This window comes from Canis lupus, chromosome 9 (genome assembly GCF_048164855.1).
Source record: "Canis lupus baileyi chromosome 9, mCanLup2.hap1, whole genome shotgun sequence".
Taxonomy (NCBI): Eukaryota; Metazoa; Chordata; class Mammalia; order Carnivora; family Canidae; genus Canis; species Canis lupus.
In genome coordinates, this window is record NC_132846.1 from 62,328,194 (window position 1) to 62,879,453 (window position 551,260).

General features: G+C 43.4%; 6 protein-coding genes, 8 long non-coding RNA genes and 2 pseudogenes across 48 annotated transcripts; 10 read left to right on the plus strand and 6 right to left on the minus strand.

The window, feature by feature from the left end:
• Positions 1 to 10,293: 10,293 nt before the first annotated feature.
• On the minus strand, positions 10,294 to 155,129 carry EFCAB11 (EF-hand calcium binding domain 11). Of its 19 annotated transcripts, none has more exons than XR_012037071.1 (10): positions 154,951 to 155,101; positions 154,318 to 154,413; positions 149,049 to 149,094; positions 134,033 to 134,134; positions 133,143 to 133,233; positions 84,253 to 85,472; positions 79,411 to 79,830; positions 73,151 to 73,254; positions 72,181 to 72,242; positions 67,207 to 67,770 (listed from the first exon to the last, which is right to left on the minus strand). XR_012037071.1 is itself a non-coding variant. In XM_072839650.1 (7 exons), exons 1-7 carry the CDS (start codon positions 155,023 to 155,025, stop codon positions 10,427 to 10,429), a joined length of 558 nt encoding a protein of 185 aa, XP_072695751.1. In that variant the 5' UTR covers positions 155,026 to 155,101; the 3' UTR covers positions 10,294 to 10,426. The 19 variants fall into 19 exon arrangements, 8 of the variants coding, with proteins under 8 accessions (XP_072695751.1, XP_072695754.1, XP_072695752.1 ...); XR_012037070.1 differs by having other exon boundaries at positions 79,226 to 79,830; XR_012037076.1 differs by lacking the exon at positions 84,253 to 85,472 and adding an exon at positions 115,950 to 116,227 and having other exon boundaries at positions 79,226 to 79,830.
• Positions 26,535 to 54,085, plus strand: LOC140640373 (uncharacterized). 4 transcript variants are annotated; one of them, XR_012037086.1, is made up of 5 exons: positions 26,535 to 26,672; positions 28,056 to 28,204; positions 40,968 to 41,157; positions 50,795 to 50,853; positions 53,785 to 54,085. It is a non-coding gene; the product is annotated as an uncharacterized lncRNA (long non-coding RNA). The 4 variants fall into 4 exon arrangements; XR_012037085.1 differs by lacking the exon at positions 53,785 to 54,085 and having other exon boundaries at positions 27,832 to 28,204; positions 50,795 to 53,777; XR_012037084.1 differs by lacking the exon at positions 53,785 to 54,085 and having other exon boundaries at positions 50,795 to 53,777.
• On the plus strand, positions 84,497 to 87,313 carry LOC140640374 (uncharacterized). 4 transcript variants are annotated; one of them, XR_012037089.1, is made up of 3 exons: positions 84,497 to 84,662; positions 85,794 to 86,231; positions 86,979 to 87,313. It is a non-coding gene; the product is annotated as an uncharacterized lncRNA (long non-coding RNA). The 4 variants fall into 4 exon arrangements; XR_012037090.1 differs by lacking the exon at positions 84,497 to 84,662 and adding an exon at positions 85,058 to 85,127; XR_012037091.1 differs by lacking the exon at positions 84,497 to 84,662 and adding an exon at positions 85,134 to 85,285.
• Positions 155,130 to 156,818: 1,689 nt separating the features above from the next.
• On the plus strand, positions 156,819 to 241,113 carry TDP1 (tyrosyl-DNA phosphodiesterase 1). 8 transcript variants are annotated; one of them, XM_072839659.1, is made up of 17 exons: positions 157,143 to 157,248; positions 161,947 to 162,011; positions 162,129 to 162,694; positions 165,087 to 165,130; positions 165,890 to 165,945; positions 167,586 to 167,682; positions 171,376 to 171,410; positions 176,265 to 176,357; positions 179,647 to 179,814; positions 180,262 to 180,340; positions 182,194 to 182,379; positions 183,133 to 183,181; positions 185,197 to 185,263; positions 186,615 to 186,722; positions 217,639 to 217,741; positions 230,402 to 230,510; positions 240,763 to 241,113. In XM_072839659.1, the coding sequence occupies exons 3-17, from the start codon at positions 162,133 to 162,135 to the stop codon at positions 240,834 to 240,836; spliced, it is 1,830 nt and encodes a 609-aa protein (XP_072695760.1). In that variant the 5' UTR covers positions 157,143 to 157,248; positions 161,947 to 162,011; positions 162,129 to 162,132; the 3' UTR covers positions 240,837 to 241,113. The 8 variants fall into 8 exon arrangements, with proteins under 8 accessions (XP_072695764.1, XP_072695759.1, XP_072695766.1 ...); XM_072839661.1 differs by having other exon boundaries at positions 157,162 to 157,248; positions 161,944 to 162,011; XM_072839660.1 differs by lacking the exon at positions 157,143 to 157,248 and adding an exon at positions 159,835 to 160,256 and having other exon boundaries at positions 161,944 to 162,011.
• On the minus strand, positions 175,278 to 262,199 carry LOC140640380 (uncharacterized). The gene is made up of 4 exons (XR_012037095.1): positions 261,447 to 262,199; positions 258,432 to 258,538; positions 176,316 to 176,454; positions 175,278 to 175,562 (listed from the first exon to the last, which is right to left on the minus strand). It is a non-coding gene; the product is annotated as an uncharacterized lncRNA (long non-coding RNA).
• On the plus strand, positions 234,176 to 234,285 carry LOC140640793 (small nucleolar RNA U13; annotated as a pseudogene).
• LOC140640379 (calcyclin-binding protein-like) lies at positions 241,254 to 253,320 on the plus strand (annotated as a pseudogene).
• Positions 259,709 to 356,764, plus strand: KCNK13 (potassium two pore domain channel subfamily K member 13). Its single transcript, XM_072839666.1, has 2 exons — positions 259,709 to 260,740; positions 355,027 to 356,764. The coding sequence occupies exons 1-2, from the start codon at positions 260,401 to 260,403 to the stop codon at positions 355,920 to 355,922; spliced, it is 1,236 nt and encodes a 411-aa protein (XP_072695767.1). The 5' UTR covers positions 259,709 to 260,400; the 3' UTR covers positions 355,923 to 356,764.
• Positions 341,242 to 343,687, minus strand: LOC140640376 (uncharacterized). Its single transcript, XR_012037092.1, has 2 exons — positions 343,493 to 343,687; positions 341,242 to 341,520 (listed from the first exon to the last, which is right to left on the minus strand). It is a non-coding gene; the product is annotated as an uncharacterized lncRNA (long non-coding RNA).
• A 49,471-nt stretch (positions 356,765 to 406,235) lies between the features above and the next one.
• On the plus strand, positions 406,236 to 419,794 carry PSMC1 (proteasome 26S subunit, ATPase 1). The gene is made up of 11 exons (XM_072839672.1): positions 406,236 to 406,337; positions 410,001 to 410,054; positions 410,634 to 410,730; positions 412,262 to 412,386; positions 412,609 to 412,794; positions 412,945 to 413,073; positions 414,276 to 414,372; positions 416,513 to 416,702; positions 417,213 to 417,364; positions 418,315 to 418,469; positions 419,440 to 419,794. The coding sequence occupies exons 1-11, from the start codon at positions 406,335 to 406,337 to the stop codon at positions 419,572 to 419,574; spliced, it is 1,323 nt and encodes a 440-aa protein (XP_072695773.1). The 5' UTR covers positions 406,236 to 406,334; the 3' UTR covers positions 419,575 to 419,794.
• NRDE2 (NRDE-2, necessary for RNA interference, domain containing) lies at positions 418,883 to 468,644 on the minus strand. Of its 4 annotated transcripts, none has more exons than XM_072839669.1 (15): positions 468,485 to 468,628; positions 455,314 to 455,523; positions 450,918 to 451,026; positions 449,595 to 449,825; positions 445,777 to 445,935; positions 439,068 to 439,518; positions 437,904 to 438,309; positions 436,411 to 436,544; positions 433,423 to 433,543; positions 430,569 to 430,744; positions 428,477 to 428,863; positions 426,781 to 427,718; positions 425,617 to 425,755; positions 421,654 to 421,725; positions 418,883 to 421,350 (listed from the first exon to the last, which is right to left on the minus strand). In XM_072839669.1, the coding sequence occupies exons 6-15, from the start codon at positions 439,380 to 439,382 to the stop codon at positions 421,225 to 421,227; spliced, it is 2,814 nt and encodes a 937-aa protein (XP_072695770.1). In that variant the 5' UTR covers positions 439,383 to 439,518; positions 445,777 to 445,935; positions 449,595 to 449,825; positions 450,918 to 451,026; positions 455,314 to 455,523; positions 468,485 to 468,628; the 3' UTR covers positions 418,883 to 421,224. The 4 variants fall into 4 exon arrangements, with proteins under 4 accessions (XP_072695770.1, XP_072695771.1, XP_072695769.1 ...); XM_072839670.1 differs by lacking the exon at positions 468,485 to 468,628 and adding an exon at positions 468,087 to 468,216; XM_072839668.1 differs by lacking the exon at positions 455,314 to 455,523 and having other exon boundaries at positions 468,485 to 468,644.
• On the minus strand, positions 457,033 to 468,339 carry LOC140640385 (uncharacterized). The gene is made up of 2 exons (XR_012037097.1): positions 468,249 to 468,339; positions 457,033 to 458,215 (listed from the first exon to the last, which is right to left on the minus strand). It is a non-coding gene; the product is annotated as an uncharacterized lncRNA (long non-coding RNA).
• Positions 467,992 to 468,980, plus strand: LOC140640384 (uncharacterized). Its single transcript, XR_012037096.1, has 2 exons — positions 467,992 to 468,441; positions 468,802 to 468,980. It is a non-coding gene; the product is annotated as an uncharacterized lncRNA (long non-coding RNA).
• Positions 468,981 to 491,249: 22,269 nt separating this feature from the next.
• On the minus strand, positions 491,250 to 493,814 carry LOC140639513 (uncharacterized). Its single transcript, XR_012036204.1, has 3 exons — positions 493,736 to 493,814; positions 493,459 to 493,561; positions 491,250 to 491,484 (listed from the first exon to the last, which is right to left on the minus strand). It is a non-coding gene; the product is annotated as an uncharacterized lncRNA (long non-coding RNA).
• Positions 493,815 to 519,316: 25,502 nt separating this feature from the next.
• Positions 519,317 to 524,382, plus strand: LOC140640386 (uncharacterized). Its single transcript, XR_012037098.1, has 2 exons — positions 519,317 to 519,866; positions 524,182 to 524,382. It is a non-coding gene; the product is annotated as an uncharacterized lncRNA (long non-coding RNA).
• Positions 524,383 to 534,297: 9,915 nt separating this feature from the next.
• Positions 534,298 to 544,991, plus strand: CALM1 (calmodulin 1). The gene is made up of 6 exons (XM_072839674.1): positions 534,298 to 534,556; positions 537,326 to 537,356; positions 538,283 to 538,426; positions 540,519 to 540,625; positions 541,045 to 541,180; positions 541,363 to 544,991. Exons 1-6 carry the CDS (start codon positions 534,554 to 534,556, stop codon positions 541,389 to 541,391), a joined length of 450 nt encoding a protein of 149 aa, XP_072695775.1. The 5' UTR covers positions 534,298 to 534,553; the 3' UTR covers positions 541,392 to 544,991.
• The last annotated feature ends 6,269 nt before the right edge of the window (positions 544,992 to 551,260 follow it).

Here is a 551,260-nt window from a genome sequence, read left to right on the forward strand (position 1 = left end):
ATGGTTTTAGCCTCTTAAGTAGTAGGGGTAAAAAGCAGAAAAAGTAGAAGAAAAAAAATAAGAAGGGCAGAAATAATGAAACGAAATAAAGAAGAGCAACAAGTCCGGAAGTTGATGTTTTGACAAGATTAATCAACGTGTTAATACCTACACAAAGACCAGTCTAGAAAAGACAACAACATATTATTTTATATGTGCAGTTACAACTTCAGGAAATGTAAGAGAATTACAAAAGCCACACTGAGAGTGATAAGTAAGTATTTGGATGCTTGTAAATGGAGCGGCATGATCTGTATATGAGATGAAGGTTTAACGAGGAACTAGGCTTTTTACCATTTGCTCTGCAGAGCTAATGTACAGCATGGTGACTACAGTCTGGATGCTTGCTACCCACCCCCCAAGACTCGTATGTTAAAGTCCTAACCCCTAGGTATTGGGGTTAGGAGGTGGGGCCTTTGGGAGGTGATTAGGTCATGAGAGCAGGTCCTTCATGCATGGGGTTAATGCTCTTATAAAAGGGACCCAAGAGAGCTCTGGTAAGGTTACAGTGAGAAAATGAGCATCTGTAAGGAAGTAGGTTCTTGCAGATTCAGAATCTGCCAGAGCCGTGATCTCGGACTTCCAGCTTCCAGAACTGAGAAGTAAAAGATTTTTTTGTTTGTTTGTTAACCACCTGGTTTATGGTATTCTTGTTATATAGCACCTCGAGCAGACTAAGACATCATTATAATTTTAATGAGTAAAATATTAACTTTACAAAACCAAACTTGTCTCAGAGTCATCTCACAACAACCATGCCGGCTTCCATGGCTATGATGCAGGACCAGGCTGAGGCCAAGCTGCCTGGAGTGCAGGAAACACAAGGAAGACTTAGTCACCACATGCCGGTGTGCTCAACACCATGAACAGGCCCCCTCAGCTTTACTGAGATACCACTGACATATAACACCATGTAAGGTTAGGGTGCACGATGTGACGACTTGATACGCTTGTATCTTGTGAAATGATTACCACCACAACAAGGTTGGTCAATATCTCTATCCTCTGACATAATTACCTTTTTTGTTGTTGTTGTTAATTTGTGGTATGAACATTTGAAATCTACTTCTTAGCAACTTTCAAGTGTATAATACACTATTGTTATCTATAGTCACTATGCTCTACATTAGATCCCCAAAGCTAAATCATCTTATAACAGGGAATTTGTACCCTTGGGCCAACACCTCCCCAGTTCTCTCAGCCCCCAGATCCCTGGCAACCACTATTCTTCTATTTTCTGTTTCTATGAACTTGTTTTTTTTTTAGATCCCGTGTATAAGTGAAATCACACAGTATTTGTCTTCTCTAACTTACTTTACTTGGCATAATGCTCTCAAGGTCCATCCTTCTTGTTGCAAATGGCAAGATTTCTTTTTTATTGCTGAATAATATTCCATTATTCCATTATATATAAATGTATAGATACATATGCATATGTACATAATATTCCATTATTCCATTATATATGCATATATATTATATATATTACATATATATGCACACGTATACACACACAACCACTATGCCTTCTTTATTCATTAATTCATCAATGGGCGCTGAAGTTTCCATGTGTTGGTTATATTAACCGGTCTTTTGAGACCGGACACAGTGAGAATCTAGGAGCCATACCTTTTGGGTGAATGGCACCTTACAGCTTTCTCAGTGTTGTGAGGAATTATGAAGTTCAAAGGAAGAATAAAGGGCTTTCTTTTCAATAGGTCCAAAGCTAAGGGATTTCTTCCTTGAAATGTATATTGAAAGTAATATAATAGGAAAGCTGGGGACTTTTTTTTCTTAGTTTTTTGAAGGTTCTCCAAATGCAATTCAAAAGCAAGTACTTTAAACTATATGAGGTCTCTTCTTTGTCAGAAACCAACCCAAATCATATAAGAGGCTGTGAATATACTTCCCCATGGTAAAGGCTTGACCCTTGAGGGTTCAAAGAGTCCTATAAAGGTGCCATAAAGTGGTGGTCTTCAAAGTTTTTTGCTAATATATCCTATAACATTATATTGAAAAGCTATGTATCCCTTTGCTTATTTTTAATTGATATCTATGATTTAATTAGAAATTTAAATAGCAGCATGGGATTTAATTTCCATCATACAGTAAGATATGAACAATTTTAAGTAAACGTTTAATTTTAGAACCGTTTTAGATCTACAGAAACATTGTGAAATGGTACAGAGTTCCCATAGATCTCAAATCTAGTGTACCCTATTATTAACATCTTATATTAGTACGGTAACTTTGTTACAGTGAAAGAAACAATATTGGTACAATATTATTAACTAAAGTTCTGACTTTATTCAGATTTCCTGAATTTTTACCTAGTGTCTTTTTCCTATGCCAGGATCCAAACCTGGCCACCACATTACATTTACTTGCCATGTCTCCTTAAGCCCCTCTCGACAGTGAGAGTTTCTCAGGCATTCCTTGTTTTTGATGACCTTGACATGTTTGAAGAGTATCAAGCATTTTGCAGAATGTCTCCAAACTGAGATTTGTTTGATGTTTTCCTCATGATTAGGTTGGGATTGTGGGTTTTGGGGAGTAAATCCAGAGAGGTAAAGTGTCATTTTCATCACCTACATGAGGGGTCATATCCTCAACATGATTTATTATTGTTAATATGGACCTTGATTACCTGGCTGAGGTAGTGATCTTCAGGTTTCTCCACTGTTACTCTATGGTCCCTGCCCCAAAGTTGCTCCTGTACTTTACTCTTTGGAAGAGAGTCCCTATAATCAGTCTATACTTAAGGAATGGAAAGTTATGCTCCATCTCTTTGAGGGCAGAGTACTTAAATTATTTGGAATTCTTCTGCAAAGATTTGTCTCTACTCTTCCATTTATTTCTTTATTCAATCATTCATTTGAATCAGTATGAACTCATGGGTATTTATTTTATACTTTGGGTTACAACTCAATACTACTTTCTCAATTTTCTTGCTCAAATTGTTCCTGCTTTGGCCACTGGGCAGTCTTTCTGTACCCTGTCAACAAAGAGGTTCTTATTTGGTATTGTTTTCAAAGCAAACGTTTGTTTGCTTTTTTTTTTTTTTTTAAAGATTTTATTTATTTATTCATGAGACACACACACAGAGGCACAGACACAGGCAGAGGGAGAAGCAGGCTCCATTCCATGCAGGGAGCCTGACGTAGGACCTGATCCCGGGTCTCCAGGACCACACCCTGGGCAGAAGGCAGCGCTAAATCACTGAGCCACCTGGGCTGCCCTGTTTGTTTGCTTTTTGAGCACTACCTTACTTTCCAGCACTATAAGATGCTCCAGGATTATCTAATATTTTTTCCAGCTAAAAAAATTCCTCATACTCTACCTATTTAACCCACACCTTGCAAATAACCTGATAACCACTGATCTCTTAGTCATTACTATAGTTTTTGTCTTTTCCAGAATGTTGTATTGGTATCATAATTCTTCACAATTTTTCAACACTGGCTTCTTTAATTAATACACATTTTAAGGCTCATTCATGCTTTTTTTGTGGCTTGATAGCTCATTTCTTTTTATCACTGGATAATAATTCCATTGCATGGCTGTACCACATTTTGTTTATCCATTCACTTCCTGAAGGACATCTTGGGAGCTTCTAGTTTTTGGTGATTATGAAGGAAGCTGCTATAAACATTCATGTGCAAGTCTTTATGTGGAGAGAAGTTTTCAAGTCAGTTGAGTAAATATGTAGGAGTATGATTGCTGGATCATATGGTAAGACTATACTTAGCTTTGTAAGAAACTGTCAAACTGTCTTCCCAAAGTGGATGTACCATTTTGCATTCCTACTAGCAATAAATGAGAGTAAACATTACTAAACTGAAACTAAGGGAGGTGGGAAGAGGAGGAGGAGGAGGGGGAGGAGGAAAAGGAGGAGGAAGAGGAGGAGAGGAAGGTGGGGGAGAGAACAGAGAATGAGAGACATTTCTGATAATATCCTTGGTATAACATACATATAATTGGAGTCCAAGAGGACATTCTCTTCAAGAATGTGGCAAGAGATGTATTTGAAGAGATAACAGGCAAGAAGTTTTGTCTTTTTTCAGGCAAAACCAGAATTTTGGTTTCTATGTGTAGTAGGGGGAAACCTGTTTTATAAGTTTGTATATCAGCCAAAAAAGCAGGTCTGATCGAATCTTGGATGGCCGAAGTATTTTGATTCTATTTGTGAATGTGAGAGAGATCAAAAGAAAGAAGAAGGAAGAGAAGGAAAAATGTGGGCGGGGGTGGGGGTGTGGAGACAGAATAAACAAGCTTCATCCCACAGGGAATCCAACACCCACAGCAGTTGGGAAAGCTTAATAAAGAAATGGACTCAAGGGGCACCTGGGTGGCTCAGTCAGTTAAGTGTCTGCCTTCAGCTCAGATCATAATCCAGGAGCCCTGGGATAGAGCCTGCATTGGGCTCCCTACTCAGTGAGGAGTCTGCTCCTCCCTCTCTCTCTGCCTCTCCCTTATTCATGCTCTCTCTCTCTCAAATAAATAAAATCTTTAAAAAAAAATGGACTCAAGCACTGTTACTGCCATGTTTGGCTTTAGACACATCGTTTAAAAGCAAGGTCAGCTTCTTTCTTTAAAATGAAGATGACCAAACCTGGCTTCTACTTTATAGTGTTTGTTATCATAATAACGTAGTATGTAATACCTGTGTAATACTCTTGTGTACTTGTGATGTATTTCTAGATCCTTAGTCAATTTTTTCTATAAATTCAAAATTTATTGAAATTGTTCTTCCTAAATCACATACTATAGCAAATCACTGTTTTGATCTTCTTTGAAATTTTTTTTCAAGGATCATAAAATAGAGAGTATATTTGGATTTCAATTTGTTTTCATGTAAATTAATCTGCATTTTCTGTGAAGTTACAATAATGTCCTTTTTGATTCGCAAATTTGCAAATTGCTGAGTATTTTAGCAATATAGTAATCTAAGAAGTTTAGATTGAGCACTTCCTATTTTATTATGCTCAACTGTTTTAGGTTAAATTGCCTTAAGCCACTTTTCAATCCATGGTGCCAAGCCAATTTAAATTTGTTGTGTATGAAAGGTCACTTTCTGAGCAGCTACCCCAATGCCATTAAATTTCAATTTGTGTGTTATTTTAACTAATTCTGCAGGTCTAAACAGATTCCTCAAAAGTTACAAGAAAAGGAAAGTAATCAATGGCTTGTTTTTGTTAATCCTAAATTATACTTCTGTGAGGTGTGAACACCAAGTAGTATGATTGATGAAACATAGTGTTCAGAATTTGCACAACACACATCTATTTTAAAAATGCTGGGGATCCCTGGGTGGCGCAGTGGTTTGGCGCCTGCCTTTGGCCCAGGGCGCGATCCTGGAGACCTGGGATCGAATCCCACATTGGGCTCCTGGTGCATGGAGCCTGCTTCTCCCTCTGCCTGTGTCTCTGCCTCTCTCTGTGTGTGTGTGTGACTATCATAAATAAATAAAGAAAAAAATATTTAAAAAAATAAAAAAATAAAAATGCTTCCATTGTTTAGAACATTTCTAGAACTCTTCTTTGACAATTGTCTTTAGAGCCTGCAGTACACTTGAAAAGAGATGGTCTCTGGTGGCAGATCTTTGATTTAATTAATAACCCAATGGAATGTGGGTTTGATTAATTACCCAATGGAGTTTGGGTTGGGGCTAGTGATGTATAAGATGAAAATTAATATTTAGTATCTGTGTTAGATGCTTGACTTGGGGTGGCCAATGAATCTGGATAAACTCATTTTGGGTCAAAGACAAAGTGTATTATAGAATATGGACCAATGCCATGGATGACTTTCCCACTGGAGGCAATGCAGCACGGTAGGAAGGTACCTGTATTTAGTAAGGTTGACAGACTTGAATCCTCATCCTGACACTTTCCACCCACTCTCATCACTTGGCCTGAGTCAAGTCACTTAGACTGTCTGAGACTTGTTTTGTAAAAGAAGCAAAAACGTCAATAAAATTTCAAGAATGAAATCTTTAAAAATATAAAATACTTAGCCCCATTCCTTCTTCTAAAGGTGACAACTGTGAGGGGAAAATACTCGTTAGGAGGAAGGTGGTCTAGAATTTTTTTCACTGAATTTTATTATTTTATGGTTGCCTTTTCCTATTTTCTCCTCAGATATTAATTCCAAGGTTATTTGTTACTTTTCTACTTGGGGCAAAAATCTGCCTGGCATTTTGATGTCTTGAGGCTAAGGGGCTATGTGCATGTGTGAGTCACCTAGTTGTGGGATGGGATGATAGAGGTGATTGTGAAAGATGAAGCTGAACATATAAGGTGAGACCAAATTATAGAGGGCTTTGAATGACATATTAAAGGTTGAGACATTATCCAATAGAAAAAGTGGCTACTAAAAGCTTTGGAGCAGAGAAAAAAATAATTTTTGTCTGTGCTCTGGGAAGATAATTGACATGCTAGACAAAATTTCCTGACAGCAGGGTCTGTTTCTTACTTATCAGCACATCCTTTACTCTTCTTTATACCAGTGAAAAGAAAAACGAATGGCTGGATGGGAGGATGGGAGTGGGAATCAGAACACAGCGGGGAGACCATGATGGGATGGAAGAAAATGTCACAGAGTTACTGCAGACACAGCGACTGGCTGAGTGTCAGAGCGGAGGAAGATGGGGGAGACTTGAAAAGAACCCCGAGGCAGCTGGCTTAGATGACAGCTCAGGGTGGGTGGCCGGGTGGTTGCCATTAACAGAAATAGAAAACACAGAGTGAGAAACCAATTTTGAAAATTAGAGGAAACAACGAGTCTGATTTTAGTTCAGTGAGTTTGTAATTGAGGTAGAAATGTCCAATGGGCAAATGAAAACACAGGTCTGGGTTGAGTAGAGGTCAAGACTAAAGGTAAAAGATTTGTTTATGGAGTCATATCCATAAAGGTGTTAGCTGATGTCTTGGGAACAGATGAAATGATCCTTGGAGAATTTGATCAAGACTGGCCAATCACAGGAGCACCGAGGATAGTAACATTATGGCTGTAGGAGGGGGATCAGGAAAAGGTCACAGGAAAAATGGGCGCTGAAATACCACGAGAAGGCAATGTCATGGAGCCTAAAGAGAGAAGGGCCCAGGAGAAGGGACAAGTGCAATAAGGTCTGAGAGGCACCAGTGGGTTTGCCTGTAGGAGACCATGGTGAGCTCTTTGACAGCTGCCGCCACCGGGGAGGATCGGAGCCGATTATGGTGATAGGTCACATAGAGGCTGGGATGTTGGAGACAGAAGTGCTTCCTTTTCCATCTTCAACCATTTCTTGTTTGTCTCTTTAGAAGACTCTTTTCTCTGCTGCCCCAGTAAATGTTGATGTTACCTAGCACTCTGTCCTTGGCTCTATGCTTATAACAGTTAGGGTTCTCTTGGTTTCAAATAACAGAAAGCAACTCCAGCTGGCTTGAGCAGAAAGATTTATTGGAAGGATACAGGGTTACCTCATAGGACCCAAAGGGTTATGAACTGGGCTTTGCCTACATGCTTTAACCAGAAAGCAACTACCATAGGGTTTCTCAGCTTCTTTCTTGTTCTTCCCTGGCTATTTCATTTTCTGCGCTCACTGCAAACCAGCTGCCTCAGTTTTCCAGGCTATGTGGTGGAAAACAGCCTGCCATTTGCTCCTGAGTCGTAACTACCCACTTAGCCACACAAAGGAGCACTGCTATGTTTCACCCACTCTCATTCTTGATGTCTTCCAAAGGAAGGGATGGAGTTGACCAACTTGCATAGATGCCCACCCTGGGACCATTCAACTGAGGGTAGACCAACAAGGTTGCACTATACAGACAGTGTCATGGGAATTGGGGATGAGAGTAGGGACTGGAACCTGGAAGTGAGAAGCTGAAAGCAAAGCTTACAGGATGAGGATTAGAATTGGGCCTAGGGGGGATCCCTGGGTGGCACAGCGGTTTGGTGCCTGCCTTTGGCCCAGGGCGTGATCCTGGAGACCCAGGATCGAATCCCACGTCGGGTTCCCGGTGCACGGAGCCTGCTTCTCCCTCTGCCTGTGTCTCTGCCTCTTTCTCTCTCTGTGTGACTATTATAAATAAAAAAAAAAAAAAAAAAAAGAATTGGGCCTAGGGGAAGTGATAAGGAGGGAAAAGTGACATGATCAGCTTCTCACCTCCCCTTTCCTTTTGGTCTTTACTCTAACAACCTGGACCCTCCTAAGCAGTAAATCCTAGGCGTGCTTTCCATCCTAGACTAGGTACAAGTTCTTCTAAGAAAATGGAATGGCTGCCTTGCTTTTATCAACTTCCACTCCCTGTGACCAACCCTTAGTACACTTGTGAGTGTCCAGTGGCCATGTCTATACCCTAGGTGAACCAGAGTTGACTGATCCAGAGTCCAACCACAGCCTCTTTCTGGGGTCTTTGGACTTGGAATTGAACAGATTATGCACCAATTCCTTTTTGGAACCACGTGAAGCTGATAGTGACTATGGCACATAGGTGGGGTCTGGAGGTACTTGCACTGCTAATTATCTTGAAACTCAGCTGTTTCACTATCTTCCTTATGTTAGACTCCATAAGCTAGCCCAGTATTTTCTAGTAAGTTCCCTTTTCATCTAAGCTCATTGGGGTAGATTTCTGTCATTGAGACTGAAAAAAGTCTGGACTAATCCAGGGTCAAGGGAGTTGCCCGATAGCTATTCCCAGCCTGGCCTCTTGCCTTCCACGTCAACTGGAGAAAGTGAATCCTCTCTTTCTCTTGTCATGTTTCCCAGGAGAAATGAGGTCCAAATAGTGACCACACTTCAAGGTTTTGGCATTCTGGCAATTTCTGAAATACTGCCACTTTGTTGAAGGCTTACTCTAATTTTGATATTTTAAAAAAATCTAAATCAGTATCACTTATATATTGAGATGAAGACCAACGACTCAACGTTTAAGTTATGATGAAAACACTGCCTGAACTCTACCCCAAGTCAAAAAGGGCTTTCCATCAGCTGAAAAAATCTGTACTAAAATACACAGGATACCTTGGATCTACTTTGTTTTTCAAATATTTCATTTGTACTTCTCAATGATTTTTAGTTTTCTTCACTTTTGATAATGTTTAGTTTGCTAATTTTTGAACATGATTTTTTAAACAATCTTTTTTATTTTGGAATACTTTTAGATTTACAGAAAAATTGTGAAGATAGTACTTATTATTAACTAAAGTTCATTCTTCATTAGTGTTTACCTAATGTCCTTTTTACTATTCCAAGAATATCAAGTTATATTGTTGTATCTCCTTAGGCTCCTTTGATTCCTAAGTTTAAGGCCTTATTTTTAAGTCTGTCAATTTAGTTTGTGTTAGAATGATGCCTGTTCCATGCTTCTATTTTACAGATGTGTATTTTTGCTTGATCTTTTGATGTTTACTTTTAAAATTTGAATTATATTAGACGTTTTCCTAATGTTAATGTTAATGATTTCTGAACACTTGGAGACAAGCTATTGGCATTGATACCAGCATTTATTTAAACTAAGCGCTGAAGGTCCAGTGTCACAGTGTTTGTTTTGGTACAGCAATTACCAGGTCCCACCTGTGGACGGAGGTGCAAAGGGTAGAGAATGTGAACCAGATGGCTAAGGCTTTTGGTGTAGGCGAAGCCACCCAGAACCAGGAAGTGTGCAGCAGGGCACAGTTGGTTAGCCATAGGAACCCCAGGCCCAAGCCATCTGAAAGGGCTCTGCCAATAAATCTTTTGCTCCCAATATCCTTCCTTACTGCACTCTGTTCTTCCTCTGTCTACAGCTGGAGAAGACTTACTTGTGTCAGCCAAATCTGTGTGGGTTTTTCTTTTTCCTTTTTTTTTTTTTAAATCTTATACAGCAAGCGCCCTAGGGCCATTTTTCCATGATGATTTTGACAGTGGGTACATTATCTTAGAGAAATCATAGGTCTTGTTTTCCCAATGTCTTTTTGCTCATTGCTTGGAACATTATAAGTCCTCAGGACACACAGGTGTTATCACTTGTTCAAACAAAGTTGAACACAAGAAGGAAACTGGTACTGGTACCGTTGGTAGGAAAAAGTGACCTCTTTCCGGACAGTAGGAACCAATGAGAATCAGAGGACCAGCAGGTGAGGTGGTGAGGACCAGTGAGCGGAGCGTCCCAGCCTGCAGTGTGGGTGGGTGTGATGGGGGCCAGCCCCAGGGGCAGTGTGGCTGTCAGCCACATGGAAGACTACTTGTAATGACCACCTCTAGGATTCTGAGATGCAAGTAATAGCAGCATCTGAAAACCACAATGGAGAGTTTAATCACAAGTATGCAGCATTATTACATCACTAGCAGAACAGAGTTTGACATTTAAATATACATTACAATCTACTTGTCTCCCCAGAAGTTGCCAAAACCGGTTTACAATAGTTAGGCTTCATTTTGTCCATGGTTCATGGCATATTCAAAGTCTTTAAAGCTGACAAGACCATCTGAGTCTTGATCTACTTCCCTGGAAAATGAAAGAAAAAGTTATTTAGTTATTTACAGATTATTTTTGTCACACTTATGCATCAAGAGCACTCCACAATCTTTGTTTCTTTGCATGTCTACAAGTAAGAGGCACCTACTGGAAGGCAAATTTGATGCCTATTTTTTTCTTACATTGATAAATGCCTAACGTGGAAGGAAGGAAAAGGTATATTTAAACCTACAAAAATAGTATATTTGATATTCTGAAAGGAATGAAGTCAAATGCACAGGCTTTTAAAGAAAAGCAGAAATGATTGTTTTTCTAGTCATTTTATGCATTCTTTCTATATCAACAAATATATATGCATTACACAACAGAAATGTGGACTAAACCAATGAGGGGTAAAAAAAAAAACATTTTGGGAATAAAGAGCAATGATAGGAACAATTATCGACATCTGTGTTGCACTGTCCTTACATCCCTCATCTCATCGAATCTCTGCATGATGCTGTGATGGGTCCACCTTACGGAGACACTAAATTGAAAGTGGGACACTAATTTCACAAGATTCACACTGCTGATAAGTAGCAGACTTGGAACGCAAATCAAGATCATTACATTCCCAAACCAAGGTTCTCCATGGACTCTACTGCACATTACCTCCCTACTTAAATAGAAGGGTCCAAAGAGAAGGGGGTTGTATTGCAATTTTACGTGGTTAACTCTTGCTCCAGAAGTCTTTACTGGCCTCGGAAGTTCTGTGAAATCCTCACAAACATCCAATAAGCTTTTCTGACTCCTATGAAGAGTAATGAAGATGGGAACCTCTGGCTGGTTGGCTGAGGGTGTGGGTAGCCCCAGTGTGTCCCTAGAACCCCGGAGACAGGAGCATTGCTCCCTTGACAGGAACAGAGAAATAGCACCCACTCCATATGGGTAAGATAACATAGGACAAAAATCACAGCATTAGAAACACATTTCAACCATTACCAGGAAGAGTAACGTTTATTTAAGAAGTGTATTTGAAAGGATAACTGATGAGTAGTGGCCACCACTCCTCTTTGGGGGGCATTCTAAAACAATGCATTACATTCCTTATGTGGAGCTCTTGTGGTTGATGCAAATTACATTTTGCTGAAACAACAAATGGCATCAACCATGACATAGGGCTTTTTAAAGCAAAGACTGGCCCAAGTAACAGAGTCACTAATCACTGTAATAGTTTTAAAGCAGGCTTTTAAAATATTGAATTCTAAAATAAACTTTCTGAATATTTCATGACAAAGTCTCTGAAGTCTATAATGGTTCTGGATAGTGATGATAATTTTTCATTCTTTTGAAGTAGAGAAAATCCCTACTTCTCTGCCCTAGGGCAAAACCATGTTGCAGTGTGTTAGTAGAAAATGACTGCAGACTGCAGAGGCCATTATTCTTGCTACTTCTTTGGGTAAAATATACATGATGATTTCATGCTATACAAGACCAAAAGCAGAATGTCAGATGTCTTCTAAGGGATTAGAAGTAATCAGTATCACATGTTACTGATTATGGCCTAGAAACTGTCCCTTTTATTAAATTAGATAATTGAAGATTCTTAATATTGCCTAAGTATTTTTTTTTTCCCAAGGAATTGGATTAGATAAGCGGCCTTTTTTCTTTCCACTGTGAACTGGTATGGTTGAACTATAAATCCTAGGGGGTGGGTTAAGAGGATAACCTAGAAAAGTAATGTTTAGAATAAAATGCTTCCGGTAATATTTTCTCGGTGTGTTTGTTTGCTTACTGAGAGGCTGAATGCTTGTGGAAAAAGGGAATCCCTTTTTGTCAGTAAATAACCTTCATTGTAATTACATTCATTTATTTTTCTGGCTGTCTTTGCCAGAGCTTCCCCATCGTAAAATGGGCACAGTATAACCAAGAAGTGTCAAGATGGAAACATTTATGCATAAGGTTTGTAGTGGCATTTCATTCACATAATGAATGGAGGAGCATCATGTTTATATTTAGAATGAGCGGTGGTAAAATACTTTCTATCTTCTGACTTTCTCTCCTCATTATGTGTGAGTGTGAGTGTGTGAGAGCAGGTCTGGTTGTCTCAAGGAGGGTGAAGCGGAAATTCACATTTCAGAGCTATACTTTTAAAAGCTGAAATACAGTTTTTTTTTTTTTTTTCATCGCGGGCAGGATTATTCTGAAGAAGGAAGGTTTCACAGCACCCACACTTAGAGCACAGCGTGACCAGAGAGCAGATGTGGCTGGTGGCTAGAAGTGGTGAAGAAACGTCATTAGGTGCCAAGGTCACTGTTCCTGCTCACCGCATTCCACCTCAACGGGAGTCTGCTCTGGTTCTGAGAGGGCAGTGTGCTGTTTTGATGTCACCAACACACACTTAGGCATGGAAAACACTCCACCACCTCTCACCCCAGATGGAAATGAATTCAAGGAGGGTGAGAACTTTTCCTTATTTTTGGCTGTGTCTCCAACTCAGCCCAGAGCAGACGACAAATGTTTGCAGAGAGCATGAATTTGTGGAATCAATGAATCTGGAGAAGCAGCTGACAACATTGTAGAATATCTATCTACCACCTCCCAGGAGGTGCAGGGGGGTCAAAGGAAGACGGCATAGGGTATGTCATCACTGCCTTTCCGGAGTCTGGAAACTAGCCAGGGAAATATTTCGCACTGGAGAAGGCCCTTAGGAACCATGACTCAGGGACCCGCAAGGAATAGTCAATTATGGTCTCCAGGCCCCAAGTGCATTTTGTCAACACAGATTGGGTACAAGAGACACCATGTGAGATGAGCTCTAGCAAATGAGGTTGCAGAGCAGAACACGGGTGGCAGGAGCCCCTTAATGTCAGGCTGAACAACACAGAGATAAATACAGAGCAGGAAATTGGAAACTGAGGCAGATGCTACACATATTTGACTCTAATCTGCCCTGTAGCTGAAGCCTGAGCACTTTATATTTTTTTTAAGATTTTATTTATTTATTCATGAGAAACACATAGAGAGAGGCAGACACACAGGCAGAGGGGGGAAGCAGGCTCTCTGCGGGGAGCCCGATGTGGGACTCGATCCCAGGACCCCTGAGCTGAAGGCAGATGCTCAACTGCTGAGCCACCAGGTGTCCCAGCCTGAGGACTTTAATCCAGCTAAGTAGCAGCGCTTCCACCGGACATGTGGCTATAGATAAAGGTAAATATATTGCTTTCTATTTCAGAACTGGCTTTTCTAAGGAGTTGACAAAGCTCATATAGATGTACGAGAGGAAAATAAATGCTGTTAACAACAGTAACTGCTCTCTAGAAATGTAGGTTCAGTTAAATTTAAAGCTTTCTGGTTTGCTGGGTTGTGAGATGCGAAAGGAAGACATGAGAATGATTTGTGGAGCAGAGACTCAGGAGAGCTGAGCTGCTCTGTGTAACTCAGACCCTCGGGTGGAAGAGTATGACAAGCCAGGTGAGAGCACTGGGAGCGGAGCACAGGGTGCTCCATGAAGGGCAACGGCCCAAGTGTGATCACTCAGTGACCACTGATCACTAAGACTCAGGGGTGCGGGGAGCAGAAAGCCTTTACTTAACTGCTACATTTACCATGTGCTTCAGAGGTGGCTGTTACTTGTTATAACCTCCCGTGTCTCCACCAAAGGGTGCGACAGGCATGTGCTCCATTGAGGATGGTGTTTGTGTGTGCGGGGGTGGGGGTTGTGTGTTCTGTGTTGATTGCAGAGCTGAAGACTGAGTTAGGAGAGGAGACCCACCTGAGCAGGTCCAGGAGTGAGCAAGGAAAGTACGGGGAATGGTCAGAGGATCCATCCGCTGAATTACTGCAGAGAAATGAGAACTCAGAGCCATGGGCCTTCTGGAAATTGCAGAAAAGCTTCGGAAGCGCTTTAAAATCTTCTGGGGTGTGGAATGGGCCTTCTAGGTGACGCTATTTGAACTGTGAAGTTCAGGGACACCCAGGCTGACGCTGGGACACGTTGAGCATTTCAAGCAAAACTAGACTGTGTCCACTTAGCTAAGTTCTGACAGTTTTCTGTTAAAATAAAAACATTTTTCTGACTCATCTTATCAGTGGTTATAATTACTTTCATCAGCATGAGCATCAGCATTTGTCTGTGGCCCCCTGACTTGTTAAGCGAGATTCTGTTCTCTCCTTTTTGTGATGCTGTGTGGACTCCAACAGCTGGACTAGATGTGCCCCTGTGGCCCAGAGGCTGGCTGGTCCCCACCTGAAGGACCCAGGGCTTCGCACAGCGCATCTGTTACTGAGGTAGGCCGGAGAGCTGCTTTGATACTTTCTTTTTTTTTTTTTTTTTAAAGATTTTATTTACTTATTCATAGAGACACAGAGAGGCAGAGACACAGGCAGAGGGAGAAGCAGGCTCCATGCAGGGAGCCTGATGTGAGACTCGATCCCAAGTCTCCAGGATCAGACCCCGGGCTGCAGGCGGCACTAAACCGCTGCGCCACCGGGGCTGCCCTGCTTTGATACTTTCTGAAGAGAAATACAGTGGGTTTTCGAATTTTAAAAATATATAAATAGTGACTGTTTTTCACAAGTAGTGTTTCTTGCGGGAAAATATTTACATTATAACTGTTTCTTGTAATATTTAGAAAGTACCTATTTCTTGGAAAATAGTTTTTGTAAAATAACTCAAGGGAGCCAGCCGCATGGCCAGCTCTCGCAAGCCAGATTTCAGACTGGAGTACGTGCTTTTGCCCAGGTTACTTAAAAAAAAAATTAAATAATTTTTTAAAACTGAAAAAGAAGGACAGAAACAAAGAGGGAATGGTTTAATTTCATTACATTGAGACAATGGGACTATTCTCTATCAAAATGATACAGAGACTATAAACGTGACATTAAGTGGAAACAAGAATACAAACTGGTATGTATTATAATTGCAATCTTACAAACACCTAATTCATTTGGGCAGAAACTTCTCTTTTGGGTTCTTTTGCCTTAGTGTTTTAATAATATTAGTGCTATTTCTTAGCTATTTCTCAACTGAAGGAATATTTTCTTTTAGTCCAAATTTTCTTTTTAGATGGCCTTACTTTACAATATGTAAATCATCAACAGCTAGAGCAGGGTTTGGGCTGGAGGATCCTTTGCCATGTGGGGCTGTCCCTGTGTACTGCAGCAACCCTGGGCTCTACCGTTATGACGTCAGGGGCTCCCTCTCTCCTCATTCCTCAGCTGTGACAGCCCCAAATGTCTCCAGATATTGCCAAGTTCCCTTGAGGTGCAAAATCGTCCCTGGTTCGAAAACACTAAGCTAGAGGAACCTCAGTTAGAGGCAATTCTTTGGAACATTCCAGCTATATCTACACTTACTAAAATAATTAAAGGCTTTTTTTTTTTTTTTTAAACAAGTGATTTCAGGGGCAGCTGAGGCACACATATACTTGGATGGATTATGCAGATAATTGCCCCAATGCTCTGCCTCGCTGACACTAAAGTTCTGAATTGAGCCCAGAGAAGACCGCACTCGAGAGGCAGGCTCTTGGTGTGATAACAGAGCCAGTGACAGGCATATCTGTGTTCCCAGCAATACACTGACAGACAGCAATTATTTTGAGTCACTGTGATAGTCACACGGGGTTTTGAAAGTTGACGCTGTATTTGATTCACCTGCAACATGAATGAGAAATTTAATGTGGAGGCAAAGACTTAAATTAGAAAAGTTTTCTTTGTGGAATTTGGGGGGTGGGGGACCAAGGAGAGAGAATCTCTTTCTCTTTGATTCTTTACGGAATAATTTAAACTAAAGTCAAAACTGCCATCACATTAGGGACAAAGCTGTCATCCTGACTGAACAGTGAGAATAGAAATTACCCTCCAAGCAAGGAGCCCCTGCTGGGGATGAGAGGACCCGCCAATTGAAGATGTGATGATGACAGCTTCTCCCGCGAGCAGCCTTCTCTTCTGAGGAGCCCGCTGGTTCTTTCCACCCGTGTGCTTGCCTCTTTGTTGATGAGAGTCCTGCAGGGCTCTCCGGCAATCCAGTTGGTAATGTGTTTATTAATTTTACCTTTTTCAAGACACGTGTTAAGAAAAGCCATTCAGGCACGCAGGAAAGAGAAGAGAGATGTGGAGAGGGTTTCTGGTCTTTTCTAGGTAGATTCCTGGGTGACTTGGGTGGTTCAGTGTGCAAGGGACCCCACGTGCCCACCTCGTGTTCTCACCCTGGTCTTGGAGCCCAGCCACGGCTGCAGGCCCACCCGTCGGGGTGCCCCCCAGCAGTGTCTCTCACTGTCTTCTTGGGACTGCTAACACCTGGGTGTGGCCCTCATACGGATGCAATCTGGAAGTGACCACCTGTGCCTGGTGCGGTACCAAGTGTCAGTGGACTTTGGCTCTCTCCTGTCCCTCAGGCAAGCTGGCAACTCTGAGCTCCTGCTCTCGGCTCACTGGAGGTTCTGGTAGCATCGAGCTCTAGCTGCTTCCAGAAGTAACGTACTTGGTCAACAGACCCCTGTACTGGCTTCCCCTCATTCTCTCTTCAGCTCTTGCTCATGGAGGTTATTTCCCAAAAAAACAAAGTGTATGCGATTCCTCACCAAAGCTCTGCTTTTGGGAAGAACCCAGGCTGAGACATAGTGGCAAGTTTATTTTGAGAGATGAAGTTCTCCCAGGGCATTTAATTGCCATCAGCAATTACATGTCACATCAGATTCCATTCAGTTAAGGGGTATCCCACAACTTGAAACAGATGAGAGTGTTCCTCTGGAAAAAATTTTAGAGCAAATGAAGTACTGCCTTTAAGAAGAGCTCTGGTTTGAAGCTCCAGACAATTGAAATGCCAGGGTTCACCAGAGAATAAAAGGAGCGGTTCTCTCTAATCTATGTGTCTTTTTTTTTTTTTTTAATTTATTTGAGAGAGAGTGAGACCACTAGCATAAATAGGAGGAGGGGAAGAAGGAGAAGCAGACTTCCCGTTGAGCAGAGAGCCTGACTCGGGGCTCGATCCCAGGACCCTGAGATCATGACCTGAGCCGAAGTGAGACACCTAACAGACTGAGCCACCCAGGAACCCCTAATATATGTGTCTTATTTAATAATACATAGTCTGTCAGAAATTACTTGTTCCTTCAGCATGAGGACAATATACTCCTAACTATAAGACAATACTTTGGCCTTATGGATACAGAGGTACAGCCATGGACTGGCCATGAGCAGGTGGTGGAATTGGCCATGTAGGATCAACGGTGAAGGATAAAACGATGGCCAGACCAGGTCAGGAACAAAAAGTGACACAAGCCAGGCAAGGCTTTGGCCTCATTAAGACCAGGCTCAGCTTCTAAATGGAGGACACAGTGGATGTTGCTGGGTCCTTCTCTGGCATCCATCCTACACCTCTGTGCTACTCAGCAGCACATGTGAGATTCAAGTGTGATTCAGGTAGATTATTTGCCACCCCAAGCTCCAGCAATGGGAGCTAACTGGCCAAAGCCAAGAACTATAATTCTGGCCTCCTAACCACAGTGATTGGGCTCAAGGACTGATTGGCCAAGTGGTACGTGGCATTTCTCCCCTGACTGCTACTGACTGGTAAAGAGTTGGATGGACCATAATGAAGCCTCGGCATTTTGTTTGTGAGTTAAGGAGAAGCCCTTTCCTTAGAGAGCTGGGATGCAGAAGTGAGGCTTGGTGTTACAACAGTCCGTTTCCTACCACAAGGATGCAATCTCCACAGGTCTGTGAGCCGATAGTACATTGATCCAAAAATTTCTGCACATGCTTGTAAATGTCAATTATCAGCCTGAGAATGGGGCTACCCACAGTGAGAGTCAGAAGAACAGCAGAGTGGGCTGGCGCCTAATCAGACCAGGACTGAAGCATGCCTGAGGTCAAAATCTTTAGTCTCCTGACCCAATAAAGTCCCTGGGCTGTTCAAGGTGATCTGAAATGGATTCCTGATACTTTCAAATCAAAGTCTTCTGACATATGGTAACGTATCCTTTCTGAAATCTTGTCTAAATCTTGCAGTACCTGGAACTTAGGACATGGAATAGATACTCATAAATACAATATTTTTGAAATGATTATCCCATTTTGAAACGAATCCTAAAATAATTCAGATTTTCTTGTTAGGTGCTATCTCAAGATTCGGGATCATTCTCCACAGTTCTGAATTCTAAAGAAGTTACTTTTCTTGCTGCATCCAACAAAAATCTCGATTTGCAGTGCCTTAACTGTGATTATGCGTTGAAAGAGGCTATTGATGGAACCAATATGTTTTTTTCCTTAAAGAGCCACAGGATAGATTCTCCAGTCCAAGACAAAAAAGAAAAATGGATGTGAAATGCAGTCACAGCTGGCAAAAGTGATTAACTATAAATAATGACTCACTTTTTCCTATTTACTAGGTCTTAAAAATGAGGAGTCTTATTTAAAGCTAGAAATATTTTAAAAGGAGGAAAGAATATAATTTCAGTATGCTTGATTATTGACTACTTGCGGGCATGTGGATAAATGCAATCAACATACAGCCCGATGTCTCACTTCCGGAAAACAGTGTCATATTCCTTCTCTAGCAAGTGTTTTAGCAGAGCTGCTAATAAATAGTGACATGATCTTTTTTCTCAGTTTGAATCTCTGGAAGAGAAATTGTGATGTAAGAAAATAGCACAGATCACGCAGCTTTAAGGATGAAGAACAAAGCCAAAGTGAACATTTTTGAACCAATTACATAAAAAAAAAAATCTGGTTCCTACGCTTTTGGGTCACTAGACCTTCCATTCCTTCCCCACAGTAGATCTGTGTGACAGGCTCGCTCTGAATATGGCAGGGGGTAGGCAGCATGCTTCAGCAGAGCTTTCGTCTCAGCTAGGCTGTGTGACCTTAGGCAAGTGTCTTAGCCACTCTGAAGGCCAAGCTTTTCACTTGTCAAGAATGGCTGGGCTATGATTTGCCAAGATTTGATACAGCTCAAAATTTTGATGAATCTAAGCTGGATCTTAATATACAACTTAGTGTCTTTGTGCACAGAACATTTAAAAATACAACCGAACTCCTGTTAGCTATTTTTGTCTTCAAAAAGTACTTTGAATCTTTAACCCCACGGACAGTGGTAAAGAACCATACACAAATCTAAATGTAAATGGGAGGGGGTGATCCTGCCTTCAACAGTGTGAAATATGAATGGAGATAAAGCCATTTCTATTTCAAATATATAATCACTTCAGCTGAGATATCTAGTATCATCTTGAACTTGATTATGAGATAAAAGAAATGGGACAGAGATGGCAATCATTTAATCTCTTAAGAACAGCTATTCTGAAGAGCTTTTCACTCTCTGCTCAATAGATTTCTCGCAGGTTATGATCCGGCTAGAAAGAAAGCATAATGATGAGGAAAATTATGTTTTCAATAACACACGCTTTTACAGTACGAGTTCTTCCACAAAGGAGGCAATAAAATGAACTCTGACCAGTTTAACAGATGGCGTAATGGCTCAGTGCACAGATGTGGCCTCTCTGAAAGCAACAAGTTCATATCCTTGACGAGAGGTTTAGGAATGAGCTGAACTTTCAAGTGCCGTGTGGGAAAGATTACATACTTCCAGACAAGAAAGCAGAGTACGAATGGGCTCGGAAGCTTGGAGAGGTGGTCCAAAAGAATAAGGCTTAATGAGCTTCATTTTGCTAATGCAACAAACAGACTTGAAGTTGAAATATGAACCATAAACATTCAAGCCGTTTATAAATCCCTGCTAATAACATTGTTAGCCACTGTGTGAGAGGAAGCTTGCTTTTTAAAAGCGTATTTCCTCGGAGTCAGAAGATACCAATTGTCAAATGATGCTTATCTTCTCGAACAGTATCATGTTTTCAAGTAGAACGTGTTTTTAATAGTACCTGATAGGGAGACTGTAGAGTTTTTTTTGTTGGCTATTTTTCCTGCCCCCCCCCCCCTTTTTTAGGAAATTTGGTAAGTTAAATCTAAATTTTCTCTGGAAAAGCAAAAGTGCCAGAAGACTCAGAATATTTTTTAGAAAATAAATGTGGCATCAAAACATAATATAAAGCTTCAGTGAGTAAAATAGTGTGTGTGATTGAGATCCAGCAATGAATGAGGGAGAATAACATTCAGAATATGTATATAGGAATTCGCCAAAGGTCAAAAGGAGCATTTCAAATCAGTGGATTATGAAACAGGTTGGTAGGAGGAAAAGGAGCCAGGATAATGGGTTATCCATTCTGACATGGGTGAAGTTTGACTCCAGGGCAGAGCTTGCTTATATGTTCCATAAAACTTATTTCCCTTTCTTCCTGAAAACATAGCTAAACCACATTTTCCAGCCTCCCTTACAATTAGATGAGACTGGAGTTCTGGCACTGGAATGATAATAATGTAATAATAGAAAAACAAAAACTAGCCATTGCTCATCTAATTAAAAGCATTCACGTTTCAAAGGAGAGTACAGGACCTGACAGTCACCCTGGGGACTGTGACGTGGCCAAATCACACTGTGCTAGTGAAGCCTCACCAGAAATCCAAGGAACTTGCTCTATATAGCTTAGTTATAGAAACATTACTTAAAAATTTTATGTCAGGTTTTTTTTCCCATTAGATGAGGATGCAGGAATTTATAAAAATTAATATTTTTAATTGCTTACACTTTAGTTTTAAATAATCCACTTAAGAAAATAAGATTTTACATCTCAACTCATTTCCAATCGATGTGCATCACTGAGCCAGTAGAAAATCTGGCCTTAGTTCAGAATAATTATAATAAATTACTTATGCTTTCGTTTACAACATGCTCCCGCCATTTGAAACCTCTGGGTCTGTGAACAATGATAAACAACATAAAAAATGCATAACATTTCATAATGAAATAATTCCCTCATATTATCAGAAGCTGTTTATTAATAAAGCCCACCTATAATTGCAAAGTCACACCAAATCGGATGACCATCAGGGCTTTTAATATGAGAATTTCAGTCGCAAGAGATAAAGAAGGTTCAGAGGGCACATGACAGGTGTTTGGAAAATTATGAAATGCAGAGAATATGAACATGGCTGAATTAATCAATTCCCAGGCTAAGACCAAGGGACTCCAAGTACAAGATCGGAGGGGATATTTTAGGACTGAAACCTAGGAGTGCTTCTTCATATAACAGCTAGAAAACAGGACTTGTTTTCTATCCCTGAAATGAAAATAAAATTCTCAAGGCTGATATGGGGATGGAGAAAGAAAGAGGATAGACATACCCTTCTTAATGAGGTTGCACAAACTGCAACAAACCCACCCCCGCCCCACTCCCTCACCCCAGTGGCCCCAATCCTCTCCCCTCCTGCACAGCACTAAGAATTACTTTTCTGGTGGGTGACCACTGGCATGGCATTGGCCTTAATGGGTAGGTGGGTGGGGGAGAAGAGCCTCCAGATGTTTTGGGCTGAGAACAGCAACTGGCTCATCATGAGGGGTTTCAACATTGCGGACATCACTAAGCCGGCGAGGGGGTGTTGGCGAGGGGTTGCTGTCGGGGCTCTTCCTAGCCTTGGGAAGAAACTGGCCTCTCCCATAAATGGCCACACTAATACCGATCTCAGAGATTCAAATTACTAGCCCCATCCAGTGTGACATTTTATGCCCATTATCTAGTCTCTCCAGCCTCCAGGCAGGGCCACATCATTGATTACGGAGATTTTCAGCCACTAAAAGAGATCCTGATCATCATTAAAGACATTAAGTGTTGATCTGCGCTGACTAAGTGAGTTAAAAGGTTCGTGCCCTTCTAGTTAACAACTCAAAAGAGGCTATTTCAGGATATTTATTAAACAAATTAAGTATTTACATTATGCTCAAGCACAGAGGCAGTGACTGAGTGCATAAGGGTGAGAAGATGAAACCAAGAGAATTTATGATGGCAAAATTCTGCTTTTTCAGTTTCCTAGAAATGAGTGCTGAGGACCCACCAAATGCTTGGGAGTTTGAGGTGGGCAGGCATCAAGGGCATCCTGATGACCACCTACACAAAGCTTTTTTTAAATTTTTTTTTTATTCATGAGAGACACAGAGAGGGAGAGAGGAAGAGAGGCAGAGACACAGGCAGAGGCAGAAGTAGGCTCCATGCAGGGAGCCCGATGGGACTCGATCCGGGACTCCAGGATCAGGCCCCGGGCCGAAGGCAGGCGCTAAACTGCTGAGCCACCCAGGGATCCCCACAAAGCTTTTTAATGTAGCTAAACTAAGGTAACCAGAAGTTCACCCTGATTCCAGATGTTTTCCTTCTAGAATGTAAAAAAGCAGTGCTTAGGGACTGGAGAGACAATTTAGGAAATCTCCTTCAAAACCTAAAGGCTAAAGAAAATGGGTGAGTATATTCCTCCTACAACCCCCCCCCTTCATACACACACACAATTAAAAATTTTAATCCCATAATAATAATGGACCTAACCTAAAAAATTTATTTTCTTTAGCCTATGGTATACGCTGTGGCAAAGTTTTCTCGAATACAGCAATAGTCTATGAATACCAGATCATCTGTTGTGATTATTCCTAGTTTTCCTCCTACTTGGCTGTAACCTTGCAGTGGGCAGAGATGGATACATCTTGTTCACTGTGCTGTTCTTACACCTGACACAGTCCCTGGCACATACTAGCTGCAAGAAATGTGTGCTGAATACATGAACATGTTAACAGGAGAGTCTGGAGATGGGAGAAAAGAACTATTGCTCACCATTCCATGATCCTGAACCAGTTGCTATGATCATTTTGGCACTTTTCCTTCTGATTAGCATTAGAGCACCTTGTATCCTATTTTAAACATAATATGAACATTTCCCCCATGGCTCTAGTCTGTATTTTCATTTTTAATGGCTATATGTGATTTTATCAAATGGATTTATAATGGATATACTTATTTGTTGGGGCTTTCAAAAAGCCTTTTTGCTTTTATAACTTGTCAATGAACACATTCAATAAAAATGCTTTTTCTTAGAAATAGGTTACTGAGTTCATTTACCCATTCGTGGGATGCCCTAAGAACCCACTATGGACCAGGTGCATCAGGTTCTGAAGATGTGGGGAAAAAAGAAAGAGTTCTTCACACCTTTTAGTCCAGCCAGAGAGAATTAAGTAATTCCGAGCAAAGTAAAATCACCAGTGTGCTGAGTGCTCTGAAGGAAAGAGAGAAGGTGCTATGAGATGGTGGGACAGAAGACTGGGCAGGGAGGTGAGGGCATTGATCCAGAGGATGCAGAACGGGGTTGAAACCTGAGGGATGAGACATAGTTGGGAGATGCAGAAGGGCTTTTCAGGCAGAGGGAACAGCATGTGTGAGGGCCTCGTGGCAAGAGAGAACAAGACATGTTCAAGAAAGGAAAGAGCCCATGTGGCCAGGACACAGGGTGAAGATGAGTGTAGAACCCTGTAAAGCTGGAGGGTGAGTAGGATAAGACTAGTTGGAGCTGGCAGGCCACGTAAGGGCTTGGCTCATAATCCAAGGGGCGTGAGAAGCCCTGATGTGCTTTAAGGAGAGGGCTAACATGCTTAGAAATTTTGAAAGCTCATCCTTGCTGAGCAGACAGACTAATGTCCCCCCGTCAAAGATGTCCCAGAATGTCTGATGATGTCACATGAGAAAGGAACAGTAGGGCTGCTGATGGAATTAAGATTGCCGACCTTAAAATGGGGGAGATTACCCCAGATTATCCAGGTGGGCCTTTTGTAATCTTGAGGGTCCTTAAAAGTGGAAGGAGGGGAGTAGAAGACTCAGTAAAAGTCAGAGAGACCATGGAAATTGCTAAACTACTGGCTATGAAGACAGAGGAAGGTACCATGAGCCAAGGAATGCAGGCAGCCTCCAGAAACTCCAGAAGGGTGAGGAAGCAGATGTGCCCCTGGAGCCTCCAGAAGTAATGCAGCCCTACTGACACCTTAATTTTAGGCCAGTGAGGGTCACTTTAGATTTCTGACTTCCAGAACTAAAAGGCAATGCATGTGTGTTGCTTTAAGCCACAAAGTCAAGGGTATATTGTGACAGAGGCTACAGGAAATTAACATGAGGGGGGAAGGTGATGAATCTGGTTTTGGATATTTAGGCTTTACATGGCCTTGACATGAAGAAAATGAACATTTGGAAGTACTCGCCTGTTTAGTCACTCCCCTAACAAGGTGTATGATTTTTAAATAAATTAATTTACTGCTCACGAACTCACTTTTATCATCTATGAAAAGAAAATATATTTAAGGTTTATTCCAGTTCTAAATCTTGGAGTTTATAAGCTTAAAGAATGAAACAAATATGCTTTTCACTTAGATTCCTGTTAAGTACTTGGCAATCACTGGGGAAAAATATTAAAAGATATTAAAAAGAGTGGATCTAAACTGAAGGGGGAAAGATTCCAATTTTTTAAGAAGTACCCAAAGTATGAAATAAACTGGAAATACCTTAATAACAAATGTGTTGAATTTGTATTAAAAAAAGTACAAAATTCCACTGAGACTTGCAAAAGGCTATTTGAAAGTGTGGAGGGGCGTGCCATATGTGTATTCCTGGATGGGAAGACTAAATGTTGTAAAGATGCCAAATTCTTCCCAATTAATTTATAGGTTGAATGCAGTTTTCATCAAAACCCCAAAGGGAGGTTTTTAGAACTCCACAAAAATGATTCTACCATTCATCTGGAAAATAAATAGGCAGGAAGACCTGAGAACAATTTGAAAATAAGGAATACTTGGTCTGAGAACACACTATTAGAATTGGGGCGGGGGGAGAGAGTGTGTGTTTTTTGTGTAAGGAGACCAGGGAATAAAACAAATCACAGCCTGGAGAGGTCTGGGTATGTATTAAAAAATCTCAGCAGAGAATATGATGATGAAAGCATGGTATATAAATAGGAACTATCTAATAAATGATAATGGAAAAACTGGCTATTTGTACACAAAAATGTTTAAATCGTCACTCCATGATATATACTCAAGTGGATTCTAGATACATAAAAGTGCCAAATAGTCTTAAAATTCAAACCACAGGTTCAAACCACCACAAAAAATGGATGTGAATATTAACTTGGTCTTAAGATGAGGAAAACTTTCTTAGTATAAAAGTAAATGGAAGAGATTCTGAAGGAAAAGATCACAGATTTAGATAGATGAAAACTTAAAATTTCTGCACTTGAAAAAAACCATAAAAAGAAAAGAAAAACTGGAAAAATGGTTAAAAGAATGGAAATGGGTCAATGTTCTCATTATGGAAGAACAATAGACAGGTATAGATGAAGGAGCAGAAAGAACTGACCAGTGTGTGAAAATGTTCAATATTATAAGCAATCAATGAAAAAAAAAAAAAAAAAACCTCCAAAAAATGAGATAGTACTGTCACCTGTTAGACCACCAGCAAAGATGTGAAAAGTGAATGACATGGGGTCGTTGCGGGGCGCATGGTGAGAGGGGCAGATGCTGCGGGAGGGGCTGCCACCTGCTACTGGGAATGAGATAAGAAGAATCAAGAGTCGTAAAAACGACACAACAAGTTCATACTCCCTAATATTGTATTCCCAGGTCCAGGAACCTCTCCTAAGGAAGTGACAAAAGTGCAAACACATTCGTCATGGAGGCCTTTTAAAAAGTGAAAATAGGGGGATCCCTGGGTGGTGCAGCGGTTTGGCGCCGCCTTCGGCCCGGGGCCTGACCCTGGAGTCCCGGGATCGAGTCCCACGTCGGGCTCCCTGCGTGGAGCCTGCTTCTCCCTCTCTCTCTCTCTGCCTCCCATGAATAAATGAATAAAATCGTCAAAAAAAAAAAAAAAAGGTGAAAACAGCAAAATGGTAGAAGAGCAACAAAGTAAAAAACAACTTACTTATCTGAACAACAAAACCCCAGAGAGGAACAGGAAATAATGCCAAAATACTAACGACGGTTGTCTCCCATTCGGCAGGAACGTGGCGGGTGTTTTTCAACTAGTGTATAAGTCGCGGTTGTCACCTTCGGGGCCGAGCCCCACCCCCGCGCCCCCCCCCCCGCGCGACCCCCCCCCAACTCCGCGCATGCGCACACCGCCGTGCGCTCGCCCACCTGCCAGGCCTCCGCGCACGCGCACCTGCCCCTGCCCGCGCCCGCCGGCGCCCCGTTGCAGGCAGTGAAGAGCTAAGGGGCCGTTCACGTTGGATGAAATCATCTGGAGCCGGATGGCCAACAAAGGAAAAACATTTAGCACTTCGAGGGCTTTGCGGAATGTGAGTTTATAAGAAAGGAATGAGAGGAAAGACGCGGCGGGCGGCGCTTTTGGAGGGAGCAGCGAGCTGGAGGGCGGCGGGAAGGCGGCTCGGCTCGTTCCCGGCCCGCGGCCTCCCGGTGACTGCGTGGTCGGGCTCTGCGGCTCACTTGACACTCTCTAATGACAAATATATCCACGTATGGAAGTTTCACTGAACACAGCTCCCACGGGGGAGAGAAGGCAAAACAAAACCCTCTTCGTAGTTAGACTCAGCCCACGGGGGCAAAACCGCTCAACTTCGGGCTTGGGCCTGCGCGAGCGCCCAGAGGCGGGAGCTTGCCTGCGCCCCCCCCCCCCACCCCGACCCCCACCCCGACCCCCACCCCGACCCCCGCGCCCCCTGCTGCAGCCTCGCGCCTCCACAGCGGGGAAGAAAGGCCGCTCTAGCCTGCCACCAAAGTCCCACCCTCTGCCTGAGCAGTGTGGCCATTTCTTCCCCGTTAATGGACTTTAGAAATCACCCAACCTACTTGGTTTTTTTTTTTTTTTTTTTTTTTTTCCCCATTTTACAAAGGAGAAGATGAAGGCTCAGAAGCATAAAACAACTTAACCGAAAGTTACGTATCCAACTGGCATCAAAACCAGGATAGTAAACCAGGTCTCTTGATGGACAGCTCGGTTCCACACCCAGCTCATAAGAATTCTGGGCTTTCGGAGATCATGAGGACCTTTGTCAAAAATCCATATAGGTCCTACTTTACATTGAAAGAAGAAGCCAAGTTGTAGAATACCACCACCAGCTCAAAGCTCTGTACACACTGCGCGTAGCACTAGGAACAAGAAAGGCCTCAGGGCTGCTCCTTTCCAACTGGTTCTAGGTTTACGTGGGGAAATGGGATGAATTCTCGGAGCAGGATCACTGTGCTGTGCGGTCAGTCCAGAGCTTTTCACAGCCACGCAGAACGCGGGATCCGAAATGCCCCGATCACGACCTCCCAGCCAGTGTGCTCCCCAGATCTCTGTGGAACAGCACAGAGATCATTCCAATAATTGGGGGGGGGGGGGCGTGGGGGAGAGTACAGAAAAATGCTTCAAAATATTAGTTCTTAAAAATTAGGCAGTAAATGTACATTTGAAAATTTCCCATTAAAGTTCTTAATTATATTTTTCTCCCACAGATGCTGGGCTGTGCTTAAGAAAAGAGCCCTCAGCAAAACTTGAGTTTAGTAGAAGCATGGGTATCAAAATTAGAGAAATTTCATTATGAAATCCTTTTTAATTAATATGACATGGATAGCTGTAAACTTGAGTTTTGAGCAACAGTGAGGAAAGAAACTATTAGAGGAGGGTGAATACCCCTAGGGATATCCTGAAGATTGTGGAATTTTGACTCATTTGATAGAGCACCTACCTGAAAAAACTAAAATCAATGAGAATCAAGAGGAAAATGGAATGACCAGATTGGAGACACTGCTGAGACAAGGGGAGAACATGAAGTCTACAGGAGCCTTTACAACAAGACAAATGAGTGCTCAAGTCTCTGCAAAAGGAGTAAGTGATGAAAAATTTGTGAAGCAAAAAGAAATGTGTTCTTTTTATAATATAGTTAATTCACCCCTAGCATATTTTGCTGGCATTCATAATTACAGCTGATCCTTGAAACAACATGGGTTTGAACTACGGGGACCTATTTATATGCAGTGTTTTTGTTGTTTTTTGGTTGTTGTTGTAGGGTTGACAGCAAAAGCCACAAGACATATATTTATGATTGCCCACAGAACCCAACTGAAGGTGATTGGTACAGAGTTCTCCTTTGCTGCCCTCTGAGTATCTGGGGACAGGGGGGCCCATGGAGGCCATCAGCAGCCCACTGGGGGCCCCACGACTGAGCAGGGTTGTAGGTTGCCCCATGTGCCCACAGGGTGGTTGGATCCAGCACTCAGGGCTGGCAGGAAGCTGGGCTGAATCAAAAGGTCCCAGAGAGCGGGCACAGTGCTGTGCAGGGAGCCCCAGGCCCCAGGTGTCCCCACCCCTGGGATCCTCCACATGCTGGCCTTCCCAGTTGTGCTTGGGTGGCTGAGCACCTTGGGCCCCCACGTACCTCCCTGGAGGGGCCCCTCTGCCCAAGCGCCTCCTGGAGGCTGGGCACTCAAGTGTGGACACAGCTGCTGATGGCCACAAGCTGGTGGCACAACCTCCAGGCAGATGAGGCAGTTGTACTGTTGCCTCTGCTGAGTCAAGGTCACCAAGCTGCAGAACATTGCCATCCCCCTAGGCCAGGCCCACTGCTGTTGCTGCCCCTGGCCCAGCCTGGCCTGGAGACTCTATGCAGATTTTCTTCAATAAACAGAGATACAGTACTGTAAATGTATTTTTTCTTCCTTCTGATTTTCTTAATGATATTTTCTTTTCTCTAGCTTACTTTATTCTAAGGATACAGTATATAATACATATACAAATTATGTGTTAATCATCTGTTTATGTTAGGGGTTAAGGCTTCTGGTCGACAGTATGCTATTGTGGTTAAGTTTTAGGGAGTCAAAAGTTATACCCAGATTTTCAGCTCCAAGGGAGTTGGTGCCCCGAGGCCCTATGTTGTTATGGAGTCAACTGTATTTGTATATTAGAAGGCTTAAAAGGGGATTTTATAAAATATAATGTATGTTTCAGACTTTTAATTTCCGAAACTAAGCAAAGCAAAGACTTTAAAATAAAAAGCCAATATTGTTCTTAATGGGGAAACAGGTATTAGTGACAGGTTTCCTAAAAGCAAAGTCAAAAACAAAGATACTCTTTCTCAGACAAGTTGTTTAATAAACTACTAGAGGGTCTTGTCATGCTGATAAGGCAGGAAGAACAGTAAGAAAAATTAGAAAGGAATATCACTGGGGTGCCTAGGTGGCTCAGTGGATTAAGCATCTGACTTGATTTCCGCTCAGGTCATGATCTCTGGGTCTTGGCATCAAGCCCCACGTCAGGCTCCACACTGCACCTGGAGCCTGCTTGGGATTCTCTCCCTTTCCCTCTGACCCTCCCCACCTCTAAAAAAAATATAAAAAAGAAAGGAACATCACTAATTGCTAAAGTTATGATTATAAAAACCCAGGAAACTGAAAGAAATCTACTAGGAATTTTAGAAACAAAATAATTCAAAAATATCATATAAAACTTATTCTCCAAAATAACAGTAGCATTCCTTTTTAGCAATAACAGCTATTAAATTTTTGTTTCAAAAATCTATTTCCTGTGGCACCTGGACAGCTCAGTCGGTTAAGCTGGCCAGCTCTGGATTGCAGCTGAGGTCATGATCTCAGGGTGCTGGGATCCAGACCCACATTGGGCTCCACATTCAGTGGGGAGTCTGTTTGAGGATTCTTTCTCCCTCTCCTCTCCCTCTGCCACTTCCCCTGCTCGTATGAGTCCACACACTCTCTCTCAAATAAATAAATAAACCTTAAAAAAAAAAAAAAAAACCATTTCCCTTATACCAAGGACAAAACCTATCCGTACCTAACACACATTTATTGAGAACTTACTTGGTAACTAACCTAAGGTGGGATATATCAGTTCAATATAAATATATTATAGAAGAAAAAATAAAAATATATTTTTTAAAGATTTATTTATTTATTTATGATAGAGAGAGAGGCAAAGACACAGGAGGAGGGAGAAGCAGGCTCCATGCCAGGAGCCCAACGTGGGACTCGATCCCAGGACTCCAGGATCACGCCCTGGGCCAAAGGCAGGCACTAAACTGCTGAGCCACCCAGGGATCCCCAAAAATATTAAAATCCTATCAGAGATTAGTTTTGTTTGCCATAGGAAATATCAGATTGTGTCATAAAGCAACCCACATTAAAAGTACATTGCTGACTTTAGAAATTGAGGGAACCAAGCACAGAATTTCAAAATAGGACATAAGTTATATGAGAATTTAATATAGGACAATTTGAGTGCAGTAGAAAGGAGAGCTGCTCAGATTATTCTTTAATAATATTAAGAAATAGAGACTTAGACCCTTACTTTACACCAAATAGAATTATAAAACCATAATAAAATTATAGTGAAGAAAAATTTAAAATACAACTTCCCAAATTTAGAAGAAAACAGAATAATATATTTACCCCCAAGTGGCTACTTAGATTTACTACTTAAAAAACAAACAAAAAAAAAAACAAAAAAAAAAAAACAAGAGAAATTACAAAAAGGTGGTGGTCAGGGTGGAGGATAAAACTAAGATAAAAGGTAAATATTGATACAAAAATATTTTGTGATAAATATTGTATATAAATTTTTACTTCTAAATTATATAAAAAAGCTGTCTCAAATCTATAAGAATGAGTCAAAATTTCCAATGATAAAAGTATCAAAGAATAAAAAATTTATATATACCAAATTTAAGTAATTGTTCAACTTGTCATATGAGTGGAATGAAATAAAACTGTAATGTAACACTTTACACTCACCAAAATAGCAAACACAAAGACAAGTGATAAAGTCCAGAGTTGGCAAGCCCCCAGGGAACATATTACTATTACCTAAGGACAGTGTTTCAAACTCCAAAGGCAGTCCAACAAGAGGTAACTAGAACCATGCACACACAAAAGATGATACTCTTTGACCCTTTAATCCTATTTCTGAAAATGTGTCCAAAGAAAGTACACTTTAAAAACTTCTGCTTTTCAAAAGATATTGTTAAGAGAGTGAAAAGACAAGCCAGAGACTAGAAGAAATCTTGGCAAAGCATGTACCTGATAAAGTAATACATAAAGAATTCTCAAAATGCAGTAACAAGAAAGCAAACAACACAATAATAAATGGGCAAATGACTTGAAAAGACACTTCGCTAAAGAAGATATATGGATGGAAAACAAGCACATGAAAAAATTTTCAAAATCATTAGTCATTAGGAAAATATGATTGGAAACCACAAGAAGATAAAACACTGCAAACCTACAAAAACAGCTAAATTTGCAAAGATCATTTGTGGATGAAGATGTAGAGCAACTGGAAGTCTCATTTACTGCTGGTGGAAATTAAAAACTTTGGAAAAGTTTGGCAGTTTCTCAAAAACATACAAATGGATTAAAGACCTGAAGGTGAAACCTGAAACCATAAAACTCCTAGATGAAACAGGCAATAATTTCTTTGACATCAGCTGTAGAAATATTTTTCTAGATATGTCTTCTCAAAACAAAAGCAAAAATAAACTAGTGGGATTACACCAAAATAAAAAGCTTTTGCACAGTGAAGGAAGCCATCAACAAATGAAAAGGCAACCTACTGAACTGGAAAAAAATATTTGCTAATGATCTATCCTATAAGAGGTTAATATCCAAAATACATGAAGAACTTATATAACTCAACACCCAAAAGACAAATAATACAATTGAAAAAATGGGCAGAGGACCTGAATAGACATTTTGCCAACAAAGACATACAGATGGCCAACGGACGTGTGAAAAGACACTCAGCATCACTGATCAGAAAAACACAAAACAAAATCACAATGAGGTATCATCTCACACCTGTCAGAATGGCTCAAATAAGAAACAAGAAATAACAAGTGTTTATGAAGTTGTGGAGAAAAAAAAACCACCCTCATGCATTGTTGGTGGGAATGAAAATTGGTGCAACCAAACAGTACGGAGTTTCCTCAGAATGTTAAGAATAGGGCAGCCCGGGTGGCTCAGCAGTTTAGTGTCGCCTTCAGCCCAGGGTGTGATCCTGGAGACCCAGGATCAAGTCCCATGTCAGGCTCCATGTCAGCATGGAGCCTGCTTCTCCCTCTGCTTGTGTATCTCTCTCTGTATCTCTCATAAATAAATAAATAAAATCTTAAAAAAAAATAAAACAAAAGTCATCTCTTTAAAAAGAATGTTAAGAATAGAAATACCATATGACCCCAGTAATTCCACTTCTGGATATTTACCCAAAGAAAATGAAAACACTAACTTAAAAAGATATGTACACCTCTATCAATAGCCAAGATATGGAACAGCCCAATTGTCCATCAAGAGATGAATGGATAAAGAAGATACAGTATGTATATGTGTACATACACACACGCACACACACACATACACACACACACACTGGAATATTACTCCACCATAATGAGATCTTGCCATTTGTGACAACATGGTTGGAGCTAGAGAGTATTATGCTAAGTGAAATAAGTCAATCAAAGAAAGATAAATACCATATGATTTCACTCATATGTGGAATTTAAGAAACAAAACAAAGAAAAAAGGAGACAAACGAGTAGACTCTCAAATGCAGAGAACAAACTGGTGGTTGCCATAGGGGAAGTGAGTGGGGGGATGGGTGAAATAGATAAAGGGGATTACAAGGTACAAACATCCAGTTCTAAAATAAATAAGTTATTGGAAATGAAAAGTACAGCATAGGGAATATAGTCCATAAGATTTTAACAATGTTATTTGGTGATAGATGGTGGCTACATTTATTGTACTGAGGAATGTATGGAATTGTTGAATCATTATGTTGTATGCCTGAAACTAATATAACGCTGTATGTTAACCCTACTTTGATTTTTAAAAGTTCAGTATACACCTACCATATAATCCAGCCATTGTATTCCTAGGTATTTACCCAAGAGAAAAGAAAGCTCCTACCCAAAAACATGTACCTGGATGTTCATAGGAGCCTTGTTTGCAACAGTCAAAAACCAAAATAATCCAAATGTCCATTATTTATGGCTAAATAACCTGTGGTGTATTGACATAGTGGAATACTACTCAGTAACTAAAAGGGAATGGACCACGGATACACACTGTAACATGGATAAATCTCCTATCATTATACTGGGTCAAAGAAGCTAGATGAAAGTAGAGTACATATTGTGTGGTTCCATTTATACAATATTCTAGAAAATGGGAACTAATTTGCATGGATGAAAGTAGTTTGGTGGTTTCCTGTGAAGGGGGAGCAGGGAGGTGGGAAGGAGCAGGAAGATGGGAATAATTGCAAAGGGATTCAAGGAAACTTTTGGCAGTGATGGACATCTTCATTATCTTGACTGTAGTGATATTTTATTATGCACACGTGTCAAAAATTATTAAACTACACACTTTATGTATAGTTTATTGCATGTCAATTCTATTGCAATAAAGATGTTGAAAGTACTTGAGGTAGAAAACCATTTATATCAGCATCTTTTATAATGGCAAAAACCCAGTAGGAAATCCCTATGTCTACCAAAAGGAGTGGAGCTCAGTAAATTATGTCTCATCAATTTACCACGAAGCTTTTCTGTTGTTAAACATAATATATGTGAAGGTCATGTGGATATAAACTTCCTCAGGAGAGAACATGAAATGATATACACAGTATTATTATAACTACACAAAATTCAATGATTACATGTGGCCAAAGACTGGAATAGGTCACAGAGAAACCTTAACAGTTTAAAGTAAGGGATTATAGGTATAAATGTGGAGTTGTTGCGATAAATTTCACGTTGGCTTATTTTTTAGGGTCTTATCAACATCTTTCTAAAGCTTTCTCCAACGCATTTGGAAAGTCCTGGCACTAAGGAGACAAAGAAAGGAGGTGTAAATGCAGAATTCTCCAACAAGATACTATTTTTGTGCCTCTTTGCTTTCTCTTTACACTCCCTCCACGGGCTCTCTGCTCGTTCCCACTGGTGCCACTACTGCCATGCTGATCTTTCCATCCCCAGGACACTGCATTATTTGGCTCCTTGCCATTTCCCCTCTAGCTACCATAATGATTCTGCACACTCAATCTCGCTCTTCACGTGGTCATCAAGACAGATGACATCATGTATTTCCCTCAGAAAAGCTGTGAGAAGACTCCCACTCTGCCCACATAATACAGTTAACTTCCTCACGTAAGTCTGTCAAAGCCACTGCAACCTTTATTTCCAGCCTTATTTCCAGTGTTATTTCCTTGTTCCCAGCCACAACTTCTTGTTTGTTGGGTTTTAATTCCTATGCACCGCCCTAGGTCCTGAAGGTGTAAAAATAAATAACATTTGTGTGATGTTCTATTTTATGTGTCTACTAGGCTAAGCTATGATGCCCTGTTGTTTGGTCCAACACTAGTCTAGATGTTGCTGAGGAGAAAATTTGTAGATGTGATTAATCCTTAAATCAGGAGACTGAGTAAGGCAGATTGCCCTCCATAATGCAGAGCGGCCTCATCCAATCAGTTAAAGGCCTTACTTGAGAGCAAAGAGTGAAGTTTTCCTGGAGAAGAATCAGTTCTGCTTCTTCTGCACATAGAGAAAACTTGGCTGAGTCTCCAACCTGCAGCCTATTCTATGGACTTTGTACTTGCCAGCCGCATCATTGTGTGAGCTAGTTCTTAAAATAAATCTCTCTCCCCCTATGTGTACATACCCTGTTGTGTCTGTTTTTCTGGAGAACTCTAATACCAGATGGCTCTCACACTTATGGAACTCATAGGCTAACCCAGGGAACAGGAATATAACCAAATAATTAAATCCAACCTGGAGGGTACCAGACTAGCCCTTCTACCATAAATGATGAAAAAAAAAGTTTTTTAATGGCATGGGTGCCTGGGAGGCTCAGTCAGGTAAGCGTCACAATCTCAGGGTCCTGGGATCAATCCCTCATTGGGCTCCCTGCTCAGTGGGGAATCTGCTTCTCCTTCTGCCCCTCCCTCAAGCTTGTGTACTCTGTCTCTCAAATAAATAAAATATTAAAAAAATAAATGGCTTTCAGAGATGACCTATGAGACCTAAGATCTCTGAGAGGAGGAACAAGTGAAGAGCACCCCAGGGCTACTCTGGCTTTCTGTCTAGAGGTACTACCTGGACTGAGGTGCAGGGAAGGGAAATTCAAGCAGGGGATGGTGGTCTAGCTCAGCTGGGATGAGGAGCATATCACTTCTTGACACTCCTTCCTCTATATAACAATATTACTTCCAGCAATAGTCATGTAATAATCAGTAATAATTATTTTCTTGATTTATTCTCTTGTTTTAAAACAGTTAACAATGCAAAAAAAAGAATAAATACCACTTTATAAAATATTATTCATATTTAGTAAAATAGTTCAGGTATAAACTAAAATTTATGCTTAACAAACACAAATGTGATGCCTCACATTTCCCACTGTTTCACTATTTCACATTTTATACACAAACTTCAACTCTTAAGTGGCTACATAAAATGACAGATTTAAATAACTCAAATTGTTTCTTTATCTTTATAGCCATGTGCTATCATTGTGTACACCAAATCCATTTTTAAACATGGCAGTTTCTTGTACCACAGGGTGATGGAAACACAAACTATAGTTGAAGCCAGTTCAAATGATTCTGAACTGTGCCACTTTCAAAATGAACACATGTAGCTGTTTAATAGAGTGAAGAAATAACAATGTGCAATTTGAACTTTATATATGTATCTTTAAAACTCAAAGAAACCTCAGCAGTAGTTGAGAACATAAGCCAACAAAGGTCCTACCTCCCACCCCCAACCCCTACCTCAAGAGTATTTTATCATTGATTAATCAGAATTGCAGAGACATGGTGATAATTAAAAGACAGACTTTTAGTCATTTTTATAATTGTTTTAAAATTATCTCAGATAGCATTCCTTCAAATTTCCAGCACCTAGGCTGAATTGCTCCCTCCAATCCACCTTTGGTGCACCACTGGTTGGGGGTGACCAAAGGTCTGACATTTGTGGGGTAGAGTACTGTGGGGAAGGACCTATGCAGACAAAGAGCTCTGGAAATTTGCATGGGTTTCCCATGTCTAGCTGGATATCCTGTGGACATGAAGAGGGTGAGAAGCTAATGGCTTGGGAAAGGAATTTGCAGGGATGAGACAGCTGAGCCACCTCCAGACCTCATACAGGGCTTGTACATGTTGAGGTTCCCACTAGTGAGAGTGGAGAGATCTCACTGGACACCTTGATAATTGAGCAGACACCAGAAAGGCCATATACCTCAAGATCAGGGCTAAGTTAGTAACAAAGCTTATAAAGAGGCCTTGAAAATCAAGCTGATTTGCAAGTAAATTTAAAACTGCAGGAAATCTCAATACTTTTTAAAAGAAGACATCAAAATCTTGACTCTTAACATCATTACATTCATACTGTGGTAGATAGAATTTCTAGGAATGGCACCCCAAGATTCCATATTCCTTAAGTCCTCAGAACCTATGGATATGAGGCAATGGGATATGATACCACTCTTGTGATTGTTATATTATCGAGATGAGATAATCCAGCTTGACTTAATCTAATCATGTGAGCCCTTAGAAGCAAAGAACCTTCTCCAGGTGGAAAGAGAAGAAGAGGTCAGAGAGACTTAAAGCACAAAAAGGATCTAACACATCACTGCTGGTTGGAAGGTGGAGAGGATCACATGAAAAGGATTGAAGGTGTCCTCTAGGAGCAGAGAGTAGGCCCTGACTGCCAGCAGCAAGAAACTGAGGACCTCCATCCTATAGCAACAAGGAAGTAGATTCTGCCAACAACCGGAATGATCTTGGAAGCATATTTTTCCCATGAACTTCCAGGTAAGAACCCAGCCCAGCCAACACCTTGATTTTGTCCTTCTGAGACCCTACACAGAGAACCCAATGGAGTACAAGAGACTTAAAACCTATGGAACTGTGAGATAAAAATAGGCACTTTTTAAAGCTGTTTAAGTTTGTGGTAAGTTGCCACACAGTAATAGAAAACTAATAAAGTAATGCTAGAATCAAATCAAAACAACACTATAACATGCTAAGAAACAGGAAAATGTGACCCACAAGCAGAAGAAAAGTCAGTCAATAGACACAGAACCAGAAACAACAAAGACCATAGAATCAATAGACACAACCTTTTAATTATAAGTCTGCTTCATGATTTTTTAAAAATTTGTAAATTCTTATTTTTTTTAAGATTTTATTTATTCATGAGACACACACAGAGAGAGGCAGAGACATAAGGAGAGGCATCCCTGCAGGGAGCCTGATGCAGGAACCGATCCCCAGACTGGGGATCACACCCAGAGCCAAAGGCAGATGCTCAACTGCTGAGCCACCAGGCGTTCCCACGACTTTTTTTTTTTTTTTTTTTTTTTAAACATGACCATAATGAAAAGAAAAATGGAAGATACAAAAATGTCCAAATGGAACTACTGGAGATGAAAAGTGTAATATCTGAAGTAAATGATTCATGAAATGGGAGCGATCATATCAGATCTTCCAAAAGAAAACTTTTGCAATCTTAAAAAAATACAAATAGAAACTTTCCAAATTGAGTCTAGAAAAAAAGGCTGAAAGAGAAATGGAAAGGACATCAGTGGCTTGTGGGGCAATATTGAGTGGACCTGTGTAATTGGAGTATCACAAAATACGAGATTAAAAAAAAATTTTTTAAAGGATGATGGCCAAATTTGTTGAAGTTTGATGAAAACTAAAATCCCACAGATCCAAGAAGCTAAACAAACCCTAAGCAGGATAAATAAAGAATACTATAAAAGGAATACCATAATCAAAATGTTTAAAACAAACACAACAAAATCTTAAGAGCAGAGAAAAAGACACATATGTTCAGAGAAAAATATATATATACAAATTACCACTGACTTTTCATCAGAAACAATAGAAACCAGTTAGGATGACAACTTTAAAATACTGAAAGAAAATAATCTTCAGAAATGAAAGTACCATTTTAAAAATTTCAAACAGAAGCTGAAAAAATTTGTCACCAGTAGACATGAACTACTAGAAATTTTACGGAAGCTCTTTAGGTTTATGAAAAATAATACAAAATGGAAAATTGGATCTACATATAAAAAGAAAGGAGACTGGAAATAAAGATAAAGGAGGGAAAAGAAAACTCAGGACAGGTAGAAGAAACAGAAAACAAATATGAATATGGTAGGCTTAAATCTAAACATATGGATAATTACATTAAATATAAATACTGTAAACATTCTAATTAAAAAGCAGAGATTGCCAGGATGAATACAAAAGCAGACTCACCCTTATTCTATCCTTGGGAAATGCACTTCGAAAGACATAAACTAATTAACAGTAAAATATTTAAAAACTAATCATAACAAAAAAGGAGTGAGTATATCAATATCACTTCAGAACAAGGAATATGCCCAAGGTAAAGAGATATTTCATAATGATAAGAAGGCCAATCAATTAAACAAGATGATATAACAATCCTAAAGGTGTATGTACCTAATAAGAGCTTACAAAATACATAAAGCAAAAACTGAGAGAACTAAAAGGAGGAATAAACAAATCTATTATTAGAGCTGATTATTTTAATACCCTTTCTCAGTATAGAACAGAGAGACAGAAAACTGGTAATAATAGTAAGACTAAATAACACCATGAACCAACTTGACCTGACATCTAAAGAGCCCCAGTCTAAATATCTAAGAGATTTTCACTCCATTCCAATGCTCATGGATCATTCACCAAAACAGATGTTGAGACATGAAAAAGAAAGTTACAATAAATTTAAAAGGTTTGATATTAAACAACAGCATTAAATTAAAAATCAGTAACAAAAAAAGTCTGGAAAATCTCTAAATATTCAGATATCAAACAACACACTTCTAAATAACCTGTGGGTCAAAGAAGAAAACAGAAGGAGAATTAGAAACTGTTCTGAACTGAATGATAATGAAAACAAAAAATTTGTGGCACGCAGGTAACGCAGTGCTTAAATAGAAATACAAGGTTTTAAATCTTACATCAGAAAACTAAAATCAATGATTGAAATATCTATCTTAAGAAGCTATAAAAAGAGCAAGTAAACCAAAATAAGTAGAAGGAAATAAGTAGAAGTAAATGAAGATAAATAAAAAGAAAAGCAAAAATCAATGACCTACAAAGTGGAAAAATAATACAGAAAATGAATGAAACCAGAGAAGGTTTTTAAAAAGAGTAATAAAATTGCTAAACCTCTAGCTAGATTTTTAAAAAAGATTTTATTTATTCATGAGAGACACAGAGAGAGGCAGAGACACAGGCAGAGGGAGAAGCAGCCCAATGTGGGACTCAATCCCAGGACCCTGGGATCATGCCCTGAGCCAAAGGCAGATGCTCAACCACTGGGCCACCCAGGTGTCCCAACCTCTATCTAGCTAGACTGTTCAGAAGGAGAAAAAAACAAAAACAAACAAACAAAAAACAACTCTACAAGTTACCTCTATTAGGGCTGACAGTGGGCAGATCCTATAATCATCAAAGATATTATGAGGGGCACCTGGGAGGCTCAGTCGGTTAAGCATCTGCCTTGGGCTCAGGTCATGATCTCAGGGTCCTGGGGTGGAGCTCATGTTGGGCTCCCTGCTGTTCCTTTTCCCTTTGCCCCAACTGTCCACTCACATTCTCTCTTGCTCTCCCAAATAAACAGTCTTTTTATAAAAGATATTATGAGACCATCATGTATAGCTTGTGCTAATAATTTTGAATGCAGATAAAATGGACAAGTTTAATTTACATTTAATGGTTTTTGAAAAAAAAGAAAGAAGTGCAATCCAAAGTAAATATGGCCAAATGTCAAAATCTGTTAAATTTGGTTGGCAGGTACCTGGGTATTGTCTGCATGATTGAAATGCTCCAGAACTAAAATTTTAAATTAATTGATGGAAAATGATTTCCCAGGATCATTCAGTCAACGAGTATTTATTGATCATCTCTTATGTGATAGATATTGGAGCAAGGACCTAATAATACACTAGCCAACAGGCCAGAGAAGTCTCTGCCTAGAATGCAGTCTGGTGGGTCACACAAAATACATACAAGAGATGCGTAGGGGCTGTGGTGGGTGCTATGAAAGAAATGACTCCATGAAGACACACTCACTAGGGGAGAGGGTAGGAGGTTTGCTCCATACGGGGAAGCTTGGGAAATTAGGGAACCTGAGCCATGCATGAGGAGAAGCAGTGACATGCGCAGAAAGCCAGGGAAAGTGAATCCCAACAAGAGGGAAGTACCTAAATATGGGAGCTCTGGGGTCAGAAAGAGCTAGAAAGACTAGAATATCCTGAGGGAAAAAGCAGTTTGAGATGAGGTTGAAGAAGTTGGATTTTATTTTAGATGCAAAATAGGATGTCATGGGGGTTTTAAGCAGAGGAGCTGGTTTTGAGGTACTTTGGTCACTATAAAGATTGATTCCCCGAATGGAGGACTGAAGGGGGAGCTGCTGCAAACCTCAGGGGAGGAAGCAGGTGGCTCACACAGGGAGGTGGCAGTGGAGACAAGTAGAGTCCTTTGAGGTTTGCCATTTATGCCCCAAGCTGGAGATTTAAAGACTCAAGTTTGTCATTTTTTCTAGGAATACAGCGTGCAGGCAGAGGGAGCCATGCCATTCTGTACTCTTGGCATCATTACTACTACAACGGTGGGTGCAGTGGCCTCAAGTCACTTGCTTCAGAAGGCACTAGGTCACCATCCATCTCAACAGAGGGGATGATGAATCCTGATGCCACCACCTGACCAGATTACTCACATTCCACTTTGTGCTGGTAAGTCCCTCAGCTCAGGGTTTCAGGGCCAAAGATGCAAGCATACCATCCCCAGACCACCCGGGCCCACTCCTGGTACCAAGTCGGGATCAGCCAGGATCCAGTCAGAAGATCAGAAACATAGCAGTTATTTTAAAAGAGAGAATTTAATAAAAGAAATAGGTTACACAGGTATTGGAGGGCTAAAAAGGCAAAACAGAAACAATGCGGTTAAAAAAAATGTAAAAATATAGTAGTAACTATGAGTCCATGAAGCCTCCACCATCGTCAGGGCTGAAGAAACAGACAGAAGGGATGGCCCTAGAAGGCTGCAGGGTGGCACTGGTGGGATGCAGAACCACCTGCAGGTCCTGAGTCAAGAGTGGTTGCTTGGGCGGCCCCCACAGAACAGAGAGTAGACAGGAAGGAGCCACTGCTGCCTCTCCAGACATCTGGTACTCTCTGCAGCCCCAGGAGGCCCAGTGGGCCAAGACACAGCTGCTAATGGAGAAAGGTGGTTTCCAGGGTCTTGGTTCCCACCTCACCCCACGGAGCATGGAAGGGCAGGTTTGGGGCTGAGAGACTACAGCTTACCAACTAATGTGCAGAGCTTTTTCCACAATCATAGCTCATGAAACTCTGTTCAGTCTTCATGTGTGCATCGCAGAAACGTTTCCATTATCCACAGAGCCACTTTTGAGATATGAACTCTGTCTCCCAGGGAATGCGTTGTCACCTTCACATCTGCTAAAGCTGTCTGGGGTAAAGGACTTTGTAATTCCATGCCTGGTACTGACACTATGCATTTTTACTTAAAGCCACTTTAAGCTATTTGCATCACATTATAAAAAGTGTGTTTTAGGGCTTTTTAAATAATATATTTATATATAACCTGAGATGTATATCTGTGATCTCCAATATGTAACACTTACTATATTGCAATGCAGCTGATGAATTATTGAAAACTACATCTGAAACTAGTGATGTATTCTGTTAGCTAATTGAATTTAAATTTTAAAAAAGTAAAATTATTTTTAAGATGTCCATCAACAAATGAATGGATAAAGAAGATGCAGTACTTATATACAATGGAATATTACTCAGCCATTACAAAAGGATGAAATCTTATCATTTGTAATGACGAGGATGGAACTAGAAGGTATGATGCTAAGTGAAATGTCAATCAGATAAAGACAATTATCATATGGTTTCACTCATATATGGAATTTGAGAAACAAAACAGAGGATCATAGGGGAAAGGAGGGAAAAATAAGATGAAATCAGAGAGGGAGGCAAACCATAAAAGACTCTTAACTCTAGGAAACAAGCTAAGAGTTAGTGGAGGGGAGGGGGGTAGGAAGATGGGGTCACTGGGCAACGGGTATGAAGGAGGGCATGTGATGTGAGGAGCACTGGGTGTCATATACAACTGATGAATAACTGAACCCTACCTCTGAAACTAATAATATACTATATGTTAACCAATTGAATTTAAATAAATTACAAAAAAAGAAATGGAAAAACAATGATTTTTAAAGGCTTGTTATAATAGTCAATATTTGCAATTATGAATTTATAACACTGGCATAAAAACTAGATTTGTGTTAATTTTCTTTCCTCCTCTATTTCCCAATTGCATCGGGTGACCCCTGCAAGCATCAGAACTTCACACTGCCTGAGGCTGCTTCAGGCTCAACTACTATTTTCTTTTCAAAATAAAGTCATTGAGAGTATGTCTGGTAGTCTGAGAGACTTTGTAAGAGAAGTGATTCTTACAAAGAGAATTAATTCTCATTTTCTATTCAGTCCCATAAGGCAGTGCTGCTTAAATTCTCTGTGGTGAAGGACCCTTTTAAAATTTTTCCAGTCTGTTGCAAACTGATACTTTGTAAAAATTAATAAAAATGAATTACTAGAAAAACAAAATTAAAAAAAGACATACAAGATAAAAGCTGTAATTTTGTGTTATTAGTTTAACCAACAGGAAATTACATTGCAATAAATACTACCAGGGTAAACATAATATAGGGGAAAAGAAATAAGTACAAAAATTGTACATGTTGCTTATTTGCTGGAAGTATGCATATGGGCAACTGATACATAGGCTATTACATGTATAGCTTTTTTTTTTTTTTTCATTTTGAGGGAAAAATGAATCCTCGTATTAAATGGTTATAGGCAGGGCAGCCCAGGTAGCTCGGCAGTTTAGCCCCTGCCTTTGACCCAGGGCCTGATCCTGGAGACCCGGGGTCGAGTCCCACGTCAGGCTCCCTACATGGAGCCTGCTTCTCCCTCTGCTTGTGTCTCTGCCTCTCTCTCTGTGTGTCTCTCATGAATAAATAAATAAAATATTAAAAAAAAAAGGTTATAGGCAGAGTATGAATGAACAGTGTATGGAAATATTTAAAGGTTTTAGTGTAGCAAATAGACTTGCTTCTTGATTACTAGTTTATCTAAGATTGCCAAGACTTGTAGGGGATAATGTATATTTAAACTGTTTCTATATTTTATTTTGATAATAATTAAGAAGAAGAGGAAGAGGAAAAGGAATGAGGAGGAGGAGCAGAAAGAGGAGGAGAAACTTGTCTCACTGAATGGAATAAGAGATTTTAGAGCAATTTCAGTAAACTCAGTTTATTCACTTTTAAATTTTATCTAAAATGAAGAAAGTGCTACTCTGTTTTCAAAGTCCTTTAAATACTTAAATATAAGTCAGTTCCAGCAATGTATCCTGTAAGTTACAGTTAAATTTAAATCATCTTTTGATGAAAGAAATGGATTCTGGACCCATGAATTTTTTAGGCCTAGATCTTCTTTTGATGGAAAATAAAATTCAAAATGCTTTATCAAACTTTAAGGCGTTTTGTGATAGCTTTTCACAGATGTGCAATATCAAGATCATCGCCTACATCATTGATAATTGTTAAATTATGGAATATGTGCCGTAATAATCTGTAGAAACTGTTCCTCCAAGCTTCTAACTTTCGTTTTTACCCTTTGATCTTATCTTGAAAAACATGTTGCATTTCTTCTTTGCATGGAAGTACTGAGATCATTAAAAGTACTGAAGAGCTTTAGCAACCCTGCTTGTCCAATTCATATCTTCAACAAGCCGGGACCAAACTGTCTTCTGTTTTGCAGAAATGTTGAGTTGTTCTGTAGATCAAATGCTATCAAACATTTGTTCTCTCGATGATCATCGTTCCTCAGCATGCCATAATAGCTGTTTATGATCTGCTTCCAAACTACCATATAACATAAGAGAATAACCCAGAACTTTACACACCAGCTTTTACCTAATTCATGATTTTTAGTATGACACTAGGCCCATTGTTTAGCTCTACCATTCTTCCTAGCCCAGGTCTTTCTCACAAGAGAAACCACATTGATATACATTCCAGTGTGAGCCCCTTAGTCAGGGTAAATTCTGATTCGACTCCATCAGAATGTGTGCTCCCATACAAAATGTAAACTCCAAACCATATTGATTGACAATGTAATCAATCCTTCATAGTATTATTTAGTTCAGACTTAGTTATGTTTATCAGCAACAAAGTAAAAAAAAAGAAAGATCTTCCTATCACCATGATGAACAGGAATACGAGATTATCACACTGCAATGAAAAAATATGTTGCTACTTTTAATTGCTCTATGAGTTAGCCTTCTATAGTATTAGCCAGTTCCTAAATACGCAGGGCTATGGGGGCCCTGGAAGTAGTAATTGAGCTACCTTCTTTGTTGTTGAGTCACCCAACATTTCCAAACAAATACCTTTGATACAATCTTCATCAGTGTCTTGGCAACTGTATGTGGATGATAGGCTTGGCAAGCTGAAATACTACTTATTAAGAAGCATGTAAAGTCCTAATGTTTATATGGGAAATACTGAACATCTGCTTTAATCAGTTTTTTACTCCAGGACTCTTTCTTTCAAAAATATTTTGTGGTTTTGAATTTAATTTTTGTAAATAAACGACCCACACGTTTTGATGGTTCCATTCCTTCATAGCCAGTCCATTTCTACAAATAATTAAACACTATGCTTTCAGGATGTCAATACCAATGACAGCTATAAACGGAACTCTGTATATGAGGGATCCTACTTTCAAGGAAAACTGATACAAACTCTTGGGTCTTTGCTTCTTCAAAATCACTTCCATTTTCACCATTTGGTTTATACTCTTGCCACGTTCAAAAAAGCTAAGTATTTTCTTACTCCCCCAAAACCTCTCAAAACAAAAAACAAAACAAAAATAACCTCCAGGGATCCCTGGGTGGCGCAGCGGTTTGGCGCCTGCCTTTGGCCCAGGGCGTGATCCTGGAGACTCGGGATCGAATCCCACATCGGGCTCCCGGTGCTTGGAGCCTGCTTCTCCCTCTGCCTGTGTCTCTGCCTCTCTCTCTCTCTCCGTGTGACTATCATGAATAAATAAATTAAAAAAAAAAAAAAAAACCTCCAGTAGGGCTTGTTTTGGGCTTCAATAAATTGAGTGTGAAAAATAACTAATATAAACTTTATCCCCTATTTAACAATGTTAAAATATAAATGAAAACTGTCAATTAAAAACCAAAACTTGTAAATATGTTATAAAAAGAAATGCTTACCTTTTCACAGATTTTTATACACTTTTAGGTTACAAGTTGACAAACTTAATAAAATATGTTACAATATGGTCCTACTGCACGTGATTATTTATTATACAACTTGTACTTTATGACTCCCCAGTTGAGCTTGCCAATACTGAAGTGGTCTCTACCCTGTTCAGTGAGATGAGTTCACCAAGTCATCACAGCAACTTTAAGCTGTTATAAAAGCTTCTAATGCTTATTCTCAATTTCTATACCTAACTTATCACAGATCAGTAACAGTTCATGGACTGGCACCAACCTGCAGACCACACTTTCAGTAGCACTGCTATGGTATTGTGGACAGAGAACCAATGGTATTTGCTGATGAAATACCTGATCAGTGGGACTCCTGGGTGGCTCAGCGGTTGTGCATCTGCCTTCGGCTCAGGTCATGATCTGGGGGCCTGGGATCGAGTCCCCACATTGCGGTCCCCACAGAGAGCTTGCTTCTCCCTCTGCCTATGTTTCTGCCTCTCTCTGTGTCTCTCTCATGGATAAATAAATAAAATCTTAAAGAAAGAGGGAAGGAAGGAAAGAAGGAAGGAAGAAAGGGAGGGAGGGAGGGAGGGAGGGAGGGAGGGAGGGAGGGAGGAAGATAGATCTGATCAGAGATGTAGGATAAGGGAGGAGAATCCAAAAAGTTTGGGGCAATTTTAAGCTAGAGTCAACGGGTGGATGGTGAAGCCATTTGCTGAAATAGGGAGAAATATGTTTGGATACATTAAGTTTGGGATGCTAGGAATCATCACCCAAGTGGGGATGGTAAATATCAGTGAATCTGGAACTTAGGTAGAGATCCAGTCTGAAGGTCTGACTTTAGAAATCACCAGCATTTAGATGTTCCAATCTAGCATGAGACCACCTAAAGGAGAGAACATGGATAGTGAAGAAAGTCAGAAGCAAGGCCTAAGCCCTCCAACATGCAGAGGTGAGCAGAGGAGGGGCACAAGTGAAGGAAGGAAAGGCTCTGGGTAGACAGTTCTGATGTGCACCCCTAATGCAAAACCTTGGATTAGAGCCACTCTGAATGTTCCACAGTAAGCTAAAGCATCTTCACCTTGGGTACCTGGAACCCTTTACCAAGTGCATTGTATATAGAAGCACTTAATAAATATGCACTGGGTGAATGAATGTAAGATGTCACAGATATGAATATTGCCATACTTGTTATTCTAATACTGAAATTTTGTGGCACTTTAATTTTACAAAATACCTTATGATTATCTCTATGAGTAACTCCTTCCAAATGATTCATGGTACCTGGGATAAAAAGAGTTCCTAAGTGTTTTTGCACCATGGACCCTTGTGGCACTTAAAGGCTGATTTTAAATGCATAAAATTAAACCAGTTGCACTGAAATAAACATCACAATATTAAAAAAAAAACAAATTAGCAGTAATATGTTATAGGTGCTTCTTTATTATCATATGAAATGCCAAGATCTGGTGGCATAACAATGAGTGGCAGGGAAAAGGAAAGGAGGATTTTGGAGGAAGGAAGGGAGGATTCACTAACTGCTAAGCTGTAAAGAGGAGGAACAAATTCAAGGTAGCCACAACATCTGCATTATGTTGCAGAAATAGCTGTGATTTCTGTTGGTGACAAAGTCACAGATACTGCTAAAATGTGCTTTGTTACCAACTTTTCTGAAAAAAAGTTAAGTATCCATTGAAGTCCACATTCATGGATGCCAGATGAAGAATCCCTAAATTAAAAGGTCCCCTTCACTTGTACCCTCACCCCACATCCAGGTTATGCTCTCTTCTAAATAAATAAATAAACATGTATATAATTATATTTAAATGTAAAAAGATATGTTTTATATATTAAATTAAATATATATTATAAACATTTTTTTTTACCTATCATATATACCAAAATAATCATATATACCAAATAGTACAGCCTCGTGGTAAAGCAATTTGGCAGGGTGCACCCCCCCACACACCTTGAGAGAGTAAGAGAGCATGTGCATGTACATGATGTGAGGGGGCAGAGGGAGAAAGACTCTTAAGCAGGCTCTCCGCTCATTGTGGAGCTAGGGCTCCATCTCACAACCCTGAGATCATGACCTGACCTGAGCCAAAATCAAGTAAGATGCTTAACCAACTGAGCCACCCAGGTGCCACTATGCACACCCTTTAGACTCAGAAATTCTGCTCTCATAATTTCCCTTGAAGATAATGCCCCACATGTGAGCAAAGAAGTGAGTAATGTGGATGTCTACCAGTGACACACATAACATCTGTTCAACAAGTAGCTATTGTGAGCCTTCTGTGGCAGACACTCTTCCAGGCATTGAAAACTCAGCAAGAGAACCAAACAAATTTCCTGCCTTCACCGCATTACTTCCAGGGTGGAGGGTAAAAATAAACAAAATAACCTTTATTGTAAAGGACATTAGAGGGTGGTAAGTACCACTGAGAAGGACAGAGAAGGCTGGTAAGTGTGTTCTTTATAAATACCCCAGCCAGTGAAGACCTCACTGAGAAGGGGCAGCTGAGCAAAGACTTGAAAGTGCTAGGAAGTAAGCCTTGTGCATATCTAAAATAAGAGCACTGTTGACAGAAAGCAGAACATGTGCAAAGGTCCTGAGACAGGAGTGCTTCCGGGTGTCCGAGGAAATGTGAGAAGGCAAGTGTGACTGGAGCAGCATGTGGCAACAGGAGAGCTACAGATGAGGATGGAGATCATGGGGGAGGGGGAGCAGATCATTTCAGGCCTTCTCCACCACTGAAAGGACGCTGGCTTTTTTGAAGTGGGATGAGAAGTCACTGGAGGGTTGGGAGCAGAGGGGGGGCCTGACCTGAGGCACATTTAAAAAAGATCCCTTGTGGGGGGATCTGCCCCCACAGACTGGGTGGAGGAAAGGCAGAAGCATGGAGCCAGGCTGGGATGCCCGCGCTGGTGGTGGTGGCTTTGACAGGGTTTGGCAGTGGAGGTGCTGACATGATGGATATGGAATGGAAGAAAAATAAGGGAACTTGAGGTGATGCAGAGGTTTTTGGCATAAGAAACACAAAGAATGGAGATACCACTCATTTAAATGGGAAAAGTCTAAGAGAGTAGTTTCAGGGCAAAAGATGAGTTAGGTTCTGACCATGGAGAGGTCTATGACATATGCATGTAGAGAGCTGAATAAGGACAGAAAAATAGCAGAAAACCTAGAAGTAACTTAAATGTCACTAATAGGGACCGGTGAAGTGAATTACTGTGTACTGATAAACTGCTGAAGGAAGAGCAGAATGTGATATAAAGAATGTGATATAATTATATGATTATGAAAATCTATCTATATTATATGAAAAAGTGAGTTGCATAATGGTACGGCAGCATTTTAATAAGATTACATTATTTAATTTATTATTATTTAAATAAAGAACATGTATCATATATGTAATATAAAAACCAAAAAAGACTGAAACATTTAAAAAAATGTTTTAAATGCTGCTTGGTTCCTACATGAGCAACCACTCTCAAACCACAGGCACATTTTGTTCAAGTTGTTCCTTAAAACAGGTAGAAGTGTTTTGATTACAGCTTCCGTCTGAGAGGCAGCAAGCAGTTGGAGATCCGGGGGGGTGGGCACTGGGAAAAAGGGAGAGTGAGACGAGACAACTGCAAGGGGAGAGAGGAAATGAGCCAGAGGACAGGTGTGATATGGAGATTTAAAACTCAAACTGGGGGTGCCCAGGTGGCTCAGTGGGTTGAGCATCTGCCTTCGGCTCAGGTCATGATCCCGGGGTCCTGGGATAGGGCCCCACATAGGGCTCCCTGCTCAGTGGGGAGCCTGCTTCTTCCTCTCTCTGCTGCTCTCCCTGCTTCTCTCTCTGTCAAATAGATAAAATCTTAAAAAAAAATACCCAAAAAACTCAAGCTGGGGCATTAGACACGTGTTTGTTTGGCTAGCACAGGGTCTTTCAATTTTTTAAACATGGGCACCTTTAGGCAACTTGGGAGCTCGCCAGTTTGCCACAAGCCCCACTGCTCCCCACGACCTCACACGCAGCCCAAGTCATACATGTGTGTCACGGTAGGCAATGACTTTTACACTCCTACACTGACATGCTTTGAGTTCTTGCCCTGGGCTATGCACTGAATTCAGTTCTGCCTTGTGTTGTCTTGGGCATGTGGGTAATGCCAGAAGATTAATGGCTTGAATAACTTCCGCCAGGGAATCTGCATGTTTCATCTATCTCCCCGTTAGCCATAAAAATGCCCATAAAAATGAAAGTGGTCACAAGATTTCTTTCTTAGTTCATACTTAGGCTGCAAAAGTGTGAACTGTGCTAATGAGCAGGCAATGGAGTCCTGACTTCTGGTTTAATTTTGACAATTCCTTCTTTTCCTGGGCTGATAAGGCTGTTCCTCCTGCTTAAGTACAGAGTGGCACAAAGATACCACGACTCAGGTGGTTGTTCTGACGACTACATCAGGGACAGATGGAATCATAACAATGTGACACATGTGACTATGCGTAATAGATCCTGCTAACAGGCTGAAGGTGGAGGAAAGAAGCCTTGGCAGGTAAAGACCAAATAAATTTAAAAATAAACTCAGCATCTCTCTGCCAAGTAGCTTTCCACACATTAAATAATATCCATTCTAAGATGACGGTAAGTGGCTATTAACATAATTATTTGTTGAATGAATGAATAAACAAATGAATGTTCTACATGTGGTATCTCTTTATCTCAATGAAAAGACAGACCTAAATAGACCTCTGTGGAAATCTTTTCTTTCAAAGTGGGTTTCAAGATCTAACAATGGCCCCCCAGCCTGGCATTTGGCCCTTGAGTTGTCTGTGTGGAATATAAAGCTAAGAGAAACTTTACAACAAGACCTGGAAGGGAAGAGGCCATCATGTTTAACCGCATATCTAGGGAAAAAAAAAAAACCTCCGAAAATGTTCCATTTCCAATAATCACGGAATACACATTGCCTTTTAAGATTTGTTTCTCAGAACAGCAGAGATCATTTAGTTTGAGAGAACACAGAGTGGCTTAATTATTTTTTTTTCTTTTCTAGATTCTCTGCCAAGAACCACAGAGCAAAATGAAATGACAGTGTGGGGAGACAGCTGCTAAGTAATCTCTTTGTTGTATTTCTAATAAGATAGCTACATCATTTCTGTTGCTAACGTATAGCCGTATTAGTTCTGAAATAAGCTATTATGGTTTTTTCCCCTCAGTGGACTGCAGTTGCAATAAGTAATACATCATTTATAATTGGAAATGTGTATCCCTACGACAAAAAGTTTGCTACTTCTTGCTTAAACTTTTAAAGACTTTTGAGTATATTGCTTGAATTTGAAACCAGCAGCTTGATTTGCACACATAATTTGATATTGATGGAGCACCTGGTGCATGGTCGGGCTCCGGGAGTAGAATGAAGAAGAGAAAGCAGGTGAGGGTGGAACTCTGAGGAAGAAAACATTTTAGGGAAGGAGACTGGGGAAGTCGGCCAGGAAAGCAGGAAGAGCCCGGATGTCAAGGGCAAAGAGCACGTGTAGGAGGTGGGCTTGTTGGTGTCAAATGCTACAAAGAACAACCAAAGCACCTGCTGGTTTTAGCAGCAAAGAGGTCATGTTGAACCTGGTCAGAGAGGATGCAGCAGAATTCCTGGGGCAGAAATGAGGTCACACGGATTGGAAGGGATTTGGATGTGAGCACAGAGTGGGGAGTGCAGCTTAAATGCAGAGCTTCAGACACAGAGGCTAACTGATGCACTCAGGCCCCCAGGAAGTAGACAGGATCAGAATCCCAAGGGATCTGCCTGAGGCCATGGGGCGGGGGAACAGCACCTTGGCCACTGTGACAGGAGGCAGGAGTCACGGTGGCAGGTCAGCGGTGAGTGGTGAGACCGCCATCCTCCTCATCCCCATGGCCATCAACAGTGGCCAGTAAAACTGTAGAGGGGAGCACGGAGTGAAAGACACTGTGGCTTTGAGGACTTCACTTTTCTTAAGAAATGAGGAGCAAGGCCGTTTGCTGACGGTGACAGGGGAAACGGCTGGACGGGAGCCTGATAAAGGAGCCGAGGTTCAAAAATGCTCCTGTGGGAACCAGGAAAGACCTGTCTGGAAAAATGAAGGGCTATGGGGGCACAGAGGTCCAGCCAGGATGGACACATTTAGACTGTTTACACTGATCATACTGCAGGTGCTTGGGAACCTCAGTGTAAGGCAGAAGGTGAAGAGTCAGGCGGTCCTGGGGCAAGAGTAACAGAACGAGAGGCTGGGAAGTCGAGGGCACTGCCTAGGGGGTGATGGACCCAGTTCTAGACTAGAAGGGGAAGCAAGGAAGCCTCAAAAGAGCCTCACCATCTGAGAAAAACCCAGAGGGGTAAGGAAATTGAGTAGAAGTTCAAGTGTGATGGGACCAGCCCTAGACCTGGGCCAGAGGGGATCTGCCTGGGTCCCATATTCTGGAAGGTTCTGCTCTGGCCCTCATCTGGCTGCACCTTTCTCCAGAGAACAAAGAGTGTGCAGGACCAAGGGGATGTGTCCACCCAAGCTACACACTCCACCTTTTAAAGGATATTCCAGGTACTTGGGACCCTAGGGTTGATTCCCTACCCAAATAGCACTAAGCCTACTTTCAGTGCCTGTGCAGGCCACTTCCTAAGGGCTTGCTCAAAGAGTAGCTGTTTGTAGGAGATGTGGATTAAGCTCAGAGTGAGGGGTGGTGTCCATGCAAGTGTGTGAGCCCCTCACCACAGGGAGCACAGCCGCAGACCAGGGGCCAGTGCCCCCCTTGCCATAGATGTCCCATGTGGGCCTCCAAGGAACTGATGGTTTCTAATCAAGCCTTTGCTTTTCTAGCTTGTTATTAAAGTATATTTGTCAAGGTAGGAAGAGAAAATATATTTAATATTTACCTTGCTTTATTATATATATATATGTATATATATGTATATAGATAGGTAGGTAGATAGATAGGCTGTACATAGACACACATGCACACAGAGCACGTGGCATCCCATGTGTACTCTTGCTCCAGGCGTGCAAACGTCAGGGATGTGACTGAATGAAGGAGGCAGCTGGATAAGAGGTTGAAGTAGGAATTCTTAGACTTCTGAGTCAACGTGGCACAGTAAACACTTGCTGAAAATTTTCAGTCTGCTGCCACATACAGAAGTAACAGATAAAATATTTTTTAAAACCACATAAGCCTGTTCTATTTTCTATTTGCATTCTCTGCTTTGCTATGTACCCGTCCGGACCACATTACTTGGGCTCCCTGGTTGGCTGCCTCTCAGCTGGGTTTGGCCAGCAGAAGGTACTAGCAAGAGATAAGAGGGTAGGAAGAGAGAGGATAGGATATTTCTTTTTTGCTCCCTCACTACTTCAGGCCTGCCTTCTAATGGTAGCTACTTCCCTCTAAACTCAGCTTCTACTAGGGGGCCCCTCAGTGGTAGCACCAGCTGTCCCTACACTCCGATAGAGACATCTCTTCCTTTGCCTCTTTAGGACTCAGTGTGGCGACAGCCTACCACTGTTCTTAGTCTCTGGGTACCTTAAATGACCTTGCTGGATTCTTTATTCCTGTCCTTACTTCCATAAATAGTTTCTTCATTAAAATCTCTTGAATTTAAGTATTTAAATGATATTCTATTTTTTGCTGGGGACTTGGCTGATTAAAAGCATTTTCAAAAACAAGAAAAGTACATCTCTCTAAATAGGAGAGGATAATGACCCCCAGTAATAAGTAGTGATGAAGACTCTGTGGCCATTGTGAAATTGGGGTGAGGGCAGGTGCTAGAAAGAACTGGGGGTCTTACGTTTCTGTATCTGCAAAGGGAAAGGGACTAATACCACAGATATCAGGGTGGGGTAGGATGGGATGAGATTAGTTCTATTATTGCAGTTAGGGTCAAGGCCTCCAAATTGCCTGTGACTAGAAATGAAGATGCCTATACTTGACTAACGTCTGAGTCCACACTGCCCGTGAGCTCAGACATTGTTACTTCTCTGCAGTGGGATTCCCAAGCCATGCTTAATTTATGACTTGTTTCAGAGCTAAGGATCTCAAAACCATCCCTCAGAGGAACCCTTGTAAAGCAAATCCACAGGGAAGTTATGCTCTCCAGAAAAGAAAAGAAAATGACAAAATATACAAGCATGTGCAGCATGATTAAAGACAGTCCAATGAATGAGACAATTCACGTCTGAGAAAATAGAACAGAGCAGAACACTCTGAAGAAGACTTCTAAAATCCTCAAAGTCATAATGGAAGAATAATGGATATCAAATGAGACTGTAATATGTAGAAGATTTTATATAAAATAAAAATAAAAAACCACAGGGATGTAATACATAGCATGGTGACTAGTTAATAATGCCATATTGCATATTTGAAAGTTATTAAGAAAAGGGATCTTAGAGGATCCCTGGATGGTTCAGAGGTTTAGCGCCTGCCTTTGGCCCAGGGCACAATCCTGGAGTCCCGGGATCGAGTCCCGGGTCAGGCTCCCAGCATGGAGCCTGCTTCTCCCTCTGCCTGTGTCTCTGCCTCTCTCTCTCTCTATCTCTCTCTCTATCTTGAACAAATAAATAAATAAATAAATCTTTAAAAAAAAGAAAAGGGATCTTACAAGTCCTTATCATAAGAAGAAAACAATTTCTTATAACTATGGAAGGTAATGGATGTTCACTAAACTTTGTGGTGAAAAAAAAAAAAACTTTGTGGTGATTATTTTGCAATGTATACAAATATCTAAGTTATGTTGCAAACCCCAAGCTAATTTATTGTTATCAGTTACATCTTTATTAAAAATATTTTTAAAGGTTATGAAATAAGAAGATATAGAAATAAAAAGGAACCAACTGAAAATCTTGAAATGAGCAAATACAATTGCCAACTTTGACACAGCTTAAAGGAGATTTAATGAACTAGAAGACAAAACTGAGGAAATCTCTCAGAATGCAGTGTGGGGATCCAAAAAAGGAAGGTGGAAAACTGAAAAGAAAATTAAGGACACATAGATGATGGAAGAGAAAGCACAGACATTACACTAAAAGAAGTTTCAGAAAGAGAGAAAAAGTGGAGGAGAAACTATTTAGTGCTGCAAATATCAGATTAAGGGAGAAAACCAACATAAGCATCTCAAATGCATAGGAAAAAAACATTCAAAGTAGCCCAATGCCTATTTACAATGGAAAAATTGAGCAGATTCTGAATATAAGAGATTTTCCCTTCTAGCCAAGGCCTATAGAAGCATCACACTAAATGGTGAGACTGTAGAAATGTTTCTATGAAAAGTCAGAAACACAATAGAGATACCACTAACCATCCCTACTACCCAATATTTTATCAGAGGTCCTGACTCATGGAAAACAGCTAGCTAACTAGATGTAAGATTTTAGAGATGCTGCACTTCCTGGTAGTGATCCAGGGTACAGCTAAGGGAGCAGAGAGCTGACGTGATGGAGATGAAGCTTATTGGAACTGGGAGAGTGGAGGAACTGAAAAGCTAAAGTGCTGGGAAGCCCCCAGGTAATGTTGGGACTTTGGGTCTGGGGGAGGCTCTATGTGATGCATGTGACCTGGATGTTGGTAGGTGACAGTGCTATGCACATGGAAGGAAAATCAGCCAGAGGGCAGAATGGTCAAAAGAGCAGGGTTTATCACAGGGTGAGAAATGACGGTCTCCAAACAGCATTGTGTTCAAAAGACCAACTGGGCAAAGCTCTCATGGAAGAGTCAAATGTCAGCTTAGGCAAGAAGGCAGATGCAAGGTTTCACTTGCCAGTTAAGGATGTGGGAAAGTTCATTTATGATGGCAAAAAAGGATTCCAGGGATGTCCTTTGAAAGTCTGAAGGATGGGGGAAGTGAAGGTTGATCAGAACAAATGAAGATCCAAGTAGAATGGGATGAGACAACCAGAGAGAATAGAGGGGCTTGTGTTTCTCACAGAGATCATAGTGCTGTGGGCCTTGTAGGATTAGGTGGTATCATGTGGTATCAAAGACGAAGTTATCTCCATTAGCCTGCTACAGCTTTGCCAACAGGAGAATCCATTATATGGCTTTAGAGTTGGAACACAAGGCCCCTTTGGGGTTACAATAACAATAAGTTGAAAAGTAAACTGACCTCCAGATTAGATCCACCAAGCATTAATGGCAGATTGCTCATTTAACGGTGCCCTGGTACTACACTATCGTCCACACTTACACATAGTCAACACAGATATATTAAGAGGCATTAGGATAGGTCATTAAAGAAAGTATCTGAAACAAACACCAAAGTTCTATATACAATGCATACTGAGTAGAGGGCTGTAGACTTAGAATCTGGAAGTATTTAATGGGTTAATCTTATATGGAAGCTGCTTGAGATATTTTATTTTACAATTTCAGTGAAGAAATTGTTTTATACTTTGTATAATTAGCCCCAGAGAAATAGATTTTGGAGACCAACCTCTCTGATGACCACTTAGCTGACCCCTACAAGCAACTGTCTCTATTACATCTGCCTTATCATTCTCTCTGATGCAGAACATGGCACACCCAAGTCTTAGGAAGCATCCCTTTCAATAAGGAACAAATATCAAAACAAGCAAGAACTGGCATCTGTTAGCCTATGAATCTGGACTGTTAATTATGTAAGACAAACATGATGTATTCAAGAAAATAGTACCCATTCATCCGCTTTTTTTTAAAATGGAAAAGCACTACATTTAATTTGTGGTTCTCTGCATTTTAAATAGGCAACTCAATGAAGCAATAAATGTGTTCATAATGAATAGATTTTTCTACATAGGAAACTCTTAATGGCAGTAGCATAACTGAAGATTTAACCTGGTGAACATAAAAGTAAACAACAGAAACACATAAGGATAATTTGTTTTTTTTTTTTTTTAATATTTTTTATTTATTTATGATAGTCACACAGAGAGAGAGAGAGAGAAGCAGAGACATAGGCAGAGGGTGAAGCAGGCTCCATGCACCGGGAGCCCGACGTGGGATTCGATCCCGGGTCTCCAGGATCACGCCCCGGGCCAAAGGCAGGCGCCAAACCGCTGCGCCACCCAGGGATCCCCACATAAGGATAATTTGAATTGGCCAGAAAATAATGTTTCAGTAAAAAAAAAAAAAAAAAAATCACTATTGTTGAGAGTAATTTTTAGGTTGTGATATAAAAATGCATCATTGTATAAAAAGATAAGATTGCTGTAATTAAATTACCAATATTGAAAACGAGACACAGCTCTCGGTACATCTTGCCTGCTTCCTCATAATTGTAAGCTTGGTCACTCTGGTGAGCCCCTGTGGCCTTGCAATCTTTCATTTTCCTTACACCGCTCTGTGTTTTTTCTCCTTTGACCCAAACTCCCACTGTTCTTCTCCATCTAAACCTTTCCACTGAGCATCATGGAATTTCCAGTTCTTTCTTTTCTTTTTCTTTTCTTTTTTTTTTTTTTTTTAGAGAGGGAGAGTAGGGGAGAGGCGAAAGAAGAGAGGGAATCTTAAGCAGGATCCACACTGAGCATGCAACCTGACATGAGGCTTGATCTCATGACCCTGAGATCATGATCTGAGTGGAAACCAAGAATCAAGACACTTAACCAACTGAGTCACCTAAGTGCCCTGGAATTTCCATTTCTAAACTATTCCATGCTCTCAGTTTTTTCAGCTAATGCTCTCCCCACATCATGCCTTGATTGAAGCATGGTTCCCTGTTGGAGACCTGGCTTCCCTCCACCTGCTCTCCAAATCTCCTTCCCTTCTGGCTCTTTTGATTTCCCCTTCTCTTGTATCTTCAACCTTCTGTCTCTAATGGGCTCCTCCCCACAGAATTATAATATTCTCAAATCAATCTCTCTCCATTTTCCCCGTCTCCCACACCCTCTGCAATCTTCTCCCCTTTCCCCTCCACCAACCCTCTCTCCTCTCTTGTTCCTCACTTTTCAAGCTATTGAGAGCCTCCCACTGCACTGACATTGTTCTAGATATAGTCAATTACTCAACAACTACTTCCTTGTTGCTAAATCAAAAAGATACTCTTAGTGCTCATCTTACTGACCTCTTGACAACACTGGTCATGACTGATCCTTCCTCCATTCTTGAAACTCGACTCCCTCCATCTCAATAACCACATCTGTCTTTGGATTCCTTTAATTCTTTGGGCACCTATGTACATCCTCTCATTGTTGGTATTCTCTATGGTTCTTTCTTAGGCAGTCTTCCTTTGTTTAAATTCTCTCCCTGAGAGATCTTACTCAGCCCCTGGCTTCAGTTACAATTCATATGCTGATGACTCAAAATCTATGTGTCTAGTCCAGCTCTGCCACCCCCGTGACTTTAGAACTCCATATCTAAATGCTGAGTGGTCTTCTCTTGGACAGCCCGAAGTGGTCCAAATGGAATCCATCCATCTCCTTTTTTTTTTTTTTTTAAGATTTTATTTATTTACTCATGAGAGACACGGAGAGAAAGAGAGAGAGAGAGAAAGAGGCAGAGACACAGGGAGAGGGAGAAGCAGGCTCTATGCAGGGAGCCCGAAGTGGGACTAGATCCAGGATCGAGGATCACGCCCTGGGCCAAAGGCAGGCGCTAAACCACTGAGCCACCTAGGGATCCCCCATCCATCTTTTTAATCCTGTACTTCTTACATTCCCTCTGTCAATGAACATTATCATTACTCCCAGGTGTGAAATCTGAAACCCAGATTCAATCTTGATGCCTCTCCCACTCCTCTCTAACTGCAGCCAATCTATTTACCTAGATCTGTAAACTTCACCATGAAAATACCTCTTAAATCCACCCACATTTCTCCAACACCTCAGCCATACCATAGTCCATCAACTCTCTGATTGCCACAATGACCCCTAACCAGTCCCCCCCACCTCTAGAGGTCCATTCTCTATGGTCAAGAGAGAGCTGTCTAAAATGCAATCTGATGTCACTCTCCTTTCTTTTTTATTTTTTTAAACATTTTATTTATTTATTCATGAGAGACACAAGGAGAGAGAGGCAGAGACACAGGCAGAGGGAGAAGCAGGCTCAATGCAAGGAGCCCGATGCGGGACTCAAACCCAGGAATCCGGGATCACGCCCTGGGCCAAAGGCAGGCACTCAACCGGCCAAAGGCAGACACTCAACCGCTGAGCCACTCAGGCATCCCCATGTCACTCTCCTTTCTTAAAACCCTCCAGGATGCTCCATTTCTCCTAGGAGGAGGTCCTCACACCTGATCTCACAAAAGCCCCTCATACTCTGGCTGCTGTCCTCTAGCTCAGCTTCATATCTTGTCACCCCTCTGCTGTGTGCTCCAATTACACTCGACTTCTTTCATTTCTGCAATGAAGCCATGATCTCTTGTGGGGAGACCTTTGTACATGCTTTTCCATGTATCCAAAGCAATCAACTGCTCTTCTTCCCCTAGCTAACTCTTATTCATCCTTCAAGAATCAAGAAACATTACTTCCTGCTGAAAGTCTTCCTGACAGGGCCAGGTGCTCCAGCAGTATGCTCCCATATCACCTGCTGCTTCTCCTATCACTGCACTTACCACACTCCATGGGAATTATCTGTTTGATTTTAGGTGACTATTCTCTGGGGGCAAGGTCCACATATATGTGCAGTATACCACACGACCCAGGCACGAGCCTAGGACCAGGTCATGGTAGGGGCTAGATCAGTGGTTCTCACAACTGTGTAGCTTTAGGATTCCCTTACACTCTTAAGTATTGGGAATCCTAAAGAGCTTCTGCTTATATGGGCTTCATCTATCAGTATTTGTCACACCAGAAATTATAGCTCAGAAAATTTCAAAATCTTACTTCATAAAAAATTGACAATAATTTCATTGCATTTTAACATAAATTGTGCTTTTATGGAGACTAAGTAAACTTTCCAAAATCAAACAAAACAAAAAACCGTGAGAAGAAATTTTACATTTGTGCAGTCTTTTCAATGTATTATTTAACATATTACAGCTAGATTCTCTATCTGCTTCTGGATTCCCTTTGTGGTGATATGGGTATAGTGTGCAAAGAAAAATATAGCTTCACACAGACATGTAGCTGAAAGGGTAAGTAGTCCTTTCAGATAATTGCAGATATTCTTTTCTGATACTACACTGTAACTCAATTAAGTGAAGCTTCTTAAAGGCCGGCTGCAATGTAGAATTTGAAACCTTATCAATTAACTTTTCATACTTTGTTACATTAAATTCCAGTGGCATATCTTGTATTTTCAATAGATCTTTTACCCAAGCATGATTTTGTAACATCAGGCATTGGTTGTCTGAAAAAATATTAATTCACTGAGTTACACAGATCTTCTAAATGTTAACACATTTCATTATACAATATAAAAAATCACATTTGTTAATATCACCATTGCATTCACCAGAACAGTCTTTAAGTATTGAGAAACTGTCAAGCTCACAGTGGTGGATACAAGTTTCCCAAATTCCAATTTTCACTTGAAAGCTCGAATTTTATCATTGGCAACAAACGCTGTCAGTTGTTTTTCTTGAAATGACAAGCTCACTTGGTTCATTTTTAAGAAAATGCTGACCAAATACTCAAGCCTGAAAAATGAGAGTTTGTCAGTCATTCTTTCAAATAAAAATACTGTTTCATTAAAACACTAGCCAGTTCAGATCTCAATTTAAACAATTGTGCAAGAGCTTTTCCTGGAGATAACCACAGTGCTTCAGCATGTTAACAGGAATGCTGTACGTATACTTCTGAGGATATTAAAAAGACGTGCATTTGAGGGTTGAGATTTAATAAAATAATTCTTATTGCTTCACTAGGATATTCTTAAGTGAAACTGATTTAAAAAAAAAACTCTGAGGGTAAGGTGATAAAGAATACAATGATTACTAGGTACAGTTTGGTGCTACTATCATGTTAAAAATAGGGAAAAAAACTCATGCAGTTTTATGTTTTAAACATAAGAAAATGCACCATATCAATGTAAATGTAGTATCAATGTAAATGTCAACTGAGTGAAACAAGATAAACAGTGCCTTAGCATCAGGAAAATAGTCTTGACCTCACAGACCACCCATCGGGAACCTCTGGGCTAGATGAATGACACAAGGAAGGAAGCAGAAGCCAGCTTGGGTGCCTGTGACAACACTGGTGGAGGCCCTGGCCTTAACTCCATCCTGAGAACCTTCTGTATAGCTAATTCTTCTGCTATCTACTCTGGGACTTCTTGGTGGCTTCCTCCCACCCAATGTTTGGTTTTGCCTTAACCCATGGGTGCTGGGACCTGGGCTGTAATTAAATCCTGGTTGCAACTCAATTCCCTGGCTTCATTTTTGTTATTATTTCTGGGACCCAGTTTTGGATATCAGCCTTCTGGCCTTCGATCCCATAGTAAGGAGTAGGGTAAACCCTCCTTGGTATTTTTTCTGGACCATTCTGGAGTAGACTATCCAAGTTTACTTCTTTTTTTAAATTACAGATTTTATTTATTTATTCATGAGAGAAACACACACACAGAGGCAGAGACACAGGCAGAGGGAAAAGCAGGCTCCATGCAGGAAACCCAATGTGGGACCCGATCCTGGGACTCCGGGATCACGCCCCGAGCCGAAGGCAGATACACTTAACCACTGAGCCACCCAGGTGTCCCTCCAAGTTAACTTCTTACTAGCTCTGTGTCTTGAATAATGGAGGAGGCAGTGGGGCAGGGGGATTAGAGAGATTGGGTACAGAGTGATTTTAGGAAGATACCTAACTTTGAAAGTAAAAACTGTTTTGCTGTTTTTCTTCTTGAAAGATAAGGTGAAATATCCTTTTACTTTTAAAGATACGGATCAAAATAAAAAAGTCTACTGGTCGATGAATAGATGCTAAAAGAAATGCCCAACATAGAACAGTTTTAAAAATGTATGCTCATCCATTTCTCTTCCATCAGTACTTTCTGATTATGCATCAGAAGTTCATTCAAGTATGAGACTTTGGTAAATGCATCTTTTAAATTCAAAAGTTGGAGCTGGGCATGTACAGGACAAGATATCATTTGCTGAAACCAGCTTTCAAAAAATAGTAAATTAATTTAGAAGCAAATTAATATGATTTTCAAGGAGGTCCTTCCCATTTGAACAAATCATTTTTGTCATTACAAAAGAAATGCTTTCTTCTCCTTGTACACCTCTATTACTTTTCTGAACATTCTTACACTAAGGCTTCCTTGTACTTTGAATAGCCAAGCTCTATCACAGTAATGTATCTATCTGTGTGAAACAACCTTCCGATATTTCTAAGAGTCAGTGATAGAATGAAATGCCCTTTGTGTCATTCCTCAGCTCCCTTGCAAGAAGAGCCCAGAGGTTTAACTTCAAGGTGGCTTTGGGAAGACACTGCACGCTGGCCCTGGCAGTGAGGGGTACTGTCGGGGGCAGGGGGGAGGGCGGGGGACAGAACCACAGGGGTGATAGCTACTCAAAGGCACAAGAGTTATGCTCCAGAGGGAAGCAGGCTGACAATGGAGAGATAGAGGCCAGTCAGGAGCCTTAGTTCCAAGAGTGTGTCTATGGGACAAGGACAAGGGCTCTCCTGGGTGGCTACTTTCCTCTTCCTTCACAAACAGGGATACACTGATGTCCAACATGAGGCTGACCTGGGTCTCCCAGGCACTGAGAGGCAGTTTTTCATAGTGAGGATCTTGAAGTTCTGGAGGCAGACTGCTTGAGTTTGAATAATAGCTCCGTCACTTATGGGCTGAGTGACCCTGGGCAAGGGAGTGTTCTAATCTCTACCCATCTTGTTGAGCTGTTATAAGGCTATAAAGATATAATCTACATAAAGTACTGAGTACAGTAGTTGGCATGTAGCAGGTGCTTAACAAATGACAACTACTCTTATTCATATTATTGCTCTGAAAGTGTAAGCTGTGCATCTCCTAAAGGGAGAAGAAATGAACCTAGGACTTTTATATTCATTCCCTGCCCATCCCAGGGAGAGGATCCTGAGACATAGTAGAAGATTCAATCAGATCTCTCGGACACCAATTAAAGAATATGTCATTCTTCACCAGGAGTGTTTACGCCCTAACTGGGAGGGACACTGTTAAGCATAAACATCTGGATGAATAACAAAGAATTATGAGAAGATGCAGTCTTGTCGGGTGAAGACTCAAGAGGATACCGATGTCAGGTCTCAATCACAACTCTAGGCCTAGAGTCCCTTGATTTCCTCAATGCTGATGAATGTGAAGTTCTCTAACCTGCTGCAAGACCAACCTTCTATGGTAGACTAGGGGCTTTGTCAACTACATAGAACTTCTCTGCATGTGAATTATCCAGTATCAAGATCCCATTCACCATACACAGCTCCCCTACTCTTATAGTTCTATTGCTCTGTGATTCCCAACTGCCTTTCAGTATCTTCTGGAACTCCTAGGACCCTGGCCACTCAACATTCTCTCAGTCTACAGATGCCTATCTGGTTTTACTTATTCTCTATCTGGCCTAGAGCCCATGATGCCATGACTTTAGCTATGTGGACCATCTTCCTCAATGCTCTGCTTTCTTCTTCTTCTATCCCATGCAGCCTACAAAACCCAAATCCAGTATGGACCCAGTCATAGTTCTTCAATCAGGCTTTCTATCCCATTCCTCTTGCCTCCTAAAGGACTTGGCTTCTTCAATCATGTTCCTATGCCTTCACTTCTACTCACTATTTCTTCCCAACACATATATATGTTGTGAAATATCTCCCTGGATTCCAAATTACTTCTGTAGCATCTTATTCTCCAAAAGTAGTTTACACCCGTTTCCTCTACATCCTCATCATCAATTCACTCCTTAACCCAAAGCAAGCTGGCCTCTGTTTCCATGATCTTTTACCCACACTGCTTTTGTTGAGATTTATCAATGCTTTTCATATAGCCAAATCCAAGGAATCATTTTTAATTCTTACATTTTCTGATTTCCCTGTGGCATGTCAAACTGACATTGCTTTTCTTTTTTTTTTAAGATTTATTTTTGAGAGTGAGCAAGAGCATGTGTGTGTGGGAGGACAGAGGGAGAAAGAATCTCAAGTAGACTCCAAGCTGAGCATGGAGCCCAACGTGGGGCTTAATCCCATGACCCTGAGATCACAAGTTGGACGCTTACCTGCATGAGCCACTCAAGAGCCCCGCATTTGCTTCCTCTTCTAAATTCTCATCTTGCCTTTTAAATACCAGAGCTCCCTCATACTCCTCTTACTGTATAGACCCTTCTAGCATGACTGCATTTAAACAAACCTAGGACTTCAACAACTCATAGGATTCATAAACTAATACCATGGAGCCCAGATGCCCCTGCTGAGTGGAGACCCCATAGGCACATTGGTTAAGAACACAGACTCTGAACTCAGATAAGCCTGCATTCCAACTCCTGTCTGCACTGACCAGTTAAGTTACCTCACTTAAGCCTCAGGCTTCTTAACTATAGAATGGGGGTAATGATATCACTCGTATCTACCTCTTAGAGTTCTCTTGAGGATTAAATTAAATAATGCATGGAGAAGCATGTAATTAACACTCGATAATGTTAGTGATTGTTATTATAGGATTCTCTACTTAAAACTCCCAAAGCAACTCAAACTTCAACTCAAATTACAAAATCAACTTAATGCCCTCATGTTCCTCCTTCATTACAGTAATCATCATAATAGCTTCTATCTCTCAAGGATCCATTTTTATAACTAATCTGTAAGTTAAATATTAGTGACCCTGTTTTACACATTAAAAACAAAACAAAACAAAACAAAAAAAACCCTGAGGCTTGGAGAAGTTAATTACCCTGCTGGAAGTGGCAGGAAAATGACAGGATTCAAATCCTGGCCCTTCTGACTCCAAAGTGACTGCTGCTAGCATTGGTTTACCACTTCAGTGTTTGGGTCCCAAGCTGAAACCCAGGACATTTATTTTGCTTTTCTTCTGTCTCACTCAGCTACATCCAGTGGTGTACTGGGGAAATGGTTTTCATGGGGCAGGGGAGGAAAATCTCCTGATTTGTACATTTTGCTGATTTCAAGTTGCCAGGGGGACATCACTGAATGTGAGGGGGGCAAAGATGGGCAGAACTGGCTTGGGAGCCTGCATAAGCCAGCTCCAGCACACTGCTGGATCCAGTAAGCCCCCCAATCCTGCTAATTGTGATCTGGATAGTTGGATGGAAAGCAATTTGCCAAAAACAACTTCGTCAAAATCAAGTTGGTAAAAACAACAGTGTGTTAAAACAATCTGGTTGGAAAAGAATACTGTTTAGTGGTAGGCTACAGGTTTCGTCTCTCTTTACCCTTTTCTGGAGTAACTTAAGTCTGGCCGATCATTGCCCGGGACATCCAAGTACAGGCTGTTGGCGGCAAGGCTTCAATTTCTGCAGCCTGCAGTCCTCTGGGCTGCACGGAAGACTTTCCATTCCTCAGGTGCCAAGGTCTTCCCACCTTAGGTCTCTGCTTGGGCCTGGAATGTTCTTCCCTTCACCCCACCATTGTTGCTTGGCTGATTCCCCTTCCTCAACTTTCTGCGGAGACACACCCATCGAAGGGGATACTTGGCAAACCCAATGTCAAACAATGAGAATCAAGTTGGAATTGCGCATGTGTCCAACAACCAGCAGAATGCTTCAACACGTCCTGCAAGTTTTTAGAACATATGGTATGACCCTATTTCAATTTGGAAAAGTGCACATGGATATAGAAAAGGACCCGGGAGGTTAGTCTCCAGAGGTTTTAGCAGTGATTTTCTAAATAATAGATGTAATTATGGGAGTTGTTGGGTTTTTGTTGTTGTTGTTGTTATTTGTCTATAGTTTTTTGTAGTAAGCATGCATTGCTTCTGTAATAAAAAGGCCTATTTTTGTAAGATATTTTTATTGTTAATATCTTTGTAGTCCAGTTGTTCACTATAAACAATTTTGGACAAGGACAACTGGCTGAGTAGTCATTAGATGGAAAAAGAATCTCAAAAACAATGGAAAACAGGTAATTTTGAAGAACATGTAAATCACCATCTGGTGTACAAAACAATTACCAGAACTGAAGAAACCAGACTCCAGAGAGGTTCACTTTCTTTCTTTCTTTTTTTTTTTTAAGCTTTTATTTATTTATTCATGAGAGACAGAGAGAGAGAGAGAGAGAGAGAGAGAGAGGCAGAGACACAGGCAGAGGGAGAAGCAGGCTCCATGCAGGGAGCCCGACGTGGGACTCGATCCCGGGTCTCCAGAATCAGGCCTTGGACTGAAGATGGCGCTAAACCACTGAGCCACCGGGGCTGCCCTGAGGTTCACTTTCAGCTGCAGTGTTATTTCAGCAAGATTATTGGATTAACTAAATTATATTTGGCCCAATTCTATACTTTTGTTCACTCTACCTCCTTGTGAATCTCCATGTTTCCCTTGTGATTCCTTGTGAATCCTTGTGAGAATTGTGATTCTTGTGAATCTCCATGTTTCTTTTTCATTCCCTTCATCACCAGGTCAAGGAAACAACCAAATTCCTTAGGCTGCACAGACCCATTATGATCAGAGTTCTACCTAGTTCTTGGCATCTTCCTCACTGCATGTTTCCCTTCACCTCCATGCCCTTCTACCCCACACCACCCAGGGGCCAGCTCTGAGCTCTTGGCTCTGGAAATGCAAATTCTATGTCCCTGAACATGTCATGTGGTTTCAGTTCTCTGTAATTTTGTAGGTGCTGCATTCTCTGCAATGCCTTTAAAGCACACATGTGCATGCACACACAGTGATACAATGTGGTTCATCACACCGTAGAAAATTCATATGAATCCTATCTGCCTTATAGACATGATTGTATCTTCTTCACTTTGGCATTTTTAGTGTCTCCACACCTGTCATACTCACAGTTATGGTTTGCATACCAGCAATATCAGTATTACTCGGGGGCTCCTGTTACATGTGCACATTTTTCAGGCCCACTACACTATCTCCTGATTCAGAAACTCTGAAGATGGGCCCCAGAAAGGATTCTTTTTAATATTTATTTATTGATTTGAGAGGGGTAGGGACAGAGGAGTGGAGGGAGAGGACCCCCGAGCACACTCCCTACTGAGTGGGGAGCTGGTCATAGGGCTCAATCTCACAGTTCTAAGACCACAACCTAAGCCAAAACCAAGAGTTTTGCACCTGACTGAGTCACCCAGGCACCCAGAAAGGATGTCTAAAGAGCCCTCATGTGTCTCTTGTGCTACTCTAGCTAATTGGTAACGTTGGCTGAATGAACTAATAAATGGTTAAGAACTTGGAATACTCCCTTACATTTTTAAAAAATCTGCCTTCATCCAAACTTCTGCTTTTGTATGTGTCAATCCGGATATATGTATGTATGTATATATGCGTGCATGTGTGTGTATAAAATGAATAACCAATCTTTTCAAAATGTCCAGTGAAATTTTACTTAATTATTAGACCACTTTGAACAATAATATTTCTCCTGTAAGAAGAGGCAGTTAACACAGGACTTCATTTGTTATTATTGGCTATTGTTTAGTAGCTAAATTTGCATTACAGATCTGAAGTTTGGTTGGAGGAATGGAACCCTAGGGAGTTACAGACACAGTGTCTTGCCTAGGACCTCATGGTAACTTAGTGGGAGGCTGGGTTTAGACTAAGCAGACTCAGAATTTCCATTTATGTTGAGGCCACCAAGTCACTCACAATACTGTTCTTCCTTCAGGTAGATCATAGAATTAACTTTTTGGTGGAGAGACCTTGGGAGGTTACAGTAAACACTTTACTTTGTGGGCAGGCAGTTAAATGTGTAAAGGTCCCTACCCTCTATCTGATCATTACCTAAAGGACATTCCTATCGGGCCTGAAGTGATTTGTTGGTGCTGTAATGTAGGCAGCCTTTTCACATCTCCCTCTGTAGCTGCTGGAATCTTGGCTTACACCCAAATGCCCCACTTGGGTTTTGTTCAGGAAAGATTTCCTCCAGCTGCTTTATCTGTTCCACGATTACATGTATGAGCTTCCAGAATGTACAAGATCACAAGTCAAATGAAAGGCTTCAGTTCCCAATTCACCTAAGGAGATAAAATTTGAAACCAAGGAAACAACAAAGCATGGCTAAATGAAGGGCTAAGTATAAATGAGACTGAATAGTATTCCTACTAAAATGTCAGCACGCGCCAAAACGCGAAAGGAAAATAGACACTGTGGGGTAATTGGAGTCTTTGTGCTCCATTTATGGTCACACTTGCAAAGGGATTCAGAATTGCTCTTTAGCATTTACAATTTGAGGCAAAGCAAGCTGACAGAAAAAAAAAAAGTGTGTATTTAAAGATTAACAAAGACTTGTATAGCCATGTTCATAGCAGTGTAGTTCACAATAGTCAAAAGATAGAAGCAACCCAACTGTCCTCCGATAGATGGACAAACACATGTGGTGTACTCGTACAGTGGAGTATTATTCAGTGTTTAAAAGGAAGGACATTCCAACACAATGTGGATGAACCTCCAGGACGTGACGTCAAGTTAAATAAGCCAGTCAAAAAAGAATAATGCTGTAGGAATTTACTCATACGAAGAACCTCAAATAGTCTAACTTGTAGGAACAGAAGGTAGAATGGCAGTTGCCAAGAACTGGGAGAAGGGGAAAATGAGAGTTGTTTAATGTGTACAGAGTTGTGGCTTTGCAAGATTAAAAAAGTTCTAGAGATTGGTCATATAACAACGTGAATACAGTTAACACCGCTACGCTGTATACTTAAAAATAGTTAAGATGGTTAATAAACAAAAACGACTACAAAAACTGTTCTAAGAATTGGCAGAGTATATCTAGAAGTGACACTTGGGCATCCTGGGGATCATTGGAACATCCTGGGCCATCATTCACACTGAAAGTCTGGGGGTCAAGATTGAGAGATGAAGGTCTAAAGGAAAAATGCTCAAGTAAAAGGAAAAAGGGTGGGTAGGGTAGTTACTTGTGGCAGATGGAAGAGTAACTGACATATATGCAGATAAAGACCTGAAGGTCACAGGGCTTGAGAGAAAGATAACCTTTAGCATAAAAAGGGAGAATCTGACCCCCCCAAATCATCAAATGTCCTAAACATCTAGAAACTTAAGAGGCAAAAATATGAGGTTTCATAAATCTCAAATATACATACTGGAAAGTACTTAAAAGTCCAGAGTCCAAACCTCAGTTCAGCTTCAAACACATGACACACGTTTGCCAGTTGTCTCGAAGCCACACAGTCTTGCTATATCACAAATGGGACAACTGGTATATGTAAAGAAGATCAAATACAATGAGACCTTCAGAATATTGCTCAGAATCATGAAGATGCTCTTATCTGGACCAAGAGTCAACTGGCGAATTTTGAAAAGTCTGTTGAGACAGAGGAAACAGGGAACATGGATATTCAAGGCTATGGATGCTATAGTGTGCCTTCAGACCCCTCAGCTGCTGAAGTGTCACCTGCTCAGGTTTCCAGCTGACAACCTCAAGGGCCTCACCTCCAGCCAGGGGAAGCTGCCTTGCTACAGGTGATGGCCCCCTCCCCAGGTGCAGGCCACAGCCAGGCCTGGTCAGTGCAGTAGAACAAGTGCCAATCCCTCTGTCTGTCATATTTCTGCTGGGTGGAGGGAGGGCCCAGCATGTTCTACAGAACTGGCCAAGTCAGAGTTGCAATTTGTCATTGATAAACCTTGCCCCCATGGCTCCCATACAGGCCTGGTCCCAGGAGCATCCTCAACAAACTTCTGGCATGCATATCTCCATCTCAGAGTCTGTTTCCCAGGGCCCAAACTAAGACACATCCATAACTTACGTGTTTAATTTTAAATTTAAAATATAAGCATGCATTTCTTCCCTGATATTGTGATTTATGTCAAAGCTTACATCTTTGAGACCAGGTCCACGGATCAGCATGCTTTCTCCCCTTTCCTGAATAAACTACACCTAGAATGCACTACCTATGATTTCTCATTTTAGTTTTCCTGAAAGTATGAAAACTGAAAGGCCACTAGACAACAATCTACATATCTAGATGTAGAATCGCTCTAAATATCCCCCACCTTTCCACCATCGCACCCCACCCCCAATAATCTAATAGATATCTCACCCACAGCTAATATGACAGCTTTTTCTAAACATTTTAAAACTGCAATACACATAATATTCACTATCTTAACTATTTCTTTATAAATATTTATATTTATATTTATTAGAGAGAGAAAGCAAAGAGTACAAGAGTGTGTGGTGGGAGAGGGAGAGGGAGAGAATCTCAGACTCTATGCTAAGCGCAGAGATGACATGGGGCTCAATCTCATGCCCCTGAGATCATGACCTGAGCTGAAAGCTGAAATCAAGAGTGAGATGCTTAACCACCTGAGCCATCCAGGTGACCCTGATCTTTAACCATTTCTACATGTACAGATGGTTGTATTAACCATAACATTGTTGTGCAGCCTTCACCACCATCCAACCCAGAACTCTCTTCATCTTGTAAAGCTGAAACCCTGTCCCCATTTGACACAAACTCCCCATTCCTTCCTTCCCCTCAGCCCCTGGTAACTACCATCCTACTTTTGGTCTAGGAACCTCAGATCTTTTTTTTTTTTTTTAATTTAGTGACTTTTATTTGGTCTTTCCAAACTTAATTTTTATAGAAATAGTGGCTGTCTTTTGTACTTATAGTCTGTTTGCCTAATATTTAGTTAAATCACATAATTACAATAACACATTTAACTGGCAGAGATAGGTTCGAGAACAAACAATACAAATAGGCTTGGGAACAAAAACACATCAGTTGGTTGTAGCAGAAATGCATGAATATAGAGGGACAAGCCTCCCAATTACAAGCATTTGACATGCTGTGGGCATCTGCAGGACTGCTCTGCACAGGGACTGGAAGCTTCTTGTAAGTTGGTGAATTGGCTAAGAGAGCTTCTTCTATTGTATAAAAACGGATCTTGCTAGCATTTATTGAGCACCTATGTGACAGGTACTGTGTGGCTTGTATTATGTCCCTTAATCTCCATCATTCACAAGACAAATATTATCCTCTTCATTTTATGTATAGGAGACCAAGGCACAGTTTATCCCAAGTCCCATCACTAAGAAGTAGCAGGGCCAATGTCAAATTGGTATGAACTAGAGCTTGTCCTCACCCTTCACTGGTCCTACTGGCTCTCCAAGTGAATAATAAATAAAAGGGGTAACCAGATTAAAAATATACCAAGTGATCCTTTATTTTCTACTGGCATTGTACCAAATGACAAAATATGTCACACCTAGTTTTGTTTTGTTTTGTTTTTTAAAGACTATAATTTAACAAACGAAAGACGCACTTAAAGCCTCATAAGAAAGGGTTGAAGGTAGAACAATCTGCAATTGTTATTTGTTTACAGAGGAATGATTTTGGTTAATGAAAGATGGAAGTGTTCGGCATTTGTAAGGAAAAGACTGGAGTCAGACACGTTAATTATGCTATCAAATTAACACGCAAAAAAGAAGCCAGAAAATTTATAGAATAAAAGTTAAGTGTATTACATATCAAGATAACACTTTGAATTAAAACACACACACACACACACAAAACAAACAAAAACCAAACAGCCAGCACCTCTAAAGTAATTCAAGAGTCAGCTAGTAAGCAACTAATTGAAAAGATCTCATGACAACGCATCAACACCCACATAGAAAAACCAAGCTATGGTCTTTTATTTATAAGTATTTTCCCAAGAAAATAAAGCATGAATTTGTGGCTGTCTTTTAAAAAGAAAAATGAATGATATTTCAAAACAGATACAGACAACACTACAAGCAAACCGGGGGTTGGGGGTAAAGGAGGTATTTAAGATTGTCAAATCATAATGAGTAGAAGCAAGTTCTGTGTAAGAGCCTATGGGAGAGCTGGCAGGGAGAAGGGACCTTGTCCTCCAGTATCACGTGGCAGCTCCCTTCTACATCCACAAGTAGGAGGTCACTCATTGCTCCCCATGTGTCCAGAACATTGAGATAATGGCTCTTTTCTGGACCAACAACCCATGAACGGGACATCAACAGACAGACATCTAAGACCCAGGTGCTCTCCCAGATATCCTGGGACAGCTTCTCTTTCATGGTACCATCTGACCTCGATGCGCATTTCTAAATGGAAAACCTTCCTGGGCTGTTCTACAGACACATTTCAAATCAATGGCATCATCAATCCCAAACTTGCTCACTCACCCTTATGTCTGTCTCCTAGCACATGGAATGGAGCCACTATTCACTCAGACTACCAAGACAGAAGCCTAGGAGCCCCTACTTCCCTCCACTGCATATCTTGTCACTAGGGTCCTATGAATTGAGGTGGAAAACCTCATTTGAATGCATCTGTTCTTCCACCATTCCCCTAGTTTAGGGCCTGGACTCTTGCAAGGAGGACCCTTCTTAGTAGTGATTGGTATGGCCAAGGGGTGTAATATACAATCTCCTTACTTACTGAGTTCCAACTTTTTATCTAAATATCATGTTCCAATTCCTTCATTAGCCAGAGTAGACTGTCTGGAAAAAATGGGAAGAGACAGGGGAGTTTCCCTTAGCATTAAAGAGAAATTTTTAGCATTCCACTTAGATACAGAAAAACATCAGGTTAACACTAAAAATTCACTTGTAGCCCAAACACAATAGGCCAGCTTATTCTTAGGATCCTTTTAGTCAATCAGCAAACTCTTCCTGCAGACTCTCTTAAATCACAGTGATTCATTTTGGGTGAACACAGAAATACCTCCTAAATAATTTCTCCCAGGTAAGATGAGCAAGGATGCTCCTTGGGCCTCCCAACACAGTTGCTTCCTGGAAGCTTCCCCTAAGAGCATCTGTGATAAAGCACAAACTGCAGACCTGTCTTTGAATCCCAGGCCCTGCCACTTACTCTGCCTTCAGTCAAGTTATACCATCATATAGAGAAAAGGAAGATAATGGTATTTACTTGTAAATATGGCTTAAGTTTAACATCAATAAACATCCACAAAGGGCCAGGTACTACCTCCAGCACCTGGGATCCAAAGATGAAGTTTCCAGCTCTGCCCTAGAGTTTCAGTTTGGTGGGGCAGAGAAAGTACATGAAGAAAAGAAGATTGGGGATGATGGAGAAGAACTGAAAGAGAAGTTATTCAAAATGAGGTAATTAGGTAAACACCCAATGCCTGATACCTGGCTCACTTAATAAATCCTTTTGGTTGATTTTGAACCCCTCCTCCTCCACTAGGACTTATAGCTATTATTGACCTAGCTTTTCTCTTATCTTTCTGAAAGTTCAGATAAAAAACTACCAACAAGATACCTGATGGTCACTGGCTCTGTTTTTGGAGAAGCTCTCATTTCACTGTAACATGCTCCTCTCTGGAGGCTTGCTATTTTGGGCATCTGCTCTTAGGATCATCCACGAGCGCTATGTAATTGGTACTCACTGGCTCACGTGGAAACAGGTTTCTTAAACTTCTTCCCACCTCCATTAAGGTTTCTCAGGTAAGATATGTTCTGAATTGATTTCTACACAGGAAAAGCTTGTAGTCTGGAACGCAGAGAGAAAATGGTGTCTTTTGATTCTAACACTTGATTTTTACCATCAAACCTCATTATCTTACATTATCTGTTATCTCATACAAGAGAATAAAAAGGAAGTAGAGACCAGAAAAAATAAAGAGGAAACTAGAAATTCATGGATAAGAAATGAAATAACTCAGATCACAGTTGCTTTCACAACCTGGACAGTATCAAAGGCAGCAAAGAGTGGTATGTTATGTTACAAGCTGTGGTGGTTTTAAGATATGTCCACAAATATCTTGAGGCCTAACAACCCTCTCTGTAAGTGTGGGCACTGGGGCTTCCTTTGTGCTCTCTCTCCTGGATCACTTCCTGTGGACAAAGTCAGATGCCATGTTGTGAAGACACTCAAGCAGCCCTGACGAAAGAGCTCCCTGTAAACAACAGGCCCTAAATCATCAGGTGTCTGAGTGAGCCACCCTGTAAGTGAACCCTCAGCCCCAGTCAAGCCTTCAAATGACTGTGACTCTGGCCAACATCTTGAATGTAACCTCATGAGAAGATATGAGCCAGAACTACCAGCTAAGCCACTCCCAGTTTCCTGACCCACAGGTATTAGGTGAGATATTAAATGTGTATTGCTTGAACCTGCTGAGTATCAGGGTAATTCATAGTGCAAAAATAGATAACTAAGACTCAGGTCAATAGGGTATTTGTGTAACAGTTTCTATAACCAGGATAGTATAATTTCCTTAGTTAAAAAACAATTTCCCCAATTTCTTTTCTCTGGAGCACAGAAATATGATATATACAATTGTGAGTGATAAGACAACACACAGTTAATGCTGGTTCTGCTCCTTCGCTGCTTCCTGGCCCCCACCCCCAAAAAGAAACTACAGTTTTAAAAAACTGGAGCTATAGAACTAAAAGACAGTGTGGGTTGTGACTTTTTTAAAAAAAATTTTTAAACAAGGTATATGATAAAGCAAGTCGTAATGAAAGCAAATGACATTACTAAGTTGTAAGAAATGGGCAAATAGAGCTAGCTAATCCTAGATAACAAAGAATGAATTTTGAATGTTATCAGAATTAGGATTTAGGCATTCATATAATTCATTTATTTAAAAATATAATTTCTTTTTTAGAAAAAGGTTTTATTTATTTATTCATGATAGACACAGAGAGAGAGAGAGGCAGAGACATAGGCAGAGGGAGAAGCAGACTCCCTACAAGAAGCCCGATGTGGGACTCCATCCCAGGACCCCGGGATCACACCCTGAGCCAAAGGCAGACACTCAACCACTGAGTCACCCAGGTGTCCCTAAAAATATAATTTCTTATGGGAGGTGTGAATTAGTACTTAAGGTTTCAAGGTGTCATATCTGCAACCAAAAGAAAGAACATTTTATTATTTATCTCAAAACTGGGGCTCATTTATTCACAATCATTTATTATACACCTGATTTCTCCCAGAAATTATCCTCAAGCTTGGGGATGAACTGATATAAACTATATGTGACATTCAGGAATCACAGAAGGTAGATAAGTGCTTCTCACATGAAAAAGACCTATGGGTCCATTCCCTAAAAATCAAATACCAAAGGCAGTGGAGTGGGACCTAGAAATCTCCATGTTTTCAAACACATAATTGATTCCAATGCTTAAGCTGGTGGTTCTCCACTACACAAAGGTGAACAATAATACAGTACAACCTAAGTCACAGGGATGAAAGGTACAGCATAGGGAACAGAGTCAATGGTATTATTTTTTAATATTTTATTTATTTATTCATGACAAACACAGAATGAGAGACAGAGAGAGGCAGAGACACAGGAGGAAGGGAGAAGCAGGCTCCATGCAGGGAGCCCAATGTGGGACTCAATCCTGGGACTCCAAAGGCAGTGGGCCAAAGGCAGGCGCCAAACCACTGAGCCATTGGGGGATCCCAGCCATCCAGGGATCCTAAGGAGCCAATGATATTGTGATAGCATTGTATGGTGACAGATGGTGGCTACATTTGTGGTGAGCATAGCCTAATATATAGGGTTGCTGAATCACTATGTTGTACACCTGAAACTAATGTAACATTGTGTGTCAGCTATATTTCAATGAAAAGAAAATAGAATACAACCCATTTCCTGAGCACCTGATCTTGTACTGGAGGTGTTCGGTGCTGGGGGTGCCACTGTATCCGAGAAAATAGGCACCATGAGATTAGAAGCATAAGACTTGACCCCAGGAAGGGGGAGATGATGGTCACCATAGGCAGAGGATACAGTATCTTTAGGGATAGGGAAGGGAGAGCACACGAGGAACCCAACCACACCTTCAGATGTGGAATCACACCACTCGGTAGGCTTGAAGACTAAGTTAAAGAATAAAGTAGTATATTCATGCATTCTGAGATTTTTCCATTGGAAAGAGACCTAACTGACCCTCTACTACAACTCTCTCACTTCATAGAAGAAAAACTCTAGATGTTGACCCAAGGTCATACAACAAGGACAGGCACAGAACCTAGTTCCTGTGACTCTAGTTTGAATGTACTTTCTTCTTGACTGGCTCCTCTTAGGAGTAAAAGGCGTCTTCAAGAACCAGAATGAGGCCAAAGTATATTTCTCAATTCTAAAAAGTGTGTGTTGTTACTATAGCATACTATCTCAGGAGCTATCAATCTGGGGCATTTTTGAAAAGATACAATCAACAAAGAAAAAGCAAGGTGGATGTAAAAAATGGTCTTTGAAGCTATTTCGGTTGCTACTGTCAGAAAAATGTTTGAATTTAAACTCTAGTAGGCATAAAATAAGCTTATAGAAAATACTAGTTTTGGAATCTGAATCAATGACCTAGAAATAAATCTCAGAGAGGGATAAGCAAAATTTTGAAAGAGAAGAATCAAAGAAAATAAAAACGTTATTTCCAAATGGTTTGTAAAAATAATGTTTTTGAGTTACAATGAAAATAGGTACATTTTAAATCTACAGGTATTAATAACAGGCTGGCATTTTGTTACTAGTCAGGGAAGGAGTGGATTTCCTTCAAGGGGGTTTTTACTGGAAATAGCTGAAGGATCTTGTATTACAGTCTCACCAATAACACAAACCTTTTCAGGGTCTTTGCTATCTGACATCCACTTTCACCACTTTTCTGAAAGGTCAAACTTTTGTCCTTCTCCTGTACCAAATCAAACTCAGACTCTCATTTTCATTTCTTGACTTCTCTGTTTACTGTCTTCCTGAAATACTCTCCTCCCCACCCTCTTTTTTTTCCCCATGAAACTGCAGTTTCCTGGATCTCCTCTGACCATTCCTTGTCTGGTTTCCCCCCTAACCATGGTGCCCTCTCAAAGCTCTTCCTGGTCCACTTCTCTTTCTAACCCTCCATTTATGCTAACATAACACCATGATTCTCCTACTTGTCTAGGCTCCCAGCCCTTGGAGCTAACCTGGATCATTCTCCTAGTATTGCTTCCCAATATCCAATCAGCTTTTGAGGCTATCCTCTTCCTCTGGATAACATTCTAAGACTTGACCTTTCCTTTCACATATCCATCTCCTTTATCCTTGAAGCAGAACCTCATCAATTAGGCCCCAGTCAGTGGCAATGGCTTCCAGTGGACCAGCCACTTCTTTATTCTATGGTACAACCTGCAGCAAGTAAAGGCCTTTCTCATCATATCCATTCCTTGTCCAAGAATCAGTACCTGCCCAGCTGAATCCAACCTCAGCACCCCTAACCTGGAAAGACTTTCCCCTTTGTGGGTCAAAACGAATACACTGAGATCCATCATCTTGGATGATGCCTCCACCACCTAACCCCCTTTCATAGTGAATTTTATTTTTCCCTGCAGTCACATCTGGAATGCTCACATCTCACAATTATTGCAATGAGAAGGCAGTTCTTGTAGATGCCACAGTAATGGAGGAGGTGGCAGCAAAAGGGTTTCCATATATATTTCCTAAATTGAATTGTATCACAGCTATGCCAAAGCTTAATTTTAATCATGTAAAGATTGAGAGAGAATAGAAAGCACATCTTGCTTCAATTTTAACGGTTATTACTTTAATTTCTTAAAGTATAATAACAGAAACACTAAAAGCATTTTTTTTAATTAGAAAAATCACGGGGACAAAATCTCTAAATATTTTTCTTAGTTTTCCCTCCTCTGATATTTTAGAGAGATTTTAACATTTGCCTCAAATGTTTTAAGATGCTATAAAACAGTGACTGTGTAGATGGGACAGTTTTTAGTGCCTATAGAGGAGTATTTTTTCCTACATTTATTTCATAAGAGATGAACAGTTGACACTTTTGTTTTCTAGTTTGCTTTTGGCAATACTTTCTTCATCACTGTAAAAGAAATTTAGAATTATATTATTACAGCATTACAAAACGATTCTGAATCATACAAAATCATTACAGAAATGTTAGAAAATACACAAACGACTGGAAGGGATCCATATGACCAAATCTAACAATTCTGCAGAAAATATCAATACAGCAAGAAAATCTTGGAGCTCTAATAATAAGTTTAGGGAAAACAGAATAAAAGGAAACTACAAATGTAAACTTAGTAGGCCTTAGATGTTCTTCCCTTCCCTGCCTATACCCATACCTCTCTCACCCTCTACAGGCCTGCTCTCACCCCAGCAATTGTTCCTCATTTTATCTCACTCATGGGATGGGGCTGTGAATAAACTGCCCATTTTCTTCCCAAACATGATCTATTTTCTTCCCAAATAGATCATCTGAAGTTCCCTGAGCATAGGAAGTATGCCTTTTATTTCTCTGTATCCCCAGCAACTAGGAGGCATCCCGCACACCAACGTTGCTGATGAGGGTGTGTATGCTCCTTTTTATTTTTTTTTTTATTTTTTAAAGACTTTATTTATATATTTGAGAGAGAGAGAGAGCACAAGAGCAGGGGGGTTGCAGAGGGAGAGGTAGAAGCAGGCTCCCTACTGAGTAGGGAGCCCAAGGATGGGGCTCCAATCCCAGGATCTGGAGATCATGACCTAAGCGGAAGGCAGATGCTTAATGGACTGAGCCACCCAGGTACCCCTCACCTTTTCATTTTAATATCTATGTGATACTAACAAAATATAGTTGTTTGGGAAGAAAAGAACTGGGATTAGAAATTTTAAAGCTATATCTACATATATTTTTTTGCCTTATTTATAAATATTTCTGAAGAATTCAATATAGCCTTGTATCACTTAGACAAGTAAATATTCTAAGAAATGAAGCGATTCCCATAAAAAAAAATAACCTGAAAATTCATGTATTCTGAATTTTAAAATGTCTTTAGGGACACCTGGGTGGCTCAGTGGTTGAGTGTCTGCCTTTGGCTCAGGTCATGATCCTGGGGTCCTGGTATCAAGTCCCACATCAGGCTCCCCAAAGGGAGCCTTCTCCCTCTGCCTATGTCTCTGCCTCTCTCTGTGTCTCTCATGAATAATTAAATAAAATCTTAAAAAAACAATAAAAATGTCTTTAAACTTAGATAAGGTAGATAGAGAACAAAGATCGTCAAACTTTTCATTAACCAATAAGCCTTATTTGCTACCTTCCTCCCCTCCTGCCAAACTCCAATTTATAAAGTTATTCTAATACATCCAATGAGGAACACTGTAACTTTTAAAAAATAATAGTTTTAAATAATGCATAATTATTTTATCTTATCCTGGAATTATCCTAAACAAACAGATCTACATCTTTTTTTGAATTCCACCCACCACAGCCACACACATAGCCTCTTTGAAGGTCACAGACACCCAAGTTCAAATGCCTACAACATAGGGATGTCAGAGACAACAATTACTGGATAACCTGAACCATTCTAGCAGATTGGTGACTGAATATCAGGAGGAAGGCTGGTGTGGGGACCCTCAGGATGGTCCCATTATCCACTCTAAAAATAATTCCCTTCCCATCTGCTTGCTGATGCCCACATTTCTCTAACATTCTACAAGTAGACAAAAAGTTTAAAATATAAATACCTCTGGGCCATCAGCATTGTCTGGCTCTTCCTTAGGACCCACCGGACTCTGCCCTCACTGCTGGAGCATCCCTGTGATCTGGGAGGGAAGGATCCCACCCAAGCTCCAGGGATGTGCTGCCAATGAGCAGGATGCCACCTCCTTGCCCATGGTGACTGGTTCTCAGATTAGCAGACACCACTCACCTTAGGGAGGAGCTCAGGACTTCTGACTCTCCTTCTGAGGAGAGCAGCTTTCAGCTCAGGCTGTGGGGGCTGGAGATACCACAGTCAGTGCTGTAACCACAAGGGGCGTCAGGCCAGTCACAGAGGAGAGGACACAGCCAAGGGTAAATCTAAAGAGTACCAGAGAGGCAGAGCGGAGCCCCAGCCCCAGTCAAATTATACCCAAGTGTATCTCCCTACTCCTGGGTTCAGGTGTGTGAACAAACAGATTTCGCTTATTACTTAAGGCAATTTGAGTTACAGCTGGTCACACATTTACATCTTAGGAGAAGGCAACAGACTGATTCAAAACTGCATCATAAAGCCCATGTAAATCCTTCAGACAGGTCCTCTCTTGAAATCAGGTGTTGATTTAGAGACAGGCAGGTGAGCCCTGGGCATCTGAAGGAGGAAGAGATGTCACAGAAAGAAGAAAAGTCATTTTTAGAAAAGGATGACTTGGAGGTCTGAACAATCTTTTTAAAATGTCACTTTTTGCCTTAGCCTTGCTTGTTAGGGAACCTGAATTTTAAAAGAGCTAGGTTTTTCAATTATAGGAGTTTAGACACTGTCAGGGGTGACAGGAAAGATACTTTGGAGCAGGGGCCTTGATGGGCAGCCCTCAAATCACAAATCACACAGAGGAGGCAACAACAGCGTATCCCGTGCTCCCCTCAGATTTTAATTTTTATCTTTTTTAGATTTTAGTTTATGAATAGATTTCCCTTCTCTAAACCTGTTACACGTATAGTCAGGGCCACACAGTCACTCCTTTGCTTAAAAGCTTAAAGTCAAGGGGCACCCGGGTGGCTCAGAGGTTGAGTGTCTGCCTTCGGCTCAGGGTGTGATCCCGGGGTCATGGGATCAAGTCCTGCATCGGGCTCCCCACAGGGAGCCTGCTTCTCCCTCTGCCTGTGTCTATAAATAAATAAAATCTTTTTAAAAAAATTTTTTTAAATTTTTATTTATTTATGATAGTCACACAGAGAGAGAGAGAGGCAGAGACACAGGCAGAGGGAGAAGCAGGCTCCATGCACCGGGAGCCCGACGTGGGATTCGATCCCAGATCCCCAGGATCGTGCCCTGGGCCAAAGGCAGGCGCTAAACCGCTGCGCCACCCAGGGATCCCAATAAATAAAATATTTAAAATAAAAAGTTTAAAGTCAGGCCCTAGATCTTTGAGGTCCCAAGCCTCTGATGCGGCTACAACACTGTAGCTTTGTTTGTCTCTGGGCTCCTGTGGTCATGGGTCCTCCCTCTGCAAGCCTCACTGGCAGTTCCTCATAGGCACCATGGATTCTTTCTCCACCAGGTTTTGCAAACACTGTGCAATTTGCCTAAGATGCTCTCCACGTGGCCTGGCTGTCCCCACTCTCTTCATGGGTTGACCCGACAGGATCCCAGGTCTTTCCTGACCACCTCTCCCTGGAGAGAAGCCACTGCAACACCCAGGTCAATCAGGGCCCTTATGGCAGTTATGATACCCTTTGCTTAATCTAATGTGGCAGGGAGAGAGACTTCTGATGGTCTAATTTTAAAGTAATTATTTACCTAAGGTCTACTTTCCTGACTTGACTGTACCAAAGTGCGAAGGCAGGAACAGGGCTATTTGCTCATCATCAGTTGATAGGGCCTGAATTTGCTCAAGGATCTCATGATTTCTGGTCTCTATTGACTGTGACACCTGTGTCTCTTTCCTGAGGCCAGTGTCCATGCCTTACACATAATTCACCCCTATAATCATTGGGTCACTGATGTCCTCAGCCAATAACTCTAGCCCTTGACAGCCCACTCCCCAAACCTCATCCCCAATGGAGCTTCTACTGCTGCCTTACTATATTAACACTTGGCCTTTTCTAGAACTAATGAGTTCAAAAACAGCACAAAGAAGTGATAAGAAGCAGGACTGCCTTAGGGAAGCTAGCCCCATGGAGCAAACTCCACGTTGAGCTGTTCTTCCCTGTTATATCCCAACATAACTTCCCTTGCTCTGCCTTAATCTTTTTTTTTCACCTTATTTTAGGTCCTGAATAATCCATACTGGTTTAATAAGCATTTTTTTAATAATGCAAATGCCTCTGGGAGGATGAAGGGGCTATTATTAGTCATGCATACTTTAGTGTGAATTAGTTTAATCAAAGTATTTCCCTACTATCATACACCTGAGATCAAGTACAATGAGGAAATTAGAGTTTTGATGGGACGCAGAGTGGCAGATGAGCAGCTAGTGATTTTAGGACCCTGGGGACCTTGGGAAGACAATGAAGAACGGGTGAGCCTTAGAGCCCAGAAAGGCAGAGAAGAGACTGCTCCTCCTTTTTCTTCTTGTATTTTAACACTTACAGGACACATAGGCTTTAGGGGTATGGATCAACCACATCAGGAATTAAAGATGCCTACTGGACTAGCCTGGGAAATTAAGCATTATTTTATTATACTTTCTGAGCCTGACATGCTAGGTTCCAGATTCAACTCCCCCAAACTTTGGAAACCAATCCATTCTTAGCTGGGGACAAACTTTCTTTGTTTCTTCCAAACGGGAAAATTCTGAACTATGCCCATTATAAGTGTGCAGTAAACAACTGTTTAGTTGGTGGATCAATACTGTGTGATCTGATCACTGAATCGAAGAACTGGCCCCGAGAAGAAGCCCAGAAGGACTGAGCGAAAATAAAAATTTCTTTTTGATCAGCTTCCAAGGCCTTCATGCAGTTTGTAGGATGGTGTGGCCTTCAAATGAAGCATTAGATTTCAACCATCACTATGTACAAGACTGTGTGGTCCTCAGGAAGAGTTCGTGATATGAAATATTCTTACTACGAGGAAAGATATTTGGATTTTTGCATCAAGCCCCACCAAAACGAGGCACACAGAAGTACCTATATGAAAAGACAACTAGAATTAGTGGACTATCTTATGTAAAACGCTTTCCTGAAAACACTGCAACTGGGGAGTTCTATTCCCGGGTTCTCAAGCACCAAGTACTCATCTTCAACCATGCTGTCAGCCTGAGGTCCCTTCTAGGGGAGACTTGCTCCTATCTCTACACGGCAGTTCCTTCTTTTAAGCATTCTATAAGTCAGATTAAAGTCTTTATTTATTTTTCATGTGGCCAAATAAAGACAAATCTGCAAGCCAAGGATAAAGACACTTCCAACTCTGCCTTTGATACCCGTTTCACATTAAGTAATTGACTTCCCTCATTAGGACCAGGGGAAAATGACATTCACACCATTCACAAGAATACCGGAAACCAGGCATTGTTCAAATCCTGCTTGCTTTCTCATAGAAACAAATGTGTGGATACTTGGTCTTCGTCCAGCATGGTAAGGAAATACAATTACACTTAGCCAAAAATCTCACATGACTGTTCACTTCACCCGTCACACTTTAGGAATGATAAATCCAGCTTATTCAAAAACTTTAACCACCCAGATACTGATGATAATGTTTTGATGAGAAGAAAAAGTATGGGATTCATTCAAGAGAGAGGCTACCCTGGGGTGCAGGGTAGCCCAAAGGCCACAGAGCTTGGCCCAGTTGTCCTTTCCACACCACTTCTGCTGATCACCAAACCTTGTGGCATTCTGACTTCCACCAGGTAAAAAATTTTATACGCTTTCATGATATTATTAGAATTAGTGGATTAAATGAGAAGGCTCTGGTATTGTTAAAAGCATGAGTTTTATAATCTGTAAGACCTACTTTGCATTCTGGTTTGGAGAACATGAGTTCTGCTTCAGTATAAAATGGTGCGTGGTGATAACAGCCACCACTGGTTGCTATAAAGGATAAATGAAAAAAAGTGCTAACCACGTTTGGTCCAAAATAGGTGATAAAAGTATTGAGCTAGTAGTATAATGACAACATCTTAAGGGTGACCTCACAAAGGATCTAGTGACTTAACTTTCAAGGTCAGCAAGACCAAGAAGTGTGCTAATCCTCCCACACATGATAAAGCAAGCAGCCCCCAGAAGCCTCAGCTTCGTTGTAGGCTAAGTTGTCAGCAAGGAGATACACTCATTCTTAGGGGACATAAGAAACAAAACTCTCTTTAGGGTCTTGCCTCCTGAGACAGGTTTGGAGAACTCCTCTCTTTCCTGATGATACAGAAGATAGAATTTGGAAGGGAAATGAGATGGGCTTCCCCAATTCCCAAGGACAGTGAAGTTGGTAGAGTACACATAATATTTTCCCAATTTCTCAAATGCCTGGGTAATGTCCCCTCAGCATTATAAATATAGAAAGCATTCATAAGCTGTTTCTGGAATGATGGAAATGAACTGTATCTAGAATTAGACCTCAAACTAAAATAATTTCTAATTAGTCTTAGCTTGAGCAAATATGAGAGCACTTAATTTGCAAGGCAACAGTCCCTCCTTATCCACAGGGGATTTGTTCCAAGACCCCAGGGGTGTCTAAATTAGCAGATAGTACCAAACCCTATTCATACTATTTTTTCCTATAGATACATACCTATGGTAAAGTTTAGTTTATAAGTTAGGTACAGTAAGAGATTACAGGCATACCCCAGAGATACTGTGGGTTGGTTCCAAACCACTGCAATAGAGTGAATATCACAATTAAGAAACTGAAATGAATTTTTGGTTTCCTGGTGCACAAAAAAGTTATATTTACACTCTACTTGTAGTCTATTAAGTGTGCAATAGCATGCATCTAAAGAAAACCCAATGTGCACACCTTAATTTTAAAAAAACTTATTGCTAAAAATGCTAACCATCAATCAAGCTTTCAGCAAGTCATAATCACTGATTATAGATCGTAACAATAATGATGGAAAGTTTGGAATAGTACAAGAATTACCAAAATGTGATAGAAACATGAAGAGAGCAAATGCTGTTGGGAAAATGGTGCCAATAGACTTGCTTGATGCAGGGTTGCCACAAATCTTCAATTTGTAAAAAAATGTAATACTTGCAAAGTGTAATAAAGCAAAGTGCAATAAAACGAGGTATGCCAGTACCAGCAATAGCTAATTATACAGAAAATTTTAACAATATATTTTAATAAAAGTTAGGTGAATGTGGTCTCTCTCAAAATATCTTATTGTGCTGCAATAGATCTTCTTCTTGTGATGATGTGAGATGACAAAATGCCTATGTGATGAGATGAGGTGAATGACACAGGCATTGTGATGTAGCGTGAAGCTTCTATTGACCTCAAGATACATTCAGGAGGAGGATCATCTGCTTCTGGATTGAAGTGGAGTGCAGGTAGCTAAAACCGCAGACAGTACATATGCAGATAAACGGGATCACTAATTTCATGACATATCTACCATCCAAAAGGGTAAAACACTGAACCTCTCCAGGATTTCTCCCATGAAGACATGCAGATATACCATTTTCCTGTTGGATGTAGTAGGGTTCTTATGGGAAGACATTATTCTCCACCCCACTAAAATCCACATGAAAATCCAACAAATATGTTGTAATTCATAGCAATCCAGTAATTCTAACCACAAACTAAATTTCCCTAAGCTTGTTGCAAAAATTTATTATGTCATAGTGAAGACATATAAAGAGTGAATATATGTAACAAATAGTTGCATTGTGAAGCGTGATAATAAAACCAAGACTTGCAAAGTCACGCCCTGACTTAACTAGAAAGGGACCAGCAATGTTGTAGCTACCTGTGTGGTCCTTCCTGATCGGCAGCCCTGTGCCTCACCTTCAGAAGTAATCACTCTCCTGAATTTTGAATTTATCATTCCCTTGCTTTTCAAAATAATGATTTTCCAAGATAGACCTTTAAATGTATATTAATTAGTTGGCTAAACAATGCAAAAACTTTGAGACCTTATCTCCAAATGCATCTGCAGTTTGCACCACAGAAGGTGGGTGGAGCTGAGCTATAAGATGGCTTAGCTGTTGCCATTCTTCCTTAATAGGCGTTTTGTGCCCTGCTCCTCATCTCCCAAGAGAATCAGCCAGTTTTAGGGCCACTTTCGGGCTCTGTCCATAGCAGTCACATATTTCCCTTCATTCTCACTCAGCATAGGTGTCCGTCTATATAGCTGTTGTCTGAAAAAGAGGGAGAACTTTCTGCCACCGATATGAATCTTTGTACTAGTTGTTACTACAGAACAGACTTGAGGCTGACTCCCCTATTGGTGAGGAGGTCCTCTTGCCCTGAGTGGGGTTAGCAACAACCCAGACACTGTCTGGGCAGCTCTCTATGACTACTACAACAACCTCCCCAGTTCCTCTTTATTAACAAGTAACAAAGCAAAAGACCTTTACTGCCTGGTTGACCATCTAATTTGGACAACATATTTGCTACTAATTCTCATGGACTTTCTTCAAATCCTGTTAGGGACCATGATTTCCTCATCCTTCTTCCAGAAAGCCATGTCACTGTCAGCATCCCACCCTTGTTGATAAAACTGTTAAGAACTGTGAAGGATCTGGGAATTCAGCCTCCCTGCAAGCTACCAAGGCAAGCTGCCATCGATTCATGGACACTGGCAGAAGACCCAGGATTACTGGTTCACAGGCAAAGGACTCCATTACTCATGGCACAGCCAGCAGCGTGAGGGTCAGCACATTTGTGTCAGTTCCCTTTACCCACAAGTCCTATGGGATGATGCAGATGAGCCCTGATAGATATTTACACATACAGAGGGGGTTGCATTACAGAAGGGAAGCCTGAATTTAGGGAGCCCACGTCTTTTAAAATAGTTGGTAAGCATGCCCGCTTTTTATTCTGGAATGAGACCTTAACTCTATCTTCTAAGCCTGTTCACTATCCAAACATCCTTGAAAAGATATCCTGGAACAAAGGTAAGTCAATGCCTTGTTCATAAGATGTTTAGATACAAAAGAGTTCCATTGAGAAAAATGGCTTATTATCTGTTATACTTGAAAAATTGTTTAAAAGCTTTATTGTATTGTTTTAAATTCTATCTTGAACCCAGAAATGACAGTCCTGTTTATAAAGCCTCTTGGAGGAGTATGTGTCTGTGTGCAACAAAGGGTTCCAAAAAAGGTGTTTACTAGGGTTGACAAATATGAGGTTTATAGTTTCAGACATTCAGAAGTTTTGAGGGAATCTTTCTGACTCAGTGTTTTTCCTCTCTTGGGCAAGAATAGTAATTTTGCTCTGTAATATAAGCTTGGAATTTAATCAAGAATTCTAAAAGTCATAAAGATCTGTTATAAGATGAAACTATAAAAATACTGAATGTTCTAGCCAGTGGCCAACAAGCCTCCTTGATACGATGGAAGCTCATCGTTATAGTGAAGCCCCTACCTCACATTATCCTACAATTTGCACCTTTTCCTCCCAAATCTGCCAGTTTTCCCATGTTACTAATGTACTGACCTCTTCTTTACAATACCCCATAATTTATACCTTTTCTTTAAGTCCATCATATTCCTTGCATTACTAACGGGCTGACCTCCCCTTTATATTATCCTGCAATTTACACCTCTTCCCCCTGACTCCAGCAGATTTCCCGCACCACTCCTAATGGACTGACATCTCCCAATTTGTACCACATTTCTTGCAATTTGTGCTCCTATTTTCAGAAAAGCTGTGGGGGAAGCTGCATTGTTACTGTGTGTCTAGAGCAAAAGAACAGAGACTGCTGAGAGGTAGTGCTCTGAACCTCTCCACAGCCCTGTGGACTCCCAACTCAGGAAGGTGTCAGGAAATGATTAAGTAGGATGACGATCCTGAGCTGATGGCTAAGAAAATGATGAAAAGGAAGACGAAAAGTTCCTAATCTGTCCTTTAGGAGAGCTCCAGGGACTCTGCAGAACGAGAAAAATCTATAACGAATTATTGCAAACTACATCTGAAACAAATGATGTACTATATGTTGGCTAATTGAATTTAAATAAAAAAAAATCTTTAACGACTAGCTTAATTTACATTTAACATATTCTTTCACTACATTCATATGAAAGGGATGTTTTTTCATATATTAACAATTTCCTTCAGTTGGTACTATTGTTATTTGTCGTATCTCTTCCTGGTTACTCTACGGTAAGATTTCCTCCAGAATGTGCTACCTACAAGGAGTCTTAGAAATTTGAGTCAGGGCCAGCACAGGAAGGTATGGTGAAGAATATTCCAGATATAGAATACTGTGTGTGCAAAGGCACAGAGGTGCGGGTTCAAAACCTTTAGGGAATTTTAATATCTCAAAGTGGTTAGAATAGAGCATAAATAGGATGGTGGCTGAGTCAGAACATGGAAGAATGCCCTTTGAAGGAACCTAGATGTTGTACTCTATGTGACTGGGAGCCATTAACGAGTTTGAAGCAGGGAGAGTAATGTGCTCATATCTGAAATCAGATTAATCTCTCAGATGGTGGTATGGAGGATACATTAGAAGGGAGATGATACCGGAAGTAGGGAAACTAATGAAGAGAGCACACATTAGCTAGTAAGGACACGAGAAGGACATCTGTTATGGCATGAATTGTGTCCCCTAAAATTCATGTTGAAATCCTAAATGTCAGCACCTCAGAATGTGACTCTGTCTGGAGATAGGGTCTTTAAAGAGTTAATCAGCTTAAAATGAGGTCATTAGGGTGGGCCCTAATCTGCTATGACTGGTTTCCTAAGAAGAGGGAAACAGGACACAGACACACAGAGAGACCAGCTATTTGTGAGCCAAGTACACAGGACTCAGAAAAAAGAAACAACCCTGCTGATGACTTGAAATCAGACTTCCAACCTCCAGAATTTTAAGAAAATAAATTTCTGTTGTTGAAGCCGATCATTTGATCATTATAGCAAACGAACATGTCGTGAATCAAGGATGGTGAGGAGGAAAAAAATCTGAGACAGATATGGGCAGTAGGACAGAATCTGGTAACCAGTTGGTTACAAGTGGTCAAGGAAAGAAATTGATTTAGAGGATTCTGGTGTGGATAACTGGGTAAATGGTGAATTCATGAACCAAAAAAAGTAATACAGGAAAAGATCAGGTCTGAGAGACACTATAAAGCATTTAGAACATGTAGAATTTGAGGAATCAAAGGAGGCACCCAGAGAAAGATGTTTAGCAGGACAAAGCTATGGGTCTGAATCTGAGAAAACAGGACTGAGATTAAGATGTGGAACCAGGTGTCTTCCACATGGAAGGAGAGACTGTGAATAAAATCTCCAGAGGAAGGATGTTGATAAAGGCGAAAAAATTGCAAGAATCATGTAGGCAGACCTGGGCCAGCCACCGAAGGATACAGAAAGGAAAGGCTGTTAAAGGTAGGCCCAGGCCCGAGAACTGACACAGACACCATGGAAAAGGTGTTCCAAGGAGGGGGTGGTCACCAGAGCTGAATGTTGAAAAGAGGTCAGAGATGAGAAGTAGATTGTCCACTGAATTTGACAATTAGGAGATTACGGAGGAACTCAGCAAAATCATTCAGCAGAGCTCTCAGGAGGTGAAAGCTATGCTGTACTGAGTTGAGAAACAAGGCAAGGACACCCTTGCAAGAAGCCTGGCTGAGCTGGATGCTGGGTCCAGAGTGGGTTCTATTCTTATTCCCAGCAGTGGTGGTGCTGGGGCCAGGAAGGAAGGGAACAGAACTATGAAGCAGATAGGAGCTGCAAGGGATCATATCCTAAGGTCAGGGGGCACAGGGCCTCCCTGAAGGGTTCTCTCTCCAAGACTTCAAACATCATCCTCATGATGACTTATTCCTGCTCCTGTTTGGGGTGGCGGATTTGAATTAGAGCAACTTCCTGTCCAAAGTGTGCTCATGGGCACAGGTGGCCCGCTTGTGGATAATTCCTCATAGGCTTCTCTGCAATGTGTGGGAAATCACACCCCTTTCATGTTATGAAGAGGGTCCACTGGGTCAGGGGAAAAGAAGAGGGGAATGGTACATCAAGAAGGAGGTGAAGAGGAGCTTTATTCCCTCATGGAGCTGCCTGTCATGGCTAAAATGAGGTGAAATCTAGTTGCTTTCTATGCATGGACTCTCCCACCAGCCTGCAAATTCCTTGCCTCCAGGGATAAGCCAATGTTGTAACCTAGAGCATCCACATGACGCCAGAAGGCACTTTCAGGAAGCTCAACCAATACTGAATGGAAGCTCTTCCATGGCTGTGTAGAGAACATTATGCCCTGATGACCAGGTTCTGCTCACAAGGTGAGAAAGAGCCCAGTGGGCATTCATAGTGCACATCTACACCCTCTTGGGAGGCACAGATAGGTCAGAGAAGGATGTGTCACCAAGAGGGTCAGAGACCCAACTCTACAAGTAGATGGCCAAAACTGCTTTTTAGCAAAGTCAAAGTTACATCCTGAGAAATAGAGTAACGAAGCCAAGAAGAGGGTTTTAAAAGGCAAAATAAAGTAAACTGGGTGGAGATAGTTATTAAATACACAAAATCTGCAAACAATTCAGAACTGGGTGGCCACAAAATGTTTGTTTGGGCTTAGGGTGCATATTATCTGATTTCATGGACTCTCAGGACGCTTTTCCAACAATTTTAAAAATCTTTAAAATTGTGATGCAGTTTATAACCATTGGTATATCTTAGCATTGTGTCATAGTTTAATGGGTAGAATTTTTTCTTTCATTAGTGGTACATAACATGATGGTGCCCAAGAATCAATGTATCTCAAACTTAATGATGTGGTATTTTACTCTATGAAAGGGTACAGCAGTTGTTTTGATCTGCTGCTTTAATTAGAAGTACTCAGCTTTAGCAACGGGTAAATTTTGAGTACTATCTCAAAAACAGAGGGTCTCAAAAGGCACCCCTTCATATATTAAGACACTGAGTAACTATTTTGAGAGCCAACTGTGCACTTTAATTTACCGCTCTCCAAACAGTGAGCAGTAAGGACTCTAATTGGCAGAAAGTGCTGTTATGCTATATCATGAGTGATGACATTCAGGTCCCGGAACTCGGTAATAAAAAGAGCCTGATTATTACCATTTTTTGTTTAATCGTTTATATGTCTGTAATTAAGTCTGTGCCTTCTCTCCGACACTGTGGAATGCTGATCACTTACTTCATGGGTAGGGAAGAAAAAGACTAGAGACTCTGCTCCTTCAAAAGTCAGAAGACAGATTCTAGCCTGCAGTTGGGACCTACTAAGAGATCGTTCTGAAGAATACTTTGAGACAGTATCTTTCAGCAGGTGAAGCCTGTGGTAACTGTGGTATTGGGGGTTTGCCTTGCTTTCAGTGTTTACAGGGTCAAATCTAAATTCATATACTGGGAATGCGTTCCATCTTCACTGCTGAGTATGGGATGAATTGATTTATTTGCTTATTTTTAAATGCGTCTACTGGCCTTTAGAAGCTATTATTTTATTTACATAAAGGTACTTTTGAACTTTACAAACATGCTGGTTGCTACCCACTGTCCAAATATTTTAAATAAGGTATTAGATAGGTACAAAGCAACAATCCATATCTGAAATAAGAAAATGAAGGAAGGAAATCATTGCCAAATGCCTTCCTAAATAATATTTTTAAAATAATCATTTTCACAGATCAGCTTTTGTCGTTCGAAATTAAAATATACTTTCTTAAAATATTAAACCATATGAATATCTAAATCTATTTTCCATGTTTCACACAAAAGGGTATGGAGAATATTTTTGGTGGCAATCAATATGTCTACTTTGGGCAGTTATTACCATTCAGTGTCTATTTTTTTAATTGGCCTGAGAGACAATTAACAAATGTGGATCTTTATCTGAGCCTTCTTCGAGGTCTAAATTCACTTTTCATCTTGGCTCTTCTCATTTTCACCTTGTACCTGATCACTTTACAAGGCATATGCCTCTTTCTTCCTTTAATTGCTTTTTGTAGCTCCTTTTTCATTCTTTTTTTAAATTGCGTGTTGCTAAGCAATGTGCACAACGGTAGGATATACATTCATTACCTTTGAACATGGCCCACATGGAATTATCTTCCTCTACTCCTTTACCTCATTGGAATTGACCTCAACTGCACTTTCTTTCTTTTGACCTTTCTTTCTGCCAACACACCCATCTTCCTGTCCTCTGATCATGACATAGTAGCTATTGTAGTCAATATTTATCCCCATCTTTTTCTACGCCCCATTGTTTTTGTTAAGCTCTGATGAACAGACTGATTTCACATGACTATTTTCTTTTTGGTCTGTTCTCTTTGTCTTACTTCTTTGATTTGTATTTAAAGACATTAGAAAGACACCTCTTCTTTGATGAAATTTAGGTCATTTTTTATTATTTTCCTTTCATCACTTTTGTTGTTCCAGATGCTGGTTTGTTTCAGGACCACAGCACCCATTATTGCTTTCTTCCCGATATCACTTATTTACTTTAGTGATTATATCAACTATGGTATAGTCCTATGAAACCACATCACTTACTCGACATTAATTTGTTCTATTTTTCAATGACCTACAGTGTATTTATTTAGCTATGGTAAGCTGCCAAAAAAAAAAAAAAATCCCCCTGTACAAACCAAACAAAAAACCAAATACCTCAATTACTATAAACATGTATTATAATTTTTTTAAAGATTTTATTTATTTATTCATGAGAGACAGACAGAGAGAGAGAGAGAGAGAGAGAGAGAGAGGCAGAGACCCAGGCGGAGGGAGAAGCAGGCTCCATGCAGGGAGCCCGACATAGGACTTGATCCCAGGTCTCCAGGATCAGGCCCTGGGCTGAAGGAGGCACTAAACCACTAAGCCACCCGTGGCTGCCCATAATTTTCTTTTATATACATGTCTGACTAAATAGTTCTGAAGAAGGCAAAGAGCAGGCTTTACCTTTACCAAACCAAGCTAATTTGTACCGTTGGGCTCATATGGATTCTTGGGATTCTTGGAGACAATGATTTCTAAGTAAGTGTGGAAAGGTTTATGATTCAGGATCCTGTGATACTCAGTTTGACTCAATCTGGCCATAACTTTATGAGGTCTTACTACTCTAATTCTAAAGAAAGCCAAGTAATGCTTCTTCCCCTATTACAACACAGGGAAGTCACAGTGTTACAGAACGTCGAACCAAATTCAATATGCATAAACTCTCTGGAACAAATCTGTTCTATCAGAAATGTCAGAGGTGTAATGGGTGTCCATGTTACTACTAGTATGTTCTCTTCCACATCTGGCCTATTGATGACTTTTTTGATTTCCATTTATTCTAAATTTTACAAGTATACCTTTCTTAATATTTGTTGTAGGACTCCTTTCTCCTGCGTACTAGATTGCATAGTCAAGTGAAAGGACTCAAACTAATTGACCTCATAATCAAAGGCTCCCACTAGATTTTAAATCGATTCTAAACTGAGAACTTGCGGGATACCTGAGTAGCTCAGCAGTTGAGCGTCTGCCTTCGGCTCAGGGCATGATCCCGGGATCCAGGATCGAGTCCCACATCGGGCTCTTTGCAGGGAGCCTGTTTCTCCCTCTGCCTGTGTCTCTGCCTCTCTCTCTGTATCTCTCATGAATAAATAAATAAAATCTTTTAAAAAAATAAAATAAATAAATAAACAAACAAACAAACAAACAGAATTTGCTTTTCTATTTCTTTTCTTTTGAAGGTGGTTTAGGATAAGTTGAAAAATGATAATAAAAAGTAAACAATTAAATGGAAAAAAATGTTAACTACTTGAAAGAAAATGAATGACAAAAACATGCCAACTGTGTGTTATAAATTCTATGACTTCCTTTGAGGTTAGTTGGCTTGTATCTTGGCTATTTCACTAAAATGAAAGCGAGTATCACTTATGAGGCAGTAGAACATAGTAGTTAAGAATGTAAGTGTGAAAATTTACACGAGTTAAAAACAGTCAAGACAATTCTAAAAAAATTACAAAGCTGTAAGAATTATACTACTAGATTATCAAAACTTATTAGAAAGCCATATAATCAGGAGGGTGGTATTGGCACAAGGATAGACAAACAGACCAATGTAAAATAACAGGAAGCCCAGGGAAGGGTTGATGCTATAGTCTCTCAAGTCCAAAGGTAGTTAAAAGGCAGAAACCTTTCTTTCTTGGAGGACTTCAGTCTGTTTTCTTGTGTCCTTCAACTGATCTATTAGAGAAGGCCCACCCACATCAAGAAGGGTAATTTGCTTTACTCAGTCTACTGATTTAACTGTTAATTATATCTTAAAAAAATCTTTCTGCAGCATTTGGACTGCTGTTTGATCAGAAACTGGGTACCATGGCCTAGCCCAATTCAAACATAAAATTAACCATCATACTTGGCATTAGGCAAAGATTTCTAAGGTAAGACCAAAAAAAAAAAAAAAAAAAAAAAGAATCATTTAAATATTGATAACTTGGATTTTAAAATAAAAGACTTTTGTTTTCTAAAAAAAAAAAGTTCAGAAAATGAAAATAAAAGTCATACACTGAACCTGTATCTAGCATATATAAAAATCTCTTGCAACTTAGTACTTAATTTAAAAAAAAAAATAGGCAAAAAAAAACAAAACAAAACAAGCAAATAAAAATATGGGCAAAAGACTTGAACACATTCTTCATTACAAGAGATATGGATGGCAAACAAGGACAAGAAAAATTATTTAAATCACTTGGGGAAGTAAAAATTAAACAGTACAAGGAGATGCCACAATACACCTATTAGAAAAGGCTAAAAACAAAAACAAAACAAAAAAATTAGCAATACCAAGTGCCAGTAACAATGAACTGTAACTGGAAGTCTTAAATCTTACTAGTGAGAAAGCAAAATAGTTTGCCAGCTTCTTAGAAAATTAAAACATAAACCTATTGTGTGACTCAGAAGTTACATTTATTAGCCCAAAAGAAATGAAGACAAATATCCAAACAAAAACTGGAACAAAATGTTTATAGCAATTATTCATAATTGCCGCAAACTGGAAACAACCCAATGTCCATCAACTGGTAAATGAATAAACTGTAGTAGAATTCATACAAGAACATGTGACTTAGCAACTATCAGGAACTAACCATTGACAAATGCAACAATGTGGATGAATTTCAAATGCATTGTCATGTGAGAAAAACCAATACAAAAGATCACATACTGGGTGATTCCATTTATATGACAATCTGGAAGAGGCAATGATATAGACATAGAAATAAGATCAGTGGTATCAGAGATTGGGAGTAGAGGTAGAGAACTGAAAGGAAGAGAGATATTTTATATGTTGATTTGGTACTGGTTACACAGCCATATACATTTGTCAAAACTCATATGACTACACCTATTAATGGAGAATTCTATAATATATAAATTATACCTTAATAAATCTGATTTTTAAAAATGAGAAGTGAAAGAAAACCAAAATGATGAAAAAATATTGCATTAGGATAAAATTTAGTAGGAGAAAATAAATAGATATTGGAGTTCAAAAATAATCTAAATTTTCAAATTGTTAAGAATCTGTTCACATCACTTTAAATGCTTACACATTTTTAAAAGAAAAATGATGTGTAAAAAAAAAAAAGAAAGAAAAATGATGTGTATCAAATCACAATGATATTTAGATTCCAAGGAATACATTTAAGAGCAGAATAGTTTTATTTTAAAGAGTCAATATTTATAACACACTGGAAATCATATGCAACCATGGAGAAAGGATTAGTTATCAGTCTAAAAATGCACAAGGAAGTACATTATTTTTAAGAATACTTTCAGAGAAATACAAAAGGTCACTGCCCTAGAACACAGCTTCCCAAAACTCTGCTATGGATGGTTTATAAGATCTTGAGCCCCAAAGCCTCTTGAGCAGGCAGACGGTCAAAAGCAACTTGTCTGTTTACCTAAATGCACTTTATACATACTTATTGTCTATGAGTGCAATAAGGTGAAAAGATTGTAAAGCACTGCCCTTGAGAAATTCTTGTGTACAGTTGAAAAGGCACCAGAAAGCTTACTGCAGTATTTAGTTTAAATAGTGAGTCACTAAAAACAATATTAACACCCATCCATAGGCAAGTGGATAAATAAAATATAGATTTATCTTTCAATGAGATTTTATACTGCAATGAAAATGAATGAACAACAAGAACTACATGTATTATTATTAAGGAATCTCAAAAACTTAACGTAGAGTGAAAAAAATCAAGATCTTGGCTATAAATGATACAATATAATGTATATGACACTGGAAAACATGTAAAACAAGATTACATATTATGGATAAATGCCTACCCAGTTGTATTAAACATGCATAAAACTGATAAATACCAAAATATAGATTATCACAGTTCTCTCTCTAAAGAGAGAGAGGGTAAGGACTCAGGGAAGAATGCATAGGGGTTTTCAACTCTACATGTATGATTTTATTTCTTTAAAAATCTGAAGTAAATGTGGCAAATGCTAAGACTGGATAAAGCTAGGTAGCTGAAGCAGAAGAGTTACATTAAATTACTATCTATCCCTTTCTGTACTTAAAATATTTTTTAATTTTTTTAATTCGAGTTCAATTTGCCAACATATAGCATAACACCCAGTGCTCATCCTGCCAAGTGCCCCCCCTCATTGCCCATCACCCAGTCACCCCAACCCCCCACCCACTTCCCCTTCCACTACCCCTGGTTCATTTCCCAGAGTTAGGGGACTCTCATGTTTTGTCACCCTCACTGATATTTTCACTCATTTTCTCTCCTTTCCCTTTATTCCCTTTCACTAATTTTTATATTCCCCAAATGAATATATAATTCATTATATATGAGACCATATAATGTTTGTCCTTTTCCGATTGACTTATTTCACTTAAAATATTTCTAATGAACACACACAAAATGAAAGTACACATTTGGTATCTTGAAATTTGGTAGGAGTCCTGGTTAATTGGAGATTTGATGATTTATGCAAAAATACAATTCTCATAGCCCAAAGCATCAGAAATTTTAACCAAGCCTAGAGATTAAATATAACCATTATATTTAACCAAATATAACCTTGGGAACCTAAACCCAAGGTTGGTTTGGACACCCTCTTCAAGTTCTAAGAAACTCAAAGAAAATTTAATATGTTTGAATGATAAAGATTATATATCACATCTAACATGAATAACATTTTTCTATAGTCATTAATAAAATTAATTCACTGCTTCATACAACAAGTTTGAAACGACCACGTGCTTTGTGCTAACCTGAACATCCAGAGGTAATCAAGATAGAATAGGTAACATTACTGCTCTCATGGAGCTATTATAGTCAAGTTTGAGAAAGAAACAATATGCAAAGACAAAAGATAGTCTCAGAGATTGGTAAGTGCTGTAAATGATAAATCTCTACCAGTAGGAGAGATTTATTCAGGGAGGGGGTTAGGGGGAAGTCACTTTGGATAGGTAAGACTCTTCTTTTAATGCAGTGTTTAAACAGGGAACCACGAATGCAAAGACCAGAATAGAAGGCAGCAAAAGTCTTGAAAAACTGGATGCTCAAGATAAGCATAAAAGAATAGACATATGCTCTCTAAGCCTATAGAAGTAACAAGAACATTTAATATCACTCAGTAGTTTGAAAGTTTTACTATTTTTTTGGAAAAATTAAAGATAGAAATAACTTGTTTGCTATCCATGGATATTTAAATGTCATATCTCAGTCATATATCAAGACTTCTTATATGGTATTTAAATAAAAACAACTATTATGTTGTTATGCTGAAATAAAATAACACTGAAATTAAGTAATAGGGAATCTTTAAGGTATTTACTGAATGACATGGGTAAAAATCAACCCTTTTCTAACATATGTACTAACCATTTAGAAAAGACAACAGGCTGTAAATATATTCTTGAGAACAGGTGTTATGAAATAAAGCAAGCAGGCTTAGGCAGGGATCAAAAAAGCAGGTGACTCTGAACAGTGAAGTAGTATTACAGTAGGACATTAAACATCTGTATCATATTTCAGCACATGTGTTAACATTCAGACTTTTCTTGAAGCTATAATGTATTTCCTTAGGAATGGATATAGTAAATAGTGGCTTTCTTCATTTCAATCAGAAAAGAAATAATCTAAAGTACATTTACAGAGACGCAAGCTCCAACAGTCATGCCAGTTATTAGCTATATCCCATATGGCCACCTAGGGGCATTTAAAGACCATTCCCTAAGTCATTGTCCAATCTACTGAGTAGACAATACTGCTAGCACGATGATGAGAATTACAAGGAAGGAAATGAAATGCTGAAAATGCTGCCCTGTCTTTGTTCATAAACCATGATGCAGTGATACCTTCTGCTTGCAGTTCTGATTGCTACAGCTCAGGAGATACTGAAAGGAAGTCTAAAGAAATAGTGGAACTAAATTAGTGGTCAAGGACCAAACAAGCAGTCTGTAGGGATACGGGAAAAAAAAAAAAAAAAAAACTATTCAGATCTTCTAATCCAGAAACACAAAGGCTGAGAAAAGTTTATGAAATCAGGAAAGTTTTGCATGATAATTAGAGTGATTTTCCAAACCTGAAAATTAAGACCCATGAAACATTGAAGATTAAAAAAGGTTATATGAAGACAATTTTTTAAATCCCAGTTTTATGAAGCATCTTATCCATAAGATGGGACAAGATGAAAATTAAAAGAAAAAGCACAATAAATCATTTGATAAATCATAAAATCTGAACTCCAAATTTGAATCCTGATTTACCTGTGCAACCTTGGACAAGTATCTTAATCTTTCTGTGTCTTGGTTCTTTATCCAGGAAATAGCTATTGTGAGGATAAAATGAATAAACAGTGCTTGCTACACAGTAGGTGCTTTAAAAACTTTAGTGGTGACTCCATGCACAGAAAACAGTTAACACAGCAGGACTGATTGCTATCCTGCTTATGAGGCTCGCCTTTGGCTGGCATCTGGAAACTTGGATTTTCAGAAGTTTTTCACTAACATTAACTCATATGATTGCTGTGCCTAAAACTGTTTGTGCAATATGGCTTATGAAGAACACCTGCTTTCCTTCTGGGAGTCTGGATCTTTGGTACATGCCAGGTAGAGACTGTCTACATTATCATCTCACAATAAAAACCCCGGGTGCTGAGTCTTGAATGAGTTTCAGGTTGGCAACACTTCACACATATTGTCACAACTTGCTGCTGGAAAAATTAAGCATGTCCTGTGTGATTTCACTGAGAGGCGATCCTCAGAAGCTAGCACCTGGTTTCCCCTGGACTACACCCCATTTGCCTTTCCCTTTGTTAATTTTGTTTCATATCCTTTCTCTGTAACAAATTGTAGCCATAAGTAAATTATAGGCAGAGTCCTTCTTCCTTGGAGCACTATCAATACTCATAGTTAAATTATTTTATGCTAGATATTAGTAAAAATGCACTGTAATATCTTGAAGTCAAGTTCAACATAAGTGATTTTTAGATATAATACCTCGATGAAGGGACGCCTGGGTGGCTCAGTGGTTGAGCATCTGCCTTTGGCTCAGGGCGTGATCCCAGGGTCCCAGAATCGAGTCTCAAATTGGGCTTCCTGCATGGAGCCTGCTTCTCCCTCTGCCTGTGTCTCTGCCTCTCTCTCTCTCTCACTCGCTCTCTCATGAATAAATAAATAAAATTTTAAAGCAAAAATAATACCTTGATGAAAACATAAAACATTGTATTGTTTCTTTCATAAATAATAGGTGAAATAAAAACGTTGAGATTCAGTGGCATGTTCATTAAGTTATACCACTATTTCCTGACAATATGCTTTTACATCACATGAAAAGAAATATTAAGCTTACACCTTCTAAATGATATTCAAGAGAAGAACAATAGTGGTTAGAAATACTTAGGCATATCCTTCAGATAGCAAGAGAAGATAGAGCACAACTGAAATGCCAGAATCCACAAACTAGAAATGTATCACTAATTTCATATATTTTCTACATCTCTTACAAATAAGCTTTGTCTTTTCTAACACTTAGTAAATCCAATGCTCTGCCCAATAAATCAATATCTGGAAAACAGAATTTAGAAAAAGTTTTGAGAGAAAAAGTACTTAATAATTCATGTGACTTTCTGTTTTTGGATAGATCAATTTCTCCACTGAAAAAAACAAAAGTGCTGCATAAGAACTAAAACAAAACTACCTTAAAGGCACAGTTTAAAAAAAAAAAAAAAAAAAAAAAAAAAGGTAGGGCCAGGTCATATTCTTGGGATAGCTCAAACCCAAAATGGTTAGTGGAAACTCAGCATCCCAGAACCATGTTTACCCTGAGGGTGAGGATCCATATCTGAATCTGGGCTCTGGTTTGGTGGCATCATAGGAGAAGAGATCAGGAGTAAAGAGACCCAAGGCTTACCCATCATGGATTGATTATCTCATAGGATAACTTCCCCACATTAGGCTAATACCCAAAGAGCTACATGAAAGTTGTCCTAAGCAAAGTAGCAAGAGAAAAGGAAAAGGAGGGCAGCCTGGATGGCTCAGTGGTTTAGGGCCGCCTTTGGCCCAGGGCCTGATCCTGGAGACCCAGGATTGAGTCCCACATCAGGCTCCCTACATGGAGCCTGCTTTTCCCTCTGCCTGCGTCTCTGCCTCTCTCTCATTCTGTGTCTCTTATTAATAAATTTTAATTAATTAATAAAAGGAAAATGATAACCCATGTCTGAGAGGTTATGGATGTTGACTGTCCCTCATCTAGAGTGGCACCTTGGTCTAAGCATACCTTGAGTGGGTACAGAAATTTCAACTTGAGAACTTGTTTTAACATGCTCCTATACTAATAGTGTATACACACACACACATTAGGGAAAATATGAGCAAACTGAATGCAATTGTATATAAAAAAAGATAACATGACCAAATAGGGTTAATAAATACATACACGTATTGACCACATTAAACAATAAAAACCAATTATCTTCAACTCAACAGATACAGAAAAACATGTATCAATTTTAATGCCGATTCTTGATAAAAACTCTCAATGTAGTAGACTAGGTGGGAACTTTTTAAATCTGACACAGAACACCAAATCCTATAGCTATGATCAAATTAAGTGATAAGATGCTGAAGTCTTTCCCCCTGAGTTTGGGAATCAGACACTATCATCACTTGAAAGTATCAATCTTAGTGCATAAGTCGAGGAAAAGAAATGAAAGACATGAGAACTGGAAAGGAAGAAAGGAAAGGCTTTTTTTTTTTTTTTTTTTAAAAAGAGAAAGGGAGAAGTGGGGAAGGGACAGAGGAGAGGGAGAAAGAGACTCTTAAGCAGGCTCCATGCCCAGTGCAGACCCCCACACAGGGCTCGATCTCACAACCTAGAGATCATGATCTGAGACAAAATCAAGAGTTAGCCATTTAACTGACTGAGCCACCCAGGTGCCTCAAAAATTTTCTGAAAGGCTTTAAAAAATACTTAATAGAAAATATTCCAGGGCAGCCCGGTTGGCTCAGAGGTTTAGTGCGGCTTTCAGCCCAGGGCCTGATCCTGGAGACCCGGGATGGAGTCCCACGTTGGGCTCCCTGCATGGAGCCTGCTTCTCTCTCTACCTGTGTCTCTGCCTCTCTCTCTCTCTCTCTCTCTCTCTCATGAATAAATAAAAACATACAAGTAAAAAAAGAATAAAAAATTAAAACATTCCACATTCAAGGATAGGAAAACAGTATCACTAAGATATTCATTCTCCAGAAATTGATCTGTAGATTCAAGAAATATTAATTAAAATGTGAACAGGATTTTTGGCTCCTAACAAGCCAGTTCTAGATTTATATGGAAAAGCAGAGAACTGGATATAATCAATATACTACTGCAGAAGAAAAGTAAAGAGGGAGATTTGCCTTACTAACATTAAGATCTTATGAAGACATTGTGAAATTGGTGAAGGGTGACCAATGGAACAGAATACAAAATGTAGGAACAAAGGCAGCATGGCAGAGCTATAGAGAAAAAAGGGTACAGTCAAAAAAAAAAAAAAGTAGAAAATAATGATTATTCACATGGAAAAAGTTCCCACATACTATGCAATACTCAAGAATCAACTCTTGAAGAATTAAGGACTTAATTTTCAAGAGCAACACTTTAAATTTTATGAAGAAAATGTAGATGCCTCTCTAATCTTGAAATAAGAGTTGCTTAAATAAGACACAATCATTCCACTACAAAAAAGATTCATAAATTCAACCAAATTAATTTATGTTTCAAAAGATATCTGAAGAGAGAGAAAAGACAAGCCATAAACTGGGAGAAGATATTTGTTAAAATGACAAAACATTAGTACTGAGAACATCTATAAAGAGCATGGTCAAATCAATAGAAAATAAAACAAAAACGGATACAAGCTATGAATAGGTCTGTCACAGAAGAACCCAATAAACATGAAGATATATGATAGATGATCCATTATAATCAGAGAACATAAATCAAGCCCACAATGAGACACTGTATACCCACTCCAATGGAAAAGGAAGTCTAATAATACCAAGTGTTGGAGAAGATGCAGATCAGCACTCTTTCACATGGTGATAGGAGTACAAATTAATACAAATGATTTGGAAACATCATTTGGCATTATAAAATGTTGGCACTATCAAAGTAAACATCTGCATACTTTATAACCCAGGACTTCTACTCCTAAGAGAATCAGTTGCACTTGGGCATGTGGAGTTATGGCACAAGACTGTGCAGTATTAGTAGTAATAGACAAAATAAGCAAAACTAGAGGGAGAAACAAAATGCCCATCAACAGGAAAATGGATACATTTTGATAAATTCATACAATGGAATGTTATACACATTTAAAATGAGTGAATTCTAATTACACACAAAACAGGGATTAATATTAGAAACATATTACTGAGTGAAAAAAGCAAGTCACCAAAAGATCACACACATCTGATACTCTTTTTTTTTTGATACTCTTTTTATATAGTTTTAAAATGAGAAAGATTAAATGTTAAGGAAATATATAGGGGTGTGTGTGTATATACATACATATTTGTGTGTGTGTTTAAAGCAAAGGATTAATAAACACTTCATTCTGGATAGTAGTTCCTAAGCGAGGAAAGCAGGAAGTTTTTTTGTTCATGGATTGAAAGTACTCATTGTATTATTAAACACACTAACTTAAAAGATAACTGTGTGCAGAAAAATTATATTTAAAAAATTAAATACTCAGAAATTTACAACTTGTTACAACCTGTTTCAAACTATTACACCATATTTTAACTATTACAAACTGTTAATATGCCATTTTGTAATAATTTATCATGACACTTATTTATACAACCTGTTGGAAAGGCTAGCAAGTAAACTCCAGTCCACAATAAGGAAGTAAAATAGTCTACATTGCTTCGATAAAGCTAATCTAAGGAATTACGATAAACAGTTCCTGTAGTGTTAAGAAACAAAAGGACACCAGCAACAAAAAGCAAAAGGCATCGAAACCTATCTGTCAAGGAAATCTGACTGTAAAAATACATCCACATTATGAACGGAGAGAATGAAGCTATAATTCTATAATCCACTTGCACAGACTGAATGTTTTACCTCTCCCCAAAATCTGTATGTTGAAACCTAACCTCTGAAGTGATGGTATTTGGAGGTGAGGCCCCTAGGAGGTAGTGAGGTCAGGAAGGTAGAACCTTCATTCTAGGTGCTGTGCTCCCAAGGGAGGGGAACCCAGAGAACTCCCTTGTCTCTTTTGCCACGTAAGGACACATCAAGAAGATGGCTGTCTTGAGCCAGGAAGCAAGTTCTTACCAGACCCCAGATGTCTCAGCACTTAGAGCTTAGACTTCCCAGCCTCCAGAACTGTGAGAACCAAATGTCTGTTGCTTAAAACCCCCAGTGTATATATAGTCTTCTGTTATAGCAGCCTGGATGGACTAAGGCACCACTGCAATGGGGAGGAACACACTGTGCCGGATGCTGGACTGACAGGCCTGGCTCCTAACCTTGATCTCTACCAGCTTAGGTGTGTGACCTTGGCGGGGGGGGGGAGGGGGGGGCGGTCATTTAAACTCACATCTGTAAAATAAGACTGTACCAAGTTTTAAGGATCTTTTCATTGGTGAAAGTCTATGATCCTGTAAGAAACTATTCTTATCAAGAATTAACAAAATCATGACACCATTTTCTTATACAAGTAGCATAATATGTAACTTGATACTCAAGTGCCTTCGGATGGATGACAGCAATGTCCACAAGCTCTAAGTAGAAAATAAAGCATTAATACAGTATTAGCATCAGATTAGTTAAAACGTAAAAGGTGTGTTATGCAGAGACAATTTCCAAATGGTCTATGAATTGGCTTTTTGGTAGGTCAGAGGTGTTTTGTGGATAGCCTTTTCACGTAACTACACTGAGGCAAAAAATTATAATTTAGGTGTTATGATTTAAACATGAAGCATTGAATTCTATAATGGAAAAGAATTTGATAAGTAAGGTAAATCTTACAGAGATTCACCCATCTATATTTGCATGCAGAGGAACCTCTTTTGGAGTAATATTCCCAGCCTCTCCCCATCTCCTCATGCATTCCTCCTAGAAAAGTGACTTATCTGATGGGCACTGCTCCTCCTTTTCTCTGTTAAGAGCTACCTGATTGTGGGGGCATACACAGTGCTCTGTTCCCCGATGCCACAGGGGCAGGCCTGCATGTGGGGTGCCTGTGCTTGGAAGGGAAACCTGTTTCGTTTGGCTACAATCTAGCACGCCCATCCCTCCAACAGAGCTATTTCAAAACAGAGCTGACATTTTAATCTACTATTCTCTAACGCTTGTATCTCTTTCTCAATTTATTCTAGATGGTGAAAGAGGGTGCTAAGTTATTATGCCTCCTTGAGCCCCGACACACTAGTATATAGCAGGGAAAGTAAATGAAAGACACATGTATTAATGTAAATAAGTCTCAAAAAGACAATGATTAGAGAAAAAGCAATCTGCATTTATATGTAAGGTTTAAAAATAAATAAAACGATACTACATATTTCAAATACATAAATCTGTGTCATAAAATAGAAAGGCACGCATGAATGATTTTAAAAATTCAGGATAGCGATTATCTCTGGGGCAGAGGAAGGGAAAGGCAAGCAGGCAGGGCTCCCCACGGGGCTTCAACCATGTTTGGAATGGAATGTTTTGTTTCTTAACCTAGGGGGAACACGTATGTATTTTTTTTTTGTCTCAATTATTTTACATGTACATAATACACCCTGATGCTCCACGTGTATATGACAAGAGAATATGGAGGAGAGCTGAAAAAGCTCTGCCCGGTCACAGTGCGGCTCCATCAGCTCTTTTCCAGAACCCCTGGAACAAAGCCAGCGAGAAGAGGCATTGGCCATGCCTGGAGATAGACACTAAATGCAGCACTGGCTTCCACAGTGTTATTCTAAACAGGAGGAAAATCTATTAAACCACAGAAATAGGGAGAGTTAGAAAGAATAAAGCCAACAAGCAAGCATCCAAGGAGTGGAATTACTAGCAGCACACCATGGAAAGGCTTCTAGAACTTACCTTTGCCAGAATGAAACCTAAACTGTTGCCTTTTAATAACAAAATATTTTTTATTAATTATCTCTGAAGGAGGACTCCATAAGTGTTCTCAGCAATGCAATTTTAATGCCTTGTAAATCACTAGGAAGTTTAGTTCAGTGGAAATTTTAAGTCAGTATATTAATATGGTCTGAAGACACATAGAGAGGAGATCGTCTATATTGTTTCCGGATTCCCAGGTCTAAATCAGATACCCTGAATCATAACCATGATAGAGCAGAGCCTACAAATTTGTGTTGCTTCATTTAAAAGTATGTGTGTGTGTGTGTGTGTGTGTACACACGCATCTTTTAAATATTTTATTAAATTGCTAATTTTTAACAAGTCCCTTCCTTAAGAAGAGAAGTATTCAAGTAATATACCCTTTCGGGACTGACACATGTGAAGGTCTTAAAATCATTTTTTCATGTCTTGTGTCTCCGATGAAGAAGAACAAATGAAGAACTGCATTAACATTACAAATCACTGACATTTAGATTAGATATTTCATATCATTTCATATCATTAGATCTTTCATATCATTTTGTGATTTGTAACCTAAGGATAAATAAGATATTAGAAGAGGTAGCTGACCACGGATTGAAATGATAGATACAGTCCAGGAAAGTTGCTTTCCCATCCAAGTATATCCCATTTTCTGCCACATTCATCTGTAACAGCCCAGTGGACTCAACAGTTTCTCGTGCCCAGCATGGACTCAGAATATCTGTTGAACTGAACTTTACTGATAATTAGAAACAAATGCAGCAGGATGGTGAGGATACAGAAAAGGACACGACAGCCCATTAGTGTGACTTTGTAAACTGGGAATGCTCAGAAAACCTACAAATCTTGAGGACTCTTAACATCTTTTTTTTTATCCTTTCATCTCTTTTTACAAGGTTTATAACCTTACAGGTGGCTACAAAAATGATTAATATAAATATATATAGAGATATAATAAAAGACAGAATACGCTATGATGTAATAAAATACAATCATATAATGACATAACAAACTACAGAATCCATGAATACGGCATCAATCATTCTCTCTTGTAGTATTTTACCTTCTTTATAGCATGTTATTCCTGTCTGAAGTTAACTTGTTTGCTCAGTTGTCTTCTTACGAATAGACTGTGAATTCCTTGAGAGCAGGGACCTTGTTTGCCTCGCTCATGGCTCTACCCCCAAGCACCCCAAAAGACCCTAGGTGCACAGTAGGTACTGAATAATCATTTACTGAACGGATGAATGAATACATGCCTGCCCAATTTACAACCCCTCTGCTTTAAGGCTTCGAAGCGTGTAACAAATGCATTCCCTACTTTATCAAACTCACCGTCTTGAATACTGGGTTTACTGAAAAAGGGGGTAGGGGAGAAGAAAATGAACTCCTTACAATATGTATTCGAGAGAGCTGATGCTACAGAGAAGAGCATGGAAATGAATGCTGTTATTTAATTTACATATTTTAATCACATTCATCTGATTCATTAAAAACTAAAAATAAATCCTTTCACTATTTTTACACTAGGCACTAATTTAATTATATTCTGTGACTAAAGCTATTACATTACGTATTTTCTATCCAAATTACCTTGTACTCTTCTAGCAATATGAACTATCTCAATATGTCACAAGTATTCTTGCGATCTGAGAAATAGTATGAGGTAAAAAGCAATATGAACACATTACTGAATAAAATGCTTATAAAATGGGATTCCTTCTCTCAGCCAGAAAAAGGAGACACAACACATTAGGTCAGTCATTAGGAGTGAAAGCCCCACGAACAATGCCACGTCTGCGTTATGCATGAATCTGGCTGGCGCTCCTACATGTCTACCAGAATTTGAATAACTGTGTTTTACTGAACACACATTTAAAGGAGAAAACTATCCCTTAAAAAACAAATTCAAGAATCATTTAAACATAGTTCTCCTGGCCTAGTTTCAGAATCTATCATGAGGTATTTTGTCTAAGTTAAATTTAAAACGTCTCATTTGTCAAGCTGGCCTGTTACAACTAATAGGTTTTAAAATGATGATCAGCCACAGAACCTTAAAAAATATTCCATTTTCATATAAAACCAAAGATCATTCTGCCTGAAATGAAGTTTCATTTTTAAAACTTCATGCATTTGAAAAAAACCAATCATATACTCTTGGAAGAAATGGTCATTTTCCATGAAAGAAAATGTTAGTAGGATTCAACAGTAGCACCAAAGTAAAACACACACTGTCAAATAAAGGCTGTTTTGCTATTTGGCAAAAACAGAGAGCTTATTTCTATATAATGAGCAGGAGAGAGGGGACGGAAAATTCCAGGTGTTTGAAAACTAAGAACGTAGGGTTTTGTTTTTTTTAAACTTAGTCTTGTGAAAATATAAGCATAAAAATCACTGTTAGCTTTGGATTACGTTTAGGAAATTATAAAGAGACAACATACAATTATAGTATTAGGGTGTGTAAATAATCACAATTTCTTTTTTTTTAAGATTTTTATTTATTCATGAGAGACAGAGAGAGAGGCAGAGACACAGGCAGAAGGAGAAGTAGGCTCCTCGTGGGGAGCCTGATGCAGGACTGGATCCCAGGACCCCGGGATCATACCCTGAGCCCAAGGCAGATGCTCAACCACTGGGCCACCCAGGTGTCCCTAATCACAATTTCTTATCTACATTTAAGGCCATTTCTATAGAAATACAGAACTTCAAAATGCACTGTCATTCAAGCAGCATCTCAAACCCCATCTGCGTGTGCACAATGGGACAAAACCTAAGTGGCTGATGGGGCAAAAGGCACGGCTTCAAATGGGATCCTTTGGGGGTGGGCAGTGATTCCCACCATCACCCTCAGGTTTGGTGATTTGCTAGGTTTTGCTACACCCTTTGGTCAAATTAAGTCACAGGGTCAGCTCAGATTCAGACAGTGGAGAAAAACCCTAGGTCTTGATGGGAGGAGAGCCAAGGTACCCTGAGAAGGGGTGTGCCAACAAAGGTGGGCGAGTTGTTAAGGCCATCTTTACAAACACCCAGCCGGCACATACACACATTTGGTCCTTTTCCTATGCAGTGGGTGTCTGAATAATCTCTGGGGGATTAATGGGAGAATTCTTAACCCAGCAAATTCAATGTTACCATAAAGACTCCTCTCCTCATACATGCACATGGGGCATAGAAACTCACATTTCTGGGCGTAATGTTCCAGATATTCATGAGGGGTCTAGACCCCACGCCTGAGCACTGCTGACAGAGAGGCAGATCACATGCAGGAAGAGCCGTACGGCAGTGCAAGGCAGGTGGCACACGCTTCATGCACAATGAGATACAGAAACTCCTGTCACGAGCACTGAGAAGAGGAGATGGTCACTGAGGAATAGATGGATCAGAATGCGTGACAGAGGAGGGGACCCGACCCCATCCTGAGGAAGGGGCAGGGCTCACAGACCAGGGTGCAAAGGAGGCGACATCCCAGAAAGGAGTCTTCGTGTGCATGATGGGGTGAAGGTAATAGCTCATCAAGAAGGAAGTTAGAAGAACCCAAGGAGAGTGGGCAGAGGTGGTCGGCCTTGAATGCCGAGTTAAGGTCTGGCTTTTAGCATGTACACTTAGGCAGGGGGCCTGGACACCTGCACTAAGGGGATGGCAAGAGGGCTGACAGCAGAAAGTGCACAAGCAAAGGGACCGGAGATGGAATAAATTTAGTGCAAGGACAGAAAAGGAACAATCAATGATGACTGCAAGAATGAATCTGGGAAAATCATGGTATCACTGACAGAAATAGAAAGGAAAGAGCTGACTTGAGGACAAAGATGATGACTCTCACTTTAAATATCATGAACGGAAGGTGATAACAAGCAACTTAGAACACTTCCAGCTATTTATTAACTGTGTGACTTTGGGAACATTATCTAACATCTCTAAGCTCAGTTTTCTTATCTGGAAAATAGGAATCATAATGTGTGTGTACAACTCATTAGGCTATTGTGAGGACTGAACAAAATCATGGCAATGCTGGGCACTCAAAATATGACAGGTACTTTTGCCATTATCTGGTTTATTATTTGACAAACAGTCCAAAAACTTTTTTTTTTTTTTGATACTGTGAACTTATGATTATCTGCTACAGCTCTAATCAGGGTTTTTTTTTTTCTCCTCCAGTACAACTGAGGTAATTTAAAACATTCTATTCTAATGGCAGTCCTTGTAAATTTTCCATAGCATTTGAGTCTGAGCAATTTATAACCCAGAGAAGGCTCCGATTCTATGACAAATTCATCACCACAAACCATTAAAACTAGTATGTCAGCTGACCCATCCGGATTAGATGTGAGCATTTGACAGCTATGGTTTTTCCTAGGAAGCATAGCCCAGTAGGTTTAAATGGGGCTTCTTTACACTGAAAAAATTGAAAGAGCATGATTTAATAATTATTTGCAACATACCAAGGATCCCTTTGGGATGAGAGGTTTCTGTTTGGCTCTGTTTGTTTGGGATATAAGAAAATAAGATTAAATAATGAGTATAAGATCCTATAGTAATAATGTAGATATGAGTGGTGGGGAAATAGAAAAGGTAAATCCCAAGTAAATTAGAGAATTTAACAGGGGAATTATTGGTAATCCTGGGCAGCGAAACACATATTTATCATGTACATAGTAATTGCTTAATAAACATTTGTTAAAGAATGCTGAAACTGGTGATATTTGATGATAAGGACATGTGAATTATTTGGTTTTTTCTTCATTTCTTGCCATTAGACACCGTACTATCACTCATGGTTTTCTTCAAAGAGTAAGCAAATAAAAGGTATGAAAATGGAGAACCATTTTAAAGAGGTATTTAAAGCTAGAAGGAGGGAAAATTGAAGTCCAGGGAGGTTAGCAGATGTGCTGAATCAGTTTCCTACAATATGAAGTCAAGCCTGAACCACTGACCAACAGCCTGGTACATATCCCACCACCCCACCGTGGTGAAGACAGAGTAATGGAGAAACTCATACCAGTCAATTCTGTGATTTGTCTGAAGGTCTAACAAAAGGTTGAGAAATGTGGACTTCAATTATGTAAGCCATAAATGTTTCCCATTACGATATTTAAGCAGTTGTGACCATGTAAAATATAGATTTTTTTTTTTTTTTTGGCCATTAACACAGTCACATTTTACAGTTTGGCAGTATGAGGTTTTATATTTTTATCAAAAGGTTTTATGACCAAATTGTCAGAAATCAGGGAGTTTTTCAAAAAAGGGTGTACAATTCAGCTAAAGTGTTTTCATATATCCACAGCCTTGGGTCTATGAAAAGGGTTATAGCCATAGATTATATAGCTCTATTTTTGACCGTGAAAATTTATATGCTGTCCAGATCTTTATTCTATTGAAATTGAAATGGAAAAAGCCCTTAAATAAAACGATTCCTTCAAAAATCTGTAAACTGTGGTAGAGCTGATTGATAAAGAGATTCCAAATCCCTTTCAAGGGTGCACATGGGGAGAGATATAAAAGGGAAAGACAAAGGTTCTCGCTTGCATGATGGATGTGCTTATCTGTGCTGCCAAGCTGGGGTCAGACAGTCTGCGGCAGAGCCAATTTCTATCGGTTCATGTGATCTTCGCCAAGGCACTCAGCAGCTCTGCCTCTTAGTTTCCTCATCTCTAAAATGGGGGTAATAAGAGTCGCCACCTCACAGGGCTGCTGTGAGGATCAAAGGAATGATACACAAGGAAATCACGCGGAACAGGCCAGACCTGGCATGCAAGAGGCACCTGATGTGCACCCACAGTTGTTACCACTCCCCCATGACCACTGACTGCCCTCTCTCTTGCTCCAATCCCCACTCTTCTCCTTTATCCACTCCTGTTCTGTGCCTTCTCTCTCTCTCTCTGGATGCCTTTCCACCCAGGGTTTTTCAAATCCTAATTCAGTCGCTAAATTCCTGGATGGCCCAGGCTGGACTCAAATCCCCTCAGCTCTTTGTGCTTCTACAGTAGGTACCACTTTCTGCTGGATCCTATGGTCACTCTGGGAAAGGCTATCCCTGTCCGATTTGCTCCAACTTGATACCCTCCTTAGTGCCTTTTTTAAAAAATATGTATTTTATTTATGTATTCCTGAGAGACACACAGAGAGAGGCAGAGAAATAGGCAGAGGGAGAAGCAGGCTCCCTGATGCGGACCTCGATCCCAGGACCCCGGGATCATGCCCTGAGCCAAAGGCAGATGCTCAACCACTGAGCCACCCGGGGGCCCCTCCTTAGAGTCCTGTACGTGGCACTCACTCAGCTAGCATTTGTTTAATAAATCAATAGAGAGACAGAGTTGTCATCTAGTGCCTGATCAACTAGTAGCTGTTATTACCACTGTCATGAAGGAGGAGAGGCTGGTCCTGGGAGGCCCAAACATCATTGCCTGCTTTCTGGACTAGAGCACAATTTATGAAATATAAAGATAATTTGAAATATAAAGATTTCAAGGCTCAGTGGTTTAGCACCTGCCTTCAGCCCAGGGCGTGATCTTGGAGTCCTGGGATCGAGTCCCACGTCAGGCTCCCGGCATGGGCCTGCTTCTCCCTCCTCCTGTGTCTCTGCCTCTCTATGTCTATCATAAATAAATAAATCTTTAAAAAAAAAAAACAAAAAAACCTCAGGTTTGAAACGAAGTCAACTCGGTCAGTACCCGACTGGAAAGAACGTAGTGTTACTGTCATCTCTCCATTATCCACAGTGCAGAGGAGGAGTAGACCTTTCAAGATTAATGCCCATTTGGCTGTGGCAACTCATTCCTAAAGTGAAAAACCTTTTACGTCCTCCTGTCTCTCTTTAGAGAGAGGTGTCTTTCTAGACACCTTCATTAAAACATCAATAAACAGGGACCCCTGGTTGGCTAGGTGGTTAAGCATCTGCCTTTGGCTCAGGGCATGATCCTAGGGTCCAGGATCGAGTCTCACATTGGGCTCCCTGCGGGGAGCCTGCTTCTCCCCCATCTATATCTCTGCCTCTGTCTTTCATGAATATTCAAAAATCTTTTAAAAAAATAAATAAAATAAAACATTAATAAACAGTAAGGGCCTACCAGGGGCCAGGCATAGTGCTCTCACATGTATTCACTCACATAATTCCCTGAACGACTCAGTGATGTAGGTTCTCTAATATCCGTATTTTACAGAGGAGATGCTGAGGCACATAGAAGTTAAGTAACTTTCTCAAAAGTCAACTGGCTAGTTCATTTTATCTTATTTCAATCCCTCTTCCTTCATTTATAGTCCTATGGGAGTGCATTGGGAATCAGTATGGAATATCTGGAATATTCAACTGCTAGTGGAATGTGAGGTCAGAGGAATTCTCTCAGGTTAAGTCTGACCTGGCCTGGCAGTGCAGGGAGGGCCAAGTGTGTGAACTACAATGGGTTTCATGAGTCAAGGGAGCTCAGGTTAATCTAAGCTGGCCTCCAAATCTCAGGGGATCTAAGCCGACAGGCAAAGCCATGGACTATCTGGGCAATGACAGCAAGGGGAATCTAGTGAGTATCCCAGATGGTACAGTTATTTTAGAGCAAGAGCCAGCCAGAAGCTTAGGAGAAGGCAGAGTTTGGGGCAAGACTTCGCACTAATCAGGAAAACCCAAGAAACTAGATGCTGAGCAGGACACGTAGTGCTGTTGTTAAGCAGAAGGTGAGCTTGGGAAGGGGTCCCTGGGTTCAACCCAGATAGAGGCTACTCTTGCCACAGTGTAATCCATTCTCTACTCGGCAATAGGAGAGATGAAATAAATGACAAACCTGATCAAGTCACTTCCCTAACTTAAAATAACTTAAAGTTCAAACTTCCTGAACATTACAAGGCCTTACACAATCTGGCCCATGTCTGCCTCTCCAGTCTTATCACTCTGTATTTATCCTTCTGGCCCCAGACAAATGAAAGCAAGTATATTCAACAGCAGACCAGCTACATGGAGGGACTTTGTTGGAACTGCCATGCTCTCCTGCTAACCTCTGCAGATGCACTCTGTGAGACGCACTCTGTCTCTGCCTGCCTATGGTCATCCTTCAGGTCTCACACTGGCTGTTGTTTCCTCTGAAGTCGGCCTCATGCCGGCTCCCCAGCCACATTAAGCATCCTGTACCTTCCCACAATGCTTTGCAGTCATCTTTCAGGATTAACCATCTTGGATGCTAACTACCTATTCTCCCCAATTGGACTATTAGCTCCTGGAGGGCAGGGTAGGATTTGTCTTGTTTTCTTTCATATATTCCTAGTGTCTGCAGTGCAGAAGGTGCTAACACATAGTTATTTCCCCCAAACAGGAAAAGATATAAGCCCGAGGACAAATGTGCACAGGGCAGAGACATCTTCTCAAGTGACTCTGGGCAAGAAAAAGACAGGATTGCACATTCCACACCAAGTATAAGGTGAGGACCATACATACGGTCAGGCATCCAGGGAGGATTTGGAAACGTTACCAAGAATCCACAGAGGGTCTAAATTTCAGTCATTTGAAAGTTATACAAACTGTGTCCAATGCAGTCACAAAAATATAGAGGTCTACTGAGTACTCATGTCACTTTGAGTGTTGAGAGCTTCACTTGGAAGACATGAGAGTCTGACTTTTAGAGCTTTTAACTTGTAGGGAGAAGCAGGAAGAGCACCCTGACCTTGAGGTAGAACACAAGAATTCAGAAAAGTTACACTACAATCTCTTCTTTAGCATTGATACGAACCTACCGACCAGGGGACAGGAAATAACCATGAGCTAAATAAAGAGAACCTGGGTCACCATGGGATAGTATTGTTAGGAAGTGGCAAAGGGGAAACCATAAAGGCTATTTTGTTTTAATCATTAACGAAAGTACACCTACTTCACATGTTATAGATCAGGCTTGGGGGAGAAAAGACAAATTAATCTAAGACTACTCATTTTGTGATAGCTTAAAGCAAATGATTTTTAGCAATGTTATGAAGCCAGCTAGCAAAATAAATAGAAATGAGGTCCAAGGAATCGAAACATGGAAATTTGAAGAGAAAAAGAACTGCACAAAGCAAAACAGACCAAATATAAGGCTAACCAAACAAAAGCTAAATCAAATAAATAGGCATTGCCGTGTGCCCTGGAAGACTGCCAAGGAGAGTGAATTTCAACAAAGAATGCGTCTGCCACCAGTTCAGAAAACTTCAATTCCAGAGGGCCAAAGGAGGGTTGCAGCCAACACAGAGCACCACGGGAGCACTGGGGTAGAGATGTGCAGGTCACAGAGTATTTTGGGCGCTCTAGACAAGCACTAGAACCTTCCCCTAAGCAACACAGAAGCAGGCAGCCCACTTCCTCCTTATGCATCCCAACAGAGCCCTTTAGAACAAATGAGGTCACAGAAATGTGCAACTCTGAGGATAGCCTTCTCTTCCCAATTTGTAGATAAAAGGGCCACTGTCAATATGTCTTGACCAAAATCCAAAGTGTTAAGATGAAGTGAGTCCGTGCAGCCCAAGTGAAAGCAATGGCAATCACCTGTGAACTTGGACCCTAAAGACAGAGTCCTGGGCTTTGGAGCTGAAATCAAGGGTAGATGAAGGAAGTCTCACTTCCTGGGTTAGAGCTCAGCTCGGGCCTAGAGTAGTCATAGTAAGTAGTAAGAGCAGTAATCCTAGGTACAGCCATCACCACCACTACCATGGTCTCCCTGCCTGACCATTCGTATTGTGTCAGGCATAGAGCTAGGTGTTTTGCATGAATCAACCCTTTCTACATCTTATTATCCTAATTTTATAGCTGGTCACTTTACAGATAAAAGAACCAAGCTAAACTGAAATATTTCTCAAAGGTCTCCCAACCAATAAGCAAAGAAGCAGTTATTCCAAACATGCTCTTAACCAACAGACCTGGCCAGAAGTCCATTAAAAGAAGGCAGATAATTGGTAAACACTTATTGTTGGCTTGGTATGTACTATGAACTAAGCTAGGTGACACTGAGACAAAAAATAAGGAAGATTAAACAGAATTCCTTTTACCTACTCTGAAAAAAAAATCTTGAACTTTATTAGTCTTTAAAGAAAGAAGCCTCCCTACTCTTTAAAATTGACTGTAACCTATCCAGCAAATATTCAGGTTGTTCAAATCCATAAGGAGACTAACAAAACAAAAAGAGAGTTGATAATATATAGCTCAGGGGCTGTTTTTGGTTGGCATTACCCAAAATGCAGACTTATTTCATTCCAAGCACTGGGAGGCCTGAGAGTCTGAAGCTCCTTAAGATTTCCTGAGCGTAGCATTGCTTTTTGCTCAGATTTCTCTATTGCTCTCTTGATTGAAATTTCTGTACATTAATATGTGCTTTTTTTTTTCTACATGACCTATTTTCCAATGGGACTGAGGGGGAAAATCACAAATGCATATTTAAAGCCACAAGAATATTTAAATTCTCCCTATTTTTGTCAGACATTTTTAGTACTTTCTATTTGAGATGAAAGATAAAAACTTGTGTGCATGATTAATTGTAATGATGAAAGAATGCGAGGCAGTTGCTTAAGAAACAAGAACAACAAAGGGATAAACTACTGCAGGCATCACCAGGACTGGAATGACACTGCTCTGTGTACTTGATTTCCATGGCAACTAGCAATGGGAAGATGAATGTTTCATAGTCACTCCGCTCTGCAGTACACGTCTATAAATCAAACTTGCATAAAGAGCACAAGATTTCTGCTGTGGGCTGTACTCAGAGCTGGTTTATTTTCCTGTTACTGTATAAGTATGGAAAAGAAGCACAAAAACAATGAGGTCATTTTTAGTGGGGAACAAACTCAGAAATTACTAATACACCTGCGGCATAGGATGTCATTCATCTAGCAAGAGACGAGAAGCAGAGCAGGCGAGGCAGCCTGCAAAGGAAAACCTGGTCTGCCTCGGTAGGGGTGCTTCAGTAGGGGTAGCAGACATGGGCACCTGTGTGCTCTGAGAACCGTGTGCTGGGTGCCTCTCTGCCCCTCCCCTCAGCTCTGCTCCGAAATGTATGTGGGAGCATCTTAATTAACTGTCTTGGATACAAAGTTTTCATTCTGATAATTGGGTAGAGATGATGCTCTGGGTTTCGTAGGGAAGCTTAGAGAGGCTGAACAAACACACACCTGCTTTTGTTTCCACGGAAAATGGCTTCTCGTGTAGATGTTAGGGCAGCTAAATAATGTGCTGGCGTTGAACTGGGAGTCAGGAGACCTGAGTTTTGATCCAGGTCTGTGTAACCTTGAGGAAGCTGTTAAGTTCATTGACCTCCATTTTCTCAGCTAGGAGAGAGATGGTGTATGTGATTTCTGAAGCCTCTACTGTCATCCGAGGCCACGATTCTGTCTGTATCTTAAAGATCCAAATCAAGGAGATCTAACCAAAGATGTCAGCTCTGCCATTCCTAAAAAAAAATATATATATATATATATATATATATATATATATATATATATATATATTGACAGCCATATTATTAATTGTGTTTTATGACTTTATCATCATAGTGAAGCATCTGCCAACCGGTGTCAACCTTCCAAACACATATTATGCTGTGGAAAAATTAACAAATTTCATCACCAGAGTTTTAAAAAGTTTTAGAAATTTTACAATCCTATAACTGATTTTTGTAACATTATAAAGAATACTTAAATTTAAATAATCTTCCTGTTATATAGATAAGGGCTGCCTATCAGTTCCTGCCAAGCAGGAAGCATCCTGCTTCTTGAAGTCTACAGCTGTCTTCTGGGGTTCATCTTTGTAACAGTAATGCTCAGTAAGAGTTTGTGAAACAAATACATGAACAGGTAAGCCAACTCTGAGGCACACCTTTGCTACACCTTTTAGCAATCTTTTATTGCCTTCCTCAGTCTTCAATGTTTAAGCAGACCGACCTACAGATAAATATCACGAGGATATAGAGGCAAGTATCTGAAGACCAGATAAACTATCTGAATATCTCTTCTGTGAGTTTGCGAGTCTACAAAATCCTCATGGAACTTCACAACCTAGAAATATATTTTCATTAGCAAAGCATGAGGCATAATCAGACATAAAGAGGACCTCCCGTCCTCAGGCTTGACTAAGTCTGGGGGTAGAGCAGAGGCTCAAAAGGACTCAGTCCCAGCCTCTGCCTCCAATGATAGTAGCAAGGGAAATGACACCCAAGGAGCACTCCTTATCTCAGTTAATGCTTATGCCAACTCTGGGGAAAAGATGTTATTATCCGTGTTTACAAGCTGGGAAAGCTGAGCTGTAGTCCTGTAAGTGACTACAGGATGACAATTATGAAATGTATAGCAAAATTACAATCACTCTCCCTGACCCCAAGGCCTTTCTGTGCTTCTGACTGAATCTCAAGACACAGTCAAGAAACAGACTATTGCTCTACTGGGCTTCTTTGGCACTAAAAAATTAAGGGGTTAAAAAGAGTTAAACAGGGATCCCTGGGTGGCGCAGCGGTTTAGCGCCTGCCTTTGGCCCAGGGTGAGATCCTAGAGACCCGGGATCGAATCCCACGTCAGGCTCCCGGTGCATGGAGCCTGCTTTTCCCTCTGCCTGTGTCTCTGCCTCTCTCTCTCTCTCTGTGTGACTATCATAAATAAATAAAAATTTTAAAAAATCTAAAAAATTTATTTTTATTTTTTTTATTTTTATTTTTTTTATTGGTGTTCAATTTACTAACATACAGAATAACACCCAGTGCCCGTCACCCATTCACTCCCACCCCCCGCCCCCCTCCCCTTCTACCACCCCTAGTTCGTTTCCCAGAGTTAGCAGTCTTTACGTTCTGTCTCCCTTTCTGATATTTCCCACACATTTCTTCTCCCTTCCCTTATTTTCCCTTTCACTATTATTTATATTCCCCAAATGAATGAGAACATATAATGTTTGTCCTTCTCCGACTGACTTACTTCACTCAGCATAATACCCTCCAGTTCCATCCACGTTGAAGCAAATGGTGGGTATTTGTCATTTCTAATAGCTGAGTAATATTCCATTGTATACATAAACCACATCTTCTTTTTAAAAAAGAGTTAGCAAACCTAGCCCTTAAAAAGCACACTAATGGTAAAAACAGTAGTAATCAGGGGTGCCTGGGTGGCTCAGCTAGTTAAGTGTCTGACTCGTGGTTTCAGCTCAGGTCATGATCTCAGGGTCCTGGGATTGAGCCCCACACGCTGGGCTCTGCGCTCAGTGCAGAATCTGCTTGTCTATCTCTCCCTTTACTCCTCCCCGTGCTCTTGCATGCGTGCATACGTTCTCTCTCTCAAATAAATAAATATGTAAAAAATACTACTACACAGTATTTCTTAAATCTAAATTCAGATCATAAATTGAACCAGGTCCACTACTCTAGCATACATTATCACCCAGACTTCAATTCCCCAGACGACAGGCTAAAGGCTATTTCCAGGATGGAGCCAGACGTTACACAACCATGTAATTTCCAATATGTGAACACTATGGGAGCCAATGAGATCTTTACAGGAGTTTACTAGGAATGTACTCTGCTGCCTAGTGAAGAGATTTGGTTTGGTTCCTAAGCTGAGAAGATGTAATAATCTGGGCATATATTTTTGATACTAATTTTTCAAAAACTAATAAAATGACATTTATCAAGCAAGGCTCTGGCTTAACCTCCTCTTTTCAATTAGTTTCTTATCAGAGTTTTTAGCACCACCAACTGGTTAAAGAGATCTACTGCAAGTTTTGTTTGTCTCTCAACCGGCTTGGTTCATTAAGAGAGGACCATACATTTATTTCACATTTAATTTGTGGTAATTTACTTCAGCTACTAAATAAAATCAGAAATGCCTTTCCTTGTCAGTCAAATAAATAGTAATACACTTTGGCTTGTTCACATAAGAAGGTATACTTTGGTTAGGAAGTCATTAGAGAAAACTAAATCTACCCACGAAAGCTAATTTGATTTATTAAACCATAAGCTTGCCCCCAAAAAACAAAGACTAAGAATTACAATGAAAATCAGAAACTAAAAGAGAAAGAACACAAAATGGTACTGAATACCACACAAGCCTATTGTGTTAATATCAAACATTAATTTAATTAGGAATAAAAATGATTGAGGAGGTAATTTCACATTTAAAGACTTTTGAGATGGGATCCCTGGGTGGCTCAGCGCTTTAGCACCTGCCTTCATTCAGCCCAGGGTCTGATCCTGGACACCCAGGATCGAGTCCCACATCGGGCTCCCTGCATGGAGCCTGCTTCTCCCTCTGCCTAGGTCTCTGCCTCTCTCTGTCTCTCATGAATAAAAAAAAAATAATAAAATTGTTAAAAAATAATAAAATAAAATAAAGACTTTTGAGTTTTCCACCAAGATTCCTGACTCAAAGATGGATGCTGCCATCTGACATGCAAGTACATACCATCATTTATCTTTCCTTCTTGTTTAACTGAAACACATCTAGCCATGGGTGCCAGGAAACATACACACAGCACAACTGAGCATTTAACAGTTCAAATCTCATCTCTGTACAATGAATCAGTCAGTAAAAAGAAATAGCCCTGAAGAACTAAGTCTGAGGATTTCTCCAAAACCACCAATTTGTGAATATAAGTTGTCCATGAAAAGTACATCCAGCCACTTGTTGTCATGACCAACTTGTAACCTGTAGAATGAATGGCACCAACATTATAACAAATTTAGTCACTACAAAAACTTATCTATTATTCTACTAGGCAATGTACAAGAGAGAAAGAAAAAGAAGGTTCCAACCAATTAAATGAATTTGACTATGATGGCAGCGTTCCATTAAAAGCTTTCTGATAGAGTTTAAAACTACTGTAATAATTTTCTGATGATAGCAGTTTAAATCTCTATACAAATGTGTAGTCAAATTCATATTTTTTAAGCCCTCTGCATCTAAATCTGCAATTGAAAGTCCTGTAAAGAAGACAATCTGTAATAATCCCAGATAAAATGAAGAACCAGCAGATGCTCTACTCAATTTAACACATAATTTGAAGATATAAACTTTGATCAGCTTCATTCTATTCCTGTCCTTTTATTTATTCATTCATTCATATATTCATTGAACACCTCTCCATCAAACACAGTTAGGTTTCTGCAAAAAGGGAATAACAGTGTGCCTCTTCTACTGCCCTCTACTATCCCTGGGTTGAGCCTCACTCAATATGCCATCTCCAAAGCAGAGAAGATTTCTATTCAAAGTCATGAATGGATTACAAGAAATCTTAAAAATAACATTGACTTGGGTTGAGAAATATATTTTTTAACTTTAATTTTGTTTCCACATCGGTTCTTTAACATAACTTCTGAATGATACTTAATGCTAAAGGTGTTCAGATGTTTTATTTTAACCGTAAACTCAGTCTACCATTATTAGGCAGTGGTATTCTTAAATCAAAAGATACAATTTTGAGGTGTAAGAAAGACACATGACCATTAACAAGGTCAGTGTGACTGTCATCAAATAAAATGTTTTTATTATTTGTCGGTTTTCTACGTCAGTTTTCTTCTTTAACCAAAGGATACAGTAATTGAGAATTACATCTACTGTGGCTTGAAATTAGCAATAGAGGAGCTCAGCTTTACCTGTAGAGTGGGTATGAGTAACAAAAAGCTAATGCGTAGGATCACTGCATGGATTCAGTAAGATTACACTAGCAGGGAACTGCCATCAGTGGCACTGAATGATACAATGCTAGGAAAGTTGGGGGAAGGGGTGTGAGCATCAAGGACAGAGCTCCCGGGTGGGGTGTTCAACACCTGGAGAAGGTGACAAGAATGAAACCTGAGAAAAAGAATGGGGGGGCTACCTGGAGGGACTTGGGTTGGGAGAGCAGTTTTCTAGGCTGGAGGATTAGGTATGTCTGTAGACAGTGATGGAAGTTATAAACAGGAGAGGAAATGGCTGACAGAGAAAGGTCTTAGATCAGAAAACAAGGAGAGGATGATATCAGAACAAAAGAGAGGAAGAAAAAAATAATAGATCCTGTTCCTTACAACTAGAATTGAAAGAAAATTGAGAACTTTTGGGGGTGAAGAGGAAGCAGCAAAGAAAATCCGGGCAGAAGCCAGGACCCTGTCCTTGAAGCAGAAGGCAAGCTCACATGCAGAGCAGAGGGAAAGGTTTGGTACAACGATGACAGACAACAAGTCGATCTGATCATGTGTGACAATGCTAATGAACTGGCTTGGGGTGTGATGCTGAGAATTCTGAAGCCCCTCAGAGGCATGCAAGCTATAGGTACAGGAAAAGATGCTGATGGCACTCATGCCAACAATTTGCTGTCCCTGAAAGAGGAAATCAAAGATAGATGAGAGAAAGTTCTCCCAGATGGCAATAAGGGTATGACGTGACTTGAGTGACAGCTATCCTAAACCTGAGCATAAGGAAAGCATTCTGGAATTACATAGGATCAGAGCTGGGGAACTATGTACAGAAGATGGATTCAGGTAGTCCAAACACTTTTATCAAGTAGACACAGCAGTTTCTGCCTGAACTGAGAATGTGGTCCAATATGGGATACAAGGGATCTAAGTAATGGGATTCAGGAAGGTAGACACACGAGTTCACAAATCTTTCAGACATTACACTTGATGGGAGAGGGAGAGTGAAATTTTTGTGGTATGTGTGTTCTGGGGAGGAGGTAGACACACTGGAGAAAGGCGGCAAATGGTCAGCTCGCTTTAGGTCAGATTGGCAAGGAGCAGGTCCAACTACCAAGGCCACTTGAGAGCATGTGCTGTGGGCAGGTCAGAACCAAACCTTGGACAGAGGCTCTGCCTGAGGCTGGATTACAAGTGAAGAAAATGAGGGGAAACAGATGTAAACGTTTATTCCCGGGGCTTAGTTGCAACCTAAAAGAGTTGAGGTGGGGCGGCCCGGGTGGCCAGGGGTTTAGCGCCGCCTTCAGTCCAGAGCGTGATCCTGGAGACCTGGGATCAGGTCCTGCATCAGGCTCCCTGCATGGAGCCTGTTTTTCCCCCTCTGCCTGTGTCTCTGCCTCTCTCTCCCTTTTTTTCTCTCATGAGTAAATAAATAAAATAATTTAAATAAATAAATAAATAAATAAATAAATAAATAAATAAATAAATAAATAAAGTTGAGGTGAGAGATGCAGATACACTATGGGCAGAAAGGATGACGGGGTCCAACACAAGACTCCAGCAGCCATGTTTAGCTACCAGTAACTACTTCTGGGATCCCAAAATTTCAAGTTCCATGGATGAGGGTGGGAGTAGAGATGGGTGCTAAGCAGGAGAAAGGGTAGGAAAAGTAAAGGTTATCTGAACAGACATTTTTCCAAAGAAGACATCCAGATGGCCAACAGACACCTGAAAAGATGCTTCAACATCACTCATCATCAGGGAAATGCAAATCAAAACCACAATGAGACATCACCTTAGTCCCATTAGAATGGATAAAATAAAAAACACAAGTAATAACAGATTTTGGTGAGGATGTGGAGAAAAAGGAAAACCTGTGGACTGTTGGTGGGAATGCAAACTGATGCAGCCCCACAGAAAACAGTATGGAGGTTTCTCAAAAAATTAAAAATAGAATTATCATATGAACCTATAATTCCATTATTGGGTATTTACACCCCCAAAACAGAAACACTATTTCGAAAAGATCTACGTACCTCTAAGTTTATGGCAGCGTTATTTACAATAACCAAGATGTGGAAGCAACCCAATTTCCATAGATGGATGGATGAAGAAGATGTGGGCTATACCCACAATGGAATATTACTGAGACATAAGAAAGAATGAGCTCCTGCCATCTACAATAACATGAATGGATCTAGTGGGTACAATGCTAAGTCAGTCAAGAGAAAGACAAATGCCATGTGTTTTCACTTAACATAGAACTTAGAAACAATGAAAAAAGAGACAAACCAATAGACGCTTAAATACAAACAAACTAGTGGCTACCACAGAGGAGGTGGGGGGAGGATGGATGAGAGAGATAAAGGGGATTAAGAGTATGCTTTTCATGATAAGCACTGAGTAATGTGCAGAACTGTTGAATTATACTGTACACCTGAAACTAACATAACACTGGGTGCTAATTATACTTCAGTTAAAAAAAAAAGTAAAGGTTATCAGTATTAGAACCTATGCTGCCTCTTCTGGGGTCAGTTTAGGACCTGGGGTAGGCAGAGGTGAGGGAAGGAACAGGAACTAACAGGTGCCACAAGAAGTCCAGAGTGCACTTAATTACCACACTTCCTGACTTTCTCAGACAGGAGATTGCAACCAAGAAGGGATGACAAGCAGATATTGTGGGCAAACTGGAAATGATAAACAGAGTGCCAAAATCAGCCGCTGATAAGAGGGTCTTCCAAGTGGATCAAAGCAGAATCCTACCTTATAAAGAAATAATTGTGAATTTATATATTAGCACCCCTATCCAGTTAAAATTACAAAATCCCACTGGTCTATTTAAAATTGTCTTTTGCGTGGGGATCCCTGGGTGGCGCAGCGGTTTGGCGCCTGCCTTTGGCCCAGGGCGCGATCCTGGAGACCCGGGATCGAATCCCACGTCGGGCTCCCGGTGCATGGAGCCTGCTTCTCCCTCTGCCTGTGTCTCTGCCTCTCTCTCTCTCTGTGACTATCGTAAATAAATAAAAAAATTAAAAAAAAAAAAAATAAAAAAAATAAAATTGTCTTTTGCTTTCACAATTTATTTGGAAAAATACTATTATAATTCCAAAGGCAAGATGCATTAACACATGGGTTCCTATCAAAACAACCTAAACTGGGATGCCTGCTATAGTCTTATGTGATAAAATGCTACATCAGCTTCCTTTTGTACATTTTTGTAAATAGTTCCTTTTGTGTATAGTACAGATAACCAAATGAAATCTCAGTATAACAATCTAAACTAATCCAATCCATACGCAGAGAAAAGTTAATTATGCAACTAGTTTACCAAGAACATTTCTGGGCAGAGTGAATATGCCTTGCTTCCTCATGTTCATGCTTGGTATTATGGGGATAAAAGGCATGGTTCCTGCCCTCAGGATGCTTACACTGTTAAAAGAAGTAAGAAGGGAATATGACAGGGATTAAGCTCAGTAGTCAATCTGCCTGAGTTTGAGTCTTGGACCCATTACTCACCAGCCAGTGCCCTTGAGCACATCCTGTGACCTCTCCAAACTTTTTCCTCCTCTGTAAAACAGGAACAGACAGGGCCTAACCCAGGAGGGTCCTATGAGGATTCATTCAACAAGGTGTCTGGTATGCAGTAAATACAGTAAATGTTAGTGGCTAGTGTTGTTGTGCTTACTATTATTAGATACCTTAATGTGGCTAGTGCTATAGGAGTTCTAAGAAGAGGAAAGAAACTTTCTGGGCCAGAGTGTTCAGGGAAGGCTAGACAGAAGAGAGAGTTCATCTAAGCTCTGAGGAATGGATGCCATTTAGGTTTGTGGATGAGGGAGTTTGAGAAGAGAGAAGAGAGGGCAGCATGAGCAAAAATGCTAAAAATGATAGGATCAGTATAGGGTAGGCAGATCAGGATGGCGGAGTTGAATTTCTGATTTGGGAAATGCTAGGAGACATGCTAAAAAGGCATATGAGGTATCTGTGTATAGGGGCCTTGCATACCAGGCCAAGGGATCTAGGGGCTATCCCGAAGGCAATGAAAAACTATTGCAGTTAAGAAATACAATTAGAAAGCAATACTTAAAAAGTAATATTAATTTCCCTCACCCAAAATGTAACCAAAAAGGCAGGCCAGTGATTTTCAAACTTTAATATGCGTATCTACCACCCAGGGGTCATATTAAAGTGAACACGTTTGACTCTGTACGTTTGGGGTGGGGCCTGAGATTAGGTATTGCTAATAAGCTCCCTGGTGCTGATACTGCTGGTCCTTGGAATACTCTTTAAATGGCAAGTGTGTATATATTCAACGTAGCTTGATGGAGGAGAGTCACCTGGTAGGAGATAGACAAGATGGCTAGACATGAGGTAGCAAACTCATCATGGGTCATTGTGTCACGGAGATAAAAACCCAGTACGGGAAATTCTGTATTCTGATTTTTAGGATATATGTAAGGGGGACAACCAAAACTCTTAAATGTTAACTCCTAACTCTAAGCCCATTTTTTTCCATGTCTTAAAATAATGTTTATTTAAATATCTCATATAAAATGGCAATTTATTTTATTAAGTACAAGCTTTTCTTATTTTATTAATATGATGCATAATATTATCGAGATTATTTTACCCAGGAGTTAGCTATCTACTGCAAAAGAAAAACATAAGAAATTGATTCCTCTTTCTATAAAGGAAAATGGCATGAATACATTCATGATGTGTGGCTATTAATAACTTCAGGGATGACTGAAAGGGTTAGCAACATTTGGTCATAAGAAAGAAACCGTGGCAACAGTATCTTATGTGACAGTTGGATTAAAAGAAAAATAGCCCTCATGCTATTACAGCAAGAACAGCATATTCAACCATATATGTAGATGAGGAATTGGATACGTTGGCCATAACACTTGTTATAGTGACATCTCAAAAACTAAACCCAGGGTTGGATAGCTGTCAAAGCCAGTAATTTCCTCTTGAGAGCGGTCTTTGTCACACTGACAGACCACATCTGTATTCATGCAGTGGTGGATTCTGAATAATATCTGTGATACACAGGGAAAATAAAGAAGACCGCCATGCCACTCTCCATGATAGATAACCCCACCAGCGAGTTCTGGAATGAGAAGAAGCCTGCCAGATCATATAACACAACAGCCTCATTTCTGAGATGAGGAGAGTGCAGGCCACAGAGGTTCGGTGATTTGTGGGAAGGCGGGTAAGTGGCAAGAACTGGGACTAGAACTCAAGTCTCCTGCTTCCCAGCCGTGGGGCTTACTGCTCCACATGACCTTCACAGGGCGCCAGGGTGGCACTGAGAGTACAATAAAAAACACATAATAGAAAGCCCGTTTGCTACATAAGCCATTCATTTTCATAAAATAGAATCATATATTCAACACGTACAAAATTATACTGTACTGTCGCCAAGCGTGGTGTTGAACACTCTGCTGTGCCTACTCACGTTAAGCTCGCACTCATAGTGGATTATATATGCACAAATAACTATGACTAAGTATAAAGAAGGAAAGATACGACAGAAATTTAAAGCAGAAGGTGAAGATAATTTCCTTTTGGGGGTTGCAAGGTGGTGGGTAAGGTGTAGGGCAGGGCCAGCTTTCAGGCTAAGAAAAGTTTAACAGAGGGACCTTGAAGGCGAGTAGAATTTGCATATGGATGGGCTTAACATAGAACAGGACTACAAAATCTGGACATCCTAACTAAAAAGGATTAAATATTCCTTCCAATCAAATAATATATCCTTGATAATATGAACTAAGTTAGCTTAATGGAAGAAACCAAAATAACACATTCTATTTGAAAATCTGCATAATGAGGTCATCACTCTTCTCTACTGGTTTCCCACCAGTTGCTAAGCCTCAATTCCTGCGTCACCAATTCTAAAGTTATACTGGTAAAAGGACACTCTTCAAATGCAAGGTTATTACTTTTGTTCACAGTACAAAATCAATTAAAAACCCTCTGGGGGAAAAAAAAAACCTCTGAAAAACTGGAATTTTCTTAAAACGATTAGAATATATTTCGATAGCTGGATTTTTTTTTAAAGATTTTATTTATTTATTCATGAGAGACAGAGAGAGAGAGAGAGGCAGAGACACAGGCAGAGGGAGAAGCAGGCTCCATGCAAGGAGCCTGATGTGGGACTCGATCCCGGGTCTCCAGGATCAATCACACCCTGGGCTGCAGGCGGCGCTAAACTGCTGCGCCACCGGGGCTGCCCGATAGCTGGATTTTTAAAGTAGAGTTTTATTCAATATGTTGTATGAAATCCTCAAAGAAATGAATTTTTTTTTAAGATTTTATTTATTTATTCATGAGAGACACACAGAGAGAGGCAGACCCACAGGCAGAGGGAGAAGCAGGCTCTCTGCAGGGAGCTCGATGCGGGACTTGATCCCAGAACCCTGGGGTCTGAGCTTAAGGCAGATGCTCAACTGCTCTGGGCCTCAAGAAATGAAATTCTGAGGTCAGCTTGAATAGCTTACACACACTGATACTGCCCATTCAGAAACCACATGCAAGAGGATAATCAGAAAAGGAAAACTCTGGCAATACAATTCTGAAACAAAAAAGTGAAATAAAAACAAAGAAGATAAAAGAAATTGTGAAATAAAAATTGAAAATTCAAGAAGTCTATTTCTTTGGCCATTATACTTACACACCAGATATTGCTTGTAACAGCTATCTGTATACAAAGAATGAGATAGGACTTCTAGATTTGAAAAAAAAATACTTTTCTATACACAGAAGCATGCAGATAATTCTGGATCAATAATCATATTCATCATAGTAGGTACTCACTATAATAACTGTGTTCATATTGAGGTCACATGACTACATTTATAAGAGAACCATTCTGATACACAAAATAATGACTAGGAAACCTTTCCTTGTCTGAGAAAATGATATGCAACAAGTGTGCTACCAGCAGAAAAGAATTCCAGAAAGTTAAAGAAGAGTGAGAAATATTACTTCAAAAGAGAGGCAAATGAATTGAAAAATAAGTGGTAAAAAAAAAAAAAAAAAAAGATTCTATTTACTTATTTGAGAGAAGAGAGAGTAGGGAGGGGCAGAGGGAGAGAGAGAGAATCCCAAGCTGACTCCACACTGAGCACAGAGCCCAACATGATCTCATAACCCTGAGATCATGATCTGAGCTGAAACCAAGAGTTGGATGCTTAACCAGCTGAGCCACCCAGGCGCCCTGAAAAATAAATGCTGTTTTAAATCACTCTCCTTTAGGCCCCTTGGCTCTGTAAGACTCTCTTCCAATCAGTGTAAAAGAAGAGTCTGTTAGTTCATTCTATCCAAGGTCATGACAACCCTTCCCTCTATAATGGCCGTGACATGAGACATGTATGATCTTTCTGCCAAGAAAATATCTATCACTTCCTAAACCCCTACTCCACTAAAACTCTGACATTGAAAATATCTTCACCAAAAAGTCATAAAATGCTCTTATTATCAACCCATTTTTAATATCCAGAAAAGGAAAGTTAGAGGTTCCTTGTTTTTTTACCTTCCCCATGTAATATGAAGAATGAGATTCTTACACCAAAAATATCAGATACACTGGGATGCCTGGGTGGCTCAGTCAGTTAAGCACCCACCTTCAGCTCAGGTGATGATTCCAGGGTCCTGAGATCAAGTCCTGCATTAGGTTCCCTGCTTAGCGGGGAGTATGCTTCTCCTTTTCCCTCTACCCCTCCTCCTTGCTCATGCTTTCTCTCTCTTGCTCTCACCCTCTCTCTCAAATAAATAAAATCTTAAAAACATATATATCAGATATAACTTTAAATGTCTCCAGTCATGATTAAAGAGAGTTTTGGTGCCTCGATATTTCCACATTACTTTAGTATCTGGCAATCTGCCTGCACACTCAGAACCTCAGACAGCAGGTCAGGAAGTGGGGCTTCTGCACATCCACATTTCATTTCATTGCTGGAAAGCAGAAGCTTCCCAGAGCTTTTTGCCAATTGACAGGTGGTGGGAAAGAGCAAATCTCAGTGCTTACAATGAGATGGAGAAAGCTCCTAGGCATGGAGAAGTAAATATACCCACGCAGAGAAAAGGCCTGCCAGAAATACCACAGGGTGCTGATGGCGGGCAAAGTCAGGAAAGAACACGAAGCCAGCTCCTTGATAACAAACAGCTGAGGCTAAATTGTGAATTGCAAGCGACCCCAAAATAAAGCAAAGAGAGGCCATTAGAGATTAATTCATGAAAACCCCATGCAAAAAGACAAAAATGGAAGGCAAAGCCATGTGTAGTTTAAAGCTCCTGACTGCATTTTAAAGTACTTTTTCCTAGTTTGGAAGAAGTAAATTAAACCAGAAAAAAAATAAATACCTGTGAGAACTTCACTGTCACTGGACAGAGTAAGTGACAAGGAACTAACAATTTTTATTAAGTACCATGCATGAGGCACCATGCTGGGAAAAGTGGAAGTTGTAGGTAAGCTCATAAACTCAAAGAGCTTGTAGTACCTTATGAAGATAATCCCGAACACTGTATTTGTGTTTATGAAGTAAGTGAAAAAAAATACATACATAAATACTACCAAAATTTAGTGAAAAGAGACAAGATTGTTCAATATAAAGAAAAAGAAAATTTTATTGAGCAGGACCTTAAAGGCAGGTCTAATCTGGGCAGGTAGGAAGTAAAGAAAGGCAGTGCCAGCAGAGGAAACAGAATGAAATTTAAATACACATCACATGTTCAAAGGAACAACCATTACGCCAAGGGAAACACAGGACTTTGGGGCTAATGAAAGATGGGTGTGAAAAGGAACCAGATGTTGGAGAGCCAGGTTAAATAGTTCTAACCTTACCTGTTAGAGGCACTGAAGATTTCAGAATGTTTAAAAAAAAAAAAAAAAAACTATAAAATTTTCTATGAGTTCTGTAAGTATTAAAGAGGAAAGATATTTTATAACCCTTTAGTGCTAGAAACAGCTTATCATCTCACATTCATCATATCATACAAACAAGTACTCTTCAGTTCTCAAACCTCTTGAACTTCCACCATTTGTAATAGGTAGGGAAAAAAAAGATCTTCAAAGAAAGAATTTAACTCCTGAATAATGAAACATCACCTCTGATATAGCTTCAGTTATTTTAGCACACAAATTATAATTACTAGTTCTAAGTAGAAAACAAAGTTTCAAATAATGGAAGGAATCTTATATTTTGAATCCACATATTAAACGTTTTAGGATATCTTTAGAGCTAAGATAAACTAATACCAATTTCTGTCTCTTGGTTTAAGAAAGTAACTTGTTCTTCAAAACCCTTCCCTTGGAAGAAAACTTATTTTCCTTAATTTATATGAAAAAAAAAAAGCTATAGGGATGCCTGGGTGGCTCAGAGGTTGAGCATCTGCCTTTGGTTCAGGGCATGATCCCAGTTCAGGGATCAAGTCCCACCTTGGGCTCCCTGTGAAGAGCCTGCTTCTCTCTCTGCCTATGTCTCTGCCTCTCTGTCTCTCATGAACAAATAAATAAAATCTTAAAAAAAAAAAAAAAGAAAAAAAAGCTGTTATTAGCACCCAATCACTCATTAAAAATAAAATCTCAAAATCATTGTTTTCCCTAATAAAGCAAACACATCTATAAAACAAGAATCGTAAGTAAATAGAGGCTGAGGGAAGATACCATAAAATAATAGAGCAAAATAACAAAAGGAAATTAAACATCAGCATATGTAGCTTAAGAATGAAGTATATAAAAGAAAAAGGAAACCATAACAGAGAAAAAGAAAATCCACATTGAACACAGGACAAAGAATAGACTGCTGAAAATATGTGACAAGACATGGTGAGCAAAACAAGCCAACAAAATAGAAGCCAACAGACAATTTAAGAGGACTTTCAACATAAGATTAATCAGTATTCTCAAAGAAAAGGAAAGTGATTAAAAAATGTTAATGTTCAATCCATTATATATTCTTATTCAAGGACAATGGCCCAGCAAAACATTTTGAAATGTGAGAGACACCAGGGAATGCAGTTATGATCCCTATGAGAGGACAGAGTTCAACTAAGTAGAAACTATGGCACAAGGCCTAGAGGTGAACTGTGAATCCACGTAACTATAGAACTAGAACAAGAAATTATGATTGCTAATCATAAATGTTATACTATATATACCCATTAGAGATGTGTTATAAACCCTGACAATATATATATATTTAAAACCATATAGCTCTTATTCATGATAAAATCAACAATGTAAACATTCCTGGAGTAATTAGGCAGCAATTCACAAACCTAAAAATATCTCATTTAGCTCTTGGAATGCTTTAACGAATGATCCATCAACTTACAAGCAAAATGATTCTTTGATGTCTTATGCCCCCTATCTGTCTCTTTGAGTTGGTTGTTTTGGTTGGTTGGTTTTATTGTTGTGGTTAGTTGGTACAGCTTAAAAAAATTAAGGTGCAGTATGGACAACTACTTCTGAAAGAAACCAAGCTTGATTTTATTAGTTTCTTAGGAAACTATGGCAGTCAATGAATTGAAGGTAATGAAAACTTCAGTCATTTACACCAAAGATGACCCTGTCTCTCTAGGATTCTCCCACTCTAACAGTCTTCTTCTAGTGTCTTTGGTTATCAACTTTCTTCTGGGTAACTGTGGACCTGGGAAATGAACTCCATTCCCAATGGTCAATTAAGTCAAACGCAACTCCCACTGTGCAAAAAGTGAGTGTCTAACCTTAGAAACATTATGCAATTTTGTATCACTAACAGCCTTAGCAACTGATTTTTTTTCCTTATTCTTGAAAACTGTTGGCACCACTGAAACAGAGTTTTGTGGAAGACAGACATCTCTGCATCTTTGACCTACTTCAATCTGTACTTAGAGGAACTATTTTCCTCTCCTTATTTGGTTTCACAGCTTCATTTAATATGTGTTATGCATCATTTATTCTCATTTGGGGACTGTGGTGCTAAAAATAATAAAAATGAGAGTTTAAAATGGGCATGTTCAATTAACAAAAGTGCCTTGTTTGGCTGTGATCTCCAGACTGTTTCAATCCATAACCATAAGAAGTATAAGATTTGTGAGCAAAAAAAAAAGATTTGTGAGCATTTGGTATATTTATTTACAGGTGAATTGTGCACATGCTGCTGAATTAATATTGTTTGTACACTACAAGGCATAATATAGAAGGGCTGTATTTAAGTGTATTTTTCAAAAATACACTTGAGCTATGAGGTTGTACCTACTAAAACTGTTTAACATATAAAGGTCAGCAATTATGGGCACTTGCCTTTTTGTAAAAGAAATATGCAGTAACAATTCTCTGTTCTTTCCTTCCATGAGGTAGAAATACATTGATGCTCATTACTCATCTCATCACAAAGTGTATACAAAGATGCTACTATATTTCAAAGGTTTTGCTGTTCTAGAATCAACTAAGTAATACTGTTCTATGGCATTCTGTCTACATCTGGCTTTAACTCCTGTGGTCTCCTTCAATAGCTTGCTCAACAACTTGCTTGTGAATATTACAGTAAAAGAACATCATAAAGGTCACCATTAATGACAGTGAGAGCAAGTCCTTATTTCAAATAACTTGATCATTTCTATTGAGCAGCACTGACTTCTGATCAGATTTCATGAAATTATTTTTACCCCAAATGGGAATATCTGCCATCTGTTACTACTATCCACTTTTTTCTTCCTCTCTAACAGCAACTTAAAGGGCACATGACTACACAGAGCGAAGACAACGTTTTTCCAGTCTCTTCTCTCTTGCAGCTATCCATGGCATTAAAACCGAGTTTAGGTCACTAGGGTATAAGTAGAAACAATGGATAGCCTTAAGAGGAAGTGAGTATCTTCTGCTTCTGCTTCCTTTCCTCTGTCCTAGCTAGAATCCAGATGTGATGGCCAAAATCTAAGCAGTCACCTTGCAGCAAGAGGGAAATGCCTGGTGTTGAGGCAGCCAGCACAGTAAGAGGAAAGGAATCCAGGTCTTTTATGAATTTGTTGCCATCAAGTCAGCCCTGGACTGCCTGTGTTTATGTAGGAGAAATATACTACTGTCTTTTTTTTTAGTTTCGTGAGATTTTGGGTTTTCTGGCTCTTGATGCAGGAGGGATCACTAACAGATACACCTGGGAACAGATGATGAAAAGCTCATGCAAAGGCTCAGAGAAGACTCAGCTCTGCCGTCTTGTCACATCACGTGCTTATGATGTCCCTATGGCCTTTACTCTGCAGCTTAACAGAAATTGCATTTAAGCCACTTGCCCATATTGTCAGGATTTGTCTAAATAAGGAAATAATATAACCACTATGTCTACTCTATCAGGGATACATGAACTGCAGCATTTATCAACAACTTTGAAAGCAAATGAATGAGGGGACCACCATCAAGAAACCTCCACTCTTCAGACAACTCAAGACTCATGTGTAACATCATCCATGTTAAACATGAATAAAGTTTCTTTTTTTTTCCTGATACACACACACACACACACACACACACACACAAATTCTACTTTTCCTTTGTTCCTCTCCCATTCTTATCAATAAACGTCTACACACATCTCCCTGGTGTACAAGCACTCCACTATCAAGGGCACAGACAGGAAAAAATCTACATAAACAAGTATTCTTTCTAAGACTGAAAACTTATAAAAGCAAATGGTAAGTCAAGGGGTGGGTATACATAAAGATTTTTGTGCCTTACCTGAATACGTCCAGAACAGTCCTTTCTGATAACTTGGGAGCTACCAGCCTAAATGCTTTCTTGAAATCTTCCAAAGTTAAATACCCACGATCTATTTGAAATCAAAATATAAAACATTCACTTGCTTCTATAAACCCTGTGAACGGTTATCTCAGTCTTATTTCTCTGAAACCTTATTACTCTAAGAAGAACAGTAAATATAAGGTAATCTGAGATTGTTTCATTGGAAGAATTTAAGAATCTACTAACACTCTCCTTCTGTGCAATTCCAGATGGTCCCATAGGTCATTATTTGATTCTCTGAGTGACAAGGAATGGACTGCAGACATACACTGCCATAATGGCATTTAGGCTTCAAGTCTATGCAAATTGTTGAAACAATTTACTCTTCAAAAATACTGTTTTTCTTGTTTGGTGTTAGAATTGCAAAGATGCTGACCCTGGACTCCACAAGTCTTCCCAACCTGTATGTGATCTGTGGGGCATAGGCGGTTCAAAACCACTTCTCTTAGCTATATCCAGTGTGAGAAAACAATCCTTTCCAATCATGTGGGGTCAGAGTAGGAGTCAAAGGAAAAGGCCATATGGTTCCCCACACCTTTGTAGGTAGCTCATGACCTATATCCCCACATGGCCAGTCCTTTGGCTATTCCCATTACAATGTAGACAAATCCTAAGTACAATTACATAACTGTAAATATTATTTTATCCACGGCAAATGTCAAGAATTTAAGATTGTGATAGAGAAAAAAATTCACACCAACATCTAGGTAATAGCTAATGGATATAGTAAAATAATCTTCCAAGCATATTATTTTATTTACTGAGAGTACATAGCAACTTTTCTTAATAGCAATTTTTTAATATCAAAACAGTTTAAAGATACTTACAGTGCCTGTCAAAAGCTGTAAAGATGTGTCTTATTTCATTCCGATGGAGTTGGACTTCTTTCTTTTTTCTTACAATACTTAAAAACTCCTCAAGCAATATACCTAAAAGTCAGAAAAAAACAATTAGCCAAAAATGACCATCTTCCTCTTTAAGAAAAAGTGATACATATCATGAACAAATTTCATCTTAGTTTTGATGAACAGTGCATATTCCTAAAGATCTATAAAGTTGAAAAAACATTTTGTTAAATGCTAAATAGGCCCAACCCCAGCAATCATTGGCAAAAAATGATAGGCATTGTTGGAGTTCACTGAGCTTTTCCGGGGGATAAAGGAATGGTGACCTCAAAAAAGTGTAATACTCTAGACTCCAAAAGACATAACAGGTCAGAAACTACTTATTAAACAAGGTGTCCTAATTTTTCTTTCCTTATAGTTCTTTGATCCCTTTTTTCCTAGCCAGATGTCATTATGGCAGGGTTTTTTGGGTTTTTTTTGCAACTGGGAGATCGGGGTGAAGAAGTAGTTTCTCAAAAGTCAATACCAATTGCATACCAGAGATAAAGGTGGAGAGAATATTCCATAAACAATAGAGCTGGCATCGTCCCCAGCCTTGGGTATACCCCACCATTACTCTGCAGCCTCAGGCTCTTCTTCCTGTGATTCTCAGAATAAAAGAGCCCAGCATGATCATATGAGGTTGGATACTGTGCTTACAATGTCTATTAAAATGAATTCTAATGTGGATCTTTGTAGTAGGTTTAAAGAGTAGAGCCAAGAATTTAAACATTTTAGTGAACTGAGCCCTAAATATATAAAAAGAACAGTTCGTTTTAGTAACTCAGAATTTCCATTACAAAATGCATCACTATTTTAAAAATAGCCCCAAATCATACAATAACTACGTGCTAATTTTTAAGAACCTGCACTTTTGGTGAGGGAATACTGAGCTGTATACCTTTCCCAAAATAGCTCCAATGGTTTAAAAAAAATAACATAGAAAATAGTTTTCTTAAGGGAACCTCTGTCCAATGTTGGTAGGAATGTAAATTGGTGCAGCCACTATGAAAAACAGTATGGCAGTTCCTCAAAGAATTAACAGAACTACCATATGATTCAGCAATTTCTCTTCTGGGTATTTACCCAAAGAAAACAAAAACACTAATTGAAAAGGTATCTGTACCCTAATATTCACTGCAGCATTATTTATACTAGCCAAGACATAGCAGCAACCCAAGTGTGGGTAAATGGATAAAGAACGTGTGATACATACATACACACACATATACACACAGTGGAATACTATTCAGCCATTAAGAAAAAAAAGAATGAGATCTTGCCATTCTCTACAATATGGATGGACATGGAGGGTATTATGTTCAGTGAAATTAGACAAGGTATGATTCCACTTATATGTGGAATCTAAAAAACAAAACAAATTAATAAACAAAACAAAGCCTAAGAGATACAGAGAACAGATCAGTAATTACCAGAGGGGAGGAGGAGGGGACTGGGTGAAATGGGTAAAGGGGATCAAGAGGTACAAACTTCCAGTTATAAAACAAATAGGTCATGGGAATGTAACATACAGCATGGTGGCTATAGTCAATAATATTGTATTGCATATTTTAAGGTTACTAGGAGAATAGATCTTGAAAGTTCTCATCAAGAGAAAAAAGAATTTTGTAACTCTGTATGATCACAGGTGGTAACAACTTATTGGGTCACCATTTCACAATACATAAACATATTGAATCATTATGTTAAACACCTTAAACTAATATGTTCTGTCAATTACACTTTACTAAAAATATAGTTTTATTTCCCACATTTTTCTTATTTGTAGCTAAAGGTGTAGAAACTTAAAAAGTCAATCTATGTTTAGGACCCACTAGGTGCCACACAGTGTTGAGCTCTGGAAATAGAAAAGAGAACATGCATGATTCCAGTTCCAATGGAGTTACTGGTCTAGTGGAGGGGAGACAGTGATTATACAGGTTCAACTGCACAAGTACACATACTTATAAATCACGGCATATGAATGAAGAGAGAAAATAGGAAGTTCTAAAAGGATGACAGGAATTCTCCTGCAGAGTAGATACTGATGGAGTACTCTCCAAGTGGAGAGAATATTTAAGATAAGATCTATGATAAGAAGGTACCAAGTGGCTAAAGGCAAGGAGGAAGAACATTCCAGAAGTGGAAACAGCATATGCCAAGGCCATTTGGTGGGAAGGGAGAGAACAAAACTGGCCACTGTGACTGGAAAGTGATATAAGAGGACAGGGTTGGCAAGGCAGTCAGGGCCAGAATGCACTGGCCCTTGTGGGCCACAGGAAATAATTTGGATTTTATTTGAGGTGCAACAGGAAGCCAATGAAAAATGAGAATTGGGAAGTGACATAGCATGATTTAAATTTTTTAAAGATCTTTCTGGCCATTTTCTCAAAAAAGGACTAGGGAGAAAGCAAAATAAAAGGTGAGACCAGTCAGGATCCTGCTGGCCAGAAATAAGGTTGCTAGACTGCCAGCAGTGGGAACAGGGAGGAGTGGAAGGTTTCTAGACATTGCTTGAAATAGATGAGGGGTGAGATGTGGTGGGTCAGAAAGGAGATGCCAAGAGTAACTCCTAGGTCCCGGCTTGAGGAGTCATTTTGAGATGAGAAAGACAAGGGGGAGAGGTGTAATGTGGACAAGTCAACTGTCTGATGCTTTGGAGACAAACCATGAGCAAAAGTCAAGGCAGCAACTGCATATCCCTAAGCAACAGGGCACACCTCCCAGCACCTCCCAGGGTGCCTGGCATGTGCTCAGTAAATGTGTGTTGTATGGAACTAGTATATGCAGCCTTCCTCCCATCACAGCTGAAGATCCGTAGGGATGCAGCTCTGTCTTCATCTGGTGACCTCTGAGAACGGAGAACATACTCAGACCACTTGCTGAGGATAAAACTGAAGTCTAGTCATGCCACGTTCCCACAGGATCAAATCCGTTAACTTTACCTTCATGCATGCCAAAATCTCATCAATTAGATAGCATCTAGATTATCTGAAATTTCTGAAAAATATATTTACTGATCTCAGGGTGCCCTAGGAGACCCTTCACAATCTCCTCCAGTCTACCTTTCTGGCCTCTCTAGCAAACTTCCTGAGGCTTCCCCCAGGCAACAGACCCTTTTATACCTTTGGGCACATTGCCTGGAAGGGCTTCTCCTTTCTCTCCTACTGAAAATTTACATCCCCATCCATATGCAAGTAGTGCATACCTCTTCTTTGAAGTCTTCCCTGGTTTCTCCCAGTTGAGTCCCTTTTTTATGACCCAACAGCCCTCTGTTCATAACAGATATTTTTTTCATCTATTAGGTCCAATAGTAATGATTTGATCATATGTCTACCTGAGAACCACTGAAGGGAAGCTCTGTATGTGGTTTAAAATTTTATCCCCAGTGTTTAGCATGCCTGGCACATAGTAGGTATGCATTACATATTTGTTGTTGAATAAGTAAATAGGACGATGTTATTTCCAGTTTTCAGCAAAAAGCACGAAAATGTGTTTTAAATGATCTCATAACTCTGTAAAACTAATATGCCAAAAGGAGGTTACTTTCTCTTCACCTAGCCAGCAAAATAAACCATTATTTTAGAAACCCCTATTTCTCAATCCATATGATACAGTAGAAAACAAAATTCAGAGAAAAAGCTATACATGCATAATATTTGTTCTTTACTTATCATTGCATCTGATTTAGGGAAATGATGATAAAAAAAACAGGATAAATCCATGGTTCAATGCATGATTCATACACACACACAAAGGACATCAGTAATATCTTCTAAATTACATATTTAGAAAACCTATTGGTATTTGGAGTTATAAAGTAGGTCTTTATTTCATAATCTTGTGGGATAAAAGGCAAATAAATGTTCTTAGTTTTTCCTAGGAGGAAATGTGGATTTCAACAGAATTTTTACTACCACTTAAAAAAGACAACAATCTTATAACACAATTAATTCCATATATGTAATCAAGTTCTTTTACACTATTTTCCCACAGGATCATATACCTGATTTTTTAAAGTCCATATTTTAAGAGTCATCAAGTAATATCAAGCCATGTAAACTCATCCCCACTGTTCCCTCCACTCCCCTGCCCTTTAACTTGTCTTAATCTTCCATGGCAACACATACCCAAGTGCAAACCCCTTTTCTAAAAAGGGTAAAGTTTCATTCAGGTTGGCTCTCACGCTGTAGTAGTACAACTACTTTCCAAAGCCAATGCATAATAGTTTGCTATTCCTAAAGCTCTGAAATGCAAAAACATTAATGTAAGTTTTATACATCTTGCTGCTCTATAAGTGGCCTAGAAATACAGTTTCTACTACTAGCTCCACCTGCTGTCACAATATTCAAACCTAAAATTACCTCTTCACAAAGACTTTCAGTAATTCTATTGCCATCAGATTTCATACTCAATAACAAATGCATTTACCTGTGTCCACCCCTGGAGTGAAAGAATATGTTCAGAAAATTTTAATTTCAAATACAGTGTTGGGTCTCCTGTGTACATTGTTCCATAATAACAGTTTCCTAAATACACTTTATTATAGTCGCACATTGGGATCGTAACAAAACCAAGAACTACACAGACCTACGTGTTTATTATTAATAAACACGTGAGTTTATTATTAATCTATTTACAAAAGGTGTTTGGATATCACCTGGGTAGTTGGACTCTATCAGTAATTTGCACTTTTTTTTTTTTTAAGCTGTAGGAAAGGTGGTTCTTCATAAAATGAGAAAGCCTAATGTATAGAGGAAATGAAAGCAGAGCTATTTTGTATGGAGCAAGGTGGCTTCCCCCCCAATTCCCCATTTGGCAGTGCCCCTGGAAGTGCACTCACAGTACCCGGGATTGGGGACCATGCCTTCAAGACCACCGGGAGCAGTAATCTTTACAAATCCTTCCAGACTCTGCAGGTCTATGCATTTTGTATACCTCTGGTAAACACTTCCTTCCATCTTATAAACGACTCTTAGCAAGATGGACCCTTTCCACATTCTATAACAAATACATAGATTTTACATTTTACAAACCATTTAATGTAGGTGATATAGATATGTTGTGTATAGAGAAAGACTAGGAATGTTATCTTTTCCATTTTTTGATTTTTAAGTAGTTTCCTAGGAGAATAATCATCTTTTACCACAGGGATAGATATATTCAAAATGTCCAATAAAACCATATACATTTTTTGCTTGAAAGTTTCATTATGTATATTTTTTTGTAGTTCACAAAACCACTGACCCTAAGCTTCAGGGCCAGTGCACACAGAGAAATCCTCTTGAAAATGAAGTCATCTAGTTTCTGGCTATCACAGTGAGCTTAAATTAGAAACTGCAATAAACCTAGGGAGAGTGAAAGAAAAAACAATAAAAATGCCAAGTTATTTAGACTGTAAGTCTAGCCCTCGATTGGGAGAAAAGGGAGGGTTCACATTCATTGTGCTATATATTAATTTTTCCAGAGCTTGAAAATGCCTAAAAAGGAGGTTTTAAAAGGATTAAGTGGCTTTTTAAAAGATAATGCAAGCCTTCTCTAGTTGGAGGAATAAAATTCAGATTATGACTTCTAGAGGCCATGAGGGGAAAAAAGGGACAAAATATGTCCCCATAAAAAGACTCTAAGAACAGAAGGCGAAATGTGGTGAGATGTCCCCTATGTTCATTTGTTTTCTTTCTTTTTTTTTTTAGAGAGAGAGCACAAGTGCCTGGAGGTGGTTGGGGGGATGGCTGATGGAGAGGGCGAGGATCTTAAGCAGGATCCCTGTTGAGCAAGGAGCCCCACTTGATTGAGTAGGGCTCAATCCCTCAATCCTGAGATCATGACCTGAGCCAAAATCAAGGGTGGGATATTTAACCTACTGAGCCACCCAGGAGCTCCTATCTGTTTTGTTTCTCAGGGGGGGGAAAGAGAGACAAATCATCCAACAGACCCTTAATTATATAGAGAGAACAAACTGAGGGCTGATGGAGAGAGGTAGGCTGGGAGGATGGGCTAGATGGGTGATGGGGATTAAGGAGGGCACTTGTTCTGTGTCAGTGATGAATCACTAAACACCACTCTTGAAACTAACATTGCACTGTATGTTAACTAACTAGAATTTACATAAAAACTTGAAACAAACAAAAACAATGGTGAGCTGCCACAGTAGGATGGTTAAGTAAATTCAGAGGACTAACATTTTCTTCGGGCTTCCTGAATGAGAATAGGGGAATAAAGAGCAAAGAATCTACCTTAATGGAAGAAATCAAGTTTTACTATATCATTGGGAGGAAAATGAAAAGGAAGAGTAAAAACAGGTTATAAGAGAATAGAGAAATCTGAACCAATAAAACCATACTTCTATCAAACATGGACAGGAATCATTACTTTTTTATTATGTACATCTCCTGCTCAAAAACCTTCCAAGGTTCCTCCTCCCTTTCATAGTGCAAAGTCCTGATATCTTCTTCTGGAATTTAAAGCTTCACTATTCCTCCTAGGCATAGCGGTCTTCAATTCCCCCTCTTCTTGACACGCCCCTTCCATCAGGGTAGCTTACTCTGCCGAACACAACTCCTTTATAGGTAAGCACTATGCTCCATGCTGGTGCAAGAGGTAAAAGTATTCTAAGGGGGTGGTCTCATTTATGTTAGGACTCATTACTAACAGTATGACACCGGATAGTTTTGGATATGCAATTCTGGGGTGCCTGGCAGGGAAGAGGGGGTCTTGGAAGCAGAAATCTGGGAGAAGTCTCAGCCTCTGAGGGTGGGAGATAGAGTGAGAGATAAAGCCCTTCTCTGTACTGGTAGCAAATACCTCAGCATTTGACAGGACATTTGACGTTTATGTGAACATGGAGCATGCCGGGTAGGTAATCCATGCTGAATTCTGCATCCACACTGGCAAGGGCAAAGCACAGTGAACACCAGGAGCAAGGGCCAAGTGCACAGATGGCATCTGCATTCATTCATTTCACTAAGTCTTCTGCTTTGAGTTTCCACCTTTGCAAATCCCAGCCATCCTGCCCCCAGAGCCAGCCTGCACCTCCTGTCTTCCTCCTCTTATCTCTTAGAAGTTTGCTTGTCCACAGTAATTATTTAACACTGGCCATGAATGAAGTGACAATACCCTTTTATCCTCCTTATCTTGGGTCAGTATCTGAGTCTCCTAATTCATTCCTACCCTACAATGACTCTTACTCAGCATCCTCTAAATGCATAATGAAATAAATTAATTTACAGGTGAACATCTATAGGTGAACAATACTGCAGAATGGTCCTATGATGATGATTTCTAGATAAGGTAAGCATTATGTGTGTACATTTCCTGATCACAGAAAAGAGCTAAAGTCAAACAAGTGAAACCTTACTAAACCTGCTGTATTGACCCTAGTTCCTTCTGTAGGAGCTCCAAGCAAGAAAACATATGCAACAACAAAAAAAGAGTGTTTACAGTAGAACTTAAAACACTAGAAAATGGACATTTAGATTTAAAATTAGGAAAACAATCTATATCAACTATTGGGCTCAAGACAACTCAGATGAGACAGTAATAAAGAAAAGTATACAAGCCAATTGGCCATTAAGCTCTACCACAAATTATTTTCCAATTGAACTCATATTGAAGTCAAACAGTTCATAATCACCATTATGATGAGTCAATCTCTTTGATTTTTCTATTGTTTAAGTTGAAGGTTAAAAGTAAATTCCTGGAAAGCTTTTTCTGCTCTAAGTATGCAAGTGGAATATGTTCCTTGTTTTCAAAGGGTAATATAAAAACAGGAAGGAAAAAAAAAAAGCTTAATCTAATTACCTAGTGAAAAGAAAATTTAGAAGTACTTTGTTTTTTTCCCCTACGCATATTTTATTTGGATCCAGGATGAAAACACCCCGACAGCCATGGAGGATTCAGTGGGGTAATACTCATGCCATATTTCTTATTCATGGTACTTGACATACTAAGCAAAAGTCCCATAAATCTTATTTGTTGTTGTTATTTGTATAAAATGCTCAACAACAACAAAATAAATAAATAAAATGCTCAACAATTTATCACACGATGAAGTCAAATCATTGGCTATCACATGTTGCCATTCATGGAACTGCTGAGACATGTTTGGCATTAAACCACTGCCTGCAATGAAGAAACTTTAAGGAAGAGCCTTACAAAATTCACCAGGGCATTTTACTGAATAGTTTGTGAACATCAATGTACACTCATCAGTCTCTCCTCCATGTGACATCGTGAAAGAAATATCCTGTATCAGGGAAAACTGTCTCTCTAGAGAAGACGTTTCTATTGCATGGACACTGATCACTGGATTGTCAATCCCTATTTGTTTTGGAGTTTAGGTAGCTCAGAACCAGATCTGACATCAACCTCTAGCAACGGTGGAGAACCTTCCGTGTCCTGATCCACTCCTGATTTCAACTCATTGATGAAGTTCCTGGGGGAGTGAACACTGGACTCAGCTCTGTCACAATGACCCTTGGCACTATTAAAATCAAGGGAAGAAGGGGCGCCTGGTTGGCTCAGTCGGTTAAGCATCTGCCTTCAGCTCAAGTCATGATCCCAGGGTCCTGGAATCAACCCCACATAGGTCTCCCTATTCAGCGGGGAGCCTGCTTCTCCCTCTGCCCCTCCCCCAGCTTGTGCTGTCAAATAAATAAAATCTTTAAAAATTTTTTTAAAATCAAGGGAAGGTTTATCAAATGGTTGAGAAGATAAGTTTGGAGAGCAGACCACTGTGGTCTACTATTTAGCTAGCTATGCCAGTCTAACTTGACCTGAGTTTCAGAATGTTTTTAACTTATAAAATGAAGATAATTGTGATAGCACAGAGTCATATTAAATTTAACAATTTATGCATAGTGCTCATCATGGAGTCTGCACATGGAAAGCTTTCAGAAAGTCACAGCTGAAATTATTATAATATTTTAACACATGTAGATTTCTTTTGTAAACAAATAAAGAACCATCAAATGCCAGGGTTGAGATATTTTATTATTCCTTTCTAGAGCCTAATTTCCTCATTTTAAAGAAGGGAACAAATAAGTTTTCTAGGTCTCTTCTAGTTGCAACCTCCTTTTGTTCTCTATACTTAGAGAAGGTATGAACTGCATCACAGAGAACAACGGCTATAAGGAAATACAACCCTCTCAACAGAGTAGCAATAGTATATGTTAGAACCACCCCAACAGTGATCTGCTGCTTCTTAAACAAGAGGCTTGATTTTTTTTTTATCTTCCATTAATATAATTCCTTGCTCCTGGTACCCAAACAGTGTTTGCTGATACTTGCTTGTTAGATTACAGGCATTAAGAATGCCTTCTTGACAATCATTACATGGTTTCACACATATGGGGAATATAAGAAACAGTGAAAGGGATTATAGGGGAGAAGGAAAATGAGCGGGGAAAAATTAGAGATGGTGACAAAACATGAGAGACTCCTAACTCTGGGAAACTAACAAGGGGAAGTGGAAAGGGAGATGGGTGGAGGGATGGGGTGACTGGGTGACCGGCACTGAGGAAGGCACTTGACAGGATGAGCACTGGGTGTTATACTATATGTTGGCAAATCGAACTTCAATAAATATATATATATATATATATATATAATATTTAAATATAAGATATATACACATATATAATTTAAAATGCCTTCTTGCTACTTCTTCTGGCTGCCCTCATACTCTCCCAATATGCGTTTCCTGGAGACCTTCTACTCTTGCTTCCAATGGCTTTGACTTAACTTTCACTCTTCTTAATTTTTATAAGGAAAATCTACAGAAACAACCTGCCTTTGAGAGAAACCAGAAGCTCCTGGGAAGTAGGACCTGGGCACCCAGATTTAGGTACTATGTGAAGTGTGTGCTTGGTCAAGACTCTGCCAAGTCAGGATCAATCCAGGATGTGAGTCTGGACCTCACCAGGAAGCTGGGCAGCAAATGGCCTACACAGAGAATCTTTTAGGGTGGCATGCTAGAGAGCTGGTATGACTTGTCTGGACGTATGAAGAGCCACATCTAGCTAGAGAACTCCCAAGTCAAGGCTATCAAGGAGAACTTTGGAAAAATAGTATTGCCTGGATAAATAGTTTCCAGAAAGCCATGGCCAACATTTCAGTTCTTCAAGATCAAAACATTAAGGAGAGAAATAAGATATTTGACAAAACATTTAAACCTTGTATAAAACCTCTTCCTGCAAGAAAATTAACTTGTAAAAGGTGACTCATGATGGAAAGGGTGAAAAGAAGGAGCTGATGGTCTGAAATTAGTTCAGGAGTGAAAAGTTCTAATAGAAAAAAATTACGGTAGCAGCAATCAAGAGTTTGGTAGTGATTTCCTGCTAGGATGACTTTTTGACTTTTTCTTCTGGGTATTTGTGGTCTTGAGTCTTCTTTTCAAAGGAAAACAAATTAAAGCTAGTTGGAAAGGTAGTACTGTGACTTTAAAGTCTAACCTTAAAGGAAGTGATAATCTGGGAAGGCTAACTTGGCAATGATATGGAGACCAGAAGAGGAAGGAGGAAAGAAAAAAGAAGAAAGAAAAGAGAAAAAAATAGAGGGAGGGAAAAGACTGGAAACCTGTAGACTGAGAGTTCTTTCACACTAATTTTGGAGCAAGGCTCTAAGTACCTACACTGTGGTCTCTTTCCTCCCCTTATCTTCCCCTGAATTTCTCAGAGGACTAAGTTACTTTGTAACCTTTTAAAATATACCTTAAAATTAATTATTAGGAAAAGATGCTGTGAAAAGAAGCATCTTCACGATTTGACTGAGAAACGGATGTGAGAGTAGACATAATACCCTTGATATTAAACGCAGGAAAATGCATACAGGAGCAGGTCCAGGAGTGTATCCTCAAAGTGAGAAAGGCCTCATAGGGAAGACTATTTTTACTATAAAAAAAATTCCAGTTGTGAAGCCAATTCTTAGGCCATAAGGAGTTTGAGAAAATGTTCCCTAATAAGGCAGTCTTCATTATATATGAAAGGACTCTGGCATGGGCAAGACTATCTAAATGCAGTGAATGTCCAGAAACTCTTATCTAAAACAAAAAGCTCTAATGGACATGATACTAGTATCAAAAGGAAGCTCTGTGACTCCCACAAATGTAAGAAATATTTTTAATTTTTTTTCAAAGATTTTTTGTATTTGAGAGAGAGAGAGCATGTGAGAGACAGAGAGTGCACAAGCAGAAGGAGAAGCCAACTCTCTGCTCTGCAGGGAGCATGATGTGGGGATCAAACCCAGGACCCCGGGATCATGACCTGAGCTGAAGGCAGACGCTTAACTGACTGAGCCACCCAGGCATCCCATGAGAAATATTTCTATGTGAAGTCGAAGCTCAAGAATTAGATAATTCACAAAGGAAATTATGTAATTTTCACAAACATATCTTCAGCTAAAAGTCAAAGCGAGTCTCTCAAACATCAGAAATATATATACATATATCTGTCATTCTTTCATTCATTCATTCATTCATTCATTCATTAATGGGATGAGACTAACAATGGCATACATGGAGCAGCCTTTTGCCAGACATCAGTTCTCTATATCAGAGCATGCACACATAAGAGAAACCTTTAGAAGGTAATAAAGGTAGAAAACCTTCGGCCAGAATTTACCCTTCAAATTACCCATACAGGAGAGAAATCACACGAATATAACACAGGCAGGGAAATCTTTTCATAAAGTCTTATTAAGCATGAGATAATACACAGTGCGGGGGCAGGGGTGTCTTATGATACTGAATGTAGAAGAAGTTCTCTCAGAGTCAATCTTGGGTCTATATCAGAGAATTCACTATACCTATAAAGAACATGGGTAACCTTTCTTCCAGAAGAACACCTCTTTGGACATCAAAGAACTGGCTGAAAGAAAACCCTCTGTGTAAAGGTAAATCCTTAATTCAGAATCAGAGAACACACATTAGGGAGATCTATGAAAATAATGAATGATCTGAGAGTGCCTCTAGCAGCGGTCACACTTGCTATATCAGAAAAGTCAAAAAATGAAGCAGTGCTGGGTGTATAATGTGTGGGGAATACCTTCACCCAGACGGAATCACTCACTGTCAGGGGACTGTTATGGAGAGAAACCCTATCAACTCAAAAAATGTGGGAAACCCTTCTGCCAGAAGGCAGGAATCTTTTAGATTAGAAAATCACATACAAACCCACAGAAAAAAATGCAAGGAAGGCATCATCAAGAAGTTACAACTAACTGAACATGACATAAATAATATTTGAATAGTCTGAAAGCACAAAGATTTTATAAGAAATTAATAACCTGGAGAAAGTGCATCAAGTTAGGAAGTTTGTCAAAAACTCATTCTCTTGCCAATAATCGTATTCTAAGAGTCATTGTTCATATGCAATTCCAGACCTTGAATACAAAAAAGCAATCCAGTAAACTCCTTTGCAAATCTAACATTTATAAATAAAGATTTTTAGGGCCGCCTGGCTGGCTCAGTCAGAAAAGCATGTGACTCTTAATCTCCAGGTCATGAGTTCAAGCCCCACAGGGGGTATAGAGATTACTCAAATAAATAAGACTTTAAAAATAAAAGATTTTTAAGAAGAAAGAAAAAGCCACACTGGTCAGAAACCCAGGAGCCAGCTTGAGGAAGCACTCAGTGGCCAAGTCTGTGACAAAGTGAAAACTAAAATAACTATAACTAAGAGAATGTAAATTACTAAAAGCATACAGCTCATGGGTCCATGCTGATAATAAATAGATCGACTGATCAAGAAGGGGAGGTCTCTTGCCTATAGCCAAGGGCTCCCTGGAAGAAGCACCAGGCAGGGTGCCTGTATGGCACAGCCAGCATCCAACTCTTGGTTTTTGGCTCAGGTCATGATTTCAGGATCTTGGGACTGAGCCCCATGTCAGGCTTCATGCTCAGTGGGGAGTCAGCTTGAGATTCTCTCTCCCTCTTCCTCTGCCCCTCCCACTCGTGTGCTCTCTTTCTTTCTCACTCAAGTAAATAAATAAATCTTTTAGGGGGAAAAATAAGGAAGCAGCACTGGGATTAGAAAAATCATAAAAAAAAAAAAATCATTACTTTACAACTATAATGGCAAAAGCTGGGTCAGACAAGAATCATAGTCACCAAATCTAGGGGGAAATTTTGATGAGAAGCAAAGTATGTGCAACATCTTCAATGTGTCTCCACAGACTGCTTGTTTGTTGCAGAGGAAGAAGAGATAAACAGAATACAATGGAGAACTTGAACAACATCTTGACCAATGATAAAAATTACTATCATCGATGAGAGACAGATGGACATTGTGTGCCTCCAGAAGTGGCATCAGAGAGGGACAGATCACCTAAATGGCATTCTGGCCCAAGATGCTTAACTTTGACCTAATTACAGAGAAACACCAGGCAAACACCAAATAAGGACTATTCTCAAAAAATAAAAAATAAAAAAAAAAAAAAATAATAATAATAATAATAATAAGGGCTGGGCTATTTCCTCAAAAATAACAATGTTATAAAAAGGCAAAAAAAGTCGACAAAAATGTTCCAGATTAAAGGATGCTAAGGAGACATGGCATCAAAGACTAATTCCTGTATTAAATGAGGAACGATGTTACTAAGGACACTATCGGATCAAGTGACAACACTGGAAAATAAACAGTAAATTAGAAAAAAGATATACTATCAATTTAAGTTTATGAAGTTGGTAAGTGTGCTATGTTTTAGGTTCAGAGCAGCGAGAGGAAGAGGTGGTGATAGGAGGGGCCCAAGGGGTAAGATGTTAACAATAAGTGCACTTGGGTAAAGAGTATACAGTACTCTTTACCGTTCTCAGTACTATTTTTATTTTGCAACTTTTTTTTAAAGATTTTATTTATTTATTCATGAGAGACATGGGGGGGTGGGGAGCAGAGACCCAGGCAGAGGGAGAAGGAGGCTCCCTGCAGGGAGCCTGATGTGGGACTCGATCCTGGGTCTCCAGGATCAGGCCCTGGGCAGAAGGGAGGCCCTAAACCGCTGAACCACCCGGGCTGTCCTATTTTGCAACTTTCTGTAAGCTTTATTTCCCCCAAAAAAGGTAATTTTTAAAAAGCCAATCTAGCACGTTCTACCTCCAAAAACAACAGCAGCCTAAATTCAGACACATCTTAATGTACAAAAACAAAAGCAAAACAAACAAAACTGCTCTAGACCCCAGCCGCTCTGGACCTACTGAAAGACTTTTCTCCCACTCAGGCCTGGCCTCTGCTTCATCAACACACAAAGTGCTCTCTCCAAACTCAGCAAACACAGCTTGGTCACCAACTCCAATGGATACTCTTCTGTTAGTACCTACCTGACCTTTCAACACTGTTGACCACATCCTCTTCCTTGGAATAATCTACTTCTCACTTTTGATCAGACACCCTTGATTTTCCTCCTGCCCGTCCACCCCCTCTAAATCTTCTGCCATTTCCTAACTCCCTGACTTCTCAAGATCCCATTTCCTAAGGTTTTCATTTCACTCTGTCTTGCTAGGTGGTCTCATCCATCTCCTTGGCTTCAAAAACCATCTATATGCCAATGAATCCCAAATTTATTTCTCTGGCCCACAGCTTTCCTCTGAATTCTCTATTCATGCAGCCCGAGTGCCCTAACATCACTGATGGAAACTTTTCAAACTTAACATACTCAAAAGTGAACTCTGGGTCTCCCCCAACCCCATACCTTTTCCCTCAGTCTTTCCATTGCAGGGGATGCCACTTCCGTTCATCTAAATCAGAAAATCTCCATCATCAGTTAGATGTTGACATCACAAGCAATGTTTTTTCTTTATACCTTTCAATGGTTTAAAACTTCCTTACAATAAACATACATACTTATGAATACATTAAAGGACCAAAAACTTTTCTTTGAAACAGAACAAAGATGTGCTTTATAATCTCTATTTTTATTAATTTTAGCTTTTTGAATATCTAAAAATTAATATTAACTTTCATATTACCGGAAGTGTTTGGATTTACTGAAGACATCATGGAATCAGCTTCTATCTAGAAAAGAAAAAAGAAAAGCACATACAATTTCATCAAATGTTTTCACAGTACGAATTCTTAATTCTTGGGGTGTGGGGAAGGATTGCATTTTATGAGAAACCAACTCTTGAGTTCGGCAGACAAGTAACATCACAGGACAGCTGTAATAATCATTTTATTCTTCCATTGATATCTGGGGTGGGGGGATAGGTTAGATACATGATGGGGATTAGGGAGGGCACTTGTGATGAGCACTGGGTGTTGTATGGAACTGTTGAATCCCTATATTGTACACCTGCAACATATCGCATGTTAAGTAATTGGGATTTATTTTTTTTTAAAGGGGAAATCCGTTTTATTTTTTAATTTTTAATTTTTAAATTTTTTATTTATTTATTCATGAGAGACACAGACAGACACAGGCAGAGGGAGAAGCAGGCTCCATGCAGGGAGCCCAATGCAGGACTTGATCCTGGGACTTCAGGATTACACCCTAGGCTGAAGGCAGGCGCCAAACTGCTGAGCCACCCAGGTATCCCCAACTAATTGGGATTTAAATAATCTTAGGGGCAGCTCGGGTGGCTCAGCAGTTTAGCACCACCTTCAATCCAGGGCATGATCCTGGAGACCCAGGATCGAGTCCCACGTTGGGCTCCCTGCATGGAGCCTGCTTCTCCCTCTGCCTATGTCTCTGCCCCCACCCCCCACCCCCCCGTGTCTCTCATGAATAAATAAATTTAAATTTTTAAAAAGTGGGGAAATTTTTTCAAATAAATAATTTTTAAAAACCTTAGAAAAATAAAATAAAAACTGAAGTGGAATTACAGCAAAAAATATTTTTATATCTATGAGATAAAACATGCTAATCTGCTACAGACTCTAATGGCCCCCAAACAATTTAAACATATATAATCAACTTGGCTGTCATATATGCAGCATAACCTAAAAGGTAACCTATTTTAAACAAATACAAGTGATTATTGCAATGAGCTTGATGGCTTTAACTTTTTTCCTGATAATAAAAGTAATGTGATGTAGAAAACATGAAAAATATTTTAAAAATCACGAACACTTTTAAAAACAGCAATCCAATGAGAACCATTATTAACATCTTGGCCTAGTCTGCATTTTCCCCTCTATGGCTTTTTAAAGATATTTCAGAACACATCCTAGATAAGGTTCAGGAAACTTTCACTATATATTAAAATATAAGCACTTTCCTATAGTTACAAGGGCGTTATAAACATTATGGAATTAGAACCGTGACAACACCTGGCATGGGTTTTTGACCTTGGATTCCAGGCCTTGCAATTTCCTGGTTTCTCTCGCCCATGCCAGGGGGTTTGCATCGCATCTTCTTCCTGGAACCTGCCTACCCTGAAATGTTGGTACCCCTGCCCGCCCCCTCCCCGCCCCCTGTGGAGTACTCTTTAGCACTCTGCATCCTGTTCTCTGCCAATACCACTCAGTCTCATGTTCTGAACCACCACTTGTAACCCAAGGAGTCCTCAATCTGTCTCTAGCCCTTACCTCTCAATTCCTTGTGTGGTTCCAGATTCCTGCATTTACAAGGGATGGCAGATCTTTCCACCAGAACCTCAACACCAGCACAGTATTTAATGAGTGAATTCACTTGGCATGTTCACAGCCTCCTCAAACTTCATGTGCCCTGAACTAAACTCACTGACTTTCCCCAAGCCTACTCCTTAGTTTTAATGCCACTTAGTGGCATTACTATTGCTCCAGCCCTGGTTTCACACCCCTCTCGAGGGCCAGCCACATCTAATCAGCAGGGCATAGCATCTCCCTACACCACAAAGTGCTTCCAGATACTTCATATGAGGAATCTAGCTAGCTCTTCTAGTCTAAGTGACATCTGGACTGCTTCACAATAGAGGCTGTTTTGTTCATCTTTATATCACTAGCAACTAGCAAGTGTTCATTTTATTAAATAGGAAGTAAACAATTGCATGAATGCATAAATTATTTATTACATGTTGTGCATGCAGTAAATATTTTATTTGCTCAAAAGCAATATTCAAAAATATAACCCCAGGGGCACCTGGCTGGCTCAGTTGGTGGAGTATGCAGCTCTTGATCTTGGGGTTGTGAGTTCAAGCCTCATGTTGGATGTAGAAATTACTGAAAAAATAAAATCTTTAGGGGCACCTGGGTGGCTTAGCCTGTTAAGTGTCTGCCTTCAGCTCAGGTCATGGATCCAGGAGTCCTGGAATCAAACCCCGCATCAGGCTCCCTGCTTGGCAGGGAGTTTGCTTCTCCCTCTGCCCCTTACCTTGCTCATGTGCACATTCTCTCTCAAATAAAGAAAATCTTAAAAAAAATAAAATCTTTAAAAATATATTTAAAAAACCCAAACTTCAACCTAATATAAGGTAACAATCTGTTACATTTCACAGAGAGTATACATTATCATTTTTTAAAATATGTATTTATTTATGATAGAGAGAGAGAGAAAGAGAGAGAATGAGAGGCAGAGACACAGGAGGGAGAAGCAGGCTCCATGCCAGGAGCCCGACGTGGGACTCGATCCCTGGACTCCAGGATCACGGCCTGGGCCAAAGGCAGGTGCTAAACTGCTGAGCCACCCAGGGATCCCATATACATTGTCATTTAACACAAGTTATTATACAAATGACTAACAGGTGTACAGATGATTTGGTATCACTTTATTGTTTAGTGATCTGCAATCAATAGACATTTGATTAAAAAAATGAAACCTGAAACCTCAGCCAGGTAGGAGAATAAAAGTTAAAATTTGTTAAATTTCATGGATTGCACACATGTGTGTTACCATATCACTATACTTATCATTCAGTTCCTCGCTTATATTCTAAAATTAAAGCCAACTAAGTAGTTTCAGGGGTGATAAAAGCAGAATTAAACCAGCCATCTTTCCAGCTGAACACAGGTTAAATATAATGCTTCAAAGGCTGGGACCATTTAGCTGACCTGCTTTGGAATTCTAGCTGAAATGACTGCAGGTGAATAGAAGCTGCAATTTCTGGGAGTCAGCCCTACTTCTCTGAGCTCCATAATCAGCCTACTCTCCATAATCAGTTCATGGGACCAATCTGTGTCAATAGAACTTATTTATCGTGAAGTCGTGATGCATTTAAGCATAATGAGGAACAGAGAAGTGAGACATCACGTGGTCCCTACCTTTGCTGGGCTTGCAATCTGAGAAACAGAGCTCGGTGGTGATAACAGGCCAAAGTAATTGCTAAGCTGTTTGGTTTAAGGAGGACAGAGGGAGGGCATTCCAGGCAGAGCCCTCTGTTTGAAGGCCACAACTGAATTTCTTTTTTTTTTTTTTAATTTTTTTAATTTATTTATGATAGTCACACACAGATAGAGAGAGAGAGGCAGAGACACAGGCATAGGGAGAAGCAGGCTCCATGCACCGGGAGCCCGACGTGGGATTCGATCCCAGGTCTCCAGGATCGCACCCTGGGCCAAAGGCAGGCGCCAAACCGCTGCGCCACCCAGGGATCCCCTTTTTTTTTTTTTAATTTTAGAAATTCTTTTTTTTTAATTTTTATTTATTTATGATAGTCACACACAGAGAGAGAGAGAGGCAGAGACACAGGCAGAGGAAGAAGCAGGCCCCATGCACTGGGAGCCCGATGTGGGATTCGATCCCGGGTCTCCAGGATCGCGCCCTGGGCCAAAGGCAGGTGCCAAACTGCTGAGCCACCCAGGAATCCCCACAACTGAATTTCTTAAAGCTGGACAAGATCTTGTCTTTGATTAATTCCAGTTCAGCATCTTAACAAGAATCCATCTCTGGAATCAATGTAACAGGCACCTGGGTAGCTGTCAGTTGTGTGCCTTTGGAATGGTCATGGTCCTAGGGAGTCTGCTTGTCCACCGCCCTCTGCTCCCCCTGCTTATTCTCTCTCAAATAAATAAATCCTTTAAAAAAAAATAGAATCAACGTAATGAAGGGAGCAGCCCAATGACAAAGGAGAGCAGGAAATCTGTCCTTCTAAGGCAGGACCTTCCTTGAAGTTCAGCTCATTAGTGAATCAGCACAAACTGTCCTGAAGAGTAACACCCAACAAAATTTAAATGTACCTAGTAATTGTACTTCCAGGAATTTATTCCACAGATATACAACCACAAGTACAGATATACATATAAAAGGATGCTCATCGCAACGATGTTTGTAGGAATGAAAAATAATGAAGGCAATCTAAATGACCAAAGACAGGAAACTGGCTACAGAGAATACTATGCGACTACTTTTTATTTTTATTTATTTATTTATTGCGACTACTTTTTAAAACATGGTGGTGCATTTATGTTCACTGTTAAGTGAAAATAAGCAAAATAAAACAGACATACTGTGTACCCACTTATGGGTTTTTTAAAAAGATTCTATTTATTTAGCAGAGAGAGGAGGAGCAGCAGCAGAGGGAAAGAGAGAAGCAGGCTCCCTACTGAGCAGAGGCCTATGTGGGGTCCTGGGATCATGACCTGAGCCAAAGGCAGACACTTAACCAACTGAGCCAGCGAGGTGCCCCCCACCTATGTTCTTAATAGAATGCTAGGCACGTCTGTTATACATCAGAAATTTTGGAATGAGGGATCCCTGGGTGGCGCAGCGGTTTCGCGCCTGCCTTTGGCCCAGGGCGCGATCCTGGAGACCAGGGATCGAATCCCACGTCGGGCTCCTGGTGCATGGAGCCTGTTTCTCCCTCTGCCTGTGTCTCTGCCTCTCTCTCTCTATCATAAATTTAAAAAAAATTAATTAATTAAAAAAAAGAAATTTTGGAATGACACACACACACACACACAAAAAACTATTAACTGTAGCCCCTAAGCAGCAGGACTCTCTGATAGCAAAGGAGGGGATTTTACATTCAGCTTTATACTTTTTCCAGACTGTTGGAATTTTTTGCATAAGTAACTACGTTAGTTTTATAATTCAAATGAATTCCCCCCCCCTTACCAATACCCCCTCCCCAGTCTTCCCTCTAGACACCTCCCTAGCATCTTGTTTTTATTATAAGCCTGGTGGTGACATAAGCTCCAAGAACTCGACCTCATCCCTGAGTTAGGCTCTTAAGAACAGTAAAATCCAGCACTGGACACATCTCTGAAATCGCTCTGAGAGGCAGTGATTTTTAAACACCCTAAACGAGCCACAGCACTTGACTTAGAATCCACTCACTCCTGTATAGTCTGCCCCTCTCCCAAATAGATGAAGAAAAGTTCTACCTTGGAGGGCTTGTACCCAAACAGCATTACAATGGCAACTTTAAAGTCCTCTCTGCTTAGATAGCCTTTGTTATCTTCGTCGCACGCTTTAAATACCTAAAGAACATCAAAATACCTTCAGTTAGACCGACGCCCGTTTGTTCTATTCCTCGTTTATATTAAATTTAGACCTCCAAAATCTAAACCTCAGCTGAGCAGGGGGGCTTGGAAATGGGAGTTGCATCATCCTAATTTTACTCCTTCTTGAAGATCTCTTAAATGTGCTATCATTTACTCCCCTCTGAAATGTGCAAACGACTTAATCTCCAGACTAATGCAAACTAATTCCTTTAAATCACAGGGATAAATTCTACCTAAAATCCTGTCCTAGAATTAGGAAGGTGAGACAGATAAGAAGGTTGGGGGGTTATTACTAATGAATGAGGTAGCGGGGGAAAGAAGGAACTTGGAAGCAGCCAGAACATCGGACAGGGAGCGAGGAGCCTTGCAGCCCTCGGCTCAGTTATTATCCATGGGCCTTTGCAAGGAGGCTCCGGTCCTCGTCGGTGCAACCAAGCCGAGCGAGACCCAGGCGGGAAAGGATGGGAGCCCTGGGTCAAGTTCGAGTCTCGGAATAAGCCTCCCGACACCTACTTCCACCCACTTCTTATGCTCGGAGGGGCTGGCTTCCCAGGTCCGTGGCCGGGCCCCGGGCCCGGAGAAAAACATCGCGACCACCGCGACTCGGGACCGGAGAGCCCGAGACCTCCGCGGCCAGATCCCGGGAGCAGCAGACCCGGGCCACGCTCACCGCAGCTAAGGAAGCTGAACTTAGCCGGGCAACTCCAACGTCTCCTCCTATTGGACGGCCTGCCGGCCACTGGCGTTGATCCCGCGATGCTATTGGCCAGAGGCTTTAGGCCTGTTTCCTAGGAACAGCCTATAGCGGAGAGGCTCCTGGGCCCGCCCCCAGCCTTGGCACCGCCCTTCTCATCCCCTTAACTCCTAGCGCTCAGCTGGGAACCCGCTCACCTAGGTCCTGCCTCAGTGTCTCTTGCAAGGGTCCTTCCATCTTCCTGCCCGCCCCCGCCCCCCCCAGACTTTGCAATAAGTTACTTGAGTAATTTTTTATCTCTGACACTGTGCTAAACATGATAGGAACCACAAGTGTGGACAAAGCATAAAAAGACCCAAAGAGCCAAGTCCAGGATTCACCTGCTTATCAGCAAGTCACTGGGGTCGAGCCCTCCAGGGTAGTTACCCTGTTTTGTCTTCCCATAACCCTGCAAGCAGCAGACGTTCAGCAAACGTACCAAGTCCTTCGAACTTCCATGACGTGGGAAACAAAGCCAGAAGGCCATGTAAATAAAATGAAATGTTCTCATAACCTGCAGCCCATGGACAATTACTTGATGCAGGTAGAGTGAAAGGTTCCTCCAGGAAGCTCCCAACTGCCTTAATGTTAACGTCTTGTTAGAAGAAAAAGCCACCTTAGCCTGACAATACAAGTCCCCCTATACCCCGGGAGTCCTCTTTAGCAAACTTTTGGAAACTTCCTGTTTCTTTATCTCCCCCAACTCCAAAGTATAAAAATCAGTTGCTCCTTTAAAGTCCCATGGCAGTAGCTCTTCTCTTCCCCGGTCCTGTCCCATGCCTTAATAAAACCACCTTTTTTGGGGCAGCCCGGGTGGCTCAGCAGCTTAGCACTGCCTTCAGCCCAGGGTGTGACACTGGAGTCCTGGGATCGAGTCCCGCGTCGGGGTCCCTGCGTGAAGCTTGCTCCTCCCTCTGCCTGTGTCTCTGCTTCTCTCTCTGTGTGTGTCTCTCATGAATAAATAAACAATATTAAAAAAAAAAAAACACCTTTTTTTGCGCCGAGGGCATCTCAAGAATTCTTCTTTGGCCATCAGCTACAGACCCCAACAATATTAAAAAAAAAAAAAATCCGTTTACACCAAGTTGTTTCACTAAGTCCTCTAGGAAAGGTGTTCGAAAGAAACTCGGAAAATAAATGTCATAAACATTAAAGCCAAGGAACAGGGGGAGGGTTCCGTTTTGCAAGAATTTATTTCAGCCCCCTCCCTCTCCAGGCAAACCAGTTAAATGAAAAACACACACGTTTCGCAGGAGAAACAGGCCTTGGCGGTTGAGGGTGATGGGAGCTCATTAACTTTTTTATTTTACAGCAGGTTTTACAAGTTTGCGCCCCCAGCGAGCCCGGCGCATCCCTCGGGGATGCAGGTCTCGGCGCACAGCTTGCCTCGAACCTCAGTGAATCCTTCTCTCTCTGCCTTTTTTTTTTTTTTTTTTTTTCATTTATTTATGATAGTCACAGAGAGAGAGAGGCAGAGACACAGGCAGAGGGAGAAGCAGGCTCCATGCACCGGGAGCCCGACGTGGGATTCGATCCCGGGTCTCCAGGATCGTGCCCTGGGCCAAAGGCAGGCGCTAAACCGCTGCGCCACCCAGGGATCCCTTTCTCTGCCTTTTTAAGTCAATACCGCCCGCCTCGAGCTCCGGGAGGCTGAGCCCGTCCAGGAGAATCCCTGTAAAAGGGGCAGAGTTTCGTCCCTAAGGGCAGGGAGAGAGAGAACACTTCATTTTCTCCCTCCTCCGTTGAGATTAGAAGTGGTCATCAGGAGGTGAGCCGAGAGATGGGACACACCCCAAGCGGGGGGGGGGAGCCGAGAGATGGAACACACCCCCCGCCCCGCTTCCACTCCTTCCCGCCAGAACCTCCCGCCGCCCCGCACCCCGGCGGCACCTCAGGACCCGGCGGTGTTTAGGACCCAGCGGCGGGCGTCCCGGAAGGGGAAGGGGAAGGGGCGGGGCCACCAGCCCGGAGCCGCGGCCGGGAGGGTTTAAACTGCGCGCAGGCGCGGGCGGCGGACCGGAGGGCGCTCACCTGGTGGTCGCGGGGCGCCTCGGCAGCTGCGGCTCTGGAAGCTCCAGGTGCGTGTCCCGAGGTTGCAGGAGCCCGGCCTGCGCGCGGGCCGCTGGGGCCCCGCGAATTCCGAGGCCCGGTGGGGCCGGAGGAGGGAGCCGAGGGAAGCAGGGCACCTGGGAGGGATGCTGGGGAAGGTCCCCTCCTGGGCCTCGGCGTCCTCGGGCGCCGAACCCGCCAGGCGCGAGCGGCAGGTGTCGCGGGCTCGGGCTCGGGCTCCGGCTCCTCCGCGCGGCAGGTGGGCGGTGTCGTCAGGTGGGGGATGCGGAGCGCGCGGGCGCCTCTCCCGGGCCAGGTTGCGCCTGTGCGCGGAGCCGGTCACCCGTGGGACTTACGGGGGACTCGGTGCGAGCGTTCGTGGACCGAGTTCCCTCCTGGCCAAGCGCCTCCAAGGGTGCGGGCCTGTGGTCGGCGCACCCCCCCCCCCCCGATCGGCCCGCCTCCCCCCGGCCCCACCGCCCCTGCAGGACCTGCCCCCGCCGGGTTCGTCTCCCTCCAAGCCGTTCTCCCGCAGTTAGCGAACCTAGCAGCTTAGGTAAGTGGGGACCCTGTACTCCCCGCTTGTTAAAGCCTTTCGGGGCCCCTGCCTTCTTTAGTCTGAAATCCAAGATCTTTAACACTTCCCTTACTTCTTCCCGCCCCCTTCATCCTGAACTATACTGCTTGCCCAGATGCCTCTTTCTCATCTAGGAGTTATTACAACTTTGTACCCACCTCCAGGCCTTTGCAGGTTGGGTTCCCTCTACTTGGAATACAACCCCCCCCCCCTTTATTCGGCTGGTTTTCATGCCCCAGATCTCCCTTAAATGTTACTTATCCTAAAAGTATTCCAAAGTAAGGACGTCCCTGTTACTCTCTCACACCTGTAAAATGCACCTAGTGTCTGGAAAGATAGCTTGGCCCTTCTGTTGGTGTGGGTCTGTTCTTTCCCCACACCCCCCTCTCCCCCGCAGCCCTGAAACATATAAGCACTTTTAGCATAGAAACCATTTCTGTATTAACTCCTTATCCCCAGGGCTAGGCACATAGCAGCTGCTCAGAAGTACCTGTTGCATGAGTGAATTCTGGGAGATAGGTATGATACTCCTTTTCCCCAGGAGGAAGCTATGGCTTAGCAGTGAAGTAACCTGCCCAACTCCACGTTTACCACCTACTAATGACTGGATTTGAAATGAGGGGAGGGGGTTCATGTTTGCCCACAGGTGGTCCACACCCGGCCTCTGCCCTCCTGATGATCTGAGCGCTCTACTAGGAGCCTCTGGGATGTGGAAGAGATATGCCCCCAGTTCGGTCTAGTATGATAAGGGGAGAGGAGGTGCTAGCAGCTTTAAGAGGAGTACCTGTTTGCAGCCACAAAACATTTTTTTCAGTCCCTGTAGGAAACTTTAGTGTTCCACGCTGGCATTTAATGGGAGAATTTCCTTTAGATTTTTATCGTTGGCAATATAGCTTAATGCGGTTTACCATATTTCAATCGTTTGCCTACCTCCTTCCTGGTTTTTGTCTCCCTTTTAATACCTGTACCATTGTTTACTTGGTGTTTTGATTTGAATCTATTTTTACATAAGTATTGTCTTTAAAACTTCATTTTGTTGTAAATAAAATGGAGCCTTAAGATACTTTGTTGATGGTTTAAAAAGTGTTACTGGTGCCTGCAGAAGAGCCCAGAGTCTTCAACACTACAGCTGTCCCTTTGATTTAAACTGATCTGAACGGGGGTGCCTAGGTGGCTCAGGTCATGATCTCCGGCTGCTGGGATGGAGCCCCAGCATCTGAATCCTTGCTCAGCAGGGAGTCTGCTACTTCCTCTCCGCTCCCCCTCCTCCCTGCTTGTACTCTGTCTCGAATAATCTTTAAAAAAAAAATGGACTGGAACAGAAAAGGGTGGTACTTGTATAACGCGACATTGTTTGGTCCCAGGCACCCCCACTTTGGAAAACACCACTTTGTGCTGACTTGGCTAATGTCAGGTCTCAGAATTGGCCCATCAGAATTGTGACTGTCTAATTTCGGCATCACTATTTACTCAAAATGTGATCTTAGACCTGAGGTATGGCCAGATGCTGCCCAGGGAAGACAACAAACAATTGAAGGAATGCTCTTGAGTTGTACCTTTAACACTGACTTGATGACAAATACACTCTGCAAATGCCTGTGTAGCAGAGAAGTAAAATTCTAATACTGGAACCAGGGAGTTCTCCACAGTAAGTCAGTTCCTGACCTTGGCATTTCAACCACTCCTCTTCATAAAGAGCTTGGTAATCTGAATGTGATGATCCAATTTTTTCTCTCAAAGGCATTTTGCCTTTCATTAGTAAGTAACAGCATATTTAAGGGTAAGCAGATCTAAAACTTAAGCTATAAGCAGATAAAAGCATTTTTTTTCCTCGAAATATTTGTTTCAAAAGCTTTTTTACCCACTTGTCCTACTTTGGAGGGAATGGTCTTCCTCCTTCCCATCCACGTGTGGTTCTAGAACACATAGGTAATAAAACTGAAAGCCTTAGAATTACTCTAAATAGAGTCACTAAAGATGATGGTCTTCCCTACAGAGTTCTCCATGATTTCTAAATTCTATTTTATTTAGACGTAATTCATCTGGGAGAGGAATGGTGGTAGCCTTTAAGTGTCTGCATACAGGTTTTCTTAGGCTGGAAGCTGAATTCTTTTCACCTACAAATTCTGCTTTAGAATGGGGAAGGAATTTAGAAAGAACAGCCTGCAGACTCTTAATTGAAGATTCTGTTACTAAGAGCCTGGCTTTACTGCTGTTTGAGAACTCTTTGAAAGTTAGAGCCAACGGTTTTTTTCTAAGATGGTTCTATTCTTAAATAATTTTTTGAAGCCACAAAACTAGCCACCAAAATCATTCCTTCGAAGTTCCTTTAACTCACAAGGTGAATTGGGATGGCTTAAATACCTCTCACCAGCAGCCTCCAAGAGTCTAGAACACAAGAGGAGCCTAAAATTTAAGGGGGGAAAAAAATGAAAAGCTTTAAAAACCTGAACTGTTCAAGTAAGTGTTTATTAGTAGGTCTGTCCAAGTATTTTTCATGAAGAAAACCTGGCTCTTGTATCCTTTTAACCAAGCTTGTTAGAACTGTAATATCTGGTTTCTTAACCCTTAGTAGATTAGAAACAATTTAGGGGAGAAGCCTGCTCAGAGTTCTAACCTAGAAGTGGGGTACACAGAACACTTAGAAAAAGACCTAGACCAAATCTAAGGCCACTAGTACTGAAGCAAGCAGTCCCTACAGCTTTGCATACCAGGTCAGGTTAATAGGGACCCTGAGATGTGAAGAACAGGTCAAATTATGGTCTAAATGAACTCCGTTTTTAAAAAAAAAAAAACACCCTTGAAACAGATAATTTACAGGAGAAACTTGGTCTAACTTGACTGGTCATGAATTGAAAAAGTGAGAAATTGTGAAGGTTGGGGATCCTGTGGCTCAGCAATTTAACACCTGCCTTGGCCCAGGCCGTGATCCTGGAGTCCTGGGATCGACTCCCACATCAGGCTCCCTGCATGGAACCTGCTTCCCTGCCCCCGCCCCCACCCTACCCTCCCCACCCCCCCACCCCCGCCTTTCTCTCTCTCATAAGTAAATCTTTATTTTTTTAAGATTTTTATTCATGACAGACACAGAGGCAGAGACCCACACACAGGCAGAGGGAGAAGCAGGCCCCATGCAGGGAGCCTGATGTGGGATTCGATCCTGGGTCTCCAGGATCATACCCCAAGCTGAAGGCAATGCCAAACTGCTGGGCCATCGGGGCTGCCCAAATAAAATCTTTAAAAATTGTGAAGGTTTTTTAACTTGACCAGCAACTGGATGGTTCATTTGGTAGAGTATGCAATGTTTGATCTCTGATCTTGGGTGGTGGGTTTGAGCCTACAAAAAAAAACATTAAAACTTTTTAGCTTGAAACATGAAAATATATTCATTCGCAAATCTATTGGTGTGCAATCAAGCTTTTTATTTATTTATTTATTTTTAAGGGATGGAGGTCCTGTGAAGAGTGTACCAATCTTGTAATGTGTCCTCAATTTCTTTAAAAGAGTAAAATTTTGAGAATTTGAACACACTCTTGAGTTAAATAATTTTTCTCTGGGTCTTGTACAAAAATTAAAAAATCACAGTAAGTTCCTTAGCTATCTGGAAAATGTAGTTAGACCTTTACATTTGAATTGGTGAGATTTTGTAGGCAACAAAACCAAAAGTACTTCATCGTTCAAGTAGAAACTTGACTCTGGTTTAGAAGTGTTTGCTTCAATGCAAGTGTTCTGCAGGTTTTAGTAGTGGATTTAGGATGAGGCCAATAAGATAGTTGGGTCCTCGTGGCAGCAATTCTAGATAATGTATATATAGAATTGAGCATTTGATACTGTTTTTGAGGATTTTGTTCAGCTTCACAGTAAGCTTATCTTTGAAGAATCGCTAACATCCTGTGGGCTCCCATGCTTGGGTAAAGGGTAGATTTATAAACTCCAATTTGATCTCAAAAATTTGAGTAATTATAACTATTGAAATTCCTAAAATTAATACCAAGCACCTGTTAGAAGAGTCGAGGTCAAGAGTGAATATTTTTATTTTGGAGTTTGTCCCCAGCTCTTTCCTCGGGCCTCCTAAGAACAAGGTCTGGGTTGAAAGGAGAAGGTGACTGAGATTTTTGCTGTCACTTCATTTGCCAAATTCCTGTAGCAGATCCTGGGAACGTGCCTCCGAACACCTGTGAAACAGCTGATGTTCATTTAGCAGCTCAGCATCTGGTAAGTGTCAGGTGTGCTGTACGGGTTGCAGAAACTCGTACTGACAGGGAATTTAAGAGCAACAGTTTGCCAATGGCCTAGTAAATGAAAATAACAATATTTGTCTTTCACTTCCAGAAGTATGTCTCAGGAAGGTGATTATGGGAAGTGGACAATATCCAGTAGTGATGAGAGTGAGGAGGAAAAGCCAAAACTAGACAAGCCATCTACATCTTCCCTCCCCCATGCTGGGCCAAGAGCAGCAAATGAGCCAAGTTACACCTGTTCTGAGGCTAGAAAAGTTGCCTATAAAAGAAAAATCTCACCTGTGAAGTTCAGCAACACAGATTCACAAGTTTCATCTCCGAAAAGGCAGAGGAGTGGTTCCCAGGAAGACCTAGGTTGGTGTCTCTCCAGCAGCGATGATGAGCTGCAACTGGAAACACAACAGAAACAGGTTGAGAACGTGGTGGTCAGAGAGGAGCATGGAGTCTCTTCTTCCAAGGGCAGTGCCACCCAAAGAACTGGAAATCACAGCCCTCCCGCCCACCATGGGTTCAAAGAGGAGGAAGAGGAGTATGAAACCTCAGGGGAAGGCCAGGACATTTGGGACATGTTGGCAAAAGGGAACCCCTTCCAATTCTACCTCACTCGGGTCTCGGGAATCAAGCCAAAGTATAACTCTGGAGCCCTCCACATCAAGGGTAAGTGTTCCAGCGCTGTCAAACTGCAGCACTGTCCCCTTGGCAGAACAAGGAGGGTGAGCTAGAATGGTCTCCAAGAACCCTTCTTTGCAGTCTTAACTACTCCCAGGAAAAAATACCATTTTAACAAGCAAATGCATTAGTTTGACAGCAAACTAATGTTTTCTTAGAGAATCAGAGTGTTTCTCAGTCCTGTAGATCAACCAGTTGGAAAACTTAGACAATTCTAAACATTGTGCTAACTTTTAAACTTGCTAAGAACACTTAAATAGCAAATCCCGGGGAGCAGTTCTTTGATTCCTGGATCAACATTGACAGCAGCATCACCTAAAACTTGTTAAAAATGCAAATTTGGGGGCTATGCCCCGGTTCACTGGATCAAACTCTGGGAGCAGGGCTTTGCAATCTGTTTTAAGAAGCTTTTGAGGGGATTCTCATACCCAGTCAGGTTTGAGAACTACTGCTTAGTATATGTGCTGCCAAAACAAGCACGAGAACTGCTTAGAAGCCAGGTTTCAATTCCTGGTGAAGAAACCAGCATCGGTACACAAATAGACATTTCAGTTCTGAATCAGAAGGTAGTCTGTAGTTGCTTTGCTTTATTCCCCAGTGTGCATCTGTGTCATGTCATATGTATTTGGTCTTCATTCCTGGTTGATTTTTGTCCCAGGCTCCTGGAATGGCTCTAAAGTAATGAAAGTCAAAGGAATATCCCTTCTGTTTCTAACAAGCTCCTTTCAGTCACATGTGGGTTTGTTAATGAGGTGACTTTTGGAAAGACCTAAGAGTGGGGGACTGATTGCCAGGGAGACCCAACTGTGTCACTAAAGTCGGAATTTTCAGGTCCACCCTCACCCTCACCTCCCACCCCCAAGGAAAGGGAAAGGGGCTGGAGGCGGTTAATCTCTAATGGCCAACGATTTAATCATCATTCCTTTGTAATGAAGCCTCCTTTCAAAAACTAACTTGAAGGGGCTCAGAAAGCTTCCAGGTTGGTGAACACATGGAGGTGCATGGAGGGTTCACACTCCTTCCTCTATTCCTTTTTCTTTGCATCTCCCCCACCTGAATGTTCCTGATTTGTATCCTCTTATAATAAACTGGTACTCTAGTAAGTAAAGTGCTTTTTGGAGTTCTGTGAAGCATTCTAGCAAGTTCTCAAAACCAAGGAGGGGCAAATAGGTGATACTGTGGAGAACTGCAATACATTCCTTTTGTGTTGTGTACCTCTTATAAAAATACCAGGAGTTTCCTGAAGGCAACTTCTTTAAAATCTTTGTACCCCAGCATGTAGGTCACTGTCTGGAAGAAGCACTCAATAAGCATGGTCTAATGAATGAGCCTACTCTTGAAATCCTCAGGCAGTTTGATGGTTAGGAGCACAAGTGCTGAAGCCAGATAGCTGGACATCAATCCTGACTATCCCCCTTCCTAGCTGTGTGGCCATGGACAGCCCCCTGAGGGGAGACTCCTCATCTACCAAATGGGAATGAGCAACTCCAGCTCAGAAAATGGCTGTGAAGGGTAAGAGTAAACACATGGACAGTGGTAAAAACTGTGCCTGGCACCTAATAAATCCTGTACGAGTGCAGCTGTTACAGTCGGCGGTGGTAATTGTATAATTCCTCTCCTAGTACAGTTTATGAGAAGGGAGGGTTTTTTTTGTTTTGTTTTTTTGTTTTGTTTTGTTTTGTTTTTTTTAAGATTATACTTATTCATTCATGAGAGACACAGAGAAGCAGAGACACAGGCAAAAGGAGAAGCAGGGCCCATGCAGGGAGCCTGATGTGGGACTCTATCCCAGGACTCCAAGATCACACCCTGGGCCAAAGGCAGGCACTAAACCATTGAGCCACCCAGGGATCCCCGAGAAGTGAGCTCTTTGATCTTACTTGAAGTCAAGTTGGAATGAGTGTGAGGTGCAACCCCCTTCGACATGACCTGGAGTGCCAGAAATATGAGCTTAGGGTTGTTGGTGCCTCTGCCCTCCTTCACAGGAAGCAAGTGCGCTCAGGAGGCGGTGTTGCTAGACCACGGCTGTTGCTGTTTTCTAGACGGTGTTGGGGAGGTTTCTTGGAGAGGGACTTGGATAAGTACTTAAAGGAGATAAAGATAAAGATCTGGAAAGAATATATGGTCATTGTCCTTCGTGGCAGTTTTTTAAATTGATCAATCATCAGATTCTGAAATTGTAGGTTTTAGTTTTATGTTCTATTTCGTTAAAACGTAATAAATATTACTCAAATTTACTCGAATTTTATGGAACATTATGTCTAACTTTGTAGTCATTTCTCGGTTCACGGTTTTCTCAGCCAAATTTTGATTGTCCATTGTGATTACCAGATGATTCTTATCAAAAAATAAACTTGATATAAATGTTTTGTCTTCTCAGATATCTTATCTCCTCTATTTGGGACACTTGTATCTTCAGCTCAGGTGAGTTTATCGTGGTTTTTTCTTTGGATGAAAAAGGACAAATAACCCCATAAAAAAAGGAGGACCTGTCTCAGTCCTGTATGGGGTCCCCAAGATGGTACGTGCCAGGAGGCTGGTACCAAGAACCACAGTTCTGCTGAGGCTGTGTCCAGCCATCAGCATGGAATAAAGATACCAGCACCAATGCAGCTTCTGGCTGATCAAGAAATCACTCTGGGAATTCCAGCCTGAGGGACTTCTTTTGGGGACACAGTTAATCTCCTGGGTCTCTAGTACAACTCTTGGGGAGGTGCAGAACCTGTAGTCAAGTGTAATTGGTATAAGCCTAGTGAATGTCCAGTCCCAGAGGCCTGTTCACAAAGGTAGCTATATAAGTTAGGCTGAAAAGAAATGTTCTTTCTAAAAGTCCTTTTTATGATCACCTAGGGGGAAAAGGGATAAATTTCTAAGCCCTTTTATTTAAATTAATCAGAGGGCTCTTAGAAATATGTAGTAAGACTACTTAGAAATACTGCCAAAGCCTGCAGGATCCTTTCCTTAGAACCTGTTTTTTCCTGCTCTATCCCATTGATTCAGATTCCTTGAATTGGTTATTCCCTTCAGGATACATTCTAGGTTTGAGTATTGTAACACAACTGTCCAGGTTTACAAATAATACTTGGGAGTTCATCCTTAGTCTAGTTTCTTTCAGTTCAATAACTGAACTATTCTGCTTGGCTGAATCACCCATAATGCTATTCCTTTTCTTTCCCCATCTAGTTTAACTACTGCTTTGATGTGGACTGGCTCATAAAACAGTATCCACCAGAGTTCAGGTGAGGACCACAGGATGACTGAGAACAACTGTAATGGGGCTCGAAAACACAAGATTAGTGATTCACAGGCAACTGCTGTTCATCTTTTTTTTTTTTTTAATATTTCTTTTGAAACTATTAATCATACAAACCTAGTTACATAGGAAAAACAGCATTTGTTGATCTATTCTAATTAATCTCCTGTGTTCCTAATATAGATGTTAGCATTCATGGCTGTTGCTGTTTCCAGAAGTAGATAAGGACAAGTCCCAATCTAAAGAACTTTGATATTAATGTGAAGGAAAAGATCATTACTATCTGCTTTCTAGACCTGTAAACATGCCACACTTCCCTTAGCACAGCAGTGCTGTTCAAAGAACCTTTGCTAATGATTCTTCCTGTAGTTCAGGAGCCAATGAAGGGGGTTTGAGAGCCTTCTCTTATCCAGATTACAGAGGTGATGGATTTTTCAGTTCATCCTCTACAGTTCCTCGGCCTGGTGTTAGGCGGTGTAGCCTGAATACAGATAGGACAGGTGGCAGGTCACTGTACAATGCTATGTCTAACATTCACCCAGCAAAACCCTTAACAGCAAGTAAGGTAAAGGAATATACCCACAGCAAAATAATTGGTCAGGGTCCTCAAAGTTCTTGGTACATTTAGGACATCCGATTTTGGAAACCTTTATTAATAGCAGATAAAATTCTATTGAAATTTCCTGAGAGGCTTTGTCACTCAAGGGCTTGTGTTTGACCTGTAACACATAGGATTAGTTTTAGCTGTATATAACAGAAAAGCAAAAATAACCATGGCTTAAATGAGAGAAAACAGTTTCTCCAGCCTGAGAAGTCTAGAGAGTAGACATTCGTGGTCTGGTTTGGGGGCTGCTGTGGTAATCAGGGACTTAGTCACCCATTGTGTCTTTCTGTCCCACCATCCTGTACAAGTCCTCAAAGTATCTTCATGGTCCAGGAAGGCACCCAGTGCTCCAGGTCACTGGTCTCTGTTCCAGGTGGCAGGCAGGAGAAAGGGCACAAGGGCCACCTCCCAGCTATGCCTCCTTTGAGCAGCCTCCTGAATGTCCCACACAACACCTGCTTATATTTCATTGAGCAGAACTCGGCCACAAGATACCTTATTTCCTTGAACTCTACAACCACTTATTAATAAGTCTGTGTCATGCCTTGGGCCTGGGCTTGTTCACCCTTGTATCTTGGGACTAGTGCAGTACCTACTACACAGTTGGAGTTTAGTGAATATAGGTCTAATGAGGAAATGCTTTTTTGCTTGGTCCAAAGGAAGGGGAGAGAAGAGCATACTATTAAGTAACAATAATTGTGTATCTTTTAATCTGAACTTAAACACATGAACACAGAGCTAACTATATGTCCTTCTGGACCAAAGAAGATAATTACTTAGGGATTTCCTTGAGTCACAATTTCTCTGGGTCCCATCAGATCTTTTTTGGGATCAGGCCACATGACCCTGTTGTAAAGGTAACTGGTTAGTAAAGAGTAACTGGTTAGTGCTCTATTTTAGCTCCGTACTCAGTCACCACAAAGACCAGAAACAATTGTCTGGTGGTAAGGAAACTAGCATTCTTTAGTCAGTAGTCCAGCTTTATAAAAGATATATTCTAAATACTTCTGATCTGTTTCTAGGAAGAAACCAATCCTGCTTGTGCACGGAGATAAACGAGAAGCTAAGGCTCACTTACATGCCCAGGCCAAGCCTTATGAAAACATTTCCCTCTGCCAGGTAAGCTACTTCTGTTTGAGATCGTGCTTAGTCCAGGAGTTGAAAGGATATGTAGACATCTAATCTAACTACCCACCTAGAGCAAGAATCCTTTATCTAGCATCACCAACAGATACTTTTCGAGCCTTGACTTAAATGCTTTCTGAGACACCCATCTATGTATGGGTAGCCCTTGAAGTTGGAAGGATTTTTCTTTCTTTGTTGACCTGATATCTCTGTATTTGTCAGGTTCCTCCAGAGAAACGGAACCAATAGGGTAAGTGTGTGTAGAAGACTTACTTTAAAAGAACTAGGTCACATGATTGGGGACTGGCAAGTCTAGATGTTATAGGGTAAGCCTGCAGGCTGGAAACCCAAAAGAGAGTAGATGCTGTAGCTCAGGTCCATGATGGTCTGAAGACCGAATTTCCTCTTCCTTGAGGGAGATAGTCTTTTTTTCACTTAGGCCTTCAACTGACTGGATGAGGTTCACAAAGAGAAATCTGTTTGACTCTGCTAATTCAAATGTTAATCTCCTCTAAAAACACCTTCATGGCAATATCTCCCCAAATATCTGGATACTGTGACATGGCCAAGTTGACACACACAATCCTCATCTCCTTTTACCTTTTGTGCTTGGGTCCTGATTTCCCCTCTCTGGAGCCACGTATAATAAACTCTACAAATGTGACTGATGCCTGTTTATAAAGTCCTCTATTGTACTTCCTTCATTTTCTTTCAGGTTTGAGCATCATTTCTTTAGTTGTAACAAGAATCCCTATCATTCCCCCATCTGCTAGCACTCCTCTGTTTGCATCTAGTTTGTCATTGTCCTTCTCGAACCTGACCAGGTTTTCTGAATGCAAATCAGTGGGTGCTTCTTTCTGTGAATGCAGCTTAAAACTTTGTTTTGACAACTTATCTGACGGGTACTTGCTGCTGACACTTAACCCATAGACCTCTGATCTTTTTCGTGTGAATTGCAGCGAAGGCCTATACTGGAAGGATGGACAAATTAGAAGTAAACCTATTAAGAAACTATGTGAGTTGAGCTGCAAATGTCTAGGCCTAATGAGGGAACAGTAAGTGGTCTTGTAACAGCTGTATCTGCTTTGTTTGCTGGGACCAAAGCAAAGCAGAAAAGGCCAAAAAGTTGTAGCCGAGGTCCTTGTTACAGTCCCAGAATTCTATCCTAATGCCCTTCATTCTGTATGTGAAAATACACTGTAAGTCTTGGACTTCCTTTATGACTAGTTGCTTTTGATTCCATCCCTAAAAGAATATTGGGTGTGGGATGTCGTGCAACAAACTGGGGAGAGAGAAGCAAGAATTTTTCATAGTATGATTTCCTTCTTGTGGAAATGGTAGCTCTGAAGTGATTGAGGTCATACTGACCTTTTCCTGTTTGGGCAGCTGACTAGTCCATTTCCAAGCAGCCACAATAAGATACTTTCTCTTTGCCATAGTGAAATAGCCTCTAGATTTATGCTCTTGGAGTGCATTGACAAGCGTGAACTACATGGAACCTAGATCATTTTTCATTTTCTTTCTAATGTCTTTTTTCCTCCCTGTTCATATAAGAATTCCAACTCATTCTAATGTTCTTTCAACTATAAAATGCTATCTGTGTATGTGGTTATTCTTAAAGGTTCACAGGTTCTCAGTCTGCTCAATCTTAAACCTGGCTTAAATTTTTCCTGTGATTTGACCCACAGTACTTTATGTAGTTGGAGTTTTTAAAACAGTCACTCCTTGGCCCAACATGTTTATGGCTCAGCTTTTATACATAAGTTTCTGCTTGGCAGTTGCCTAAAATCCCATGGTTTGCTTTTGCTTCTTCCAAAAGAAGAGTTTAACCTGCAGTAGGATAGTGCTCATGAGACTAATAGTGGTTAGAAAATAACCTAGGAATCCTAAAAAGCAATCATGAAATCAGTGGAAATAGAAAAACTTTCAGAGACTAGCCACTTGTACTGGAAAGTTTGGGGGATTATGTGGCAGGTCTGATGGTGTGCTCCAGGCTGGCCACTAGAGGGCACGACGGCCCACTGTCCTCTACCTCCACCAAAGAGCTGTTCAGAAGGTCCTAGTACTAGTCCAAAGTGTAGGACTGTGATATCATCCTGACCTGTTGAATTCCCATCACATCCTGTCAGTGAGATGAATTCTTGGCTTTTTAGGACAGGAGTGCAACATAACATCTGACGAAGCTGAGGCATAGTAGCGAAAATCAGCGGATCTTCCCATGTTGCACATGTGGGGCCTGAGGCCAGAGATTGAGGCCTTATGGTGGTCAAAGTTCAAACTGCCTGGGTTCTGCAGTTCTCTACCCACTAACTATGTCCATCTGGGTCCATCACTTAACCTCCGTAGGCCTAATTTGTTTATCTCTAAGATAGATTGTTAATAGTATTCTTCACTCAGTTGTAGTACCAAGGATTTGGTACATTTGCCCCCCAAAAAGCATCTGTTAGCTATTACCTGTTGAAGTTACTATCCTTGTGCTTAGACTTGCCCAAGAGCAAACAACTGCTAGCAAAACTAAACTCAGAAGCCATCTCTTGACCATTGCATTTTCTGAGCCAAATACCAGATTATAGAGAGGCAGTCTTCATTCTAATTTTATAGTTTTAAAGACCTACTCTTCTCTGATCTCTCTTCATTTGTGTGGCCAGAGCCTACAAATGCATTCTGGTCTGTGAGCATCCCCAAACACTGAGCTTAAAGGGTGTAGTGAGCGGGGCCACCTGTCTCAGCATCCCCAAGACAGGTGTGTCCTACTCAACCTGATGTCTTCTAATTGCCTATTTCTGCCTCCAGCAAACAAGTCCATCCCTGCCCTGTTGGGGTGGGGAGCTTGATTTTTAGAAGTACTTAGTTCCATTTCTAGAGTGCTTACTCCATGCAGGCCCTCTCTTCTAGACAGTCCATGTAGTTGTCTCATCTCCTCCTAAAACTCTGAATCCTCTAACAGCACCCTCATTGTAAAGAGAAAAAAGATGAGGCATAGAGACTTAAGTATTTTTCAGTCGCCCGAAGTTGTAAGGATGGGATTTTTGTGTCCCTGTGTCCACATTCCTCACTGTTAAACTGTTTTGACATTTGTTTAACTCTTTCATAACCTACATTTTGAGACGTATTCTGCTTAACCAAGGTCTTGCTATACTGAATGTTAGCTAAAAATGTTTTAATTCTCCACCCATTCCTATTTGTTAAGGTATCATTTTGTAATAGGAAAATAGATTGAATATATTATCTTTTCGGCACTCGCTAGGTTATCAGTATGAGAACTTCCGTTTTAACATCAAAATGTATGCTACTACCACATTGTTCATTTTAGATACGGTCTAGAAATTTTCTGATACATTAATTTCTGTGTAAGCCAAATATCTTAATTTTAAAACTTTGCTTACGGTCCCCTTTTTTTTTTTTTTTTTTGCAACTAAAGGTAACAGACTTCTTCTGAGGACTAATTAAAAATTCAGCATAAAAAAAATTCAGCATATATCAAATCGTTCTGGCTAATTAAAAAACTAATGAACCTCACTGGATAGGGATTATAAAAGTTGTATTGTCAGTCCAGGGCCTCTCCACTAGAGGGCAGTGAAAACAACTCAAAACAGTGTTGACCCAAACCTTTTCTAACTTAATTTCCAATAGGTAAGGATATTGAGTTTGCTAAAAATAAGTGACTCAACTTCTTTTTCATCCTAGGCAAAGTTGGATATTGCATTTGGAACACACCACACGTAAGCAAATTTTTACAAGATGGGAGAGGGTGTGATTTTAGTAGAGCCGAGGACACTATTCTGAAAGCGCCCTTAAAGGAACTCCCAGGTGACAGTTTTGCCAGGGAAAAGAACATCCGTAAGAAAGTAGAGGCGGTGGAGCTGTTTACTAACAGCCTTAAGACAAAGTCCTGGGATTCTGGCTCTTAATGTGAAAATCTGAATCTGTGATGTGGTTTCTTCTTTCTGTTCAGGACCCCCCTTCCAGCCAGTGGGGGGGCAGGGGCGGGGTGGAGTCGGTGGTGGTTTGTTGTGTAGTCGAGGTTACAGATGACTCTAGGTGTCAGTCATGTGCCTTTGGATTCCACTACTTAAAAAAAAGTCTGATTTAAGATGCTGAATTGCATTAAATAGAATATTAGGTCAGCTCCATGCTGTGATAAACTACAAAGCTGTTAATTTGACACTGATGCCTATCCCTGCTCAAAACTTCTCAGAAATTTTTTAGAACCATTTTGAGATGTTGTAAACCGGGCAAGAAGATCTTCTATTACTTCCTACATGACATGTTGCACCTAATGATCAGTTTGATTCCTACTGCAGTTAATTCTTGCGGCTGTTCTACTAAGCCTTTTTACATAATTGTTCTATAAATGAGAAAAAGAAGATATGGTTGTTCCTATTTCAGTATTTTTGTAAACCAGCAGTGGAAGTGGGTTGAAATTGTAAGCATGTCCCTTCAGGTAACAGTCTCTAGGGCAACAAGGAATCTCCAAGGATGGATTCTGACCTGTCGAAATATTAGTCCCAAGTCTTGCTTGTGGCCGTTGTTTTCTTGATGTTACAGTGACTCGAAATCAGGAAATATGTTCATAGTTCTTTGGCAAAATATGGTTTGAAGCATACAGCCTGTTTTAAAAAGTAACCAGAACAGGAAGGGCTGAGCTATTTCATAAGAGGATGCTTTTCCACCGTATCTTATCTGGTCTTTAATCCTCCTGAGTCAATGTTTTGTTTACCAACCATCCCTGACGGGCAGCCTCTAACAGGATAGGGTTTGAGGATTCTTGTGAACTTAAGCGTTTAACTCAGGTATAAATTACTCTTTATGGAGCACTTATCACAGGATGATAGATAGGATACAAAATAGCCTTGAGTAGACTGAGTGGGTATCTTAGGCTCCCCTCCCTGCATCACAAGAGACCCTGGTGGTGGATGGCGGCAGTCAGCCTGTCCTAGCAAGACGTCCTGACCGTAATGAATAGCACCAAATGAATCCTAGTTCACCACCCTTAGCCGGGCCCCTAGCATAAATCTTATTCTAAAATTCCCCCATTTGGGCCCTGGACATGATTTGCTGATCCTTAGTGTCAGCTTCTTGCGTGGCCCCACATTCTGTGCCAGCAGTCAGCATTTTGTGGGCACCATCACGCTGCAGTTCTGTACCAGCATGTATGAGAGCCTGCGTCTTCCATCTTCATTTCAATTACACCGTGAGTCTTGTTGAGGGACTGAGCATGTTGGGTCTGGCCAGGATCTAGCATGATAACGTTTGATTGATCCTAGAGGGGCTATCCTTTTATTATGCTACTTAACACATGATTTGGTCCGTCCTCTTCATTATATAGAGGTCCTTCGTAGATAAGCAGTTATCTTCCAGCTACTGTTGAAGACTAGAGGTCCTTCGTAGATAAGCAGTTATCTTCCAGCTACTGTTGAAGACAGGACAAGGACCCATTTAACTCTTCATTCTCATTTGGTTTTAGCTAATATTGATTTCCCAGCACCTCCCCTCCCCCCGCCCCCGGCGGGTTGAGCCTAGCAGTTACTCAGGATTGTAAATGCCTAGGCAAGTAATTACAACAGAGCCCTTCCCAGCCACATAGCTAACATTTTGTTAAAATGCTAGTATCTTGAAGACTAAACCCATGTCTTGAAGTTACTCAGTTGCTCATTTAAAAAATTTCTAAAGAATTGATTAAATGACTTGTAATGAGACACAGCTCTGGTATTTTGAGACTTAAAGTGTTTTTTGTTTTTTTTGTTTTTTTTTTTTTTAATTTTTATTTATTTATGATAGAGAGAGAGAGGCAGAGACCTAGAGGGAGAAGCAGGCTCCATGCTCTGGGAGCCCGATGTGGGATTTGATCCCGGGTCCCCAGGATCGCGCCCTGGGCCAAAGGCAGGCGCTAAACCGCTGCGCCACCCAGGGATCCCTATTTTGAGACTTAATAGTTCTCGTAGCTCTTAGTGTTTGGATGAGAGGCAAAATATTAGGAGTTAGAAAAAGGAGGAAACCTTCCAGCTCGCAGTGCTGGAGTGTAATGTGCCTCCCCAACTTGAGAGTGTAGTTACTATACTAAGTAGGAAGTAGTCTTTGAGATTACATCCACTTTAGCAGAGATGTTTGGACCATGTACTGTGCACAAAACATCTGAAGACAACCAAGATATAACCCCCATCACTATCCCTGTTAGATACAATAAACATGCTTTATCCATGTTCCTGTAGGATGCCATGCAGTCTCAGGGCCTGTCACCCAGAGCTTTAGATTTCTGAACTTTTTCACTGTCCCCCAGAGCTGGGAACAAAAGTACCTCTAGCTCAGAATCGGTGGGGAAGGGGGGAAGCCAAAGCAGCCAAATGGTGAATTGTCTGCCTGGGAGCCAGTGGCAGACTGCAAGGTGGTCAGGCACCGCTTTCTGCTTACATCTGTAGCCAGGCCTCCCACCACACAGGACTTAGTCCCACATTGACCTACCCATCACACACTTGCCAGTTGTGTGACGTGTCCTTGGCCCTGTACTTCCCTGTGGAAGCCATGCCTAGTGAGATGAAGGTCCCACCCCATGAGATCCAAACAAGCTCTTCTGGCTCATTCAGGAACTTTGATCATTCCCAGTACCTACCAGGCCATAGATTCTGCTGTTGTAAAATAAGGCTGTTAATGCCTCCTGGATCACCAGGGAGATATGTGTATTGTATTCTGGAGAGCTTCTGGAATGCCTGGCACAGAGGTGCTCTGCAGACATTGGTTTTCTTCCCCCTTTACTGGAATAGCTCCAGGTTTGGAAATTATCCCTTTTACTGCCCCCACAAGTTAACAGGTAATATGCAGGTCAACATTTCTTCAGGGGAGACTTCATTTCTTATGCATTTTTAATTGTGATTTTATTAGCTCCTGCCACTTTGCCTGAGATGATGGCTCTCTTTAGAATACTTCACGCTCCTGTTGGATAAGATTCACTGACAGCAGTACATGATTTTCCTGATAATTGATGCCTTGATTAATGGAAATATTTGTGAAACTTAAATCTTGGATTCATAACTGGCCTTATTCTTAATTACAGTCAGCTGCTGATTTGGCAACTGTGTGTGTAAATCTGCCCAGATTTCAGGAAGCCCGTTTCATAAACGGAGAAAAGATTGGTTCAGCAGCTGTCACTTCTCCAGCTTTGCATTAACTTACTGTTTGCCAGCTTGGGTTAAATTCTCATTTTGGCAAGAGCTAAATATCTCATTCTCTTTTCTATTCTTTGCAGTATCTTTTTATGCTAACCCCATTCTGTCCATATACAATTCAGTTTTGTTTATTTGGAGAGAACCAGTGGTTAGTTCCCTCCGCCCCAATGCATGAACTGACATCAGTTGGTATTAAGTAGCATGTTGGCCCCAATGGAAATAAGGCAGAGTTACTGCCTTGAGAAGTGAATCCCTAGTTACAGGGTGAGAACTTAGATTCATGAAACAATTGGGAGACCAAAAGCCCTCTAGGAGTAGATGAAGAAATGAAGCAAGGCACTGAAGGAGTCCTGGAAATGCACATGGGGGAGAGTTCATTTCATGAACACATGTTATGATTCCTTCTCAAAACCCTGGGCAGCAAGGAAGGGATTGATCCTTTACTTTATTAGTGAGAAACTGTGGGACACCAAGTGACTTCCGTAGGGTCCTACATCCTCCAGTTGATGACAAGAGCTTAGGTCTTCTAGCTTCAAGTAGAAAGCTCTTGTTTGTATCCTTTTCCTTCTTTGTCTAGAAATAAAACAAGAGCACTCTGACGACTGGAGGGAAGGCCCATGGCAGAGGGAGGACTCAGCTGGGTCTCATCTGAGTACATGAAGAAAAGGAAAGACTTCAAGGCTAGATCCGTGTTGGTGATGAGTATGGCATCTGTGGAGTATGAGAAAAGATCAGTCTTAGGATAGTGAAGCATTTTCAAACTTTTCCAAACCACAACCCACATTAAAAAGTACAGTGTACATAGTCTATCACACGTGTCCATACTCCTATGCTGTGAAACCAGTTATTTAAATATCTACAATATATTTGAGTTTCTAACTATTTTAAATAGACTTATTTATTTTAGAGCCTAAGCGGGAGAGGGAGAGAGAATCTTACAGCAGACTCCCCACTCAGCACAGAGCCAACATGGGGCTCGATCTCCTGACCCTGAGACCATGACCTGAGTAAAAATCAAGAGTCAGATGCTTAACTGAGCCACCCAGGCACCCCTCTATTGTAACCCCTTAAAAAACACTAGCTACGATGTAGTAGCAGGAGGCTGTGACCATACTTTGAGAAACACTGGACAAGGTTTCCATGGTCCTGAATAGATAAGGGCTTGAAGTGTCAGGCTTGGCCATGTGGGCAGAATGAGGCAAAAGTTCGTTTACTCAGAGCATTTCAGAAGGTGGATTTCTACCTATCACTTAAATAGACTTTGATTTTAATAACATGTAGAAGAAATGAAGGTTGTAACTGTTAAGTTTGAGTAGTAGAAGGGTCTGAGAACTCCTTTAGCTATGATATTTGCACTGTAAAAATAGCATATATTTTAACAGCATTAATGCCTTTGTTCTCTTATTTTTAAAGGAAAATGATGTTACTACTGTATGAAGAAGGCCTCCGGGTGGTCATACACACCTCCAACCTCATCCATGCCGACTGGCACCAGAAAACTCAGGGGTTTGTAGGCTTCTGTTTACTTCATAGCAGTGGTTCTGGGTGGCATTCACTTGACTCTTTTCTTAGATTGTTTCAAAATAAAACACAAAAACCTCACCTGTAGCATAAAAAAGAGACAGACCTGGAAATAGTATCTTACTGCCTCCCCCCCAGGTCCACTGCTTCAAGTGTTAACAGTTGAGTACATACATATCCGTGACTATCATACGTGTAAACATAAATACTTGCTTTTCCCAGGTCTTACAAAAATGGGATTATTCACACTCTACAGCAAGTACAGGGAACAGCATATACAAAGGCTCTGAGTCAGGAAAGGGGGTGTAAAATGAAAGGTCTGAATCTGTTTTTCTGGTGAGGCCCATCAGTAACTTGCCCCAGTACCTGCTGCATTCTTGCTTGCCTATTTCCCAAATGGTATTAAAGGGAAACTTAGAAGTTAATCATGTTAAAAACCTCCCATCATCCCGAGTTTATTTTTCCATAAAAGAAATCTAAATTAATGCCTTTTTAGAGTCTTTAACATGTTCATATGGTCATGAATCTCCAAAAGAAAATTTGAATTTGAAATTTTTTCCGTGCTTTTTAAATTATATTATTTTATTACTAACCCTTAGTCCTTGGTATACTTATGCTAGCTCTAGTCTGAGTACTTTTTAGAAGAGGGGCTTGGGTTTTTGTTGTTGTTGTTGTTTTAAGGATTTGTTCCACTTAAGCTCCTCCTTCTGACTGGCTTTTATTGCTTTTTTTTTTTTTTTTTTTTTTTTTTAAGCCATTTTGTATGTCTCTGCCTTCGCCAGGGTTAGAAGAAACTTTATTCATCTGGAACCCTTCAGAGTTCACTAATTCTCCAGTCTTCCTCCCCCCTGCCTTAATGCTCCCTGCCACTGCCCAGGCTCGTGCAGTCCAGGGCATGTGAGCTCTGACAGAGCCCAAGTCACACCTTTAAGCTGAACTGAAATACAGGACCTTCTAGCCTCCGTCCTGTGGGCTCACTTCGACTCCAGAGTACCCTCCTCCCTTCATACCAGACCGCCCCTCCAGTTTGAAAGGCAGGCTCCCCCCCACCCCTCCCCAGCCCAGTATCTCTGTGTCTATCTCCACTCCTTTCCCCACCATAGCAAGGGGCTTAGAGCCCCACCCCTGATCTAAAGATTTTTTTTTTTAATTTTTAGTGAAAGGGACCATACAAGCAGGGGTAGTGGGAGGAAGAGGGAGAAGCAGACTCCCCACTGAGCAGAGAACCTGATGTGGGGCTTGATTCCAGGACCCTGGGATCATGACCTGAGCTGAAGACAGACACTTAACCAACTAAGCCACACTGGGCCCCCAATCAGCTGAGTTTAGGGTTAACTACACCATTGCTCCTCCCAGAGCTTCTGAGCTGCCCAGTTGGGTTTTGAAACTCATCAGTCTATGGAGTTTTGGCACTCAGTCTCCTGTGGCTCAAAGAATCCCACCCATGGCCACCAGCTTTTTTAGAGTGAAACTTGAGCCAGGATGCTTTAGGTCTCTCTGGATGACTGCTGTGGAGGAAGGGATTAAGGATAATGATTCAGGTTTTCTCCTGTACTGAAAGTTTTGGTTTTGTTTGCTTTTTAAAGATTTTTGAGAGCTCAGCAGGGAGAGCAGCAGAGGGAGAGGCAGAAACAGGCTCCTCGCTGAATAGGAAGCCCAATGTAGGGCTCAATCCAACCACTTTGGGATTGTGACCAGAGCTGAAGGCAGGTGCTCGCCAACTGAGCCCACCCATGTGTCCTGAAAAAGCCTTTTTTTTTTTTTTTTTTTCTTTAAATTGACTGGTAATAGCCTCACATGGTTTAAAACTCGGTTTTAAGTCTTCATACCCAAGGGTATGAAATCTCCAACTTCCCTCTACCTGCTACCCGAGAGTAGGGTACTGTTATTGCACAGACAGTTCTAATCTCTCAAATTTGCATTTTTGTGTTGTGGGTTATAATTTTTCTTCAAATGCTTAAATGTAGTCCTTCTGTGCAACTTTCATGGTTGGTCTCCTAGTTATTCTCTGTTGGTGCTGTTCTGCTATGCAAGTGTTCCAGCCATCCTTCTTAGCTGCTGGTTGGTCTCCCTGTTAATTTCTCACTTTTAAAATTATTTGGCTCACGGTAATTTCACATTTTACTTTGTAAAGTGCTAAAAACACCTCACATCCCGGTATCCTGGTTTAGAAAGTTGTCATCTGTCCTGTTCCTCATCCAGACAGTGCTGTGAATGAGCCCCTAATCCCAGTGGAGCCAGAACCAGCATGTGGGCTCTGAATTGCTGTTTGTGAGGGAGAGACGGATAAATCCACCCAGCCAAGCGTGCTCATCTTATAGGTAGAGAGGCAGGCGCTCAGAGGTCATTGAGCTGCCCCCAGATGACACAGCCAGTTAGCAGCCCAGAACCTGGGCTGGTCCTCATCACAGTGTTACACCTTGTACAAGGGATCCCCTCACAATGGGAAGGAAAGGTGTGACCTGCCTCCCTGCTAAGAAACGTGTGCAGAGGTTTACCTGTTTGTGACCTATCATGGAGCCCTTCACAGAAGGACTGGGTTTTGATGCAATTTTCCCACTTGCTGGACTATAGAAGTTGGGCAAAGGAACTTGTTCTCCTTTTGAAAAGAACTGGCAAAATGAAAGCTGTCTTTAATATGTTACTGGGTTATTTGAAAGTCTGAGGTTAGTGTGAATGTAATATTAAATGTGATAGCTCCTCCTTGCAGACACCAGAGAAGTACAGAATATGAAAATACCTCAAACTGCTATAGCCTATACATCATGAAAATGCGTTTATTGAAATTAGATTGCACTTTTTCCTTAGTGTAGGTAACTTTTTCCTACTTGGCTAAAATGCTACATGGATGTAACTTAACTTGCTGGGTTACTATAGGTGGCAAGAGTTTGCTGTGCCAGTTTGGGATGCAGCTATTAGCTGTTGTCACTGGGTCTTGGCAGTATGGAGGTGGGGACAGAGGTAGAGAATAAGGAAGGTGTGGTCAAAGAGGGAGCTGAGAGCATGGAGTCATGAGAGGTGGGCAAAGGCCCGATTTTAGTGGGTCCTAAACTCACGATCATGTATTGAAAAATCATTCTGAATATCTTGGAAGTCTTTGGAGTGGTGTGATGGGATTTATGCTTCATGTTCCCAAGGATCCACTCTGCTTACCATGTTGACATAGGAAGTGAGATTTGCCTCTTCCTTAGGGTGAATGTACAGTCAGCACAGAGGTATCACTGTGATTGATTGCTTTCCTGACTGTTAAGAGTTATTTCTTATTCTATTCCAGAATATGGTTGAGCCCCTTATACCCACGGATGGCCCAGGCAACCCACAGATCTGGAGAATCAGCAACACATTTTAAAGCTGATCTTATCAGCTATTTAATGGCTTATAATGCTGCTCCTCTCAAGGAGTGGATAGATACCATCCACGAACATGATCTCTCAGAAACCAAGTATGTATTGTTTGGGAACTTGGGGTTCTTAAAGTGGGTGAATGTAGATACTGCGTGGCTCCCAAGGTACCACTGCAGGGGCTTTGGAAAGAGGTAGAATGATATTTGACTGTCCTTTATACCAGGTGAGCAGGTCCTCTCACTATCTGCATCTCCTGGATCTGGGGCCCTAAAGTGGAAGCCAATAGTCTTTCTGCTAACCATAAGCCTCCCTCTGGAGTATTCTTAATTTCTTTGCCTGATATTTTACACCTTGTGGGTGTTGCAGCATGATTTGATGGGCTGGAAAAGGAGTTCGGGATCCATTACTGTTCTGAGGAGGCATCACAAGAAAATAGGTGGTCTCTTAGAATATCTCATGATTAGTTTTTTTGTGTGTATTTTGTGATTTGGGGATCCACAAAACACATCACTCTGTTCTATAACTTGTATTTTATATCCTTTTAGTGTTTATCTTATTGGATCAACCCCAGGACGCTTTCAAGGAAGCCATAAAGATAATTGGGGACATTTTAGGCTTAGAAAGGTAACAGAATTTTTACTATCTCTTTAAATTAATGTATATTTTTCATTTATAATATATTTTGATGGCAGCTTCATAATTAAAACAATTCTGGGTGAACAGGCTCTTGATAAGTTGTCTGATTATAGTTTTCAGTAATTTTTAATGTTTTGCCTTTAGAGGTATAGGCTGCTCTAAATGGCAAAAGTATAAGGACTTCTTTAGTTATTATAGATTTCTCATGCAGCTATCGTAGCTTTTGATTTCAGGATATGAAGGATTAACCTACAAAATCAACAAAGAACAAATACTATTTGAGTAAAGGCTATGACTGTGCTATAATGTATTTTATTAAACCAGTGCCTTTTAAGTGTTATTAACAAAAGAGGCCTTTGCTGCTGGTATAAAAATGAACAGAGAAAAGCCTTTAACAAATTAAAACAACAAGCAAGTTAAAGGTTACAATTTTCTTCATCTCTGTTTAGGAGACCTATTACTAAAACTAATAAATTCCTGAAGTGGCTTTCTTAAAAGTTTTATCTTTTTTCTGTGAAGTATTTGTCACGTAAGAATTACCCTTGGTTAATGAAACGGTTTAATTTTCCTTTTTTGAAGTTAGCTGAAGGCAGATAAGATCTTGAAGCTGACGTCTTGATGTCAAGAAGGCATTTAGAGCACACTAGCTAAGTGCATAGCTTAGAGGTAGATTCCCATACCTGGGTTCAAATCCTCACCTGTTTACAAGTCACGTGACCTGCCTCTCCTCTATAAAACAGGCCTAATAACAGTACTTCACTCAAAAAATGACCTAAGGATTAGATGAGCTAGAGAATGCAGGGCACACATTGAGCCTTCAGTGTGCTGGTTGGTGGCTGTCAGCTTGTGGACTGATGGTGGAGATAGGCTACGTACTAACACACAACACCTGTGTAGAATCATTCTTCCTGGGGGATCAAGAGCATCTGAGTTTTCAGACCACTTCTCACAAGCTCCTGTGGCGTCACAGCTGCCCTCCATGGAAGATGGGAATGGTCAGACTGACCTGTACATGGAAGCATGGGGCCATGTCAAGGGCCAGGTAGCTGTTCAGGGGCTCAAGCACCAGAACAGAAACTGGGTCTCGTAGCTTTCAGGTCAGTCCTGTTTCTTACACTGTGCCGTAGTAGAGCAGAAACTGAGAACTAGGCTTTTTGGTAAGCATGATTATAAATATTAATGCCTAAGCAGTGTTAAGAAAAATAATATAGTCAATAAACCAGCCAATCCAGTCAGAATAATGTGCTCCATTGGGACAGGAACTACAGCTTATTTTTCTTCAGCTTCTTGGTAGTAAGATAGTACGTGTTGAAGTAGATAAATTTTCCAAATATTTCTGGATTGCCTCTGCTGCTCTGCATAAGTATCAAAGCAGGAAATGCAGATCAGGCTTCTTGTAGTACTTCAGGTGTTCCATATGTATACATAAATATACTTCTTGTTTTAGAGCATTACTACATCGAGCCCAAGTGTTAAAGTATCTTTCAAATGATAAGAGTCAAGATCATACAATAGTTCGTATTTTTTAGGTATCAAACAATTACTTCAAGGCAAAAATCTCATTTCATATGGCAGGTCAGTGGTTTACCTGACGTTCCTACTAAAAGGGATCTTTTAATAAATTTGGTTTTGCTTTAATACAAAACAAAGAATTTTGGAAGAACACTTCTGTCCGCCTACTCCATTAAAGTATTTTTAGTACTTCAGGAATATTTTCCAAAAAAAAGAAAAAATGGGTATGAAATTGATATCTAGCATTCTTAGCATTGTTCTGTTGGCTAGGGGTTCCAAAGGCAGAAAACCTTGTTCTGAGTTGTTAAAGCTTTTCTGTTTGTTCACAGCTTCTGAGAGAGCACGCCTCATCCATAACTAAAGGAGAGTCTTGGCCGATAGTAGGTCAGTTTTCAAGCATTGGGTCCATGGGAGCTGACGACTCAAAATGGTTGTGTTCTGAGTTTAAAGAAAGCTTGGTGACGCTGGGGAAGGAGAGCAGGACTCCAGGGAAGAGTGCTGTTCCTCTTCATCTGGTGAGTACTCTTCCTGGAGAAGAATGAGAATCTGTCCTCTTCAGAGAGGTTTTATTGAGGGATTTTTGGATGGAAACAACAGTATATCGTTACCATTGTTTGTGATCAAGAGGCCCTCGTATCCTCTGCTGCTGGGATAGTACTGTTTCCTGCAGAGCTCATTTCAGCCACGCACCAGCCTGTGACTTTTTTTTAAAATTTATTTTATTTTATTTATTTATGATAGGCACACAGTGAGAGAGAGAGGCAGAGACATAGGCAGAGGGAGAAGCAGGCTCCATGCACCAGGAGCCCGATGTGGGATTCGATCCTGGGTCTCCAGGATCGCGCCCCAGGCCAAAGGCAGGCGCCAAACCACTGCGCCACCCAGGGATCCCCTGTGACTTTTTTCCATTCCTTCCTCCAGGTTTTCAAGCCAAAGAAAAAAATAATTCGATAAAACATTGCCAGCAGAATTCTGAGCATTATTAGAGACTTCCGAATTAATAATCTTGCATAGAACTCAGTGTCTGTGGCATTTTTGAGGAAACTTTTTTCATCAAATATGTGTGTATATGCATCCTATGGTTAATAGAAGTTCGATTTTTCCATACAATGAAACTTCAAGTTTAAAGTACATTTTTGAAGTTTTTAAATGAAATATTTCTGAGCTTTTCATTAAAAACATTCCTTTTAAGAAAGTTTCTTTAACATGGTACATTTTGAGTTTTGTATTTTACCCTTTTTAAAAGAATTTTTTTCCTTCATTTTTAGATCTATCCTTCTGTGGAAAATGTGCGGACCAGCTTAGAAGGATATCCAGGTACTTGGTGGAAAATGTCCTGGTTGCATTTATGTGTGTGTATCCTTCATAAATGTCCTGGTAAACTTCATAAAGCAACCAGTAAAAACGCCATTCCCCTTGAGAAAATAATTGGTTAGAAATTTGGAAACTATTTTCCCTTAACTGGCTAAGGATCATAGAAATAGGTTCTATGGAGTGGTACTATGTTCCAAAGATGGTTCCATGCTTTGGGGCAATTTTAGTACATTATTGAATCCTCACAGTAACACTATGGGGACTTGTTCTCATTCCTACAAGGAAGATGGTCCCTTCTGCCAACAACAGGTTGGTTGTCCAGACAAGGTGTCTGAAAAAAACCACCTTTCCCTGCTGCATACTGCTTTTCCAGAGAGATTGACATGCTTTTCTCTGGTCTCTCTGTATTCTCCCTCCTTGTGTCTGTGGCTCTGTGTGATTCTTAGTTATGAATCCCAGATATATTTAAGGTCCAGAACTACTTAATCTGGGGATGAACCTTTGGTGTTACCTAGCTGATACTTTCTAAGGCACTTCATCTGGAAATGCCAGGATGATTTTGTAAGGAACTTTCAACCTTGTTTGCTGTTTTCCTTATACAGTGCTGGACGCTAAACTTCTTTTTGGAATCCAACAGCCCTCCAGATAGCACATTCAAGAGGCAGTAACCAAAACCCAAACAGGGTTTGCCTCTGGAAAAAGGAAATCTGATTGGCATTTGCTTGTGGCTGGAAGCAGAATGCTCTGAATTAGACTAATTTAGTCCATTTATTGCTTGTCAAACTAGATGTGACACTGCCAGAGAAATCTTGGTAAGGTTTAGAGTGTGTCTGCCCATTTCTTGCTACCGAATGGCAAAGCCAAGATTATTTCACTGAGACCCAGGAACATGGTGATATGTTGGTTGGTTTTGTCTTCTCCTTTCCCCACTTCTGATAAACTGGATTCATTCAAAATGTGGTATTTAATGGGGAAGAACACTATATTTTCCATAAAACTATTTTGTAACTGGCCCTGAATATGTTTAGTTATTTGCAGTAGAGGATACAGCATGCCTTATTTGATGACTCAGAAATTTAAAGCCCTTTTTGGATAGATTATTTATGGAGAAGTTCCAACATGTGTTTGGAAAGTCACTGGTGAATCTATAATAAAACTTTCCTCCTTTCAAAGATGAACAGAAACTGGCTACTAATCGTGTTTCCACTTGGAACTGTATCTGTTTTCTATGCAGGAATATGGCTTTTAGAATTGCTTTTAAAAAACTGTCTGCTGAACTTTCTTTTTTCCTTTTTAAAGGTTTATTTATATATTAGAGACAGCATGAGTGGGAGGTGTGGGGTGGGGGGGTTGAGATTGAGAGAGAGAGAGAGAGAATATCTCAGTCACCTTTGAGTGTGGAGCCCAAGGCAGGCCTGGATCTCATAACCCTGAGCCCTGAGATCATGACTAGAGCTGAAACCAAGAGTTGGACACTTAACCACCTGTACCACCCAGACACCCCTGAACTTTTAATTTTAGTGATGGCTCTATTCCATTTGTAAGAATGTTTATCTAATACAAACTCTGGTTGGAAATACCAGAATGTAAAAGGTAAAGGAAGCAGAAGGACTGAGTTTTCATCTTAGTCTGCTTCCCTAGGTATCCTGCTCTTGGGCAAAAATGGAGATGCTCCAGAGCAAAATAGGGCTAGAATTTCTCAGATGCAAGAGGACTATAGGCCAGAATTCTTTGTGGTTTTTCAAACACTTCAAATCTGTCTTATTACAGATGTTTAAATTACCACTCCTGGGTAATTAAATATCTTTTCTCTTTTCAGATTATAAACACTTAGTATTTAACATGCATCCATAAGAAAGGAAACCCAACTAAGGGAACATACCTAATACACGTATCGACCTTTTCTTTGAAAGAACTATTTCCTAGGAAGTGGTTTTGTTTTTTCAGTGTTTACTGTAGATTCTTAATGAAGGATCCTCAAATTATTTTCTATAATACCTGTTTTCTTCTTTTAAAAGCTGGGGGCTCTCTTCCCTATAGCATCCAGACAGCTGAAAAACAGAATTGGCTCCATTCCTATTTTCAGTAAGTAATTGGTTTAGAATGCTGCTATTGCTTCTTTAGGAATAAGAATGTTATTTATGTCTGTTTTTTTTAAAAGAACCTTACATAATATAGCTGTATTTTTTCATCTACATATGTTAGTGATAGAAATAATTTAAAACAAGGTTTTGAACATTATTTGAAATAGGTTTTTAATACCAAAGAATAAAACAGATCTGTGAAGTTTGTATTTAAATATTGGCACGCAAAGGAAAAAAAAAATAGATGATGTTGGGTAGTTTAGAATTTATGTAAGCAGCATTTTTAAAAATCGTTACTGACATAGTAGTACACTTTTTAGGTATACAAGACAGTGATCCAGCAGCATTTTAGTTCCCGTTTCCAGATTATACTTCTGTCTGCACCTGTACATACTGCATGATTGCAAGTTTGCTGAGGGTGGAATCCACACCACTTTCTCCAGGAAATGGGATCATATTTGATTTGTTATAAGGGTTCAGTGAATAGTTGAATAGGCAGGTGAAAGGAATGTCTTTCATCATCATCCTCATTCCAGTGTGCCTGTTCTGCGTGTTCTAGGCCAATCCAGTTCCCTGCTTGCTTCAGGCACTTACTACACCTGACCACTGGAAGCAAAGGCAGATTGCATCTTGGTAGCTTACAGGCTAATTCAGCGTGTCACTGTGGGCCTCTTGGGAGGTTATTCCCTACAGGGAACGTTTGAGCTCCTTTCATGATTCATCCAAGTGAATTTATGGCTAAAGGAATGACCTGCCTAATTCTGGTCTCAGCATCTTCTCTTGAGGGCCCAGCCTCTTTTTTGCAACAAGGATTGTTGCCTCGTGATGTCGGCCCTTATTACCTACAAAACCTACAAAGTCCTGCAACATGGATGGATGTCAGCCTTGGACTGAAGTGTTTCTGAACTATCCTTCTGCTTTTAAACTTTGTTTTAATGGTTATCCTGTTGACATTTTTCCCATTTTGTACTTTGAAAAAACGTTTCCTGAGCCTGTACTTGGTGTAACACACTATGGGAGCATAATTCCTCTTTTTAAGGAGTTCACAGTCCACGTAGGAAACAACCTGCACATAAGCAGCTGAAAGCACAACAGAATTAATAGACATGAGTATATACATGTCTTCCTGGCCAAAAAGATAAATAAATAAAGGAAGGCTAGATACCAAAAGGTCACAGTGCTTTATTACACTGTTCTCTGCATGGAGATTAATAAAATATCAGAGGTCCTGTCACAGAACTGTGTATCCAGTGTTTTAGGTTATAGGATTTTGCTTTTCATGAAGCTTTCTAATATTAGGCTTATGACAGATTTAGATTTTCTTACTGGTAATGGGTCTTTCCTGTCACTAGCAAATGGATGGCTGACACATCTGGCCGCAGCAATGCTATGCCACATATTAAAACATATATGAGATCCTCTCCAGACTTCAGTCAAATTGCTTGGTTCCTTGTCACAAGGTAAGTAGAGTGAGTGTGTGTGTGTGTGTGTGTGTGTGTGTGTGTGTGTGATTTTTAAAGATTTATTCATGAGAGACAGAGGGAGAAGCAGGCTTCCTGCAGAGAGCGATGGAGAGACTCAATCCCAGGACCTGGGATCACACCCGAGCCAAAGGCAGACACTCAACTGCAGCCACCCAGGTGCTCCCAGTAGTCCTTATATTCTTGATGGGAAGAACTTTTATTAAAACTTGTTTTGAACTCCTGCTCTGCTACTGAATGGGTTTCCAAAAAGTTGTTTTCTAAATTGTCATTTAGTTTTCAAAGTGTATGTATGTGTTGAGCCTTATTTAAATAAAAGGCCCGTGCCTTATCTCTTTTAGTGACTGTAATCATTGCCTGATTTTGAGTCTTGATATTTATAAGGTTTGCACAAAGTTTGCATTTACTCCTGTTACTTAATACTTTAGTAGTAGGAATTAGGCGGGTTAACATATGGGGTAAATACCGAACAAAAATGATATGGTAAAATTAGTATTCCTTAACTACTTTTTCAATTTAAAGATTTAGTATATTCAGACTTGTGCAACCATCACTATAATTTCTGAATTTTCATTACCCCCTATAAGAAATGCCTTACCTACTAGGCATTCCTTTGTCTATATTTATAGCAAGGTAAATTGCTCTTAGTTCCTGACTCCTAATCTGACCAAAAGCCATTAGGCATCTCTGAATGATTTAATAACACAATTGATGTTGTTAGTAATAACTAAGGTACGATAGAGTAAGATAATGAACACACTCTTTAAAAAGCCAATTAGAAACAAAATGAAGTCCCTTCCCTAACTTATGGAAATTAATGGTCACACTTTTCCCCTGGCTCAGGGTAAGGAACTGTGACCTGAGCAAGGTTAGTGGTATACATTAGATGCAAGAGTGGGCTTCTGCAAAGCTTTTGAGACACCATAGTATAGTGGGAAAACACATATTTGAGTCCTAACTATTTAAGATGCTCTCCTGTCATTTCCTAGCTCTGTGAACTGATGATGAATCAGTAAGACTAGGTGACTTATCTACCTGCTTGCAATTCTGAAATGCTACTGCCGGAAACATCTGAATAGTGGGCCAGTCTTTCATCCCAAGGGCTACTTAATTTATATGGCTGTTACTTCGTGTTGAATACCTTAAATTTGACGTTTTTCTCCATCTGGTCTGACAGGATTCTCGCACAGTGTTCTAGGGCTCTACCCATGATAGTCCCCCCCCCCCCACACACACACACCCCTTTTTAAACTAGTCAAGGTTCGTCCTGAAATCATGCCACTTTGCATGAATGTTGAGTTGAATTTGAAGGCTATATTTCCAACTTTAGTTAAAAATCCTGATTTTTTTCTCAAGCAAGATAGAGAAATAAATCAATTACTTGGTAGCTTCATATTATCCTGCTAGGAAGACTGATGCTTAGAGAAATGTACCCTTGGTCTCTTTCTACTTCACTAGGAAAGTTGAATTTACTGTTTATTTTGGGGATTGTTTTCCTCAGTAGAGTTAAAAGATGGATGTGTTGCACTAAAGTTGGATATTTATTGATTCTATTTTAAGAGTATAAAGGGAGGTTGAGATTTAACATCAAGTAATCCTCATCTAAAGGCAAAGTTTTTGTAGTTGCGTATAATGAGGACATTTGTTCAGCTCTGGGAATAGAGAGCAAGATGTGACCAATGCCACAGAGGCTGCAGAAGAGATGGGATGCTGTATACTAATTTACCTGTGTTAGGACCTAGTGGAAGCACCCTTAGAAATGTATTATCTGGTTGGAGTGGGGTCGGGATAGGTCAGAAGCCAGCTAGAGCTAAGGCAGTGGTATTTCATGTAGGCCTGGAAATACACCTAAGAGTAAACCAGATAGATTGGAAGGGGAATCTAAGCAGAGGAAGGGGGCACAGAGGCCATGGAGACAGAAAAATGGGGCTTTCAGGGAACATCTGAGTGAGTCTGCACCTGGATGAAAGAAGAGACTGACACACACACCTTCAGAATGGACTTTAACAAGCTAGGGCATCATAGGTTCTGAAGTCCAGAAAGCATCCGCTGTCCATTTTTTATTGGATGTTTGTCTATTTTATATGCTATGAATGACTGTTTTCATATTGGCTGAATATTACTCAATTCAGACTGGAAGTTAATCTGTTAAGAATTTGAAATTTGTCATGGATTTATAGCTTCTAATTGTATTCTGGAATATATAGGCTAAAAACTACCAACTTATTACCAAAATGTATAAAGATTTAGAACTATTTGGTGAATTCAATGTGCCAGACACTGTCCTGAGCACTTTTCATGTTCATTTAATTTTCACAACTGGTTCTCAAGGACTCGGAGAATGGTTAGCTAGGCTGCCCATGGTCACTCAGTAAGTGGTGGAAGCAGGATTTGAACCCAAGGGATTTGACTCCACAGCTGGCACCCTTCACCTCAACTCTGATGCCTCTTCTAATCTCTGATAGTGTACCTCTGATAGTGTACCTCTATGAAGACCAGTTAAGTCAAAAGAAACTGCATCACACTTTTGTGATATTAAAAAAAAAAAAAAAAAAAAATGGGATCTGTGGGTGAGTCAGTGGTTTAGCACCAGCCTTCCACCCAGGACAAGATCCTGGAGTCCCAGGATCAAGTTCCACATCGGGCTCCCTGCATGGAGCCTGCTTCTGTCTCTGCCTGTGTCTCTGCATGTCTGTCTGTCTCTCTCTCTCTCATGAATAAATCTTTAAAAAAAAAAAAAAAACACATAGCATCCCAGTATTAAAGAATGTCTGCCATAACTGAAGTAACAATTTAGAAAATCTACCAGGAACTCCTTTGTTTCTTGTTCAGAGTCAGAACATCCCAGGCTGAGCTCTTAACCTTCAAAGAGATTTCCTTCCCCTCTTTGGCCCTGGTGGCAACTGTCCACTCTTATCGTTAGGCTTGCAGCCCAGCTATCTTCTTGCTATTCCTTCCTTTGGGCACTCTGCAGCATTTACTGAGGTCCTTCCTCTTGTGAATGCTGGACACTTGGGATAAAAACGTAAGACTTAGGTATTACCTATAAAATGCTTATCTCTGATGTCAGAAGCCAACGCAGAAGTAATTAAAATAGGAAGAGATCGATTCTGTGCTTGAGGTGGGCATGTGGGTGCTTTGGATAGGACTATCAAAGCCTGTTCATCCTTAAAATGTCTCAGACTTGACTTTTCTGATCTCTGAAACTACCAAGGCAGATGCTCACCATCTTGTGAAGTGATTGCTTATCTGCCATCTCATCGCACAATTGGTCTACTTCCCAGGCTGCCTCTCCTTTCCTAGTTGTCGATGACCATTCATCTTTCAGAAACAAGATTTTTTCTCATTGTCCCATGTTCCGATTCCCTCCCCACTTCCTATATGCTAAAAATTTGGAGTCGTCCTTGGCATTGTGACCCTGGCCATATCATTTTCACCATTCTTATCCTGTGTTCCCCAACATGGACTACCAGGAGCAGCCAACCTGGCCTCCTCTGCCTCAGTAATCAGCCTGCCGGCAGCCCTCTCCTGATCCCTTTGTCTCTCTCTCTACCTTACCAACTGCTGCCTGTCTCCTAGGAATTGCCTCAGGTGTGGCATCCTCTCTGGAAGATTGTCAGCTTCCTGCTGACTGCTCTCTCCTCCAAAGCCTTAGAGCACTAAGGTGCGTCCCACCATTGGAGCTTGGGGCTCCTGTATCATTGTCTTGTCTCTTCTTCTAGAGAAGTGTCTTTGAGGCATCTGGATCTGGACTTCCGATCGCTTATCTGCACAACAGTTATAAGGATGAGGTGCCACATTCAGTGGGACACAGTCCATGTGGCATGCAAGAACGCGAGTAAAGCCACTTGGAGCTCAAGACTATATTTTTCACTAAATGCTTGAGAGCATGAAACACGTGCCCAGCAGCAAGACTTTGTTCATGTTGACGCCCGTGTCAGGCACTATTTATACCACGGGGAACAAGAGCGACAGGGAACCTACCCTAACAGCTTTCATTTTAGCTATGGCAGAGTGGGAAGGACAGACCGTGTACAAAGGAGTCCGCATAAACACAAGATGAGGGCTAGAAACAGCAAAACGGGGTGATGTTAGAGCATGTCTGGAGAGAACAGTGAAGCCCTGCTTCAGGAAGTAATGTTTGGGTTGAGTTGATCTAAAAGGTGGGGAAGGCCCTGAGTTGTAGAATATGGAGAACATAGAGAGTGGTCTAGCGTGGCTATACGCAGGCCATGCTGGATCATAGAGGGCCTTGAAGGCCAGAGTAAGAATTTTATCCTAGTGCTGTGGAAACCGTTTGAGAGTGGAGCACCATCTGGTACAAATCTTTTAAAGATAGCCTAGGCTGCTGAATGGAGAGTAGATGTGTACAGGCCAGCGGGGAAGCATGGAGAGAGTATGGTTGCTTAGGTAGCAGGTGAGTTTGCAGAAGAGTGGTAGACACGGGCTATGAATGGGGTGGGAGGGGAGACCCATCTGTATGGAACATGCCCCCAAGATCTCTCTTGAGGAAAGGCATTCAGGATGGTAGGAAGAGCATGAGTTTGGAATTAAACAGGCCCAAATCCGAATTTTAGTTCATCTATTTAACATTTGTGAACTAATAAACCTCACCAAGCACTAATTTCCTTCTCTAATGAAAGTGGGATATGACCTTTAACTACAGGTTTTGTTCAGAGGCTTGAAACAAATTACATAGAACCACTGTCATCAGAGAATGGTACGTGTTCAACAAGTGACCCTTATCTTCCCAATTTGAGCTTAATTTTGAATATAAGTAATGATACTCGTAGTATTTCATTGTTAGTATACAAAACAATTATACGAGTATAGGGTAATAATACCTCACAGTAGCAGCTCTGCCTGTGACTTCATAAAACTAGAAACCTGAGAGTCTGTCATCAGGCACGTGAACCTGTCACATGGCTGTCTTGACACCTCTGGTCACCTGAGAGAAGCCCTAGCAAAATGTCAGGCCCTGGGTGGGAAGTTTTTGGAAAGTCGTTTCTGCCCTATGGGAACAAAGGGGCAAGGGAGACTTGACCTTTATTGAGCAGCTGTCACGTGCCAGAAAGTTCTCACACCTTATCTGCGTTGTTTCATTCAGTCATCACAGGAGTCCGTGGGTGGTTGTGTCCCCTTCCACAGGTAAGGACTAGGACTGCAGAACTGAGGACTCCATCGACTACCCAGCAGGTATCTGCCCACAGTGGACAAAGCTGTCAACTCTAGGCACAGGGATGGAAGGCTAAGCAAAAGTACGGTTCCTGCTCTCTAGGCATTTACATTAGAGTAAAAGCGGCTTTATTAAACAACTCGTACACACCATTTAATTGCGGGTATAACAATGTTGAGTGTTCTACATACGTAGATTTCCACCTAGCAAGGCCTAAGCCATCTTTCTGGTCCCAAATGCACATGACAGACTCTTGACTTCCTTAGCTTGGGCTTCCTGCTTGGTCAGTCGTCTTTCCCTTTTGCTGTGGCTGCCTGTGTAATCAATCATTGGCTTCCCCTCCAGACTTGGAGTCAAGTCCATGTCTTGGCTGACATCCCCCACACCTGGCACCTGGTATATAGGGGCGCTCAGTAAGGATTTAACAAGGAACCTAGTGATGTCCAGGATGGAGGCTGTGACAGTGAAAGTGCTGCCTCGACTTTGTGTGTAACTGAATGTGGGAGATGCTTCCCATGTGATTTCTACATTTGGGGTGTGGTGGTAGGGAGATAGAAGTGGTCATTGTCATCCGTACAGAAATCAGGAAATGGAACTGGTTTTAGTGGGAGAATGGTTACTTTGCGAATTGACCTATGGTGGGCAGGCCACCTGAAATTGTTGTACTCAGAAGTTTGGTGTACAGATGGTATGTTCTAGAATTTTCTTTAGAACTCACCATTGGGGGATCCCTGGGTGGCGCAGTGGTTTGGCGCCTGCCTTTGGCCCGGGGCACGATCCTGGAGACCCGGGATCGAATCCCACGTCGGGCTCCCGGTGCATGGAGCCTGCTTCTCCCTCTGCCTGTGTCTCTGCCTCTCTCTCTCTCTCTGTGACTATCATAAATAAATAAAAATTAAAAAAAAAAAAAAAAAAAGAACTCACCATTGGCACCCTGAACCTTTAAGGCATTTTCAGGGGATAAGGTAGCAAAAGGTTGATGTCTCAGAGTTGAGAAACATACAAGAAATACATATCAAGTGGGCTTTTCACACTTACCGATGTTCCGTTGCCAAACAAAGAAATTAGACCCAGACTTTTCTTCCTGAGTTAAAGAGCAACTGGTCACCATCCTCCAGAAATAATCTTCCTTCTACCTAAGAAACGCTTTTGGCATCACAGAACTTAACCTTTCACTGAGTGTATGTTGAGAATGTACTACATACCAGACACTTTTCCAGCTGCTAGGAGTACAATTATATAAAATAATCCTTAAAAAAATAAATAAAATAATCCTTGACTTTGTTATGGTGGGAGTTACCCAAAAGGTAAACTTATGGGTATCCTGTTTTAAGTGCTATGGAGAAGGACAAAATAGAGTAATTCAGGTGCATAGTCCTTTACTCAGAATCCTTTGGACTAGATGTAGTTCAGTACTTGGAATTTAGAAAGATACATGGTACATACAGCACTAGAGCTGTTAATAGATGGCATTACAGGTAGCCCCGTGTCTAAGTCCACTTCTACCACCAAATGAGCTAAGGTTTTTTGCCATTAAATGAGCTAAGTGAAAGCTTAATTCTGAATTTGGTTTATTTTTAGGTTCAGAGCCAGTGTTTAATGCTTACTGGCAGATCCAGGCACTGTTCTAGCCATGCTTCATCCCCCACCTTGGCCCCCTTTGACCCTTCACCACTCTCCCCCTTCCCCCGTTTCCACCTTCTTTCCCCCCACCCCCTTCTCCCCTCTTCCTGCCCATGTAATGCTCAGTTTTCTACGTGTAGCTGTTAGTTCTCTATAGGTAGGGGAACTGAAGCACAGGGAGGTTAAACACTGGCCCAAGAACCCAGGCACACCCTCAGGCACCTTACTGTAGGGTGAGTAGTGCTCGGGTCCGAGGAGGAAGGCGACCCATTAAATGGGATGCTCAGGGAAGGCCTTAGGGACAGACATTTAAGAAGGGAGGGAGCCATGTGATGGGTATCTAGGGGGAAAGCATTCTGTGCAGAAAAGCAGAGGTGGGAATATACATACTGGGATGCTTGTTGTGTTTGAGAAAAAGTGATGTCTTTGGAGTGAGTGGAGTAGGAGGGCAGACTGCCTTTTATGTGCTTTTGAGGCAGAGTTGCCATTGCCATCATGTCTCTTCCATTTCCTAAAGCTTTTAGTCCTAGGTCTATGGAAAGCAGTCCTGCATCAATATATTTTACAATTTGAATTGACTAGAAAAATTAAGTGCTCTTTAGAATATATGTTGTTACAGTGTTGTTGCATGAGGCTTTCTGGAATAAGACCTTGTTTTAATTGTAGTTGGATTTTGCTTGTACTCAAATAATGGCTTTCTTAACGGGGCACTGTTGGCATTTTAGTCAAAATAGTCTTGTCATGTGTCATGTGTCCCACGTATTATAGGATATTTTGTAACCTGGCCCTCATATTCCAGGTGCCACATCACCATGAAAGCAAAAAACAAGACAAGAAAAAAACGTATATTTTTAAATTTCCCCTAGATTCTGTCCTGTTGGATAATATTGTCATCTTTGAGAATAAATTCAGAACTTTATGGATAACCGATGCATGAATGCTATCCTTTCATTTAATACATTTCCCTTCTTGAGAGGTGAGATGTCATTATACAACTGTGGGTTCTTGTTCAACTGAAGTAATATCCAGCAAATCTAACAATCCATGAAGAGTGGCAGACAGATGATTTTAAGATTTGGATTTTAGCAAAAGACAAATAAATAAAAAACTATATAAATTTAAATCTTTGTCACTTTTCTACTTTGTGTTATTACCAGTCCTCGTTAATGTTCATATTTGGGATGAATAACTCCTTAAGTAAAACAAAATTAAAGCAAGTTCACCAGAAAAAGTAACAGTAATAAGCAAGACTGACAATAAGCAATATGAATTTTGACTGACATGATAATGAGAATTTTCTTGATTCATACATCAAAAAAGTATTGCCCATCAAGATGGTCACCTTTTGGGTTTTTTTGTTTGTTTTTTGTTTTGTTTTTTAAGATTCTTATTTATTCATGAGAGACACAGGCAGAGGGAGAAGCAGGCTCCCTGTGGGGATCCAGATGTGGGACTCCATCCCAGAACTGTGGGATCATGACCTGAGCCAAAGGCAGACACTCAACCACTGAGCCACCGAGGCATCCCAAGGTGGTCACCTTTTGAAACTAAGTACTTTTACCAAAAAAACTGCTGTTGCTCAAGTCTTTTTGTCACTCTTGAGAACGTCCTTCGAGGTGAATTGAAGGCACATATGAGCATTGGGTTTTGTTGTTTTGTTTTGTTTTTTTTTTTTTTAATTTTAAAGATTCACTTATTTTCGAGAGTGAATGAGCTGGGGGAGAAGCAAAGGGGAAGGGGAGGGGAAGCAGACTCTGCTGAGCGTGGAGCCCGACAATGCGGGGCTGGATCCCACCACCCTGAGCCCAAACCAAGAGTCAGACGCTCAACAGACCACCCAGGTTTCTTAACAGGCACTCTTCAGGTTTTGGCCATGTATTTCCTATTTTCTGTTGATGTGTAATAAGTTACCAACAAACTAAGCTTAAATAGCACTGCAGGTTTGTTATCCTGCATTTCCTGTGGCTCAGGAGTCTGGACACGGTCCTCTGCACAGGATCAAGGTGTGAATCAGGCTATGCATGGCCTCCTCTAAGGCCTGGGGTCCTGTGCCAAGCTCACAGGTGGTTGGGAGAACTAAGGTCCTGTTTACTCGGTGATGGTGTGGGGGCCGTTCTTGGCTGCAAAGTGTTTCCTCTGGTTCTTGTGCCATTGTCCTTTGCCAGGTCACAGCAAAGTTGTTTGTGTTTTCTTTGGTTTGTTTGTTTGTTTTTTAGATTTATGTATTTACTTTAGAGAACGAGTGCACAGGGGGAAGGGGGGGAAGGGGCAGAGGGAGAGAGAAACCCAAGCCATCTGTGCTCTGAGCCTGGAGTCCTCCACAGGGCTTGATCTCACAACCAGAGCCAAAACCAAGAGTCAGATGCACAACTGACTATGCCACCCATGTACCCCAAAGCTGTTTGTTTCTTTGAAGATAGCAGGGGAGAATCTCTGTCCTCAGGAAGGACTCCCCCACTTCCTTTTTTAAGGCTTCACCTGATAGTCTGGCTCACCCATGGTCATCCCAAACGTTTTGATATAAATTTGGTTTATTGGTAACCTGATCATGGGAATGAAATCTCATCATAGTCAAAATTTGCTTATGTTCACAGGGACAGGTTTATACCAGATGTGTACACCGGGAGCAAGCCCAGGAATCCTGGGAGCCATCTTCCGTACGATTCATTGGTGTTTATTACCTAGTTAGATTCCTCCATCCTAGTCCCCAACTTTGACTTGAAATTTCTTACTGTTCTCAAAATTGCAGTTTATTTTTCACAGTTAGGCAAAACTACCCTTAAACATACCCAAAAGACAACCTCAGCATCCCAAGGCTGTTTGAGAAAGGAAATTCTATAATTATTTGTAGCCGAAGGAGGCTGCTTTATTGGAATGTAAGAGTAACCCTGCAGTGTGATTGCTTTGGAAAATTGCATTGACCTGCCTATGTGGAAGTTGTTAAAAAAAAAAAAAAAAAAAAGTTAATCTTGTGAAGGATAAATAGAACCCCAAAAGATCTAATTTCCTAATCTGGGGGGGAAAAAAAAACCTCATCACCTTAGAAGTGTACTTGTTGCTTACAGCACATACATATCTCATTACGTCATTTCTCTACCTCCTGTAAGTAGGGGACGTTGGCTTCCTGGTCATGGAAACTTTGTTTTACCCAACTGACATTTCACAAATATCTACTGAGGATCAAGGATTAACATCCTGTTTGTAATTTTTGTTTAATGTCTTACATTTTCAGACCAGCAAATATGTTGCCTAGCACAATGCCTGATCGATGGTGGCCCCAAAATTTTTGAATGCTATCTTCTGTAATCCATCTACCGTTCATTTGCTCACTGCTTCTCAGATTCTAAGTTTCTTCTTGTGCTGTCTGGAATGACTATGCTTATCCTTAATCTATTTCAAGTTTTTCTAGCTCAGCAGACATAATTCATTGTTCTCACCATTGTGTTTTTTGTAGTAGCACTTTTTGCCTTTTTTTTTTTTTATGTTCCTTTTTGGTTCTTTCTGAGTTCCTTTGCCTGAACTGCTTGAGAATAGGTGCTAGGTTTTCCTCATCTTTAGATCCTCAGCATCTGACTCTACACAGCAGATCATTAGTGACCTATACATACTTGAATGGGAGCCTTTCGCCAAATGTACAGTTGGGTAATGTATGCACATAATAGGAAAATGGTAGATGGAAAAAGTTTGTCTTCCCATTCTTAGTCCCTCGCCATCCTGCTCCTCAACCTCAAACCCCACTGTTAGTTGCTTGGGCCCAAATAGTTTCTCTAATCCCATGAACCATCAAACCCAGGTACCTCATGGTGGGTGATATTACCCTGTCAGTCAATATACAATGGAGGAAATAACACTGAGATGGGAATCCGAGGATCATATTCTTAGATGGAATTGCCACTTACTAGCCCTATATTGTAAATTTTGGGAATGTCCTTTAACCTGAATTTTATCTCTTGCATGGAATGTTGTGAGGATGATGGTGGAAAATACATGTGGAAGTTACTATCACACTGTATGATGTATGAAACATTAACTGCTTGATTTTCTATTATCAACCATGTGTTAAGCTCTTGTTCATTAGCCCTCTTAGGATTCAAGAAAGCAGCTTAAAAAGCCTTTGTTTTGTTCATACAATATAGGAACTGTGACCTAAAGATTTGTTCATAGTTAGAGCTTTTTTTTAAGTTTCATATGTGATTGACAAATTGGTTAGAATTATTCTATGAAATCAAGACAAGTACGTTCAGCCAGAAGTATATTCAAAGAAACTCAAAACTAGCACTTATGCTTGAACTTATTAAAATGTTATGTTGGCTGGCAATTTTCTCTTTTGTCTGGTTGCTTTTATTTCAAGCTATTTACACTTTTTGATCCTACCAAGAAATCCTCCTGTATTTGTTGGGCACCCTGTTCTCGAAATTACTGAGACATGGTGACAAATACAGTGAATTTTACCACAGGACCAAGCAGGCAAGAAGACGAACTTGACGCAGCAGCCTTGGCTAAAAAGATAGTTTCTAGGAGTAATTGGCAAACCAGTGAGCACAATTAGGAAAGCTGTGCATTGTGAGTGGGCAGTTACAGTTGCCTAGCAACTGACAGGCATTGCAGGATGGTTGGGCATAAGCAAAAATGTTGGTACTGCCACTTTAGGGGAAAACAAGACAAATGCTTAACTCTAAAACCACCATGGCTTTTTGAGGAAACATAAGATATGGTACCCTGCAGTGATTTTCAGCATTGCTATGAAATATTTCTTCTCTAATGTTTTTTCCTTTGGATCTGAAAGTCTTCTTTCCTTCATCATCTGATTTTTTTTTTTTCCCCCAGTGAAAATCAAATTGGGTCACACAAAAAGTATTGGTAGATGTCACTGGTTAGACTTGGTTGCCTGGCACTCTGGCTCTAAGATACTGGGTTTAGTTGGTATGCCTCACCTATTTTGTTTAAAATAATGGTATCAGGGGAGCCTGAGTGGCTCAGATGGCTAAGTGTCTGCCTTCGGCTCAGGTCATGATCTCCAAGTCCTGGAATCAAGCCCCACGTCAGGCTCCTGGCTCAGCAGAGAGCCTGCTTCTCATTCTGTCTCTGCCTCTCCCCCTGTACATGTTCTCTCTGTCTCAAATGAATAAATTAAAAAATCATTTTAAAAAATGGTGTCAGTACCAAAGTCTGTGGGTGATTTCCTTTATGCATTAAAGATGGTTTGAGGTCCTATCCCCACCCTCACTTTTTTGCATTCTGCTACAAGGACCAAGGACAGCACATGCCTCTTTTCATGCTCATGGGAGCATGTCTAATGGAGCATCATCCTTGTTGGGGGAAAAAGCCCTGAGACCCCCTGACCTAGGGCCTCCAGACCCTTTGTACGCTGGTAGTGATGAAGTATATACCTGTGGCTTGAGATAAGGAGTTTCTATTTGGGAGTCCTTCACTAGGTTCTGTCCCCCAAAGAAAACTCATAAGTAATACCAAATACTTTTATGATGCTTACTGTATGCTGGCCAAGTGGTTTTTGTTGGTGGTTTAACATTCTGTCAAATATACTAAAAAATCAGCTTCAGGTGTACAGCAGTGATTCGAGGAGTTTATACATTATGTTTACCAAGTACTTTTTTTTATTCTAACCTATTTGATCCTCTCAATTAGGAGCTACACAGTAGTAAGGTTTCCGTTTTAGAGATGTGAAAACTAAAGCCTAAATAACCTGTCCCAAGTGGCCCAGTTGGTAAGGTGGTAGAGCTAGGATTGAAACCTGGATAGTCTACCGGAAGTATTTCTTACCTTTGTGCTGAGCATGGCTCGAGGCTTTGGTTGTGGACGGTGAACAAGGCAGGTATGATCCTTGCCCACAAGGAATTTGTTTTCTAGTTGGTGTAGCCCTCCTGTCCTCCTGCTTTGGGATCAGCACTACTGGCTAAGGTCGTGAGGAAAACACACAGCTCAGACATCATAGTGCTGTTGTGCCAGGCCTTCCCTGGATCCTCTTTCCCTGCCCTTCAGAATGCTGTGTCTACTTACCTGTTGCATTTCCATGGCTTTCCCAGACTGTACAGGTGTTAGTTTTTGCCATAGCAGTCATTCGTGGCCTAAGCTCTGACAACTGTGGGCTGGCAGTGAGTGACCTGGTGCTGCTTTTTCTTAGCCTCTGTGTCCTGCCTCTTGCTTCATTGATCAGGTATTCACTGAGCATCCATTCTGTGCCAGGTTTTGTTGCAATACAACACCCAAACTTTCAGTGCCTTTTTTTTTTTTTTTTTTTTTTTTTTTTTTTTTTTTTTTTGGAGAGCTACAGTGACAGACCAACAGGGAATAAGCCTGCATATGAGAAGGAGAAAATCTTAGGCAGGCCCCGTGCTCAGTGCAGAGCCTGACATGGGGCTCATGGGGCTCAGTCTCATAAACCCTGAGATCATGACCTGAGCCAAAACCAAGAGTCAAATGCTTAACTGAGAAGCTTTGGTGTTCTCTTAAAATACTTCTTTATCCTGGACATCCAGTTCCCATGTACTAGTCAGCATCTGGGCAACTGACAGGTCTTGAGTACCTAATTCTCTGGCTTCTCATCCAGTCTGTTTATACCAAACTCAGCCATGTTGCACAGTGGTTAATGCCACCCACACAGCCTCAGTCTGGATGTTTGTTATCCCTTATCACTGATCACTGGGTATGTGTATAAACAGCAGACATGTTTTCACATTTATGGAGGCTAGAAGTTAGAGATCAAGGTGTCAGCTGGGTTGGTTTCTCTTCTAGATGGCCATCTGCTGGATCTGTGTGCACGTTGTCTCAACTCTGTGTCTTCACATCTTAGTTTTTAATCAAATGCCAGTTAACATAAATGTAAAATTAGTTTCAGGTATACAATATAGTGATTCAACACATCCATGTAACACCAGGGGCTCATCACAAGTGTATTTCTCAATGACGTGGGTGGTGCTAGAGAATATTATGCTAAGTGAAATAACTCAGAGAAAGACAAGTACCATATGACTTTACTCACGGAATTTAAGAAATGAGCAAAGTGGGGGGAAACAAACCTAGAAACAGATTTTTAACTGTAGAGAACAAACTGATGGTTACTGGTTAAGGGAATGGGTTAAATCATTCACTCTTTTTTGCCATTTGCAAATACGCATTTCAGTACCTCTTTCTCATAACTGTGCTGGGCCTGTGGGCCTGCAGATATCTCTCGGTGTGTGATATCAGTAGCTAGATCTGCTGATCCATTGAGAGCTTGATCAGTATCTAGTGTGGGGTAGGTACGTGGTGTGCGTGTGCATGCAAGTGTTCAGGGGAATTTTTTACATCGAAGCAATTAAATGCATCTAGGGTGGTACTAATAAAGTGTGGGGCGTCTTTCAGAGGAAAGAGTTCTTTAAATATCTAGATGAAGCTTCAGAATGTTGTGCTTCTTTGATAAATCAAAGTGGGCACTTTATTTTTTATTTTTTATTCATTTTTTTTAAGGTGGGCACTTCCATCTAAAGATAGAAGAAATCATATTGAGTCCTGAGACAGGATGTGCTGGGAGAGGTAGAGAGATCATCTGGGCTGCCCTGAAGCCTTGTGTGGGAAGGATGGGAGAGAAGCCTGACAGTGGGTGGGGCCTGGCATGTGAAACTTGCATGACAGGCATAGGATTTCAGACTTTTAGATAAGGATCACCAAATGTTTTTGAATAAGAGAGTGAGTTGTGATAGTAGTACCGATAACGCTTATTGTTCACGACTTTATGATTGACATTACTGTTCTCATGATAATGTTGTTATGTGCTCTGAGATCTAAATGTCCCTGTGTCTACTTTCATAAAACAGCTGTTAAAATACCTGCTCCAAGAGTCAAGGCTGCCCATCTAGTAAATAGTTGAACTGAACTTGAACCCAGGTCTTTTGTTTCCTCTAAGTCCTACTTTTTCTGGAATTAGCTTATGGGATGAATTAAAGGAAATAAAGCACGGAGGCAGAAAAACTTAATGAGCAACGGATAGGAAATTCCAAATATGGAACTCAAAAGATGTCAGTAGACTGGAAAAACTGAGGGGTGTTCACATAGAGACACGATTACAGAAGAATCTAAAAGACTTGGACCAGGTTGAAAGGGCAGGAGTAGTAGGGTGCCTACAAGATTGTAAGCGTAGCTCTTTAGGGGGGAGAGACACACCATAAAGCTCTGTGGAGCTGGTCATTAACCTCAGGGAGGCTGCTGCTCCAGCTATCTCAGAAGGTTCTGATAGAAACTATATGTTTGCTCCACAGCACTAGTATTTCTTGCTGTTTGCTGTGAGGCTCTAAAAGGATGAGAAGAGCTCCCAGCAGGCTACACTGCTGTAGGACTCAAGCAGATAAAGACAAGGACCGGGGATTAGGGAAAGACTATTACCCAGAATGTTTTTCAAGCTCTCTAAGGTAAATTAAACCAGTACTGGCTATACGTTGGACTGTATTACCTATAAAAACAGTCCACTGTCTGCAAGCTGTCTTGCTCCAAGACAAGTTTTAATACTTCCTAAGCTTTACCTTGGTGTTGGTTTTCAATTTACTAAGGACTTTGACCTAGATTATTTCATTCATTCCTCATTATTAACCAGGGAAGTGAACAAATGATGTTAGACCCATATTATAGATGACATAACCCCAAGGTAGTAACTGCCCAAAACTCAATCTTAAAAGTCAGTCCTTTTCAATTTTCCATATTGCCTTTACGCCGTCGGAGGTAGACCAAAATAATGGTATATGTCAATAGACAATGAAATAGTATGCAGTTTGTGGTTATAGTGATTACTATTAAACACACATTGAAATTCTTTGATAGGATGTTCCAAATACCAATTTTGACCTGAAATTTGCAAGGCAACTTTTGATCCTGCTTGACAGTATTTTTTGTCCTTTTGGATTCTGGATACCGATATAATGGCTTCTGAAGCCCATGCATTTCCATTTGTGGGACCAAGGTTAGATGGATCCTTTTTTTTTTTTTTTTTTTTTTTTTAAAGAGGGAGAGGGACAGGAGAGAGAACCTTAAACATCCTAAATACCCAGCGTGGAGCCCGATGTGGGGTTCGATCTCCCGACCCTGAGATCATGACCTGAGCCAAAATCAAGAATTGGATGCCCAACTGACTCAGCCACCCAGGCGCCCTTTGGATAGATGGATCCTCTTAAAGACTAGGTTGACAGCTGGTATGAAAGCTAGCCTTCTGAATTCAGTGTGCATATGAAAACATTTGCTTGGGCATGTAATATACCTGTGATTGAAGAACAAAATGAGATTGGAAATAGATTTCTTGATCCATTTGGTGAGTTGTCAGAATTGTGACTTATAAAAGCCCATACTCAAGTACTTGATCTCCTTTTAGTACTTTGCTCTTGCTTATCTGTGGGAAAACATGGGTCATAATCACTTTCATTTTTCTTGTTGGCATTTCTGTAAAACAACACAGCCCCCAAACACAACTGACCTGTTGTGTCCCTTGGGTACTTAATTTCACAAGATTGATGGACATTTGCAAAACTGGGGAGGAGAGCCTGGGTGGCTCAGTCAGTTGGGTGTCACACTCTTGATTTCAGCTCAGGTCTTGGTCTCAAGATCATGAGTTCAGGCCTCATGTTGGGCTCCACCCTGGGCATGGAGCCTACTTTAAAAAGGGAGAGAAAAAGAAAAAAAAAAATCTGAATACATATCTATATCAAGGGGACCAAAATCCTCTTGACTTTCTTGACAGAATAAAACAGGAGCTCACTATATTTCTGCCCTGGGGACTTGTGCTAGGATTTTGAAATTAGTGAAGCAGTCCATTGAAGAAACTTTAGGTCTATCTACCACTGAAATTTCCTAGGTTTAGAAGGCCTGAATGGACCTACTTTCGGGAGAATTCCATTTTTTAGTGAGTCACAACAGAGGAAGACCAGAGTCACCTTCCTAGAAACTTAGCAGGGTTATTGAGATGATAATAGCTGACATCTAAGAAGTATCATTTTTGTGCCAGGGATGCTCTACATACCTTATCTAATTCACACATCGCTTTTATGAGGCAAGTACGTTACCATTTTACAGTAACATTTACAGTAGCATTTTACTGTTGAAAATCACCGTTGGCACTAATTGTGGTAGAAACGCATGCAAGTTCAGATTCTGCTCTTACCCACTACCCTATTGTGCTTTTGTGCTTAATTTTCAACATAAGATTTTTTCTCGAGATCTTGATTCTAAAGTTCTAATTTATAACCACAATGAACAAAATAGTCTTGATAAATTGAATCCCCTGGGCCTTTGTATGCTCGTCTCTTTTCTTGAGTTAGATGTTTCTTGCCTATGTAACATCTGCAGGATTCAGTTAGGACACATCGGTGGGCTGCAGTAGCCAGAGACAGCTTCATGAAAGAGGTGAGGTTTGTGCGGGAGGAAAGGGCTCAGATAGCCACAAGCATGGGTGGGATCAAAGATCTCGTGGACTAGGAAATGATGTTTGCATCGATGTGGAAGCAGTCAGTAAATCAGGGCACTTAAAGAGTAGTGGAGTCAGGAAAAGGCCTAACAGGAAATAGATTGAAAGCATAAATCTGGTCAGACTGAAGAGGGTCCTAAATGCAAGGCCATATATTTACTTTATGCTTAACTTTGAGAGCCACTTGAGGAAGGTGTAAATGAGAAACCAGAGACAGGGCAAACCATTTGGATCCAGAGTCTCAGGTGAAAGGGGCAGGACCAGGGAGATCTCATTGTAAATAGAGGATGTTAGAGGGTGAAAATAGCTTGGTGACTGGCTCTATGTAGTTGCCTACAGAGCAGGTAAGTCCAAAATGCATGAGATACCTGAGCCTGACTGACTGTGGACAAAGGGGAAGACAGGAGAGGGCTGGTTTGCTGAGGGGAAAGGCATACTGATGGGTTCTGGTTTTTGAGTATTGGGTTTGTGGTGATAATGTGACATTCCAATAGAGAAATCCAGCTTATAGTTGGAGATGTCGGTTGAATATGTAGCTGGCAGAGTCTGGGAATCCTACTTGTCAGCATAATGTTTGCCATTGGTGACTGGTATAGTCCCCAGGGGAGAGAGGACAGTAGAAGGAGCCAGGGGCAAAGCAGGAATTTAGAGGGTTCATGATGGGAAGGGCAGCAAATGAGAGAGAAGCTGAACAGTCAAATGGAGAGAAAGCCGAGAAAGCTAGGTTTCTCTCCACCATGGCACAGTCAACATCTGCGGCAGATGACTTCCCTTACGGGGTTGCCTTCTGCATTGTTAGATGTTAGCATCCCTTTAGCATCCCTCGCCTTTACTCACTCGCCTGCCACAGTTGTGATGACAGGAAATGGCTCCAGACCTTGCCAAATATCCCCTTAGGAACAAAACTGCCCCCAGGTGTGAACTGCTAGTCTAGGAGAATAAGGACTATGAAAAGAGATTGCTGAATTTGGCAGTTAGGAATATTGAGCAAGTGGAAGTCAGACTAGGAGAATTGAAGAGGGAGAAAGGAAAGGAAATGGTACATCAGGAGGTAAAAAGCAGTGTTCTGCAGCAGACACTTAAGTGCTAAACCTGCCAAGTTCTTGTGTGGTAGAGCCAGCGGTTGTACCTCACTCCCTTTTGAAAGGTGGTCTGAACTATTCTCTTGGGTCAACTCAATAATAGGCTTCTCTTGTTCAGGGGAAATAAGGTTATAGTATTTTTATTGAGATTAAATTAAAAGTACAAATTATTTCGCCCCATGTCTTCATGTATATAAATAGTTCATTACTATTCAAAATTAATAGACTGTCCTTTTTAAGCAGTTTAACAAAAAATTGAGCAGAAAGTTCCCTTCAGCTCCCTTTCCTCTGTTGTTCACATGTTGCATTAGTGTGAGACCTTTGTTTTACATGATGAGGCACTATTGATACATTATTATTATTATTTTAAAGATTTTATTCATGAGCGAGATTGAGAGGCGGGCAGAGACACACAGGCAGAGGGAGAAGCAGGCTCCATACAAGGACCCCAATGTGGGACTTTATCCTGGGTCTCCAGGATCACGCCCTGGCCCGAAGGCAGGCGCTAAACCGCAGAGCCACCCAGGGATCCCCTGATACGTTATTATTAACCAAAGTCCATAGTTTATGTTAGAGTTCACATACGCTCCTTGGAATTTGACAAAAGTATAAGGACATGTATCCACCACTACGTTGTCATAAAGAGCAGTTCACTGTCCAAAAATCCTCTGCACTTCACCTGTTCATCCCTCCCTGCTCCCACTCCCGCCCCCAATGCTCTAGAAGCCTACTGATCTTTTTATTGTTTGTATAGTTTTGACTTTTCCAGAATGTCATATAGTTGGAATCATACTGTATGTAGCCTTTTCAGATTGCTTCCTTTCGCTTAGCAACCTGCATTTGAGGTTCCTTCGTAACTTTGATAGCAAATTTCTTTGTAGTGCTGTGTAGTAGTCCATTGTCTGAATACACATCACAGCTTGCTGTCTGTTCACCCACTGAAGACCATTGTGGTGGTTTCCAAACATCAATGTGCAGGATTGGGTGGACGTAAGCTTTCAACTCCTTTATGTCAATATTGAAGACCATGATTACTAGGTTGTATAGTGTTGATATACAGCTGTGAAAGCAGCTGCCAAACTGTTTTTCCAAAATGACTATCATTTTACATACTCACCAGCAAAGAATGATAGTTCTTATTGTCGGTTTTTGATACTGTGTGTTTTTTGAGGGGTTTTGGCCATCCTAATAGGTGTGTGGTAGTAACTCATTTTAAGTTGCAATTCCCTAATGACAAATGATGTGGAGCATCTTTTCTTAAACGTATTTGCCATCTGTGTATCTTTTGGTGAGGTGTCTGTTCAGGTCCTTTGCCAATTTCTTAATCAAATTGTTTTCTTTACTTCATTACACCTAGAATTCACATTGAATTTTATTGAAGGGTAGTTAAGGGGACGCCTGGGTGGCTCAGTGGTTGAGCATCTGCCTTCGGCTCAGGGCGTGATCCCAGGATCCTGGGATAGAGTCCCACATCAGGCTCTCTGCATGGAGCCTGCTTCTCCCCCTGCCTATGTCTCTGCCTCTTTCTGTGTCTCATGAATAAATAAATAAAATCTTTAAAAAAAGAAAAAAGTGTAGTTGAAATACAGTATTTCAGGTGTACAAAATTATTAAATGTTGATTCTATTCCTTATGCTATACTTTTCATCCTCGTGACTTACTTATTTCATAATGGGAAGTTTGTACCTCTTAATCTCCTCACCTGTTTTACCCATACCCCTACACCCCTACACCCCTCCCCTCTGGCACCCACCAGTTCTGTTAGTCTATTTCAGTTTCTTCATTTGTTTTTGTTTCTTAGATTACACATATAAGTAAAATAAATCATACAGTATTTGTCTTTCTGGCTTAATTTTGCTTAGCATAATCCCTCTAGTTCCATCCCATGTTGTTGTAAATGGCAAGATCTTATTTTTATGGCTGAGTAATGTAACATTGTGTCTCGATACCACATTTTCTTCATCCATTCTTCTAGTGATGGACACTTAGATTGCTTTCATATCTTGGCTATTATAAACAATGTTGCAGTAAATATAGTGGTGCATATATTTTTTCAGATTAGTGTTTTTGTTTTCATTGGGTAAATAACCGGAAGTGGAATTACTGGATCATATAGTATTTCTATCTTTTTTTTTTTTTATTTTTAAGGAACCTCCTTACTGTCTTCTATAGTGGCTACACCAGTTTACATTCCCACCAACAGTGCATGAGGGTTTCCTCTTCTCCATATCCTTGTCTTTTTTTTTTTTTTTAGATTTATTTATTCATGAGAGATGTGGCGGGGGGGGGGGGGGGCAGGGGGCAGAGACACAGGCAGAGGGAGAAGCAGGCTCCACACAGGGAGCCCGATGTGGGACTCAATCCTGGGACTCCAGGATCACACCCTGAGCTGAAGGCAGACGTTCAACCGCTGAGCCACACAGCCATCCCTATATCCTTGCTTATTTCTTTTGGAACTAGCCATTCTGACTCGTGTGAGGCGATATGTCACTATGGGTTTGATTTGCATTTCCCTGATGATGAGTGATGTTTGAGCATCTTTCCATAAATCTGTTGGCCATCTGTATATCTTTAGAAAAATATCTATTCAGATCCTCTTCCCGTTTTTGTTTTTGTTTTTTAAAGATTTTATTTATTCATGAGAGGACAGAGAGAGAGAGAGGCAGAGACATAGGCAGAGGGAGAAGCAGTGTCTCCGTGGGGAACCCAGTGTAGGACTTGATCTCAGGACCCTGGGATCATGCCCTGAGCTGAAGACAGACACTCAACCACTGAGCCACCCAAGTGTCCCCTCTTTCCATTTTAAATCAGATTATTTGCGGGATTTTTTTATTTCTGTATATGGTGTTGAGTTGTAGAAGTTCCTTATCTTTTTGAGTATTAGCCCATTATTGGATATATGTAATTTGCAAATTCTTTCAGTACGTTGCCTTTTTATTTTGTTGATTTCTTTCACTGTGCAAAAGTTGAATTTGTTGTAGTCTCAAGTTTTTTACTTTTGTTTCCCTTGCCTGAGGAGGTAGACCCAGAAGAATATTAAGGCCAGTGTCCAAGAGAGATTACTGTTTGTTTTCTTCTAGGAGTTTTATGGTTTCAGGTCTTAATTTAGGTCTTAAATCCATTTTGAGTTTATTTGGTATAAGAACGTGGTCTAGCTTCTTCTGCATGTTTTGCATGTTTCCCCAGCACCATTTATTGAAAAGACTATCTTTTTCCCATAATATTTTCCTGCCTCCTTTATCATTGATTGATCATATAAATGTGAGTTTACTTCTGGGCTATTTTATTGCATCGATCTGTATCTGTTTTTATGCCAGTACCATACTCTTTAGATTATTCTAGGATTGTGATATCTCCAGCTTTGTTGATTTTTTTTTTTTTTTCTCAACATTGCATTGGCTATTCCAGGTCTTCTGTAGTCTATATAAATTTTAGAATTCTTTGTGCTAATTCTTTGAAAAATTGCCTTGGTGTCTTGATAAGAATTGCATTGAATGCATTAGTTGCTTTGGGTAGTATGGACATTATGTTAATATTCTTCTAATCCATGGGTATCATATATCTATTTGTTTTGTCTTCAATTACTTTCATTAATATATTATAATCTTTATAGAGTATAGGTCTTTGACCTTCTCTGTTAAACTTATTCCTAGGTATTCTTTTTGATGTAATTATAAATGGGATTTTTTTCTTAATTTCTCTTGCTGCAGTTATTTGTGTATAGAAGCACTACAGATTTCTGTGTATATATATTTTTTTATCCTGCAACTTTACTAAATTCATTTATTCTAAGACCTTTTTAGTGGAGCCTTTAAGGTTTTCTATATATAGCATCATGTCATCTGTAAATAGTAACTGTTTTCTTAGTGCATTTTAAGAGTTCTTTGTCTATTTGGGGTACAGGTCCTTTATCAGGTATATGTTTTGCAAATATTATCTCCTAGTCCACAGCTTATATATTTTTTTAAGATTTTATTTATTTATTAATGAGAGACACAGAGGCAGAGACACAGGCAGAGGGAGAAGCAGGCTCCATGCAGGGAGCCTGACATGGGACTTGATCCTGGGTCTCCAGGATCACGACTTGGGCCTGAAGGTGGTGCTAAACTGCTGAGCCACCCGGGCTGCTCCACAGCTTTTATTTTCATTCTTTTAATAGTTCTATTTGCAGAGCAGAAGTTCTTAAGTTCAGCTTAACCGTTTTTTCCTGTGATGGGCTGTGCTTCTGATGTTGAATCTGAGATGTCCCTTCTCTTTTAATGTTCATTTCTCCTTTTTTAAAAAGGCATGTACCTTATAAATCTAATCTGATAATCTTTACTTTAGTAGGTTACTTTAATGTTTTGCATTCAGTGTTAATACTGATATATTTGTAATTTTCTATTATGTGTTCCTGTTTCCATGTTTTTCTTTGCCTCCTTTTTCTCACCTCTGTCTGATTCATCAGGTTTGCTTTATCTTTCTTCTAGTAAAAAGTATAGTCCATCTCTAATCTGGAATCTATAGTCAGTTGGGGAGGGGGATCCCTGGGTGGCTTGGTGGTTTGGCGCCTGCCTTTGGCCCAGGGCGTGATCCTGGAGTCCCGGGATCGAGTCCTGTGTCGGGCTCTCGGCGTGGAGCCTGCTTCTCCCTCCTCCTGTGTCTCTGCCTTTCTCTCTCTCTCTCTCATAAATAAATGAATAAATAAATCTTTAAAAAAACTAAATAAAGTCAGTTGGGGTTTTCCTCTTCTTAAACTGCTAGGAAAATGGAACTCCCATTCTGTTTGCCCTCTCTCATGTTGTTCTCCAGAATTGTTCCAATATTATATTGAAGCCTTGGAAGTGAATCATTCTTGTTAAGAGTTACCCACAGGTTTACTAATTTCTTTGCTTGCTTTTCTTCCTGGCATTCCTTTCAAGTAAATCAACGATTACTAAATGCATGTGAGACCCCTTTATTTTTCATTCTTCTATTGATTTGCTTTCTCTCTTCTATTTTTTTTTTTTTTTTTTTTAGCAGCAGCTCATGTGTTATTTTGATTACATTTTTCAGTCTGAGGTCTTGTAAAATATAGTATGCTTCGTGGTTTAGAACTTAGAGCAGAGTCAGGTTGCAGGCTTCACATTCTTCGCCACTTACTACCTATGAAACGACAGGCAAATTACAAATTACTTCACTTTTTCTCATCAGTTAAATTAGGATAATGATATAGGTACAGAATCTAATAGTTCAGAATGAGAATTAACAGAATAAAGGGATTAAACTGGTATGTGTAGGTGCTGTGTATAAACTGCTCTTGTCACATATGCATTTTTCATTTCACACTCATCGTTTTAAACATATTTAATTTCACATTACCATCTAATCAATATACATTACCAGTCTGATCCTATTTTCTGTTGACTTTTGCTCATGATGGATTGGGATTATTTTCCTATTGCTTTGAAATTTGGGATAAGTGTCTCTTCATTGAAGCTTTAACTGTAAGAATCTTCTTTCCTTTGAGTGGACCTCTGTATCTCCAGATTTTGTTTCTGACAGTCTCTTCAAGAGCCTAGGACCAGTGTCTGTGGATGTCTTGACATGGGGTATGACCTAAAACTGGCACTTTGGTATTTAGAGATCCGAAAGAAGTGACCAGAGAGATTGAAAGTAGAAAACCAAAGTTTAACAGAAATCAAGGGAAAATATCTCATTTTTAAAGGAGGAATCTGGGTGAGTTATGAGAGTTATATGCTGCTAAGAGATCAAATAAGGTCAAAAAGTTTCCATTGGATTTGATAATGTGGAGGATTTCTGTGCCTTTGAGTGATTGCAGTATAACACTATGGGGAGAAGCCTTATGAAATGATACAACAGATTGAAGACTAAATGAGATTTTTTTTTTTGTAATATAGCTGGTACAATAAGAAAAGAAATTGAAGGCATAAAGATCATGAAGAACTATCTGTACTTACAGGTGACATTGTAAATAATAAAGTTCTATTAAAAATGCTATCAAAAGCATCAAATAGCTAGAAATAAATTTGACCAAACTTGTGTAAGACATCTACACTGAAAACTCTACATAAAACACTGCTGAAAGAAATTAAATACATGGAGATGTATATAACATGTTCATGGATTAGAAGATTCAGTATTGACATCAGTTGCTCCCTACTTCCTTGATTTCACTATAATCCTGATCAAAATCCCAACAGAGTTTTGTTGTAAAAAATCAACAAGCGGATTCTAAAATTTATTTGAAAATGCAAGGTATTTAAAGGCAAGACAACTTTAGAGAAGAACAGGCTGATTGCAAAATTTACATGTATATATACAAAGGATCTAAAATAACCAAGATGGTCTTAAAGAAATGTACTTACAGTACCTGATTTGAAGACTTGGCATAAAACAAGAATAAGACTGTGGTATAGTATAAGAATATAGATATTCTGGGATCCCTGGATGGCGCAGCGGTTTAGCGCCTGCCTGTGGCCCAAGGCGCGATCCTGGAGACCCAGGATCAAATCCCACGTCGGGCTCCCTGCATGGAGCCTGCTTCTCCCTCTGCCGGTGTCTCTGCCTCTCTCTCTCTCTCTCTGTGACTATCATAAAAAAAATAAAAATAAAAAAGAATATAGATATTCTAATCAATGGAATAGAGTCCAGAAATAGATGTAATCAAAGACTTTTGACAAAGGCACCAGGCAGGAGGAGGACGTTCTTCTCAGTAAATAGTGGTTAAAGCAGTTGAAAATCCATACAGAATAAACAAACCTTGGCCTATCTTAGGCCATAAACAAAATTAATCTCAGATGATAGACCTAAGTAAGAAAGCTAAAACTATGAAGTGAAAACTGAAGAATATTCTCATGACATTGGAGTCAGAAAAAGTTTAGTAGATGGCACAAAAATGCACTTGGCCATAAAAAAAAATGTATTTTTGGAATTCAAAAATATTTTAGAAATTCAGTTCATCAGAAGACACCATTTGGGGATGGCTAAGGAAGGCCTTTCTAAACAAGACCTCAAACTCAGAAGATGGTAAAGGAAAAAAATTGCAACTTGGATAAATTGTCTCCTCTTCCCAAAAAAGAAAGAAAGCAAGAAAGACCTGAAATATAAAGGTTCTCATTAGCACTTCAACAAACTGGGAGAACATTTGCTGCATAATTACAATATATGAAAAGCCCCGTGAAGAGAAAAGAATGGCTCTTCAAAGATGTCCTAATTTCCAGAGCCCGTGAAGGTAGCAGATGGAATTATAATGTGGGAGATTATCTGAGAGTGCCCAGTATAATCACAAAGGCACTTACAAGTGGATGGGAGAAGTCCAGAGTGATGGAGATAGGAAAAGAACTCTGCTGACCTTGTTGGTCTTTGAAGACCAAGGTTGAGACACAAGGAATGCAGGTGTCCTCTAAAAACTGGAAAACGCAAGGAAATGAATTCTTCCTTAGAGCCTCCAGAGGAAATGCAATCTTGCCAACACCTTGATTTTAGTCCAGCAAGTCCCATTTTAGACTTCTGATCTCCAGAAGTTTAAGATAATAAATTCGTGCTGTTTTAAGCCACTAAATTTATGGCAAAGCAGCAATAAGAAACTATGCATACTGGTTATCAGTAAAAAAGACAAGTAACACAATTTTAAGATGGTTAACTCACAAAATTAAACCTAGATGTCCAATAAATACAGTTAAAAACACTGAACATGGGCAGTCCTGATGGCCCAGCGGTTTGGCGCCACCTTCGGCCCAGGTTGTGATCCTGGAGACCCGGGATCGAGTCCCACATCGGGCTCTCTGTATAGAGCCTGCTTCTCCCTCTGCCTGTGTCTCTGCCTCTCTCTCTCTGTGTCTCTCATGAATAAATAAAATCTTTAAAAAAAAAAACTGAACACCACTAGGAATCAGAGAAATCAAATTTAAATGAGCTCTATTTGCCCATTAGGTCAGCAAAAATTTTCATAGACATTATCCATCCAGTGTTCTCAGGGATCCAAGAGTCTCTTATACGTTGTTGGTGAGGGTCTAAATAGGACAGATGTTTTAGAGGGAAAATCCATCAAAATTTAAAAATTATTTCCTAAAGAAAAAATTTGTGTATACCTATATCCAACTTAAATCTTTCACAGTATCCTTCCATATCATTTGTGAAACTTTTTCTCAATGCATAAAGAAACAGTCCAAGGGCAGTACGAGAAAACCAGCAAATGCAAATCAAAAGATAACTGCATGTGTGTGGTGGGGGGTGGATGGGGAGGAGGGAGGGGGAGACAGACAGGCAGCCGGATTTTAGGATGGAGTGACAGAAACATTAGTGAGAGTTAATCATTTTCCCTCCTCGCCACACAGCTGCTCTGTCTACATCTTCTCTCACATCTACTGCCAACATTCTGTTTATTGCATCTGTCTGTGAAAGTATCCAGACCCCCCGCCCCCGGTCCTCTAAGAGATGTGGCTAAAAGCTCAATCTGTTGGCCATGTCTGCACTTTGTGTCGCTGCTGCTTAGATTAAGTACTCATTATGGAAGAAATGTTTTCAGTGGACACATGTTCCCATAACAGTCATCCTTGTGGTTTTTGTATACCTTCTAACAAAGTCTCGAAGCTCACACTGTGGTGCATTTTGTAATGTATGTAATTGTCAAGTCACTGTTGTAGTCAAAATACATGTCAATTATACTTCAAGTAAAAATGTATATAAATAAAAATTTTTTAAGTCTTAAAAGTAAACTGAATGAGCAGCTCAAACAGGTGCTCAGCCCAGGGTTGGAGGTGGTAGATGATGTTATTGCTTATTACCAGACTTCAAACTTTTAAAGATGCATGAAGCCAGATTGGCCCAGTGGTCCTCTTCGTTGCCCCCTTCTCCTTTCTTGTATGGCTGATTTCCCAGCATGTTACCATGAACGTTGAGATAAACACTACTCAGCAGTGAGCTCCCAGTGAAAATAATGGATTTAATCTTTCTGGTTGGAAAATGTAGGTGGAGGGCAGCTCTCTAGTTAGGATGTTGGATGTAGATGTCACTAGTCACTGTAGACTGTTGTCCAGAAAGGGATTATGGCCTCATTGGCCAAAGCTCCCTTATTTTAGGGACAAGAAACTAATGCCTAGGAAGAAGAGTGCCTTAGCATCTTGTTGTTAGTGGGGAAGACAGAACAGAAATCCTCTCACCCAATTGGGGGTCCAGGGATCTTTTTTCAACATCTGCCTTCTCTGGATACCTTACTTAGATGGCATCCTTATGCTTTCCATGAGGAACTTTGTTACGTGTCATCAGTTTAAATTTACTCTTAACAGTGTCAGCTCTACAAATTGCCTAGCTCAGTAACTGACCATTAGTCTGCTTTGTGATGTGTCAGTATGCATGGGCTGAACTGTTTTTCCAGAATTCCCTTTCTTTCCATTTCCCTACATGTTTCTGGTAGGAGTGGGCCCCAGAGGAGTTTCTTGTTGGAGATTTGGAGGGCACATGTAAAGTAGCAGTTCTTTTTATTTATTTATTTTTAAAGATTTTTAATTTATTGGGGGGGGGGGCGGGGCAGAGACACAGGCAGAGGGAGAAGCAGGCTCCATGCAGGGAGCCCAACATGGGACTCGATCCCAGGTCCCCAGGATCACACCCCGGGCTGCAGGCAGCGCTAAACCGCTGTGCCACTGGGGCTGCCCAGCAGTTCTTTTTATAACCTACATATTGTCATATTGAGCCAGCTCAAGTCGTTGGCAAGAGGCAGCAGTGGAAATATAGAAGTGCAACGTCTGTACCCGTTCCAGGTTTCTGCTTCAGCTCCTCTAATCCCTGGACCTCACCTGACGTGTGTGTCTGCCCCCCAACGCAAACAGGCATGGTTTTAGTCTCTATTTATGGTTTTCGCTTGTTGCCCATGGTTCTAGCTTGTGACTCTAGACTGTAGAGGCATCTTTCCTGGTTTCTGCTGTCCCTGTAGACTTCAAACTCCAGCTTCAGGGCACAGATGGCCCTTAAAGACTGCTTTATAAGCTCCTGCAATTATATAAGTTAAATTCCTCTGAGTACATACTCTATATGATACACATCCTCTCATCCTCCTTCTTTGATTGAACTATGGCTGCCCTATACCTGTTTCTGAGAAGCCTCTGCTTTATTCACTTACTTAGCAGTTTGGACAGAATTTCTGTTGGACAGTATAACTTTGGACATCTGGGATCCCACCGTCTGGAATTCTCCAATTTTCAGAATCCTTTAATGCCTCTAAAGAATAGAAAATACGTTAAAAACCCCAATCTTCTTTGATGAAGCATCATTTGATACCCAGTAACAACAGACCTGAGCACTGGAAGGGGAGAGAGCAGCCCCATCCAGCAGGAGACCGAAGAAAACTGAAAGAACAAGGATAGAGAACACGGTAGAAGTGAACCTAACTAATGGCAGTGGCCTCAGCTGGAAGCCAAGACTGGCAGTAGACCTAGATTCTGAATGGAAGAGAAAAGCTAGAATTCCTTTGGAGTTTTGGGAGCAAAAGAGCTGGTCATTAGCAGCCATGTGGTGTCACTGTACCTCACAAGACACTGGGTTTCTGGTAGACACTTGTAGGTGCCTGTCTATACCACACAGGCAGGGTTGGAATTTGGGGGAAATACCCCTTGTCTTGGCTGCAGGCAGGGTTGGAATTTGGGGAAAATACCCCTGTCTTGGCTGCCCTGGGTACCAGTGATCCAAAGTGTATTCAGATATGAAAAAATCCATAAAGATGTTCTTTCAAGGAATACCGACTTACAACCTAGAGAGCTTACTAGTGACTTTGAGTATAATTATTCAAGATGCAGTTTAGGTTCCAGATACTTGGAATTCTGTTAGAAGCTAAATACAAAGGAAGGATTGGAGGAAACCATCTGAAAAAGGTGTCTTGGTGGTCTCTCACGGTCTTTACCTTGGAATGAGCCCTCAGATCTTGGAATGTTGAAGTACGACTAGTCAGTGAAGAATGAAAGCAAGCTTTCCAGAAAGTACCTCTGGCCTGTGATGGTTACAGTTAGATAGTAACATGTCAAAAGAGCATTCAGGCAATAATTTAGAAAGTGGGGGAAATATTCAAAGAGAGATTGCTTCTACCTTACACTCACTAGTTGGTTGTGCCATTGGACCTATGGTTTTGCCCAGGAGGTCACCATATTTTGTTAATGGCTGAAAGACCTGAAAGTAACCTCTCATCTTGGACTTCGAAAGAAAACAATTTTCCTAGAGTCACAGTACCACTATATTGTCAACTTCCCACTTGCTCTACATTTTCTGTCTTTGTGATCCATCACAGATGATGATCTTCAGGATTATGGCCCTTGAGCATCAAAGTAGAGTTTCTTGTTCTCCGCATGGTCCATTAAAGAAGGCACAGTTGTGTTTAAGTTAGTTTAATTGTTTTAGCAGTTGTTCAGCTCTGATTTCCATAGTCCTTGTCTGTTTCCATAGGACCCTGAACAGAAATCATACTTTTCACCTTACTTGGTTATTGCTTATCCTTGATTCTGTGATTCTTGTGATGTCAGTTCAGCACTTGCTGCAGGAGAATACTTGATGCCCCAGTGCATGAATTTTGGTAGAGTTCCCGTTGTCCTTGAAGTTGGGCTGTAAGGGTCTGAATAGTTGAGAATATTCTCTATTCTGAAAACAAAATAGAGGGCAGCCCCAGTGGCTCAGCGGTTTTGGCACAGGGCATGATCCTGGAGACCCAGGATCGAGTCCCACATCGGGCTGCCTGCATGGAGCCTGCTTCTCCCTCTGCCTGTGTCTCTGCCTCTCTCTCTCTCTCTCTCACTCACTCATGAATAAATAAATGAAATCTCTAAAAAATAAATAAATAATAAAAACAAAATAGAATTTGGATGGGTCTCATTGGCAAAAAAAAAAAAAAAAAATCATGGTGGGTGTGTGTTAATTAACTGGTGGGTGAGGGTTCTTGGCCTGGTTTGATGCAGGAGAGCATGTTTCTAGAGCTGATGCCTCAAAGCTTATGTCTGTTCGATAGCATCTGGGTTCCTCCCATCTGGTCTATTCCAAGGCTTTTTTCTTCTGCGTACCCGCAACTCTGCCCATAGAAAACATGACTTTGAACACTCCCATTTCTTTCTGGATACAAATGCCAGTCTACTACCCTCAGCTGTTTTCTTTAGATTGAAGGTAGAAATTATCACTTTCTGGCCCACAACCAAAGGAAGAAAAAAGGAATGTGAAGTTTAAGATACTATCTAAGATCATATTAACAAAGTTTTTTCTAAAAACTACTTTGGTATATAACAAAGACTTTCTGGCTATACCAGAGTCCTGGAAAGAAAAAGAACTTTAGACAGAAAAATAAATCTAAGGATAATTATTTGAATAGCTATCCTCGGGGAAAACACAGATAAGGGCAAATCTTCCCCAAATTAACAATTAGATAAATCCTCAGGATTATAGCACAGTAGGATTTAATACTCCATTTCTAAAAATACACAACTCTGCTAAAAACTGAATGAATGTGATTGCAGCTTATCTGTGGTTTTGACCAATGCCCTTGCAGCTGTGAAAGTTTGACCTGCACTGAAATGTCTCACTGAGCCAGCCCTCTCTGTGTCCTTTTCCCTGCAGCGCAAATCTGTCCAAGGCCGCCTGGGGAGCATTAGAGAAGAATGGTGCCCAGTTGATGATCCGTTCCTATGAGCTTGGGGTCCTTTTCCTGCCATCAGCATTTGTAAGTTCACATTTGAAACTGCCTGAGTGGTCACACATGAAACAAGTTGGGTTTTCATGTTCTCTTCCTTCGATCATTATGACCTGCCTAAGGCCAGGAGGTAGCAGGACCAGGGTTCTAATCTAGAGCCTGTGCTCTCAACTGCTGGCCTGTGCCAACAAATATATTTAGCACTCGCTATTCTGGTGCAGTGAGATTGCTGCTCTCAGGGAGCGTACCTGATGACAGATTGAAGATAATTGCTTTGGGAAAAGTTAATCACATGTTTCACAGTATTTAAATATTGTTAAGATTCATTACAAGATGGTAGTGACAGGTCACCGAAGGGATGACTCAACCAAGAGCAAGATGTTCCTTTGGAGGAGGTCTTTGGAAGCTAGAAGATTTGAGGGGGTGGTAGGGTGGGGAGAAAGATGCCTAGGGTTTAGGGTAGGAGGAGAGGAGTGGGAAGGGCATCCCATGTTGGAAGTTGCATGAGCACGTGTCAGGCAAGGAAACTCACAACATCTCGAGAAGGAGTCCAGGGGGTCACAGAGGGCCTGTGTGATCAGACTCGCTGGTAAGCCCCCTAGAAACATACCATTTTGGAAGCTGTATCTCTCTCTTGGGGTGTCTAGCACAGCCAGCTTGTCTCCCCGCGTGGAACAGTTCTCCACTTGCAGCCAAAACCAGACAGTATGCCTGATTTTCATGTTGGGACTGGTTGTACAGGCCTTCTGATTTCTAAACACTAAAATAACTCTTGGGCCAGAGAGATGTCACACAGACCCAAGACCACTTACCTTGCCCCTCACATTCACTCACATATTCAGTGGAATGCAATCAGAACTGCCCACATGACAGGATGGCTAATGCTTTTTTCTTTTTTTCTTTTTCTTTTTTTTCTTTTTTTTTTTGGTAGTTGAGCTTATGATAAACACACACATGATGCAGCTCCATTGTAAACCACTTGGACTAGACCAGAACGCTTTTCTAAGGGAGTGTTGTGTACTTATTCTCAGGCTTAAATCCAGACCCATGTGACGTGTAGGCATAGTCTGAAGGGGCACCTGAGAGCCTCTCCCACCCACCTGTCATCTTCCCTACCTCCCTACCACACACCAGTGAAAAGTACTTTTCTCCCTCTTTCCTCCCTCTGTCAATCTTTATCCATCTTTTTCTTCTCCAACTCAGAGGGCTTTGCTACAGAACTGTCAAATAAACTTCTCCTTAGGGTAATATCATGAAATTCTAGCACTTTTCATTTTTTTCCTACAGAGTCAGTGGATCCTAACACTGCTTACAGCTGCTTCCCCCTCCATATCCTTGGAGACAGATGGTTCTCCCCTTCCCCCTTTTCTCTAGACAAGGATATGACTTCCCTAGGGTTCCACAGCTGAGTGGGCTCCAGACCTCAAACCACCATCTCTTACTGATTTCCCCCCTGTGATCTTTCAGCTTTATCACAGGGAAATAATAAATTTACAACGCTGGGATAATAATAGTAATTTGGTGTGACTGTAGTGACCATAGCTTTGAACTAAGGCCAGGATTATTTCCCAATAATAGCTTAAGTAATGGAATAAATTCCATGTCACTCTTGTTTGACTTTTGTCGTTTGCATATGCCAAATTCTAGACATTTCTAACGGTTCTGACTCCATTCCTCATCACAGAAATGGTAATAAAAAAAATCTATTGTGCTTTAGGTCCTCTAGACCCTGCTAAGCTAATTTTTACCTCTGATTCTATTTCTAACTGTACATTAGAGACAGCTAATAGAGGAAAAAAATAGGCATAATCGTTTAGAATCCCCAAATTAGACTCTTGTCTACTGTTGCAATAAGAAAGAGCCCCCACTATAGCACATTCTAGATAAGAGATTCAGTTATTTATAAAGATTGTCAGGCAAGAATATTAACTCCTCCTCCACTATGCTGATAGATTCAAGAGTGAGGCCCCAAGTACAGTGACCAAAAAAGACAGTGTTTATCCAGCAATCTGGGTTCCTTGGCATGTCTTAAGGTGCAGATCCTAGAACAGTGCTTTAAAGCAGGCTTCCTCCATAACACTAGTGAGAACCCAAAACTGTCACTGGTTTATGGTCAGTCTTTTTTTGGGTGGGTTGCCTGTGTCCTTCACTAAACCATGCATTATTTGGGCAGGGTGCCAAAATGAGGTGTGCAGACAAGACACAGAAGTATTTGACATTGGGGCACCTAGGGGTTTCAGTCTGTTGAGCGTCCGGCTCTTGGTTTGGACTCAGGTCATGATCTCAGAGTCATGGGATTGAGCCCTGTGTCGGGCTCCACATTAGACGGGGAGCCAGCTTGGAATTCTTTCTTCCTCTCCCTCTTTCAAATAAATAAATCTTAAAAAAAAAAAAAAAAAAAAAAAAAAGCATTTGACCCTCCCAGGAAGCCTACGAGTCACATTGAGCAAGGTCATTTTAAAAAGGCACTTTCTGGGACACCTGGGTGGCCCAGGGTGTGATCCCTGGGTCCTGGGATTGGGTCCTACATCGGGCTCCCTGCATGGAGCCTGCTTCCCCCTCTGCTTATGTTTCTGCCTCTCTGTGTATCTCATGAATAAATAAATAAAATCTTACATACATACGTACGTACATACACAGGCACTTTCTTTGAGAGATGTCCAGGTGCAGCCTAGGTGCCAAGATCTCTGAGACAAGTAATTAGCCTCAGTAAGCAGAACCCAAAGGGCTGAAAGTAGGTGTTCAGGTCCTTTTCGTTGCTCTCAACAGAAACAAACTTGAGCTTCTGTAAGTCCACAAAAGGAGGGTAGTTTTTGAAGAGATGCTGAAAGGCCTGTCATGGCATCAGTGGCACAGCAGAGCCTTGAGGATTGGTGTAGGGCCAGCCCTGGGAACCTCAGCAGCATACCACCTGTCTGGGTAGCTCCCACTGGTGACACCTCTGCAGTGGCTTGTGCACTCATTTGGCAGCCATTCCACATTTAAGGACTGCCTGAGGTTAGTTCTGTTTTTCATGCTTCTGTCCTGCCCTGACCCTGTCCCGTAACAGCAGGCCTGTGTCCCAGAGAAGGGCAGATTGTTGTGAGCTAGGAAGCCACCCTACTGCAAGAGGGTATCACCCATAAGTGAGTTGTGTGTTTTATCAGTTTGCATTAAACCATGTCAGGGAATTTTGCAACAGAAGAGACTTTGTCCTTAAGCTACTGTGTCACTTACCGGTATATGAAGCTTCTGAATGACCAATAGACCTTTGCTTGGTCTTCACAGAAGAATTACATTAACAATTACACTAACATTTATGGTTTTGACTCTGAGGGCAACCCAAAGATCTTTGCCATGAGGTGATTTGTCAGTTTGCTGAGGTAACTTGAATGCAGGATGAGACATTTAGCTTGTGAAGGAGAGACTGTACAGCACAACTCCACGGCTGCCCTCCTCAGAGTATATCCCAGGCTCATAACTGAACATTCCGGCCTATCTGGAGTGACCTTGCAGTCCCTCTGTTCAGCTCCACCAGCTCTCCATGCCTCCAGCTCAGGAGCCCTGAGGATAGGAGGAGGAACGAGATGGAGTCTTCCTTCTCATGAAGTTCACAGATAAGTTCAGGAAAACAGATGATAGTATGTGATGAGAACTGTGGCGTGGAGGGTTCACAACATATGGACTCTGAGGAAAGGAGCATGCAATCTGCCGGGGGGCCCTGCGGAAGGCTTCAGTAAGGAGAGACGTTTGACCTGGGTCTTGAAAAATGAGTTATGAGCTTAACCCATCGTCAAGGGAGAAGAGGCTTCCAGACAGAGAGAACAGGGCAGGTTCTATTTGAGGAACAGCAGGCCATTCCATGTGCCTGGGAAGGGGCTGTGATGTGGCTTTTTGGGGTTTTTTGTTTGTTTTTAAGATTTTTTTTTTTAATTTATTTATGAGAGACAGAGGGAGAAGCAGGCTAGGCTCCCTGTGGGGAGTCCCATGCAGGATTCTATCCCAACACCCCAGGATCATGACCTGAGCCACCAAGGTGCCCCTAGGCCATAGGCTTTGAGGTTGGATGCCTGTTTTGAAGGAGACTGGCAAGCAAGACCCACCAGAATTGTACTTTGTCCCAAGAGGAATATAGAAAGCTACCAGTTTTTTAAGCAGGATTAGTGATGTAATCGGGCCATTTTTCAGAGAATTTGAAGCTTATAAGATACTTATCCAATTATGAGTATAATTTAAGTTATATTATTCAAAAGGTACCTGAGGATAAAGGCCTTGTAAATCTTATCAAATCATCTTCATCACCTAAGCCATACTATTATAAAAATTTGATTACTGATTCCTATTACCTTCACCCTACCATCCAAGCTCAAAGTGTATAAAGTCACCTCTGATTCCTCTTTTCTACCCAAGCTTTGGTGCTTAATGCTGCTTAATAACTTCCTTAATGCTGCTTGATAATCAGTCACTTCTGGTCATTCTTGCTGCCACTGTATCCATGGCATGTCAGCTCCTGCTACAGTACCCTCCCACCATGCTTCCCAAGGCAGCTTCCAAGCTCCTCTCCATACCTAGCTGCCAGAGTGTCTGTTAAACCACACATCAGGTCATGTCACCCATCTTCAAATCTTGTTAGGTAGAAGCCAGACTCCTTAACATGGCTGACTTTTCTCTTCATCCCCTGACTCCTCTCCTGATTACTTGGGCCTGACCACTTCTCTCTCTTTCCTGGCCCTTCATGTTCCAGCTCATTATGAATCGAGCCCATCTGTATTCTCCAGAGAAAAAAAACCAATAGGATCTACAGGTACGTGTAGAAAGAGATTTATTGTGAGGCATTAGCTCACATGATTTTGGGGCTAGGAAGTCTCAGCCTCTGCTATCTGCTAGCTAGAGACCCAGGAGAGCTGGTGGTGTAGTTGCACCAGCTGTAGAGTCTAAAGGTCTGAGGATCAGGAGAGTTGATGCTTTCAATGCCCATCTGAGTTTGGGAAAAGACCTGGGTCCCAGCCAACAAAGAGCAAATTCATCCTTCTTCACCCTTTTTGTTCTAGTGAGGACATCAACAGATCGGATGATACCTACCCATATTGAGGGGTTTGGGGCAATCTGTTTCAGTCTACTGACTCAAATGCTAGTGTCACCCAGAAACCCCCCCCCCCAAGACCCCAAGTGAGTAACGTTTAACTGGTCATCTGGTATCTGATGGCCCAGTCAAGTGGACACCTAATAACCATGTCATCATTCATCAGACTTAACCTACATCAGGAACAGCACCCCTACACCCCCAAACCCACCTGCCTTCCCTGTCTCCACTCTAGATTGCTCCTCCTTTGCATCCCACAGCTTTCTAGAAACTGGGCTTAGCACATAGCCCTTGTATTATTGTTTCCTTGTGTGTGTCCTTGACTATAAGCTGCTTTCTCCCAGGGCTTGGCACATCTGTTAGTTGATGTTGCTTCCTTTCAGTTCCTAGAGTACACTGTACTGTGAGGAGAGCAAATGTGGACAACAGTGGCTGTGGACACCATGTGGATTTAGCCAGTGGACGTTGTGTGCAGTAGGTGTTCAAATATGTTTGTAAGCAATTTGCAATCTAGAGTGGCTCACCTATCTTGTTGAAGGTAAAGCACACGTGCACACCCTTAGGAGTCTGTTGCGGTACTTGGAAATGCCAATCCCTATACCTTTAGTAGATGTTCTTGAAGTTTCTGTATAGTTAGTCTCAAAGGGTTACTGATGAAAACTTGGTTTGTTATCAGATGAGGCCTTGCCTTCATTACTTCAGTACTAGTAAGACTTGCTTTTTAATATTTTCAGTTACAAGTTTACCAAATAGACTTACTTAATACCCTGTTCTATAATCACTTCTTTAACTGGACATCGTCCAAAATCCGGTTTCTTTAGATCAGCCCACCTTTGTGCTTCTTAGCAGAGCTCCAAATCCAAAACACCCACGCTTTCTGAGTTATCAGTAACGGGAGTTGCCACTTTCGTCCTTCCCCTGGAGGCCATCCTGATCCTTGTGTTCTGGAACACTGACTTGAGGTTGGCAGTGCAAGCAGTCCAATTTTGTGCCCAGAATCAAGAGTCTCAGACACTGCTGATGCAGTCACCTAGAGGGCCCCTCAGCTCCGCACTTTGCCACAGCCATAATAATGACCTGTGACTCAGAAACCAATGGTTGCATGGAAGGACATTCTCTATGTGGTAAAAATAAGGGATGCGGAGCCACCATCTTTCATTCATGGTATGGAAGCTAAGTCTCTGGTAACCAGTGATTGATTTGTTCTCATTTTTTCTGCTTTTAAATGAATGAATCAGTAAACCTAACATTTCAAGATGAAACTAACTGGCTTTAGAGCCATAGGGTCAATAGCTTTCCCTTTGGGAACACTTTCAGGAGCTTTGGGGATTGATGTCAAGGGTACATTTGATTGTGTACATAGTGCTTAGCTATTGTTCCACAGTAGATGCTTAAAAGACCATTCTTTTGAGGTCTAATACCAATTTATCAAGTATATAAATTTTGTTGGGTTTATGCCTTTAAGTGTATTTAACTTTTAGATTAGACTCTAACTCATTTAGGTTCAAAAAGTTTTGAATATAGGAAAAATCCAACAATTTCAAAGATGGGTGGCTGTATTCCAAATCCTAAGGCATCTGTCAGTGTTTCAGGGAGATAGAAGTTTTCTATTTGAACTTCATGCATTTTGGTGTTTATGGAGCACATACTTTGTTAGGCACTTAGTCCTAGACTCAAGCCTGCCTGGTACTTTGGGGGCCACAACGCCTCCTACCTCTGGGAATTAATGCACATGACCATCTAAGAATCCTGGATCAATGGCCAAAACCCTTTCCTCCAGACAAAGGTAGTCTGAGCTTTCCTGCACTTACCTTAGCGCTGAGGGACACCTCAGCCCCTTCTGAGCCCTAGATGCGTCTGCCTCCAAGATGGCAGCTTCCCTTTTCTTTCATCAGAATCAGAAATGCTTCAGTTGAATCCACAAGAACTGTATCAAGTCTCTCTTCTCCGTTGCGGTTAAGCTATTTTATATACCACAAGTATTTGCTTTCTTATTGTCCCTGTGGCTCCAGCTGGAAAAACTGATGAAATTCACAGGAGCTGCCACCTTGAACCTCCCCTCCCCACACCATCCCTGACCATCTGCCATCTGTTGAGGGTACTCAAGGCTTCCCACGGGGCTGCAGGTGATCAGTACTATTTCAAATGGAGTTTTCTCCTAAGCTATCGTGTTCTCCCACTCAGCCAATACAGCCGCTTCCTGGCATTCTACTCCGTCTTTCTCATTCACATCCAGTCGCCACATCCTGTCCCCCTCTGCCCTAGCAAGAGTTTTGGTACTTGCTGCTGTAGGTCATTGTCCTCTCCTTCCCTGGACTGACGGGATTGCATCTCTCCCCTCACTCCCCATCTTGGCTACGACTACACCTCCAGAGCTCACCTGCCAGGGTCTGCATTCCCCTGACTTTGAACCTGCAGTGCGTCCTCTTGGCCCACAAGACAACGTCCAGAATCCTTTGCGTGACAGCAGGGCCCACTGCGACCTGGAACAGCGTGCCTCCCAACCTCTGTTCCTGCCCTTCCCCCTGCGTCCTCCACACCCCCAGAGCTCCAGTCACCTGTGAGTGCTTGTTGGCAGATGAGCGAGATAGGCTGTGTCATGAGTAGCACAAATGCCACTTATTAGTTGCATGATCCTGTGCTGCTAGTCTTTGCCTCTTAGAAAGTGAAATAATATGGAAAGAGAATGTAGAATGTGTTGGAAAACAAACAGGGACCAAGCCAAGGAACTCTGGGAGCCCACAGTGCTGGAGGAACCAAGATGACTGGAGTTGGGGTCCCGCATACAAGCTGTTAGGCTTTGGACCTGTTCCTTCCATGGGCTTCCATTTTCTCAGTGTGAAGTGGGGACAGTGCAGTAACTAACTTTGTAGCATTGTTTGAGAATTGAGAGTGCCTATAAATCATTTAATCAGTGCCTGGCACTTGGCAAGCACTGAGCAGTTGGCGGGTAGCAGCACCAACACGTGGACCAAGCAATTCAGCAGGTGGGAGGCAGAGGTCAAACTCTTGAACTCATACCCGTGGTGATTGATAGGATGCTGTTCCTTTTTCTCCTTCTGAAGTATACTCCACCCCATAGACCTAGCCCTTCACTTATCAAAAACCCACCCTTCTTGTGCCTGTTGGACTTATTCCCCTCCATGAAGCTTTCCCTAAGCCCCCACCCGGAAACACAGTGGGTCATACACGGCCTTATGGGAAAGACCAAACAGCCACCTTTCTGTATTTCACCTCCTTGTCAATTAGGCCATCTTTGATTACCTGTGCTATTTCTAGAAGGCTCACTGTCATTACCGTTTTACCCAGGAAAACTTGACGCCTTGTAAAGGGTTTTACTGCTGGAGGATGCTGATCGGATGCAACTAAAAAATACACAGTACCTCCAACTGAAATTCAAACATGTTTCTTGTTCTCTCTGGTTGAGCTAAGCCGCCAAACTTAATCCATCACGGTGATAACAGCTCTTTTCCTCCCAGGGCTGATGAAGGGAAAAGCCAGTAATTTCTCAAGTGTGATAGCTGTCCACCCTCTCACCTGGTGTTTTATAAATATATTGTCTTAACTGTCTTTTAAGTATCTGTGCCTGGGAGGGTGCCTTCCTCTGTTTTATAAACTGCCAAGTGATACCACTGTGATGTATAAATAATGATAATTAGATGACAGCCTCAAATTATTTGACACCCAGATTGAAGGGGAAAATGGTACTTTTTTTCCCTTTCCACCCCTATAATACCCTAGAATTTGATCTAAATGGCATTCAGGAAAGCATATTACTTCCTGTCAGACATGGATGGCTCAAAGCTTCTCATATGTGAAGTGAGACAGCACAGAACAGGCACGTGCCAAAACACGTTGGGGCATCAGATGTGGGCCAGGCTGTAAAGGCTTGTCATCCTTTACCATGATTTTTTTGAAGATAACAGAAATAGACTAGGAGCCAAAGGATATGGAAGTTTTTACCTGAAACTCCATGTAAAGTATTTGCTAATCATTAAATGACATCACTTCCCAACCTCTGGACTCATTCCAGAATTTGGTTCCTCATGATTTGGTCTGTGTTAGCGTTACCTCTTACACTTTCAAGGAACTCTTCCTTTATTGTGGCTTCTGGTGGGTGAACATGAGATTGTCTGCTTAGTTGAAGGAACAGAAGACTAAGAATCAGAAAGGCAGTGTTTGACCTCCAGCCCTACCACTTAGTGGCTATACGACTTTGGGCATCTCTCTAGCCTCCATTTTATTTCGTCCCCTATAAAATAGGAGTAATTTCATCACAAGAACATGGTAAATGTACTAATTTCTATCCACATGCAAGTCATGGTCCTAAATAACTTACTGTCAGCATACGATTTACTAGGTGAGGAAACTCAGGCCCAGAAGGGTTAAGTAATTTTCCTAGAGTCACACAGCAAATAAGTGATAAGCACAAGGAAGCACATAAGGTTCTTCTCAGATCCAGAACTTGTTGAAGGTTAGCTGTGAGGAGGGCATCAGCACTGACTGATGTGGAGATGGCCCAGCAGCCCTCTGCAGGGAAGTGTGGGCGAGGGGGCAGGTGGCAGTGTTCCTTTTCAGGTGTCCTGGGTCCTCCTGCCCCCACCCTCCTCTGCCTTCACATATCCCTGATTTTTAATGTTTCCTTCCTTGTCTTTGAAATCCATTTCCTTCCCCTTCCATTGACCCTACCCACTCTCTTCTGAATGCAGCTGGTTTGTCTCTGAGCTTTTGTCACCATGCTGTCTTGTGTCCCTGTTACCATCCGCTGTCCCACCTCCCAGGCTCTCAGTCTTCTGACTCTGGCAATTAGATCTGTTCTCATCTGTGCCCGTCAGTCAGCCTTTAGAGTGGAGCTTCTCCGTTCAGAAACCTGCAGCTCCCCAGTGTATCAGAGTCGGGGCCATACCCTTTAGCCGGGGGACCCGTGCTGCTGTGGATCAGAAGTGACACATAACCAACCCCAACCAGGGTAAGAAAAAAGGCAAACCCGGGAAGTGAGTCCCTTGCTTCAGGCACAGCTGAATCCAGGGTTTTGGACTGTATTATCAGTTCATTTTGAAGTACTTGAGAGCCCCCAGCAGCTCAAGGCTCCCATCTTACTAAATGAAAGATTGCCCCTTCCCTGACACCTCTGAGAGGAGTCACCAAGGCCTGGGGTTGGGCCCAGTTAAAGAGGTACAGGCCACAGAGACCCATACTGCTTCCCATTCAAACCGTCTCCAGGGATCCCTGGGTGGCGCAGCGGTTTGGCGCCTGCCTTTGGCCCAGGGCGCGATCCTGGAGACCCAGGATCGAATCCCACATCGGGCTCCCAGTGCATGGAGCCTGCTTCTCCCTCTGCTTCTCCCTCTGCTTCTCCCTCTGCCTGTGTCTCTGCCTGTGTCTCTGCCTCTCTCTCTCTCTCTCTCTCTCTCTCTCTCTCTCTCTGACTATCATAAATAAATAAAAAAATTAAAAAAAATAAATAAATAAAAACAACCGTCTCCAGTCAGGTTCTCTCCAGTGTTGTCAGGCCGCCTCCTGTGCGTTAGCTCATTCACTCCCCATCCCCCTAACGGGCCTGCTCTGTGCTTTTCCAAATCTGCCTTGTGTTATGCTGATCTCCCTTGATGTTCTTGCCTGCCATCTCTCTGTTTATCAAAATTAGGCCAATTTCTCAAGACCCAGCTGTAATCTTTTCTACAAAGCCTTTCCTTATCCCAAAATTGGTAAAAAGGCATTTCTTCCTTTTCTATGTTGCATTCAACAGGTTATCACTTACCGCCTTTTGATGTGTTACTCATCATCTTCATCAATGCTGGACCTTTCTTCATCGCCTGTACCTTTCTACAGGTCTTCTTGTGCACAGAGCACTTACACGTTTGATTTGTTCTTATGCAAAAGCCTCTAGAGTCAGCAGACAAGATACCTTTATCCTATTTTTGCAGCTCAGCACTGCTTGAACACCAGCTGTGCACCAAGACTAGGTGCTGATGTGGAAGACACTTTAACGTGATGACATTCAGATTGCTTCATTCTGATTTTGCAGATGAGGAAATTGGGGTCTAGTAACCGAGTGTCCAGGTGTCCCACTGACCATTGTTTTTAGCTCCTGGAACACACAAGCTCTTTGCCACCTCTGCACCTTTTCAGATGCTATTTCTTCTGCCTGGAATATTTCCACTCTCGCCTCTTCTAGCCCGACTCCTCTTTCAGAGTCTAATTAAAACATCACTTTTGGGGATCCCTGGATGGCTCAGCGGTTTAGTGCCAGCCTTTGGCCCAGGGCGTAGTCCTGGAGTCCTGGGATCGAGTCCCACATCACGCTCCTTGCATGGAGCCTGCTTCTCTCTCTGCCTCTCTCTCTGTGTGTCTCATGAATAAATAAATAAAATCTTTAAAAAAAAAATCACTTTTTCAGGGAGGCTTCTATTGGCAAACCCCCCCCACCCCAACCCCCATGTCTAAAACAGGTCTATTCTCTCTTGTAGTACTTCTGCTTTTCTTCATAGTGGTCCTCACAAGTATGTATTTACTTTACTTATTTATAAACACACTAGACTATGTGACCCATGAGGACAGGGATGATGACATCTTTGTTAACTTTAGGCACTCAGTGCCTGGCACCATGCCTACACAGAAGGGGCACTCAAGAAATGTGTTGAATGAACAAACGCAAATACCAGCCATTCTCACAACTCCGTGAATGCCAGAGCAATGTGTTAGAATTCAGATTGCCTAAAGTCCAGGGCAGCGTAACTCCAGCTCTTACCACGTCCTATCCAAGGCCCATGAGCAGTCTCCCCTGCTCACTTCTCTGAGCATCAAGACTAAGCACTATAGTTCTGGTTCTTTGTAGAGTTCCAAGGACACGAGCACTGTTTGACATGCGGGTATTTAGGACAGAGGGTGGGTATGTGTTTGGATGGGTAGACAGAAGGGATGAGAGGCAAACTGATTTGCAAGCAAGGTGCTGGGATAACCCACCAGGGAAGCCAGAAGAGGAGGATCAGCGTGTGGAGGCATGGGGAGCGTGAGGTTCACATGTTAAGCACCTGCACTGCTGCAGGGGCCCTGTCCTAGAAGGCTGCAGTGGTTCTCCACATCAGCCGAGATACAGAATACCTTGTACCCTGGTTAAGATCTAAAAATAATACCCTATTCTGGAGTTCTTGGAATAAACCTTCCATTTTGGTGAGTCTAGAATAGTTTTTGTTTTTATATTCCTCTCACATTATATTGGAACACTTTCATTATACATGAAGGCAACTTTTATTCTTACACCAGAGTGAGCAGCCTGTTACTATAGCAATATTGGAATTATTTATATACAGTGTCTTGTACACACTCCTTGCAGACTGTACAGAGCGGTTAGGAGAAATGGGCTATGAGAGCCACAATTGTTTTCTCTTTTGTTTTCTTTTATTAAACTTTGTGAACTTTGTTAAAATTTAATTTTTAAAATTCAAACCTCCTCTTTTTAGGAAAGATTAATTTAAGGCAGGTGTAAATATCTTACCTATCAAACATTGAAAAATAGCTCTGAAATAACTTCAGTTTTGCTATGAGTACCATAAAGATATCATTGCTTCTTGAGATCTTTTTCAGAAAATGGGGTGCAATCAGAGATTCCCTCTATGTGTTCACAGGGCCTGGACAGCTTCAAAGTAAAACAGAAATTCTTCTCAGGGAGCAAGGAGCCAGCAGCCGCCTTTCCTGTGCCATATGACCTGCCTCCAGAACTGTATGGAAATAAAGGTAGGATACACATGAAAGGAAATCGTGTTTGGTACCAAAACAGAAACTGCTCAAAAGAAGCCGTTGGTCTCTCAGTGGGAGGATGGCTCATGGAACACTTTGGAAACAGGCTTGCAAGAAGCCCCTTGGCTGCCCTGTCTGGGGCCCTAGAGCTGTAGTTCTCAAACTGGTTGGTCCAGGAAACCCCTCGGCACCCTTATTATTAAGGATCACAAGGAGCTTTGACTTACGCGGGTTTTTGTATCTTTGAGATTTACTATATTAGAAATCAAAACCATGAATCTTTTATATTAGTTTTTTAAATAATAGTAATAGGCATATATATATATATTTTTTAATTTACTATTTCAAAAAGAAAAAAAAGTGAGGAAGGTGGCATTATTTAGTTTTGCTGGCCTCTTTACTATGAAAGACCACTAAATTCTCATAGCTGCTCTGTTGCAGTATACATCACAAAGCCTGTTATACTCTCAAGAAGTGAAAATGACAAATAATGGCTTAGTACTTTGATGAAGATAATTTTGACTTCGCAAAACCTTCCATCCTCTTAAAAGGGAGATTCCCAGGCTCCTCTAGATAGTGTTTCATAATAGAAAGTCATTGGAATATTGGTTCAGGTTCCTGGTGTTTATGGAGGAGAGCTGGCTGGCATGGGTGGCACCAGCGCCATCCCAAGTCTGACCCAGCGACACAGGCTGCAGTACCACTTTTCTTACCCCTAGGATGTCTGTCTCTAAAGCAACTCACACCTACCAGACTCTCACAGGAGCAGAAGTATAATCAGGACATGCTTATTAATTTAAAATTGGCAAAAGGGGGAGCCCGGTTGGCTCAGCGGTTTAGCACCGCCTTTGACCCAGGGTGTGATCCTGGAGACCCAGGATCGAGTCCCACGTCAGGTTCCCTGCATGGAGCGTGCTTCTCCCTCTGCCTGTGTCTCTGCCTCTCTCTCTGTCATGAATAAATAAATAAAATCTTTTAAAAAAAAATTGGCAAAAGGTTCTATTATAACCAGCATATTTTCCCCTGGAAGGTAGATGCCTACACAGCCAGATTATAGTCATTGGTTTTTGAGTAAGTTCTGAATCTGAACAGGGAAAAGGGAAAGTGTGGTTTTTGTTTAGAAAGTTTTAATGATGTCACACCATTAATATTCCAAAATCTCTGATTCCCTGTCAGAGTCCGCTTTGCCCACTGGGTCCCTTTCTTTCCTGGACAGTGCTACATGGGTTCTAGTTACTTCCCCATCCTCACTTGCCCTTTCTGGCTTTCATGGTAAACCAAACCTTCCCCTTCCAATGGATCTGTTTCTTAGATTGTGTTAACTTTGTTAGATGTGTCTCCTGCTGTCTAACAGGTGCCTTTGGCCGTAATGAGTTGTGTTGATAGCAAGTTTCAGAAGGCATTTTTTTCCCCTTCTTGCTAAGCTGTGTACGTTTGAGTCCTCTAAATTTTTTGTGTATTTATGCATCTTCATTTTTCACTAGCAAGATTATACAGGTTTTGTCAGAATTTCAGAGAATCTGTGTCCCTCCCCACCCCCACACAAATGAAAAATAGTGTTTTAGAACCAGGCTGTGTGCTTGCACCATCCTCGCAACTTATTAAGTGACCTTGGGCAGTTATTTTCTTTCTCTAACCTTAATGTTTCTCTCTGTAAAATGGGGGGAAAAAGAGCACCTACTTCATAGAGTTTATGAAGAAGAGTGACCTGGATGCTGTCTGTATTAGCACCTAATACAGTATCCAGTGCAGAGTAAGCTGGTGTTTCTATTATTTAGAATATCCAGATCAGTTCCTGGCATATAATAATGGATCTGTATTCATTTCTCCCCTTCCCCTTGCTGAACTGATGATGAAAAGAGCCTAAATCCTATGTATGACAGTCCCTGAATCCTCCCAGTGTCACAGGACCTGACCGTGAAAACCTCTCCTTCTGCCTCCCAGCTTTATACCGTACCTTTGTTTTTTCTTCTGTTGTTTTGTGTTCCTTCCCCCCCCCCACCCCCCCCACCCCCACCTGAGTTCTGAATAAGCTTAGAGGTGGGGACAGACTGACTGCTGACAGACTGGCTGACTGAATGAATTGACTTCCTGTGGTCTGGCCTTGGGCTATGTACTTTCCACCTTCATCCCAGAACCTTGGCTAGAATTACACCTCCACTTAATCCTAATCTCCAAAGGACTTTGAAAGCAAGAATGAAAGAAAATGGAAGGAGAAACACCAGAGTTGCTCAGCGGTTGAGCTTCTACCTTTGGCTCAGAGAGTGATCCTGGAATGCTGGGATTGAGTCCCCCATCAGGCTCTCTACATGGAGCCTGCTTCTCCCTCTGCCTGTGTCTCTGCCTCTCTCTGTCTCTGTCTCTCATGAATAAATAAATAAATCTTAAAAAAAAAAAAAAAAAGATGATGATGATGATGATGATGATGATGGAGAAGCCTTAAAAGTATCCCAAGACTCCTTCGGTTCTGATAGAAAATGCATTCCCAAGAATTTAAAAGTTTCCAGGTGGGTACTATCTTAGACTGTTGTAATGATGAATCTTTTACTTGGCCAGCGAGCAGAATGTTTTCCATTATTTAGCGGAGTTTTCTGGGTTTATACATTTCCTTTGAAAAGATACTTAGTGGAGCATTTTATTTTTTTTATTTTTTTAAAGATTTTATTTTATTTATTCGTAGAGATGGAGAGAGAGAGAGAGGCAGAGACACAGGCAGAGGGAGAAGCAGGCACCACACAGAGAGCCTGACGTGGGACTCGATCCCTGGTCTCCAGGATCACGCCCTGGGCTGCAGGCGGCGCTAAACAGCTGCGCCACCGGGGCTGCCCACATTTTATTTTTTATTAGTATGATTTTACCTTCCACACTGCTTCAGTGACATACAGAATGCCAGTCACTCAGATATCACTACTTCATATATAGCCAGAATTCAGGGGAATCCTATGGACAAGAAGGCGGCATCTTATTAAAATTTGGAGAATTGAGTGGTTAAGAACATTCCAAAAGTACTTTGAAAATGATTTTCAAACCACTGTAACATGTATAAGATCTTATTCAGCCTTTTTAATTTTTTTTTTATTCAGCCTTTTTTTAAAAAAAAATCTGAGGACTAACTAGAAAGCTTAGCAAAGAAATACACTGCTGTGAACAAATTAGTTTATTACAAGGTACCAGCAGAGGGGCATCTGGTTGGCTCAGTCGGTTGAGCATCTGCCTTCCACTCAGGTCATGATCCCAGGGTCCTGGGAGGGAGCCCCATATAGGGCTCCCTGCTCAGCGGGAAGCCTGCTTCTCCCTCTCCCTCTGCTCCTCCCTCTGCCTGTGCTCTCTCACGCACACTCTCTGTCCAATAAATAAATTCTTAAAAAAATAAAGATACCAGCAGACATCCTGAAACCAAGAAATTGATCAAATAATAAACCAAAATAAAGACACAGCTGCAGGTATAGCTTGCTTTACACAGTACTTGCTGTTTATCTGTTCTCTCCACAGGTATATTACTGAGAACCTGTGTGCACACACCGTCTAGGTACTTAGAATATGTCTTTGAACAAGACAAACACAAATCCCTGGCCCTATGGAGTTTACCCTTCTCCTGAAAAGTTAAACTTAACCAAACTCATTTGACTAATAGGAGTTGTGACTTTAAAAAAATCTTTTAGATCTTTTTATATAGTCCATAAGCATAATCATTGGGTGGTGTTCATACCATTGTGTGACATGTGCCTCCCTCAAACCATGTTTGTGACCTCGGTGCATCACCTGTCTGATGTGAAGGGGGGAAAAAGCCCTCAAAATCACCAACATTTTAAATCTTATTTCCATATATCCCACTTGCTGTGTGACCCTGAGCCTGAAAAGAATAAAATAGACCAGTATGTGATCACTCCTGAGCTAGTATATGCCAGAGGCATCTGCCTCATACTCCCTTTTTAGCATATATTCTTTGTTTTATCCAAACACTATTAAGCAGATAAAACAAGGTAAGATTAAGCCTTTTATATATATAGAGAGAGATTTTATGTATTTATTCATGAGAGAGAGAGAGAGAGAGAGGCAGAGACACAGGCAGAGGGAAAAGCAGGCTCCATGCAGGTAGTTCGATGTGGGACGTGATCCTGAATCACAGAATCACACCCTGAGCCAAAGGCAGATGCTCAACCTCTGAGCCACCCAGGCATCCCAAGTAAAGCCTATCTAATTTGGACTAAAAGAATAAGCTATATGTCAGATTTAAGAATAATTTAAAATAGAGGTTCAGAGGCTTTAGCTTTGTTCTATTAAGTGAGCTGGGGTTTTTTTTCCTTTTTTTTTTTTTTTTTTTAATATGCATGGTATATGTATACAGATGGCCCTTGCACAATGTGGGGGTTAGGGACACTGACCCCCCAGTGCAGCTGAAAATCCACATACAATTTTCTACTTCCCAAAACCTTAACTACTAATAGCCTTGTTGACCAGGAGCCTTACTAATAACAGCACATATTTTGTATATTATATATATTAAACAGTATATTCCTATGATAAAGTAAGCTAGAGAAAAGAAAATGTTAAGAAATTATGAGGAAGAGGGACGCCTGGGTGGCTCAGCGGTTTAGCACCTGCCTTCAGCCCAGGGCGTGGTCCTAGAGTCCTGGGATCGAGTCCCACATCGGGCTCCCTGCGTGGAGCCTGCTTCTCCCTCTACCTATGTCTTTGCCCCTCTCTCTGTATCACTCATGAATAAATAAAATCTTTAAAAAAAAATTATGAGGAAGAGAAAACACATTTAAGTATTGTATGTATATTGGGGGGGAAAATCCATGTGTAAGTGGACCTATGCAGTTCAAACCCATGTTGTTCAAAGCCAATTGTATTTTTTTTTAATTTGTTGATGCATTTTCAGATTTAGAAAAAAGTTCTAAGAACAAAGAATTCCCATATTCCGTTCCCCAAGTTCCCCCAAATATGCGTATTTTATAATATTTACATAATCCTTCTTTATCATGTTAACTTTTTTCTGATTCATTTGAAAGCTGTAAACAATGTTGGTAATCTCTGAATACTTCAACATGTATTTTTCTTTTTTTTTTAAGATTTTATTTATTTATTCATGAGAGACACAGAGAGGCAGAGACACAGGCAGAGGGAGAAGCAGGCTCCCCATGAGGAGCCAGATGTGGGACTCAATCCCTGGACCCAGGATCACGACCTGAGCCAAAGGCAGATGCTCAACCACCTAGGGGCCCTTAAACATAAATTTCTTTAAAATGTTCTCTTACATAGCCAGAGTGCAGTTACCAAAATCAGGAATTAACATTGATTCAATACTATCACCTACAGAATTTATTCAGATTTCATCTGTACCCCAATAATGTCCTTTATGGTGAAAGGAAAGTTTCAGGTTACATGTCACGTTTATCAGTCTCTTTAATTTGAAACAGTTCTGCAAGATTTCAGGCCGATTATCTTATAGATGGTGAGGGATGTTGTATGAGTGGTTTGTCCACTGTTTCTTCATAAGTTAGGCACTTTTGCCAAGACCACAGAAGAGATGTTTTTCTTGGTGCATCCTGTAAGGAGTTACATAACCATCTGCCTGATTACTGATAAAGTCAATATTGATCAATCGGTTAGGGTGATATCTGCCAAGTTGTGTATATCTTTTGCAGGTTTAAATTATTTCAGAATTTAAGTTTTAAGTGTCTAGAACTAAGCTAATTAGCTGTATATGTAATTGCTCAGTAGGAGAGGTCATTAAAACCTGCTTGGCACATGAGATGCGTGATGTAGAGTTAGCATGTATATAGTGTATATAATCCTCTAAGTGCTTTAAACCATTGGTTCCCAGATAGTTTAACCATCCCCCCTACTGCTTGATTCATTTGAAATAATTCCTTGAATTTAGATAGTACAGGAAGAAACTTCAGCCCAGACCTTTCAGAATTATTGCTAAATAGTAGAGACCAGATTCATAAAGCAGTTTTGTAAGGGAAACAGGAAGCTGATTCAATTTTCTAATCCAAAGAAAATGCAAAAGAGGTCACTTAAAATCATTATTTTTTTTAAGATTTTATTTATTTATTCATGAGAGACCAGAGAGAGACCGGCTCCCTGCAGGGAGCCAGATGTGGGACTCAATCCCAGGACCCCAGGATCATGCCCTGAGCCATCCACTGAGCCACTCAGGTGCCCCACTTAAAATCATTATTGATAATGCTTAATTTTCAAGGACCTATTTTTGAAAGATCTTTAGAAATGAGGGGAGTTTTTTTATGGAAAAACAAAAGGTTTCTAGACATTTTGATCAGTCACCTTTAATAAAATCCGGTTTTGTTTCATAATACAAATAGAAGCCTGACACCATACTTCCAGCTTAGCTTTTAAAATTACTTTGTAAAGAGAAACTTATAGGAAATCTAGAATTATCAAAGTAAAAAAGTAATTTTATCAGATTGTATTGAAGTCAGTACTTGGTTTTTAACAATTTAAATTATTCTTCCTCCCACTGGATAGGTGGTTCTCTTGTGCTTTTTTTTAGTCACACATTAATATGGGAGATCTTCACAGAAAAGAATGTTAATGGGTTTCAGATAACACTAGTATCATAATTACCAAAGATTGCATCTCTGTTAGGTCGGTAACCCAGTGTAAAATATTTTGGAGCTTTCCTTTGTATTGCAAGCTGGCAAGTCTTTCATACATTTGTTGATTTAAGAGTAGGCTAAAGTAAAGTGGCATCAGAAACCTCATCTCTGGGGCAGCCCAGGTGGCTCAGCAGTTTATCGCCGCCTTCAGCCCAGGGCCTGATCCTGGAGACCCAGGATCGTGTCCCATGTCGGGCTCCCTGCATGAGCCTGCTTCTCCGTCTGCCTGTGTGTCTGCTGTGAATAAATAAATAAAATCTTAAAAAAAAAAAAAAAAAAAACTCCTCTCTTTGGGATCAAACCACAGAGCACACGCAAACATACACACTCTGTGCCTGAGACAAGGAAAGAATTAAAGGTGATTGCTTAGGTGACGGACAGTGGCTTCTATAGGTAAGATATTAAGTTCCCCTGAAGACAGCGGAGAAGTGTGTGTGTGGGTGGGTGTTTGGACAAGGGGGTAGAGTCCTAACTCTTTAACGCAAGGGTCACTTCTTAGAGGATTAGAGGAAAGAGCTTATTTCCTGGCTATGTAGAACAGGATATTGTACTTGGGTTTGGCTGTTAAAAAAACCTGAGGAGCTACACGGCATATAGGATGATGACAGTCTTCACCCGCTGTGGTTGATGGTGGTGCTAATTATAATATTACAGTAGCTAGCACTCATTAAGTACTTACTACATGCCAGGACCTCCTATGAGCACTTAACATGAATTTATTGATTATTGAGTCCTCACTACCCCCACAATACTGGTACTGATCTAGCCCCTACTTTGCAAACTTAGGAAGGTAAGCACTCAGGTCAACTTGGTCAGGGCCCCATGGGCAGCCTTGTCTGCCCTGTCCATGTCCCCTTTACGGTCACACTGTATCACCTCCCCACAGACAGCTCAGTTGTAGAGTTAGAAATGCAGGATGCACACATTCAATTGACCACAGGGACAGACAGGAAATACACAGAGATAAAACATCCCCAGGCTTCTGGCTGTGGCCTTACTGTTGCTTCACCGTCTCACCTAGTGCACTGCTTATCATCTCCTTGGTTTGGTCCCCTCCCATTGGGCATCCTCTCCACTGCTGCCTTGTACCTCTCATCATGTCACACTCCTGTTTTAAGTCCTTCCATTGTATTTCAGGAAAAAGCTTTTCATCCCAGTTAGCCTCTGATCCCAAACTCTGATTGTGTCAAGATCACTGTTAGAACTTGGTAAGAATGAGTAATGCCAGGCCCCAGCCTAGACCCACTGAAACAAGCTCCCTGGAGGTGAACTCTGGGGAAATGCGCCAAATGCATCATGTCAGCCAGGTTTGGGTGCCCTCACGCTGATGTAGTAAAGTTCGTCTCTCTGCCGCACTGGACTATAAACTGAGAGGGACCTCAGCTTTGTCTAGCAGCCTACCTGGCATCTAACCATCATCTGTATGCAGGACTATCTTATGAGGCAAGTTTTTCTTTCATGGGACCATTTATGAGGATTGCTTAAAGCAGGCCTCATCTAAGCCAAGGAGTGGTTGATTTCTGGTAAAGACTACAGAGTCACAACCACCTCTTCTCACCTTCCTGTTAACCTTTTTGTGTCTGTCTCCCAAGGTAGTGTGAACCTTTGAACCAGCATGGCAAATGATCAGGGCATAGGTATAGATATTTGCTCATTTATCGAGCAGAGTGTCCAGGGATTTGCCAGTAGAGTAGTTACTTGGTCATTGTTGGCTAATTGTGTGGGAGAGGAATAAATGCAATGGTGGTCTCAAAGTTACTGGCAGAGTTTGCATCACATTCTGCATCACAAACCCTGCCTTGCATCACAAACCCTGCCTTGGTGAAGAATCAAATAGCTACTTATATAACAAGGGTAAGGGTTATCCTCTGCTTTGGTGATGAAATAGAGCCCATGCTACCCCATAGCAGTTTACAGAAAATGCTGGGAGAAGTCCAGCTGCACAAGATGGTGTTCCCAGGAGAAGAGAGCAAGGGCTTTGTTAAGGCCAGCAGATAGCTGTGGGGAGTCTTCAACAATGCCAAACCTTTAACCTTTTATGAAGCAAGCATGTCACACAGGCCCAGGATTATGGCACTCTCTCAAGTCTTGTTTAACAAAGTGTGTGGTTTCAGGCTTTCACACCATCTCAAGGCCAAAGACAGCAGTGTTCTGATAACTTGTTGCCATCCTTGGCATTCTTTCCCTGCACATCCCTGCCGGGTGCTGCCATTTGCATGCTTTACACTACCATTAATCAACACCATGAACTGTCAGGAGAGCCTCTGGTCGTTTGCCAGGCCACTGTCTGAGCCACTATCTGCCTCTGTTCAGAAAGCAGAGACCGCTTCCCCCAAGAGCAGGCTGGCCATGCTGAGCAGCAGCTTCCAAGGATGGTACCTCTCAGCACACCTGCTCAGTGGCTGCTTTACTGTCAGCTGCCAACCCTTCAGAGTCGTTGTAACTCTCCTACTTATCAGGACAATTATGTGGGGACTCTCAACTCTAGCAATGTATTTACACCCTACTTATACTAGTATGGTTCTTTAGAATTGATTTGACTCTAGCAGTAGTGATGCTTGGTAAAAGTGATTTGTTCAGATTTTTTTTTTTTCGGTTTCTGAAACACCCATTAAAAGAGGGGAAAGTACGTTTATTGAGCATCTAAAACATGCCAGGAACTTCCACAGGTGTGCTCTCCTTTGTTTCACAGTCATCCCTGGAGGTTGCTTATGTAGCTAATGCCCATTTCACAGATGAGGAACCTGAGGCAAAGATCCCAGTGCTTCCCCACTACAATGCAGAGACAGATGAGGGCAGGATCCCACCTAGGTCTTCAGGGTTCTTTCTGTGTCCTACCAAAGCATGTCACTTTCTTCAACATTGGTCTATGGTCATTGTACAGAGACCTTTATGCCTCATCAATTATTAGCCCTAAGGAATGGAACAGCGTTTCATGGATGTGACCCTGGGCCTCTTGGTTATATGTGACCGTGGCCAGCTGAGAGCACTGTGCCATATGTTACATGTGTTGGTTTCTCCAGCTTTGTAAAAGAAGATAAGAATAGCTGCCCTTTATGAGTTTCTTTCTCTGCTAGATGCTCTCAGGCACTACATGCCTTTATCTCAACCCTCCTGACAGTGCCACAGAGCAGGTACAGATAAGAAAACTGAAGCTGAGGCAGGGAAAGTGGTAAATTTAAGTGGCAACTCAGGATGTAAGGCCTGGTTCCTGCTGGCCTGCTTCCATGTTTTACTTGCCCATGTCTCAGCGTGAACCTTTGTCAATAGCTACTGTTTGAAATGGGCAGATGTCTGGAGTGGGTTCAGAAAAGGTTTTAACAGGCACCTGGTGCAATTCAGCATCTGACTCTTGGTTTTGGCTCGCGTCATGATCTCAGATCATGAGATTGAGCCACATGTTGGGCTCTGGGCTCAGTGCAGAGGCAGCTTGAGGTTCATTCTCTCCCTCCCCTGTGCACATGCGCATGCTCGCATGTCCTAAAACTTTAGATAAGTGGGGGGTTAACAATTTGTAGACTCCCAACACATGGGTGGTTTTATCCTATCGGGTAAGTGAATTTTTTGTAATCCTGTTTAAATAAGTACTATATAATGTGGTTTATCTGTCTTTTTCCCCCCAGATCGGCCATGGATTTGGAACATTCCTTATACCAAAGCACCAGATACACATGGGAACATGTGGGTTCCCTCCTGAGAATCTTAAAACACTGAAATTTAGGTGTAAGACGTCGTGCCCCAAGTATTATATTCTTATTTGTACTGGATGTTCACCCTTACAGTTTTATCTACACCCCTAACAAAACTCTGCATAGGTCACTCTTGTGAACTTGGATGTTCCTTTTACTTTGGTCATTAACAGTGTCACTAAAAAATATATTTTCTTAGTTTACCTTTTTAAGCTTTGGAATGAAAGCTATCCGATTTGATAATGTTAAGAGAATATAATAGCCATAAAATCATTCTCACAGTGATGTGGAATCTCACGATGGTGTCTGCTCTTCCAAAGTGAAGATTGTGCGTATGTGCCCCATCAGGAGAGGTGCTCTTAAACTGAACCTCGTCAGAGAAGGAACATGGTCATTTGCTCCTCACCCAGCCCTCTGAGCATGTCTCGGGGTTGCTGGCCGTGAGTGTGCAGGTGTTCCTAGCCTCTGTCACTGCAGGGTTGGTGTGGCTACCCTTCAGACACACCCAATCCCACTGCCTCTCATTGTCCTGCAGCCTCATGAGACTTTTCATCCTGGTGCCGTGCTGGCTGCCTCTCTGCTTACAGGTGGGTCCCACTGGACCGGGCCACTTGCCAGTTGCTCACCCATTTCCAAGTGGATGGGTGTCTCTTTCATCCCTGTGAATTTCCAGAAAAGACAGCTCACAGAACCATAGAAAAGCACAAGTATTTTACTTGGAAGAAACCCTGAGAAGTGACCTAATTTGCTGCCTTCAGTTCACAAGTAAGTAAACTTGAGTCCTCCAAAGGTTCAGGATGTCCCCCACATCACAGCTGGTTTGGGTCAGAGCTATGAGTGTCTCCACTTTATGTATGTATGTCCTTCATACTTAGCAATCAAGTTCTCCTAAAATGATGTCGACTTTTCTACATGAGGCTGATTTCCAGTTTGTCTCCAGCCTCTTGATCTTACAACTTCAAAGAGTCTTGGATATTAATTTTGAAAGATTTTTGAAGATAGCTTTTCAGACTGTTCCTCAGAGGCCTGTGATTTTCACCTTAGGACCTGGCAGGGCAGGGGCCCTGTCAGAAGTCTGGGAAGGCAGCTGCGGGTCTTCCACCCTCCTCCTGTCCCAGACCTAGTCTATATTTTGGGATCCTGTAGAGGATATTATCTGGGATTGAGTATGTGTGTGTGCACGCATACACACTGCTTTAAAAATTTGAGAAACCACTGAATTATTCATCTTCCCTGTGTAATGAACCTGGGTAAACTAAGGCTGACACCTTTTCTGACCCTGCCTTCCCCAGAACCTGTAAATCCTCTGTCATATGAGCCAGGAAGGCAGTGAGAAGGTGGTGCCCAGGGCTGGCCCAGAGGAGGTGCCCGGCAGTCTGTGTCTCCAAAGGCCTGACAGCAGACCCCAGATTCTCACCAGCATGCTGATCCCATCCTGGGCAGGGGTAGGGCAGCATCAAGCAAGCGTCTCAGCAATGTGACCGTGACTGGGCTCTGCAGAATGGGTTCAACTAATCTGGGGGACACCAGCAGATGGACAGCAGTCACTGGGTGGAGCCGCTCACATGGGCACATTGCTCATCTTATCCACATCACTCCAAAGTGGGTTGGAGCTCAAAGCCGAAGTCAGACTGCCAGTTTGACTCACGACTCTGCTGCTTAGGGCTGTGCGACCTCAACCGTGTTACTTCCCTGTGCTTTGGTCCCCTCAACTGTAAAATGGGGGTGGTGGCAAGACTCCTTGCAGAGGTCTCTCCAGAGTGGTGAGTGAATGTGTGAAGATGCTCAGAGCTTGCCCGGCATGAGAACTGTATGCTGCTTGCTCCGACCCCTGCTATAGCTGATCCATTACGATTATCCTCATTTCCTGAGAAGGAAATCTGGATGCAGAAAGGTAAAGTGCTTGTGCAAGGTCATGCTTCTAGAAAGTGCTCTCACTGTGTTTGAACCCAGGTCTGGCAACATCTAAGCAAGGCCTGTTTGCTGCCAGGTGGCCCAAGCTCCCAGGCAGTGTGGTATCTGAGAGGGACAGTTTTACCCCCCAGTGTGCAGTGGACAGATGCTTATATAGACTACAGAATCGGGCTTGGGTGTTACAGCACTGTCAGATTACAGATTACAGTCACAGCTTTTAAATGCTCATTTTCTGTACTCCTCACAGACCAGCCTTGGTCCATGGACCATACTTTAGCATTCCCCCATACCCAGTGGGGACCCAAAAAGGCCCCCATAATAGATAACTTACCTGGAAGCAGACAAGTTCTATAGAAGGGGTGGATAAGGGGTATCAAGGTACCGTTAGGGGAAGACATGCTCAAGGGTTATGCACTCAGTGGATGTCCAGACTCATCTGCTAACAGCAGCCTCCTGTGCCCCTTACCCTGGTCTGCATGTCTCAGCGGTTTAGTGCCTGCCTTGGCCCCCAGGGCATGATCCTGGAGTCCCAGGATCAAGTCCCACATTGGGCTCCCTGCATTGAGCCTGCTTCTCTTTCTGCCTGTGTTTCTGCCTCTCTCTCGAATAAATAAATAAACATTCTTTAAAAAGAAAAAAGAAAAAACCATGCCCCAAGAATAATCAACATGGGAACACAAAAAGCAAGCAGATCTACCCCATCTGGTCTTTAAAAAAAAAAAAAAAAAATGGGACTGAATTACCCAAAGTGCTATTTAAAAAAAAAAAAAAAAAAAATCAAACATTCATGTTAATGTTTGAGGAAATTGCTTCCATTCTCAAACCCCATTCTCAGGTTGGGGTTTATGTTATTTCTCCCTGACTCAAGGAACACTCAGCTCCCTTGTGTCTACAGGTAGCTGCTGCCGCCCTTTATCCTCCCCCCACCCCTTTTAGATCTGGAAACACCGTCCAGGACTACCTGCTGAGGGCAAACATCCACATCAAGGGTACCTGGGTGGCTCAAGTTAAGCAGCTGCCTTCAGCTCAGGCCCTGGGATGGAGCCTGAGTTGGGCTCCCTGCTCAGCAAGAAGTCTGCTTCTCCCTCTGCCAGGCTCCCCCTACTTGTGTTCTTTCTCTCCCTGTCAAATCTTCTTTTTAAAAAAAATCCACATCAGAATTCAACTTCCTGCTTCTTCATAAACTTCTAATACAGGAGACTTCACGGCTGATGGAGTGTCTCTGCATATGGACAAAAAGAACCGCTGCCTTTTTGTGATAAGTTTTCCCTTGATCTTTAGAAAGCTTACCTAACGTTCTTTTACAGAGATGGACACATGGCCAGAAGTCTAAACAAGATTTTCATACTAGAAGATGCATTTCAACAGAATATTCTGAATGAGCGTTTAAGAGATGTAAAAGATTTTTAAGGCAGAAAATTGTCCCTTCGCATAGCAACTTAAGTCACTTGGCAGGAAGATTCCATGTCCCCTCCATCTCTCACATTCTCTTATGAAGAGAGGAATGGTCTTCCACCAGCTGCTTTTTGTGAGGTGAAGGAGAGAGAGGATTTTTAATTCTTTGATTCATTTATTTTAGAGAAACTTAAGCACTTGACTCCCTACTGAGCACAGAGCCTGATGCAGGGCTCCATCTCTGACCACAATCACAGCCTGAGCTGAAACCAAGAGTCAGACACTTAATATGACTAGGCCACCCAGGCACCCTTAAATTATTTTTTATCACACTTCTGGGAAAGGCTGCCTGGTTTTAACTATAGTTGATGCAAATCGGCCTTAAAATTCACTGATTTGGGAGGCTGTATTTTTCCACATAATATAATAGCCAGTGTTTCCTGAGCTCTTCCTACATCTCCAGCTCCTATGCTTAAGTGCTTTACATTTAATCCTCACATCAGCCTTCTGTTAAATAACATCCATAAGGTTCCATAGTGACCGTGAGCCCACCTTTGTTTCCTGGATTCTTGTGTAGAAGTTAAACAGTTCCTAATAGTAAGTTACTAATATGTGACTCCCAGTGCATATGGTTTCTGCATCCAATTTGGCATGCTGAAAATAATCTTGGATTTCACTTTGTTGCAGCTATTTTCCACATAAATTACTCTCTAGGTAAATGACTTACTAGTCCACGGTGAAACCATTTTTGGATGATCTAGATGTTTGATTCAAATCTTAGGACATTTTACTTTCTCATAACTGAAGAATCAGAGCTGTAACCAAACCCTTCCTTGAAAATCCTTGCTTTTGACAAATACCTCAAAGAAAAATGTTAGAAAGGCATTCTTTATTTACATCCATAAAATACAGTAATTGTATTGATAGATGAATGTAGATGAATGATGTTCATTATAATGACAAAGTATGACTGCAAAAGTGCAGGAACTCAATGACAGCTTAAATATTGTATAGGATTAAATCTAAAATTCTGTTGATAATGTGCTATCTTTACATGTATGCATAGATCGTATTATAAAACCAACAAATTTTCCAAGTTTAGGAACCCACTTTTCCAAGCAATATCCTGGATGAAAAAGTACTACAAACAAAACTACAATTTCTTCTTGCATTTTTAGCAGCTAGTAAGTTACAGGTCTTCGGTGGCTCTTACAGGTCTTAAGGGTAATGTACAGCTATTTGCTCCTGGGAGATGCCAGCAGTGCCCACAACTAGTGCCCAGTGTGAAGGCAGGTGACCATCTCTGAGCCCAGACTCTCTACTGGTCCCTAATAACATTGACCAGCAAGTACAGAGCACTTCATGTATGCCAGATACTGTTTATGTGTTGTCTGTGTATTAACCAAATCTTCATCATAACCCAGTGCTCTTAGCCACTTTATAAATGGGGAAATGAAGGTTATTTGTCCGAAGTCACACGCTGGCAAGGGGCAGTACTGGGATTTGAACCCAGGCAGTACATGTGGCAGATGTTCCCAGGCTCCAGCAGGCCTCATATACAGGATATGTAATGGTAGCTACAAAACCAGGTACACATTCATCCCCTGTAACAGCAGATCATGTTTGGTATGCCCAAACCAGCTATGCATGCACAAAATCAACCACCAAATGCTGCATTTGTATGCGGGTCTGAGTCACTGGGTGATTAAAGCCCGAACCTGACCATGAAACTGGTTCCTCTCAAGTGAGAGCATGGATAGCTAAAAGCATGACCACATTAAGAATGTTCTCTTAACTTCCCTGACTGAAACCTGCTGTTCCCACAGACTTGATCTAAAGATTTTATTTTGTATTTATTCATGAGAGACGCAGAGGGAGAAGCAGGCTCCATGCAGGGAGCCTGATGTGGGACTCAATCCCGGGGCTCCAGGATCACGCCCTGGGCTGAAGGCAGCGCTAAAGCACTGAGCCACCCAGGCCACCCACACAGACTTTATCTAAAACTGCAGAAGGGATTATGCCAAGTGTCAAAAGAGAAGGCAGCATAGAAAATGCTGGGGGGAGGAGGATATGAGGCAGCTCAGGAGATGAAAGAAGATTGCCTCGTGCAGTAACAGTAACAGTAACGTAAGGAGGGGTAGCAGGCAGACACGGAGACCACGCAATGCTAAAGGCCACATCCGTACTTCAGAGTTCTCAGCAAGTCCATCTCAATGGATAATTGAATTGCTGTATCTCAAGTGCTTCCTGTGCTCTTAGGCCTACCAGAAGCCCTCTGAAACTAGTCTAACCAACCCTAATCAGTCTAAGGCACTGTTCCTTGGTCCCTGTGTAGCAAAGTTCTCAGAGCACTCCACTCTGAATAAGAACTGGAGTCTTTGATACACATAAAGAGAAGGGAAAGGCAAGGGGAAAATTGCAGCCATAGGGAATCTATTATAGGTATAATCAACCATATGTAATTATATGCATCACAGCATGGGGCAGACGATACCTCATCTGATAGGAAGGGTAAAATAAAATTCAAGGTCCTAACTAGCAAGTTTTCCTTTCCGGCTCCAAGGGCACAGTTGATGCCACTGCGCATGCCCTCGGTAGCTCTTTGCTCACAGGTGCTTTAGAAATTAACATGGTAGCTGAATGCAGATTTTGTTTTCTTCAGATAATTGACATTACTAAAGTTTAAAGGCCCCTAAATATTTGTTATTCTGTACTTTATCAATATTTTTATGAAAGAATGCATTAGGATGCTTTTATAGCTACAGAAGCCAGATTAATTAGGCTTAAACACCAAAAGACTTTAACGGAGTCTAGCAAATGCTGGAGCCAGATAATTGTAATGTAACAGCCTCTCTCCAGATCTGAAATATCTGCTTTCAGGAATATGGAGATCATTCTCAAGCAAGCTTTCTCCACCTGGAGGCTGAAATACCCCCACACCCTTTCTCATCCCAGGATCCCACATTATTTCCAGGTAGTTATTTAAAACAAAAAAAATTTTTTTTCCCAATAGTTACAGCGAAAGTGCCCAGATACACTGGATGGGCCAGGTTGAGTCACATGTCCATCCCTGGTGCAAGCATGCCAGGTTAAGGGACTGCCCCTGGCGAGGGGTGCAGTTGTGGAGCTCACCAAAGACCAGTGGAAAATGCCTGATGGGCACTCCAGAGCAGGAAGTCTCTCTAGGTGAGGCACCAATAGCGTGCGTGCCAGGGGAACCTTTTAATGCCTCATCCTTCAATAGTGTGTGCAAGTGTGCAGATTTTATTTAAAAGCAAAAGTTAACCAAGAAGGAAAAATTTTAAGTCCAAGTTTCTCATAAATTTGCATAAATCTTGTAACCTGAGTTTTCTAAAAACTGCCGGTCAACATTTTAATGAATCATGAAATCAATTTAGGGAGTCAGGGCCAGCAGTTTTCAATGAAATCTAGTAGAAAATCTGAAAATATCTGTAGCACCAAGTGAAGTAATTTTTTTAATTTACACATTTATGAGTGCCTTTGGTGTAACAACATAAAATGTATTCTTTCCCCGGTTTGCTAGTTCTACCTCACTGAGTGGAGACAGTTCTGTGGATAAGGGCTTGAGGTTGACAAGCCTGAACCGTGACTCAGCTCCAAGCCACTCAGGACTCAGAATTGTCTGATCCTAGCTGTGCCATCCCCACCATGAGACCTTAGGCAAGTCATGTGATGCCTTTAAGTCTTCATTTTCTCATTTGTTAAGTGGGGCCTAATACCTATCCTTCCTGCCTCATACAATTGTTCTAGGAATCAAATGAAAGGGTGCTTTTAAACATTGGCAAGAATTCCATAAATCTAAGTTGTAATGACTCTCATTCTCAAAAGTGCTTGGGATTGGCAGTCCCCCTCTGGGGCACTCAGGATGGTAATTCAAATGCAGAAAAGCCCACACCTTTGGAAAATTTAGCATTTTTCTATAAATATTGCTTCTAATTGACTAGAAACAAGTTACTTCTGGAAGATAGGTAGATTTGAGCCCTGGCAGCAGCAGGGGACTCCGTTTACAAGGAAATCTGCCTCCCTGGACCGTCTCTCAGACATTCTAAAGAACTCCATAGAACTGACGTGCAGACCTCCAGTCCTCTAAGTACCAGATCCACATTGCCTGCTGCCTGTTGGGTGAGACTGAGGAATCCTTGCTAATGTGACCCCAAAGGGTGAGTTGACACTTCATCCCTGGAGGAAATCCATTTTACAAATGGAAAAAAAAAAAAAAAAAAAAAAAAAACAGGCTGCAGGAGGTATGGGAACCTGCCTAAGGTTGCATTCTTGAAGATCACATGAGCAAGCTCCTGCCTCCTGAACTCCTCTGCTACCAGAACAGGCTCAAGAGATGAGCATCTGTAATTGTGCTGAGATGGGCAAAATCTGCCTTTAGGTAGGAGAGTGGTCTCATTGAGCCACTCAACACCTTTCTGCCGACAGCCTGAACACTTCTGAAGAGCCCAGCCTGAGCCCTGGCTGCTCTTCGCCATTATTCTCTTCTCTGCTGGGTCACACTTGGCAGTGGACGGCTTCTCTCCCTGGTCTCTTAATTCCTATTCATGGAGTGGCACCCTGGCCCCCGCTCAAAGTGTAGAATTGGGTGGCCTTAAAAATAAGTTCAGGAGTGAGGAGAGGGGATTGGCTGCATGCGGGAATTTTGGGGGCAATAGAATGTTTCTACCACGATTACAAAACCCCTTGAGTTGATACACCAAATTGGTTAACTTTTCTTGTAAATTATAGCTCTAAGTTTATTTTTTAAAATTCAAAGAATGCACAGTCCAGCTACCCACTCATTGTGTGTAAATTTTACATTAAAAGAAGAAAACTAAATTGTTGAATTCTAGTTAATTATACATACGACCGAAGTAAGTTTAGGGAGAAGCAGTAACGGCTGTGGTTTATTCTGAATTGCATGGAAATAAGGTGTATCATTGGATAGAGTTATAGTAAAGTATAGGAAATTTTAACTGTACACTCCAGGCCACCACTTTAAAATTATTTTACCTTTGGTGTGTATGTTTGAAAATTTCATTTTATAATGTGGGAGAAACCAAATAACTTTAGGTTTCTGGCTGGGTCAAAGAGCTCCAGTTGAACCAACTCTTTCACAAATAAAAAATATAAGCTCTGGGAGAAAAGTCTTTAAAAACCAGCTACTGGAAGCAGGCAAAAACTGAACGGGAGTTGTCAACTGGAAGGAAGGCACCACATGAGGGGAGTTTCCTGATTTTGTTTCTGTGTCACCACTTTGGGCCTGAGGTCAGGTCTCCATCAGCACCATAAAACCTCCAGTGGAAATCTTTCTCGGCTTACTGGCTAGAAGATTGAGTACAGGGTTTGGAGCAGCCATGGTGTCTGAGCATGAAGAGGGAAAAAACCGAAAAGAGCCAAAGAGAGGATTTCCCAAATTCTGTATATAAATTCTGCCCAACAAAAAATAAAATAAATTCTGCCCAACTCTCTAGCTGACCTCTGAACTGTTCATGCACAGCTAAGGCAAAAATAACTGAACTAACTTAAGCTACTTCCTGGGGCACCTGGGTGGCTCAGCTGGTTAAGTGTCTGCCTTTGGCCCAGGTCAGGAGCTTGTGCTCCATGTCCAGTAAAATCTTTTAAAAAATTTAAGCTACTTCCCACTGCAGAGGAGACACTTTGCAGTTGAGTGCAGCCAGGTTAAACTGCCAATTTAATTTTTTTTAATATTTTCAGAGGAAAAGAACAATTCAGTTTCTACAACACATAAATTACATATCAGTTACAACATTTAGGATATAATCCAAAATTACCCAATATACAAATAAAGAGAAAGACATGGCTTGTTCTCAAAAGACAAGCAAAGGAAACCAAAAGAATCTCCAAAGAGTGTTTAATTAAAGCTAATAAAATTGTGTTCAAGAGTATAAAAAAAAATTAAGATTTTTATTAGAGAGTGACAGAGCACAGGATGGGGAGGGGCAGGGGGAGAAGCAGAGGACCCACTGTGTCCCATTCTGGGACTCTGGGATCATGACCTGAGCCAAAGGCAGACGTTTAACTGAGCCACGCAGGTGCTCCCCCCACCAAATTCTTTTCTTTTTTTTAAAGATCTTATTCATGAGAGAGACAGAGAGGAGCAGAGGGAGAAACAGGCTCCCTGTGGGGAGCCTCATATGGGACTCAATCCCAGGACCCCGGGATCACGCCCTGGGCCAAAGGCAGACGCTAAACCACTGAGCCACCCAGGCATCCTAAATTCTTATTTTGAATAAAAAGCAAATCTCAGCAGAGTAGTAAAAATTCTTTTTAAAGAATTGAATGGCAATTTTAGAACTGAAAAATCTAATGCCTATGTATTCGGGGTGGGGTGTGGACAGTTCTCCCTCCTCTGTATGCCTCCTGTACTCTCATGTGACCACCACACTCAACACACTTCTGGTCACCAGATGTGTGGGGTTTTTTGCCATGGCAAGCAATCCTGAGACCCCAGCTGGGTGTCCTACAATTTAAATTAACACAATCTGCCTGGAGATCGCGTCAGATCCCACAGGTAAAGGTCTCTCAAGACCTACCCCACCCCCCACCCCCACCCCCGGCCTTCAGGTGCCAGTTACAAGTCCAGGTTATCACCTGTGCTTCTGACCCATCTGCTATAAATCCGAGGTTCCCATTACCCCTCAGGTTTTATTAATTTCCAGGAGCAGCTCACAGAGCTCGGGGGAAACAGGACCAGTTGGTTAAAGCAATGATACAGACGAATGACCAGGCAAAGAAATATATGGGATGAGGTCTGGGAGGGTCCTGAGCGTAGGAGCATCTGTCCCCATGAGTTAGAGTGCATAACCCTTCCAGTGTGCATGTGTTCACCAACCTGGAAGCTCCTCAAATCCTGCACTTTTGAGGTTTAATGGAGGCTTCCTCACAGAGGCATGATCAATCATAAATTCCATTTCCAGCCTCCTCCCCTCTCTGGAGAATGAGGAGAAGGGGCTGAAAATTTCAAGTTTCTAATCATGGTTGGGTCTTTCTGGTAACCAGCCCCAATCCAGGAACCACCCCTCTGCCCCTCAACCCCAGAGTCACTCCAGTAGAACATAAGGTGTTCCTAGTACTACTGTTCCTAGTACTGTTACCACTTAGGAATTTACAAGGGTTTCAAGAGCTCTGTATCAGGAACTGGGGGCATGAACCAATATGTGTATTTTCTACTATCTCAATCTGAAATTAAAAGGCTTCAGTAGATGGGCTTAGTAGCAGACTGGAGATGACTGAGGAGTCAGGGAACTTGAAGGTAAACAGATAGAAATGATCCAATCCAAAACACTAAACACTGGAGATGGGGTGGGAATTCAAGGTTTAACATCTGTGTGATTGGGTAGCTCAGCGGTTGAGTGTCTGCCTTTGGCTCAGAGTGATCCCAGGATCCAGGATCGAGTCCCACATCGGGTTCCCACGGGGAGCCTGCTTCTCCCTCTGCCTGTGTCTCTGCCTCTCTCTCTCTTTCTCTCATGAATAGATAAATCTTTAAAAAAAAAAAAAAAAGAAAGAAAAGAAAAAGAAAACTGCGATTGGCCTCCTAGGAGATGAGTAAGTATGGGGCAGAGAAAATATTTAAAGAAATAATGGCTAAAAATGTGAGACATAAATTTACAGATATAAGCAACTCAGTGAATAAGCGACGGGGTAACACAAAGAAAACTCCACTGGTTGCCTCCTAGTCAAACTCCTGATGACCAAACTTAAAGACAAAAATCTTGAAAGCAGCTAGAGGGAACAGGAGCAATGATTTGAATGACTGCTGACCTCTCATCAGAAGACAGCACAAAAGGTCTTTCACATGCAAAGAAGAAAGGTCACCGCAGAAATCTATATCCACTGGAAACATCCTTCAAGAATGAAGATAACCACATTATCAGGTAAAAGAAAACTAAGAGAATTTGCAGATCTGTGCTGCCAGAAATGCTAAAGGAAAGGACATTCTTCATGCTGAAGGAAGAACTTACCAGAGAGAAGCTCAAATATTCAGGAAGGAAAGAAAGCTATCAGAAGGAGCAAATATCTGCACAAATATAAACGACTTTCTCTTAAGAAATCTATATAGCAGAGGTGGAGATGGGCCAGGCCTTGTGCCTGGTGGGTGTTCACAAAGGCTTGAGGTGCTGCAGTGGAGCAGGTGGGTCTTTGCCCCGGTGAGTGTGCTAGGTGCGTGGCTTCCTGTTCTTGGCTGGGGCCTTGCCTGACCCAGCCCTACCATGACTTCAGCTTTGGTACAGGCCTCATTTGCTCTGCTATGCTAGCCTGAGGACAGGAAGCTTCTTTAAATCAATGCCAACCGCAGAAACCGAGGGTCCGAGGGTCACTCTACTGCAGAGCGTGGTTGGAAGCTACAGAAGAATCTAGAAGAGGTGAAGGTGCTGCTGGAAAAGACCACTCGAAAAGGCTAGCTGAAAACTCCAAGATTGAGACAGAAATTAAGAACATGATGCAGCAGAAATCACAGAAAGAAGCAGAACTTCTTGACAAAATCTGCTGTGTTTGCTCCCATCAGAACAGGATATACCGTAAAAATCAATAGTTAGGGATGGGATCCGTCAGATAAGGTAATACAGATTTTCACAAACAGCTGCAGTTCATCAGCTCCTCTCTGTACAGGTGCATTTCACAAAAGGGTCATTTGATCTTTTTGGTAAAGAATATAAATGAGAAGAGTTACTCCATGATTGTGAACCATCTCTTGAAACCCAGCTCTGTGGAAGGCAATTTGAAAAGAAGTCAGATACAGTTCTCACCTTATATAGAAAGAAAGCAGAAAACACACCGCGGAATTACCCAACTCAGGTTGAAAATGCCAAGAGAAAGAAAAGCCCTCCTATGACAATGAAACAGATCCTAGTGAGAGACTAATGCATGTTCTAAAGAAAATTTACGAAGATGGAGATGATGACATGAAGTGAACCATTAATAAAGCCTGGGTGCGATCAAGATAGAAGCTAAATGAGATACAGAATTTTGAGACTTTACAGTCATTTTGGGAACTGTGATGTGGAAAAATTGATGTTTCCAATAAGGAAACGTTGGTGAGCTGCACAGAGAAATGTGACAGGTAACTACTTACACAGCCTCCTTCTAAGTAAAGGCAGTGAATTCTCCCATTTCCTACTGGAGGATTTATTTAAATAAAATATGCCTATTAAACACTTCCCCCAAAGATGGTTTCCTTGGTAATCTGGGCATTTTGTTCAAGAAAGGATAATATACATTCTTGTGTAAAAGGTGAAAAAGCAACTCTTGTCTAATGATAATGCCATGTTGTATTTTTGTTCATCTAAAAGGTAGAAAACGAAAGTTTTAAGTTCCTGACATCAGTTCTGACCAATGTAAGAATAAGTAAAAATAAAACCTGATTTTTTGCATAAAAACATATGGCTATTTAAACAACAAAAAATTGTATTGTGGGGTTTTAGCATATGGAAATGTGATTTGAATGACAACCATAGTATTTGTGGAGAGGAGGATGGGAAATGAACCCATGTAGTTGCAAAGTTTATATATTCTACACAAAGACGCACAGTAGTAACTCTTAAAGGGCTGTGAAAAGCTAATAACACTTAAAAAATTTCAAGATATAGAGCTAAAATGGAATTCTAAAAGAATACTCAGTTAACCCAAAAGAATTTGGGAAAGGAGGATCAAAAGCCAGTGGGGACAAACAAAACAAATAGTAAGATGGTAGACTTGAATCCAGTCCCTTAAGTCACTACATTAAATATAAAGGGTTTCAACCTTTGTTGTCAAAGATGATAGCCACTAGAGACGTGTGACATTTCAACTTCAATTATTAACATTAAATTACAAATTTAGTTCCTCAGTGTCACACAAGAGCTTAATAGTCACCACATTATACTAGTATATCAAACAGCACAAATATTTACAAAATATTTCCATTATTGCAGAAATTCTATTGAACAGTGTTGATCTGATCAATCCAGTTAAAATGTACAGATTGTCAGACCTGACCAAAAATCAAATCAAACCAAACAACCAACCAGAGCACAGACTAAAAGTAAATGGAAAAGATACCATGCGAATGTTAAATACAAAAAGCCTGTGGTGGGACGCTGGGTGGCTCAGCGTTTGAGCATCTGTCTTTGGCTCAGGTTGTGATCCCGGGGTCCTCGGATTGAGTCCCACATCAGGCTCCTTGCGATGAGCCTGCTTCTCTCCCTTCTCCCTCTGCCTATGTCTCTGCCTCTCTCTGTGTGTCTCTCATGAATAAATAAAATCTTAAAAAAAAAAAAAGCCTGTGGTAACTTAAAGATTAATATCAGTTAAAGTAAACATGAATATAAAGTGTATTACCAGAGGTAAAGACATTTTTTAATTTTATGATAGTCACAGAGAGAGAGAGAGAGAGAGAGAGGCAGAGACACAGACAGAGGGAGAAGCAGGCTCCATGGACCAGGAGCCCGACGTGGGATTCGATCCGGGGTCTCCAGGATCACGCCCTGGGCCAAAGGCAGGCGCTAAACCGCTGCGCCATCCAGGGATCCCGGTAAAGACATTTTATAAAAATAAAAGGGCTACTACATTGGGAAGATGTAATAATCATACTTAATAACAGCTTCAAAGCGTATGAAATAAAAATTGACATAATTAAAGGAAATAGATAATTCCATAATAATGGTTGGTGATTTTTTAAAGAAGATTTTGAATTTATTCGAGAGAGAGAATGAGCTTGGGCATGGAGGCAAAAGGGGGGCAGAGGGACAAGCAGAACCCACCCCTTCACCCGCCCCCTCTGAGCAGGGAGCTGGGGCTTGATCCCAGAACCCTAAGATCATGACCTGAGCTGGAGTCAGATGCTTAACCCATCAAGCCACCCAGGTGCCTCACGGTTGGTGATTTTAACACTCTTCTCACATAAACCAATAGAATCACTAGAACAAACATCAGTAAAGACAGAAGATCTGAAAAACACAGTCAACTACCTTGACCTAATTGACATTTATAGAGTCTACACTACACCCAACAAATGTGCAGAATACATATTCAAGTGCATATGGTATGTTCATGAAGATAGATCACATGCTGGACCATAAAACAAGTCTCAAACTTAGAAAGTCACATTGAATATGGTTCTCTGACCACAGTGAAAATATTAGAAATAAGTGATCTGTCTTAAAAAAACAGATATTTGGAAATGAAACAACACACTTCTAAATAATTCATGGGTCAGAAGAAAAAACTTAAAAATATTTTGAATAAAGATACATGAAAAAACAACATTCTAGAATTGTATGAAAATACAACATACTAAAATATTAAGAATGCAGCTAGCACAGGGATAACAGAAATACAGCTTTAAAATGCTAACATTAGAAAAGAGGAAATGTCTACAATCAGTGACTTAAGTGTCCACTATAAGAACCCAGGAAAGGGCAGCCCGGGTGGCTCAGCGGGTTAGCGCCGCCTTCAGAGAGACCCGGGATCTAGTCCCACTTCGGGCTCCTGACATGGAGCCTGCTTCTCCCTCTGCCTGTGTCTCTGCCTCTCTCTGTGTCTCTTATGAATAAATAAATAAATCTTTAAAAAAAAAAACCCACGAAAAAGAAGCCAAGTAAACACAAACAAAGCACCATTATACTGAGGTCCTAACCATTGTAGTAGGGGAAAAAAAAAAAAAAAAAAAACAGGGCAGCCCCCCTAGCTCAGCGGTTTAGCGCCGCCTTCAGCCCAGGGCATGATCTGGGATCGAGTCCCACGTCAGGCTCCCTGCATGGAGCCTGCTTCTCCCTCTGCTTGTGTCTCTGCCTCTCTCTGTGTCTCTCATGAATAAATAAAATATTTTAAAAATAAAAAAATACATATCAGGAAGAAGCAAAACTCTATTTCAAACGACATGATTATACAGAAAATCCTAAAGGAATTAACTACTACAAGTGAATTTATTAAGGTTACAGGGACCAGGTTAGTTCATAAAAATTTTATATACTACAGTAGGCAGTTGGAAAATGAAATCTTCTGATTAACAGTAGCATCAAAACACCTAAAATACAAGGAATTTACAAAAGATGTGCAAGAGGGATGCCTGGGTGGCTCAGCGGTTGAGCATCTGCCTTTGGCTCAGGGCATGATCCTGGAGTTCCGGATCGAGTCCCACATCAGGCTCCCTGCATGGAACCTGCTTCTCCCTCTGTCTGTGTCTCTGCCTCTCTCTCTCTTTCTGGGTCTCTCATGAATAAATAATAAATTAAAAAAAAAGATGTGCAAGGCTTCTACATGAGAACTTATCAGAAAGACTGACATGAATGGAGGAATAGACCTCATTCATGAATTAAGAGGTCGTACTCTCCAGAATAGTTTCAACACAACTCTAATGAAGATCTAATTAGATCCAAATCTAATGAAGATGAAATTAGCAAGCTGATTTTATAATTTTTGTGAAAATGTAAAGGTCTTGTAATGCCTAAAGAAAACCTTGACAAAGAAGAGCAAGGTTGGAAGGGCTCACATGTCCTGATTTCATGACCTAATATAAAGTTACAAGTAATCGAAATACTGTGGAATTAGCACAAATCTGAACAAGATTCAGATTCCTGAAATAAATTCACTTTTTTTTTTTTTTTTAGCAAATAGCACTGGAATTACTGGTTATCCACATAGAATGATCTTACCTCATGCCATACAGAAACAAACTTAAAATGGATTATAACCCAAATATAAAAGCCAAAACTAAAATTTCTAGGGAGAGAAAAACCCCCACGAAACCGATGTTTTCCCTTCCTTGAGGGAAGTAATGGTTTCTTAATATAAAACGTGCACCAAACATAAAAGAAATGATTGATAATTTGGACTTCACCACAATGAAAAACATACCGCTGGAAAACATCATGAAGGAAATAAATAGGCAAGCCAGAGACTGAGAGAAAATATTTGCAAGATAGGTATCGGTGAAAGGATTTATCTCCTAGATACATATAAAGAATCCCAAACTTCAATAATAAAAAAGAAAAATCAATCTTTAAACATTTGATCCCATATTTCAAGAGATAATTTCAACATTAACATTCAACAGATAATTTCCAAAAGCAGATAAACAAATGGCCACAGCACATTAAGAAAGCAGGGAAATGCAAATTAAACCACAATGAGATAGCACAACACACCCATCAGTATGTTTAAAATCTCTTGGGGAAATGGAATATTATGCAGCCATCAGAAAGGATGAATACCCATATGTAATTTGCTTCAACGTGGATGGAACTGGAGGGTATTACGCCCCAAAAGTGAGTCCATCGGAGAAGGACAATCATCATATGGTTTCACTCATATGGGGAATATAAGAAATAGTGAAAGGGATTATAAGGGAAAGGAGGGGAACTGAGTGGGAAAAGTTAGAGAGGGAGACACACCATGAGAAACTCCTAAAACTGGGAAACGAACAAAGGGTTGTGGAAGGGGAGGTGGGTGGTGGGATGGGGTATGTGGGTGAGGGGCACTGAGGTGGGCACTTCATGGGATGAGCACTGGGTGTTATATGTTGGCAAATCCAACTTCAGTAAAAACAAATCACTTGGGGCACCTGGGTGGCTCAGTTGGTTGATTGTCTGCCTTGGCTCAGGTCAGGATCCCAGGGTCCGAGGATGGGAGCTCGGCTCCTGCTCAGCAGGGAGTGTGCTTCTCCCCTGCCCCTCAACACCCCTTACCACCCCCGTCCACCCTTCCCCTTTCCCTCCCCGCCCTTCCCCCTCTGTCCTTTCTCTCCTCCTTCCTGTTCTCTCAAATAATCTTTAAAAAAATACTTTAAAAAAAATCACAATGACTGATGCCTCCAAATATTTACAAGGATATGGAACTATTTATGGTCCATTGTTGATTGGTACAGCTACTCTAGAAAAATGTTAAGCAGTTTCATATAAAACTAAATACACACCTCCCCTATGACCCCAGCAGTTCCACTCCTCGGTATTTACCTGAGATATGAAACTAGTTCCACAAGAATTTGTACAAGAATGTTCCTAAACAGTTTTATAGTAGCCAAAAAATTCTAACAAAAAGGAATAAATGACCAAGACGTAGATCATGGATAGATCTCAAAAAAAAAAAAAAGAAAAGAAAAGAAAAAAGCTTTACACTAAAGGATAGAACGGTAGGATTCCATTTACATGAAGATCTAGAACAAGCAAAACTAAGTTCTATGAAGGCAAAACCAGTTGATGGGAGCGGTAAGGAAAAAAAAAAGAACAGTGATTTCCTTTGGACGAATGTGGGTGGGTGTTTGCTGACAAGAGATGGGGAACACTGACCTGTTGGTGATATTTGGCTGGTAGGCTGCACAGGTAGGTGTTGAATTTGCACAGGTGCACTCATTTGTCAGAACTCATCTAATGGCAGTTAAGATTCGTGCATTTCACTGTTTTACCCCCGAAAGGAAAAAAAAAAAAAACCTGTAAATATTGAACTCTCCTTAATGAGATGTAGGGAAACGTACTGGGGAGGGAGACGGACTGATGTCTACAACCGACTCTGAAACGCACCCAAATAGTTGAGAGATGGATCGGGGAGTGGATAAGCATGTAATACAGCAAATAGAGAAAAATGAACAAATAAAGCAAATAGAGTAAAACGTTCGTTGTGGAATCTAGGCGCTGAGTATATAACGTTGTCTCACTTCATGTTTGAGATTTTTCATCGGAAGGTGGGGGAGGGGATAGCGGCTGGCCTCGCCCGGGGCGTGCAGCGTGTGTCCCCACACACTCCCTCCCTCCCTCCCGGAGCTCTGGCCCCCACCTCGGGGGGTGACGCGGGGGCGCGGGGATCCACGGTGGTTGCCCCGCGCTCCGCTCCCGCGAGTGTCGGGGGCCGGGGGTGCGGGGCGCTGAGCCTGGGACTACGCGCCGGGATGCGGGAGCCTCGCCTTGGTGCGCAGATGCGCCCGCGCGCTCGCCTCGCTGTCCAGGCTCTCCCACTGCCCCGGGCGGGGACTCCGGGGGCCGCGGGGCGCGGAACCCAGGCGGGGGCCAGCCGCGTCTGGAGGAGCCGGAGCGCCCTCTTCTGGCCCAGCGGGGGGCCCACTCAGGGCCCTGCGCACCCACTGCCCCCGGAGCGCGGCCCCCGCGGGCGGAGAAGAGCGCGGGGAGGGCCCGGCGCGGCCGGGAGCCTGGGGGCGGGGCGGAGTCGCTGCCGCCGGCCGCCGCGGGGCTCCACCTGTTGCAGCCTCGGAGCGCTCCAGCGCCCAGGCGGGAGGGGCCCGGGGACGGCGCGGGCAGACGGGCGCGGAGGGGGCGCTCCCGGGGGACGTGAGAGTGGCGCCCAGAGGCCGTGCCAGCGCCCCTGAAAGGCGAGGTCCTGGGGAGGGAGGGAGCCCTGGCCATCTGCTGAGGAGCCGGCCGCGGGTCCGCCTGCGGTGGGGGCAGGCAAGCGCCCTGCGCCGCGTCCTGGCGGCACAGAATCTCCGGAGCGCACGCCCCGGTGGAGACGGACCTCTCCTCGGCGCCCCTCCCGGGAGGCGCCCCCGCCCCGCCCCGCCCCGCCCCCGCCCCCGCGCAGGACCCGAGGCCCTGGGCGCTCCGCTTGGGGCAGGGCCAGGGAGGCGGCCCGGCGGAGAGGCCCCCAAGTCGCCGCGTTCCAGTCCTCGCGCCTGTCTCGCTTTCTCCTCCAGCCGGTCGGGGCGCGCCCGCCCGGGACCCGCTCGCGTCCCCGCGCCCGGCAGCCCGGCGGGTGACCCCGGGGCCCGAGGCTGCGCGCGCCGGGCGCCGGCACCACCGACCCCGTGGCCGAGGCTGCCGTGACCTGCACCGGGACGCCCCGCGCCCTGGCCGTCGGCGGAGTGCGAGCCGCGGTCCGAGCCCCCGAGCCCCCGAGCCCCCGAGCCCGCCGGGCGCCGCTCGCCCGCCGCCTCCCGAGGCCGGAAGACCCGCGCTCGGGGGGAACCTCGAGTCCGCCCCAATTTTGCGCGAAGGACGCGCCACGCCCCCTCCCCGATCGGAGCGGAGCGGAGCGGAGCCGGGAGGGCAGCGGGGCGGGGACGGCGGCGGCGGCGAAGCGGCGGACCCTGCTCGGGTCGCTCGGGCCCTGTGCGTGGGCGACTCGGGGCGGCGGGGGCGGGACGGCGGCGACCAGGAGGATTTGAAACCGCGAGGGGAGGCGGCGGCCGGCGGAGCCGAGCGGCCTGGGCAGCGCCCCGCGGTCATGGGCGAGCCGGCCGTCGGGCGTCCCGGGCCGGGCTGAGCGGCGACCCCGGGAGGGCGGGGGCGGGGGCGGGGGCGGCGGGCCATGGCCGGGCGGGCTTGCGGCTGCAGCTGCGGCCCGGGCCACCTGAACGAGGACAACGCGCGCTTCCTGCTGCTCGCCGCGCTCATCGTGCTCTACCTGCTGGGCGGCGCCGCCGTCTTCTCGGCGCTGGAGCTGGCGCACGAGCGCCAGGCCAAGCAGCGCTGGGAGGAGCGCCTGGCCAACTTCAGCCGCCGCCACAACCTGAGCCGCGACGAGCTGCGCGGCTTCCTCCGCCACTACGAGGAGGCCACGGAGGCCGGCATCCGCGTGGACAGCGCCCGCCCGCGCTGGGACTTCACCGGCGCCTTCTACTTCGTGGGCACCGTCGTGTCCACCATAGGTGAGTGCGCGCCGCGGGCGGGCGGGGCCCGGGCAGGTGGCTCCTCGCCCCCCCCCCCCCCCCACCGCCCGGCCTCCGGGCTGCGAGCCTCCGCCCCATCAACAGGTGGCGCTGCCTCCGCGCTCCTCGGGCCGCCGCCCCGGGCGCCCGCGTGCGCACCCCTGCAGCTAGCCTCGGTGCCGGCCCGCCCGGTAACGCGGTTCTGGGGGGCGGGGGGGCCTTCATTGAGCCTTAAAATCGCTCTCGAGGATTTTCCATCTAGGTAAGGAGACGGACCTGGGGTTCGTGAAACTTTAGCTTACAAATTGGAACAGGAACCTATAAACGTGTATTGACGTAGCCCCGTGCAGGAGGCAACGGTGAGAGGGGGAGGCGCGAATTTTAAGACTGTGACGTCAGACTTACAGGAGAGAAGAATCCGATGGAACACCAAATGGGAAGGGGGGGCAAAAGGGCTAATGAGAATGGAAACAGCCTCCCACCAGGAAGAAAGGAGGGGGTGACCTTTGGGTTGAAGAGTGAGCGCTAGGTATGGCTTGGGAACTAGAGTGTGTTGCACTCTAGAGCAGGAGAGATTTTCATTTAGGGGTACCTCCCCCTCCAGCTACCTGGTGTATATAGAATGGGGAGCAGAAGGCTAGGTCGGTCTCCCGGCTTAGGGCATGATGAGGGGCCCTTACTGCCAAACTAAGGAGCTAAGGCTTACCTAGAGGAATTGGGGGCCACGGAGAGTTTTTGATCAAGAGTGTGGCCCCGCCGCAGTCGATGATAGCTTTATTTGCAGCAGAAGGAAAATGTTGGGAGTCTTTGTGCTTCACCTCTAATGACTGTTCCCCTCTGAAGCATGATCAAGTGGGAAGGGGGTTGGGGAAGGTGCTGCTGTGGAGATTCTGAGGGAAGGAAAGAGCTGAAGCAGAGGAGGGGCTTTGAAGGACGACCCCCAAAGGGAGTAGCTGCCGAGAGGGAGTAGCTGCCCAGTGCCAGAGCCCAGGCAGTGCAACAGGCCCGCAGGGCACAGCGGGTTGGGAGGAGAGCTTGTCAGGGAGGCAGGGTGACAAGGCAAACTTGCTTGAAGCTCCCACGCATGGCTGTCTTAGGTTGACAGTCTGCCAGGAGAGTGATTAGTCCAGAAAGATTTCCCAAGGTTAGTCTAGGAGCCCGAGGCTTCAGCTGCAGAGTAGGAGGCAGCGCAGGGAGGATTGGTCCCATTAGGGACACACGGGCTCTGTCTGAAGCACTTGTGCCACCCCCAGCCCCCCCATCCATCCAGGTCCCTGCCCACCCACAGGCCCTTATGGACTCACAGTTACAGAAGCGCTCTTCCTGCTGATTAGAGCTCCAGGCCCAGAGAGGGATGGGGGGCGGGGGGCGGGGGTAAAGCCCATCACTGTTCTCCCTCCCAGCCCACAGTCTCTGCTGGGCTATCTCCGCAGAATTCCCTCCACCCCACCCCACCCCCCACTGTGTCAACTCCTTTGTCTCCAAAGATGGTTCTAGAATTGCTGTGAAGGGAGGACTTTGGGCAAACAGCCTATTGGAGAAGCGCTGCTGTGGAGCTGACCTTGACCCTGTATCTGCATCACTCGCTCTACAGTGTTTCTATTCAGACTGATGATTCACTTGGGGTTGGTCTTGGTGGGAGATTTTGGGAGCTGAATCCACTCCCCCAGCACAAGCCACCCCTTGGTACTCTCCATGGACGTGGAGGCAGGAAGGAGCAGCTTGTATGTGTGGACTGGGGAATGTTGGTGCCTTGGGAACGGAGAACGCCTCGGGTGGGGGGGGGGGGCAGGTAGGAACAGGGGCTTTGGAGGCGGGACTATATTAATGCAGCCTGTTGGAGAGGAAGGAATCCTGAACCCACAGTCTGGAGGTGGGGCTACTGGTCCTGGCTCTGTAGCTTGGGCAGGTTTCTCAACCCTTCTCACCTGAGATGTCTACAAGGTGGCCACCTTGGCCTTGGCGCATATTAGCTGTTTGGTAAATATTAGCTCCATCTCCTGCCCACTCCCGCCCCCTGAGCCTGCTCCTCCTGCAGGGTTCTCGAGGTATAATGAGCTCATGTAAGTGAAAGTTTTTTACAAACTACAAAGCACAGGCTTATTTTTACTTTCCCAATTCTAGCATTTCCTTCTAAATTGTTTCATTAATTGCTGTTGTAATTATGGCACTCACTCCCCTTTATTAGGATACATATTAGGCACATACTGTGATTATTATGTGAATATGCGATGCAGCTAATTACTGTGTTACATCTACACTTAATTTCGATCGACACAACTCTGTGAGGTAGGTATGATTATCCTCATTTTATAGATGAAGCTAAAGCTTCACGTTCTTTGTAAAATAACGTAAAAAGAAGAAAAAAAAGGAAGCCATCTGCAGTGACATCACCCCAGATTAATCATTGTTAACACATTGGTACATTTCTTTCTATTCTTTTTTCCTGTGCATACACACACACACACACACACACGTATTTTTTAAAAATTGGGATCATCTTCAATAAACCTTGCATTTTGTATTTTAGGTGTAACAGGTACATGATGTATCTTGTCTAAAATAGTTCCGCTGTGCTTTATTCTTCAAAGACTTTGAAGTAATAGACAACAAGAAAGCATCTGGTAAAACAATGGAAAAAATGTGAATAAAACTTCAGAACCAGGGACGCCTGGGTGGCTCAGTGGTTGAGCGTCTGCCTTTGGCTCAGGTCATGATCCCAGGGTCCTGGGATTGAGTCCCACATCAGGCTCCCATCAGAGAGCCTGCTTATCCCTCTGCCTATGTCTCTGTCTCTCTGTGTCTCTCATGAATAAATAAATAAAATCTTTTAAAAACAACAACTTCAGAACCAGGGAAAAGGAAGAACAGAAATGTGGAAAGCAAATGGACCTAGGAAGTTGCTAGAGAGGAGCTCTGTCTTTGTTTAGGTCCCCTTAGAAGCAGACCCTGTGCTGAGAATTTGAGTTGATTGGCAGGTGCAAGGGATGCAGGCAAGTGCAGGACTGATACAGAAAGGGAAGTAAGTCATCACAGGGTCTGCTATTAGGGAGGAACCATAGTGAGCTACTTAGTCCCAAGTGGAGGCTTGAAGCAACACAAAGCTCATGACCCAGAATTATCCCCAGGTGAGGAGGCTGGGGTGTTTATACACCCACAGCTGTCAGGAGTTGGTTCAAAGCTGCTTGGAGAGCAGGGGAAGCATGAGGATAATTTTCAGGTACAGATTTCCCCTGCCACCCAAAAGTAGAGTGTTTCTGTGGAAGCTTTCATAAACTGAAATGGCGTGTAGGATGAACCAAGTACCATCTCCTGAAAGTAAAAATCCTCAGATTTATTTCCATTAGCAATTGCACATACTAGTGTAGGTCTTTCATAAAAGCAAAGTGGCATAAAGCAAACTCACAGATAATGGGGTAAATCTGTACTTCTGGCCTGGTTTTGTTTGTTTGTCTGTTTTTTTCCATGGACAGCCCAAGGGCAGTCCTCTGGCAAAGATATAAACACACTGGCCATCCGAAGTCAGGTGGGAGTGCCCAGAAATGGTAAAGGGGATCCCAAGGCGTGTGGCAGGGCATCCACAGTGACTAGTCAGGCTTGAAATTTGGTTGCAAGCTCCATGGCAGAGTCAGGACCCATACTAGAATTCTTATTATCAGGGAAAAAGGAGAGCATCCACTCCCAGTTATCAGGGAAAAAGGGGAGCATCCACTCCCATCTATCCCAGTTTCTAATCCTCAAAAAAGTTTCCCCTTGGGATTTTGCGTAGGCAGCATTGGATAGAAGAGTGGGCCAGGTTCACAAACAAACATTTTCCTGAAAATGCAATTGAGTATTTCATGCGCCTATTGTCTGAGATCTTTGATTGAAAAATTAGGGCAGAACTAAATTCTACCTCCAAACTAATAATACACTATATGTGAACTAACTTGAATGTAAATAAAATTCTTAAAAAAATAAAAGAGCAGAATGAGAAGCAGTTTGGCAGTTTCGCAAAAGGCTAAACAGAGAGCTACCATATGACCCAGCAATTTCACTCTTAGGGCACAGATTCAAAAGAAAGCAGATACTCAGATATAGTGCACCCTGTTTGTCGCATTGTTACGATAGCCAAGAGGTGGAAACGACCCAAGTGTTCATCAACAGATGGGTGGATGAACACAAGGTACGATGGAATACCACTGAACCATAAAAAGAATTTTGATATATGGAGGCACCTTGAAAACATCATACTTAGTGAAATAAGCCAGACAGAAGGACACATATCGTGTAATTCCACTTTTATGAGGTACCTAGAATAGGTAAATTCCAGAGGAATGGAAGGTAGAACAGAAGTTGCCAGAGGCTGGGGGAAGAGGGGAAAGGGTTGTTTTATAGGTATGGCTTTTTGTTGGGGATTAAAAAAAAAAAAAAAGCCTTGCATGAGGATAGTGGTGATGGTTAAACAACAGAGTGAATGTATTTAATGTCAATGAATCATACACTTATGAATGGTTATGATGGTACATATTATGGCTATTTTGCCACAACTTAAAAAAGAGCAGAATATTGAAACACAACTCAGAGATGCTGATTCTGAAAGAGGCTGGCGGTCAGAGTGAAGCAAGAATAAATGTGAAGTACTCAGAGAAGTAGGTTGATAGCATATCCTGTAAATAATCGTCTATAAATATCTTTCTTCTCAAAGAGGCTTTTGTTAGGAGTTGGTTTCTGTATATGCCTGTGTATTTATAACTCACCTTCTCTCCCAAAAGGACTTGAGGTCATTTGCATGTGATATGGTCGGGGTAGACTTAGGCTTTAGGTCACCCCAAATCTCGGGAGCTTAACACATCGGAGGCTTACGTCGTACTCATACCAAGCTTGCTGTGGGTGGGTGATGACTCCCCAAGGCGGTTGTCTCCTTTGTTGGCTCAGTATTCAGGCGTCTTTTTTATGTTGCATCTCCTCTTCATCAGCTCATGCTTCCAGGATTGCTCCAGAAGGGGAGGCAGGGTGGGAAGTGTACAGTCAGCAATTCAGCAGGCGACCACCTGGAAGCGACACAAGTCACCTCCCCGCACACTCCATTGGCCCAATCAAGTCATGTGACCACACCCCACTTCAAGGACACGGGGAACCACACTGCTCCCCTAAGTCCAAAAGTGGATAAGACTCGATATTGGTGAACAGCTCGGATGCCTACTACACACATTCATATGTGCAGTGCATCGGAAATGGACAGTGATGGATTTAAGACACTGGGGAGATGAGAAAACATGAGTAGAATAGCTCGATTAAGCCATGTAATGGTTTTTGCTTGTGTTCTTTTTTAAAATTTTTAATTATTTTTTAAAAGTAGGCTTCGCGCCCTATGATCCAGACCTGTGGGCGCAATCAAGAGTCAGGTTCTTGACTGACTGAGCCATCCAGGCACGCCCCTAGCCACGTATTGTTAATACACAGAGGTTTAGGTCAAAAGGACCTACATAAGCACCAGAAGTAAGCCCCACACTTGGCTCTGAGTTTTCAGTTGTTAAAGAGGCAAAGACAACCATTAAATGGTCCCTCTTATCCAGGCTGCCTCTTTGGAAAACACCCAACGTTTTCAGACTCGAATAAAAATTTTCCTACAGATTGTTATGAATGGGAGTACGTAACATGATGAGTAATCTTCTCCACCGCGTCTAGCCCATAAATGTGAAAGAGAACCATGCACTCCTGCATAGCACCGCATCCCTCAATGCGAGGCGCAATACGGTACGAGCCCCTCTGCCAGAGTTGGAAACCATGCAGGACAGGCATTCGGCTCCCAGTGGTGTGGCCCAGTAAGGACGTTTAGAATTCTCAACTGGCAGTTCCCAAGCTTCAGTGTCTACAAGAGCTCACTTGAGGGGAGAATGGTGCGTGTAAAAATGTAGGTATTTGGGCTCCACCTTTCAGAGATCCTGATGCAGTCCATCTGCATTTTAACAGGTGGCTCTGAGGCACACTCAAGACATGTCTGATGGGAGTGGGTTGGGTTGAAGACAGACACTGCCCATGGAGATCCTTGGTGTTCAAAGAGTGGTTGGTGATTCAGTGGTATCCGGATCTTGCTAGACATGTGGACTCTCAGACCAACCCCAGAGCAACTGAATTAGAACCTGTTCTTTAACAAAAACACCCAGGCGAGTCATAGGCACACTAAAGTCATTTTGTGATGTTGCCAGCGAGGGGCCCCCTGTGCTCCAGACCATAGACAACCTGGTGGTGGCCAGGCTGGAATGGAGAGGAGGTTAGATGGGCTCATCCTTTGCCTCGGTGGACCTCCTCACCAGCAGGTGGTTAAGTACGCAAGGAGCACGTTGACTTAGCCAAGAGCAGCTTATCCAGATGCAGGGATACCCTGGGATTGGGCTGACAAGGACAGCATGGCTTGTGCGCATCTGAGAGGGCTCATGCCAAGCCCCACCTCCATGGTGTAACCTTCAAGGTGGGTTTCCAGATTGCAGCAACGATTGTGTTCATTTTAATTAAACAGAAATGATTATGTTGGCACCCCTTTTTGGCCTTGGGTGTGGCTTGTGATTAGCACTTGTGCAGCAAGATTCTTATAAAATGGAATAGAATTCTCTAAGACCCAAGGCCTTGTGGGGCTCAGGAGCTGGGCTGACGATATATGATTTGGCCTGGTCAGTGTGCAAATCTTTGTGGTGCTGAATTGGATATTGGTTTTGGAATCTGTTTTGTCCTACATGGGAACAAAGTTGAGGGAAGAACTTACGAAATCGGATTATAACAGGTTCAAACAAAATATTGGGAATCACCATTCTGCAGTACAAAGTTCTAAACTGATGTCCTGAACAGACATTGAGAAAGAATAAAGACATCTCATGAGTACACTGATGGGTATCACATGGGCCTCATACATGTGTCAAGATTTAAAATCACACACTGACTGGGCACTTTATATTTTACAGAGCATTCGTGCACAAATCTTACAAGGTAGGAAGAGAAGTTATTCATCTATTTTGCAGATAAGGAAACTGAGGACAGAAAAGCATAGTTACCTTACTCAGGATGATATAGCTGAGGACTTACTCAGCTATAAAGTGGCCAAGTCAAGATTAGAATCAGGTTTTGTTTTGTTTACTGTCTGACGATAAAAGAAATACATATTCATTTGAGAAGACTGGAAATATATGGGAAAGCATAAATAGGAAAGTAGAGTCACCCATAGTGCCACCATCCAACAAGAATCACTGTTAATAGTTTGGTGTATCGTGTTATATTGTACCTAAAATGCTATTTCATTGAATCTCAGATGCTTCATTATTTTATGTACCATTAAGAAAGAAAAGAATGCTGCCAATTAAATTTTGACATGCTAGCCCTTGGGATGGAAATGTGTGATCATCCCAATTTCCAAGATATGAACATATTGGGGGAAAAGTACATCTTAAAGTCACAGAAAGAGATCATATTTTGTATCTGATTGTTTTCCAAGGAACCATGATACTGTGAGCATATGTTGTAATTAGGTAAAAATAATCTCAGAATTTCCTTGATTTATACTCTAGTTGATTGGTTTTAAATACTTATTAAAAAATATAGTTTGGGGCGCCTCGGTGGCTCAGCTAGTTCAGCTGGCTCAGGTCGTGATCCCTGGGTCCTGGGATCAAGCCCCACCTCCGGGTCCCTGCTCATCGGGGAGCCTGCTTCTTCCTCTGCTCCTCCCCACTCCTCATACTCGCGATCTCTCACTTCCTCTCAAATAAATAAATAAATAAAATCTTTTAAAAACACACATACTTACAGTTCATCTTCTCTGATTTAGCTAGCTAATCCTTCCCCCATTTTGCTGTTGGGAGCAAGGGGGTGTGGTGTTAATCGTTGTGTTTATTGTGCATCAGATTTTAAGGATTTGGGCCTTTTGTGCTATCTGAGCCTTCCTTTCCCTGCATTTTCGTTTTTCTATTCGGCACTTATTAGATTTAGAAACACTTAATTTCTGTGCACTTTTGTATTGCCATCTTTTCCTTGCCACATCTTCCATGGTTTGTGCTTAGAAAATAACTTTACATCCAGATCTTATAAGAACGCTGATTTCTGTTCAGTATTTTTCCAAGTGCTCCACACCCACTGTCATAGCAGTAGCTTTTAAAACTCTTCACCGTATTGTCTCGTGTGAACAATGATGGTGCCTTTTGAGGTTATATTTAAGGAGCCATGGCATGTGGTCATGGGGAGGGAGGCAGCTTGAAGAGTGGCTGGTAGGCATTTGTATTCACCCAGGGTCAGGTGGCGGAGGCCGTCTCTTTTGGGATCTAGCTTCTAAAATTTCATGAGGAAGCTCACAGTGTCCATCCTGTGAACCTTGGGTTTGTTCAATTATTTGTTTCCTTCTTGGAAAGTTTCAGTATCTTGAAAATAAGGTTCCCCCGCAGGACATCCCTCTCCTCTCCACGGTCCAGCACGCTAGCAAGTGCACATCATTAAATTCTTCTATTATGAAATATGATGCTTTCCCCTTCTTTTATCCTAAATTCTATCCTGTTCTCTCCCCACCCCCTCCTCAATACCTTTCTCCACGAGGAGAGATACATTTGGCATGAATGTAACCCAAATAATTCTTGCACCCCTTGGGGCGCTAGGGCTGGTGCTCTGTTCAAAGGAGCACCATCCATTAGCCCAAAGTGACAAGTAAATGTGACTTTTGCTTCCTTGTCTCTGAAGAATCTTAGAGGAATGTCCTTTCACATCTCCTAGTCTCACATATCTTAGAGGCGTTCTGGAGCCTCTTATCTCAAATCCCCTCAGTCCGTCTGCCCCTCTGCGCACCCCCTCACCACCCCCATCTCTCCCTGTTCCGTCGTCACAAGTGACCTCTCCTCCCAACCTGTTGTAGCTTTTTCTTGTTCTCTCCTGTTCCCTGGTCTCTTTGCAGGGAAGGACAGCCCTGGGGACTGGCCCAGCAAGCGGCAGTCCTGCCCTTTAGGAGGCTGGACAAAAGAGCAGTGCAAGATTATGGTCATCGTCCTGGGGACACTGTCAGCCTGCTAAAGGAGGACAGGACCGTGTCCAGACCCAGAAGCACATAGCCCACTGAGGACAGTGGGGCAGTCACTGTCTCCATCACCAAGCTGTCCTCCCTCCAGCCTCTGGCCTTCTGCCTCCTTCCGTTCAGTTTATCTGAATTGCTAGACATCATATCACTTTTCCGAAATGGTGCACCCTTAGCATTGCCCTGTGTCTTCCTTTGGCCTGAGAACCATCTTTAAAAAATATATATATATATTTATTTATTTATTAGAGATTGAGAGCAATCGTGAGCAGGAGCAAGGTGAGGAACGGAGGGAGAGAGAGAAACAGACTCCCTGCTGAGTGGGGAGCCTGATGCAGGGTAGGGGACAGGGGCTGTGATCCCAGAACCCTGGGATCATGAGCTGAAGGCAGATGCTTCACTGACTGGGCCACCCAGACGTTTCTAGAGAGCCATCTTTGGAAGCCTAAATGCTCAGATTCTGTTGGCCCCATTCTCCCATCAACTGCTGGCATCTCTTCTATTGGTCACCTGTCCTTACAAGGAAACCGCGTGGTCAGTGAACCCAGGGGTCAGGCCCTGAGTGAAATGAGTGTAACCTGGGGTGTGGGACATTGGGCACAGGGGGCCTGTGCTCCCATGGGGATTCGGATTCCAACTGTAAAATGGTATCGGAATGGCCAGACAGGTCTGATGCTGGCTTCACTCATGAGTTTGAGCCTCCCAGGTCAAATCTTGACCATCCATGAACTCCGGCTCTTTCCTTGTGGGAGCAAGAAAGGCAAGAAGCTCTTAACCCTTCTTAGCCAGTGGCGACATCCAGATTTTTACAGTTCACTCAAGTGCCTCTTTGTGCAGGAAGCTTGGTCAGCAGCGACAGTGAACTCACACATTAGGCATTTTATTATGCACCCACTAATTCCTAAAAGGACCTTGGGGCGCTTATATTCCCTAAACTCCTCCAAGCCTTATGTCTACACTTAGGTGTCATGACCTGTCAGTACATAGTGTTCAGTTTGTTTCTTTCCTTTTACATGATTTCCTATACACTTTGTCAGGAATAGCTTGTGCTCCTATTAATGTAGCATGGTTTGTTTAATCACCCCAACATTGTTGGATTTGAGGTTATAGTTGTATATGTTTTTATTCTTGTTTTATAATAAGATTTACAAAATGCATTGAGTGATTGCCATGGGCTAAACACGGTATCTCTCTTTATATATGTTTATTTCTTATTAGAGCCCCATGAGGGTGATTACTCTTAATACCCTCATGTGGGGGAGCAGGATCGTGGGGCCCCCGAGCACTTCCGGGCAGTGTCTGAAGTTACCCAGCTGGAAGGAGCCCAGAGGTTCCCTTCAACGCTTTCCCTTTGAACTGCTACTGCTTTGCCACGTCTTCCTTTGGGGTCTTTGTTGTGGGAAGAATTGCCAGGTGAAGGGCTTGTGACCTCTTTTTTCAGGTGTGGTGGTCCTTGGGTGACTTGGGGTCACCCAAGGGGACAGAAACGTCTGGCTAGCAGAATCTCAGGGAACGTTTGTGATACTGTAGTATCTGCGGTTCCTTGGGTAAAAGGTTTGGGTAACGTCCTGCCTGCCACCCAGGGGCCCATTGCACACAGGCACCTGTGTCCCCCACCCCGTTGCAGTATCTCACAGTTCTTCCAAACTTGCAACCTCCCTCCCATCACCCTGACAACTGAGGTGCCTAGAATGTGCCGGCCCCCGGGACTTTCACCTCCAGCCCCAACCTATTTGATCCGAAGTCACTTCCTGACTCTGCCTTGTGAGCTCTTGGCCTGGTCACACCGAGGTTTTGTGTGTCTTGAGTCTTCCCTCGTGTCACACATCTGATGCAGATCACGAGGCATTGATCTTACAGATCAACCAAGGCAGTGGTTTTCCAGCTGCGCTCCAAGTAGCCCATGGGGTTCTCTGTGGGATCTTAAAAGCTTTCCTGAGGTCCTGAGTTTTTATCTCTGTTATATGTATTTATTTATACATGCCCCAAAATATTTATCTTGTTCTGCTGTCTTTTTATTGACTATTACATTTTTTGGCATGTAGAAAAGATCTTTATGTAGCCAAATATGCTCGTTTTTACTGGCAATTTTTTCTACGGTTTTTTTTTTTTTTTTCATCAAGCTGAGTCCTCTCTGTGGTGGAGATAAATATTCTCATCCATTCTTTGTTTAGCTCTAACTCATCTCAAATGTTATTCAAAAAGATTGCTTTTTAAATGGTTTTGTGTGGTTGGCTATATAATTATGATTTGATTTATTTCTAAAATTATCACATAATGATTTGAGAATGTGCATTTTTCCAGAATCCTCTTTTCTGTTTTGAGTGTTTCTTTGTATCCCAGTATCTGTATATATTTCAACTGGCTTTTCTCTTATGTTACAGAATCTTGGAGCAGGAGGGAACATCACCCCCGAACACCCTCCAAACCTAGTAAATGCACCCAGAATAATGTTTGGGCGCATGTGTCAGGGCATATAAATTCAGAATTATTGATGTCATCAATTGCATAACTTTTGTTATATCATGAATAATACCTTTGTTTACCTCTTAAAGCTTGATATACTAACCTCTATTTTTAAACATAGATATGAGCAAGGGCCTGCCTTGTGTTGGTGGATATCTGCTGACGTTTAGACCAGTTCTTTAGTTATAATTTTTAATATGTATTTTTTAAGCCAACCCACTTAATACATTTTGTATTTTTCTTTTAAAACCAATTTTAGATTTTTCCCTCCTTTGGGGAATTTGGCACATTTGGTATTTGGTCCCTATGTAATACTCTTTTTTTGTTCTGCATTCCTCTCGTTTTTCTGTTCCCTTTTCTATGCCATACCTTCTATTACGGTGGGTTGGCTATTCTCTTTGCCACTTCAAGTGCTATCGGAATGAAATCTTATCTAAACTTCCTGGGGATAAAAACTATTTCTGCCATTATTTTTCATGGTTGTAAATAAAATTAAGACCCTTTCCCGTGGCTGATAGTAAGTCTGCGTGCATGGGTTCAGCTCCATTTCCTCCAATGGCCCTGACTCCCTGGTCCCTTGTTGCATCATCTCTGGAAACACTTTTTAACATTACATTTTTTTTCACCTTGGAACCTGCCTTGTGTCATCACCTTTGATTGCTGAGAGCACACCCACCAATGCCATACCCTTTATCTCTAATGATCTTCAGTGTGTCTCTTTCTGGTACCTTCCTCTTCATTTCCAGTCCAGTTTTTCTTCTCCTGCCACTGGACCTTTAGGCTTTGGATGGTCGTTTATTCTACACCATCGTATTTTCTTTTTTTTTTTTTTAAGTTTTTTTTTAATTTTTACTTTTTTTTATTTTTGAGAATTTGTTTATTCATGAGAGACATGGAGAGAGAGAGGGGCAGAGACACAGGCAGAGGGAGAAGCAGGCTCCACGCAGGGAGCCTGATGTGGGACTCGATCCTGAGACTCCAGGATCACGCCCTGAGCAGAAGGCAGATGCTCCACTGCTGAGCCACCCAGGTGTCCTGTATTGTGTTTCATGTCACGGAATGCTTGCCGCAGGGTCAGTGAGGGGGTCACGGGGCCTTGACTGGTCACAGGGCAGGAGCTGGGGTGGGGGGGGGGCGCGCTGCGCTCAGACACGGGGCAGGAGGTGCAGCTGGGCAGCGTCCAGGCTCCTCCCCATGGGGTCTGGAGGCCAGCACAGTGAGGACACAAGAGGCCAACAAAGGGCAGGTGGGAGGCCCTGGGGGACAGCCTGCAGCAAACCTCAGAACCCAGGACTGAGTGCCTCTTTGCCTCAAACGGGAAATGCAGGGGAGTGTGGGGAGGGCAGGGTGCAGGGGGGCATCTGAGGTAGGCAGGGAGCAGAACCTGTGGTGCAGTTGGCCAGCAGGAGGGGGGCGTCCTTCAGGGCTGGCAGGGGCCACTGCTGCCCCAGAGCCTGGCTAGCCAGGCTCTCCTACATCCCCCCTCCCTCTTCCCTCCCCTCCCTTTCCCTTCCCTTTTCCCTCCCTCCTCCCTCCCCTTTTCCTCCCCTCCCTCCTCCCTCCCTCCTCCCTTCCCTTTCCCTTCCCTTTCCCTTCCCTTTCCCTTCCCTTTTCCCTTCCTCCTCCCTCCCTTCCCCTCCTCCCTCCCATCCCTCCTTCCTTCTCTTCGCTGAGGTTGTCCGTGGTGTTAGCCTCCAAAGGAAAGACCACAACGCCGATGACAGGGGACATTTATTTTTTATTTCTTGTTAAACTCAGCTCACTCAGCTCGTTGATCAAGTTGGCTCTCTGACAAAAACAAATATTTAACGAGAAGGTAACGTCCTGGTGGTCTGTTACCTGAGACATCCCCCACAGGCAGGCTGGATCTGTGGGTGACATGGTGTCACCAGGTGTCATTTTGTCCGTCTGTCTTGGCCTCTCATTTTTCTTAGGAGGCTCAGTCTAGGGGGCCAGCCCTGGAGCGGGGAGGGTGGCCCCGGCGGTGTCACATCGGCGTGGTCCTGCGCCCAGGGGCTCACAGAGAAAGGCCCCGTTTCCAGAGCCCCAGCCCAGAGCTCTGCAGGGCCCTGGCGGGTTCATGTGACAAATTCTGAGCCAGAGCTGAGGGCAGAGCCCAGGCCCGCGCGTGGTGCGGGGGCAGCAGGGGCTGCGGGGGGCGGCTGGCCTGCCCGGAAGGGAAGGGGACTGATTCCCCCAATTCCCACGTTCTGGGTGGACGCGGATGCCAAGGCCGGGAGGCCCAAGCTGCGCCTTGAATGACCCGACCTCAGGGAGCCTTTGGGACCCTGGAAGGCAAACTGTGTACTTGGGGTGTGGAGGGGTACGGGGGTGGGGGGGCCTGGAGCGCAGGAGACAGGTGAGGACTAGGGATTCCAATGTCACCAGTAAAACTCACCCTGTGGGGACAGGGAGCAGGTGATCAGACTTTGATGTTTGCAGCCACCATCCCTTTAACAACGGCCACTGTGACAGCTGGACCACGTTTCTACCATCTGTGCATCCCCGGCCCCAGGCCCCCCCCCCCCCCCCCCCCGCTCTCCCCAGTGTCTAAAATGTCCTGTTCTGCGGCCCCTGGAAGGCTCAATGGTGAAGGGTCTGCCTTGGGCTCAGGTCGTGATCCCAGAGTCCCAGGATCGAGTCCCGCATCGGGCTCCCCTCAGGGAGCCTGTTTCTCTGCCTCTCTCTGTGTGTCGTTCATGGATAAAGAAATACAATCTTTAAAAATATAAATAAATAAGATAAAATGTCCTGTTCTGTGTTGCCCATGGGCTGAGGCCCCCCCATCAGCTCCACCCCCACCCAGAAGCCCTGCGCTGCCGGCCCGGATCCTTAACAAACCCGAGCAGCATCTCCACCTGTCACTGGGCCATGTCGAGCTGGGTCTGTCCTGTGTGTTCTCAGGTATCCAGCGTGTCCCCGACCTCAGGGTAGAGCCCCCACTTGTGACAACCAAAGCTGTCTCCAGCCATCACTAAATGCCCCTCGGGCATCAAAATCCAACAACTGCCTTAACAGGAGCAGGAAGACAGAGATTCTGTGAGTTTTATTTCCACGAGCTTGCAGGATGGGCAGACACAGGGTGCTGGGTCCCTAGAGAGGAGGGAGTCGGACCTGGGTTCCAGAAAGTGAAAGTTCAAAAGGATTTCTATGAATAGGGAGTTCCAGACCAAAGACAACATTTTGAAACACAGGAGGGTGGTTTTTTTTTTTTTTTTGAGTGTTTACCCCTATGCCTGCCTCATCTACACACCCGCACCCCACCTTTTAATGGCATTATTAACTGCAGGGTATCTTTTTTCTCTTTTTTTACAAAATTTTTTTCCATTTTTAAAAATTCTTCAAGTAATACATGCACATTTTAAATTAAAATTTCAAATTATTCCAAGTATTTTTTTTTCAAGATTTGTTTATTTGAGAGAAAACACAAGTGGAGGGGAGAGGGAGAAACAGACACCTCACTGAGCCAGGAGCCCGATGAGGGGCTCAATCCAGGGACCCAGGGACCTTGAGATCATGACCTGTGCTGAAAGCTGATGCTTAACCAACTGAGCCACACAGGAGCCCCTACTCCAAGTATTTAAAGTGAAAAACCGAAATCTGCTTTTACTTTCCTGTCTTACTCTCCAGAGGTAGAGTAAGACTGCTTTTTATACTTATTGGTGATCCTTTTTTTTTTAATAACAAATTTGTTGAGCTGAAATTCACATACCATAAAATTCACCTACTTAAAGCGTACAATTCAGTAGTTTTAGGTATCTCACAGATTTTCATAACTGTCATCGCAATTTTAGGACATTTCATCATCCCAAAAAGAAACCCCTGTACTCATCACCCCCACCCTGCCCTCAGCCCTGGGCAGCCACAGTCTACCTCTGTCTCTGTAGATTTGCCTGTTCCGAACATTTTTTATAAGCAGAATGATAAAATGTGGCCTCTTAGGCCTGGCATCTTTCACTTAGTATGTTTTCAAGTTGGCCACATAATATGCATCAATACTTCATCTTATTGCCAAAGAATATTCTATGATATGGATGTGCCACGTTTTACCTCTCAGTTAATCAGTTGGGTATTTTCATGTTTCAGCTCTTGTGTATAACGCTGTACAATGATGAATAAGTGTACGGGTTTTTGTGTGGACGTAAGTTTTCATTTATCTTGGGTATATGCCCAGGTTTGGAATTGCTAATAGAATGGCGTATAGAAACTGTATTCTTTTTTTAAAAAAATATATTTTATTTATTTATTTGAGAGAGAGAACAGAGGCAGAGGGAGAAGCAGAGTCCCCTCTGAACAGGGAGCCCGATGTGGAACTGGATCCAGGATCCCAGGATCACACCCTGAGCCGAAGGCAGACGCTCAACAACTGAGCCACCCAGCCCTCCCATTTTTGTTTTTGTTTTTTTAAGATTTTATTTTTAAGTAATCTCTATACCCACCGTGGGACTTGAACTCACAAGCCCGAGATCAAGAGTCACATGCTCCATGGATGGACCCAGCCAGGCATCCCTCAGTCATCATTTTTATTATTGAGTTATAAGTCTTCTTTATAGAACACTCCTGGAGCCGAGTCCTTCATCAGATATGGGATTTGTGAATATTGTCCTCCTCTCTGTGGGTTGTCTTTTCACTTTCTTCATGGTGTCTTGAGAAGCACAGAAGTTTAAGAAATTTTCATCAAGTCCAATTTATCAGTTTTACCTTTTGTTGCTGATGTTTTCTATCTACTAAGAAACCACTGCCTCATCCAGCATCACAAAGATTCATAGCCATGTTTTCTTTTAAGATTTTGTAGTTTTGTTCTTACATTTAGGTGGTCAAATCCATTTTGAGTTAATTTTTGTTTATAGTGTGAAATATGGGTCCAACTTTAATTCTTTTGTATATGGATATCCATTTCCAGCAACATTAATTTTTGAAAAGACTATCTTTCCCTCATTGAATTGTTGGCAGCCTTGTCAAAAATAAGTTAACCATAAATGGGAAGGATGATTTCTGAATTCTCAGCTCTATTCCATTAATCTTCATGTCTGTCCTTATGCTGTCCTTATGCAGACAGGACCTTGCTGTCTAGATTACCGTAGCTTTGTAGTAAATTTTGAAATCAGGAAGTGTGAGTCTTTCGACATTGTTCTTTCTTTTTCTTCCAAGATTGTTTGGCTATTATGAGTCCCTTGAATATCCAGGTAAATTTTAAGATCAGTTTGTCAGTTTCTGCAAAGAAGCCTTGCAATGAATCTATAGAACCATGGGGGAATATTGCCATCTTAAAAATATCAAGTATTCCAATCCAGGAACATGGGATCATTTAGTTTTCTTGCAACAATATTTTATAATTTTCAAGGTATAAGTTTTTCACTTCTTTTGTTAAACTGATTCCTAAGTATTTAGCACTATTGACAGTGAGACTTCATTCCAAGTGTAAGAATACACAATTTTGTAGAGTGATCTCGTATCCTGTGACCTTGTTGCACTCATGTATAAGTTTTAATAGTTTTTTTAGAGGATTCCTTAGAACTTTCTATATCCAAGATCCTATTGTCTATGAATAGAGATAGTTTTAATTCTCCCTTTCCAATCTGGATGCCTTTCCTTTCTGTTGTTTCCTGCTTGGCTGGAATCTCCAGCACAGTGTTGCATAAAAGTGCTGACAGTAGACATCCTTGCGTTGGTCCTGATCTTAGGGGGAACATTTTAGGCTTTCACCATTACATATGATGTTAGTTCTGGTATATTTGTTGGTAGGATGACCTTTATCAGATTGAGGAAGTTCCTTTGCTTTTCTAGTTTACTGAGTGTTTTTATCGCAAATGGGTGTTAGATTTTTGTTACATACTTTCTCTGCACCTGAGGTGATCATTTGGTTTTATCTTTTCTGCTGTTGATATTATCGTATTGAATTAATACATTTTTAGGTATTAAACCAACCTTGGATTCCAGCAATAAATCCCATTTTGTTGTTTTCATATGTTGCTGTATTTGGTTTGCTGGTATTTTGTTAAAGATTTTTGCATCAATATGCAAAAAAGATACCTATTTTCTTCTTCATTGTGATATCTCCATCGTATTTTCATACCAGGATAATCTTGGTCTATATAGAATGTGTTGAAAGTGTTCAACTATGATTCTTATATATCTTTCTACAGTTTCCCCAGATGTACAAATATGGTGTGGATGTTCAGTGATCTAACTCATCCTCTTATTGCAGGACATGTAATTTATTACTAAGTGTTTGCTAGTACAACAGCTCTACAAAGCATATTTTCTATTTTAAATATGTATAGGAACTGCCAAATTTTGGACAGTCTTTAAATTTAAATATCCTCTTAACTAGTTTGCAAGAACAACTAGCATGTACTGTAGTCTTCCTCAGTACTGAACTAAACTCTATGAACTCTAGATACATAATCTCCCATCCTATGAAGATTTGCTATTATTTTCCTCATTCTTTGAATGAGAAAACTGAAGCATGGAGAGTTAAACAATTTGCCTAAAGCCACACAACTAGGAAGTGTTGGGACTTTGATTTGAATTTTGTTCAGCTGTGATTTAAATTTTGGAGAAGTCAGTGTGACTGACATTTTCAGAATTCTAGTGAAAACTGAAATAAAACCCTTGTCTCTGGTTCTGTATTTTTTTTTTTAGACATTTTATTTATTTATTCATGAGAGACAGAGAGAGAAAGGCAGAGACATAGGCAGAGGGAGAAGCAGGTTCCCTGCAGGAAGCCTGATATGGGATTCCATCCCAGGACTCTGGGACCACTCCCTGAGCCCCCCAGGTGCCCCCTAGTTCTGTAATTCTTTTTTGTCATTAATGGATTTGCATTTGATGTTACCAATGAATATTTCCTGCAAGCTATCATTTTGAAGAAGCTGGGTTGCCAGGCTGTATGGTAAGGGAGACATTGGAATATCCCATTCTAGGTTTGAACAATGTCTTCTCCCTTCTTATCCCCCCAGAACCACACCCAGCACCCATGCCATATCAAACATCAAATTCAGCTTAGTCCAGTCGAAATTCATTGAGTCCCTACCATGTTCAACCTGACTGTGGGGGTTCTCTAACTTGGGACCATGGATAAAATTCAGAGGGTCTGTACATTTGGATGGGAAAATCATTCCGTTTTTTTTTTTTTTTAATTTTTATTTATTTATGATAGTCACAGAGAGAGAGAGAGAGAGAGGCAGAGACATAGGCAGAGGGAGAAGCAGGCTCCATGCACCAGGAGCCCGACGTGGGATTCGATCCCGGGTCTCCAGGATCGCGCCCTGGGCCAAAGGCAGGCGCCAAACCGCTGCGCCACCCAGGGATCCCAAATCATTCCGTTTTAATGGTTACTAACCTTTAACTCAGCAACTTTTAGCACTTCCTTCAATAATGAATGCAGGCAGCAGCCCAGAGCTCAGATGAGCAGCCCGGGTGGCCTGGTCTCCTGGAGAAATCAGATGTATTCCTCTCCCTTTGGGTGCAGCAGATGCCTCCCCAGCCCCCTCACCCTTACTTCAAAATCATGGTGGTTGTTAGACGCCTTCTTGTTGTTGAAGGATTTAGTAAAGAAGTACATGCGCTGTATCATACGCATGTTTCCCAGTTTAATCGCCGTGTTTGAATATGGTTGCTTTTGTAATCCTATGCGTGGTATTTCATTCATTTAAAAAATCGTTCTGAGAAGGGACCCATAGTTTTCCCCCAGACTGCCAAAGGCTTCACATAACAAAAAACAGGAATTGAGAACCAGACCGAGGTGAGGTTTATTTTGAATGAAGAGAAAAGGGGAACCTGTAACTGCGGTCATCCCTGCTTCTTGTGTGATGAGTGAAGGGCTTTAATCCACTTGTGGTTGTTTGAACATGGACTCGGACACTTGTGTTGCTCAGTCACCCTGCATCATCTCAGCTTTTCCCAATGATTCAAAAAACCCTCCAGGATGTTGCGAGGTCTTGAGGTTCATTGTATAGAGCGCAAATGACCCCTCACCCTCAGGGCAGTGGGGAAGAAGCGAGCATTTAGAAATGTCCTATTTAGGGGCACCTGGGTGGCTCAGTGGTTGAGTGTTTCTGCCCTTGGCTCAGATCATGATCCTGCATCAAGTCCTGCATTGGGCTCCCCCCAGGGAGCCTGCTTCTCCCTCTGCCTATGTCTCTGCCTCTCTCTGTGGGTCTATCATGAATAAATAAATAAAATCTTTAAATCTTTAAAAAAAAATGTCCTGTTTATTAGAGTGCTCTTTTTATAGGGTGGTGGACTTGGTTCAGAGATGCCTCCCCACATCTTTGTCTCTGTGTTCAGAACTGCTGAGGATGTTCCTCCGACTCTTAGCCCACACTTCCCCTGTGGTTGAAGTGGCATATGTACTCTTTGTTCTAAATACTGGTCTTGAACTATATAATACTTCCTCATGGTTATTTAACACTACTTCTTGCTTAATATTTAAATTAGAAGTTGCAATTTTGGCCAAAGACACCATGGGCTGTTTGACCTGCAGATGGTAATGTGCTGGTTAATATTTAACAATCAGCCTAAAACAAGCAAAACCCTGATTTGTAGGATTTGCCTATTTTTATGGTACAAATATTCCCCCAGATGGCTGGTTTCAAGCTATGAACATGAAGCCAAGAGAGAAAACATGTGCTAATCGACTCTTGTGAGCCTGTACCAGCCAGTTCCAGGATAGGGTGTTTGAGAAAATGTGATTTCATCGTCAAATTTTAAAACTAGATTTCTAGTAAAAAATAAAAAAAAAAATCTTGATTTCTGAATTCTCTTGGAAAGCTGGCTATGCCAGGCCACAACCTCTATTCTTCAACCACTCACTGAAGATGAGCTATGGATGCTGCTCTTGGTGACCCCACTGGTCCCCTGGTCCCACCCCACTTAGGCTGAGTGTCACCTGCCATTCATCGCTGTGTTTGACTTCTTTTCTTTCCCTCTCTATAAGTGTTGAGGTTCATCTTGTGTTTTTGAGATTTTAAGAACCAAGTGATCCCATCACCTGGCTTTTTATCAAAAAAGATTTGTGAAGTTGAGTCCTCTATGATATGTATATTTTTAATTGCTTCTAGTTCGATCACAGGGCAGCCAGTCACATCTCTTCTGATGGGGTGCATGAAGATTTTATTCCATTCTTGTTTGATTTCCCTCTGGTCATCTCAAATCAGTAGGCAAAAGAGCTTTTTTTCTCCTTAGCATATTTGATAAATGAGAATTGAACCAGAAAAGCCTGAACTTTGTGACCGACTAAAGGTTTTCCTATGGGAAATTAAGATCCATTAACTGGAAATGGTGAAAAGTGACAAGTTCAGAGGAAGCCCAGCTGAGTAATTAAAAATTACTGTCAAGCCCTGTACAGTAGGCAGTTGACACAGCAGAGCATAAGAAAAATAACATCTCTGAGGTCTTGCTGGATACTGTCCATGTTGATTTTGGATCATGCCTCAGTGTCTGGGGGAAAATTGCTCTTAAACCTGGAATGTAGAACGTCTAGAGATGTCAGCCGTGCCAGAGTGATTGTACCATAAGTACTTCATTATTTGTGGGTATTAAGGGACCCATAAAAGGTGTTGGACATTTTAACACCCTGTTCTTGGGTAGGGTGGAGTGCTTCTGCGGGTGATTTAGGGAGAGTCTTGGAGTTTCCAGTGCCAGGGGAATATGGAAATTCCATCAGAAAGGCAGTGGGGTTAAGAATTGCATTATGCATGTACTTGCTTAAACATTGACAAGAGTGTTATTTACAAATAAAATCTATTTCATGTTGGAAAAGGGAGCTCCAGTTTTTGAGGCTATTAACCCAGTGAAATGTTTTTAATGTCTCCTCTCTGTAAAAACCCTCTCTGTTCTTATAAGCTGATGTGTGTTTGGGCGGAGATAGGGACCCGATGCTAAATGACATCCCTCCATTCAAGTTCTTCTTTCCAACAATTTGTACTAAATGAAGAGAGGAGAGGATCTTTGATTAATGGAGCTTATTAAACACAGATGCAATAAAGCCACAGTTAAGAGGAAGGATAAATACTGAGGTTTGCAGGAAGAAGAGAAGGAAACATGGTGGACAGATGTCAAAGGGAGCATTTTGAAGTAGCAGGAGAACCTGAGAGTGAGTAAAGTAGGATGCAAGATATAGAAGGCAAGCATTTCATTTTTTTTGCCTTTGAAAAAGCATCTTAATGCTCTGCAACAGGAGGAAGAGACCCAACAGCCACCATTTATTAGGGACCTACTTTGCACCAGGTGCTGAATCTCCTCTGGGCACTGGGCACATACTCCAAGTAGATGCCCCAATTATAATACGTTTGTTGAGGCCTTTAGTCCTCCAGGCACTGTACTCAGTGCAGACTCATGTAATCCTGCCATTTGAGCCTCCCTCTGAGAGAGATGATAGTGTCCCCATTTCACAGATGAAGAAACAGAGACTTAGTGGACTTGGTCCTCACCCCCCTTCCCCCCAGGCAGCAGAAGGAGGAGCAGGTCCATCTGGCTTTTTCCTAGAAAAGCCCATGCTTCTTCTAGACTGCCGTGCCACCTTCACAAGCATCAGACTGTACTGTCAACTAATTAATTAGTTGAATATAACACTCCCCCAAAACATAATGTAGAATCGCTGTTGTTTGCCAAGCACTGATGAAGAAAAATTTATTCAAAATAATGTCAGTGAAGATGGATTCAGGTCCATTTCCACTTCATTTTATTCTTCCATGATAGTTTTTGTTGTTGTTGTTGTTAATAGAAACTGTTACCAGGCCCCAGTTTCTCATGGCCAGCTCTGCATTTTCAACAAATCAAGGGTGAGTCAGGGAGAATGGCAGCTGCTTAAAGTGCTCCATTCCAGGGAACCCTGGAGTGGGCCAGTGTGCCCAGCCTAAACCAGATGTGGTATGAATATTGCTAATGGGCTGAGGGGCCCTGTGGAGAGAGGCCAGGAGTGGGGTTGTTTGAGGTTTCCATTCTCTGTCTCCCATCCACCGGTGGAGACCATTATGTGCTGTCTAGCTCTGTAGGATCGGACCTCTCCCATCCTTCCTCCCAGAAGACTCAATGGCCTCCTTGCCAGGGGTGGGGACTGATGGCAAATCTTCATTAATGGAACTCTGAGAGATAGTCCTAAACTTTCTTGCTATTTTGAATGTGTTTATTCTATAACTGAATTAGTACTTGGCTTTTAGAAATACTGATTTATTACCTGAATGGCTTGGCTGTCCTGAGATTTGTTTTAATAGGATTCAGTGGGTGCCACTTTCCTCTCTGACTTCTTTCTCTCATTACATCAGATCTCCTAACTTCTGCTTCAGCCCTCACACTATGCAAAAGGGTGGGGAACCTCCCAGGTCTTTGAGTCTTGCTGCCTACATGGAACCACGAGCCCCACGCCTTTCTCACTTCTGTGTGTCTGCACTTTGCCCAGTGCTGGCACACAGTAGGCCCTCGGTAAATGTTGGTCAAGTAGATTAATAAATGGAAACTATCTACCATGCGCTTTGACCATGATGTCCTCATACCCTTCCTCCATTACCACTAGATGAGAACGAGGCATTCATATGATCTCCCAAAATGACTGTTCTGACAGCTGGAGAGTAACAATCATAGCACTGTATCATTGTCACTACTGAATCACCCAGGTGAAGCAAGTACAAAGTGTCTTATCTTGATTATAAAACTGATTCTTTTTTTTTTTTGGAATCTGTGAAAGGAAACACCATTAGACTGTTGAGTTCTTGCTTAACTTGCTTCCTTTTCCTGTGTCTTAACAAGTTGGAATCCTCTTCCCAAGTCAACTGGAAGGAGGCAGGACGCGGTTCACATTGCACGTGTGCTACAGCATCGTCGGGTTGAACATCCCCATTGGGGATGCTGTGCTTCATTATCAAGTATTTTTCTATAAGTTGAAGTTTTGTCTAGAAATGTGTTTGTCCCAAACCTGTGGTTGAGTTAACCATTTTGGTGGAAGCATTTAAATTAATTATGTCTTATAGGGGTATTTATCATGTATCAAGATTTATTATGGTATCATGATGAGAATTTTAAGCCTAGAGGGGCACCTGGGTGACTCAGTGGTTGAGCGTCTACCTTCGGCTCAGGTCATGATTCCGGGGTCCTGGGATCGAGTCCCACATTGGGCTCCCCGCAGAGAGCCTGCTTCTCCCTCTGCCTGTGTCTCTGCCTCTCTCTCTGCGTCTCTCATGAATAAATAAAAATATTTAAAAAAATTATTTTAAGCCTAGAAATCACAAAGGATAAGACTGACAGACGTGACTAGTGAAAATATAAAACTTCTACATATTTAACACTTAAATAAGAATAAAAAAACAATCGGATAAGAAAAATGTTTCCAGGGTAGCCCTGGTGGCGCAGTGGTTTGGCGCCGCCTGCAGCCCGGGGTGTGATCCTGTAGACCCCAGATCGAGTCCCACATCGGGCTCCCTGCATGGAGCCTGCTTCTCCCTCTGCCTGTGTCTCTGCCTCTCTCCCGCTCTCTCTGAATGAATAAATAAATCTTTAAAAAAAAAAAAAGAAAAATGTTTCCAGCTAGTGAAAAGAGTCCTTTAAATCCCTATTATGTATGTAATAAGTTAAAAATCAATACCCCCACCCCTGGGAACAGCTTAATATTCCATCAATAGGGAAACTATCCGTACATTCTAGTAACAGTACTAAGTGCTATCACTTTATTGAGGGCATACCGCATACCTCATACACATTGTCTCATTTAACCCTAATCCAAATCCATCCATAAATGGAATACTATGAAGCTGTAAGAAGTACATATATACACACACACACGTATATACATGTACATATATATTTTTTATTTTTATTGAAGTATATAAGAAGTATTTTTGACATAGAAATATATTCATAATATATGAAGTGGAAAATATTATAAAACAATATAGTCCCATTTCTATGAGGAAAAACTACATAAATCGTCTGATAAGATAAACAGTGTGAAAGAAATCACAAAACAGTGGGTGATGTGATTATAAGATGTATTTTTTCTTTATGCTTACCTTAATTTTCTTTTTTTATTATCCTAATTTTCTACAGGGTAGAAGTTACTTTAAAATTTTACACTGCAAACTTAATTAAGTCCTATTTTTTTTAAATGGATTACATGTTACCCCACCTCTTCAAAAAGCGTGTACTAAGGATAAATTAAGCCATTTTTGATGTTTACAGCTCATTATTATGGGCAAGCAAATCACTATTTCTCAGCTAGAGAAGGATTTTATTACTGCATTGTACAGAAAGGCTATCAGGCAACCACTGTGGTTAACATTATTTGTCCCTTTTATTATAAATGTGTGAGCTCTAGAGCCCTTCCTTTTCTCAGATGTCCCTTTGTCCTGGGATCAAGTGGCTCTTCCCAACAGGGCTGCACATTAAAATCTCCTAGGAAACTTAAAAAAAAAATGTATAACTGCCTTGACCACTGGATTGGAGTTTTTGATTCCATTGGTCCAAGGTGGGTGCTTGGTGGCTCTATTTAAAACAGACACCATAGCTTCCCTAAGTGAGTCTGATCCTCACTCCTCCTTGAGAGCCAGTTCTAGTCACCCTGTCTCCTGCTGCGGTTAATCAGCAGCCTGCTTTTTCTCAGATGTATTGAGATAAGGACCCAAGAAGGGCTTCTTGTTTCTTGCAACAAGTAGGAGTGGTTATTCTCCAAACTTATTCAGATGATGTGATACCCAAACTTAGTCCTCCTTGCAGGATCCAATGAAACACAGCAACAGGTAATTCTCCTATAACAACTAGGCACATTTTTATCAGGAGGTAGGAGCATGTTTTCTGTATTCTTCACTCAAGCCTCTTTTGCTTACAAGTGCCAGGAACTCACCTGGATGAGCTTAAGACAAAACGTAGACTGTATTATAGGGATATGGGGGGGGGGGGGGCGGGGAGGTAATTTGTGGACCTGTGGGGCAGGAGGCACAAAATCTCTAAAACCAGAGGTAGAAAGCCAGATTGAATCGACATCTGTTTTCTCCATCTCTTGCCTTTGCTCCTCTCTCTGTATCTGCTTCATTATTTCCTCTTGCTTTTCACTTTTGCTTTCTGCTTCTCCAGGCTCTTGGCTGTCAGTGGCACCCCTCAGACCAAGGAGTTCACATCTCCCTGGTTGAAATGGGAAGCAATGTCTACCTCCTGTTTCTCAGTTTCTCCTCTACTTTCTTTAGAGACTCTGGTTGGCCAAATATGGGTCAGGTGTGTAATTCTCATCCAATCAGCTGAATCTTGGGGGATTGGATAAGGTAGGATAAGCATGGCTGCAAAGGGGTGGGGGTAGGGATGGGAATGGGATGAAACCCTACATTTTCTATATTTTATTTTACCACTTACCATAAACCCTGCTTCCTGTACACACAGACACACCTCTACCTTATGTAACCAGCCATCTAATTGGCAATTACATCCTAGATGGGAGAGTATTCAAAGTCCTGTTAAGCTGCAGCAGACAAGGGCTCCTGGTCCCCAGGTAGGACCACCCTCCAGCTGCCGTATATGAAGCAAGCAGTCAGGTCAAACTATCATAACAGACCCCATATGCAGCACCAGGAGAAAGACAAGACAAAATTGCACCACAAACTCCCCTTTGGAAAGAAAAATGGGGGATAGCAAACCCTATTCTAGCACGTCCAGTTATCACCCATTGATACAGAGCCTATGCAGCATCTGAACACCAGGGAGACAAAGGTCTTTATTTTTTTATTTTTATTTATTTTATTTTTTAAGATTTTATTTATTTATTCATTAGAGACACAGAGAGAGAGAGGCAGAGACACTGCAGAGGGAGAAGAAGCAGGCTCCATGAGGGAGCCCGACGTGGGACTTGTTCCTGGGTCTCCAGGATCAGACCCTGGGCTGAAGACCACTAAACCGCTGAGCCACCCGGGCTGCCCAAAACCTCAGTCTTTAAAACATGCCTATCAAAACCCACTCAAACGGACTTAAGCAGACAAGGAGAACTCATCACAAAGATCCAAGCCCTCTCTCAGTGTCCCAGGGCAGAAAATTTGGAAGAAGATCCTCAGGAGAGTATCTATTCTCTCATTCTCTCTCTGGGCCTCTTGCACCTTCTTCATGTCTCCCTTTCAACTTCTCTATGTGTCCAGCTCTAACCTAGAGGTGCCTCATAGGCCTTAAACCACAAATTCAGAGGACCTGGGCATTACTACCGCAGGGTTCTCTGAGCACCACTGGGGCTACACATAATGTGAGGTGATACCATATGAAAAACATTGTATTTTTTTTTAATTTTTTAAAATTTATTTATGATAGTCACACAGAGAGAGGCAGAGACACAGGCAGAGGGAGAAGCAGGCTCCATGCACCGGGAGCCCGATGTGGGATTCGATCCCGCGTCTCCAGGATCACGCCCTGGGCCAAAGGCAGGCGCTAAACCACTGCGCCACCCAGGGATCCCAACATTGTATTTTTTAATAGGTATTTAATTCACATTTAATTTGTATTTATTGAAATGGCACACATACACAAAAACCTCTCATTTCTTGCTCTCATTGCTTAGGGTGAAATTTAGAGTTTTTAAAATGCTGGAATTTAGGGACACCCAGGTGGCTCAGTGGTTGAGCACCTGCCTTTGGCCCAGGACATGATCCTGGAGTCCTGGGATCAAGTCCTGCATCGGGCTCCTTGCATGGAGCTTGCTTCTCCCTCTGCCTATGTCTCTCTCTCTCTCTGTGTGTGTCTCTCATGAATAAACAAAAAAAATCTTTTAATAAAATGCTGCAATTTATACAACAATAGTAGGTCCATGATCACTCACGCTGAAGGTCAAATGACTACATCACAGAGAGAGCCCTCTGGAGACCATAAAAGTCTCATCCAAATTGCTTTGGGAATGCAATTGGTCTCATTGATTGGCTTCTCTTGCCATTGAGAAGTACTAAGATCCTATTCCAAATCTTTAGAAAATGATTTTGTGTTCACCTTTGAAATGAAAGAATAAAAATCATCCATTATCTCACTAAGCAGAGTCACTGCTTCCATTTTTGTGGATTTCCTTCCAAATAGTCTTTGTATGGTTTTCATATAGTTGAGACAAAATATTTCTAAAATATATTAGTGCACAATTTTTTTTGCACCAAAAAACAAATTAATTCATTAAATACATCAGTCCACTCTCCTGTCTCAGTAAGTTGTATTTTCTTTGGGATTCTGTGTTGCCTCCAGCACTGTCATGAACACCCACAAGTGTAGAAGGGATCAGAAATGGAGCTCTCTCCACTCTTTCAAACCACCCCCTCGGTGACTTCAATATATGCCCTAAATAAATCTCTGATACACCTAATTTCTTGTTGATGGCCTCCTTTTCCTAAAAGTTGAGGGTATGAGAAATCTCAAGAAAAAGGGAATGTCTGTTAGTTGGGTTCTGGGAAATTGAGGATTGATTTCTATCTGTGAGTTTTTAGAAAGGTGGTTTCTGGGTCCAAAATTGGTTTTGTCTGGATCATGGAGTTTTCTGTTTGGCACAACTGGGAGAAAGGTGCTGCTTGTTTAGGCAAGTTGTGAGGACTCTAGATGAAAGGCAATGTTATTGTAAAGCAAGGTAAACTCTGTGTGATCAGAAGGGCACATCAGCATTTGTGAAAACCTGACCTCAGAGCAGAAAAGTAAAATGCACTTGGGTGTGATATTCACAGAACTATTCAGAAGGATTTGGAACATCGGCTTAAGGGAGAAAGTCCCAGAAGCACATGCTTTCTCCTACCAGACATGCCTTTTCCTTCCAGGGCAGGCAAGCAATGCACACAGTCCTAAAAATTGTGTGTATTTGGCTTTGACACAGAGTGGTTTCTTCCTCCCCAGCAAATGTCCTCCTTTGATAGGTACCGACAGCCTGACTAATGGTGCAGCTTGGGATTTTTCTTGAGCTGCTGTTTTATTAGCATATCACTGGAGGCTCAGATCTCTCCTGCCTTTCTCTCCACAATCCAATATTAATATTAATTTGCTTTTTCTGTGTTAGAAGGACCTAAGGGCTTGGCTAAAGTTTCTTTGTAGTTAATCCTACTTTGGCGTAAATAGCGTAGAAAATCTCACTTGGATAATTAAGTATTAGCCATCATAAAAAAAAAAAAGAACTAAATGCAACTAAAAGGAGCTTTTGTATAGGAACCTTGATGCAAAGAAGTGAGTTTGCTTTCCACCCTAAAAACTCTGTAATGGGTGCCGTGGCTGCGTTTTTTGTGACTTCATTTTTTTTTGTCAGTGGCCGATTCTTAAGCCTCAGTGATACTTGATCCCTAATGAAATTTGAACTGGAAGTAGATTCTGCATAATGAAATTATACCTTAATAAGCCACTTTCTAGCTCGTACTGGTGACCTCCAGGACATAAGGCTTTTCCATTTCCTGGAGAGAAAATTGTCTGCCTCATGAAAGACGAAGGCCTAATCAGCCCCAAGGTTATTAGGCAGGCCTCTAAGTGTGAAGCAGCAGATTGAACAAAGGAAAACAGTAATTTTGTCAAATTAGTAGTAGTTATTTTTATAGCTTTCATTTGTACACATGAAACAGTGGAACGATTTTGAAAAATACTCTGAACAGCTGCCACTTTTAACATCACATTTGCATCCGAGACTTAGCTATTTGACTCAAGCAGATGCCTCTGCATTCTTTACGATGCGGCGGGCTTCAGCGTATTGATGGAATTATCCCTCCAGAGTGCTTTGACCCTTATTGATGGAATCACCCCCTTTTGACCCTCTGTTCCAGACGGGTGCCTCAGTTTCCCCATCTGGAACAGAGGTGATAACAATGACAGCTCAGAGTTGTGCCGAGCCATAAAGGAATGGCATAGGTAAGGTGTGTAGGACCATGTCCACCCTACGGTGGGTACTCGGTCCATATTAGCTCTGATTGCTCTTTCTCCCTCATATCAGTCAGTACAGAATGGGCAGGAGGCTGTTTTTCTGGAATCCTTCTCAGAAATCCTAAGTATGTCCCTGCTCTCATATCTTGTCCTGGATCGGTGGTCCCAGTGGGTGTGTCCTGTCTGTGTATGTCAAAACCAGGACTGAAACAAGGGGGCAGGGCCAGATATTCAGGAATGGCCCAATGAACTGGACTCAGGATATGTGGGTGCTCCTTAATTCAGGTTAAAGGCAGAGATGCACACCTCGGTGTGGTGCTGGTCACAATAACCACCAACAAGAGAAAGCTCTGCTAGACGCCAGACTCCGCACACAGCTCTTCCATTGACTAGAGTATCTTAAGGGAATGAAGCTTACATTTGCTCAACTGGCTGGGAGTAAAGGCGAGATTCAGTCCTGGATGGTCGGACCCCACAGGTTGATTCCATACACTCAACCCCCTATCCTAACACAGAGAGGCACAGAATGTTGTCTTTGGTTCTGCCCCCTTCCTGGTTATTGGCAATGACATGGACGGTAGATTGTCTCCTGTGTCCTCCTGTGAAATTCCTCCCCTTGTCTATACATAGTCCTTGGAAACTGGAGCCTTTCCGCAGAGCTTCTAAATCAGTATGGTGCGTTTCCTTAGATGTTCACACTAAGTCTCTCTCTCTTTGGTTGCTCTTTTCCAGTTGAATTGGAAAGCTTCGTCTAAGATGTTAGGCATTCAGGTTTGAGGAATTTTAGCTTTGTGAGCACGTTGGGAATTCTAAAGGCCACCTGAGTTATTTTATCCAGGAGTTCTTCCCATGACAAACGGCGCAAGTGTTTTTGGAGATTGAAAAACACATGGAGACTAACACATCCTCTCCACCCCAAGGAGAGAAAGGAGTCCCTTACCATCTCTTGGACCAGAGAAATCTAGAAGTGTATCTCCTATCTCGGAAGCCTCTCCTTTCCTTCTTCTGTAGCTTGAATTAAGCATGGATTTTACCCTGAAGCTCAGCCTCCCAGCCTCCTGAAGACCCTGTCTTTGTCTCCGCACCCATCTGGTTGGCAGGAGTCAGCTGCTTTTGTCTAGTGTCCTCAACACTCTCCTGTTCTTTCCCCTTCTGACAACTCACGCTCCTCTCTCCTCTGCCCACTTTCCTCCTCAACATCTTTTCCTCTGCTTAGTCAAACCTTGCAATCTCGTTGCTCCTTGAGGACACTGTGAAATAGAAGCCTCACTCAACCCCTCCGAGCCTTCTCCTTTTCACCCCCACTTGGCCCCTCCCTACGTTCTTTTTGGGTGTCGGGAGCGGGTCAGTGTGGGGCTTTCTCTCTGGACACTTTCCTCCCTCAAAGCAATACCATTATTTTTTATAGCCTAGTTCAAATCCATTGTTCTACAGGCCAGCCTTTCACTGAAAACCCAAGCTCTCTGAAGCCAGCTTTCTTCCGTCACGTGGCAAGCACCCAGTTGACCACAGGACACCGTGTCCTTGCCACAAGATGCATTCCCATGTTTGGGGACTTTTATCATTTGGTTGGTCATTTTATATCTTTTGAAAATTTCTTTGAAACTTTTGTATGAGAATCTGAAGAATTCTTCCAGAATTCTTTCACGAGGGTGATAATCTATTCTTTTTCTCTCCCTGGCCACGTGTCCTCATAGGATGACCAAAAAGCCCAAGGGAAGCTTCACTCTACTCAGGCTTGGCAAGGAAGGTGGGAGAGTCTCAAGGAATCCTTTCCCTTAGTCTCCCCTGAAGACATGAGATCTTCTCTTACCACCTGTGGGGAAGTGCCTTCCCCCCAATTAATCTCCCGTATAGCCCATGCCTGAAATGGTGAATGTCAGAGGCAAGAGGTGTCACTGGATGTTTGTATTCAGAATAAAGCAAATGGCAGAACAGCCAGTGTTTGAGCAACGCAAGTTCTACATTTGTGAGGACATTCTGTATATGCACATTAGGTGCCACCCATCCTGTGGGTCTGGATTGCTGTCATTGTGAGCAATAGTGTCCTAATAGGCTTGAAACTCTAGGCTTTGGGTCTTCAGCTACAAACTCCATTGCCTTTCAAATTCAAGGAAGAGATTATTTCTCTTCTTGCCATGTTTCTGGAAGACCCTTGAGTCCAATAGACAAAGACAGATGGCAATTCCTGCCAGGATGAAGGGCTCCATTTATTTTGTAATTTATTAATTTCTTTGTTTCTAAGGAAAAGATTCTGGGTAAAAATACTACTAATAATAAAGAGTTCAGCAAAGGTTTTGTGCTTCTTTGTGAGGCTCCATGAAGTTACAAATCATTGCCCAGGGCTTGGCAAGAGCAGGGGCAGAAAAGGAGGGTAACAGCGGAGACGAGGAGCTCCCCAGACAGCTGTGCAGGCCAAGTGGGCAGTGCTGGTGGCGGGAGGCCAGTCCTGGGAGGGGTCTGGTTCTTGGGTTTCTGATCCAAATTACCCCTGTGACCTTGGGCCCTCTGCCTCCTTAGAGTTCAGATCCTTTGTCTGAAAAATGAAGCAAATCCACTAGAACAGCCCTTCTCGGCTCGGTCATATCCAACAACTTCCTTTTTATAGCAATTTTTTTCTTATGATACAGAAATGAAACTTTGTAAATAAAATATTTCTTCATAATTTTGAGATAAAACCTGATAGATAAAACAAGCTATCGATATGCATAATTTTTAAAAAACAGCACACAGACCTAATTATAATAGAAGAAACAAAGGAAAATATTTTATGGTAAAATAGTGTATATATCAGTGAATAAATGCTAGGGTCTGAATCTGAGGAAGCAGCGAGGGGCTCACACCTCCTGGCAGACCAGCTCGGTATGCTGTGCTACACGTCACTGCACTACTATCAGTGATGGACTGTCTCAGGTGGTGTGTTCAGGTGCTCCAGAGAAATTAAACCAATTGGAGACAAATATAGATAAGAGGTGATTTATTATAGGAATTGGCTCGTGTGATTATGAAGGCCAACAAGGCCCACAATCTGTTGTCTGCAGGCTGGAGAACGAGGAAAGCCAATGGTTGGAGTCCAGATGCCTAAGTATTGGGAGTCTGATGGTAAGAGTCCTGATCTGAGTCCCAAAGGCCAAAAACCAGGAGCACTGATGTCTAAAAACAGGAGAAAGCAGATGTCTCAGCTCCAATGGAGAGAGCAAACCCTCCCTTTCTCACCTGTTTTTTTTCCTGTTCAGGCTCTCAACTGATTAGATGATACCTACCTGCATTGGGAAGGGCCAGCTTCTTTCATCAGTCTGCTGATTCAAATGCTAATCTCTTTCAGAGGCATGTTCAGAGATACACCTAAAAATAATGTTTTACCAGCAGATAGGGTATTTCTTAGCCCAGTCAAGTTGGCAAATAAAGTTAACCATCACAGATGGTGAATAGCTCTTGATAACACTTAAAATTCAACATTTGTTGAATCTTCCCTCAACTTCAATGGCAGTTGCATTCCTGGAAGTTTCAGTGTCTTAAAATTATGCAAAAAAACACCACAAGGTGTTTTTATTTGTAAAACAAGAATTAGATGCTAGGCTCAGGTAAATACAGACAGGTGTTTCGTATACGTGAATATCCAGCACGATGTCTGGAAGTCGTGCAGGATGTAAGATAGTTCTTTAACGTGCTGACCAGACATTAAAGGAAGACATCTAGCCTCCCAGGCCCCTGCCCACAGAATGACGAATTGTTGTGACAGCCAAACCACTTGCCAAACACCTGTTTCCCAGATGGCCTGAAGGGACAGCACGGCTCCTCTTGAGAACTGTGTCTTCAGTGGACCCAGAGACACTCTGCTAAAGCTTTCCTGTACACATGAATTACCTGGAAGATCTTATTGAAATGCATTTGATTCAGGTGCTCTGGATTGGGCTCAGAATTCTACATTCCCATCAAGTGTCGAAGGGCCACCGTGACTGCTGGTCCAGGATCACATTTTGAGTATCAAGGACTTAAAGAACTCATGTGGCACCTCCTTGTGTTGAGCTAAGCTTCTGTAGATACCACCAGGTGTCTCCCTTCAAAGTGCAGTGTCTTTGAGAACCACCTGCTGTCAACTCTTCTGGGGAACTTGTCAAAAATGTACATCCTCAGCCTTATCTCACATATCCTGAATCAGGAATTCCCGGTATCTCCATTTTAATAATGAATTCCCTGAGTATTGCCTCAAAACCACCAAAGCTGAAGACCCCTGAGGACATATCTGGATATCTCTGAATCTTGAGGGTCTTTATGGAACAAAGTCATGTTTCTCCATCCAAATCTCAGATGCTGTGCAAGTCACAAAACAGTCCTGGGACATCAGATAGAGGTTGGAAAGCCGATCTGAGGTTCTGGAAATTTTCAATTTCTTGACTGGGTGGTTGCTGAATGGATGCTCAAGCCACTTATGCATTTATTCCCTTTTGTTACATCTCTCTCGTACAGATCAGTATACCCCACCTTCAGTGGCTTCAGTAAATGCCGTCATTTAGCCCAGGGAAAGCATGAGGGGAATTATTATTTACTACTCAAGCCCAATTATCCTTTATTTCCCAGCTGTGCCCTTTTTCTGTTCGTTTCACTTATCCTCATCTGCCAGGCAGAGGGAGAGGGCAGCGTGGGGGACACAGTGGAATGTTTCCTTTTGTGGTCCTGAGACCAAGCAGAGAGATGTGGACCTGCACTGCTTTGGAAAGGGGCATCTGGGGAAGGGTTGAATCTTTCTCTGGATGCAGAATGTGCCCCTTCAGGGCGCCTTGGTGGCTCAGCCGATTAAGCATCTGCCTTCGGCTCAGGTCTTGATTCCGGGGTCCCAGGATATGAAGCCCCACATTGGGTTTCCTGCTCAGCGGGGAGTCTGCTTCTCCCTCTCCCTCTGCCTCTCCGCCCACTCATGCTTGCTCTCTCCCTCTTGCTCACTCTCTCAAATAAATAAAATCCTAAAAAAAAAAAAAAAAAAGAATGTCCCCCTCTTTTTTTGTTTTTTACTTAAATTCAACTTAACATATAGTGTATTATTAGTTTCAGGGGCAGAAGTTAGTGATTCATCAGTTGCATATAACACCCAGTGCTCATCCCAAGGGCTCTCCCTCATGCCCATCACCTAGTGACTCCATCCCCACACACCTCCCCTGCATCAATTCTCAATTTGTTTCTTATAGTTAAGAGTCTCTTATGGTTTGCCTCCCTCTCAATTTTCATCTAATCTTATTTTTCCTTCCCTTCCCCTATGTTCATCTGGTTTGTTTCTTAAATCCTGCATATGAGTGAAATCATATGGTATTTGTCTTCCTCACACTTTTTTCACTGAGTATAATACCCTCTAGTTCTATCCATATCACTGCAAATGCTTTCTTCTTTCTGATGGCTAATATTCCATTGTATATAGACCATGTCTTCTCTATCCATTCATCTGTTGATGGACATATGGGCTCTTTCCATAGTTTGGCTATTGTGGACATTGCTGCTGTGAACATCGGGGTGCAGGTGCCCCTTTGGATCACTATTTTTTATCCTTTGGATAAATATCTAGTAATGCAATTGCTGGGTTGTAGGGTAACTTCTTGAGGACCCTCCACACTGTTTTCTAGAGTGGCTGCACCAGTTTGCATTCCCACCAACAGTGTAAGAGGGTTCCCCTTTCTCCTCATCCTTACTAACATCTGTTGTTTCCTAAGTTGTTCATTTTAGCCATTCTGACAGGTGTGAGGTGGTATATCATTGTGGTTTGGATTCGTATTTCCCTGATGCTGAGTGATGTGGAGCATTTTTTCATGTGTCTGTTGACCATTTCTGTATCTTCTTTGGAGAAATAACTGTTCATGTCTTCTGTCTATTTCTTAACTGGATTTTTTTTTGTTTTTTGGGGGTTTTGAGTTGGATAAGTTCTTTATAGATCTTGGATACTAGCTCCTTATCTGATATGTCATTTATGAATATCTTCTCCCATTCCACAGGTTGCCTTTTAGTTTTGTTGATTGTTCCCTTTGCTGTGCAAAAGCTTTTTATCCTGATGAGGCCCCAAGAGTTCATTTTTGCTTTGGTTTCCCCTGCCTCTGGAGATGTGGCTAGCAAGAAGAGCTGCAGTCGAGATCAAAGAAGTCGTTGCCCCTTCTTTCTCACTGTAGCATCATGGCCCTGGATGGCTCAACCACAGCAATAAAGCCACTTTCCCTCTGTACAGGCAGTTGGCATTACAATTAAACCTTCAGAGGACATTTTTACCTAAATAAATAAGGTTTCTGATTTCCTTAGATGAATTACTTTCTCTAGTAATTTCATAGCTCCACATTAGTCTATGCAGCCTTTTACAGATGGGGCACTAGGCCATCCTCTCATCTCTGCCCTTGGGGGAGTTTAAGGAGCCTATACCAGTAATGCAGTAAATTAACCTTGGGGCTGGCTCCATCCTGACTTTGTACTCTGATTTCCAGAAGTAGGACCTCCCGTTCTGCCTCGGACCCAACCTCCTACCCAACTTGTTCTGCTCTGCTCTTGTGTCTTATCTTTTGCTGACCTTTGCAGCTGGGTATACAGGAGGCTCCCATCCTGCACAACTACAAGGGTGCCATTTACACTATGTTCTATGGTCAAAGCAGTGCTACTGATGTACAGGCATCAAAAGAAAAAATAATTGTATGAAGAGGTCATTTGACCTATCTGACCTGCCATTTGTCCTTGCTCTGCCCGTCCATGGCATGTCAAGTGAGCTCCAGCGTTCAGAAGAACTGGATGAGAAATACGATAGATTCATACTGGGCAGTAGGGAGTTCCTAGAATATTTGAGAAGCACTACCCAATTCTTCCATGGCTTACTCAAGAAAAAAAAAAAAAAAGATACAAGTACAATAATCTGTCTTTTATCTAAGTTACCAGTAAATACTATTGGTAGAAATAAGCAGTGCAAGATGAAACGGGCAACAGTTAGCACAGCACATAATAAAATTTGTTACAAATGAGAATAAAGAATGAAAACTTGTTGGTAAGGTTGCAGAGTGCAACAATTGACCTGGGGAACATGGAGATGTGAAAGAAAAACCCACGCAAAATAAAACCAACAGAAGGAAACATGCACATGTAAAGTTGATGTAAAAAAAAAATCAATCTATAATGTTGGCAAAATCTGGATATGTATAATTTGATCCAGGAAAACTGATCTTGGCAGAAAGGTGGTCATCAAGGAAAACTCAGATTATCAGAAGCCATGGTAGCGCTCAAAGACAAAAAGTAATTGATAAACCAAAAAATGATAAATCATTTTTGGTGATTTTTTTTAAATGAGAAAAAAAATCCTGTTTTGAAAAAAGTTTTGAAAAAAATTTAAAGGGGAAAACATGGTATGGAAAAATTATTGGGGAATTAAAGGGATTTATAATAGAATTCACTGAGGAAAATTTTTTTCTCAAGGAAATTGCTGCAGTCTTGGTAAAATTCAGATTAAAATCTGTACATAAAAGCAGAATGAAAAATGAGTTTAAAGGCAAAGCACTTAAAACATCTTCAAAAGTGGTGGGATCCAAATGAGACCAAATGCCCTTTTAGACTGGATCCTGGAACAGAGAAAGGACGTTGGTGGAAATATTGGTGAAATCCAAATGAAGTCTGGATTTAGTGAATAATTAATGTACCAATGTTAGGTTTTTTTTCATTTTGACAAATATGGTAATGTAAGATGTTCACGGTGGGGGAAACTGGGTGGGGGGGTATACAGGAACTTTCTGTATTATCTTCACAACTTTCCTCTAAGTCTAAAATCATTCCCCAAGATATGATGGGGTCAAAATACCCCAGACCAAAGGAGAAAGCAAACCAGAGTCCCCACTGCAGCTCTACCGTGAGCACCATGGCTCACTTTCCAGTGGATTCCTGGGTTGCGCCGTATCAGCATATTTCTTAGGAATCACACCTGATGCCATGCCTGCCCCTCCACACCCTCTGTAGTCTGTGCACTGTAAGCCACTGGCTTCTCCCCACGATTCTTTCCCCAAGTTTCAGTCCACTGTCCATGTTATGTTGTTCATCCCTTGACCTGGCTCCCACCAACCTCCCAGTGTGCGGAGCAGGGCACTCGAACTTGGCTGCATGTCGAAATCCTGTGAGGAGCTTTAGCAACTCGGTGGCACCTGGTTGCCACATCCAGAGATTCTGATTTCAGTGGTTTGGAGCAAGGCCCAGACTTGGGGATTTAAAAAAACTGCTCCAGGCGATCCTTTTTTTAAAAAAAAATTAAATTCAATTAGCCAACATATAGTACAGCATTAGTTTCAGGTGTAGTGTTCAATAATTCATCAGTTGTGTATAACACCCAGTGCTCATCACATCACGTGCCCTCCTTAATGCCCATCACCCAGTGACCCCATCCCCCCACCCCTCCCCTCCAGCGACCCTCAGTGTGTTTCCTAGAGTTAAGAGTTTCTCATGGTTTGTCTCCCTCCCTGATGACTTCCCCTTCAGTTTTCCCTCCCTTCCCCTATGATCCTCCGTGCTGTTTCTTGTATCCCACATATGAGGGAAACCATATGATAATTGTCTCTTTCTGTTTGATGTGGTGTATATATGCAGTGGACTATTCCTCAGCCATCAGAAAGGATGAATACTTACCATTTACATCAACGTGGTTGGAACTGGAGGGTATTATGTTGAGCGAAATAAGTCCTCCAGTGATTCTAGGTGCAGTCTAGTTTGAGAACCACTGGTGTCAACTAACTATAAATTCTGGTCCTTGCGAAGCCTGGCTAATCCCTGACTTAATTACAGCAGCTCTTCTCATCTTCAGGGCCGTGGAGATCACACGGTTAGAACAGAAGTTTGCGTTTGTACATTGTATTGCACTCCCTCTTGTTTCATGGACATTAATCACACCCTGTGGGTGGGTTTTTTGGGGCATGTTTTGTGGTGTCTCCACTACCCGGAGGTCCATGCTCCTGATTCTTGGGATATTCTTGTGAGTCATCCTCCGGAGTAAGTGAGTTTGCTGGTTGCTTTTCTAGAAGCAGACGGCCATGAGCATCCTGAGGGAGTTCATTGCTAGGTGATCACCGGCCTCACCATTAGCAGCCCCAAAGTGCTGGTTTCCTTTTCTACTAAGGGGCCCTTATCTCTGTCTGCAGTTGCCGGCCCTCCTCTGATCACTTCCCGTGCAGTGCGGAGCGGAGACTTTCGGATGCCCTCCAAGTGTGGTCTGGGCAGAACTCTCCTGATTGCACTTAAAGCCAAAGTCAGACCAAAGTCACTTGGCTCCCACCAACCCACTGCACACTCTGGTGGCCAGCCAGGAATTGTGCCTTTGAAGTTTTGGGGCTGGGACCTGGTCTCGTTTCAGCCCCTGAACATTAAGGTTCCCAGATACAGGAGTTGTGGGGGAAGGTTATTATATATATATATACGTATAAGGTTATATATATATATAAGGTTATTTTGTATCATTTATATATATGATATATATATATATATATATCATATATATATATGAGCTGCTGATGGACCTTTCCCTGGACCTACTGACTCAGAGTCTCTGAAGGGTGCTGGCTAGGAATCTGAGTTTTATTAAGTTTTTGCATGATTCTGCAGGACCCATCCCATTGTCACAGGTGCTTGAGTACTGCAACACATCAAGGGCAATGGTTCAGAAAGTAGGGTGCCTCATGAAAATCTCCTGGAACTTACAAAGAAATCATGCCCAAGCCTCTTCCCTAGAGAGTTGGGTCAGAAGATTCCAGGTGGTACTGAGCATTTGAGTAATTGGTAAAACTCCCCAGGTGATTCAAATGTGTGGTCCCCTTCTGATTCGGGGACCCTTTCTCTATAAAGAAAGGGTCAGTAAGTATGTTAAGCTTGCATTCCTAATGGTCTCTGGTCCGACTGCCCGACTTGCTGTTGTAGTGTGAAAGCAGGCATAGACATACCTGAATTTACGTGTGGGGGCTGTGCTCTAGCAACATTTTATTTACAAAAACGGGCAACCGGCTGGTTTAGCCGGAAGATCATAGTTTGTCCACCCCAATAGAACCCCCTGGGGACCATAAAGTGCTCTTCTCACCCCAGGCCAATTAAATCAGATTCTTCATGGGGGTGCCCTGGCATTGGTATTTATGGAAAGCTCCTCAGGTGAATTTTCAATCAGCCAGGATTAGGAACCAGGAGTGTAATGCACCCTCATTGTGCACCAGTCATTCTAAAGAGCAGCCACTTGCTCTGATGCAATGTTTAGTCTGCTCTGGAAGAATTTGTATTTGTTTGTTTGTTTGTTTGTTTGTTTGTTTATTTAAAAGATTTTATTTATCCATTCATAAAGACAGAGATAGGCAGAGACACAGGCAGAGGGAGAAGCAGGCTCCATGCAGGGAGCCTGAAGTGGGACTCAATCCTGGGTCTCCAGGATCACACCCCGGGCTGCAGGCGGCACTAAACTGCTGTGTCATGAGGACTGCCCTGTATTTGTTTTGTTTTGTTTTTAAGGATTTTATTTATTTATTCATGAGAGACACACAGAGAGAGAGAGAGAGAGAGAGGCAGAGACACAGGCAGAGGGAGAAGCAGGCTCCATGCAGGGAGCCCAATTTGGGACTCAATCCCAGGTCTCCAGAACCACATCCTGGGCTGAAGGCAGCGTTAAACCGCTGAGCCACCGGGCTGCCCTAGAAGCCTGTTTTTAAATCTCTACTCTCTTGGAATAGGTGTCCCTAAGTCACTAAGTATTTAGCACTGTCTTTGCCCACAGATTTTCTTGGCATTATGTGGGTAAAAGCAAGCATTGGGTGTGACTGGAATTTTCTATGGCACATTTTGTTGCTATGACACACTGAGTCCCTGGGAAGGAAATTTCACATACCATGTTGGTCCATGTTCATCAGGGCATGGGCAATACTTTCGAGCAGCAAGCAGGTTCTCTGCTAGGTCAACTGACCACACTTCAGTAGATTTTTCCAGAAAGGAAACAAAAAACCCAGGTGGGTTTCGATGGCTTATTTCCGTTCACAGGAAGCAGGAGATCTGTGTTCACATGGGTTCCCTCCCCCCCCCCCAATCCTGTGGAAGCAGTGCATAGCTGGTCCAGGTGAATGCTGCACACCTCTAGGGTCTGTGCCACAGCTGATGCAGGAAATCCACAAACTTACAAAGGGCTACAAGCCAACAAGTTCAACTTTTCTCCTGTCGGAAGAGATTAACTATTTTTGTTTTAATTTTTAATTTTTTAAAAAAAGATTTTATTTACTTATTCATGAGAGACACAGAGAGAGAGGCAGAGACACAGGCAGGTGGAGAAGCAGGACCCCAGGATCACGACCTGAGCCGAAGGCAAGCCGCTCAACTGCTGAGCTACCCAGGCATCCCTAACTTTTTTTTTTAATTGAGATGAAATTTATATAACAAAATTAAGCATTTTAAAGCAGAATTCAGTGGCATTTAGTACATTCACAGTGTTGTGCAACCACCACCTCTATGTAGTTCTGAAACATTTTTATCACCCTGAAAGAAAACCGTACCCATTAAGAGTCACCACCCCCCATCTGTCCCTCCTCTTAGCCCCTAGCAACCACCAATCTGCCTTCTGTCTCTATGGGTTTATCCAGGATATTTCATAGAAATGAAATCATACGATATGTGACCTTTGGGGTCGGGCTTCTCTCACTTAACATAATATTTTCAAGGTTCACGCACATTGTAGCATGTGTGAGTACTTCGTATTTGATGGACATTTGGATTGTTTCTACTTTCAGGGCTATTTTAATAGTGCTGCAGTGAACATTCACTTACAAATATTTATTCCAGTATTTGTGTTCACTTCTGGGTCTGTGTGTGTATATATAAGTAAAATTGTCCAGTCATATGGTAATTCTGCATTTAACTTTTCAAGGAGCCACCATACTGTTTCTGACAGCAGCTCCAACATTTTATAACCTACCAGAAATGTAAAAGGGCTCTGATCTCTCTACACCCTCCCCAATACTTGTTTTCCTTTTTTTTAAATCTTAGTCATCCTAGTGGGTATAAACTATTATCTCATTATGGTTTTAATTTATATTTTCCTATTAACTAATGATGGAGAACATCTCATATATTTAATTGGTCACTTGTCTATCTCCTCTGTAGAAATGTCTATTCAATTCCATTGCCCATTTTTTAAATTGGGATGCTTGTCTTTTCATCGTTGAGTTGTAAGAGTTCCTTATATGTCATAGATCTAAAATCATCAGATCACTAGATCCTTATCAGATACAAGATTTGCAAATACTTTCTCCCACTTTACAGGCTGTCCTTTCCCTTTCTTGGTGATGTCCTTTGATGCACCAAAGTTTTAAATTCTGATGTTCAGTTGATCTTTCTTCTTTGTTTGTAGTTTTGGTATCTTATCTAAGATGGCACTGCCAAATCCTAGAATGTAAGCAAGTCTGCTCCCTGCCTCAGAGGAGTTTTGGAAACATCCTTGAACAAAGCTCAGAAGATATGCAGAAACACTAGAATTATCTCCCAACAAGCTAACATGCAGAAAAGAGATGGGAAAGATGAAAATCGTCTTCATACCAGTTCAGGGGCGGGATCCAGCGGTCCCAAAGAAGGACTACTTTCTCATGGTCATAGAAATCGATCTTCCCTTTCCAGCTTAAACTGACTTGAACTGAGAGTCTATTTCTTTTTTTAAAGACCTTATTTACTTGGGAGAGAGAGAGCGAGGTGAGGGAAGCACAGAGGGAGAGAATCTTAAGAAAACTCACTGAGTGTGGAGCATGATGCAGGGCTCCATCTCACGACCCTGAGATCCTGACCTGAGCCAAGATCAAGAATCAGACACTCAACTAACTGAGCTACCCAGGTGTCCTGGAGTCCATTTCTTACAAGTGGTTGAGTCCTGGGAAATGGGGTGATGTACCACTGTGGTCTTCTGTTCTCTTAGGTTTTTGTGAATTCAGTAATAGCAACTGGCTCATAACTGATGTTAGAAAAGCAACAAAATAATCCCCCCAACAAACTCATTTAGCCAGCTCAATGCTAAACTTAAATTTCTATCTTGATTAAGATTCCTTGCAGGGTTGGGGGCGTCTGGGTGGCTCAGTCCATTAAGCATCTGACTCTTTCTTTTTTTTTTTAAGATTTTATTTATTTATTCATGAGGGACACACAGAGAGAGGCAGAGACACAGGGAGAGGGAGAAGCAGGCTCCCTGAGGGGGCCCGATGCGGGACTCAATCCCAGGACCTGGGTCATGCCCTGGGTCATGCCCTGAGCCAAAGGCAGACACTCAACCCCTGAGCTCCCCCCCTCCCAGCTCCCCAGGTACACTTTGATTCTTGGATTCTCTTCCATTCGTTCTTCAAGCGGATGAAGGTATGTTGTGTTGTGTGTGTGCTTGCACCATTCCAGTGAAGATAACCACACAGTCCCCTCCAAGAGTTCATTTTGCCTTTATCTAATTTGTTTGTTTGTTTGTTTTGTTTTTGTTTGTTTTTAAAGATTTTACTTATCCATGAGAGACGCACAGAGAAAGGCAGAGATATAGGCAGAGGGAGAAGCAGGCTCTGTGCAGGGAGCCCGATGTAGGACTGGATCCCAGGACCCCAGGATCATGCCCGGGGCTGAAGGCAGACACTCAACCACTTCAGACACTTTGGGTGGCTGAAGGTAGCTACCCAAGCGTCCCTATCTAATTTCTGTTTACCAAAAAGAATCACCTTCTATATATTTCATTCATGTATATATACTTGTATTCACTGAAATACATATATATATATATATATATACACACACACACACACATACACATATATAATTCACCTATAAAAGTCTCATCACAGGTCTGGGAGTCTTACTTTGTTTTTCTGATGGTGGAGCTGGCAAATCTATATTTAACTCTGTGGCAACATATGGTCAGAAGTTAATATTTGGAACTATTAAGAGGTCTCTTCTTACATCCAGGCACAATGTTGGCATCCAGAGTTTAAGTTCTTGAGTCTGATTAACTGCAAACAAATATGGGAAGTAAATGAGTGAGCTGATGAGTACAGGAGTTGCTGTTTTTCTTGTCATGTTGATCAAGCTGCAGTAGCCCAGATGCTCTCCTGCCTGAGGGCGGCAAGGAGACTTCTCATACCAGTTCAGGGGCTGGATCCAGCGGTCCCAAAGAAGGACTACTTTCTCATGGTCATAGAAATCAATCTTCCCTTTCCAGCTTAAACTGACTTGAACTGAGAGTCTATTTCTTTTTTTAAAGACCTTATTTACTTGGGAGAGAGAGAGCGAGGTGAGGGAAGCACAGAGGGAGAGAATCTTAAGAAAACTCACTGAGTGTGGAGCATGATGCAGGGCTCCATCTCACGACCCTGAGATCCTGACCTGAGCCAAGATCAAGAATCAGACACTCAACTAACTGAGCTACCCAGGTGTAGCTCCTGCCTGAGGGCGGCAAGGAGACTTTCTTCATACCAGTTCAGGGGCTGGATCCAGCGGTCCCAAAGAAGGACTACTTTCTCATGGTCAGTGCTCTGGCTCAAGCAAAACTGCCTTACCAAGGCTGGAGCAGGTGCTTTCTTGACAAGCTAACACCCAGAAGCAGTTGTCTCCAAACTTTTTGTTCATATACTTCCCACAAGAATTTTGGAAAACTAACACATTCTTTAAGTTGGCATCTGAAATTTCCTCATAAATGTAAATAGTAAATAAAGATGGATTTTTGATATGATGGATATTGACATCTAAAAACAAAACTATCACGTCTTTCTTGTAAATGTACCCAATAGACTCTAAACATCATAGCAATTTGATACCCACCAACCACCACTTATTTTAAAAATAAATGAACAAGATTCTCTTTGGCTGTCAGAAATGTTATACTGTTGGTTTTCTCTTGGAACCTGTGTAGCCATTCCCCTTCCCCACAGAAATTCGTACTAGTAAATATATTTTATACCTAAGTCTTTCTTGATCATCCTTCTCCTACAACAAAAGCACATACCTAAATTGAAATTTAATTTTTCTCATTACCAGTGATTATCAGGCTTAAAATTTTTTTTAAATTTCTTTCTGATTGAGTTATTCTCCAAGTATGAGCAGTACATACTTGGTCAAGACCACATGAATATGTAACCTCCTTGGACAAACAACTATCAGAGATAAGTGAGATTTTATTGGAAATACATTTCTAAATGAGATGAATGGGGCTTTATAATTTTTTCCAATCGATGTATCAATGAATGAATGTTACTTAAAGCCAGAAAGAGATGGGTTTAGAATAAATTCTATTCCTCTTCTTCATTTGAAAATAAGCTCCCAAGAAGCCTTATTTATATGAATAGGCAAATGAGAATGGGAGAAAATTTTGTTAAGCATTGCCACTCGATTCTTTGAATGCCTTCTGGGTCATATGTCAAAAATCGCATGTGCATTTTCATCGGAAATTACATTTAATGACAGTGGTGGGCTGAATAATGCCTCCCGCCCCCAGCATAGCTCCACACCCTAACCTCTGGAGCCTGTGAAGATTACCTTTTATTGGAATAGGGACTAAATAGATGTGATTACATTAAGGGTCTTGAAATAGGGAGATAACCTGGATGGTCTGAGCAGGCTGCTGTAGTCACAGGTATCCATGTAAGGAGGGCACAGGGGTCCTGTGAGCAGAAGAAGGTGATGCCACAATGAAGCGGAAAGGTTTGAAGATGCTGTGCCCTGGCTGTACAGCTGGAAGCAGGAGCTATGAGGCGAGGGACACGAGGAGCACAGCTCTAGAAGGTGAGAAGGACCAGGGAAAGCTTTCTGCCTCACATCCTCCAGCAGGGACAAGCTCTGCCCATACTTTGACTATTAGCTCCGTGCAGCTGTTGTCAGGCTTCTGACCTCCAGAACTGTGAGACAGTAAACCTGTGTTTTTGTTTTTTGTTTTGTTTTTAAGATTTTATTTATTTATTCATGAGAGACACAGAGAGATAGAGAGAGGCAGAGATACAGGCAGAGGGAGAAGCAGGCTCCATGCAGGGAGCCCGACGTGGGACTCGATCCCAGGTCTCTGGGATCACACCCTGGGCTGAAAGCGACACTAAACTGCTGAGCCACCCGGGCTGCCCAACCTATGTGATTTTAACCCACTAAGTTTGTAGTGTTTTGCTACTCACTGCAGCCGAAGAAATCTCAGACAGCGGCCCATCAGCTGGCAGCTCAGTGATGTCCTAGTAAGTAAAGGCCTTGTCATCGTTACCACCATGCCCTCGTTCCCGCTCATGGGAAGGGGACAGGGAGAGGCGAGGACACACATAATGCAGAAGTCGCCAGCCACTTCTTGTAGCTGCGTAGCCTCGCCTGATTGCAGGCAGAAAGAAAGATCAAGTGTTTCTCTAAGTGCTGTGTGCTTGCAGGAGGTTCTGCAGCCGTAGAAGGAGAGAAGGATGGTCTCGAAGGAAAACTAGCCTCTGGCGTGGAGGTGATTGCACTCATTGGGGGAGAGATGCAGTGGCCTTGGCCCCAGAGAAAAGCGGCCCGAGGGAGAGAGACTCCGTCCTTCATCAACAGGACATGAAGGCCCAGGGTGGCAGCCAGGGCGACACCTAGGCCTCTGACTCCCCGACCGAGTCTCTCCCGGCGGGTAGGGACCACCATGCACGGCGTGCTGCTAAGTGGAAGAACAATATGCGTGCCTTATCAGACTGGAGGGTTTATGTAAATATTGACTTTCATCGACAGGTTTCTGTTTAATTAATTAAGGAGAATGTTTTGTTAAAAGGATAGATGAGAAGTTGCTGAAGCAGCGCTTGGCAGCAGCTGCCCTTTGCCTCCCTGTGAGCGCTGGACTTCCTTAGGATGTGCTTTACGCCCACGCGGGAACACGGGCTGGGAGGGATGTCCTCATGCCAGAGCCCCGTCGTAGCGAAATGGCATGCCACCACTTTTGTGCCCTGTAATGGGATCGCTCAACCCCCAAACAACTTGGATCTCCTGGGTCCTGTTGCTGTTTTTGTTGTTGGTTGTTTTATACTAACTCTATTTTTGTTTTTTGGAGGGTTTTTTGTGCCCTGAGAAATGGAGTACATACACATTGTAGAAAAAAAAAATGTTTTTATTTTTATTTTTATTTTTTTTAAATTTTTTTTTATTTATTTATGATAGTCACAGAGAGAGAGAGAGAGAGAGAGAGAGAGGCAGAGACATAGGCAGAGGGAGAAGCAGGCTCCATGCACCGGGAGCCTGACATGGGATTCGATCCCGGGTCTCCAAGATCGCGCCCTGGGCCAAAGGCAGGCGCTAAACCACTGTGCCACCCAGGGATACCAAAAAAAATGTTTTTAAAGAAACTCCAGAGAGGTAGAAGGAGAGAGGGAAATCACACACAATCCCACCAGCTACGGCACCCACTTTACAGCACCCTGTTGGACTTTCTTTCAGCCTTATCTCTAGGCATTTTTAACATACATATCCTGCATCTTTGTTTTAAGTAAGCACTAAAATGTGAACTTTTTTTTTTTTTTTGCTTTTGATAGTTTCATAATAGTCTATGCTGAGCATGTGCTATATTTTATCCTCTCCTACTGGGTATTTAGATCAAAGCTGATTTTTCACTATTATACATAATGCTGTAAGTACTGTGCGTACGAATAAACTTATTTCTCTATTTAGCTCTTTCCCTCGAATTGAGTAACAGAAGTGAAATTTCTGGATAATGGGGTATGAATATTTTAATAGCTTTTTACTTGTAATTTGACATCGCTTTCCAAGAGGGCCGTAGCCGTTTATATTTTAAGGATCGTGTATGAAATCATCGGGTCTCGCTTGGAACACAATATTCACACACAGGCCCAAGGCATCCAGTACATGAAAAAAAGGTGGAAGCTGTCATTTGGAAGAGATTAATGCCAGAACTAATTTTAAAAATAACTGCTGAGGGGCACCCAGGTGGCTCCTTTGTTAAGCATCTGACTCTTGGGTGGAGTTCAGGTCATGATCTCAGGGTCATGAAATCAAGCCCCACGTCGGGTTCCATGCTCAGCGGGGAGTCTTCCTGAAGATTTTCTCCCTCTGCCTCCCCCCTATGCTTGCCCGTGCGCTCGCATGTGCTCTGTCTCTCAAATACATAAATCTTCTGTTCAAAAAGGGCAGGTGGACTGAGAGAAGAAACGAGTTGCACGAACTTGTTCCATGACACTCTGTTCATTCTTTCAATACATACCCAGTAGGCTCTCCCATTAAAATCAAAGTGCCAGGGACCCATGGAAAGCTCTTGGCGGATTTCCCCTCACACAGGTTTTCCCATCACACGTTATCTCTGCAGCCACATGAAGTAATGACATTTTACCGGTGAAGACTGTGAGGTTGAGTGACTTAGCCAACAATCACACAGCCCATTAGTAGCAGAGCTGGGACAAACCCAGGGTGTGGCTGCTGCAATTGTATTTATGGCCCATATTCAATACTGTAAGGCGAACGTTAGGAGACAGAAAGATAGGAAGGCGAGCCCTGTCCCACTCCCCCACCCTGGGAGCCTACACTTCATAAGAAAGACTCCAGAGGCACCAGATATTTAAAAACTGTATTCGTTTGCTAGGGCTGCCCCAACAAAGCACCAGCACACTCTGTGGGGCTTAAACAGCAGAAATTCATTTTCTTGTAGATCTAGGGACTTGAAGTCCAAGATCAAGGTGTTTGCAGGGGTGGTTTCTTCTGAGGCCTATAGGTGGCCATCTTCCCATATGATCTTCCCTCTGGGCATGTGTGGTCCTAATCTCTTCTTATGAGGACACCACTCATATCGGATCACGGCTCATACATAAGGACTCGTTTTAACATTATGACCTTATTAGAGACCCTATCGCAAAATATAGTCACGTTCTGAGGTGCTGGAGGTGGATTTGGGGGGCACAGTTCAGCTCATAACAAAAGGTAATAGACTCTGAAAGGTTGTAAGTCTTCAGTTCTGAAATAGGACTTAATTTAAGCCAGTGGCTCTCTCTCAACCCAGATGCACTTAGAGTCACCTGGGGAATTTTGTTTTTGTTTGGGCCAGGGGCAAAGGTGGGGGGTTGTTTCATTTTGTTTTGTGTTAGCAAATAGCAATGCCCCCAGATCTCACTTGACTGGTCTGGGAAGGGTCCTGGCAAAGGTGTTGTTTAAAGTCCCTCGGCGATTCAAATGTGCAGCCAGGACTGAGAACCCTGTTTAACTGAAATACTAAAAAGCAAGACCTGAGTTGCTTTAGTTATTCTAAACCATCAGGCTGTCTGCCCAGCACACACGTAGCGTGGTACACGGAATACCTTCCAATCAGCAACATAGCAGAGCAGCAGCGAAGCCTCCCGCCCCCAGTTGACGCACACTCAGGTGGCAGCGTGCTTTTGCTCTTTCATTCATTAAAGTGCGCGGTCATTAGGTGCAGGCCTCTGATATGCCAGATATAATGCTGATGTGATAAACCGAATCGTGCCCCCCACACCAGATATCCATACCCTAATCCCCAGAACCTTGAATGAGCAGATTATTCTGGATTAGCCACACGGGCTCATTTTAATCATATGAGCTCTTAAAAGCAGAGAATCTTTTGTAGCAGAAGTCAGAGAGATAGGACAGGAGAGCAGGAGAGATTCACAGCAAGAGAGGGACTCCATCCACCATGGTTGCCTTTGAAGATGGGAGAGGGGGACACCAGCCAGGGATCGCAGGCAGTCTCCACAAACTGGGAAACTGGGCAGCTGGAAAGAGCCTTCTGCTTTCAATCAGCAAAGAAACAGGACCCTCACTTCTATAGCCACGAGGAATTGAATTCGGTCAACAACCTGAGTGAGCAAGGAGACCTGTCCTCCCTAGCAGCTTTGGAAAAGAATGTGGCCCTGCAGACCCCTGGCTTTTAGCTCTGTGAGACCCACGTTGGGCTTCTGACCTCTGAAACTATGAGATGATAAATATATGTTGCTTTAAGCCACTAAATTTGTGGCAACTTGTTACAGAAGCAATAGAAAAATGAATACAGCTGAACTTTGGAAAAGAACATGTTCTCCCTGTTGCCATGGAGCTCATCAGCTCAAGTTTGCAGAATTGATAAGGGGAGAAACAGATCAAGTTTTGAGGAACCAAGTCTTGGACTCAAGAAGTTGTTTTTTTGTTTTTCGTTTTTTGTTTTTTTTTTTTATTATTCCAGGGCCCTGGGTGGTAGGTGATGTGTGAGGCCCAGATTCTGTACTTGTTAGTGGAAATTTCAGCTAAAAGAAGGAAAAACCTCTGACCATTAATTGAAGGAAAAGGGGAATTTTTGTATGTACACTATAGGAAGGATGGATCCTTTAGAAAGGGTTGGCTTTTTATAAAGAAAATGTCATAATAATAGCTCCTCAGATTTCAGACGAAGTCCTATTCTCTCCCACTGCCAGCCCCCAAATCTGCTTAATTTTAGGATGAAAGCTGATGGTACAATCATATGCACCATGTAAGGAAATGCTCAAAAAAAAAAAAAAAGAAAGAAAGAAAGAAAGAAAGAAAGAAAGAAAGAAAGAAAGAAAGAAAAGAAAATCCTCTGGAACGACAATGTGGCTCAGTCGATTAAGGGGCTGCCTTTGTCTCGGGTCAAGATCTCGGGGTCCTGGGATAGAGCCCCGTGTTGGGCTCCCTGCCCAGCAAAGAGTCTGCTTCTTCCTCTCCCTCTCCCACTCCCCCTGCTTGTGCTCTCTCAGTCGCTCACTCTCTCTCTGTCAAATAAATAAATAAAATCTTAAAGAAAAAAAGAAAACTCTTACCATGATGATGGGGGTATGTCAAATGAACATAGGAGCCAACCAAAAGAAACTTTAATGCCCAAAGCTGGAATAATTGAGCAATAAAATTAAGTAGTGAGCACTAAAATGAAGTAAAAATTAATATGTGGGCAGCAACCCAGATATAAATATCCACAAGTCCAAATTAATTTAAGTAAGCGATTCAGTAAATAAATGGGGAAGGCAAGAAGAGTTCCAAATAACTTAATTAGATGCTCCGCCCTCAAAAAGATGAATGAACACAACTCCCCCCAACTTACGTGCAGGTGCACAGTGACTGCCCTCAAGAGCTCCAGATGGAGGAGGTGGGGATGGAGTTAGAGGGAGGGAACCTGGCACACTCGTCCTCGGCCAGGTGATGAAGGTTCCAGCATCACGTGTGCGAAGTCGTATGGACAGTGCGTTTCTTTGATGTTGTACGATGAGAATAGCACTTCCCCCTCTGTGGTCTTCCTCCCCAAAGATACGATATTCAAACTGTCACCCCCACCTACTCATCCAATAAATCTCACTTGAGGAACATTCTACACAATACCTATCCAGTACTCCTTAAACCTCTCCAGTCCCCCAGAACAAGGAAAGTCTGAGGAAGTGTCAGAGACCCAGTGGTGCCCGTGGACACATGACTCAGTGTGTGCCGATGTCCTCAATGGGTTCCTGCAACAGCAGAAGGACATTGGATAAAAAACAAAGGAGATCGGAATAAAGTGTGGACTTGAGTTAATAAGAATGTGTCAGTATTGGTTCGTGAGAGCGAACCAGTATACCACACTCACAGAAGCTGTTAGTAATAGGGGGATGCGGTGCAGAGTCCGTGGGAACTCTGAAATCTCACAATTTTTCTGTGAATCCAGAACTAATCTAAAATGAAAAGCTCATTTTTTAAGTAGAAAAAAAAATCCTATGTGCCTCCCAATGGTTTCTTCTACAGCACTGTAAATGCTCTATCGAGTAAGAAGAATCTTTCTGCATTTTCCAAAGGGACAGAAGGACCCATGGAGAGGGATGGACGGGGGAGGGGGGATGCGGGGGGCCCGGGGAGCCTGGGGCAGGTCTGTTTAGGGGAGGGGGCGTTTGTCCCTCAGCTAGCTTCCACATGAGAGTGCTCATTATATTTATTTTTTGCACACTGCTGTCCCTGCTTCGCATATGATGCACTCCTCAGAGCGTATTAGAGCTATTTGGTGTTCCAGGAGTGTGTTTCATTCGACAAAAGTACATTCTGTGACCATTTGAGGACACTTTTGGGAAATAAGGGAAACACATACGGCAGAAAACAGATGGAGCTCTGCGTGTCGCCCGAGCAGAAGGCAAACCCGGCCTGACCCTGGGCCTCTGGGGGCCCAGCCGCCGCCCCTCTCATTTAGGAGCACCTGCCACAGCGTCCAATGGGTCTGCACGCGGAGATAAAAATAGAGGCCTTCCCCTGCAGCCCGTCGGGGGGACAGGAGTGTGGTGCATCTGCTGCTTCACTGCGGACGGCAGGGCGGGCGCAAATGTTGAAGCACTTTGCGAGCTGGCTGGGCTCTGCCTCCAAATGAAACTTGTGCTTTCATTCAGGGCAAGATGGACAATTTTCCAGTTTCTTTCCAGTCCCGGGGAGGAATCAACTGGTGATAAAAATAAACAAACAAATAAGTTTTTTTTTTAAAGATTTTATTTAGTTATTCATGAGAGACACACAGAGAGAGAGAGAGAGAGAGAGAGAGAGAGAGAGGCAGAGACAGAGGGAGAAACGGGCTCCATGCAGGGAGCCGAACGCAGTACTCGATCCCGGGTCTCCAGGATCAGGCCCTGGACCAGAGGCAGGTGCTAAACCACTGAGCCACCCAGGGATCCCCCAATAAAAAGTTTTTAAGTAATGAAAGCTCCTCTATGTTTCTAGTTCCCACCCTTTCAGGGGCCTGGGGCCAGGTGCCCCCCACCCTCGCCACTGCTGGTCAGCTCACTCCTTGTCACTGACGTCCATGCCACTGCCCAGCACATTGTGGGCCCTTGGGTGACCCAGGGACCTGTGACCCAGACAAGGCATGGGGGCCGCACAGGGACCCACAAGAGCCCAGGACCTAGCCTCCTGGAGACCAAGGCTGGAGAGGAGGAGAGAGAGGGGAACTCTGTGCTCGGTCAGGCTCCATCAGGCCAGGTCCTGGGCAGGCAGTGGTCCTTCTCCCCTGGCTCCCCCGGGCACTTGGCTCACGCTGTCCATCGCACAATCCCTCCCCTGAGCATCTTGCTCATCGGGTGAGAGCCCGCGGGGCACGTGGGCAGATTCCCACTCCCCACCTTGCGACCTCCTATTTGGTGCAGCAGGAAGGACAGAAGGACACTGGTAGCCGCCGTGTGATTGTAGTTGTGAGAGTGGGGGCGCGGGTTCTGGGATTCCCCACGGATCCCCGTGAGGATGCTCACTCCAGAAAGGCTGCCAGAGGCAGGTGGCGGGACTTAGTGAAGGACCGGACGCCCTCAAGCGGGGAGGGTGGGCAGGCCCGGGGTGGGACGTGCGCTGGGCTTCGGGAGTCTGGGGGGTCGGGTCTGCACGGGGTGTGGGTTGTAGCTCGGGCGCTCCCACCGAGGGTCTTCCTCCTGCCCGAGGGATGGGCCATTCACGGAAACCACAATGGAAATATATATATATATATATATAATTTTAAAAATATATATATTAAAGATTTTATTTATTCACGGGATTATTATATATGTATTTTTTATTATATATGTATTTTATTATATATATTATATATATATTTTAAAGATTTTATTTATTCACGGGATTATTCACGGGATATATAAAGATTTTATTTATATATATTTTTTAAAGATTTGATTTATTCACGGGAGACACAGAGAGCAGCAGAGACACAGGCAGAGGGAGAAGCAGGCTCCCTGCGGGAAGCCTGATGCGGGACTCGATCCCAGGACCCCAGGGTCACAATCTGAGCCCAAGGCAGACGCTCCACCCCTGAGCCACCCAGGCACCCAAGCATCTGACTCTTGATTTCTGCTCGGGTTGTGACCTCAGGGCCTCTCACGAAGACCCAGGGTGAGAACGGCCCCACGTCTCTTGGGCCCTCCCGTGCCTCAGTCTCCTCCTCTGTGGGATTGTAGTCAGTCCTGTCTGCCTCTCAGGGATGCAGAGGGGCCCATGAGTGAAGCGCCTGGAGAAGGGAGGGGGGCCCTCCACTCGGGCCACATCTGTCCGCCTGTCCAGAAGGTTCGGGAAGCACGGGGGCTGTTGCCATTTCTGCACGAGGTCACAGCTGCAAGGCCCCTCCCCTCATCTGAGCGCCCGGCAGGGTGGTGCTGCCCTCGTGCCCGTTCGGGGTGGGGGCCTCCACCCCTGCAGTCCCACCCGCCTTGGTCACCACGTCCCCAGCCTGGCCTGCGGCTCTGGCGTGACCTGCTCCCCTGTGGGGCTCTGCCCAGCAGCAGCCGCCAACCCTCCAGAGAACTGGCGCTGGGCCTGACTCGGCTCAGGCCCGCTCCCACCCAGACCCCCACCCCACAGTCTACACCGGAGGTGGCTCCACCAGCCGTCTCACTGGCCCACGACACAACCACCTCGGGCCTGGAACACCTGCTGGCAAGGGAAGGAAGCCGGGCCCAAGGATGGCGTGTTGTGCTTGCAAGATCCGACGGAAGAGGCAGATGTGCAGGGGCTGGGCGGTTCGAGGATGGGGATGGCCCCCATGGGTGTGAAGCTTCTGGATGGGATGAGGCTTCTTTATAGGGTGATGGCTACGTGCCATGACTGGCGTGACATCACACGATTCACCCTGCCCTTTTTTTTTTTTAAGATTTTATATATTCATGAGAGAGAGAGAGAGAGAGGCAGAGACACAGGCAGAGGGAGAAGTAAGCTCCCTGGGGGGAGTCCAATGTGGGACTCGATCCCGGGACTCCAGGATCACGCCCTGGGCCAAAGGCGGCATTAAACTGCTGAGCCACCCAGGGATCCCCTCACCCTGCCTTTTAATGTAGGATTTAAATATCATACATTTTATTTTTTCTTTTTATTTTTCAATACCCTATGATTTAAATTGTGCGCTTTAAATGGGTGAGCTCCATGGTTTGTGAATTATACCTCGTATCTCAATAAACCTGATTTAAACAAAAAATCGCATTTAAAACAAACGCAAAAGCAGCACAGAGCCGTCGAGGGGCTTGCCCACCGTTACCGAGCTAGCAAGCAGCAGAGCTGGAATTTGAACCGGGCAGGTTGCATTCTGGGCCCACACTGGATGTGTCTGGGTTCCTCTGACCCCATCTGTGTGCCCAACACACCCCAGCTGCTGCCTTGGCTAAGGCTCCCCACACAGGCGCCCTGCACCTGCTCCGGGCCCTGGCCTCTCCTGAAAATACGTCCCCTACAGTGCCTTTCACCATGTCCCATAAGACAGGCTACCTCGTTGTTCCATATAACTATACATGCTTCTGGAAAAGGGAGACTGGTCCTGCCCACCACGCGACCCCAGGGTCTCTCTCATGTCTGGCACCGAATGCATAGGCTGACTCCTGACTCCAGCCGCAATCGTGGTTCCTGGGCTGGTCCCTTCTGGAGGCATCCTTTGGCACTGGCATTGGAGAAGACTCCTGAGGGGAAACGACCCCACGTGGGATACCCTCATGTACACGATTGGGTTTGGCGAGCCTGACTGACGGGTACGTCACACTAGTGAGGCCAAGGTGGCCAGTCTAATCTCCACAACGGGTCACAGAGCATTGCTTTCTTTTCTGTGATTGCAAAAGTGAACCCTCACCTCAGACAGCCTTCTTGGAAAGCCCGTGCGGCCGGTAAGATCAGAGAGCAGGCAGGGATGTGGATGGTTGGGGAAAAACACATCCCTGGCTCTGGAACCATCTCATGTCCAGGTGGTAGGAATAAACATATTATCCCCTCAGGTAACAGAGGTAACACTGCTCAATTTTTGACCACCTGTCTTGCTTCCCTTTGTAGTGTAGGGGGCCATAGCCCTGGAGGATTAGTGGGAACCCCACTGAAATTGGGCAGAGGTAGGAAGCTTGAGAAAAACTAAATTTCTCCACAGGGAAGGTTCAAAGTGCACGAGATGTTGAGGTGTACAGACACTCACGCATGTACAAAGCCCGAAGGGAAATACTTCAGTCAAGGTATTAGCCACAATAGCAACTCATCCCTTAGCCGTTACCCCCTGCTAACTTCTTTAGAAAATCTTTTAACCCTCGTGCTCCCAGACGGTGGGTTGTCTCTGGCTTCACTGCTGCCGGGGAATCATTACTGCCAGGAAGTGTGTTATTTCCCTTCTCCGATGGCAGGATGGCAAGTGGTCTTGAATTGCTCTGCTTTCCTGCATGCTCTGGATTTTCTACAGTGGATATGGCTTCTTAGGAATCAGAGTCTATGAGATGTTATTATCAACAAAAAAGTGATTAGAAGACAAAGCAGCAAACCGGGCAGCCGGCAGCCACTGAGCGAAGACACGTCTGCAGGTGGCGAGGCTCCCCCCAGCAGTGGGAACTGGGGAGCTGGAGGCAGCCTGTGTCTGACTGGAGTTTCACCCCGGCTACCAGGCTTCCTAAAGGCTTCCTTCACTCCCGCCTTACTTGGAAAGTCATCTGTGACTTGCTTTAAAGTCTTCATGTTGTTAGATCGGAGAGGAGTTGGGCCTCGTGGCTCATTTGGGGGGATGCTCAGCCCCACGGCCGCTGACCCAGGGCTTCCAACAAAAACACAGGGATCTGTGCCTAATCCCCCAACGGGGACTCATTCAAAAGGAAAACAGAGATAAGGATAAAGTGGGTTTCATGAAAGAAAACCCTCCATGTGCTTGATGACTTCTTGGCAAAGGAAGGACAGGAAGTGCGCGGCTGGCCTGCCTCTCCTTGGGCCGCCTGGGGGCCTGTCGCGCCAGCCGTGGTGTGTGCCCCACATTTATCTCACTGCGAACCAAGGGAAGGGAGGTGCGGAGGTTCTCAGACTGCTTCAAGGCTGATAAAGGGTGCAGCGTAAGTGATTTTTCAGATTTTCAAAACATAGAGATGTTGAGGTTCCATTGTTTTCGGTGCGATGATGACTGCCCAGTACCAGGTATGAGAAGACCTTTGTCACCTCCATCGACATATGGTGGGTGATTTTCACCTACTCACAGGCATTAGGCAGAAGATGGCCTGTGATGTATCGGTGGGATGTGACTCCCGTGTCACAGGTGGGCGTGAGAAACATCTAGCCCTTGTGGGGAGGGTTGGAGAGCACTTGGCTTGCTTTTTCATTCTGTGTTGAAGTTTTTCCTTCTGATTTGAGTTTGGGGACATGGCATTGTTCATGGAGCGTTAAAGAAGTTTCCCAAAGTACCTGAAATGACTCATCAGATGGCTCTACATTCACCATGACAGCCAGGCATGCTGCTAAGTCACTTTTCTTCCCTGTCTCCCCCAAGGAGAGAGAAGAAAATGCATCGTGCTGTCTTGCGTGATGGAACCACTCCCCGACAGGTGTGCAGAGCACAGAGGCAGGCCTTGGGCCACCTGCTGCCCGCATGAGCCACCTAAGCCGAGGCCAAGGCAGCAGCGGGGTGGACAGACAGGCCAACTGGTGTTGGGAAACACAAATGTGTGACCCAAGGGAGGAGTTTGGTCTGAGGGTCATGAAAAGTGACCAGAACGTGGGTGAGAGCAGATGGGCTGGGAAAATGCAGCAGGCTGAACGTTAAGGAAGTTTGTGTGTCTTGGGTGTGCACACCCCGCATCTCTGGCCTGCCACTTCCTCATTTCCTACAAAACGAAGTTTATGCGTAGACGGTTCCTGATCCATTTTGCAGGTCTCTCGTCCATCACAGAGCCTGGCTTCAGCGCTTGTGGCTCCCGTGCAACAGGTCACTTCTGGGTGGGAACAGACGAGCTGGGAGCAGGTGGCTGCTGATGGAGGTGGGGCGTCTGGGGACGGGGAATCTGGAGACTCTCACCCCGTAGTTCCCAATCCCAGGAGGGAGCGTCCTTTAACAAGGACCCCATAGAAAGCGTAAGATAAGGCTCTTAGCATAGGGACAAAGCTTACTAATTGATTACAGGGTTGGGGTTTTTTTATTATTATTTTAGTAAAAGCTGAATTGTCTAAAATTTTACTAAAGATAAAGTAGTCCATGCCAATGGCAGTCACGCTAATAAACACAACACATAGCATCCAGTAGTAAAATACAATGGTTCCTTCCTCTGCTGTCTCTCCAACCAAGTGTCCTGAGCTATTTGAGGCTGGGAGCCTTGCATCTCCATCGTCACCCCAGTAGATGCTGAATGAAGGCTCCAGGGGGGCTGGGCTGGGTGGGGACACCCGGGACAGGGAAGGCTCCCTTCACTCCAAGTGGGATGGAGGGTGAATCCAGGCCAGTCTGATCTCAAACACCGCTTGGGGTGGTGAGTGGCAACCACCAGGTAGGTTTGTAAAGTCAGCAGGCTGCTTTCATTAGCACCTTCGTGTGTATTCTTCTGGCAAAGACAGAGGATGAAAGAGAAAACGAAGAACAAAGCAGAAGGTGACAAACAGGCATTGAAAGCGCCGTTTGTAGGGCGCGTTACCCGCAGGCCCCGGAGCAGCGCCCTGAGTTTTTCCTGATTCCTATTTCTTCTTTTTATGTTCGTGCTCATTTAAGAGGAGCCCACGTAATCACGCAAAGACGTGGCCAACATTGTTCTCCTGCCTTCACGGCCCTTGGGCTCCTCCCTCCTTTCCGCGAGGGGGCATCTGTGGCTCCACTGCACCTGCGGGCCGACAAGCTCACCTGAGCTGCAGGTCTCCCCCCCCCTTTTCTGCAGTGTGGCCAGTGCTCCCCATTCTTGGTGTAAAATGCTACCCCGGGAGCCAATGAAAGGAAGCTATTGTGAAGTTATTCCTAAAAACGGAGGAAATAGATGAGCTGTACAAATGTAAGCAGGCTAACTGACTCTCGGCTGCGTGTCCGTCGTGGCAGGGCTGCCAGTCGTCGGGATTTACTTTTCCACGCGGTAGCTGGCCACAGCGATGATGAGCGTGCACACACCATGGTGCGTTTAAAAAACCTGTAGCTTCTTAGAATTAGAGGCTGATTTTGCTGTTACCCTGGCAGGTAGGTTAGCTGTTAGTGGGAGACAGAGCGGGGTCAGGTGGGGAGGTGTCCTGCACCCCCACGACTCAGCCCTCGGCTGTACCTCATCTCTGCCCTGAGTCATCCTGGGGTCATTTTCCGGGTGGTCAGTACCCGTAACGGGAAGTAAAATCAAAGGTTTTTACGTATATTTACTTTTTTTTTTTAAAGAAAAAAACCCAAAATGTATGAAAGAACCTGAAATAAAAGTCAATGAATCTGACTTTTTATTTACAATGTTCTAGTCCATGCATTTTTTTTAAAGATTTTATTTATCTATTCATGAGAGACAGAGAGAGAGAGAGAGAGAGAGAGAGAGAGGCAGAGACACAGGCAGAGGGAGAAGCAGGCTCCATCAGGGAGCCCGATGTGGGACTCGATCCTGGGTCTCCAGGATCACGCCCTGGGCTGAAGGTGGCGCTAAACCGCTGAGCCACCAGGGCTTCCCTAGTCCATGTCTTTTTTTCCAAAATAGAAATATCTTTGTTATTATTTTCTGTTTATAAAAATAATTGTAAGCACAGGTGAACACAGGGGAAGAAGGGAAGGATAGTAAAAGATGCTGAACTTTAGGAAACACACTGAGGGCTGCTGGAAGTGGGGGGGTTGTGGATGGGGTAATCGGGTGAGGGGCATTGAGCCCTGGGTGTGATATGCCACGGAAGAATCACTAAATTCTGACCCCTGAAACTTATATTGCACTATCTGTTCACTAAATTAAATTTAAATAAAACATTAAATAAAAAATAAAGGTAACTGTAGGGGCGCCTGGGTGGCTCAGTCAGTTAGGCATCCGACTCTTGACCTGGGCTCAGGCCATGCCTCAGGGTGAAGAGTTCGAGCCCTGCCTTGGGCTCCACACTTCATGTGAACTCTGCATGAGCTTCTCTCTCTCCCTCTGCCCCTCTTCCCACTCCCACGCTCTCTTTTTTCTTTTCTTTCTTTTTTTTTTTTTTTTTTGAAGATTTTATTTATTTATTTGCGGCAGACACACAGGCAGAGGGAGAAGCAGGCTCCGTGCAGGGAGCCCGACATGGGACTCGATCCCGGGATTCCAGGATCATGCCCCGGGCCAAAGGCAGGTGCTAAACTGCTGAGCCACCCAGGGATCCCCCGCTCTCTCTTTTTCTTTTTCTCTCTCTCACAAAAATAAACAAACTTTTTTTTTTTTAAGATTTTATTTACTTATTCATGAAAGGCACACAGAAAGAGAGGCAGAGACGCAGGCAGAGGGAGAAGCAGGCTCCATGCAGGGAGCCCGATGTGGGACTCGATCCCGGAACTCCAGGATCATGCCCTGGGCCGAAGGCAGGCGCTAAATCACTGAGCCACACGGGCGTCCCTAAACAAACCTTTTTTTAAAAAATAGAAATAGGGATCCCTGGGTGGCACAGCGGTTTAGCGCCTGCCTTTGGCCCAGGGCGTGATCCTGGAGACCTGGGATCGAATCCCACGTCGGGCTCCCGGTGCATGGAGCCTGCTTCTCCCTCTGCCTATGTCTCTGCCTCTCTCTCTCTCTCTCTCTGTGACTATCATAAATAAATAAAAATAAAAAAAAACACATAAAAAAATAGAAATGAAAAATGGATTCTCCCAGTGCCTGGCCTCACCTGCAGAGGGTGAGCTTTGAGAGGCTTGCTCGTTTCTTCCAGTTCTGGGAGACCCACTAGGTGCTCCCGTTAGGAAGCGGGGGGCTCGGACACCGTGCCCACCACGCCGGACGCAGCCGCTGAGACCTGGGGAGCCAGAGCCGGGGAACGGTCCTGGTAACCGTGACACGTTGATGCGTGGAGCCACCATCCTCCCCACGCCAGCTCCCCCACCCCCCTCCCGACGCGCCCTCTGAATGATCCGAGGAAGGTTAATCATGTGCAGTAGAGTTTGAGGGTTTACAGATATGGGAACAGAGCTGAGGATAAATGTGCCGGTGACTTCCATAGGTTTTAGGTTCTGTAACGGGAAAGGAATCAGCAAAGGGGCAGGACAGTGAATTTTTTTATGATCATTCCTCCGGCCGCTCTTGGCAGAGCGGGGACATTTCCTGGGCAACAGGTACATAATGGCAACTTCAAAGCAGCCCTCGGGGTTGGGGGCCGCGGCCGGTGGAGCCCCGCACAGCGGTCGGCAGCACCTGTCACCTTAGGGGGAAGCCACCTGTCTCTCAGTGGACCAGTTCAAGCTCCTGCCCCAAGAATGAATGAAAGGAAGGACATAGGGGGATCCCTGGGTGGCTCGGTGGTTCGGCGCCTGCCTTTGGCCCAGGGCACGATCCTGGAGTCCCAGGATCGAGTCCCGCCTTGGGCTCCCGGCATGGAGCCTGCCTCTCCCTCTGCCTGTGTCTCTGCCTCTCTCTCTTTCTCTCTCTCTATGTCTATCATGAATAAATAAAATCCTTAAAAAAAAAAAAAAAAAAAGGAAGGAAGTACATAACTCCACCAGCCCAGCTCCCCTATCCCGGAGGCCGATGCTCCTGGACATCGTGGCAGTTTCTCTAGGTCATAGGTCAACACCAAGAGAGCCGGCCCCTGCTAGCGGCCCACGCAGGACTCTCCTGCTCAGCCCTTGCCTCTTGCCCAAGAGGTGACTCTAAGTGGAGCACATTCCCAGAGGCGGCTCCCCCGCGGCAAACACGTACAAGACCGTGGCAGGGCGTTCCAAGGCTCAGTCGCATAACCGGAGGGCTGTTTGCTTGAAACCGTAGATCTGGTCTTTTGCAACTTTGCTGACGTATAATTGACACACAATAATCTGCACGGGCTTACGATGTATGGTTTGATGGGTTTTGATATATCTCTGCATCTGTGAAATTGTCTAACTAATCAAGAACCTACCCATAGTTCCCAAAAGTCTCCTTACGCCCCCTTTGCAATTTTTCGCTCTCCCTTCGCCCAGTGACCACCTGTCTGCTGTCACTTTGAACTAGTTTGCATTTTCTAGAATTGCATATAATTGGAATTATATCATTTGTGCTCTATTTTTTGATTGGCTTTTCTCACTTGGGACGGGTTATTTTGAGATTTATTTATATCGTTGCGTGCATCAATAATTTGTTCCTTTTTATTGGCTGCCCCGTATTCCTAGCACCATTTGTTAAAAACGTCCTCAATTCCAAATTGAATTGCCTAGGCACCTTTGCAAAAAATCAGTTGGGCATGTGTGTGTAGGTCTGTCTCTAGGTCTGTCTCTAGAGTTTCATAGATCTGTGTGTCTGTCTTTAATACCACATTGACTAGATTATTGTAACTGTATGGTAAGTCTTGAAATCAGGTAGTACAAGACTCTCTCATTGTTCTTTTTCAAAGTTACCTTGGCTCTTACAACATATACAGATTTTTAAGTTGTTTTTTATTATTATTATTTTTAAGATGTTATTTATTTATTCATGAGAGACACAGAAAGAGAGGCAGAGACAACAGGCAGAGGGAGAAGCAGGCTCCACGCAGGGAGCCTGATGTGGGACTCGATCCCGGGTCTCCAGGATCACGCCCTGGTCCCAAGGCAGACAACTGCTGAGCCACCCCAGGATTCCCCTTTTTATTATTTTTAAGTTGTTAATTGCTACACACACACAAATGCCGCTGGGATTGTGATTAAGGTTGCATTGACTGTATAGCTCAATTTGGGGAGAATTAACATCTTAATGATATCAAGTCTTCTGATCCATAAACATGGCATATCTCTCCATTGATTTAGCTCTTCTTTAATCTCTCCATGATGTTCTATAGTTTCAGTTTATAGGTCTTACACATTTTTTTGGTCAAATTTATATTTTTGATGCTATTGTAAATATTTTAGTTCAATTTTTTTTATCATTCTTAGCTCGTATATAGAAATGATGGTTGTATCCTGTAAGCTAAGCTCATACATATACTCCTGGGTTTTTTTAGATTCTGTTGAATTTTTTACAGAGACAATCATGTCTTCTGTGAATAAAGGCAGTTCTACATCTTTCTTTACAATCAGCCTTTTCTCTCTTTTCTTGCCTGATTGCTCTAGAACATCCAGGACAGTGTTGAATAGAAATGAGGAGAGTGGTCACCCTAGCCCTGTTCACAACCATAGAGGGTAAACATTTATCTTTCGCTATTAAATACAATGTTAACCGTAGGTTTTTTGGATTAACCCTTTATCACACCAAGGAAGTGTCCATCTATTCTTAGCTTGCTGAGAGTTATCAGGAATCAGGGTTGGATTTTGTCAAATGATGGTTCTATGTCTACTGACTAATCATATGGTTCTGATTTTTCAGTCCATCAATATGGGAAATGACACCGAGTTTCAAATGTTGAATCCACCAAGCATTCCTAGGATAAATCTCCCTCCAGCATGATGTATTAACTTTTTCGTACATTGTGGGATTTGACTTGCTAAAATTGTGTTAAGAATTGTGTCTATGTTCATGAGAGGTACTGGTGTATAGCTTTCTTCTGATGCCTTTTTTTCCCCTTGGGTGTTAGAGCAATGCTGAATTCATAGAAGATGTTGGAAAGTGCTCCTTCCTTTTTGATTCTCTGTAAGTTTGTATAGAGTTGGTATTCTCGATTCCTTAAATATTTCATAGTATTCAGCAGTGAGGCCATCTGGGCTTGGGATTTCTTTGTGAAGAAAACAATTTTTTAAAAAGATTTTATTTATTTATTTTGAGAGAGAGACAGAGAGAGCACACAAGCAGGGGGAAGGGCAGAGGGAGAGGGAGAAGCAGACTCTCCGCTGAGCGGGGAGCCCGTTGCAGGGCTCAGTCCTAAAACCTAGAGATCATGACCTCACCCAAAGGCAGATGCTTAACTGACTGAGCCACCCAGGTGCCCCACGTGAAAAAAATTTGTAACTACAAATTGAATTTCCTTGGGAATCAGGCAATTGATATTTATTCCTTTTTTTAAAGATTTTATTTATTTATTCATGAGAGATACAAAGAGAGAAAGAGGCAGAGTCACAGGCAGAGGCAGAAGCAGGCTCCATGCAGAGAGCCTGATGTGGGACTCGATCCCAGGCCTCCAGGATCACACTCTAGGCTGAAGGCAGGCGCTAAACTGCTGAGCCACCCAGGAATCCCCTATCTATTCCTTCTTAAATGAGGCTTGGTAGCTTATGTCTTTCAAGGAATTTGAACATTTTATCTAACTTGTGGGATTTATTGCCCATAAGTTGTTCATAATATTCCCTTATGACTGTTTTATTGTTTGTTTTTGAGAGAGAGAGAATGCCAAGGAGGCTCCCCACCCAGCAAGGAGCCCGACGCAGGGCTCAATCTCATGATCCTGAGATCATGACCTGAGCAGAAGTCGGTGAGACATGCTTAACCAACTATGCCACCCAGGCACCCCTCCCTTACTATTGTTTTACTTATTTATTTTTTAAGATTTTATTTATTTATTTGACACAGAGAGTACGAGCAGGGGAGGAGCAGAGGAAGAGGTAGATGCAGACTCCCCACTGAGCAGGAGCCTGATGCGGGGCTTGATCCCAGGACCCTGGGACCGAAAGCAGACACAACCAATTGAGCCACCCAGGAGCCCCCTTACTATTATTTTAATGTCTTTAGGATCAGTAATGATCTCCCTCTCTTGTTCCTGATATTGGTGATTTGTGTCTATTTTCTTTTTTTCCTGTCCCTTTATCTAGAAGTTTATCAACTTTATTGATCTGCTCAAAGAATCAGCTTTTGGTATCATTGATTTTTCTCTATTCTTTTCCCTTTTTAATTATGTTAAATACCTGCTCTTTCTGTGTTCTTTCTTCTCCATACCTTGAGTTTAATTTGTACTTGCTTTTCCCATTTCTTTAGGTGTGAGCTAATGTTGATTTGAGACCCTTCCTCTTTTCTACTATAAGCACTGAGTGCTATAAATTTCCTTCTCAGAACTGTTTCAGATACATCCAACTTTTATTTTTTTCGTATTTTGATATTCATTCCATTTGAAATACTTTCTAACTTATATTTCTTCTTTGATCCATGGGCTATTTTGCAGTATATTGTTTAGTTTTCTAATAACTGGAGATTTTGCACCATATTTCTCTTACTTTTGTCTTATTTAAGTCCATTATGGCCTTCGATGTGCTTATGATTTGATTTTTAAAATTTTACTTTAATTCAAGGAGTACAATATAGTGATTCAACGATTCCATATGTCATCTGGTGCTCATCACAACTCTATGATTTGCTTTTAAATTTATTGAGTTTTGTTTTATGGCCAAGAATACTCTCTATTTTGGTAAAGATTCTGCTGCATTTGAAAATAATGTGTATCCTGCTGTTGGGAGGAGTTTTCTATAAATGTCAATAATGTCTAACTGGTCCATAGTATTATCCAAGGCTTCTGTATCCAGTTTGTTCTGTCATTTATGTGGAGACATATGTTCAAATCTTCAATTATAATCACAGATATGTTTATTTCTACTAACAGTTCTAGCAATTTTTGTATTGCTATTGTATTTTGAATCTCTGTTATTAGATGCATAAACATTTAGGGTTTTTATGTCCTCTTGATGAATTGATGCCTTTATCCATTATACATCTTCCCCTTAGAAATGATCCTCTTTCCCCTGGTAATATTCTCTGCTCTAATCTATGCTTTATCTTCATGAATATAACTACTCCATCCTTCTTTTGATTAGTATAAATGTGGCATATCTTTTTCCATCCTTTTCCTTCTAACCTCTTTGTGTCTTTAAAATGGGTCCAAAAATAATAAAATAAAATAAAATAAAATAAAATAGGTCTTTCATAGCCAGCACATAGTTGGATCTTGCTTTTCTCTTTTCCAACATGATGATCAGTGCTGTCTAATTTGGTGTTTAAACATGTAACACCATTGTTGGTATGACTAAATTTGAATCTACCGCTTTGCTGTTTTTTGGGCTCTCTGTTCTATCTATTTATGGTTGTCTTTTCCCTCCTTTTCTGCCTTCTTTTGAATTGAGTGTTTTTCATGATTCCATTGTGTTTTCTCTGTTGGCTTGTTAACCAGAATTCTTAGATATGTTATTTTAATGATTACTTAAAGTTTATGATATACATGTATAACCTATCACAGTCTGTAAATATTATTCTACTTTACACATGGTATAATTACTTTAAAATAGTGTATTTCCATTTCTCCCCTCCCAAGCTTTGTTCCATTCTAAGTTGTCATTCATTTTACTTCCACATATGTGCTGCCTGCTGTCCAATGTCTGAAAACTGTGGTTTCGTGTATTTTGTCCATTATTTTTAGTTGTTTAAGGCAGGAGGGCAGATCTAGGCCGTTATCCATCATCATCATCAGAAGTCCGAAGGGTTTGTCAGCCACATCTCACTATTCATATTTTACCACACATCACTTACATCATTTTTGTTTACATCTTCACACAAGTGAGCCTATATATAGTCTTCTAATGATGGAGAGGAGGGACATGTTCTTAAAACATTAAAAACTCTTCACCAACATCAAGAATTGGCTGCCTGTTAATCCATCATCTCTTGCCTATTTACTTATTTTACTATTTCCCCCAATCTGGGTACTTCTGTTGATATTATCATTATGAATAATGATAATTACTCATTGAACATTTTTACAATTACTGTCTGATTTTCTCATTTTCCCTAGAACAGATCCTGAAGGTCCAAGGGAATGGCTATTTTTGAGGCTCTTGATATATTATATACATGTTGCTTGATTGCTTTCCAGAAACGTAGTTCTCATGAACGCTTAGCAGTGTATAAGGGTGACTGATTCTTGGCATTTAAAAAATTCACTAATTTGATAGGCAAAAATGATACATTCCTTCAATTTACAATTATTCAATGACTAAGGGAAAGTTAGTTATTTCAACTTAATACAAATAAGTTTGTAAGCCTTTATATTTCTTTTCAATTCAGACTTCTTCTTCAATGACTAAGGGAAATTAATTATTTCAACTTATTACAAAATAAGTCTGTAAGCATTTATACTTCTTTTTTAAAAAGTATTTTTACACATGCTTTCCTATATCCTAGGGCAGTCATGATTTTCTTATCAGTTTATATACACTTAATATTTGAAAGGTATTAGCACTTTATAACATTTGTGATAAATAACTTTTCTTAGATTGTGCTTGCCTTTGATCTTTTAATGAATTCAGTATCTTAAAATTGATATGTAGTCTGGCTATTACATATTTCTTCTTACGTATTTCTTCTGGCTATTACATATTCTTTCTTCTTTCTTACATATTTCTTCTGTAGATTTATGACTTAGATCTATCTAAGAGATAGAGATTATTATTGTGTGTGTCTTCTCACACTTCAGTTCCACTTCAGGACAGAGGGTGACCAAAGTTTCTAACTTTATTCCCAGCCATATGCACTTATTTATCTGTAGTATTTTTAAAGCTTGATATTTTTATATTTAACAATTTGGTATACCCATGGTTTAATCATATGTTGTGCATTTAAGGTGTAACTTGATTCTTTAAAAAAAAAATCTAATTTTCCCAGCCTCATTGACTGAATAAGCCCTCCTTTCTTCCCTGGTTTGCAATGCCACCATTGTCCCACCTAAATCTTAGCTTCTAGGTGTCTCTTTTGGAGCTCTTACTCTTTTATGGATGTGCCTGCACATTTCTGACCTCATACCACACTGTTAGTCTACCAAATACAAATCATCCAGTCAGGAGCCCTTTCCAGGACACCCTCTCCCTTCTAGGGGCTGCTCTGAGCTGTGAGGCTGTGAATAAGATTGTCTCCCTGTATTCAAGGGCCTTTAGGCCCATTGTGTCCAGAGAGGGGAGATCTGTAACCAGATCATTCCACATTAATACCAAACGCTGCCAGGGACAGGAAAGGAGAAGCAGCTCTGTCAGGAGAAGCTGAGCCAGGTTTCACAGAGAAGATGGCCTTGAGCTAGGTCTTCAACACCAAGAAGAAGGGCACAGAAGGCCCGGGATGCAGAGCGACATGGTGCGTTTGGAGAGAGCCCTTGCCCTGCTGCATGGTGGGGAGGAGCAGGTAGTGATGGGAACACTTGGGAAGGCTGGATTCTGTCCGGCCTGGGGGTGGGGGGCCGCTAAGGGATTTAAATTTTATCCTACAAGCAATAGGGAGCTCATAGAGATTTTTGCAAAAGAGAATAATCCATAAATCATATTCGCCTTAGTAGTCATCACTCATCTTGGAAGACACACAAATGAATGAATAGTGGCTTCAGTCCTTGCTCTCTGGGAGTTCCAATCATGTACAAAACAGGCATTTTGCATGTAATTGCAAATACACCATAAAAGTGAAGTAATAGAGAGGTGCTACAGTTGCACCTCCCAACTGTAGGGGTGAGGGATGAGGTCAGGAAAGACTCTGGCTGGTTTGTCTATTGCTCAGCAAGAGGAGAAGCAATGAGGTGATCGGAGTAGGAGTGGGGAGGCTCGAGGAAGGCCTGAGCTGAGTGATGGTAACAGAATGAAGAACTGAAGTGTGAGAAAGAACATAGGTCCACACGGATTCTGGGAAATGGGAGAGGACAGAGGGTGACCTAGCTTTATTCCCAGCCATATGCACAGCACCTGCCGTGTGCCAGGTTTGTGCTGGGCACTGATGAAGTAACAGTGGCCAAGCAGCCCCCAGCCCTCCAGCCGCTGGGGATCCAGTAGGTGAAACATAAGCAAACGGCGGTTACAGGCAAAGGGAGGGCTAGCACGGGGGTGTGCAGGGGACCCCGCGGCAGGGTCACACAGCCCACTTATCAGAGATGTCACAGAATTGTGATATCTAAACCGAGGCATGAAATACCCTGTAGAAATTATCCAGTCAGAGCAATAAGTGGGTAAGTAAAAGAGAGTCCCAGGCTAACGTCCAGAAGTCGGTGAGAACAGGGCTTGCTTGGGCATCAGTGTGGCAGGATATAGAGTATGAGAGGGCTGGGCAAGAGGCAGAGAAGAGGAGGCAGAGAGGCCCAGAGGAGGTGAGGGCTTCATTCCAAGGGCCCTGGGGAACTACCATAGGGTCTGAGGCAGCACGGGCAGGTGGGAGAGTCAAATTTAGAAGGCTTGGGTAGCCCCGGTGGCACAGCAGTTTAGCGCCGCCTGCAGCCCAGGGCGTGATCCATGGAGCCTGCTTCTCCCTCTGTCTGTGTCTCTGCCTCTCTCTCTCTCTCCATCTCTATGAATAAATAAATACAATCTTTATTAAAAAAATTTAGAAGGCTTGCTGGGTTTGTGGTTGCAGCACGGAGAAGTCGGGAGTGGGGCAAGACGGGTGTCGCCCAGGCAAGAGGGGTGACATCCTGGACCAGGGACGTGGCAGTGATGTTACTGGAGAAATATTCCAGTGCTGGGATCGATGGGGCCTGATGCGCGACCACATGAAGGACACGGGGTTAAGCTAACCTCAGGGGTTCTGGTTTGGATTAACCGTGATACTCTTCACCCAAGTGGGAGGGCAGACTTGGGGTTGAAGGGGAAGGCCCCCAATTTGGAGCAGGTTCAGCTTGTGGGACATCTACGATGGAGATGTTTGGCAGATTTGGAGCTTACTGGAGAAATCTGGGTTGAGATATAATCTTAATGATGTCAGGACACCAATAGTGATGAAAGCTTAGAGAATGTGTGAGCTCCGTCCGGGTATGTTGAAAATGGGAAAGGGACAAGGGCTCCTGGTGGCTCAGTCAGTCGGTCAAGCATCCAACTCTTGGTTTTGGCTCAGGTCACGATCTCGGGGTTGGGAGATCGGCCCCACCTAGCATGGAGCCTGTTTAGGATTCTCTCTCTCTCCCTCTGCCCCTCCTCCCCTCCAAAAACAATAAACAAAGTTTAAAAGACAGAAAATGGGAAAAGGACACAACACAGAAAGTCCAGAGGAAAACTGACAGCGTTGAGAACAGGAACGTGAGTTGATGAGTGGAGCTTGCCGGGCTCTTGCATGGAGACATGGAGGAAGAGGGGGGCTAAGTGGTTTACCTGATTTTCCACGGCTGACAAGTAGCAGAGCCGGGTTCTGAACCTAAGGAGCCTGGCTGAGCGGGGAGTACAGTGCTTGCTGCTCACTTGTTCCTTCCTACGCTCTAGAAAGTTCCCTGGCCCCGAACCTTTCACCTGTCACTTTTAACCTGGACAGCTCAGTTCAGGCATCAGCCACCTCTCAGGGAAGCCTTCTCCTAGGCTCTCAGGTGAAGGCACCTCTTCTCACCTCTCAGGTGAAGGCACCTCTCAGGGGAAGCCTTCTAGGTGCCTGACCGGCCTCCCCTGGCCTTCCCCTGAGCCCAGTCGAAGCGTCCCGGCGCTGTACCCCTAGCACCCCAAGAGTCAGCAGGGCTCAGTGAGTAGCGCACTGCCTTTGGAGTCAGAAAGGCTGCATGCCTCAGACTGGCTCTGCGTGACTCTGGGCAATTTATTTTACTTCCGTACATCACCTGTGTAAAACGAGAATCATAATCCTAGTAGGACCTACAGCATAGGCTCCCCAAATTAAATTTTAAAAATCCTTGTAAAGCTCAGAGCACAGAGCCTGGCATCTGGTGTTCGATAGATCATGGCCATGGTCGTCATCATCATCATCATCTACTTGGGCTTGATGTGGTTCCATCTCCCCCACGGCTCCTGCAGGCGGGGTCTGCTCTTGCTTTTTCCTGACATCCGTGTGAGGCGCATCACCAGGCCTGCAGCGGGTGTGGAGCAAATACTGTGGCCCAGATAAGCTCCTGTCTGGCTAACGTCCTCCATCTGATGCCCCCAGAACCGAACGGGGAATCCTGGGAGGAAGCAGGGCTGCAGCCTGCAGGCCTCTGAGCTTGAGGAAGACTGGGAGGCAGGGGGCTCTCCTAGCCCAGGTGGCCCCCACCACACGCCCGGTGCGCCCAGCCTTTCTCCCAAGAGCAGTGACACCGGGCAGCCCCTACCTGCCCACCAGGAGCGAGGGCAAGTGGCCTCTGTCCGGGGGCAGCAGGTGATAGTGGCTGGATCCTCAGAGGGACCCTGGGTAGTTTCATTTGGATTCTGGCCACTGCCTGGTCCCTCATCTCTCATTTGACCCAGCACTGACTTCTGTCCGGACGCTTGTATTTTGCTTCCGCCAGGCTGATTAGGTAGCTCACGTTTTCTTTCGTCTGGCCTGAAACTGTGGGCATTTTCAGGCTTTGCCAATAGTACCAAGTGATCTCTACCGACACTGCAAGTGACCTTTCCTACCACAGTGGCCATGTTCCCCTACCCACAATGCCATGCTCTTCTACCCACAATGCCACGCCCTCCTACCCACAATGCCACACCCTCCTACCCATAATGCTTGCTTCCCGACCCACAATGCCATAGCCTTCTACCCACAATGCCTGCTCCCCTACCCATAATGCCATGCTCTCTGCTCACAAGGCTCCACTAGCCGAGCCCAGCTGCAAATCTGAATCTTGGCTGTCCCTGTTCAGATGTTGTGCTGATGGCAATAATAGCAAAAGTAGTTAAGAGGACCATTCAAAGGTTCAGCACTGCCAGAGTCGCCAATAAGGATGGCTTACAAAAGTTTTTTTGACTCTTTGCATAAATGATTGTTTCTACTTTGGGGATATTTGAAACCACTTACTCTCTTAGCTAATTTCATTATTTTCCCTTGCACACTTGCTTATCCCATTAAGTCACTTAGCAAACCCTTTCCTTGCAAGAAGTTGCGTTGGAAATGCGGGAATGATTGCAAAAGCTGTACTGGAGAAGTTGAAGGTCATGTTGCAGATAAAATGATTGCATTTATTGAGCACCCACTGTGTTTCAGACATCATCCTGGACCCTGAGGATACAGCAATGAACAAGATAAGCAAAAATCCCTGTTTTCTAGGACTACAAGATTCGGCAATCCCACTTCTGGGAGTTTATGTAAAAAAAATTGAAGTCAGAATCTCAAGAGAGATACTTGCACCCCCATGTTCAAAGAAGGATTATTCACAATAGCAACCTAAATGTCCATTTGTGAATGAATGAATAAAGAAAATATGGCATATCCATGTAATGGAACATTATTCAGGCTTTAAAAAAGAAGGAAACCCTTCTTTTGTATGCAGATGAACCTTGAGGACATTATGCTAAGTGAAAAAAGCCAAACACAGGAAAACAGATACTGTATGACTCCACTTTTATGAGGTATCTAAAGTAGCCAAATTCCTAGAAGCAGAAGGTGGAATAGCGGTTGCCAGGGACTAGTAGGGGAAGAGGGGAAATGGGTAACGATCATTCAGTAGGTACAGAGTTGGTCATGCAGGATGAGAAAGCTCTAGGGATCTGCTGTACAACAATTCACACACAGTTAAAAGGTTTATTAAGATTTCAAGTTAAGTGTTTTTCTCAGAATAATTAAAATAAAAATCCTGCCTTCATGGAACTTGCATTCTAATGGGGAGATACTGACGATAAAGAAAAATGTAAAACACACTATATTACATGGCAAAAGTGCTATGGGAAAAATTAAGCAGGAAGGAGGGATGGGCGTTCTGGGAAGGGGTTATCACTAGAGTAGAATGGTTGGCATTTGAGCAAAGACCTGCAAGAGTTGAAAGGGTGAATCTTGCATCTCTCTAGGGGAAAAACATAGGAAGCAAGAAGTGCAGGAGTGGATTTAGGACAGAGAAGGAAGCCATTGTGGCTGGAGCAGACAGAGGGGACAGCGAGGGGGGCGGTTGGAGAAGTGACAGGTGGGATTGGGGAGGGGGAAGTTTGATTCTACTTTGTAGGTTCTCATATGCACTTTGGTTTTCATCTCAAGTGAATGGGGGCCACTGGAGGGTTTGGGGCCATAGAGTATGTGACATATTTCAGAAGGATGGCTCTGGTGCTTTGGGATGTACAAGGGCAGCAAGAGACCAGTCCAGAGGCTACTACAGGAAACCAGGGAAGACGTAAGAATATCTTGGACCAGAGCAGTGGCAGGGAAGGTGATGAGAAATGGTTGGGTTTTGACTCCATTTTGGAAGGCAGAGTTAACCAGATTTCTTGATAGGTTGGATGGGAGATGTCAGAGGAAGAGAGGAGTCCAGGGTGACTGTTTGGGTCTGAGCAACTGGAAGAATAAGGCTGCTGTTTATTGACATGGGGAAGACTGTGGGTGGGCCACGTTGGAGGGGAAGGTCGGGAGCTCCATTTTGAACTTGTCAATTTGGGAGATCGCTATTGCACATCCAAGTGGAAAAGTAAAATAGGCAGCTGGGTATATACAAGTCTAGAATTTCGGAGAAAGGTTCAAACTAGAGATGTCACCTGGAAGACATCAGCATTCTTTTTTTTAAAGATTTATTTATTTATTTATTCATGAGAGACACAGAGAGAAACAGAGAGGCAGAGACACAGGCAGAGGGAGATTCAGAGGGAGAAGCAGGCTCCACACAGGGAGCCTGACATGGGATTCGATCCTGAGTCTCCAGGATCACGCCCTGGGCTGAAGGCAGATGCTAAACTGCTGAGCCACCCAGGGATCCCGACATCAGCATTTTAGATGGAACTTAAAATTGTGACACCAGATGAAATCATCAAGAGGATGAAAACAGAGTGGGGAAGAGGCCGAAGGACCAAGGCTGGGGCACGTTGCCACTTAACACACAGAGAGATAAAGCACAGCCAGAAAAGGAGACCGAGAAAGAGAAGCCACTGTGTTAGGAAGACAAGGAGATCATGTCTTAGAAACCAAATGAAGAAAGTGATTTAATACTCCAAAGGGGGAGGCCCGGGGCAGGAGAGGCCATGCCAGGGTGGTGTGGTAGGGAACATCTAATCTATATGAATACTGAAACCAACCAGAATTATGACATAGTGTTGACAAGATTGGCTGCTGTGAGGCAGGGATGAAAATATTCAGGCCATGTCAGGGAGAAACCTATGGGAGGCCAGTGGGTGCCTTGCACACTTCATTTCACACAATCTGACCAGCAGTCTTGTGGGGTAGGTATTATTATCATCATCCCATCTCACAGATGAGGAGACTGAGGCACAGAGGGGGGTTAAATACCACGTCCAGGATCACACACACCCCTGCCCGCCCTAGTGGTACAGGCGGCACGTAAGCCCACTGCCTCACAGTACAGAACTGGTCACCCTCCCCTCAATCTCCGTGTGGGATCCTCGCAGCCCTGCCCGTGTGTCATGGGGGCATCTTTCCAGTGGGCTGTGTAGGACTCCAGTCCAGCAGCTGGGCCTTTGCATGTTGCCGAATGGGTGTGTTTTGATTCTGGATAAACCAGAGTTTATTCTATGTACAAATAAATGTAGAGCAACACATTTACTGGATATCAGGCAGTGAAAAATCTCACATAATTAGACACTCCCATCGGTCCTATTTCAAAAGAATTTGTGTTCATTTTGGTGGTTCTGATGATGCAAGAATCTGAAATACCATCTGTACCCTCAACAATAGTTTTAGATATAATCTGGCAAAATTTGTGTGATAAACACATTTTGATGAACTTTCATACCTGTACATGGGTATCTACTAGCCATTGAAATTTCTGGTTACCCAGAATATTGATTGAACTAGAGTCGATAAACAGGCTGCTTCACTTGTGCTGGATCTTTCTTATCTCATTAGACTTGTCATGTCTTAGGATCCAGGTTCACTGTAACCAAGAAAAATGTCATTTATTTTTTGCCACGGATCAGGTGGTCTTGGTGATGAACCACCCCTCTTCCCAGGAAATCCTCTAGTGAGGTTTGGTCCCATGCCCCAGTCTGAGGTGAACAAGGCTTCAGGTTGACCGCAGGTCAGGAGAGAGGTAACGGACCCCCACCAGGGCGAACCTGTGAGGGGCCCGGAGAGAAGGTGGCCCAGGGCACCGGCGGCCCTCCATGAGGGGCTGGGCTAAGATACCAGGGCTGGAAGTGTTCCATCTGCCCCCACAAACATGCCTTCCCAGCTGGTGCTTATCAGGGAAAAAGGCGGGAGAGCCAAGATTATTTATTATCTGTCACTGATAGAGGAGGAGAAAAACAGGCTAAGTCCAGGTTCCTAAAAGGAAGCATTCATTATTTGCCCCATGCCTTGACCTGTAAATGTGGCCAGAGCTGGGCTGGCCACTGGGAGCCAGAGGGCAAGGATATAACTCCAAAATGGGCATAGTTCCACCTTTGAATAGTTTATGGTCCCATGTTCATGGCTCTCAGAAACTAGAGAAGAGAAAAATAAGACTGTAGGTAAGGAAAGGCTGGGTACATGGAGAAATTCAGGTCATTTGCTCTGTAGGAGTATCAGAGCCTGGTGAGTGATAGTACTTTTCTGGGGGATTAGGGAATCAGGGAAGGCTTCTCAGGGCACAGGGTCTGAGGCAGGAGTGGGAAGAGGAAGAAGGTGATTTTCCTGCCTGCCTACCTACCTTCTTTAATTCCAAGTATTCGGCAAACATCTACCACCTGCCCTGGGCTAGATGCTGAGGATTAGACCAGTGAACATATCAGACAGGGTCTTCTCCCTCGTGGGGGAGGCATGCAAACAGCCAAATATTCAAGATAACCGCAGACTGGGACAGGCCTCTCTGAGCACTTGACATTGGAGCTGTTCCAGCTGGGCCTGTGGGAGTCGATGGGCCCCTCATTGGAGGAGTCCATATATGGGATCTCTTAGACCCCTCAATCAGCAGAGCCTTTTCTGCTCAGATTAGAGATCAGAAATGGCACCCAGGGACTCAGTGCCTGGCCCTCCTCTCCTCCCAGGGCCATATGGACAGTCAGTCAGTGGACACTTTCGGTCACTGCATGCTGTCTGTTACTAGGAGCTGGCCCTTGTCAAATACAAATGGAAATAGTATTCCAGGTGCCATGGTGAAGGCAGAGGGCAGGGTGTCATGTGCTCCATGGGATTAGACCATTGTGATCATGTTAGCAATTTTCCAAGGTTCACGATGACAATGCAAGTTCACACAAAGTGTTACTTAGTCAACACTGTGTGCAAGGCACAGTGCTTAGCACCATGCACATCAGTAACAGCTGCCCCTTATAAAGGATTAACTCCTTTGACTCCAAGGCATTGTTCTAGCACCTTCCAGAATTAGGTCATCCAGTCCTCACAAAAATCCTGTGAGGAAGGTATTGTTATTATCCTGTTTCACAGATGAAGAAACTTGAAGCACAGGTTAAGTAATTTGGTCAAGGTTAGGACAGTGATCAAAAACTACTTGGGTTCACATCCTCCCTGCAACCCTTTCTAGCTGAGTGTCCTTAGGAAGGTGTTGGGGCTCAGACCTGAGCCTTTGGTCTTCTTAGCCATCGTGTGTGTGTGTGTGCACACACGTGCATACATACGTGTGTGTGTGTGTGTGTAGGGGATTATGGGATGAGATCGCTTTTAAGGAGTTTAAAACCTAAGAGGATACAAGAACTGCTGATGAGGAGCCCAACCCAGGCCTTCAATCCATGGCACAACAAAAACACCCACTCTAGAAAGAGAAATTATTCATGAGGAAGCCAGAAGAGAAGTACAGTATGTTCTAAGTGAAATACCAGGCCTACAGCAAGTACCCAGACATTGATGGGACAACCTTCCACTTTAGATAAACTCTCTTGTCTTTTGAGCTTTGAAGCACTTGGGCAAGATTGAAAGAATCTCTCTTGTGCACCTACTCTGACCAGTCCCTTTTGCCTTTGCAGAGAAATTCATCCAAAAGATTCAATAGCACAAAGAGAGAATTGGGTTTTTTGTATTAACAATTACATTTTAGGGCAGCCCGGGTGGCTCAGTGGTTTAGCGCTGCCTTCAACCCAGGGAGTGATCCTGGAGTCCCACTTCAGGCTCCCTGCATGGAGCCTCCTTCTCCCTCTGCCTGTGTCTGTGCCTCTCTCTCTCTTTCTGTGTGTCTCTCATGAATAAATAAATAAAAAATCTTTAGAAAAAACAATTACATTTTAAAGTTTTGCCTGTCTAAGGCCTGCTGAACTCAAGGTCTAGGAATGGACAAGAGTTAATCAATAATTGTTACAGTAGGTCAAGGAGGTCAGGGCCTAATAGAAGCAAGAAAGACCTTTGGCGCCTTGAAGAATGAGTGCATATATTTTGGTTTTACTTGGGAGCTTTTCTTAGGGAGGGGGATGATAATATTTTTTTCTAATTAGAAATGTAAGGGGCACCTGGGTAGCTCAGTTGGTTAAGCATCCACCTCTTGATTTCAGCTCAGGTCACAATCTCAAGGTCATGCGATCAAGCCCTGCATTGGGCTCCATGCTGAGCATGGAACCTGCTTGGGATTTTGTCTGTCTGTCTGTCTCTCTCTCTCTCTCTCTCTTCTTTTGCCCCTCCCCACCTTGCTCTCTTTCTAAAAAAAAAAAAATATATATATATATATATAATATTATATTATATATAATACCTTCCTTCTACTGTATGCTACTAATAGTAAGTTATGAAATATGTTTTAAATATGTTTTCTTTTTGGGTATATATCCAAAAGAATTGAAAGCAAAGACTCAAACCAATACTTATGCCCCAATCCAATGTGCATAGCATTACTCACAATAGCCAAAAGATAGAAATAACCCAGATGTCCTGAGGATGAATGGATGAACAACATATGGCATAAACATATACATAGACTCTTATGCAGCCACGAAAAGGAACAAAATTCTAGCACATGTTACAATACAGCTGAACCTTGAGGACATGACGCTAAGTGAAAGAAGCCAGACACAAAAGGACAAATACTGCTTCCAAAGTTACAGAGACAGAAAGTGGAATAGAGGTTGCCAGGGGCTTGGGAGGAAGGGAGGTTAGGGTGTTACTGTTCCATGGGCAGAGTTTCTCTTTGGGATGATGCCAAAGTCCTGGAGATCAGTAGTGATGGCTGTATAGCACCGGGAATGGATCTAATACCACTGAGAGACGCTTTAAAATAGTGAAGATGGCAAATTTTATGTTATATGTGTTTCATCGTAACTGAAAAATCAACAACCACCAACCAAAAAATACATATGGTAGAGAGAAAGGCTCATCGATATCATCTACATAGAGCTGTGAAACAGGAATCAGTGTGACAAGATTTGGACAGGATTCATATGAAGCAATGACAAAATTCTACTAAGGCTCATTTTTAAAAGATTTCTATAAACAGAGAGAGAGGCACTGTGCTCCTGGTGGAAAAACTCAATTTGGTAAGGATGTCATTTCTCCACAAATGAGTCTCTAAATATAAGGCGACTCCAATCAGAATCCAAAGATCTTTTCTGGAACTTAACCAAACGATTCTAAAGCTCATCAGGAAAATTGGAACATAAATATAAGCGGGGCAGTTTTGCAAAGAAAAAGGAGAAAGGAGCAGGAAAAGAAGAGGGGAGAAGAAAGAGGAGTCATCACGGATATTGAAAGAAAACCGTTGAGATTTTTGGTACCAGTTCCAACAGGGACAGACAGACTGATGGGAAAAGATACCGAATCCAGAACCAAATATAGGAAATTTGCCTCTGATAAAAGTGGCATTTCAAGAGAGTAGAGAAAGAATAGACTATTTAAAAATTGTGCTACAACTCAGCCTACACCCAGGACAAAATTTTATAGAACTGAACCCACACACATGTGTACGTAAATGGAGGGAAATATAAGACCCATGGAGTGAATCAATGTCAACACCCTGCTTGTGATATTACACCGCAGTTTTGCAAAACATTAGCATTGGGGGAAACTGGGTAAAGTATAAGCAGACTCTGTGTTATTTCTTATACTTGCTTATAAATCTGCAATCATCAGGACGCCTGGGTGGCTCAGCGGTTGAGCGCCTGCCTTCCGCCCAGGGTGTGATCCTGGAGTCCCAGGATGAAGTCCCTCATCGGGCTCCCTGCATGGAGCTTGCCTTTCTCTCTTGCCTGTGTCTCTGCCTCTCCCTCTGTGTGTGTGTCTCTCATGAATAAATAAATAAATAAATAACCCCTAAATAAATAAATAAATAAATAAATAAATAAATAAATAAAATCTTTAAAAATAAATTAATAAATCTGCAATTATCTCAATAAAAATTTCAATTAAAAATGGTGCTGAGAAAAACTATTTTTAAACTGCTAGGTACCTGCACTTGGAGAGAAATTAATTATTAAATTGCTTATAAAAATTAGAACCAGGGACAGCCCCGGTAGCGCAGCGGTTTAGCGCCGCCTGCAGCCCAGGGTGTGATCCTGGAGACCCTGGATCGAGTCCCACATCGGGCTCTCTGTATGATGCCTGCTTCTCCCTCTGCCTGTGTCTCTGCCTCTCTCTCTCTCTCTGACTCTATGAATAAATAAATAAAATCTTAAAAAAAAATTAGAACCCTAAGTGAATACTAGTATATTCCTGGAGAATTTTCCCCTCCATGACTCCCAAAGACAAAGCCACAAAAGAAAATTGATGGAAACTGATGGCTTTTTCTTCATAAAAATTAAACTTCAGCAAGGCAACAAAACATTTATGTAAAAATAAAAGGCAGACATACATTGGAAAAATATTTCAATATACATAAAAGGTGGTAAGTTAATTTTCTTTTTTTTTAGAGATTTTATTTATTTATTCATGAGATACACACAGAGAGAGGCAGAGACACAAGCAGAGGGAGAAGCAGGCTCCCTGCGGGGAGCTCGATGTGGGACTCGATCCCAAGACCCCAGGGTCACGCCCTGAGCCCAAGGCAGATGCTTAACCCCTGAGCCATCCGGGTGCCCCTAATTTTTTAAAAACTGTATGAAGAGCTCTCACAAATCAATAGGAAAAAAGAACAAATATCCTAATAGGAAAGCGGACTAGACATGAATAGGAATTCACAAACGAAGAACTAGGAAAGGCCAATAAATGTGTGAAAAATGGCAACAAAGCAGAAGATGGTGAAGGAAGCGTAAATCCCAGAAGAAACATAGTTGAAGGAAACTAGGAACTGGTGTCTTTTTCCCAGATAACAAGTAGCTGAGTGTCTGGCACGTGGTCAACACATTTGGGAAAAGTTTGTCAAATAAGCAGGGACGCAGAACACGGCTGACCTGTCTGGAGGAGAAAGGCCCTTTTGGATGCTTACTGTAGAGAAGAGGAAAGGTAGAGTGGACAAAACCATTTTAAGGGAGAAAGGGACAAATTGGGTCACTGTTCATTGTGGAGCCTGTTTTGCCTAAAACTAGAAACGGTGGCATCAGAAGAACATCCATTTCTTAACTCACTAAAAGGACCCTCGTGTCTGGGCTGACAGCCCTAGTTCCCGGGTGGCGTTTGTCTTCGGTGCTTGTTCCCTCAGTGGAAAATCCAATCCTAATGAATCAGCCCCCACTTGCCCCATGACTAGGGAGTGGAAAGTATTTTCAAACATTTCCCCTGGCAGTTAAATTATTACACCAACCCTATTTGTGCCGCAAGCACCACGATGCTTTCTGAGATGGGTTCTCGGCTAGCTTTGGGCAAGAGAAAGTTATAACTGCTTTCTGGAACTAATCATTTCAAAATAAAATGTTTTTAAGAAAAGGCCTCAGGAGAGCCCCCCTTCAAAGAATAGTTCATGACAGAACAGTGATTCATTTCAATACAGACAAAGGAGGTGCCTCTAAAAAGAGCGAAGGGTGAGTTGTAGGTCTCCAAAGCGTCTTTTAAGGAAATTGAAGAAAGGAAAAGGGGAAGGAAGGGAAGAAGGAGGCCAGAAGCGAAAGAAAGAAGAAAAGGAAGGAAAGACTTCATTTTCTCTAGTGAGCTATGGTTTTCTAGACCTAGAGCTAATTTTCATAGCAAATATGAGGATGTTTGCCACGTGTTTCTGAGAGATTCTAGGGAATGCAAGGTGCATCATGGTGCAATGGTAACCTACTGTCTTAGGCCTCTGGGACAAGTACCATGGACCGGGTGGCTAATAATCAGTGGAAATTTATTTCCCACAGTTGCAGAGGTGGGAAGTCTGAGGTCAGGCCGAGTTCCAAAGCCCTCTTTTGGTTTTCAGACTGCTGACGTCCCCTTGCATCCTCACATGACGGAGAGCAGAGAGAGAAAGCAGGCCCTCCCCAGTGACTCTCATAAGGGCACTAATCCCACCAGGAGGCAGGAGGACTGCCCTGTGCTGACCTCAGCTAATCCCATTTACCTCCCCAAAGCCCCACCTCCTAATACGTCACACTGGAGAGTAGGGTTTCCACATATGAACTGGCGAGTTGCTGAACCTTCTTCAGTCCATAACACAGAGGAAATCTCATGGGTTTGTAGGGAAGAGTTCTAGACCAGGGAGAGTGTGTTACGGCATTACGAATACCACCTTTCTTTCTTTTTTTTTTTTTTAAGATTTTATTTATTTATTCATGAGAGACACAGAGAGGGCAAGAGGCAGAGACACAGGCAGAGGGAAAAACAGGCTCCACGCAGGGAGCCCGATGCAGGACTCGATCCCAGGACCCCGGGATCACGCCCTGGGTCAAAGACAGGCGCTAAACCATTGAGCCACCCAGGGATTCCCAAACACATTTATTTCTTAAGTTGCGTATGATTTCATATGCCCAGGCCTTGCTTCATTCATCTTTGTAAGACCATAACAGACGAGAGAGCCACCAATATCCTCTAGGTCTCTGGCTTTCAAGCTGGATTTCTGGAAGCACTAGGATCCCACAGTAGGGGGATCGAGGGTGTTGAGAAGGTGGGACAGGGCCTCCCAGGTCACGCAGCACATAGGAGCTTTGCCTGTTGTGTATACCACCTGCCAGTCATCCAGAGGAAGCTCACATCTCTCTCATCTGCAGCAAGAAATTCGCAAAGGCAGTCAGACTCACTCGTGCTTTATCCAGATGCCCATCAAAACGAAGATATTCTTGTAGCTCCTCAAAATGTCCTGGAGCCAGCGGAATTCTGGGTGGCTCAGAGGTTTAGCACCTGCCTTCGGCCCACAGCGTGATCCTGGAGTCCTGGGATCAAGTCCCACATCGGGCTCCCTGCATGGAGCCTGCTTCTCCCCCTGCCTGTGTCTCTGCCTCTCTCTCTCTCTCTCTCTCTGTATCTCTCATGAATAAATAAATAAAATCTTAAAAAAAATGTCCTGGAGCCAGACCTTCTCGCTCACGTTGAAGAAAAGGCGTCTGTGACCTGTTGTAGGAACGTTCTACTTAAAGGAACCGTGTCCTCGGAGTCCACGGCAGTTTTGTTTGAGAGAGAACATAATCATAGGTGCTTTTTTTTTTTTTTTTATAGGTGCTTGCTTTTAAGGAGTAGTTTCATTATGTAAAAGTTAAGAAGCGCTGGAATTGGGACGCCTCCCTGAAATAAGTAAATTAGATGATCCCCCCCCCGCACCCCACCTTTAAGTGAGGGCAAAGTCAGAACAAATGACAGCATTTATTCCAGCCATCACATTAGCTCAAGGGGTTGTGAGGAGAAAAAGGGGCTTGAGAAAGCATAAAACCCAGAGCTAAATTGTCCCCCATGACTCAGTGTTCTCTCAGGGAAATGAAATTTGTCAAATTCCTCTTCAGGCACTGACGTCTTCTGATTCCTGTGGGGCTAATTTCTGTTACCTTCTGAACACAGACATTACTGTGACTCGTAATAATGCAAATGATTTAAAGAATCCTATGTCTCACACCCTGGTTTTCAGCTTTTATAGGCAGAGGAGCATCAATTTATTTTTGACTTGTAAGTGACTTACTGCTGAGGAGTCTAGAAACGTCCCCCAGTTCAGAAATTACCTGAAACGTAGCTTAATCTTTACCATATACGATACTGTCTTTTGTCAAAGAGGCTTTACTATTAACAAAAGAGAGAGATATAATAACCTTAAAAATAGCAGATTCCAAAGACATCTGGACCTGTAAGAACTCCAGACTTTTGCATCCACAGCAATAACTGTCACAGAAAAATAGCACCATGTACAGTGAAAATGCCATTTCCCTCCGGCCCCCCAGCTGCTATGTGAAATGCTTTAAATTAGCCTGTGATGTCTTCATAGTTGAGAAATGTTACAGAAAGAAATGTTTTTCATATGGACTATCGTTGTCATCTGCCTGGCCTGTAGAAGAGGAACCTCAGATACACAGGTGAGCCCTCCCCAGAATCCTGGGATGATTGGATGCCCAAGTCACAGAATGTTGGCACCTGACTGTCCCTAGAGTTCATCTGGGCCGTTCTATCCTCATTTTACCAAAGGGGCAACCAGAATAAGTTGTGACCATCACACACATAGGTTATTAATAGTCTGGACTAGAACCCAGGGCCCTAACTAGCTACCCCCGTGACTCCAAGCAACTTTTGACACCTCTGTGTACTTCAGGTTCTCATGTAAAAGAGGGGGGGGACATGGATAGGATAATATTCCTAATTTTCAAGGTTGGCATGAGGATTGAAAAAGTGAGTTTGTGTAAAACACTAAGCATAGTGTCTGGCTCAGAACGAGTGCTCCGTGCGCGTAAACTGTCACCATATTCATCACCCTCTTGTGTCACTAATCTCCCTGCTTCAAGAGCTGGAATAAACAATCAAATGGCCTTGTGCTTAAGGACCCAGAGAACTAAAAAATAAAATAAATAAATAAATAAATAAATAAATAAATAAATAAATAAATAAAAGACCCAGAGAACTCATGAACCAGTAGGTCGTAGAACGAAGGATATTCCCCAAATCGGTATTTCCAACACTTTTCTCACCACCAGACAGTGAAGCTATGAGCTGCAAATAAAGAGTACAGTTACCAAATTCCTAAAATGAGGAAGTTATTACCAGATCTCCTTTGCCTACATCACTGAGAAATCCTGTCTTGAATGGAAAACTCTAGAACAATGATTCTCCAGCTCTAGAGTAGTCATCAATATCCAGGGAGGAAACCAGGCCCAGCCCCAGAGATGCCGATCCAGGTGGTAAGGCTTAGGGGTCTGGATCTAACAAGCTCCTTGGGTAGTTCTGGAACCAACAGTCAAGAAGCATTATCTAGAACACGGAATCTAGGCCTATTCCTTTACCAAGGTGGGCTACCATGGCAGCAGGTCCTTAGCAAATGCCCATGTAGAAAGCGGATTTAGAACCAATGCCCACCTCAGCCCTCAGTTGCGCTCCTGCATTTCCCTTCTCCCCTCCACCCAAAAAATCCAAAACCTCATTTTACAAAAAGAAACCACAAACCCATCTGGTTCCAGCCCAGAAAAGCGACTGGCTGGGAAGGAAGTACCACTTCCTGGTCTTCATTACCTTTGTTGCCGTGTAACATAGGAAGCAAGAAGTCCTTGGCTACTCTGGAAGTCCTACAAATCCAAAGGAAGGGGAGCAGCTGTCTTCATGTCCACTGGTATCCTGGCTCCACAGTTATTCCAGAGCTTCTGAAGACCGCTCATTCTGATATAATGTACCACCTGAATGTTTTCTGCATCATTTATTGATATATGAAAGAAATTAGGGGTTGCCTTTGCCCTTAGGACCCCAGAAGTATCGTATCTTTCACTGATTTTGGTAGGGCCCTAACTTAGACCCTTACCCAAGCAGATAGGACCTTTGTTTCCAACTCTCCTGCCCCTGTGCTCTGACCCCAGCTAGAGGTACCTCTCTGAGTGGGGTCTCTGGTCCTTGTACTAGAATCACTATGGGAATTAGTTTAAAATACAGATTTTCTGGCCCCATTTAACCTCCTGAATCAGAATCTCTGAGGGTGAGGCCTGAAAATTCAGTTTTTAACAAACTCCTCAGGGAATTTTCACGTGTACTGAAGTTCAAGACTTTCATGCTAAGTGACCATGGTTTGCTTCTCCCTTATTCACCTCTCAGCTCATTTTCACACTGTGAGTAAAGGTGTGATCAGACCATCCATCCTCCCTGAAGCTTGGCAGAAGCTTTCCATCTGTCTTTTATGTTATTTTCAGGTGACTCAGAAAAAGAGTTTACATGGGGCACCTGGGTGGCTCAGTCGTTTAGGCAACCAACTCTTGATTTCTGCTCAGGTCATGATTTCAGTGTCCTGAGATCGAGCCCCACCTTGGGCTCCAAGCTCAGCCTTCTGCCCTTCCCTCAGCTTGTGCATGCTCTCTTTGTCTCTGTCTCTGTCTCTGTCTCTGTCTCTGTCTCTGTCTCTCTCCCTCCCTCCCTCCCAAATACATTAATAAATCTTTTAAAAAAGAAAAAGAAAAGGAGTTTACTTGATTTGATAAACAACCTAGTGCAGGTTTCCTTCTTGTGTGTCGTTGCAGTACTTTATCTCCTGGACCAGGTTTGATGCTCCTGGAGGGCAGAAGCTATCTTGTAATCACCCACCTAACCCTACCCTGCACATCCTCTGGCACAGTGTGTGCAACCTAATAAGTATGACAATTACTGCCTTATTTGACTGTCATGTCAACACTTGCCTCCAACAGCTCTCTCCTCAACATCTAGAAATAATATAAGAGGAAGTAAACTTTGCTTGTGAACACTTGACCCTCATAAACCCTTGTCTTTAAGCATTTTCTTGAGAAGACTCATAAAACTTAATCCATACTTCTCATAGCCTGGGAAGTACAGATGGCCACCCTACCTCTTCACACAGTACGCACACCTCTCCCTCCACACTTCCTGTACGTGTGTACTAAGGTACTGATTTGTCCCGGTTTCTCATTACCCCAAGTTTCTATTAAGGAACCTCCCCCCATCACCACTCTGGCACTCTCTGAAGTGTTTGATTTTTTTTTAAATCATGCAGTAATTAAGCATGCAGTACTTTCTTTCTCTAAAGGGGCAGGATCCAATCTTCTCCACATTTTAGCTAAGTTGCTAAGACAAGGTTTTACCCATCTGACCATCCATTAAGTATCTGTTCACTTATCTGATCATGCCACCTACCCCTTCAGCTCATTTCCAGATAGGTGAAGGAGGAGTCAGGGCTTGGATGTCCATGCCTGACTGGAATTGAAGGGCCTACCATACCCCTCCTCAGAGAATCACTTCCCTTGCGGCACTGAATGCTGTACTGAGAAGACCTGATTTATTATTATGCACATGGGAGCCACAGGGCATATTGCTGAACTATGGAGGAAAACCCATACAGGCCAGACAAGGCCAGTTTTAAATCCCATTGTCTGTTTTTGGTAATTTTCCAGTGGTAGTTTGTGAAAAACGAACCAGGTTGAAGGAGAGACATTCTTAGCTTGATTTTAATAATTAGTAGGGTCTGCTTTTTTTTTTGAAGTTTGTATAAGGGAGATTATGGTGAACACAAACATGGTACAGTGTGATATCCTATCAAGCAAGAACAAAATTATGTTTGTTGACAAAAATCTGTTTTGTGGAACTCAACAATGGTGTTCAGAATGGGAGAGAAGTGACTTTTAAAAGGTGTAGGTCTTGTAAAAAGGATTTTGAGTGATTAGTTTGTATCTTTGCCTTAGATTTACCAGTGTACAGGGATTACTCAAGTGTGAGGTGAATGGAAATTGTTTATTTTGTAGACTGTATCAGCATCTTGTGCGCAGCCAGAGCTTCCAATTTAGGGTTCAAATCCTGGTTTGTCAAATGAAAATTTTCACAGGGTGTTACCATGAGCTTTTTTTGGTGTTATATTGTCTGAGTGCTCACTACCATAAAACACTTAATTATAAACAGATAAGTGTGTGTTTGTGCAACTTAACCTCAGTTTATACCCTGGAGGCAGTTGGCCATCAATGGGAGTGTCTATTCCAAAATCCACTTTCAAGAGATAACTATTAAGCACTTTAAATATTGTTATCAAAATCTACACTGTAGGGAACATTGGCTAGCATAAGAAATGTTAGAAAAAATTCTCCATTGGAGAAATGAGTGCTATGCAAGAGAGGGTTCGCCAGCAGGTTGTGTGAACCGATGCCCTTGCCTTAGATGGGGCAGTAAATTCACTGAGCATATCTGGAACCCATTCAAGGCCTAGAGCTTCACTGTTTCTGTGTCACCTAAAATTCAACAACGAAAAAGAAAATGGGCAAAATAATTGAACAGGCATTAAGAGGATGCCCACCCATCCACAAAACATATGACAAGATGCTTAGCTTAATAGGCATCAAGGAAATGCTAATTAAGACCACCATGTACCCACCAGAATGGCTGAAATGGATATTGGCAAGAATATGAAGAAACTGGGTTTCTCAAACTCTGATGAGGATGGGGTCAATCAGGGCATCCACTTTTCTGAAGATATAATATTGTGTAAGTCCTCACTTCCACTCCTAAGTATGGGTATCCACAAGAAATATGCATATATGTTCACCAAAAGATATGCACCAGAGTACTACTCATGATAGCCCCAAGCTGGAAATGACCCAAATATGTTTCAACAGTAGAATGCTCTCCTCATCCCACCTGTCCAGTGCCCTCAGCTAGTGTCTGTTTCTTAATATCACAGGCTTGACAACTTGTTTGATTTACAAGTAGAATTCCCATTAAATTCCAAACTCCCTAAAGATCTCCTTTTGACACTCTTTGAAATCCCTTACACTCAGTTACCAATGAAGCGTGAAGGGAGGAGCTGGAGCAGCCCAGAAATCATGGGGAGAAGATGCCTGTTGAAAAAATTGCAAGCCCCAGAGAGAAGACATTTCATTAGTCATTGCTATGCAGCAAACCTCCCTAAATTAGCGGCTTAAACAACAATCATGGACATTTCTCACAATGCTGTAGATCTACTGGGCTCCACTGGTGGTTCTCTGGTTCCACAGGGTACAGCTGGTATATCTCATGCTTGACTGGGGCTGGAATGCCCAAAATGGATTTACCCAGTATCCGAGGAGGCTGAAATGGCTGGGGAGGGCTGGGACTCTCTCCAGCTAAGTGGTCACACTTTTCACATAGTAACTCAGGAGTCCAGAAAGAGAAAGATAAAACTGCTAGGCTCCTTACTGTCTAAGCCTGGAAGTGGTGCAGCATGACTTCTGCCACTGTGATTGGTCAGAGCAAGTCTCAAGGTCATCCAAGATTCAAGAAGAAGGGGAAATAGGCTTCAGTTCTTACAGGGGTGGGAGCAGTTTGCTCAAAATCATCTTTGAAAAACAATTTTCCACAGGCAACAAGAGTAAGGGAGGGCAATCTGGATAAGGAACCTGGATTCAAGCCAAGCCTCCACCCCTCAAGATTACCTGGCTTTTCAGTGCCTCAGTCTCCCCACTTATGACAGAAAACTGTGAAGTTCCTCTCAGCTCTAACAGCTGTGGTTCTATAATCCATATAAACTCTGTGCCTGGTAAAACCCTCAAGTCTTCCATCATTGGAGCCCCATTCCCATCCCTCACATCCCCCCTAAGAATAGTCCATGGGGTCTGGTTTTGGTGGATTTTTTTAAAGATTTATTCATTTGAGAGAGAGAGAGTGCGCGTGCTCATGCATGTGAGCTAGGGGAGGGGGGATGCATAGAGGGAGAGAGAGGCAGAGAATCAGACTTCTGCTGAGCATGGATCCTGAGACCATGATCTGAGCTAAAACCAAGAGTCAGAGGCTTTACCCACTGAGCACCTAAGCACCCCCACCATGGGGTTTGTTTTTGCCCCCTCTTTCCATCCTAATTGAAACTGGAAAGAGACTCCTAACTCTGGGAAACAGGGTTTCAGAAGAGGAGGTGGGGGGGTGGGTAACTGGATGATGGGCACTGAGAAGGGCACTTAATGGGATGAGCACACGGTGTTACACTATATGTTGGCAAATTTAATTTAATTAAAAAAAAAAAAAAGAGTCATTGGTGGCTAAAAAAAGAAAGAAAAACTGGAAGGTCTTATTCAAAAACGCCCACAAACCCTTATGTAGTCTCATCTCACTACAAAGAGAGGCTTAAAATTTCCAAATCAAAAAGACAATGAAAAGTTTGTGCAAGCCAAACTTTGATTTCTCAGTGTATTGAGAAGAATGAATCAAGAGGGTTGATTGTTTTGAGCAGGTATTTGCCTGCCATTTGAGAAAAACTTCCAGAATATTTTAACACATTTTTCTCTGTTTAAAAGTAATGAAAGATATAAAGCATTATGAAAAATTAAATCACCCAGAAGATCACCACCTTGAAATAACCTGATTCAAAATCTTGTCTCTTTCCCTTTATGTTATTTTTGTGTGTGTATTTGTGACAGAACTTGTCGGTTCTGGGGTCCTTCGCTTTCCCAAGAAACTCCAGTAAACCCTGGCCAGTCTAAGAGGAAATCCATTCCTCTTATAGATCATTGGTTTGGGAAGAGGACTTGTTCTAATTAATGATGTATAATGGGAATTTTGCCAGAAGGTTTCTGGAAAGGATTCTCTGCTCTTATGAAGACATACACGAGACAGGAATATGACATTTTCCAGCTCTGGACATTAGATTGTGAAAAGTTAATGCCCAAAGTTGTTGGCATGGGGAGGAACTAGTCAACCTGTTGACAATTCCAGAGCCAGAAAGGTGAAATGGTTTTGGTTCATAGATCATTTGGAAAGCTGCTCAACTAGACACCCAATTAATCGAAAGCCACACTACCTCCAAATTTCATGTTCTATGAGATAATATATCCCCTTCATGTGTAAGTCACCTCTATTCATGATTTGCTATTACTGGCAACCAAAAGCAAAATCCTCACTGCTCCTATTTACGTAACTGCAAAAATGTATCTTACAAAGTTTATTCCTTCATCCAACAAATGTTTAATGAGGATGCCCCATGCACTAGCTTGAGTCATTCTGCAGACACGCTTTGGCTCTGCATTTTTTCCATTTAATGTTTTCTGCAGCCATTAAAAACTCTCTTTGAATATGTCATTTTAATGGCTTCATTTTAATGGCTACTTTATTTAGTCATTTCCCTGTTATCTGACATTTGGGTTGCTGAGGATTTTTGTTATTAAAAGCAAAGACATAGTGAACACCAATGTACATAATGAGTCACATTTCTGATATTTTGGGGACATATTCCTAAAAACAAAAAGAGAAGAAGATACAAGTATTTTTAAAATGCCTGAAACATTCCCAAATTGCTTTCTAGACAGTTTATGCCAATTTGTATGTCCCCATACAGCATTTGAAATTTTCTGCTGCATCTGAGGGCACTCTGATAATAGGCATTTTTTTTAAAAAATGTTTCTAGGAAGAATTGTGATTAAAGTCTACAGGACATATTTACCTGAAAAATCAATGGCATAAAAAATGGGAGGGGAGGCTGTCAATGAATAAAGGAGACTTACAAGATATAATGCTTGGATCTTGCTAGCATCCTGATTCATACAGATCTGTAAAAAGATATTTTTGAGAAATTTGAGTATGGCCTAGCTATTATTTGGTTTTAAGGAATTAGTGTTGGTTTTATTAGGTATAATAATATGGTTGTGTTGGGAAAATAGAGTGCTTGTCAGTTATAGACGCATCCTTATTTTTTAAATTTATTTTTCAAGTCCCAGCATAGAACTTGAACTCAACAGCCCTGAGATTAAGACCTGAGCGGAGTTCAAGAGTCGGCTGTTCAACCGACTGAGCCACCCAAGCTCCCCAATGTGTCCTTATTGATGGATATTAATGGATGAAATGGCGTGTTATTTAGGATTTATTTTAAAATACTCCAGCAAATACAGGAGGTGGGGTGGGATAGGAGAACCATGATTGGCAAAATGTCGACAACTGCTGCAAGTGGGAAATGAGGGCTTATTAATATTCTCTTTACCTTTGTGTATGTTTGAAAATATGCAAAGCTTTTCAGTGTTTTACCCTGATTAATTTTTTTGAAGAATATAATAGTCAACAGAATATACATAAATGCTAGGAGACCGCAGGTCTGCTCTCCTCTCTTCATTGTCTAAATGAAAAGCTCTATTGGGGTTGACTGGGACCCTGGCATTCCCCGGCTGCTTCATTCCTGGCTCCAAGGACACCAGAGAACCTGGTTTGGTCCCAAGAGCTACGCTAGGGGTCACACTGAAGCAGACCTGAAATGGTTCCAATGAGCCAGAAGGAAGTAGGCTGCCAGGCAAGCTTCCTTGGAGTCCTTGGACTCCAAACTCCTGGGCCCTAGGTCCTCGGTCAGCTAGCTCATGTGCTCCCAGACTCAGGGGTTGGACAGAAATCAGATGACCTCAGGCTTCAAGCGCAGAGAATAAATTATATACTGAAAAGCACCACCTGTGACAATCAGTTTCATTTGTGTGCCTACGAAATACAAGGAGACCAAAATGCATGGGGTGTAGCACATTTTAGAAACCGACTTAATTACATCACTTGTTGGAAGAGGCACACATACATTCAGAAACATGTGTTTTAGTAAATGAAAATTGTAGGGTTTCAGTTTGTGATGCAAGCCAATCCCCTGATTTGGGTACCAGATTTGGCAGCCACTGTGGTCTGGGTGTCTATGTAAAGCGTGGAACTAGAGATGCTTGGTTAATTTCCCTCCCCCGATTCTAGTCTTGATGCTACACCTGTCAGTGGCTGCACTCACTTAGCATAGTCAGGTGAAAAGAGCACAGGCCTGGGAGACAAATTGAGGTTCTCATTCTGGCTTTACATTTTACAGGTTACTTAGCTTCTGTACTCTTCTTTTTCTCACCTGTCAAATGGAACTAGTAGGCTAATAAGAGCCAGCTCCCCAGCAAGGGGGCGAGGAGCCAGGGATACCTGGCAGAGGGCAGGTATGCTTGGTGATGCTTTTATCCTTTTCCTTCACCAAGGAGGACCCTGAGGCTTCTCACTCCCAATCCAAGGCATCCCTAATGTTCAGTATTATGGGCTCAAAAGAGGGAAGGCTTTTTATGAAAAAGCCTATAGTATTGAACTTCCACACTTTTAAGCTCTGACAATAGCAGAAGTTGTGGAAACACCTCTCACAGCAAACTAGAGGAGGGCTGCCTCCCAGTGCTTCTCTCACACTACCACGTATGCCATTTTTCTGTCATTTTTGCTGATTGAAAAGATGGCAGTGATCAACTAGGTTCAGTAGGTAATCAAAACTCGTGGCTTCGCTGTCCTTTGATAAAATGGAATGTTTTAAAGCCAAATAAGCAAGATAAAATCCAGAAATTTTCAGTCCCTGGGACACGTCCCCACATCACTAGGCATGTCATTCATTGGAAAAGTCAGTTTACTGAGCTCGTCAGCTGGCTTCGGTCATGCACCTGTACAGCATTCACCCCAAGTGAGTCAGCATTCGGGCCCCTGAAGCCGGATAACTCCACTCTGCCTTTATTTTGACACTTGACTCTCTATGCCTTGTTTTGTAGGTAGCAGCTTATTTGTCCCAGCCTGGATGTGAGGTTCCTTGAGGTCAAGGACCTTGTCCAGCTAATAATCATTGTGTGGTCCAAACAGTGCAGGCTCTTGAACTTCACAGGTGCTTAATTAATTATTGTCGTAAACTTTGGCTGAGAGCTATTCTTAACTGCTCTACTTTCCAAGACTAAAATAATCAAGTCACCTCTGGGATCAGAAATGAAGATTTTGGGGGTAGCAAACATTTGCCCATTTAAATCTTGTGCTACAGGAGAAAGTTCTCCTCTGATTGTTGGCAAGAACCTCCCCCTCCCGCTCCCTTGCTATTTCTGGGCTTTCCTCATTTTCAGTGCCTTTATTCTGTTTCTGGAATATTGTTGGCTCAATAAAAGGCCCCAGATAAGTGTTTGTCTTTTTTTTCTGCTTGTTGCCTCTGTTCTATCTCCAATGAAGAGACCCCTAAGACTCCTCTGGCCTTACAGCTTTGGGGCAGGGGCTCTGGCTTCCATTGTTTTTGTTTTGTTTTGTTTTTTGTTGTTGTTGTTTTTAAGATTTTATTTACTTGTTAGAGAGAAAGAGCATGAGCAGAGGGAGAAGAAGGGGGAGAAGGACAAGCAGACTCCCCACCAAGCAGGGAGTCTGACGTGGGGCTTGATCCTAGGACCCGGAGATCACGACCCAAGCCAAAGGCAGATGCTCAACCGACTGAGCCACCCAGGAAGCCCTCGTTATTCATTTCTTAGTGCAGAAAGATCTGCAAGTTGTACTGCTTCCGGGAATTCACTGAGCCAGAAGAGGTGCCCCAACATCCTCAGATAACCAGGAACTAATCACTCAACACCTTGGTTACTCCTCAGAGTTCTTTGGCCTGGGGAGAGAAAGACATTGCTCTCAGCTCAGTCATTAAACTCAGTAAGTTTTTCCTAAATTCTCCACTATTAAAACCACCTCATTTCAACTTGAGCTTGGGGATAAGAATGAAAGATACTAGCAAGAGAAAACACAGCAAACACAAAGTATTTCTATTTATTTACTTATTTAAGAGACAGAGAGAGGTGGAGGAGTGGGGTGGGAGCAGAGGAAGAAGGAGAATCTCACGTAGACTCCGCACTGAGTGTGGAGCCCGACACAGGGCTTTATCTCATGACCTGAGGTGAAACCAAGAGTCAGATGTTCAACTGACTGAGCCACCCAGGCACCCCAAGACAAAGTATTTCTTTACATAAGGAAGGTACCTAATAAATGAAACATGCAAGGCGAAGAGTTGCTGAGGGAGTTCCCAGGGAAGAGATAAGGGTCTACTTTTCTCTCTACCATTAGAGTCCATTACTGTAGCTCCCAATGGAAGTATCTCCAGCCTCCCCCGCCACCACCCCCCACCTCCCATGCTCCTTCCTTAATGAAATCATCCTCTCCCATCCAGCTAAAAAGCTAGATTGACCATCTTTCTCCAGTCACCTGATTACCGGTTGCTTACAGCCTACACTCATGTAGACCCTTTTGGGCTGTAAAAGAACAATCCAATTGAACTGGATGGTAACCAGACAGTAGCACAGTCTGTATAGCTAAGTGTTTGAGAAGGGTGGCCCCTTGGCTCTGCCTGAGGAGAGCAGGAGGTCATCTCCCCAGAAGCCCACACATGGCAAGGCCTGACCTGACCACATCCCAGCGTGCACTGGGAAGCAACCATGGGCAGCTGTGATAACAAAGAAAAGTATTGGCTTGGGGACAAGCAGGGTGTCATCAGGAAACAGGATAAGGGTGAGTCCTCAAGATCCCAATGATGGAGCTTACGTTAGGAACCTGAACTTGATAATAAAGGGAAAAAATGGAGATAAGTTTGGACCAAGGTTTGGTCCGAATGAAAGGTGGAACCCAGGGAGGCAGGCTCAGTACTCCTTTTTTGAATGGCATTTGTTTTCAGAGACTTTGATGCCCATCCCTAGAACAGATCGGAATTCTCATGGTTACTGAATCATTTGCTTGGAAGGATTCCATGTCCCTTGGGGTGGGCTGACCCTGAGCACCCCTCAGTGAGAAATACTGAGTGAATCACTGCTCTTTTCTTTTTCTTGGTGTTTTTAGAAATGCCTATTGTCCTGTAGTTGGTATTCTTGGGAACAAGTCTGTGTGCATGGGTGGAAAGGTCAAGAAGGTAGAAATTGTGAACAGTGAGAGGTAAAGGCAAGAGAGACACTTTTTGTTTGATCACACTATAAAAATCAACACCTCAGTTTTCACTCCCCAAATATAAGGTGTATGTTTGAAGTATTTTGTTTAAAAGACAGGCAAATCTTGAGCAAATTTCTCATTTCTACATATGCTGGCATTTGCTGTTTCTCTGAAATACCACTACTACACTCGTGTACACACATTTCATGTGTCTGAAATACCACACATGCACATGCACGCACACACACGCACACACACCTCTCCTTGCCTGCCTAACTCCTCTGTAGCTTTCAAGCATCCCTGCTTAGTCTTCCCAGAACTTCAAGCCTGAGATGGGTTCCCCTCTTGGCTGCTCGCATAGGACACTACTCCCTCCAGCACAACACGTACACGGTAGAGTAGTCACCGTGCTGGGCTAGAGCTCCACAGGGACAGGGCCCAGATCTGGCTATTTTACAGTTTAATCCCCAGTTCCTGGAATGGCACTGAATGAGTATTTGTGCAATAACGGAATTCTGATGAGTCTGTACAAACCTTTTCTTTGTACGAACCTTCTTTGTATGAAACTTTCTCTGTCTGAACAACGTCTGCTGACTGTGGCTGTTCAGGTTGTGCACTCCACAGGACATCTAGCCAAGTCGAGAGGGGAGGCCCAAAATCCAACTCTCATTCTCATCACCCAGCCACTTTTTTGCTGCCTGGAGGCACCCACCTGGAGGATGAGGTGCCTTTTCCTGATTTGCACCATGGCACCCTACAAGCTTTCAGCAGTGCAGCTCTGAACAACACGCAGTGTCTTCACTGAGAGCCCCCCCCCCCCCCCCCCCGTTCCTAGAAAGGCTAGGACTGAGCACTTTTTATGACACTCATTCTTCGGGCCCTCTGCCAGCCGTCACAGCCAAGACCCTGCCCGTGGTCCCTCACTCTTCTCTGATTTTTGTCTCCTGCAGGGTTTGGGATGACCACTCCAGCGACGGTGGGAGGAAAAATCTTTCTGATCTTTTATGGCCTCATTGGGTGCGCGAGCACCATCCTGTTCTTCAACCTCTTCCTGGAGCGCTTGATCACCGTCATCGCCTACATCATGAAGTCGTGCCACCAGCGGCAGCTCCAGAGACGAGGGGCCCTGCCCCCCGAGAGCCTGAAGAACCCGGGCAGGTGCGAGGCGGACGGCCTGGCCGGCTGGAAGCCCTCCGTGTACTACGTCATGCTCATCCTGTGCGTGGCCTCCCTCCTCATCTCCTGCTGTGCCTCGGCCATGTACACCTCCATCGAGGGCTGGAGCTACTTCGACTCGCTCTACTTCTGCTTTGTGGCTTTCAGCACCATCGGCTTCGGGGACCTGGTCAGCAGCCAGCACGCCCAGTACGATCGCCAGGGCCTCTACCGCTTCGCCAACTTCGTGTTCATCCTCATGGGCGTCTGCTGCATCTACTCCTTGTTCAACGTCATCTCCATCCTCATCAAGCAGTCGGTGAACTGGATCCTGAGGAAGATGGAAGGGGGCTGCTGCCAGCAGTGCCGGAGGAGACTTGGCCGCTCACGGAGGAACGTGGTCATGCCGGGCAACAGCGTGCAGAACCGCTGCAACATCTCCATAGACACGGACGGGGTGATGGACAGCGACACCGACGGGCGGCGACTGTCGGGGGAGATGATCTCCATGAAGGACTTCCTGGCCGCCAACAAGGTCTCGCTGGCCATCCTCCAGAAGCAGCTGTCTGAGACGGCCAACGGCGGCCCGCCGCAGGCCAGCGTGCTGTCCCGGGACAGTGAGTTCTCGGGCGGGGTGGGGGCCTTTGCCATCATGAACAACAGGCTGGCCGAGACCAGCGGGGACAGGTAGGAGCGAGGAGTGGACACCGGGAGGGTGGGCGACGACGTCGATGACCAGGGGATGGGCACCCAGCTCAGCTCTGCACCGCCCGGCTCGCTCTGGAGCTGCCCCCGTCACCCTGTGCAGGCCCCGCCGTACAGAGCTCTCCTCCTCCCACTCACGGCCACCTGCCGGGGCTGCGGGACCCAGGCCCAGGCCTCTCTCCTCCTCTTGACTCTCTGAGGTCACAGTCAGTCTCAAGAATGAACGACAAAAGCAGCCTGAGACACTGGCATGTTCCTTTACGCATCTTCCTCCAGGGAGGGAGGGGGGTTAGGTAGGCCTCCAGTCCTTGCTGCTCTGTTCTTCATTTGGAAATAAAAATCCCCAAGGAAGATCCTCCGGTACCTCCGGAGCCCCGATGCAGTGAATGCAGATTCGCTGGCCTTCCCACCGCCTTCAAACAAGCCGGGGTGGGGGGTGTTTCAGATGTGTCTGGGCCCCGGACTTCCTTCGGAACGGATTTGCCCACGGTCCACGGAGAGGGAAGTCACCTGTTCTACCCTCCGTGTCTGCTTCTCTGCTTTTTGTTTTTCCTTTCTCTTATTTTTAAGATCCTAATGCCGGGCTAACGCGTCCGTGGGACATCCATGTGATAAGAAAACTAAATTCAGCTTCAAGCCTTGAAACTGCAGCTGAGTAGTGGAGAGACTCACTTTTGTAATGAATGAACATAGCTTAACGTTCTCCCTTTGAATGGTCACAGAGACCATGTCATTTTTTTTTTTTAAACCAGGGCTTGGGGCCCATTGCAAAGATAATGGCTATTTATTAGAACTGAAAATTGAATAAATCCTCACTTTATTAACTAAGATGACATGAGTGCTCATTATGGCCAGTGGGGCTGGGCGGGGGGGATGCCTAATTAAACGCGCATTTCTTGTGCTCAGAGAAAAAGGAAATAAGAAATGAACCCTTAGGGATAGGAGTGTCATCTTGGATTCTTGGCTGGGGAAACATTCTAGGCCAGATAAGAAAATTTGGCTTCTCCTGTGTCATTTGTTTCGGTTCTGCCTTCTGGATTGTAATAAGTCTAGTTACATAACCTCCCGAGCCAGTAAAACATTCATGCTGGGAACAAAGGCTGTTGATCTTCTTCATATATTCAGGAGAGAACATTTTGAAGTTTGAGAGCAGCGTCAACAAGAGATAGCTGGTTTTCTTTTTTCTTTTTTTTTAATAAAATAAGGATGGTACACACAGCTATTTTAGAAATGATGAAGAAGGTTGGGCGTCGGTGAAGAAAAGGAAGCCAAGACCTATGTCTAATGAAACTGAAATATTGAGCAGAAAGCATCAGAGCTGGGAGGATCTTAGGAACCATCCCATGTAACTTTCTTGTGTTTTAGACAAGGAAGAAACAGGGGCATGGAGGGAGTACTCCTTGCTGAACTCTGAGCTGACAGCAGATAGGCAGACAGCTAAGAGAACCCAGGTGTCCAGATGGGGACATCTGGGCTCCACGCACACTCCACACAGCTTCAGAACCTCCTTTAGCTGCTCCCTCTTAGACTGAGTTGCCTTTCCTTCCAACTGTCAAATCCAATATTTTCTCTACAATGCCCAAAGTACTCAAGAGCAAGGATCCAATAAGCAGCAGCCCTGGGCTTTGAACTAAGGGCTGTGCAGCTCCAAAGTCAGAGATCTTCAAGTCTTCCCTCATATTATTCTTGAAGCATCTTGGAGCTTCTGCAAAACCCCATTATGAACCTCTGATCACAAACCAAGCTCCCCAGGGGTCCTGCCCTACATGAAGCATTATGGGGATAGGGAGAGAAGCTGGGTTCTTGCCCCAGGAGATTTCTGGATCTCCACATTCATGGTAGAGGGACTGGCACAAAGCAAGTCCTTGCTTCTCCAATCCAAGTTCCTAGACCTCAGAGGTGTACCCAGAGGCCAAGGGGCATTAGTATAAGCGAGTGTCATCTTCCGAGAAAGTCGGTGTACTAAATTATTTTTGCAGAGAAATGTTATGTCAAAACACATGGCTCTACTTAAGTAGGATCCAAAACTAGAATAAGCTTTTGAGCTAGCCATGAAAAAAAATTTTAAACTTTTGAGCAGTTTCCTGAGATGTCCTCTCAGGGTCTTGGAAAATGGGTTTGTTTCACTCTGGGTTGAGGTTCCTTGGTGGAAACATTTGAGGATCAGTGTAAGGAGTGAAGTGTGGTATGTTTATGATGCACGATGGGAATAACATATTCCACCCCACCCAAATGGCAAAACTAGGAATTTATTTAGTTAAGTTTCTCTCTTAGTTACTCTTAGACATGAATTGGTTAACAAGAGAATTTCTAGGTAGTAATATAAAGCTGGAGTTCAAAATAAATAAATAAGTAAAATAAAGCTGGAGTTCAAAATCTGGAGCCCACAAAATCTAGAGCGGTTAAGTTCCAGACCACCACAACACAGTAAATATTGCAATAAAACCAGCCAAATGAACTTTTTCATTTCCCAGTGCAGATGAAAGTTATGCTTACTGCATACTATAGTACATTTATGGCATTGTGTCTTTTTAAAAGTACACACCCTAATTTTAAAAATGCTTTATTGCTAAAAAATGCTGACCAACATCTGAGCTTTCAGCAAGTTGTGATCTTTTTGCTTGGTGGAGGGTTTCGCCTCAATGTCAATGGCTGCTGACTGATCAGAGTGGTGGTTGCTGAAGGTTGGGATGGGGGCAGCTGTGACCATTTCTTATAAGACAGCAATAAAGTTTGCTCCATTGGATGACCTATTTTTTTAATGAACAATTTCTCTCTGTGGCACATGACACTGTTCAATAGCATTTTACCCACAGTAGAACTTCTTTCAAAACAAGTCCATCCTCTCAAACCCTGTCACTGCTTTATCAATGGTTTCTAAATTGTTTGTCTTCTTCACCAGAAATAGATTCCATCTCAAGAAACTACTTTCTTTGTTCATCCATAAAGAAGCAACTCCTCATCCAATAAAGTTTAAAAAAAAAAAGACTTTAAAAGTTTTTTAAAAAGATTTTATTTATTTATTAATGAGAGACACACACACACACACACAGAGAGAGAGAGAGAGAGAGGAGAGAGAAAGGCAGAGACACAGGCAGAGGGAGAAGCAGGCTCCATGCAGGGAACCCAACATGGGACTAAATCCCAGGACTCCAGAATCATGCCCTGGGCCAAAGGCAGGCGCTAAGCCACTGAGCCACCCAGGGATCCTTGTCAACTCAGTTTTTAATTAATTTTGTTTAAAAAATTATTTGTCTTGCTAACTAAGGGGGGGGGGGACTCATATCACTTGCTATGAATAGAAAATACAGTCACTGTAAAGATCAAGAAAATGAAGACAAAATTATATTATTAACTTCTAGACAGAGCCTGTATCCTAGTGAAGGCTGTGAATCTGAGACCTTTTCTCTCCATTAAAAATGCAGATTGGCTTGTGTGGGGGAGGTGTGAAAGACACTGGCACCAAACAGACTTTGTGATGTAACCACAAGGACTGGAAGAGAATTGGAAGCACTATGTGCTTTGATATTAATTCATTCCAAGCCTGAGGGCCCCTAAAATCATGTCATGTTCACCCAAATTGTTGGTGCATATCCCGCATTGGGGGCTACATAAAAGTAACAAAGCCTAATTGCATACGGAAGAACAGTTCTTAGGTTTGGACACCAGCCCATGGACACCTGTTCCAATGTGAGATAGGCTGGGAATGTCTCCCTGTGCCTCAGTCCCTCTGCACCTGTGTTGGGGAAATGGTAAAAACATCAGATCAAACAAGGTGATGCTCAGGGCAGGGCTTCGTGGCCCTGCAGGAGCTGTGCAGGCAGTGGGCACTAGCTGTCCACGTCTGGAGATGGGATAGGGGTGGGGAGGACATTAAATCCAACAGTGAAGGATTTTGTTTTGTTATTGCACCTGACATCTAGTGCTTGCCACACTGTACTTTACTAATGGTTCTCAAGTATTAAATGGCATCACTCTTGGTGATGGTTTTATACCCAACCAAAAGATCCCAACAACTTTATTTTTGTTCCACTGAGTCCTTTCATTTCAGAATTAGTTGGGTTAATTTTACAATTTGACATAGTAAAATGTTTGGGGAAAACTGTAAGAATAGTATCTTGTATATTTCTAGAACTTTATGGTTTTTACAGCTTATCCATTCACAACTGTAATATTTTTACCTTCATAACCACATTGTGAAGTAGGCAGAGCACTTATCTTCAAACTACCTTTCATCTTTTCTGAAATAAGAGAGAAATAATCACACTTTATGTAAAAACTAACTGGGCTTAATTGACAATTTGTTGGAGAATCAGCTTTAAAATTACACCGACTGGATTTGAGTTTCAGCTTTTTTCACCTTCTGGTTATAAGAATGTGTAAGCTACTTCATGTTTGCAAGCCTAGTTTCCTCATCTGCAATGTAGGAATAGTTGTATCTGAGTCACAACATCACTGTGGCAGGTCAATGGAATGATTTGGGTCTGGGCTCTGGTTATGTGGTACCTAAGCCCCTGAGGGTGGAGAAAACATATTACAACATTCCAGAAGCCAAAAAATAAGATCTTCTAGAAGAGCCCATTTTATTCCAAGATTTGGGAAGAAAAGGAAGCTTATTTTCATTAATTTAATACAGTCTTTCATGATCAATTGGGATTTATCCCTGAGATGCAAGGATGGTTCATTTACAAACAATAAATGTGATACACCACATGAATAGAATAAAAGATAAAAACCAAAAGATTATCTCAATAGGTGTAGAAAAAACACTTGACAAAATACAACATCCTTTCATTAGAAAAACACTTAACAAATTGGATATGGAAGAAATATACCTCAACATAATAAAGGCCATATATGATGAGCCCACAGCTTACCATCATACCCAACAACAAAAGGTTGAAAGCTAATCCTCTGAGATCAAGAACAAGGCAAGGATTCCCACTCTCACTACTCTTATTCAATATAGTACTGAAAGTCGCAGCCAGAACAATTAAGCAAGAAAAAAAAAAAAGCATCCAAATCGGAAAGGAAGAAGTAAAGTTGTCTCTGTAGATGATATGATCTTATATGTAGAAAATCCATATGTAGAAAATCACACACACACACACACATACATACACACACACACACACACACTGGTAGAACTAGAATTCTCTAAGGTCGCAGGATACAAAATTAACAACATAAACGTATAGTGTTTCTATACACTAACAATGAAATATCTGAAAAAGAAATAAAATTTCATTTTCAATAACATCGAAAACAATGAAATACTTAGGGATAAATTTAACCAAGAAGGTGAAAGATCTACACACTGGAAACTGCAAGACTCTGATGAAAGAAGTTGAGGAAGACACAAATGGGAAAATATCCTCTGTTAATGGTTTGGAAGAATTAATACTGCAGAAATGTCCTTACTGCCCAAAGATACCTAATTCAATGCTTCCCTATTAAATTTCCAATGGCATTTTCTGCAGAAATAGAAAAAAATAAAAAACCCTAAAGTTTGTAGGAAACCATGAAAAACTCCAAACAGCCAAAGCAATCCTGAGAAACAACAAAACTGGAGGCATCACATTTCTGATTTCAAACTATATTACAAAGTTAGAGTAATCGAAGCAATTTGGTACTGGCAAATAGAAACAAACATATAGGGGCTCCTGGGTGGCTCAGTCAGTTAAACATCTGCCTTCAGCTCAGCTCATGACCCAGAGTCCCATGTTGGACTCTGCTCAGCGGGGAGCCTCCCTCTCCCTCTGCCTCTTCACCCACTTGTATGCTCATGCTTGCTCTCTCTCAAATAAATAAATAAAATCTTTTAAAAACCACATAGAACAATGGAACGGAACAGAGAGCCCAGAAATAAACCCATGCATATTCAGGCCTTTGAAAAAATGTAACAAATACTCAAGGAAAAAAAGACAGTCTTTTAAATAAACGGCACTGGGAAAAAGTAGATATTCACAAGCAAAAAGATAAATAAATAAAACTAGACCTCACAAAAATAATTCAAAATGGATTAAAAGCTTAACTGTAAGACCTAAAACCATAAAACTCCTAGAAGAAAACATAGGGGAAAAGCTCCTTGACATTGGTCTTAGCAACAATTTTTTGGATATGACACCAAAAGGACAAGCAACAAAACTACAAATAAACGAGTGGGACTACATCAAACTAAAAAGCTTCTGCACAGCAAAAGAAACAAAATGAGAAGGCAACCTACACAACGAGAGAAAATATTTGCAAACCAGGACCTCGGTTTTTCCTTTATTTTTCCAGACTTCCTACTATAACTGAAGATCAGCCCTCTTGGAATTTCAACCAAAACAAGCCATACTGTCTGTGATCCCACAGGAATGGGGTTATCCATAGCCATGCACACATGGGACACATTGAAGAAATTTCCACCCCTCATTTAAACAGAAAAGTATACTGGAAGATTCAATCTTCTGATACAGGAAAGTGGCCCAGTTGGTTTGATAATCTTGTCATTTTCTTGAAAAATGTAGCTACTGCTTCCCGGGTATATACTGGTGTGCTAATGATGTGGGATGGAAGCGTACCATATGAGAGGGAGTTCCCAGCCCTGACTGCATCACATCATCTGGGGACCTCTGTTAACATGAGATGCAACATGTTAGATCCCCGGGTCCTATCCCAGACCTACTGAAAAATATTCTGATACTGGAACCCCGGAAGTATAGCTTGCACAATTTTCATTGGTGATTTTGATGTGCAGCCGAGGCCTAGACCCCCTGCTTGGGAGCTTATTACCTTGGGTTCCAGAAATTATTATATCTTATTGATAGTGATGATCTAATGAGAACAATACTTTACCTGGCATAATCTTTCATATGTCATGAAGAATATCTGTGTGTTCTATGAGTCAGTTAATTCTGACAACAGTCCTCTGAAGAATGCATCATTTCCATTTTGCAGACTAGAAAAGTGAGGCTTAGGGACATTTCATGACTCGGTGATGTGTGTGGCCTCTGTTCTTAGGTGTAGAGATGGAAGGAGCACCACTCCTGGACAAACAATGAAAAGGAGCTGGATTAATTTCAAATTCACCATTTTCAAGGAAGCCATTGGTGAGCTGAGGTTGCAGAACAACCAACTGGCCCAAAATATGAGGACAAACAGGCCTCTGGAGAGACGGAGGAATGACGAGGGCTCACTTACCTGGGGTGGAAGAGTTTAGAGTAAGCATGAATTATGGATAATTATGAGTCAATGAGTGCAGCCTGGTGGAACAGTGTGAAGCCTCTGAGAGCCACAGAAGTTGAGAACCCACACCTTCTTGTGGGTCTTTTCTTCATAAACCTCACTGGGCGCTCACAGAAAATCCAGAATGAGCTCCAAAAAGTGTCCATTATGGTACAAGCCTGGGCGAGGGAAATGGGAACCATGTGGGAAAAGAAATCCTACCAGGACTTTGTTCTCCTCTCTTTTCTAAGGAGCAAAAAACTTAAAGAGGAAAGTGGGACGCCTGGGTGGCTCAGTGGTTATGCATCTGCCTTTGGTTCAGGGTGTGATCCCAGGGTCCTGGAATCAAGTCCCACACCGGGCCCCCCATCGGGAGCCTGCTTCTTCCTCTGCCTGTGTCTCTTTAGATAGATGATAGATGATAGATAGATAGATAGATAGATAGATAGATAGATAGATAGATGATAGATAGATAGATATGGAAGAGGAAAGGGCAACAAAATCTTCTTCCTTTGGGCACTGGAAAATTGACTACAGCAAGGAGTTGAGAATAGGGAGGAAAAATCCCAACTCCTGGGGGAAAGGCAGGAGTAGATGTGGCACCAACCCTACAGCTGAGGCACAGGGAGGAGAAAGGAGAAGACCATGCCCCTGGCACCTGAGGACAGTACCTACCTAAAATTAAGGCTGAATAAGAACAGAAACACTCCCAACATCATCCCTACCAAGCTAACAAGCTACAGATAACAAGTAACAGCAGAGTGCTGCTGAGAGGGTAAGAGCATACTGAGAACCCCTCTCTGAGACACAGTGCAAGACCTAAGGCTCACTCCAGCAGACATTGCTCTGGCAACTCCAGTTACATCCCACACATAAGACATTGCTGTGGGAACATGAAACCCGAGGTGCTCGGAGGGTAACTATAGCACCAACGAACCTCAGATCCAGCCTCACACCTAAATAGATTAATTCAAATATCCACACTAAATGTTTATCAGTAGGAAAAGGATGCACGTCTCTAGGTATGTAAACTCTTCACCCTAGTGTCTGCTGACATACACGAGATGTCAGCTTTCAACAAAAAAACTTATGAGGCATATGATTAAAAAACATTCTCCACAAACAAAGCAATCACTGGATCCAGACTCAGACTTGAAATAGATTTTGGAAACATCCTGGTAGGGAATTTAAAATCACTATAATTGGTATGTTAAAGGTGCAAAAGGAAAAAGTGGGCATTGTGCAAGAACAGAAGGGTAATTTCAGCAGAGAGATGGGAACACTTAAGACGGAATCAAGCAGAAATGCTAGAAATAGAAAACATAGTAGCAGAAATGAGTAATGCTGTTAATAGGCACATCAGCTGACTGACACAGCCGAGAAGAGAATCCATGAACTTGAAGATGGGTCCATGGAAATTACCTGAACTAGAATACAAAAAGATGAAAGAGTGAAAAATTAACAAACCATGACACCCTGGAGCGTTGGGACAATATCAAGTGGACTAGCACACAAGTAACTGGAATCCAAGGAGAATACAGAACAGAGTAGAAGAAATATTCAAAGAAATAATAGCTGAGAATTTCCCAGAATTAATGACAGAAATCAAGATCCAAGGAGCTCATAGTACGCCTAGCAGGTGGTATCTATAAACATACCCCCCACCACGCAGACGCATGCCACATACACCTAGGCATATCATACTTAAATTGCAGAAACGAAAAAAAAAGAAAATCATATAGGCAGCTGGAGAAAAAAAAAACAACAACAACATTATATTCATAGGAACAAGAGCGATACCAGACCTCTCATCAGAGACCATGCAATCATAAGACCATAGTGTGACAACTTTAAAATGTGGAAATTTTTTAAAAAGAACACTTTTGATCCAGCGTTCTATATTCATCAAAAATATCTTTCAAAAATGAAGGAGAAACAAGTATTTTTCTCCAAGAGAAACTGAAAGAATTCATTGCCAGCAAACCCACCCTTCGAGAAATGTTAAACAACTTTCTTTAACATTTTTAAACAGTAGGAGAGAAGGAACAACTCTTCCATATGGAAGAATTCCAGTTCATAAACATAGAGGGACTCGGGAAAACAGAATTAACCTTGAGAACATGAAAGTAAGAAACGCCTCAGACAAGATCCATTGCTGAGGCTAAAAATTAAGGAGGTGAAAGTCGAAACGGAATCAGGACATTTACGGTCTGAAAGGCTCTCCACCAAAATATTTTAGTTAATTATTATTTAATTAATTGCAAAGAGAAAAACAGCAACTTTACAGCGGAGAGTTCTAGCAGACACCAGATCAAGCAGCGGAGCACTTAACGGCCACAATAGTACATCCCAATGTCACATATCACTGAAAGGACAGATTGACAAGGACACAGCGTCTTTGGGACATCCCTCACACTAACGCCAGTCTTCTCAAGAGAAAACATCAGACAGACCCAAACCAAGGAACATTCTACAAAATGAGGGACAAGAAATCTTCAAAAGTCTCAAGCTCATGAAAGAGAAGACCAGACTGAAGAATTGTTGGTTTTGTTGTGTTTTGTTTTTTTTTTTTTAAGATTTTATTTATTTGAGAGAGGGAGCACGTGCAGTGGGAGGAGCAGATAGAGAGGGAGAAGCAGACTCCCCACCAAGCAGGGAGCCCGACACAGGGACCCTGAGGTCATGACCTGAGCTGAAGGCAGAAGCCCAACCGACTGAGCCACCCAGGCGCCCGTGAAGAATTGTTCTAAATTACGGGGAACGTAAGGAGTCATAATGACTAAACATAGTGCAGGATCTTGGATCGGGTCCTGGTGCATAACAAGGACATTAACGTAAAAACTGGGGTGGAACTCAATAAATGTCATAGTCTGGTTAATAGTATTATTCTACTAAGGTTAAATTCTTCTTGTTGACAGTTGTCCCGTGGTTAAGAGGTTAACATTAAGAGAAGTTGGATAAAGGTATGTATGGGAACTCTTGTACTGTTTTTTACAACTCGACTATATGTCTAAAATTATCTCAAGGTAAAAAGTCAAGAAGAAAAAAGCCAAGACTTTCTCGAGATCGCACTGGACCAGTCACACCTCAACTTGGGCTGTGTCTCCCGTCCGAAGCAAGTGTTGGCTGTCGATCTAACGCAGTGTGTGGCCCCCAGCCCAGCAGCAGCCGCAGTACAACCTGGGAACGTGGACATATAATGGTCAGGCCCCGACCCAGCTTCAGTAATCAGAAACTCTGAGGGTGGGGTCAGGCAATCTGTATTTTAACAAGTCCTTCAGGGCAATTTTCTTCTGGTAAAGATAGTTCCTGAGCATAAGTTATCAAGGGCAGGTAGGAGACTCTCCCCTGGGGTCCAGCCTCCGTCCCCATCAGGCTATGCCATTGTTGCTGGATCCTAATGGCTTCCAGAAATGAGTCTCTTTTCTGTATCTCAGAACCAATTCTAATTATTTTAAATTGCCCAGATACAAAATAACTACCCTGACAACTCTGCTTCTAGTAAGCTATTAGATGAAGGTAATGACTTAGCATCCTGGATTTATGCAGAAGGTGGCACTATTTTTTTTTAGGTTGTTTTTTTTTTTTTTTTTTTAAATCACCTCCTAGCTGTCCTTGGGTAGATTTCTGTGTGTTCCTAGGGCATTTGATGATTGAATTTTGTTTATTCTTCCCAGAAGCTGTCCTTGGATTTAAGTCATTACAGAATGACCCGCCAACAGGAGCTGTGCATCAAGTATGGACCACCTTCCTCAAAATTATGAGAATCACCTAGAGAGATTTATTTATGCAGATTTTCATCCTTTTCCCAGACCTTCTCAATCAGAATCTCTACAGACCAGGGAGGATGCATTTCCACCATCCTCCCACAAAAATCCATTTTTCTGTATATTCACATTTGAGATGCACTGCTTTGTGGGAGGAGGTGGGAGTCGAAGACACGAGATAGCCTTAAAGAAGATGCAGAAAAAAAAATAAAAATAATAAAAAAATAAAAAATAAAAAAGAAGATGCAAGACCTGCCTCACATTTAGTGAGAAGGATCTCTGGACACCTGAGATAATTACAGCATCGCTTTGTGCATCCAGGTTGGTTAGGCTGGTGGTCGCAGAGATGATCCAAAACCTGCAGGGTGTGCCTGTTCCCCACGATTTATTCTGGGCTTTCGCTGACCTGTGCATGAACCTGGGCACCACCCCACCCACTTGTCTGAGCATTCACCTCTCCTTTTTTTTTTAAGATTTTATTTATTTGAGGGTGGGGGGATAGGGTCACTGAGTGACAGGCACTGAGGAGGACACTTGATGGGATGAGTGGTGGGTGTTAGACTATATGTTGGTGAATTGAATTTAAATTTTTAAAAAATGTTTTTAAAAAGGACTTATTTATTTGAGAGAGAGAGAGAGAGAGAGAGGAGAGAGTAGCGTGCATGAGCAGGCAGAGGGAAAGGAGAAGCAGGCTCCCCACTGAGGGCAGAGCCCAACACAGGGACTCAGTCCCAGGACCCCGGGATCATGACCTGAGCTGAAGGCAGACGCTTAACCGACCAAGCCACCCAGGCGCCCCTCACCTCTGCTTTCTCACAGACTCTTGTAAGTCAGTTCAAATGTCAATAAATATCAAAGCCTGCCCTGGGTGAGCTGTTTGAAAGTACAGAACAAATCTCAGGGCAGTCCTCGACTTCAGGAACACAGTGAACACTGCAAGAGCACATTCTATGGCTGAGGGCTGAAACGAACTATAAAAAAATTTCCAGGGCAGCCCGGGTGGCTCAGCAGTTTAGCACCACCTGCAGCCTGGGGTGTGATCCTGGAGACCTGGGATCAAGTCCCGCATCGGGCTCCCTGCATGGAGCCTGCTTCTCCCTCTGCCTGTGTCTCTGCGTCTCTATCTCTGCATCTCTCATGAATAAATAAATATAAATCAATCAATCAATCTATCAATCTTTTAAAAAAATAAAATAAAAATATTTCCAGGGTGATCAGGAAGGAAGGGGTGGAAGTGTCTGTGGACTGGGAAAGTCAGGGAGGCCTGCATGGAAGAGGCTGGCTGGGAGCTAAGACTGGGAGAATGGATACAAGAATTAAAAAGCTCCCTGCTGAAGGCCTCGGTAGGCAAGAAAGGAAGAAGGAAGATCAAGGATTCCAAGGAATGGGGTTGGTGTCTTCCATTAGATATCGAGTGTTTGTGAGCACCTCCCACACCCGAGGGCAGTCAGCAGTGAGAAGCAAGGCCAGTGGGGAGGGGGGGCACAGACTGCTTGCTCCTAGTTTTCTGGAATTCTGCTTCTCCCTCCTCTAAGGAGTATCTGCCTTGACTCCTCTCTTTCCTTTACTGGAATCTCTGGTTCTTTTCTTCCTGGTCACCCTGGGCCCTCTGGGATATTCACGAACTGCGAGGACTCTAAACTTCCCCCGAGCTGCTTAAGCCCCACCCAGCAGGAATGGGGGGCAGCAACCAGCATCGGTGCCTCCCAGTCCTGGGGGAGAAAGTGGGACAGAGGAGTGCCCAGCTGAGAGGCACCACCTGGGGAAGACGGACGGGCAGCGGCCCACTGGGGTAGCCAGGGATCTGCAGAGGAACAGAACCAGCAGCGTGCATGGATGTAGAGGCAGAGATTTATTTTAAGGAATTGGCTCCTGCAGTCGCGGGGCATGGCAAGTCCAGGTCTGCAGGGTTAGGCCAGAAGGCTAGAGACTCAGGGATGAGGGGACGTCGCAGCTCTTGTGCAAAGACGGTCCAGAGGCAGAATTGCCTCTTCCTCCAGAGACCTCGGTTATTAGCTCTGTGTCTTCAACTGGTTGGATGAGGCCCACCCATGCTCTGGAGGGCAATCTGCTTTACCCAAAGTCCACCCATTTAAATGTTAGTCTCATCTTTCATCGTGGGGGGGCCTGGGTGCCTCCATCAGTTAAGCATCTGCCTTCAGCTCAGGTCATGATCCCAGGGTCCTGGGATCGAGCCCCATGCTGGGTGCCCTGCTCAGTGGGGAATCTGCTTCTCCCTCTCCCCCTGCTCATGCTCTCTCATTCTCTCTCTCTCTCTGTCTCTATCAAATAAGTAAATAAAATATTTTTAAAAAATAACAAAATGAAATACTTTCATAGCAACATCCAGACTGGTGTTGGACTGAATATCTGGATGCCTTGGTCTAGCCAGGTTGACACACAAAATTAACCATCACACCCATGAAACCCCTCGCCTTGGAGCCTGAAGACAAAAAAAAAAAAAAAAAATCAGAAACCATCCTAAGCCCTGAAATCGCTCTCTAGTTGGGCTTCAGGGGAAATGCACCCAATGGCACACTGTCGCCTGAGGACCGGATGTCTGCTTTGAGGGAGGGATGAGCACCCTTCTAGGGTCCCAGGGACCTCCCTCCACCACCCCCTCGGCTTTTGGCGAAGGGGGGGTGGACAGTTGCTTTCCTCGTTTGCTGCCTCTGCATCCCCAAGAGTCCTTCTCGCCTGCTTGGCGTCCATACCCACCTTTCATAGGGTTAGCAATTGTTTCTGTTCCATTTTCCCCATCCAAACTGCCAGCGTGGCCTCTGTCTCCAGATGGACTCTAAATAAATCAGAGGAGAGCCTGAAGGAGATGCCCCCCTACCCACTCCCATCCTTCCCTCTCCTAGTGGCTGGAAAACTGATGCAGAAGATAGAAGAGAAAACTCCTCGGTTCCCTGCTCCCTCTCTCTCCTAGCACTGGCCCTTCTCTTCTCCGTTAGAGTCATTTGAAAGCTTTAAAAAAGAAAAAACAAAAAACCTGATGCCCCATCCCTGTCTCCAGAGACTCTGGAGAGATCCATTGGTCTAGGATGGTAGCTGGTCTGGAGTATTTTCTAACAGCTTCCATAATTGTTACGAGAGTGATCTTCATGAAGTTCTAAGTTTTTGCTCTACAAGATACTCTGCACTCTGGGTTTTTAGATATCTGTAAGCTTTCCCTGAGCTGTATTTTGCAAGATTTGTCGGGGGAACTTCTAGCCCGGCTGAGGAGGGAGGGGGTTTTGTCCTGACAGCCTAGAGAGAACCATGTGAGGATGAGATTCGGATTCAGACATTCGTCCCTTGTCCCCTGAGGTGGCCCTTCACACACTTTCTCTCGAGGGGCCCATGTGTTGAAATATGATTTTCAAAATGTGAAAATCATACATCCCATACGACTACAGAGTGAGCAAAAATAAAAGATTTCTTTAACTCAGTGAGGGATCAAAAGGAGGATGACCAAGCCGACTAAAGGGACCGAGAGATACTGAGTATGTCGTCTACACACACACACACACACACACACACACTGGGGAAGAAGGGATGCCAGGATAAAACAGCTACATTAGATACAAAACTGGTGAATGCTAACAGACCATCTTTATAAATCTGCTGGAGGGATTTTTTCTTAAGAGACGACAAAAACAAAAGACAAAATGCAAAAAACCTCTAGCAACAAATTTACTACAACACTAATCGTAATTAATTCTGAGTGGCAATATGGTTCATGGCTTGCTCTTAATTGCTTCTTTGTAGTTATGTGTGGCTTTAAAACAGTCAAAAAGTAAAAGGAATGTATAAAATAAAATGGGTTACACCAAGTAAGGGAAAAAAATCAGATTTGGATCTGAATATTGGCAACTTTGTTGATTTCTCTGACTTTTGAGCGTCCCTGTTGGTGAAATGGAAGAAGTACCCAAACCTTAAAAAAAAAAAAAAAAAAAAAAAAAAGTATTCTAACCTTCCAAGCTGAGTTACACGGCTTAAAAGACTATAAAATGACCCAAAGTTCTCGGCCCAGAGTAAGCACTCAATAAAAGGATTAGTTTACTGTGTCTTGCAGACACTGCACGGTGTTAATGGACATTTGACTGTCTCCCTCTTGCCTTGGGGTCACCTGGCAGCTCCCTTCCTCAGCTCTCACTGTGCCAACAGGACCAGCCACTGTCCAAATGTCCTCCCCTAACTAGTGCTCCTGAAATGGACACCTATCCGCATATCCAGTAAATCCGATATATTTTAAATGATTTATTAAAAATGAGTTAATAAAACCGAACAAGAGTCTAAGCAAGAATGACTAGCTTTACTGGTGGGGTGTTAGGGCAGCTGATTCAAACATTTTAGGGCTGAATCTGTGCACTGCTATGTTTGTGCAATCACTCCCTCATTTAGAAAACATTTACGGAGCATCTACCCCCTGCCAGTTCCCTGGGCATTAGAGGTAAAAAGCCGAATAAGGCAGAGCCCACTCTTTTGAGATTCATGGACGTCAGACTTTATTCTACAACATTGGAACTCGTCAAAACGGTTGGCCTCAGATGCTTAGATCGATGTTAATGTGAATTTTTCTGGCCCCTTAAGATCTAGATAAGATCAGTTCAAAGCCCTCCCCTCCCCAAGAGTGCTGTGAACTCTAGAGGTGCTGGTGCTTGTGTGGTCATCTCTGGCCCTGAGATTCTTAGTGATCTAATCAGTGCTTTCTTTTTTTAGTGGGTCTTTAAACGCCTTCCTGTGTAGTTCCTGTTGTATGTGCCCCTCACAAGCACATATGCATATTTTTCTGGCTTTTCCCTCCTTCCTCTCTTCTGTGATGGTTAATTTTATGTGTCAGCTTGACAGGGCCACCAGATGCCCAGATACCTGGTTGAACTTTTTTTTCTGGATGTGTCTGTGAGGATGTTTCTGGAAGAAATTGGCATTTGAATCCATAGACTGAGTAAAGCAGACTGGCCTTCCCAGTGTGGGCGGGCATCACCCTAACCCTTGAAGGTCCCCATAGAACAAAAAGGTGGAGGAAGGTTGAATTTGCTCTCTGCCCGGCTCCTTGAGCTGGGACATGTGTCTCCTGCTCTCAGAATTCCTGGCTCTCTGGCCTGCAAAGCACACGGTTTCCCTGGGTCTCCAGCTTGCAGACGACAGACTGTGAGACTTCTCAGCCTCCATAATCACAAGCACCAATTCCTCGTGATAAATCTCTTTAGGGGCTCCTGGGTGGCTCAGTTGGTTAAGTGTCTGCCTTTGGCTCAGGTCATGATCCCAGGGTCCTAGGATGAAGCCCAGCATTGGGCTCCCTGCTCTGCAGAGAGCCTGCTTCTCCTTCTGCTTCTCCCCCAACTCATTTGCACTCTCTCCTTCTCTCTCTCTCTCTCAAATAAATAAAATCTTTAAATCTCTTTATATGTTTTGAATCTTACCTATCTATCATTCATCTATCTCCTATTGGTTCCATTTCTCTGGACACCCTGTCTGATATCCCTTCCCACCTCACATTCTCATCCTCTCCTCGATTATTCTGGGGAACTACCAATCCAATTCTTCTAACTTTTTGTGAATTTTAATAGTGACTTTCCTTCATTGCCCTTCCCTTTCAAATTATACCCCTTCAATGAGAAAAGGGAGTATTGCTAAATCTAATAAATATCTCTGTTGGCTTTGCAAAGGAGAAGAATCCTTCAAAATTATTGCTAGTAAGGATTCAAAGTCAAAGACCTTTCTCAAATATGGAGTTATTGGGGGTGGGAATATCCAGTTACCACTACTTGTTGATTCAAAACATTTCCTAGGGGATCCCCGGGTGGCTCAGCGGTTTAGCGCCTGCCTTTGGCCCAGGGCGTGATCCTGGAGTCCCGGGATCGAGTCCCATGTCAGGCTCCCGGCATGGAGCCTGCTTCTCCCTCCTCCTGTGTCTCTGCCTCTGTCTATGATAAATAAATAAATCTTTAAAAAAATTTTCCTATTTTGCTTTTTTCTCCGGTTAGTGTTGGAAGTTGGGGGGTGAATCATCCACATGATTTGCAGTCCCTTGTGTGAAGCGACAGACAGCCTCTCTGCTGAATGTTTCAAGTATCCATTCTCTGCACTGAAAGTTGTGGAACAATTGTTCTTCATTTCTACAGAAATGAGCGGACCCTTAGAACCCTCAGTTATTCCATGAACTGAAGCTATAACGGACGGGTGGGGATGGGATGTGGATGCTCTTCACTGGACACCCCTCACTGGACAGTCACAATTCAGTCACTATGTCTTAGCCTAAGTCATAGTGACAGGCTCGCTGTAGGGCAGTTCCCATCGTCACTCTCAGTCCGGTCCCTTGGGTGCATTTCTGCCACTGAGCACCCTCTGGGTGCTGCTAGGAAAACAAAGAGATTGATTGGCAGATGTTACAACCTGTCCACCTCTGGACTCCATTTTCAAGATTGTTTGGTGGGGGGCGGGGGGTAGAGCAAAGGAAGAGGGAGGAGAGAGAGAGAGCATCCCAAGCGGACTCCCTGCTGAGTGTAAAACCCCACACAGGGCTCAGTCTCCCCACCCTGAGATCATGACCTGAGCCGAAATCAAGAGTCGGGTGCATAACCGACGGAGCCACCCAGGTGCCCCTGGACCCCATTTTCTTACTCAACTTAGCCCCTGTGATCCCTCATTTCTTCCACTCTCTTAATTTCCTGGTCCTTTCATCTCTTCAGTTCAAAAGCCCATTTTTGGTGCCCCCTGTGACCAGCCCTGAGCCAGTTTGGTCATCTACTATGGTTAGGTTCTCTGTGCAAAAAGACAGTGACCCTTGAAATGCTGAGATGAAAAAGAGTTAGCTCCCCCACACACACACCCCTTACCCCCAGGAACTAATGAAAGTGACCCTTAGACCAAATGTTACTCCCATGTAGACATTTACTTAAAAAAACCCTTAGCAGCATAGAGGTCCCAAGCCAGTTCACACAGCCTGTTCTGTGAGCCTGATGAAGTCCCAACCCCTGTCCCTCACATTCTCTGACCACACTCCACATAAAACTTTCAGCAAGACAAATGTCAGCATCTCTGTCCAACATGAAACTGTCGAGGGGCATGGCTGAGGACTGGGCTCCATCATTATCCCTTTCTCTCCTGCACATCTGGTCTCTTTGGTTGGCCCTATCTGCGATGACAGCTAACGCCTCCTGAGTCCTTGCTGCGTGCCGGGCACTGTGCTAAGTGCATTGTGTCCATGAGATACGCTCACCCACAACCCCCCTTATTGCCAGGTCCCATGGAAGCTTCGACGTGGACCTCACTCAGTCTCCAGAAATATTCGGTTCTGTGGGCCGCAGCCTCCCTAAAGTTGTGCCTGCCATTTTGTCCCTACTTGTCTGGGCATGGGGCCCCCTTGAGGCTCCTCTTTCTCATCCATCACGTAAACATTCTCCAGGGGTTGCTCACATGCACCCACATGGCTTTCACTTCTGCTCGGTGGCACCCCAGAGCGCCACAGATATCACCCATTTGTCCAGCTAGTTGTGGAACAAGAGGAGGCAAAGCAGGTTTCAGCCACGTAAGGGATGCTTTCTCTGCAGACACCGCCTCCCTGTAATAGTATAAGTACTTTGGTATGAGAAGTGTAGTGGGCGAGGCTACATCCACAAATTAACCCAGAACGTACCAGTTCTCCCAGGTTATCTAATTTGCATCAGCAAGGACAGAAGCGTACTTTGGTGGTGGAGTTGTAAAGTGAGGTATTGGGACCCCCTGTGTGATTAAGGGTGAACACTGACCAGCTCTTATGGTCAGGAAACCTGGACCCCTGGTTTGACCACAGGGCTTGCCTAACCTGCCGTAAGGATGTTGTCACAGGAGGCTTTTGTACATGGGGTAGATTTGTGTCCCTGAAACAGGCAGACGCCTTCCCTGAAATGTCAACCTTTTGTGAGACTATCTGAGCGGTTGACTAATAAATACCTGTATGTTTGGCAGAATTTGGAGTGGGACTTGTTTTCACCATCGTGTACTACCTGGTAGGGGTTGTGTGGATGGGGTCATGGAGCACCTCCCTGCCCCCAAACACCACAAACTGCCCAGAATCATCCAAAGAACCTGGCATTCAATGAATACAAGATGAGCTTTGGGTATACAGCACTCCCGAAGGAAAGGATAGCATTCAAGGTAAAAAAAAAAAAATGTCCAATTTGTGGATTTTTTAATATAAATTTAAAAAAATAAATGTTCTACTTTGGAATAATTTTAGATTTATAGCAAAGTTTCCCACATAGTACAAAGTGCTCACATACCCCCCACACACACCCCCAACCAGCTTCTCTGAATGGTAACTTCTAACCCAACCCTGGTGCAACTGTCAAAACTAAGAAATTAACGTTAATATTTTATTGTTAACTATTCTAAATAAGTTTCACTAGTTTCTACACTGATGTTTTTCTCTGTTCCCAAATCCAGTGTAGTCATCATGTTTCTCTAGTCTGCTCTGATCTATGATGGTTTCTCAGTCTTTCCTTGCTTTTCATGTCCTTGGCTGTTTTGAAAAATACCAGTTAGGTATTTTGCAGAAGGTTCCTCGGTTTGGGCTCATCTGGTGTTTTCTCACAATTAGACTGAGGCTGTGGGTTTGGGAGAAGAGTCAACATCTGAGGTGTCCCCACAACAGCGACTGGAGCCCCTCCACTGAGCAGGTGGGCCCCCAGAGTGCTCTGCAGGAGCTGTAGGCTGGGAAGGGAGCCTGAGGGATTAGGAGATAGGGCCCCAGGAATTAGATGACGGGATGTCACCCTGAAGAGCTGTGTCTGTTTTGTGGCCAGTGGCAGTCCCAAGGCTAGAGGAAGGAAATGATGGTTGTTGAAGGAGATAAATTTACCTGAGGCTGAGGGTGGACATGGCCAGCTGTGCATGGAACCCCCAGCCACTGTATACATATAATAAATAGATGGGCCAAACATTCCGATTAGAGACTTTTGCCAATTGAGATTTTCCATGATAAAGTTATATATTTTGTTCAAAAGAAGGAAGGAGAGAGTGAAGAAATGAATATAAATCACCCCGGATTGTATTTGACTTTATACCAATGCGGTCATAAAACATAATTTTTAAAATGTTTTACAGAAACAGGAAAGAGATCCTGAAAGTCACACCACAGCCCTGCTCCAAGTGCAGGCCAGTGAAATTCCACTCTTCGTTATCTCTGCATCGAATGCAGGTCCCTGAGAAACAGAGTTTAGGGACTTTAACTTGGGGATGAATGGTTATCAGTTGTTGTTCCTAATAAGAGGGGAAAGATACAGCCAAAGAGGCTGAGGTGATTGAAAGCAGAGTCCACAATAGTGCTAATGGCTGGACTTGGCCTTGAGAACACTTGTTCCATTAGCTCCACTAGGACTGAATCCTCATTCCGCACTAACTGAATTAGTGGCAAATGGCAGAAATAAATGGACAAATGGGCTAACTGGATAGGTTAGTTTAAAATCAGAAGTGATTTCCAGTCTCAGGAGAAAGAGGCAATATTGTTGTTAATGGAGCACAGCCAGGCATGCCCTGCCTTTGGGGAGCCCACGGCCTAGGGAGAAAGACACAGAAGTAAACAAATAACCACAAACTAAGGTCATATTAAAGGGGCAGTGGGAGTACAGAGGTGGGAACACCATGCCTCAGAGAGTCAAGACTGACTTCACGAAGAGGTGATGCGTAGACTGGATCTTTTTTTTTTTTTTAAGATTGTATTTGTTTATTCATGAGAGACACACAGAGAGAGAGGCAGAGACACAGCCAGAGGGAGAAGCAGGCTCCATGCAGGGAGCCTGATGTGGGACTCGATCCCAGGACTCTAGGATCAGGCCCTGGGCTGAAGGTGGCATTAAACTGCTGAGCCATCAGGCATCTGTAGACTGGGTCTTGATGGGTGTGCCGGAGCTTGCATGGATGATGGATCAATGTGAGATGGTGAAAGAGCATGGGTGTTGAAGTCAAGCAGGCCAAGACTGGAATCCCAGAGACAAGTCATTGAGCCTCTGAGACTCAGCTCCCCTACTTCTAAAATACCTAACATGAGGCATCCTTGGGGGGATTGGAATCAGTAATGTACAGATAGGATCTAGGTGCTGCCTGGCACCCAGGAGGCTTTTCATAGGTAGCAGTCACAAGAGTAGGTACATTAGTAGTTGAGGATATGTCTAAAGGCGTGTTGGGGGGATGAGTCACACAAAAGTTGCAGAGAGGGTGTGTGGAAGGCTTTTGGGGTCCAGAGAACCTGGGTTTGAATTTCTTCCTGTCCTTAACTTGCCAACAGCATGACCCTGGACTAATTATTCACCTTCTCTGCGACTGTAAAATGGGAATAATAACAGCACAGCCTCATAAGGTTGTCATGATGGTACAATGAGCTAATGCAAGTGAAATGTCCAGCACGGCACAAGTCATCAGTAAGTGGTGGCTATTATTTCTATTGTCATCATCTTTGTTCTTTCTGTCATTACTGGAAAGAGGAAGTAAGGGAATGGAGCTAAGAACCAACAGATCATATTTGGCCTTCTTCAGATACCTGGCAGCATCTATTGGTGGGTTTATCTCTCTGTTGTATTCCCCATCAGAATGTGAGCTCCAGTGCAGGTGGGCTCTTTGTCTTGTTCACTGCAATGAGGCCAGTACCTAGCAGAGCACCTCACACATAGGCTATGCTCCATAAATATACATAGGATGGATGGACGGACAGACGGACAGATGGATGGATGGACGGATGGACGGACGGGTGGATGGATGGGTGGATGGGTGGATGGGTGGTTGGGTGGTTGGGTGGATGGATAGGTGGATGGGTGGATGGGTGGATGGATGGATGGGTGGTTGGGTGGTTGGTGGATGGATGGGTGGATGGATGGATGGATGGATGGATGGATGAGTGGATGGGTGGTTGGGTGGGTGGATGGATGGATGGATGGATGGTTGGATGGGTGAAAGGATGGTTGGTTGGTTTGGGAAAAGCACAGGCCCATTGCAGGGTAAACTCAGAGCAGGGCTATGACTACGGCTCCATTTCAGATGCTGTCAAAGCTCCAGAGAAGTTTCCAGTAGTGGTCCGTAGAGAACGGACCTGGGAGGAGGCAGGTGGGAGCCCTTGCAGGTAGATGGGAAAAGTGGGTGGAGATGGAGTATACCCAGCTCCCAAACACAAGTGCAGAGTCAGTGGGACCTCCAGCAGGATCACTGCCAGCCCCAGCCACTGGCCTTGGAGAGGCTGGCCTGGAGCCCCAAGGAAGGAGGGGAGCGAGTGGAGGTGGGGGCCATGAACTTCGCTCAAACTCTGCACCTGCTCAAACTCTGACCACCCTTCATCAGCATTTTCTGAGTGTTAGGAGACCCGTGTTCGAGTCCTGATTCTACCAGGACTGCTGTTGTCACTTACGCCCACATCTGGTCTTCAGTGTCCTCATTTGTGGAAGGGGGATGAGAAGACCTACCCTCTAGACTGTTACGAGCACTGAACAGAATGAAAGTGCCTGGTGCAGTGCCTGGCACACAGGAGACACTACCAGGGGCTGCTGTTATTACTATTGTCATAATTATTATTAATAAAAAAGGCACTTTATAAAATGCCTTTTATACTTATTACTAGAGCTCCACGGAATCTCTTGTTTTAGCTGAACAGCATAAAAACAACTACTTCGGGGCGCCTGGGTGGTTCAGTGGTTGAACGTCTGCCTTCGGCCCAGGGCATAATCCTGGGGTCCTGAGATCGAGTCCTGCATCGGGCTGCCCAAGGAGAGCCTGCTTCTCGCTCTGCCTGTGTCTCTGCTTCTCTGTGTCTCTCATGAATAAATAAATAAAATCTTTAAACACACACACACACACACACACACACACACACACACAACCATTTCTTTCTCAGCTGCAAAACTCCCCTACAGATGAAAAGCCACTTGGGGCTGTGACCTATGAGAACCATCTGTGAGTCATTCTGTTTTCTCCTGGCTCACGGGAGCTACTGAGGCACCTGCATATTCTCTCTCTCTCTCCCCCTCTCTCTCTCTCCTATCTCTCTGTCTCTAGGTCTCCATCTGTCTCTCTCCCATCTTTCTTTCTGTATCTCTGTATCTTTCTGTTTCTCTCCTCTGCCCCTAACTCTTCATCCTCAAAGGCACTTTATTTTTTCATAGTTTACAGTACAGTCTTTTGTTTTTTCTTATTTTTTGAGAGAGAGCAAGTGCAAGGCTGGGGGAGTGGCAGGGAGAGGGAGAGAGAGAACCCCAGGCATACTCCACGCCCAGCACCGAGCCTGACTCAGGGCTCAATGTCACGACCCTGAGATTATGACTTGAGCTGAAACCAAGCGCCTCACACCCAACTGGCTGAGCCACCCAGCTGGCCCCTCAAAGGCACTTTAAATATCCTCTTTTTCTGAGATCTTCCCAGCCCTACCCCCGCCCCCAATATACCAGGAGGGACTCTCCTCCCCTCTGGTCCCTTCCTGCTCCCCTCAGTCCTCTGGAGGACTTTGCACAGAGCCTCCGGTTTGGCACCTGTAAAAGTGGCTATGACCCCACCCCCTTCTCCCCATCTCATGGGCTGTGGAGGGATTCGGTGAGAAGAAGCAGAGAAATTGCTTTGCCTAGTGCCTGGCACATAGTGTTTGGTAAAATGGTCATCATACAATTGTTTTCTTACTTCTATGTTTGTACCTCATTCCCTCCATTTCATTGTGAGTTTTTGGGTTGGGTGCTGAGCTCTGGAATCAGCTCTGGATGATTCCCAACAGGTGTCAGAGGGTCAGTGTGGGGGCGGGAATGAGGGAGGTACAAACAGGAGAGAATGGACTGTTTCTGCTCCAGAAACATTTCAGGGAGAGCCCTCTGCTGAGGGGGGTGGGTGTTTAAAGCACAACATGGCTCACACTCCCTCTTCCTTCTTGTGAGTTGGAGCCACCAGAGGGACATGCTTCCGTGGGTGGGACTGGCAGGTGAGTGCAGGTGCCTGGGGTCAGGTGGGACTGGCAGGTGAGTGCAGGTGCCTGGGGTCAGGTGGGACAGGCAGGTGAGTGCAGGTGCCTGGGGTTAGGTAAGACTCCGGGATGTGGGCACCTGACCTGGCCCAGAGATGGTAGTGATAGGTAAGGAGGAGTGAGGACGTCTGACCCTCCCCTGTACCTGAACCATGAGGCAGGTGCAGTGACCTGCACTTCACGGATGAGGAAACAGAGGCCCGGGGAGCCTACCTTGCCTGGGTCACCCTATCCCCAGCCGTGCAGCAGGGTCTCAAATCCAGCCCCCACCCCCAGGGCCCAGCTGTTCTTCAACCTCTTAATGTCACACAGGACAAACTGCCTCGTGAAGCACAGGCAAGGTGAGGCCCGGACTCCTCAGGGACATGAATGAAGGGCGTCCAGGTTCACAAACAAATAACCCTTTGGGCCCCAAGCCCTGGGGCGGGAAGCACCGGGCACAGACACACACCTCTGCACCCACAGGCTGAAGCCCAGTCAGTGCAGGGCCTCTAACCTCGACGCACTCTGCCTGCTGAGACCTACTGTGTGTCAGGTGCCGTCCCAGCCCCTTTCATGTATTTTATTTTATTTAATGCAGCAATCCTGCGGGGAACGTATTTCCACTCCTATTTTACAGATAAAAATCTGAGTCTGAGAGCTTAAGTAAGCTACGGTCAGACAGTCATTAGATGTCATTCCTGTCACCTTATTCTCTGCCCCCCCCCCATCCCAGGGAGGCTCAAGGTGTTGAGTCCCACCGCGACCCAGAGCTCCGGGGGACGGGAGCATCATTGCACACCTGCATCATAAGGGAGCAAGACCCTGGGGGTGCGTATCAGTTTGCCTGGTTATTGTGACACCGCCCAGTAAGCACCGTCACAACGTCAGTGGTGTCCAGGGAGCAGCACTGATGCCCCGCAGGTGGCCAGGGCTGGGGACTGGGGACCAGGGGGGCCAGGCTGGGCTCCCTGGAGGCGGCTCCGCGCCAGGTGTCTCTCGTCCTGCCCCCGGAGTCGGCAAGCAGCCTGGGGACACTCGTCGTGGAGATGGCAGGGGCACAGAGGGCGGGCTGAGCACTTCACCACTTCCATCCCATTCTACTGGCCAAGGCCAAGGGCCGGGAGCGGCGGCCCCCGCGGAAGTGAAGAGAAGCGCCAAGTCACCTGACCAAAGGTGTGGACCAGGGGCGCCCTTCCCTCGCCCTCTCTCCTCGTGGGTGGCAGTGCTGGGGAACATAGCTGGGCGCCAGGAAAATCTCCACTGCTCTCCGGGAGACAGCAGAACTGTCGCCCACCCCCTCCCATCATGACCCACTGGTGGCACTTGGACTAAACACCCTTCGGTGGGTTGTGAAAAAAATATTAGCTGTATTTTCTTTCTTTACCCTCATGGTCCTCTGATAATATGGACAATCACATAATTTAGAGTTGTCTGGGTCTTGGAGGATTTCAAAGCCTTCATCTCTTCCCGAGCCTCACCTCAACCCCAGGAAGTGTGCGGGGGAGGGAGAGAGAGAGAAGGTGTGATTAACAGTGACAGCAACTGTAACAGCAGCGAGCGCTCCTCTAGCTCTTCTACATTTCCAGGGGCTCATTTACACAAGTGAGCCATTTATTTTTTAATTTTTTAAAGATTTTATTTACTTATGAGAGACACAGAGAGAGAGAGAGAGAGAGAGAGAGAGAGGCAGAGACACAGGCAGAGGGAGAAACAGGCCTCATGCAGGGAGCCTGACGTGGGACTCGATCCCGGGTCTCCAGGATCACGCCTGGACCGAAGGTGGTGCTAAACCACTGAGCCACCCGGGCTGCCCAACTGAGTCATTAAATAAAAATGAGTGGGAAATATCAGAAAGGGAGACAGAACATGAAGACTCCTAACTCTGGGAAACGAACTAGGGGTGGGGGAAGGGGAGGAGGGCGGGGGGTGGGGGTGACTGAGTGACAGGCACTGAGGGGGGCACTTGATGGGATGAGCACTGGGTGTTATTCTGTATGTTGGCAAATTGAACACCAATAAAAAATAAATTTATTAAAAAAAAAAAGAAGTAAGTACGCCTTGAAAAAATAAATAAATAACAACTAATTGCTCATCACGGGCCGAGGGGGAGGTGGTGTGGGAGCTCTGAAATCAGAACCTGCTCTGGAATCCCAGGGTTTCTGCTTCCCAGCTGTGTGCCCTTGGACACCTTACTTACCCTCTCTCTGTTACTTTCCTAAAGCTGCCGCAACCAATTGCCACAAATCGAGGGGCTTAAGATAACCCAAAATCTAGCCTCCAGAACTGCGAGGCTAGAAAGCCTCTCTTTATAAGGACACCAGTTGTGCTGCAGCGAAGGCCAACCGTTCTCCAATATTCAGTCCAGCCTTAACCCACCCAACTCGATGACCCTATTTCCCAATAAACCAAATAAGGTCGCATTCTGAAGTTCCAGGAAGGGCAAGAATGGGAGAGGAGACACTAGCCAACCCAGCACAGTCTCTAAGCCTTGTTTTTTTCCTCTTGTCCACCTATAAAATGGTGCTGTCGGTGGCTTGTGTGTTAGGAGGACTGGGTAAGGCAAGGCAGGAAATCTCGTGGCACAGAGCCCGGCCCATTGAAAGTGCTCAGCAAACGGAAGCTTTCGTCTCACGGTCACCGTCATCCCCACCTTACAGGGAGGGAAACGAGGTCCAGACAGGCAAAACCGGTTGTCATCCCGTAAATGGCAGAGCCAGGTTCTCTAATTCCTGAGCCAGTGTGCCGTGCATACAGCAGATGCTCAATAAACGCTCCGTGACAACCGCAGTGGGCATGCACCAAGCCACGGGGCTCTGCGAGGACCCCAGGCTGGAAGGGGAAAGAACCTGGAGGGGCCTGGTCAGGGTTTCTCCAGCTCCGCCCTGCCAGCTGCCCCTACTGCCTCTGCTCTCGGCCTCGGGGGTCCGGCGGAGCACCTGAGTCAGGACGTTCACCATCAACACTGCAAACTGGGGCAGCCCAGGTGGCTCAGCGGTTTAGCGCCGCCTTCAGCCCAGGGCGTGATCCTGGGGACCCAGGATCGAGTCCCATGTCGGGCTCCCTGCATGGGGCCTGCTTCTCCCTCTGCCTGTGTCTCTGCCTCTCTCTCTGTATCTCTCCGTGTCTCTCATGAATAAATAAATAAAATATTAAAAAAAAAAACTGCAAACTGGATTTCACGGACTGGTCAGTCCCCTGCTGGCTGGAGCTCTTCCAGCAGTTGGCTTTTCAGCTGCTCAGATGCCACAGGGCCTGCCGTCTTTCCAGGGACTCTGCTCTGTCCCCAAGACTCTGCCAGGACAGAGAAAAACCAAGTCTTGACATTTTGTGAACGCCCTTGTGAACACATTGTACCTAATCTCGCGTCCACAAGGGCTTCCCCGGGCACACGGCTGCTCTCCCACGGGCAGGCGTGGGCAGGGGGTCTGCTGCCGCGACGTGGGCAGGTCCGGGCACAGCCAGGCCCAGGCGGACGGCGATGGAGGTGGAGGTCAGTTCAGAAGTTGGGCTGCTTGGCTTCTGTCCCTGGGACCCTCTGTGTCCCCCAAGATCTCAGTTCCATTCTCGGGGAAGTTTGTTGCATTTCCTCCCCCCTCCTCCCAACACACACACGAACACACAAGCCACTGGTACATTGTCACAGGACACAGACACGGAACAATAATGGTCCCACTCCGGGAGCTTCCAGGCTCAGAAAAGAGTTGAGACATGCACAACCTCCCCAGTGAAGTCGACAAATAGAGAAGTTCTAAGAAGGGAGGGCAGGAGCACAACTTTGCAGGGGGGAGGGTATCAGGAAAAGCTTTATTAAAAATAAAATTATTTACTTTTTCATGAGAGAGGCAGAGATAGGAGAAGCAGGCTCCCTCCGGGGAGCTGGATGTGGGACTCGATCCCAGGACCCCGGGGCCATGCCCTGAGCCGAAGGCAGATGCTCAACCATTGAGCCCCCCGGGCATCCCCAGGAAAAGCTTTATTTATTTATTTTTAATATTTTATTTATTTATTCGTGAGAGACAGAGAGAGGCAGAGACACAGGCAGAGGAAGAAGCAGGCTCCATGCACTGGGAGCCCGACATGGGACTCGATCCCGGGTCTCCAGGATCACGCCCTGGGCTGAAGTGGCCCTTTAGGGTTTACCGCTGAGCCACCAGGGCTGCCCAGGAAAAGCTTTATTGACGAGTAGCATCTAGGTGGGTCTTGAAGGTTGAGTAGGAGTTCAACAGCTAATGGCAGAGTTAGAAGTAGGAGTAAAGGCAGGGAGGTGGGAAGCCCAGGGCATGCGTAAGTAACAAGAACTGGTCCCATTTGGCCAAAAAGCAGGAAATTATGGAAGATGCAACTACAGAGGTGATAAATCATCATTATCGTCCTCTGAAGAGCCAATGCCTAAACCTCTAAGCCCTGAAAAATGCCTACCAGCGCATCAGATCCTGATTTTGCAATGCAGGGATAATTCAGAAGCCACCATAGTTGTTTAGCAGGTCGCAATAAGGCGTGGCTAGGGGGTGAAGCGCCCCGCAGTTTAGCGCCCAGAAAGGCCTTTCTATCCACCCGGTTCCACTCCATCCACAGCACTGGGCAAGACGAGGATCGTGAGCCCCCTTCACAGATGAGGAAGGTGAGGCCCAGGGTGTCAGGTGGAGAATGACAAACTTAGGATCTCCCAGGGGTAACTAAAGGGAGGCAGATTTCCCCCAGTCACCTCGCAGCCACTTCAGAGTTTTCGGTCCTAAGTCAGGGCATGTTTTCCTGGCGCTGCTGGAGGTACCGAGGTTAGGAGAGGAAGCAGCGTGTGAGCCAGGGACTGCAGCAGGCTGCTGTTGGTAATTATGGGGGTGGGGTGGGAAGAAGGGGCTCCTGATGCTGCTCCAGCCACGAAGCCTGACCTGAGCCCTGCAGAATCACCCTCAGGAGCAGGAAGACAAGAGAGCCAGGGGCTCCAGGTAGAAGGAACAGCCTGTGCGAAGGCACAGAGGAGTGACCTGCCAATGAACTAGACTGTGGGTTCCGCAGCGACGGGAGCTTTGTCCACCCATCCCCACGCCCGGTGCCCGGTAACTGCTCCATGGATCCTGAATAAATGAGTGAGTGAATGAACAGCTCGTTTTATTACAATTCAGGTCGAGTTCAAACTGGAAATGGTTTTGATTTTCTCCAACCTGGGGGGTGGCGGGTGCTCAGGAGCTTAAGCATCTGACTCTTGATTTCAGCTCAGGTCATGATCTCAGGGTGGTGGGATCCAGCCCCCCACGCCCGGCCTCCTTACCCCCCACCCCATCCCCGGTTGGCTCCGCATTCAACTCCTCTCTCTCTTTCCCTCTCTGCTTCTCTGTCTCCTTCCCTCTGCTCCTCCCCTCACCAATTAAATAAATGAATAAATCTTTTAAAAAATATCTTTTTTTCTCCAACCTGTGCTTTCACTCATGCCTTGAAAAATCCTCCTTCCCCCCCTGATGTCTTGGGCAGATCCCAGCATTTGTGGTCATTTCTAGTATTAAGAATTAGTCACATTTTTGAAAGAGTCACTCCGGTTAAAAAGTCTGCTCCAGTCTAAAGTCTCTCTCACCCCCCAACCCAGACCCAGTTCATACCTCAAGCTGTCCCCCTCCCCACAAAGCAGAGGTAAGGGTAAGGGGTGCCCCGCCCTGCTCTGACACCCTGGCAGGAGGGGTTAGAGACGCTGCAGTCCTCTGTTATGGAACCGGAGCTCCTCGAGGGAATGTGTTGCATTTTCTTTCTGTTACTGAGATAGAGTTGACATGAACGTTTTATTAGTGTCAGAGGTACAACATGATGATTCTATATTCGCGTATATGACGAAGTGATCACCACAGTAAAGACAAAATTATTTTCTTGGGGTGAGAACTTCCAGAATCCCCTCTTAGCAACTTTCGAATATGCAATGTGGTATGATTCACTACGGTCTCCGCGCTGTGCACTACTTCCTTAGGCCTTTCTTATTTTATAGCTGGAGTTTGTTCCTCGTGACCACCTTCACTCATTTCATAGCCCCCGTTCCCCACCCCCCGCCTCTGGCCACCCCCAATCTCTGGATCTATGGGTTGTTTAGTTTTGTTTTGTTTTAAGATTCCACATACAAGAGAAATCATATTGTATTTGTCTTTGTCTGACTCATTTCATTCAGTGTAATACCCTCAAAAGTCTGTCCATATTATCCCAAATGGCAAGATTTCCTTCTTTTTTAATGGCTGAATGATAGTCCAGTGTGGGGACGCCTGGGTGGTTCAGTCCATTAAGCGTCTGCCTTCAGCTTAGGTCATGATCCTGAGGTCCTGGGATCGAGACCCCCGTGGGGCTCCCTGCTCCATGGGCAGCTTGTGTCTCCCTCCCCACTGCTTGTATTCTCTTGCATGCTCTCTCTCTTTCTTTCTCTCAAATAAATAAAATATTTTTAAAAGAAATAAAAAATAATATTCCAGTGTGTGTGTACACATTGTACCGTAAACATATTTTCCTTATCCCCTCGTCCATCAGTGAACACTTAGGTTGCTTCCACATGTTGGCTGCGTTGAACATCAGGCCGCGGATATCTTTTTGAGTGAGTGTTTTCATTTCATTCAGACAAATACCCAGAAGTGGAATTGCCAGATCACAGGGTAGCTCTATTTTTAATTTTTTGAGGAACCGGGCAGCCCTGGTAGCTCAAGAGGTTTAGTGCTGCCTTCAGCCCAGGGCATGATCCTGGAGACCTGGGGCCAAGTCCCTCTGCCTGTGTTTCTGCCTCTCTCTCTCTCTTTCATGAATAAATAAATAAAATCTTTAAAAAAATTTTTTGAGGAACCTCAAAACCATGGCTCTCCATGATGGCTGCACCAATGTACATTCCCGCCAGCAGGGCACAAGTGCTCCCTTTTCACACTCTTGCTAGCAGTTGTAATCTGTTGTCTTCTTAGTATTAGCCCTTCTAGCAGGTGCACAGTGATAACTCATTGTGGTTTTGACATGCACTTCCCTGATGATGAGTGACGTTGAGTACCTGTCCATGTACCTGTTGGCCATCTATCTGTATGTCTTCTTTGGAAAAATGTCTATTCAGATAATTTGCCCATTTTTCAGTAGATTGTTTTTTGGTATTGAGTTGTATACATTCTTTATATGCTTTAGATATTAACCTTTTATCAGAGATTGCTTGCAAATATTTTCCCCCATTCAGTAGGCTGCCTTTTCATTTTGTTTATGGTTTCTTTGCTGTGCAGAGACTTTCATTTGATGTAGTCATTTTGCTTGCTTGATTTTGCTTTTGTGGCCTTTGTTTTTGGTGTCAAATCCAAATAATCATTGCCAAGACTAATGCCAGGGAGTTTATCTTCTATAATTTCTTGTAGGAGTTTTAGGTTTCAGGTCTTGCATTCAAATCTTTCATCCCTTTTGAGTTACTTTTTGAGTTTGGTGTAAGATAAGTGGTTGGGTTTCCTTCTCTTGCATGTGTCTGTCCAGTCTTCCCAGCACCATTTATTAAAGAGACTGTCCCTTCCTCATTGGATATTCCTGACTGCTTTGATAAAGCAAAATTGATTGCCCATTGATGCATGGGTTTATTTCTGGGCATTCTTGTCTGTTCCATTGGTCTCTGCATCTGCTTTCATGTCAATACCATACTGTGTTGAATACTATTGCTCTGAGGTATATTTTGACATCAGGCAGAGGGCTACCTCCAGCTTTGTTCCTCTTTCTTATGATTGCTTTGGTTATTTGGTATCTTCTGTGGTTCCAGAGTGTGTTGCATTTTAGAAGGGCCATTCTTCTTTGAGATGGACTGTATGATGCATCACAAGATGCCCACATCCCTGCCCACTAAATGCCAGGGCAACCCCCTCCAATCATTGTGACAACAACAACAAAAAAACCCTCGTGCTTACAGATGCTCCCCTAGGGAGTGATACTATCTTGAGGATCAAGTCTTAGTTGGGGCTATTTGCCATTCTCTCCTGGCTGACTTACACCAGTCAAACTGCCAACTCTTTCATGAAGCACACTGGTTCTATCAAGGCTCCCTACGGATACCTCCCTCCGCAATGCCCTGCCCCCTGACTTTGGTTTTGCATTCTCCAGCTGACCTCTCATGATCCCCAGCTCCTGCTCCTGGGAGGCTGCCACAAAGACTCTCCCTCTCCCAGGGTTTCCTCATGCTGGCAGACAGTTTCTTGGTCGGGATCCACAGAAGGTTCAAGCCAGTGGCTTTCTGTGGCATCCACTTGTTTCATGATGAGCAATGGACATACAGGCTGTCCGTGACTGTCATTTCATTCCAACTGTAGCCTGAGCTTCCTCAGCCGTGCATGTGGGTCCCCCAACTCCAGGTACACATGCCAAGTTCCCACCAAAATGACTCTCTCCCATGCTGCAGCCTGGTGCCAGGACATGCCTGCAACTTAACACACATGCAGTCAGGGAGCAAGACACAGGTCCTTGTGTTTATGGAACCCCCTGTCTCTAACCACTTGGGTTTTGCTCACTTGACTTGAGTGGGGGAAGGGAAAATCTGAAGTGCTTTCCACTTCCATGTGTGTCCCCTCTCTCCAACGTCTAGTTTTCCATAATAGGGGCTATTGTGGCTGCTGGTGGGTGTTTATAGGATTGAGCCTTGCAGGGTATATCTCTCCTAGCAAGTGGGAAAACTCGTCTGTTCTCCATTTTAGGGTTTCTCCTAACTTCTGAAACAGCCACCAATGTCTTTTTCTACTTCCCTTTACAAATGAATGAATAAACACAGTTCTTTGGAAAACTGTAAGTAGAGCCCAGAAGTCAGGTCGTATGTAGAGTAGAGGAGAGTAAATGGGTCAGTTCTAATCCTGGAATATACAGAGGAAGTGATTTTTATCACTTCCACTTCAGTCTGGGCTTCCAATGCATCATCTCAACTAAAACCTAATTTTATGCAGAAGGAAATTGAGGTTCAAAGAGGTCAGGTAACTTGCCCAAGGTCACTCAGCTAAAAGGTGGAGGGGCTGGGCAGTGAACCAAGGTGGTCTCAGGAATGCCATGTTCTGAACTCCTCCTCCGATTAAGTGAAGCTCCTGGCAGATCCATCCTGCCAGCAACCTGGACCACAAAGCCCTGAGGAAGGGCTCAGAGGGGTCCTCATGATGCCAGTGATTGATTGATGATGATTGATCATCATGATTGATCCAGCATCCACCAGTCCCAGGCAAGTGGGAAGTCATGCTACCATTCTACTAGTGAGGTCAGCCCTATAAAACAGGTCTCCACTCAATCCCTGTCCCTCTGCAGCCTCTTCCCAATATGTCAGGTCAATGTGTTGATCCCCAGTCTCTTGCTGATGTCTGACAATCGGATGCTGCCATCCAGATGCACAAGTAGAACCGCAAATCGTCCCAACAATGCAGAACTCTGGGAAGTCTATGACAGAGGTGATACAGAGCTGCTCACACCTTAAGCGAATACCTAGCCCAGGAGGATGGCATGGGAACAGACCAGCTAATACCCCAGGATGAGAACTTCGACAAGAATGATGAATGATTGTGCCACAAAAACCAACTGGGAAGTGAAATATTTAGTATCAAACTGTCATATAGCCTATTACAGTGATTGCCCTAAGGAGACACCTCCAATCAACATCAAATTCATGCTTTGTTCACTGGCAAAAATGGATGCAGAAAGCCATTATGCCCTAAATTTCTCTGTTATTTTTATAATTATTCCTTCTATTTTTTTATAAAGATTTTATTTATTTCTTTGTTAATTTATTTAGAGAACACTCGCAAGAGGGGCAGAGGGAGAGGGCAGGGAGAATCTCAAGCAGACTCCACAGGAAGCATGGAGCCCAACCTCAGGGCTCAAACTAATGACCCCGAGATCATGACCTGAGCTGAAATCAAGAGTCGAATATGCAACCAAGTGAGATACCCCATTCGTTTTATTTTTAAAAACCGATGCTCATCCATATTTTTTCTTTATACTTTCTCTTCCATTCCAGCCCTTGCTTTCAGAGACTGGTCAGATTGGGGAGGAAGAGAGAAGACAGAGGCCTGGGAGGGAGAAGTCAAAGGGGAAATGGGAAGAAGGAGGGAGAGACAAAGGAGCTCGGGTCTGCACACAACCAAAGTGCCACACTCAGCAGTGACATCGGGAATGGCAGCTGGTGAGGGCCCTTCCCGAGCCTGGTGGGCATGACACAGACATGATAAGTCTGGGGAGCCTCCACCATGCCTCCTCCACAGATGTTTTTCGAGCGCCTCCTGTATACCAGAAGTGGTGCTAGGGCACAGAGGCAGAAAAAACCTATAGCTCCCAATCTGCGAAGAGAAAGGGATATGAACAGATAACTCTATATAAAGTGGTTTGTTTGTTTATTTGGGTTTCTTTTTTAAGAAAAGTGAATAGTGAGTCTCTAGGGAATTATGTTGTTACAGGTTGAGTTGTGTTCCCTTCCAAAAAAGATATGTTTAAGTCTTTAACTCCTGATGCCTCAGGATGTGGTCATATTTGGAAATAGACTCACTGCAGATGTAATTCAGTTAAGACGAGGTCGCGCTGAGCCGAGGTCGGATGGGCCTCTAACCCCATATGACTGGTGTCCTTATAACAAGGTGGCCACTGGAAGACAGACAAACAGATGGAAGCTGCGTAGCTGTAAGCCAAGGGACACCGCAGGGACATAGAATAGATTCTCCCAAAGCCTTCCAGAGAGCGCAGCCTCTCCAACGCCTTGACTTTGGACTTCTCACCTTCAGAATTGTGAGACGGGGTATTCCTGGCATTTGAAGGCACCTGGTTTGCTTGTGTACCCGGTTACTACCGTAGTTCTAGAAAACTAATGCATATACTGAATGGGGAAAAAAATCCCCAAAGATTACAATCTGTATGATTCTATTTATTTAGCAGCCTTGAAATGACAAAATTATGGAGATAAGAAGAGATTCCTGGTTGCTAGGGCTGGGGGTGGGGGAAGCGCAGGAGTAATCGAGTGTGTCTGTAAACGGGAGCCTGGTGGTGTTGGGCATGTCTTGCACCTTGACTGCTCCATTGCCAATATCCTGGTCCTGAGGCTGATGGGGGACCCGGTGGTCGCCTTACCCTCCCTTCTGGCCGCAGTCTGTACTTTTTAACTGATGAAGTTCTTCCCACCTCATCTCGTAACTCAGGCAGAAGACCAGGAGGGCGAGGCACCCCGCGGTGGCAACCCAAGCTGCCTCTCCAGCAGCCAGGACCACCCCGACGCCAGCAGGACCCCGCGTGAGCCAACCCAGCACAGTAACAGACCTGACCTCTGCTGCCCAGCTGCAGGGACCTGCTGACCTTCGCCCCACAGTCGTCTTACATCACCCCACAAGTATCTTCAGGACTTTGGAGGCAGCCTTGGGACACTAGCCTGCTGTCTTCCCATGCTGGCCTCACTGAAATAAACCCTTTCTTGTTTCACCCCAGCCTGTCTCTCTGCACCTAGATTGTGCCAGCAGGCGAGCGGCCGACCCCTGTCTGTCTGGGCCCTGCTCACAACATTGCATTCAGTGGTGCCAAATGTTACCATGGCAGGGGTGGGAAGCGCGGGGACGCTGGTGAAGGATATGCAGGATCCCCATCCATGATTCCTAACAACTGCATGTGACTCCAGAATATCTCAAAGTTACAAGTTCAAGTTTTAGAAAAGTGGATCACCACCATCCATTGAATGAACCCACTTGGCACGATTTTATCTCATCTAATTCTCACTAACATCTGAGAAACAGGCGTCGTCACCCCTATGTGTGAGGAACTGGGGCTCAGAGAGGTTGGGGGGACTTGGCTAGGAAGTGGTGCGGGCCGAGATTTAAATTCCTCAAAAGACAAGCACCTCACTAGGCAGGTTCAGTGGGCAGAAGAAAGGATCAGGGTTTTGAAAGAAAGATGAGGGGTGTCTGGGTGGCTCAGCGGTTGAGCCTCTACCTTCAGCTCAAGTCATGATCCCGGGGTCCTGGGATGGAGTCCCGCATCGGGCTCCCCTCACAGAGCCTGCTTCTCCCTCTGCCTGTGTCTCTGCTTCTCTCTCTGGGTCTCTTATGAATAGAAATGAATAGATACATCTAAAAAGAAAGAAGAAAGAAAGAAGAAAGAAAGAAAGAAAGAAAGAAAGAAAGAAAGAAAGAAAGAAAGAAAGAAAGAAAGATGAATAGAAATTAACAATCTAAAGCACAGGAAAAAGTGAAAAAAAAAGTGATCAGAGGCCCTGAGGCCTGGGACAGCGTCGAGTGTAATGCACCCATAAATGCAGCCCCAAAAGGAAGGGAAATACAAATGGCAAAAAGGGGGGTGAGGGGGAAATGAGCTGCTGATAACACCTCACGGTAGGTGATAAGACATTAACTCACAGATCCAAGAGGTTCGACGGACTCCAGGAAAGACCATCACAACTCAGAACAGCAGGTAGGTACGCGGCTGTGGACACGGTCCTCACAGAGGGGCTCTCCAGGGGTCATGGAGGAAGGAGCCAGTGCTGTGGGCCCAGGGCTGCCTCTGGGGGATGGCTCTCATCAGGCAGGACGTGGGGCGGGGTGGGGGGGCAGCAAGGGGGCGAGATGGGGCTCCTGGCGGTGCAGGTGTCCAGGAAGCGACTGCAAGGGAACTCTCCAGGGGCTCAGTGGTGTCAGGTGTGCAGAGAAGCACAGGAGAGCCAGAGCAGGGAACCACCAGGCCCGGGACTGGGGTCCTGAGGGAACCCCCCGCGGAGCCTCCCACCTGTGCCTGGGGAGTCCACACAGGACTGGAGCCTTCCTGCGGGGCCCTGTGCTTTACAAATGCTATCTCTAACCCACATCATTCTAATTCCAGGAGCACATCCTGCAAAATTTACTAAGTGTGGGCACCTGGATTTCTGTTCATTTGTGGTGATAATAACGACAGCTGACAGGTACTGAGTGCTAGGCCTGCATGACCTTATTTACCCACGTGAGGGAATGTTATTTTTATACCCATTTTACAGATAAGAAAACTGAGGCATAAAGAGTTTGAGTAACTTATCAAAAGCGTGTAATCCACAGAAGAGCTCAGAGCTTTCCAACCCAGAGCTCTGCTCTCAAATGTGAAAGCACCAAAAATGTCAAAAAATATGGGCTTCCATACATTACAGCTTATCCAATAATCAAAATGTCACATTATTACCTCTTTCCCTCCCCAAGTTCAGCTCCATGGGGTGGGGGCCTCCTCTGACTTGTGCTTGGCACATTGAAGATGTTCAACCAATATTTGTGGAATGAAGAAAACGAACCTGTATAACAGAACATCATAGATTATTAACACTCATTTCTTTCAAGGAATAGTTAATGACATGAGAAAAGTATTCATGGTAAATCATGGTGATACCATTTTAAGTAAAAAAGGAAAATATGACATTAAATATATAGTATCATCCCAATTTTGCTTACTTACCTATCATACATTGAAGAAAAGCTTAAGGAAACACAACAAACTATCAGCTGGGGTTATAGCTATCTGAGTGGTAGGACAGTGGCGTGCTCATATTTTCTTAGTTATACTTTTAAAAAAAAAGATTTATTTATTTATTTCAGAGCGAGAGAGAAAGAGAGAGAATCTCAAGCAGACTCCCAACAAGGAGCCTGATGTGGGGCTCAATCCCAGGACCCCAAGATCACAAACTGAGCCAAAATCAAGAGTCAGAGACTCAACCAACTGACCCACCCAGGCACCCCATTTACATTTTTTCTCTACTTTTTCATAAAAGTGTTACTTCCAGAGTGAGGAAAAAAAAAATGTATGATGAGTAAGGTTGGGAGAATGGAGGGCCCAGAGGTCAAAGCAGGATGGAAGGTTCAGGACCAATACGCTCTGGGGACGTGCAGTATCAGCTCCAGCAGTCCTGCCACAAAAGGGAGAGGAGTCGGATCGGACCAGAAAGGAAAGCTGGACCGATGAGGCTTTTTCACAGGGATGGGGATCCTGTGAACCCGGCCGGAAATAGGAGGGAGGGAAGCCTGAAGGCCCAAGTTTGAAAACTCTGGAGGAGAATGGAAGTGATTTCAGTTTAAATGTCTCTGTGCTTGGCCAGACGCAGTGGAGAACAGCAGAGCTGGACAGCCTGTTCCTTTAACCAGTAAACAGGGAGGCCCCACGGGTGCCCAGGGGGCTGGGACTCAGGGACATGGGGGTGAGCAGCAGATGTGGCATCCGACAGGCAGTGTCTGGGCATTGGAAACCTTTGTCCCCAGTAATGATCATCTCTTTGTGGGATAAGTGCTCAGAGAGGAGGGCGAGGACATATGGCCAGGGTGGAGATCAGCTGTGAAGGTCAAGGACGAGACATCCTGGGATGGATGCCTTTGTGGGAGAGGAAGCACTACTCCTCTACCCTCTTAGATCCTGTCACTGGGGACGTGCAAATGAAACTGATGAGAGGCGTATTAACAGGAGGGAAAAAGATGTATTTGTATGTATGACAAAAGGAGATAGAGAGGAAGCAGGTAGTTCAATAATGGATGAGGTCAGAGCACTGACCCGTTGGCACAGGGCCCCGCAGGAAGGCTCCAGTCCTGTGTGGACTCCCCGGGCACGGGTGGGAGGCTCCGAGCCGGCTCCCTCAGGAACCCAGCCCCGGGCCTGGTGGTTCCCTGCCTGGGATCTCCTGTGCTGCTCTGAGCACCTGACACCACTGAGCCCCTGCAGGGTTCCCTCACCGTCGCTTCCTGGACACCTGCACCACCAGGAGCCCCATCTCACCCCCTTGCTGCCCCCCCACCCCGCCCCACCTCCTGCCTGATGAGAGCCATCCCCCAGAGGCAGCCCTGGGCCCACAGCACTGGCTCCTTCCTCCACGTCCCCCCGGAGAGCCCCTCTATGAGGACCGTGTCCACAGCCACGTACCTACCCGCTGTTCTGAGTTGTGATGGTCTTTCCTGGAGTCCGTGAACCTCTTGGATCTGGGAGTTAATGTCTTATCACCTACCGTGAGGTGTTACCAGCAGCTCATTTCCCCCTCACCCCCTTTTTTGCCATTTGTATTTCCCTTCCTTCTGGGGCTGCATTTGTGGGTGCATTACACTCGACGCTGTCCCAGGCCCCTGGGGCTCTGATCATTTTTTTTTCACTTTTTCCTGTGCTTTAGATTGTTAATTTCTTTCTTTCTTTCTTTCTTCCTTTCTTTCTTTCTTTCTTCCTTTCTTTCTTTCTTTCTTTCTTTCTTTCTTTCTTTCTTTCTTTCTTTCTTTCTTTCTTTCTTCTTTCTTTCTTTTTAGAAGTATTTATCTATTCATGAGAGACCCAGAGAGAGAAGCAGAGACACAGGCAGAGGGAGAAGCAGGCTCTGTGCGGGGAGCCCGATACGGGACTCGATCCCAGGACCCCGGGATCATGACTTGAGCTGAAGGTAGAGGCTCAACCGCTGAGCCACCCAGACACCCCTCATCTTTCTCTCAAAACCCTGATCCTTTCTTCTGCCCATTGAACCTGCCTAGTGAAGTGCTTGTCTTTTGAGGAATTTAAATCTCGGCCTGCACCACTTCCTAGCCGAGTCCCCCAACCTCTCTGAGCCCCAGCTCCTCATACAATAGGGGTGACGACACCTGTTTCTCAGATGTTAGTGAGAATTAGATGAGATAAAATCGTGCCAAGTGGGTTCATTCAATGGATGGTGGTGATCCACTTTTCTAAAACTTAAACTTGTAACTTTGAGATATTCTGGAGTCACATGCAGTTGTTAGGAATCATGGATGGGGATCCTGCATATCCTTCACCAGCGTCCCCGCGCTTCCCACCCCCGCCGTGGTAACATTTGGCACCACTGAATGCAATGTTGTGAGCAGGGCCCAGACAGACAGGGGTCGGCCGCTCGCCTGCTGGCACAATCTAGGGGCAGAGAGACAGGCTGGGGTGAAACAAGAAAGGGGTTTATTTCAGTGAGGCCAGCATGGGAAGACAGCAGGCTAGTGTCCCAAGGCTGCCTCCAAAGTCCTGAAGATACATGTGGGGTGATGTAAGACGACTGTGGGGCGAAGGTCAGCGGGTCCCCGCAGCTGGGCAGCAGAGGTCAGGTCTGTTACTGTGCTGGGGTGGCTCACGCGGGGTCCTGCTGGCGTCGGGGTGGTCCTGGCTGCTGGAGGGGCAGCTTGGGTTGCCACCGCTGGGTGCCTCGCCCTCCTGGTCTTCTGCCTGAGTTGAGAGATGAGGTGGGAAGAAGAACTTCACCACCGGGTCCTCTTTCCGTAACACACGAAAGTCGAAGCATTGCTGTACATCATCTGGGCTCATGTCTAAGGTGGAAGCCACTGGGCGCTGGGTAACAAGTGCAGGAATCTTAAGTCTTCAGCTTTAACTCACATCTGGACATGCAGAGCTCAAGGCAGAAACAAGGAGGAAGGGGGTGGGGGTTGGACAAGAGTCCAGTGGCAATGGAGTGACCTGATTCCAGCACCAGGAGGAGCTCAGGCAGGTCTCCCTCCAGTATGGGTGGTCAGCTAGGCGGAGCCTGGACAGACGGATGCAAGGTGGCCTCAGTGATGCCAGAGAGTAGATTCTAGAAGCAGGGCCTGAAGGGCGTAGGAGAGGAAAAATAATTTTCTTTCTACCCTTCTAAGTTCTTGGCTGAGATGCCCCTGCAATAAAAAAGACTGATTAACAGGAGAAAAACAAACCAAAGGTTAATAATATGTATACCTCCTATATACCAGGGAGACACTCAGGAAAACCGTGTATTTCTCTGAAATGGCTGGAGCCATTCCCTAAAATACCATCTTCAGCTAGAGTGTTGGTCGGCCTCCTCTTACAGGGACAATGAGGGCGGCGCTCCTTCTGGAGGAAGATTTCCCTTATTCTTGTAAATGTCTCTTACAAAAGGGTAACTTCTTTTTTTTTTTTTTAACATTTTAAAGACTATTTATCTAGGTTACAACCTTGTTGAGTCATGTACCCATTAAATTTACATTTTCCTAGTATATTCACAAAGGTTTTTTTTGGGGGGGGGTTGTATATTTTTTTTTATTGGAGTTCGGTTTGCCGACATATAGTATAACACCCAGTGCTCATCCCCTCAAGTGCCCCCCTCAGTGCCTGTCACCCAGTCACCTCATCCTCCCGCCCGCCTCCCCTTCCAGAATACAGGCAACACCTTTTTTGAACTTGGCCACAACTTCTTGCAAGATACATCTATGAAGGCAACGGAAACAAAAGCAAAAATGAACTATTGGGACTTAATCAAGATAAAAAGCTTCTGCAGAGCAAAAGAAACAGTCAACAAAACTGAAAGACAACCTACAGAATGGGAGAAGGTATTTGCAAATGACGTATCAGATAAGGGCTAGTTTCCAAGATCTATAAAGAACTTATTAAACTCAACAGCAAAGAAACAAACAATCCAGTCATGAAATGGGCAAAAGACATGAAGAGAAATCTCACAGAGGAAGACATAGACATGGCCAACATGCACATGAGAAAATGCTCCGCATCACTCCCATCAGGGAAATACAAATCAAAACCACACTGAGACACCACCTCACACCAGTGAGAATGGGGAAAATTAACAAGGCAGGAGACCACAAATGTTGGAGAGGATGTGGAGAAAAGGGAACCCTCTTACACTGTTGGTGGGAATGTGAACTGGCGCAGCCACTCTGGAAAACTGTGTGGAGGTTCCTCAAAGAGTTAAAAATAGACCTGCCCTATGACCCAGCAATTGCACTGCTGGGGATTTACCCCAAAGATACAGATGCAATGAATCGCCGGGACACCTGCACCCTGATGTTTATAGCAGCAATGTCCACAATAGCCAAACTGTGGAAGGAGCCTCGGTGTCCATCCAAAGATGAATGGATAAAGCAGCTGTGGTCTATGTATACAATGGAATATTCCTCAGCCATCAGAAATGACAAATACCCACCATTTGCTTCGACGTGGATGGAACTGGAAGGTATTATGCTGAGTGAAGTAAGTCAATCAGAGAAGGACAAACATTCTATGGTCTCATTTATTTGGGGAACATAAATAATAGTGAAAGGGAATAAAGGGGAAAGGAGAGAAAATGAGTGGGAAATATCAGTGAGGGTGACAAAACATGAGAGACCCCTAACTCTGGGAAACAAACAAAAGGGTAACTTCTATTCAGTTTTCAGAGCAGCTTCTGTGCCTGCAGGTTCTTAAAAATAACCAGCATGGGGCACCTGGGTGGCTCAGTCAGTTAAGCATCTGCCTTTGGTTCAGGTCATAATCCCAAGATCCTGGGATGGAGCCCCACATGGGTTCTCTGCTCAGTGGGGAGCCTGCTTCTCTCTCTCCCCCTTACCCCCTGCTCATGCTTTTTCTCGCTATCTCACTCTCTCTCAATTAAATACAGAAGATCTTTTTTTTTTAAAAATAACCAGCTTAAAATAATCCTTATGCCAGAGAAGCAAGTTTTGGGGTGACAAATTCTGCTCCCTTTCAGAGGCTGGGTGTGAGTTTGATAGAGGCCAGAAACCAGCTTTCTGGAAAGAAAGGGTTTTCGGGAGGGTTTTTGAGAAAGAAGGCAGGCCAGCCGGGAGGAGTGCGTGAGCAGAGGGTGCCAGAGGAGAGGGTCCAGGCCTTTCAGGAGCTTAGCACCAGAGCCCAGCTCAGAAACGAACTTCTTGGATGAGCACTGGGTGTTATACTCTATGTTGGCAAACCGAATTTAAATTAAAAATAAAATTAAGGGGGATCCCTGGGTGGCGCAGCGGTTTGGCGTCTGCCTTTGGCCCAGGGCGCGATCCTGGAGACCCGGGATCGAATCCCACGTCAGGCTCCCGGTGCATGGAGCCTGCTTCTCCCTCTGCCTGTGTCTCTGCCTCTCTCTCTCTCTCTGTGTGACTATCATAAATAAATAAATAAAATCTTTAAAAAAAATAAAAATGAAAATAAAAATAAAATTAAGGGACGCCTGGGTGGCTCAGCGGTTGAGCATCTACCTTTGGCTCAGGGGGTGATCCTGGAGTCCTGTATCCGGCTCCCCCTAGGGAGCCTGCTTCTCCCTCTGCCTAGGTCTCTGCCTCTCTGTGTTTCTCATGAATAAATAAATAAAATATTTAAAATAAAATAAAAATAAATTTAAATAAGTTGATTAAAAATAAAATAAATTTTGAAAATAGATAAAATTTTTTAAACATTTTAAATAAAAATAAATAAAAAAGAAACTCTTTGCTTGGTCAGAACCGGGCCACTGCACAGTATTTGCTTGGTGCTTGGTTGCATGGTGTCCTCTGCTGGCCAGTGTCTGAGCTGCAGGCACCTATGGGCCAGCCCGAAAACTGGCCACTTTGGTTCCTGCTCCATCACCAAGCCCAGAAGACACACCCACGCTCACAAGCAGCCTCGCGCTAAAGCGGGGGGTTACTTTTGGTGACATGTTATCAAACTTGAAGTCGTTTTTCACAAACACTTCATTTAAAAAGCATTAAAGAAATGCATGCCATGCTTACTGCATGCCACGCACTGTTTTAAATACCTCACAGATGTCCCCTAATATATTATTAGGTGGTTCTGTGGGGAGGCTCTGTTAGGACACCCATTTTACACTTGGAAAAACTCAGGCCTGGGGCCACACACGGATGCGTTAGGTGAGTGGTGAGCTGGGGTCAAACCCAGGCAACCTGACTTCAGTCTGTGCTCTTAGCCATCACACTACTGTAGAGAACAGCATGGAGTCACTCGTGTCAAGCAGTGGTGTAAGCAGCCAAGGGTGTTGCAGCTAAGACCAGGACTTGCTGAAATCAGCACGGGCTGATGACCCTCCGGAACCCCATAACCAGCAGAACCAGAGAAGATCTGCAAAGGCCTCAGGCTGATTCAACCCCTTTTAAAAGAGAGGACTTTGCAGCAAACTATCAGACCCTCCAAACACTGACCTTTCACGTCTGACCACATCAGAACGGCAGCTGCCACCAAAGGCTCTGGCCCCATTGATCTCTGAACATAACAGAGACCCTCTGCTGTTTGGACGTGATAAGCAGCAGGTGCTAAGAGCTGCCCTGGATCAGCACCCCAGCTGCGTACCCTTCACCCCAACTGTGTGTTCACAGACTGACTTTGCATTTGGCGTGTTAACTTCTTACCTTGTGCTACACCGTGTTTGCTGTGTGACTTTGTCTTGTGGTTTGCTTTGTGTGCTGTGTGCGAAGCCAAGTTAAATGCGTAGCGAAATGTCATTGAATTTGGAATCCTGGACCTGCGTTCCAGTTATGTGAACCGTTAGGACTGAATCAAGTTGACATCGTAGAAAAAGACACACTCGTGTACACACCTTCACGGCGGGCTGGTGACAGTCGGCGCGGTCAGCAGGATTCCGAGTCACTAACTCACTGCGTGTTAGACAACTTGGGAGAATCAGAAAAGACTTCTCGAGCCTTGTTTGAATTGGCTATAGCAGAGTTAAAAATAATCAACTAGGGGAATAGATGTGTGTGAATATAGACTTTCCAGGCGTCTCACTTGGGGTAAGATCCCAAGGTGTCAGCAAAGGTAGGTGAAACCAAAGCCAGTTCCATGCAGGGAGCGACAGGCAGTGGAAGTTCATCCGGGGCTTACCCCCTTTGCGAGCAGGGCCTGAGATGGAAGTAGCCATAGCTGAACCCAAGGGGGACCGTTTCAGGAAGGCGCTTGGAGGGTGAAGAAAAAAAATCAAACCATTTGGAAACATTGCAAAAATATATGCTACTAGTGACCGAAATAATCTATAAGTTAGCAGAAAGATGTGAACAAAAATTGTGGGAAAGTATGTGTACATATCCCAGGTGTACATGGGAAATAAGCTCTACATAGTTAAGAAATCATATATAGCAGCTGCTAGGGTACAAAAACTGTGGACACCAGGTAAATGCCTTTAAAAGGTGGGATGAGGGGCACCTGGGTGACTCAGCCAGTTCGTTAATCATCCGGCTCTTGATTTTGGTTCAAGTCCTGATCTCAAGATCCTAAGGTCGAGCCTTGAGTGGGGTTCAGTGCTGCTAAGCATGGAACCTGCTTAAGATTCTCTCTTCCTCTCCCTCTGTACTTCCATGCTCTCTCTCTCTCTCTCTAAAAAAAAGAAAGAAAGAAAGAAAAGAAAGAAGGAAAGAAAGAAAAGAAAGAACGAAAAAATAGTGGGCGCCTAGGTAGCTGGGTTGGTTAACATCTGCCTTTGGCTCCTGTCATGATACCAGGGTCCTGGGATCGAGCCCCAGGTCAGGCTCCCTGCTCAGCGGGGGTCTGCTCCTTCTTCTCCCTCTGCCCATCCTTTTTGCTCGGGCTTTCTCTCTATGTCTCTCTCTCAACTAAATTAAAAACAACAACAACAGTGGGAAGGGCCAAGAGGTGGGACACCATGTCTTGTGTAGAAGACCCGTAGTACCTACAAGTCAAAAAGAAGCTCACCAGGACCCTGGAAGATGTAATCATGAGTCTGAAGGATCCTTAAAACATAAAGCCCTATTGTCCTGAGCGCCTACCGCCAAGTTTCCCATCTTACCAATGAAAACCATCTCAAAGCCAGACCAGGACCAACAAAGGGGCAAAGAGTAGTATTCTGTTAGTAATAACGTAATGAGGAAGGGCAAATCAATCAATGCTTTATGTTTAAAGGACAAAACGCCCTGGGGTCCAACCCATCCTGAGGACCCAGGAAACCACGATGGGGGGTGGGGGGTGGGAATTATCAAAGTAGACCCATTGTTACAAGGAAGAGTGTGACTTTTTGAAAGATTTTTTGAAAGATTTATTTATTTTTAAAAAAATTTTTTAAAAGATTTTATTTTTTCATGAGAGACACAGAGAGAGAGGCAGAGACACCAGGCAGAGGGAGAAGCAGGCTCCATGCAGGGAGCCTGATGTGGGACTTGATCCTGGGTCTCCAGGGTCACACCCTGAGCCAAAGGCAGGTGCTCAACTGCTGAGCCACCCAGGTGTCCCGAAAGATTTATTTATTTTATTTTAGAGATAGCAAGCATGTGTGTGCACGAGCTGGAGGAGGGCCGGAGGGGGAGGGAGAGACTCTCGAGCAAACTCCCTGCCAAGCGTGGAGCCCTGCGTGGCTCTCCATCCCACGATCCTGAGATGACATCCTGAGCCCAATCCAAGCGTCAGGTGCTCAACGGACTGAGCCGCCCAGGTGCCCCAGGAGGAGTGTCAAATTAAATCCAAGGCAAGGACAACCATGCAAGTAGCAAAAAAATGGAGAATACACTTGGGCTGAGCTTCAGAAGATTGGGAGAGGTTTCTGTCAAAAACATATACATGATGTAGACCGGTTGCCCCACGTGCAGGGCAGAGGAGCAAATGCAAGAGCACTGTCATGTACAGAGGCCCCAGGGGGTCCTGGTGGTCCTGGGGGCAGCCCCCTCGGCCGCCTGTGGCCCTGCTTGGCACGTGACTCCACCTGCCTATCGACGTTGCCCATTCAATTTTCTCTGTCCTGAGATCTTTCCTGACCCCTGATGCTTGCTCGTGGAACTCAAGAACCGGCAGACGCTCCTTGTTCTCTGTGCTGAGCCAATCTCTCCATCCCTTCCTAGCCGTGAGCCCTGGGAGGCCCCCTGGATGGCCCCCTGGATTCGGGCAGGGAATGTTGGACACTGGGACACCCAACAGGAGGTGCTTAGCATCTGGTTGTGCCACCAGGCCACCCCAAGGTGGAGCCGCGTGAACAGAGAGCAAAGGCAGCCAGTAGGCCCGACAGGTGTTCTAGGGTTCTCCAGGGGGCCGACTTGAGCCAGAGGGAAACCCCGAAGGAAAGGCACCCTAAGTCGGCATGCAGCCCTGGGGCCCAGCACCATGCCTGAGGTCCTCTGAATGCAGCCACGGAAGAAAGGTACAGGCAGAGGTCAGGAGAGGTTAGGCCAAGGGGCCCAGAGGGAAGGGGGGTGGCGGGTGGTGTTACCCCCCTAGCTGCTGCACATACATCCTCTCCTCTGCAGGCCCCCTCCTCCAACCCATCAATAAAGATTTTTTTTTTTTTAGGGGCACCCAGATGGCTCAGTGGTGAAGCATCTGCCTTCAGCTCAGGTGTGATCCCGGGTTCCTGGGATCAAGTCCCACACTGGGCTCCCTGCTCAGCGGGGAGTCTGCCTCCCCTTCTCCCACTGCGGCTCCCCCAGTTCGTACTCACTCTCATTCTCTCTGTTGAATAAATAAATAAATAAAATCTTAACAACAACAACAAAAAGGTATCTGTGTCCTAACCCCTGTAACCTGTGAATATGGCAGGTTACATGGTAAAGGGAGACCAAGGTCACCGATGGAATTGTGGGTACTAATCACCTGACCTAAAGATAGGGTTATTATCCTGGATTATCTGAGTGGCCCTCCGGTGATTGCCAGAGTCCTTCCAAGTGTAAGAGGCAGGGGGCTGCCTGGGTGGCTCAGTGGGTTGAGCATCTGATTCTTGATTTGGGCTCAGGTCATGATCTCAGGATCTCAGGGTCACGGGATCGAGCCCCACCTCAGCTCCAGGCTCAGTGGGGAGCTTGCTTCTCCCTCTCCCTCTGCTCTTCCCCCCTGCTCTCACGCTCTCTCTCAATAAATAAATTCATTTTTAAAAAGTGAAAGAGGGAGGCAGAAGGGGAGTCAGAGAGAGACGGGAGGACGGACGCAGGGCCACTGTTGCTGGCTCTAAGACAGAAGAAGGCCTACAAGCTGGGGAACGTAGCCTGGCCTCTTGAAGCTGGAAAAGCCAACAGAACAGGTTTTCCTTAGAGTTTCCAGGAAAAAATTACACTACATTTGTGGTAACTTCTTATAGCAGCGCTAAGAAACCAAGACAGCAATAAGTGATGGAGCCCAGATTGAGACCCAGGTGTTCTGATGCTCAAATCTGCTCTCTTCCCTATCGGGTTAGATTGCTTTGCCTCTAACTCCTCCCTGAGCCTCCATCGGGAGTTATGTGTCTATTATTTACTTCTTCACCACGTGGTGTCTCCGGTCTCCATCCCCTGCAGCTCTCACCTCAGGGCCTTTGCACTGGCTGTTCCCTCTGCCTGGAAAGCTTTTCCTTCACATATCTGAAGAGCTAACTCAAGCTATTGAATAGCTGTTCCTCAAGTCTTTGCTCAGACATCAACCTATTTAAAGTCAGAAGCAAAAGAAAAAAAAAGTCAGAAGCACCTACCACCACCGCTCTATTATTATCTCTATTATTCCTCCCCCACTTAACTTTCCCCAAAGCACTTATCATCATGTAGCATGCTACCCACTGATTTACTTGTTTATTGCAAAAGCTATTAGGAAAAGGATTTCTGTTTGTTCACTGCGGTATCCTCAGACCCTGGAGGAGAGCCTGGCCCATGGTGTGCTCAGAAATCATTTGCTGAGTGAATTGTGAGATGAGATGATGAGATAGGGACTAGGTAGTGATGGAAAGAGAGGTGAGATGATGAAACATGACAGAGTCAAAGCAACAAGACTTGACCGCTGAGCTGACTGGGGTTGGGATAGAGAAGAGGGGAGGCTTCTGGCTCAGGTCTCTGAACAGCATCAGTAGCCAGGATATTTTTTTTAAATTTCTTATTCATTTATGATAGTCACAGAGAGAGAGAGAGAGAGAGAGAGGCAGAGAGAGAAGCAGGCTCCATGCACCGGGAGCCCGACGTGGGATTCGATCCCGGATCTCCAGGATCGCGCCCTGGGCCAAAGGCAGGCGCCAAACCGCTGCGCCACCCAGGGATCCCAGTAGCCAGGATAAAACACATGTGAGAGTGAACAGGTCCTCGGGGAAGATGGTAAGTTTGGTTTTGGGAACTTGCAGGGCACCAACGTACGTGTGTGTCTGTGAGTGTACAGAGATGTAGAGAGGAGAATAGATCTACACACAAACTCAAGAACAAGCACAAGGAAAAGTATAAATGCATATGCAATTATATACATTCATAAATACATATGTACACCGTCGTGAAATTCCATATTGAGTTTAAATTCCTGGATGTTCTAAACGCAGCCCAGGCTAAAATTACGAAAAAAATATTACTTCTTCATGTGAGCAAGACCAAAGTTAACTAATGTGACTTTGCATAATCTCCGAGGGGATTTGGAGAGTCTGTGCAATCTTCCCAGCCTCACCCCCTTTTTTTTTTCTAGGGCAAAAGGATATTCCCTGAGCAGGCCAGTTGCCCTGCCCCTTTTCTGAAGGAGATCCAAGCAATTGGTAAAATGTCACTAAAACGAAGGAGAGTAGAGGCTTTAAGTTTATCTACATGAGGAATAGCTAAGAGGAAGCAGGAAGGGAATGGAAAGGCTGCTTGGAGCACTTGGTGCTTGGGGACGTTGGAAGTTGCAAGACTTGGAGTTGCAGGGCTGGCTGCCGGGGAGTGGGGAATATTGGCAGGGCCTGTGCAAGGGAGCAAGGAGACGAAGGTGTCTGCTGGGCATTACGGCGCTTCTCCATGCACGTCCTCCAGGATTCTGGTTTTCTCACATACTCATTACCAGCCTGAGTTTCTGTGACTGTGACACCACCTCAGGAACTCCACGCTTCTTCAGGTCACACACAGGTCACACCTCAGGATCGCTCAGACATTCCACACAGCTCCGGCATTCCTCTCAGCATCCACGAGGACGGGGTTGTCTTCACCTGTCAAACCATTTCATGCACCGAGTGGACGCCAGACGTGCTCGTGGAGGCCGACAGCATCCAGACTTTCTAGTACAGCATTTTAGTCATGATGCAAAGGAAAGAGTAATTTCCTGTAGTTTGTACCTGTTGTGTATGAATTAGTGAAATACTCGGAGCCTTTCACAAGTAAAAGCCCTCAATTAATCAGGAGCAGCAAAACAACAAAACAACAACAACAAAACAAAACAAAAACCCAAAAAACAAAAAACGAGCTCATCTCCCCAGGTCAGCAACGTGCAGCATTTCGAGCACCTGTTAGTGGAAGTTTCCAGAGGCCAAAGGGATGCTTGCTATCGCTCTTACGACCCGGTGGATGGAATAAATGACCAACGTTACCAATCAGGTGCAAGATTGTTGGGTTTTTTTTGTTGTTGTTGTTGTCTTTAAGATTAGCTATTTTTAAGACATTTGGCATCACCGCAAGTCACAGACCAGCAAGGGAAAAAGAAGACCTCTGGGTGACTCATTAGCCAAGGAAATACTCTTAGATGATCACGTTTATTCCAGAGACCAAATAATAGCTTAAATGTTGATCCAAAAGTATATGCCAGCTTCGCAGGTCCAAACCCCATTCCGGTTCTTGGAGCAGTAGGTTCTCGGATTTTTGCATATTTTTTGCATATTTTGACTATTCTGTGTTTGCACCATTGCCTTAGTCCTTAGAAGGTCTAGGTCACTGTCTGGGAGTGTTGACAATAAGCTGATCACTTCGACTCACACGTTTTCCAGGTAAAATATTTGCAAGATTGGCGCCCGGCTTCTAGGTTCCAAGGCGGCCCCGCCCACCCCGGCCCCCGGAGCGCGGCTCCGTCCGCGAGGGGATTTGGTTCCCGACGGCTTCCGTAGGGCCCCGTGGCAACTTCCGCCGCCGACGGCCGCCTTGGCGGAGGCACTTCCGGCAGCGGTGGTTCGAGCGGCCGAAGCAAGATGGTGAGTGACTAAGGGTTTCGGCCCGGGGGGCGCGGCGCCACGGGGTCGCAGCGGCCCAAGACGAGGGGACGCGGCGGCTTCCCGAGGCACTCGGTCCGCCCTCCCGTGCGGTCTCCTCGCGGGGGGGGGGGGTGCGCGGCGGCCCTGACCCGACGCACCCGGGGCGGGGGCCGGGGCTCGGCGCGAAGGGCCTCCCGGGCTGCCGAGTGGGGGCCGGGCCTTGGCTCCAGCGGGCGCTTACCCGCTAGTGCACTAAGCAGGTGTGTATGGAGCACCTGCAACCGGGGGGCGGGGGGGCGCAGGCTCCGAGGGCACAAGGGGTGAGCCTGACTGGTGCAGCCAGACCGGGAAAGTGGGAAAAGAGACACGTAACGTGACGGCAGGGGAGCGGGGTAGGGAGGGGCGGGGGGGGCGGGGGCCTGCTTCCCACCGGGTGTCAGCAGAGGTCCCTCCGAGGCCTGAGGTCTGAGCAGACGATGGGAGAGTGGCCCGTGCAGACAGGGAGGCGTCGGTCCAGGCAGAAGGAATGGTGGGTGCAGAGGGCCTGAGATGGGACGTCAGCGGCGCCCGAGCACACGGCCGTGAGGCCCACCTACGAGGCCTTGGGGGTGATGCTCGGACGTGTGCGAGGTACTTTTCCATCATCATCATCAATCATCATCATCACTTTTCCATCATTATCATCATTATTGTTGTTATGTGCGAGGTACTTTTCCATCATCATCATCATCATCATTACTTTTCTGTCATTATTATCATTACTACTACTACTACTACTACTACTACTACTACTACTACTACTGAAGCGTTAGCTGACCCGCAGGGTCGCGAGTTTCAGGTGGGCAACACCGTGGGCAAGTCCATACCGTGCTGCGTGTCACTGTACAGTATTGCCGACTGTATTCCCTGTGTGTGCCCTACCTTTTTGCGCCTTTTATCCCTGTGACTTAACACATTTTATAACTGGAAGCCTGTACCTTCCACTCCCCCCTCACCCGTTTTGCCCGTCCCGCACCCTCTTTCCTCTGGCATCCACCAGCTGTCTGCGTTCGTGGGTCTGTTTCTGCTTTTTTTTTCTTTTTTTTGGTTCCACATATAAGTGAAATCATGGGGTATTTATATTTGCGTGTGGCTTCACTTAGTTTAATACCTGTGGTCTGAATGTCGCAAATGGCAACATCTTTTTTTTTTAATGGCTGAGTAATATCCGTTGTGTTTGTGTGGATTTACACACCACTTCTTTATCTCTTCGTTTATCAGTGGACACGTAGATTGCTTCCGTATCTGAGCTACTGTAAATAATGCCGCAGTAGGGGTGCCTGGGTGGCTCAGTCGGTGAAGCGTCTGCCTTCAGCTCAGGTCATGATTCCGGGGTCCTGGGACTGAGCCCCAAGTCGAGCTCCTTGCTCACCGAGGAGCCTGCTTCTCCCTCTCCCTTGCGCTTCTGCACTTGTGCTCGCTCTTTGTGTCAAACAAAATCTTTTTAAAAAATAATGCCACAGTAAACATAAGAGTATTTTCCAGCATTTTCTTATTTCTCACAACAGTCCTTTCAGTAAGTGAGTATCCTCACTTTACCAAGAAGGAAACTGAGACACAGTAAATGGCTGTGCTAACACACACCCTGTTAGTGTTTTCTAGACAGTATGTAGTAGAGAAACACACAGATGCTGGTGGCCAGTAGACCTGAGTGATTCCTGGCCACATCTGACAAGCTCTGTGTTAATATGCAAGTCACTTAACATCTGTGGGCCTTGGCTTCCTTATCTGTGAACTAGAGGTAATGATAGTACCATCCTCTGGTGTCTGTAGGAATTGAATGAGAGAATACCCTGAGAATGCACACTGCTTGCCATACAGTGAGGGCTTAATAATGAGTATATTTGGTATGGTTATTGGAGACTGAGAAACATCATGTAAAATGCCCCACACATGCAGAAGTTTGGGACCCATTCAGGAATTTGTCCTCCTGAAGCCAGACTTGCAGGATCATGAGAGAAAGGTAGGTGAACATGGGAAGGGTCAGCTGCAGCCAGTTTGGTAAGGGCCGGGTATGCCACTCTAAAGAGTTTGGATGTCACACCATAAATGATAGGAAACATTTGAAAGTTTTTGAGGAGAATGAAAGAATCCTTTGTTTTGTTTTGTTTTGCTTTAAAAGGTAATAGCTGGATTGGTGAGGGGACTCTCAGTTGGGAGGCTAGAGTCCTGGGTAAAAACAGATGGGATCAACAAGAGAGAGTGAAGAGCTGAAGCAGATGGATTTCAGGACCCAGATTTTGTGACCAGACTAATTAAAATCCTGACCCGAACGTTTCTTTTCACCAATAATATTCTATTGCTAGTAGTTACTACGAGTCATGCAAATGCTGAATGCCTTACGTGGGTTACCTCATTTTCAGTAACAAGAGCTAGTATCATCCCCACTTTCCAGTTAAGGACTCCAGGGCTCCAAGAGGTGACCTGACTTACCCAAGGTCACATAGCCTATTAGTGATGGAGTCAGAATTGAAACCCGGATGCATCTAATTCCATAGCCCCGTGTTCTTAGGCTTGTTGCAGTTCCTCCTAAAGAAAGTGGGAATAATGAACCCTACCTTGTAGGACGGTGTGGAATTAATGAGGCAGTGAGGGAAAATGTCTAGTACAGACTTAGGCACATAATAAGAAACCCACAAACACCAGGCAACAGCTGGTTCCTTTAGGGGGTATAAGTAAGTGATTGTTGAAGCCCTGTGATTCAGACACCCCACTGTGGTAGAACTAATTCTGTTCACCAGAATTTCTCAAAGCCCTTAAATACCTTCTTCAGGATAAAGCACAAAAGTTTAAGATTCCTGCGTGTGGAGAAATATATTTGATCTTCACTCTTGTAGGTAACCATGGTATGGTTGTTCTCTGGATAACTAAGCTGGCAGCGTATTAATCTAGGTGTTTCTGAGGAAGTGACTAAGAGGGCTCCTCTATTCAGGTTAAGTTCACTGTTGTTTAAATGCCATCATTTTTGAGGTAACTGTTCTGTGTTAAGCGTTGTTCTGTCACTAAGGAGTCTGATTTAAAATCTGAAATTCCATGAGCTAATTATAATACACTGAGTTCTTAATAACCTAAGGTGATTCAGCGTACAGGTTGGGAAGAAAGACCTGGCCGAGAGCCCCAGGCTTTAGAGATGGGGAGGTATATAAAAGTTGCTATTGAAAGTCTCCTGGGTCTTGGTGTGATCTTAGTAAGGAGTAAATGATTGATAAATCACTGTTGAATAGATAAAATGATTTCTCTTTGGTGGCCTAATTTCAAGAAATATACTCAGTCAAGTAGTTTTATAATAATGTCAAGCTCTATACTTTCCTCTCAAAAAGGGGTAGTCTTAGAACCCCAGCCTCATTATGATACACAAGTTACGTCAATTACTTAATAGAAATGTCCTTATTTAAGATGCAGTCAGTTGCAAGGTGCACCACCACTGATCTCCTAATAGCCTTGCAGGAAAAAAAAAAAAAAAAACTTCTGCATGCTAGATGTACATGTAGACTGCAGGTACACCTTAAATTCAGGAAGGTTACAATGAGGGCGAAGTCTTGGTGTCTTACAGTCACAGGAAAATAAGGATGTTCTTTTGAAGTGATCATGTTCTGAATTTATCCCTCTGATTTCTTTTTTCAGGGTCAAAGTCAGAGTGGTGGTCATGGCCCTGGAGGTGGCAAGAAGGATGACAAGGTAAATGAGCCAGATAGGTCTGTGATGTGAGTAAATTATGGAACCTATCAGAGATGTCAGCTGAGAAGTTCTTTGAGGATTCAGAACTTTCAAAATGCAAAATAAGTGATCCTTGTAGTTATTTACCCGGCCTGGCCTATAGACACAGTGTCTTCCTGATGTTTTAGAAAAGATTATTGACCTGTCAAGTAAGTAGTTACGAATTAATGATTTTTAAATGTATAAAATAACATTGCAGAGTGTTAAATTGCCTGTAATTTTAGTATTTAGTATCCTTAAATGTGAAGAATTGTCTCATTATTTCAGCCCAAACTTTTGGTATGTAATTCTGAATTCTGAACTCTAGTCCTTACTGAATAATCACTGGGTATTATAAAAAGAAAGATCAGTTACATTCACCAATTAAAACTGCAGGAATGTAAAACCTAGTTTTATTTTTAAAAGGACAGTTTTTAATAGCATTCTGAAAGATAAGGAGATTACAGCCCCTAGAAATAGATGACGGTCCTACAGAAAGAAGTTTGTGTTTTGATATGATTTGTGTGGTTTTTGTTTTTCCTGCTGTTCTAAAAATTCAAGGACAAGAAAAAGAAATATGAACCTCCCGTACCAACTAGAGTGGGGAAAAAGAAGAAGAAAACAAAGGGACCAGATGCTGCGAGCAAGCTTCCACTGGGTAAGGACACGGTCCCTCCTTGCACTCGATTCTGTGGGAACCATCCGTGTGTATGTAGCTCAGATCTGAATGTGGAGGCAGGAAATGGGGTGGCTGAAGCTCTGACTCCTGCGTGTGGCACTCCGCTAAGCTGGAATAAAAGCTGTGTTTTGGTTTTAGCAGCATACAAACAGGGCACAGCTGTGTCTCACTTTAAGAAACTCCAATAATTCCCTTTAGGTAACCAGCTTCTCTGATGTACAGAATGTGTAGTTTTGGATTAGAAAATTCACATTGAGCATGAATAACTCTTAGAAACTCATTTCATGAAGAAATGGAAGACCACTGTGTTAGAATATGAACGTAGTTTCATATTTCATAGTTTCAGCATAGACTAAACTTCAGATTGGGTGACCTGACCCAGCCCACCTCTCCATCTGCAGCCCCGTCCAGTCCCCTTGCTTGCTCTTCACACAGCCCTGCCTTGTGTTCTTTGACTCTTCTGCACATTGGGGATTTTTGCTCTTTGCTTAGAAATGTTCTTCCCTCAGTCCTTCCCATGGCTGCCTGCTTCTCAGTGCTTCAGCTCACATTCCTCCTCCACTTCCATCTAACAAGTGTCTTCCTGCTTCGATGAAATAATTTTTAAAATACTTCTTGGTTAAGAATGAAAGGGAGTCAGACAATGAAAAACATGCTATTAATCTACCATAATAAATCAATATGGTATTTTTTGGGGCGGGGGGGAATCAATATGGTATTGATGATGAGTAGATCATTAGATTGCCAGAGGATCACAGGAAGTCCAGAAACAGTCAAATTACATGGATAATCAGAATGTAGTAAAGGTGACGTTTGAGTTCTGGGGGAAGAGGGGGAGTTGTTTAACATAAATGGCTGGCATCTTTTATTTGCTATTGAGAAAAAAATGAAACTGGACCCCTTTTTGCCAGATGGGTTACAGTTATGAAAATAAATGAATAAATGAAAATTTAGGAATATATTTAACCTTAGAGAAAAAGAGACGTTTTGAAGAAGAAACTCAGAAACCACAAAAGAAAAAGTTGACATTTTTGTCTATGTGTGCTACAATTCCTGTGTAGCATGAGACTTCAAGCCAAAAGAAAATGCTTGCTATGTATATTAACATCACTAATATTTCACAGTCCTGTCACAGACGGATGCTTTGCTCAGCTCGCCCGCAACCATGTACTCTGACTGGACAGCACTTAGACCTATTTCTCTTAACACCGGTGGGGGAAAAAAACACCAAAGCAAACTATCTTTGGGGTCATTGAGGTTTTTTTCTTCTTACAATTCACTTAGCGGATGTTTTGCCATAGACCTTGTCCTCATTTTTACCCGCTTACAACTGCCAAAGTCCCTTTTCCCTTTGCATTTAGGCACCGCATACTTAGGATCACCAGACCTTGAATATTTTAGACTTTCAACTAAAATAAGCTTACTTTAAGTCTTAGCCTTTTTTTCTTAAGGATGAACTTAATTGTAAACTTCAAGCTCCAAATTAATAAAACTTTCTTTTTAATTACAGTGACACCTCACACTCAATGCCGGTTAAAATTATTGAAGTTAGAGAGAATTAAAGACTATCTTCTCATGGAGGAAGAATTCATTAGAAATCAGGAACAAATGAAGCCTTTAGAAGAAAAGCAAGAGGTAAATTGAGAAATATTGCATTAACTTGCACTTCACAAATTAATAGTTTTAGGTATAGAATTCAGTAAGTGAATGAAATATCAAGTAGCTGACTCATTCAGGCTTTTATGAATCATTACTGGCTACCTCTTAAAAAGCACCACCTGCTTTGTAAATGTCATGATATCTAGTAAAACTGTCAGCCCGTGTGCTTTTTAGGTTTAATCTGCTTTTCCTTCATAGGAGGAAAGATCTAAGGTGGATGATCTGAGGGGAACCCCAATGTCAGTAGGAACCTTGGAAGAGATCATTGATGACAATCATGCCATCGTGTCTACATCTGTGGGTTCAGAACACTATGTCAGCATTCTTTCCTTTGTAGACAAGGATCTGCTGGAACCAGGCTGCTCTGTCCTGCTCAACCACAAGGCAAGTTGATGTCTTGTGGACATCACTAGGAGTGCTTTCTCCTTCCTCTCAGATCTGTCCATTCTTGCCGTTTTGTGATTGGCATTGCTTTGTTATGAATGGATTGTGTGAACCTCACATTTCTGCATTAAAACTGATGTTCTCTCTTAGGTGCATGCTGTCATAGGGGTGCTCATGGATGACACAGATCCCTTGGTCACAGTAATGAAGGTAGAGAAGGCCCCCCAGGAAACCTACGCTGATATCGGGGGATTGGACAACCAAATCCAGGAAATTAAGGTAGGGCTAAGAACGAGCTCTGGGTTTCTAGATTTTTGGTTTCTTACTACTATCTCATTTAGGGTACTTGGAGTTATTTTGCATATTTTGTTTTTTCTTTAGTGATCAAAGCAGTAAGTGACTTAGAGCTTGCCAGCTGTGGGGTTTTGTACTTGTTCTTTCTTTCTTTCTTTTTTTTTGAAAGATTTTATTTATTTATTCATAGACACAGAGAGAGAGGCAGAGACACAGCAGAGGGAGAGGGAGAAGCAGGCTCCATGCAGGGAGCCCGATGTGGGACTCAATCCCGGGTCTCCAGGATCACACCCCAGGCTGCAGGCGGCGCCAAACCTCTGCGCCACCGGGGCTGCCCTGTACTTGTTATTTCTATTTCCTAACTCAGGATTAACAAATAGTATGATTGTTCTTCCAGCAGCTGCAGCTTAATCTTTTTGATATGCAACGTTTAATTATCTGTGTGAATATATGTTTTCCTCTATGTTGACTTTTACTATGGCTATCTAGAAACCTCCAGTGGGGTGTGGGGATAGTGTGAGTGGAGAAGTGAAGTGGTCATTCAGGTTTGCTGTGGGCTAGCCATCTGCAGGGAGGTCGTGCAGAGCTGTCACAGATCTGGGAAATAGCCATCACGTCCATTGGTGTAACAGCAATCAGAAAATCTTGCCAGTTCCTTTCTGTAGCTTCATTGAAAGGGGGGTGTATTTTCACTTTAAGCTCCTTTTGGTCAGGAAGAACTTAAATGTTGCTCAAGGCTGACTTCTACAGGACAGTGAGAGGGAAACTGGGTGAAACAGGAAGGGCACGGGTGCTGGGAGCTTCGGGAGAACATGTTCTCCTTGGTCTGTCCCTCCTGCTAGATGAAATCAGGCACATGGTCTCTTACAAGATTAAGTGACAGCTTAGCTTGTTTTTGTTGAAAGTGAGACCAAGGGATCCCTGGGTGGCTCAGCGGTTTAGCGCCTGCCTTCAGCCCAATGCGGGGTCCTGGAGTCCCGGGATCGAGTCCCACATCGGGCTCCCTGCATGGAGCCTGCTTCTCCCTCTCCTTCTGACACACATGAGTGTGTCTCTCATGAATAAATAAATAAAATCTTAAAAAAAAAAGAAGAAAGAAAGTGAGATCTGTTCATGATGCCAATGAATGGATCTGATAATTTCAGTAAGAAAGCATTTCATTTTTTACCAAGTATTTGTTTCTGTAGGAATCCGTGGAGCTTCCTCTCACTCATCCTGAATATTATGAAGAGATGGGTATAAAGCCCCCAAAGGGTGTCATTCTCTATGGTCCACCTGGCACAGGTATGTATGCTCTGGGTTCGACTTTCTGGACACTCAGCTAATCTCTTAAGCCACAGCAGTAGCTTGTTATAATTATTTAGTTCTTGAGTAAGGATGCCACAATTCCTTAGTTTAAAACAAGATTCTCTAAGCAACATTTTGGACATTTTCTGAATAGATACAGAAACATACCTATTACATAAAAGTATACTTATCTGTATAGTAGGTGGTAAGAAATTGAATTATCTTAGACTCGAAATTGTACACTTAACAGACTTGATGTGTTAAAAACCAGTAAGCAACACCCTCCCCATCCCTCCTCAGTGTGAGTGCATTTACAATTTCTTTGAATTCCTCTTTGTAATCAAGTAATTAGATTTATGTACTGTAGAACATAAGACTTTAAAGTATTCATAAAAGTAACGTGAGTCCAATAAAAATACTCATAAAGGTAACATAAGTCCATTAAAAAGACTTTGTAAGACACAAAATAAACCAGGACACTCAACCTTGGCTGTACATTGGAATGACCTTCAAGCTTTAAAAAAATACCGATGCCTGGTCTCATCCCTGAAAATTCTGATATGTTCATCTGGAGTGTGGCCAGGAACCAGAGCCGTGGTGGAGAACCACGGATTTAAAAGCTATTCTGTGTTGTTCATATTGGGTTCATTCTCTGGTCCATTGTACTAAATGAATATAATGGATAAATAGATGAAGATAAAAATATATAGTTGGTTCATTATGCAATTAGTTGACCCAAATAAGTTGTACAGCCCAGGACTTGGTTCACTGCTATAAATTCCAGAGGAAGCACAGTTACTTGAGTGAACGGATTGCAGAGGATTGCCCACAGCGGAGGGACTGGGAAACAACTGAACTCAGAGGCATGGAGCTTTTGCAGCTATCATCTTTTACGGCCCAGGCAGTGAAGTCTCAGAGAAGCCGGTGACTAGGCCAAGGCCGCAGGAGCTCTGGGACTTGAGCTGGTAACAGGGCTGGAGCTGGAATGCAGGCATCCTCACCTGCAGCTGTGGGCTGCCTTTGGTGTGCGCGCACTGCCAGGGGCTGATAGGAGGTGGGGTATAGCAGAGGGTGACAGGCCCGTCAGGAGGAGGAGCCTGGTTTGGTGATCCCTCTGCTATTGAAGTGCCCCAGGACCCAGCCTTGGCTGCTTCTGGACTGGAAGGTGCCATCCACTTAGGAGGTCCTTTTTGTCTTCTGCTCACTGTCCTTAATCAGTATTCTCAGAATTCTATGCTTCTAACCCCCAGACCTGTTCCTCTGCCTATCTGACCAAAAAGACATCATTGCCACAACATGTTGCAAAGCTTAGTGCCTTATCCCCCTCCCTACTTGAACGAAGTCTTCTACATCACTCACCAGCAGCTTGCAGGGCCCCCCTTCTCCTGCAGGCCTGAGCTTGGTCCTTTACTGTCCCAGTGTCTTGATGCCATTCCCTGGCCCTGTGCCCATGTCCTCACCATCAAAGGGGCCAAGGTTTCCAGCCCTGAAGTTCACAGGGTGGCTGCCAAATCTCCTATCTTTGACCTGAAATAGAAATATCCAGGAATGGAGCAGGATTGGAAATGTTTGAGATCATCCCTGAGACTGGGGAGAGGAACTTCCCCATGAGGGCACACCACAGACTGAGAACTCTCTAGAACTTCCAGCAGCTCTCAGCTGTCGGCTTCATTGGGAGCCAGTCCTGCCTCAGCTGAGCCTTGGGCAAGCCTGCCTGGCACAGGCGTGACTCTCAGCCCCAGGCATGCAGCCCTGGTGCTCCAGGACTATAGTTCCTAGGCCATTTCCCATCACTGATAGTTTCATAGGAAGTTGAGTTTGGATCTCTAGCCCTGGGTACATGGATTGGGTTAAAAACCTCTGCAATTTTGAATAACCCAGTAAAACGTATTTTCTGACATTATGATGATGAATTTAGGAAGTTAAAAATAATCAAAACATTACTTAGGTTTTTGTCAGTTTTCTCTTACCTGCCTTGGAGAACGGAATGTCGAGACACCTGAATGGGGGCATGGCTTTTCATCCACTATCTGCCAATTTCTGATGGCCATTTAAGGGGGTAGTGACAGAGCTTTTAAGTTAAAACAGCACTTGAGGGGTTTCTTCCTTTGTCCTTTTCTTTTTTAATCTAAAACAGGTAAAACCTTATTAGCCAAAGCAGTAGCAAACCAAACCTCAGCCACTTTCTTGAGAGTGGTTGGCTCTGAACTTATTCAGAAGTACCTAGGCGACGGGCCCAAACTCGTTCGGGAATTGTTCCGAGTTGCGGAAGAACATGCACCATCCATCGTGTTTATTGATGAAATCGATGCCATTGGAACAAAAAGGTACACCTTTCTCTTAACTTTGTGTTGATCAGGTCAAAACTGTAGCTCTTCTCAGCACAGTGATCACCGAGTACCCACTATATGGCCTGCACGTTGGTTTGCCACAGCTCCTGCCATCCATGGCTCTCTATGGGTGCTTCAGGCTCTGCTCTCCCAGGTGCCAGCCAGCCACCACCCGGGAGCTGTGACTGCCTGGAGAGCAGTCCATGACCTTGTCCTGAACATCTGCTCTGAGCCAGGCATCATCTGGACTTTGGGGACACAGCCCCTGCCCTCGAGGAGCCCCAGTCGGGTTAGGGCTCAGATACCACATGTGGAGACTGAGTTAATGATAGAACCTCAGGCATGAAAACTTCCATGATTTAAATAATGTAACGTGGTGGTTGGGAGGGTGTGCTGATTTTGTTGCTAGAATTCATTGAGGGTGTCAGAGGTTGCCAGAGCTGTTACTGATTTTACCCTTCAGCAGGAGATCAGTTAGGTTTTCACTCGTTTTCTTCTTTTTCAAAGATACGACTCAAATTCTGGTGGGGAGAGGGAAATTCAACGAACGATGTTGGAACTGTTGAACCAGTTGGATGGATTTGATTCAAGGGGTGATGTGAAGGTCATCATGGCCACAAACCGGATAGAAACCTTGGATCCAGCACTTATCAGACCAGGTCAGGTTTGCTTTTGTTCCTTCATGGAGAATTGCCGGGTTTATGTGTCTGTAAGTGCACTTTCAGGGGATTTAAAATGATACACACTAGGAACACCCGGGTGGCTCAGTGTGTTGAGCATCTGCCTTCAGCTCAGGCCATGATCCCAAGGTCTTGGGATGGAGCCTCACATCAGGCTCCCTGCTCAGAGGGGAGCCTGCTTTCTCCCTCTGCCTGTGCCCCTGCTCATGTGATTGTTCTGACAAATGAATAAAACCTTAAAAAAAAAAAAAGACATATCAAGGCAAATCCATTATTGAAGTACAGAGTAACTTACTAAAAACTGTCCCCTGAGGGAAGCCCGGGTGGCTCAGCGATTTAGCACCTGCCTTCAGCCCAGGGTGTGATCCTGGAGTCCCGGGATTAAGTCCCACTCAGGCTCCCTGCATGGAGCCTGCTTCTCCCTCTGCCTGTGTCTCGGCCTCTCTCTCTCTGTCTCTCATGAATAAATAAATAAACTCTTAAAAAAAAAAAAAAAATGTCCTGAGGTCGGACGGACATGATGCAGTGGGTGCAGCGTGCGTCTCTTAATTCCAATCTTAAGTGGTGATTCTTTCCCATTATGAAAATTTTTTTTCTGAAGTAATTCACATGCTAAGTCAGGTTCATTTTTTTACATTCAGGTAATACCAGAGCAGCAGTGGCTAATTTGTTTTTAACACGATCTGTCCTCATCCACTACATACGCCATTCAGGAACCACTCCTTTACTTCTGCGGGTACCAGGGCAGAGAGGAGTTCTTTGAAATGGGATGAGTTCAAATGTAGATAATTACAAACTACAGGAGTGTTTGCTCCTCAGGATATGGCGCAAACTGCGTGAGTGAGGAGACCGGCTCAGGCTGCTCCCGGAGCCAGAGCCACACCTGGGGACCGCACAGGGCCGTGACTGGAAATGTTTTCTACCTGCAGGCCGCATTGACAGGAAGATTGAGTTCCCCCTGCCTGACGAAAAGACTAAGAAGCGCATCTTTCAGATCCACACAAGCAGGATGACGCTGGCTGATGATGTGACCCTGGACGACTTGATCATGGCTAAGGATGACCTCTCTGGTGCTGACATCAAGGTGAGGCCTGGGCTGGAGTGTACTGCTCGATGTCGTGTGTGTGTGTGTGGGGGGGGGGGGGGGGGGGGGGGTGGAGGGAGGGAGGGGACGTCTCTTCCCAGAGGACCAGAACAGAGCCAGGCCTGGGCGCTGAATATGGGTCCAGCTGCTTTGCAGGTGAGGACCTGGCTGTTTGTCAGGTGTATGTGCAGGGGTTGGGTGGGGACAGCACATGTGGGGCCTTTTCATGCCAGAGCCTGCCCTGAGCTGCATAGTGTTGGCCTCCCTAGAACTAGGTTGGTGTCTTCGTTAGAGTAAAAGTTCTTTTCAAAATGTAATCATTTTAAAATTTTGCACTACCTTTATATTTTGAAATTTTGAAGTCTTCAGAAAAGTTGCAACAGTAGTAAATACTGATACATCCATCACCTCGATTTATCAAAAGTTACCATTTTATTGCTTTGCTTTATCTTTTTGTTCACAAATAACATTTTCTTTTTTGCTAAACCATTTGAAATATCCTGAAGGCCAAAACCAGATAGAAACTTCAGTGTCAGGACTGTGTTTTTGTCCTGTCATGTTGCCTGGGTTCTAGTTTTACTTTTGACAAGTGATGACTGAGAAAATAAATGTATCACCATAAATATTGTCCTGAGATTTACGCCTTTTCTCTCATGACCGTAAATGAAATGGATGCTCTCTGGTGTAAATGCCTCCGTGGCCTGGGAACATTGCTCCCTGCACATTGAGAACTTCCCTACCAGGCCACCCGCTGGTTAGAACCGGAGTCTGTCCTCCCCTCAAAGCCACTTCTGATCCTCTGAGAAAATAATTACAATGTGTAAAACATTCAAAAAGATCTTTTTTCCCCAAATGGCTTAAGCAGTTTGTTTAGTCTGCGCGTCTCACGCCTCACTCAAAGTCGCTCTCGAGTTGTTAGAATGCAAATAAAAAGTATTTCCCTTTCTGAACATACCATTCTTTCTTACAGGCCATCTGCACAGAGGCTGGTCTGATGGCCTTGAGAGAGCGTCGGATGAAAGTAACAAATGAAGACTTCAAGAAATCTAAAGAAAATGTTCTTTATAAAAAACAAGAGGGCACCCCCGAGGGACTGTATCTCTAGCGGACCAGAGCTGCCTTCAAGGAGATGGTTGGGCGTGTCCTGACCCCTCCGAGGGAGGAGGTGGGGGAAGCCCCCGGAGGAAACCATGTTCCAGTTGATCTTTCTTAGCAAAACCTCCCGTGTACCTTTTTGCGCGTGATGTGTAGGACACCCCCTGGGCTGCCTTCCTCTGTGGGTCACGTGCAGTGCTCTGTCCCCAATAAAGCGTGATCCCCCTCCAGCAGTTCATCCTGTTTCTGCAGCCTCCACACTGGCACTCAGCAGCAGCAAGCAGGTGGAGGCTCCTGGGTGAGGACTGGATGCAGACTCCACACCTCTTGCCCAGCTGACAGCAGCTCACGGGGAAGTGTCTCCACTGTCTCAGCAACAAAGGCTGAGAGGGTGGCCATGGCTTTAAGGAAACAGCTTTCGGCGCTGGAAGGTCTGCAGATCAGGTGACCTCACACGGCGTCTTGGCACCCTGGGGCAGGAGCAAAGTGTGGTGCTCCTGCGGGGAACCCGCGGCCGCCTGAGGGCCCCCCTGCCCTGCCACCCCTCGTGCTTCCTTCCATTCAGGAACCTCCTCCATCTCCAGGGCCTTCAGACCAGTGCGAGCCTCCCCTTCCCCATCTACTGCCGCACTTCTCCCCGTTCTGGGCACTTCCATGTGCAAGCTGGGAAGGAGGTGGGGCAGCTGAGGCAAGTGGCCACTCAGGCCGCCCGTCTCCCCGGTGTCCATCCCTCTCTAGCCACACACTGGCTTTTCTGCATGGGATGCCAAAGAAATACAACTTCAGCAATTACAGACATCATGGCTTTTAGGTTTTTGGGGTTTTTTTGGGTTTTTTAGAGCAGGACCTCAGAATAATTAACTGGGAGGAAACTGCTTTAAGAGCTAATAACTGCAAGGCAGGTCCTTTTCAGAAGAAAGTGGTCTGAACGTGGGTATTTACATTTCACTCCACTCACAGCCCTCAGAATCAGGGACGTGGCCCATCTCGGGCAGGGCTGGGTCTGCACTCTCCTCACGTGGCCGCCTGCCCCTCTGCAGCAGGGCCCTTCCCTTGGGCAGGGCTTGCCACACGTGGGTGCACCCGAGCCCCCAGGGCTCCTGGTCACCTGTAGACTGGCAGCTGGGCTGAGGTGCACCTGCGAGGCTGCGTCCCTAACAGGCACCCAGACACTGCTGGTCTGCAGCTGGGCAGTGGCAGGAATGGGGGCTTAGGGGTACGCTGGGTAGAGGCCAGAGCACCCAAGCCTTGCTCTGGCCCGAGGAGATGGGCAGTCTGCTCTCCTCACCAGCCTGGGGACCGGTTCTAGGGTTGAGTAACCAGAGCTTCCCTGGCATCACCGCAAGGCCCAGAGACCCCGGGCAGGACCACCAAGGGGGCCAACCCACAGGGCACACTGGCTGGGCAGAGGAAGGGTGGGACCAACCGGGCCACCGTGGGACATTCAGTATCACTGGGCACGGTTCTCACCTACACGTCCACATGGTCACATATATAATATGCAAACAGAAGCTTCTAGGTTGTCTGCACATCCCAAAATGTGCAAGAGGTAAGACACGGATAGCCTAGGTACAAACACTAAGATCAGAAACTTCAAAGGCAGAGGTCTTGCAAGCACACTCAGGCCCATGGTCCACGTCGGCACCCTCCTGCCTGGGCTCTAGTCCTCGAGCAGGAGCTCGAGCTCCTCCATGGGCAGGCGCACCCGGAGCTCCTTCTCTGTCATCAGGTCCAGGATCTCCTGCATCTCCTCAGGGAAGTGCTGCACAGCGTCCAGGTACAGCACCTAGGACAAGGAGGCCTGCACTGTCCACGCGCCGTCCCCTGCCCCATCCCCCGCCCCGTCCCCCTTGGCAGCACCACACACGGCACACGCTGCCAGGAAGACACAACTCAGGAGCAAGGCCGCCTGGTTCCCCGGTGGCCCAGGGACCCCTACACCAGGAGCACCCAAACTCTGGGCAGATGATGGCAGCCCCAGCAGACACTGGCCCCGTGCAGGGCGAGGCTTCCCTAGCAGGTCTGGGGGTGCCGTCCCCAGTGACACGGATGGTGGGTGTGTGCAGACCCCGTGGTCTCGGGGACTCACCTTTGCCCAAGGACAACTCTGCAGGGCTTTGTAGAACACGCCTTTGCTCCTCTCTCTGTTTCCTGAGGAAACCTGAGGCAGGGGAGGAATTGGAAGGTTCACTGGAGCAGACGCTAAGGCTATGGAAACCACTCTGGGTGCCCCGCACGGACCCACAGGGGGCTCACGGCACCCAGCCAGCCCGCGGAGGGGTGGCACCGTCATGGCGGCCCCGGGCCTGAGGCCCTGCGCCATGGGGTGGGTGCAGGCGGGGCTCCGTGACCTCGGTTCACCTCCTCCCTCCCCGGGCCAGCAGGCCTTGGGTGTCACAGGAGGCTCAGGCCTTGATGCAACACGGGGACCATTTGATGAGATCTCAGAGGAATGAGACCCCCGTCCCCCGTGGCTCCTCCAGGGAACCCCAGCCTGGCAGAGCCGCCCCCGGGTCAGCAAGCACCTGCATTTGCTCAAGGCTTCTCCTGGCCCCCGCCTCCCCAGGCGCATTCCCACGGGGACAGCTCACTAGTGGCCACTGGCTCTACCCGCCCGGTGGCCGGCACACAGCATCGAGGACAACAGAGGGCTGCTGGTGGCCCTCCCGGAATCAGGGACAGCACCTAGAGAGCCTGGGGCTCGGGCGCTCCGGCCACCGAGGATGGCCGCCCCACCTTCCCGGTTCCTCCAGGCTGATGCCCAGAAACGGCCAGCACCCGTGAGCACAGGCTGTCACCACCCCCGGAGCCTGCTGCGGAGCCCAGGGCACTGCTGTGCCCCCTCGGCCCTTTCGAGGCCGGGCCTCCCCAGTGAGTGGAGTTGTCCTTCCTTCACGCACCAAAACATCCCAACGTGCTCTCATACGCTTGAGACACCATTTCCTGGTTTCTGAAAGAAGCACAGATGGCACTGCCGTCCTGTCAACCGCTGTATTTGGGAGGTGCCCTGGTGATCCTGGAACCCAGCAAATTCAGGTCCGACGGTGGCGAGACTCCGGCGCAAACTGCTCTGAGTTCCTCCATCAGCGCTGCACACGCCTGGTCCGCCAGGGACAAAGGGCTCGGCGCCCGGCGCACTGGTGGCTCCTGGCCCGGCACCCACCCTCTCCCGCTCAGCAGAGCTGCCCTGGTGCCCTGCACCCTCCTTCCTCGCCCTCTAAGTCCCTCGTCCTCACAAACCATAACTTCATGGCCATTCCTGCGTCCAGGCTGACACAGGTGACGGGTGACCCCACAGCATCGGGACGGTGGGTGGACTGGAATGAGCACAGAACTGAGGGGACACTGCGGGCGGAAGAGCAGAGCGGGGGCTGGTCCCTGTGTAACCTGGGTGCCGCCAGGGACGACCGCTCTGCTGGGTGACTGGGAGCCAGGGCTTCGCAGAGGCCCCTTGTCGGCGGCGGGGGGGGGGGGGGGGGGGGGGGGGGGCGGGGAGCCTCACACATGCCCTGAAGGCCGCGGGCCCCCCACCCAGCCCCGAACCAGGGGGCTGGGCTCCTGCCCCCCTGACGGAGCAGGTGTGCAAGTTCTCCGTTCAGACGTGGGCTGCTGGGGCTCAGTGACCGCGGCTTGGGCACCGCTGTGTCCTCTCACCGGAAGGGCTCAGGCTTTTGTAAAATTCCACTCTCTTTTCTTATCTGAGCAGCCGTTAGCGAATGTAATTTTTTTAAAATTACTGGACCAAGTGATATCCAACCCAAACAGAAAGCTACGTTTCCACGACACCTGAGTGTTCCTGGGAGGTGACGACAGTCCTGCTGGAGGCTTCCGTCCTCCCCACCAGCAGCTGAACTGAGGGCGACTCTTCACCCGCCCACCAGCTCTTGTAAGCGGCGGCCTCAATACAGCCTGACTCCGGCCAGCCGCCAACCACAGGCGGGAAGAAATGATACCGGAGGGTGAAACGCAAGCCAGGGGCCACGGCTCCCTTGAGTTCGTAAGACTCCCTTCATCAGGCCCACGGCATCAGCTACCCACCTTACCCTCATTTCTGCCCCGATTGTGCAGCCAGGTGACCAAATTAAAGAACTCTAAGAATCCCAAAAAGAATGGCAATTCTGGGGCATCCGGCTGGCTCGGTAGGTGGAGCATGTGACTGGAGGTCAGGGTTGCCAGTTTTGACCCCCACAGCGGGCGTATAAAGAAAGAGAAGAACTGCAATACGAGCCAAAACAACAACAAAAAGGTGTGGCTGACAGGTGACATGCAGAGGGAATGGCACCCCTGACAGCGCCCCCACAACAGGTTTCAAGCGCAGTTCCCAACTTAGCGGGTGGTGCTCAGTGTCTAATCCTTTCTTCTCCCAAATGCAGCTGCACTTCCATCATTTTTGCAAGGAAAAGCAAGTGAGTAAATACACTTGCGTGTGTGTAGACCTGCAAATGTGTACCCACGCACCCAGGAAGGCGTGCACACACACGGAAAGGCACACATGCACGAGACGGCGCACACACACGCACACACCACCAGCTCTCCGCCACAGGGCCGGCTCCCTCCGGTCCTCCCCTCTCCTCACCAAGCCCTCTGGCCCAAACTGGATTTCTCCACCGGGTTATCAGTGCCTCAGGAGCCAACCCAGGAGGCGCAAGAAGTCACGCACTAATTCGTCCCTGGTCCTACGCTAACCTTTCCAGAAAGACAGAAATTCCTTGAGGGCCCCAGTCTTTTTTTGCCAAGTCAACAAGAATTTTTCTGTCCACAATCCAACCAAACTTGGCTCACGGGAGAGTCCTTGTAAGAACACGGTAAGTCTGTCTCTGCCCATCCCTACCGACGACGACGACAGAAGTTAAACTGGCAAAGGCGCCGGCCTTCCCGGTTTACATCGCAGGGTTTCACGTGCTTACGAAGACTCGCGCGCTCCTTCGGCCGAGCGGCCCCAGCACAGGAGCTCCCGACCGCGGCCCCCGACCAGCAACAAGCAGCGGCCACAAATGCGCCATGACCACTGCCCCAGCATCTGTGCTTCTCAAAGTTTCATTTCACACACAGGCACCAGAACATAAAATCTGAGCTTTTGGGTCTGATGAATAAATGTTAAAAACACACGCTGCTGAGATGCCATGTCCTCCCGGCCACTTGGGCCTTTCAGAGCTCGGGGAGCCACGCCAACGTGGATTCTGACCTCTCCTGACCTCTACCATACTTTCTCTGCGTCTCTACATCTGACTCGGTCATACATTGATTAGAAAAAGTTCAAACACTTTGCCTTGAGACTTTATCCACTGGGAGCGTAAGAGATAAGGAAAGTCGGTCCTGGCGTCTGCGAAGTACAACACTGATTAGGGTCACTCGGGTGTGATTCTGCAGCCTTCAGGCGAAACACGCAAGCAGGCCAGGAGACGATGTCCCTGCAAAACCACGCACCTCGGCACTGGACGTATCACAGGAAACACGACACGTCCCAACGCCAGGTCCTTAACCAAACGCAAAGTCGACTCACACAGTCCTCGCGGCCTCCACACGCACCTTCACAGAGTTAAACAGCACCTTCCCACATTCAATCACTACCGTGCTTTTAAGTGAGAGCAAAGCTGCCCTGGGGAGGCCCACTGTCCAAGCTGCATCCTGGGGTGGGTCTTGACTCTAACGACAGAACGGAATCGAGGCCCAGGAATTCTTAGGAACACGTGGCAGAGAATGAAGTTCCCCACCCACCGAGCGCTCTCGGGCCATCTCCAAGCTGCTGACTTGAGGACGTCAACTCCGAGACACAGGAAGCTCTGCTGCATCAAACAGCCCAGTGGTCACACCTGTCCCTCGACCAGAGCCTCGAGGACAGATGTGACCTGCGCCCCCTTCCCAAGTCCCAGAGACGCGGCGGGACGCCACCACGGCTCCCAGACGGACTAAGCGAGGCTGAGGAGGGGAGGGGGCAAGGGGGAGCCCCTGCCAGCCTTCCTGGGATGTGGCTACTGGACACCAGACGTTCTCACTGGTGAGGAAGCGGCAGGGCTCTGCGGAAAAACAAGAACACGAAACGTTTTCTTACCAAGAAATTCAAATACATTCTCCACAATAAGGGGCACTGGCTGCCGCTGTCACTCCGCAAGGCATTTTCAAACAGGGCTTTGATCCGATGCGTCAGGCCAGTTTCGGGAATCGTGGTGTGGACATCTCTGCCATCCACCCTGCAAGACAAAGGCTCCCGTGACCCCGAGCCAGGTTCTCGCCCTACCCAGCGCCATCAGAGGAACAGGTGCGTCAGTGACAGCAAACGTGAGCTCCAGCAGGATCGCTGGGTCAGGCACGGTGCCGCCCGCAGGTCTGGGGGCGCTCGGGGTACAGACACGACATGGCCCCTCCAGGCCAGAGGAAGGCGGCGCCCAGGCTTCGTGTCCCCCAGCAGAGTCGGCCCAGAACTCACACAGCATCTCCCTGCTTCTCTGCCTCACCTTTACTCAGCAGAATGCAGAGCCTACTTGATGGGAAGGAAAGTCCTTTCAGTTTAGGGAAAGTAGAGTAAAACCCCGATAGGAAAAAAAATAAAAAAAAACAAAGTGAAACACTCTTCAGAGACAACTCTGAGTAGTCAGCAGATACCAGGTGCGCGTAGCCACGGCTACGGTGCTCCCGGGACTGCTGCTTCAACTGTGGTCACACGCTGTCAAAAGGGACCCGGAGGATGTGATGCCGTCACCGTCATCCTTAGTAAAGACGACAGAGGCCAGCAGTGAGTTCACACCCTTCTGTGCTCAGCACTTCCCTCGTTGGCCCCTCCAGGGCTGCTCAGCTATTCTTCCCACATTACAGAAGGGAACCTACTAGACCTGATGTGACCTGCCCCGGGCCACACAGCCAGGGAGCGGAAGATCTGAATCTGGATCGTATCCAGGGTCCTACACTGGAGCCCGGGTCTTACCCATTATGCTTTTGCCACAGCTCCTCAGACAGCTGCACACCTGACCGGCAACACCCATGCATCATAAGCAATGTGCAGGAACCCAAACGGGCCATCCCTGCAGCCTAGGGAGACAGCATGGAAGCCCCTAATGAAAGCCGCTGCCACCTGCAAGGCTTGGTCCTCCCTCACTGTGTCATCCTCGGTTACCTGGACACCCACAACAGGTGCTGACCTGTGTTCCTTCCAGGGTCCCGGAGGCCTCACAGGGCCTCTGTGTGTCTGTGGACACACAGACAAGATGTGTGTACTTACCTCTGAACACTTTCCACCAACGTCTTCCTCATCTTCTCGGCTTCAATCGCAAACAACCAAGGCTCCAAGGGCTTGGTAGACCTGGTAATGGCATCGAAGAATCTTCTGGTCTTACTGGCTGTGTGGGACTTACTCTGAATCTGCACATAGGACCTCCAAAGAACCTGGTTACCCGGATACAACTGCAGGGCCTCCGAGAGTGCCTGCCGCAGGGGAGCCAGAGGGTAAACGCTGACCTTCATGTGGAATCGGAGCAGGCTGGTGTGCATCAGCATGACAGCCTCAAGAACGCTGCTCGGGCTCTGTGCGCTGCCTGCGTCCTCGGGCCTGGAGCCACCGGAGGAAGCGGAGCCCTTCAGTTTTGCGTACACCTGCTCGCATACCCGCACAGCGGCGTCGATCCCCACAGTCAAGTACTGGAAGAGCATGAAGCACTTCACCAGGCTAATGAGGCGGTGACAGGGCGCTGCAGGGGCGGTGGGGGCGGGACTGCAGACCCAGCTCTCCCCCAGACAGTCCTGCAGCGCATGTTCGTATGCCTTCCGAGCTTTCAGGATGTGGACGGCCAAGACTGGCCCAGAGTAGGGCCCGTAGGGACCACTCTCGGTCAGTCTGGTCAGCACGTGGACGGCGCGGGCCGCAGAGGCCCCCCTCGGGTCTGGCAACAGCTCCACCTCCAGCTCGGCGTACAGCAGGCTGAGCTCACACACCTCCCAGTCCCTCAGCTCCCTGCTCCCTGCCGCGCTGAGCGCACTGTCGAACACCTTCCGGGCCTCCTCCGTGTTGCCCAGCAGCCACTCCAGGTGCGCATACTGCTTCCAGAGGCAGAGATTGTTGCGGTTTTCTGGCTCCTTAAGGAGATTTTTGGCTAGTTTTTTGCAGTTCTTTCCTTGCGACTTCAACCTTTTCTTGTTTTTAGTGTGAAGACACCAGATGACCTGGAAGTAAAAAGAAAAGGATTCCCAGGTGCTCTGTGATTTTTAAAGCCATCCCTTTGGACCATCAACTTCAGAAAACCACACAGGCGTCTACACTTCCTTCCTTCGTCACGTTTGCTGAACACTGAGGCTCTCTGAACTCGACAACAAATCTAGATTGTACCAAGGTGACCGGCGCCCCCAAACAACCCCGTCCAGGTTTCCATCCGAAACCTTGATAAACAAGGCTCATATGCTCCAAATATTCTTCTCCAGGGAAAGGTGGCCACCACATTTTATCGCACGCTATTTTCACAATACATGCTGTGTGCGACCTGCAGTTGGAGCCCCCCGAACCCAGGGTGTCAAGGGTCAGTGCTAACTGGTGGCCAGCAGGAGGCAGAAGAGTCCATCCTAGAGGAATTTCTAGCAGGAAGACAGACACGAAGAGCAGGGTAAGTAAGTAGCTTATTTTATCTACTTTAATCAACCCTGAGATCCTCCAACCCCTGCCTAAGCTTGGTTCTTCACACTAACTGCTCCTACAACCCCAAACACCTGGAAGCAGAAGGGCAACCACCATGAACAGCTCCAGCCACTGATGAGCTGCATGCTCCCTGCTTTCCTCCCCTCTGCAGCCCCTCTGCAGGGGCAGCCACACCCTGGGACTTTGGGGATCCCTGAACAAAGTGGTGCCATGGCCCAGTGCTCCGAGGAACACCAAGAGCCCACAATTGTTCCTGAAGCCCCCATATGGGACTGGCGGGGGCCGGAGTTACCTTCGCCATCTCGTACCGTAGCCAGGAGAAGCAGAGCTGAGACCTCTCCTGGCCTGAAAACAGAGGCATCACAAGGTGAAAGATGTTGCGGATGAACTCCTCGCCCTCTCGATTGTGACCCCGGGTCCAGCGCCGGCAGCCCAGTGGGTCTGAGCGGCCCACACAGCTGATGCCAGAAAAGGAAAGGTTGAGAGAAGTCAACGGCTTTTCATCATAAAACCCATTGTCAAAGATGCTGTTCTCATCCATGGCCAGGTAGAGGCAGGAGGCTGGGGGGCTGAGGTCAGAGGGCACGCCCAGGAACTGCAGAAAGGCTGCGACCAGCTGAAACCGAAGATCTGGGCTGGAGAGCTGGATCAGAGATGGCGAGATGTCATCGAACAGCACCTGCGACACAGACAAGGTAGAGTGACCCTCTGGGAAGCTGGGGTGGTTTACCTCGCCAAGCAACAAGGCTTCTCGACTTTCCCCAGGGCTCCTTTCACACGATGTGTGAACGATTCAACTTTATTCAATTTAAAACTTTAAACAGACAAGATCTAGGTTTCCCCGGCAAGATGCAAAAAAGCCAGAGGTTTTTTTCCTTGAAAGGCCCTGGGGAGCCAGAGGGGAGCCTGGGGGGGGGGGGGGGGGGGCGGCCGGGGGGGGGGGGGCGGGGCAGGAAGGGGGGCCTAGGGGAGCTGGAGGGGACCTGGCACCATTCTCACACTTCCCAGAGACTCTCAGGAGAGAAGACTGTGAAGACAGGGCTTAAGCCAAAACCTTCCAAAGGAGCCTTACAGAAAATCTGGGATTATGCTCACTTCTGAAAGCACGCATAATTGCTTTTATAGTTACTTGGATAAGTTACAACCCCTTAAAACTCTTTATTAAGATAGAAGATAAGCATTTTATCATTTGAGGGCACCTGGGTGCCACAGGAGGCAATTAGACTCTTGATTTTGGCTCAGATCATGATTTCAAGGTCATGAGATCGAGCCCCATATTGGGCTCCAAGCTCAGGGCAGAGTCTGCTTGGGATTCTCTCTCCCTCTCCCTCTGCCCTCTTCTTTCTCTAAAATAATAAATAAATAAATCTTTTTTTTTTTTTTTTAGCAGTTTAGCACTGCCTGCACCCCAGGGTGTAATCCTGGAGATCCAGGATCGAGTCCATCAGGCTCCCTGCATGGGGCCTGCTTCTCCCTCTGCCTGTGTCTCTGCCCCCCACCCCCCACCCCATGAATAAAGAAATAAAATCTTAAAAAAAAAAAAAAAACCTTCTGGTCTCCAAACAGGATCTCTTCTCTTTATTTAACTAATGCCAAATGTCCAGAGCCACTGGCCACCAGACATGGAGTAGCACAGATCAAGTCACTCAATGACAGCAAACAAGATAATGTAAGTGAAGTGCCTGATGCACAACAGGTGCTCAGTAATGCAGGTTCCTTCCCCAGCAAGACAAGCCGTGTACGAACTCTTCCCAGGATGGCCTCCCTGAACAGTTCCTCCCGTCTCCCCGGTCAAATCTATCTGCCCCATCTCTGAGAATGCACAAGCACGGTGGGGAAAGTGCATACAGCTAAATAACCTCGGACAGGGATACCACTTTAAAAAAAAAAAAAAAAAGTTTATTTATTTATTCATGAGAAACACAGAGAGCGAAAGAGAGGCAGAGACACAGGCAGAGGGAGAAGCAGGCTCCATGCAGGGAACCCGATGTGGGACTTGATCCCAGGACTCCAGGATCACACCCTGAGCAGCAGGCAGACACTAAACCACTGAGCCACCCAGGCGTCCCAAGGGATACCACGTTTTTAAAACCCTGAGTCCTCAGGCTTCCTCGAGAAAAATTCTCTGAATAAACTGGATGACAATCTCCAGAGGAGCCTACCCTCCTCCTGGGTACAGGAACCAGCTGGTCAAGTCCCCCTGTGCTCCCACATCACCAGTGGCCGATGAAATTTCCACAGACAAGAACAGGAGTGAGCAAACATCCCCCAAGCCAGGCAGGTGCTCTGAGAGCTCAGCAACCTTCCTTCAGGTAAGCACCCCATGGAAGTGGGAGAAGGTAGGGACCCCGCAGCTGCCCTCCCTCCCGGGCTGGGACACTTACCTGTCTCTCAGGGTCCTCACAGTCTTCCTCAGTTTGCTTCTTGGACTTATCAGGGCGCCATGGCCGCCAGTGCCTCTGGTCTCGGGACCGCTCGGCGGCAAGCCAGATCTGCCACTTGGGCAGGCTCTTATCTCTTATTTCCTGGTCCTCGTCTTCTGGTTCATCATCCTCATCATCTAGGCAAGAATAAACCTTTTAGCTCACCTCACCAGCAAATAAAACTGTCACTGACACCCAATTGGTCTGCTGGTCTGGAGTGGGCATCTGCAGTGCCAAGAGGAGTAAGACAGGCCTAGCATTCTGGGACATGCAGGGGTTCAAAGGCATTGAGGGACCCTCCCATCATGAATCACGTTCCCAAAAACCCCTGGCAGATCACTAATGAAATCAGATGATTTTTAATGCTATCACAGCAATTAACATGGGAACACACATATCCTAGAGCAGCACTGTCCAACAGAACCTTTTATGACAACGACGTAATAGGTATCTTACGTGTCTAATATGGCAATCAGCCACCTGTCACTCACTGGACACCTGAAATGCAGCTGGCAGCAGAACTAAATCTTAAATTTTATTTCATCTTAATTAAAAAGGCTGCATGTGGCTAATGCCTCCCAATCCTGAACAACACAGTTCTAGAACGCCAAATGACATGTTCAGAATGGAAGAAAAGTCTTGGGTCTTCAGTAAAGTTCAATATTTACAAATAAGGGGCAGCCCGGGTGGCTCAGTGGTTTAGCGCTGCCTTCAGCCCAGGGCGTGATCCTAGAGACCCAGGATCGAGTCGGGCTCCCTGCATGGAGCCTTCTTCTCCCTCTGCCTGTGCCTCTGCCTCTCTCTCTCTCTCTCTCTCTCATGAATAAATAAAATCTTTTAAAAAAATTTACAGGCAGCCCCAGTGGCTCAGCAGTTTAGTGCCACCTTCGGCCTAGGGCATGATCCTGGAGACCCGGAATCGAGTCCCACGTCAGGCTCCCTGCATGGGGCCTGCTTCTCCCTCTGCCTGTGTCTCTGCCTCTCTCTCTCTCTCTCTGTGCCTCTCATGAATAAATAAATAAAATCTTAAAAAAAAAAATTTACAAATAAACAGGGTATATAAAATGGTACAGCTACCCTAGAAAACAGGAGGTCGATTTCTTATAAAATTAAACGTGCACAAAACAAAACACAAAACACACTTTCTATAAGACCTAGGACCTGTATTCTTGGGTGCTGGCACCAGAAAAATGAAAACCCATGTACCCACAAACACCTGTACCCCAGCAGCATTATTCGTAACAGCCACATGCCAGGAACATTCCCAACATCCTGCAGCCAGTGAGCAGCAAAATAAACCACGGTACGTCTACACCACGAACTATTCCCCAAGATAGATGCAACAAATGACAGATGCACGCAACAATTCCCACAGATTTCAGGGGAATGACACTAAATGGGAAAAAAAAACAAAAAACAAAAAAGTGATCATTAAGAAATGAGAGAGAAAACAGATGTTGGTGAGGATGTGAAGAGACTGGAACCCCTGTGCAGCAATGGCGGGAACATAAAACGGTGCAGCCCTGTGGACAGTACAATGGTTTCCTCAAAGAATCAAAAAAACTACCATACGATCCAGCATTTTCACCTCTGGGTACTTGTACACCTACATTCCCTGCAGCATCACTCACAACTGCCAAAAGGTGAGGCAACCTCAGCGTCCGACAACAGCTGGACGGAGACATTGCACTAAGTGAAATAAGCTAGTCACCACACAACAAAATTGTCTGCTCCCCTTCTCTGGGGTCCCTAAAATAATCAATCCATAGAGACAGCAGGTGCCACGGTGGTCCTCAGGGGCAGGGAAGGAGGGGGAGCTGCTGCGTAGTGGGTGCAGGTTCCCACTGGGGACGTGAGAGCTGAGGAGATGGACAGATGCTAAGACACTTGTACGAGAGTGTACATGCAGTCAACGCCACGGCACTGTGGGCTCAAAAAATGTTTTTTTCAACGGTAAATTGTGTATATATTTTTATAACAATAGGAAATTGTTCTAAAAAGTCACACGCCACATAATTCCATTTATATAACATACGCGAAGTAACATGACAACATAATAGTGATGTCCTCAGAGGGGAGCGTGGCGGGGATAAAGGCTACAAGGGACAGCATCGGGGAACTCTGTGCTGATGACTGGTTCTGTATGTGACCATGGACGTGGTTAAAGGAAGCTGCACATGTGATAAAGCCCATCAGTACCAAACATGCGTGCACCTATGTGCTTGCCACACACTGCTGGGGCCAATTTCTGGACTGTGCTTCTGCATCCTGGCATTGGCATGGGCGGGAACTGGTGGGGGACACAAAACCTCCCAGTGTATTTTTTTTTCCAACTTCTTGTACATCTATAAGTATTTTAAAATAAACAAGGAACAGGGGCCTGAGTGGTTTAGTCAGTTAAGCCTCTGCCTTGGGCTCAGGTCATGATCTCTGGGTCCTGGGATCGAGCCCCACATCGGGCTCCCTGCTCATGTGTGTGGTTCTCTCTCAAGTAAATACATAAAATCTTTAAAATGATACATTAATAAATAAAAGAACTAAGTTTAAAAAAAAAAAGTACAAGGAAAATGAAATGTCTTCTGGAAAGAAACAAACCCTCAACAGGATGGAGGGAGTTGAAAGACCCTAAGGGTGAGAGACAGTCTGCTCTCCCAATACATCCACTTAATGCATTTTTGACACTGTGATGTTTCTACAGTGTTCTCAGGGACTGCTGAAGAGCATATACACATAAACAAATAATCATAAAGCTGTGAAAACACATTCCAGAAGAAATAGGCAGAGGCATACACAACCTGCCTGAGAGGTGCCTCACCTGCACCGATGACCACCCAGCCCCCTCGCTCCTGCTGGTGCATCCATGCTCTCCAGCCTCGGGCGCTCTTCTCCCCGGCCCGGGGCTCCCCGCTGTCCCAGAAGGGCTCAAAGAAGTCCACCTGTGCAGGTTGAAAATACAAACATTATTAGATTAACAGGTACAAATCTGCTGAGTCACTGAGCAAAGTATGTTCTGACTAGCAGGAGTGGGACTCACAGGGGGTGCCTGGGGGGCTCAGCCAGTTAAGCGTCTGCCTTCAGTTCATGGGATCAAGTCCCACATCAGGCTCCCTGCTCAGCGCGGAGTCTACTTCTCCCTCTCCCTCTGCTGCTCCCCTACTGCTTTGTGTTCTAGCTCTCTCTGAAATAAACTAAATCTTTAAAAAAAAAAAAAGAGAGAGAGAGGCTTATGGTTGAAATCTTGCTTGCCATTTGTCTTTCCAGTGTATATGATACACCCTAAGACAGGAAAAATAATGACCTAGTGTGGTAGGCAGCCTCCAAGAGAGCCCCACTGTGACCATACCCCTGCCTTGTGGCATTCACACCTGAGTGTGGACTGGAACTCGTGACGTGTAACAGAATATGGCAAAAGGTGACAGGCTGCCACTTCTGAGAGTGTGTTAGGAAAAGACTGGACATGGTCGAGAAGGGCCTCTAGCCAGGCAGGAGAGGAATGGTTTCCCAGTTCTGACCCTTGGGGACAGGGACACACCCAGTTCCCCTAAAGCCACTGGGCCCCTTAGTACCTGAAATCATATTGTACTCAAGACCTTCTGAGGACAAGGGGATTCAAAGTTTCAACAGGACAGAGTGGGAGCTCTTTAGGGCATGACATCTCAACTCTTATGTTCCTGACGTCTAGCACAGAGCCCAATACAGAGTACGGATTCAACAAATGCTTATTGGCACCAAGCTCCATGTGGCAGGCATCCAGTGAATAAAAGGTCTGCATGTTGAAGCCAGGCCCTGTGATCACACCTCTGCTCTCACACATTGGGGCATTAAGTCTGCTGTGTGTAGTGACTAGTTCAGTGCAGTAATTCCCGGGATGCCCGGGTGGCTCAGTCATTTGTCTGCCTAAGGCTCAGGTCATGATCTCAGGGGGGGGGGGGGGTCCCTGCTCAGCGGGGAGTCTGCTTCTCCCTCTCCCTCCTGTTCTCTGTGCTTGTGCATGTCTCTGTCAATTAAATAAAATCCTTAAAAAAAAAAAAAAGTAATATCCTATGGAAAACGTGAACACAGCAATGAATAGGAAAGCAATCGTGTTATCAGTTGACAATAAGGACTTTAAAGTCCTTGCTTAAGGAAAGCTTTTGTAAGAAACCTTTAGAAAAGGACAAGGTTTTCAATGACACGCTGTGGGCTGGGAGCAACAGGAACGTCCAGCCTGAGCCTGGGGAAGTGCCACGCACACCCAGAAGAGGGCTGCATCCAGGACAGCCCCAGGGGCAGGCAACGGTCCTGACACAGGCCCTGTAGCTTGGGAAGGGGAGCCAGAGACCACACTCCCTCTCCCCAGGTCTTAAGCTTCCTGGACAGAAGCGCACTCAAGAAAAAGAAGTGCTGTTTTGTTTTGGTTTTGTTTTGGTTTGATCATTATAACCTATTTATTTATTCTGTAGAAACACAGATCAGACTCTGCCTCTTTTATGCTCTACTACTGTTTCTTGTAACAATGTTTCTTGGTTTTAAAAATATGGAATGTAAATAAATAAATAAATAAATAAATAAATAAATAAAATAAAATAAAACAAAATAAAATAAAATAAAATAAAATAAAAATAAAAATATGGAATGTCATTAAAGAAAAAGCTTTATTCAAAGTTGTCTTGTAAATGCTTTGAAACAAGTGTTGTTAGTATGCAAAATCTCAAGAGCATGCAGCAGGCTCTGCTGACACTTTAGGGGAGCGGCTCCTGAGGCTTCATACTCACAAGCAGTGGCTGTTCGTTCTAAACACAGTCTGCAGGGTCAGCAAAGGGTGGGGATGAAGGCTAAGGCTACTCTGATCCTGACCCCACAACCACACTCCCAAGGCCCTGCAGTCAGCTAAGATTCACTTCCATAGCACAGCATATCCTTAACATAGCAAAGTATGTCTTAAAACAATTTTGTTATCTGGCTTATTATACTACTAATCAAATATATTAATGTTAACCAATACTCTTCAACCCAACTTCCTCTAGAAAAAAATATAATAATGATAAAAATAGTCTTTAAAGGCAATTCATGAAAATTCCACAAGATGGAGATCTTAGCTTCTCAAGAACTCTGTAAGTTCACCATAAATTCAGATACCCTATCCATCCTCCACCTGACCCCTATCGCAAAGTAGGAAACCGAGATTTCTTCCAAGGAAAAAGGGAAAAGGTGGCTTTCTTATATGGATAGCTCTGTGATGAGATTTTTTTTTATTGCTTCTACATCACAAATATGGGCAATGTTCACTTGTCATCTAAATGATTCTCACCTCCCCGGTTAGGATGGGTGTTGACAGAGTGCCAACAAGTGCTATTGTCTGAAACTCCCGCAAAGATCTTACATTGTGGAAATGCTAACTGGGAAGATGACCTGAGACCCAGTTTAGAATGTGGAGAGGCAGGAGATGGTAAGATGTGCTCTAAAAGGCATAACAACTGTTTCCTAGTGGAGACAATTAGCATTGAAATAAGGCCCATAAGTAAGAAAACAGGGGGACACAGTGAGTCTTTATACTGGGGGGGAGTGGATCTTTTCTCTCTCCAATTTTCACTACCTTCATTATGGAATTGTCCTTGGATCATCAGAATATTATGAGCAACAGTTTTTCAGCAGGACTGATATAGAGGAGGATATATTTTAAAACTACCAAACCATCTCCCATCATCCACACCTGCCCCCAGAAGAGAAAGAGAAAGAGAAAGGAGAAGGAGGGGGAGGGGAGTGGTGGAGGAAGGAGAGGGGGGTATTGGGGAGAGACGGGTCACAGAACTAGAACCCACACCTGTCCCTTGGTAGGCAGGTCTTTCACGCTGTCGGGTTTGAAGAAGGTGAAGTCCACCATGGCCTGGAACAGAGAGACCGCCTTCTCTGAGTGACCGGCCTGCCGCAGGAAGTGGCAGTGCTGAAGAAAGAGCGCTGAGAACGGGACAGCAAGAGGGAGAATCCTGGTTAACACCACAGAAGGCAAAGAACACAACTTCTAGAAACGTGCACTTCAACACCAAAAACATCTTTTTCTCCAAAATTAGTTACTGTGATCATTTCAAGGCTGTAAAGACGTGTGTCCTTATTACAAGGACTCACTATAGAACTGCAAAGTACCTTTATTCCAATTTTCACACAAAACCATCGTGAAATACAAATATTAATAAAAACTATGTACATTACATAAAAACAAGGTAAGAGGTTGGTCTAAACAGTTATTAAACACTGAAAACTCATTATTGCAAGAAAAATTCTAGGAAAAGCAAAGATTTTCATTAGAAAGCAAAGATCTGTGCTCGACTGATCGCTAGATGGTAGATTCACCAGCAATTTTCACCATCTGTTCCGAGTCCACTGTAAACAAATCAAGGTTCCCTCTCTGATGATTTTGGTTTGTCTGAACGGTGGTACAATTCCATTTACCAAGTAGCACTGGCCATTTGAGCATACCACAAAGGATATCAAATATGAGACTCTATGTTAGTGTGGTAAATGCTTTTTATTTCTAGGGCAAAACATTTACATCTTTAGAATTTAACAGAAACAGCAAGGTTTTGATCAAATATATGCCTGCCGTGCACTAGGCACCGAGCCAGACTCACATGTCAATCTCTGTGAACGTGCTCAGTTACCGTATAGAGCAACTATTATATCATCGTTGCTGGGGGAGAAATGGGAGCTCAGGCAGGTTAAGGAAATATGTGAGGTCACAGGGTCCCAAGGGAACCAGGGAAGGGCAAATCCAGGATGTAGGTCAAGTGACATCCTCCAGCTCCTGTGTCACCTGCTGCCTTCTGTACCTCATTACTGGACAAAATTTGTATTCCAGGCTCCTTCAGGACCCCCCAGAAGTGTTCAGGAGTAATGACATGGATAGCTGCCTCTGTGCGCTGACCTGCAGCCATCAGGGCATCCCCATGAACACCACTGCTGGAGACCTGAGAGCAGGTGAGAGGGGCAGGCAAGTATCTCCATAGGGAAGGCCACTGACAGCCACAACAGCCGAGAATTAGGCTCTGTTTCCTCGGTTAATAAGCAGAAAACCTGGAACTCCTAGACCACTGAGGTTTCACTAACTTTTTTGGCTCTAATACCCATCGCTCACCTCTCCCAAGAAGTTGGACACAGAATCTGTTCTAATCCAAAGGCATCCTGATGCTTTTTGTTTAAATCTGTTTTATCAGTTCTGACGTTTCTAAAATACACCAGAAACAAATCTTCATTTTTGACTAGAGCCAAAAGAAAGGATAAGCACCCCAATATAAATGGATCTGGTCCTCAGCTTCTTACCAAACATTGCCTCTTCGGTGCCCGGCAAGGCAGGGTGCGATAAGATGCTGCCATCCTTCACCGCAGACAAGGTGCTCAGGCATTTTCCATAAAGACTGTGGATCTTTGACACGGTGAAGGTGCTAAACTGGCTCTGGCAAAATAAAAGGTACTTCTGCCAAAGGGCTGTATCGTTGGGATGTAAGAATATCAGTTTTTGCCACTCTTTGACCAGGGTGGAGGGCTCCCAGAACTCCGTGCAGAGCTTCAGTTTGGCGAGCTTCAGCTCCACGCTGCTCTGGTTGCTCTCAATGGCCCGCTCCAGGATGGCCAGCTTCTTCTCCAGAACCAGCTTCAGAGACCGCTTCCGCTTCTCCTGCTCTCCCTCCTCGATGGCATACAGGCCAGGGCTTTTCATGACTTCGTCCTCAAAACAAAAACATCAATTTTCAAGTGGAAGTAAGAGAGCCTCAAAACTCCACCAGCACAACAGAGCTCCTTACAAGCCCCAATGTCTATCGCCTCCCAAAACCAATTGTCATTCAGACTTTCTTGATCGCCACTTATTTATTACAGCATTTTTCGGAGTGAAAACTCCATTCCTCAGTGTATCACCTGATACCACGGAGCGTGTATTTCACCTGATTCACCTGTCTGCGCTTGGTCGTGAGGTCATGTAACAATAGAGGGCAGGCAGCTCCTGGAATACTGCTTCTCAAGAGCTGACTTTACCCATAAAACAGCCAAATGTGGAGCAAAACATAACTGTATAACACTATACAGTGGTTCAAAAAAAACTAAGTAGGACGAAGACAAAGGCAAGTGTTTCAGAAAGGGAGCACAGAGCTCCCGCTGGGTCACGTGATGAGAAGGCGCATTCTGCACGCTGCTTCTCCCCAGATTCTGTTCAAACGTCACCTTCTTCTAGAAGCCCTTTCTTACTCCCTAGAGGCATGTCACTCCCTCATCCCACACCGAAATTATACCCAAAAGCACTTATTCTTCACATGGCCAACTGCCTCAGTGGGCTTGCAGCGAGCTCAGGGCAGGGCCTATGGTCTAATCGTCTTCAAATGTCCCGGGCCAGGGTCCTCCCGGGGGCCCCAAACTGCTGCAGAACCCATCAGTTTGCCCCAAACAAGGACAGTCATTCCAAAGTAACAGAACTGCAACAGCGCTACTTACCTGAAAAGCAACAAACGCCATCCAGAGCTGAATGTCCCGGGGGTTCTCCCGGACTCTCCTGTTGAACTCCTCCACCTTGGCCTTGAGTAGTGCGCTCTCTCTGTCCGTCTGTGAGTCTGGCTGCTTCGATTCTGGCTCTGAAGGACCCTGTCCTTGTAACCACTGCGTGGTGGACTGATCGTAAATCCCCAGAGGGTTCAACCAGGTTGTAACGGGAGGAACCACCTCATCCAGGCCCTTCACTGGGATAAACGAGATTGGCTCAGATGAGGGAGGTTCGTTTTTACTGCCAACGGCAACTCCATCCATGTTCATTAATACCACACTCTTCTTCGTAAAATAGCGCTCAACGTGCTTGTGCGAAGGCTTCTTTTCCGTGGAAGCCCCCTCCCAGGATATACACTGCTTCTTGGGGTTAATGCCAAGGCAGGAGTCTCCTTTCCTCTTGTATCTTGTATTTGAAAAAGAAAAAAGTTACCAAGGGAGGGTGTGTGCGCTAGATCTACGGGAGTGATGGCTCAGCTCAGCAGGCCTGAGCGCTCGTCAGGCGAGCGAACTGCACACGTACTCAAATTCACCTTACCTTCAAACTGTTTCCATTTAGAGAAATATGATAATTAGCAAGGAACCTTTTCTGTGTTTGACTTATTCCTCTAAACACTTCTTTGCTAATGCCTCAGGAACTTAAGATCAGGTTTGTCTTCCAGATCTGGTAATTTCTATTTCCCCTAGAGTTTTGTAAAGTACTGTCTCATATGTCACTGTCATGCTCACATGGAACTGACAAGGCGGGAATCCTCACCCCCTCCTTTATGCTATTCCTGAGGACACTGGAGCCTCAGGAGACAGTGAGTCATTTGTCTCCTGGACTGGTCCCTTTTCCACAATGTGGTCCTGTGTCCCTACTTCAGAAGAAAACAGAGAGGGCTAAGAGTGTATTTTTAATCCTGAAGCAAGTGTGTTGAATAAAATTACATTTGGCTGTTTTCTACTCTAAAGGAAGAGAGACTGGGTTCTAAAAGGCTTGTATGGAGCGTGCAGGTGCCCCGAGAATCACAAACTCGTAACTACTGAATATGTGCATGAAGGCTAAGGGAAATCGTGCACTCTTTGGTATGACTGTTAGACAAACAACCAATTTAAAAAATGGGCAAAGGATGTGGATGGAATTCACAAAAGACAACAGGAAGGGTCAATCAGCATATGCAGAGGTGCTCAACAACACTAATCATGAGGGAAATGCAAATTAAAGCCACCAAGAGATATATATGCCACAACCTGCCAGAATGCCAAAAATTCAATACTACAATACTGAACACCAGTGAATCATGGGCCAGGTAACTAGGATTCTCACACGCTGTTAGTGAGAAGGCAAACTGGTAGTCACTTTGGGGAAAGGCCTGGCAGTTTCTTGACAAAACTAAACTTAGACTTACCCCATGACCCAACAATTCTATTTTAGGCATTTACCCAAGACAAAGGAAACTGCATTTCTACACAAAGATGTGTGCACAAATATTCTCAGCAGCCGTATTCCGCGAAGAGTCCAGGTGCTCATCCACAGAAGAATGGATAAACAGAGGTACGGCCACACAACGGAATGTGACCAGCAGTGAGGAGCAATGAACTACTGACAAATGCCACAATGTGGCTGGATCTCAAAAACATGACACTGACTGAAGGAAGCCAGACCCAAGAGAGCATGTACTACGTGATTCCATTTGTGTGGAATGCTAGGATAGACAACACTAATTGAGGATGGAAAAAAATTAGCACACACTGCCCCTGGGGAGCTGGGATGTGGGCTGAATGGAAGAGAGCAGGGGGAAATCTGGGGAGGGGGTCACAGTTAAGTTCTGTATTTTCACAGAGGGCTGGATCATACAGGCATATGCATGTGTCAAAACTCAGCAAATGAAGATCTGTGTGTAAGTTACATTATATGTCAGCTGTAAGTCAAAAGAAAAAAAACAACATCTCTGGAACTCCAGCAGACGACAGGCTTGCTGAAGTATGCAGTGGGCAGTATTCTGATAACTGGCACCAAAACAGTAAGACGGGTTGAAGGACGGACGAACAGCCAGACACGCGATGAGGCAGGTGCAACAAAATATTAACGGCAGAAAAAAAAAAATTAACGGCAGAACGTAGAGGGTGGGAGTAAGAGGGTTCATTGTAAAATTCTTTCAGCTTATGCTGTTTTTTAAATTTTTCATGATATCATGCTGTCATCGGGGGGAAAGGGCAGGACAGAGCAGCTACCACCTTCTGTCATCTTTCCAGAAAGTTCTGCCCTCACCCCCCCCATCCCCCGGTCCAGACGCAGTCAACAGGTGCCTGAGAAGCCGCCCTTCCGGCCGTCACACACAAACTCTTCTTCTCCATCCCCTCCCCCAGGTCCTCCTTGGTCCATTTTAGGAGTCAAAACAACTTTAATGAGGGCTGAGGAGACAAAATAGTGCTTAGAGAGCTTAAACATACCCATCGTTCTGTAAGGAACACACCGAAAGTAGGACTGGTTTTGTTCTCCCCTTAATTACTATTTTATTTTCACTAAAAATCAACAGTATTTCAACATTCACATAATCTCTTTAAAAAAAAAGTTTACAGAGTTTTCTGACTTTAGAAGTGCATTTTGTAAAACTGATTTTTAACAGCTACATTTTATAACAGATGAAAATGATAAAGGAGAGTCTTACTGATCTGTATCATTAAGTGCCTACTTTCAGATACGTGTGTCGATGTATTTATATGTGTTCACCCACATCTTTTTTTTTTTTTTTTTAAGATTTTATTTATTTATTCATGAGAGACACAAAGAGAGAGAGGTAGAGACACAGGCAGAGGGAAAAGCAGGCTCCACGCAGGGAGCCTGATGCGGGACTCGATCCCAGGACCCCGGGATCACGCCCTGGCAAAGGCAGGTGCTAAACCACTGAGCCACCCAGGGATCCCCCACATACATCTTTTTAAAAAAACAGCTGATACAACAGCTTTGAGCTTTCCTGCCTACTTTTGTGCATTTACCCATACTATTCATTTTAGAAAATACCATTTTTACTGGTTTTGAATCAGTCCATTGGAGGGATAAGTCCTAATCTAGATAACACTTCTCTATTGTTGGACATTTGGGTTTTCTCTAATTTACCACTTATCATAGAATCTTAATTGGGCAGAACCTAGGATGTAATTTAATGCAGTATTCCCCCCAATGAAGGCACTTTTCCTGTAAAATCCTTATCAAATGGTCAGCTGGTCTTTCCTGAATAATTCCAGGAGGAGGGAGCCCCACTTTGGAGGTTCAGTGAATGACAGCATATGGATATTTAATTTAAATGAATTCAGCTACAGGAAAAGGGAGGGGGAAGAAGGAGGGGAAAAAAAAAAAAAAACAAGAGGGATCGGGTATGGGAAAAGAACATATTTAACTTGAGTACACAAACCTGACCTGAATCCACTCAGCGGCTCTGAGCCCTCAAGTGAGCTGGGCAATAATAAATGTGCCTTTCCTTCAGGGACTTCGATTCACATATGCTCTCATGGTAGCCATCTACCTGGATCCAAATTCCAACCCCATCACTTCCTAGCTGACCCTGATCAAGTTATTTAAAATAAACCACGCCCCACCCCCCGCCAAAACACACACACACACACACACACACACACAAAACTTGTCTGTGCCTGTTTCCTCCTCTGTGAAATGGGTATAATGATACCCACAACACAGAATAGCAGGGACAATCAAAAATTTTATACACTTGAAGTCCTTAGCCATATAGTAAGGACAAGGTAAGTTAAAGCTATTATTATTTTATAAGACTTGACTCCTAAACATAAGCCAACTCTTTCATCTGGTATATAGCTGAAGAAACAATCTTCTCCAAGAATGGAGAAAAAAAACAGAGCTGAACCTCACTGAAGCTACTATATTAGCCCTAAAGAACTTGCCGAAGGTAATTGTGACTATTACCCACGAACTCTAAGCTCTGTTTCACCATGATACACGAACACATACCAGGTCACTGCTAGAATGCTCACACTATTAGAAAACTTGCTTTGAGGGGGATCCCTGGGTGGCTCAGCAGTTTAGCGCCTGCCTTCGGCCCAGGGCGTGATCCTGAAGTCCTGGGGTCGAGTCCCACATGGGGCTCCCTGTGTGGAGCCTGCTTCTCCCTCTGCCTGTGTCTCTGCCCTACCCCACCCCCCGTGTCTCTCATGAATAAATAAATAAAATCTTTAAAAGAAAAAGAAAACTTGCTTTGATACTGAGTCAAATCTCACTTTCTGGAACTTCCACTCACTGATCCTGGTTCTGCCTTTCTAAGTTACAAAGAACATGTCAAACCACCTTCCAAAAGATGGTCCAGCGAAGCTGAAGAGACACAGGCCCAATACCCACAAGCCCCCATCCGGTCCTCACACAACGGTGCTAGCCAAGTCCTCTCAACGCTCCTGGCTTTTCAGCGCCCCTCACAAAGTGTGAAAATCCATGACTTGACAAAATACTCCCCCTGTCCTCGGACCAACTCAGTGCTATGGGATCAATACTTTCCTAGATCTGACACTGACAGCGGTACAGCTATGAATCTGGGAAAGACTTACCTCACCTCAGCTTTAGGAACCTACTGGGATGGGATCCCTGGGTGGCGCAGCGATTTAGCTCCTGCCTTTGGCCCAGGGCGTGATCCTGGAGACCCGGGATCGAATCCCACGTCGGGCTCCCGGTGCATGGAGCCTGCTTCTCCCTCTGCCTATGTCTCTGCCTCTCTCTCTCTCTCTCTCTCTCTCTCTGTGTGACTATCATTGAAAAAAAAAAAAAAAAAAAGGAACCTACTGGGAAATCACAGCAATGCCCCAAGCCCTTCCAATGGTACCTTCACAAGTCAGACTAATAAACTTCTCTCCTCATCTTCCTCCTGAGGTCTGGGCTGTCCATGAGCAGAGCTATAAGATCAGTCACTGTAACTATTTTTCCTTTTTCATCTATTGATAAATAATAGCCCTTTATCCTTGTGAACTAACTTCTAATTCATATTGATGATGCCTGCTATCTGTGTGTAAGGCACAGCAGGAGTTAACAAACGAAGAAACAGAGGCTCAGGCAGGGTTAGGGGCTTATGTGGGATGACGGTATCAGCAAATGGCCAAGTGAGAATGAGAACCGGAGTCCTCCGTTTCCCAACTAGAAAACGTCCTACCAACCAGGCTCACTTTATTTGTGGACGGTAAAAAAAAAAAAAAAAAAATTGAGGTTAGAGAAACATAGACTCCCCAAAAAGCTGCTTCCTGGCAGCATGATCTTGAGAGGCTACTTACCCTGAGGTTCCCTTCCTTGTACATAAAAATGAGTGCTGTCCTGCTCACAGAGCAGCAGGGAGGACCAGACTAAGGTAAGTGAAAGAACTAGCACGGGCTCACAATACACACTTCAGACTCCATTAGTGTTTGCTGAACCCTCCAACTTTCTTGGGTTCCATCTCGTCTGTGGCACCATACCGCACTGGCATGGGGAACCAAACAAGGCTTTCAGGAGTATTAAAATATTCAAAAACGTATGAATACATCTGAATAGTCATTTACTCTCAGCCATGAGGCTTTAGGAGAGAGCACGCAAATATAAATACGCCCTGAAAAGTAACGGATATAAACACGTCATAAAGGAATTCTTAGCAGGACCTGCCTATAGGGGGAGGAGTATTGTCACAAGGAATGACAACGATTGAAATCTGAAGGTGCGGCAACGTAATGGAAACTGAAATTTATTTTAGAAAGTAATTAGCCTATAAAGAATGATGATAATGGTCTCTGCTTGGCTTTATATTCCAATATTCTCTACCTTCAATTTTCATTATCTTCAAGCTGTGTGGGAAGAGAGATTGTGTATTTCTGTTCTTTGTGTTCCCAACAGTGTCTTACAAATGACCCAGTGTCTAAGGGATTTAATAAGTATTTAAATACTTTTGATTGACAGGTTAGAGGAAAGTTTAATAAACTAATTACTGAAGCGAATACCATCGCCTCTTTTGATTATCTGGTGACGTCTGCCGGAAACATTTTGGAAGAAGTCATTACCACTTAATGTCACTTTCAAAATGGCTTAGTTGGGGAGAATAGATAAATAAAAGGCTTTCGTGACTTTTTTACAATGGCATCGAGATCAGACCAAATGGCTTCCAGATAGTTTGTCACAATTATTTCAAGGTATTTTTAGGTTATTCACTCAACAAATAGTCACTAAAAACCTTCTCTGGGATGCCTGGGTAGCTCAGCAGTTGAGCGTCTGCCTTCAGCTCAGGGCGTGATCCTGGAGGGCTGGGATGGAGTCCCATATCAGGCTCCCTGCATGGAGCCTGCTTCTCCCTCTGCCTGTGTCTCTGCCTCTCTCTCTCTCTCTCTCTCTCTCTCTCTCTCGTGAATAAATAAGTAAAATCTTAAAAAAATAAAAAATAAAAATAAAAACTTCTCTGCTGGCACACTTACAGGCACCCATGGAGGAATGAGACTCCTCAGACCTGGATCCTGATCTCCAGGTTGGAGCTTTCATTTCAGAGTGTGACATGAGACACAGGACTCAACAGCTCGGCAACAGAGGATGCTCACCAGGATCCACAAAGGAAGGGGGCAGATAGCAACCATGCCGAAGGGTTTAGTGGGGAGAAAGAAGTCACCTCCCACCAGCAGAAAGCAGAAGAGACATCATGACAGGTACCTTGCTATGTCTCCTCTGTAGAGAGACTTATATTCCCAGTTTGCAGGATCCGGCTTCTTATCTGTTCTGAAGGTTTCTCCTCCATTCAGAGCCTGAATGTCCTCAAGCCAAACCAAGCGATGCCCAATAGCAGCAGCAGCAGCAGCATTATCTTCTCGACTGTGGGACACAGGAAGGAGAACAAACAGGGAGACACACTTTGAAATCTTCTAGGTACACAGCCCACCTTTTCAGAGATATTAAACATTTCAACAGTGATGCTCCACATAACACCAAATGCACTAGGGGGTGCCTGGGCGGCTCAGTCAGTTAAACGCCTGCCTTCGGCCCAGGCAATGATCTTGGGGTCCTGGGATCAGAGGCCCGCACTGGGCTCCCTGCTTAGCGGGGAATCTGCTTCTCCCTCTGCATCTGCCTCTCCACCCCTAGCCCTGCTCGTACTCTCTCTCAAGTGAATAAAATCTTTAAAAAGAAAAAACACACTTGAGTACATAAAATGTATACATACCACAGATGAAGGGGACTCCTGCAGTGAAAAGAGCTTTAAAATACAAAGCAAGTTTGTTAAGGCTAAGCAGCACTCCATTAAGAAAAGAGGTCACCTTATTGCAGAAATTAACATAATACAAGTATTATTTTTATTTATTTTGTTAAAAGATTTACTTATGTATGTTAGAAAGAGAGAGAGAGAGACAGCATTTGGGGAGGAGCTGAGGGGGAGAAGGGGAGCAGCAGACTCCCCCATGAGCGCGATCCTGGCTGGGAACCCTGAGATCACGACCTGAGCAGAAATTAACAGCAGGATGCTCAACCCACTGAGCCACCCAGGTGCCCCGTAGGTGTTCTTTTTAAACACTCCATTAAATGGCTGTAACTAGAATTTCAAATATATTTATAAACAAGTTTTCTTAAAAAAAAATAAAGTGGGTTGCCCTTGCTTTCGCCTGACTCATTCAAAAGTGCCCAGATTGTTCCAGCTCAAAACTTAACGACAACAGCATAGCCACAGTTCTGAACGGGCCTGTCTCAGACAGGATTCGGGCGTGGTCTAGCCTCACTGTCACAGCGACCTCTGCTGTGAGCTGACCTCCTCCTACACAGAGGCCAGAGAGAGCCCGTTGAGACCACACCCTGATGTATCCGCCAAACCAACCTCAGCTCCAAATCAGCTAAGATACAAATGGAACCACTTCCCTAAGAGTCAAATGAGAGGGAGTGAAAGATTCTCTGGCATCTGACATCTTCCCTCCTCTAAAGAAAATCAGTTCGTGATGCTGCTGACACAGGAAACTGCCAAAGTTGTCAAAAGAGCCATTGACTGTTCCATATTTGTTTTTTGACCCCACCCAGATAGAAATAAAGATTCTAAAGGCTTTTAAATCATTCTTGGCTGAGGATACAAAGGATTGGCATTTCGAGGACACAAAGTAGCTTTCATTGAGTATTTGTTTAATGACAGCAGCTCACGGTAAAATACATGGTGATTTTTCACACGTTCCCCTTCAGAACACCTGCGGAGGGTTTTCTGTTGACAAACCTGGGAAGGGGCAACAAAGGGAAGGAATGAGAGGGAAGCATTCCATAAAGAATGTTTCCTGGGGTCCTGGGGAGCAGACCACCCCTGGGGAGTAAACAAGCTTCTGATCCTCCCCTAGTGGGTACTGAGGTCAGGAAGCAGGACTGGTCTGGGCTCTGCCTCTCTATCTGAAGGTGAAGAGCTGACCCTGGAGACAAAGGTCCATGAACGGCTGTAGCCCTAGGGTGAAGTCGTCCCTGGATCACCTAAAATAGAGTTCTATGTGATGTACTATACCCCACCCCAACCCCCGTGAACCCACTTTCCCTACATCACAGAAATGCTCTCACCACTAAAATCTTCATCCTCATCTCTATGGAAACAACTCCTCCAGGTCATCTTCCCAGGAAGAGACCACAGAAGTTCATAGTAAGAAAGTGAAAGAGAAGAACAAGAACAGTTGATTCTGATCTTAATGGGGACATTCTGAAAGATATCAATGAACTTAAAAATGCCATCTGGCTCATGGAACTATCAGGAGGTGGTAAAGCTCACCTCTGATGTGATTAAACACAGGCTGAAAAGAACTACCTTCTAAGTTCTAACAGTAGTCCCTGCGTTCAGGAAACCCTTTAAAAGACTCATTTTCCTCAACAGTTTAAAAAAAAAAAAAAAAAGGACAAGTAACTAAAAGTTTTCAGAAAAAAACAATGATCTATGTATTTTGCTGTAAAGACATACTGAGAAGCAAAAAATATCAGGAATTTATTCATTCACTCACACAACAAAAGAGTACCGAGGGCCTACTACACATCAGGCCCCGTGCCAGCTGCTGAGAGGGTACCAAGCAAGATACTGTGAGTCCTGCCTACAGAAACTCAAATTCAGAACCTTTTTGCTGGACTCCTTTATTTTCCCCTCCTAGAGAAAGTATGGGTTACAGATACAGCACCTGAGACAAAAATCAATCTGATGCTCTGGGCCACACAGGACTGCAATGCTCTCCATGGATCTAGTGGCAGAAAGATCCAGGAGGACTGCGGGGTCTGCCTGTCTGATGGGAACTCCGTAGGCCACACTCCAGACTCGCTGCAACAGAGCCCTCACTGACGCCAGCGGGACCTCTAAGCACACAATAAAAGCAAGTAACACCTGAAGAGTCAAAAAAAATCTTAATAATACTAAATTTGGGGGGCACCTGGGTGGCTCAGTAGTTAAGCATCTGCCTTGGGCTTAGGTCGTGGTCCTGGGGTCCTGGGATTGAGTCCTGCATCGGGCTCCCCACAGGGGACCTGCTTCTCCCTCTGCCTATGTCTCTGCCTCTCTGTGTCTCTCATGAATAAATAAAATAGAGAAGAAAGAAAGAAAGAAAAGAAAGAAAGAAAGAAAGAAAGAAAGAAAGAAAGAAAGAAAGAAAGGAAGGAAGGAAGGAAGGAAGGAAGGAAGGAAGGAAGGAAGGAAGGAAGGAAGGAAGAAAGAGAGAGAAGAAAGAAAAGAAAGAAAAAGAAAGAAAGAAAGAAAGAAAGAAAGAAAGAAAGAAAAAGAAAGAAAGGAAAAAGAAAAAGAAAAGGAAAAGGAAAAGGAAAGGGAAAGGAAAGGGAAAGGAAAGGGAAAGGAAAGGGAAAGGAAAGGGAAAGGAAAGGGAAAGGAAAGGGAAAGGAAAGGGAAAGGAAAGGGAAAGGAAAGGGAAAGGAAAGGGAAAGGAAAAGGAAAGGAAAGGAAAGGAAAGGAAAGGAAAGGAAAGGAAAGGAAAGGAAAGGAAAGGAAAGGAAAGGAAAGGAAAGGAGGAACGAGAGCAATGACGAGAGCAATGATGACCTTATGTACTACATTACCCCTAACCCAAAAGTGCGTGTCCGCCTGTAGGGCTGATGTGAGCAATCGAAAGGAAGAGGAGGACTACAGAAGAGAAAGAAGACATTCTTCTTACTCTGACCCTTACTGATGGGACCATTAACTATGTAGTAAACTGGCCCATGTTCCCACCATGTGGCACATGAGCCATCTTTCAAAATCCCAAAGACTTTTTGCCTGAATCACATTTTGACACAATCATTACTGTGTCTAACATTTCTCAAATAAAATCACGGCCCTAATTTTTTTAACAAAAGTCTTCTCTCTTTTCTTCTTCTTCTTTTTTTTTTTTAATGTTGCCCTAATGGTAGAGCTCTATTTGGTCTTTTTCGGGACTCCATTTGACTGAGTGGCTAAACAGTCATTCCAATGTCTAATTTGTGGCAACAATTGAGGGAAAAAATTCAAAATGTGAAAAGTCACAGGTATGTGAGAATAGAAAACCTACCTTGGTTTCTCTGATTCCTTTTTACTATCTCCAATGCTTCTGGAATTTTTGTCCTTATCAGGCTCACTATCTGGCTCAGATCCACTGCTACTGGTCTGCCCATGTTTTCTCTTGATTTTCTTGTGGTGATGCTTCCTCTTCTTCTTTTTCTCTTTCTTCTTTTTTCTGCTTGTTTGTTTGGGCTTTTTGTTACTGTCACTTTCATCTGAGGGTTCTGATTTCAGAGGACTCCTGCTTGGGAAAATCACCCATTAGAATTTTTTCCAGAAGAGAATCAGGGAGAAGACTATGTAAATAAGCAGACAACTTAAGACTTAACAACAAAAAGGGAACTCCAGGAATGCCCAGAGGGGCTTACTATTTGCCCATGTATCTATACAGTGCCTTCCTGGATCACAACTCCCCTTAAGGATTTAAGAGCTGGACCTCCCCCCACCACCACCACCCACCCAGAAAAAAGAACTGGACCTAAAACAACAGTAGGTAAAGAAAGTCTAGGTTTTAACAGCTTCTTAATCTAGACTTTCACATCTGTCTATTTTTAAATGAAAATAATCTGCCAGTTATTTTACCAAATAAAGTATTCACTGAAGCAATGTTATCAAGGGTTTATTTTCACTCCTCCATATTAAGGCAGCATGTCCTTAATGCCAAAAATTTTAAAAAGGTTTAATTCTGGTCCAGATTTTTAAAGGTTATAATAAGCCCTTCTGCATCACTGACATAACCCTCTCTCAGGCATCGGCTGGTGTCAATTTCCAAAGGCTTCTCGTACTTTCAGAGTACTGATTTCTTGGGGCTCATCACCTTAATGAGACCACCTATATTTTCTAGAGGGCTCACGTCTCAATTTGATGCTCTACCACAATTTCTTTCAAAGCTCGATACAGATCTCTGTGCGCCATTCTGCTTTCCCCAAAGTTTTCACGAGATTTCATTCAATGTTTTATCACACCAGCTTCTTCTATTTTTCCAAAAATGGTAAAAACACAACTGAGGAAACACTGGACTACAGTATTCTGAAGGTTACTAATAAGGTCACATTACACAACCATCACAATGGTCATGCCATTTCCCTCGTGGCCTCATTATGGCATTGACTGTGTCCTGCACTTGCCACCACAATGCAAACGGAGGAAAGAGGAATAATCCGTGAATGAAGTAAAAGAAAACAGTCAAAGGGCACCTCGTTAGTTCAAGCAAAAAGATTGGTAATTCGCTCTTCTATCACAGGGTTTTTTTCTAATCTAAGGAGCATTATTCAAACCAAGTTATAGACAGTACATGGACAAAAACAAAAAATCCATCTTTCAAAAAAACTACCTGGTCAGTGGGGACCCTTCAGAAACCAAGGCAGTGACCTCTTCAGGTTGTTGGCTCAGAGAGGTTATGGCTCCAACACAAAAGCTCGGGTTGCTCAGCCAGTCTAATTCTGCACAAACAAAAGTGGGGAAAAAAGATCAATGAAATTAGCTCCACGTGATTTCTAAAGCAGGAAATCCATCTTACCAGCTGACATCCTAATTCACAGCCAATGTCAGCCAGACGGTCTGCAGAAGCCACAGGGAATCCATGAAATTTTTATTTCACAGGGTATGGGGCTTTAACACACACTAAAATACTTAAGACTGAAATCCTCTTGTGCTATCAGGCTGCAGCTTAAGCAAAAGCCATGCAACAAGTGTGGCTTAAAAAGCAACAAGGCTTTATGGATTCCATCCACACTCTACGGAGCAAGAATGTTTCCAAAGCACTAGGACTTAATGACCTCAAATCTGATGCAGACAATTCCGAAAAGCTCAAAAATCAAATCATACACAAAAGCCTGACATGCTTAATGCTGTTACAGGAGATTAAGGTATTTTTCTTCAAAAAATATTCTGTCCTCAGTAACTTAACATAAGCCTTTCCTTACTACTCCTCTTTGAAAACAAAAACACGGGTGTCAACTTTGCTAATGCTAACATTATATAAAATATTAATGATGATTATCTCTGGATGGTGAGTTGAATGTCCCTAATTTTTCCTTTCTGCTTATCCACTAATTTCTAACTCCTCTGGAATGGATTCTTTCCAAGTCACTTAATTTCTAACCCTTCAGGAGTCTTAACTGTGAAAGAAAGGAAAAAAATCAAGGGATGGTGGTAGCAAGGGGGCCCCAGGAAGGGTTTGGATTTTGTCCTGTTCTGTTCTAGGATGAGGCTAGAGGGATCCCTGGGTGGTGCAGCGGTTTGGCGCCTGCCTTTGGCCCAGGGCGCGATCCTGGAGACCCAGGATCGAATCCCACGTCGGGCTCCCGGTGCATGGAGCCTGCTTCTCCCTCTGCCTGTGTCTCTGCCTCTCTCTCTCTGTGACTATCATAAATAAATAAAAATTTAAAAAAAAAAAAAAAAAAAAAAGGATGAGGCTAGAGCACTGGTGCGTGACACGGATGAAGTTAGGAGACAAAAGGGTAAGTGCACTTGACAGTCATACTGGGACATAATCTAGATATTGTAAGGTTCACCTATTTAAAATGTGCAAATAAATAAATAAATAAATAAATAAATAAATAAATAAATAAATAAAAATAAAACAAAATGTGCAAGCAATGGCTCTTAGTATATTTAGAATTGTGCAGGGCACCTGACTGGCTCAGTTGGTGGAGCATGTGACTCTTGATCTCAGTCATGAGTTCAAGCCCCATGTTGGACACAGAATTTACTTCAAAACAAAACAAAGCAAAAAAAATCAGAATTGTGCAACTATCACTATGAAGTAATTTGAGCATTTCCATCATCCCAAAAAGAAGCCTCATACCTATTAGCAGTTACCATCACTCGTCTCCAGCTCTCCCACCCCCAGGCAACCACTAATCTGTCTCTACAGATTTTCCAGTTTGGAACATTGACTATAAATGAGATCCTATGGGGCACCTAAGTGACTCAGTTGGTTGAGCATCTGCCTTGAGCTCAGGTCATCATCCCGGGGTCCTGGGACAGAGCCCCATATTGGACTCCCTGCTCAGCAGGGAGCCTGCTTGTCCCTCTCCCTCTGCCCCTGCCTCTGCTCTATCAAATAAATAAAGCAAATCTTTAGGGGATCCCTGGGTGGCTCAGCGGTTTAGTGCCTGCCTTTGGCCCAGGGCGGGCTCCCGGCATGGAGCCTGCTTCTCCCTCCTCCTGTGTCTCTGCCTCTCTCTATGTCTATCATAAATAAATGAGTACAGCTTTTAAAAACTAAAAAAAATTAAAAAATAAAGCAAATCTTTAAAAAATAAATAAATAATAAATAAATGAGATCACACATTAAGCCAGCACATAACTGGCTTCTTCTACTTGGCATAATGTTTTCAAGTTTCATCCATGCTGTAGAATGTATCCATGCTCCATTACTTTTTACTGCCAAATAATATTCCATTTTATGGATAGACCACATTTTATCCATTTATTGGCTGATGGACACTTGGGTATCATTTTGGTTATAATGAACAATACTGCCATGAACACTCATGTACAAGTTTTTATACGGACATATGTTTTCATTTCTCTCGGCTAGACATCCAGGAGAAACACTGGGTCATGTGGTAACTCATGTTGAGCATTTTAAGGAAATACCAGACTGTTTTCCAAACTGGCTTCACCACTTTACATTCCCAGGAACAGTGTGTAAGGATTCTGATTTCTCCAAATCCTTGGCAACTTGTCTCTGTGTTTTAGATTTTACAGTCATCCTAGTGTGTGTGATGTCTCTTCTCATTGCGCTTTTGGTTTTCATTTCCCTGGTGACCAATGATGCAATGCATCATTTCATGTGTTTATTGGCCACTCAAATCGGAAGAATAGTCAAATCTTTTGCCCTTTTTTAAAATGAGTTGTCTTTTTAGTATTGGGCTAGAACAGTATTTTATATGTTGTCTTCTAGTCCCTGATGATTACTGCATCTCAGTGAGGAGGAGATACTAGAATATGTGTCATCCGTGATGACACGTATACTTTGTTTTACTCGTTGTATCTGTGGCACCATGAGCAATGTCTAGCATACGTCAGGAGGACTTTATTTTTTTTTAAGATTTTATTTATTTATTCATGAGAGACAGACAGAGAGATGCATAGACACAGGCAGAGGGAGAAGCAGGCTCCATGCAGGGAGCCCGATGTGGGACTCGATCCCAGGTCTCCAGGATCACACTCCGGGCTGCAGGCGGCACTAAACCACTGTGCCACCAGGGCTGCCCCGTCAGGAGGACTTTAATAAATATTTGTGGCAAAGAGCAAAGGGAAGGAAAGTCCTAAAGAGGAATGTTACATTAAGAGGGAGAAGTGCCGGTGGACTCAATCGGTTGAGTATCCAACTCTTCATTTCTGCTCAGGTCATAATCTCAGGGTCATAGGATCGAGCCCTGATTGGGGCTCCCCAATCAGCAGGGAGTCGGCTTGAGGTTCTCTCTCCCTCTGCCCATCCCCTGCTCGTGCACACATGCTCACTCTCTAAATAAATAAATAAAACCTTTTAAAGGGGGGAGGGAGAGATTCTAACCCATTAAGTGCCTACTGTAGGCCAAACACCAGGTAAAGCCCTTTATATCCTTACTCCTGTTAAGCATCATAACAACCCTCTCTGGGAGGTACTATGATCTCCACTACATAAAAGAGGAGACTAAGGCTCAGAGGAACTAAGTCACTTGTAAGGCCACACCTGGTGGGTGCTAAGCAACTGTTGGGGCAATCTTTCTTCTATTGTCTCCTTTTCCTTCTGAGGTTGGTTCTCTTCCCTTGGGTTGAATTCGTGGCAAGAGGTATGTGAAAATGGTTCCCGTTGCTCCCTGAGATCATGACTATTTCCACAATAATTGGATTTTCTCATAAACAAAGGAAAGGTGAGAAAAAAATGGAAAAACAATATGTATGGAAAGATGCTCTCAATTTCAAGAGATTTCTCCATAAATATTCTAGATAGTGAAGACAGCTTGGAGGAGATGTAAAACAACAAAAAACAGCTGTTAAAACAACAAAAAGGGGGCACCTGGGTGGCAGAGTGGTTGAGCATCTGCCTTGGGCTCAGGGCGTGATCCTGGGGTCCTGGGATCGAGTCCCCCATCAGGCTCCCCGCAGGGAGTCTGCTTCTCCCTCTGCCTGTGTCTCTGCCTCTCTCTGTGTCTCTCATGAATAAATAAATAAAATCTTAAAAAAAAAAAAAACCAAAAGCATAAAGTGTGCAACTCTCCAGAGTCCTCCAGAAAGTATAAGAAAAAGGGCTTTTAAGGGAGCAATTAAGACTTTGCCATGTGAGACCACTGTGGGGAAAAGAGTAGTGTATACAGAACTAAAACTCCTGGGGTTCTAGCCCAAATCAGCGCTGACCACCTCTGTGAACTTCATCTCAATCAAATGACCTTTTGTCAGAGCAAAGGGTATTTCCACCTGATAAGAAGTTACAGCGGCTGCTTTTTTTTTTTCCTGGTAGCACAAGAGCACTGAACGTGGAACATTAGAAGTAATCATTATTGGACGTTAGTCATGTCAGAATTTTGGAAGTTCTAGTCTAGAGAAAACACTGTTCAAACAAAATCAGAGAAGTCTGGCAATCAGAACAGCCAAAGTAGTGATGTTCCTGGGGGCCAAAGGGAGGGGGTGGCTCTGAGAAGGCTCCCTGGAGCTCAGCTAGGGTACCACTGCCTCATTTACAGATCAACAGCGGGAGGCCAAAAGAAGTTCAGTCACATGGACACGGTACACACCTGCACCCCGATCGGTGCTCCCCACCACACCATGGTGCTACTCTTCACTCCTTCAACTAAGGAGCTGGTTTTCCGGAAGTGTCTCTGCAACATGGGGCTATTGTGGCAATTCTCACATTATAAACTCATTATCTGCATGGCACTCTTCCTACTTTATTCCAAGGCAAAGGTCAACTCAAATCCTTACCAGGACCAGATCAGTAATGATTACTAGGAAGTGAGAATGAAAAAAAGAAAAAGACAAAAATATTTTACCAGCCAAACAAATACAGTAAAGTAGTTTACAATTCTTGCATCTACATTTCCAGCTCACCTACCCTCCTCCTATGCCTTTCTTTCTAAACTAAATGCAACATAAAGGCAGAGGTCACAACTACTCACTCCTGTATTCCTAGTACAGTGCCTTGGCACAAAACTGAAATCAATAAATATTTGCTGAATAAATACGATGAATGAGGATCTGAGCCATATCTTCGTATCTTTTACTCCTAGCATCTAATTTACTGAACTAACGGAACCTGACACCATCAAAAGCATGCTATTTATCTAGGTATAAAGTACAACTATTTTGATTCTTCCAGTCTTTGCTGTAAATGGAAATTTAATCATTAAAGAGTAAAATATGGAATACCTAGTACATGCCCAGGCAGGTCCCCACACTGGGGATACAGTGTAAGTAAGGCAGGCCAGGTCTCTGTTCATATGGTATTTATACTTAATCACAAGCCTAACTATTCACGTAATACATGTAGATTGTTAAATTCTGGTTACATGGAATCCTCAGAGGAACTCAGAGGAAATTATCTGAGATTAAGAGATACTTTATTAATCAGATTGCAAAGGTTTTTTTTTTTTTTCATTTATTTACATCCTCATACAATTTACAAGTTCCTTTGAGAGAAGTCAAATATGTATTTAGATCACTGTGTCAATACCAAGCAGGATGTAACAACATATTTCAAAGAGGACGAGCAGGATACAACATGCCTAGGGTTCAAACAAAGAAGCTGGCCAATCTTTTGTCCTCGTAGGTTGGTAAATTAGGTTGAATCGGCCTGGAAATCAGCACTCTGCTATACACACACACACACACACACACACACACACTCAATAGGAAAGGAAAGGTACAAGAACCAAGCAGAAAACCACTTTAGAACTACTGCCTAACAAAAACCAGGCAGGTATCTGGAAGAACCACAGCAAGTGTTATTTTACAGAAAATTATGTAATGAATCATCCCTAGCTTGACATGCTCTTTATAATAAGTTTATTATATACTGCTGTTTCTCCATTGCTAGTCAAACGGCTTTAATTCCATTCCATTAGACAGAGGGATGGAGAAACTGCCATGAATAAGTTTAAAAAAAATTTTTTTTAATCACAGTTGGATAAAATATCCAAGTTCCCCTCTTCCCTATTCGATTATAACAAAGAAAGCACTGATTACTGGGTTTCAGTAAGCTCCGCTGAGCACCACCCGCCAGGAATAACTCAAAAGACATTTCTAAGTTTGAGTGCAATCAGTAAGCATATACATTAAGGAAGGAGATTGTTCCTTTAATAAGAGTGAGCCTAGCTCTTCATTTTGATCAAAGTCCTTATTTCCTGATCGGGAAACTGAGCGTGCAAACACTTGTACAGAAAGCACTAGCAGGGCAGCCCGGGTAGCTCAGCAGTTTAAGCACAGCCTTCGGCCCAGGGCCTGACCCTGGAGACCCATGATCGAGTCCCACGTCAGGCTCCCTGCATGGAGACTGCTTCTCCCTCTGCCTGTCTCTCTCTCTCTCTCTCTCTCTCTCTCTCTGTCTCTCATGAATAAAATCTTGAAAAAGAAAGCACTAGCAAACATGGCTAAGAAGTGCTTTTCAGATGGTTATCACAGATATCTAGCCAAAGTCAGCACTTAGACGGAGTTAACCTACAATTTGAAGAGAACCCAGGATCCCAAAAGTGTTTGTTTTTTTTTTTTTAAGACTTTATTTATATACTCATGAAACACAGAGAGAAAGGCAGAGACCTAGGCAGAGGGAGAAGCAGGCTCCCTGCAGGGAGGCCGACACGGGACTTGATCCCAGGAGCTGGGATCACGACCTGAGCCCAAAGGCAGACGCTCAACTACTGAGCCATGCAGGTGTGCCAAAAGTGATGTTTAAACAACCCAAACCCCAACACTCTAATATCACACAGTATGATTTATAACACAAGTTTCTGAGCCAGAAGGGTGTTCAAATACTGCTTTATTGTTTCTTGGTTGTGCAACTTGTAACAAAATACTTAACTTCTGAGTCTTTCTTTTCTTTCACTCAGCATGTTTTGTTTTGTTTTTACTGAAAGCCAGGCACTAGTCTAGGAGCTAGGAACACACAGCAAACAAGACAAACCGAAGTTGACCCTTAGGGCACTGACACACTGGCAGTCACTTACAGGCAGCATGACAGGCCTCAAGATGGAGAAAACACACAGAGGGTGCAATGAGAGCACATTATCCAAACTAGGTGTGGGTGGGAGGAAGCTGCCTGGGAGAGCATCTTGGTTAAAACCCAAAGGATGAGGAGTGAGGCTGATGGGCTCCTAGGGAGAGTCTAAGTCAGAAGACATGGCTGGTATGAAGATCTGACCGTGGGAAAGCAGGACTCTGGGAAACAGCATGAAACAGCATGAAGCTGTGCTGTCTGGATCACAGGGAGGGACAGCAAGTGAGGGCAGGATGAAGCTGGAGAGGCCAGGGGGCCTTAAAAACATGTCAGAGGGGATCCCTGGGTGGCGCAGCGGTTTGGCGCCTGCCTTTGGCCCAGGGCGCGATCCTGGAGACCCGGGATCAAATCCCACGTCGGGCTCCCGGTGCATGGAGCCTGCTTCTCCCTCTGCTTGTGTCTCTGCCTCTCTCTCTCTCTCTGCGTGACTATCATAAATAAATAAAAATTAAAAAAAAAAAAAAAACATGTCAGAGTTTGGACTTACCCTATGGGCAATAGACAAACACTTGAGAGCTCTACACAAGGTGACAATGTCAGATCTAGGATTCCAAAGATCGGCAGCAAAGAGCAGTATTCAAGAGCACAAGTGTTGACACTAGATCGCCTGAGTTCAGCTCCTGCTTCTGTGGCCCACCAGCCATGTGAGCAGACAAGTTACTTACTGGCTCTGTGACTGCGTTCCCTCCTCCTGAGAAATGCAGAATAACAGTACTGACTTCATAAGGTTATGATTCAGTGAGTCAGTATTTGTAAAGCATTTACACCAGTGAATGGTACATGGTATTTTTAAATAAATACACTTTTTAAAAAAGATGTTATTTATTTGTAAAGATTTTACAGAGAGAGAAAACAAGCATGGAAAAAAATAAAAAAGAAAACAAGCATGGGCAGGAGGAGCGGCAGAGGGAGAAGCAGACACTCTGCACAGCAGAGAGCCCAACTCAGGACTCAATTCCAGAACCCTGGGATCATGACCTGACCCGAAGGCAGACACTTAACCGACTGAGCATCCCAGGCGCACAATACACTTTAACATGCTGCTGACATGGGCAGCCCCGGTGGTGCAGTGGTTTAGCGCCGCCTGCAGCCCGAGGTGTGATCCTGGAGACCCGGGATCGAGTCCCGCATCAGGCTTCCTGCATGGAGCCTGCTTCTGTCTCTGCCTCTCAGTGCGGAGAGTGGTTCAGGGAGTGAAGGCAGGACTGTAGATAGGGAGACTGTTTAGGAGGCTGTTGTCAATCCAGGAGGGTAATGATGGCAAAAACTGGGCAGTGTCAGACAACAAAGGCAAACTAATGAATTTAAGAGTCAACTGGCTCAACAAAACATCAGCAAACTGAACAGTACATTAAAAGGATCATACATTATGGTCAAGTGGGATTTATTCCAGTGTTGGTTCACAATCCATACAAATCAATCAACACAATGCAATTAACAAAATAAAGGATAAAAATCATACCACCTCAATAGATGCACAAAAAAAAGCATTTGACAAAGCTCAATATCCATTCACGGTAAAAAAAAAAAAAAACTCCCAGCAAAGTGGGTAGAAAGAGAATATGCCTCAACATAGTAAAGGCCATACAGGACAAACGTACAGCCAGTATTATGCTCAATGGTGAAATAAAGTAAGATTGTTACTGTTTGTGGAGATAACATGACACCATATATAGAAAACCCTAATGACTCCACAAAAAACTTTTATAATAAATGAATTCAATAAAGTAAAATTAACATACAGAAATCTGACATGTTTTTATACACTAAGAACTATCAGAGAAATTTAACAAATAATCATCAGATTATGATTAAAATGTCCATACTATCCAAAGCAATCTCCAAGATTCAGTGCAATCCCTACCAAAATACCAATGGCATTTTTCACATAACTAGAACAGAATAATCCTAAAATTGTATGAAACTACAAAAGCCCCTGAATACCCAAAGTAATCCTGAGAAAGAAAAACAAAGATGGAAATATTCCACTCCCAGATTTCAAATTATACTTCAAAACTATGATAATCGAAATAGTATGATGCTGGCATGAAAACAGACACCTAGTTCAATGAAACAGAACAGAGAGCCTAGAAATAAATCCACATTTATATGGTCATTTAATCTACAACACAGTAGCCAAGAATATTCAATGAGGAACAGTCTCTTCAACAAAAGGTGTTGGCAAACCTGGACAGCTACACGCAAAAGCATGAAATTAGGCCACTGTCTTACACCATATACAAAAATAAATTCAAAATGGGTTAAAGACTTAAACGTAAGAACTGAAACAATAAAATTCCTAGAACAAAACATAGGTACTAAACTCTTGGACATCGGTCTTAGCAAAAATTTTTTGGCCTTGTCTCGTAGGCATGACCAAAAACAGCAAAAATAAACAACTAGCACTACATCAAATTAAAAACCTTTTGCACAGCAAAGGAAACCATCAAAAAAACAAAAAGGCAACCTACTGAATGGGAGAAGATATTTGCAAATGACATATTGAGTAAGGTGTTAATATCCAAAATATATAGATAATTCACAGGACTCAATACACATAAAACAATCCAATTAAGAACTGGGCAGGGGGGCAGCCCAGGTGGCTCAGTGGTTTAGCACCACCTTCAGCCCAGGGCCTGATCCTGGAGAGCTGGGATCGAGTCCCACGTCAGGCTCCCTGCATGGAGCCTGCTTCTCCCTCTGCCTGTGCCTCTGCCTCTCTCTCATGAATAAGTAAATAAATAAAATCCTGAACATCTTCCCAAAGACATCCAGATGGCTAACAGACACGTGAAAAGATGCTCAACCCCACTCACCCATTGGAGAAATGCAAATCAAAACCACAATGAGATATGGTCTCATGCCTGTCAGAATGGCTAAAATCAAAAAGACAAGAAATAAGTGTTGGCTACTATGTGGAGGAAAAAAAATTAAAAAACAAAACCCTGTACACTGTTGGTGGGAATGCAAACTGGTACAGCCAGTGTGGATGTTCCTCAAAAAGTTAAAAATATATATGCCATATGATCCAGCAATTCCACTTCTGGGTATTTATCCTAAGAAAATTAAAATACTAATGTATGAAAAGATATACGCACCTCTACATTCATTGCAGCATTATTTACAATAGCCAAGATAGGAAAGCACTTAAATATCCATCAATAGATGAATGGATAAAGATGTAGTGTGGGGGGCATCTGGGTGGCTCAATTGGTTAAGCATCTACCTTTGGCTCACTTTATGATCCCAGGGTCCTGGGATGGGAGCCCCATGTCAGGCTCCCTGCTTGGTGGGGAGCCTGCCTGCTTCTCCCTCTCCCCTCTGCTCATTCTCTCTCTCGCTATCTCTCTCAAATAAAAAGGTAAAATTTTTATTTTTTATTTTTTTTAAAGATTTTATTTATTTATTCATGAGAGACAGAGAGAGAGAGAGGCAGAGACACAGGCAGAGGGAGAAGCAGGCTCCATGCAGGGAGCCCGATGCGGGACTCGATCCCGGGTCTCCAGGACCACACCCTGAGCTGAAGGTGGCACTAAACCGCTGAGCCACCGGGGCTGCCCAAAAGGTAAAATTTTTAAAAAGAAAAAGATGTAGCATGTGCATCAGCGCGTACACACACAGGGAATATTACTAAGCCATATAAAATGAGATCTTGCCAATTGCAACAATATGGATGAACCTAGAAGATATTACACTAAGTAAGTCTGAGAAAGACATACCACAATTTCACTTATATGTGGAATCTAAAAAACAAGTGAACAAACAAAACAGAATCAGACCTACAGATACAGAAAACCTGATGGTTGCCAGGGGGCAAGGCATCAGGGATGGGCAGATTAGATGGAAGGGATTAAGAGGTACAAACTAGCAGAGGTGGGAAAAGAGTTGTCTGGAAGGATGAGATGAAGAATTGAATGAGGGGTCGTGACAGGAGGAGAAGCAGTCAAAGTACATGTCTAAGTTTTGGCTTGGGGAATGATGGTGTCATGTTCTATATGTGGTCCCAGGAAGAAGAGCACGGTCTGGAGAAAAAAATGATGAGTTTAGTTTCTCTCCCAAATATGGATAATACACCTGCTTCATATGTTGTTATGAGGATTAAATGAACTGATATACCACCTTCCTCCACAACTCTGTACAAATATTTGACTCCTGACAACAATGTAAAACATTACAAAATCCTAATAAATAATCTGATAGTAGGGGATCCCTGGGTGGCTCAGCGGTTTAGCGCCTGGCCCAGGGCACGATCCTGGAGTCCCTGGATCGAGTCCCACATCGGGCTCCCAGCATGGAGCCTGCTTCTCCCGCCTCCTGTGTCTCTGCCTCTCTCTCTCTCTCTCTCTCTCTCTCATGAATAAATAAATAAATAAATCTTTTAAAAATAATAATAATCTGATAGTATAAGAAGGAAAGCTTGAGAGAACTGGAGGGACCAGACACTGGAGACTCTCTGCTGCTCCCAACACAATGGAGGCACTACATATCTGTTCAAAGAATGAATGTTACTAAATATCCACACACACACCCAAACCTCTTACTGAATAAGATGGCTATTTAAATCCTGTCCTAATGCTTAACAGTACCTCCAGAGTGAAGAGTGGTGGAGCTGCTGTCACCTCTTTGGTTATTGCCTCTCTATTCTGTCCAGCAGTTTAATTTTTCTTTTTTAATTGAAACTGTACTACTATTATTGATCTTACATTTTCATATCATTTTACAGTGTAAAGCAAAAAGTACAAAAAATAGGCAAGGACGTGAACAAACATCTTTCCAAAAAAGACATCCAGTTGACCAAGAGACACATGAAATGATGATCAACATCACTCATCATCAGGGAAATGTGTATCAAAACCACAATGGATTATCACCTTATTCCTGTCAGAATGGCTAAAATAAAAAAAGGCAGGAAATAAAAAGTGTTGGCGAGAATATGTAGAAAAAGGAACATTTTGCACTGCTGGTAGGAATGTAAATTGGTACAACCACTATGGGAAACAGTATGGAGATTCCATATGATCCAATAATTCCTCTACTGGGTATTTATTCAAAAAAATTGAAAAGATATAAACACTTCTGGGATCCCTGGGTGGCGCAGCGGTTTGGCACCTGCCTTTGGCCCAGGGCGCGATCCTGGAGACCCGGAATCAAATCCCACGTCGGGCTCCCGGTGCATGGAGCCTGCTTCTCCCTCTGCCTATGTCTCTGCCTCTCTCTCTCTCTCTCTCTCTCTCTCTCTCTTTGTGACTATCATAAATAAATAAAAATTAAAAAAAAAGATATAAACACTTCTATGTTTCCCACAGCAGTGTTTACAATAGCCAAGATACGGAAGCAGCCCAAGTGCCCATAAATAGACGAGTCAGTAAAGAAGATGTGATATATACATAAAAATAGAAATAATATGGAATATTATCCAGCCATAAAGAAGGATGAAATCTTGCTATTTGTGATGACATAAATGGACCTAAAAGGGTATTATGCTAAGTGAAGTCAGAGAAACAAAAATACCACGTGATTTCATTTATATGTATAATCTACAAGACAGGGATCCCTGGGTGGCGCAGCGGTTTGGCGCCTGCCTTTGGCCCAGGGCGCGATCCTGGAGACCCGGGATCGAATCCCACATCGGGCTCCCGGTGCATGGAGCCTGCTTATCCCTCTGCCTATGTCTCTGCCTCTCTCTCTCTCTCTATCATAAATAAATAAAAATTTTTTAAAAAATTAAAAAAAAAATAAACTATTAAAAAAAAATCTACAAGACAACTAAACAAAAAGCAGCTCGCTCATAAATAAGGAGAACTGATGGTCGCCGGGGGATGAGCAAAATAAGTGAAGGGGAGTGGGAGATGCCTGTGAATAAGGAATAAATCACAGGAATAAAAGGCACAGCACAGGGAATATAGTCGATATTCTAACAGTGTTGCAGTAAGCACAGCATGAGGTATAAAGTTGCTGAATCGCTACGTTGTACACCTGAAACTAATGAAACATCATGATGTGTCAACAACAAAATACAGTGCCTCTATTAATAACAGCAGAAAGGAAACAGTCTAAATGTTCTTAATAGGGAATACCCTGTGACATCCCATGATAGAGTTCTGTGTATCAGTCAAAAGAAATGAGAAAGATCTCATGTTATACTATAAAGTGATCTCTGGAATTTTAGCTAAAATGCAAAACAATGGGGCGCCTGGGTGGCTCAGTCAGTTGAAAATCTGACTCTTCATTTTAGCTCAGTTTGTGATCTCAGGGTCATGACATTGAGTCCCAGTGGGCTCTGCACTCAGCGGGGAGTCTGCTTCAGAATTCTCTCTCTCTCGTTCTCTCTCTCTCTTTCTCCTCTCTCTCGCTCTCCCTCTACCCACCCCTCACTGCTTGCTAGAGCTCTCTCTAAAATAAATAAATATCCTCCCCAGACCCAGGCCACCAGAAACTGCAGATGGGGTCTAGGGATCTGTATTAACAAGCCCTCCAGGGGAAGCTGAGCATGCTCAAGCTTGACAGCTATGCAATAAAGAGTATCAAGGCGGAAAAAAAAAAATAAAATAAAAATAAAATAAAATAAAATAGTCTTCAAAAAAATAAGATAAAATGTAGAACAGTATGTATTTAAGAAAAGGAAGGAAATGTAGCTACCTACTCATATTAAGGGAGAGAAAATGGAAGGATATCATTGACTAATTAAAATTCTAACCCGCATAGTACAGAAAGTGACAGAGATGAATATATCTGGTTTACATTTTCAACCTTAAGATCATGTAAATGTTTCACAATGCTAAAAACCGAATCAATTCAAAAAGAAGAAAAAAGCAATCCCTAAAAATTAAAAATATACATTACTTTAACTATATGTCAAACTGGTGACAAAACCACACAGAAATTATTTTAAAACACAGTCAACTGGGGATCCCTGGGTGGCGCAGCGGTTTAGCGCCTGCCTTTGGCCCAGGGCGCGATCCTGGACACCCGGGATCGAGTCCCACGTCAGGCTCCCGGCATGGAGCCTGCTTCTCCCTCTGCCTGTGTCTCTGCCTCTCTCTCTCTCTCACTGTGTGCCTATCATAAATAAATAAAAATTAAAAAAAAAAAAAAAAAACACAGTCAACTGACCACACATCTGCTGCAGGATATGTCCTAAGGACAAAAGAAACCACAAAGAAATATAAACTGTATTTAGTATTAATCATGTTGCTACTGTTATTTTGAACATATAAATAATTGTGTTGGTGGCATTAGGAACTAAGATTTTTTTTAAGTTTTTTTTTTAATTTTTATTTTTTAAAAGATTTTATTGAGAGAGAGAGTGCATGCACGAGCAAGGGGAGGGGCAGAGGGAGAAGCAGACTGAACCACCCAGGTGCCCCAAGATTTTATTTTGAAGTAACACCCACACCCAACGTGGGACTTGAATTCACAACTCCAAGATCAAGAGTCCACACTCCACCCACCAAACCAGCCAGGCACCCCAAGAACTAAGATTTTCAGCATAAGAGGAAAGAAATATAAATGTTAACTATAAATTGGTATATAAATTACAAATTATATTACAAAAAGAAATTAAGTAAAAATCTCACAATATTAAATTTGACCTGGAAATATCAAGGTGAATTTATGATGTATTTTTCTCTTTCTGGTTTTGACCACTCCAAATGTCTACAAATAATGACAACCCAATGCAATTAGTACTCCTGACACCAACCTGTGGTTTTAACCTTCCCATACCATTTTCCACTAAAAGAAATCATGGTTTTTAGAGAAACAGGCAATTCCAGGCCATAATGGAACATGTAAGTGATGAGCTCTGGGCATCTTTTAGGCCAGAAAGCAAGGAAGCAATTAAGACATCTGGGTCATGTCAAAAAGACACACATCGAACTTAATTAGAGTCCCATTAGCCACGGATGGGATGATTTGAGCATTAGAAAAATAATATCTACAATGGATCAAAATCCAAGCGTTAAAAATTCAACAGTTCATAATGAAGAGGGAGACCTCTAAAAGTCGCAGAGAGCCCAACTCATTTTCTGAAAACTGACAAAGGGAACAAATTAACCATTCATCCTGTCTTTCCCGCCTGCATTCTATTTCCGGGTATCCCAATAGTGTTGACAGAAAGTTTACAGAATAATTGATACTAACATAGGAGAAAAACTAAAGTTAGAAAATAACCATTTGTAACCCCAACGAAATAATGCATCTAAGCAACAATCATAAATGGCTGCAAAAATCATTAGGTAAAAGACTGATGGGCAGCGTCATCACGGATGAGTCCAGTTGTCCCTGAAATCACTGATCAATCCTAACATTACCAAAAGAAGAAAAGCTAGACAGCACATCCTCCCAAACTGAGTAAACAGCAAACACCCAATGAGGTATTTTCAATGAAAATTATACCTGAATCTAATTAACTCTCTAGATCTAATTGCCAGTTCACAGGAAATACTGGGATAGAGAAGGATGCTGAATGACACTAAGGAGGATTTGGTAGGAAACGTCAACAGGACAAGTGACCCAGTTTCCTCAACAAATAAATCACCAGGGAAAATGAAAGGGAAGGAGAAACGGTTTCATATTAAAAAGAGACCTAAGAGATGCATTCACAAAATACAATGTTGTATCTTTCTTGGGAAAGCACTTTCTTGAAGCAGCACTAAAAGGCCATTTTTGAGACAACTTGGGAAATTTGAACGTTGACGGGAAATTAGATGATATTAAAGAATCAGAGTTAATTTGAGTGATAACGTCTAAATTTGTAAAAATACAGTGCTTCCTAAAAACCTCTTTTACAAACATTATCCTGATATTGAATACCCAGAAAATGTGTGATAAATATTGGTGAAGATCAATGACAAGGACGACACTCTCCTGTAAACTTTCCATTTCACCCTCCCCAAAGAAGAGATAAACCTTTGGCCTGTTAAGTCACTACCCGCCCCTCACTACTGGTCCCAACCATATTTCCCAAGGCTCCTCATTAGGCCTCTATATTTCCACACAAACTGGACTGTTTGCAATTTTCTGCCCAGGTCACATGATTTCCTTCCTGCGTGTCTTTAAAGGCCCTGGAATGCCCTTCCATTATCTCCATCTGTCCAGATCGCACGGTCTTGAAGACCCATCGCCAAAGTCACCTACTAAATAAAGCCTTCTTGAACTTCCCATCAGAAGTCAGTATTCCTGTAGTTCACCTGATACCTATAACATCTTACCTTTTCTGTCACTTTTTAAAAAATACCTATTGATGTAAGGAAGACATCAGGGTTCCAAGCTGAGGGCCAAGAAAGACTTCTTGAGACGTGCCTGGTGCAAAAAGGAGGCTTTTATTAAAGCACGGGGACAGGGGATCCCTGGGTGGCTTGGTGGTTTAGCACCTGCCTTCGGCCCAGGGCATGATCCTGGAGTCCCCGGATCACGTCCTGCGTCAGACTCCTGGGATGGAGCCTGCTTCTCCCTCTGCCTGGGTCTCTGCTCCCTACCCCCCATGTCTATCATGAATAAATAAATAATATTTTAAAAAAAGAAAAAAGCACGGGGACAGGACCTGTGGACAGGAAGAGCTGCACTGGGGTCATGATGAGTGGCCCATTCTGTACTTTCAAGCTGGGAAGGGATTGGGAAGAGCGTTAAGTCTCTAAGAAACATCGGAAGCAAAGTCTCCAGGACCTTTCACCCTTAGCAAAGTATTAACAACCCAGGCAGTTCAGTCCCTAGAGGATTGTCGCCTTGCCTGTTTCAAGGACTTGTCAACCGGCTGTAGGGAGTAAGGAAATGTAATAATATTTCTTCTGCCTGTTTCCCATATCGCCTGTTATTGGTCTGTATACTCAGCAGACATTTCTTGCACACCTACAATATTCTGGACCTGAGCTCTGGGCGAAGTATGCTGCAGTCTGGAGACACTGTCCCCGACCACATGCAGGTTACAACCTAGTCAAGGATAACCAAAAATTACACTAATTTACATAGGAAATTACTCAAAATGATGAAGAGCATTACCAAAAAAAAAAAAAAAAAGGTGTAGGAACCATAAGAGGATATAAAAGAGGAGTCAGACACAATTGGGCTCGGCCACATTATGTGTAGGATTTAGGATTAATGACTTTAAATTACAATCCCCTGTCTCAGGTTGTGATAACTGCAGATCTCCTGGGACCAGAACATGGAACGTGATTCCCCTCAATGTCCAGTTCTGATTCCCAGCACCTGTGCTCCCCTCCCCCCCGCAGAGAAACCGCGCGTGGTCAGGCTGCGGATGCTAACCCCCAGCTCCAGTTCTGCCAAAAGCTAGGAACCCACCGGACAGTTCAGAATTCAGTAAAACGGGGGAAAACGCCAGGAGGGATGCAGTGGGAACACCTAGCCTTTTGCACCAGGACTCTCCCCGGAATGTGAATGTCTGTGTCTCAGGGGGACGTGGCGGAGGCCCCGGGCGAGGAGGGGGTCCGAGCGCGCCACCACCTGCAGTCCGCGCCCCACGACCCCTGCCAGGGCTCCTCTTCCTGCGACCAGCGCTCGGCAACTCCAACCTCACGCCGGGACCAGCCCAGGCGCCCTTCCCAGAAGGCTTTGCAGCGCCGCGGAGAACTCTGGGACACAGATGGATAAACAAACCCCAAGCAGGGGCCGAGACCTGGGACCGAGACACTCCGCCGTAAGCCCGCCGAGTGCCTTCTTCATCCCTTTTGCCTGCTTACCTTTCCTCGCGCTGCCGCCATCCGGAGCCCCACTAATGCCAGCAAAGGCCGGGAACAGCGCCATGGCCACAGGCCGCGCTGCCGTCCCCTCTACAGAAATGGCGCCGGGGCGCGGACGCCGGTAGTGAGGCCTTAGCTCTCGCGGTGCACTCTGGGAAGTGTGGTTTTTGTGTGCTTGTGTGTTTTTTTTTAACCCCGGAGCTCCCTCGGGCTAGACCCGGAACTGGGCGGGGCCAGGGGCGGGGCTATTGATGGGGCGGGGCTGGGGCGGGGCTAGGGGCGGGGCGGAACCACTAACGTATAATTGATACCCGAAGGTTGAGAACCGGGAAAATGCAGAGAGCCCGGGGCGCGGAACCAACCGGGAGCTGGGATCCTAGTTCGACCCCTGGACGCGTCACAGTGTCACTAACTGGGTCAGAGTAATCGAACTCTGGCAGCTTCAGTTTCCTCTCCTGCAAAATGTTCGTAAAGATTAAACGAGCATCGTAAGGAAGCTGCTTGGTTGTCATTGTGCCAGGACCAAGGGAAACACCTGGTAAAAATTAGCTGTTATGTGAGTTGTGACTGCAGGTCCAACTCAAAACCGTGTGAGATATCCCAACTTCAGTTTACCATTTAAAATATCTAAGCGGGGCGGGGGGTGGGGGGGGCGCCTGGGTGGCTGAGGTCGTGACCCCAGGGTCCTGGGATCGAGTCCCACATCGGGATCCCCGCAGGGAGCCTGTTTCTCCTGTCTCTGCCTCTCTCTGTGTGTCTCTCATGAATAAATAAATACAATCTTTAAAAAAATAATAAAAATAAAACTCTTACATAAAATAGATATTAATTAAATAAATTAGATATTAGATAAAATATCTAAGCAATACAAAAGAATGGAAGGTCTAATCAAGTTCAAAAGTCTTTGCTAGTTAGAAAACATATTTACGCACCCATGAGGTATTCTTGACAAAAAAAAAAAAAGCATCTGAATCTAATCAAGCCTGCTACTAGAAATATAAGGGATGAAGAAAACTTAGAGAGTTCATACCACCTAAAAGTTCATACCCCTCAGCCAAATCCAGAGTGTGGGAAATTATAGAAAACAACCCAGTTTCTTCAAAAAAAATCAATGGGGATCCCTGGGTGGCGCAGCGGTTTAGCGCCTGCCTTTGGCCCAGGGCGCGATCCTGGAGACCCGGGATCGAGTCCCACGTCGGGCTCCCGGTGCATGGAGCCTGCTTCTCCCTCTGCCTGTGTCTCTGCCTCTCTCTCTCTCTCTCTGTGACTATCATAAATAAATAAATAATTTTAAAAAAAATCAATGGCTTTAAGGGCACAGAAGATGGCAATAGACTTAAACACCTTTAGAGACGTATCAACCAGACAAATATACGGCCTTGTTACGATTCTGATCGGACATTGTAAAAACATCTCTTTTAGACAGTTGGAGAAATAAGAGGTGGACAGAGTGTAGTAGATTACATCAATTCTTGTTAATTTGGTTCAATGAGATAATGGCACTGTTACTTTTTGAAGTTCTTATTGGAGGTGCCTGGCTGGCTCAGTCAGTAGAGCATGCAACTCTTGATCTTGGGGGTGTAAGTTCAAGCCTCACATTGGGCTTGGAGCGTACTTTTAAAAATATTAAGGTTTTTATATATTAGAGATACACACTCTAGTATTTGCAGGTGAAAATAGATAAATGAAAATATATTTCTTTGGATCCCTGGAAGTTCAAAGATCTCTAGAGTTGAATAGAAAATATAGGAGAAACCAAATAGTTACAAATCTAACCTAGGGATGGGTGGACTCAAGAAAGCTGTAGACCTTGTATGAGTCCAAAATAAGCACCCTTCATGCTTTGAAGACCATCATTGTATTTATAAAAAGGACCTTAGTATGAGAGATGAGTAGTAAACCTTTGCATGTCTGCAACTTTAAAATTCAGGTTCTACCAAAATCTCTGGCTCTAAGTTACTTCAATTAGCTGGGACAGCATCTGCTTCCTTAGCCAATTACTTTGCTTAGCTGGGATGGTGACGGTCCTTTCCAGGGCTTCCTATTTTTCTACTCCAGAAAAATAAGTAATATGGAAGGTTTGGGAGAATCAAAACCATAAGAGTAACGTCTCTGTAATCAGAAGGAATCTGGGCATGTGAGATATTTTCTGTGCCACAAATGTGTAAGAGAATTTGGCCTAAGAGACCCTTCTTGTAAGAACAATTTAAAGTGTTTACTCAGGAGCGCCTGACTGGCTTAATAGAGCATGTGACACTGATCTCAGTCAAGAGTTCAAGCCCTATAGTGGGTGTGGAGATTACTAAAATAATAATAATTTTTAAAAATAAAAAAATAAAATGTATAATTGAGTAACTGATACAAACTTCTGACTTTAAGTTGAAATCTTAGGAAGTTTAGACAGTTTCAGAACATCTGAGAAAGGGGTGCCTGGGTGGCTCCGTGATTAAGCATCTGCTTTTGGCTCAGAGCATGACCCCAGGGTCCTGGGATTGAGTCCCACATTGGGCTCCCTGCAGGGAGCCTGCTTCTCCCTCTGCCTGTGTCTCTGCTTCTCTCTGTGTGTCTCTCATGAATAAACACACAAAATCTTTTTTAAAAAATCTAAGAGATGGGATCCCTGGGTGGCGCAGCGGTTTAGCGCCTGCCTTTGGCCCAGGGCATGATCCTGGAGACCCGGGATCGAATCCCACATCAGGCTCCCGGTGCATGGAGCCTGCTTCTCTCTCTGCCTGTGTCTCTGCCTCTCTGCCTCTCTCTCTCTCTCTCTCTGTGTGACTATCATAAATAAATAAAAATTTAAAAAAAAAAAATCTAAGAGAATTTAAAGTCTACTATATGTGTAAGTACAATTGCTTTACTTTATAAAAATTAATACTTGACAGGTAATTGAAGTACATCAAAAAGAAATAATGTGTACATGTGCTATTTTGGCCCTTTTTTGGTAAAATGTCGAAATGTTCTATAGTGCAGAATTTTTAAACTAAAAATTAAAATTTTGCTTTTTAAAAAATGTAACAATAAAAGGGGACAAACTACCAATACACACAACAATATGAATGAATCTCAAAATCGGTATGCTGGGTAAAAACAGACAGACACAAGAGCACTTACCATATGGTTCTATTTATGCAAAATTCTAGGAAATGCAAATTAATATATAGTAACAGAAAGCAGATCAGTGGTTGCCTAGGGCTGTGGGAGCAGAGGGAGGGATATTCTATGGGAGGCCTGCAGAATCTCTTGGGGGTAATAGAAATATTCTGTATCTTGATTGTGGTGGTGGTGGTTTCACAGAAGTGTAACCACCATCTGTTTTTTTTAAAGCTTAAGACACACCAAGGTTTTGAATTTGTTGTTTAATAAATTAAGCACTAACCTTTTAAACCAGGGGTCAGCAAACTTTTTCTGAAAAGAGTCACATAGTAATTATTTTAGACTTAGCAGGACATATGGTCTCTGTGGCAAGTACATTGAAATTGGAATTTTGTATAATTTTTACACATCATAAAAATATTCTTCTATTTTTTCCCACATTTATAAATGTGAAAACTATTCTTAACCTATGGGCCATACAAATCAGCAGTGGGTCAGTCTGACCCATGGCCATAGTATGCTGGATCCTTGCAAACTCTATATCATTAAACAAAAGTAAAAGTAGAAACACCTGGGTGGCTCAGTGGTTGAGCATCTGCCTCTGGCTCAGGTCATGATCTCGGGGTCCTGGGATTGAGTCCCACATTGGGCTCTCTGCAAGGAGCCTGCTTCTCCTTCTGCTGATGTCTCTGCGTCTCTCTCTGTGTCTTGTGCATAAATAAATATAATCTTCAAAAAAGAAAAAAAGTAAACTTTTGACTAGCCTTTTTTTCTACATAGGAAAACCCACCCAGAATACATGGAAACAGTTCACTTTAACTGTTGTTGTTGTCATTATCATTATTATTTCACTCTACAGACTTTGAGTGTTTCCAGTACCTATGGCAGGGATTTCTTGCAATAAACCAAAAATGGTTTCAAAGTATGATTTAACTTTGTATGTAGTTTGACTCAAGGGTGAGAATGCACTTCTCAACCCCTTGTCCTTCTGTTCTTGTGGCAGAGATTACTTGCTCTAGCAAATCCCCGTTCTAGCATCTATCTCGTTTTCTAGCGTGTTCTCACTTAGCCCACGTGGGCTCACGGATCTTGATCCTCTCCAGACACTGACAAGAATGAATCTTTTCTCTGAAGCTGGGAAGAGGAGAAGATATGTGAAGGAAGAGGGGGGAGATTGTGCAGGAGAGCTCTGTGAAAGGCGGCTCTGTTTTAGTTGCAGGAGTTAGAGGAGAGCTGTTGTTCCATTAGAGCCCAGTAGAAGTAGGCAGCCAGTCTGGGCATGAAGAATGAAAAAGAGGTGTGCATGAGTAGAGATGGAAAACTAGAGAAAACCGCCTTAAGGCAATGTCATCGGAGACACAATATGAAGAAAAGGACTGCCAAGAGGCAGTTAGACACAAAGTAGGTAGATGCAAAATAACAGAATTCCCATCTGCTTTTGGAGAAGGATATTACAGGAAAAAGAATAGGTAGTGGACTCCTTTTGTTTTGCTTTGTTAGCAGTTGATTCTTTCCTGAATCCACATGGTGGGAGGTGGTCGTGTTAGTACAGAGTGGCCTGGCCCCCCTGAGCCCCATCTGAGTGTTCCCAGTAGCTGTGTAACCAGACTTAGCCAAGTCTTCAGTTAGTTGGTGCTCAACCCAGTGCAGACCCAAGCCAGGCCAAGCCAAGTTCTTCTCCGGGGATTTTGGAACTAGAGCTGAGAAGAGAAACTGACCTCCTAGTGCATCTAGGCTGCAAGATATAATAGCCTAGGAGCTGGTGGAGAAGCAGAGGAAACATGCCTGTCAAGAGAGAAAGAGGAAAGCAGATGGAGTTGGAGAGGGCAGTCCCAGAGATTCGGGAACGCTCCTTCCAGTTGTCCCTGGAGCCTCATTCCTATACTTGGGTTCTGGGGAATAACACAATATTTTGGTTTAACAGATTCAAGCTGACTTTCTGTCATTTACAATCCAGAGTCCCAAGTAATACAGAATGAGTGAGTGAGTGATGCCAAACATTTCCACATTCACAGTTATAATCCCATAGTCTGGAGGTATTCTAATTAGTTTCAGCGATGAATGAGACTTTTAAACTGGTCTACCAAAAAATGGAAGAGTGAACTCCTTTTGCCTTATGAAGAAAGGAATCCTCACTCACTGACTCAGGGGAACTGGAGAAGCAGGTCTCTCAACTCATTCAATCGCAAGGAGTTTTCTGGTGGTCCCTACAGAGCAAAAAGAAAGAAAATGTGCCTTTGGAAACCAGAGATCCCAGGAAAGAAAGAAAAGAGCCTGAGCCACTTTTTGGTGTGGTCTGCTTTCCATCTTGTTATTGTTGTCTGAGGTTGGAAATGCCTCAATACGTGGACACAATCTTAAGCAGTTGTTTTTTTAATTTTTATTTATTTATGATAGTCATCACAGAGAGAGAGAGAGGCAGAGACACAGGCAGAGGGAGAAGCAGGCTCCATGCACCGGGAGCCGATGTGGGATTCGATCCCGGGTCTCCAGGATCGCGCCCTGGGCCAAAGGCAGGCGCCAAACCGCTGCGCCACCCAGGGATTCCCTTAAGCAGTTCTTTGATCACAGCTAAACTAGCCTATTTGTGCCCAATCACAGTCCACATACTCAAGAAACTGAAATATGTAAGGTCTTGAGAAGTCATGCAGAAATTCGAGAAGGATGTTAGCAGCAGGGTTTGATGATAATGCTACTGTTCAGAATACTCTATAGAAGGAAACTCACTTAAGTTAACGCTCCTAGAAGGAGGGCTATATGGTCAGGCTGAGGGCATTGCCTAAGAGCCTTGGGGAAAAAGTGATTTTTTTTTTAAAGTAAGCTCTATACCCAATGTGGGACTTGAAGTTACAACCCCAAGATCAAGTGTCACATGCTCTACTGACCAAGCCAGTCAGGCACCCTACGGGGAAATAAAGTGATTTTAACCAGTTTCAAAAGCTTATATAAACCTTTTTAAATATTTTATTTATTTGAGAGACAGAGAACACAAGTGAGAGATGGGAGGAGCAGAGGGAGAGAGAGAAGTAGACTCCTTGCTGAGCAGGGAGCCTGAGGAGGGGCTCAGTCCCAGGACCCCTAGGATCATGACCTGAGCTGAAGGCAGATACTTAATTAACTGAACCACCAGGCGCTCACCTTCCTTTTTTTTTTTTTTTTTTTTTTTGAGGGAGAGAGACAGAGCAAGCGAGAGGTAAGGAGCAGTGGGAGAGGGAGAGAGCATCTTAAACAGGCTCCACGCTCACTGAGGAGCCCTATGCAGGGCTCTATCTTAAGACCCTAAGACCATGACTTGAGCCAAAATTAGGAATCAGACGCTTAACCAGTTGAGCTGCCCCAGAGAGCTTACTCTTAAACTAGCACCTTTGCCCAAAATGGCCTGAAAGAATTTTCAGCTTTTGTTGTCATAAGAGTTATTCCAGAAAAATGTTTTATGTTCAAATATATACCATTGGTATATATTATGGTATATATTTTAATGTATACCATTTATAATAATAATATAAGAAGTCAACAGTAATAAAATCAATAAGCTTTCCATTTTCAATAGATAATAAAACATTAATAAAAGAAATCAGCAATAAACCTTCTATTTTAAATAATTGTTAGCAAATAGTTAAATCCCTACTATTTAGGCTGCCTTTCTTTGGTTAAAAAGTGACATTTTGAGAACTTGTTTGCCCTTAATGTCCACTTAAAAACTCCTTTATCTTGTTAACTTTTGTCTTTGGGGCTTGTGGTTGCATATCTTTTTTTTAAGATTTTATTTATTTATTTATTCATGAGAGACACAGAGAGAGAGGCAGAGACACAGGCAGAGGGAGAAGCAGGCTTCATGCATGGAGCCCGATGTGGGACTCGATCCTGGGACTGGGATCACGCCCAGAGCCAAAGGCAGACACTCAACCGCTGAGCCACCCAGGCGTCCCTTGGTCACATATCTTTTGAGTATGAGGCAGGGGTGGCCTGTGTATCACCTCTCTTTTTATTCCCATCTATGCTTCTGTTTTCATTGCCTCCTGTCACCACCCAAAGGAGCAAAGCACGGATTTTTTTTCCCTGTAAATTTCCAGTTCTGGATGAAAGTATCTAAATTAAACAGGTTTCACCTTCTGTCCATCTATTTAGGAATGCAGACAGAACTACCCTTTCCATTTTAAGCATGCAATACCTGCTTGATACATAAAAAGTTTTAAATGCAGGGAAGTATTAAGAAAATGCAGAATGCGGGATCCCTGGGTGGCGCAGCGGTTTGGCGCCTGCCTTTGACCCAGGGCGCGATCCTGGAGACCCGGGATCAAATCCCACGTCGGGCTCCTGGTGCATGGAGCCTGCTTCTCCCTCTGCCTGTGTCTCTGCCTCTCTCTCTCTCTCTGTGACTATCATAAATAAATAAAAAGAAAAAAAAAGAAAAAAAAGAAAATGCAGAATAATCCCCCATATTTCCATTGTCCAAGGATAAAGATTATTTCAGAGTATTTCTACACAAGCCTTTTCTTTCTTTTCCACTTTTCTGATGTCTTAGTTTATGGGAATGTGTTTTCATCATAGTTGTGATTACTTTTCCTTCTAATATGCTGTCTATGCATCTGTTTTACACAAATGTCGTGGACATAGACTAGATGTATAATATACCATCCAGTGCATGGAATCACAGTATACTTAACCATTCCTATTTCTAGATATTTAGCAAACCTTGTTTGTGTCATCTCATTGAGTTTATCTATGAGTTCCAAACATGAATGGCCAGACAGGATTGTGAGCCACAAGATTGCAAATGGTAGGTCATCCACCAGTGGCCAAGGGGGATGGGTTGTTTTTGGTTGTTGTTGTTGTTTTTTTTTTTTTTAAGATTTATTTATTTGAGAGAGAGCGTGCACAAGAGCGAGCACAAGTGCAGGGAGGGGCAGAGAGAGGGGGAGAATCTCAAGCAGACTCTCTGCAGAGCCCAGAGCCAGAAGCAGGGCTCAGCTCAGGGTTCAATCTTACAACCTGGAGACCAAGACCCGAGCTGAAATCAAGAGCCAGATGCTTAACTGACTGAGTCACCCAGGCTGCCCCTGAAGAGGGATGTTTATAAAGGGTGTTTATAATGATGCCTGCCAGAGCATAAAGGGTGAGGTGTCAAAATGGTGAACAAGAGGACACTTTCTAGAAAGACAAATATGACTTCAAATAATAAAGACAAAGCTCCAGAAAACACTTATTCAGCAAAGCCACTCTACTACATGCCAACAGTACATACAGACAGATCAACACATAATTCTGGCCAGAAGAGGCACGTGCAAAGATAATCCACAAATGAACAAGGGGCGCTAGCAATGCTGGGGTAGTGGGGGTCCACTCTGCCTGGCTCCACAGAAGTAATGCCGCTTACCTAGGTCTTGAAAAATGATGCAATTCACTGGGTAGACCAAACAGAATGCAAATGCAGACAGGAGAAACAACAAGGGCAGGAATCCAAATTCTAAAACAAGGTGTGTCTGAGGATCCTCAACCAGGGCTGTGTGGCTGCTGCGAAGTGAGACAGGCTCTGGTCAGGTCCTCACAAACAATGCTGTGTGGCAGTGTGTACAATAAAAAAGGTGGTCCCTGTCCCCAGTTCTTCCGTGGAGGCAAACACTAAATCCTAGGACTTTCCCAAGTGATTCACAATGGGCCCTTGACCACACCTGTGTTTATGCTAACAAGAGGACCCAGGATATGGATGGGCCTGAAAAGACCAACCATGTGATTAGAGGGGAGGGACTTTGAGCCAGCTGACCTCGGGGAGTGGATGGGGGATGGGCGTTGAGTTCAATCACATGGCCAATAATGCAATCAATCGTGGCTTCGTCATGAAACCTGTATGAAACTCCAGGCACTGATTCTCTGATGGACTTCCTGATTGATGAACACAGTGTGCTGGGAAGATGGTGCATCCTGGTACCATGAAGATAGTGGGGGGAACCTCTCCATGCAGGAAGCTCCCGGACCTTACACCTATGTATCTCATCATTTGGCTGGTCCTGATTTTTATCTCATAGGATAAAGGATAAAATCATAACTACAGCACTTCCCTGAGAGTTCTGTTGTAGCAAATTGTCGTACCTTGGGTGGCTGAGGGATCCCCTGAATTTGTAGCCAGTTGGTCAGGAGTGTAGGTTAGCCTGGGCACCCCACACTTGTGGCTAGCATCTAAAGGGAGAGTGGTCTGATTAAGGATGGTGACCTTACCCCTCATGTCTGTGCTAATTGCAGGTGATTTGCATGGGAATCATATCTCAGGATTGCACCATGCTGAGGAATTTGAACCTTATTTTGAAAGAGTTTAAGCAAGGGGATCAAATATTTGTGTCTTTAAAAAACCACTATGTGGCAGTGTGAAGAATGGATTAGACAGAGGGGAGAGTTTGAAAGAGGTTGTTATGGATTGCTGGAAATCAGAAAGGAGCAATAAACTATGCCAATACACAGCAATCAATACCGAGGATGAATTATCAAAGATCTCTGCAAAATAAGTGTATGGAGCAGCAGATCAAAGAGCAGCATCCCTGGGGCTTGGTTTAGCAAGGATGTGTCCAGCCTGTGGGATAGAGACAGCAGTTTTTTTGGAAATATCACTTTCAAGTATCACCAAGCTAAAAGATTTGGATCTTTAAAAAAATAAGAAGAAGAATAAAAAGATACATTTTCCTTTTGAGTTTACTAGAAGAGTTAAAAGATACAGAAAAATACAACAAATAATCATGGGCTAACCTACCTTGGATTTAGCACTTGGTAACATTTTCTTCCTTAAGTTGTTCTATTTACACTTATTTGTTCTTTATTATAAATCAATGGCTCTCGAGATGGAAAGGAAGGGCAACTTTTCTCCCCAGGGGACATCTGGCAGCATCTGGAGGTATATTTGGTTGTCACAACTGGGGAGTGCTCCTGGCATCTAGTGGATAAAAGTCAAGGATGCTGTTAAACATCCTACAGTGCACAGGACAGCCCCCACAACAAAGAATTATTTGACCCTAAACATCAATAGTGCCGAGGCTGAAAAATCCTTATTCAAATAAAAGAAATAAAATACTGTGCATAAAATTGAGGTCCCCAAGCATCTCTCCCTAAACCCAAACCCACTTCCCATCCACCCTCTCCCCAAAAGTAACCTCTCCTGAATTACGTACAAGGACAGAGGTTGGTTGGTTTGTTATGTTCATTTTTCCAGTTTCTTTTCTTCTTTTTTAAGATCTTTATTTGAGAGGGAGAGAGAACATGAGACAGTGAAAGAGCAAAAGCAGGGGGAGTGGCAGAGGGAGAGGCAGTCTCCTTGCTGAGCAGAGAGCTTGATGTGGGAACAGGTAGGGCTAGATCCCAGGGCCCTGGGATCAGGGCCTGAGCTGAAGGCAGATGCCTAACTGACTGAGCCACCCAGGCGCCCCTGCATTGACACCTTTCAACTGCATACTAAGTGCTGTGCTCTACACTAGTGATAAAATACCATCTCCAAGTGACGTGAACCTCACCTAAGCCTGCAAGGATCTCATGATCCAGAAAGGGAAACACACATCAGCGGATACTATTCAGAAGATAATGTGATGGGACAATGAAAGAGAGATTGTTTTCAGTATAGATGCAGCAGAGATGAAATTAAAGACTCGGTTGGTAGTAGCAACACCCTTCTTCATCACGATCAAACTATGGTTTATAACCTTGTAACAGGAGTTGAGAACACCATTTAAATTAAAATAGTCGAGTAAATTGGCCCTACAGGATTTGAAACACATTGATATAGTAATCCATAGTATTTTGAATGGCATGGTGCTGGTTTAGAACTCAGTGGACATAATAAGACACAATAGAGATTACAGACACAGAATCTGGTCTCTCATAAGCATGGTATTTCAAATCAGTGAATGGAGTATGGGTCATTCAATAAATGATCTTGAAATAAATTTTAAGGAGGAAATCAATTCCTAGCTCTTCCTAGTAGCAAATGAATTCCAGTTGGATCAAAAATTAAATAGTTAAAAAAATTAAATAGCTAAAAAACACGCAACATCAAGGAGAAAATATAAGTATTTCTGAAATCTTTGGACAAGGCGCACCTGGGTGGCTCAGTTGGTTAAGCATCTGCCTTTGGCTCAGGTCATGATCTTGGGGTCCTGGGATTGAGTCCAGCCTTGGGCTTCCTGCTCAGCAGGGAGTTTGCTTCTCCCTCTCCCTCTGCATCTCCCCCTGGCTTGTGTTCTCTCTCTCTCTCTCTCTCTCTCTCTCTCTCTCTCTCTCTCCCTCTCTTGCTCAAATAAATAAAATCTTTAAAAAAAAATCTTTGGGCAAATAATATCCTTCTTAACAAGACACCAAAGCTAGAATTTCTAAAAAGAAGTGTTGATCGGGATCCCTGGGTTGCGCAGCGGTTTAGCGCCTGCCTTTGGCCCAGGGCGTGATCCTGGAGATCCGGAATCGAATCCCACGTCAGGCTCCCGGTGCATGGAGCCTGCTTCTCCCTCTGCCTATGTCTCTGCCTCTCTCTCTCTCTCACTGTGTGCCTATCATAAATAAATAAAAATTTTTAAAAAAAGTGTTGATGGATATTACCAGACTAAATTTAAAACTTATGAACTCAGACAACTCTGGAAAACAAATATAGGGCAGCCCGGATAGCTCAGCAGTTTAGTGCCACCTTCAGCCCAGGGTGTGATCCTGGAGACCTGGGATCGAGTCCCACATCGGGCTCCCTGCATGGAGCCTGCTTCTCGAGCCTCTGCCAGTGTCTCCGCCTCTCTCTCTCTCTCTGTTTCTCTCATGAATAAGTAAATAAAATCTTAAAAAGAAAAGAAATAGGGGATCCCTGGGTGGCTCAGCGGTTTAGCGCGCCTGCCTTTGGCCAGGGCGCGATCCTGAAGGCCTGGGATCAAGTCCCATGTCAGGCTCCCTGCATGGAACCTGCTTCTCCCTCTGCCTGTGTCTCTGCCTCTCTATGTCTATCGTGAATAAATAAATAAAATCTTAAAAAAAAAAAAGAAAAGAAATAGAAAACATGAAGCAAGAATTAAAAAAAAAAAAAACTAGATCATCCAGGGGCATCTGGTTTACTCAGTCAGCAGAGCAGGGACTCTTGATCTCAGTGTTGTAAATTTGAGCCCCACACTGGACAGAGAGATTACTTAAAAAAATAAAATCTTAAAAAACAAACTGCACTAACATCCTTAAGACAGATTAAAAAGTTGTTATATATAAATAAGGTAAATGTGATTCTCACCCATAAAATGGGGAAATGAAATGAAAATGCTTTTCACAAAAAAAGATAGGCAAATAATTATGTGGACAGATATTGTTCTCATAAATAGTCAAAGAAATGCAAATTTCACCCCAATAAATGATAGTGACGATTTAAAAGATGAAAGATACCCGTGTGTGCAGAAAGCAGACATTATATAGCGATGGTGGGAAGATACTTAGGTAGAAATCTGCTGGGTGGGGATTGGCTAATATGTGTAAAAAAAAAAGTCAAAGGAAAAAAAAAAAAAAAAAAAAAAGTCAAAGGAGAAAAAAAATACAGGTAGGTTGAGGGGAGGAGGGAAGGTAAAGGGAATACTTTTGAACTAGCATGTCCTTTTCTAGGTATTTATCTTAAGTGTGCATCTGTTGCGTTTGTAATAGTTTGTTGGTCGCTAGGGCTGCCCTACCAGGATGCCACAGAGGGGTGGCCGAAACAACAGAAGTTTATTTTCTCACAGTTCTGGTGGTTAGAAGTCCAAGATCAAAGTGCTGGGAGGTTGGTTTCCCCTGAGGCCTCCCCCGCACCCCCGGATTTACAGGTGGCCATCCTCTCCTGTGTCCTCACATGACCTTTGCTCTGGTGTTTCTTCCTCCTGTATAAGGATACCAGTCATTTTGAATTAAGGCCCCGCTTTTATTACCCCCATTTACCTCTTCATTACCTCTTTAAAGGCCCCATCTCCAAATAGTCACGCTGAGGAGTTGAGCTTCAATGTGTAAATTTTGGGGAAACACAATTTTGTCCGTAACAAATAATGAAAAATTGGAAACAACCTGAAAGTCCATAGAGTAAAATATTATGCAGCCTTAAAAGTGATAAAATTGATTTATATGTGTTAATGTGAAAAGTTGTCATGCTACATGTTTCTTTTTTTTAAGATTTATTTATTTTTAAAGATTTTATTTATTTATTCACGAGAGACACAAAAGGGGCAGAGGGAGAAGCAGGCTCCCTGCGGGGAGCCCGATGTGGGACTCGATCCCAGGACCCCGAGATCACACCTTGAACTGAAGGCAGCTGCTCAACCTCGGAGCCACCCAGGCATCCTGATTGATTGATTGATTGATTGATTGATTTATTATTTATGTATTTGTTTGAGAGAGAGAGAGTGCTAGCTTAAGCATGTGCATGTGAGCAGGGGGAGGAGCAGAGGGAGAGGAAGAATCCCTGCTGAGTCCAGAGCCCATCTTGGGGGCTCAATCTCACAACCCTGAGATCATGACCTGAGCCAAAACCAAGAGTTGGATGCCGACTGAGCCACCCGTGTGTCCTGTACATGACATATTTCTTGAAGGGTGTTTAAAACAATAGGTTTAGTATGACAAAATACATATACATATTTGAAAAACAAAGTTTATGCACCCTGAAGTAAATAAGGTAACATCCGAGTAGCAGAGTTGGAGGGAATACACACATTCGACTTTATATTTTTATGAATAATATCTAATGAATATATTTACCTTCATAGAAAGAAGAAAAAGGTTTTTTATTTTTTTAATTTATCATTGTAGCATAGTTGACGTACAGGGTTATGTTAGTTTCAGGTACACAACATAGTGATTCAACAATTCTATACCTTAGTCAGTGCTCATCCTGAGAAGTGTGAAAAAAGTTATTTCCTAAAGGACAGTTCAGCCCCAAATTTCTTTGAGGATCATTTAAGTGAGTTCCAGTATCTGATTATTAATTTCTTGCATAAATGATTGCAGCCTATGAGCCGAAGCTGCTCTACGGGATTTGCCAGCAAAGAGGCCACTGATGTGAGGCGATTGCAGTCTTGAGTGGAAGTTATTCATTTGCAGGGAAATTATGAACCTAAGTAAATAGCAATTACCCAATAGAATTTATGGATGTACTTAGTGGATACTTGGCAAACCTGTTAATTTGATCCATGTAGCCAGATACAATAGATAATTTAAGCCAAAAGCCCCTTCGAGTAGATAAATACACTGACAAATTTCAAAGACAATAAATTCTTTTTCTAGCAACTTGGAGTCCTATGCACACTTTTTTTTTAAAGATTTTATTTATTTATTCATGAGAGAGAGAGAGGCAGAGACACAGGCAGAGGGAGAAGCAGGCTCCACGCAGGGAGCCGGATGTGGGACTCGATCCCAGGCCTCCAGGACCAGGCCCTGGGCGGAAGGTGATGCTAAACCGCTGACACCCGGGCTTACTATATGCACAATTTTAATACCAACCATGTGGAGTTCCTCAGATAAACCCACTTTTACAATTAGGAAAAAACCAACAACACACTGTACAGTATGTTGCTTTAGCTCTTGATTGCTTTATCAAGTGACTACTGGAGTGACTACTCATTCCTTTGAGTGAAAAAAATCACCCCAACTTGCTACTTATTTGGAGTTCAGGTTTGTGTTTTTTGTGTGTTTGTGTTTTTTGTGTGTTTGTGTTTTTTGTGTTTGTGTGTTTTGATTCTTTAAAGAATCAAAATCCAAGTCAGGTCTCTCAAATTCAAAGACCTCAGCAGTCAGAGGTCACATGTTGGCGAAGGTCGTGCAGACTGAGCGACACGCCCCGTGTAGTTCCTGATTCTGCATCATCAGTGATGCTTGTATCATAGACAGAACCTTCGAGATGCAGCTTGATTTTCCTCAACCCGAGAAAACGATCTTTTCCCGTGACACTGAATGGGGGCATCAAGGGTGCCCATTCATCGCCTGATTTCTCACCGTTCCCACATGTTTAGCTGATTGATCAGAACAAACAAAAGCTTAACATATTTCAACCTCCTTTCAGATGATCAAGCAGCTGATTGCAATTTTCCGCAACCTTCAGCATATGGGTTGCATGATTTACGGAGAATTCTGCAGAACAGGCTGAGAATGGTTTCCTCTTTGACATTCAAGTTAATTATCACTATTGAATCTTTAATACTTAAAAAACACACGGTGCTTAATTTGTTCATGAATCACTGGTTTAATAAATGCTAGTGTATATATTAAATTATGTTAATGTTTAATATCTTTTTCAAGCAGTCAAAGGTGCATTAAAAATTAAAATAAAATTAATTCCCACTTTTTCATTCTTACACTGTAGGTAATGTTTTCTTACACTGTGCTGTGGTGTTCTACAAATTGATGTTCGGTGCTTTGAATTAATGAACTTTGTGATTTATTTACTGCCTGGGGTGCTATTCATTAGTTTTTCAATTACTGTAAAACTTTATATAACATGGCATGAGACTCTAAGCAATCACATGAATGGTACTGGGGAGTTTTTCTTCCAAATAGGATCGTGTAATAAAGAGAGAAGGCTAAATTAGCATCTCTAATATGCCAGCCAGAGACGCTGGGTGCTGGGCCTGGTAGGCCTGCAAATAACCTTCCAGAAGCAAATCTTTCAGAATCAGAATGCTCAAAAAAATCTAGCCTCCTGCCTTTGAGTAACTGCACAAGTCATGGTGAACCGTCTTTGTCCGCAGAGCTCAAAACAAGAATCTCTAGGATCCAGTGTATGACCAAGAGGCAGCTGAGATTTGAAATCTCACCCTGTTATATCATCCTACGGACTTCGAGAAGGGCCAGAAGTGATTGTTAGGCTTTGCACCAAGGCTTAAACGTGTCCGTGTGTCTGATTTCTTTCAATGTGTCCTTTGGTAAGGTCTGACAAGATGCCTGGCACATTCCCTAAGGGTTTTTCTTCATCTTCTAGAAACCCTGTGTCATTTGGGGGTGAGGGGGCACTCCGTGTAGAACATGGTCCCTGCTGGAAAACTCACGGGGAGGTGAGGCCAAGGTAAAGAAAGGTTAGAGGGGGCCTGGCTGGAGTGCTCCCACAATCACACAAGAGCTAGAAGAGCCTCAGGGAGCGAGGGTGAGCAGGGGGGAAGGGGGCAAGGTGACAGAAGCAGCTAGTGTGCTCCTTGGGAGTCCAGAGCTGGCACCTGCTAGGGGGCTGTTTGGTAACCACACAACCACCGTGGGCGCCCAGGCCTCTTCCCGTTCACTCAACCCACTCTGCCCTGTGACCTTAAATCTACACGTATTTCAGATGTGCCAGTGGAGAGGGAAGCTTTTTGTCCCGCACAGGGATTGACCACTCAGAGGTAAGGATGGAGGCAAGAAGGAAACGCTTGCTATCTTCACAGAAAAAAAAAATCAGCCTGAGGACAAGACACAGGGCATCCAATACCCCAGGGGGCCACGGAGCCCCCCCACCCCACCTCGGCTACTCAGGAGAGCAGACCACGCAATAACCACAAGAAGAAAGCCTGTGCTGGGGATGAGGGGGCAGCCAAAACTCATCAGCACTTATTAGCCTTTTGCAAAGTTACACAAAATACTCGTAGCACAAGGAGACCTCAAACTCTTGTGTTAGGAATTTTATTTCTGTATGGAGAAGACAACAGAACTTCAGCTTTCTAGAATTTTCCTGGTTAGTCTGTTCTGGCCTATCTTCGTTGGCCAGCCTACCTTCACCCCAATGGTCACACCAGTTAAAACAGGTCTCCACCCCCTGGCCAACACCATTGCCTCCTTGGTCATAGGGCTGGTCCCAATTCACTCAACTGTCACACAAAGCACCTGCCCAACCTCTCACTTGTGTCCCCTGCTTTCAGCCTTCCTGACCCTCTGACCTGATGTGCTCAGGTTGGCTTCTCTGGCTCTCAACCCTGTCTTCATGCTTCTTCCTTGATTTAAACCCACCCCTTTGGGCAGCCTGGGTGGCTTAGGGGTTTAGCGCCGCCTGCAGCCCGGGGTGTGATCCTGGAGACCCGGGATCGAGTCCCATGTTGGGCTCCCTGCATGGAGCCTGCTTCTCCCTCTGCCTGTGTCTCTGCCTTTCTCTCTCTCTCTCTCTCTCTCTCTCTCTGTGTGTGTCTCTCATGAATAAATAAATAAAAATTTAAAAAAATAAACCCATGCCTTTGTTAAGCCCCTGTAGGAGCTCCTCACCCAGGCCAGGCCCCCACCAAGCCAGCCCTGGTTCTCCAGCTGAGCAGACCAAGGCAGTTCTGGAGAATTTGTTTTCTGGGGACCAAGGGAAAAAAATCTTTTGCTTCAACTCTTATTGTGAAAGACACTTCTAAAGACCTTGTGGATTTATTGTCCAACCCTTCCTCAACGATGAGGAACGGTGTGTATCTTGGTATCCTCAATACCAACATCAGTGATGGCCACACGAGGTCATGGTTCACCCAGTAATACAGTTCATCAGCTAACAAGACCAGACCCTGGGATCCTTGACGCAAGTTACCTCTCCTGTCCTTTGATGTTTTCTGACAATAGATGAGTGCTGCAAAAATAAATATGCTGCAGATTCCAGTTGCTGCGGGTTCTAGGGAGGAGAGCACTTTCAGGCTTGTTATGCCTTACCGTCCGCGTGCATCCCAAGCTAGGTAGCTCCCGGGAAGTAAGTTATTTGGGGCTTCCAAAACCACCACAATTACCTTGATAGATCAGTTACTGTCTCCAGAAATACCCAGACCACTCATTCTACAGCATCAGCTTTGAGGTTATCTGAACACCCCAGGTGCAGAGACCTAGCATAGTTATAGTGAGTAGAGGGTGTAGTTCCGAGAAAGTCACGACCAGTCCTCACTTCCATGGTGCTTCATGGGCACAGGGTGGCCAGTCCCAGCCTGGACCCACGGGAGCTCTGCATGGCCTATCCCATGGCATGGCCACCAGACCCTTTGGGAAGGGTGACCGAGGGGAAGATTCAGGGCTATGCCCCTCTGTAGTCCCCAGAACAGGTAGGTGTATTGCTTTGGCCCCAGTCCGGAGAACAGGTGAATTCCCCAAACCCAAGTGTCAGGGTGATGATTTCCTGTGGAACATGGGCCCTGGCCCTGGATATTCTGGAAACTAACCATATTGTCTCCCTTATGTCTTTGGGGAGAATGGTCTACTTCCTCACATCTGCTCCCAGGAGATCAGACCCCAGAGAGCTCCCACTGGAGTGCAGCTTACAGAGCCTAAGGTGCTGCTTTGTCAGCCGCCAGCTCTGGTGATGCCAGCAGAGAACCTGGAACAGGAGAGACACGGTGTCCTCACTTACACCGCTCTCGCTGCGGCACACTGACACCGTGAAAACGATTTTGAAAAGTGTAGACATCTGGATGTATCTGTTCCTCTGAAAGCTTATTTTAATAACTGTAATCTTAAACGGTCAGCTTCTCTCCTGATCTTGATTCTTACCACTTACGCTTCATTTTTAAGCTTTATAATGAATATTAATGAAAAGGTGCACTTGGGAATTTACCTCGCGTTGGTTTCTTTATTTTATGGGGTTTTTTTAGGGCAGCAATCTCAAACCCCTCTAGGAATACTACTGACATATTTATTGCCTCCATTATTTATATTGGGGAAGTACTTGATTGCCTTTTGCTTTTTTGTTAACTCCAGGAGCTCACTTATTCTAAAAGGGAAAACTCTCTCTCTCTCTCTCTTTTCTTTTCTTTTCTTTTTTTTTTTTTTAAGATTTTAAAAGAGTGATCTCCATGCCCAACGTGGGGCTCAAACTTACAACCCCAAGATCAAGAGTCACATGCTCCTTCGACTGAGTCAGCCAGGCATCCCTCAAAAGGAAAACTCGTGGGATCAGATCAAATGACTCAGTTCTTCCCCTCCAGCCCTGCTGCTGGGCCTCTCCTCACACAACCCTAGACACAAATGTGCTGCTCAGAGAGCATCTCCACATTTCTGCCCGTCCTAGTCCCTTTCCTGAACTACCTCCTTTCCCAGCTGACTTCCACCAGCTGCACTGTGCTATTCCTGTTCCCTTTGGGGAATACCAAATCCACCCATTTCATCACCCACTGGGACACAAGAGCCCCCCCCAAAAAAATTACACATAATACTTGGTACATGTGTGCTTATTTTCTGGGGAGAAGATCCAAAGCTTTCGTTCCATTCTTATTTTTTTTTTTTAAGATTTTATGTATTTATTCATGAGAGACACACAGAGAGAGGCAGAGACACAGGCAGAGGGAGAAGCAGGCTCCCAGTGGGGAACCTGATGTGAGCCGCAATCCCAGGACCCCAGGGTCATGCCCTGAGCCGAAGGCAGATGCTCACCCACTGAGCCCCCTAGGTGCCCCTCCTTCTATTCTTAAAGGGTCCGTGACCCTCTCCTCCTCCAAAAGGTTGGAAATGGTCCGTCATTGTAATCAGTACTATCGTCACACTGTACTTGCAACATTTAAGCACGTTGCCGGCGCACTCTAGGGTCCTTCCAGTCCATTCTGCACACTGAGGCCCTCCCACTGCTGCTTTCACCCACGCAACACAAGGTTTCACGGGTGGTTTCTGCTCCCCCTGCCTGCAGTGCCCGCAGGAGCCCGACGGTGGCGTCACCACACCGCTTTTATTCCCAACTCCTTCGGAGGCTCCCCAACCTAGAGCACCTCCCCGCCCCCTCCCCACACCCCTCCCAGGTCCAGCAAAAGAGCCTCTCAGGCTAAGACCTGCTCACAAGAAGAGTTTGATTTTATTTTTATTTTTTTTAAGATTTTATTTATTCATGAGAGACACACAGAGAGAGGCAGAGACACAGGCAGAGGGAAAAGCAGGCTCCCCCTGGGACTCAGATGCGTGGACTCAATCCCAGGACCCCAGGATCACACCTGAGCTCAAGGCAGATGCTTGACCCCTGAGCCACCCAAGCGTCCCTCATCTTTGATTTCCATAGCATGGGGGTGCTTAGGCCCAGGCCCCAGCAAAGAGCAACCCTCGGAAGCTTACAGAGTGAATGTGGAATGTGACCTGACGTTCAAAACAGAACATATATAAACTACCCAGATGCTCCTCCAGAAAAAAAAAAAAAAAAAAAACATATCTAAGGGCATGGGCAGTTATGAGGTCAGAATTTGCCGGCAAAATGTTTCAAACAAAGTGCTCTGTCAGAAATAGGTGAATTCTTTCCTTGGTCTTTGCGTCAAAAATTATTTATGAAAACGTTACAGCTGAGATGTGGTTTTAAGCAATGCACTGAAAAGTCAAACGACATCCTTAACAGTACATGTTAAATAGGCATCCTTCATGACCATTTTTCAAAGAGACGACAGCAAAGTAAATCTAAGGTGCGGAGGGAAAATACACTGAATTCATAATAATCAGTAAATAATTATCTCTGGTATTTGCTTACTTACTGATGCAACTAAGCCCAGGCATAATTATTCAGGAAAGAATCCCCATCTTCTTAGCAACACATTCTAAACTGGATAGTGTTGCTCTCTACGTGGAAATGCATCCGCAGTTAAGTCAGGTGTTCAGTATTAGGAATCAATATTAATATTAAACTTGGGGCGGAAGAGAGAACACAAGACAGGTAGGTGCACAGCTGTCTAAGCACCCGATGGTCTGAGATTTATGCAGGCAGCTGTGAGCTGCCAGACCAGGTGTGACTGAGGTGGAAGACCGGGCAGGAAGCTGGGCTCGGGCTCTGCAGGAGGGAGTCCTTCTTCCCCACAGTGGTGCTCACCCATCTAACGCCCCCTGCTTCCTCTTCCTTGGCAGGGGATAATGGATAATATTAAGGTCAGGCAGGCTTGGTCACTCGCAATAGGCCCCAGCCTGTAGGCACACGGTCACCGTGGGGCCAGGCCCCTACCTGATCATCTACCCTCTCCTGAATTGGCAACGATTTATCTGTAAGTTCCTGCAGGGCTGACCCATGCCCTTTGGTCCTCCACGCACAGGAGCCTTTTAAAAACCTTGCAGTTAAGCTCCTGAGGGGTCCTGAGAAGCCTCGGCCCTAATGCTGGCTGCCGCACAGCACCTTGCTCATGTTGGGACCACGCAGGCTCACCATGCCCCAAATCTCCAGGAGGATTTCCAAGCCAGAGAGCCCTTGACAGTGACAGCAGCACGTGTGACCAAACACGGGGACCTGAAAAATCCGGCCCAAGACTGCAGCTGGCTCAGAGCACGGCTGGTCCAGAACCCCCATCTTCCCCCAGGGCGGGTGGGGGGGCTCTGCTATCTCCCCTTCTTTCAGCTTCTAGTAGCCCAGGGAGGGGGCTGGATTCCAACCGAAGTAGGGCTGGCTTTTTGGCACATGAACGTGGGGTCCTTTAGGGTTCCTGAGCACCCGGGGCCTTTGAGTCTTATTGGAAGGGCATTGTTCCAATTTACTGGAATTTTTTCTTTCTCAAAAAAATGTTTTTCAGACTTTCTGACTCCTCGCCCTTGCCAAACCCTTCCCGTTCATTCCTTTGCAGAAAGGTCTACTGTGACAACTCCTGACATCGTCGCTCAGCTGTGGGCACGGGGATTCCTATGTACTGGACGCCCTTGTATATTTAGTGAGCGTTGGCAGAGAATGGGGGGAAAAGGTTGGGGCTTCAGAGGTTTTAGGGTGCAGCGGGTAGCCAAGTCCTGGGACCTGAAACTTGCCCAGGGTGTCTGTGCCTTCATGGAAGGCTTCTCGCAGCTCCGAAGAGCCCTTCAGCTGGTAAGCTGTGCACAGTCCCTGAGAGGCCCATCTCCACCAATTAAAGCTCCCTCACCCCTTTCACCCTTCCTCACTGGTGTAGGCCGATGGTCCAATTTGTCAGCAACCAAAGCAAAGATGATGGCTGAGCTGACTCATTTGGGAACAGTAATTCCATCCAGAGAAGATTTCCCATTCATTTAGACACTGGAGCAATTATTTGCTGGCTGACAGTTGTAATTACTTTTTGCTGCAGGTAGGTAACCGTTCCAGAAGCCACACTAATAGGATTACTGGTTTCCGAAGGGCTTTTGGAACAAGTCATTTTCAAATAGTCAGCGCAGCATGTTCGGTGAATTCTCCACCCAGGATAAATTCCTACCTCTGTGGCTCAGCAGGCAAGGCATGGGTTCTTGGATGGGGCCCTTTGGGACTGCAGGGACATTTTTCTTCCAGGTTCCTTTGTTTGAAAATGGGACCTCAGCAGGGCACCTGGGGGGCTCAATGGGTTAAGCTGCTGCCTTCGGCTCAGGTCATGATCCTGGGGTCTTGGGATTGAGTCCCGCGTCTGGCTCTCTGCTCAGCTTCTCCCTCTCCCTCTCCCTCTGATGCTTGTGCATTGTTTCTGTGTGTGTGTGTGAAATTAAATAATTAATTAATTAATTAAATCGGAAGAAGAAAGAGGAGGGGGAGGGGAAGAAAATGGGACCTGAGTAAATCATGCTTGGAGATATTTCATGAGCTTGCCTGTAATCATTCTAATTTTCAACTGCTCTGAGACTTGGCATTAAATTATATCAACCAACCCACGTTTTCTGGCCATCGCAGGGTGAATCACTTCTCCAGTTGTGGTATCCCAGGGTAACCTCTCCCTCCATGCTACCCATTTCTGAAGGGAAGTTAAAGGGAAAAATAAACCCAGACAATATTTCAATCAAGGTTTCTAACAAGATTACCAACTGTTGCAGACGGTAGATGATGATTTTGCAGGAAGGTTTTCTATTTGGTATGAAAAAGCCCTTTTGAACGCTCAACATCTGACCCTATTGAATGGTTTGCTATTTAACAGAGCCGAAGAAGAAGCGTATCTATGGTCTGTTGGGACAACAGTTTCTTCTACTGAGAAGTTTGAAGTATTTCTGCTACTGTTGTTAAACATTCTCCGTATGGCACTGCCATCCACTGGTTAGCTGAACCCTTGACGTGAGTGGGACATACCTGTTTTCTCTGTGTCCGTGAGTGAGTTGGCCTGTCCAGGAGAGGGAGTAAATGCAAAAAAAAAAAAAAATGTTTAAAAGATTTTATTTATTTATTCATGAGAGACACACAGAGAGAGGCAGAGACACAGGCAGAGGGAGAAGCAGGCTCCCTGTGGGAAGCCCGATGTGGGACTCGATCCCAGGACCCTGGGATCATACCCTGAGCTGAAGGCAGACATTCAACCTCTGAGCCACCCAGGCATCCCAGCAAATGCAAAATTATGTGACTGGGAGAAGACTGGGCCTAATTAAAGTCCAGCACCTCAAGAAGAGACAGTTCTGCTTTCAAGCAGACAAGAACACTGAGTTGTTGAGATTCAAGAGAAGATGCACTCTACAGACCGTTGATCTGGAGACTTTTTCTTTTCTAGCCTTATTGAAAGATAACTGACACATAGCATGGTATTATGGTGCAATGACTTGATACACGTATATATTGTGAAATGTTTGCCACAATACAGTTCATCACCCTACATAACTGCCTTGTTTAGAGGTGTGTGATGAGAACATTTAAGATCTACTCCCTTAGCAACTTTCAAGAATACAATACAGAAAAAAAAAACAAAAAATAAAATAAAATAAAAATTAAAAAATTAAAAAAGAATACAATACAGTACTGTAAGCTATGAATTATAATCATCATGCCGTACGTTACATCTCCAGGACTTGTTCATCTTATAACGGAAAGTTTGTACCCTTTGACCAACATCACATTTCCCTTGCCCTCGCCACTCCCCAACCCCTAGCAACCTGTACTATCCACCTTCTGTTTCTATGTTTGCCATTTTTAAAATGATTCCACATATAAGCAAGATCATACAACATTTGCTTTTCTCTGTAGAGATTATTTTATAAAGTTTTTGACATAAGGTCTGTGCAGAGAAACTTCCAAAGGATTTTATTACAAGTAATTTGTGCTATCAGTTGGTTTTACTGCTAGGCAAATTCATTAGAACCTGGGATCCCCGGAGAAGGAATTCTAACCCTATAGCAAACTTACTTCACAGCCCTTACAAATCGAAAATCTTCACTTATTGCTAGGAAAGCTGAAAGTATGCTAGATAGCTGTCCTCAAAGCCTGAAAAATGCTTGGCCTAAAAGTGTAAAGCAAGTTCAAGAAAATTTTTACTATTTATTGTTACACAATCTTTAGTATTACCACAACCTTTGCAAGTCACTCTAGTGGGACACTCACAGCCATCTTCAACTGTAGGACCCTAAGCTCTAAAACATAAGGGAAGTAAAATTTTGCAAATAGGAGCATAGAGATCAAAGTCCACGTTTAGAAAAAAAAAAAGTCCACGTTTAAAGTAAGTGGCACCTGGCTGGCTCAGTCTGAAGAGCATGTGACTCTCGATTTCAGGGCCGTGAGTTCAAGCCCCATGTTGGATGTAGAAGCTACTACTACTACTACTACTACTACTACTACTACTAATAATAATAATAATAAACTTTTAAAAATCCATAAGTTTGGAATTAGACAAAACTGGGTTCAAATCCCACCCTACTACTAGCCAACTGTATACAATCATATCTAATCATATCTACCTTATAAGGGTGAGGACGAGGCAATATATATGAAGCCCTTAATATTGTGCCTGGGACGTGGTAAGTGCTCAACAAACTGTGATGCACACGTTAACTATACTGATGGATCGTGCTTCCTTCAGACATACGCCTTAACATTTCTGAATGGAGGGCACACGGTTTGCTAGCCAAGCCTCCTCTATGGAAGGTTAAAGAACATTCTAAGGTACCCACAAGACCCGGGCTATCACCAAAGGTTGATGTGGTCACTGATCGCAAAGTGTGGTCAGGCCCAGGGCAAGCAGAAGCACCCACAGTGTGGGTCTATGGCTTCTGGGCCCCGCGGAAGGCAGGCTGTCGTGGTCAGGACTGGCTAGGCTATGCCACTGTCACAGGCACACCTGAAAGGCTCAGTGATTTAACCTCGACAGGCTTACTTCTCACTCGTGCGAAGGCCACCGTGGCTCGCGAGCATCCTCCAGGGAAACACGTGTTGAGCAGGTGCCCAGCAGCGCAGGCGGATTCTCTCCCGTGGCTTCGCTGTGGGGACAAGGCCTGTTGCTGATGATGCGGCAAGGGAAGGAGGCGCCGAGGGGACTCCTGGCACATGTACTCACAATGCATCCCAGACCCCATCACGTGACCCCACCCACCACCCAGGGCTGAGACCGTGCGTGGGTCTCTGGTGAACATTCCACATCCGGCCTCACCTACCTACTCAATCAGTCCCTGGGGGTGGGATCCAGGACTCCACATCTTTTCTTTCTTTCTTTCTTTCTTTCTTTCTTTCTTTCTTTCTTTCTTTCTTTCTTTCTTTTTTTTTAAGATTTTATTTCTTTATTTGAGAGAGAGAGAGAGAGAGAGAGAGAGAACATGAGCCAGGGTAGGTGAGAAGAGAGGCAGAGGGAGGGGAAAAAAGTGGGCTCAATCCCAGGACCCCGAGATCATGGTCTGAGCTGAAGGCAGACACTTAGCTGACGGAGCCCCCCAGGTGCCCCCGGGACTCTGCATTTTCAAATTCCCTTGGTGATAAAATTCAGAGTTGCAGCATTGTGATGATCTGCTGTGGGTGACGTTCCTTCGTGGAATAAATAATTGAAATGATGGAAAAGAGAGTGGCTCCATCAAAATACCAATGTACTAAAATGAGCGTTGTCTAAAGGCCTAAAACATTAGGCTTTCTTCTACTGCCTTGTAAACGTGACCCTTAGATGCAGATGCCTGTCACATCTGTTACAGGTCCAAACTCCAGACCCCCCCAGCCTGGCTCTCAGACCTATATGCACTCAGCTAGGGACTCGCAGGCACCTCCAGTTGTGCCTCCTCCCCAACAGCTTGTCCTGTGGCCAGGGGCAGCACCAATATTCACACCACCACCACCACCCCCTGCCGGGTGACTCCCGAGGCTTCCTGACACAGGTGTCTCCCTGGTCCCTTTTACTTCTTTGGCCTCTCAAAGCCAGGCCTCAAGACCGAGTTCTGTCTCCAACACGTTGTGTGTGTTCTCACCTCTCTTCCTTCCCTGCCACTCCCTTCACCTAGGGTCCTGTCCTCCCTTCACCAGCATCCATCCCTCCCTGGTCCCCCCCGCCCTCCAGTCCAGCATTTCTCTTCCTCTGTCTCCCAAGCTGCTGGCAGAGTGACGAATTAATTCCCTTGCACAACAATCACTTCCTCATCTTTTATGACTCAACAAGGTCCTCCCTTCTAGAGGTTTCTGATTGCCTGCTTTAGGCTTTTCCCCTCACTGTTCACCAGCTGCACACGCCTCTGTGCCTCTGCCTGCTGGCAAGGCCTGCAGGGGCTGACGTCATATTTGTCTCTCTCCAGGTTGTCCTGTCATGGTCTACACCATGCTTGGCCCAAGGTAGGCAAGAAGGAAGAAAGGGACAGGGGTGTGCAGCTGCCTGGCTCCTGGCCTGCGGTAGGCACCATATAGAGGCTTGTTGGGAGCACTGGGGTGGCCCAGTCAGTACGACTTTTGCTCCTGGTTTCTGCTCAGATCGCGATCTCAGCATCGTGGGATGGAGCCCCACGTCAGACTCCGTGCTCAGCATGGAGTCTGCTTAAGACTTTCTCCCTCTGCCCCTCCACCACCCACCCCCTGCATGCTCGTGCATGCTCTGTCTCTCAAATAAATACAAATAAAATCTGAAAAATAAGAATAAATAAAAGCGTGTTGAATGAAGGAATAAGTGAATATCCAACCATTCCCCATAATAAACCATATTTATTTTTATCATAAATTAAAAAAAAGATAAGAATCAGATGTGAAGCAAATCATCACATTCAGGGTGTCTGAGTAATACCATTTTGCAAGGGGCATTCTATTTTAATGTGCAGAAAAACAATTTTGAGTAAAATAAGGCAAATTAAAAATTTGCCAAGTGAATTAAAACCAAGTGAATTAAAAATAAACTTACATGAGTAAACTAATTCCCAGTTCTGAAAGTGTTAATAATTGAAAGTGATATCATTTTTCTTTTTCTTTTTAATTTTTATTTATTTATGATAGTCACACAGAGAGAGAGAGAGAGGCAGAGACACAGGCAGAGGGAGAAGCAGGCTCTATGCACCGGGAGCCCGATGTGGGATTTGATCCCAGGTCTCCAGGATCGTGCCCTGGGCCAAAGGCAGGCGCCAAACCGCTGCGCCACCCAGGGATCCCGATATCATTTTTCTTAATTCATTACATAACCCATAAATATTTGGAGGGAGTTGAGACAGTAGCATTAATGTTTGTTTTATTCCTGAATTTCTACCCTAGTACTCATCTACATGTAATTAAGAATGAGCCAGAAATATTCTCAAAATGTATATCTAAGAGTGTGTTTGTGAGCCATTTATTAGACAGTGTGTCTCATGTCTTAAATCATAATAAAATATTATTACAAAAGTTTGAGGTATTTTAGTTTATTTTCTTACCTCTAAGTCTGTTCTTTCTTTTCTTTTCTTTTCTTTTTTTTTTTTTTTTTGAGAGTGAGAGAGAGAGAGCACATGTGCAGAAGGAGAGGGAGAGAGAGAATCCACACCCAGTGCAGAGCCCAAAATGGGGCTTGATCTTACTATCGTGAGATCATGAGCTGAGCTGGATATTTCACTGATGGAGCCACTCAGGTGTCCCTGTTCTTTCATATTTTTAAGGCAAGACTTAGCACCTCTACTCACTAAAGATTTCCGAAAAGTGACCCCCAAGTGGGAGACTCTACAAAAGAGGGTAATGTTTCAATATATAGGTATAAAGAGATGAAGAGAGATCAATGAATTAGAAATAGTGCATGAGGAGCGCCTGGTTGGCTCAGCTGGTTAAGCATCTCCCTTCAGTTCAAATCATGATCCGAGGGTTCTGGGATGGAGTTCCCAGTTGGTTTGCTGTTCAGCAAGGAGTCTGCTTCTCCCTCTCCCTCTCTGCCCCTCCTCTTGCTCATGTTCTCTCTCTCTCTCTAAAATAAACAAATAAGATCTTTAAAAAATGGTACATAAAAATATGAAATTCTTCAAAAAATAATTTTTCATAATGCATGAAATATTTAAGAACTATAGGCAAGCATGGGATCCCTGGGTGGCGCAGCGGTTTAGCGCCTGCCTTTGGCCCAGGGCGCGATCCTGGAGATCCGGGATCGAATCCCACGTCGGGCTTCCAGTGCATGGAGCCTGCTTCTCCCTCTGCCTGTGTCTCTGCCTCTCTCTCTCTCTCACTGTGTGCCTATCATAAATAAATAAAATTTAAAAAAAAAAAAGAACTATAGGCAAGCAAAAATAATGAAATGAAAATCAGTCAAAATCCCCCAAACCAGACAACTACTATTAAAGTTTTGGTCTTTTCTGCTACAAAGAAGTGTATTTAGGGAACACAAAGTAGGGGTATCCCAATGTGCAGGAGGCTTCAGATCCTGATTTTTTTCATTTAATAGTACACCATGGGGATCTTTGCCTGATAATCCTTTCTACAGCATTAGTGACATTCTACGAATCCATTAAAATTACCTTGTTGTACCATGATTCATGGAATACTTCTCTCTGGTAGATGATAGTCCACTTTTCAAATAGTATAAACAGGACTGAAATTAATATCTATAAATTAAATCTTTGTGCACATCCATTGTTATTTCCTCAGGATATATTTTTTTAAAGATTTTTTTAAAAAGTTATTTATTCATGAGACAGAGACAGAGAGAGAGAGAGGCAGAGACACAGGCAGAGGGAAAAGCAGGCTCCATGCAGGGAGCCCAACGTGGGACCCGATCCCGGGTCTCCAGGATCAGGCCCTGGGCTGAAGGCAGTGCTAAACCGCTGAGGCACCTGGGCTGCCCTCCTTAGGATAAATTCTAAGAAGTGGAATTTCTGGGTCAAAGGGAGTAAAAACACTTTTAGTATATACATGGTTTAATGCCTGAAGCTGATGAGCTCTAGAAATATGCCAATATATACTTAAATATTTATGGTTCTTTGTGTTGTCTCTTTGATAAATTGCTTAATCATGACTTCCCGCCCCTGTTCCTATTGGAAATGTTGGTTTTTCCAATTTTAAGAATTCTTTATATGTATGTATATGGGATCTTACACAGGGCTATTATATATTACATACATATATTAAATATAGAGGCTCAGATTTTAGTTTACCTTAATTTTTTTTTTAAAGAAATTCATCATCTTTAGATTCCAGGAATGAACAGGAATGGGTGCAGACTACACCAGGCCCCAAGGTTTTCTGGCTTCCGGAAGCAGACCCAGCTACAGCAAACACACAGAGAAATGGTGGGAAGGGGGGTCCCTTAGCAGATTTGGTCTTGAACTTGGGGTGGAGGGCGGTGGTGGAAAAGTGATTATCCTTGGGGCTTGGAAATGAGAAATGGCAGGAAGAAAGCTGTTGGGTGAGGGGGGCCTGGGTGGGCCTAGAGGGGCAGCCCCCTACCCCCTTGGCTCAGTGCGGAGACACAGTCTCCTTCCACCCACTGTCTGTCCTAATCCGTGGAAAGGATGGGGTCTTTGTCACCCCCTACCCCCCACACCTCCACCTCCTTTTAAGAGCCCAGAGGCTGTTCTCCATGGAGCCTGTGGAAGCAAGAGCTGATCACGATGGCACAGGGAGGGGCGGCCTTGCAGGCAGCTGGCGGGCGCGGGGGGCGCGGGGGGCGCGGGGGGCATCCCTCCCACAGCCCAGGTGGCTCACAGCGCGGCCTGGGCGCAGTCCCCGCCGATCAGGGTAGAGTAAGGGTGGCCACAGCGCCCTGAGACACCTCAGGCCCCTGGCGCCCAGGCCCCGGGAGGACACCTCTGGGGCCGCAGCTTTGCTGTACCTGCTCCAAGCGGTGTCCAGGCGGGGGGGTGCGCAGGGGGCGCATAGGGGGCAGAGGTCGGGGCTCCCCACAGAGGAAGGCCTTGAGCTGGTCACCTGCCATGAGGTAGGTGCCAGTGTGACCCAGGTGGTGGGGAGGCCGCCCCGCAGGTCCTGGTGCCCTCGAGGCACGAACCGGGCTGGCCCAGCGGGCACCATGTGGGCACAAGGACGGGGGCTCCGGGCCACTGTGGCTGGACAGGAGGCGCTTGCCTGAGCACCCCCGACGGGAGGGCCCCTTGCAGGCTGCAGAGCCCGCGGGGAGGCATCGGGGTGGCGCTGAGCCACCCAGGGGTGTCATGATAGGGAGGTGACCCCAGCCGCCGAGGGGGTCCTGGTGGCTCCAGGCCGGTGCTCGCTGGGCGGTGCCAGGGGACCCAGGTGGCTCCGCAGCAGATGGACGGTCCTCCCGCACTCGCCATCCTACCCCCCCACCCCCGTTTTACCTTAAATTGTTGCTTATGTTGGTTTTTCTTGCCTCTGGGAAGTTTTTTTGTTTGTTTGTTTGTTTTGTTTTTTTGTTGTTGTTTTTTACAAATCTCCTTTTAGTCAAATCAATTCATTTTGTTTTGCTGTGTCTAGCTTTGGTGTCATGTTTAGAAGAATCAAGGCCAACTTGACAATATGTATATAAATCACCAAAGTTTTCTTCTAGCACTTTCTAGTTCCATTACTCACATCTAAATTTTTGATTTATCTGAAATTTTATGTAGATGTACCATGGAGTGTACTCTTGAGAGTAGAAATCAGGTTTTGTTTATTCTCTAAATACGAGTTAGCCAATTGTCTCAATCTCTGGGTAAAGCCGCAGAAGTTAATTTCCATTTAAGCCAACTGAGATGGTGCCATGTACTGTGTCCTCCTTCAAAGCCTGGAATTTTAGATTTCTGCTTTCCAGAGCAAGGTGTCCGTCTGTGCTTCTGGCGATCCAAGAACACAGGTGTTAGCACTTCTGAGATCCTTTTCTTTTGCCACATTAGCAAAGTGTCTTGGTTCTCTGACAGAGAGGAATATGCCAGCAGTGGTTGCCATGTTGCCCACCCAACCCCCAGCACCGTGGGCACCTAATTCCTGAAGCTAGGAAGACCAGTCAAACCAGATCAGGGAGTTCCAGAGTAGCACATCTAGAGGCAAATGGGGGTGGGGAGAAAGGGTGCCAGAAGACACTTCCCAAAAATTCAAATGCGTATGCCCAGGATATGACTTCTTTGAATCTAACCTAAAGAAATACATTCATGTATGGAAAACAATGCACAAATAACATTCCTGCAGCATTTTCAATTACAGCAACAAAAAAATTTTTGATTACATAGTGATACATCTACATTATGGAATCCTTTGCAGTGATTATAAAGAGTAAGAGGGGGAGAATTGGGGCAAGAGAAAACTGTAAAAACGTATTAAAGATACAAATTCCACTTAGGAAATAGCAAATGGAATTGATAGGGAGAATGCTGGGAAAAGTGATAGCAGATAATTTTTTTTTTTTTTTTTACGCCTGGCTCTACTTCTGTATTAAAAAAAATCCTTTTATGATAAGAATATTTTCAGATAATGTTTTTTGCAAGTTTTTTAAAAAACAAAAGTAAAAATACAAAAGAGGAAGACTTTCATGAAAATCAATCCTAAGCCCACTTACACCACCAGTATGAACTAGAGTGTTCCTGAGCTGCTAACCAGCTGGGGCTCAGTCTTTCTTATCAACAATTTCAACACGCCCAGGCAGGTGCAACTGAAGGCCAGCCCATAAATGCATACCTGGGACACAGTGTTTAATACAGGAAATGCAGAGTGGAATACATTAGAACAAGAAAACATAGAGGTATTCCAGAAAATTTTATATTAAGGACCAATGGAATCCAGAATTTAAAAAACAAAAGGAGAGAGAAATGATGATTAGGACAAAATGAATCGCTACCAGGATGAAGAGAGAGGACTAGATGGACTTTGTTCTGGGTTGGACCTGCCAAACTATGCATTAAAAAAAAAAAAAAATTATATAACTTTTTTCACTGCCTCAGAAGAAAAATGGAAAAAGTGTACCTTGAAGTGACCAAAAATCCAAAGTTTTATTTTTAAAAGTGGAAACAATCATCTATTTTGATATGGTGACATATCTTATGATTGATTGATAGATTACCCAAACTGAATTACTCAAGATTTGGCCTTCAATCCCACCTGTATTTATAGCAGCTGTCAGATAAGACTACCAAACACAAGGGTAGAGGACACCTGCCCCAGCATGTAGCATCTGCCCCGAGGCTGACAACTGGCGGTGACGGGGTCCCCTCTGCCTTGTTACACAGGAGAGCCAGGGACAGAAAATCCTAAAGAGTCCTGTTTAGTGAGGAAGTGTCTCCTCTCCTACCTAGGGCCGCCTTCTCTATTCTGTTTTCCTCTGCTGTAGGCATTCAGTTACCCTTCTCTCCTTCAAATATTCCATCTTTCCCCCTCAGCTGCAACTTTCAGAGGCCAAAAGCTCTTCCATTAAACAAATAAACCAACCCCTCTCTCTTGTTATGGACTGAATTTTGTCCCCCCACCATTCATATGTTGAAGCCCTGACCCCCAATGAGAAGGCTTTTGGAGGTGGGACCTTTGGAAGGGGATTACGTTTAGATGAAGCCATGAGGGTAAAGCCCTCATCATGGAATTAGTGCTCTTCTAATAAGAGATGCAGAGAGCTTGAGCTCTTTCTTACTTCCCACCGTGTGAGACATGGAGACACGGTGACCCCTACCAGCCGGGAAGGGAGCTGTGCTGGCACCTGGATCTTAGACTCTGAGCCTCCAGGACAAGGACCATGAGAAAACGAATGTTTGTAGTTTAGGCCACCCCGTCCATGGCGCTGTGTCATGGGGCCCGAACCAAGACACTCCCATACTCTGCTTCCAAAAACCACTGCTTCCACCATTTCACAGCCGAGATTCTGGAAAGGCAGTGTCTAGGAAGACTGTCTTCAACTCCTGGCAGCCGCCACCCCCTCACCGATCACTCAGCTCCCTCTGGTCTGGCTTCCTCCCACGGCCACCCCAGAGCACTTTCCTCTAAGGGCACCATAGCCGCATCCGATGGACACATTTGAATCTGACCAATCTCTCCTAATTTTCCTCTCCTCTGAACCCAGCTGCTCAGCAGCTCCCTTCTGTGCAGACCAGTTTCCTGCTATGGCCCCGGAGCCTCTTTTCTCCCTCCCTCTCCCTCAGGGCACATGCCATCAGTATCACCTACGTGCCACTGACTTTTATCTTCGGCAGGGACCTTTCCTCTAAGCTCCAGACCTACAGATGCCTATCTGACAGGTTACTCTAAGGTGTACTTACTCCAAGCCCGGCATGTCCAAAAACACCTTGCATTCTTTTGCCCCCCTACCTGGCTCTCAGAGTCCCCCTACCTGCATTCAGCAAGGGCTTTTCCATTATGACCCAAGTCGCTAAGGTAGGCCTAATGACTAATCTCACTTCCTTTCCAGCTTCTTCTCACACACTTCCTGCTCACTCTCCATACCACACAGGCCATGCTTCCTCTTACCAGAGGACTTTGGCATGTTCTGTCTCCCTTGCCTAGAATGCTCTACTCTTCTACTCTTTATCCTGTTATGGATTGTACTGTGGCCCCCAGAAAGATATGCTCAAGTCTCAACCCCCAAAACCCCAAGAATGTGACCTTATTGAAGACAAGGTCTCTGCAGAAGTAATCAAGTGGAAATGAGGTCACGAGGGTGGGTCCTCATCCAACACCATATGTCATCTCTGAGGCAGAGATAGACACATACAGAGGGAAGGCACATAGGGAGGAGGCAGGGTCGACTAGTACATCTACAAGCCAAGGGACACCAAAGATGCCCAGCAAATACCAGAAGCAAGAAGAGGCAAGGAAGCATTGTCCCCTAGAGCCATCAGAGAGAGCGTGGCCCTCTTAACGTCTTGATCTTGGACTTCCAGTCTCCAGAACTGTGAGACAATAAATTTATGATGTTTTCAGCAACCCAAGCTTTGATGTGTTATTATGGAGATCCTGGGCAACCAAGATATCCTGTCATTCCCTTTGTCTCATTAACTCCCACTCAGCCAAACTCTCTCAGGGAGTGTGTCCTGGACCTCCTGGCTCAGTCGAATGCCCTGCTGTATACACACAGCACTCTGTTGCTCCTGCCCCCTTTGTAGCATTTACTGTAGTTATAATTTGATATTTATTTATGCAATTATTTGATCATGCCACTCTCTCAGTAGACTCTAAAGTCCCTCCCAGTAGGGACTGAGCCTTCTTCTGCTCACTGTGGTATGTCCCAGGCCTAGCCTAGTGCATGACACACATTGGAGCTCTACAGGTATTTGCTATATTGAGTAAATACAGCAAATGTGTTGAAAAAAATGAATGAAAGAGGTATGAGACCCATACTGGAGATGAGACTAGAGGCTAAGACCTTAAGGGAAGGCAAGCTAGGAGACAGTTTAATGTGACATACTTTCCACCAGGGGCCCCATATACCTCTTCTGTCAGCTGATGCTATTGTTGCACAAGAAGAAAGGTTTGAAATGCACACATCCCTGGGAGAGATCAGACATTAACCTAAATTTGCATTAGCATATTAATAACACATCCTTTCCAGAAAGCAAGCGGGAGGAGAGGGTGTGTTGTGAATATTAAATCAAGACTCTGAAAGTCAAAAGATGAAAGCTGTCACTTGGTGACCAGGAAGGAAAATAAATGCGGGAACCAGGGTGAATAGTATAAAAAAAATAACCTTTTTTATGTCCTAGTTTTGCTCAGGGTCACCTTCCACTGGTCAGAAGCAATCTGCCACATCACAACTTACCTAGGGTCAACGAGACCCCTTCCCAGGGGGTCTACGGTGCTTCATGGGCCCTTGGCAGACACTGGCAGCCAGGGGATGGTTTCTTCTCCAACTAGATGGATGCTGGGGGACAATGGGAGACTGGGCAGCTGACACCCACCCAAAAGGGTTCTGGTCACAAGGTTTTTCTTCTGGAACTAAAATGGAAAAATCTTCACCGTTGATTATCATCCAAATGCTATAAGGTAGTGGCCCCCACACATGGCCAATTACCATAGGACAGTCATTTTGGGGGAGGGGAGGTCAAACTCCAGAACCCAATAATGACAGGAAATGATTCCCACATTCTATTTAAAAAGGACTTATTGAGGATCAGCAGGAACAGAAGAGAAACTTGAAATAGATAACTGCTTTTATAAAGTCCTTTCACAGCTACAGGAGCTCAATTTTTTTTTTCCTCTACTGTCATCATGCCTTGAATGTCATTGAAAAGGGATTTTCCTCCACTGTCCCAAGTCAGGATATATTTCCAGAATAATGATTGAACACTCCCAAAATGCCTCCCATTTTGAAATTGTGAAGGTAAATTCCATAAAGGATTAGTCATACGTTTACTAAAATCTTAGACTTTCAGAGTTAGAAAGAATCGCTGAGAAAATCTGGCCCAATCTCTCTCCAGTGAAAAAATACATTCTACAAAATCTCCAACAATGACCCACCCCCCATTGATGCTTGAGTTTTCACAGAAGCGATGAGCTAGTTTACTTCTTCCCCCCTCCCACCCAGTTTACTTCTTTTCTAGCCAACTCCATTATTAAGCAATACTACTTAAGCTTTTCAAATATATCTTATGACATGAAACTCTATAAAACCAGTTGGCTCAATTTAAATTTTAAACTGGTATCTTATTCTTCCAAAAATAACGACCCAAAGAAAAACATTTTAATTGCTTTTTTAAGTGAAAGGCACAGAATTGGCAATCATTTTATTTTTTGATTTATGGCCACTGGAATATTCCTGCTGCAGGAGTGAAAGTAAACTAAACTTTGAAATTTAACAGATAGCCATACACTTATGTTTCAACATGTAAATGACACATTTGCATTCCTTCCCAAAACTAGGTTTCAGCCTTAGAATTATTTGAATTTCTACCTTTTTTTAAGTGAAACTTGAACCTTACAAAACACTTATTTATGAGCTATCTCTCCTACAGTGATTTATTTCTGTGAACAACTTTATTTCTATAAAACATATTGTTGGCATTTGGACAGTCGTTTGATTGTATAATATGACAGCATTATTTTAAGAGTAAAAGCAAATGTAGATGATTTAGAAATTCTGAAACATCAATTGAGCAACTGGAAGTAAAACCAAAAGCTTTCTCAAATATGTTTTAAGTAAACTATTAGAGTCAGGCTACAAAAGAATAAACCTTGAGCAGAGTTTTAAACTATTCCAAATGTTTGTTAAAAAAAAATCTTAAAATACATAACCAAAATAAACAAGAAAATGTGGATATCACAGACTTCATTCGGGCTAAATGTATAATAACACTTTGCATTGTCTCCTGAAAGTTGATAGGACTTAGTCAAACCAGGAGGAGAGAAAATTCTAAAGAAAGGGGAACTGATTATTAAATCACAAGATAATCAGAAAAAGTGTTGACCTTTCAGAAGGCAGTGGGAAGAAGGTAATCTTAGCCAACGTCTCTGGTTAAAAAGGGAGCCCTGAGAAGCTAAAATGGCTTGGATAGAACTCTGCTATAGTTCTCCATGATTGATACCAACTGGTGATGTTGGATTCAGATAGAAGGATCCATACCGTTGAAAATTAGTTGCACTAAGTAAGTACTTGTACTGTCAGCCTTGTCCAAGCACTGCCTTCTACTGTACTGTAATAATCGCGTTTCAACTTGAAAGGGATTAAAATCTCCATAAATATTGAAGCATATTGAAAATAAATTGAAAACCAGTGGGAAGTAGAACACAGTTTTAAAAAGCTTCAAGCAGCCAGCAACCTTAAATAGAAGAATTACTGGTTTTGCCCCCAGAGAACATTTCAGAATGCCCATGAAAAACAACCTCTAGGATATTTCAGTGTCTCAAATTTTATTACTGGGAAGGGAGGCTGAAGAATTTTATTTGGATCTGTTTTGGACAAAACAAAATGTTAACTAGAGACCAATTCCATCCTTTGCTTGGGATGCAGTCTTTTTCCTTGGTCCTTTGTTCGCAATATGTGAAAAGTTACGGTTTCGAAAGAGTTGAGAAATGTTTGCTACTGTCTAACTCCCCCATGTTTACTGTGAATAAAAGTTCTGTGTTGTGGATTTTTTAAATGACAGGAGATAAATGCTAAGGTGCATCAGCAGGGGATGGAAGGAGTAAATTCCACAAATGCTCATCCTAGCTGCAATGGAAAACCATCTATTCTCATCATCTCTCAGCTATTTTGTAAAAAGGAGAAAGGAAGACTGTCTTATATCACAATCGTGGATGATCACAGCTTTCACAAAATATGCACGGCAGGCAGCACTTGTGCACCATCATTTCAAAGAACATTCTTTTGTTCTGCACGATTTCAAAAGCAAAAGAACTACCGGTAGCCATTTAGAGAATGAAATGTTGGTAGGAAATAATTATTGGGATCAATAAACAATTAAAATTGGAGGCAGGAGCTTCTTAGATTTACTTCAATTCTTTACTGGAGGGCTAAAACTAAGAATTATCAAAGAAAATAAACTTTAAAATACTGCATGAACTCCTTTGGAAATGAGCTACATACACATAAGCAGGTCTTCTCTTGACATGTGCAAGAATCATCTGCTGACACTAACAGACACACTACCCTGTATTTCGGTAGTACCATTTACAATCCATAAGATGGCAGGCCTAGATTTCACTGTGATATTTTCCTTTTCTTCTCCTCCCCCCCTCCCGCCCCCAGTTATATTCTTTTTTTTTTTCCCAGTTATATTCTTGAAAGTATAAATATACTCACTGCCTAGAAATAGATATTGTGTATTATCAGCAGCAGGTGGCTAGAAATAATATTAAGAGTACCTATCCGATTAAATTTGTAAACTACAAAACAGGCAAACCATACATGCTAATGCATGTTATTAGCCCATAATGCATCACAAAATATTATAGCCAAAAGGAAACTTAAAATCGCTTATTCTGGTACTGCCTTTCTCTGGATAAGGAAACTCAAGTCCCGATTTCAAGCGCTTTGCCCAAGGTCATACAGCAAAGGCAGTAGCAGAGTGCAAACTAGAATCCTGGTTTCCTTCCTTCTACCCAGCACCACTGCTCTTGGCCACTGTACGTCTCCAACTCCTTACGGTGGCACCAAAGTCCACGATGACTCTGCATCAAGTCCCACTTCTGCACTTCTTCACAGAATTTCACCTGTCAGAGCGTCACTCATGAGTTACCCCGAGCCTGGAATTCTGCAACTCTCCTCACAAATTTGTCCACATGTTTCTCAAACTGGGGTGTGGTGATGTCCCATGGTATTTGAAGCTGCAGGAAGAATAAGTCCTCCTAGATGACTGGGGGAGGGGTGCATAACATCTTTTTAATTAAAAGAAACAATAAAATGTGTCTGAATTTTAAACATGAAATACATAAAGTTTCGAAGAGGTGTGTAGCTTTGGGTAGACTCATTCAGGCTGTACACTCTCAGGGCCGCAGCAGTAGACACCCTTGGTCCCCTATCCTGTTGGGATACTTTGGTAGAAAGCTCAGAACAGTCCCTGGTTAAAGGGTTCCTTTCCACCGAGCCCATCTTGTCTGCTGTGAAGTACATATGGTCATGTTACACTTGTGGCCTAGACAGATTGTCACACTGCCCCATCTAAACCCTGTGTACATGGTCCTAAGATAAATGTAGATTCTATGACAAGCATTACATTATAAACATTATGATATAAATCAAATATCAATTATTATACAGCTGTTGTACAGAATAACACAGATCACTGGTAAGCAGAATTCTATGGGCAAACCAAACACAGTACATGGAATTAATAAAAAATAAGCCAATATACTGCTTCCAAGGCTTTATACGGATTTTTTTCCATTAAGCATATATGCTATAGACAGAAGTACGGGGATCCAGCAAACACAAGAGCTGGAGGGCTTCCGATCAATTATCCAAACTGTCTTAGTCTGTTTCCTATTTTCTCGTTAATAGAGGATTGTGTCATATCGGGGTGGAAAACTCTAGAATTCTAAATTGCTTTTTCTTATCCTTTGCTTTACCATTTCTTTGGGCATGATTTTTTAATGAATGTCACATAAGATAATTAGCACCTAAACCTTTTCCTGTCTGTCTTGACAGTGATTAATTCAGTTACTTAGGATATACTTACTTCCTTAAAAACACTCAGCATATTGATTGGTTAGACATCAGTAAACTAGTCAATGTGGTGAAGAACAAAGACAAACTCAAGAAGGATTCCACATTAAATGAGACTAGAGACATGACACCTGAATGCAATGCATGATCTGGGATTTTTCTTTTGCAGTAAAGAACAGTGTTGGGACAACAAAATTTGACTATGGATTAGATAATAATAAACAATGGTATATGTCCTTTACCCAATTTTGATCATTGTACTATAGTTATGTGAGAGAATGATCTTATTTCTGAGTTATGCACCTAACTGTCTAGGGACAAAGGAGCATGACGTCTGCCACAAGAGAGAGTGAGCACAAGAGAACATGTGCAAATTTGCCAATGTGGTAAATGTTAACAGTTGGGAAATACAGGGGAAGGGTGCATGAGAATCCTTTGTACCACTGTTGTAACTTTTCTGTAACTCTGAAATTAGGCCAAAAAAAAAAAAATTAAAAGACAGAAACCAGGAAGACAGTTTGTTTGAATGGCTGCATATAGAACTGCAATGGAAACCAGATGTACAAAGATTAATGGGAAGGGTAAAACTGTGCTGGGAAGGAACCCTCTTCACTCAGAATATTTCGTTGGAATTTGAGTTTATGCTACTAGACATGATATACTGTGTATTATACGAAAGCACGCTCCTAGTAAACATTGGTGTAAGGATTCTTATTTGAGAAGATAGATGTTGCTATAATGCCATTCTATTAGTGGTTTCTTTATGTTCTGCTTTGGTAAATCTTTAACTATAACCAGTGTTATAACTTAAAATCTCTTCACCAACAACTCACAGGAAGAGCTGCACTCCGCATCTATGTAAAAATATACCCCAGATGATGAGAGTGTTGAGACTGTGAAATTAAAAACACCTAAGACAAACAGAAAAGCTATTTAAAGCAAAAATTTTTTTAAATGACATTGCAAAAATAATTTTACATGAGGGAAGCCAAGGCAAAACAAGACACTAAAAAATGAACTCTAGTATCTGTTGCCTTCCCTGTGTGTATAGTAGACTGTGCTGACATCCCCAGGATTTCCCACATAGAAGTAACTTTGCTTACTATTTTCTGATGATACCCAAAGGGACTGTAATAAATGATCTTCCACATGATTGTTATTTTTTTTAAAGATTTTATTTATTTAAAAAAAAAAAAGATTTTATTTATTTATTCATGAGAGACACATAGAGAGAGAGGCAGAGACACAGGCAGAGGGAGAAGCAGGCTCCTTGCAGGAGGCCCAATGTGGGACTCGATCCCGGGACTCCAGGATGACACCCTGGGCGGAAGGCAGGCACCAAACCGCTGAGCCACCCCGGGATCCCCCCATATGACTGTTATTAAACATATTTATTTTTCAATTGCTTCCTAAATGTATAATCCTTTTTTTTTAAGGAATCTTTAACATATTACAATTTTAAGATTTATTTGAGAGAGCAAGAGAGCACAAGCAGGGGGAGGGGCAAAGGGAGAAGGAGAAGCAGACTCCCCGCTGAGCAAGGAGCCCAACTCTAGGCTTGACCTGGGATCATGACCCGAGCCAAAGGCAGACACTCAACTGACTGAGCCACCCAGGCGCCCCACACGTTATGATTTTTTTTTTTTTAATAAAAGATTTATTCATTTTAGAGAGAGAGAGAGCACACACACTAGAGAGGGAAGGGGCAGGGGAAGAGGGGGAGAGAGAGGGAGAGAAACAGTCTCCCCACTGAGCTCAGAGCCTAGGCAGGGCTCAATCCCAGGACCCCAAGATTATGACCTGAGCTAAAATCAAAAGCCAAACACTCAACTGAGTCACTCAGGCGCCCCTTAAAGACGTTATTTTCATTTTTCTAAAGATTTTATTTATGTATTTATTCATGAGAGACACCAAGATAGAGGCAGAGACACAAGCAGAGGGAGAAGCAGGCTCCCTGCAGGGAGCCCGATGTGGGACTCAATCCTAGGACCCCGGATCATGACCTGAGCCAGAGGCAGATGTTCAACCACTGAGCCATCCAGGTGTCCCCTATTTTTAATTTAAAAAAAAAAGATTTTATTTAAAAAAAAAAGATTTTATTTATTTGAGAGAAAGAGAGCAAGCAATGGGGGGGTGGGTAAGCAGAGAGGGACCCAGAGAGAGGAGAAGCAGACTCCCCACTGACCAGGGAGCCCAATGTGGGGTTTGATCCCAGAACCCTGGTATTACAACGTGAGCCACAGGCAAATACTTAACCACCTGAGCCACCGAGGTGCCCCTTAAAAAATTTTATTTGTAAGTAATCTCTATCCCCAACTTGGAGCTCAAACTTACAACCCAAGATCAAGAGTCACATGGCTCTACTGACTCAGCCAGACAGGGCCTGGGTAAAAAATTCTTTATGCTGTATTCAGATCATTTTGCCACTTAAAATAGACTTCACTGGGGCGCTTGGCTGGCTCTGTTGGAAGAGCATATGACTTGATCTCAGAGTCATGAGTTCAAGCCCCACATTTGGTGTAGAGATTAAATAAACTTCAGTCAGTCAATCAATCAGACTTCATTCTGTGACAAGGACACTGTCATACTGGATTCCTAAAAGCCATTTAGAATCTCATCCTTTTTGGAAATCTCCACAGCCTTGTCTTACTGAAATAACAATTACTGCAACAAGTTTCCAGGTGGAGGTAAAGAGTTGTAGATGTTTGTAAATTTTGTTCAGTGTCCAATTGTTCCATCATTAATTATTCACAGAGAAGAAATTCTCGAATGGCAGCTTTTGTTCTCTCTCTGCACCTTTTAAACATACAAGTTTTACACAAATTTATAGATTATGATAGGTTTCCTCTTTATGAGTCTTTCTATAATAAAATCCAGCAAATACCAACATTAATGAGGAAGAGTAGCATGTATTGTAATTAATACAATTAATTATTGGGAAACTGTCCTGAGAATAATAACTCATGCTGTCACTACTCATTCCCTTCAGCTAAAATAAGTATTTTTTGCAAGACAATAAGTGAATATTGATTGAAAACATAAGTTTTACTGAATCTTATGGGAAAATGTTCTACAAAAAATCTAATTTTTGTACCTTATTTCTTAGTTGAATCATATACATTTCAGTTGGCACAAAATTTAAAACAACAGACTAGAACTTCAAGGCTTTAAAGACTAGGTCTACCAATATGGCATTTTATAATTTGAAAAATGTTTTTATCGGAGACAAATTAGAACTCTTGAAGAATAATGGTGCTATGATGTTTCATCTTCCAAATTCTAGGAGTAGAAAGATGGCCATTTTTGCTTTAGGCAGTGTTAGGATTAAAACAAACAGTTCAAGTATTGGAATAGCTCCATTGGTGCTAGATCATTGAGCAATTGCATATGAATGCTTACATATATAGTTACCTATAAAGATCTTAGGTGATTGATCATACAGTGGTAAACCCTAAACACATCACACTGAAGAGGATTTTGGGATTTTTAAAAATGTTGTTTTGGTCTTGAGTCAGAAAGTCTACACTCTATGGCAGACGTTTCAGACTTATTTTATATACATATGCTTTTCTGAGAGTTTTTTTTTTTTTCTGAGAGGTTTCTATGGCCTTTATTAGATTCTAAAAGGTGTTGGTAAAAAATAAATTTAAAAAATAAATAAAAAAATAAAAGGTGTTGGTGACCCAAATAAGATTATGAACCCTGACTCCAGGAAACAGTAATCGGCACTCACATTCAAAGGTACTGACATCTAGAATGAAATCAATAAACATGGTTGAATGAATCGTAAATGAATAACCTTTTTCCAGAGTATCACTGAACTTTTTAATGCAATCATCAAGTGTTGGGTAGAAAAGAAAAATCTTTAAAAAAATGAGAAAAATGACAAATCAAGACTGAGTGATGAGACACCTGGGTGGCTCAGTGGCTGAGCATATGCCTTTGGCTCAGATCATGATCCTGGATTCCCAGGCTCAAGTCCCACATCGGGGTCCCTACAGGGAGCCTGTTTCTCCCTCTGCCTGTCTCTGATTCTATCTGTCTCATGAATAAATAAAATCTTTAAGAAAAAGAAAAGACTGAGTGACTACTATATGGAGGACAATGGAACAGGTAGTGGGAGGTCTTTTTAAAAAAAAGGGTAATTTATTTTTAAGGAACCCATGATATATCTAATTAGAATAAAACATAAAATGCAGTAAGACTATTAGAGCAAAGGGGAAAACGTAGTCAAGGTATTATAAAATGTATACTAGAACTTCTGAAGGTGAGCCTTTCCCAGGTTTGAAGGATTTTTGACACATACAAGGTTTAATTTTTCCATCTACAATCAGAAAAAGATGGAAAGTTTAAATGGTAGGGAGAGGGGGAATAAAGAGATCAGGACAAATGAAACTTCCCCCTTCCCTGTTCCTCTTTTTATAATCTTCAGTGAATGAGAAGACAGTACCAAGGGTAATCAATTAATCTAGTGGTTCCTGAAGGGCACAGCACTAGCTTTCTCCTTACTGATTTTTTCTTAGGGAGACAAAGTGAAGGTCGCAGACTTGACCAAGAGCATAGGAAAACCATTCCTCCAGTGCCCTGAAACCATTAAACATCTTTAAACAGATGCTAGCCCAAGAAATCTTTCACCCAAGGCAAATACTTTGAAAAGTTCTAGTTCACATTCAAGAGACTCCCCAATAGGCCTATTTGGTAGCCTAACTCGGTATACCTTCAAGACAGTGCTGTTACTCCTTTCTTCTGCGAAGTTCTGAGGAGTCTAAGTAGAAAGCCAAGGACAACTAGCCTCTAAACTCTTTCTCCATTTTGGTATTGAGTTTTTATAAATTGAGGCAAAACTGTAGCAATTGTATTTTGCTTACTGGGGTCTTATTTCTTTACTACACAAAGAGATCATTATTTAAGAAGGTAGTCCAGGAATTTAGCCCAACCATGGTGATATTTGTTGCATTTTCATTTTTCACCTCAAATACAAAGTACAAAAACACTACTACTTAAAAAAGAGCATCATAATTTCTTGGATCTCCTCTAATTCCACTGCTAGTATTTTCAGATTATAGCTAACTAGTGGACCAGTAACTACTGCAGACAGTAATGGTTCAACTTCCAGCTCTGTCACCATGGGTGAACCTGGACAAGTTATTTATTCTTTCCAAGCTTAGATTTCCTTATTTGTGAAAAGGAGTGAATAATTTTGTAATACACAAGATACTGCAAATAAAGATATTGCATAGCATTTTTTAAAAAAGATTTTATTTATTTATGAGAGAGAGAGAGAGAGGGAAGCAGAGACCACCCAGAGAAGCAGGCTCCACACAGGAAGCCTGATGGGGGACTCAATCACAGGACTCCAGGATCACGCCCTGGGCTGAAGGGAAGCACTCAACCGCTGAGCCACCCAGGCATCCCTGCATAGCATTTTGTAAGTGCTCAATAAATATTTGCCACTAATCTCATTGTTACTGCCTTCATCAGTCTCCCTGTCTACACTCTCTATAAAATTCACCTCCCACTCTGGCGCTACATAATTATTCTTGAATCACCGTTGATTTTGTCAGTCTCTTGTCAAAACTCTTCAATGGATTCTATGCATACAGGGTAGTCTTATCTTCTTGCCTGGAGCGTATTGCCATTCTCTGTCTACCCTAAACCAACCTGACACCAGGCTGCTCTCTCATGAGGCCCCTTAATAATAGATTAAATTTCCTCTTCCCCAACACATGCTGCTCTTTTCAGCCTCCTTCCTTTGTTCCTGGCATTCTCTCTGCATGGAATGCCTTCCCTATGTACATCCATATAGGTCATGATTCTCCAAGCTAGTTTGGAAGCCATCTTCCTCCACAAAATCTTTTCTGATCCCTCTAGTAAAATGAGTTTTCCCTTTGTACTTCTGAAATACTTGGTTGTTTTCTTCTACCTTGAAAAAGCATTTCTTAGGTTTATATTCTCTCCCAGCCTGGGGATTCCTGGGTGGCGCAGCGGTTTAGCGCCTGCTTTTGGCCCAGGGTGCGATCCTGGAGACCCAGGATCGAATCCCACGTCGGGCTCCCGGTGCACGGAGCCTGCTTCTCCCTCTGCCTCTCTCTCTCTGTGTGTGACTATCATAAATTAAAAAAAAAAAAAAAAAAAAAGTTTATCTCCCAGCCTGAAGTGTAAGTCCTTTAAAAACCAATGAACAAATAAACTGTTGAGACTACATCAAAAAATAAAGCTTCTGCACAACAAAAGAAACAATCCACACACACACACACAAAAACCTACTGAATAAGAGAAGGCATTTGCAAATGACATATCTGATACAGGGTTAGTATACAAAATATATAAAGAATTTATACAACTCAACACCAAAAAAACAAATAATCCAACTTAAAAAATAGGCAGAAGACATGAAGAGACATTTCTCCAAAGAAGACAAACAGATGGCCAGCAGACACGCATCATAAGGGAAATGCAAATCAAAACCACAATGAGGTATCACCTCACATCTATCAGAATAGCTAAAATCAAAAACATAAGAAACAAGAGTTGGTGAACATGAAGAGAAAAAAGGGATACCCATACACTGCTGGTGGGAGTTCAAATTGTTGCAGCCAGTATGGAGGAATGCTATGGAGGTTCCTCAAAAAAATTAAAAATAGAACTACCCCTATGATCCAGTGATCGCACTACTGGGTATTTGCCCAAAGAATATAAAAGCACTAATTCAAAAGGACAAATGCACCCCTTATTTATTACAGCATTGTTTACAATAGCCAAATTATGTAAGCATCCCCCAAGTATCCAATGACTGATGAATGAAGATGTGGTATATATATTCAACAGAATATTACTCAGCCATAAAAAAGGAGTAAAATCTTGCCATTTGCAATGACATAGGTGGATCTAGAGAGTTTAATGCTATGTGAAATAAGCCAGTCAGAGAAAGACAAATACTGTATGATTTCACTCATATGTGGAATTTAAGAAAACAAATGACAAAGGAGGAAAATAAAAAAAGAAACCACAAAAACTGACACTCAACTATGGAGAACAAACAGATGGTTACCAAATGGGAGGGGGGGCAGGAGGAGCAGTGAAATAGATGAAAGGAATACACGTATCCTGAGAAGCATTGAGTACTATGTGGAATTGTTGAATCACATATACTTCAGGTGTATAGTATACAGTACTATACACCTGAAGCTAAGATAACGCCGTATGTTAACTACATTGGAATTTTAAAAAGAAGAAATACAATTGTCTAAGAAAGACGAGTTTATACAGGCAAGTTTCAGAAAGAAATAGTTAATGCCACACAGAGTAGACTACTGGAGGACGGCCTAGGAGGATGCCAAGGTACTCCATGAAGATCAGTTTTAGAAGCATGAGAGGGACGGGATCCCTGGGTGGCGCAGCGGTTTGGCGCCTGCCTTTGGCCCAGGGCACGATCCTGGAGACCCGGGATCGAATCCCACATCAGGCTCCCGGTGCATGGAGCCTGCTTCTCCCTCTGCCTATGTCTCTGCCTCTCTCTCTCTCTCTCTCTCTGTGACTATCATAAATAAATAAAAATTAAAAAAAAAATAGAAGCATGAGAGGGAGAAATAAAAGGAAAAAGCAGCAGTGAAATTGGTCATTTGGGGTGGTTTTAGGACCACTCCACCAGGTCCCCTAAAATGCAACCAAAATTAACATTTAAATAAATCTGTTCTGCAAATGAAAATAAAAATAAAGATAAAACCAAGATACAAATCGGTTTCATTTCATATCCCTTTATGCCTCTAGTGAATGTTGCCACATTCACAACAGGTACTTGATAAATATTTATGGAATGAATAATCAAATAGTAAAAGTATAATGTATAGTAACAGAAGAGGATGAAACAAAGTGCTAAGGGAGCTCTGGGGAGAAAGAGGTTATTTTCACTGGCTGCATTTGAAGTAAGCCTTCAAAAACTTTGTGAGGTAGAGGTAATAGAAATCAGAATTCTAGCCCAAGAGAACCATGTGAATAAAGGAGGGAGGGGGGAAGCACAAATATTGAATAACCATTCATATGGCTCAAACCTAGGAGATGCAAAGGGTAGTATACAGCTAGAAGGACTGAAAAGACCAGGTTATAAAGAGCCCTGAAGAACTCCTAAGTTTATGGATTTAATCCTCGAGGCCCTAGGAAGCCAAAGCCAGTTTGAGGAGGGAAATCACATAATCAGATGTGTACTTTAAGAAAACGACTCCATCAGCTGGGCAGAAGATGGAACGAAGGGTAGGAGACCAACAAAAACCTCTGCAAAAAGGGAGGGAAACAGCAACAGTGCCTTGAACTATGGTGGTGGCTGTGGGAATGTCAAGGTGAAAGAATATAAAAGGGGAAAGAGTGGAAAGAGAACTGCAATGGGGCAATGCAGGAGCAGGGGCTCTCAACCTGGACCTCATGGAGGCAATTCACAGGGAACAGGAACTTGGACGGAAAGGTAGAACATCTTTACTTGCACTAACCTCAAAGTGAAACGTAGCATGCCTTCAATTATGAATATGGGCAGCAAACCATGGCAGCAAATAGGCTTCACTGGACTGGCAAAGGGATCCATGGCATAAAAAAAGAAGTTAAGCACTCTTAAGTCACTCAAAGCTCAATAAAGGCTTTACCAGAGATAAATATTTGAATTAAATAAAAACAGTGAGGCAGCCCCGGTGGCTTAGTGGTTTAGAGGTTTAGCACCGCCTTCAGCCTGGAGCGTGATCCTGGAGTCCGGGGATCGAGTCCCACCTCAGGCTCCCTGCATGTAGCCTGCTTCTCCCTCTGTCTGTCTCTGCCTCTGTCTCCTTCTGTGTCTCTCATGAATAAATAAATAAAATCTTAAAAATAAATAAATAGGGATCCCTGGGTGGCGCAGCGGTTGGGCGCCTGCCTTTGGCCCAGGGCGCGATCCTGGAGACCCGGGATTGAATCCCACGTCGGGCTCCCGGTGCATGGAGCCTGCTTCTCCCTCTGCCTCTCTCTCTTTCTCTCTCTGTGACTATCATAAATAAATAAAAAAAAAATTAAAAATAAATAAATAAATAAATAAATAAACAGTAACAACAAAAACATGTGTGGGGACTGAGAGAGGGAAGAATGAGGGTGGATCAAAGTATCAATGTGACTTTGGATGAGTTTCAGGTGTCAGCCCATGCTTATCTCATTTCTTGTGACCAGTGGCCTTCAGCTGCAGGGAAACCTAATCGCCTCTCTATGGTAGGAACCTTCATTTCCCATTCCGTTCATCCTCCCATCTTGCAACACTGAACAGTCCAGGGGTGACCAAATGTTTGCCTGGGACAAGAGGGGCTCTCCAGGACATGGGCCTTTGATGCTAACCCCAAGGAAAGTCCTAGGCAAACGGATGAGCCAGTCACCCCAAGGGCCCTCAAATCTGGCAGCGTATGCTAATAAGGCTATATTAATACTATGCCTTCAATTAAGGGAAAAAAAATTATGCCATTTAAAATTTTGGATCTGAGTTTCTCCATCTGTTCTTCCTACCAAGTAGAAAAATCTTGAAGGAAAATCTTTCTCTCCTAAGGTCAGACAGTTACGGGCCTTCAATATACGTTTTGGTAACTGAATACCATTCTGCCCATGGTTCTACAAGGTACACAGTGCTGGCACATCCCTGTCTCTGGCAAAACTCACAAGGACTCTGGGAGATAGACCGGATTCTCTTCATGCTACAGAAGAAACCACAGTTCTGGAGGATTTCGTCCTCTGCCACCCTTCACAACAGCAAGCAGAGTGGCTGCTCCTGGCACTGCGGCTGCCAAAGAACATTGAATTACTGAGTGTCGCACAGAGGCACACACACGGGGAGTGGTTGCTATATTGGAGGCTATGCAAAGCTGCAATTTTCTTTCTCTTGCAAGGTCCGTGAACTCAGTGCTGGGGCATTCTCCTGATACACACAGTCCAGGGTAGTGTTAGTTGCAGGCAGAAGGCAGGCACCCTACGGTAAAGTGGTGGTTCACCTATGGAAAAAGGCATAAAAGGCAATCATCAACTGCTCCAGATTGGCGAGGAGGAGTCAAGAGGGGCAACAACTTGCAAATCAAACTGTAACGGCCAACAACGGTACCGAAGACCATCCTGCATAGAATATGCGGCATCTGATCAGAAAACGTGCACGAGGCAGCCAATGCACCTGTATTATTAGTGCACACCAACACCTGACACGCCCCCGTGTGCCTGTAAGGGACCAACCCAGGAATCTCGGACGGGGATGGGAAGAAGAGTGTGAAAGGCAGGACCCGGGGAACCAGGGGAGCGGATCCAGACGTGGGAGAGGCCTCGCAACCCCACCAGCCGCCTCTCCCCGTCGCCATGGCAACCCCGGCACCAAGGCAGCCCCACGGGCTCACCTTCGGGGAGAGCCGCCCTCCACCCAACGTGCACCTGCGCAGCTCAAATAAAACCAACGAAGACGCCGCCTCCCGCGACACCCAGACAACCATGGCTTTCTTTTTCTGTTTCCCCATCCCTAACTTATCCAGAGAACATATTCTCGCTTTTCCCCCACATCCATGCAAGGGAGCTGGAGGTGGGGTGGGGGGTGGGGGGATGCGTCCTGAACAACGACCACTTTTGCTGCAAAGATAGGAAGGCGGCTGCTGCTGCTGCTTTTTTTTTTTTTTTTGCCCCCGTTTTTGCGGGGGTGGATATCAGAGACGGATGAAAACCGGATGCGCACACACACACACACACACACACGCATGCACATCACAGTTGCCTAAAAAAGGCAAATCGACGGATAGGATCAAAATAATTTTCAACCAACGTCTCGGAGCATGTCTGTCGGGCAAGCTCAGTTTTGCCCCTGCAGGCAAGAAAAAAAAAAAGAAAAAGAAAGAAAGAAAAAAGAAAAAAGAAAAAAGAAAAGAAAAACGGTCTCTGCAGCCGATAAACTTGTTTCCAAGGCGGCTGTTGGATTTATGGTTAACACACACACACAACAAACGCATCCGTGCGGGCGGGAGCGCGCAACAGCAGCAGGAGCAAGAACCATGACGTATTCGGGAGAGCTTTCCAGAACGGCTTTCCAGCTCGAGCAAGACGCCCGGGGAGCCAATCTCGTTTTTGCATCTAGAACACGAGAGGAGCCGCGCACCCGGGGGAAGGCCAGGCCAGCGGTTACGGAGGCGGCGGCGACCACTGTCGCGGGACCCCCGCCCCGCCCCTCCCCCCCCCCCCCCGGGTGACCACCGCGCTCCGAGCCCCGAGCGGGGAGCCCCGTCCGACTCCACCCCCGCCACCTCTGCAGGGCCGGAGCCAACGCAAAACCGCCCTCTGCAAAGTAAAAAAGGAGAGAAAGAAAGAAACCCCAAAGGAAACTTGTGTCACAGAGCCTTTGCTCCACCGGCCAAAAGGGCGCCCGCCAGAGCCCCTGCGTCCGGGGCCGCGCGCGCTGCCACTAGTAAAGATGGCGGCCACAGGCGGAGCCGCTCCCGCCCCGCCAGCCACGACCCTTCACGCGGAGCCCTCCACGCCCGCCGCGGCTTGACGCATTGCAGGGGCGGCGCAGCCAATCAGGCGGCTCGACGCTTTCCGGCTAACCACTGCAGGGTCGCGCTGGCCTATCAGAGCGCCCGTGTCACACGGAACGAGGAACGAAGGCTCCGCAGCGCCAGCTAAGCACCCGGCAGCTCACGGAGCGCGCGGTGGGGCGTGTGCGGCCGGCCCCGCCGTGTGCTCCTCCGCCGGGAGATATAGTGCGGTCGCCCCGCCCGCCCGGCCGCGCGCGCGCTCTTGAAAGGCTCCGGCGCGAGGCCCGCTCCTTCTCCCGGCTCCGAGAGGCTCGGCCCGCGGGGCTGGCCCCCTCCTCCCCGCCCCCTGGGAAACAAGGCCCGAGTTCCCGGGCCCGGGCTCGTGTACCCGGCACGCTCCGCGGAAACAGCGCTGCCGCCCTCATCGCGGGACCCGCCTCCGACGGCCTCGGAGCAGACCCCGCCTGTGGACGCGCCGACGCCCCGGCCCTCCGACCCCGTCCCCGGCCGCCCGACCCGCACGCTCCTGCGCGCTTCTGTTTCAGAAGGGCCCGTGCCCTGTTCCCGCCGGCCGGGAGGCGAAGGGGGCCCGCGGGGACCGGCTGGGGGACCTGGGGGCCGGGGGAAGCTGCTGGCCGCCCCTCCCCCCACCGAAAGCCCCTGGGACTTCTTGGGGGAAAGGCCCTCCAGGACTGAGGTCGGCATTCAGTGCAACAGCCCTCGTGCATTCAAAACAGTCCGACCCAGGAAGGCCAGTCGACAGGCCTGTGGGCACCCTAATAGCTGTTTGTTTGTTTAAGCACCTTGAAGCCCAGGTGCATTGAAAAAAATCTGAGACCCGGGAAGGTCAGTCAACAGACCTATAGTGACCCTAATAGCTATTTATTTATTTATTTATTTATGTATGTATGTATGTATGTATGTATTTAAGCACCTCGAAGCCCTCATGCATTGAAAAAAATCTGAGACCCAGGAAGGTCAATCAACAGGCCTATAGTCACCCTAATAGCAATTATTTATTTATTTGTTTAAGCACCTCGAAGCCCTCGTGCATTGAAAAAAATCTGAGATTCAGGAAGGTCAATCAATAGGCCTATAGTCACCCTAATAGCTATTTATTTGTTTATTTATTTAAGCACCTCGAAGCCCTCGTGCATTGAAAAAAATCAGACCCAGGAAGGTTAATCAACAGACTTATAGTCACCCTAATAGCTATTTATTTATTTATGATTTGCATTTATTTATTCCTGAGAGAGGCAGAGACACGGGCAGAAGGGTAAGCAGTCCCCCTGCAGAGAGCCTGATGTGGGACTCGATTCCAGGACCCCGGGATCACGCCCTGAGCTGAAGGCAGATGCTCAACCACTGAGCCACCCAGGCGTTCCCCACAATAGCAATTTAATAGCAGAGCACAGAGCACTGTCTAGGTTGTCTGTCTCCCAAGCCTGGGTTTTTTGTTGTTGTTTTGGGTTTTTTGTGGGTTTTCTTTTTTTTTTCTTTTTTTTTTTTCCTCCAGTAAATACCCTCACTTTCTGGAGCTGATGCTCTAGGTGTGAGATGGTTCAAGCGTTTGGGGAACTTGACTGCGCAACTGGGAAGAAAGTAGGGGAACTGCAGGAATGCGTTTCTCCGAACACAGTTTTCAGTGTCCTCCAGAAAAAGTAGCAGAGAAGAAATGTTACTTGGTTTGTTTTCTGTACTCTAGGAATCAAGCTGAGAAAAATGAGGTCTCGTGGATTTCTTAGAACTGCTGTTTCGTTTCACATCCTCGATCTGTGATTTTGACACAATAGGGCTTTGATGATCTAATGATCTTTGTGATTGAACTAGTCTCTCTGTTCACATCCTGTTTCTAAGGTTGTGCTGTTAATAGTGTTTCCTGAGGCTTCACAACTGGTGGTGGTGTTTCTGCTGTACCCATGTAAAGGTTGTTCTTTGATCCAAGGCTGTAGTTGCCAGTAGCTGTTTATTGCTGCTTCTCAAACCTTTATTCAAAGCCTTGTTCAAAAAGGAGAAAAGCTGTGGTTTTCTTTCTGTAGGCGGCTAGTAGTCATCCCCAAAGATGCTTGCCAAGTGAGCAAATCTCTGAACTTCCAAAGGAGCAACTCATCATAAAGATACCTGCCCAAAGAAACAATACATCATATTTCTTTTGCAATATATATGTTATAGGAAATATCTACCGTGACTTTTTTGTGTTAAATCAGATCATGATGCCAGAAAAGAGATTTGACTGTTTCGCTAACAAATTGGGAATTCCTGCGTAGGTCCCTTTGTTCTTGGGACCTCAAGTTTTCTATTCTGTAGAATGAGAGGATTGGGTTAGATGATTTCCAGCTTTCCTTAACTGCTCTATTATTTTTATTCTGCTGTGAAGAAGTTAGGCCCAGCCCTTATCATGTCATTACATTTAGGCTTATCTACTATGTATAGTGCTTTAGGCTTTTAAAGTTACTTTTACATTTATTTTCACATGTAATCTTTGCTGTACTTCTTCTGGAGGGAGAGTCCCCATTGCTTAAAAAGTTAGGTTTACTGTAAAGCCTGTCCCAAGATTATGTGAATGTGAATCAGTGTGCTACAAAATATTCCTCTGGGCCTATTACTTCAATTCTAGTACATACCAAACCTGCTGCTTTCGGGTGGTCAGCAATTAGCTCCCTAGTTGTGAGCTCCTTAAGGATAGGGCCTATCCAATTCATCTTTATACTCTCAGTGCTTAGTGAATTTCACTTTACACTACAGGAGCTCAATAAAGATTCATTAAAGGAATGAATGAACAATAATTGGGACAGTGGTAGAAGAATCCAGATGTGAATGTGTCTTTTGAGTTCCAAGAAAATCAACCAACTAATACTTAGTGATAGTCTACAATGTAGAAGGTAGTTTTTTTTTTTTTTAACACATTTTTTTTCCTCCAATTGTCTCTGCTTTTTATTTTTAAATTAAGGAAATATCATCATTGGGAAATTAATAATGTCTTCTTAAATATCAAGGGTTATCTCCAAGCTTTCCTTTGTGTGTATTCTATTACATTCTATGAACAACACAAAGATTTAGAAGAGAAAAAAAAATCAGGGGGCACCTGGGTGGTTCAGTGGTTGAGCATCTGCCTTTGGTTCAGGTTGTGATCCCAGAGTCTTGGGATTGAGTTCCACATCAGGCTTCCTGCATGGAGCCTGCTTCTCCCTCTGCCTGTGTCTCTGCCTCTCCCTCTGTGTCTCTCATGAATAAATAAATAAAATCTTTAAAAAAAAAACGGACATTATCGTTTTTTTTGCAGGGAACACAATGTGAGACTCGATCCTGGGTCTCCAGGATCGCACCCTGGGCAAAAGGCAGGCGCTAAACCACTGAGCCACCCAGGCTGCCCCAAAGATAATGTCCTTTACCCAGCGTTTGATCTTTTTTTGTAATTTGGGGGGATAAGTATCACAGTCAGTCAGTCTGAGTAGGTATGGCCTAGTCTGTTCTAAGTATTCTAATCAACTATCATTCAACAAAGTAGGACTTCTATAATGATCTTAATTTATTACTGTTTGTAAAAAGATATAACTCCTGAGTCAAGTCCCCTGTGACCTTAGCTCTATTTATATCCACATCTCCGGGGGTCTCCTAGTTACTAATGGAATTCTGCACAAATCCCTCGCAAAATTCACAAGCAAAATATTTAGAATCATAAAATTCTAAATCTAGGAGGAACTACAGAAAGTCCATCTGGTCCCCTCTTTTCCATTTTGCGGATTAGAAAACTAAATTCTGAGAAGGGAATAGTTAGGGACAGAGTGGGCTTTAGGATCCTTAGCATACTGATCTTTCCTTTGACCTTTGAAAACATTTCAATCAAAGATTAATTGTAATAAGGGGAGCAGAGGAATGTTATCATCCACAAGGCCTCCCAGCAACTATGGAAAATCTTGAGATGACTTTGCTTTGAACTTTGTTACTCCATTTAGGGTTTGGCTGTCCTGAATTGTTCTCTGTGCTATGTCTTATCTATACAGCTGGTTTAAAATCTTTGACCTTCGTTTAAATTGCTGACACTTTCCTGTTGTTAAGCTTTATCAGTTTCTTTACTGTTGTCTTCTTCAGGCTAGCAGTGTTTCCCTTTCTTCTTCCCAAAAGAGTTCAGAGAAGCTTATTTTCTGAAAGGAGTAACCAACAAATGAAAAGGAATGTAGCTATACAATTGTAATTCTTTTACAACATTCTGAAATATTTTAGGGAGTGTTGCAAAGTGCTAATAAAGAATAATCATGGTTTTATCTTCATTACTCATTATGCAACTTTTAGGCTGGTTTCTAAAAATTTGATTCTCTTCAGCTGATTTAAAACAGGTATGACTGGACTAGTGTAGAGCATGGTGCTCTTGCACAGAAAGGAAAAACTTGTTCTTTGGCTCTAGCAGCACCTAACCCCCTCACCTAACTGGTTGTCTAGCAAATGTTCACAAGCAAAAAAATAAAATAAAAAAATTTAGAAAGAATAGCTCGGTGTGAGCCTCTGTATACAAAATACAGGCTGAAACAGTGTTCAAACCTCAAAGTATCCCAAAATACAAAGCTCCCGCAGGTACAAAGCGCCGAGTAGCTTTAATCTGTTCTCACCTTTCTTTGGGATTTGAAAATCAGAAATGCCTGTATGTGAATCACTTGTCCATAGGCCATTTAAAATATGGCTTGTATATTTTGCTGCTATTCAATTTGGGGGTCATTTCCTAGGTTTTAAACAATGTGAAACAGGTGCAACTATGAAAATTTGTGTGGCAGGGAAGAGCTGGAGCGGTGAAACCCGACACGATAAATCAGTTCTCTGAGTCACAAATCTCTTAGGCTGCTCTATAAGACGGTGATGACTCAGCAGCATTCCACTGGAGTGGTGGAGGGAGTGAGGCGAGAGGGCTTGTTGCCCCGGGCAGCAGCCTGTTGGGGGCGATGGGAGACCTTTTGGATCTTCCCACTGCAGAGCCTTAGAATGACTGCCTCAGATTCCCTTGACTGGTCCTGAACTGACTTCTGACCTGACCTTTGCCATATTTAGCTGACACGTATTTTAGATATTATAGACACCCACACCTTATATTTGTCTAGGATTTTATTGTCTACAAACTAATCTGACATTCTTTTCTCTCTCATTTTCTCTTTTTTTTTTTTCCTCACAGGAGCCCTTGAGGTATGTTGTGATTACAGCCATTTCACAGGTGAGATAGCTGAGTCTCTGTGGCTGAGTAGCCAAGGAAGCAGCCATTTAACGTAGCAAATAATATTACACAACGCTCTCCTCTTCTGGGAAATAGTTGTTGGCTTTGTCAAGGCTAATAGAAATAAAACCTTGAATAAACTTTCCCTGAAGTGAGACAAAATTTATTTCTATCCTCTTGTTTTTCGGAGGAGGGTGTGAGAAGCCAGGGGGCGTACCAATACTCATTTGTACAACTTGCAAACTCTCTTAAAGGTAAATCTTTTCAGTGACCGAATGGTCCACTCATCCCATTGTGATGCCGAGGGTTGGTTTATTAGCCAATGACTCAGAGTCTCTACTTAGAATGAATAAAACTCAAGAAGCATTTTCACTGGACTTGGGCGTAGATAGTTCAGTTTTCCTATTCAAGTACAACTTGCCTTTGGCCATATTTTCTCCATCACAGGAAGCTGGGAATGGATCCAGTTATGTGAAAGCAGAGAGAAAATTGCAAAAAGGATATGCTTGCTCAGGGTGCAGGTAAGGAGCAAGGCAGAAACAATCCAGCCTGTTCCTGAGGAGATGTGGCCTGCCACCAAATCTAGGGAGACTGATTTCAGGTGGTAGTTCAGCATTAAAGTAAAGATTTCCTTTTCCTCTTGTCTCTACTTTGGAAAATTTATGTCTCATATCTTCCCTAGTCCTGGGAGTGAACTGAACTCAATACTAACCAATTAAATAATGTATTGGTATTTATTGACTCAGGAACTATGCTGAGTTCAAAGAGTAAAACATGGAGCTTCTGCTACTATCTACATGAGGAGCTAAGATACATGAAAAGATATATCAGGTAAAAATGGCTAAGAGATGTGGAATTCGGGAAAGAAGTCCATTTGGAGCTATAAGAATCAGTAAAGTTGGAAAGATGTGGGATTTAAATTGGGAATGAAGGACCCCTAGGGTTACCATGATACAGACAGACATCTGACCCTGGAAATAGCATGGAAAGGACAATGAGCTGGGAGGACACAATGTTTATTCAGGGAACAGAGAGTAAACTGCCATGTGTGAAGCAGAGAATTCATATTTATAGAATAACAGAAGTAACTCTGAAAAAGTAGATCAACAAACTGTTGAAGGGCTTTGAATGCTAGGCCTGAGGACTTAGCATTTTCTCCCTGGTAGACACTCAGGAGCCACTGAAGGTTTTGGAGTGAAGTGACACAATGAAACCAATCTGCTTGGCTCAGAAGGGGACAAGTTTGTTGGGATGAACAAAGAATCTTGGCTCAGGTATTAAAAATTTGGGGGTCCTCAACATTCCTGATCCAGACGAACATGGATGTGTCTTTCCTTAAAAAAGAAAGAAAGAAAAAGAAAGAAAGAAGAAAGAAAGAAAGAAAGAAAGAAAGAAAGAAAGAAGAAAGAAAGAAAGAAAGAAAGAAAGAAAGAAAGAAAGAAAGAAAGAAAGAAAGAAAGAAAAAGAAATCTTTAGAATTGTGCTGTCCAAATAAAACTTTTGTGATGATGGAAATATCCTATGCTGTGTAATATGGCAACCACCAGCATTTGGGCCTATTGAGCAGCTGAAATGTGGCTAATGACACTGAAGAACTGAATTTTTAATCTTAAGTAATTTTGCTATAAATAGCCACTTGTGGCTAGTGGCTACTATATTGGAGAACATGGCTCCTAAATGCAGGACCAAGGCTATCTGTTATGATTCAAAACCAAACCACACAGTTACCAAACTAGAGCTTCCCTCTGCGGGAATTGGTGAGGCCCATTGTTTGCTATAATCCACAATCGGCCTCAATTTATCTGATTAATCATCGTGGTCAGTTTTCTCTATATCAAGACCTCATTGAAAGTACTAATCTGTGCCAATCACTGGTCTGCTCTTCAGGCAAACTGAGTCACCCCAAAACATGCTATTCCAGCTTATACTGTGGCCACTTATCTCTTAATTCCATAGTTATCAGATCATCTATAAGCCACTAAATGCCTATTGTAGGGATATCTTAGACCAGCTCTCTGGTTTGTACCCTCCTCTAGCACATACATGAGACCTGAGAAGTTGCTGCGTGTTTGGAAGTTGGTTAAAGTGACTCGTCTGCTTGACTTTGGGATTAATGGGGAAAATGGTGACTTAAGAATTTCCAAAATAAAATGACTTTGAGGATACACTTCTCAGTAGGTCAGCTACATTAAAAAAAAAATAGAAAAACAAAAACTCCTGGCTTGGATTTAGTGTAAACAACTAAAGCACAAAAAGCTGTGATCTTATCCCATTGGGCATTTTAGAATCTGAATTCACATACTTGTTTCCTAAGTCTGTACAACCATTGGCTGCCTGTGACTTAAGAGCTCAGTGGGTGAAAGCACAGAGCTAATGAAGCCCAAGTCATGGGTCCAGACTTATTAATGGCCAATTATTTTGCTCTGTTCTGTATCCCTGACCCCAACTTGCTGTGCTGCATATTCATGACCTTGGTCACAAGGGTAGAACAGGCCAGAGAGGGAATCGTGCAAATCCATCACCACAGCTACTAGGAAAACAAGCACAAGCCCTGTGAATGGAGGGCAAGATATGTCCTCTACTCCACAAAGGAAAGCATTAAAAAAAAAAAAAAAAACAAGAATGGGGCAAACATATAAGGTGGATGGTGCTGTTTGGAAATGTACTTTAGACCATTAACTAAATATATTGATGAATATTGAAAGCTGGAACATACTGCAGGGCATTTAGTCTGTTTATGATTCACTTAATATCATAGGACACTAAATAGACATATACTAAAATTGATCATGTTTTTCTCCTGGTACAAGGTCTTGGTCTAACACTTGCTTATTGTGTTCTGATGGTAACATTTAAAAATTTCAATGTAATGCTAGAATTCTCCCTTTATTCTTTACCTTTATAAGAGCCATTCATAAAAGATTATACCAAAAAAAAAAAAAAACCTTCACAGCAAAATTTAAAATGGAAAAATAATGGAAATATTTGTTATTAGAGTAATAATGTTTGTTGTTAGAGATAGTAAGGCTTTTATAATTATCCTGTATAACGTTTAATGAAATATAAATCCACACACAAACAGCAAGAATCTGTTCCAGCTCATGGAGATGATTAGTGAGGTGGAGAATCCCAAATAGCAGATAATCATCGAAATATTAAGGGGTAGAGAAGGAGGGAGCTGGGGACGGTGGTGAGGGAGAAGACAAGACTTCTTTCCTGTGGGATAGGTCGGGGGCTCCAGTTTGGCATTACCCATTTCTTGTGGAAAATCCTCTAACTGAATAATCCATCCATGAAGGCAGCACTGACTATAGGTATATGTAGTGAGTGGATTTAGACTGGATACTTTGTAAAAGTCATCAAACCAGCTCTGGCTTGCTTGCTCTCTTCTCTCACAGTTATTTTCTCAAAAGAATGTAAGCTTCATGAAGGCAAGAGGATCTATTTATTTAACATCTACCATATTCCTTCTGCCTAGAAGAGTGTGGTACAAGAAATACTCAAATAGAGCTCTGTTCTGAGGCAGATCTAAGTATGTGCATGTATTTTCTGAATATATACTGGCGAAAATGAGGGCTATATTTGTATTAATTTTTTAAAATATTTATTTATTTGGGGATCCCTGGGTGGCTCAGCAGTTCCGCGCCTGCCTTTGGCCCAGGGCATGATCCTGGAGACCCGGGATCGAGTCCCACCTCTCTATGTCTATCATGAATAAATAAATAAAATCTTAAAAAAAAAATTGTATTTATTTGAGAGAGAGAGCACATATACAGATGGGGGAGGGGAGCAGAGGGAGAAACATTCCTTGCTGAGCAGGAAGCCCAAATGGGTACTTGATCCCAGGACCCCAAGATCATGACCTGAGCTGAAGGCAGGTGCTCAACTGACTGAGCCACCAGGCTCACCTGTTTGTATTAATTGATGTCTGAAAATCAGGTTTTGCTGCAAGACAGTTTTGTGAAAGACAAACTTTAAAGACCAAATCCTGGAGATACTGCATGGAGCAGGACCAGGGTTAGGGAGCTCTTAGAGTAGTCTCTTTCTCTGAAAGCACAGAGACCTTACCTCTTTTTTTCTTCTAAGATTTTATTTATTTATTCATGAGAGACAGAGAGAGAGAGGCAGAGATACAGGCAGAGAGAGAAGCAGGCTCCATGCAGGGAGCCTGACTTGGGACTCAATTCTGGGTCTCCAGGATCACGCCCTTGGGCTAAATGCACCGGAGCTGCCCAAGACCTCACCTCTTTATTTATTTTTATTTATTTATAATAGTCACAGAGAGAGAGAGAGAGAGAGAGAGAGGCAGAGACATAGGCAGAGGGAGAAGCAGGCTCCATGCACTGGGAGCCCGACGTGGGATTCGATCCTAGGTCTCCAGGATCACGCCCTGGGCCAAAGGCAGGCGCCAAACCGCTGCGCCACCCAGGGATCCCTAGACCTCACTTCTTTAAAAGCCTCATCTGCAAAATGAGGAATGTCCTCCAGCTATAAAGCATCACTGAGCAAATGGTTTTTTTGTTTTTTGTTTTTAATTCAAATTTTAAGTAGTTAACATACAGTGCAATATTGGTTTCTGCAGTATAATTGATTCATCGCTTACATACAACACCCAGTGCTCATCACAAATGCCTTCCTTAATGCCCGTCCCCCATCTAGCCCATCCCCTACCTCCCCACCCTCCATCTACCCTCAATTTGTTCTCTATAGTTAAGAGTTTCTTTTCTTTTTTTTTTTTTAATTTATTTATGATAGTTACAGAGAGAGAGAGAGGCAGAGAGAGAAGCAGGCTCCATGCACCGGGAGCCCGATGTGGGATTCGATCCCGGGTCTCCAGGATCGCGCCCTGGGCCAAAGGCAGGCGCCAAACCGCTGCGCCACCCAGGGATCCCTATAGTTAAGAGTTTCTTATGGCTTGTTTTCCTGTCTCCCCCCCATATGTTTATCTGTTTTCTTTCTCAAATTCCACAAATGAGTGAGATTATATGATTTATTTCACTTAACATAATACACTCTAACTCCATCCATGTTTTGCAAATGGCAAGATTTCATTCTTATTGATGGCTGAGTAATAGTGCATTATTGTATATATATATACACACCACATCTTACAAAGTAAGTGTTTTGCTTTGAGTTTTCTTTAATAAATACCCTGCTCCTCCTGTGGGAGATGTAGCTCTTACTACATTCCTATGACCTTATTTTACTTTCAAATCCTTGGGTAAGAAGTATTTCTTTAAAAAACAAATTTTGCTTTTTTTTTTTTTAATTTTACTTTTTAATTTGTTTTATGATTTTATTTTTAAGTAATCTCCTTACCCAATGTGAGGCTCAAACTCACAACCCTGAGGTCAAGAGTCCCAGGTTCTATGGGCTGAGCCAGCCAGGCACCTCTAAAAAACAGGTTTTCATATTAATCTTTGTGCTTCTTTCTCCCCCCAGAAAATTAAATTAAAAATAAATTCTATTAAATCACAGGAGATAGTTATAGTGTAATGTCCAAAGTGTTTGGAGCTAGATCTTTGGGTTCTACCACTTAAATTAGGAAAATCACTGAATCTTCCAATGCCTGTTTCCACATAAGGATAATAATACCTGCCTCATGGAGAGGGCAGGAGAACAAAATAATGCATTTAGCACAGGGCCTAGTCATAGTCAATGCTCAGCAAAATTCTTTTTACCCGTCTTAGAGAGAGAGAGAGCATGAATAGGAGGGGCAGAGGGAGAAGAAGAGAGAATACCAAGCAGGATCCACACTGAGCATGGAGCCCAACCCCGGGCTCATGACCCTGAGATCAATCTCATGACCCTAAGATCATGACCTGAACCGAAATCAAGAGCCAGACACTTAACCAACTGTGCCACCCAGGCCCCCTAAGGTTGTTTTCATTTTTTAAAAAATATTTTATTTATTTATTTGAGACAGAGAGAGAACACGGGCAGGGGAGGAGGGGCAGAAGGAGAGAAGGGGTGAGAAGCAGATTCCCCACCTAGCCGGAAGCCCAATGAGGGGCTCAATCCCAGGATGCTGGGATCATGACCTGAGCCAAAGGCAGGTGTTTAAATGACTGAACCACCCAGGTCCCAAAGTTGTTTTCACTTTTAATGTATTTCCATTTCTTCATTTGCGCCCTTCATCTTCCACATATGCATGTTTGTGTGTATGTATATATGTATGTGCATGATATGTACATTTATAATCATAAATATTATAATCTGAGGCACAGAGTTTTATAGCTGGAAGGAATTTATAGGTCAAGTCCAAAACTCCTGTTTTATTTCTGAGTATGTATGATTTTTACATTCGTATTCTATCAGACTTAGAGTCTGACAAAGTGATGAAGTGGTGATTTGGTTAATGACAGAATGACACTGCAACCTTAGATGCCTGGCTTGGGGCTGCATTTTTTTTTTTTTTGGTCTTCCATGTGATGTTATTTAAATAATAACGATGATAATAACCATTTCCTCTCAATATCTTAAGCTATTCCATAGACTTTGGGTTCTCAGTAGAAAATGATATCACAATAATGTGGCTAGTTTCCTGATTGATCGCTCCATAAATTAGGAAGTTTATTGATTTAAAAGAGTATATTTGGAGATGCCTGGCTGGCTCAGTAGGTGGAGCAACTTTTGATATTGGGGTTGTGAGTTTGAGCCCCATGCTGGGTGTAGAGATTATTTAAAAGTAAAATATTTTTTTAAAAAATTATTTTAAGATTTATTTATTTATTTTAGATAGAGAGAGAGAAAGAACAGGCAGGGGTGAGTAGGGGCAGAGGGAGAGAGAGAATCTCAAGCAGACCCTCCATTAAGTTCAGAGCCCAACCCCTGGCTCCATCCCAGGACCCTGAGATCATGACCTGAGCTGAAATCAAGAGCTGGCCACTTAACTGACTGAACCACCTAGGCACCCCTAAAAATAAAATATTTTTCTTTTTAATAAAATCTTTTTAAAAACCATGATAAAATAACTTCTCAGCCTTTTGGCTAAGATCAAATGTAAAAAAAATATTATTAAAAACAAGAGTCTAGGGTGCCTAGGTGGCTCAGTTGATTAAGGGTCTGCCTTTAGCTCAGGTCATGATCCCAGAGTCCCAGTATTGAGCCCTGCATGGGGCTCCCCACTTAACGAACGGGGAGGGGAGTGTGCTCCTCCCTCTGACTCTCCCCCATGTTGTGATCTCTTTTACTCTCTCAAATTAATAAGTAAAATTAAAAAAAAAAGTCCATTTGACTTTAATGAAAACCCAGGGATCATCTACGTAGAAGAATCTACTTCATGAAACAGGCAAATCCTTCACATTGTATGTTTAAAGTTTTCAGATATTGATTTCACTAATATATAATCTATTATTAGGACCCCTGTGCAAGGGCCTATGCTCTACTTTATGCTCCATCTTTGACTCACAGTAAGATCTTGGGCAAGTCACTGACCTTCTCATATTTCAGTGTGTCAAACTAGCCAAAAAACTAAAGGATGACCTCACTACAAACCCATAGACTTGAAAGGTGAGACGTGCTTTGATACACTAAAGAATTACCAAAAGAGAACTTAAGCTAGTAAAGATTCAAAATAATGAATTTTACTAGATGAGTAAAAATGATTCTACAATGTACAGTTTTTAGCAAGTAAAGTCATGAAAAAGTTTCAAAGTATTTTATTTGGGTGACATTGGTTAAGTGATAGGGGAGAAATACTATTTTCAAAATCATGGATTGTTGCAATTTAACCAAAATAATCTAAGGAACGGAAGACAGAATTTAATTAATATTTTTTTCAACCCAGTATGTATTTGTAAATGCCATAATCAATCCGGAAGAATGTTCAGTGTTGATGAATTTAAGACAATATCTTTATTCCATAGTGGCATCCCATCATAATGCCTTCTATATTAGCTTTTCACATATTTTTTTGTAAAAACTTTTTAGTATTACCATGTATAAAGTCCTGCTAGACTGTATTTCTACTGTGCTTCACATCATGAATCCTTAATGAAGCACATTTCATTTCTAGGCCATTATTTCCCCTTACTAATATAATATATACTGTATTTTTAAATGTACTTCAGTACATGAAGAGCCTGACAAAAGAATATATGTTCCTGGGGTTGCCTGGGTGGCTCAGCGGTTTGGTGCCTGCCTTCAGCCCAGGGCGTGATCCTGGAGACCCAGGATCAAGTCCTGCTTCGGGCTCCCTGCATGGAGCCTGCTTCTCCTGCTGCCTATGTCTCTGCCTCTGTGTCTCTCATGAATATATAAATAAAATCTTAAAAAAAATAATATAAGTCCCTTTAGAAATGAAGCAGTTTTGAGATGTATTTGGCCCTTTCGATTTGTAACTCACCAGATTATTGAGTATTCTTTAAATTGATTTTGCATTAGTTCCTTTCCCTCTATTTCCCCATTTCCAACTCTGCCACTCAGGTTTCCTGCCATAACAAGCACAAAATGAAGAAGAGGAGGAGGAGGAGGAGGAGGAGGAGGAGGAGGAGGAAGATGAGGACTACTGGTAGATGTGTGAAGTGCATAATGTCTTTTTAATCTGCAGAGAGGAGGTAACACCATTCCCTGGCTTGCTGCTGCAGCCTCTTTAAACCGAATGGCACATTCACCCTTTCTGCAGCATGTCAGAAGGAACAGCAGTAAGAACAGTTCCCAAGAGGTGATCCCAGAAGTCTTGCAGCATCTGCAATGTGCCTGAGCATTTTTCATTAAAAAAAAAAAAAAAGTCTTTTCTGCAGAGTTTGTCAAAGCCAGAAATAAACGTAACCAGGGAAGCCCTTTCTAGCAGAGTTTGTCAATTACACACTTTGCACATTCTCTGAACCGGTAAACAAATGGCAGATTGCAACTGTTGCCCAGGCCCTGTAAACAAAAGATCAAATTCTGTGTTCTGCCTTGGCAAGAAAACTAACTGCAGCATTTTGTCAAGATTTTTTTTTACAAGTTCTCATTTCCAATTAATAACTGAAATTGCCCTTTTTTTTTTCTAGTTTACAGAAAAACTGACATTAGTAAACTTAAAGAGAAAATATTTTAAAGAAAGGAACAGAATCCACATTGTACATTAAAATATGATCTAGCTCCCCTGTAAAGACAACTCGCCGTGTGTTCCACCTCTAAACTAGGGGATTCTAGGCGCCTATTTTTTTCTCTCCTTTGTTTTTAGGAATAAAGACCTGATCCCTCTCAGGACCAGGAAAATGAAGGAAAAAAAAAAAAAAAAACCCACAAAAATCAAAGCATGAGTTTCAAAGTCTACGGAAGATTCACACAGGTACAAGGCCAGAACCAGGATGAATAGTATTTTCCATAGGAAACAAAACAGTTAAGGGAGAGATATTATTCAGGCATACAAAAAACATTCAGTGGAAACGTGAAGACATTAGGAGACTGGCTAAGTATCATGGGCATGACAGAGATTTAGCAACTCGGCATATAGAATTTGTTTCAGAAATTGCTTCAAATATCTATCTATCTATTTATTTCAAATTTTTAAAAGAAAAAGCATCTAGCCAGTTTCTTGCGCCAGGAAAACTGCCATGTCCCTTCCAGACCCTCTGCGAGGCGGGGAAGCGTGCAGGTAATTCCTCGGTCCCCAGCTCCCCGCGGCCGTCTCCTGCCCCGGGACCTCCGGGAACTCCCCGACGGAGGGCGGCTAGCTGGGGAGCCCCGGGGCGCCGGGCCTGGGGGACCCGGCTGCCCCAGGAGAAGGTGTAAAAGATGTGAGTTGGGGGGGGTGTCCCACAGGTGGAGGTGGGGCAGGGGTGAGAGGCGGACAGCTTCTCAAGAAGGGCTGCCCGGGTCTCGGCTGTGGAGGCACTACGCCGCCGTCCGGCCCCGACGGGGGGTCTCCCGGGACCCCGCGCCCCACCGGCCTCTGCGCCGCCCCCGCAGGGCGCTCGCCGCCGCCGCCCGGCCCTGCGCGTCCCGGGGCCCCCAGCCTGGGCCAGCGGCGGGCGCGGCGGGGCGGGGGGCGGGGGGCGGGGGGCGGGGCGGGGCGCGGCGGGCGGGGGGCGGGGCCCGGCGGGCGAGGCCCGGCCCTCCCGGCGGCGCCCGGAGCGAGCGGGCGGTGCCGCGGCGGAGGGATACGCAGCGCCGTATATATAGCGCGGGGCGCAGGCTCGCGCTTCGGCAGTGGTGCTGGGAGGCTCGCGGGCGCGGCGCCGTTCCTCGCAGTCGGGCGGCGGCAGCGGCACAGCGCTGAGCGCACCTCGCGCCGTAGCAGCGGCGGCAGCAGCAGCAGCAGCGGACGCAGCCCCGCGGTCACAGCCCCTGCGCTGGTGCGGCCACCCTCGCTCCCTCTGCGCTTCCTCCCTTCGCTCGCACCATGGTAGGTCGGGGGGGGTGAACGGCGGCGTAGCGGCCGCCTTGCCCGTGCTTTCCTCCAGATATTTAGTTCAGCGCCCCCCCCTTTTGGACGGCGGTCCCCCCCTCTTTTCCGGGTGTTATTACGCAGCAGCCGCGGGTCGGGAGGACGCACTTTGGATTTGCATCGCGCTCTCCTCGGCCCGGGCGTCTTAATTCTGTCCCGGTCCCCCTTGGAGCTGGACGTGGCCGTGCGCTGTCGGCGGGCAGGGGCTCCGGGGCCTTCCGCACCCACCCCCTCCCCCAGCCCCGCACCGCTGCATCCAGCGCGCCGCACCCGGGCTTCCCGCAGCGCCGCGCCTGGGCCGGGGCCCCGGGGGGGCGGGGGAGCCGGGCGGGGCCGGGCCCTCGGTCCCCCTCCCCCCGCCCCCCCCGCCGCCCCGGGCTCGGAGGCGGCGGGCGGGCGGCGGCGAATGAATGGGCCCGCGCCGGCCCGTGGCGCACCTCGCTCCGGCCCCGGCGTGAGGGGCGCAGTCCGCGTCCGCCTCCCCCCTCCGGCGGCCCCGGCTCCGCGGCTCAGCCGCCTCCCTCCCGGGGGGCGCGGCGCGGGCGTGGGCTGGGAAGGAAGGAGCCGGGGAAGGGTGGGGTGGGGGCAGGAAGGCGAGGGGTGGGGGGCGGAGAGGGCGGAAGCGGCGGGCCGGCCGCCCTGCGCCCGGGCGGGGCCCTGCGGTGTGGCCGGGGCGCGCCCCCCGCGTCCGCCCCCTGCAGCCCCCCGCCCCGTGCGGCGGTGCAGGCGTGCGTGCTCCCCGGTGCACCGGGAGGTCCCTTCCCGCGGGAGGCGCTCGGCTCGCTCTAATTGGGGCGGGGGGGCGGGGGAGGAGGGAGCTGGGAGCTGGCGCGCGGTCGGTTTCCATTAGAGACGCAAAGTTTCTGCCCCGGGAGGAGGCGGCGGTGCGGCTCGCCGCCTGGGGGAGCAGAAGCGGGTGGGAGGCGCGGGGCGGGCTCGGCGCGGGAGTGGGGGTGCAGGGGGGTCCCGGCCGGGGAAGGGCGGTGCCCCCGCCCCTCTGCACCCCGCTGCGCCCGGGGCGCGCACCCCCGCCCGGCCCCCGCCGCCTTGCGGTCCGCGGGGAGATGCCCTCCGCGTTTCCGCTTTCTCTGCAGCGTCTAGATTGCCAGATGCGCCTGTGCGCCCCGCCGGGTGTGTGCTCGGCCCCTTCCTCCGGGGCGGGCAGGGCTGACATCACCGCGGGCTCCTGGCTTGGCGGGATGGGGAGGTGGCTCCCGCCGGGCCCCGCGCACCTTTGCCCTCCGGGCCTGAGCCACTTGGGGGCGGGGGCTTCTTTGTCGGGGAAGGCTGATGCTCTCGGAATCCTCCCCGACCGAGAGTTCGGCGGTGAGGCGGGACCGTGGTCCCCGCCGGGGGGTGGGGTGGGGGGGGTGGGGGGGGGTGGGCAGCTTCTGGCCCCAGGTGTGGCAGGGCTCCCTGTTGTACGGAGACAGGTGTTGTCCTGGCGTTACGTAAATCATCGTCTCCTTCGTGGGATGTAAAGAAAACCGCCTTCCCGTGACTGGGGTAGAGAGGAAGACCCGATTCTAATTAAAAAAATAAAATAAGTTTTCCCTTACGTCCGTCTATTGGAACATCGCACCTCTTGGGCAAGTTTTCATTTGAGAACGTAAACAGAAGGTGGTTAGCGTTCTGTTAGGACTTGGTGTGTGATCGGCTTCCTTAGGTGTCCTTCAGTGAAATAAGACACAGACCAGCTCTCCTTGCAGGCTGGAGGCACAGGGCTTAGGTTCCGTGTTGCAGCGAACCGGACAATGCAAGTGTGAATTTCCTTCATGGCTGTCCCCACCCTCGAGTAAAGTGTGTTTATCATGAGCGGCTCTTATGTCATCCTGAAGATTGGTAAATATTCTCCAGCAGAGTTAGTAGTTGCTCTTTTTCCAGAAAAGACAAGGTGCAGTCTCATAATTATTATGTACTTTTGTGTGTACATAACGTTTGCACTCTCGGAACCGCTCACTCGTAGCGGTGGTTGCATTTTTTTCCCCCCCTGGCTTCTCTATCAAAGATAATTGGACTGAGGGCATCAGCCATTATACATGGTAGGCTTTTAATAAATAACTGCCTAATTTAAATGGAAAGCACTTACTACACGGAAATGAAGTTGGTGGGGGTAACCCATTGCTGCGTATTTATTTTTTCCACTTAATTGTATCTCATAGAATAGATATGAAAGCCTGTTAATCCCACTCAATGCCATTATGTAACGCCTATTTGGAGATTTTGGAGCACTCGCAGCACTGCGCTAAAGGTGCGCTAAAAGCCTGCCCCTGGCCAGGATCCTGGCTGTGGTGACAGCAGCGTCAGGCTGGGATCCTCGGGTGGAAGGGGGGGCCTGCGGTGTCCCTGGCGCAGTAGGTGGCGCTCGTTCTCAGAGCTGGCCGCGGCATCCGATGTGGTGTGGCCTTTTGCCACTAGAGGTGCCATTTTTCAAATTATGAACTGACCCTTCCTCGGTAGACCTCTGAGCACACAGCCACAGGCCCGGCAAAGAAAACCTGAAGTGAAATGTCACTTCTTTGTCACCCTTTGTTTTTTAAGATAGCACAAAGTGTTCCCTTTGTTCTGATTGTTTTCATCTAATGGCTAACATTTTCAAATGGTTGGGTTTTTCTTTTTTTAAGATTTTTTTTTTTTGGAAAAGTCAGTTTCAAAAGTATCATTGGGAAAACTCTTGCTTTCAATCAATGCTTGCATTGAGTTATAACCTCTTCTTTTTTTATGTAGGCTGATCAGCTGACCGAAGAACAGATTGCTGGTAAGTTGATGACTTTAGGAAGTCCCAGTAGGCCAGAACTAGGCACCCCTCAGTTTGAGTGACTTCTCTGACCCTTCCCCCCCCCTGTAATTTGAGCAGTTTTCTAAGAACTTATTTAAATGGAAGCAATCAGCAGAAATATTTGGGTCAGGTGTTAATTCCTTGCCAGTGTTTACGAGGCAATGTGAAAGGGAGTGGAGCTAGGAATACTTGTTCACCCTGGAGTGTTTGACTTTGTGGTGGTCAGGGCTTTGCGTGTAATGAGATTGCGCTGAGCCTGCTACTCAGAAATGCAGTGTAGAATTCTTGTGCCACAGGTCTTTTAGTAATTCACCTTGAAGGCTTGTGCTTTCTATTGGAAAATAAATGGGAATGGGTGAAAATGAGGGTTGGGACTACAATAATAATAATTAAGGGAGTTAGTTTAGATTCTAGCTTTTGGTATTCCTTAGAGGACTTTTTTGAGGGGATTTCTTTCTAGGAAACCAGGGATACCTTTGAAATGCCATAAGTGCCATATGGAGAGGACACGCTGGTTACCTGGGAATAGGTTTCTAGTAATCCCTATGAAATGAGTTCAGAGGGCTATAGAAATTTAACAGGAAGGGACTTTAAGGGAACACGTGGACCAATCTTCACTTGTCAGATCAGACTAATTTGAGTATGTTGGCTTAGTTTTCTTTAAAAATATGAAGATACTGTGGTTTTATGGAACCGGTTACCAGGAGCAGTGTTTGCTTTATGGACTGCTGAATGAAGGTCTGTCCGATGGGATTATTGTGGTCTTTATTTCAGTAGATAAAGACCAGGCAGTTTCTGATAATGTGCAGACTTGGATGGTTTGCTTTGGCAAGCCCAAGGGAAGTGTGTGCTGTGGCTGGGTTGGGTAAAGATGTTCGTTCTAAAGGGTAAACTTTTGTTTTCAGAGTTCAAGGAAGCTTTCTCCCTATTTGACAAAGATGGCGATGGCACCATCACAACAAAGGAACTTGGAACTGTCATGAGGTCACTGGGTCAGAACCCAACAGAAGCCGAATTGCAGGATATGATCAACGAGGTGGATGCTGACGGTGAGGGTTTAGACCTATGAATGAGTGCCAGTGTTGTGTAATTCAAGTTCAGACATGTCACAAGATTGTCTTTCAGGTCCCCAGAGCAAAGCAAATGCGCAGCGATCCTTTCGGTGGTTGCCTTACAGCCGTTGACAATGAAAATAGAAGATTATGGGCCTGCCTTTGGCTGTGCTCACTGTCTAGAACATTTCCTGGATCAGATCGCTGTATTGTTCTTTTCTACTTGCCATGACCTACAGCTCAATCTTTTATCAACTGGCCAATGAGTCTGCGCTGAGTACTTTGGGGAAGTAAAAAATAGCCATAGACCTTATAAAAAAGCTTACTGTCTCGAAGCGGAGTGGGAAGTGAAGTGGGAGAGGAGCACTCTTAAGTATTAATATAGAATTGAGTACAGCGTGAGCTGTAGACATGTTTATCGAAGAGAATTTTGAGGATCGTGTGAAGCTTAGAGGTGGCGTGTTCGATGACTGCAGGAAGGAGATTTATAGAACTAACAGAAGGGGAGGATGAATACAACTGCAGAGCAAGAAGGAACAAGCAATACCCCCGTAACAGTGGGTCTCCAATTGGTTACCGATTCCAGTGAACAGTAGACCTTTTATTGTTCACATCTCTCAGCAGTTTTGGAGCATTCCCCTCTCGAAAAAGACCATGTCTTTTTGGAAACCATGTACTCTGTAACGTTGTAGAACATGGTAAACTTTTAAAAAACGAGTGAAGAATAAACAGTTGGGACCTAGACTGTCTGGATGATTGGTTTGATAGCCATTTGAACGATTATGGTCTTGTAAATTGATAAAGTAGAGTTAAATTTGGTCACATACATTTAGAAGCAGGGGTTTGAGCGAGCTCTTTAACACGTGGCTTCAGCCCACCCAAGCTACTTTGAAAAGAGTTTTCGTCCATATTAATGTTTTGGCAAAGAGGTAGTTCATAATTCTGTCTTGGGGGACTGCTAAGATGATTGGCCATCTGGGAACCTGGAGTGGCCACCTCCCATTTTATGTGAACCCTGGGAAACTGTGCTTAAGGCCTGGCAAAGTGTATAGGCTCTGAGATTGTATGAACAAGGAGGGAGAAATTGTCTCAGGCTCCAGAATCTAGTATTTACAAAGAATAAATGTAATGCCTGAGGATGTCTTCTCTGCATGGCCGTGAGATAGCACCTCAAATAATTTACTTTGTGTTACGTGAATATCATAAATACTTTAAAATTTTGAAGGCCAAAAGATTTCTGAATTATTACTTTGATTTAAAGGTACTGGTGAAAATAAGTAACTTAACCTAAGGCTTTTTTCCTTTTAACGTAATTTTGTTTTTGTTTAAGTCAAGTTACTCTGTTAAACTGGTGGCTTGTCTTTGGGGGGGTGGGGCAGTGCTCACCTAATTCATAGTGTTAAGAGGGGAAGTTGTTCGGGGGTACTGGCCATAGAACAGACTATTCTGACAGTTTCCTAAGTGGTCATGGTCGACTTACGAAAACACTTCCCAGCCTTGCCCTTAACAAAGATCTTGATTTTAGAAACAAAAGTGATTAGATGACTTATCATCATGTGGCCAAGAAATGCTTTCTGGAGAAGACTTTGTGATACTTTATTCTCTGTAGCATAACAAAGTCTGTTTTTCCCCCTTCCGTAATCCTTGTCTTCTGTAAAAACATTTTGTTATACTGGCTGGCCAGTTCTGGGCCTTGACCAGCATCACTAGCCAAGGCAGAGGTAGGTCCAAGTGCTCACCTGCACTTGGTGGGGCGGGGGCAGGGAGGAATGGAAGGGTGCCGTGTGCTTTTTCCTCTGGAGTTGCACAACTGCCTTTAGTGGTCACACACCAACACGTGCGCTGTCCTTTGCATCAAGAAGGGCTGGCCGGCACCCTGATTACTAGTTTGAATCCCATGAATCATGTGAAATCACCCTGCAAAGTGTTTGAACAGTTTAGACTTACAAGTGGTTTAACCTAATAAGATAACTTATTGATTTGCCCAGGTGAGTCTTAACCATTTTATAAAGCGCTTTTAAGAGGATGACTGCCCCGTAGCATTACCGAAGCACTTAATTTTACATGAGCTTTTGTCTTTTAATTTGAGGTAATGGCACCATTGACTTCCCGGAATTTTTGACTATGATGGCTAGAAAAATGAAAGATACAGACAGTGAAGAAGAAATTCGCGAGGCATTCCGAGTCTTTGACAAGGTAATCCTGGGTCTGTGTTGGAGACGGCACTTACACATACGGCTGTTTGGCTACTGCTTCTAACACACTTTGAACACTTAAATACAATTGCCTGGGGCTCTGCGATCTCACTTCCAAATGTGCCCACTCGTTACGGCAGCCTGACTGGGTGAGGGTAAGCATTGTTAGTAGTGGGGGAGGGCTGAACCGAGATTTCTTGATTGCTGCGCTCCATCTGTTAGCTCTAGCCAAGCCCTCACCTTTTTGGTGCACACCGGGTGCACGTATGTGGTGGGTAAGGGTGGGAGCCGGAGCTGGGCCAGCTGTCACCGTGTGCAGAGTTGGCAGTGCTGCCCGAGGGCACGCATAAGTCACAGAGCTGCTTGCCGGTTCAGAAACACTGCCCACCACTCCCAGTGACACCTGCTTGACATTCACAGGATGGCAACGGTTACATCAGTGCGGCAGAACTACGTCATGTCATGACAAACTTAGGAGAAAAACTAACAGACGAAGAAGTAGATGAAATGATCAGAGAAGCAGATATTGATGGAGATGGGCAAGTCAACTATGAAGGTAAAAAGCACTACGCCTCTTTAGCTTCGTTTTTAATAGTCTTACCTTTGGTGTCTATGAACAAGTTAACTGCTTCACCAGACACTGATCTACATTTATTTTCTTGATGCAGAGTAGAGATGTTGTGTTCATTAAAGCTGCTTTTGAAGATAACCGAAAGTTATGATTGTTTGTCTTTTCAGAATTCGTACAGATGATGACTGCAAAATGAAGGCCTACTTTCAACTCCTTTCCCCCCTTCTAGAAGAATCAAATTGAATCTTTTACTTACCTCTTGCAAAAAAAAAGTTCATTTACTCATTCTGTTTCTATATAGCAAAACTGAATGTCAAAAGTACCTTCTGTCCACACACACAAAATCTGCATGTATTGGGTGGTGGTCCTGTCCCCTAAAGATCAAGCTACACATCAGTTTTACGATATAAATACTTGTACTACCTTAATGATAAGGAAGCACTTAGTGGACTCCTTGCAGTTCCATTTGCTCATGATTAATACACTGTTTGGGCTGGCCAGTTTTTCATGCATGCAGCTTGACAATTGAGCACAGTCAGGCATTTGTATTAAAAACGAAAAATGAAAAAACAAATCTAAAACGTACTCAACTGGGTTCTAGTTCAATTTGTTAGTAGAAATTGTCATAGCTGGTTTACTGAAAACATTTAAAATTGGTTTACCTCAGGATGCTGTGCAGAAAAATGGGTGAAGGATAAACTGTCTAGATGTAGCCCCACTTAGGACGGCCCTCCCATACTTCCATGTGCCCCTTCCCCCCACCCATGGTGACGATGACACACATCCTGGTGGCATGCGTGTGTTGGTTTAGCGTTGTCTGCGTTGTACTAGAGCGAAAATGGGTGTCAGGCTTGTCACCATTCACACAGAAATTAAAAAAAAAAAAAAAAAAAAAGAAAAAAAACCTTTACCAAGGGAGCATCTTTGGACTCTCTGTTTTTAAAACCTCCTGAACCATGACTTGGAGCCAGCAGATTAGGCTGTGGCTGTGGACTTCAGCACAACCATCAACATTGCTGATCAAGAAATTACAATATACGTCCATTCCAAGTTGTAAATGCTAGTTTTTTTTTTTTTTTTTTCCAATAAAAAGACCATTAACTTAAAGTGGTGTTAAATGCTTTGTAAAGCTGAGATCTAAATGGGGACAAGGCAATGGAGGAGAGGTCAGGACCTTTTAAATGCCCACCGCCCAGCACTGGGCTTCTCACACTCCCACCCTCCTCTCCCTGATACCCCAGCACCAACCTCTGAGCCTGAGACCTTGCCTAAAACCAGAGATGGCAGTTTGCTTCATCCTATCAATGGACATGTAGGTCTACTTGTATTTTCACTGGGGGAGGGGGGGCGGGGGGTGGGGAGTGAACCCTGGTAACTTCATGACTATTCAGGCAGTGGCGCTCTTAATGAAGGAAAAAAAACCACTTTTTCTCAAGCATGTACTTAGGGGTTCTTCTCAATCGTGCTGCTGATTACCTGTTTTATGTAACTACTTGAGACCATCTGTGCAAGAGACATGATTTAGTGTGTCTGTCTGTAATTCAATCCTCGCTGTGTGCTAGAAGCAGTAGTCCCTTCTAAGCCAGTCTTGATGCCTAAAGACACTACCGGTCATCTTTGATTCATGATTTTTAATTTATGATTTTACTTTTCCTCAGCCTCCTTTTCAATTTTTTTTTCCCCTAAAGTTGACTTTGCTTCCCCGCCTCCCCCCACCCCCAAGTAGAACTAACTCTAGCCCCCCCAGCTTGAAAGTCAAACTCCAGCCTAGAGGGGGTTTTGTGTCTCATAAACCTGTAACCAAAACAGATACTGGTACTGGTTTTTGCAGTGGGATTGGTGTGCTTTTTTTTTTTTTTTTTTTAAATCCTTTAAAAAGGAATATTGCATTTAGTGCAGAACTCTTTCTGTAATGAAGGCTGGATGTGCATTTTTCAGGGTGTTAACTGGTTGTATCTCACCAGTGAGGAGAGTTGGGTTTTGAGTGTTTTCTGTGGGAGGTTTTAATTTGCCAGGGAACAGCGGCAGGCTGCTAGCGAGGCAGCGACAAGCTCTTGGCAGCCAAATGGGTGCATTCAGGGCTGATTTATAGAGACCCTTGGCTTCTCCCTCTCCTACTCCCTGTCTTTCTGGCATTTTGCAGCTTGTTAGATTTCCTGCCAGAGGGATGGGTCAGAGCAGTGGAGAGGAGCCCGCCCATCTACTTTTGCTGTTGGTCCTTAGACTGGGTGGTTATTGAAGAGGAGACCCAGAGCTAGAGGTGACTTCCATAACTCCCCGAATCTGGAAGGAACACCTGAGAACACCTCGGAGGTTGTTCAGGTGAGACAGGGAGAACTTAGAGCTCCTGGATGTTTCTTACAGGGAGCCCAAGTCCTGACTCATCTCAGGCCTACGTCCTGATGGCTTCTTGGTCATTTCAAAGAGGGTTGGGGGTAATTGAACTTGTTTTTAACACTTTGCCTTCTGTCTTAACTCTTTCGTCAAGTCTTTTTCTAGAAGCTAGGTGGGCTCCATTTTAGTGGTCCCACAACCCTTCCTAAAAGACTGCTTTTGAAACCAGATTCTTCCGTGGCCAGCATCCTGTATGGGAAGCAAAGCCTTTCCCCCAGGGAGTGTCGAGTCCCAGCTTGGTGCAGAGGGGCAGCCCCATCCTCTGCAGCCTTTTCCCTCTGGCTTCAGGGAAGACCAGCCCAGGTGGGGTGTTTGCAGACTGCATGAGTTTGTGAGAGGACAGAGCTGGGTGTTGGGTCCATACCCTTAAAAGTTGGTTAGCACCTCCCTGTAAACTCTTGCCCCTTACTTCTAACTGCTCTATAAATATATACATATATTTATATATATAAAGTGACTAGTTTAACTGGCATCCCGCTTGAGCCTGAGACTTGCCATAAGAAACTGCTGAGTACTTGGCAAACACTTTCATAGTTTTGTTCTCCATCTGTTGGGGGTAGGTGTTGAGCAAGGCAAATGCATCTCAACGTTTCAGATGGGCTTTTGACGCACTGTTGCCAAGGAAGGCTTTTTCTGATTTTTAGACAAATGAATTTTTGCACACTTTAATTGGTGTCTTTCGGCAACTTAAACACATGGAAAATTAGCTACTGTACATATTTTTATATTCTCTTTATAAAATGCATGTCTGACTGTACCTGTAACCTGTGTTGTGACGAGAGCGGCCGTCCAGTAGGCCTCCCACGTGCTGCTGCGGCCCGTCAAGAGCAGCAGCATATGATTAGCCCCTCAGCATACTGGGAACTTCCTCCTAAACCAAGAATGTAAATTTGGTCAAAAGTCTGCTCTTTGTTCATTCAATTATTTTAAACATTTGAATTAATTATTGTATATCCGAAACACATGATCCTTTTTGGCAGTGACGAAGATTCCACGAATGTGTCTTACTAACCTATCCCCTACAGCTGGCAGTTAGTATTTTCCTTTCTTTTTCCCAATCCCTTGAAGTTGTCCTATAGGAGACAAACCCTTTGCTGTCTGTATCCCTTGGAGTAAGAAGGTAGCGGCCTGGGTGGAGTGTGTGTTCTTTCTCCAGCTCTCCTAACGTTCCTGAGCACGTCTGTAGCAAGGATGGCGCTAGTTCCGATGCAGAAGCTACCCTTTACCGTGGTGATTCGAAAAAGGAGATGTACTTGAACGTTTCTGTAAATCTTGAGATAAACTGTTTGGAGATTTAACCACCTCTCTGATGGGGGACCAACTCTATGGAAATTGTAAATAAGTTTTATTTATAAACCTGGCACTGTATCCAATAAACATTTCTGCAGCCTTTCATCTCTAACTGTGAACTGTGTAGGTTTGTAGCTGGTGTAGCCCTGCCCTCCGTCCCCTCCGCTTGACGGGAACGAGGTCCACCTGCGCTCAGGTGTCATCCCCCTCCCCCCCAGGCTCTGGGACGGCAGGTGGGCAGGTGAACACGAGGGGCCCGGGACACCGCGGACACGTCCCCACGGCAGCTTGCTCTAGTTTTCCGTTCAGGCGTCAAGAGCTGATGTTGGAACATGACCTCGAGGCCTCCTGACCGTATCCAGGCTGGCTTTACGCCAACACGCGCGCTGTAGGAAGATTCATTGCCCTTTGACCTCGGCGTTGACCCCCAGTTTCTTTAGGGATTGCGTGAAGAACTACATTGTAAAAACAGGACAGGAGTTTTAAATGACCTAAGCGCGCGTCTCCTGGCCATCATGTCTAGAGCGAGCAGGGCAGCCTGGGAAACGGGATGGGACTCAGCTTTACAACCTGGGAGCTGAAACCTTCCCCTTAATAGGTCCTGTCCCAGACCCTGATCCTAGACAAAGTGCCCCAGCAGGAAAGGCCACCTCTGTTTCCAGAAGGATCTTTTTTTGCAGGCTGCCTTGCCTGTTTCCTTCTACACAGAAGCAGCCAGATGGCCGAAAAGAAGGGGAAAGATGACAGAGCTGCTGCTTTGGTTGGAAGGCCCATTTCAGGGAGCATTTGGCTCCTCTTATACAGGAGCTGCAGTAAAGGTTGTGACCCTGCGGCGGGGACGGAGCCTTCTGCCCTGACACTCTCAGCCTGGCTCTGTTGGTTTCGTCCCTCTGCTGCTATGGGTGGGCGCTTTGCTTCTCTGGGGCCTCCGTTTCCTCCTCAGTTAAAAATAAGACTTTTGAACCTACTAGCTTTCTGGGATTCTGACCAAGCCAGCTTGACATTACTTGTTTAAACTGAAATTGCAGCCTGGGTGCCTGGGCGGCTCGGCCGGTGGAGCATCTGCCTTCTGCTGGGATTGTGATGCCGGGGTCCTGAGTTCGAGCCCTGGGTCAGGCTCCCTGCTCAGCAAGGAGTCTGCTTCTCCCTCTCCCTCTGCGCCTCCTGCTCCTGCTCCCTCATGCTCCCTCTCATGCTTTCTTGGGTGTGCACTCAGGCTCCCTCTCAAATAAACGAGAAAGAAAATCTTAAAAAAAAAAAAAAAAAAAAGAAGTGCGGCCTAAAGGGTGGGAGGCAAAATAATGTGGGCGTGCTATATGCTTTGAGGTGACAAATGGGATTTTTAAAGTGTTAGCAGCTCCGTGTTGGTGGAGTGGAGGGTAAGCTTTGCTGTTAGACTGTGATGTAATATTGGAACGTGGGTCAGAGAACTGATCATTAAGTGACTTCCATCCTCCTCCCAGGACGGAAATAGGAAGCTCCCACTCTGCCTGCGAGAGATCCAGTCCAAGTGGCAACGTCATCTGGATTTGCAACGGCTTTGGTTCAGGAAACACACACACACACACACACACACACACACTTCCGATTTGAGCTGAACTTCCCTGGGCAGTGGGGGCTGGAGCACCCAATGACTCAGGATGCCTTAGAAGGAAATAAAACTTGAAAGTTTTTTATAGCTTGGAGCTTCTCTCCCACTGCCCTCAACCCTCTGCCAGGGAGCGGGAGGAGTTAGCTCACACTCCAGAACCCCACCAGGGAGAGCAGAGGGGGGCAGAGGAGCCGGATGGCTTTCCTGCCTCTCCCATTGACAATCCCTGAACATGAGCTTAAAAAAAAAAACAAAACAAAACAAAAAAAACAGCTTTCCTCATAAGAATTATGTTCCTCCTGTGTGCTGGCAACCTTTGGAGTGAGTGGGTATTTACACACTCAGGTAGTATTTGAAATGTCTCCTCTCAAAGTTTCGTTTTCACGTTTACAAAGACAAAGGGGAAGAATCTGGAGGTACTTCCATTAGTAAGACAATTTCTTAAAGTTTGTCGTATCCTCTTTGTATCCTGGCTGCATGTAAACATGGACAGTTTGCTTTTTATTTTTTTAATTTATTTTTAAATTTTATTTATTTATTTATTTATTTGACAGTTTGCTTTTAGACTAATGTCCTTCCCCTTGTTGGGCTGTAGTCTGCCCTTCAAGTTGGGACTTTCTTGTTCAGTTACTCTTTTATAATAAAAGATTCCCACCGCCCCCCCTCTCCCCAGATCGGTACCAGAGGCAAGATTTGAGATGATAGATTATAAAAAGAAAATAGAAAATAAGTGAAAAAATAATACTTCGGTTAAAAGGACTAGATCAGGGGCGCCTGGGTGGCTGAGGCAGTTCAATCAGGAAGTCTGATTCTTGATCTCAGCTCAGGTCATGATCTCAGGGTTGTGAGTTCAAGCCCTGCATTGAGCTCCATGCTGGGGGTGGAGCCTGTTTTTTTGTTTTTTTTTTTTAAAGGACTAGATCATTGTAGGTCAAACTCTCAGTGCAAATATCCATATCTGGTGATTCTCAAATTTTGGGGACTACTTCCCATGATAAGAAGCTTGCCCACTCCCATTTTTTCAGAAGTATGTTTCCGTATAAAATCTGATATCAAATGACCCCACTATCCTGTAAAACAGTTAACTCTTAGTATTTCCTTCCAGAATTTTTTCTTACCCCATGGATGCAGAGATATAATTGACAAAATTGGGATCTGTAGGTATAAAACTAAGCACATCATTCTTTATTATATACAATTACATGTTGTGTATATTATATACACATATAATCTTTTTGTTCCTTATGCTTTCTTCTTGAGATACAATTCATGTAACATAAAATTCACCCTTAAAAAAAAAGATTTTATTTATTTATTCATGAGAGACACAGAGAGAGACAGGCTCCCTATGGGGAGCCTGATGCGGGTCTTGATCCCAGAACCCTGGGATCACGACCTGAGCCACAGGCAGATGCTCAACCAGAGCCACCCAGGATTCCCAAAATTCACTCTTTTAATAATGGTTTTTAATACATTTACAAGATTGTGTGGCCATCAGTATCGAATTTTAGAGCTTTTTCATCAACCCAAAAAGTACCCGTAAGCAGTCACTTCCCATTCTCCCTTTCCCCTAACCCTGGCAACCATGAATCCACTTTATGCATCTATGGAATTACCTATTCTGGGCATTTCATATAAATGGAATCATATTCATAATTTTTTCTCCTTTCTTTTTCATTTTTTTTCCTACTGGACATTCCTCCAGATACTTAAAATTCTCGGATGTAATTTTTAGGAGCTGGCTATATCAATATGGCATGCTTTCATTAACCAATCCCCTAATGAAGGCCATTTGGCACATCCCCCTTTGAACAGTTCTAAGTGTGAGAACATCTTTAGTAGGTTGACCTCTTCCTTTTAGCTTCTACTCATTGGTTCTGAGCCAGCCTGATAGAGTTAACAGGAGACATCTAATCTTGTTTCCACACTGCAGGACTTTGGTCTTGTCCACGTCTGCACACCCCTCCTTAAATCTTCAGGCTTAATATTTGCTTCTAGGTTGTTGTTGTTGTCGTCATTGGTTTTTTTTAAAACTACTCTAAAAAAAATCAACAAAATATAGTGAAAGTTACCAGGTTCTGTATTCAAAGGGATTTCTGCATTCAAATCTTGCTTTCCCAAGTGGTGCAACTTGGCAGGTGACAACTCTGTGCTTGGGTGTCCTCAGGGTGCTTGTAAGAGTGAATGAGATTATGGAAATCCTCTAGCAGGGTACTAGCACGTGTGAGGTGCTTAAACACTGTCTTCTGTGTGGTGTGAACTCTGTTACCACAGGAGAAAATGAGGCCAGGTTTGTAGTTTTCCTTCATTTGATCCAGCTCATGTTGGCTCTTGGGAATTGCCACTTCCTCTCTTTGTTAAAAGCACACAAACCTGCTGCGTAGGCCTCAATTCCTCATCCCTTTGGAAATCCTGATGAGAGTTGCCAGTGTCTAGTCTTCTGGGATCTGCTTGCCAGAGCTCATGGGCAGGCCTACTGGACCCTCAGCGAGGCCAGGCCAACAAGGTCCTGTCAACATTCTCTCCTGATGTGCCCACATGGGAAGGTCTGTAGCATCTTTGGGCACTTGCAGGCTGGGTATTCTTTGGAGAATGATGGAGGCCCCATTTTTGTTAAAGGTCAATCTTAATGGAGGCAGTTGACCACATGTGGGAGAGGTCAGTGGTTAAGCCCTCTTTGTTCTCTGGAAACATCTCATCACCTTCCATCCCTGGCAGAGGCCTGCCTCTTCCTGCCTTTTCTCTTCTGGGACCCCCGTGGTTCTATCGGCATTCTAACTAGTCCTTGAAAAATGCTCACAGCCCCCTTCTGTCTAGTATGGTTGGACCTGGCCCAAACTTGTCTAACACCGTTGAAACTAAAGCCACCTGGTTACATCCTCTTCCCAGGAGACCTGGCCAGGTCTCTTCCCTGCCAAACTCCATCTTCACCTGGAACGTGTCATATGATGCGCCTGGGCTCCCAAGACCTGATTCCAACTCCAGCTCAGAGACAACCTCCCCCAACCCCAGAAGTAGGCAATGACCCAACAGTTGGCTAAATCTTAAGCAAGCTCATCTTTTTTGAAGGATTCTGGAAGGAAATGCAGGTCTGGATGCAGCTGTTCAAACAGGGCATATCCTTTAACGCGGCCTTGCACGTAACTGCTTGGCCTTCCCATTCAGGATGCTACCTGTAATCAGGAAGGAATTCAGAACATGATTTTTCTGCTGGTTCTTCCTGGAGAGCCAGCTGATTAAGGGAAAGAGTGAGAGGGTTGTATTCCAATTATTTGTTCTCAGGTTTGATGTCTACAATGTCTAGAGTTCAATCTCTACTTTGAGGAGCTTCTGCAGGCTTTTTGAAGAAATGTTAGTAACTACAACTGCCAAACAGCATACTGATGAATAACACATACCAACTTGAATGCATAAGAAACTGATGCAGACCTAGTGTAACAACTTAGAAAACAAAAATCGACAAGAATAACAAATTCATCATCACAGAGATTTTAATATTCTTCTTCCAGTAATTAAGAAATCAAGCAGACAATAGTATACTTGAACTGCACAATTCTCATGTTTGACCTTGTGTATATGTAGATATTTTATCCAGCAATTAGGGATTTCAGATTACAAATACTAATTAGTTCTTAATAATATTAATAAATTAATAAACCATTATATTTTTATCATGTATATTATAAATACAAATATATAAATAATGAATAGTACTAACAACAAAATAAAGAAGATCTTAGAGAATTAAGATTGATTAGACATTAGGTCACAAAATAAATCTCAACACACATCAAAAAATATTTCATATTGACCATGTTATCTCGTAACAAGGCAACGGATGAAAAATAATTTAAAAAACACAACTTTAAAAAAAATAAAAAACACAACTTTAAAAATACCCATTTGTTTTGAAAATTAATGCCTATTTCTAATAATGCATGGGTCTAAAAAGAAGTAATGAAAATCTAAAAAATGTTTAGGACTGAAAATAAAATTCTATATTTCAAAACTGTAGGACACAGCTTAGAAATGTATAGCATTAAAATAATTATGATAGAAAGGAAGGAAAGCCAAAGATAAATAAGGTAAATATCCAACTTAAGTTAGAAAAAGAATAGAATAAGCCCAAAGACAGCATAAGGTAAGTATCAAAGATAACCCCAGGTCCAAAATACAAAACAAAGGTACTGAAAAGAAGATCAAAAAGAAAGGCAAGTAGGCTCTTTGAAAAGATTATTAGAAATGGTATGGCAGTTTGTAGAAAGTGAAAAATATAATTACCATATGGATCTAGCAATCCCACTTCTGGGTATATACCCCAAAGAATTGAAAGCAGGGACTCCAACAGATACTTGTACACTCATGTCCATAGCAGCATTGTTGACAATAGCTAACGGGTGGAAGCAGCCCAAGCATCCATCAGTGGGTGAGTGGATAAAATGTGGTATATATCCAGACAATGGAATATTATTCAGTCTTAAAAAGGAAGGAAGTGCTGACCTATGCTAAAACATAAATTAACCTTGAAGACATTGGCTAAGTAAAAAAAAGCCACTCGCAAAAGGACAAATATGACATGACGCCACTTACATGAGGCCCCTAGAGTAACCCAATTCATCAAGAAGGTGGAATTTCTAGGTGGATGCCAGAGGGGAGGACGAGGAATCCTCATTGAATAAGTTTCAGTTTTGCAAAATAAAAAAATTTTTGGAGACGGATGGGGGGATGGTTGCAAAGCCATGTGAACGTACTTAATGCCACTGAACTATACCCTGAAAGGTCGTTAAAAT

Coding starts and splice junctions, on each gene's coding strand:
- NRDE2 (XM_072839668.1), bottom strand. CDS start 468,548: ATGGCGCTGTTCCCGGCCTTTGCTGGCATTAGTGGGGCTCCGGATGGC. Junction 436,545..437,903: donor CACCGAAGAGGCAATGTTTG/GTAAGAAGCTGA, acceptor TCCCGTTCTCAG/CGCTCTTTCTTCAGCACTGC. Junction 425,756..426,780: donor TTGGTGGAAAGTGTTCAGAG/GTAAGTACACAC, acceptor TTTGTCTTGCAG/GGTGGATGGCAGAGATGTCC.
- CALM1 (XM_072839674.1), top strand. Junction 538,427..540,518: donor CAACGAGGTGGATGCTGACG/GTGAGGGTTTAG, acceptor TTTTAATTTGAG/GTAATGGCACCATTGACTTC. Junction 540,626..541,044: donor CATTCCGAGTCTTTGACAAG/GTAATCCTGGGT, acceptor TGACATTCACAG/GATGGCAACGGTTACATCAG.
- TDP1 (XM_072839663.1), top strand. CDS start 162,133: ATGTCTCAGGAAGGTGATTATGGGAAGTGGACAATATCCAGTAGTGAT. Junction 179,815..180,261: donor CATGATCTCTCAGAAACCAA/GTATGTATTGTT, acceptor ATATCCTTTTAG/TGTTTATCTTATTGGATCAA. Junction 186,723..217,638: donor GCTTGGTTCCTTGTCACAAG/GTAAGTAGAGTG, acceptor TTTTCCCTGCAG/CGCAAATCTGTCCAAGGCCG.
- PSMC1 (XM_072839672.1), top strand. Junction 417,365..418,314: donor TCCAGCACTTATCAGACCAG/GTCAGGTTTGCT, acceptor TTCTACCTGCAG/GCCGCATTGACAGGAAGATT. Junction 418,470..419,439: donor TCTCTGGTGCTGACATCAAG/GTGAGGCCTGGG, acceptor TCTTTCTTACAG/GCCATCTGCACAGAGGCTGG.
- EFCAB11 (XM_072839650.1), bottom strand. CDS start 155,025: ATGTTTTTCTCCGGGCCCGGGGCCCGGCCACGGACCTGGGAAGCCAGC. Junction 154,414..154,950: donor AGCATAAGAAGTGGGTGGAA/GTAGGTGTCGGG, acceptor GATGTTCTTTAG/GTATTTAAAGCGTGCGACGA. Junction 10,509..14,232: donor TCACTCCTGGACCTGCTCAG/GTGGGTCTCCTC, acceptor TTCATTTTCCAG/GGAAGTAGATCAAGACTCAG.
- KCNK13 (XM_072839666.1), top strand. CDS start 260,401: ATGGCCGGGCGGGCTTGCGGCTGCAGCTGCGGCCCGGGCCACCTGAAC. Junction 260,741..355,026: donor CACCGTCGTGTCCACCATAG/GTGAGTGCGCGC, acceptor TGTCTCCTGCAG/GGTTTGGGATGACCACTCCA.